The following is a 576716-nucleotide window of genomic DNA, read 5'->3' as shown; positions in this document are numbered from 1 at the left end:
CTATCCACCTCCAAAAACACTGCATAAGGATCTTGAAATTCAAGCACACTGGAACTTAGCTCATCCAACAGATTACTTCTCTTCTTCTCATACCATGAATGCAAACTTTGATCTGAGCCTTGTGATGAGACCTCTGCTGAAAATGACAAAGAAACTGACTGCAGGATCAAGCTTGTATCAATACACGTTTCAAGCTCACATATAGACAATGGAGATAGATTTTGACTACACACCTCATCCAAAACATCAGCTATTGGATCATGAAAAACTTGAAAAGACTGCTGCAATCCCATTTCTATTGGTTCCATTGTGATTACATGATTGCCTACATGCTGCTCATCTTGTTCTTGAGAGATTTTACGAGAATTCTGCCTTATAAACTGAAATGCTTCGAAACAAAAGGGTATAGAATCTTCCTGCATCATCAAATCAGGTATTTCGGCTGCCACACCTTCATCTATAATCTGCCCTTCAATTTCATTTGGTGGCTGCAAATCTGATGCTACAGGCTGCTCAAGAATTTCGTTATCTGTCTCATCCTCAACATTAACACTGAAAAATTGCTGATTTGTTATAGGCTGTTCATTTGAAGATTTACTATGCACTCTACCCTTCAAAAACTGAAATGATTCAAAACAGAATGGTACGGAGTCACCTTCTTGTATCATTTGATCAAATATGTCAGCTTCCATGCTTTCATCTGCAACTTGATAACCAATGGCATTTGGGGGCTGCAAATCTGAATGTGAGAAGTCTGGAACAAGGTTTTTATTGCCTTCAAGGTGGTCTAGATCAAGACTTGTTGACAGCTGATTTCTAATTTCATGGAAGTTGTCTCTAATGAACTGACATGAACCAAAACAAAAAGGTAAAGATCCTTCACTTACTTCAAAATTTGCTGCACTTTCCTCGTCAATGTCATAGCTGATATGTGATGGCTGAACATTGTATTCAAGCTGCTGAAAATGAACTTTTTCCTCCCACAAACTAGCTGCTGGTTCATCTGCAATAGTAGCTTCTGTTTGGAGAACATAATCATCATCATACTGATCGAATCGAGGCAAATCATCGGTATAAAAGACATCATCAAGCATGCAAGTCATATCAACAATGCTTTCTTCTTCACAATGATCTATAAAACAATCACTATGACAACTGGGATCAGAAACAAAATATTTTGAATCAGCAACTTGTTCTTCTTCAATCAGCACGCCATGATCTTGAACATCATAAGCATTTCTTGGGGTGATCCTTTGCATCATCTCTTCTACTGCACTTACCAAATTGTCAAGCTTCACCTCTAGAGATGTTGATTTTTCCGGATCTATGTTTTTCATCTCTTCTTCCTTCATCCTTGCCCTTTGGATCAGCAGATGTGCCTCTACATTTACTGCACTGTTCTGCATCTCGTGAAGTGTTGCAATATCCCTTTCTCTCAGCTGAAACTCCATCTCCGGATCAAAGGCACCCGGGTAGTGCAAGAGAGCAGATCTAGTAGTAGGCCTTATATCAACTGGCATTGAATAATAAACTTGGTTAAATCTGGCTGAAAACTGTTGTACTGTCTCCCCTGGCAATCTTTTCAGCTGGTTATACTCTTCTACAATCAAGAAAAGGTTCTGCCCAATCATCCACCTATCGAGAAAAACTTTGACGAACTGCTGGAAATCTGAGATGCTCGCATCAGGCAGGGCTTTGAACCAACTCTTCACTTTGGCTTGCAAAGAAAGAGCAAAAAGCCTTATACTAACATCTTCTTCATCAACTTCAAAAAGATCTAGAAAATTCTCAAAATTCTGGACATGTTGCTCAGCGTTGACATTCTTACATTCACCATCAAACATCGGCAAGTATAGATCATAGTTTTTGGGGAAAGCATGAAGAACAAAAGGTAAAACAAGAGGTTTATACCGATCTGGAATTTTACAAGGTATAGGGGTATGTACAGCAGGTATAGAATTAGTTTTGGTCACTTGAGGTTCATCAACTTGAAGATGGCCATCACAAAATTCGGAAGAAAGGTCTTGATCAAGCTCAAAGGTATGCAAATCTTTGGTATTCACAATCTTCGAAGGAAAAGAATTAACTGTAGGTCGAGGATCTCTTCTCAAATACAGTATACTTCGCAAAGCCCTTTTTACATTCTCAGGAAAAGAGGAGAAATAATTTAGAACAAAGAACAAAATATCTTGGATGAAATTCCAACTTGAGTACCTGATCTGTCCATATTCTCCTTTCATGTTTTTGCTGGTCGGGATCATCCTCCAGTGGAGTCTTTGGATCTGATCTCAAAACTGATTTAGAGTCGCCAGGTGAATGATTTCAGCCTTTCAAGTGTCTGATCATTGTCCACCATCAACCATCAGATCTGAACTTGATATATGTGCTGGGGTGAAATGCAAATGAAGTGGTCGTATTCACAAGCTCACGGAGATTGACTGAAGCAGCGTTTATCTACTTGCGCTGATGCAAAGCAAGAGCGTTTTCGAAGGCTACCTGGCGTAACTTCAGGCTCCGTCTAAGACTTATGAAACAAACACATCAACCCACAAACAAGTTTGTTCTCCCCAGTATGGTCGCCAGTATGTTAGCGCTTGAAATTTCACCTCAGGCTGAGAAAGGTAAACCTCAAGGCTACATCAAACCATTCAGCCTCGTAGCTAGCCCTACGGGGCAGGAGAAGGCTCTCTCCGGTCAATCTCGGTAGATCTTCAATGGGATGAGATGACCAACAAGGTAACACTGATATTAGGCTAGTAAACTGATTAAAAAGGTTGATTTGGGGTTTTTTGGGTTTTTGGTGGCAATTTGAGGAATTGCAATTTTGGGTGCGGGGATTGGACACAGTTTCTGCAGGGGGTTCCTTGGGGCGAGGTAGGAAACAGTATTGATGCCTTAAATCGAGATGGATGATCAGGAAGGAAAGATGAGGAGCTAAAGAGAGCAAACAATGACTTTGAATTCCCTTTAGACAGTAGAAAACATTGAAATTAAACAAATTTAAAAGCAGAGCATGGCTAGCATGAATTCATACTTTAACACTTCATTTGTTTAATGTGCAGCAGTAAAGAAAGGAAATGAATCACATAACAAAGCTTACAAGAACATTGAGAAAACACACCATCAACAAATGAGTCCACAGGAATCCCAAAGAGGACTGCAAAACCCTGGTCTTCCTTGGCCAAAAATTGCAGAGATACAGTGAAATAATACAATGATAGCTTCTCCCTCAAGAGTCCAACCATGAAAATGAGCAAGAAAGTACATAATATAGATGATCTAACCTCTTTCCCTGCCTCCATGGGTCGAGCTCACTATCCTAGGAGCTGTTTGAACCACTTCTAAACTAAGGACTACAAAATAGGCAGTCAAAACAACTTGCCTCTATAAACTTGGAAACCAGTTCATACATTCAATTTTTACCCTTTACACAAATGAATCTTCTAGAAGTGTTAAACAAGAGTAAAAGTGTCTTAGAGTTACCAAAATTACATCAAGGATAATCATCTTCAACCCCAAAAAGTCAAACCAAGTCAAACTGTGCTTTTCCGAGCTGTACAGTGAAATCTGGCAAAGTCTGCTCAACGGGTCGCGCACATTGGGAGCTCTGTTTGAGGCACTTGCAGGTGTCAGAATTGGGTTCAGGATAGCTCGTTGGAAAGGTCTGCGAGTCTACTTTCCAACCCAATTGGAATTTTTGAATTTTGAGGTCATTTGCCCAGTCAAAACTCAATTCTCCCAAGACTGTTTTCTGCAACTCAAAAAAGGGGCAGAAAGTCAAATTTTGCATGTATTTTGACCTTTTGGAGGCCCAAAACCCCATAAAAACTCAAGTCCATCCATGGGCATTTGTAATTTTGCATGAAAAATCTAGAAATGTTGAGTTTTTGCAAAAAGGAGCTGCCATGACAAAGGGTCTCACCGGGGTGAGACCCGTTGAGGAGCCAAAACCTGTAAATTTCCAAAAAATGCCAAAATTACTCAAAATTCTCAAAAAAATTTGGGATTTGAGCTGTGGCTAGGCTAATGTGTGCCATGATCTTTGAGTGAAGCCTCAGCCAAGATATGGAGGGGATCGGGCGTTTTCCTTCATTTTTGTGCTTTGGCCAACCGCCTTGGATCCAGCGATTGTAATTTTGACATTTCTCTAAAACCATGACACCTGTGCAAAAAGTGAAGGAGGTTTTTCTTCTTTGGCATGTTGTGGACAAAAACCTCTCTCAGTTTTCCAAAATTCATCTTTTATTGCTCTGGAACATCATTTGAGTGCGAGTTGTCCCGATGTGTGAAACAAGGAATTTTGTCGAAATGGAGCGAAATGAAGGGGATAGGGGGCTTCTAAATTCTTGGGGAAATTTTTGGAAGTAGGGAGGGATGTTAGGAAGCAGGGGAAAGTGGAATCTCAGAGATTGAGTGAGGGGAAGGGGTCCAAAAGGGCAAAACACAGGCCCAACCTAAAAAATTGCCAGGTTGTAGCTAGAAACTAGGGTTTGTGCAAAAATGAGGAATTTGGCGGATCTAAGGGATGGGAAGTGTTTGATAAGGTACTTTAAGGATAGGGGAAGGTGTATGAACATCAGGAAACAAGTTTTGCCGATGATTTGACCGTCCAAGAGAAATTGGCTTTCAAAACCCTAGGAGAGGGAAATGACCTTGCCAAGGCACAACTGAAGCATGAACAAGATGTAAAATGACTCATTAGACACTGACATGATAATGAAAACCCTATGAATGATGATAGACTCAGTTGAATGATGACATGGACCGCCATTTGGACAGCTTTAGAAGGAGTAAAAGCAAACCCTAGACCTAATGCCTAGTGACCAAATTTTGCTTGAAGACTCACTGAAATGACAAAATTTGACCTTGACACTTCAAAATCACTTTTTAAGAGCACATTTGATCACTGGAGGAAGGCTGGGAAGACTGACACTAACATTGGCTCCAATGGGGATGGTAGCTCCTTGGAGGTGCCAAGAACCGTAGACCTCTGGGAGAGCAGACCAGTGTTTTCAACCACTGGGCAATGGAGTCAAAAACTCAAGCTGAAATGCATGACTGAAAACTAATGACTTGACAACACAAATTGACTCTCACTCAACTAAAAACTGACTCAATACTTAAACACAACCGACAATCTGAAAATGATGCTCAAAGGGGAGCTTATTCATCACAACCTACTCTAACAGTTTCATTCATCACCTGATCAAGTGAAATGAAACAACCAATGCAACCAAGTAAGTATCCCGTCTGCTGTTTGAATTTTCCACAAGTGCTTGCTTATGAACAACAAGAGAGAACAACTGAAAGGCAACTCCCATGACAACTTAGAAACAGATCCATTGAATGATATGGCTTCTCTATCCACCTCCAAAAACACTGCATAAGGATCTTGAAATTCAAGCACACTGGAACTTAGCTCATCCAACAGATTACTTCTCTTCTTCTCATACCATGAATGCAAACTTTGATCTGAGCCTTGTGATGAGACCTCTGCTGAAAATGACAAAGAAACTGACTGCAGGATCAAGCTTGTATCAATACACGTTTCAAGCTCACATATAGACAATGGAGATAGATTTTGACTACACACCTCATCCAAAACATCAGCTATTGGATCATGAAAAACTTGAAAAGACTGCTGCAATCCCATTTCTATTGGTTCCATTGTGATTACATGATTGCCTACATGCTGCTCATCTTGTTCTTGAGAGATTTTACGAGAATTCTGCCTTATAAACTGAAATGCTTCGAAACAAAAGGGTATAGAATCTTCCTGCATCATCAAATCAGGTATTTCGGCTGCCACACCTTCATCTATAATCTGCCCTTCAATTTCATTTGGTGGCTGCAAATCTGATGCTACAGGCTGCTCAAGAATTTCGTTATCTGTCTCATCCTCAACATTAACACTGAAAAATTGCTGATTTGTTATAGGCTGTTCATTTGAAGATTTACTATGCACTCTACCCTTCAAAAACTGAAATGATTCAAAACAGAATGGTACGGAGTCACCTTCTTGTATCATTTGATCAAATATGTCAGCTTCCATGCTTTCATCTGCAACTTGATAACCAATGGCATTTGGGGGCTGCAAATCTGAATGTGAGAAGTCTGGAACAAGGTTTTTATTGCCTTCAAGGTGGTCTAGATCAAGACTTGTTGACAGCTGATTTCTAATTTCATGGAAGTTGTCTCTAATGAACTGACATGAACCAAAACAAAAAGGTAAAGATCCTTCACTTACTTCAAAATTTGCTGCACTTTCCTCGTCAATGTCATAGCTGATATGTGATGGCTGAACATTGTATTCAAGCTGCTGAAAATGAACTTTTTCCTCCCACAAACTAGCTGCTGGTTCATCTGCAATAGTAGCTTCTGTTTGGAGAACATAATCATCATCATACTGATCGAATCGAGGCAAATCATCGGTATAAAAGACATCATCAAGCATGCAAGTCATATCAACAATGCTTTCTTCTTCACAATGATCTATAAAACAATCACTATGACAACTGGGATCAGAAACAAAATATTTTGAATCAGCAACTTGTTCTTCTTCAATCAGCACGCCATGATCTTGAACATCATAAGCATTTCTTGGGGTGATCCTTTGCATCATCTCTTCTACTGCACTTACCAAATTGTCAAGCTTCACCTCTAGAGATGTTGATTTTTCCGGATCTATGTTTTTCATCTCTTCTTCCTTCATCCTTGCCCTTTGGATCAGCAGATGTGCCTCTACATTTACTGCACTGTTCTGCATCTCGTGAAGTGTTGCAATATCCCTTTCTCTCAGCTGAAACTCCATCTCCGGATCAAAGGCACCCGGGTAGTGCAAGAGAGCAGATCTAGTAGTAGGCCTTATATCAACTGGCATTGAATAATAAACTTGGTTAAATCTGGCTGAAAACTGTTGTACTGTCTCCCCTGGCAATCTTTTCAGCTGGTTATACTCTTCTACAATCAAGAAAAGGTTCTGCCCAATCATCCACCTATCGAGAAAAACTTTGACGAACTGCTGGAAATCTGAGATGCTCGCATCAGGCAGGGCTTTGAACCAACTCTTCACTTTGGCTTGCAAAGAAAGAGCAAAAAGCCTTATACTAACATCTTCTTCATCAACTTCAAAAAGATCTAGAAAATTCTCAAAATTCTGGACATGTTGCTCAGCGTTGACATTCTTACATTCACCATCAAACATCGGCAAGTATAGATCATAGTTTTTGGGGAAAGCATGAAGAACAAAAGGTAAAACAAGAGGTTTATACCGATCTGGAATTTTACAAGGTATAGGGGTATGTACAGCAGGTATAGAATTAGTTTTGGTCACTTGAGGTTCATCAACTTGAAGATGGCCATCACAAAATTCGGAAGAAAGGTCTTGATCAAGCTCAAAGGTATGCAAATCTTTGGTATTCACAATCTTCGAAGGAAAAGAATTAACTGTAGGTCGAGGATCTCTTCTCAAATACAGTATACTTCGCAAAGCCCTTTTTACATTCTCAGGAAAAGAGGAGAAATAATTTAGAACAAAGAACAAAATATCTTGGATGAAATTCCAACTTGAGTACCTGATCTGTCCATATTCTCCTTTCATGTTTTTGCTGGTCGGGATCATCCTCCAGTGGAGTCTTTGGATCTGATCTCAAAACTGATTTAGAGTCGCCAGGTGAATGATTTCAGCCTTTCAAGTGTCTGATCATTGTCCACCATCAACCATCAGATCTGAACTTGATATATGTGCTGGGGTGAAATGCAAATGAAGTGGTCGTATTCACAAGCTCACGGAGATTGACTGAAGCAGCGTTTATCTACTTGCGCTGATGCAAAGCAAGAGCGTTTTCGAAGGCTACCTGGCGTAACTTCAGGCTCCGTCTAAGACTTATGAAACAAACACATCAACCCACAAACAAGTTTGTTCTCCCCAGTATGGTCGCCAGTATGTTAGCGCTTGAAATTTCACCTCAGGCTTAGAAAGGTAAACCTCAAGGCTACATCAAACCATTCAGCCTCGTAGCTAGCCCTACGGGGCAGGAGAAGGCTCTCTCCGGTCAATCTCGGTAGATCTTCAATGGGATGAGATGACCAACAAGGTAACACTGATATTAGGCTAGTAAACTGATTAAAAAGGTTGATTTGGGGTTTTTTGGGTTTTTGGTGGCAATTTGAGGAATTGCAATTTTGGGTGCGGGGATTGGACACAGTTTCTGCAGGGGGTTCCTTGGGGCGAGGTAGGAAACAGTATTGATGCCTTAAATCGAGATGGATGATCAGGAAGGAAAGATGAGGAGCTAAAGAGAGCAAACAATGACTTTGAATTCCATTTAGACAGTAGAAAACATTGAAATTAAACAAATTTAAAAGCAGAGCATGGCTAGCATGAATTCATACTTTAACACTTCATTTGTTTAATGTGCAGCAGTAAAGAAAGGAAATGAATCACATAACAAAGCTTACAAGAACATTGAGAAAACACACCATCAACAAATGAGTCCACAGGAATCCCAAAGAGGACTGCAAAACCCTGGTCTTCCTTGGCCAAAAATTGCAGAGATACAGTGAAATAATACAATGATAGCTTCTCCCTCAAGAGTCCAACCATGAAAATGAGCAAGAAAGTACATAATATAGATGATCTAACCTCTTTCCCTGCCTCCATGGGTCGAGCTCACTATCCTAGGAGCTGTTTGAACCACTTCTAAACTAAGGACTACAAAATAGGCAGTCAAAACAACTTGCCTCTATAAACTTGGAAACCAGTTCATACATTCAATTTTTACCCTTTACACAAATGAATCTTCTAGAAGTGTTAAACAAGAGTAAAAGTGTCTTAGAGTTACCAAAATTACATCAAAGATAATCATCTTCAACCCCAAAAAGTCAAACCAAGTCAAACTGTGCTTTTCCGAGCTGTACAGTGAAATCTGGCAAAGTCTGCTCAACGGGTCGCGCACATCTTCTCAACGGGTCGTGCACATTGGGAGCTCTGTTTGAGGCACTTGCAGGTGTCAGAATTGGGTGCAGGATAGCTCGTTGGAAAGGTCTGCGAGTCTACTTTCCAACCCAATTGGAATTTTTGAATTTGGAGGTCATTTGCCTAGTCAAAACTCAATTCTCCCAAGACTGCTTTCTGCAACTCAAAAAAGGGGCAGAAAGTCAAATTTTGCATGTATTTTGACCTTCTGGAGGCCCAAAACCCCATAAAAACTCAAGTCCATCCATGGGCATATGTAATTTTGCATGAAAAATCTAGAAATGCTGAGTTTTTGCAAAAAGGAGCTGCCATGACAAAGGGTCTCACCGGGGGTGAGACCCGTTGAGGAGCCAAAACCTGTAAATTTCCAAAAAATGCCAAAATTACCCAAAATTCTCAAAAAAATTTGGGATTTGAGCTGTGGCTAGGCTAATGAGTGCCATGATCTTTGAGTGAAGCCTCAGCCAAGATATGGAGGGGATCGGGCGTTTTCCTTCGTTTTTGTGCTTTGGCCAACCGCCTTGGATCCAGCGATTGTAATTTTGACATTTCTCTAAAACCATGACACCTGTGCAAAAAGTGAAGGAGGTTTTTCTTCTTTGGCATGTTGTGGACAAAAACCTCTCTCAGTTTTCCAAAATTCATCTTTTATTGCTCTGGAACATCATTTGAGTGCGACTTGTCCCGATGTGTGAAACAAGGAATTTTGTCGAAATGGAGCGAAATGAAGGGGATAGGGGGCTTCTAAATTCTTGGGGAAATTTTTGGAAGTAGGGAGGGATGTTAGGAAGCAGGGGAAAGTGGAATCTCAGAGATTGAGTGAGGGGAAGGGGTCCAAAAGGGAAAAACACAGGCCCAACCTAGAAAATTGCCAGGTTGTAGCTAGAAACTAGGGTTTGTGCAAAAATGAGGAATTTGGCGGATCTAAGGGATGGGAAGTGTTTGATAAGGTACTTTAAGGATAGGGGAAGGTGTATGAACATCAGGAAACAAGTTTTGCCGATGATTTGACCGTCCAAGAGAAATTGGCTTTCAAAACCCTAGGAGAGGGAAATGACCTTGCCAAGGCACAACTGAAGCATGAACAAGATGTAAAATGACTCATTAGACACTGACATGATAATGAAAACCCTATGAATGATGATAGACTCAGTTGAATGATGACATGGACCGCCATTTGGACAGCTTTAGAAGGAGTAAAAGCAAACCCTAGACCTAATGCCTAGTGACCAAATTTTGCTTGAAGACTCACTGAAATGACAAAATTTGACCTTGACACTTCAAAATCACTTTTTAAGAGCACATTTGATCACTGGAGGAAGGCTGGGAAGACTGACACTAACATTGGCTCCAATGGGGATGGTAGCTCCTTGGAGGTGCCAAGAACCGTAGACCTCTGGGAGAGCAGACCAGTGTTTTCAACCATTGGGCAATGGAGTCAAAAACTCAAGCTGAAATGCATGACTGAAAACTAATGACTTGACAACACAAATTGACTCTCACTCAACTAAAAACTGACTCAATACTTAAACACAACCGACAATCTGAAAATGATGCTCAAAGGGGAGCTTATTCATCACAACCTACTCTAACAGTTTCATTCATCACCTGATCAAGTGAAATGAAACAACCAATGCAACCAAGTAAGTATCCCGTCCGCTGTTTGAATTTTCCACAAGTGCTTGCTTATGAACAACAAGAGAGAACTACTGAAAGGCAACTCCCATGACAACTTAGAAACAGATCCATTGAATGATATGGCTTCTCTATCCACCTCCAAAAACACTGCATAAGGATCTTGAAATTCAAGCACACTGGAACTTAGCTCATCCAACAAATTACTTCTCTTCTTCTCATACCATGAATGCAAACTTTGATCTGATCCTTGTGATGAGACCTCTGCTGAAAATGACAAAGAAACTGACTGCAGGATCAAGCTTGTATCAATACACGTTTCAAGCTCACATATAGACAATGGAGATAGATTTTGACTACACACCTCATCCAAAACATCAGCTATTGGATCATGAAAAACTTGAAAAGACTGCTGCAATCCCATTTCTATTGGTTCCATTGTGATTACATGATTGCCTACATGCTGCTCATCTTGTTCTTGAGAGATTTTACGAGAATTCTGCCTTATAAACTGAAATGCTTCGAAACAAAAGGGTATAGAATCTTCCTGCATCATCAAATCAGGTATTTCGGCTGCCACACCTTCATCTATAATCTGCCCTTCAATTTCATTTGGTGGCTGCAAATCTGATGCTACAGGCTGCTCAAGAATTTCGTTATCTGTCTCATCCTCAACATTAACACTGAAAAATTGCTGATTTGTTATAGGCTGTTCATTTGAAGATTTACTATGCTCTCTACCCTTCAAAAACTGAAATGATTCAAAACAGAATGGTACGGAGTCACCTTCTTGTATCATTTGATCAAATATGTCAGCTTCCATGCTTTCATCTGCAACTTGATAACCAATGGCATTTGGGGGCTGCAAATCTGAATGTGAGAAGTCTGGAACAAGGTTTTTATTGCCTTCAAGGTGGTCTAGATCAAGACTTGTTGACAGCTGATTTCTAATTTCATGGAAGTTGTCTCTAATGAACTGACATGAACCAAAACAAAAAGGTAAAGATCCTTCACTTACTTCAAAATTTGCTGCACTTTCCTCGTCAATGTCATAGCTGATATGTGATGGCTGAACATTGTATTCAAGCTGCTGAAAATGAACTTTTTCCTTCCACAAACTAGCTGCTGGTTCATCTGCAATAGTAGCTTCTGTTTGGAGAACATAAGCATCATCATACTGATCAAATCAAGGCAAATCATCGGTATAAAAGACATCATCAAGCATGCAAGTCATATCAACAATGCTTTCTTCTTCACAATGATCTATAAAACAATCACTATGACAACTGGGATCAGAAACAAAATATTTTGAATCAGCAACTTGTTCTTCTTCAATCAGCACGCCATGATCTTGAACATCATAAGCATTTCTTGGGGTGATCCTTTGCATCATCTCTTCTACTGCACTTACCAAATTGTCAAGCTTCACCTCTAGAGATGTTGATTTTTCCGGATCTATGTTTTTCATCTCTTCTTCCTTCATCCTTGCCCTTTGGATCAGCAGATGTGCCTCTACATTTACTGCACTGTTCTGCATCTCGTGAAGTGTTGCAATATCCCTTTCTCTCAGCTGAAACTCCATCTCCGGATCAAAGGCACCCGCGTAGTGCAAGAGAGCAGATCTAGTAGTAGGCCTTATATCAACTGGCATTGAATAATAAACTTGGTTAAATCTGGCTGAAAACTGTTGTACTGTCTCCCCTGGCAATCTTTTCAGCTGGTTATACTCTTCTACAATCAAGAAAAGGTTCTGCCCAATCATCCACCTATCGAGAAAAACTTTGACGAACTGCTGGAAATCTGAGATGCTCGCATCAGGCAGGGCTTTGAACCAACTCTTCACTTTGGCTTGCAAAGAAAGAGAAAAAAGCCTTATACTAACATCTTCTTCATCAACTTCAAAAAGATCTAGAAAATTCTCAAAATTCTGGACATGTTGCTCAGCGTTGACATTCTTACATTCACCATCAAACATCGGCAAGTATAGATCATAGTTTTTGGGGAAAGCATGAAGAACAAAAGGTAAAACAAGAGGTTTATACCGATCTGGAATTTTACAAGGTATAGGGGTATGTACAGCAGGTATAGAATTAGTTTTGGTCACTTGAGGTTCATCAACTTGAAGATGGCCATCACAAAATTCGAAAGAAAGGTCTTGATCAAGCTCAAAGGTATGCAAATATTTGGTATTCACAATCTTCGAAGGAAAAGAATTAACTGTAGGTCGAGGATCTCTTCTCAAATACAGTATACTTCGCAAAGCCCTTTTTACATTCTCAGGAAAAGAGGAGAAATAATTTAGAACAAAGAACAAAATATCTTGGATGAAATTCCAACTTGAGTACCTGATCTGTCCATATTCTCCTTTCATGTTTTTGCTGGTCGGGATCATCCTCCAGTGGAGTCTTTGGATCTGATCTCAAAACTGATTTAGAGTCGCCAGGTGAATGATTTCAGCCTTTCAAGTGTCTGATCGTTGTCCACCATCAACCATCAGATCTGAACTTGATATATGTGCTGGGGTGAAATGCAAATGAAGTGGTCGTATTCACAAGCTCACAGAGATTGACTGAAGCAGCGTTTATCTACTTGCGCTGATGCAAAGCAAGAGCGTTTTCGAAGGCTACCTGGCGTAACTTCAGGCTCCGTCTAAGACTTATGAAACAAACACATCAACCCACAAACAAGTTTGTTCTCCCCAGTATGGTCGCCAGTATGTTAGCGCTTGAAATTTCACCTCAGGCTGAGAAAGGTAAGCCTCAAGGCTACATCAAACCATTCAGCCTCGTAGCTAGCCCTACGGGACAGGAGAAGGCTCTCTCCGGTCAATCTCGGTAGATCTTCAATGGGATGAGATGACCAACAAGGTAACACAGATATTAGGCTAGTAAACTGATTAAAAAGGTTGATTTGGGGTTTTTTGGGTTTTTGGTGGCAATTTGAGGAATTGCAATTTTGGGTGCGGGGATTGGACACAGTTTCTGCAGGGGGTTCCTTGGGGCGAGGTAGGAAACAGTATTGATGCCTTAAATCGAGATGGATGATCAGGAAGGAAAGATGAGGAGCTAAAGAGAGCAAACAATGACTTTGAATTCCCTTTAGACAGTAGAAAACATTGAAATTAAACAAATTTAAAAGCAGAGCATGGCTAGCATGAATTCATACTTTAACACTTCATTTGTTTAATGTGCAGCAGTAAAGAAAGGAAATGAATCACATAACAAAGCTTACAAGAACATTGAGAAAACACACCATCAACACATGAGTCCACAGGAATCCCAAAGAGGACTGCAAAACCCTGGTCTTCCTTAGCCAAAAATTGCAGAGATACAGTGAAATAATACAATGATAGCTTCTCCCTCAAGAGTCCAACCATGAAAATGAGCAAGAAAGTACATAATATAGATGATCTAACCTCTTTCCCTGCCTCCATGGGTCGAGCTCACTATTCTAGGAGCTGTTTGAACCACTTCTTAACTAAGGACTACAAAATAGGCAGTCAAAGCAACTTGCCTCTATAAACTTGGAAACCAGTTCATACATTCAATTTTTACCCTTTACACAAATGAATCTTCTAGAAGTGTTAAACAAGAGTAAAAGTGTCTTATAGTTACCAAAATTACATCAAAGATAATCATCTTCAACCCCAAAAAGTCAAACCAAGTCAAACTGTGCTTTTCCGAGCTGTACAGTGAAATCTGGCAAAGTCTGCTCAACGGGTCGCGCACATCTTCTCAACGGGTCGTGCACATTGGGAGCTCTGTTTGAGGCACTTGCAGGTGTCAGAATTGGGTGCAGGATAGCTCGTTGGAAAGGTCTGCGAGTCTACTTTCCAACCCAACTAGAATTTTTGAATTTGGAGGTCATTTGCCCAGTCAAAACTCAATTATCCCAAGACTGCTTTCTGCAACTCAAAAAAGGGGCAGAAAGTCAAATTTTGCATGTATTTTGACCTTTTGGAGGCCCAAAACCCCATAAAAACTCAAGTCCATCCATGGGCATATGTAATTTTGCATGAAAAATCTAGAAATGCTGAGTTTTTTCAAAAAGGAGCTGCCATGACAAAGGGTCTCACCGGGGGTGAGACCCGTTGAGGAGCCAAAACCTGTAAATTTCCAAAAAATGCCAAAATTACTCAAAATTCTCAAAAAAAATTGGGATTTGAGCTATGGCTAGGCTAATGAGTGCCATGATCTTTGAGTGAAGCCTCAGCCAAGATATGGAGGGGATCGGGCGTTTTCCTTCGTTTTTGTGCTTTGGCCAACTGCCTTGGATCCAGCGATTGTAATTTTGACATTTCTCTAAAACCATGACACCTGTGCAAAAAGTGAAGGAGGTTTTTCTTCTTTGGCATGTTGTGGACAAAAACCTCTCTCAGTTTTCCAAAATTCATCTTTTATTGCTCTGGAACATCATTTGAGTGCGACTTGTCCCGATGTGTGAAACAAGGAATTTTGTCGAAATGGAGCGAAATGAAGGGGATAGGGGGCTTCTAAATTCTTGGGGAAATTTTTGGAAGTAGGGAGGGATGTTAGGAAGCAGGGGAAAGTGGAATCTCAGAGATTGAGTGAGGGGAAGGAGTCCAAAAGGGCAAAACACAGGCCCAACCTAGAAAATTGCCAAGTTGTAGCTAGAAACTAGGGTTTGTGTAAAAATGAGGAATTTGGCGGATCTAAGGGATGGGAAGTGTTTGATAAGGTACTTTAAGGATAGGGGAAGGTGTATGAATATCAGGAAACAAGTTTTGCCGATGATTTGACCGTCCAAGAGAAATTGGCTTTCAAAACCCTAGGAGAGGGAAATGACCTTGCCAAGGCACAACTGAAGCATGAACAAGATGTAAAATGACTCATTAGACACTGACATGATAATGAAAACCCTATGAATGATGATAGACTCAGTTGAATGATGACATGGACCGCCATTTGGACAGCTTTAGAAGGAGTAAAAGCAAACCCTAGACCTAATGCCTAGTGACCAAATTTTGCTTGAAGACTCACTGAAATGACAAAATTTGACCTTGACACTTCAAAATCACTTTTTAAGAGCACATTTGATCACTAGAGGAAGGCTGGGAACACTGACACTAACAACTACAAAAGCTCACTATCAAAATTCTCCTGGCAGCTGCTCTACTTCAGAGAATTGAACTTTTGAACTCACTTTGTGTGTTTTTCCAAATGACCCTCAAGCCTCCTTAAATACTATCATCGTTGACATTCAACGGCCTAGATTAGAAACCAATCAATGGCTAATATCATTTATTCTTGATCCTCATCTTCTTCTAGAAGTTACACCCACAATTTATATTAATACCCATTAATTATTTTATTTTCCTAAGTTTAAACATAGGGTCCCATTAAAAATAATTAATTATTTTAATAAAACTGTTTATGGGTGGAATTTCCTAAAACGCTTTCTGATTTCTTTGGAATACATGTACCTAAGCCTCCCTACAAAATTTGAGACTTACAGCACATCCGATGCTACCAGAAATAAACACTCCCTCTTAACGAGGAATGTGCTCTAGCAATGTGACCTAGTGAAGCATCACTTTGTTTTGTAACATCTCCCTCTGCGTTGTTGATATCTGACACGTTGTCCACCAACTACTGTGTAAATTATGCATCTATAATGCTGCTGACACTGTCAACACTGCATCTGTACTACAGCTCCCTCTAAAATTCTGCATCCATGTTGCTGCTGGCACTACCACTGCCAACTGCCTCTACACTGCAAACTATTGTCATTACTGGAACAACAACATAAAAACATCCCAAATTACTGAACTAACTATGTTCAGTATGATACCATGTGAATGTTGGAGCCTGATTGTTGTTAGTCTCTATGCTGACCCTCTAAATCTACTGCAGTGTTGCTGACCTTTTCTCTGTGCCATCTGCACTGCTGCTAACTCTTCTCTGCATTGTTCAGTCTCTGGCGCTCCTAGCCACTACAACTGTCTCTCTGAAACTCCTTGGCACCATCTGACACTAGTCCATCCTGCTACTTCTGATCTGGGCTCCCGTAGTGATCTGAAAATGGAATGTACTTGTTTAAGGGTGCAAGTTATCCATTTCCAATAATTTCAAATGTGAGCTAGACACTCCAAATGACCTCTAAAAATGTATAAACTTATTATTTCTTATACAGAGATAGACTGTAGGGGCATTCACCGGACATGTCACCTCTAAAAAGAGGATGAGTTCCAGAGGCTACCTGGCCCTCTACAGGCTCTGCCTAAAGAAATAACCAAGTAAACACTTAGAAGTCTTTGACATACACATACTTGGAGTTTAAGGTCTTGTGGAATAAGACAAGTAACTTTCTGCAGCTGAACAGGTGATTATGTGTGTATGCAAGTTATATTTATTTGTTGTTTAATACTTTATATCAGTTTTGTTTAGCATATCATCTTCAGCAAATAAAGACATCAAAATGATAAAGCAGTTCACCCCCCCCCTCTGGGCTACATCTGCTGGACCAAGCCTCTCCAACTAGGCTTGTCCTCTTGTATTAAAATTTCTACAAGGGCTAATACAAGAATATGGGTGTCTCAAAGGATAGATCTGACTGTAAATACAGAATCAGAAGATAGGAATTAGCCAAACATGCTCTTTCCCAAACACTAAACAGTGAATTTTGTACCTTATACAGTACTTTCCCCAATTGGCCCTAGTGTCCCTTTAAACTTGCATGGAGAATTTTGAGGTGAATATTACCTCAATTGGTTCTGAAACCTCTGCCATTAGACTCAGAAGGTCAAAAATAGCAGACATAGGCTTTTGAATCACCAAAAACGGATGAACAGAGCCCCCAAACAGCTCCTGCACTGAAATGGCCCTGGTGGCCCTGAAAGCTTCCCTGAAGCTAAACAGTGAGAAGAATGCTTCAAAAGGAAAAATGAGCTGCAGAAATGGATTTAAAAGGCTAGAAAACTTCAGGAATGACCTTCGTTCCACATTCACTGGCTGCAAAATTCCCAATGCAGCTCCCAAACTGATTTGGCCCTGGTGGCTCCTCGAACTTCCACGAAGCAAAAACACCTGAAAATGACCTCAGATGGCTATGAAACCTATGCCAATGGCTTCAAAAGGTTGAAGAGACCCAAAATCAAAAAAAAAAATTGTCCAAAACCGCCTTTCCTAGCCAAAGTTATGGCCATTTAAAGTTTCTCCAGTTTTTCCCTAGAAAAACTCCAGCTAACTTTAGTTAACTCCAGATAGCTCCACCAATTATGGCGGGTCCGCCAAATTTGGCGCTCCTGGCAAAATTCTGCCAACTTAACTGCAGTTACATTTAATGTTTGGTGGTTGCCTCGGATTTCGTGCCAGGCGGAATATTCCTTTTTTAAATTTTTTTTTTTGAAAAATTAAAATTTCTAATGTTATGGACAAATTCTTCTTTTTGCCATAACTTCCTCATACGACGACCGTTTTTTGAACCGTTTGCGGCGCCAAAATTGGGAAGATGAGCACTTTCCAGTCATTCAACTTTGAACCAGTTCTAAGCACTTTAAATTTTTAGCATTTTACGACACTTAGGACATGAGCACCTGATCACACCTCCCAAATGAGAAGGCTTTTGGTACCCAAAAGCTCACTGAATCTCTGAACTGAACTGTACAGCACTTGAGGAACAGAAATATCCTCTTCCATTCAGCCAAAAGATCATACTGATTCCAAAATGTCCTGCCTTATCAACTGTCGTCATGGCGAATGTTGCTACATAAACCAAGTATTCGTCGAATCCCGACCAAGCTTGTTCGCCAAACAAACTGAAAGTTTGCAGAAACCAGCAATGAAACTTTCTGATATATGAGCTGAAATATTTTCCTAAACATGTGGGCTTGCCAGCTGTCACGATGCCCATCCATGGCACCTCCGCTCCAAAAGAAGAGCTGTCTTCCAAATGAGAAGGCTCTTATAAAGATGAAACACTTCATCCTTTCTCCTCTTTACAATCTTGGAGATCAAATTAACTTTTTCCAAGTCAATATTACATTACATGCCTGGTTAAAAACAAAGTAATCAACCCTTCAAGTTAATAACACATACATGTTTAAAATACAAGGAAATCATCATGATCCATGTGTTCATGCATATCATTCTCATGCATGCAGTTTATCCTTCAACTTTCTCTTAAGTACAATCATAAGTACAAGATCCTCAATCCCATGTACATGTACTTTCAAAGCTGAAATTGTCAGGCCAGGGTAACTCCAGAATGGGCAGAAGAAATTGATTGATTATTTCATTAGACAGCTATTGTTTATATACATAAAATGGACGGATCAGTTCATCTTCTTGATGACTGTTCACGTTCCAGGTTACCCAACCGTTGAAGATTAGGTGTGAACATTCCCCCCCTTAATCTGAAGGGATGTTGGTGAGTCCAAGCATCGTTCTGAATCTTTCAAGCTTTTCTCTTCCAAGTGCTTTGGTGAAGATGTCTGCAATTTGCTCATTTGTGGAACAATGACGGAGATGGATTGTTTTGGCCTCAACATGATGTCGGATCAGATGATATTTAGTATTGATGTGCTTAGTACGATCATGGAACTTTGGGTTCTTGGCCAACTTTATTGCAGAGGTGTTATCAATCATGAGTGGAGTTGATTGTACTTGTTTTACCTGCAAATCTTCAAGAATTTTCCTGAGCCACACAATTTCTTTCGTTGCTTCAGCTGCTGCCACGCATTCTGCTTCTGTTGTGGAATCTGCTGGAACTGATTGTTTGCGTGATCTCCAGGAGACAGCTCCTGATCCAAGACTCATAGCATATCCTGAAGTAGATACCCCAGTTTCTTTGTCTCCATCGAAGTCTGAATCAGAGTATCCAATCAAGCTGAAGTCGTCCACCTGTGTATACTTGATTCCAAGGTCTTGAGTTCCCTTCAAGTACCTTAGAACTCTTTTTGCAGCAGACCAGTGTCCCTCACAAGGCTTTTGCATAAACCCGGGGAGGATTCCAACAGCAAATGAAATGTCTGGTCTGGTAGTAGTGAGGTAGATGAGACTTCCTACAAGCTGTCTATACTTTGTTGCATCCTCAAATTCCTTTCCTTCAATAGATGTGAGCTTCAAGTTTTGTTCCATTGGAGTAGAAAGAGGATTGCACTCTGTCATGCCAAATATGTTTAACAAATCTCCAATGTATTTCTTTTGAGAAAGAAATATGGATTTTGGATGTTGGGTTACTTCAATGCCAAGATAGTAATGAACATAGCCCAAATCAGTCATTTCAAAACTTTTTCCTAATTCTTTCTTTATGGATGCAATATAGCTTTCATTGTTCCCTGTCATTAAAAGATCATCTACATATACCACAAGATATACAATTGTTTTGCCAACTTTCTTGACAAATAAAGTTGCATCATCAAGATCAAAATGTTTGAAGTTGAGTTTCAGAAGATGCTCAGTTAGTTTTTCATACCAGGCTCGTGGTGCTTGTTTGAGGCCATACAAGGACTTCACAAGTTTGCATACTTTGTGTTCATGTCCTTTCACAGCAAATCCTTCAGGCTGGGACATAAAAACATTCTCTTTTAGATCTCCATTCAAGAATGCAGTTTTTACATCCATTTGATGGACTTTCCAACCGTTATGAGTAGCTAGTGCAAAGAGTGTCCGGATGGTGGCCCATTTTGCTGTGGGGGCAAAAGTTTCCTCATAATCAACCCCTTCCTTCTGTGCAAAACCTTTTGCCACAAGCCTAGCTTTATGCTTGTCAAGTGAGCCATCAGCTTTGTACTTGTTCTTGTAGACCCACTTGCAGCCAATTGGTTTGGTTCCAAATGGAGGATCAACTAGCTTCCAAGTGCCATTCTTTATGAGGGCATCATACTCCTTCTACATCGCTTCTTTCCATTCATCATGAGAAGCAGATTCTTTGAAGGAAGTTGGTTCAAAATCTGTAGACAAGTTCAATTCACAATCATAAGTAACATCCATATCAACAGGTGAATTAGAGTTATCTACATCACCTCCATCTTGTCGGTTTGTATTTTTGGTTCCTGTTTTTCCAATTTCATCAGGATGAACACTTTCAAGTGTCTTTGTCAGCCACTTTGGGGGACCTTTCTGAGATGGTCCAGGCTGCTCTGTTGATTGAGTTGGGACTGAATCAAGATTGAGTCTCCCAATTCCATCAATTACATCACTTAAAGCATCATCCGTTGTTGGAGTTTCATGCAGGGGAGATTGTTCTTCAGAAGAAGATTCCACATGTTGTTCTAGTATAGGAATCCCCCCTTCAAGATGTGGAATCTGATTATCAAATTCTTGAAATGATTTCGTTTTTGCGAATCTATCCAAGTGATCAAGTTGCCGCTCAACAACACTGTCAGATTTGGATGATTTAAGAAAAATGACATCTCTAGATACAACAAACTTTTTATTTACTTCATCATAGAGACGGTATGCTTTAGAGGTGTTTGAATACCCCAGGAAGATACACTTACGACTTCTAGCACCAAGTTTGTTTCTATGTACCTTTGGTATTAAAGCATAACAGGTGGAACCAAAAATACTGAGATGTTTTACCGAAGGAACATGTCCATACCACAATTCATAAGGAGTCTTGTTTCTTATAGCACTAGATGGACATCTATTCTTTATATATGCAGCACATAGAACAGCATCAGCCCAAAACATTATCTTTACATTTTTTAAGAAAAGCATGGATCGTACCATATTCAAGATTGTTCTATTCATTCTTTCTGCTACACCATTTTGTTGGGGATTATAAGGTACAGTTGTTTGATGTTTGATCCCATGTTGGCGAAGATAGTTTTCAAATTCATTTGATGTATATTCTTTTCCATTATCAGTGCGAATAGACCCAATATGAGATTGTGCATCATTTTCAATCCACTTATGAAAATTCTTGAATGTTTGAAAAGCATCAGACTTGTTCTTCAATAAATAAACCCAACACATTCTGGTGTAATCATCAATAAATGTCATGATATATTTATTTCCATTTGCAAAAGGAACAGGCATTGGACCACATAAATCTGAATGAATGAGTTCAAGCTTCCTATGTGCTCTTGAATGTGAATCATGAAAAGACTGTTTGCTATGCTTTCCTAGAATGCAAGCATCACATTGCTTATGTTTTCTAGGAATGGTAGGCAAACCAGCAACACCATTTTTCTTCAACAAGCGGAGACTATCATAGTTTAAATGTCCAAATCTAGCATGCCATAATAAACTTGACGGAAGTGTACCTTCTTCATGATGAGAAATATATGAGAAATGTTGTGCATGAGCAGAGGTTCCTTGCAGTTTAAGAAGTCTTTCTTCTTCTATACCCCTCATGACAAGTGAGTGGTCAGATGCCTTTCTTACCTCAAGCTTTCCATCAAACATATGAATGGAGTGACCTTGCTGGCGGATGTGGACCAAGGACAGCAAGTTTCTCTTGAGCTGTGTGAGATATAGAACATGATCCAGAAGAAAGTCTGGAAGACCAGGCAGTTTAAGCCTGATTGTGCCAAGCCCTGATGGCTTGATTTTTGACTGATCTGCAAAGTATACTGCTCCATCAACATTGTCAGTGAAATCTTCAAAAAAATCTTTCCTATGAGTCATATGACAGGTTGCTCCTGAATCAAGCAACCAATCATTTTTCGAAGAAGCAAGTGAAGCATTAAACAAATCTTCATTTACTCCAATGTTACATTGTGCCTCAATATAGTGAGCGGATTCAGGTGCTTTACCTTTGTCTATGTCATCATTTTTACCTTTCTGTTGATTTCATCTCTGCTCAATTTTGTCCCATGGTAGCTTGCATGTAGAAGGATCATGTGATCCATTTCGTTTGCAGCGAATGCAATGCAAATCTGCCTTTTCTCCTTGAGAATGTCTGCCCCCCTGCCTCTGAAGTATCTTCCTCTTCCTCTTCGTCCACCTCTTCCTCTTGTAGAATCTTGAGCAAGATGCTTTTCTTTATGAGCAAGGCAAACAGTCTCTTCAGAAGATTCAGGGACTGTCTTCTTTCCAAAGGCTTTCTCTCTTTCAGCAAACTTTTTCACAAGAGAGTCAAAGGTTATATCTTTAAGATTTCCATTTGCTTGTAATGACTCAAGATAATTGGAGTAGGTAGGATAGAGTGCTTTGAGAAAAGCAATAAGAGAGATATCCAGCTCAACCTTAGTGGATTTAATATCATGCATTATAGACTTTATTTCAAATGCAAGAGCAAGAGGATCATTATTTTTCAGTTCAAGAGTGAAGAGTTTAATCATGAGCTGAACAACTTCAAGTGCAGAATGTGTATCATAGAGTTCTTTCAGCTTTTGTAAAGCTTCAAAGGCAGTGGAATAGGATGAAATATGACGACTTACTTCTTCATTTACAGATGCTGCGATCAATGCATAGGCTTTGTTGTTCTTGTTTTCCCAAATGACAAGTTCTTTATCTAATGTAGGCTGCATAGGGTCTTTGTCTTCTTCTCCGACACACACTCCTTTCCACAACTCATTGTAGATGAGGGTGTGTTTTACCATCTGAGACCATTCAGAATAGTTCTCCTTGCCAGTGAGAACTATTCCGACCATAGAGATGATTGAATGCATTCTGTAAAAATTACTTCTGCTGATAAAAAATCCTTACGTTACAGCCTTCAAATCCTTCTGATATTTGCTAAAAGCATCAGCATTTCATCACTGTAATACTACTATGTTTTGAAAAAATGCGCAAGGGATCACTTCAATGTATTAATATATCACTTCAATATATCAATTTATCATGCAACACTACAAATGTTTTGATATATAAAACACTCTGACTGATATAACTTGAATGCTTTGAAAACTGCCTTGAATGATATATATAAACACTTTGAAAAACAGCGCAATATACTGAATGCTTTGAAAAACTGTTTATATAGATGGCGCAATACTACAGCATTACCATTCAAATGATAAAGAATTGTGCAATATTATAGGCATTCAAATCAAAAGCCAAGACCTACGCGGGCAGAAGCAAATTCGGAGATCTGCTCTTCTTATCGTAGATGCCAAACAACTCTTGGCGTTCTCTGGACAAACGATTCTGCTCTGCGCTAAATCATTACAGTCCCCAGCACTCTCATTAGCAGGATTACATCCATATGACCATGGGACAAAATACATTGACCTTGGCAAACCACAAAAGGCTTACGGGGCTTATATCTCGGGGTTTCCTCGTCAGAACGTCTCAGTAGGCCGTCTCTTCGGCTTCTTGGACGGACGAGATACTCGCTTAGAGCGCCGGTCGAGGTACCGTCAGCCGAACGATTTCTGGACAGCAGCTCCCAAGGGGCCGAGAACTTCAGCCACGACAAATTGAGCCCGCGACTACTGGATATTCTGCCTGGATTGAAGCGTTTATTAATCGATCAAAATATCAACAAGAAAATAGAGTTTCGAGAATTACCCTTGGAAAACTGGGAACTGCCCAGCGTCGGGCTTCTCTGATACCATCATTTGCAGCGCAAATCAACCAAGAAAAACACTATTGTTTCTCAATAGACCACGAGAAAATTCATTGCAGTTTAAGAGTTCGATTCATGCCCGCTCTGCTAACGTCCACGGTTCAGGCCAGCTAAACAAAGTTGAATTGCGTTTTGGGTATATCAATCGGTGTTTGGGCACAATCTGAGGTTTGGAGACAGCGAGGGAAAAAACGTTTACCATGCAGATGCGCAGGGTATGATGAGGCCGACAGTAAATGACAGAGATTTCATGAGGCAGCGAAACCACGCAGGGATCTGAGCCTTTGTCAGGGGTGGAGAGGCAGGATAATCAATGATGCGCAGAGAATTAATAACACTCAGAACAGATGCAGCGCTCAGGACAGAGCAGCTCTCAGGACTGAGCAGCGCTCAGGACAGAGGAGCGCTCAGGACAGAGGAGCGCTCAGAACAGAGATGGGAGTTACAAGGAATCTGGGACCTGCGCTCTGATACCATGTCAGGCCAGGGTAACTCCAGAATGGGCAGAAGAAATTGATTGATTATTTCATTAGACAGCTATTGTTTATATACATAAAATGGACGGATCAGTTCATCTTCTTGATGACTGTTCACGTTCCAGGTTACCCAACCGTTGAAGATTAGGTGTGAACAGAAATGAATATAACTTCCGCTGCAATAGAGTGAGTCTCATACTCAGATTTTCCTTCCTGCAACTTGCATTCCCTTAACAAAGAAATGCATTCAATCAAAATACATGCCACTTTAATTGGATAAGAATTCTAACCATTTCTTACCAATCCATTTCAAAGGCGCTTCCTTTAACTGCACATCAATATTAACATGCGTATCATCCTGACACATATCAATGATGGAAACTTCCTTCCCATTCTTGCCATACTCTTTCTCCCATTTCTTCAATTTTCGTGGAAGCATTGTTAGCTTCAGAGTCCAACACCTTTCAACATAATGTCCTTGCTTATGGCAATAAGTGCAACACAGGTTCATCTTCTTGATAGTATGATTTGCATTGTTCAATGGAACTTTGGCTTCTTGCCTCCTTTCCTTCAAAAGTTTCATGTATGTTGCCATTCTTTTCCAACATCTAGAAACACTATGGTTAAACAAACCACAAAAAGAACATGCAATTCTTTTCCAATGCTTATGTGGAAATTTTCCATGCTTTACATGATCAAAGGAAATATGATTGAAATCAGATTTATACCTTTCCCTTTCACCTTCATTACCTTCATGAGGAGGTGAATCAAACGAAGAAGAATCTCCTTTTGGAACACCATGAATCCTTGCAATGGCTTTAGAGCTTTCACCACTTCCTTGTTCAAGTGCATGCTTATGCACACCTTCTTCCTGCAAGGTCTGTTTCAAACTATTGCATTCCTCAAGGATACAACCTTGAGATAAAGAACCTGAAATGAAACTCCTTCTAGGAACTGTTTCAATTGCCTTCATGGCTGCTTTGGAACTTTCTCCACAAGATTTTCCATAGCCAAGACCCAAATTCTTAGGCCTTACCTCAACCATTATTGGCTCAACTATACCCTGTGCATGTTTGCCCAATCCTTTTCCTTCATATCCCATTTTGGACATCAACTTGGACCCTATGCCTCTGGTATGTTTCTCAAAAGAACCAACATAAACATTCTTATCAGAATTTGAAGACAAACTAGAATTCTTTACCTCTTCTTCCAGTTGATACTTGGCTAAGGCTTCTTTGGCAACAAGGAGTTGTGTCTCCAACTCATGCATCCTTTCCAGCTTCATGTTTGCAATATGAAGTCCTTCCATTTCCTGCAATTGGTTAGAAAGCAACTGATTCTCTTCTCTCATGGAATTCAACTGCTCTTGAAGTCTAGAGCTCTTTCTTTCATCCTCATACATTTCTCTCACCATATTCATCGTGATGAAAAATTCTTGCTTCAAGCCTTCATCAAAGAATCTTGTGAAGGAGGACGATTTTGAGAACTCACTTATGGAAGTTGTCATTGTAAAAATGAACAAAAGAGCTTCAACAACTCAAACAACAAGTACTTTGTGGAATAATAAAGCAGTCAATCTCCAACACTGCTTAAGACACCTTTCAAGCTACACAATCAAGCTAGTGATGTCAGTCAAGCAACCTAGTGCTCTGATACCATCTGATCTGAAAATGGAATGTACTTGTTTAAGGGTGCAAGGTATCCATTTCCAATAATTTCAACTGTGAGCTAGACACTCCAAATGACCTCTAAAAATGTATAAACTTATTATTTCTTATACAGAGATAGACTGTAGGGGCATTCACCGGACATGTCACCTCTAAAAAGAGGATGAGTTCCAGAGGCTACCTGGCCCTCTACAGGCTCTGCCTAAAGAAATAACCAAGTAAACACTTAGAAGTCTTTGACATACACATACTTGGAGTTTAAGGTCTTGCAGAATAAGACAAGTAACTTCCTGCAGATGAACAGGTGATTATGTGTGTATGCAAGTTATATTTATTTGATGTTTAATACTTTATATCAGTTTTGTTTAGCATATCATCTTCAGCAAATAAAGACATCAAAATGATAAAGCAATTCACCCCCCCCTCTGGGCTACATCTGCTGGACCAAGCCTCTCCAACTAGGCTTGTCCTCTTGTATTAAAATTTCTACAAAGGCTAATACAAGAATATGGGTGTCTCAAAGGACAGATCTGACTGTAAATACAGAATCAGAAGATAGGAATTAGCCAAACATGCTCTTTCCTAAACACTAAACAGTGAATTTTGTACCTTATACAGTACTTTCCCCAATTGGCCCTGGTGGCCCTTTAAAATTGCATGGAGAATTTCGAGGTGAAGATGACCTCAATTGGTTCTGAAACCTCTGCCATTAGACTCAAAAGATCGAAAATAGCAGACATAGGCTTTTGAATCACCAAAAACGGATGAACAGAACCCCCAAACAGCTCCTGCACTGAAATGGCCCTAGTGGCCCTGAAAGCTTCCCTGAAGCTAAACAGTGAGAAGAATGCTTCAAAAGGAAAAAAGAGCTACAGAAATGGATTCAGAAGGCTGGAAAACTTCAGGAATGACCTTCGTTCCACATTCACTGGCTGCACAATTCCCAATGCAGCTCCCAAACTGATTTGGCCCTGGTGGCTCCTCGAACTTCCACGAAGCAAAAACACTAGAAAATGACCTCAGATGGATGTGAAACCTATTCCAATGGCTTCAGAAGGTTGAAGAGACCCAAAATCAAAAAACAAATCGTCCAAAACCGCCTTTCCTAGCCAAAGTTATGGCCATTTAAAGTTTCTCCAGTTTTTCCCTAGAAAAACTCCAGCTAACTTTAGTTAACTCCAGATAGCTCCGCCAATTATGGCAGGTCCGCCAAATTTGGCGCTCCTGCCAAAATTCTGCCAACTTAACTGCAGTTACATTTAATGTTTGGTGGTTGCCTCGGATTTCGTGCCACGCGGAATATTCCTTTTTTATTTTTTTTTTGAAAAATTAAAATTTCTAATGTTATGGACAAATTCTTCTTTTTGTCATAACTTCCTCATACGGCGACCGTTTTTTGAACCGTTTGCGGTGCCAAAATCAGGAAGACGAGCACTTTCCAGTCATTCAACTTTGAACTAGTTCTAAGCACTTTAAATTTTGAGCATTTTACGACACTTAGGACATGAGCACCTGATCACGTAGCAAGGAATTGATCTGAGAAGTGGGCTCCTCAAGGACCCTGCCCATTTGTAGCTCTTTTGAACTACAACTCCAAATCAACCCACCTCACTCCTAGAGCTATCTCGGTTGTCATGGCGAACTCATCCTCCTCGATCTTCACGGGTGTAGCCTTCAGATCGTGCTTTTCATCTTTTTCCTTCTTCCTTAGAAGACATTGTGTTGCGTAGTGACCCATCTCACCACACGTGAAGCACTTTATCTTCGAGACGTCCTTCTTCTGCATCCTTTGCTCCTATTTCCCCTTCGATGCAAGGGCTGCATTCTCCCCCTCCTCCTCGGGCTTCAACCCACTGTTGTTGCTTCCATTAAGATTACACTTGACTAGATCTCTCCTCAACTCCTCTTGCTTAAGAGTTGCCCACATCTCATCCCAATTCGGCAAAGTCAACCTACCCAGGATACTCTAGACAAAGAATTGCCACTCATCTAAGACAAAATTGAGGGCCAATCTAACCAACTCGAAAGCTTGAGGTGTAGACCCCAGAGCTAATAACTCATCTCGAATCTCTTGAAGCTTCCTGAGGAATGGATCCACACACTCCCCCTTCTGCATCTGATCAGATCTCAGTTTCTGCACTAAGTACATCTTTCATTGCTCGGAAGATCCCTGATACACTCTAGACAACGCATCCCACATCTCCTTAGCAATCCTTCTATTAGCGATGTGATAGACTACATGATCCTTCACTCCATCGAGGATCATTCTCTTTGTTTTCGCCATTTCTGCATTGTACTTTTTTAGCGGATCTACATTTGTAGGCACAACCACCACACTATCGGCATATGTCTTGAGTGCATGCTCATCTAGAATGAATGACATTCTTGCCTTCCAGATGACGTAGTTGGATTCTCCGTGCAATCTATCACAATCCCTCACGCCACTGGTTACCATCTTTGCCATGAAAATTTGTCGAACTACTCCTCTCTACTTCTTATTGTTGTTGCTCAGCCAATAAGAGAACAGACTTCTCAGTGGGAAGTCTACTAAGGAAAAGTTTCCTCACTGTGCTTATCTTCTCTTCTGACATCTTTCTACCCAGCAAAATGGCTTCGAAAAAAAATGCGTCCAACCAGCTCTTCCTCGCGCTGAGGCTTCAACGTTGTTCCCTCTGCCAAGACAAGATTTTGATTTGGAAGCCCTTCTCTCTGTCGACTCACACAGAGAGAGATTGCTTAGAAATTCAACCCTCCAGCTAACACTGCGCAAATTCCTCTACAGATTTGAACTGTTGTCTCATGTAGCTTTTTCGACCTCCTTTTTTGCTCAATGTTGGGTTGTCTGGCACTGTTCTTATTGCTTCACCTACACTCACTCTGATATCATGTGAAAATTCCGCAAGCTGGGAATTCCTACTGCAGCAGTGATGAAATTTCTCTTACTTGTTAGATTTACATGAACAATTTATTTCTAGTTTCCTACGGAAAACATTGAAATACATAGACCGCATCATACACCAAAATTATATGTTGAAACAATAATAGAACAATAGAGAAAGATACACACAAATGATAGTTATTTTTGGACAAATGTCCCTGGAAAAACCCAATGTGGGAAAACCGGTGCAGAAGATTTGAGGGTTTTATTATTATGGAGTAGTAAATCTGAGTACAATTAATTGGATGCTCAACTAGAAATCTGATACAGAGAGAAACTGGACAAAACAAATTGTGAAATGCTCTCACCTTGTCTCTGGGAGAATCTCAATTTGATCATGCTGAACTAGAGCCTCTCCGCATAACTCCATAAGTCCCACGCAGTTCCTGCATCACCCCTGCTAGGTATCATGTTTCTTCTTCTCTAGACCCTCTGCTGGCTAGAAAATATGAATCTCTACCTCCCGGTCTCTCACCCCAGCTCCCGGCTTCTGAACTTGATATCCTCAACAGGAATTCAATCTCCCTCTAAGGCTTGCACTGCCACTGCATCAATTCTACGTGGGCCAGTGTTTGTCTCTCTCTAGAGGTCGTTCTACCCTCTCTGCCTCATACTCTTTGGCCTAGAAAAACTTCCTTCTTCCGGATACTATCTCTGCCCCTCACTGTAAAAGCTCACTATCGAAATTCTCCCGGCAGCTGCTCTACTTCAGAAAATAGAACTTTTGAACTCACTCTATGTGTTTTTCCAAATGACCCTCAAGCCTCCTTAAATAATCAAATCGTTAACATTCAACGACCCAAATTAGAAGCTAATCAATGGCTAAGATCATTTATGGCTGATGCTCATCTTCTTCTAGAAGTTACACCCACATTTTATATTAATACCCATTAATTATTTTATTTACCTAAGTTTAAATATAGGACCTCATTAAAAATAAATAATTATTTCAAGAAAAATGTTTCTGGGTGGAATTTACCAAAACGATCTCTGGGTTATTATGAATACATGTTCCTAATATTCCCTGCAAACTTTGAGACTTAGAGCACATCCGATGCTACCAAAAATCAACAATTTTTACCTTGAAAGATGTAGATGTCGAGACCAAAGACTTGAAGAAGTTTGGGTTAGGCACCAATAGCTTCAATCAATATGATCCCAACTGCATATGCAAGAACCATTATGCGAAGGTGTACTACCCATGGATCCACAGGGCATGTCATTGGCCGGATGAAGATCCTTGTAGGTATTGTTATAACTCTTCTAGGCTCAATGAACCAGTCAATATAGAGGTAGAATGGAAAGCAACACTCGAGGCAACGGCACCACAAGAAACAACAACAACAACAACAATAGTGAGAAACAAACTAGCACAAGACAAAGGCAAGAGGAAGATTTTCGAGAAAATAGAGGCTGAACAAAGCTACAAGTTCAAAGAAGATCCACTTGTTGAAAGAGTAGATTTGGAGATAGATGCAAAGAGGTGACAACACGAAAGGAGAGTAGCATAGAGAAAGAGGGAGAAGCAAATATTGGAAGAAGTAGAGAGGAAGTTGGAGGAGACTGAGAAGAAGATGAAAGAAGAACAAGAGCTTAGGAGGAGAGAAAGGGAAGAAAGGGAAAAACATGAACTGGAAGAAGGAAAAGGTGCAGTGACAGAGAAAATTGTGCAGATATAGGTTGAGACAGCAGAGCAGCTAGTAGATGAAGAAGAGGGTGAGCAGGTGCAGGTTCAGGAACTATCTCAACAGGTTGAACAATTGGTTGAGGTAACATGCATGGAGATGGAATAGGATCTAGAGGACTAAGACATCGATCTCGTGCCGAGGGCATTTGATATCGCACCACAGTCTCCGCCACCTCCAGAATCACAACCAATGCTGAGCGAGCAAGGAGAAGTTGTTCTCCTTGATGATGATCCAGAGACGGATGTGTACAATATGGCATTTGACGAGACACAACAAAGGATTGTACAGGCACGAAGAAAGCAACTCTCGGATGATCATACATCACCTACGCACACAAAAGAAAGGGTGATTGTACCAGATGTTAGAAGACATCCAATTTCCATGGTCGAAGATTCTAAGGCTTATGCATAATCCATGATTCAACGGTCAAGTTCTTGACAACAGAGAATGATCGAATGGAAAAGGACTTGCAAGAGGTCAGGCAGAGAATAGAGCAGTCCACAGGATCCACCATGACAGAGATGAAGAAAGAAATAGTGGCAGAGATATCAACTTTGGAGGCCACCATGCAGACAGTGTATAGTAGATTTGTCACCGTGCACAAAGCGGTTGTCCATCTATATGGATTTTAGCAGCAGTGTGTGCAAACAACCCAAACTCTCAAAGACATTCACACTGCTATTGTGCACATGCAAGAATGGACAATGAGGTACAAGGGAGCCCCGCTTTACTTGCACAAGAAGATGAAGCGAGAGGCCGAGCTGGAAAAATCACAGATTCAGATGTTGATCTGGAACTATGACCAGCTCCCTCCGCTCATTACTAGAATTGAGGCTTCATATTAATGGTTATTCAGGAGTCTGGATGTCATAGTGTGAATTCAAAATATCCCCTCAATCAGAACCCTTGCCCAAGCCATGAGGAAGAACAAAGTCATGCTAGATTTCGACAAGTACATAGAGCACTTGATGCGTGAAGCCACCAATGATGACTTACAACTCAGCATAAAGAACATGCAACGGTACATCAGTGGTCCAGCCACACTCGGGACAATGTTGTGCATGGTTCAGGATGAGCTAGATAGAGGTTTCAGAACCATATACCCGGAAGCCATGGAGGCAAGAGTCTGCTTCGACAAAGATGTCATCAAATAGTATGGGGACACAATAGCGCAATACCAAGCTTGGTATCAGTTCGTCACCGAAGACCATCACGAGGAGGTTACCGAGTTGGTCTTTCCCCAAGACCCCGAGTGATGTTGTTTGTCTTGTCAGGCTAACTCAAGCCTATTTTTGTCCCACATGGATATATGTGGAAATTGTATTATTGTAAATATGTTGTAAGTGAAATTCCAAGTGTCATTAGTGGAATCTGAATAGTCACTATTGTAATGTGAAGAGTCATGAGGGTTGTCTAAGAGTCAAAGGGGAATGTCAAGGGTCACCCCACCCTTTGCTATATATAGAACCTTATAACTCATAATATAGGATTTTGGGAGCCAAGTTTTTGGCTAGGCATTTCTTAGAGAAGGCTCGAAGAGTATTCTGACGAGCCTTGGTTTCTCCACAATGTAGAGTGAGTACATCTCTTTGGAGGAGCAGGCGGTGTTGACTGTAATGTTCCACTATTGGGGCTATTGGCTATCAATGGTGTATGTATGGATGGAACTTTCACTTAATAATACATAATAGAGCCAACATGTTTTCATGCATCTGTTTTTACTGTAGTTGGAATATTTTGGTTGCTTTAGAAATGTATGTTATTTAACTTACAAATTTGTGTATGAACTAGTTTATATGCAATTGTATGAGTCTTGTTGCAATCGTGTTGTTGGTTTAACCTGTCACTTTAGATTGTGGACTATTTTTCTTTCCATCTTGTGATGTCATTTAGCTTGTGTGTTCCTTTCAAGTGCATGCTATTACAAGATTCTAAGGGACACACTTCATTTTCCCCTCCGTGTGATAGAACACCCATGCATCTCGCTTGACTCATTGCAAGGTCACACACTTGCTTCCAACAAAGATATCACACTTACCTCTGCACGCTAACGCATTCAAGGCATTGCTTTACTACCCACTGCTGGGACTCCTACTCCAAACGATCTGAGGTGTAGTTGGGACTTCTTACCGGGGAGATCCTCTGACATGTTGGCAGGTCTAGCATCGTCAACATTTATGGTGCTAGAAGGAGGGCTAGATGACAAGATGAGTCCTCAAAGTTTGTTTTGAATCTCTACACATTCTTCATGACTTACATTACAGTTAATCCTCTGACATGTCTGTCTCATGGACGTGATTTTGAAGTGTCAGAGGATCTCCTTGATGACTTGTCACGTAACACATATGATGGTGAAGGCGGAGCAACTTTGCTTAGTCACGGAGTTGCCTTCATGGGCTTCTGTGAAAGGAATGAAATCCATGAGGATCACATTGCCTTCTTGTTGTTTGCATTCACGTACTGAGGCCATGCACTACAATGGTTTGTCACATTGCTTGCATCATCCATTCACTCTTACGATCATATGATCGGAGATTTGGCCCATGCTTTCTATCATTGTGATTGTGAAGAACTCGATAAAAAAATTCTAGAATTACAGAAAGCACCTGATGAATTTCTTTTGCAATTTTGGAAACGCTTCCAAAATCTCGCTTTTCAATTCTGTTGGGTAGCGGAGGCCCTGCGTAACGGTTGTGGGGCTCAAAGCCCACAATCTTGGGTAAAGGGATGGTAAAGGCTCCGTGAAGTGCACGAAGCGCGAATTGTAATAAGTCAAGTCAAAGGGTTGTCCACCCGAAATTAATATAAAATAATAGGAAGTGAGTCGGCTTGTCCATGGTCCGTGGACCATGGGAATGTATAAATAGAGTGAGGCTCTAAGGGTAGAAAGTAGTTTTTGGAGAAGATCTGATGTGTTATGGGTTTGTAAAAGCAAAAGTTGCTCTAAGACTGTATGTTTGGGTCGCAGGCGTTAGTGGTTAGATAGAGGCTCCGCAGTTGTGTGCGCGGAGGCCTGGTAGAGTCTGCAACTGTGTGCGTGGATCCCTGTAGCTGTGTGCGCAGGACAGGAAGTGGATTCCACTGAATCAAAGATATTAATAAATATAAGTTGGTTCTGAGATATTGTGTTGATTCTGAAATATTGTGGATCTGTTTTATAAATTTATGACTGTCTTTAAGAATTATGATTGCATGTACTAGGTTTTATTATCAAATGTTTGCTTAAAGACTGTAAGAAGAATATCAGATCTGTAATAAATTCATATAAATAATAAGATTTGGGGAAGTAACTGGCACAGATCTACGCGAGGGATAGGTAACAGTGCAGGGTAGCGCAGGTGCACTGATCGGTTCGCGATCCTTCCAGGTCGCATCAAGACATCCCTAGGGTGCGAAAACCTAGTTCCAGCACCCTCCCATACTACCTTGGGTGATACTTCAGTCCACGCTCCACGGATTGTTGCCGAAAGGGCCGGTAGTGCGGGATTTGTTTAGCTAAAAAATTTCTAAACCTGTGTCAGGCCCCAACAAGCCAACAAAATCCCCAAAAATGAAATTGATTGGAAATTTCTCAATGAAAGATTTAAGTATCTTCTTCACATATCTGCAAATCCACATGTGTTAGAATCCTTCGAACCCCTCCCAGCATACCTCGGTGTTAGAGATGCCAAACCCAAGACAGAAAGGTTGATGTCACAAGTGACCCTTTGTCTACTTCTCATCAAACAGCTCTAGCTCCGCAGTGCGATGTGGGAGAAGTTGTGAACCCATCTTTCGAACTCTCACATCCTGCCACCCCACCTGCTATGAAAATCTGCGTAGATTTGGCTTGCAAGCCTGTTGGTTGTCACGTGAACTTGTTCTCTCAACCTTCGTCCTCTCGTTTTGTTGATCCTCCGGATTGTATTGTGATGTGTTCTCCCGTTCCAAACTCCACATTTTTTGTTCACGAGGATCAAGTTGTCGACAGAGTTGGTGTTGAGAAACCAACCTACAATGTCATTTATGATGAGTATGTGTGGGAATTTGAAGAAGAACATGCGGTGAAGGATGACCTCCTTGCATTTGTACCTCATCTGCTTTTTCCTGACATCTTTTGTGATTCTGTAATTTTTTATTTATCTTGTGAAAATCCATCCCCAGATGTTTGTACTTCTGATCATTCACATAACACATCAGATGTCAGTACGTCATTTGATTGTGGAGAGGACACATCTTTCTTTCTGAAAACTTAGAGGGTGAACATTCTTGTTTCTCATCAACCCCTTTGTATGATTTATCAGATCATGAGGATACCGACGAACATATCAAAAAAAATTTATCGTGGTTGTCATGATCTCTTTACTCCTTCATTCGATCATGGTGCTTATTCATTTGATGTTGATCTTTCTAAGTCACCGGCCTTTGATGATATACCTAATGATGAAATGGAAAGCCCTCAAGTTGTCAAGGCACTTCAACCTGAGCTTATGGTTATGTCAGTTCCTTGTTGTATTGAGGGTAGTTCCCCCTCTGAACAGAAATTTTTTGAAACACACCAGGCTCCTCATCACTCTCATGTTTGCATTGAAGATCAATCTAGTTTACAGATTTCACATCCTCCACCACAATCACATGATCCCATTGCTCATGCATTGGAGGAATCATACACAATGAGCACTCTTTCTAAGCGAAATTTTTCTTCCTTTTTCATGTTTGCTCGTTTGTCATGGTCAAAAGAGTGTACATGCTCATTGTCTGCGCACAATGTGTTGCAACACCATGGTATGTCCACAGAATGTTTGTCTTGCGCTTTTACTCTTTTCTTTTATGTGGACGCATTCAAACTTTGAGCGTGTTGGTCTTTACTATATTATATTTTTTGTGTGTTGGTTTACTTGAATATATTTCTAGTCGACTATGCCTTCACCAACATGGGTCAACCAATGCGTTGGTGGTTGCATTGGAAATATCACTTTATGTGAGTAGGCCCATGCATTGTTTAGCATAGGATTAGGAGTAGTCTTTGCTTCTTGTTGGCTTTAATTTCTTGTTTTCTTTGCTTGTATGTTTTGTTTTCCTTTCATGTTTTGCTTTCATTTACTTCTATCCTTTTCTTGTTTGTTTTGTTTGCTTGTTATGCACCCATAGGTTTAGCTTCACATGAAACCATGTTTGGCTCTTGAGACAAGCAGGGTGAAGTACAAGAGGACTTGTACAACTATCAACAATTGGTTATTTGTTGTTCTCTCTCTTTATGAAGAGCTTTTTGTCTTCAGTCGATGATACCCTGATGGAAAATACGTTATGTTCAAAGTGAGTCTTAGTGAGAACACAACACTTGCACTACAACTAGTACTGCCTACTCCAATCGCTTTTTCTATGTTCGTTTAACTATTGTCAGCTTAGTCAAGTAGAGTAAGGTGAGGGGGAAAAACCTTAATAAGTATGTCAAAGGTATATATAACATACTTATCTAAAGGGAAAACCTCTCATGCTCTCAATAAGTCAGGACCCCTCTTCTGCCTCATGAAATAAATAAGTGCCTTTACATAGTTCTCTTAAAAAAAATGAAAAATGAAACATAAAATAAACATGAAAGAAGAGAAGGGATTCCTACGCAGAGAGGTGATGCAAGTAACTCCATCAGGGTACTGACTAGGCTCGCTGGCAGCGGAGCAATGCTTGTGTTCCTACATGACTTCGTCGGGGTATTGTCCAGGCCTGCTGGTAGTGGAGCAACGCTAAGGATGAAACTAAAACTCTTACAGTTATATTACTTGTGCATCAATATAACCCTCTTCCCTAATCAAAACAACTCAGTTAACTTGGCTTGTTATGTGTGCTAACATATCAAGAGAATGGCAAGGACTATATATTTAACTCAAGCTAGTGAGAAATCCATGACGATCAAAGAATCTAACAATACTTCCAGAGGAGTTAGACTTTCTTTGAACGAAACAACATCCATACAAAGAACTGGAGTTCTATCAGTGTATCGCCAATGTTGTAGCGGCTACAACCACCCTCCAAAAATTTGCCTTCTCTTTGTTTTGGAGTCTCCCTACGAAAATCCTAGCAGCTTGTCTTGCACTGCCCACGTATTTATGTTTCCATTTGAGTGTATCTTTGGCTTGACAGGTTGTGTTTGCTAGCTTGTCTTGTTTTTCGACCACAAGCTGACCTCCCATGACTTGGTTTGCATCTGGTTCTTGGGTTGTCTTGGCAAAATACACAATCCTAGAGGGCAACCAACTTTGCTCTCAGAAATTGCGCAGAGCAGTCTAGTAGTCAGCCCTGCAATGCACAGAGCATTCTGGAAGTCAGCCCTGCTCTCCAGAAATGAGCAGAGTAGTCCGACAAAAACTTGCTTAGAGAAATTGTGCAGAACATCCAGACACTGGGCTTCGGCTCAAGAATTGTGTAGACCTAGCTGGTAGCCTGCCTTCAGCTGGTGCGTAGAGCATGAGAGACAACCAGAGCCACTCAGCCCAGGAATTGCGCAGAAGCATTCCATCAATTGTTTCCCGATGCATGTGCCCGCAAGTTGCCCAGTTCCCTCCAAAACTGCGCAATTTCCCCATGCATGCATGACAGCCTTTCCCAAAAAAACAAAAGAAAAAAGCATCACTAAAAATAGGGATCTATTTTTAGCACTCGGAGTTACACTCAAGTTGATTTTAGAAACTTTCCGCCACTTGTCAGTTTTTCCTAGATTTTTGGCATGTGCATCATAAACCCAAAATCTACCAAATATATTTAAACGACGTCCCAAAATTTATTCTACACATTCGATCTTGGAGCTCTAGCATTCCCAACACATCTATGAACCTTCGGCATAGTCAGCACAACTTTTCTGAATAAGTTTCACTTTTCAATTCTTTTGCTTCTTTTTCTGTCACTTTTGTTTCCTTGGATTATGTGAGTGTTGTTTTGCATTTTTTATTGAACGACCACTGGTGTTTTAGTTTGTTTTAACTTGTAGAAGTGTCGTTTCAAGTTTTTCATTGTCTTTCTTAAGTGTCGCATGCAAAACACTATTTTTTCACTAACAGTCATCGTTGTGGCGATTCTCCCCACCGGCTTCATTGTTCGTCTGTTTAATTGATTCCTGCATTTGTTTTGATTGCATGCATGATCATCCACCCCTATCTGCACCATCCTTCGCTCGCATTTAGATCTACTCGTTTTCAAGTTGCACTTGGGTAAATCTAGGTTGCCTTGGCTTAGATCTAGCTTTGGCCGGCATGCATTGCACATTCTTGGATCTCAAGGCTCTACCTTGGCTCCAGGAATTATGCAGAGGTTGCATGTCACTGGCATCTAGTTGTGCTCTGCGCAGTTATGGGATACAGTGCCCAGACTTGCCCACTGGGATTGCGCAATGCGTAGTCCCAGTCAGCAGTCAAGTCGGACTGAACTCCGCATTAGTAGTTCCACTCCATAGTAAACCCAATTGTACTACACTCTACGTAGTTCCAGTCAACATCAGGTCTCATTGGCAACTGAGACTGCACAATGTGCAATTCCAGCTGACAGCTTCCCAGCCCTGAGAGTCACCACTACGCAATATTTCCCAACAGTCACCCGATTTGTTGGATGATTGATCCTTGAAGTGCTTATGTTTTAAACTGACATTTTATTGTTGTGAGAGTTCACTTTGTCTCCAGGTACATCAGTTGTTGAGCAGTCTCTCAATAGTACAGGCATCATGGTTTTCAAGAGAGTTGGATCAAAGGACACTATAGACAGTAGCAATGGAGACGTGGTTGAATAGATACTAATGAACTTTCCCATCTATGCAAACACATAGTTGTTCGTATAGAAAAGACATGAAGATCACATGGCAAGAAATAAAGGGTATATTTGCAGGCAGTTTCAAGGAAGATCTAGAAGATCGACAAGTCTATGTCAACATTCACAAGTTAGGCTTGTACAGGGTTGCATGTAATTACCCCTCCTTCCCGTGCATAGACATAATTCACTGGATTGTCTCCCATATCGATCCTGAGACAATGACATTGAGCAATATTAGTGGGACACAGCTTGCCACCTTCAAGACAGAAAACAATCATCAAATGTATCACTTTCCGCAGCCGGTGTACTATATAGATGCACTGTTCTTCACTCCCAACAACAATGTAAACACTAGATATATCATGAAGTATTAGGTAAAAGAACCATCAAATTTCAGGACGACACCCAACCAAGTCTACAAGATGAAGTCACTCAAGAAGGCTTACCAACTCTTGGTCATATTCACATGTTGCTTGTATGGTCAAGAGAGCATGGAGACCTTCCCGCATAGTTGGGTTGTTATGTTAGATCAGTTGGAAAATGAAGGAAGGCCCTTCAATTAGTCAAAAATGTTGGCTCTTCAGCTAAAAGTGCGTGTGTCAAATACCTGGAATCCACTTAAGGATGGACAAGCAAGATTCTATATGTTCGCGTACCTACTTGATGCAATTTGTGCCCAACAGCAGTTCCCTGGCATGGGTTGGACATGGACACGGTCATAGGGAGTTGTGAACGTCTACGACAAGTTTCTCTCTGAGTGCAGCTACCGAGAAGTCATGGCGAGGTTGTATGACCACTTCATCGCCTCGATGTACAGGATGATATTTGAATAGGATCCACCTTGCATGTCACAGGAGGAAGCAATGCAGGAATTGCTTAACATTAGAGATTGGTATGCCTCACCTGGTGGCACATTCATCATGATGTTCGGCGTGGAGAATCCTCCACATGAGCTACCGAGGTTTGCCACGGACAAACTGGTCATGCAAGAGGTTCCATACCACATCTTCATAGGGTTATCAGTAGGACTGCACAGGAGGAAGAAAGAACCATGGCCCACTCTTCCTTTGCGGATTGGGTTGTACGAGATCCGTACCTTGAAAGATGTAGATGTCAAGGCCGAAGACTTGAAGAAGTTTGGGTTCGGAACCAAGAGCTTCAATCTACATGATCCCCACTGCATATGCAAGAACCAATGTGCAGGTGTACGACCCATGGATCCACGGGGCATGTCATTGGACGAAGGAAGATCCTTGGAAGAATTTCTATAACTCCTCTAGGCTTAATGAACTGGTCAACATAGCGGTAGAATGGAAAGCAGCACTCCAGCCGAAAGCACCATAGGAAGCAACAATAACAGTAGCAGTGAGAGGAAAACCAGCGCAAGACAAAGGCAAGAGGAAGATTTCTGAGAGTGCAGAGGCTGAGCAAAGTTATAAGTTCAAAGAAGATCCACTTGTTGAAAGAGTAGCTTTGGAGATAGATGCAAAGAGGTGATAACGCGAAAGGAGAGTAGCACAGAGAAAGAGGGAGAAGCAAAGATTAGAAAAGAGGAAGTTGGAGGAGACGGAGAAGAAGATGAAAGCAGAACAAGAGCTCAGGAGGAGAGAAAGGGAACAAAGGAAGAAACGTGAACTGGAAGAAGGAAAAGGTGCACTGACAGAGAAAACTGCGCAGATATAGGTTGAGACAGCAGAGCAACTAGCAGATGAAGAAGAGGATGAGCAGGTGTAGGTTCATGAACTTTCTTAACAGGTTGAGCAATTGGTTGAGGTAAACATACATGGAGACGGAATAGGAGCTAGAGGACCAAGACGTCAATCTGATGCCAAGGGAATTTGAGATCGCACCACAGTCTCCGCCACCTCCAAAAACCACAACCAATCCCGAAAAAGCAAGGATAAGTTGTTCTTCTTGATGATGATATGAAGACAGATGTGTAAAATATGGCATTTGATGACACACAACAGAGGATTGTACATGCATGAAGAAATAAACTCCCGTATGATCATACATCACTTGCACACACAAAAGAAAGTGTCATTGTACCAGATGTTAGAAGACATCAAGTTTCCATGGCCAAGGCTTCTAAGGCTTATGTAGAAGCCACGAGTTCAATGGTCAAGTTCTTGATAGTAGAGAATGATCGAATGGCAAAGGACTTGCAAGAGACTATGAAGAGAATAGAGTAGTCCGCAGGATCAACCATGATAGAGATGAAGAAATAAATAGTGGTAGAGATATCAACTTTAGAGACCATCATGTGGACAATGTATAGTAGATTTGTCATTGTAAACAAAGCAATTTTCCATATATATGGCCTTTAGCAATAGTGTGCATAGACAACCCAAACTCTCAAAGACATTCACATTGTTATTGTGCACATGCAAGAATGGACAATGAGGTATAAGGGAGCCCTATTTTACTTGCACAATAGGATGAAGCCAGAGACCGAGTTAGACAAAGCACAGATTCAGATGTTGATCCAGAACTATGAGCAACTCCCTCCACTCATCACTAGCATTGAGGCTTCCTGTGCATATTTGTTCAGGAGTTTGGATGTCATAGTGCGAACGCACAATATCCTTTCCATCGGAACCCTCACCCACGCCATGAGGAAGAACCAAGTCATGCTGGATGTCAACAAGTACATAGAGAAGTTGATGCATGAAGCCACCAGTGATGACTTGCAACTCAGCATAGAGAACATGCAAAGGTACATCAGTGGTCCAACCACACTCAAGACAATGTTGTGCATGATTCAAGATGAGTTGGACAGAGGTTTCAGAACCATATACCTGAAATCCATGGAGGTAAGAGCTCGCTTCAACAAAGATGTCATCAAACAGTATGGGGACACAATAGTGCAGTCCCAAGCTTGGTATCAGTTCTTCATTGAAGACAATCACGAGGAGGTTACCGAGTTGGTCTTTCCCCAAGACCCCGAGTGATGTTGTTTGTCTTGTCACGCTGACTCAAGGCTATTTTTTTCCCACATTGGTATATGTGGAAATTGTATTATTGTAAATATGTTGTAACTAAAATTCCAAGTGTCATTAATGGAATGCGAATAGTCATTATTGTAATGTGAAAAGTCATGAGGGTAGTCCAAGAGTCAAAGGGGAATGTTAAGCGTCACCCCACCCTTTGCTATATATAGAACCTCATAACTCATAGTACTAGTTTTTGGGAACCAATCTTTTGGCTAGACATTGCTTAGAGAAGGCTTGGAGAGTATTGTGACGAGACTTGGCTTCACCACAGTACAGAGCGAGTACATCTCTTTGGAGGAGTAGGTAGTGTTGATTGTAATGTTCCACTATTGGGGTTAATGTATTTGAATTGTGTATGTACAAATGGAACTTTTACTTAATAATATATAATAGAGCCATCACGTTTTCATGCATATGTTGTTATTATAGTTGGACTATTCTTGTTGCTTGAGAAATGTATGTTATTTAACTTACGCATTTGTGTATGAACTATTTTATATGAAATTTTATGAATCTTGTTGCAACCATGTTGTTGCTTTAACCCGTCACTTTGGATTATGGACTATTCTGCTTTCCATCTTGTGATGTCATTCAGCTTGTGTGTTCCTTTCAATTTGCGTACTATTACAGGCTTCTAAGGGACACACTTCATTTTCCCCTTTGTGTGATAGAACCCCCATGCATCTCACTTGACTCACTGCAAGGTCACACATTTGCTTCCGACAAATATATTACACTTACTTCTACACGCTAACGCAGTCAAGGCATTGCTTTACTACCCACTACTAGGACTCCTACTCCAAACGGTCTGAGGTGTAGTTGGGACTTCTTACCGGGGAGATTCCCTACCATGTTGGCGGGTCCAGAACCATAAACATATAGCAATATTTTTCTCTCGGCTGTGGATGAAGAGAAGCTTCTAATTATCCACATGTTGGGATTTTCCATGCCTGGCTACTCTCGTTGTATTGTGTATATCACTTGTATTACCCCGATCTCTACATAAAAGTTTGGAGTGGAACCGTTTAAAAAGCCTTCATTAATGAACAATATATTAATTAATATTCATCTTTCCAGGTTAGAAGGGAAATCCCTTAGGTTATAAATTTGATGGTCATACCAACATCAACAAGATAATTTTGCGCTCATGAGATGAATTCAAAATCTAATGCAGCTCGTCCAAGCACTTCTCAGAAGAAAAAAAATGGAAATATGGATGGATATTTCCACATTCCCCACTCCTCCTATGTGTTCGACATTCCTTTGCACCTTTCGGTGTAATTGCTAGTATATACACTATTTTATTGTGTGCCAAGATTTGACCGATTCAAAGAAAGTCCTTATTTCTTCTTTTATTTTTCCCTTTTAAGAGGCCCAATGTTTGGTGGCCAAAATAAAACACCCGCAAGATCATACCACAAGAAAATAAGAATCTGAACACCATGTCATTCCAATGTTGTTGCAATTAATAAATCTTATAACAACAGGTTTCGGAGATAATCACATCAAAATTCATTTGTCGACGTGTTTCAAACCAGCAAGTGTGGTTCATCATCAGGACAAGATGAAGAACCAGATCATGGCAACATATTAAATTAAGAGACTCCTCATTCAAACGGCTAGAAAGAAGCAACTAATTTGGACCACAAGAAACGGCTACAATGAACTGGAATACAGATAAATTTGACAACTTAAGATATTAGTATTTATTGCGTCTCTTATTTTAAAAACAAGTGTTAAAGCAAGGATGCAATTCTTCTAGGGCCTACATGAGTGATGCAAAGGCTAATATAACAACTTGGATGGTTATCTTTAAATGTGTAATGCATAATAAAAATTGCAAACATAAGCAAGTTAACCTCAACAAATAAATTTTGCAACAACTCAAGAAATATTCTCAAATGATTCTATAAATGAAAATGGCTCAGATGTTCAAATGTCTTCTTGCAGGAATGATATGCCATGCAATAGTGGAGTTCTGAAGACTCAGTCTTGCGTTCATAAACAAACATTTCTACAAGCCCGTTTAGCACTTGAACATATGAATTAACTTAATTACCAAGGTGGAGTTGTCATGCAGAGAGATTTATAACATGATGTAAGTGTGATGTAATGTTGATGAGAATGCACTTGTAGAGGCATATGCATTTAGTTAAAGCATGAATGGGACTTCCATTATGATAAAATAAGGTTTTAAAGGTGCATGAGCAAATTAATGTTTTACAAATTCTAATGCATATAGAATGAAGTTGTGTTCATAAAGGCAAGGTTCCTTTGCCCTACTACAGTCGCATGAGACTTAGAATGCATCATTAGAGCAACAAAACTCCTAGACCCTAATGCATTAATGAGATCAATATCCTATATGAAACATGCGGAAAAATTGCAAATGCATCGTGTAAATAGGTGCATTGATAGGGTTTGATGGCAACTAGGTTACTAAGAGAGACTAGTTTGAAATATGAACAAAACCCTTGAGGTCTTAGACAAGTACACAAAGGCCCAAAAATTTGGTGATAGGTGAATTTTAGGGTATCGTTGTAGTAGCTGCAATAGATAGATACAAAAATCAGGTTCATACCTAAGCCTAGAACATGTAACACATCATGAATCGGAATTCACTTGACATTCTTCCTCTACAAGAAAATTGTCCCTCTTATAACTAGGTTACACTTGGACTTGTTCCCCATCTGGATCTGGAATCTAATGTCCTCCTCATTATAGTTGTATAAGTACTCTCTAACTTGTGTCGTGTGAAATGACACCCCACTATTTATATACCAAACACCTTGTGAAGTCGAGCTAGATAGGTAAGCAATAAGTGCAAATTCTTGATCCATCTTGTTGGAGAGTTCATTCGCACTTGTTGACGTTTCATTTTGCTTCTTTCCATTCTTCTCAATCTTCTTTCTCTATGGGAAATCACCGACATAGTGGACGAACTTGTGACAGTCATAACATTTTACCTTGGAAAGGTCCTTTTTCTTGTCACCTTTTGGGTTTGATCCCTTGCCGAACCCCTTCTTCACTTTTCATTTTTTTGCTAGGGCCACATTCTCCTGTTGCTTCTCACTCTTCTGAGTCCTATTATTATGCCACTGACAAGACTAAGTCTCATCTCCTCGTGGGTGAAATCGCTCCATAAACGATCCCAACCCAGTAAGGTGTCTTGTACATTAGTGACTTGAACGAAGACATCCAACTACTTTTTAAATCCATTCAAGGCAATAGGCACCATCTCATCATCATCTTTTTTGTCTCCCACTATAACTAACTATCCCTTTACCAATCTAGGTCTAGTGAGTAACTGGTAATGTCTTCTCCCTTATGCATTTTGGTATTCCTCAACTTTTCTCTGAGAAGTAGCTTCTTATTAGTGGTAGCACCCTGGAACAATTTTAAAATAGCGTCTCACATTTGCTTTATTTTGTCTAACTCAATGATATGAGGAATTATATCATCCTTGACTCCATCAAGGGTTATCCTCCTTCCCTTAGCATATTCCCTCTTGTATGTTGCAAGTTGTGTTGGATCTGTTGGAATGTCTATTACACTAAACACATAATCCTTGAGACCATTTTCTTCCAACAATAAAGAAATTATGGCTTTCCAGACACCAAAATTTGATGCTCCATCTAATCTATCATGATCTCTTAAACTTGTTGAGACCATTTTACAAACCCTCAAAAATATAGTGAAACAAAAATAAACTAAAGAATATGAATTCGGTTTTAAGCCCTTGACTTTTCTCTTCATGTGCTTGCACAAAGCCTTCTTCTACCCTCAAATATACTCTGATACCATGTGTAATTTTAATACGGTTGTAGTTATTGGTTATTATTCTCCTATAAATTTTGATTATTTGTCTTCTACAATTTCTTTGCAAAAATGCTAAATAAAACACTACTGCAACTTCACGGAAAATTAAATAAACCACAGGAATTGAGAAAATATTGCACATGAAGACAAATAATGAAAACCGATTTTTTTGGACAAATGTCCCTAGAAACCCAAGTGTGGAGAAAAGTAATTTTTCATATGAGTATTTTATTTATTCTTCAACAAAATTATGTTATTGAAAAATTACAATTGTTTATCATAAATTAGCAAACCTCTAGTTTATTTCACTTCTTCAACTTTATTTGGCTTTCTGGAGACAACTCGGTCCCTTTGATCAAAATTTCCCCTCATCTAGAGCCTCGAATTGGTCCACACGTGCGACTTTGGTAACTCAACCCTCACTGGAAAACTTGCATTGGATAGAAAAAAACCTGTCCTCTTCTGGAATTTGACTTCTCTTGGAAAACTCAGCTTCCCTTGTGTAAATTGATCACTCTAGAAAATTTCTCCTTGCTCTAGCAACTCGGCCTCTCTGAATCAATTCAGACTATTTTAAAACTCAACCCTCTCTATAGATAAAATCGACCTCCCTCTAACTTTGAGAAACTGAAATCATTGAGAGGAATTATCATTGGCAACTTTGCCTTCAATCACTATTGAACTTGATATGTTGGTGCCCTCATGTTATCACTGCACACTTGCTATCACTACAAATCTATATCTCTGATTGTTTTCTCCAAATGCCCATCTATTTCCTCTTATAATATCTCGTTTAACAACCAACATCCATGATCTAATCGTAATCAATGGCTAAGATCATCTTGACCCCATCACATGACTTTTCTAGAAGTCACTAGAGGAAAATCGATTTGCCTCAATTAATCTCGATTAGTTAAGCCATTTCCCTAAGTTAGACTTAAGAAAATTAATAAAGTAGCTAATTAATTCTAATTAAGGTAATTTTCCTTATAAACTTTTTCTAGGTATTGGAAAAGATATACTTGTTGTCTTCCTTAGCCTCATGGACACCATCTAAGACTAGAACACCTATCCAAGCTACATAAACTAATAGTTGAAGGGCATCTAGGTTTTATTTTCTCACATTCTGCTCTTGTTGGTGGAAGGTAAGTGTTAACACCATAAAATCGTACACGTATTTGTACAAACCAGAAGACGCCTAAAGTCGTCCAACAGAATGCACAAGTGAAGATTTTCCAGCTAAAGACATTATGAAGTTCAAAAATTTTAATTTCTCCTAAGGTCCAAAGTGTATGGAATTAAAAAATTGAAGCCTATGTGGCCTTTTCTTCAATATCCATGGGAAGCATGTTATTTCCTTCGAAAGTTTGGCGGTCAAGAAAATGGCTGACTCAACAATTCAGGACCATTTGCCACACTTGGAATAAGATTCCTTGACAGGATCTCAGTCAAGGACAGCTGAATTTGAGTCACCTTGAAGATATGCAACCCTTAATGGAATCATCTTGTCCTACTTGTAAGTCATTATCATTCAAGAAACAAGAGAGGGAAGATGGATTCAAAAAATTATATATAAACAAGCGATGGGAGAACAAAAACATGAGACAATGTTATGCTGGCCAAATTGCTATTAGAGAAACCCTACATTTCATTATTCAAGCAGAAGAAGTAAGAGCATTAGTATGTTGGCCATATTTCTTCTAAGCAATCCATAATCCTAGTGAAGGAAGAGTCCACCATTAAGAGAGTCTTCATACTTCTTTGAGAGAGAGGAGAAGCTTGCAAAGAGATCGAGGAAAGGAACCTCCTTGCAAAGGATTTTTTAGCACCATAGCTCAAAGAATTCTCTTCAAATGTTTACTATTCATCTATTTTATTCATCTTCGACAACCAGAAATCAATAAAGGGAGCCTTTTTCCGTTATTTTGTTGACTTGTTTGCCTCATTAAGCATTATTTGTGTATTTATCTTTTTGTTTTAGTTTATGTTTGTATATGCATTGTCTTCAACATTTGTAGTGCTTTTTTTATCTCAATCCGTTCACTAACAACACCAAATCTATCTATATTCCTTTGCAAGGAACAACCAACTGCTAAGGAGGTGTCTTTTGGTACACCATTTCCACAAAAAGGCTACTACAGAAATGGTGACCATACTGTTCTCTTTTCTTTAATCTAAAGGTTGTGTTTGCAGGACCCTCTCTCTACCTCATCACCTAACAAGGCATTGAATACCTCTCTAGAATTTTTCTAAGACCTTTTGGACCTTTTGTTGCCTGATAAAACCTATGTGTTTACAGTTTCTTGTCGATCGCGACTTCTTCTCAGACACACGGACACACTTCAGCTTTTCCTCTCACAGACAAACCACCACATCTATGCATAGTGAAACTTGCGTAGTTTGTAGAAAGTGAAAAATATCTTGTAATTTCACTTTTTTCAGGTGATTGGCAACCTCTAGTGAATTGCCTTCACCTCTGCAATATTTTTACAGACAATTTAGATTGCTTGGTTGCTTTATTAATCTCAATTAGTAGAGTAATTAGATTATATTTACTTTTTTGTTCACAAATCACCTAGCTTAACTAGTAAAGGAGTAAGTGGCCCATCATCCACAAATCTTGTTACTAACCAAAGCATTCATTTATTTCATTTTGTGGGACTAGGAGCAAGTGTTATTATATAAAGTAAGTAGTCTATGCTTCCCTTGCATCTCTTAGATGAACCTAGGTTTGCATATGAAAACTTTCTTAAAGCACTTGAATTTCCATCTCCTTGTTTTGAAATTCACATATTATAAATAGGAAAAAGAGTAAGTGGCCCAATATCCACATATCTTATTTTTGCATGCAAGAAACAAATAACACTTAGTGTAATTAGGGGGGTATTGTAAAGGATCATCGTATATCCACATCTTACCACATTGTTTATGTCCACTTGCATCACACACTAAGATTCTATAAGCTTTGTACTAGAAGGCATCCAATTTTCTGGAGGTTTGTGTACTTAGTTTATTGTTGTTTACAAATTCACACCCTAAGTGAATCAATACCCCTTAAAAACAACCATAACTTGAGCCAATTAAATTTCCCCATAGGGGCCACTAAAAAATTTATAGCTCAAGTTAAGACCATTGGGGGTAGGCATCCCATAAGTTGCCATGGTCATGTTACATCATTGAAACATAGAGTTATGTTTTAGGGTACTTAAACTCCTTCAATCATCCCATAGAAAAGAATACCCGAGTATGGCAAAGGCCTGATTCAAAGGGGGTTCGGCTTAGGTCCAACGTGTGTGGTACTCTTTGGGGCTACCTGACCCATCTAGTGCTTGGTACCGGTAACTGACTACCAAGAAGCTAAATACTTGAATCCTTTCCCTACAGGTGACAATGTGGGCAACACTTGAGCCTCATTTCACTACCTTGGTTGATTCTTCGGTTGCTGGAAAGCGTAGCCAGCTCTCTCAGGACGTTGCCCCAACACCCATCAGAAGTTATCTCAACAAAACCCAATTACTTTGAGATTCGTAAGGACAATTAGGTCTTCATAGGATCTTTTATCATACGCAAACGCAAACGAAAGCCATTTTTTTTTATTAATCACATAATTAAAAATAAAGGAAAAGTAATCATTTTATTTTCGCCTTGTTTTATGTATGTAATTTATTTACTTTGATATTGACCTCCTTGCCTCAATCACACAAAGTAACACACACTCTACTCGACACCATAGGGGACCCAACAACTCTCCGTCGATCTAGACGTTTGTAAATATCCCCCCATTATCGAGAGGTGTGCTAGGTTTCTCGCCATTTCAGTGTAGAAGACACCATACAACCATCGTTATAGGATCTTATTTTATCAGTGCAACTGTTATGAAACCAGCTCAAGAAAAGATAGAAAAGAAAGATCAACGCCTTAGAATTCAGCCTCTTCGAGGGGGCAACCTCCTTTACATTACATAAATGAACAATTCTTGGATGATACAAATGACAAAACCTCCTTTCTATATATAGGAGTCTAAGGAGTCACAATATAATCCAGCCGACCTAACAATAATAATATAAAGCCACAAAAATAACAATAGAGGGATTCTATGGGGCACAGAAATAACAATATGGGGGTAATAGGGGCACAACAATATAAATAAGGGTATAACTAAATAGTAATGGGGTAATCACTAGTATTATAGGGACCCAACATGCCCCTCTCCTTCAAAAAAGTGTTGTCCTCAACGCTTGAGCAGTTCTGGATACTTCTGCATAAAATTCTCATCCTCCCATGTGGAATCTTCAGCGGATAAGTTCTTCCACTTGATAAGATACTCTGAAATTGATCGATTTCGTAGCTGTCGAGTTCTTGTTTCTGTGACTGCTTTCGGTTCCAATATAATTTTTCCTTCCTCGTCAAGTTCTGGCAATATTGTTTGAACTGGGAGCTTGTCGCCTATAACCTTCTTTAAACATGAAACATGGAAAACTGGGTGCAATCGAGAAGCTGCAGGAAGCTCCAATTTGTATGCCATAGTACCAATCTTTTCCAACACCTTGTACGGACCATAATACTTTGGTGATAATTTATTATCCTTCTTAGCTTGCTTTAGGGACATTTGCTTATATGGTTGTAGCCGTAGGAATACCCAATCACCTACATCAAAACTTCTTTCACTGCGATGTTGATCTGCCTGTTGTTTCATTCTATTTTGTGCCAACACGAGGTTATCCTTTAAGAGTTGGAGGACTTGTTGTTGATGTTCGATGTGATGTTCCACTGCCTGAACCTTAGAATTTTCTCTTAAATATGATGTGATGGATGGTGGTTGATACCCATAAAGTGCCATAAATGGGGTCATTTTTGTTGCTGTATGGAAGGAAGTGTTATACCACCATTCAGCCAGAGGCAACCATTTGACCCATTGTGTCTGTTTATCAGATACAAAGCAACGAAGATATCCTTCCAAACATTTGTTTACTATCTCAGTTTGCCCATCAGATTGAGGATGATAAGATGAGCTATGAGCTAACTGAGTACCAAGACAAGAAAATAATTTTGTCCAAAAATTTCCAGTGAAAATGGGATCTCTGTCACTTACAATAATCTTTGGGTTTCCATGTAGCTTTTGAACTGTTTCCATAAATGCAGTAGAAACTGTACTGGCTTTAAATGGATGTGATAATGCACAAAAGTGTGCATACTTGGTAAGTCTGTCAACTACCACCATGATGACACTCTTTCCCTCAGACTTGGGTAAACCTGTGATAAAATCCATTGAAACCTCCTCCCAACGTTGGCTTGGAATGGATAAAGGTTGTAATAGACCCGGTGTCTTAATTGTTTCAACTTTATTTTGTTGGCAAACCAAACATTCCGCCACAAACTTTTGAATATCTGATTTAAGGCCATCCCAAAAAAATTCCTTCTTAACCCTGTGGTAAGTTTTTAAAAATCCTGAGTGCCCTCCTAAGGGAGAAGTGTGCAATTCCATAAGAATCTTTTGTTTTAGCTGGGAATTCTTACAGAGGTATAAGCGATCTTTGTACCATAACGAATCATTTTGCCAGCTAAATGTATCAGAAGTACTGGAATCTTGTTGTAGCTTTCGAATAAGTGCCCACACTTCTTCGTCATTCTTCCATTCCTCCTTTGCTTCGTTTATCCAATCTGGTTGGATAATAGAAATGGCACACAACAATGCTTCCACATCCTCATCCTTTCTTGAGAGTGCATCTGCCACCACATTTTGCTTCCCTTTTTTGTAGATGATTTCAAAGTCATAACCCAACATCTTTGTGACCCACTTTTGTTGCTCTTCAGAGGATAATCTTTGTTCTAAAAAGTATTTAAGGCTATCATGATCCGTTTTTACCTTGAAGTGTCTTCCCATTAGGTAGGGTCGCCATTTCTTAAGTGCATGGAGTATTGCCAACATTTCCTTCTCATAAATAGCTTTGCTTAAAAACTTTCCCTTGATTGGACGACTTTCAAAAGCAATGGGTCTTTCATCTTGCATTAGAACAGCACCAATTCCATTTCCTGAAGCATCACATTCCACAATAAAGGTTTTTGTGAAGTCCGGTGTAGCTAAGACCGGTGCTTGGCACATTGCCTCTTTAAGATGTTCAAAGGCCTTTGTTGCTTCCGGAGTCCATGAAAATGAATCTTTCTTCAATAATGTTGTTAGAGGTGCTGCTATTCTCCCATAATTCTTAACAAACTTGCGATAATACCCTGTCAACCCAAGAAATCCTCGCAGATGCTTTATGGATGTGGGGATTTTCCATTCCTTAATGGCTTTAATTTTGCTAGGGTCTACCTTAACTCCTTCATGAGATACAATATGACCCAAATATTCCACCTCCTGGACTCCAAAGAAACATTTGGATCTTTTTGCATATAATTGTTTCTCCTCCAATAGTTGTAGCACCTTGTCAACATGTTCAACATGATCCTTCCAAGACTTGCTGTAGATTAGTATATCATCAAAAAATACTAACACAAATTTTCTAAGGAATGGTTTGAAAATTGAATTCATCAAACCTTGAAATGTTGAAGGTGCATTGGTAAGGCCAAAAGGCATGACCAAAAATTCATAATGACCCTCATGAGTTCTAAATGCCGTTTTTGGAATGTCTTCAATCTTCATTCTGATTTGATGATATCCCGAACGAAGATCCAACTTGGTGAAGTAAATTGATCCATGCAATTCATCCAGTAATTCATCAATGACAGGAATGGGGAACTTATCTTTAATAGTGAGCTTGTTGAGCTCCCTATAATCTGGACACATGCGCCATGATCCATCCTTCTTGTGCACCAATACTACTGGAGCTGAGAAAGAACTTTGACTCGGTTGAATTATACCAGCCTCTAGCATTTCTGCAACCATACGTTCAATTTCACTTTTTTGGACATATGGATATCTGTACGGCCTGATGTTTGGAGGAACACTTCCTGGAATCAGATGAATAGCATGATCATGATCACGCATAGGTGGGAGACCTTTGGGAGTCTCAAATACCTTGGAATGATTGTCCAGGACTTTTTGGAGATCTGGAGAAATAGATGATTCCAATGTGGAAACATCTAGCGAACATAATTGTGCAATTACACCTCTTTGCTCCTTTTTTAGAAGCTTTGTCATGCCATTAGAGCTGATTATCTTTCCTGGTTTCCCTGCAATACCCCTTAATTCAACTTCCTTTCCTTCCACAGAAAATTTCATGAAAAGTTCTTGAAAATTAAAAGCTATTGTACCCAAGGATTGTAGCCATTGGACTCCTAGTACAACATCAGCACCTCCCATTGGAATGGAAAGCATTGGGCTAGTCAATACATATTCTCCCATGGATAGCTTGATATTATGGCACTTTCCAGAACAATTTATTGTTCCTCCATTTGCAATCATCACTTGACACTCTGGTGCTGGATATAGGAAGCAATTCAATTCTTTTGCTACCCTACAATGAATAAAATTGTGGGTGCTTCCTGAATCAATCAACACTATTACCTTTTTCTTCTTGATTTGTCCTTCTATCTTGATGGTTTGAGGAGTGGTAATTCCCGCCAATGCATTACAAGATATGGTCGGATTTATTTGTTCTTCATCTAGGCTTTGTTCCTGGAATATATCTTCTTCTTTTGACCTTTCTTGCTCTTTTTCTTCTTCCTCTTCACAATCTATGTAGAATAATTTCTTCTCAGCACACTTATGACCTTTTGTGTATTTGCTATCACAATTGTAACAAAGCCCTTTTGCTCTTTTTTCTTCCAATTGTTGTGGTGTCAACCTTGTAGGTTGTGGAAGACTATGGGCAACAACACTTCCGTCTTTATAGTTGTGAATGGTATGCTTCCTAGTTGCCATAATTTTGCTTTCCATTTTTCTTGCTAACCTGAATGCCTTCTCTAATGAATCAGGTTCCCAAAGGCGCACATCATGTTGGATATTATCCTTTAAAGACCCTATGAACACATCAATCCTATGCTCCTCTGGAATATCTTTTACCCTTATGTTCAATTTTTGGAACTCCTCAATGTGCTCCATTATTGAACCCTTTTGTTTGAGACTTATCAATTGGCTAAAAAAAGTGTTGCTTTTTGTATCCTCATAATGTGCTATCAATTCTTCCGTAAAAATTGCCCAAGTGATAAATTGTTTACGAGAACAAAGCCATTGATACCATACAAACTGATTTGGTTCCAAATATAAAGTTGCCATACGTACCTTTTGTGTGTTTTGCACATTATTGAGATCGAAGAATTGCTCCATCTGTAATATCCATGTGGAGGGATCCTTGCCATCAAACTTCCTCATATCGATTTTTGGAACATGGTGAGTCTTCGATCCAACATTAGCGTCTATGGTATCATGATTAACATTTCTTTTGTTCTCATCATGAGTTTCCTTTACTACCTTTTCACCATTAGTGACCCTTTCTTGTAGAAACTTCTTCAATTCTTCCATATCTGTCTTCAAATCTGCCATGTCTCTCTTCAAATCTGTCTTCGAATCATCCATCTTAGCTTCCATGCCCTTTATCTTAGATTCCACGCCACTTATCTTAGCTTCTGTTAGCTTTTGTGAGCGTGACATTTGTTGCACTTGTTCTTGTAATTTTGATATATCATGTAGCATTTCTTCTTCTTCTTCATGAGTCATGCTAGAGCTTTCAGGTTCCTTACTAGGTTTTTGCATTTTCTTTCCTCGGGGCATCAGTTACCGATAATAATGCTTTACTATGCCCTTTGAATTCCGTTAAACCAAGCTTACACAAAAATTTAAAAAAAAAACTACACACCTTTTTTCACTTTATAGAAGCCTGATATTGAATCTGATGTATCTCTGTAATTTCGGATCATCCAGTTCTGAAATTGCTAGCTGTAGTAGCCTTCTACGTCCTCTTTCCAATGCCACAAGTCTGAGCCAAATTGGATTCTCCAAGGAAGAGTTATGTGAAATCTCCCATAGTGACTTTCTTTTAGACTGGTTCAATAGAGCAAATTTGTACGACGTACCACGAGTCACTGTTTCAACCTTGGAATCTGAAACACACATACAAGAAACTACAGTCCGTCCTCTTTCTGTACCTTTTTACGAAATTTCAATCCGATCCTCAGAGAGAGAGTTATGATGATTTTCCCCAGGTCACCTGTTTTGAATGTAATTCAGGAGTCTGCAAAAAGGCCAACTTCCTCAGATCATATCTCCGAAAATATCGCGCAAAAATCTCATAAATTCGGACCCAAGGTTTAGTGCCAATTCTTGTCAAATGGATTTTTTTTTCGACTTCTGAAACGTCACAGGAAAAAAGTTATAGCGAAAATGCCACGATGACCTGTTTGGAGCAGCGAAACCCTAGAATCCAATGCTTTGATACCAAATGTTATGAAACCAGCTCAAGAAAAGATAGAAAAGAAAGATAAACGCCTTAGAATTTAGCCTCTTCGAGGGGGCAACCTCCTTTACATTACATAAATGAACAATTCTTGGATGATACAAATGACAAAACCTCCTTTCTATATATAGGAGTCTAAGGAGTCACAATATAATCCAGCCGACCTAACAATAATAATATAAAGCCACAAAAATAACAATAGAGGGATTCTATGGGGGACAGAAATAACAATATGGGGGTAATAGGGGCACAACAATATAAATAAGGGTATAACTACAATAGTAATGGGGTAATCACTAGTATTATAGGGACCCAACAGCAACTTTGCTTGGGACCCTTCCCCATCAAAGAACACCTTTCACCACCTCGCAAGGGTCCCCACACGCTACCCCTTTTGGAAGCCCGCAAACCACCCCTTTGGAAAGCTCGCAGGGCACCCAAGGGAGTCATCTTCGTAGTCCCCCACAAGGGACCCCTTTGCACATAACTGTTCAAAATCATTTTACAATGGTGAATAAATTTTAGGTCCCATTCATAGCTTCCTTAAAAATACCCGATTTAAGCCAGCTAACGAATGACCCCATAGCACATGGCCTCGATTAGCCACCCATACCTACCAAATTACCTTCGGATGTTCCTAAATTCGAAGGTAAACAAGGAGAAGATCCTGGAAATAATTCCATAACCTTTCACCTTTGGTGTTCCTTTAATAGCATCACAGAAGACACTATTCTTCTACTCTTGTTTCGACGCACCCTTATAGGGACCGCGCCCAAGTGGTACATAGGTCAACCATCCGGGAAACATGGAAACTTTGGTTCAATAGGCACTATTTTCCTCACATTCTTCCAACTTCCTGTTCGACTGGACTCGGGCCTGGAACTCCTTACCCATTTCAAACATACACCTACTATACACGTATTAGATCATATCAACGAATGGCGAAAACACCGGAGCTTGTGTAAATCTAATTTAGAAGCTAAAATCCTCCTTGACCTTTTACTGAGATCTCTAATGTCATAAATCTCTAAAGACGTGGCCAATTCTAACCCACAAAACGAGGAAGAAGCCATCAGTAAAGCTCAACAGTTAGAGATTATCTACACACAGTCTAGATACATTTTTCATGTTCTTCCAAACGCCCCCCACCTGCAAACTTTTAAACAAGAAATACCAGGCACATCTAATGTTTTCGACGGATTGATTGGGTCCATAGCCCAAAACCAACCCGACAACACCTACCAGTATCCTGGATACTTGTACAATAGCCAACCATTTGATGCCACGCAAGCAGCACCACTATTGTAGCATATAGGGTACTACTCGAGTCAACCCATGCCCATGAAAAATGTTGTTATTCTAGTTACTCAATACGAACGCATGCATGGAGGCCTGCATCCTCCCCCACATGGAAGCTAATATACTTCTAGTAATGTGGAAGCAATTCCTCCTTCCCATAACTAATACACCAATAAGGGACAAGGAAATCAATATTCTCCTTTTCCCGCACCGTAGCACAAAAACCCACCAGTACAAAATAATGCAATGGTTAATCTAGTGCAACCATCCCTCTCTCAAGAGCAGCAATCATTTGAATAGGTGAATACAAAAAATCCACCTAACGTCACTAAGCAAAATCTAAGAGAAAACCAAAGGGAGAGCCTAGACAAGGGGGTAGCAATCAGCAACAACCCCAGCGGGCACCAATAGGGGAAAACCCCAATCAAAATCAAAACCAGGGGCAGGCCAATAACAGCCCAAAAACCAAGGACACAAGTTTACAAACTAATCATTCTTGTGCCATATGTAGGGAATACGGTCATTATACCCATCATTGTCCCCAACTACCTGAGTTGAAAACGATACAGGATAATAGGGGGTAGGGAGGACAACAAACTATAGTAATGCAGGATCCTTTCCCCCATCAGGGAGTGGTTAAAACTCAACAACAACCGTCCCAGCCAAATCCTTCTGGAGGGAACTCCCGTAATAATTATAACCACGACATTTACATGGTATGAGAACACATTCTCCTACAGACGCGAAATAGAAATTATGAAGGTCTACGACAACACCTATAGCACCGTTGACCATCCCTCGACTTCCTATAGAACCCATGTTGAAGATGGTCAAAGGACCTTTATGGCGAGCAGGACATAACTCAAAGATGCTCATAGCTACAACATAGCCAACGAATTAGCACAATCTTCCTCATCTATGTCAGCATTAGAAGTCTTACAAACATGACCAACCCAACAAAAAGCCCTACTTTCTGCCTTAGGCAAAATCAACCCAGCCGATTCTTGCTTAATTGTCTTTGATTTGGATAAAATTGCCCTGCATCTTCCCTCGCTAGTCACTTTCCAAATCCCAGTCTGAATCTAGAATGTCACCATCCATCGTTGCATCGTTGATGAAGGAACATCTACATATATTATGTCAAAAACTGTCCGGAAAAAACTAGGACCCATGAAACTCAAACCATCTAACATCATTCTCAAAGAATATGACGGATGCCCTTCAGCCCCTATAGGCCTATACCAATATGTGTCAGTATATCTCACTGGAAAAATTGTGCTCATTAACATCGAAGTCTTAGACGAACATTTGGATTACAACATCCTTCTTGGTTGGAGTTATATGTATGCAATTACTGCAGTGGCATCCTCCTTATTCAGAGTAATGATGTTTCCCCATGAAGGAAAGTCGTTACAGTTGGCCAACTCACATATTATGAGAAGAATACCTTAACCACCCCTAACGGTGTCATACTTTTTGTAGGATCTTCTCCTTAATTGATTAAAACTTACACTGAATTCGGGTTGGGCCAATTTAAACCATCAACCATCCTTGGTACATACCCGGGAGACCGCCCGTTGTTGGAAGACACCCTAACAACCACAAGAGCTCTGGTGTGCATGATGAGTTCATCAAACACCCCACCAAGTCAAGAACTAGTGACAAACACCACGAGTGTGGAAACCGTTGACTCTACATTCCTACCATATGCCATCACCCAAGCACCCTTCTTAAACCCTCCACCTGGTTTTGTCTTGCACCAAGTCACGATAACACTCACGTTTCCGAATATGGCTCTCGCGATATTGGTCTGGTATCTGGCCCCATAGGACATGTCGGCAAATTCAGGTATCACCTCGACATGTATCATTCCTATAACACCCCCTCATAAAACCACCCCAACTCGAGCAACCCCTACATCGACACTAGTCAGTGCCAGTAGGAGGGATAAGAAAAAAGGAAAAAAGGTAGAGGTCCCAAATTCATCTAGGGCACTTCCACCCTGTGCTTTGTGTGCAGTAGTTGGACACCCTACCAATGTGTGCCCCAAATTAGACGATTTAAAAGCTCTTTTACATGCCCCAAAAGCGCTCTTAAACCCTCCTCCACCCACTGGAGAAAAGTCCAAGCCAATACGCAATAAGGCATTGCCCACCAATCATGCATGTGCTATAAGTGTGGAATACATGCACTACATGCACCATTTCCCTCAAATACCTCAATACCGAGATGCATTAAGCACACTCGCACAAACCAATATTGGGGCTCCATCAGTATTGGCCTCACCATCGATTGATGATGTATCCAAAACAATATTTTATGTGCGAGAGGAACTAGCTTCATGCTCATACCCCTCGCACCCAACCCCCCAAAATACCGAAGAAAATCCGATTCTACATCTCCTGCCTCGTTATGTGCCTTATGTGACGAACCAGACCATTTGATTACCCAGTGTCCCGAATTACGGACATTCAATAGATTGTATCTAGTTACCCGCATTGCTCAAAGCAACAGACCTAGGCATAGATGTTACACTTGCCAGATTTGTGCAGGAAAACATCATGTGCAACATTGTCCACATCTTCCCCAATTCCACTCTATGCTAGATTTCTTGCGTCGATTCATAGCTGAAAACTTCTATTTAGTCGAATCAGACACTGAACCTTCGAACAACACCATGCCACAAGGGGATGAAGCATCTAGTTCCATCTTATGTGTGTTTGAGGAAAAAATACCGCCGGTAGTCAAACTTGTCTCCTCTTACCATCACCAATATAGATCATGAAAAAATACCAAATACCCTCAGGCTGCTTGGTCAAAAACACCCCTCACATGTGCCCTATGCAATATACCGAACCACCTGGTGAATCAATGCCATAAATTAGGTAAGTTTAAAGACATCTTTCGCTTAGTGGTCCAAATTCCATAAATCCATCTCTTTAATCAAGAGAGACTCACATGTTGTTATTGTCACATCTTCTCTCAATCACATCATGTGAGGAATTGTAAATACCTTCCACATTTTCACGCAGTGAGAGCAAAACGGAGGCAAACCCACACTAGGAAGTCACATCACGCCAATACTAAGATTTGGAGGTGGCTACCACCCCAAGATGCCCCATCTCATGACGTCAACCATGCGTCATCATCTCATACTATGAGCAATTCCACTACCTACACTATCTATTTGGTTAGTACCATTCCAACGTGCAACATTTGTTCCAATCACTCTCATAGTTCTGAGACATGTCATATCTTACAAACATTTCAACAACTTAGGATTCAATGTCAACCTCCTATTGAGGAATATACTTTTTCTCCTTGTACACCAACAAGGCTGCAAGAACTTCCTCCCACTCATTATCAACCTACCATTACAGAAATTCTACCACCACCTAATGTTGACGACACGTAACACCACATACGATTCATTTCCTCATCCGTAGGAACCCTGATTCGTGTTATTTGCTCATCACTTTTTGGTGTTGAGACCACTAAACCAACACACTAGTGGTAACACCATTGACGGTGCATACCCATCCCATTTGCACATTGTCAACTTCGCTTGGTTGTACAACATCAACCACCGAATCATATTCTTGCTTGTCGACCAGCACTGCTAGGCCCAAACTCCAACGTCATCGCCTCACACAAACCAATACAAAATTCGATAATATTTTTCACTCAAATGAAGATATTATAGAGGCCATGACGGAACCCAAATTTCCATGGGACACCATGCACCATCGTTCATTTTTCCTACCTAAAAAAGAATTTGTGCCTACTAACGCACCAACCCACGATATTTGTGCCATAGAGTCAAAATATTTCCTACCACCAGGAAAGTTAGATTGGTTCAAAAACACCATCCCAAAACCTGATGCATTTTAGGAAGGGAACATGTCAAATATATCACCTACCATCAAGGTAAATATTTCGAACAAACCTGGCAAAGTCGAAGAGATCTCCCTGACGGTAGCATTCTCTCCAGAGGAAGTAACTGCATACACATCCTTGTTCCAAGAGTAGAGGGATATTTTTGCATGGGATTACTCTGAGATGCCAGACATCAGTCCCACCATTATGGAACACCATATTGACACGAGGCCTGACGCCCATGTCGTTAGGCATAAATAATGTCAGTTACATCCCTCTACGATAGAAGAAATCAAATAGGAAATCAATAAACTCCACAAAGTTGGATTCATCTATCCTATCACTTACATGCCTTGGGTTTCTAACCTTGTACCCGTCATGAGAAAATAGGGCACAATCTTCATTTTTATTGATTTCCAAGATCTAAAGAAAGCTTGTCCCAAAGACAATTACGCTACACCATTCATCAACCAAGTCATCGATGCTTGTGCCAATCACGAGGCCCTATCCTTCATGGACAGGTTCTCTGGGTATAACCAGATCCATATTATCCATACGAATCAATACAAAATCACATTGACAACCCATTAGGGTACATTCTCATACCAAGTTATGCCTTTCGATCTTAGAAACACTGGCGCCACCTTCCAGTGGGCCATGAATTACATCTTCCACAATTTGGCTCATCTTATCCTCGCCTATTGGATGACCTTACAGTACGATTCAAGAAGCGTGCTAGCCTTTTGGAGGATCCCCGAATGGTTTTTCAGAGATGTCGACAATATAACCTATGCCTGAACCCTCTCAAGTGTGTGTTATGTGTTAATGTCGGAAGACTACTTGGATTTATAGTTTCCCAACAAGGTATTAGAGTTGACCCTCTCAAAGTCTAGGCCATTAAGGAAGTACCACCTCCAAGAACGTTGAAACAGTTACAAAACCTGCAGGGTAAGGCCAATTTCTTATGATGCTTTGTCCCTAATTATGCTACTTGCATGCAAGGCTTTCTGCACCTCCTTCGTCGAGATATTCCCTTCCACTGGGATGATCAGGCTCAAAAATCATTTGAAGCTTTAAAAGATGCATTATCTCAAGCTCCTTTGATTAGCCCGCTCGACCACAATAAGGACTATACCCTATATCTATCAACATCAAATGTATCCATCGTTGGGGTATTAGTCCAGGATGGACCAGATAACAAGGAGCACATAATTTATTACGTCAACAGAAACCCATCTGGGCCTGCATTGAAGTATGAACCAGAAGAAAAAATTCCCTTATACCTATTACATTTAGTCCAAAACCTTTGACATTATATCATCCTTCTGACCACTACCGTAATAACAACTATCAATCCCATGCGATATTTGCTCACTCTCCATATGATGAACCATAAATACGATCGATGAATTGTTATACTACAATAATTCGATATATAGTTTAATTCCACTAAAGGGAAAAAGGCACTCATCATCACTGAGTTCATCATTGATCTCTCGTTAATGATGTTATTCCCGATGAACATCTATTTTTAGTATCAATGGACAACCCCTGGTATGGTGATATCCTCCTCTTTTTACGAACTCAAAATTTCAAACCTCGGCTTGCTTGTGATGATCGGAGGCGCATACACCACCTAGCCCCGTTACCTTCTTTGGGGGATGTCCTCTATCGACGGGACATCGACGCTATCCTTCATTGGTGCCTCACTCACGAACAAGTCGACCAAGTCTTAAATGATTTCCACAGCGGGTCTTGTGGTGGCCACCTCTCAAGAATGGAAACTACTCATAAAATCCTCTATGTCGGTTATTTCTCGCCCACCCTTTTTCATGATTGCATACAGGTAGTCAAAATATGTGAGAAGTGCCAACAATGCGCTCATAAGGCATGATCCCCACACACTCCCCTACATCCGGTCATCATTGTCGGCCCCTTTTGCAAGTGGCGTGTAGACTTCATGATCTGTAACCCCCCATCATTCGGAAACCATAAGTACATTATGGTTCTTGTCGTCAATTTCACCAAATAGGCAGAAGCAATGCCCACATATAATAACACCACGGAAATTGCTGCACAATTTTTCTTTAACCATGTCATAGCACCGTTTGGTGTTCCCAAGGAGTTGGTTTTTTACCATGGTAAAAATTTCGAGAGAAAAATATTTTAGGAGTTATCCCAACACCTTGGTTTCTCTCATGAGTTCGCATCCCCATACTACCCTCAATCCAATGGTTAGGTAGAAGTTGTCAAAAAAGTTCTCAAAACAATGTTGCAGCATATGGTGAACAATCACAAAACCAATTGGCACCACATGGTGTTTTCAGCCTTGTGGGCGTACCGCACAACAATCAAAGCATCTACAGGGTTCACACCCTTTCAATTAGTATATGGGGTTGAAGTTGTCCTCCCCATTGAGTGTGAGATCCTGACCTTGCACTCAGACATCGAACTTCTCATCGACACCAAATCTTTGGAGCAAAGGTTGGTGCAACTGGATCTTGTCAATGGAAGTCAACAAGAATCTCTCTAGCATAATGAAGCACACAAAAAGAGGGTCAAAGCCTCATTTGATCGCAACATCACCCCTCAGACATTCATCGAAGGTGATTTGGTTCTCCGCTGTGATGTTTCACAAGAGGTTGTAGGGCTTGGGAAGTTCAAGACATTATGGAAGGGTCCATACACTGTCAAAAATTGGCTCCTCCAGCGGGCATACATCTTATCAAATCCCGATGGGACTTGCCTAAAAAATCTCATCAATGGACTCTACCTCAAAAAATTGTACCCATAAGAATTGTCAAGTAGCCATAGAATGTACATGTATGCACCATGACTTATTTTTATGATGATCACCTCATCATGGACCCACTATAAATCGCTCTCTCATCATGTGTCACAGATGGATCATCCACCACTCTATCATTACAGATTTACTGATGATGTTTCTCGATGGTCGCAAAACCTTGTTGCCGCAGCTTGGGCCATATACTCTCTTGACCGGACACCTTGTCTCATCAATGGACTATGTATCAGGTCAGCCACCAACATTCAAGTCGAATATGATGTCGTCATAGGACTCTTGGGTGATGCCTCCCTCCTAGGTATCCAACATTTGCATGTATTCCTCGATTTCCAACTCGTTGTATCGCAATTAAACAAAACCTTTCAAGTTCGTGATCCTCACCTTTTTCGAAAGTATCTGCATGCACAAAGGTTAGCTCGAAGTTCTGATCATATCAAATTTACACATATACCAAGGGGTAAAAATCACACAGTTGATCGCATAGCTAATCAAGTCCTAGATTGGAATGCATCACATATATACCATCAAACATAAGCATCATATTTGTCACATACATCACATATATAAAGCATGTACATGAAACACATCATGAGAGCCGCCAAAAAATATCATCTCGTATATACATATCAAAAAAATATATGAGTACAAAAAATAATTGTACATCCATTGGCTCAAGGCCAGGTAAAATAAGTCCTCAAGAAACATGGGGAGCATCCTCATAATGGGTGCTTTCCCTGGTACATACATAAAATATATATATATATATATATATATATATCTAGGGCTGAGGCCCTCCCCCCCTCTTCCGAGGTCCAACCTCTGCATCGGGTGCCAAAAAGGGACGGGAAGTGGCCACTGCCATCGCAATGCGTTGAAGAACCGGTCGACATGCCCGCTCGCATGCCATCACCGTCTCCACCACCACCTCTCCCAGTCTTTCCCAACCATCCTCGGGCATCCCCATCATCAAGGCATCGACTCTGCCCCAAGAAAACTCATAATCTCAGCGCTGCACCGCCAAAGATGCTCACTGGGCCTCCACTGCCTCATCACACTTTCACAATATATCCATCTCCCTGACAGCAGAGGAACTGGACCCCTCCCTAGAAGGATGACCGATCTCGAGTCGTCGACGTTGCATGGGCCTCTTAGGTCCCTCCCCCTCTCGAGCATGATGCCATCACCGTGGTACAACAAGACCACCAGTCACTCCCATACGTCATGACTCATTGCCTTCTAAGTAGGCCAACGGTTGTCCATGTGGCCCCACATCTGTAAGTACAAAGACATGATATCAACATCATATAAAAAATGCTCCATAAAACATACATGTTAAAAAATAAAATGCAGAAATAACAAGTAACATACCTGTTGGCCCCTAAGCGTCACCAAGAGGGAGCCCCATATCTGAATCACCTGTAAAGTTCACTCCATGATACGATACTCCAGAATCATCTGAGGGTTGGACCTAAACCAACCCTCCACCTCAGTGTTTTAGTAACTCCCCGTTGCACCACCACTAGTCCGTGGCATCACGGGTGCCTACCGTCTCATCCTGGAGTCCCTAACAGGACCTAGGGGTACTACTATAAAAGGTCGTAGCATCACAACCCTCTCGTACAGGATGCTACATAAAATGTTGGCATAAGAGAAGCTCCCAGCCCCTCCCTGTTGCACCTCTGTCAATTGGATGCCATCACCCTATACACAAAACCGTTCCAGATGAAAAATTGCCCCACCTACAACCTCTACAATATTGCGATATGGGGCCCCGATACTCAGTGTGGGGACTCTGAACCTGCCAACCGCACAATTATCATCAATGCTTCTTGCTCGACGAGATCCCTCATAGACAAAACTCTGATACACCCATCATTAAAGGGGTTCGACCCACAGTGGCCCTCTGTCTCTTCCCATCTCTGGATATCCACCTACCCAACGGGAAGGGGATGCGGTAAAACCTCTCAATGAGGTACCAACTCGGTCACAAAATAAACTTCTATCACTGCATTGATAAGTATATTTTTCCCTCTCATGACGAAGATATGTTGATCTACATCCCAACAACTGATCAAAAACCACAGGAACACGTCTTGTGACGTCAAAAGGGGGTTATAAAAGAACTTTAGTAAACCCCACTTGGCTAGTGTTTTGTTAGTTGCATGGTCCCCTGTGATCGTCGTTTGCAAGGGCTCCCAATCTTGATCTCCTAGATCATACCCATCATGTCATCAAGGATGCTAAAAAAAAAACCTCTTAGGCTACCAAAAATAAAAATCTAAACCACCTGCGCAATTTTTCCCTTTACATATGTATGTTGCACGTCTGTTTTTTGAACAGACGCGTAGTGTGCGCATCTACCAAACGAAAGGTCGCAGCGGCGCCCATCGTAGGACCGCACATCTGCTCACTGAGCAGACAGGTTGTCTGCACGCCTGTTCTAGTTACAAGCACGCAGACAACACGAGGTAGGGAAGTTATGTTGCAACAATGTTATTCCAGCGACACCATGACTTTCGTCTTATTAGCCGCACTGACCGTGCGACTAATAGGTTGATTCCCGCACCTTCATCGTGTGTACCCAAGGAATACACACGACAAACGCGTGGCTGAACTAGAATCACCCGCGCAGTCGAAGCATTTTCACTGTAAAAAATTCAAACATGGTACCCTCATACAACCTACCTAACCTAAGGCTACCAAATTCACAAAGCTTAGGTTTCTAGCTCTCACTTGTCTCTCCCCGCATGTTTCCTCGGTACATAGGCTTACCGTAATGACAAGAAACAACTCCTGGTGACTTGACTGTTGAATTGACTCATAGACATGACAAACTTAACATGATTTTGCATAATCTTATATACCTTTTAGTGACTTGACATACCTAGTGATTTGACACACACATAATGACATTTTTGTACAACTTATTGATGAGAAAAATGGATACCAGTGTATGAATTGTGATCAACAGTAAGAATACATATGCTGGTAGCTCTCTATGGGCAGAGCTTGATAACATTGGTAGGACATCTTGGTATATGCCATTATCAAACATTTGGATTCGACACATTACAAGGTGTGTGGTTCAGTGATGTGACAATCTGCTTATGAGCTCTTGACAACTACTCATTCATGAGTAGTGCAATGACAATGGATATTTACAGTGATAAGTGATGAGCAGTGTTCAACAATATGCAGTGATTGTTCAGTGGGTTAACTAAGCAGTCGTTAGTTGAATAGTCTTGGGCAACATGACTTGACAGGATATACATATTCATTACAACCTTCTTCTATTGATTTGGGGCACAGGGGTATCCCATGTGAAAATTCTGAAACATGACTTACCAACTCTTCTGAGCCATTGGATTCACCTTCAGGTTGTGGCTTGAGAACACTTCAAGGTGGCAGGGTGGTGTTAGGGCAAGTTGTAGCTTTCACAGGGCATTGTGGCGTCCATTCAGTTGTGGCTGATAAACTAATAGGGAAACGAAGCATCCTTTCTTACAACAGCTGGTAAACAGACTGTCGGGAACTCATCAGGTTGTGACCTGATCTACAAGGCATCGAGCCTTCCTTCTAGTTGCAATAGGATATTAAGGTCTAGTAGCGTCCTACAGGTTGTAGCCTATGAATTAGGGGGTTGGTGCCTCCCTCAGTTGTAGCTGAAATCTTGATGTAATCAATTTTCTTTTAACAAGGAGAAGACAAATACTAAAGAAGCATTCGGTGTTTTTTGACTCGGAGGGGCTTTTCTACCTAGAAATATTTGTGTCCTTTGTTTTATCGTTTTGCATTGTTGTATGGTGTTGTTTACTGTTGATTATTGTTTGTGATCATCTAAAGAAGAACAACAATAATCACTGAAGATTAACTAATTGTCTAAAAAAAACAAAACAAAACAAAAAAAAGTGTTAATTACTAAGAAATATTGATTCACCCCCCTCTCAGTATTTGCAACATAATGTACATATTACATTAAAATAAGTTTAAATAATAATAATACATATTTGTAATCATAATACTTTAGAATTTCAAAAAAAGAGTGTTAATTGCTAAGAAATATTGATTCACTCCCCTCTCAGTATTTCCAACATAATGTACATATTACATTAAAAGAAATTTAAATAACAATAATGCATATTTGTAATCATAATACTTTAGAATTTCATGTTTAAATTTAATTAATAAACATATAATTAGAAATAAAAATATTTCTATATATTAAAAAACACAAAATATATATAAAAACATAAATAATATTTTAAATTAGGATCTATTTTCCTATATAAATTAAAATAATAATAATTCATCTTTGTCGCCATGATAGTTCGTAACTTCGTACTTAAATTTACTCAATAAACATATAAAAGCTTAATACTTGCAATAAATTGTTTTTCTAACTTTGGATCTACTAAGGGCAGAGAGGAATCAAATCTCTAAAAATGCAAACCTTTTTTTAATGCAAAACTAGAAGAAAAGTTTGCATCTAGGAAGATTTGATTCCTTTTGGCACTTCTAGATATAAATTTAGATGGATTTATATTAATGATATAAAAAGTTTCCAAAAATTTAGTAAATAGTATAATTATTTATTGTTTTCAATATTAAAATTTAAGTTTAAATTTTTATTACAATCTATTGTATAAACATTATATATAGTTTGAATTATTAACTATTCAATATTTTTTTTACAAAGATGAGAAAAATTGTTATTAAGTCTGCACTCATTCGTAGCAAAATACTAAATGAATTTTACATTTTGTTTAGAAGTACGAGATCTTAAAGGAGGATCAAGAGAGTAATTTCAAATTTTACATCAAGGATGCTACTACAATGATACCTAATACAAAAAATATTGCTATTGTAGACTTGAAAGAACTCGCCACATAACAAATACATTCATATAGAGTGAATATAGCTTATGAAGGAAGATCAATGTACATCTTTTCAAAAGTGACACCAGGGGAATTGTTGGTCGTGCTTCGATTTTCCTCTAAATTTCTCTGATCTTGTAGGTCTACAAGTTAGCGACAAATCTAATCAATCTCATCTTCTAGCTTATTAATCTTGGTTTTTTGCCTATGAACTTCCTCGTCCAGCAAGAGAATATTGGTTGATTGTTGACAAATATGTTGGCATAGGTCATTTATCTCTCCATGACTATCGACTGGGAGATGTGACCAGAGGTTACAAGGACTAGAGTCGTCAAAGATGGAGGAGGGAGCATCCTTGTTATCCATTTTGTACCTGCATCCAAGGCTATGAAGAGAACGAAACGTGCTAGAGGGAGGAGGAGAAGATTGAATGGGGGAGACTCCTCAAACAAACAATCCCAGGGAGACACAACACCAAAAGAGAAAATCACAAAGAGGGTGAAGATACCTCTAGAGGAAGGGCCCAATTGGAGACATTGGGTATAAAGCTAAGGAACCATGCAGATGTTAGTATTTGTAGCATAAGATGTGTTATAGCCACCAAATTTGGTGGAGACGCTATAATACATGAGATCTACAAGACTCAGAAATCGTTTATGGAAATTCCACCTAGAAGTGACTTAATTAGATTATTAACCATTTTTTTAATGTTTCCTAAGTCTAATTAATTAAAGGTGAGAATCATCTAGAAACTCACACAGATCGATTCCAAGATGATCCTAGCCATCGATAAAGTTTTAGTCTTATTTGTTGGAGCTCCAACAGAGGATTATAAGAGGAAATATATAGGCACTTGGAGAACACACATGAGAACACCAGAGTCACTTAGAGAATTCAATTTTCCAGAGTAGCAACAGTCAGTTGTTGGAGAGTTCGAGCTTCAATGAGGCAACAAAGATAGTGAGGGGAAGGGATAGTGATCCAGAGGAATTTTTCCAGATCCGGAGAGGCAGCAGCAAGAGGGTCAAGTTATTCCCAGTGAGGGAGCGCAGTTGCTTTAGAAAGGCAGTTTGATTTGTTGGAGTGAAATTCGTTCTCAGTTCTAGAGGTTGGGTAAAGGGTCTAGAGTGCCGAAGAGGCGATTTCCTCAACGGATAGATGCAAAACGACTTCATCATAGGCAAGTTCGAGGCTTGACGTCATAGAGACAAAGTAGTGCAGAGGCTGATGTAGAGGGTCTAGGAGGTCGAGTTTTCTGAAGGAAGTTGTGTCGGGATTGCTTGTGGAAGAAGTGTATTTCCCTTAAAATATTTTTTCCTAGATTTTCCAGTTGAGCACCCATAGATTGTACTCATATTTTCATTGTTGCATAATAATAAAACCCTCACTGCTACACCGGTTTTCCCAAGTTGGGTTTTTTCGGGGACATTTGTCCAAAAATAACAGTGTCATTTTTCTTGTGTGTGTATGAAAGAATTTTCTTAGTTTCCAACACTACTATTTCCACAGTGTTTTGTTTGTGAAGGTTGCAGTGTGATTTATTTGATATTTGTTGTATCATATAAATTGTTAAAATAAGTAACAATTAGAAAAATAAATTCCAGTTGCTACAATAGGATTCCAGTTATGGAATTCTCACATGGTATTAGAGCATTACTAATCAGCTAGAAAGCTCAAAATCGAAAGAAGGAATTTTTTTGTTTAATAATACCAATGAGCCGAAATTCCCAGGGGCAATGCAGTCCATTGCTAGGTAGGATGAGTTGCTTGAGGAAGTTCGATTTTTCAGAGCAGAGGCAAAAAAATTCGATTTTCCATATTGAGTGATTACAGTAGACAGAAGGAGCAACTCAAATTTTTTGTTGGGTAGATTTATGGTTGGACGCAGAGGGTTTTGCAACAGTTCACTGTGTTGATTTGGGATAGCATCAGATGTGCTCTAGCCACGAAATTTGGTGGAGAGGTTGGGGCACATGAGATTTCCAACACCCAGAAAGGGTTTGGGGAGATTCTAAACAGTTCAAGAGATATTAAAATAATTAATATTTTTAATGGAGTCCCTAAGTCTAAACTTAGGTAAATTAAAATATTAATGTGGATTAATATAAAATTGTGTTAGAATGGTCCAAAAGACATGGATCAAGCTAGATCTAATCTTAGCCATTGATTAGGGACTTAATCTCAGTCATTGATATGTCAATGAGAAAAGTATAAGAGGGGGCTTGAGGGTCACTTGTAGAGAACACCAGAGTGATCAATCATTCTATTCTCTAGAGAGAGGTAGAATCAATGATCAGAGCTGCAGCTGAGGGGAATTGAGTACAGAGAGACAGAGAGGCATAGATAGTGTCGGGAGAGCAGCGCAGTAGTTGAGGAGAGTGACGCAGTAGCATCCAGGGCTCACGCAGGGCCACATAGAGGTAGTCGAGAGCTACGCAGAGCTTCAGAGAGGCCAACGTTGTTGACGCAGAGGGCCAGCAGACATACGCAGGGCCAGCGCTAGGCAGAGAGGCGCTGACACAGTCCAGAAAGGCAGACGCTGGGGTTTCTGGGGCAGATTGGAGCTGAGGAGCTGACAGAATGATTATCCGGGGTTTCAACCGGGAAATTTATCTCAAACTGAGAGGTATTACTGCCAAGGAAATTCTTTGTTGGGTAGGCTAGATTTGGCACCCAGATTGTACTCTGATATTGCTTAATAAGAAAACCCTCAAATCGTTGCACCGGTTTTCCCACATTCGGTTTTTCCGGGGACATTGGTCCAAAAATAACGGTGTCATTTGGTGTGATTGTTTCTGTTTCCTTCAGTTGTTGATCTGTAATATGTTGAGCATGCACTAGTGTTTATTTTCAGTATTTACATTGTAAATAACTTGTTAAGTAACAGAACAAGTAGGTAGGAATAAATCAGATAAAGTGCATGGAGGGTTTCTAACTAGTAGACTTAGAAACTTCAACATGGTATCAGAGCGTGATTGCAGATCACAGGAGGACTGAGGACATCAGTTGAGTGGAGCAATAGTAGCAGAAAACAGTTGTCCCAAGGTGACAGAAGTTGTTCCTAGCATAGTAGCAACAAGGGAAGGGTGACGCAGTGCTTGCGTCATCAAGGGTGAGCCAAGAAGAGGCAGCGCAGAGGCTAAGGAAGGCAAAGGGAACCTCACGCAGAAGCTAGGAGGGATGACCAGTTAGCTGAGGAGGTCAGGTTGCTGGTGTCGGGATTGTGTAGAGCCTAGGAGCTCTCACATTCAGGTTGTTGGATTTTAGAAGTCTGTGGGAACCTTGCAGAGTGGAGCTGGTGAGGTACTGCAGTTAGAACAGTACTTGACATGGCAAGGCCAAGAGGAGGGAGTTGCTACTGAGGGTTTCTAGCCGAGAAACCCGGATCAGTGGTGCGGTTGCACAGACGATCAGAGTAGGGGGCATCTCGACATTGGCAGAAGGATTTCCAAGAGGAAAATCAAGATTCAGAGGGAGTCAGGTCGAGAATTTCCAGGAGGGAAGTAGAAGAGCATCATGGCACTACAGCAATAAGAGACCAGGACAGGCTGGATGGAGCATCAAACTTCGCAGTCTAGAAGGCCAGAATCTTATCCGTAATTGACAGAAACCGTGCCAAGAACTTCGCCTTAAAGGTAATAGCTATCCCAGTTGAGCCAAACGATAACGACAAGTATGAGGAGACAATGGCGAGGGCAAAGAGCTTCATCCTTGATGGGGTCAAGGACCATGTAGTACCACACATTGCCGAGAAGGAAACGACATATGAGATGTGGGAGGTCCTCAAGAAATTGTACTAGCATACTTCTGTGCAGAGAAGAATGTTACTAGAGAACCAATTGAGGTCGTATCAAATGAAGAAGGGAGAACCAATTAACACATACCTCGGAGGGCTGAATGAGATCCAAGATCAGTTAACTGCTATACAAGCCACATCGGATCAGGAATTGATGGTGAGGATGGCCCTGAATGTAGTGTCAAAAGACTGGGAGGTGTTTGTCCAGAGTATATTGGGCAGAGGGACACTTCCACCTTGGGATGAGATGTGGGTTGCTCTTTGCCAAGAAGATATCAGACGACAGTCGAAGATGGGTAGTAGCGGTAAGGGGATCAAAGTAAAGCAAGAGGAGGAAGATGTTGCCCTAGCATCTGAAGGAAAGCAGGAAAAGTGGAAGAAGAAGGAGCTCTTCAAGATCAAGTGCTTCCACTATGGGGAGCTGGGTCATTATGTGACCTAGTGTCCAAGGAGGAAGAGTAAGGGAGAGTCTTCCGAGACTAAGGCAGCGCCAGCAAGGGCAGAGAAGGCAATATTGACAGACGATTATTGTGCCATGAGTGCACACACACCACTTGAGCGGAAGTGGGGAGACATCGAGCTGTTAGGTGGACTACAGGCGATGAGGGGCAGTATCCTCAAGGTACCCAACCTCTTGCATTAGACCTTGCTACGAGAGCCCCAAAGAGGAGTAGCAGGATTGGATAATGTGGGTAGATATGGATGCAGATGGAGTGGCAGAGAGAGCTACAGTGCAGGATTCTCGAGACAACGCGAGGATAGCAGGTTGTAGAAGTGCAAGAGGCATGGGAGTGTTGCACCAGTGCAGGATGGCATAGAGAGGTGTGCAGCAGTGCGAGATGCAGGGAGTTGTTGCAGCAGTGCAGAGGTCAGAGAGGGAGCACTTGTTAGCGACAGAGGGAGCTTCAGCATTAGGAGGGTCTTTAGCCCAACATGGAGGTCAGAGTTGGGAGATCAGTTACTTACTTCTCAATAAGTGAGTTCCAGTGCAGTAGTGGGCAACACGATGCAACATGATGAGAGGAGGTGTAGTGCAGATTCAGTGCTGGGAGAAAGGACCAGCAGTAGAACGGATGCAGAGGGAGTTGTCATATAGATGCAGCAGTGGCAGTGGAAGAACCATGGACAACAGTGAAGGATACAATAGTGCAGAGGATGGTGGGTTGTAGGCCTAGCACCAGCTCAGGGATCGATGCCGAATGATCAAGGTGATACTCAGTGAGGAGTATTACTAGAGCACACTCCTCGCTAAGAGGGAGTGTTGATTTGGGGTAGCATTGGATGTGCTCTAGCCATGAAATTTGGTGGAGAGGTTGGGGCACATGAGATCTCCAATACTGAGAAAGGGTTTGGGCAGATTCTAAGCAATCCATGAGATAATAAAATAATTAATATTTTTAATGGAGTCCCTAAGTCTAAACTTAGGGAAATTAAAATATTAATGTGGATTAATATAAAACTGTGTTAGAATGGTCCAAAAGACATGGATAAAGACATATCTAATCTTAATCGTTGATTAGGGACTTAATCTCGGTCGTTGATATGTCAACGAGAAAAGTATAAGAGGGGGCTTGAGGGTCACTTGGAGAGAACACTAGAGCGATTAGTCATTTTATTATCTAGAGCGGGGTTTGCTAAGAGAGATAGAATAAGTGATTATAGTTGTATCTTAGGGGAATTGAGTACAGAGAGGCAGAGATAGTGTCGGGAGAGAAGCGCAGTAGTCGGGAAGAGTGACGCAGTAGTAGCTAGGGCTCACGCAGGGCCACACAGAGGTAGACGGGAGCTGTGTAGAGCTTCAGAGAGGCCAGCGTTGCTGATGCAGAGGGCCAGAAGGTTGACGCAAGGCCTCCTAAGGCTGACACAGACCCATTCAGGGTGACATAGGGCCAACCCTGGGCAGAGACGGGCTGACGCAATCCACAGATTGGAGCTGAGGAGCTGTCGGAAGGATTATCCGGGGTTTCAACCGGGATATTTGTCTCAAAGTGAGAGTTATTACTGCCAAGGAAATTCTCTATTGGGTAGGTCAGATTTGGCACCCAGATTGTACTTTGATATTGCTTAATAAGAAAACCCTCAGATAGTTGCACCGGTTTTCCCACAATGGGTTTTTCCAGGGACGTTGGTCCAAAAATAACGGTGTCATTTGGTGTGATTGTTTCTGTTTCCTTCAGTTATTGATCTGTAATATGTTGAGCATGCACTAGTGTTTATTTTCAGTGTTTACATTGTAAGTAATTTGTTAAGTAACATAACAATTAGGTAGGAATAAATCAGATAAAGTGCATGGAGGGTTTCTAACTAGTAGACTTAGAAACTTCAACACACAAGAGAAAAACCAGCATCGGGTGGGAGATAAAAGCACACATTCGAGGGAAAATTTTCCTCAGGGAACTTTGAGTCTCGAAAGTTCGAATTTCCAATTGCAGATTAGCAGTAGCAGTTTGCAGTACCATGCATTCCAGAATGGAGTGCGAGTAGAAGCCGATCACAGGGAAAGAGGGAGTTTTCAACTTGATTAGAGATAGCTACAACTGGGTGTAGAGATAAGGATAGGTTGGAGGGTCCCTCCAACTATGTAATCTGGAAGGCCAGGATGTACTTCCTGTTGGATGAATATGGCCTGAAGCTCTACATAAACAATGTTGTGGCAGTTCCCCAAGATGCGGATCAACTGAAGGAATATAGGAAGGAGATGGTGTGGGTGAAGCAGTTGACAATGGATGGAGTCCGGGACCATATAGTCTCACACATAGCTGGCAAGGACTCTACCAAAGAGATGTGGGATGCTTTTGCCACGCTATATTAGGGAACTTCTAAGAAACAGAAGATGTTCATGGAGGAGAAGCTGAGATGCGTAAGGATGCAGAAAGGGAAAGGCATAAATCCCTTCCTCACCAGGATACAGGAGGTCCAGGACCATCTTGCAGCTATTGGGGCAGCGCCTCAACCAACAAAGCTAGTGAGGTTGGCACTGAATAATGTCTTTGAGGAGTGGCAAGTATTTGTCCAAAGCATATTGGGCAGAGACAAGCTACCAGAATGGGACAGGATGTGGTCAAACTTGCAGCAGGAGGAGTTGAGGCGAGCTCTGTTAAAGAGATCCATCAGTGGCAGTAGTAGTAGTGTATCGAAGGTGGTGAAGGAGGAGGAAAATGTGGCCCTTGCATCAAAGAGTCTCTCAGTTAGGGGTAGGGGGAGATGAGAAAGAAGAAGAAGGACCTGTCAAAGGTCACGTGCTTCAGATGTGGTGAACTTGGTCATTACAGCACATAGTGTCCTCTCAGGGAGAAGGACAAGTCAGAGAAGAAGGATCAATAGGAAGAATCTACAAAGATAGACAGGTTGTCCTTCAGATTGGAGGAAGACTTCGCGATGTTTGCAGATATACCTCCTGGACTGAGGTGGGGAGATTTGGTATTGTAGTCCCACAGAACTACAGAGATTGGGTAGGGCCCTTGAGGATTCAACCTCATGGATCAATACCTTGCTATAGGGGCCCACATTATTTGGTAGCATGATGGATCAGTGGAAGTTGAAGCAGTCAGAATTCCAGAGTGACAGTTATAGACTAGTAGCAGCCACGTGTTGGGGAGAAAAGTGCAGAGTTCACAACAGTGCATAGTGGCACATAACATAGTTATTAACAATGAAAATTCCTTGGTGGACAGTGAATTCTCTAGTAGTAGTCATGACTCGGGAGACAGGTGCATCATACTAAACACAATTGATTAAGTGTTTTGGATGTTTGTCATTTGCAGATGTTGCAATTGCAGCAATAACAAATGATAGGAAGTTGTAGTGCACATGCAGTGTTGGTAGCAGTATGGCAGTGTCAACAACATGTTGGGTCCCTATAATACTAGTGATTACCCCATTACTATTGTAGTTATACCCCTTATTTATATTGTTGTGCCCATATTACCCCCATATTGTTATTTCTGTGCCCCATAGAATCCCTCTATTGTTATTTTTGTGGCTTTATATTATTATTGTTAGGTCGGCTGGATTATATTGTGACTCCTTAGACTCCTATATATAGAAAGGAGGTTTTGTCATTTGTATCATCCAAGAATTTTTCATTTATGTAATGTAAAGGAGGTTGCCCCCTCGAAGAGGCTGAATTCTAAGGCGTTTATCTATCTTTTCTATCTTTTCTTGAGTTGGTTTCATAACATTTGGTATCAGAGCTTTGGATTCTAGGGTTTCGCTGCTCCAAACAGGTCATCGTGGCATTTTCACTATAACTTTTTTTCTGTGACGTTTCAGAAGTCGCAAAAAAAACCCATTTGAGAAGAAATCGCGCTAAACCTTGGATCTGCATTTCAGAGCTTTTCGCGCGATATTTACGGAGATATGATCTGAGGAAGTTGGTCTTTTTGCAGACTCCTGAATTACATTCAAAACAGGTGACCTGGGGAAAATCGTCATAACTTTCTCTCTAGGGATCGGATTGAAATTTCGTAAGAAGGTATAGAAAGAGGACAGACTGTAGTTTCTTGTGTGTGTGATTTAGACTCAAAGGTTGAAACAGTGACTCGTGGCACGTCGTACAAGTTCGCTCTACTGAACTAGTCTAAAAGCAAGTCACTGTGGGAGATTTCACATAACTCTTCCTTGGAGAATCCAATTTGGCTCAGACTTGTGGCATTGGAAAGAGGACGCAGAAGGCTACTACAGCTAGCAATTTTAGAACTAGATGATCTAAAATTACAGAGATACATCAGATTCAATATCAGGCTTCTATAAAGTGAAAAAAAGGTGTGTAGTTTTTTTTTTAAATTTTTGTGTAAGCTTGGTTTAACGGAATTCAAAGGGCATAGTAAACCATTATTATCGGTAACTGATGCCTCGAGGAAAGAAAATGCAAACACCTAGTAAGGAACCTGAAAGCTCTAGCATGACTCATGAAGAAGAGGAAGAAATGCTACATGATATATCAAAATTACAAGAACAAGTGCAACAAATGTCACGCTCACAAAAGCTCACAGAAGCTAAGATAAGTGGCGTGGAATCTAAGATAAATGGCGCGGAATCTAAGATAAAGGGCATGGAAGCTAAGATGGATGATTCGAAGACAGATTTGAAGAGAGACATTGCAGATTTGAAGATAGATTTGAAGACAGACATGGAAGAATTGAAGAAGTTGCTACAAGAAAGGGTCACTAATGGTCAAAAGGTAGTAAAGGAAGCTCATGATGAGAACAAAAGAAATGTTAATCATGATTCCATAGACACTAATGTTGGATCGAAGAATCACCATATTCCAAAAATTGATATGAGGAAGTTTGATGGCAAGGATCCCGCCACATGGATATTACAGATGGAGCAATTCTTCGATCTCAATAATGTGCAAAACGCACAAAAGGTACGTATGGCAACTGTATATTTGGAACCAAATCAGTTTGTATGGTATCAATGGCTTTGCTCTCGTAAACAATTTATCACTTGGGCAATTTTTACGGAAGAATTGATAGCACATTATGAAGATACAAAAAGCAACACTTTTTTTAGCCAATTGATAAGTCTCAAACAAAAGGGTTCAGTAATGGAGCACATTGAGGAGTTCCAAAAATTGAACATAAGGGTAAAAGATATTCCAGAGGAGCATAGGATTGACGTGTTCATAGGGTCTTTAAAGGATAATATCCAACATGATGTTCGCCTTTGGGAACCTGATTCATTAGAGAAGGCATTCAGGTTAGCAAGAAAAATGGAAAGCAAAATTATGGCAACCATGATCCGGATTTAAACAGGAACGCAACAAATTACAGAGATAACCATATACACAAAGATGCAGCGGAAATAATACTTCATTTCATTAACGGAAAATACTGAAATATGCTTACAACCAGAAATGGAAATAAACCAGCTAGGGCGATGGTAGCTTATCTCTGAGAAGAGATGTGGTGGCTACATGCCTCTGAACTGTTCCGAACTCTATTACAATGAGGCTCGAAGGCCTATTTATTGTTGAGAAACAATGGAAAACCCTTCACATCCCGAAACCTAACCCAAGAAGATGAAACGCCAAATTGTGGGCCCCGTTTGGGTAAATCGGTACATCAATTTCCCGGGGTCGTAACTTTGGCATACGATCTCTGTTTGACGCGTACGATAGCTCGTTAGAAAGATCTATCCGAGTACAACCACTTTGGGAGGCAACATGGGTCTGCCCCAGATTCCCAAAAAAACGTCGTTTAGGGCCTCAAAACGGCTCCGAAGTTCAGGACCCGAAAAACTGCTAAAAATAGTAAATTGTGTTGCAATTTAGGAAACTGAAAAGACTAAAAGAGACAGTTGTGGGGGTCCAAATGGGATAGGTGGGTGGCCACCAACATCCACCTGGATCATTCCTCCCCCCTTAGGAAGCAATGGTCCCCATTGCGTTGAGTTCCTCCATCTGCTGAACTTGTCCTGCAATCTCTGATGTGTCCAGTGATGGTGGGAAGCATGGTCGACGACGGTCCACATTTAACACTCGGTGAAAGCCAAGGAATGGAGGAATGATGTGATTCCAAGCATTGTTTCCCGTAGCCTTGGTACTAGTGTAAGGACCATGTCGGAGTGGTCAGAGCTTCTGATGGGCTCTTGTAAGGCGTTCTTTCTCCAGATGTAACCAAACTTTGTTGCCCACCTGAAACTTATGTGGTACCCCTGTGGGTGAGGAGAAGTTGTTCCTCTGTTCTGTCATGACCGTATCCCTTTGTTGCTGCTGCTGCGTGGAGGAACCCTTTGCAGGGGTCATGGAGGTAACAACGATCTTCCCCTTACTTTGGGAGTGAACCAGACAGATAAATTTCCTAGTCTGTCAGATGAGCTTGCTGCCTTTCTTAGCAGTGATCAAAGATGTGGCAGTAGGTGGGGCTACCTCCGATATCCTGTATAATGAATTATTCAAAGAAATAATGACAGCACGAGGCCTGGACTCATACACAGCATGTCGCCTCCACAAGCATGGTTGGCCTAGTAATACATCACAAACATCCAGAGGTGTAACATCACACAATACCTCGTCTGTGAAGGGCTTGATGCTGTAGGGAAGGCGGCATTGCTGGCGAACTTTGAGATCTCGTCCTTCATGAAGCCACCCGATACTGTATGGCTGTGGGTGTGGTGTAGTCGGTAGGCCCAACTGCTTCACGACCTCTGCTGAAACAAGGTTCTTTTGGCTGCCACTGTCGACAATGAATTGTAGCGGCGAACCCTTCACCCACATCTGTGAGTGGAAAAGACGCTCCCCTTCCTCTGGATTTTCGGGCTCATCTTTCTGGATCTTGGCGGTGGCAACAGTGGCGCTAGGATCCGCATCAATGACCTGCTTCCCTTTGCCATTCCCCTTGTCGGGTTCTGGCTCAGGGTCGGAACATGCATCTGATTCGGAAGCCTTCAACTCGGCCACCAGCGACTGCTTGGTCCGACACTCACTTGTGTTATGAGTGGGACTCTTGTGGAACTCACACCACTTTCCTGTGTCCTTCCTCGGCTTCGTGGTGTTGTTCTTTTCTTGCGGCTTCGACGGGTTGTCTTGGGTCACCCCGCCTTGGCTTTGTCCTTTGGGCTTCGAATTTGCAGATCCAAAGTCTCGCTTCTTCTGTTTGAACTTTTGCTCGATTTTGACAGCGTATCGGTATGCTGTGCCAAGTGAGGAGATGTTCAAGAACCCCATCTCTTCCTGGATGTATCTGTGTAGGCAGCCGCGGTATTTGAGTACCAAATGCCGCTCAGTATCTTTGATACCCAACTGTGTGCGAAGGGTATGAAAAATGTTTGTGAACTCCGGCACATCTTGGTCTCGTCCCTGCCGCAGTGTGGTCCATTTGATGTATTTTTCGTCATAGCTTCCGACAGGGTAGTACTGCTCCTTGATGGCATCCCGGAAGTCATTCCAAGTGGGTGCGGCTGAAAATAGTGAACCTGTACTCTCATCCTTCTGCTCGCAGTAGGTTTCCCACCAGTCCTTAACGTGGGGGGCTGCTTTGAGAAGAGCAAAAACAATCTTTTCCCGACTTGAAAATTCGTGAACAGAAAAATACCCATCTAGCATATTTAACCATTTATCTACGGCATCTGCATCTATTTGACCCTCGAAGATGGGGATTTCAAAATTAACTTGTACCTTAAACGGTGTGGCGTTTCCAGAGTAGCTGTTGGAAGCCGATGCGTCGCCTCTGGGTAGCCGCTGAAGGATCTGCACAAAGCTATCCATCATCGTGTTCCTTTGCCGCTCGAGCGCTTCTTCGAGCAAGATTTTGATAGGATCTCCTACCCCCTCGTCTTTCTTCTCATCCGCCATGGGAGGCCGTCGGGATTTTCGAGGCTGGTCTTGCAAAGGTTTGACCAGTTCAAGCCCTAACTCCTTATATCCCGACCTCGTTGGGGACATGCAAAGAAAAACAGAGAAAAAGCAGGCCGCTCTGATACCACTGATCCGGATTTAAACAGGAACGCAACAAATTACAGAGATAACCATATACACAAAGATGCAGCGGAAATAATACTTCATTTCAATAACGGAAAATACTGAAATATGCTTACAACCAGAAATGGAAATAAACCAGCTAGGGCGATGGTAGCTTATCTCTGAGAAGAGATGTGGTGGCTACATGCCTCTGAACTGTTCCGAACTCTATTACAATGAGGCTCGAAGGCCTATTTATTGTTGATAAACAATGGAAAACCCTTCACATCCTGAAACCTAACCCAAGAAGATGAAACGCCAAATTGTGGGCCCCGTTTGGGTAAATTGGTACATCAATTTCCCGGGGTTGTAACTTTGGCATACGATCTCCGTTTGACGCGTACGATAGCTCGTTAGAAAGATCTATCCGAGTACAACCACTTTGGGAGGCAACATGGACCCATGTTGCCCCAGATTCCCAAAAAAACGTCGTTTAGGGCCTCAAAACGGCTCCGGAAGTTCAGGACCCGAAAAACTGCTAAAAATAGTAAATTGTGATGCAATTTAGGAAACTGAAAAGACTAAAAGAGACAGTTGTGGGGGTCCAAATGGGATAGGTGGGTGGCCACCAACATCCACCTGGATCAAACCAGGAAGCATAGCACTCACAACTATAAAGACAGAAGTGTTGTTGCCCCTAGTCTTCCACAACCTATAAGGTTGACACCACAACAATTGGAAGAAAAAAGAGCAAAAGGGCTTTGTTACAGTTGTGATAGAAAATACACTAAAGGTCATAAGTGTGCTGAGAAGAAATTATTCTACATAGATTGTGAAGAGGAAGAAGAAAAGGAGCAAGAAACGTCAAAAGAAGAAGATATACACCAGGAACAAAGCCTAGATGAAGAACAAATAAATCCGACCATATCTTGTAATGCATTAGCGGGAATTACCACTCCTCAAACCATCAAGATAGAAGGACAAATCAAGAAGAAAAAGGTAATAGTGTTGATTGATTCAGGAAGCACCCACAATTTTATTCATTGTAGGGTAGCAAAAGAATTGAATTGCTTCCTATATCCAGCACCAGAGTGTCAAGTGATGATTGCAAATGGAGGAACAATAAATTGCTCTGGAAAGTGCCATAATATCAAGCTATCCATGGGAGAATATGTATTGACTAGCCCAATGCTTTCCATTCCAATGGGAGGTGTTGATGTTGTACTAGGAGTCCAATGGCTACAATCCTTGGGTACAATAGCTTTTAATTTTCAAGAACTTTTCATCAAATTTTCTACGGAAGGAAAGGAAGTTGAGTTAAGGGGTATTGCAGGGAAACCAGGAAAGATAATCAGCTCTAATGGCATGACAAAGCTTCTAAAAAAGGAGCAAAGAGGTGTAATTGCAAAATTATGTTCGCTAGATGTTTCCACATTGGAATCATCTATTTCTCCAGATCTCCAAAAAGTCCTGGACAATCATTCCAAGGTATTTGAGACTCCAAAAGGTCTCCCACCTATGCGTGATCATGATCATGCTATTCATCTGATTCCAAGAAGTGTTCCCCCAAACATCAGGCCGTACAGATATCCCTATGTCCAAAAAAGTGAAATTGAACGTATGGTTGCAGAAATGCTAGAGGCTGGTATAATTCAACCGAGTAAAAGTTCTTTCTCAGCTCCAGTAGTATTGGTGCACAAGAAGGATGGATCATGGCGCATGTGTCCGGATTATAGGGAGCTCAACAAGCTCACTATTAAAGATAAGTTCCCCATTCCTGTTATTGATGAATTACTGGATGAATTGCATGGATCAATTTACTTCACCAAGTTGGATCTTCGTTCGGGATATCATCAAATCAGAATGAAGATTGAAGACATTCCGAAAACGGCATTTAGAACTCATGAGGGTCATTATGGATTTTTGGTCATGCCTTTTGGCCTTACCAATGCACCTTCAACATTTCAAGGTTTGATGAATTCAATTTTCAAACCATTCCTTAGAAAATTTGTGTTAGTATTTTTTGATGATATACTAATCTACAGCAAGTCTTGGAAGGATCATGTTGAACATGTTGACAGGGTGCTACAACTATTGGAGGAGAAACAATTATATGCAAAAAGATCCAAACGTTTCTTTGGAGTCCATGAGGTGGAATATTTGGGTCATATTGTATCTCATGAAGGAGTTAAGGTAGACCCTAGCAAAATTAAAGCCATTAAGGAATGGAAAATCCCCACATCCATAAAGCATCTGCGAGGATTTCTTGGGTTGACAGGGTATTATCGCAAGTTTGTTAAGAATTATGGGAGAATAGCAGCACCTCTAACAACATTATTGAAGAAAGATTCATTTTCATGGACTCTGGAAGCAACAAAGGCCTTTGAACATCTTAAAGAGGCAATGTGCCAAGCACCGGTCTTAGCTACACCAGACTTCACAAAAACCTTTATTGTGGAATGTGATGCTTCAGGAAATGGAATTGGTGTTGTTCTAATGCAAGATGAAAGACCCATTGCTTTTGAAAGTCATCCAATCAAGGGAAAGTTTTTAAGCAAAGCTATTTATGAGAAGGAAATGTTGGCAATACTCCATGCGCTTAAGAAATGACGACCCTACCTAATGGGAAGACACTTCAAGGTAAAAACGGATCATGATAGCCTTAAATACTTTTTAGAACAAAGATTATCCTCTGAAGAGCAACAAAAGTGGGTCACAAAGATGTTGGGTTATGACTTTGAAATCATCTACAAAAAAGGGAAGCAAAATGTGGTGGCAGATGCACTCTCAAGAAAGGATGAGGATGTGGAAGCATTGTTGTGTGCCATTTCTATTATCCAACCAGATTGGATAAACGAAGCAAGGGAGGAATGGAAGAATGATGAAGAAGTGTGGGCACTTATTCGAAAGCTACAACAAGGTTCCAGTACTTCTGATACATTTAGCTGGCAAAATGATTCGTTATGGTACAAAGATCGCTTATACCTCTGTAAGAATTCCCAGCTAAAACAAAAGATTCTTATGGAATTGCACACTTCTCCCTTAGGAGGTATTGTTGGGAAAAGTATCTATTCAGAACGCCCCTATCCCACTCTAAGGTGTGACAGTGCCTTAGCAACAAACAAGGAAAACTGCTTGAGTATTCTTCTTTATGAAATGTAAATGAAGAGGAAGGATGTAACTAACCTGTGTCTTTCGCTAGTTGGTTGATCCAATCGCTCTTCCCTTTGTTCGCTTCCCGCTGCCTGCTCCCTTACTGGCCCAGCTTCACTAAATTCATGCAAGATCACAGAAGAGAGAAACTACACGAAGATATAGATTTACATTCAAAAAAAGCTCAGGATCAGATTAAGCTAAACATGCAAATATAACAAAACATCACTGATATACAAGCATGTAGAAGAAACTCAAATAGTTTTATTGATATGATAATAAAGTCCAAGAGGAGATACAACCAAGTGAGTCTCGATCCAGCATCTACCTCCCAGCAAAGGAATCCCTTCGTCACCTCCAACAAAGCATAAATCACCCAATGTACCAATCTCAATCTCAAACCAACAGCAATTCTCTGCAAAGTACAAAATTCCAGCCTCTGGATCTCTGGGATGAGGGATCCATATATAGATGTAAGCAGAGAGGATGAGTCAGCTTATGTTTTGACTTGTGGCTTCTCTCTGTCAGTTCTTGCTTCCACTTGGAGGCTGAGAGCCTCTTACTCATCACTGGTCGAATTTAGTGAGGCAAGTGTCACTGGAGAAGATTCTGGAAGCTTCCAGTGTCTCTCCACCTCGTTGAATGACTCTGCCACTTGTCATTTCCCGCTCAACGCACCTGGGTAGTGCATTCAAGTGCGTTGCAACGCACCTAGCCAGTGTATTTGGGTGCTTTGCAACGCAGGCAGCTAGTGGAGCTTCTGAATTGATCCTGATTTGACTAGTTTTGAGCAGTTTCTGGTGGAGAACTTCTGGGAGAAGCTGTCATTGGTTGACCTTGTTCCTTTAGGGGCAGGAACAACACTTTTAGGGACTTTGGATCCCTTGGATTATGGACATTTCATGCTTAGATATGTAAGGCACAAAAATGTCTATAACAGTTGCCCCCTAAAGTATGAGGTCGTTTATCGGGTGAAATGCTTTATTAGGAGGATCCGAAGTTCTTTCAATGCTGGGAGGAGACCTGTAATAAGATACAATACAATACATTATTTTTCATACTATTTTCATGATCTAGCTGAGGCGGGCATTCCCATGCTCAGCTTTATAAATTCATTTTTATGTACATAGGACAGACAATCGTCTGATGGTAGACTGATGATCCTGCTGAAATAATCATCCTTTTGGTAGGATGATTATCTGTGCTGCAATGTTGTACATGTCAATGTCTTTATTTTCCCTGAATATATATCGCAGCCCGGATGGATGAAACTAGATCCGGGGTCTTCAATCTCGTCCGATCTTCACTCTAAGTACAAGTCGATCCATGTGAGAAATGTTTTGAAGTCGAACATGGAAAGACATCGCTTGATTACCAGTCAATGATGTAAACTGTTAACAAGCGCGAGAGGAATCACCGATAATGATAATGACCCTCAAGGTACTGCAGTACAATTCACGTGGTGTGAATAAAGGACTTGGCATCGAACACCACGCAAAATCTTTCGGTCGAAGGTCATTGATGTATACCTGTCGCCAGAAGTGAGAAACTTGCCATTGAGGCATGCAAGCTTCAAAGTACCGAAGGGGGTGTTCCTAGATCAACTTCTTGGATAATGAGCTGATGTCGACAAGAAGCGATCCGTCAAAAGATGGCCTTAATGAATCCCACATCAATGACATGGAACGGAGCAAATGATTTTGATGGAGGTGAATGTTAGCCTCCTGCTGCAGCAGGTTAATCATCTTTCATGATCGACAGTTTTACATGCCAAATATGTCGTGCTATGCATGCTGCAATGCTCCATATTTGCTACAGATGGCCAGAAAGCATCCATGAGAGTAGGCTGGTCTAAAGGCCACTGTTGTGTTCCAGTTTTGATAAAGCAATCCATTTTTGCTTTGAGGCAGTTTTTCAGTTGGAGGCACTCAGGCTGGAGTTCACTAACATCTTTTTTTTATCACCCTTATTATATAACTCCCTATTAGTTTTTCCCCTTCCCCTATTAAAATCATGTATAGAAATCCCCCTATGTAAATACCCCTCCCTGGCAATATAGCCATACTTTCTACTAAGTCCGGGAAATCTCAGTCCATCTGGGACTGTTTTTAGCCCATCCGAGTCATTAAGGAGCTAGTTCGACATCTGGTCAGCTAGTAACCTCTCCCTTAACCCCAAAAAACCCATGTTTTCACTTTCCCCTTGTAAAACTTCACCTTAACGCTATAAAAAAACCCACATTCCGCCCCTAACCCAAAGACCCTGCGCATAATTATTAACCCGCGCCTTTATTTAACCCCGCAAACCAGTTTTCCTAAGTCTATAACCCCCCCGCGCACATTAAACTTGGAATATTCCTGCAAATATTCCCGCCCGTTAACCCCCTATCCCGTCGCGTTCGCCGCCAGCCGTCTGATCCACAACCCCGCAGATCAACGGCTGGCGGGCATCCTCATCCCCGACGCGCCCGGCCTTTAACGTCCGGGAGTTCGGCGGTTTCGCCGCCGTACTCCCGCCACGCGTCAAGCGCCGGGTTGTGGCGGAGCCCCTCCCTCCGAAACCGCCATCCCCCATAAGCGGTGCGCCACATACCGCTTACCTCCCGGTGACGTCACCCCTGCACAGTCAACAGCCCACATCACCCCCCTGTACAGTCATTCGATGAGTCACCCGCCTGCGTGGCCTCCTGCCACGTCACTGCCACGTGTCCCGCCATCGTACCTGCCACGTCATCGTCCGTACGTGATGACATCATGCTGACGTCATCCCGCCACGTCGCCATGCTGACATCATGCTGACATCACCCGCCATACAATGCTGACGTCATGCTGACATCATCAGCCCTTTTTTGGACGCAGAGGCGCGAAAATCGCACTTCGGAGCCCCGGAATCGAATTCTGAGGCAGTTTTTGATGAGCGATTTGCACAAATCGCTCATCGCAAGATTTTTTGGGCCAGAATGGAGAATCTTCAGGGAATCTTTAAGGAATCTTCGCCCCATGCGGCCCCAGGAAGCCCGAAAAGGCGCAGAAATGATCTGTTTTCTTCACAGAGCATACCAAAATGATCAGAAGACAATTCCAGATGATACAGAGGCCGAACAGTGGCCATTTACTGGTGATTAGACACGTAGCACAACAGATCAGCAGCCTAGATTTTTTCAGAGAGTATCAGTGGAAGAAAAGGACGCCAGAAAGAATCAGTCATGATTTTTTAGGGGCTCGAGGCACCTGAACATTGATGAAGCCCCCAGAAAATCAAATCGATAAGCATCAGCCCATCCTTGCTTTCAAATCACCGTCAAGACATTTAAGGCACCAGGACAGCAAGGAAGCAGAGACCCATACCCATTTATTGCAGAAAGCACTGCAGCAAGCCACCGAGGACAACATTATTCATTCAGTTTTGACACATCGGCCCTGAGCACGGCCCGAGACATTCTTTGCATTTATTTCTAGATAGGATTAGGTCAAGTAGTCATTCTTATGACCTAATTAGGTCAAAATGTAATAAAGGAAACTCTGCAGAGAGTTTTTCCCTATATATACCACCCTCTGTATAGTTTTAAGTGTGGGTTAATTGGTAATTTTCACGAGAGACTCGCTGTGTATACCTGAATTTTTCTGTAATCAAAGATTGCTTAAAGCTTGGAGAGCGAACTGTCTGTTGTTGATGAATGTGTCGAAGAGTTGGAGATGGAATTCCTGCGCTGCGGCCTGAAGCAATAAGTGCCTCTTATCTCTGTTTATGTGTTTGCCATTATCTAAATAGCAGGAAGAAAGAATAGCCTAGAATTAGTTAAATACTCTCTATGCTCAATTCCTGCTGTTTCTTGATGTTTTCTTCTGAATGAATTGGTTATGAACATTGAATTCCTTCTGGCTCATGTTTACCCCAGTTCACTTGTGCTGGCCAATTATCTAGGGATTCTTAACTGCTCCTAGGTAGCGCCTTGTTGTCTCCTCTGCTAATCTGTTGGAGAGATTCTTAACTGCCTCTCTTTCTTTAGCATTCTTGCCATCCCTTGAACCTGAAAGTTTCTTCTGCCTCAGTTATCTCGCTCCATTTTCCCCTCACTGTTATTAAAGAAAAACACCAGCAGTTCCCCTCCTCGACTCCACGCCCAATGGTTTGAAACATTCAGACTATACTCAACCTCTCTGCCTAAAAGTGTCAGTTTTCCCGCCAAAACTCAATCAAACCCCTGTGCATCATATCTAGCCTAAAATCACCCCTTTCAACAAAGCTAAATCATAAAGAGAGAGCCCTCTCTGACTGCAGGCAGGCTAGGGCCTGCAGTCCAAAGTTGGTTTGTGGTTACCTCGGTCGTATCCCTTTGGGAGTTAAAAGGGACAACCTGAGTGATAACAGTGAAAACGATCTGATGATATATGGTTCAGGGTGGCGGTCATGAAAGAATGAAGTATAATGTATGGCAGTGGATGGGACACGGGTGACTTCTCTGGATGACTTCTCTTGAACATATCGGTGACACTTATATGATGGATTGGTAGCATTTACCCCAAAGGTGGATGGTATGGTGAGACCATGGTGATGTGACCGGTGAATGAAACAACCCAACCCGACTCAGGCACGGAGTGGAAGTGTCGTGTTCAAGAGCGACTTGCTACCAATAAAGGTTCTTTGAGTTTCTTCCCAATTTTTCCCCAGTCATTGCTGACCAGTACCTCTTTATTTTTGTCAAGCTTGAGAAGGATAACATATGCTTGTTCTATAATTTCCCCTTCGGGCAAACCCATCGCTATGTTTTAACGAGCCTAGCGATAGTGAAACTTGTTCTCGTCTAAAGACAAGTTTGTCGCTATTAATCTTTTTAACGAGTCTAACGACAAAGATAACTCGGTCCTTTTCATTTTTAGAGAGTCTGAAAAGGTACGTAAAGTTAACTCCGGAGTTCCTTTTTCGTCATCTAATCCCTTAAGTCCGAAAAAGTATAAAACAATACAGAAGGGATGAATTTTCGATAATTTTAACGAGCCGAACAAAACAAGTGCTCGATCTTTTTGTGCAATAATCCCTCAGGTCCAAAAAGATTAAAATCTAGAGGAGGGATAACACTTCCTGTCGCTTTAACGAGCTGGAAGGCCAAAACTCGGCAATCTTTTCATATTTTACGAGTTAGATGAAAAGAGCTTAAAGAAGACTCGTCTTTTGAGGAACGAGTGATAAAATGGGTAGCAGCTGATTCCAGGTAAGGGTTGGAATTTTCCAAGCACGGCAGTGTCACAAGGATGGCTAGTGGAATCACTCTTCGCAGTTGTTCCTCAAAGTGGGTAAACAATCAAATGGAGGTGAATGATCGGCCAATGGAAAAGTGGAGGTGACGGTGCAAACACGACCAAGGCTTTAATGGCTGATAATGTTACATTCACGGTGGTTATTTACCGGAGGATAGTTCATTTTTTAACGAGCTTAAACGTGGGTTGAAACACTTGCTCGATCTTATGTTTATTTTTTAACGAGCATGAACTATGTGCTAAAACTGCTCGATGCGGGTTTATTTTTTAACGAGCTTGAACCCTGCAGTAACACTGCTCGTGATAAGTTTGTATGCCCCCAGCATAATAACGCAAATCGAGGTGCATGCCCCCCAAGCTTCATTGCATTCAACTTGGTGGTTGGAATGAAGGTTTACCTTTGAGACTTGGAAAGGGGATTTGTTTCATTTTTTAATGAGGTTGACACAGTAAAAGAACTATCCTCATGACTCCTTGTTTCATTTTTTAACGAGGTCGACACGAGATAAGAACCATCCTCGGAGTCCAAATCCATTAGATATAGAAGGTTTCATATTCCACTGTGGCCACTTCCGCCAGATTACTCGGAGGCGGTAGGGCAAAAGTACCCATTAAGGCAGGGTCTTTTAGGAGGCCTACTCCGATATTTTTGGAACGAATGATTGCTTCCATGGATCATTGGAATGCTTCCAGTAACTTGAGAACCATTGGGGAGGAAGTTTTGCTGATCGACGATTGTAATCCCTCCTTGAGAGGGAAATGCAATCTTTCTGAAATAGGTCGACACAACAGCTGCCATGGCATATATCCATGGTCTTCCTAGTAGGATGTTGTAATCAAGATTCCCATCTATGACTTCAACATCTATTTCTACTGTTTTTCCTCCTAGTTCAACTTTCAAGTTATTTAGGATACCATATGGGGTATATGTCCTTCCGTCGAATGCTTTTAACGTCGTCGCAGACCGCGACAAGGTTGGAGATCCTAAAGTTTTCCAGCAACTCATCGACATAATACATGTAGATGCCCCCTCATCAATAATTGTTCGATGAACAGTTTTGTTGAGGGCTTTCACTTGAATAAGGAAAGCTAGTTGAGCTGGTAACTGAGGGTCATATCCTTTATGATTAAAGGCCACAAGATTGGAATCCATTGGGTCAATCCCACCTATTGCTGATAATAAAGCTTGCTCTTGGGAGAGGCAATTTTGCGGTACCTCAAGTGTCGACATAGCGGACGGCGATTGGGCTAGGTCCTCTATTATATTATAATTTTGTGCTATTTTTGCACGAGGATTAAATGTCGATTTGTGCACTACTCCCTTTGGCGACTTTATCATTTGTTCAGGAATGATGGGTGGCACAACTTTGGTCAAAGTTGTTGTCGAACTACTAGGTTGTTCATTAGCCTTGTTATTCGACACCTGTGGATTCCCGTAATATTTATTCCTTGCCAAAACATCATTTTGCTGCTTTGAGATAGAAAACATAAGCACTTGGGATCGGGAAGCATTTTGATTAGCAACCATTTTGGTTCCCGGGCTTGGAAATGGATCAGTCAATATTGCTGAGGTTTTTGGACTCTTAAAGAGTTTCTTAACTTTAGCTTTATGTGGACAATCTCTCGTCCGATGATCCTCGTCGCATATATGACACTCCGCAGGGGGTTTCCTTTGCCCAGAAGGGTTTGTAGAAGGATTTTCAGGAGATGACTCATCCTGCTTCCTTTTTCTCCCTTTCTGTTTCTTCTTGCCCCCTGGTTGTTTGGTTTCTTTGCCCTTATCTGTCGATACGGCATTCACTTCCGAAGCAAGAATTTCGTCTTTTGCATTTTGATCTGAAATCTTACGGGCTTTCTTGGACGTAGCCTTTGTCGATTTTGCGTTTGTCGTGCTAATCACGCCATCACCGGCGTGAGAGTCATTGTTTGATTTAGGAGGAGGAGGAATTGAGAATTCCGGTCTAGGGGCATCAGGTATTTTGTCGTAGAGCGTGCCAGACTGAGTATAGACCAAGTCCAAATATTGCGCACGAGCGATGACTTGCTCTTCTGTTACGACTCCCCCCTTTGCCACATCTTCCGTGATTGTAGGAAGTAAGAACTTGATAAACCATTCCGCTAATAGCTGATCGGGAACGTACGTTTTTACCATCCTACGACGACGTCGCCACTCATGTATATGATCAGATATGTTAGTGGTCGTTGTCTGTTTGAAGTTGGTTAGGAGTTCCGTTCCTGTTTCATACCTTATTGGTAATTGAAAATGGGTTAAGAAAGTCATGGCTAAGGTACTGAAGTTGTCGAAGGAAGCTCTAGGCAATTCAATATACCATTTTGCCGCTGGACCCGTTAACGTCCTCTGAAAAAGGCGAAGCCTTATCGAATCATCGTTTAGGGTGTTTGATGAACACCATAGATGAAATGTCATCACGTGATTCGATGGATCTTCACCTGGATTTCCATTAAATTTAGGAATATCTGATGGAAGTTTATGAGGGATCACTGGCCACCAAGGGGCGTAGGCAATTGGATCCTTTGTTAACCGGTGTAAATCAGGTAACTCTAAAGTTGCCACGAATGGTAACTGTTGATTCAGGTTAGGTGAAGCATACCCAGGATATGATGGAATTGCCTGAGCAGTTGGCCTTTGCATACCAGCATAATGTAGTTGATGCTGGTACGACTGATACGGTTGGTGGACATGACCATTGTAAAGTGGTTGATTTTGACCGTTTTGAATGTACGATTGTCCACTGTTCGCAAAGATCTGCTGCTCAGAACCTTGGTAGACTTGTTGGAATTGTGGTTGCTGGTATTGCACCAGCCACGGTTGTGAAGCCATGTTCTGTTGCGCTATACTAACCGTTGGACCAAGGTATGGGGTAATTGTTCCCGTTTGGACCTGTGTCGCCCCACCAGTTTGCGATTGTGGTTGAGTCACAGGGTCAAGGGGGTGTTGCATTACAACCTAAGAAATCTGAGGTTGACATACAACAGGCAGCGTTTGAACTTGTGACACTGTCACAATAGCTTGTGTAGTCGGGAAGTTCGACATAGGTACACATTGTTGCATAGAATACACAACTCTTGGTTGTTGGTGTAGTATAGGTACCCAACCACTTGATGTATCTCCAGTATAACCTGAATACTGTTGTGAACTCCCGTATGGATATCCTCCCGGAGGGGGTAATGAAAGGGCATACTACCCCCCATACGGTGGTAATCCGGAACTCAAGGGGATTGTCTGCCCTTGGGGACTGGATTGCCCAAATTGACCTCCAAATGGATCAATTTGGCGAGTCTCAACATAAGAGTTTTCGGATATTATTCCGGAGGAACAAACAGGAATGGACCATACTGTCGAAATAGCCCCTGGATGGACTCCTTCTAGCGGTTGTGAGCTAGTCGGGACAGATGGTACGCCGGCAAACATTGTCGGAGTGACGGCAGGGAGTTCTGCTGTCGCTGTGTCAGTCGACACAGTCCTAGATGTTGACGGTTGTTCAGACATTTTGAGTCTATCCAAAAGATTACCTAGCGATTCTACAGGAACTTCCGCTGGTGGTGGACCAACTTCTGATGCCGAAGGAAATAGAGTGACCCCGACTCCAAAATGTGTTGGAGTACTTGCTTGCGGATCTTCTACAATTTCCTCTATCGCAATCAAACCAGGTGGAAGGGGAAGACCGTCAGGTCCGTAAAATATTTCTGGTGCCGAAGAAGGGGTTGAATCGACAGCGACAGATGTTTGAGGAGCAAGACTCTCCGAACCGGTTGCAGATGGAACTGGTTCAGTAACACAAGTGTTTGCTCTCAAACTAGGATCAATATCACTGTTCCTCTGTGGCTATTGAACTTCTTCTGTAGAGGCAGGGTTTCCAGAAATATTTGGAGTAACCGGAATCTCGGATGTTGTTGGAACACGTGTTCTAACTTTAATAGGAGATTTCGAACCGGTTAAACGAGTTCGCTTTGCCCGTACTGTTTTCGATTCCGGAGACAAATACGGTTGGCTCGCAAGCCTCCGCGAACGAGGGGGTTTCAATTGACTTTCTTCCACGATTGCGGATTACTCGATCAACCAAAATACAAAAAGGGGAAATATGTTTCCGAATTAAATGATTTTTAGACGCTTTTAGACACAACTTGTTTTTTCAGTTTTTAAGAGTCGAGAAAAAACAAAAGATGACTCTAGTCTCCTTCGATTTTTAATGAGCCTGAAGTGACAAGTGCTCAGATGGACCTTTTCCGTTAAGGAGTCTGAAAAGGAACGAAAGGGACTGCTCTGGAGTTCTAGGTAGAGGGTGTGCCAAACCAATCGCAAAACCGCAGAATACTTTTTAGGGTACGGGCGGTCAATCTTCCCGAATGCTGTGTTCAGTGCATTGCGATCAGTAGGGCGGCCGACACGGCTTCCTATGGATAAAGGTTTTATGCCTATAGGGGTCTCCCAATATATACTCGACGGTACGTGGGAGCACAATCCGTACTGGCACTTATCGTCTCTCAGGAGGAATCACCCAACCATCAGTGAGGCCGATAGTCACCAGGTTTTACGACGCCGGAACACGTCTCTAGCCTAGACCTCTATGTTGTGCGTTAAGTTACAAAGCGTTGTTAAGTTCATTCAATTTATTTTAGGTTGATCTTTCTTAGAAGTTTGCCTTTTTGGATCACCACGAGATGTAGATAAAATTCCTAAATATAATCTAAAGATGATAAGCAAGCATTTATCTCTTTTCAACAATGAAAATCCTAGCTACAAGGGGAAAAGAAAGACACAATCTTTTCTCAAAGAGCAAAGAGCACACTGTAAATGCACTTTTCCTAAATCAAACCATACAAACTATCAATATGCAAATGCACATGTGCATGTATTTGTTTTCACTTTCTTAATATTGATGCCTAAAAAGAAAGCTGTTGTACAAATTTGAATTCGATTTCAAGTGAAAACACAAACAAGTTTCTTTTTGAAATCAAAAAGACGATTACGACACTTTATGATTTTGAAGTAAACACTTGTTTCGACACTAGAAATTCACAAATTCAAACCAAAAGACAAAAGTAAAAGCGCAATCAACTGTCAACAGCAAACAAATTTACTCCTAAGATCAAAACGACACTTACGACAGGTCTAGATCTAAGGGTGACAGTATGACTAGTTTACTTTTGTAATGGGAAACTGCAAATGATGTAACAAATACACAAAAACAAATACAGTTTCTTTTATACAACTGAGGCGTAATTCAGGCAAAGAAAAGGGGTTTTCAGATAGGTACACACACTGATAACAGGCTGCAAAAATCAGAGATAAAACTGAACAAAATGAAGCAAAGAACCACAGCTGCACAGGGCAAAGGCTGATCAGCGCACCTGTTGCACAAAGAAACTGAATTGCAGCGCAGGTAGCCCTCTCGGGACCTGCGTTGAAATGCAGAACCTCTTTACAGAGCCTGCGCTGAAGCAGAAACGAGAATTTTCTCTGGGTTCTGGGTCACGGTTTGCAGCTTAATCTATGGTTTTTGGCCGGATAAAAGCTATCAGTAAGGTACAATTAGAGGGATGATTTAAAGGAGGACTAAGATATATCACAAAGGGCAGTTAGAGCATTTGTGGATCAGCTCTTCAGATCATAAACAAGCCCAGTGAATGGACTAGAGTAGCAGATCTCTACTTTGCATTTGTAAATGGCAAATGCAGTTCGATTCGCCACTCCTAAGTTTATGAGAAGAACAACAATAGAAACACAAATAAACTAACTAGATACGATCCCCAGTGGAGTCACCATTCTGTTGTTGGGAAAAGTATCTATTCAGAACGCCCCTATCCCACTCTAAGGTGTGACAGTGCCTTAGCAACAAACAAGGAAAACTGCTTGAGTATTCTTCTTTATGAAATGTAAATGAAGAGGAAGGATGTAACTAACCTGTGTCTTTCGCTAGTTGGTTGATCCAATCGCTCTTCCGTTTGTTCGCTTCCCGCTGCCTGCTCCCTTACTGGCCCAGCTTCACTAAATTCCTGCAAGATCACAGAAGAGAGAAACTACACGAAGATATAGATTTACATTCATAAAAAGCTCAGGATCAGATTAAGCTAAACATGCAAATATAACAAAACATCACTGATATACAAGCATGTAGAAGAAACTCAAATAGTTTTATTGATATGATAAGAAAGTCCAAGAGGAGATACAACCAAGTGAGTCCCGATCCAGCATCTACCTCCCAGCAAAGGAATCCCTTCCTCACCTCCAACAAAGCATAAATCACCCAATGTACTAATCTCAATCTCAAACCAACAGCAATTCTCTGCAAAGTACAAAATTCCAGCCTCTGGATCTCTGGGATGAGGGATCCATATATAGATGTAAGTAGAGAGGATGAGTCAGCTTATGTTTTGACTTGTGGCTTCTCTCTGTCAGTTCTTGCTTCCACTTGGAGGCTGAGAGCCTCTTACTCATCACTGGTCGAATTCAGTGAGGCAAGTGTCACTGGAGAAGATTCTGGAAGCTTCCATTGTCTCTCCACCTCGTTGAATGACTCTACCACTTGTAATTTCCCGCTCAACGCACCTGGGTAGTGCATTCAAGTGCGTTGCAACGCACCTAGCCAGTGTATTTGGGTGCTTTGCAACGCAGGGAGCTAGTGGAGCTTCTGAATTGATCCTGATTTGACTAGTTTTGAGCAGTTTCTGGTGGAGAAATTCTGGGAGAAGCTGTCATTGGTTGACCTTGTTCCTTTAGGGGCAGGAACAACACTTTTAGGGACTTTGGATCCCTTGGATTATGGACATCTCATGCTTAGAGCTGTAAGGCACAAAAATGTCTATAACAGGAGGGCACTCAGGATTTTTAAAAACGTACCACAGGGTGAAGAAGGAATTTTTTTGGGATGGCCTTAAATCAGATATTCAAAAGTTTGTGGCGGAATGTTTGGTTTGCCAGCAAAATAAAGTTGAAACAATTAAGACACCGGGTCTATTACAACCTTTATCCATTCCAAGCCAACATTGGGAGGAGGTTTCAATGGATTTTATCACAGGTTTACCCAAGTCTGAGGGAAAGAGTGTCATCATGGTGGTAGTTGACAGACTTACCAAGTATGCACACTTTTGTGCATTATCACATCCATTTAAAGCCAGTACAGTTTCTACTGCATTTATGGAAACAGTTCAAAAGCTACACAGAAACCCAAAGATTATTGTAAGTGACAGAGATCCCATTTTGACTGGAAATTTTTGGACATAATTATTTTCTTGTCTTGGTACTCAGTTAGCTCATAGCTCATCTTATCATCCTCAATCTGATGGGAAAACTGAGATAGTAAACAAATGTTTGGAAGGATATCTTCGTTGCTTTGTATCTGATAAACAGACACAATGGGTCAAATGGTTGCCTCTGGCTGAATGGTGGTATAACACTTCCTTCCATACAACAACAAAAATGACCCCATTTATGGCATTTTATGGGTATCAACCACCATCCATCACATCATATTTAAGAGAAAATTCTAAGGTTCAGGCAGTGGAACATCACATCGAACATCAACAACAAGTCCTCCAACTCTTAAAGGATAACCTCGTGTTGGCACAAAATAGAATGAAACAACAGGCAGATCAACATCGCTGTGAAAGAAGTTTTGATGTAGGTGATTGGGTATTCCTACAGCTACAACCATATAAGCAAATGTCCCTAAAGCAAGCTAAGAAGGATAATAAATTATCACCAAAGTATTATGGTCCATACAAGGTGTTGCAAAAGATTGGTACTATGGCATACAAATTGGAGCTTCCTGCAGCTTCTCGATTGCACCCAGTTTTCCATGTTTCATGTTTAAAGAAGGTTATAGGTGACAACTCCCAATTCAAACAATATTGCCAGAACTTGACGAGGAAGGAAAAATTATATTGGAACCGGAAGCAGTCACAGAAACGAGAACTTGACAGCTACAAAATCGATCAATTTCAAAGTATCTTATCAAGTGGAAGAACTTATCTGCTGAAGATTCCACATGGGAGGATGAGAATTTTATGCAGAAGTATCCAGAACTACTCAAGCGTTGAGGACAACAATTTTTTGAAGGAGAGGGGCATGTTGGGTCCCTATAATACTAGTGATTACCCCATTACTATTGTAGTTATACCCCTTATTTATATTGTTGTGCCCCTATTACCCCCATATTGTTATTTCTGTGCCCCATAGAATCCCTCTATTGTTATTTTTGTGGCTTTATATTATTATTGTTAGGTCGGCTAGATTATATTGTGACTCCTTAGACTCCTATATATAGAAAGGAGGTTTTATCATTTGTATCATCCAAGAATTGTTCATTTATGTAATGTAAAGGAGGTTGCCCCCTCAAAGAGGCTGAATTCTAAGGCGTTGATCTATCTTTTCTATCTTTTCTTGAGCTGGTTTCATAACACAACAACACAGATGCAACATCACAGTTACGTTGTAGTTGGTGGGAAGCAACAACCAAACATAAGCAACGTGATAGGAGATGATATAGAGACAAAGTGTTGTGGCAGGATGTGCAACACTAGAACACATTCCTCCCTAAGAGGGAGTATTAGTTTATGTAGCATTAGATATGTTCTGGCCACAAAAATTGGTGGAGAGACTAGAATACATGAGATCTCCAAGACCTAGAAATCGTTTCTGGAAATTCCACCTAGAAGTGACTTAATTAGATTATTAACCCATTTTTTAATGTTTCTTAAGTCTAAACTTAGGAAAACTCGTTAATTAATCAATATTAATTAAGTCAATGTGAGAATCATCTAGAAACTCACACAAATAGATTCCAAGATTATCCTATCCATCGACTAAGTTTTAATCTTGACCATTGGTGCTCCAACAGAGTATTATAAGAGGAATTTAGTGGGCACTTGGAGAACACACTTGAGAACACTAGAGTCACTTGAAGAATTCAATTTTCTAGAGCAGCAGCAATTAGTTGTCGGAGAATTTGAGCTTTAGTGAGGCGGCAGAAATAATGAGTGGCAGGGACAGTGATCTAGAGGAAGCTTTCTAGATCTGGAGAGGTAGCAACAAGCAAGCCAAGTTATTCCCAGTGTGGTAGCGCAAAGTACTGCACAATTGCTTTAGAAAGGCAATTCGATTTGCTGGAGTGAAATTCGTTCTTAGTTCTAGAGGTTGGGAAAAGGTTCCAGACTGCCAGAGAGGTGATTTCCTCAACAAAGACAGACATACCGACTTCATCAGAGGTAGATTGGAGGCTTGACATCATAGATACTGCACAGAGAAGCGCAGAGGTTGATGCAGAGGGTATAGGAGGTTGGTTTTTCTGAAGGAATTTGTGTCTGGATTGCTTGTGGAAGAAGGGTATTTCCTTTAAAATATTTTTGCCCATATTTTGTTGTTTTTTGGATTACCAGTTGAGCATCCATAGATTGTACTTAGATTTTCACTGCTGCATAATAATAAAACCCTCGTTGATGCACCGATTTTTCCAAGTTGGGTTTTTTTGGGGATATTTGTCCAGATATAATGGTGTCATTTTTATTGTGTGTGTGTGTGTACTAGAATTTTCTCAGTTTCGAGTGCTATTATTTCCACGATATTTTATTTGTGAATGCTACAGTGTGATTTATTTGATATTTGTAGTAGTAGATAAATTTTTAGAATAATTAACAATTCAAAAATAAATTCCAATTGCTGCAATAGGATTCCAGTTATGGAATTTTCACAACAGATGACCCCCTTTGTCCACTAGAGTTGTTGCACTAGACTCACGGGGTGGCATAGTACACTTTTGAGTGGAATTGGAAACCTCTACTAATGCAATTAAAACTGCCAATTTTATATTTTGGAGAGAACTTAAATCTTTTACTTCATTTGTTGGCAATTGATGCCAACAATTTGCAGATATGGAGAGAGGCCATAGCTGAAAGAGAGCAAGGGAATCCCCAACCATTTCCTATGAAGAGAAGAAGGTTGTGTGAACTTCCAACAATTTGACAGGGAGTCTCGACACATAAATTGAAAGACTAAAAAACCCACCTGACAGATTATTGGCCACAAAGACTCAAATATGTATAACTTCAAATTGATATATGCATTTGAGCATGAGATCATCCACGATGAACACAACTTGAAATTTAAAGGGATCCCACACTTCAGGGAATTAATGCCATCGTTGGATTCATAACTTTAATTTTTTTGTTAGCAATCAAGCCTTGTATGAAGACGGATGCAGAAAAGCAGAGGAGTTTGGATTTTATCAACTTCACATGCCTTAAGTAAATTCCCCCATGGACTTCATTAACATAGGCTTCCACCTCATATGATATGATATGTGCACTATGCCACTTGTTGATCGAAATCGAAGAGGGAATAGGAGGGAGGCTTATACCATTAGCCATGACATAAAACTTATTTTGATTTAATCCATCAATATTAATAAGAGGGATGGGGCTAGGAACATCCTTTGAAGATATCATGGGATAACCTTCCAACTGAGGGATCCATTAACATCACAATGACCTTCTTAAAGTCGATAGGTGAGATTTTCTTGAATATTTTCTTCTTTGTTTTGGCTATGAAGGATGTGAAAATACGACTTATGTGAAGATGACTCCAAGATGCAATTTATTCTTTGAAGGAGTAGGGAGATAAGGTTATTCTTTGGAAGAGAGCTCTTTTGGAAGTGTTGGATTGTGATGAGGGAATCCCCCAAGATGACTATGGAAGAGATGTATCAATTTTTGGCCAAATTGAGGCTAAGGTGAAGCCCATATATGTATGAGAGATTATTGATTTTTTGACCCAGTCCCCAAACAAACTTTACTTCCTGATCTCCATCAATATTCAAGAGAATCCATACCCCTCCTGCCACCCCTAACTATTCAATATTTTTTTTAATCATAATATTATGTTTAATTTTATGATTGGTATCATCTCTATCACAATTTAACATATTAGGATTTATTTAATTTATAAAAATGTACATATTATTAAGGAAAAATTAATATTTTTAATAATTTAAATTACATCATCAAGGGAAGGGAATAGGTGTACACACATACAAACACACAAACGAGTAGCTCCAAGGGTTAACTCAAAGTGGTCTAGAGCTAGACGTGAAGGTCTTTGGTGTTGTTTCTAGTTGCTATTGTTCATGGGTCCGACTCTCTTCGATTGCCTTCATGTAAGGCCCCGTAATTAGGGCCAATGATTTACTTGTTTACCATCCACAAAATGTGTGGAAATACTCCGGCGTTTCCTGTGGTTTCATTCTAAGTATATATTTATAATGAAAAGCTAACTTATAGTCCAAAAGATAATGATCCAAACCTATATGCCCATCAATAATATTAAGGGTATATATAAATAAAGTAGAAGTTGATAATATTTTAGACCTATATGTAATTGATTTGCATTAATGGTATTTGATTAAATTAGCTAAGGTTCAAAATGCAAGTTAGATTATAAATTTGAATTCAATTTTAACAATGATCTCAAAATCAAATTAGCTCAAGATACAAATATGAAGTCAATTAAAATAACAACCCATTATGTTACTAATAACATTACCTAATCTATAAATTTCAAGGCGACTATAGAAATATAGATGCATATGAAGATTGTTTTAATGCTTAAGGGAATAAAAGGTACCTTACAAGGGTGTCGTAAATCAAGAAAAACAACTTGAAGTATTGATTCCAAGGTCACATTTTCCTTAAGCTCTTTGAACTAAAATAATAGGAAGGGATTGATCTTTAAATCAATTTCCAAGCCAAACTCTTCTTTCCAATGTTTGAAGCCTATTTTGTAATTTTTTTTGAAATTAACTAGGAATATTTGTATTAATTTAAACTCACCGTGCAAAGAACATAATGAATTTAAGTTATTACGTCTGATAGTGTTTATCCAAGATACAAGGATCAAATATCCATAAGATTGCTATCCTATACCATTTACTTACAAATATGCTCCCTTTGATAAGGGGGGATTTAAAAAAAAACTCCACAGTACACAGGGAAAAAATGATCTTAACTGAAAACAAAGTTTACAATCCATCAAAGGGTTGTATTTTACTAATTGGAAGGAGAATCCTCCCTCGAATGGTTCATATTATCTAGCTCCTCAAGTTCAATTGTATCCATCAGGTCTTCTATTTGAAGTTTTTATGCTTGAGTGCCCCTCCTCTAAGTAAAAGCCTCTAATTGGCTTTTGAGATATTCCATCGCATCCTCTAAGTGTCGAAATCTCTCTTGATGTTTTGATAGTAATTCCATGATCATCTCTATACTAGGCGATAACTAGTTAATCTTGGAGTTGAGAAGCTTGATTTTCTGCTAAAAGTTACTTAAAATTATCTCCCAATTTCCTGAAGGGCCAGAGTTAACCATATTAGCGAGACCTTATGATGAGTTAGAGACTGGATGAAAAAGAAAATCCATTGAGGCAAGCTTAGCCTAAAATGTGAGCTGAAGGACCACTTAACCAGGGCATTAAATGTGCCCTCTAAGACCTTAAAGCCAACAAAAAATTCATCACATAACACATAGTATAGATACACCACATTGCTTCCACAACGATAATAAGACTTAATAGACTAGAGCTTAATAAGAGAGGATAAGGATACCAATTAATAACACAAAGGCCTCTTACTAGCTGAAAAACCAACATAGAGGCCTCTTGACAATTACCACTGATTCAAGAAAATGACCATCAAAGGAGAAGAAATAACATAAGGCCATGACATATGAGAATATACCACACTAACCTCTTCACAACAATACCGAAATAGTTAATAGCAATAGAATAGAAAGAAACAAGATGACATACCTACAAAAAATTACCAAACGCATAACATGCCCCTGGGGGGGTGTAAATTAACCAAGCCCAATTTCATAAATAAAATTTCCCACTTATCAAGAGTTAGGCCTACCTCTAACCTCCCAAGCCTTCTGGTTTTCCATTTTGTTGATGGCGCTGGACCCGCCAACATTAAGGGGATCACCCAGGTATGAAATCCCAACTAGACCTCACACCGTTTGGTGTGGGAGTCCCATCTGGTATGATGGTCCAGTTGCCATTATCTTAAGGATTTGCCTCAACTCTTGCTTGTCAACAAAGGAGAGTGGTCTGCTTTGTCTTCGAGAAGTGAGGATCGTGTGCCTGGTGAGTGTAAGTGTTACTTGTGTTAATGGTTCTTTCACTGTAGAGGGAGAGAGGGTGAGATTGAGCGCCAAGCCGGTTAGGGGAAGTCCCAACTCTGTTAGGAACACACAACACAGCAGGACATGTACAGCTTCCGGTGGAACAGTCCACACGGATGCGGCAGTCACAAAACACAAGGGAATTAACACGTGTAACACTCAGCAGATTAGTCTGCACAAGTGCAACCGTTTTTATAACAAGTTTTATGTGAAAAGTCTGTCTGATGTCTGAGAGAGTAGTCTACATGGGCGAGACAACGTTAACAACATATACAACACATTTTCATTAACATATGTGTATTACAACAAGTGAATTAGCTCAAGTGTTAAACACGAGTTCAAGCAACATGCATTACAAGTGTTAAAGATTAGTATTACAACAGATACAATACATGTGTGAAAACGTGCTGGCCTATTAGCAGGCTTCTGAATTAAGCGAAAAGTTCCAAGACACATCGTTACACCATACATCACTAACCCATGCAAGGGGTGTAGGAGCCACTCCTTACTCCTCAAAGAAAAGATAATAGACTCTCTTGGCTATGTGGGAGAAGCTGAGGTGGAAAGTCCTTTTCATGTACAAATGAGGGGGTATTTATAGCCAAGGGTGAAATTGACCCTTGTGGTTGTTCGACTACCCTCATGACTATTTGACTTCCATGACTTTTCGACTTTACATGACTCTTTGTACAACAAGTGGGTCTCTTAGACTTCCACGTTACATTACATCGATTGACAACATGGCCCACAATAGAGATGTGGGCAACATGACTCATGACACGACTCAACATGCCAGTGCTGGTACATTCGTGCTACTGCTGGAGTGCATGTCGAGCTGCAACGTTGTTGGGTGATGGATGTCTTCATGGTGTGTTAAAGCTTCACCTTCGCTAGTAAAAATGTGCGGAGTCTTAGATGGTCGTTGGTTCACTTAATGTTGCTTTGGCACGTTGCTTCTTGCTTGTATGTCGGAAGGCTTGACAAGTTTGCGAAAGGTGCATGTTTGTTCGTTCGTTCGTCCGTGAGCACATTTTGCATGTTTTGCTCATCCTTCCATTCGCGAACACCTCTTTGCATGATCATCCATTCACGACCACATATCTTCGCATGCATCGTTCATTCGTCTGTTGGTGAAGTTGTCCTGTTGCATGTGCTCCTTTTGTTCATCCCATTCGTCGTCGCGACATGTTTGTTGGTGTACTTGTACCTGCAATCACTCATGACGAGACGACGTCAAATCCAAAAACCTCCTAGTCTACCATGACACATGATCATTTTGGATGCAGGCAACTAGGAGAGGCAGTAAATTTGTGAGGCAGGATGATGGCTTCAGGCACTACTGATGAAAACTATGCAAGAGTCATTAAGTGATGAAGATGGGAAAACTGAGTCAACAATGACTGTCCACGAGGTTTGGCTCGGTTGGAAGGAAAAACTGCGCAAATTTTGGGAGGGACAGTCTGGGTTGCACAAAGGCAAGGTAGACAGAATCTGTACATTTTCCGAAACGAGCGGGCACAAGGGCTTGACAGTAGAATTTGTGCAATTTTTTGAAGGTACGGGCTGGGCTGCATGGAGGATCAATAGGCAGAAATTGTGTAGTTTTTTTGGAGGAAGTGGTCGGGAGCTTCGCAGCCAAAACTGCACAATTCCTGGAGGGAACTAGCAGCTGGTTGCTGGGTCACTGGTAGTAGAAACTGCGCAATTCCCAAGGGGAACAGGCAGTCAGCTATCAGGAGCTTGATAGCATAAACTACGTAATTCCTAGAGGGAACTGGAAGTCTGCTACTGGGAGCTGCTAGTGAGAGAAACTGCACTAAGCCTGGGAGGTCGGCTTGCTAATCATCTCTGCATAATTTTTTAGCTAAGTAGAATGCTGGACAGCAGAGGGCCTGCTCATGAACATTGCGCAATTTTCTGGATGAGCAGCCGGTTGACTGTCGGAAGAACTAACTGGAAAAATTATGCAATTTTCTTAGGGAGATAGGGACAAGCACTGGGTGTCTGTCTAGCCTGTCTGTGCAATTTCTTCAATCAGCAGAACGGGCAAGGTCAGTAGCCTCTGCGCAATTTTTTAGGGGAGTCAGTCCTGGGGTGGCTGTCGAGTCTGACTCTCTGGGTGGCCAGCATGAAGGTTAAGTGAATTTCTTACGAGCAACGAAACTTGAAAAACTTGCTTAGTGCTTCTGCATTGTTCTGAGTAACAGTCGATCGAGTCGATGGTGGGGTGATGGTCTGGCTATCAGAGGGGAGTCTGGTCGTCAAAACTTCAACAAAATGACTAAGTGTGTGAATGAGTGAAAGATGCAAATGTGATCTTATAAACACACACCCATATGACTTGACGACGAGACGACTCAAACCAACCAGACACACATGCTCAACACGACTCACCAACGGTGCAAGCGACAAGCACGATACTCGTGATTGATCGTTGATCGACCATGATGACGCTTGTATGACAATGAATGTGACTCAGTGTGTGAGTGCGACAGATGATTTCATAGAAAACATAACATGTACACATGAAGCGAAGACCTTGAGCATGACCAGAACATGGTCGCAAGCAAGATATTGACATCAACATGCAAAAACTTGGGTGGAATAAACTAGCAAGGATGACGTGAAGGCTCACACGAGCTCACGGAGTGAACCCGAGTGTATGCAACCGTCAAGTGAAAGTCTCAAGGGAGGCTCCGAATTTGGGTGCAGGCCAAAATTTTGGAGGGTGTTGTAACCGCTACAACACTTGGCGATACACTGGTAGAACTCCAACTTCTCTGTTTTGGTTCATTGATAGCACAGGGCCTTGGTCTTTTGGGGAGTATTGAAATGCTATGCGGGTTACTTTGGCTTCCCCACTTACCCCATGGACATACGTGGTTCACCTTTTGCCAACTCAGTCAAACACAATCAAAAGTTTAGCTTGATCACAGTGTTTCAAATCCGGGAAGGGTAGTTTAGCTTGCGAGTTGAAGATTTTCAGAGTATAAGTTTTCATCTCTGGTGTTGCTCTGCTGCCAGCAGGCCTGGACAGTACCTCGGTGGAGTCATGCAGGAACACACACATTGCTCCACTGCCAGCGAGCCTGGTCAGTACCCCGGTGGAGTTGCATGCTTCACCTCTCTGCGCAGGAAGCCTTTCTCTTCTTTCACCTTTGTATTTTTCAAGAGGACTATGCATAGGCACTTATTTATTTTTGGGGCGGAAGAGGGATCCTGACTTATTGAGAGAAAAAGAGGTTGTTCCTTCAGAGAAGCATGTAAGACCTCTGATATAGGTTTGCTCATTTAGATTTTCCCCTTCTCTGTTTCTACTAGATGGTTGAGCTTGAACATACAAAGCATAAGGTTGAGTACAGGCATGGGGAATCCTAGTGTGGACACAGGTTCATGGTTGGACCAAAACTTCCCTTGTAGACGGCTCGTATTTTCCGTTAAGACTTCATCGACCGAAGGTTATAACCAAGAACAAAGAAGACGAACACAAGACTAGCCAAGTGCAGCAGTGTCACAAGTCTCTTCAAATTTTCAGCCACATACTCTATTCAAAATCCAGAACGTAATAGTTGGCAACACTTATTTCCGAAAACAAAAATAGTATTATATCAACCAAACAAAACAAACGTAAACAAAAATAGAAAGCAGAACAAACAAAGTGAAAACAAAGATAGTAAGAAAAGCAAACAAGATGAAAACAACAAGCAACAAGCAGACTATGTACATGGCACGGGGCGCGACCTGACCTATTGGAAGTAACGCTTGAGATCTTGGCCGTTGACATGAAGGTTGTCAACCCTCCCGTCAAGTGATTGCAGACAGAAAGTGTGTGTGTGAAGTTTCTCATGGATCAATGTAAATCCACCAAGCTCCGCTATCAGAACCTGGTGGTATTCCAAAATACCTTTAAGTGAAGATGACACCACTACTTCAGATACTGCGTGCAACATAGGCTCAGATGATGGCATGGGGTAGTTGTTTTTATTCTGGAAGTGGTTCAAATTCTTGAAATCAATGCATAAGTGGATTTCCCCAGATTTCTTATGTGTGGGATTTAAATTAGAAACCCAAGTATGATGACGAACTTTGCAAGTAATCCAATCATCCAAAATCTTAGTCAATTTTTTCTGTATAAGGAGTTCAAATGACATATCTGTTTTACCTGGCCTTTGCTGCAACAACTTGACTCCTCCTTTACCTAGAATCTTGTGTTGGATTTCTCACGTATAGTGTGTACTCAGATCATCATATGTCCATGTAGACACATCCTGGTACTGTTTGATCAAGCAGTCAAAGACTTGCCGCTGTTGCGGTGTGTTGCTTGTACCGAGACTAACTATCTTTAGATCGTGATTGGTTCTTAGGTTGCTCTATTCATTCATAGTGGTGGACCTGTGGGTTCTCTTGTTTCTTGGCCCTCAATAGAAGTTCTGCAAAACATTGAGCTCATTGAGGGAAATCACACCCTTGGGGGTGGGGTTATCTTTCTTGCCCTCAATTGCAGTTTTCAGGGGTTGCTTGTGCTTACCTTCATTAATTGTAATGTCCTTGAAAGTATCAACATTGTTCGACGGGTGTAGTATCACCTTAAGTGCGACCACGTTGAGGCTAATGGTCCTTTATAAGCTCAACACGAGTGCTTCATACTTAGCAACGTTGTTTGTGCACTTGAACTTTAAGCAACTTGAAATCATGCATTTTCTGTTATTTTGGGTGACTAAGATACACTCAGTCCTTGAGCCGTCATGTGTATTTGATTCATCAAAATCCATGGCCCACAGCTTGTCTGTACACATACCGTTTTGCATGGTAGTATTGCTACTATTGGTACAATGCACTGTACATGTTTCATTACCATCAATTAGCAAGGAAGGAGGCCCAACTATGTGTCAGGTGGGGTGTGATATGGCCGTGCAGGATAACACCCCAACATTGTTTCCAGAAGGTAGTTGTTAAACATGAGTTTTGTGAAGGCCAACGATTTATTCTCGTTGTTAAGGGGAGTGACATTGTGCTTCATATACCTCTCGGACACTACCTGGATTTGGTTGCATTTTCCCTTGTACAGAAGCCACATGTGCGACTAGTCTGTAGCAAAATATCCGTCCAACTTGCTGGACCAGTCTCTACTGAGTAGTAGACCGTATGATTCCGGGATGTCCACAACAACTATGTTGATGCATTGGTGGACTCAACCGCCATGAGATAGTCATATGATCATGTCTCGTAGTTCACCAATGTCTGGTACCGATGTTCAATCAAGTTGGATGATCTATGCGGATGTCTCGCTCCATTGTGCATTGATCCTTTTCGCAATGGAGAGCGACATGATGTTGGTTGCCGCGCTAGAATCAACCAAGCAGTTGTGAACATTGCAGTTAAAAATTTCAAATGATAGCAGGAATGGAGGGCAACTTGAGTTCGCTTCTTCCATCCAGAGTGTGTTGAGCACAATGGAAAGTGATTCGGGAGGTGTGCTTGCTCCCTTGCTGGTAGAGGTTGCGTTGTCCATTGTTGTTTGTCCCACTATGCGCAGCAGGATGTCTCGTTGACTTTAGATCTTAGCTAACTTGAAAAAACTAATGTTCACCCGAGTTTTCTTCATGTCATCTACAATGTTGTATTCCAGAGGTGGTAGACTCACTGAGGTGTCCGAGGTAGAACGGATGTTCGTGTTGTTCATCAGAGTGTTTTGCAGCTTGCTGCTCATGTACGTACTCTTGTCTGCTGCTGTCTTCAAGGACTTGTTTTGTGTTTTGTTCTTTGGGGCGGTCGGTGGGTTAGCCTTCCTCATTAGCAGTTTGATATTTTCTTGCATTTACCCAAGTGTAGGGGGAGCCCCTTTAGTCCTAAGATTGTAACGATCATTTTGCTTTTGGGGCTTCTTCTCGATGTTCATCTTTGACATCACTTGTGAGCACTGATATGCGTTCACCACATGACTAGAACTTGAGGCTTCATCAAGTGCAATACCTTCATCATTATCTCTGTCATCCGGATGCTCCTGCACAATGTTTTGAATTAACTGGTTGTTGCCTGATGAGCTGCTTCCCTATCTCTGTTTGGGTGGATAGCTGCTTGCAGAAGTGTCCATTTTTTGTTGTTTAAGCTCGGACACTTCCATCGTCAAGTTCTTGATGAGGCGAGTGAGGGTTTTAATATCATTTGCTTCCTTGTCTCTACCCCTGCTCGCCACTGCTTGGGACTTCCTGCTCGCATCTTTGGAGTCTTTTGCTAGTTCATCATCCTTGATAACTCCAATCACGTGCAAGTCTTTCTCTACGACAATAACCTCTTCACGGATTTCCAAAATTGTTGGTTTCACAGTTCATTTGATGAATTGTTCAATGTTGGTCGACAATGCAGATGTGTAGTAATCAACAGTGATGGAGTCACGAGGTTTGGTGTCAGCCGCAAATTTGTTCAATATGCGTGAAAACCTTTGGTTGAAGTCTTTTACCTTTTCTTTACACTCCATCTTCAGGCTTCCCAATTATTTTAGTAACATAGCTCAGGTCTTGTCATCAACAAAGCTTTCAAGGAACATGTGTTTGAATGCACCCCAGTTTTGTATGGAGTTTGGTGGAAGGTTGTGATACCATGTAGTTGCGCGACCATCCAAGGTACATGGGAACAATATACAAGCTACGTCGTCATGCCGTACCTCAAGGGTCTGCAGCTATAGGTAGAATTTATCCAAATGGTCTTCTGCTTCCATCGTGCTGTTAGGGTTGAACTTGATGTTCATTCTCTCCGCTCACTTCGGCATCTTGTGCAAAATAGTCGGGAGAGTCAATGGTACCTGAGTCATCCATTCTAGATTTGGGTCAACCATCTCTTCTTCTTCTTCGTCCTCTTGCTCTCTTTCAGAATCAAATGGTTCCAGCTCTGAGTCTGTTGGTTTGTCTTCACCTCTGCCTCCTATACCAGAGTCTGATATCAAGATCACAAGAGTGTCTTGTTCGCCTTTCCAGAAGACCGAAGGTTCCTCTCCATCTTCAATAGCTTCATCCAGACCTTCAAGTGTGGAAAGGACTGCTTCTTCCACTGATGATACAACAACTCCTATAGGAGTGTCTTTTGGATTTCTTGACACATATGGAAGATGTTATATGCCTGAGATCAGCCCAACTACTTTCGCGAACTGGTGAGTGATAGGACGGATGGAGCGAATTTGATGATACAGAATCTCGTGTTCAATCCTGGGAGGTGAGGAGTAACCAACTGCAGAGTCATGTACAGGTGAGAGGGAGTGCGAGTTACCACCTTGACCAGATGGTTGATGAATGAGTGTGAGAGGATGTTCATCCATATACAACTGGCTGCCCTCCTTCTAGCGCGAAAAATTTGATGGTGTTGGACCTGCCAACATTCATTGGATCACCTCGGTATGAAGTACCAACTAGACCTCACACCGTTTGGTGTGTTAGTCCCATCTGGTACGATGACCCGATTTCCATTATCTTAAGGATTTGCCTCAACTCTTGCTTGTCAGCACATGATAGTGGTCTACTTTGTATTCGAGAAGTGAGGTTCGTGTGCCTAGTGAGTGTAAGTGTTACTTGTGTCAATGGTTCTTTCATTGTAGAGGGAGAGAGGGTGAGAGTGAGCCCCAAGTTGGTTGGGAGAAGTCCCAACTCTGTTAGGAACACACAACACAACAGGACATGCACAACTTCCGGTGGAACAATCCACACGGATGCAGCAGTCACAACACACAAGGGAAGATAACACGTGTAACACTCAACGGATTAGTCCGCGCGAGTGCAACAGTTGTTATAACAAGTTTTATGTGAAAGGTCTGTCTGATGTCCATGAGAGTAGTCTACATGGGTGAGACAACGTTAACAACATATACAACACATTTTCATTAACATATGTGTATTACAACAAGTGAATTAGTTCAAGTGTTAAACACAGGTTCAAGCAACATGCATTACAAGTGTTAAAGATTAGTCTTACAACACATGCAATACATGTGTGAAAGTGTGCTGGCTTGTTAGCAGGCTTCTAAATTAAGCAAAATTTCAAAGACACATCATTACATCATATATCACTAACCCCATGCGAGGGGTGTTGGAGCCACTGCTTACTCCTTAAAGAAAAGATAACAAACTCTCTTGGCTATATGCGAGACATGCCCTCGAGAACCTCCATTACAGCTTATCCATGCAACAATTATTACAATCATGATCTTATTCTTAAATTCTATCCCTATCCTAAACTAGAAAAGCATGGAAATTGATGGCTAAAGGACCCCACTCTTTTGCCTGTAGATTTTTTTGGATTTTTTGGAGTAAGTTTGAAGATTTTTCCATTCAAGTCACATGCTCCTACATCAGACTTCTGAGGACAAAATTCTTCATGGGCTCCTGTCCATGAGCTCATCTACAAAACTGCCCAGTTTCTGTAGCATGTTTTCTATAACCCAAGTAGCCTCAACGGTTGGCTGATCCTTCCATTTTACCAAACACTGAAAGTACTCTCGTCCTCTTGTTTTCTTAAACACCTTCTTGTCCAGAATTATTTCTGGTTGCAATTCCTTTGTTGTGGGTAATTGTTTTACCCAATCAATCTCTTGGTTCTATTGATCCTTTTCTGTATCATTTGCAGTTTCACCTTCATACTTGTATAGGTTAGCAACATTGAAAATTGGTGATATTCCAACACCAGGGGGTAACTCAATCTCATAGGCATTTGCAGAAACTTTCCTCAATACTCTGCACGGTCCAATTCTCTTGAACTTCAATTTGTTATACTCCCTCTTTGGAAACCTCTCCTTTCTGAGGTGTGATAAAACCAAATCTCCAACTTCAAAGTTCACCTCTCTTCTTCTCATGTCTGCTATGGTCTTGTACTTGATGTTGCTATCCTATAGCTATTGTTTCACTTGTTCATGTATTGCTTGCATTTATGAAGCAAAATCTTCTCCCTTTGCACTTCTCATCTCATCTTTTCCCAAGTTTCTTAACTCAGATACTCCTCTTGGATGCATTCCATAAATAATATGGAATGGACTCTATCCTGTACTCCTGTTAGGTGAGTCATTATATGCATATTCAACTTGTGCCAACACTTGATCCCATTGCTTTGGATGTTCTGCAGTAAGACTCCTTAAAAGATTGCCCAAACTCATGTTCACAACTTCAGCCTGTCCATCAGTTTGTGGATGATAGGCAGAGCTGAAACTTAGTTTAGTTCCAAACTTCTTCCATAATGTCCTCCATAAATGTCCAACAAATTTAGAATCCCTGTCTGAGACAATACTCTTAGGAAACCCATGCAATCTTACAACCTCCTTAAAAAAAAAATTAGCAATGTGAGAAGCATCACTAGTTTTATAACATGGAATAAAGTGTGTCATTTTTGAAAATCTGTCCATTACAACAAAAATTGAATCATTACCTCTTTGAGTCTTGTAAGGACTCTGCCACTTGTAAGGACTCTGGACACCACATATCTCCACAATGGTATGATATTGTCCACTTTGGGCCTAAGCCCTCATGGATTTGCTTTTGGACTTACCCCAAAAGGCCTCATACTAATGGAGATATTTGTCCATCCTTATATACCCATGTTCCTCCCCACTTATAGTCAATGTGGGACTTTGGTCGTATACCCAACAATCCTCCCCTCAAACAAAGGACCATCGAGCCTCCCCTTGAATGATTATCCATCTATCCACTCTCTACCAACCAGGATTCTCCGCTCCAATGCGTTGGAAGCACACGCCTTACATGGAAGCACTACCTTCCTCGAGAGCTTGCTTTATCCCAGGTCAACTCCTCTTCACCGTGTTGGGACCAGGACACGTCCATGAAGAATCCGGAGCACACCACCTGTCTAACCGAGCTCATCCACGGATCCCATCGTGATATTACCGGGGCCCGCCACCTTCGTTCGGTATTCCGATGATTCATCCACTTGGCTAACTTCGGGGCATGGCTCCGATGCCACTTGTAAGGACTCTAGACACCACATATCTCCACAATGGTATGATATTGTCCACTTTGGGCCTAAGCCCTCATGGATTTGCTTTTGGACTTACCGCAAAAGGCCTCATACTAATGGAGATATTTGTCCATCCTTATATACCCATGTTCCTCCCCACTTATAGTCAATGTGGGACTTTGGTCGTATACCCAACAAGTCTTTGGTAAGCCCAAAAAAAAATCCATACTTACCATATCCGAAGGCCTGACTGGAATTGGTAATGGAACATAAAAACCTATGTTTTGGCTCGTTCCCTTTGCATATTGATAGACTTTGCAAGTTTTCACATACTTCTCCACTTTAGATTTCATTTTCGGCCAGAAATAAAATCTGTTTAACAGCTCATAAGTCTTCTCTACACCAAAATGTCCTTCAAGTCGTCCACTATGTTTCTCTTTGATTAAGTTCTCCCTCATAGAACAATTTGGTATGTGCAGCTGATTTCTCTTAAACAACAGTCCATCTTGTAAGAAGTAATCCAACCATTTTCTCCTATCCACCAAAACAAGATTTTTACAAGCTTCAAATGCCTCTTTAAAATCTGAATCTGTCTCATATAATTCTTTAAGAAAATCAAAACCCAACACTTGGATTTGACTCTCTTAAAATAATACACTTCTCCTGCTTAAGGCATCTGCAACTTTGTTTGATTGGCCATTTATATGCTTCAAGACAAAATGGAAACCTTGAAGATACTCTACCCATTTAGCATGTTTCTGGCTAAGCTTTGGCCGCTACATAATATACTATACTGCATGGTTATCTGAATAAATTATGAACTCCTTTGACATTAGATAATGCCCCCATTTCTTCAATGACTACACAACTGCATAGAACTCCTTATCATAAGAAGAATACTTCTTCCTTGAATCATTCAACTTTTCACTAAAATAAGTTATAAGTCTGTCTTCCTGACTTAAAACGCCTCCAATTGCTTCTCCGCTGGCATCACACTTCACTTGGAAAGGTTTACTAAAATCAGGTAGAACAAAAATAGCCTTTTCAATGATCTTTTTCTTCAATAGCTGGAAATTCCTTTCTGCTTCAACAGTCCATCTAAATGGTTGTTTATTTTTATTTATGGTCTCAATAATAGGAGCATTGATCTTACTAAAATTCTTGATGAATTTTCTATAAAAACTAGCAAGACCATGAAAACTTCTTACCTCCAAGACACTTTTAGGTGAAGGCCACTCCATGATTGCCTTGATCTTCTCTGGATCCATCTTCAACCCTTCAACAGAGATAACAAAGCCCAAGTACACTAGATCTTCTTTCATGAATGAACACTTCTTCAAATTCAACAATAATTTCTCTTGATGTAGCCTTTGTAAGACATAATTCAGAAGTCTTATGTGCTCCGCCTTAGAATTGTTGTAAACTAATATATCGTGCAGATATACTATTACAAATTTACCAATAAACTCTTTAAAAACTTCATTCATGAGTATCATAAACGTACTTGGTGCATTTGACTATCCAAAAGGCATTACTCTCCACTCATACAATCCCTCATTTGTCTTAAAGACAATTTTCCACTCATCCCCTTCTCTTATCCTTATCTGATGATACCCACTTTTATGATCTAGTTTTGAAAAATACTTCGCTCCACTCAAGCAATCCATTAAATCTTCAATTCTAGGTAAAAGAAATCTGTACCTAATTGTGATTTTATTGATGGCTCTTGAATCTGTACACATTCTCCAGCCTCCATCTTTCATTGGACTCAGCACTGTTGGTACTGCACAAGGACTCAAGCTTTCTCTGATCAACCCTTTGTCAAGCAATTCTTGCACCTGCTTCCTAACCTCTTCATTTTCTGTAGGAGTCATTCTATAAGATGCTTTGTTAGGTAGAATTGCTCTAGGAATCAGATCTATATGATGACTAATTCTTCTAATGGGTGGTAACTCATTAGGCAAATCATCAACAATAATATCACAATAGTTCTCCAACATTTCTTGAATTTCAATGGGTAAATCAGAAACTTTAGTAGAAGTCATTATTACCTTGGGCTTGCAAATTACAACAAAATTTACCTCATTCTCTTCAATTTGCTTCAAGTATTCCTTTCCTCCTAATAACAAAGTTTTTGGATCAATCTTCCTTCCTAATGTATCTTCTTCTTGCAGAGGCAGCAACGTATGATTGACACCATCCTTTCTAAACTTTTAGGTGTTACTTTTTCCATCATGCATAACTCCTCTGTCATATTGCCAAGGTCTTCCAAGCAATATGTGACACACATCCATTGGCATCACATCACATACAATTTTATCTTTATACTTGCCCAACTGAAATTCCACTTCACACTGTTCATTCACTAATAGTTGATGTCCCTTTCGTAACCATGACACCTTGTAAGGTGTTGGATGTTTCATTATCTTCAGCTTTAATTTCTCCACCACTTCTGTAGAGACCAAATTATCAGTGCTACCACTATCAATGATCATCTGACAACATTTCCCTTGAACCTTACACACTGTTCTGAACAAAGTCTTTCTTTGTGATGGTTCAACTATCTCCTTTGCTGGCTTGAGCAAAACTTTATTTACTACCAAAGATTCTCCTCTCTCTGGTATATTTTCTTCTTCTGTCACTGCTGTTGCTGTTGCTATTGCTTCTCCCTCAGCTTGAGCAATAATGGCATTTCTTTGACTTGTTTCTGCTTTCTCTGGGCACTCAAAAGCTTTGTGTCCCAGTTTGTTACATCTGTAACATCTTACTTCTCTTCCTCTTCCTCTAGAAAAACTCCCTCTGCCTCTTGCATCACCTCCTGTGGGTGCATGTTGGGTTGAGATGCTGCTAGCTCCATCTTTAGGTGTTGTAGATCTTCCTTTACCACCTTGACTTCCCCTTCCTCGGAAAGTACCTCTCCCTCTGGCAGACTGCTTCCTCATGAGTTTTTCTTTAGCTCTCAACGCCATCTGATAAGCTTCTTCTACTGTTTTAGGAGACATTATACTTATCTCATCTTGAATGTCCATCCTCAGACCATTCACATATCTAGCCACCTTCTCATCTGTATCCTGAGTTTGTCTAGCTCTTATGCTTACCTTATAGAATTCCTCTGTGTATTCTTTCACTGTCATAGACCTCTATCTAAGATTCTGCATCTGTCTGAACAAGGTTTGCTGGTAATTACTTGGTAAAAACTTACCTCTTAGCTTTGCTACCATTCTGCTCCAATTCTTGATAGGTTGCTTGCCAAGTCTCTTTCTTTCTATCTGCACTCCATCCCACCAAAGTGCTACATGGCCTTTTAGCTTGGTGACAACAAACTTTACTTTCTTCTCATCTTCTGTTTCTTCATAGTCAAAAAATTTCTCCATGCCATTAATCCAATCTATCAATTCTTCTGGATTCATTCCTCCTTCATATATTGAAACCTCGGTCTTTGGCCTAGTTGTGGATCTCAACACTGACTGGAAGAATCTCATCTTAGGAGTAACTGTTACAGCTTCCTCCTCTGTAGCTTCAACCTCAGGTTCACTAACATCTCCATCATCTATATTTCTCCCTGTTGTTAATGCATCCAATCTAGCTTGCATCTGTTGCATAGCTTCCATCACTTCAGCATTTGCAACTAGCTATCCTCTTCCACCACGTCCTCGTCCTCTTCCAACTCTGAAAGCCATATTAACTTTCCTTCTCCTTCTTTTGAGATTCAATTCAGTGTCAACAGGTTGCTCTGATACCACTAATGGTGGCCTAGGTGTAGGCGATATGGAAAAACCGCCGAAACCTGATATAATTTCTTCTAACTCTGACTAAATTTCTCCTTCTGCTTCAATTTGTATATCAGTCATCTATTTTTAGATTGACTGCTTCACGAGGTTCCATTTTTATCACCCTCAACCCTCGTTATTAGATGCAAATCATACCATAGGCATGTTTTCCTCTATCGGGACTATAATCCCATAGGAATTATAAAAATAAACTATCGTTGCTTTAAAACAAGGAAAATGCGTTTTAAACGCAAAATACACAGTCGACGGGCTTTTGTTCCAAAGGAACGGAATAACACTATTGGCGCAAGATTTTAAAGAAATGCATTATATGCATATAACACTATCGGCGGTTAACTATTGGCCTTTCAATTTTCTTTTCCCCGATGCGATAACACGTAGTGTTATTAGAATTCGCTATTGGTGATTCCAAAAGTCCAAACGCTAGGCTCCTCCCGCTCCGATCTTGCGATGCGATAAGCCTCGTGGACCTGACAACTTATTCACCCTGCTCTATAGTATTTCGGGTCTGAGCTATTGGAGTTTCGGACTTCGGTGGTTCCAAAGGTCCTTCCCGCTCCCTTATGGTTCTGCGATGCGATAATGGTTCAGACCTGATACGGGTATGAGCCAGATTTAATAAGATCTTAGGCCCAGGACTTTGTTCAGGCTAAGTCTTTTCACGGGTTTCCTGTGTAAAACAGAGTTTCTGCAGCGGAACTCAACAATGCTTATAATGGAAACAAGGGTGTGCCGATATAATGGAAAAACACATTATCAAGCTTAAAACAGTACTCAATAGGAAAAACAGGGCCAAATCACCATTAACAAGGTTCAGAAGAAAAGAAATGCAACCAAATACACATGCAAATACTAGTTAACAGAGAACTGTAAGTTTAGATGCACAGAGAGAGTTTCGAAGATGAAAATGTCTCCGGGATAAACTCCTACCGAGACGTTCTGTTCTTTCCTTTATAAAATAATAAGAGATAAAGCCCGCTTGGTCCTTATCCCTTTATAATAGCATGTCAATACATATCTACTAGTTCATTTTAACAACCAGTTTCTAAAACATAAACTTATTTATTATGACTAACAGTTCTGCGAGACATCCCCTCGAGAACCTCCACTATAGCATATCCATGCAACAATTATTACAATCATGATCTTATTCTTAAATTCTATCCCTATCATAAACTAGAAAAGCATGGAAATTGATGGCTAAAGGACCCCACTCCTTTGCCTGTAGATTTTTTTGGATTTTTTGGAATAAGTTTGAAGATTTTCCCTCCAAGTCACATGCTCCTGCATCACACCTCCTGGTTGCCTCGAGGGAGTGGCATCTATCATTCACTGAATGAGACATAAAAATAATGGCTAAGGAAGTGGGGCATAACCCCTTACCCCTCTCCACACCAACCCGACCTTATTCAAATTCACGCCTATGTTCACCATGTGATAAGCTGTCGAATTGTTTATTTGCGTAATATGGAAGCATTGTTTTTGAGTAATTTTATTGTAGAGACTTACAATTCTATAGAAGATGTTCTTCAATCTTGAATTTAGGGGAAGCGACCCTGAATAAAGATGATATAATATTGTGGCAGAATCCTGTAATAGAGTCGCTTCTTGGACATTCATATTTGTTAGTTGGATTAAACCTTGGTAAAGCACATAAGCTTCTGCAAATTTTTTTTGTGGTGTTTAGCCCAAAGCATAATGATTTTCCTCTTTGTTCTTAGGGTGACAGCTCCTGCCACCCATGCTTATTTTTTAAATTTGAATATCAAAGACAACTCACAGTGTCAAAGCATATTCTATAGATTTGAATATTATAAATATAATTTGAAATCCATAAAAATACATAAAATAAAGCACACAAAAGAATTTATTTACTAGTTTAAGGAAATATCACATTCATGCTAACAATCTTAAAGTTAAAGCCCTATTCTACAATTGAGTCAATATACCATTAAATGTCGATCATTGCACATCCTTTTAAGTGTGATGTTCCTCTATCCATGCATAAGTGTTCATCACCATTGCTTAGTGACAACATAGACCCAAATGCAAATATGCAATCGTTAATCCACTTATCACTACTATTAAGTATTCATTACCATTGCTTAGTGACAACATAGACCAAAATAATTGGCCCCAGTCATCATTGCTAATAAATATGATGCCTTAATGCAAGTAATTAAACTACACCAAAATTAAGCTTTAAATGCAAATTTACAATTGGATCCAATTATTATTGCTACTAAACTTCGTGCTTTGAATGCACGTAATTATAAACCAAAAATGACTACTATATTTTTCATTTTTGATTTGGAATTCTCAATGGTAAAAGTCTTCAAAGTATAAATAAGCCAAAAATATCCGTATCCCTTATCTAGACCACAATCAAGCTTTAAGAAACCAAAATCATTAAAAATTTCTCAATTATGGGGGCATGCCACCTAAGTATAACATTATCTACTCATTCAAAACCTAAATTAAAAATACTAAATTGAATAAAGTAATATTTTATTATTTAAAATTTTTTTAATTTAAAATCATTATAAAAAATATTTTGGCATTAAAAAAATATTCCCAATGCTAACATTCTATATTTTAATAATATTTTAAATTTAAAATATAATTTCTATAAGCCAAATTAAATATATCTCTACTTGCATCAATGAGAGGGACTACCCAAGGTTGATTATGTATAGTTGAAAATTGCAAATTTCAAATTGTATGAGAACAACTTGAACTGCCATACTTAATATGTACACATTCTATATCTATACAGAATAAAGAATGACATCCATAATAATAAATAAATGTTAAATGTAAATAGTTAGTAGTTTTATTTATTTATTTATTTTTATTTGATTTTATTATTATTTTTTAAAATAAATATTTTGTTTAAAAAATTGTCTTACCATTACTTACAATATTTATATTTAATTTTTTTAAATTAAAAAATTAAATTTATTACACTAATTAAAAAATAAAATTTCGAACTTAAATAACTGTAAAATAGTTTTTAGCCCACGGGGCTTTGGATTGACGGTGAATGGGTGCGCTTTAAGGCACTCCTTGCGATAGGTCACCGGTTCAAATCCCCCGTGGGTACTTAGGTTAGTCTTAAACTAGAAAAAAAAACTGTAAAATAGTTTTTCAAATTGAAAAATTAAATTTTTAAAAATTATATTAATATAAAAAAATTATAAAACATTTTTGGTAAGTACAATAAGTTGAACCACAAAGCAATCTCTACAATACCTTCTTTGATGGGGACTAATAATTGGAAAAAACGCTACTCACATAAACAATCCGCATAAAAACCTCAAAATGAAGTTGTTCACCGAATTCGACAATTTAACGAAATTCAACAACATCAAAATTTCTACAATTATGAATAATCCTTGTAATATTTATACACGGTCCTTTGCAATTTCAAGTAAAATAATATCCCCCGAAAATTTCGACCTCTGTCGTTCTATCCACACGAAAATGGAAGTCGGCCTCACAATTACCACGCCGGTATGTTTCAACTTTCTCCCATATCCTGGTTCATTTCGATCTTTGTTCTATATTTTAGTCTCCGGAATGTTCAATTTTCAATTCTTCGCTACTCACGATTCTTAGCTCCGCCATCCCGGAGATTAGAACTCGTGAGATTGTCATTCCAAGTGCTTGAGTTGGGTTCACTAATCACGGACTTCCTCTGTGACAAACCTGCATAATCCACAGTGCCACACCTCATATGCCTTAGCCAGCCAATTCTAAGGAAACGGGAAAATAGTTGAAGCCAATGAAACAGATTACACAACTCTTTCAAGGAAAATTTACGGTGACGATGGGCCTGGCCACCCTTTGCCAGCCATAGGATATAAGGGGGAGCCTGTGTACTGTGGTCACATTAATCCCAAAAGGACTAGGTCAGCCTTGATGGGCAGGCCTAGCAGTGAGTTAGAGAAGGGAGAGCTGGTCACATGGCTGACCTTAGGAACCTCAAAGCCCAATGGTCATGAAAAAAATATGATAAAATTGGCTGTTAATTTGGGCAATGAGGGTTTTGTGAATTTTGTTATTAATTCCTAAAAGGATATTAAAACATCATAGCTGGTCTCTCTGCTCCCATACACATTTTTATGTTGATCTTTTATAAAATTAAGAATAAACAAATATTAACATGCTGGCCATTAAAATCGAGATGGCCATTGAGGTTTCCATCAAATTCGTCAATGCTCAAGACAGGGAATTTCTGTTTTTTTTCCCCAAATGTTTTCTGCTGACCAAGGATCCAATCATCCACGTAGTTATTGAGGATCTAGATTTGCCGGAATGTTTAGTGTGTCTCTGGTTTTGCCTCACGGTGGCATTCTATATGCGACATTTTTTTAATAAATATAATATGCTTTGTAGATTATTGTTCCAGTAATATAAATTCAAAAGCATATTAAAAAAATTGCAACTCATGTTGATTTTTCTAAAAGATAGAATATTCAATATACTTAGTTAAGTTATGTGGTCTTTGAAGTGCTTTGAAGGCTTTAAATTGCATCTCATGGGGATTACCTTTACATGTGTTGAGCCCTCAACAGCCTCCTAAGTTCTGGGAAAAACTTGGGGTCCCACTTTTCTGTCATTGGTTAGGACAGGTTTCTCTTTTTGGGGTTACAAATTGACTTGGGTTTTTCATTGCCTTGCTGTATCAATTTTTTCTTCCAATTAGTCAAGTTAGATTGGTTTTCTTTTTTCACTGGTTCAGTTTTGATTTAGTTATTTTCTATGGCCTTTTTTTTAAAGTAAAATTCTATTAAGCTTCAGAAATAATTATCAAAGCAATTTATGGTTTACTCTAGTCTACCACTTGGGAAACCCAACTGTAACAGAACCACAATTTTTCCAACATCTAAACAAACTGTTTCTAAAAGTTTACAAAAAAAATATAAAGAATGTACTGCTTGGCTAAGAAGCCTGATCTAGTAACTCATTTGGAAAGCAAAGACCGACAAAATTAACTTAAAAAACCATAATAACTAGAACTGTCATATGGATATGGAGGATCTGAACCTTCCACTGCAGTGGGCTCCTTGCTGTTGTCAGGAGACCATCCAAGATCCGGGGGAGGCCCATATGGCCTTGAATACAGTCTAGTATCTTGTCCAGGTTCCTCATCGTAAGCTGTAGCTTGTCCAACAAAACAAGGATTTCCTCCTTAGCCTCATTTTGATCTAACAATATACATGTATTTGCTGTATTGACCCTTGGTATGCTCAGTATTAGGCACCCAATCAGGTATTTTCCCAAGCACTTCAGAGTCTGTCATATAGGCATGCTCCTCGGCTATGTCATGTTTCTTCCTGAATATCCTGTGGAGTGTTAGCTCAATATATCTGTGCTGACCTTGAAGCTCTTTGCTGATCTCAAAAGCCCCCTTGACATTGAAGTTAGCACCCCCCTGTCGACTCCCAGCACATTGATGAGGCATTGGGAGTCGGTGCTCGAGAACAAAAGAAATGCATGGATAGAGAGGAGTGTTGCCTAAGGAGGGTGCAAAGATCTCACACTCATGCTAGTGAAAGACAAATTCGTTGTCTTCACTACATTTTCAACACTCCCTCTTAGCGAGGAAGGGATTCTGTACAACTCCCAACTTATCTCTAAAATAGATGAAATTGCCTCTTGCCAATGCCTTGGTCAAGATATCTGCTGTCTACTCCTCTGTTGGAATGTACGGTAGTTTCACTATCCCTTTTTGCACACAGTCCCTGAGATGATACTTGATCTCAATATGCTTGGAGCGATCATGAAACCCTGGATTCTTAGAGAGTTTAAGCAACTCTGATTGTCACAGTGGATCATAGTGGGCTCCATCTTCTGCTTGAAAAGTTCCACAAGCAACTTCCTCATCCAAATAGCTTCACGTGCTGCCAAACTAGTAGCCATATACTCGACCTCTGCTGAGTTGAGTTTAACTGATCTCTGCTTCATGCTGAACCAAGAAACAACTGCTGACCCAATGCTGAAGACGCACACTGAAGTACTTTTTCGATTTGTGGAGCTCCCTGCCCAATCTGCTTCTGTGAAGCCCTCAAGCCTCACTCCATCAACTTGTCTGTACCATAATCCGTAATCTACCTTGCCTCTAAGATATCTCAAAACATGCTTCACAGCAAGTTGCAACCCAGTGAACTTTGGTAGGATCCATCATGAATTGGCTCAACTAATTCACTGGAAAACATATGTCAGGCCGTCTGTTAACTAAGTACATCAACGGCTCAATGAGTTGCCTGTACAACATGGCATCTACTCGCTCTGCTCTACTAACATCCACCTTTCTCCAGTTTGTGACTAGCGGTGAGGTCATGGGCCTGCAATCCTGCATGTGAAACCTCCTAAGGATCTCTATAGTGTACTTCCCTTGCCCCAAGAAGCTTTCCTCGTCATCCTGCCATACCTCCAACCCAAGGAATAGTGCATAAGCCGTATGTCCATCTCAAACTCTCTTGCAAGATTTTCCTTTCAATCTTGGATCAAGCTGTGTGCTCTAGTCAAGTTAAGATCATCAACATATAGCACTAGAATGAGCAGAAGCCCTCCAACCGTGATGTAGTACATGTTGGCATCTGCCTCATTCTTAGTGAAGCCCAATCCCTTTAACAAATAAACATGAGTGTCTCTACTGAAATTCTCAAACCCCTCTGGCTGCTCCATATAAATCTCTTCCTCAACCACCCTGTCGAGGAATGCTATCTTCACGTCCATCTGGTGGATCTTCCACCCCATCTGAGTTGCAAGTGCCAGAATTTTCCTGATGGATGAATCACGTGCCATTGGAGTGAACGTATAGTTGGTCACCTTTGACTTTATCACATGCATCAAAACTTTCTCAAAATTATTGTCCCTCTCAAAAAAAGAAATTAATAGTAGTTATTTTCCTCTTATCAATCTGTCCATTAGACATAATCATGTATCTAGCTTTTGCCTAGGAAGCATAATGCTTATCTGGTATTGCATCAATCTCTTCAACACATGAAGGCAAACCTTGATCCTAAGTTTTTCAGAGGAAGGGGCTTTGTATCTCATACCATTGAAATCTATTTCTTAGAAGAACTAGGAATTTCTTATCACTTTATAAACAATTTCATCGACAATATTCTTCCATTTGATACTCTCAATGGCTGGCTGATAATTGGGTAGGGTGTTTCTTTGTGGTTTGTGGAGTGACGAAAATACTTTAGGGAACTTGAAGGAATACATTAGAGGAACAAAGCATTTTTCTGACCATATACACTACAATCAACAGGAAATATGCCACACTATCTTATGTTCAATACCACCTCGAACATGCATATATTTATACTCTTTGGTTGCTTGTGCAACAAGCTATAGAATAGGCTGTTGACAGTGCTAGACCTGCCAACATTCAGGGGATCACCCTGGTATGAAGTCCCAATTAGACATCACATGGTTTGGTGTGGGAGTCCCATCCGGTATGATGGCCCGATTGCCATTATCTTAAGGATTTGCCTCAACTCTTGCTTGTTAGCACACGAGAGTGGTCTGCTTTGTCTTTGAGAAGTGAGGTTCGCGTGCTTGGTGATTGCAAGTGTTACTTGTCAATGGTTATTTCATTGTAGAGGGAGAGGGTGAAAGTGAGTCCCAAATCGGTTGGGAGGAAGTCCCAACTCTGCTAGGAACACACAACACAATAGGACGTGCACAGCTTCGGGAGGAACAATCCACACGAATGCGACAGTCACAATACATAAGGGAAGATAACACGTACAACACTCAGCGGATGAGTCTGCGTGAGTGTAACGGTTGTTATAGCGAGTTTTATGTGAAAGATCTGTTTGGTGTTCGGGGGGGATAGCCACCACGGTCAGGACAACGTTAACAACATATACAACACATTTTCATTAATAGATTATGTATTACAACAAGTGAATTAGTTCAAGTGTGAAACACAGGTTAAAGCAACATGCATCACAAGTGTTCAAGATTAGTCTTACAACAGTTACAATACATGTGTGAAAACATGCTGGTCTGTTAGCAGGCTTCTGAATTAAGCGAAAGTTCCAAGACACATTGTTACACCATACATCACTAACTCCATGGGCGCGACGTTGGAGCCACTACTTACTCCTCAAAGAAAAGATTACCAACTCTCTTGGCTATGTGGGAGGAGCTGAGGTGAAAAAGTCCTTTGCATGTACAAATGAGGAGGTATTTATAGCCAAGGGTGAAACTAACCATTGTGGCTGTTCGACTACCCTCATGACTGTTTGACTTCCAAGACTCTTTGTACAACAAGTGGGTCTCTTAGACTTCCACGTTAGATTACATTGATAGACTGTATGGCCCACAGTAGAGATGTGGATGACATGACTCATGACATGACTCGACATGACAGTGCTGTTACATTCGTGCTGTTGCTAGTGTGCATGTCGAGCTGCAGTGCTGTTGGGTGATGTATGTCCTCATGGTGTGTCACAACTTCACCTCCGCATGGCAAAGTCGTAGAGTCTTTGATGGTTGTTGGTTCGCTTGATGTTGCTTTTGCACGTTGCTCATTGCTTGTATGTTGGAAGGCTTGGTAGGTTCGTTTGTTCGCGAAAGGTGCACATTTGTCCGTTTGTCCGTTCGTGAGCACATCTTGCATGTTTGCTCGTCCGTCCGTCCGCGAACACATCTTTGCATGATCATTTGTTCACGAGCACATCTCTTTGCATGCATCGTTTGTTCGTCTGTTGGTGAACTTGTCCCTCTGCATGTGCTCCCTTCGTTCATCCCATTTGTCGTCACACCATGTTTGTTTGTGTACCTGTTCCTGTAGTCACTCATGACGAGACGACATCAAATTCGAAAACCTCCTAGTCTACCATGAGACGTGATCATTTCGAATGCAGGTGACCGGGAGAGGCAACAAGGTTGCGGGGCGGGATGGAGGCTCCGGGCACTGCTAATGAAAACTGCGCAAGAGTCACAGGGTGATGAAGATGGGCAATCCGGATCGACAGTGACTGCCTGCGAGGTCTAGCTCAGTTGGAGGACAAAACTGCGCAGTTTTTGAGGGGGACAGTTCGGGTTGCAGGAAGGCTGGGCAGGCAAAATTTGCGCAGTTTTCGGAACGAGCAGGTAGTGGGAGCTTAGCAACCAAAATTGCGCAATTCTTGGAGGGAACTGGCAGCTGGCTGCCGGGACACTTGTAGCAAAAACTGCGCAATTCCTGGAGGGAACTGGAAGTTTGCTGTTGGGTCATTGGCAGCAAAAACTGCGCAGTTCTTGAGGGGAAATGGCAATCAACTACTAGAGCTTGGCAGCAAAAATTGTGCAATCCCTGGAGGGAAATGGCAGTCTGTTGCCGTGAGCTATTGGTGGGAAAAACTGTGTTGATGCTGGGAGGCTGTCTTGCTGATCACCTTTGCGCAGTTTCTGAGCTGAGCGGACTGCTGGGCAATAGAGAGCTTGCTCATGAAAATTGCGCAGTGTTTTGGGTGAGCAGCCGATCGACTATCGGGAGGCCTCGCTGGAAAAACTGCGCAATTTTCCGAGGGAGACAGGGACGGGCACTAGGTGTTTGTTCGGCCTGTCTGCGCAATTTTCTCAGTCAGCGGAGCAGGCAAGGTCTGCAGCCTCTGTGCAATTTTTGAGGGGAGTGAGTCCCGGGGTGGCTGCCGGGTCAAACTCTTTGGTTGACTAGCATGAAGGTGGATTGATTTGCTTGCGGGCAATGTAGCTTGCATGACTTACTTGGTGCTTCTGCGCTGTTCTGGGTGACAGTCGATCAAGTCGATAGCGGGGTGATGGTCCGGCTGTCAGAGTGGAGTCGGTCGTTAGAACTTCAGCAAAAATGACTAAGTGTGTGAACGAGTGAAAGATGCATATGTGATCCTACAAACACACACTTACATGACTTGATGACGAGACGACTCAAACCATCCAGACACACATGTTCAACATGATTGACCGACGGTACAAGTGACAAGCGTGACACTTGTGATTGATCATTGGTCGACCGTGATGACGCTTGCATGACAGTGAATGTGACTCCGTGTATGAGTGCGACAGATGTTTTCATAGCGAACACAACAAGTATACACGAAGCAAAGACCTTGAGCATGACCAGGACATGGTTGCAAGCATGACTTTGACAAAAACATGCAAAAACTTGGGTAAAAAGAACAAACAAGGCGGATGCGAAGACTCACACGAGCTCACGGAGTGAATCGAAGTGTGTGCAATCATCAAGCGAAACTCTCAAGGGAGGCCCCAAAATTGGGTGCACGCCAAAATTTTGGAGGGTGGTTGTAGCCACTACAACATTTGGTGATACACTGGTAGAATTCCAACTTCTCTGTTTTGGTTCATTGATAGCACAGGGCCTTGGTCTTTCGGGGAGTATTAAATTGCTGTGCGTACTTCGACTTCCCCATTTACTCCATGGACATACATGGTTCACCTTTTGCCAACTCAGTCAAACACAGTCAAAAGTTCAGCTTGATCACAGTGTTTCGAATTCGTGAAGGGTAGTTTTTCTCGCGAGTTGAAGATTTTCAGAGTATAAGTTTTCATCTTTGGTGTTGCTCTGCTGCCAGCAGGCCTGGACAATACCCCAGCGGAGTCATGCAAGAACACATGCATTGCTTCATTGCCGGTGAGCTTGGTTAGTACCCTGGTGGAGTTGCATGCTTCACCTCTCTGTGCAGAAAACCTTTCTCTTCTTTCGCCCTGGTATTTTTTTAAGGGGATTGTGCATAGGCACTTATTTATTTTTGGGGCGGAAGAGGGATCCCGACTTATTGAGAGCAGAAGAGGTTGCTTCTTCAAAGAAGCATGTAAGTCCTTTGACATAGGTTTGCTCGTTTAGATTTTCCCCTTCTCCGTTTCTACTAGTTAGAGGAGCTCGAACACAGAGCAGAAGGCTGAGTACAGGCATGGGGCTTCCCAGTGTGGACACAGGTTCATGGTTGGACCAAAACTTCCCTTGCAATTCGTCTTTTCTGTTAGGACTTCATTAGCCGAAGGTTATAACCAAACACAAAGAAAACGAACACAAGATTGGCCAAGTGCTGCAGTGTCACAAGTCTTCATATTTTAGCCACATACTCTATTCAAAAGCCATAACGTAATGGTTGGCAACACTTATTTCCGGAAACAAAAATAGTAAGGTATCAAGCAAACAAAATTAACGTAAGCAGAACAAACAAAATAAAACAAAGACAGTAAGCAACGCTAACAAGATGAAAACAAGAAGCAGCAAGCAGACTATGTACATGGCACGAGCACGGCCCAACCTACTGGAAGCAATGCTTGAGATCTTGGCCGTTGGCAGGAAGGTTGTCAACCCTCCTGTCAAGTGATTGCAGATGGTGTGTGTGTGTGCCAAGCTTCTCACGGACTAGTATTAGGCTACCGGGTTTTGCTACCAGAACTTGGTGGTGTTCCAAAAGACCTTTAAGTGAAGACGACACCACTGCTTCAGATATTGCGTGCAACATAGGCTTAGATGATGGCATGGGGTAGTTGTTTTTATTTTGGGAGCGGTTCAAGTTTCTGAAATCAATGCATAAGCAGATTTCCTTGGATTTCTTACATGCAGAACTTAAATTAGAAACCCATGTATGATGACGAACTTTGTAAGTAATCCAATCATCCAAAATCTTAGTCAATTTTTTCTGTATAAGGAGTTCAAATGACATATGTGTTTTACTTGGCCTTTGTTGCAATGGCTTGGCTCCTCCTTTACCTGGAATCCCGTGTTGGATTACTCACGTGTAGTGTGTACTCAGGTCATCATCTGCCCATGCGGACACATCCTGGTATTGTTTGATCAAGCGGTCAAAGACTTGCCGCTGCTGCGGTGTGCAGTTTGTACCGAGATTGACTATCTTCGGATCGTGATTGGTTCCCAGGTTGCTCTATTCGTTCGTAGTGGTGGACCTGTGGGTTTTGCTGTTTCTTGGCCCTTGACAAAAGTTTTGCAAATCATAGAGCTTGTTGAGAGAAACCACACACTTGGGGATGGGGTTGCCTTTCTTGCTAAGTTGCATAGAAACGGATACAGGAACGGATATGGATACGGGGTTTGAAATGGATACGACAAATTTTCAAAATATCAGGATATGATCCGGCAAGGAAACGACATGCATATATATCTATATATATATATATATATATATATATATATATATTACCATTCATCTTTTAGAATCTAGAATCTATATCTAAAAATGCATAGTCATCGTCATGAATTCAACATAAACAAATCATCATCATTAATTCAGCATAAACATTGTCATCATCATTAGTGATTATTATAACATTCAACATATTATCATCATCATTAATAATGTAATCAGAAATGCTATAGCGTTTGTGCTTTCGGGTCCAACTCCTTCAAAGAACGTGTCATGCATGGCAGATGATATCTATCTTCCTTGGATGACAATTAAAAAGCCCATGGGATCATTGGGATATTTCATCAAGACCTATTTGAACATTTCAATCTTCTCAATGTCAGCTTGGTCTCATGACTATATGCAGGCACAAGATTGGCTAGAGAAGATTTGTTATATTGGAGGGATTTATGAAATCAAGAGCAAAATCAATGACAATTAACAAAACCTTAACCAAAATGAAAATTAATCGCTCAAATAAATCTCTTTACGAAGACATTCATCAAACCCTTTTATTTGCATTTTTGAACATCTATCTTTTTCTTAGTAAGAATCCTTGATAAATATACGAAGTGTCGTTGTTTCTAAAGATTTAGAAAAGACTTTATGAGACTCTGTTTATAGTGAGTTTATTTGCAAATTTGATATCTTCATTTTTATTATTTATTTATGGGTATACAAATTTTCAAGCTTTTTAACATTTTAAGGGTGGATTCTGATCACAATTTTCGTATCCAATTCCAAATCTAAAGTTTCCGATTTTTTGAAACAATACAAAAACGTTTTTACAGCGTTTCGGACAAGAATCATATCCGTTTATGTATCGGGAACGTGGATCCGCGTTTCCGGAAAATTCTTTAGGAGTTTCCAGCAACTTAGCTTTCTTGCCCTCCGCTGCAGTTTTCAGGGGCTGCTTGTGCTTACCTTCATCAGTTGTTATGTCCTTGAAAGCATCAACACTGTTCGCGGGGTGTAGTATCACTTTGAGTGCGACCACGTTGAGGCTGATGGTCCTTTGTAAGCTCAACACGAGCGTTGCTTGTGCACTCGAACTTCAAGCAGCTTGAAATCATGCATTTTCTGTTGTTTTGGGCGACTGAGATATACTCAGTCCTTGAGCCATCATGTGTCTTTGATTCGTCAAAATCCATGGCCCACAGCTTGTCTATACACAGACTGTTTGACATGCTAGTACTGCTGTTACTATTGTTGCTACTGCTACTACTACTATTGGTACAATGCACTGTACATGTTTCATTACCATCAGTTGGGCAAGGAAGGAGTCCCAATTGCATGTCTGGTGGGGTTGGAGCTGGCTGTGCAGGATAACACCCCAATGTTGTTTCTAGGAGGTAGTTGCCAAACATGAGTTCTGCGAAGGCCAACGGTTCATTCTCACCGTTAAGGGGGGTAACATTGTGCTTCATATACCTCTCAGAAAATACCCGAATTTGGTTGCATTTGCCCTTGTACGGAAGCCACATGTGTGACCAATCTGTAGCAAAATATCCGTCTAGCTTGCTGGACCAGTCTCTGCTGAGTAGTAGACTGTATGCTTCTGATATATCCACAACAACTATGTTGATGCATTGGTGGACTCGACTGTCATGAGATAGTCAGATGATCACGTCTCATAGTTCACCAATGGCTGGTACCGATGTTCGATCAAGTTGGATGATTCGCGCGGATGTCTCGCTCCATTATGCATTGATCTTCTTCACAATGGAGAGTGGCATGACGTTGGCAGCTGCGCCAGAATCAACCAAGCAGTTGTGAACATTGTAGTTAAAAATTTCAAAGGATAACAGGAATGGAGGGCAACCTGAGTTTTCTTCTTCCATCCGGAGTGTGTTGAGCACAATAGAAAGTGATCCGGGAGGTGTGCTTGCTCCCTTGCTGGTAGAGGCTGTGCTGTTCGTTGTTGTTTGTCCCAATGTGCGCAGCAAAATGTCTCACTGACTCTGGATCTTAGCTAACTCAAACAAACTGATGTTCGCCCGATTTTTCTTCATGTCATCAACAATGTTGTAGTCCAGAGGTGGTAGACTCACTGAGGTGTCCGGGGTAGAACGGATGTTCGTGTCGTTCGGCAGGGTGTTCTGTAGTTTGCTGTTCATGGAGACACTCTTGTCTGCCGCTGTCTTCCCGGACTTGTTTTGTGTTTTTTGCTTTGGGGCAGCCGGTGGATCGACCTTCCTCATCAACAATCTCATCTTTTCTTGTGCTTCCCCAAGTGTAAGGGGAGCCCCTTTACTCCTGAGATTATATTGGTTACTTTGCTTTGGGGCTGCTTCTTGGTGTTTGTATTCGACATTGCTTGCGAGCACTGATACGCATTCACCACATGCCCAGAACTTGATGGTTCATCAGGTGCAACCTCTTCGTCATCATCAGTGTCTTCCGGCTACTCCTGCATATTATTTTCCGCATCGAGTGTATGACTGCATATAGAGCTTGCGACTCGCTTCCAGTCCGAACAAGAGTTCTCGGGGTGATGTTCTTCGTGGAATGAACAGAACTTGGGATCTGCGCACTGTTCGACCTGGAACACAGATTTCTGCGCAGTTTTTGGAGCGAACCGGTTGCTGCCTGATGAGCTGCTTGCCTACCTCTGCCTGGGCGGATGGCTGCTTGCAAATGTGTCCATTTTCTGTTGTTTGAGCTCAGACACTTTCGTAGTCAAGTTCTTGACGAGGCGAGTGAGGGTTTCAATATCAGTTGCTTCCTTGTCTCTACCCTTGCTCGCCATCGCTTAGGATTTCCTGCTCGCATCTTTGGAGTCCTTTGCTGGTTCATCATCCTTGATGACTCCAATCGCGCGCAGGTCTTTCTCAACAGCAATAGCCTCTTCACAACTTTCCAAGAGTGTTGGTTTCGTAGCTCGCTTGACGAACTGCACAATGCTAGTCAGCAGTGCGGACATGTAGTAATCAACAGTGATGGAGTCATGAGGTTTAGTGTCTGCTGCAAACTTGTTCAATATGCGTGTAAACCTTTGATTGAAGTCTTTTACTTTTTCTTTTCCCTCCATCTTCAGGCTTCCCAATTCTTTGAGTAGCATGGCTAGGGTCTTGTCATCAACAAACTTTTCAAGGAACACAAATTCACCCCAGTTCTGTATAAAGTTCGGTGGAAGGTTGTGATACCATGCAGCTGCGCGACTGTCCAAGGTACATGGAAACAATCTACATGCTACGTCGTCATACCGTACCTCAAGGGTCTGCAAATGCAGGTAGAAGTTGTCCAAGTGATCTTCTTCCTTCACCGTGCTGTCAGGGTTAAACTTGATGTTCATTCTCTCCACTCGCTTCGGCATCTTGTGCAGAACAGCCGGGAGAGCCAATGGTCCCTGAGTCATCCATTCTAGATTTGGGTTAGCCATCTCTTCTTTTTCTTCTGCGTCCTCTTCCTCTCTTTCAAAATCTGACGGTTCTGACTCTGAGTCTGTTGGTTTGTCTCCACCTCCACCTCCTTCGTTGCCTTCCCCTCCGCCTCCTGTATCGGAGTCTGATCCCGAGATCGCAAGAGTGTCTTGTTCGCCTTGTCGGAAGATCGAAGGTTCCTCTCCATCTTCAATAGCTTCTGCCAGACCTTCAAGTGTGGCAAGGACTGCTTCTTCCACTGATGATACAACAACTCCTGTAGGAGTGGCTTTTGGCTTCCTTGATGCGTATGGAAGATGCTGTATGCTTGGGATCAGTCCGACTGCTTTCGCGAATTGGCGAGTGATGGGACGGACAGAGCGAAGTTGGTGATACAGAATCTCGTGTTCAATCTTGGGAGGTGAGGAGTAACCAACTGCAGAGTCGTGCGTAGGTGAGAGGGAGTGCGAGTTACTACCTTGACCAAATGGTTGATGAATGAGTGTGAGAGGATGTTCAACCATATACAACTGGCTGCCCTCCTAGCGCCAGAAATGTTGACGGTGCTGGACCCGCCAACATTCAGGGGATCACCTCGGTATGAAGTCCCAACTAGACCTCACACCGTTTGGTGTGGGAGTCCCATCTGGTATGATGGCTTGGCTGGCATTATCTTAAGGATTTGCCTCAACTCTTGCTTGTCAGCACACGAGAGTGGTCTGCTTTGTCTTCGAGAAGTTAGGTTCGCGTGCGTGGTGATTGCAAGTGTTACTTGTGTCAATGTTTCGTTCATTGTAGAGGGAGAGGGTGAAAGTGAGTCCCAAGTCAGTTGGGAGGAAGTCCTAACTTTGCGAGGAACACACAACACAACAAGACGTGCACATCTTCCGGAGGAACAACCCACGCGAATGCGGCAGTCATAACACACAAGGGAAGATTACACGTACAACACTCAGCGGATGAGTCCACGCAAGTGTAACGGTTGTTATAGCGAGTTTTATGTGAAAGGTTTGTCTGGTGTCCGGGGGGATAACCACCAGGGGCAAGACAATATTAACAACATATACAACACATTTTCATTAATAGATTACGTATTACAACAAATGAATTAGTACAAGTGTGAAACACAGGTTAAAGCAACATCCATCACAAGTGTTCAAGATTAGTCTTACAACAATTACAATACATGTGTGAAAACGTGCTGGCCTGTTAGTAAGCTTCTGAATTAAGCGAAAGTTCCAAGACACATCGTTACACCATACATCACGAACCCCGCGGGCGGGACGTTGGAGCCACTACTTACTTAAAGAAAAGATTACAGACTCTCTTGGCTATGTGGGAGGAGTTGAGGTGAAAAAGTCCTTTGCATGTGCAAATGAGGGGTTATTTATAGGCAAGGGTGAAACTGAACCTTGTGGCTGTTCAACTACCCTCATGACTATTTGACTTCCAAGACTCTCCATACAACAAGTGGGTCTTTTGGACTTCCACTTTACATTACATTGATAGACAGTATGGCCCACAGTAGAGATGTGGACGACATGACTCGACATGATAATGCTGGTACATTTGTGCTGCTGCTAGTGTGCATGTCGAGCTGTAGTGCTGCTGGGTGATGGATGTCCTCATGGTGTGTCACAGCTTCACCTTCGCATGGCAAAGTGTGCGGAGTCTTCGATGGTCGTTGGTTTGCTTGATGTTGCTTTTGCACGTTGCTCATTGCTTGTATGTTGGAAGGCTTGGCAGGTTCGTATGTTCGCGAAAGGTGCATGTTCGTCCGTGAGCACATCTTGCATGTTTGCTCATTCATCCGTCCGCGAACACATCTTTGCATGATCAGCCGTTCGCGAGCACATCTCTTTGCATGCATCGTTTGTTCGTCTGTTGGTGAACATGTCCCTCTGCATGTGCTCCCTTCGTTTATCCCATTCGTCGTCGCGCCATGTTTGTTTTTGTACCTGTTCCTGCAGTCACTCATGACGAGACGACATCAAATCCAAAAACCTCCTAGTCTACCATGATAAGTGATCATTTCGGATGCAGGTGACAGGGAGAGGCAACAAAGTTGCGATGCGGGATGGAGGCTCCAAGCACTGCTGATGAAAACGGTGCAAGAGTCACTGGGTGATGAAGATGGGCAATTTGGATCGACATTGACTGTGCGCGAGGTCTGGCTCAGCTGGAGGACAAAACTACACAGTTTTTGAGGGGGACAGTTTGGGTTGCAGGACGGTTGGGCAGGCAAAATCTGTGTAGTTTCTGGAACAAGCGGGCAGTGGGAGCTTGGTAGCCAAAACTGCGCAATTCGTGGAGGGAACTGGCAGCTGGCTGTCGGGACACTGGCAGCAAAAACTGCGCAATTCCTGAGGGGAATTGGCAGTCAACTGCTGGAGCTTGGCAGCAAAAACTGTGCAATTCCTGGAGTGAACTAGCAGCCTGCTACCGGGAGCTACTGGTGGGAAAAACTACACTGATGCTCGGAGTCTGGCCTGCTGATCACCTCTGCGCTGTTTCTGAGCTGAGCAAACTGCTGGGTAGCAGAGAGCTTGCTCATGAAAACTGCGCAATTTTTTGGGTGAGCAGTTGGTTGACTGTCGGGAAGCCTAGCTGGAAAAACTGCGCAATTTTTTGAGGGAGACTGGGACGGGCATTGGGTGTCTGTCTGGCCTTTCTGTGCAATTTTCTCAGTCAGCAGAGCAGGCAAGGTCTGCAGCCTCGGCGCAATTTTTGAGGGGAGTGAGCCCCGGGGTGGTTGCTGGGTCAAACTCTTTGGTTGACCAGCATGAAGGTGGATTGATTTGCTTGCGGGGAGCGTAGCTTGAAATGACTTACTTGGTGCTTCTGCATTGTTCTGGGTGACAGTCAATCGAGTCGATGGCGGGGTGATGATCCGGTTGTCAGAGTGGAGTCCGGTCGTCAGAACTTCAGCAAAAATGACTAAGTGTGTGAATGAGTGAAAGATGCATATGTGATCTTGCAAACACACACTTACATGACTCGATGACTCAAACCATCCAGACACACATGTTCAACATGACTGACCGATGGTACAAGTGACAAGACACTTGTGATTGATCATTGGTCGAACGTGGCGATGCTTGCACGACAGTGAATGTGACTCCGTGTGTGAGTGCGACAGATGTTTACATAGCAAACACAACCAGTGCACACGAAGCGAAGAATTTGAGCATGACCAGAACATGGTCACAAGCATGACTTTGACAACAACATGCAAAAACTTGGGTAAAAAGAACAAGCAGGGCAGATGCGAAGACTCACACGAGCTCACGGAGTGAACCTGAGTGTGTGCAGTTATCAAGTGAAACTCTCAAGGGAGGCTCCGAAGTTGGGTGCAGGCCAAAATTTTGGAGGGTGGTTGTAGCCGCTACAACACAGGCTTACACCACAAATTATATGGTAGGATCATTGGTTATAACTTATAACACATTAAGCAACTGATGGCGACATATCATTAACTACCTGACTGAATGATGGAGATATGCCATTAGATGTTGGTGTTGATATTTTTTTTTTAACTTCTTGCTGACATTGGAAATTGAGGATTTGCCCCTGCTGTAAGCTTTCAGCACCAACTCCAGGACTGATGGGTATGACTTTGAAAGAGGGAATAAGTTCTATGTGGGTGTTTTAGGAAGTGTTTGTTGAGTGTGGGGGCATTGTTACGTTAACAGCAGAGCTTAATCCTATATTAAAAGCAAATATACAGCGGCAGAAGGAAGCGGGTTCACAATTGAGGTGTAAGAACTTGGTGACAGTGTATAAAGACCTTAGATATTATGATTTCATGCTAAATGTGGTAGATTTCCTATCATATTCATAGCACTGGTGATGGAGCTACTGACATTACATTCTTGGTACTGGGTGCACCTCAGGTACTCTGCACTCTGAGTGTGAGCGCATCTATAACTCTGCTGTAGAATATACACTTTACATTTTTTAGATGCTGCATTGATCTTGTACTCTGCATTTTCATTTCTGATGAATGCGATCATTCTTTTTGCAGACAAAGTTGCAGTTTTCTAGATGCAGTTGGCTTCTTACAACACAGGTTTCAAAGCGAAATAGATTGGGGAGCCACATTTGTATATGGAGACAAAGGACACATAATCATGTGTGGATTGCTTCAAGTGAAAATTACCGTGGTTTTGGACCTCAACCTGTAAAGAAAGTAAAGGTAATTTAGTAATTTATCAATATGAGCTTATGCAGAATTGCCTGAGATTTGGTCTACACGTGTACCTTCTTTTATGCTCTTGCTTACATTTTTCTATCAATTAAATCAGAATCCAGCAAAATGGCAGTGAATTATTGTACCACTCTAATACGAAGCTAGGGCAGATGTTTATTTTTTCGAACATTTTAGACAAATGGCACTTGGATAACAGTTTGCATATCTTGAAATAAAATTTCTTGTAGTTATTTCTAATAAAAATAGTCAATTTATTCTCTCTTGAAAATGTAATGAAAAGGGAAATTGGTTTCTATTGCTTCTTTGAAGCTAAGCACAAAAGCTTCTACATTCAATATAGAGTGATGCATGATTGAATAGGAATTTCAAATGTAGTGCTTGAACAAGTTTCAGATTTCTTTCCGGGATGGAAACATAACAATATGTCAGTGAATTCCTGTGGGTGATCATAAGGGTTAGTGTTGGAGATTTCGGAGTACATTATATTTATTTTGCTATATGTGTTTCTTGCATGTTATTTTTGCTAGTTTTTGCAGAATCTAGTGTTAGAAAGAAGGTTGGAATTCCAGATGCAACTGATGGTTAAAAATATTGATGGAGAAAGAAAATTCATTAAATGATGAATTTTATTCCCCTCTGACATTTTGTCTTAATATGCTTATTCAGAAAAGTGTTGGCAAACCTCCAGGAGAAGAGAATGATGTTGTATCAAAGGCACGGTACACTCTCTAGCTTTCTACAGGAAGCTCTTTGTGGATGGTTTATTCACATCCTAAGAATGTATACTTTTTACTTTTGAGTTTGTTTCAGACAACTAAATCCAAAGTAGTTTTTGTAGTCATTATTGTAAATTAATTTAGACGGTTTATTCACATCCTATGAATGTATAATTTTTAGTTTTGAGTTTGTTTCGGACAACTAAATATTAACTATAATCGACTTTTCTTAGTCAATATTGTAAATTATTGCTTGAAATTTTCATCTGCCACATATCAGCCAATGACATTGACAGTTTAGTCGATAGTTAATGCAAGTATATTTGCGATAAATGCAAACTGGAAAAGTTGACAGAGTTCTGTGTAATGTCCCCATTTTAATTTCCTCTATAGTACAACCTGGATGGGTTTCTAGGGTATGTGATGGCCAGGCCGCAGGATTACATCATCAGGGGTTCCTGAGGGGTTTTGAGGAGTTTTTACGATATTTGATGGCATTTGCTTGGCATATTCCATCATCCACACAACTTGCCTTTTGTTTTGTTGCACTATGACAATTTTCATAACACGGGGTTATTACTGTGCCTGACTTAATTAATTACGTTTGAGGTGGCATTCCGGGAACAATATTTGATGGAATACCTCAATGTAATAGCTCGTTGAAATTGGAATGACAAGATCTACAAGGTGGGGTGATGAGAAGAGACTTCCAATGGCCAGATGAAGCATGGTGAGTGATTTACCGATTTCCCAGATTAAAAGTGACTTTAATTAGTTAGTTAATTAAATTAAAAAAAAGGGAAAATAATTAATTGAAGGAAAAAGGCTAAAAGGGACTGAAGAGAAATAAAATTAAATTAAAAAGTCACTTAGATGGAGTCAAAGGGGAGCTTCTAGAATAATATTAAAATAATCAAAATAAGACACTTCTAGAAGCTTGGAGATCTATCTATTGAGCCTTTAAAAGGAGGAGTAGGAGATCATTTGGAGATATCTTGGAGTTGAGCATTTTTCTTGTGGAGAGGTTTGGAGAACCGAGAGTTCCCAGTTTCAGTTGTAGCCCCAGGACGAAAACCCTCTACTGATTAGTGAGAATGGGTGAGAACCCATCTCTTCCATTGATGAATTTATTCAGAATTCATAGGAGCTCTTATTGGTTGCAGTTCTATTTTGGGAGGCCAGATCAAGTGTTGTTGTAGTAGAACTATGCTAAGGCCAGATTTCAGTTGGAGGATCCCATCTCAGAGATTCTCCAGATTTGTAAATCAGTTTTATATTAATATGAAATAACACTGAGATTTCCTACATCCGTAGAATTCCTATTCTTCAGTGCAATTTATATTTCCTTGTTTGCCGTTGATTTTCGGGATTAAATTGTGCAATTTGTTTATCAAATTTGCGGCAATATTTTTCTTAAGCAAATTTTTGAGAAAACTATAAGAAATTTGTATTTGGGATATTACATTTTGGATTTGAGGCATTGTTGTCAAATTCTACTGTCAAAATTGTTGTTTAATCTTAATGTGTAAATTTTCCAGTTGCAATTCAAACTTTCTTAGAACAAGTAAAGGTTTAGAATCTAGATCACTTTAACTGTCAAGTAGAGCTTTCGATTTAGGTACTCTTACACTGCTGAAGTCAATAGCTTGCCTAAGTTACAAGTAGAAAGAGAATAAATGGTTAAGATGCAAACTCTGAGTTACTGTTGGAATTTCTAAGTCTCATTGTTAGAAATCCTTCATGTACTTTCTGATTTATTTCGGCCTACTTGTTCTGTTTAATTAGCAAGTTATTTACCATGTAAATACTGAAAATAAATACAAGTACATGCTCAACACATTACAGATCATCAACTGAAGGAAAAACAAGCACACAAGTGACACCGTTGTTTTTGGACAAATGTCCTCGTAAAAACCCAATGCGGGAAAACTGGGCAACTATCTGAGGCTTTTATTATTAAGAAGTTTCAGAATACAATCTGGGTGCCAGAAATGGCTCACCCAACAGAGAATTCCCTCGGCAGTAGTACCTCTCAGTTGGAGACAGATATTCCGGCTAAAACCCTGGATGAACAATCCCACAACTCTCAGCTCCAATCTGCCCCATGAAATCTCCAGCGTCTGCCTCTAGGGACTGCGTCAGCCTCTCTGGCCCAATGTCACCCCAACTCACCCTGCGTCAGCCTCTGGAGGCCCTGCGTCAGCCTCTAGAGCCTCTACGTCACCCACGCTGGCTCTCTCTGGCACTGCGCAGCTCCTAGCTGGCTCTGCGTGGGCCCTGACTGGCTTTGCATGGCCTCTAGCTGGCTCCACGTCCTTGTCTCCTGGCTTCTGCGCTGATGCTCTCGGTACCCTCTCTGCCTTTGTATTCATCGCCCCTCATCTGCAACTCTGATCACTCCTTCGATTTCCTCAGCAAGCCCTGCCCCAGAAAATTGAATTCTTGATCAACTTGGTGTGTTCTCCAAGTGACCCTCAAGCCTCCTCTTATACTTTTCTTGTTGACAATTCAACGGCTGAGATTAAGTCCCTAATCAACAGCTAAAATTAGCTCTGGCTTGATCCATGACTTCTGGACCCTTCTAACACAATTTTATATTAATTCACATTATTTTTTAATTTTCCCTAAGTATAGACTTAGGGACTCCATTAAAAATATTAATTATTTTAATATCTCCCAAACTGTTTAGAATCTGCCCAAACTAGTTCTGGGTATTGGAGATCTCATGTGCTTTAAACTCTCCACCAATTTTCGTGGCTAGAGCACATCTTGTGCTACCCCAAATCAACACTCCCTCTTTGCGAGGACTGTGCTCTAGTAATACTCCTCACTGAGCATCACCTTGATCATCCGACATCGGTCCTGGTGCTGATGCTAGGCTTGCTACCCAACATCACTGCTGCATCATGTACTGCTACCCATGACCCTGACACTGCCACTGCTGCATTCGTACGACAAACCCACTCATCATGCTGCCCATAGCACTGCCACTGCTAACTATTGCACTGCAACACAGTTAACGAGAAGTAAGTAACCGATCTCCCAACTTTGAGATCTCTGTCAGGCTAGAGACACCCTCAATGCTGAAACTCCCTCTGTCGCTGACACGTGCCCCTTCTCTGACCTCTGCGCTGCTGCAATAACTCCATGCATCTCGCATTGATGCCTCACACTATCCTGGGATCTTGCATTGTAGCTCCCTCTGTCGCTCTATCCGCATCCATCTCTACTGACATTCGCCAGTACCGCTACTCCTCTTCGGGGCTCCCGCAGCAAGATATAATCCAAGAGGCTGGGTACCTCGAGGATCCTGCCCCTCATCGCCTGTAGTTCGTTTGGCTACAACTCGATGTCTCCCCACTTCCTCTCAAGTGGTGTGTGAGCACTCATGCACAGTCATCATCTGTCACCACCTCCTTCTCCGCTCTTGCTGGCGCAGCCTTGGTCTCGAAAGCCTCTCCCTCGCTCTTCTTCCTCAGACACTGGCTCGCATAGTGACCCAGTTCCCCATAGTGGAAAGATTTGACCTTGGAGAGGTCCTTCTTCTTCTTCTGTTTCTCCTGCTTTCTCTCAGATGCTAGGGAAACATCCTCCTCTTCCTCCTTGATTTTGACCCCTTTGCCGCTACTTCCCACCTTGGTCAGCCTTCTGATCTCTTCGTGGCGAAGAGCCGCTCACAGTTCCTCCCAATCTTGAAGGGTCGACCTGCCCAGTATGCTTTGGACAAACACCTCCTAGTCTTCTGAGACTGCGTTCAGGGCTGTCCTCGTCTTCAATTCTTGATCCGGCGTGGCCCCTATGGAAGTCAACTGATCCTGGATCTCCTTCAATCGATCGAGGAAGGTGTTGATCTGTTCTCCCTACTGCATTTGGTATGACCGCAATTGATTTTCTAGTAGCATCTTCCTCTGCACGAAAGTACGCTGATCCATTTCGTCAGGGCCTCCCACATCGCATTCGCTGTTTCCTTTTCGGCAATATGTGGTACTACATGGTCCTTGACCCCGTCAAGGATGATGCTCTTGGCCCTCGCCATTGCCTCCTCATATTTGTCATTCTCAACTGGGTCAACTGGGATCGCTGTTGTCTTCAAGGTGAAGTGCTTGAGATGATCCTTGTCTAGAACATACAAGATTTTGGCCTTCCAGACTACGAAGTTTGAGGCTCCGTCTAGTCTGTCCTGGTCTCTTACCTTGTTCACTGCCATTTCACTGCTCCTCTACTTCCCTTCTGGAAGTTCTCGGTGTGACTCCCTCTAAGCCTCGATTTCCGTCCTGGAAACCCCTCTGTCATTGTTGTGATGCCCCCACTCCGATCGTTAGTGCAAGGCACCATTGATCCGGATTTCTTGGCTAGAAATCCTCAGTAGCAACTCCCTCCTCCTTGGTCTTGCCCTGTTAGGTACTGTTCTGACCACAGTACCCCACCAACTTCACTCCGCAACTTACCCACAACCTCCTATGCCTCAGTGAACTTAAGGTTAGAGCTTCTAGGCTCTGCGCAATCTTGGCACCAGCAAAATCTGCACCTCCTGGCCACGGGCGTCAATCCTTCCTGACTGAGAAAGTTGACCGGGCACTGCGTAGGTTAGGTTTGCTCCCTTTTGCCACTGCGCTGATCCTCCTCCCGGCTCAAACTTGATGACGCAGGCACTGCGTCACCCCTTCCTTGCTGCTTCTCCGCTAGGAACAACTTCTGTCACTTGAGACAACTGTTTCTGCAGCAGCCGCTTTGCTCAGCTGATGCCCTCAGTTCCCCTGTCATCTGCAACCTCGCTCTGATACCATGTTGGATTTTCAAAGTCTAACTATTAGAAATCCTTCATGTACCTTCTGATTTATTTCGGCCTACTTGTTCTATTTAATTAGCAAGTTATTTACCATGTAAATACTGAAAATAAATACAAGTACATGCTCAACACATTACATATCATCAATTGAAGGAAAAATAAGCACACAAGTGACACTGTTGTTTTTGGATTAATGTCCTTGGAAAAACGCAATGCAGGAAAATCGGTGTAGCTATCTGAGGGTTTTGTTATTAAGCAGTTTCAGAATACAATCTGGGTGCCAGCAATGGCTCACCCAACAGAGAATGCCCTTGGCAGTAGTACCTCTTAGTGGGAGATAGATATTCCGGCTAAAACCCCAGATAAACAATGCCACAGCTCTCAGCTCCAATCCGCCCCATGAAATCTCCAGCTTCTACCTTTAGGGATTGCGTCAGCCTCTCTGGCCTAGCGTCACCCCAACTCTCCCTGCGTCAGCCTTTGGAGGCCCCGCGTTAGCCTCTAGAGCCTTTGCGTCACCCACGCTGGCTCTCTCTGGCACTGCGCAGCTCCTAGCTACCTCTGCATGGGCCCTGATTGGCTCTGCGTGACCTCTAGCTGGCTCTACATCCCTCTCTCGGCTTCTGCGCTGATGCTCTCGGTACCCTCTCTGCCTCTCTGCTTCTGTATTCATTGCCCCTCAGCTGCAACTCTGATCACTCCTTCGATTTCCTCAGCAAGCCCTGCCCCAGAAAATCGAATTCTTGATCAACTTTGTGTGTTCTCCAAGTGACCCTCAAGTGTCTTCTTATACTTTTCACGTTGACAATTCAACGGCTGAGATTAAGTCCCTAATCAACAGCTAAGATTAACTCTGGCTTGATCCACGACTTTTGGACTCTTCTAACACAGTTTTATATTAATTCACATTAATATTTTATTAAACTTAGGGACTTCATTAAAAATATTAATTATTTTAATATCTCTCAAACTGTTTAGAATCTGCCCAAACCATTTCTGGGTATTGGAGATCTCATGCACTTTAGCCTTTCCACCAATTTTCGTGGCTAGAGCACATTCGATGCTACCCCAAATCAGTAGTTACAACAATAGTAAAATTTAATGATTTTATTCTTTCATTTACCAAGATCTTGGAAACCCTAGGGTTAACGTGGTAGTGTTGATTTTCCACCACATATGAGAATCTAGGTTAGGGTCTCAGAATCTTTGACACAACCAACTCAAATGCCACAACATCACTACTTTTCACAGCGGAAAAACACACATCAATGAATCATCTAGTGCACATGACAATTTTTAACTTTTTCAAACCCTTCTTTGTTATATTAACAAACTATAATACAACAATATAGGGCTCCTATACTAGGGATCATGGCCCTCATACAATCACTGATACAAGAATACAAACTAGGGTTTGGAGTCAATCACTTTGATTTCCAATCAACCCTGAACAAGACAACACTTGACCTACTTTCTGATCGTGGCCACAAACAACCCTTTCAGTCCACGTATCTTGGACACATCTGCTGGTCCATCTGCTCCCATTCCACAACAACACCAATCTGCCTCTATCAATGAATCCTGCTCCTCTAGGTCACTGAACACGACTCATCAATCTGCCCTCTAGCTGATCATTAGTCCATTAACGAATCAACACATAGGGTCTTCTTGCTAGTTGTTCACAACTCTATCTATGAACAACTCCTAAACTGGCCATTGCTGCTTCTAAGTGTGAAAATTCGGAAAACCGGATCTTATTGCACCAACTGGAAATTATTCACTTAATTGTTATTTTAATTAACAATTTATTTACTATTTCCTACAACAAATACTGAATAACTCACACTGCAACCTACACAAATAAAATTGCGGAAGAATAAACACTGGAAGAAATGCTAGCACACACATATAAATATACACAGTGATTTTTGGATCAATGTCCCTCGGAAAAACCCAACTTGGGAAAACCGGCGCAACTGTGGGGGTTTTATTTTATTATGCATTAGTGAAATTTGAGTACATCTACGGAAGCCCAACTGGCAATCCAAACAACAAGAAAATCTGAGCAAAATACTGAAGGGAATTACTCTTCTCCCACAGGCAATCTTTGGCTAGACTTTCCCTATCAAAACTCAGCCTTCTGGAGCATTGCGTCAGCCTCTGCGCTGCTCTGTGTAGCTGGCTGGACGACTTGCTCTGGACTGGGCTCAGATGAAGTCGTTCTGCCTCTGGAAGCTGAGAAAATTGTCTCTTCTGCCTCATTTGAAGGTGAGAGGTGTAATTTTTATTACTCATACCTCATACAACTTCTCTAGACTACACTTATTACAATTTAAATACAATTTTATTTGCAATTTCAGGCCTGCGGGAAATCTAAAAAATTAAAAAATGACTACTTAGACCTAACCAAATTCCACGAAATTTTTTGTGATCTAATATGGTAATATACATTGACTCTAGACACTAAGATGTGTTAGGGGCTCAACCTTCAAACCGTCACCCCGAATTTGGGGTAAAAAGTGAGTGAAAAAACCCAAAAAATTATCCACCTCTGAAAAAGAAGGGATAATTAACCAGATAAAAAAGGCATTCCAAGGTGTACTCATTTGCGGATCGAGTCCCAACATCCTAGGCCTGTTACAGACTCAAAACTCATCGTTACTAGTAGGGTGTGGAATCTGGGTACATGAAAGATGATGAGAAATAGAAGTAGAGTTTAAAAACTCTGTTGACTGATGATATCTGATGGTACAAGTGTCCTTTGGTACATCCTTGGGCATGGAGTCTTCATATAATCATCAAGTGCCATTGTAGTGGTCAATAAACCCCTCTCCCAGGGTTGGATGGCGAGAGATATTGAGTTGGTATCCTGTGGAGCTGGTTAGGAGGTTAGATGCATCCATGGCCACAATTTAGCAGAGGTTATGGATTACTAGAGGGGCTAGAGGGCCAAACTGTTGTTGGGATCTAGGTGGGATTTTCCATCACATCGTGGAGTCGGTTGGTGATGGTTAGTAGTTACATGATGGACTTAGTGGTTGGGCGCACACACCGTTTCATATCCCCTTCAGATTTCCTGACAACACTAGTGACAAGATGGATCGACAAGGGAGAAGGCAAATTTCATGAGTTGTCATGGCATGTTGGACCTACTTGGGATTGTAGGATGATTAACCTGCTTTGGTAGGAGTTGGTAGGAGGAGGTGGCATTGATAGGCCACCAGACAGGGTATTGTATGGAGACTATGCTCTCTCACTGGTATATTGGACACAAGAGCTACTGAGGATAAACTCAATAGTGTTATTCACTTTAGCATGTTAGGAGTTAGGCCGCTTAGGTCTATTTGGGTAGATGAGGAGATATAGCTCACATCGTGGAGGGATTACCAGCAAAGTGGTAGTAGAGATGGTGACCTTGACAGGATGTGGGATGATGCCTATGGACTCAATCTTAGACCTTGATATCTAGGTGTGTATAGGGGTATGCAGCAGTGCACAATAGTATGTAGAGGAGCACGATGGTGTGCAAGGTTGCATCGTGGTGTAGGAGGAGTGGTTCACATCTTGGTGCGTTCCCTCATAGAGTGACGAACACATTGATACAAAAGGGATACTAGTTGATTAGGGATGATGCAACAACATGTAGTGGGGTCCGACTATGCATAGAGATGTGTGATTGGGTGCAGTTGTATGCCAGGAGACACGAGGATACATGGTTATATGCAGTAGTGTGTAGGGTTGCACTACGAACAAAGGGAGTGCTACTAGCAGGGAGATTCCTTGACAAGGATGTTAGGCATGTCATTGGGGTGGACATACCTAGGTTGGGAGAGTGGATCGGTCATAGTATGGGTTGAGAGCGTCTACACGAGCTCTTGATCATACCCATTAGAACCCATGCATCTTCCACTCATTGGCACCACGTGTAGTTGAGGGGAGTCTTGTTGTTTTCGATCTAGACCCATAGTGTGGATAACGGGACTTGGGGGATTTTCCTAAGACGACGCTATGAGATTTAGTGCCTTAGTGGCACGATAGATATTCTAAAATAGAGGAGCAAGGTCAGTGCACGAGTTGATAGCCAGAGGCTGGGAGATGAGGTGATCTTCTGTAGAGGTGGCATATCGTTAATCATTGAGCCTACACCTGGGGAGCTGGTCACGGGGGAGACACGTGCCACTATTTCCACAGGGCATGTTGGGGTCTTGCACGAGTAGAGGATACCATGTATGATTGAGGCAGTTTTCCAATGGGTGTCTGGGCTCTAAACATTGTATTGGCACATTATCGAGAGGGTGGATGGAAGACTTTGTGGTGATGGTTGGAAGGACAGGATGAATCCACATACATTGAGTCAATTGTGAGCATTAGAAACCCATATATTGGTTGCATTCAGAGGGTAACTATTTGGCACATGCGGTTTCCAACAGTGATCAGTACTACGCAGTGGTAGGCATAGAGCAATTTAACATGCATTAGATTAGTTCATGATATATGGAGCATATATATTGATTGCATGCAGGGACTAGAGATGAGGCACAAATGGATTCCAACAACTGTCAGAGCTATGTCGCAGCAGGTCTGGCTATGGGATCCGAGGATTCAGTTGGTTGATAGATCACTTTGTCTCATGATGAGCGGAGTCATGGCAGAGAGTGACCTAGTTCACTCTTGGGTTGACACATGGGGGTTCGCGAAGGCCTTCATCGTATGGCGAGGTAGGCTTTCCCTGTTGCTGCACAGGTTCGGGGTTAGCTTTGGATGGGTAGGCTTTGGCATCATGGAGATGCTTGGGCGGGATGTATTTGGCATTTGTCAGTATTTCACCATTGGGTTCCAGGAGAGGAGGATACAATATGTGCATGATGGGCAATCAATTGTAATTAGAGTGGCGCAGCGTCGGCATGGTGGCATCTTTTTGAGATTAGCATGGGACCTTGGTATCGAGGGATTCATTTATGACAAGATGGTGCAAGGATTCAGGGTGACTTAGTGGCACATTTGGGACCCCGGTATTGTTTGCAGTGACAGTTTGGTCAGCAGAGAGAGAGAGAGAGAGTGCTTGTTCAAGCATTGCTCGAGGACAAGCAATTTTTGGCGGGGAGGACTGTAATATCCCCAATTTTGTGAGCATGGGAGTCACTAAGGAATTTTGCCCAATTTAGTAATATTAATTAAAAAGGGGCAAATATTATTGTAGAAAGGTGGCTAGTATTATTTTATCGGAGAATAGCAGCAAATTATTATTTTGATATCAGTCTTTCGGATTAATCACATCGCTAGGATTTGGTCGATGTTTCGAACTAGCTAATGTGGTTCATCCTCAAGACAAGGTGAGAAATCAATAGATCTGAGGGAATAAATAGCAAGGATGCATCACTGCCCAGAGTTTGCTGTTGGAAAATAGCCGTTGGGAAATAGTTGTTAGGTAACTTGTTATGTAGTAAATAAATATTTAGTTTCGATATTTTAAAATGATAAAATTAAATTTAGTTATAAAATAGCTGTTGTGTAATAAATAAATATTAAATTTCGGTATTATAAATGGAATATTAGAATTAAATATTAATTTTTAGAGCTAATTAATATTAACTATTGTAGTAATATTGTCTAGAGATAATTAATAATATAGTTTGTTAGGGTTTGACTTATAGTAATAGAAACTAGTTGTTATGAAGTAATATTATTTAGAAATCATAAGTTAAATGTTTAATAGTAATGTCATCTATAAATAGTTAGTGTAGTGTGTTATAAATAGTTAGTGTAGTGTGTTAGGGTCTGACCCTATCTTTTATTGATTGGAATAGTATTTAATTTATTAATAAATTAATATTATTAATTATTATTATAATCTTATAGAGGGACGGTAATATTAAATCATAACAATAATGCTAAGTTGCCGGAAACGGCTACCTCCAACCCCGAAACGGCGTTTTCCCGTTTCGGATCCGGATCCGTGTACGAAACGCCGGAAAAACGCCGGAAAAACGTTTTTGTGCCGTTTTTTTTTCTGGAAACGGGAAGTTTTTTTCACAGCCGTTTTTGAGGCGTTTTTGTCGGAAAAAAATTGCAGTTTTTAAAAAATGAAAACGTTTCCAGGAATCAGTATGCTAGTTGCAAGTTGTGAAGAAGTACACAAGGTCTCATTGGTCTGGAAGCTGATGTATTCAAGACTTAGCGCATTGCTTATGCTCTTCTACTGTTGAGATTGAGGGAAAGAAGACAGTGATCATCCTAACATGGTTTGTCTTGTATGGTCCCTGTAAAATCTATCTCCTGAATCCAATAACTACAGTCAGGAAAAGAGCTAATACCTCTGGTCTGAGTATCTGAGGTAAGTAGTGAGGAATCCTTCACACTCTGTAATAAAAAGGGAATCTCCCCCTAATAAGGTGCTCCTCTAACTCAGTGTCCTGTTTTTGACAAACCTGAAAGAGCTTCTATGATCTGAAATGTGATGATATGTCTTGATCCAAGGTCAATGCGAATGAACCCTGAATTGGCTATGCATCCAGTGATTCCATGTGTACTTGGGTTTTATAATAAGGCCTTCTTTCAGCAGCAAAGTTTCCTTTGAGAACCAGGACCATCGCTGTCCAGGGGGAGGCCTGCAGAAACAGCGATCCCATTTGAGGAGCAAAGTACTTGGAAAGGGAACCGCTCTCTACCTGAAGTTGAGTCATCTAGAGATTACCATAGAGGTAAACTCGGATCATATATGAATCATGAATCATGATAGATCATAGATGATACAGATAGATCATAGATGATACAGATAATCTAGATTCTGAAATATGAATGGTAATATGAATTTTTTATTTTTAATATATATATATATATATATATATATATTATGTGCCGTTTCCTGCCGTATCGTATCCAGATTTTTTGAAAATTTGCCGTATCCGTTTCAAACCCCGTACCCGTATCCGTTTTCTGGTAACTTAGCAATAATGTACCAACGGTATAATATTATTATAGAGATTAATAATAATATTAAATACATTATTTAATATAATTCGATGTATTAATTTCTATGATAATAATTTTAATTTAGTATCAATAAAATAAAAAGACTAAGATGGAAGAATGAAAACTAATCTCATAAGAATGGAGGATGGCTAAAGATGAACCAATGGTATTTCTAATATTATTGATATTATAGAGATTAATAATATTAAAAATTCTTATCTAGATATTTAAATTCACTTATAATACAATTGATTAATAAGATATAATAATTTTAATCTATTTTTTTTTTTAACTGTAACGGATATGGGGTTTTATTAAATCTGATGTAAAAAGAGAGGGGCTTTGCCGTAGCAGCCCTGCTTACATCTTGCTTGTACTTCTAAAACAGCTGCTATAACAAAACAATTATGGAGGAGTTTCTACAAAGCTATCCTCATTGATGTACAACCACCCTCTGTCCAGTGCGCTTCCTTTGTTTGCCATCAAGTCCGCTTCACTGTTTGAAGTTCTGAGAATATGATATAATTTGATGGATGCAAAGAATGAGAGGACTCTTTTTAGTCTTTCCAGAGTTCTGTTGAGACCTGCATTTCGGAATAACTCTCCATCGCTCAACTTCTTTATGAGAATCTCCGAGTCTCCAAAAATCTGAATATCCTTGATCCCTTTTTCTCTGGCAATTTGGCAAGCTTTAAGGAGGCTGAGCAGTTCTGCTTGATTGTTGGTCTTCACGCCGAGGCCCCAGTAGAAAAAATCTCTGGAGCGCCCTTCAGGGGAGAAGATGATCCCACCGGCGCCCGAGGGGCCAGGGTTTCCTTTAGAAGCCCCGTCAAAGAATATTGTATGAGTGTTTTGAGCTCTCCACCATTTCTGGAATGTTTCATCTGCATCTCTTTTCTTCCAGGTTGGGAGCTCTAGATTAGGAGCAAAGAGGGTTTTCCTATTTTGCAGTTTAAGCTTTCCAATCCAACGCTTCTCTAACTGCTGTAGAGTTGCATCTTCTTTATAATACTGTTGCTGCACCGTTTCTAGGAGAAGAGATCTAGCCTTAGCTGCTACCTGCAAGGAAGTTAACTGGTGTTCCTTGAAGACCTTCTGATTACGGGCCAACCAGATCTTCCAGCAGACAAACTTGGGCAGAGCATTCCAGATTTTATACCAAATCGATTTTTGCGGGATGTGTCGAGAGTACCGACGGCTCCATTCTGCAAAGAGGTCTGGAACTGTTATGTGAGCCGGAGAGGTTATAAGTAAGTCTTGAAGCGTATGGTCCCAAACTGCCTTTGCGAATTGACAGTCAATGAATAGGTGTTGCGCTGTCTCGGCATTGCTTCTGCAAAGGGCGCACCAGTGAGGGCCAGCGAAGCTTCTTTTTGCAAGATTATCGCCTGTTAGAATCTTATTATGGATCAGAGACCAGACAAAAAAATTGATTTTCGGTAGAGCAGTGGGATCCCAAATGTTTTTCCAAAACGCTGGACTGTGTTTGTTATTTCCCTTTATTTGGTATACTTTATAACCTTCCGCAGCAGAGTAATCGCCAGAATGGCCCCAACCCCATCGATCTTGCATCGTTCTATGGATCGGGGCGGCCTCTTCGACCAGCTCCATAAAGATATTCAGTTGATGCTGTAGATGGGCTGGTGGTGCAGGGATTGCCCAACCTGCCCAGTCGCCTCTCTGGTCCCAGTCAGATATGTCATAGAGACTTGACTTCCCGGCAGAGATTAACCAATCCTTTAAGCCTGCGATTTCTTCATTATCACTTATGGCATCTCGCCCCATTATCCTGTCATGCCAGATGCTGGTTTTCTTGCCGTTCCCCGGTATTCTATAGATATTACGATTGAAGGTTTTGCTGCTCTTGAGACAGAGCTTCCACAGAAGCGTACTGTTGGCTGTGTGGTCCAATCGGAGGTTTCTCAACTCATCTCTGGTTGTGTATTTTGAACAAAGAATGACGCTGACAGGATGACTTGGCTCTTTATACATTTTCCACAGGATCTTGCTGCCTAGAGCGAGATTAACCAGAGAAGGATCTCTGATTTGCAGACCTCCTTCATCGAAGGGCTTCTTGACTGTTTCCCAGTTTACCAGGTGGAGTTTCTTGTCGTTGCCCCTGCCTCCTTGCCAGAGGAAATTCCTAAGAAGAGAGGAGATTTGGTCCATGATATTTCTGGGTGCAAGCAGAAAGGCAGCTTGGTAAATTATTAAAGAAGAGAGCTGTGATTTGATTAAAACGACCTTACCTCCTTTTGTCAACCAATGGCCTCCCCATTTCAAGATTTTGGTTTTGAATTTGCAGATTATGTCGCTCCACAGCGATCTTTTGTTCACTCCTGAGATTATGGGAAGACCGAGATATCTGATGCTCTCCCATTGTGAATGCCCTTTGAATCCAAGAGTGTTGGCTATATTGATGAGTTCCTGATGATTTGTATTCCAGCTGTAAACTTCGCTTTTGCTTTCATTTACCAATGCTCCTGAGACTTTGCAGTAGTTCCTAATGACCGTGCCGAAGGCTTTTGCAATTCTGATTGAGGCACCCCCCAGAAGAATCGAGTCATCTGCAAATAAAGCATGGTTTATGGGGCTTATTCTGTTGGAGGTTTTGAGGCCCGGGATGGAGCCTGTCAGTCTTTCATCTTCGAGTTTTCGGCTTAATGCTTCTGCCAATATGATGTAAAGATAGGGAGAGAGCGGGCATCCCTGCCTGATGCCTCTCTTAGCTTTAAAGAAGTTTGCAGGTCTGCCGTTTATGAGAGGAGCTATCCATGGATTGTTCATGCAGGCTTTTAGAAGATTGACAAACTGAATGGAGAAGCCAAAGGAAAGCAAGACTTTGCTGAGAAATGCTCTATTAACTCTGTCAAACGCGTTTGCCATATCTAACTTTATTAACATACCTTTCTCTTTTCTCTGCTGGCTTGAGTGAATGGTCTCCTGAACTTGAATGACGTTGTCCAGGATGTGCCTACCCTTCACAAAACCTCCTTGAGTTTTAGAGATGATTCTAGGGAGCAAGGGCTTCATTCTATTGGCCAACAACTTTGCCAAGATCTTATAGGAAGCATTACATAAAGAAATTGGCCTGAATCTGGCAAAAGTTTCCGGGTTAGAGTCCTTAGGGATCAGGGCTAGGTAGGTTGAGTTGGTGCTGCCACCTACTTTGGCTTTTGACATGAAACCCCTTACCATCCTTTGGAGGTCATTTTTTATTATGTCCCAGCAGACTTTATAGAAGTGAATGGAAAATCCGTCCGGCCCGGGGGCCTTGTCGGAGTCCATGGACCAGATGGTTTTGATTATTTCTTCCTCTGTGACAGGTTTACATAAATCTGCATTGTCCTCTGGTGAAATTAAGGAGGGGATGTGGTTGAGAAATTCTGTTTCCTCCATTTCTTCACCTTGGTCATCCGAGCTGTAGAGATTCTGAAAGTGTTGTTCTGCAGCTTCTTTGACTTGTTGATTGCCCTTGCAGATTTGGCCCGTCGTAGTCTTTATTTCTGTTATGTGATTCCTTGACAATCTAGCCCTGTACTGCCGGTGGAAGAAAGATGTGTTGCGGTCCCCTCCTTTTAGCCACAGGCTCCTAGATTTTAGTCTCCAATATTCTTCCTCGTTTCTGAAAGATTGATAGGCTGCTCTCTGCGCTTTTATTTCCTTCTCCAAGAGGTTTTCATTAATAATTTTGCTTTCCATATCATTTTGCAGGGAATGCAAGGCCTGGACTGTTGCAACTCTTAGAGAGGTGGGATTGGGCGCTGGTTTCTTGATCCATTCTTTCAAAGCTTTTTTGGTGAGCTTCAGTTTTTGCTCCCAAACAAAGCTTGGGGAGCCTGCAATGGGGATGTTCCAGGATGCTTTCACCGTGTCCATAAAGCCTTCTCTTTCAATCCACTGAGGAGAGAATCGAAAAGGGATGGGACCCAAGTCTTCTTCATCTTCTAGACAGAGCTGTATTGGCTTGTGATCCGAGGACAATTTGGGCAGAATTTTTGATGTTATGATTTTCTTGTTCATGAGGAGGGATTGCACTAGAAAACGGTCGAGCCGAGCAGAGATGTGTTCTGTTCCAGATCTATTATTTGACCAGGTGTATAAGCCATGAATTGGGTTGAAGTCTTGTAGGTCCCAAAGCTGAGCAAGTTCCTCCACAACACCCACCATAGGGTCCTTGTAGTCAGTGCCTCCTCTTTTTTCTTTGGCTTTCAAAACAATATTGAGATCTCCAGCGAGAATGATGTTGTTAGGGGCTTCCTGTTCGAGGAAATCTGCCAAAGATTTCCAGCAGTCTCTTTTTTCTGAATAGTTGACTGGAACATAAAGATTGACCAGAGAGATAGTTAACTTACTTGGAATGTGGGTGATTTCTGTATAGATCCAATGCAAGGTCTCATGAGTGCTGATCAGCTGGAATTGTTCTCCATTCCAGAGCGTTGCCAGGCCTCCCGAGGATCCCCGAGCGCTGACAGCTATGCCTGAGTTTTTCTTCCATTTTGAGTTACCGGTTTCTAGCAGGGCTTGTCCTGCTATCTTAGTCTCTTGGAGCATGAGGATATCTGCAGGTTCCGATTTTAAAAGGTCCTTAACTGCTTCGAATTTTGCGGGGCTCCCCAGTCCTCTGCAATTCCAAGAGACTAACTTCATTATTTACCTATGCTTGGGGTGGAACCGCCCTTGGAAGTCCTGGGCCTGTTACTTCTCCCGATTGTCATTTCTATCGTGGATTGGCTCCCTTGGGTTTTGAGCCTTTCTGCTTCTTCTTCTCTTTTTTCTTTACGGGATTTCCTTCCTGGTCTTTTTAATGGCCTCTCAAAGAGTTCTTCTTCTGAAGACTCAGAGCTTACAGCTGGCTTTTTCTTCGCGATGTCAGCATACGTGGGGCTTGAGGGGCTGCCTTGGTTGACTTCAATGTGAATGTCACCCCCTCCCTCTTTATTTTCTGGTGGGGTTTCCTCAAGGTTCTCATTTGCCTGATCTTTGGTCGGTGGATCTGATTGCGCCTCCTCAGTTCCTTTTTCGTTGTCTCCTGTTTCCTGAGCTGGGGTGTCGTTGTTCCTGTCACTTGCTGGAACGCTTTTTCCTGTGTTTTTCTTTGCTTGGACTGTTCTCTGGACTAGGGTCCATTGTTCTCCATTCTGTTTCTCAGCCTGTTCCTCTGCTTTCTTCTTACAATTCTTGGCGAAGTGGCCGTAGCCATGACAGTGTCTGCATTTAAAGGGGAGCTGTTCGTAATCAAGCTCTTGGATGTGAGACCATCCTGCCACCGTGAGCTTGATCGCTTCCGGCAATCCTTCTTCAAGATCCACTTCGACGCAGATGCGCGCACAAGAGTATTGATCTCTTCTTACTGCCTGGTCTATATACTTGCCTAGTGCGTTCCCAATGGTCTGAAACGATTTTTGGTTCCAACAGTGAAGGGGCAGATGGGGAAGTCTTACCCACACCGGCACCGCGGATGGAACATCTTGAGAGGGATCAAAGTCTGGATTCCATTGATTTAGATAGAGTCCCTGCGGCCCCATGAAGTAGGGGCCATTTCTGAAGATTAGGCTTCTGTCTTCCGGGCATTCAAAAACAAAGACGAAGTACCCTTTGCCCACGAAGTAACTCTTCACTCCATTTTTTATGAGAGGTTGCCAGTTTCTTTGGGTCCAATCCTCCACAGATTTGGGAGAGGGCCATAGGCCTGTAAACTGGCCAATAAGGCCTTTTTCAGCCAAGTTCAGAGCAGCTTTGCAGGTATCCTCCTCTGGCAGGGCAACAGAAGGAATCGATTCCAACCTTTTGATGAATTTTTGCTGGGTCGCTGAAGGTTGCCGAGCTGATCCATTCGCTATCAAGTTCCTGAATGCTGAGACTTCGGGGGGCGGATCCGCAGGGGGAGCAGAACCCTCAGGGGCCTCCATCTGACTGCAGAGGGAGGGGCGGGGCTGTGCGCAGGGGCGCAGCAGCCAGGACGGCGCAGCGGTCTCAGAACCCTAGCTTGCTGAGGACGGGCCGTGCGCAGCAGCCAAAAAGGTGTGTCTAATAGTCCAATCAATTTTAATCTATTTTTTAATATATATAAAGTAAATACAATAATAGGAAGGAGGAAAACTAATCACATTAAAAAGGAGGAAGGCAAAAAATAATATTAGATCAGAGATATACTTCGACAGCAAACAAAGAAATTAAAATAATTTAAGGCATGATCTTGGGGGGAAAACCAGAAGGCGAGAAGGGAGAACCAACAGGAACGGAAAGGGGAAAGGAGAGGGAGGGGACGAAGGGTCAAGAGGAGAGAGCTGGAATCCAGCTTTTAGTTAATTTCCAGCCATCATCGCTATTGAGGTTTTTGGCATGCTTCTCAATTTCAATCGCTTCTCTGAGCTTCCTGTGGTGGAAATTATCAACCCTTGCAATGACTTTGGAATCTTCAATGCAGACATGGTGTAATGGTGGATAAAGTGACTTAGTGGAAAATGGCCCCCACCAATAAAATATTATTAAAAAAGGAGTCTACCGACATGAGGAGAAATTATAAAAGGATGATGGACTCATTTGTGGATTATCTTTGGTCATTTTACAATTTCAACATTAGATTTCTTGAGCTGCTTAGTCAAGACAACTGTGTTGTTCAACACAAGGAATTTCCGAGTGGGAATTCCACCTATACCTTCAGTGAACTTCGAGTGCCACCCTAGGGGAGTAAGGAGTCCATCTTAGGGCTTCTCTAGGAGCTACAATGTAGACCATTTCCAGCTGGAGTGTGATTCTCTCAGGGAGCAGAAGGAAATTCGAAGGGGCTGAGAGAAGCTAGCAAACAGTAGAGTTTTGGCCAGAGAATTTGCAGAGATTTATCCATAGGGAGGGCGAGTTTTTCCTTGGTGATTTGTAGGGTCGAGAGTGTTGCATTTTGGAAGGCCGAATTTATCTATTTCAGGGGTTTTTGGACAGCTATTGCGCAGACATTTTGATAGGGAGATTTGAGGAGATCGGGCTTAAGGAGAAATAAAGAGGCTTGGAGGAGTGATTTGCAGGGGTTGGAGGAGATTTTTCCAGTAATCAATTGGCATTCTACAACATAATTATTTCTACAGGGCATTTTTCCAGCTAGTTAGAACCATACCTAAGTTGTAGGAAACGTGGGCAGAGGGCCCGTTTCTGTACGGAAACGGGGAAACCCGTACGGTACGGCCCAGAAACGCGTTTTCGGCCATACTGGCCTGTTTCTCGAGGAGGAAACGTGGCCAGTACGGCCAGAAACGCGTTTCTGGGCCGTACGTCGGAGTTTCCTCTTGTAACTTGACTTTTTCTTGTATTTTTTTTTTTTTTAAATTTTTTCGCTTCTAATTTTTTATTGGGCGACTCAAATATCCTCTAGATGCTTCTAGATGTCTCTCAAGTTATAAAAAAAGGATTTTTTTGAGTGGGGCAGCCGAATGTTCAAGCCTATGGCCCTAGTGTTGATATGCAGTTCATGGTAATGTTAAATTCTTAAAGTAAAAGTGATATTCTCCTTTATTTTTCATTTTCATCTTCATCATTTTACTTAAATTTTTAACATTACCATGAAATGACTCAGAATGTTTGAGAGTGGTTTCGCCCTCATTGGATTTCATATGGAGAAAGTAGAATTTTAGATCTCACTCAAAATCTAGTAGACTTATCTGTTTTTCAGGATTTCAGGATTGGGGGGATTGCAATGTTTCCATTGGATTTTGTCATGTACTAGGGTATGGAACTTGTATTTAATCAAGAGAATCAAGCCGTCTATGCATAGGAGACTCCCAATAATCAAGAGCATGTAGGGTACTAGGGTATGAAACTTGTATTTAATCAAAAGCACTAAGGTTTTTCGACTATGTAGGAGGAGACTCCCAATCAAGCACGAGACAAGAAATTAAAAATTTCTCGTGGCTGATTTTGGATATTTCTATTTCATTATGTGATCATTCATGAGTAAAATTGTGATGTAAATTTAGAGACTTATAGTTTATGCATTGACAATTGACAATTTAATCATAATATAATAAATTATAATGTATCATATATGCTTTATGATTGCACATATTTTTTAAATGGCCTAATATATATATATATATATATTGCGTTTCCCCATCTCCAAAATTTGGGGGGGTCACGTTTCGTACCCGTGCCCGTTTCCTCGTTTCTTGCAACTTAGAATCATGCACATTTCTTGGGGTCATGGGGCCATGTTGGATTCAACCCAAACCCTTTCTGTGTTTTTGTGGGTTTATTGAGAGAAGTCTCTGACTAGTTTTATATAATTTTTCGGGCAATATTCGGGCCTGAAATCCTCATTCTTATAGTAGGCCGAATTGCTAGTTCGCTGGGGAATCTGCATCACTTGGTGGGCTCAGTTTTGGTTTGGAGTTGGGCCAAACCCTTTATGGGTATTTATGGGGTTTTGGAGGGGAGTCTGTGGCTGCAATTTTAGGGTGATCTGAGCATTCTTCAAGGCAGAATCTTCAGTCCCATTCCAACAACAGTAGTAGTAATTTTCTGGGTAGTGCGCAGTACCAATTTGGGCCAGTATTTCCTCCAGATCAGAGTTGTACTACATGGGGTTTGCATAGCTTGCATAGCAAGCCCAAGTTCCAAAATTTTAGCTCATTTTATATACTCTTTTATCATAAAATTAATAAAATGGCTCAGATTGTGTTGTTGGACATTTTGGTGTTTTAATTATTGTGTATGAGTTCCAGTTTATTTATTGTTCCTAGTCCATTGCTTGGTATTAGTTGTTAAATTCCAATTAGGAATATTACATTATATGCCATTGTATGTCCTAAATCTGCATATCATAAAAACCCTAACTTGTAATAATTTTCGTCTAGATCATAAAAGTCTTCGGAAAGTGTATTTTAACTGTTGCAACCCTTATTTTATCCTTTCCAAGGTTTGGCCGATATCTTTCCCTACAATCACTAGACCTTATATCACCTTTGAGCCCTTGTTCATTGAATATCTTGTTGGTGATTTCTTTAGGGAAATCTTCCCTTGCGGGTGTTGTAAAATGTAACTAGGTTTGTCTTCATAATGACATGTAATTGTGATTTTTGTAAATGATGTAATGAAGAAAATAATTAATTATTGGCTTGCTTCATGGGTTTCATGAGCAAGGGATTTTTGTTTTTAAAGTCAACGTCATGTATGACCCTTCTTAGGAATATAAATGTTGAAGTTTCTAAATTTACTTGGTTTAGAAACCCTTCGTGCACTTTTTCTGATTTATTCCTACCTACTTGTTATTTTTCTTTAACAAGTTATTTACAAAGTAAATACTGAAAATAAACACCAGTGCATGCTCAACATATTATAGATCAACAACTAAAAGAACCAAGAACAAACACACCACATGACACCCTTGGACCAATGTCCCCGGAAAAACCCAATGCGGGAAAACTGGTGTAGAGATCTGAGGGTTTTCTTATTAAGCAATATCAGAGTACAACCTGGGTGCCAAAACTAGCCTACCCAACAGAGAATTTCCTTAGCAGCTATACCTCACAGTTTGAGAGAAATCTCCTGGCTGAAACCTTGGAAAATCCTTCCGGCAGCTCCTTAGTACAATACTGCTCTGCAACCCCAGCGTCTACCCAATCTAGACTGCGTCAGCCCCTCTCTATCTCACGTTGGCCCTGCGTCAGCCCCAGGAGGCCCTATGTCAGCTTTCTAGGCCTCCGCGCAAACACGTTGGCCTCTCTGGTGCTCTGTGCAGCACTTGGTTGCCTCTGCGTGGCCCTGCGTGAGCCCTTGCTGGCTCTGCGTCTCTCTCTTTGGTTGCTACGCTGCTCTCCCAGCACAATCTCTGCCTTCTCTGTTTCTCTGTACTCAATGCCTCTCAGTTGCTCTCCCGATCACTGATTCTATCTCTCTTAGCAAACCCCGCTCTAGAGAATAGAATGACTGATCACTTTGGTGTGTTCTCCAAGTGACTCTCAAGCCTTTTCTTATACTTTTCTCGTTGACATATCAACGGTCGAGATTAAGTCCCTAATCAACGACTAAGATTAGATCTGGCTTGATCCATGTCTTTTGGACCATTCTAACACAGATTCATATTAATACACATTAATATTTTATTTTCCCTAAGTTTAGACTTAGGGACTCCATTAAAAATATTAATTATTTTAATATCTCCTGATCTATTTAGAATCTGCCCAAACCCTTTCTGGGTATTGGAGATCTCATGTGCCCCAACCTCTCCACCAAATTTCGTGGCTAGAGCACATCCGATGCTACCCCAAATAAACAATAAAGAATGTATCTAGGTCTACAAGTTGACTAGAAGCCCTCCAATAGACGAGAACAATCATCCTCTTCTTGATGTCGGCCTCAGAATGTATACAAATGACAAGTGGGCTCACATATGAAGACACCCTTTCAAATGATCTTGTCGGCTCAAATGTAGGGGCAAACAACTATATATAGGAGCCTATACCCCTCGCGTTTCCACAGTGATAGTTCGATATATCTCTGAGATTTCGGATGGGTACAACAGAGATAAGGTGTGGATCATCCACAACAATATTCTCGGCATATTTTCTGAGGTTCTCGGTGGTCAAGACAACAAGGAGTTATGTTACCACACTGATCACAGTGCGAACTAGTTTGGGGTGACATTACGGTGATATCTTCCTCACTGTCTCGACATATAATCACTATAATGCGGATGGACATATCACAGTGGTGCAATTTGGATAAGGTCTCGGTGTTGTGCTCAGTAGTGATATGATGATCAATGATACATGATGCAAATAGGTGTTACATGGTGCAAATCGAAGAATCAAGGAAGAAGGATGACTGTGTCTTGGTCTGGGAATGGCAACATAGGTCAAGGGTCTTGGTTTTGGTATTCTTCAATTGGAATCTATATAAGAAGAATTTTTGCGGGTTTTCCTCTCATTGAGTGAGAGGTTTTGGCCTTAGCAAAAAGCCGACATCTTGTGTTCTTGTCTCTTTTGTTTTGGTAACTATTTGATGAAGTAAGAAAACACATTATAATAATAACAAGAGAAGATTGTGCTAATAAGAAAAAGTAAAAAGTACCTCACAAATAGTTATCATCGTGAGAAGAATCTTATTAACCTAATTGCCCTAGATTCTTCAACATGGTATTAGAGGTAAGGTGCTGAAGTCAAAGGCAGGGCATAAAAGAGACATTCAAGGATCAAGTTTTAAGAAGGGCATCAAAGCAAGTTGAAGGTTATCAAAAGAAAAGGATCAAGATCTACATCAAAGATTGAAGAATCAGTCTACAACTACCCACAGTCTCAGTGCTATTGGAATCTTGGTGTCACAATAGAAGATCACAAGATGATTAAGTAATCTCAGTCAAAAGATGAGGTCTCGATGTTAGTGCTCAAAACTTGGGTACATGGCAGCAGTTTCAGTGCCTCTCACAGTCTCGGTCTATGTCATACCATAGTGATCTCAATAATCTCACAATGGCATGATCTCAACATACCAGTGATAGTCACAACCTCGGATTGAATCCTTTCTATAAAGAGAACAGTCTTGACAACTCGGATTCCCAGAGCTTGATGATACATATTCGATGGCATATAAAAGTGGATCATCTACAACATAATGCTCAGAAATAGGTCTCACTATACCTCAGTCATAGTTTGTATGGACAATACTCGATGTAGAATGAAGGTGTCCGTTGATACAACCATAGTAATAGTAAGTGATGGGTCTCAATATTATAAAATGATAATCATGCAAGTGACCTCAATGCTCTATGGTTCTACACAATGCTGCAACTTCAATAGAATGCTACAAGGTTCCATAGTCCACTTGTGTGATAGCAATACAGTGCCATCTCAAGTATATCAACAATTTGTTAATCATAAGGATCATATGTATAAGTCGAAGTATCTTGAAGGCAAGAAGGCAAGCTTCCTATCATTACAACAAGGATCTCATCCGGAGGAAGCATCAATGCATTTGCTTCAACCACTTTCAACATGATCAAGGTGAAGATTTCATCTTCACATGACAAGTAAGTATTTTTCATTCTTTAATCAATTTTGGTTAAATGACTTCGTTTTGCAAGGAAATCGATAAGTTGGTTGGGTGACTGAAGGTCCTTGCATGAAATAAGGAGGACTGTCATAGTCCTCGTAGATAAGTGAAGTCATGAAACATATCAATGAAAAAGGTCTCCTTTGAATTCATGGGAAGGAACTCTTAAAGTCCTCTCACATAAACAATATTGGAGACATCAAAGAAGCTGGAAGAAGAATTATGAACATTACAAGAAAATAAAGTTCATATCACTGAAAGGATAGGAGGAGCTGAGGAAAAGAATTCCATGGTAAGAGGGAGTAAGAAATCATTAAGATAGTCTCTCTCACTGGCTCCTAGATCCTGCATAGGTTATGTCTACAATAAGATGCAGTATGACATCTTAGAAGCATTAGAAATAAAGACTCGTGACATCATCACGAGGGTAACAAAATTCATGGGATAAGTTCAACTTGTGATTTCTATGCAAGATAGAAAAGGACAAGTTGAGGGAAAAAGTGTTGAGGACTCAAACATTTGCTAGAAGGAAAGGAAGTTTGGAAAATTTTGGTACTCAGAAAAGGGAAAAAGAGCATAGCTGAAATTCAATGCTATGGAAGGTTATGTACTTTACAGGAAAGATTGTCCTTAGCTTAAGAAGGACAATAACAAGAAGAATGGAGAAGCCCATTTCACTGAAGAAATGGAGGAAACTGAAAGAAGAAAGAACAAGGAAAGAGAATCATTCGAAGCGAAAGCTTGTGACATCACCATAGGGAAATATGAAGGACCACTGGAACAAATCTATGGTAGTCAATATAGCTCTTGGTGACCTCATTGAAAGATCAAAGGAAAAAGTCATCCAGGACAAGTCTCATCATACATCAGTCAAAAGGGAAACATTGCTGAATAAGAATATGCGAGATCCTCAAGATTCTCTGATGGAATCCTCATCGGAGGATTCATAGATCTAGAGTGGAAGCAAGTGTTTCATCAGGAACTTCAACTTATGGAATTCATGGGATGATGGTATTATGACATGACAAATGAAGCAGATCAAGGGTTGGAGATCTTTTCAATCAAGGAAGCTGCTAAAAGAAGCCTAGATGACCTAAAGGTAAAATGAGGTATGTATGCTTGTATTTAATATTATGAAGTCATGTCGTATGGTTACAGGTAACATGGATCACTACTTTTATCTTGAGAAACATGATCAAGGGAAAAGGATCTCCTCCTCTGAATGGATGCAAGAAGGCATAAGTCACACTAGATGAAATCAACATAATATGTCCTCATATGAAGTATGAGGTGGTTGACTACAATTAAGGAACTCTAATTGGAAACTCCTGGGAATGGAATGTGTAAGAGGAAGAGATCGTGAGATATGCAACCATGATAAAGGCAATCAACATCCAAAAGGCCAAGAAGATTTGATAGGAAATCTCTCGAAAAGATATGAAGACTCTGATGAGAGTTTGAAAAAGATGGAGACCCTTGAAAATGGATATCTTTGGGAGATGTGTCAACATGTATGTAGGATGTTGATACCTACAAGAAGATGTCATGATGAAGAGCCATCTTGTAAGGTACTATTTGATTTAATGTTATGTTTTGATTTTTTGAATAATATCTGGATGAGTTTTTGGAGGGCTTCTGGAACAAGAGTTGTAAGCGAAAGTACAACTAACATTCATGTGGTGAATGGAAATTCCTGAAAGAAGCATGATGAGAAAGAAGTAGCCATATGAAGAAGGTTCCAAATATGTATAAACAAGGCCACTTTCCATGAAGAAAGGAATGACATGACAAACCAAGGAGGAAAGTAATCAATGGCTAATGCCATACAAGGAAGAAGCTCAATTGAATTTCATGACATCAAGGAAAGAAATTGATCAAGTAGCTGAAGTGTTGATTTCTAGTAGTGTCGGATGTGCTCTAAGCCTCAAAATTTGCAGGGAGGCTTGGACACATGTACTCCACAATACCTAGAAATTGTTTTGGGAAATTCTACCCGGAGACTGTTTTATTAAAATAATTAATTATTTTTAATGGGTACCTGAGTCTAAACTTAGGAAATTAAAATAATTAAAGGGTATTGATCTAACTTGGGTGAAACTTCTAGAAGAAGGCGAGGATCAAGCCAAAATGATCTAAGCCATTGATTAGAATCTAATCTGGGCCGTTGGTTCTCAACAAAAGGATTATAAGAAGAGGCTTGAGGGGCATTTGGAAAACACATTGAGTAGAGATCAGAGGATCGAATTTCTGAAGCACAAGAATTGCCGGGAGAGAAATTCGAAGTGATCTTTTGCAGTGAGGGGCAACGATAGTATCCGGTGAGGAGTTTTCCTGGACCGAAGAGTATAAGGCAGAGAGGGCAGAACGATGTCCAGAGAGATTGACGCTGGGCCACACAGAGCTGACATAGTGGCATCGCAGAGCCTGAAGGGAGGTCGAAATCCTGATGAGGAAATCGAGTTTCAGAAGTCGGGAGCCAGGGTGTGAAACCAAGAGGGTGAGTGCTAAAGTTTCCAACCAACAGAGGGTCAGAAGGAAGAGCAACACAGTCCCCAGCAGAGGTGACATAGAGACTGCGTGGGGTTGACGCAGTTCTGCGCAGAGGCTGACATAGAAGGGACGCAGAGGCTCACTTCTAGCAAATCAGAGTTGGATCTTCCAGTGACAGGGTGAGATCATCTCACTATTTCATTTTGTCCAGTTTCTCTCTGTATCAGATAGCCAATTGGGCATCCAACGAATTGTACTCAGAATTACTACTACGTAATAATAAAACCCTCAACTACTGCACTGGTTTTCTTGCTTTGGGTTTTTCTAGGGACATTTGTCCAAAAATAACTGTATAGATGTGTGTGATGTTCTCTTATGCTGTATCTAGTTTCTGCAGTTTTATTTGGTGTTGGTTGCAGTGTATGTATTTCAATATTTTCCGTAGAAAACTACAAGTAACTTGTTCAATTAATTTAACAAGTAGGTGAAATACAATCATTTTGCTGTAGTAGGAATCGGGTAACTGATCTTTCACATGGTATCAGAGCACAGATCGTGAGTAGAAGAGCTCAAAAGCAGAAAGGAAGAGGAGTTGAAATTACTGCAAAGGCAACAATTTGAAACCCCTGAGTCAGCGCAGTCCTTGGGCCAAGAGGTCGAAGTCTTGAGGAGAAGTCGATTTCTCTGAGTGATTCGATAGAGAAATTCGATCACCAGATTGAAGCTTTCCAGAGGCAGAAGGGAGCAACGTATTTTTCCTTGCAGCGCAGATCTTTAGTTGGGACGCAGTTATTTTGTAGTAGTTGTTGGTAGAATAGCGTCAGTGGGGGAGAAGAAGACACACTTGAGGGAATTTATTCCGCAGAGAATTCCTAGCCAAGGAATTCAAATTCTCATTTGTTGAGCAACGACAAGGGATAACAGATCTACTGACTCTAGCAGGGAGTGCGTAAGCTAGCCCAACAACAACGCAGAGGAGAGAGGAGGTCATTCGACTTTTTCGATTGGTAGAGATGGTAGCCAGTGGGTTGAGAGATCAGGGTTAGTTGGATGGTGCATTCAACTATTAGATCTGAAGGTGAGGATGTCATGCCTTCTAGATGATCATTTTCTCAAGATCTACGTCGACAGTGTGGTAGCTGATGTGAAAATTCCTAAACCCGAATCCCTACATCAACAACTGATGATATTTCTCCTACTTGTTAGATTTACATGAACAAGTTATTTGAAGTTTCCTACGACAAATATTGAACTACATAAACTACATCCTTCACTTAATTAATTTATATGCGGAAACAAGACACTGAGCAAGAAGGAAAATACAACATAATAACACCGTTATTTTTGGACAAATGTCCCTGAAAAAACCCAATGCGGGAAAACTGATGCGGTAGATCTAAGGGTTTATTATTATTAAGCGGTAGCAAATTCTGAATACATCTCTTAGTACCTTAAGGGTTATTCAGCTACAAAGAGAGAAATACTGGCAAAAAGATTTGTGAGATTACCTCACACAATTACTGAGAAAAATCCTAGCTAATCCAGTCATTGGATGAGGTGCCTCTAGTAGGCATTGCGCTGCCTCTGCGTGGTCCTCATGCAGTCCTTGTGTCAACCCCTCTAGACACTGTGTCACCCAGCCAACTGATCGATTTGCTTCCCGGAGTCACTGCTCTCAGCCTCCCAATCTCACACCCTGACTCCCGACTTCTGAAATTGACATTGCTGCAAAATTTCAGACTCTCTCTCACCCTCTACACTACGTTTGCGTGGCCCTGGGTCAGCCTCTACGTGAGAGCTGCTGAATCACTCTCTGCCTCTCTCTGTTGATGATTCTTCGACTGAGAAAATCTCTCTCTCTCCGGGTGCTATCTCTGCCCCTCAACTGCAAGAAATCTACTCGATCAAAATTTCCTCGTGACAACTTCTCACTTCTGAAATTCGATCTCTTGATCTCTCAGTGTGTTTTTCAAATGACCCTCAAGCTTCCTAAAATAATCTTCTCGTTGACACTCAACGACCCAGATTAAAAGCTAATCAATGGCTAAGATCATTTTAGCTTGATCTTCGACTTCTTCTAGAAGTTACACCCACAATTAGATTAATACCCATTAATATTTTTAATTTCCTAAGTTTAGACTTAGGGGGCCATTAAAAAATATTAATTATTTTAATAAAATTGTTATGGGTGGTGTTGTCGCACAGAGTGTCTAGGCACTGCGACAACGCTCAGAGTAAGGGTTGTCACTCTTGATCCTTATTCACTCCGTTTAGACTCTCTCCTAGGCAAGTCAAGGGGGGTAGTCCCTAAGGTAAATGGATGAGAAAGCCTGTGGATCACGGACTCTAGGAGATTTTAAAGATGGATAACTTGATGAATCTAAATGATTAAATCAGATTGATAGATTAAACGCCAACGTAAACAAGACACGACCACAAGATAGAAACAATTATAGATTAGTGCCTTCGATATTTGAATTAAACATCAATAAAACAAGCTATCCAGAATGATGAAAAGCGACGATCATAAATAATCCATATGCAAGAAATTCTAGATTTAAAATTATTTTCACTGACTGCCCAAATCTAGATTTAATAAATTCTCTTCAATAGCCAAATATGCTTAAAAATGTTTATCGCACCTTGACCATAGGAAAATCATAAAAATTGCATTTAATGACCAAATGACACTAAGGAACTTTAGGTTCAAATTTTTTAATTATTCTTTAGGAATTTAAATTAATCAAAGGGTTAAAAAATTAAAATTTTTAATGGGCCATAGGCCACATTAAAAATTCTAAAGTTTAATCGAATAAACCCCTTAATTTTGTTTATAAATCCTTAGTCACCAAATTTAGATTTATGATTTAAAGTGTGTGTGTTTTTTTTTTGTTCTTTTTCTTATTTCTAATTTTATATTTTTTAAATGTTTTTGGTTTTTTAAATATTTTAGATGTTTTTAGACCTTTGATTTTTTTATTTTATTTTTTATTTATTTATTTATTATTTTATTTTTATTTTTATTTTTTTTCGTAAGATTTAAAATATTTTAGTGTAGGATTTTTAAATTTTATTTTATTTTTAATGTTTTTTTAGATTTTTAACTTCTAGGATTTTTGGATTTTTTACGATTTAGAAGTTTTTTGTCAAAAATAAAATCATTAATTACAAAATAAAAATGAAACGAAAGTGAAAATAAAAATTGAAATTTTTTTTTTTTTGATGAATGTTAACTAAAGTTTAATTTTAATGAAATTAGAAAGAATATACACCCTAGCTAAAACTAAAACAACAACAATGCATATATCACAATAATAAAAATAAAAATAAACTACATACCTACGCTAACCCTACTCATACGCATACATAAAAACTAAAACCAAAATCCGATTTTATTTGTGTTTGGTGTTTATTGTTGCAGGTTGGAGGTCGAGCGAAGGGACAGCGTGGAGAGGATGGAGAAATGGCAGGTCGAAGGATGGAGCAGAACGTGACTGCGTGGAGCTGGACGGCGAAGGGAAATGAGGCAGCGTGGAGAGCTTGGGCTGCGGAAAGGGAAGACGGCGGTGGTAGTAGCTCGAGCTAGCTGCGGGTTGGAAGGGTTCCAAATGATGAAACCGCAGGCCAGACGGGGAAGATCGTTGTTGCGGGTGCAGGTTCGAAGAGCGGAAGGAGGGTTCGAGTATGGCTACGTGAGGAGCTGAGGCAGGGTTTTGGATACGCAACAAGGAGGGAGAGCTGGGCAAATAGAGAAGGATGTGGCAGCAAGGGATGACATGGACGTCTTTGCCAACGTGGTGGGTATAGAGGGCTTTGGACGCAGATCCTGGCAGCAAGGTAAACAATGGGCAGCGTTAGGAATACTTATTGCAGGTTTGAAGCTCGAAGGATGTGCGATGGACAACAGATAGGGATGAGCTGTAGAGATGATTGAGGGATGGATGAGGAAGCTGCAATGACAGCAGATAAGATGAGGGTTGAGGAGAACTGTGGATCAATGTAGGGTTTAGAGGAGCAATGGTTATGGCACCTCTTGAGGGCTTGAAGACAACAAAGAAAAATCTTTCTTTCCGATCTGCAGAGGGAAGAGAAGTGAGGACCTCTAAAAAGAATTTGAAGATTTACAACAAACCCAGAAACCCCAAGCAGCAGACAGGCGGCCAAAAAACCCTTTATTTTTTTTTTTAAATGTCAAATCCGATTGCTTCAGATTTATCAACGAAAACCTTTAAAGAACTTCTCCAGAAATCTTAATTAAAATTTTAAATCCTTCTGTTTTAGATTTGCCTGATGAAACCCCCACAAAATTTTCTAGATCTGAAAATAAATAAATTCCTTGCAAAACATGATGCTGATGAAAACCAGAAATCTAGATCTTACCCTCCAGGGCCTAGAGTTGGACTTTGCACAACTTTCAACTTCATATCTATAGCTGCAATACAACAAAAAAAACACCCAAACGATATACACAATGACAAAAATAAAACACTAAAACCTTGAAAACCAAAGTCAGAAAACTAAAATTAATTACAGATCTATATACATGAATGACAGATTTATCAGATCTAGGGAGTGTGAGTCCAACTCCGCTCCCAGATCTGATGATCTGAGGCTCCCAACAGCAAGATCTAACGATTTAGCACAATTTTTTATTTTTTTTGAATTTTAGAGGAGGTACTAAGCTCAAAACTCTTCATGCATCACCCATAAAAATAATATCTTATGATAAGCCCGAGATCAAATTCAAACTGGGCTCTTTAGAAAACACGGATCGGGAGTTGGTTGGTTCAGCCGAGAACTTCCCCGAACGCCTGATGATCTAATAATCAAGGATTTTCCTGCAAAACTCAATTCAGCCGTCAACATAGAGCGAGAGAACAATAATAAAATTCAGATCTAATAGAGATACCTGCTATTATATTCAAAACTTAAATTATCATTCAAACCCCAGCGACTGAGCAAGATACCTGTACTCAAATCGCTCTTCAGAAGCTATTATTAATGGTCAAAAAAGAAATTACTCATGAAAATAATACATCTTACAACATATCCATGAAGAATAACACCAGCAGGAATTTAACCCCAAAGTCTTTCTTTATTACTCATAAAAAAATTACAAGAGAGAGCTTTTTGCTTAGTACACGATCAAAAGATCAGATGACACTCACTGACAAATGAACTCCTATTTAAAGATAAATCCTCCAACTGCTAGTTCGAGTGATCCTTGTCAAAGTGATTTCGACTATTGATGAGGATCAAAATTTCTTTTAATCTCATCCGTCGAAATTTTAAATGTCGAGGAAATTTTGAATTTTTCAATTAAATGCATTTTAATAAATTCAAAAATTAAAAATTTGCATTTATTTCCTCAAAATTTTGACTTTGACTTTACCCCAGGGACCCAAGGCATAAAATTTAGCAAAATAATCAATTAACTTTAGTCCCTGGACCTATTAAGATTTAATTTTTTAAAGGATCCACGAATTTTACCTCTGAAAAACTTAATTACCTAGGACCTAGGAGCTATGAGGGGATAAATTATTTTTCTAACCCTCAAGACACTTTACACATCTCAAGGGGGAAAACCCATTTGCAAAAGACCCTCACAGACTACCCAGTTCTGCGACACAAATATAATCTAGCAGATCAAACAATTTGTAATAAAATAACCTAACCAAATAGTTAGGAATATTCCCAAATCACTTTTACATAGACTCGATCTAGAACACTAGGACTCCCCTAAGATTCCAGTGACAAAATCCATTCCGGCTTTGGGGTAGGCTGAAGGAAAACTCTGCCGACCATCCGAGAATGGATCGGTGAGACAAAAAACCTCCCGGAATGTAGATCGTTACCAGAAAACTAGGTTTACCTAGGTGATTACATACACGACACGGATCTGCTGAGATTATTTACATTATACACATGCAGACTGGGTTTACATTATAAGATGATCCTCAGGCTGACAATGATAGCTGGATGGCAGGAACACGTCGATCAGGCGCTATCCCTTTTGCGAAAAAGGGGGTGTACTGCTATGGGTCGTTGACACGTAGTGGTCAACATCTGGCTCTACTTGGGGACACGTTGCTGCACTGGAGGAATGTGAGAATCCAGAATCTGCATCCAAGCAACACACAACAAAACATAAGTAGCGTCCATCCAAAAATCATCATATAACGTTAAGCACAGGAAAGATATAAGCTCTTCATTTATTAACTAGTCTAACAACATGAAAAACCAAATCTAACTACAAAATAAAACACTGAAATAACAGGGCATAAGTTTAGAAATACAATACAAAGATGCCCCATGGCATCAGATGCGTTCAATATAGTGCATACTGAGCATTTGCCTGCTTTCAGGCAAATCTGTCGGCTGTTTCTCGGATGTGCCATGTCCAATCCTGCATATAGTAGGACTTTTTCCTATCCGAAAATCAAGCTGCTTACGGCCATTTGATGCATCAAATCGCTTTCTCATTCTCTTTCTCTTGTGTCTTTTCTTTGTGGCAGGTTGTATCACTGATGACGTGGAACATTCTGCTTCAAAACTCTCAGATGAAGTATGTAAGATATGCATGACATTTCTTTCTTCATTTTGCATCTGATTTTTATCGTTTTCAATTTTATCTGGGTCACCTTCATTTAACCAGTTTTCAATGGAACAAATGACCTCCTCATTATAAGATGGAGCCTGTTGTAGCAGATAAGGAGACTTTTGATATGTCGACGTCTCCTTGTTTCTTTCATCCTTTGACCGATGCTAAAATTTCTGTACCTGTATTGTTATGGCCTCCATCTGGTTAGAGTGTTCAAGCTTCATAGCACTGACTTCCTTGGCATGGTTTTCCTCTATGTTCAATAACTTATTCTGAAGACATATCTAACTAGCTTCCATATCTTTTATTACTTTGTCATTCTTTGCTTTTATGGTCATCAAGCAATGTTGCATAGAGTTTATCTCTTTCTTATGATTTGCTTGCATGGTAGCGAACTGATTATTATAATCGAATGTCGTGATGGTCATTTCTTCATCCATAGTTAATAACTTGTTTTGCATAGAATTAATTTCCCTGTCATGATTAGCTTTCATGGTTTCCATCTCCTTATCTTGCTTATCCAGGTGGGTGTATATAGTTCTCATATCCTTGACGTAATCAGTGACAAATTTTTCTTGATTAAGCTCCATATTTTTTACTAGCCGCATTAGTTTTTTTACAATTTGCTTCTTATTTTCCCTTTCATTGTCGACACTGATTTGATAACTTGCTCCCGCTTTTCCACTATCATGGATTTGATCTGCAACGGTACAGGTGGATGGCACATTCAGATATGGAGAATTGTCTTCAAATCTTTCATCGATAGCTAGATCCTTCACAAAATCACTTTCATTCTATTGCATAATTTTAGGGGCGCAAGGCAAGCTACCTTGACAAGCATATCTATCTTTAAAGACATTGACGATGTCTTGTAAAGAAGCGAAAGAATCTTCTGGACAATTATTAAACCAATTCAAAGCATCACCCTCTAAAGAAAAGGAAAATAGACGCATTTTGACATCTTCATGATCATACTGGGGAGAACTACAATATATGAGCATTATACGAGTAAACCTGCATAAATGCTTTCTAACAGCGTCTGAATCACCACCCGAGAACAAAGACAATTTATGAATGGCCACTTCCAGAATATCATGGAGAACATCAGTAAAATGACACGTGGTAAACAAGTAATCCATGATGAATAATGAGGGACCAAATGGATGATAGAGACAGACCCCTACTCAAGAAAATCAAGGGATCTACAAGAAGCGAGCTTCTAGTAGAAATTTTTGTAAGAAATGAAAGAAGTGGAGTCGCCACTTGAACATGAGTCTAGCTCTAGAAATGGCAAAAGCAACTGGATATAGGGGAGGGCTTCTTGCTTGAGAAATAATAAATGAAAGAAGTGGAGTCGCCACCCAAACAAGAAATGAACCGAAATGTTTAGGTGCTAAAGGTGCAGATGAAACGATTAACAAGATGACGAAAGATAGGGTGATGAAAAGATCAAATGATGCCAGGAAATGCTGTGCCGCTTGACAAGCTAATGAATGGCGGAAAAAATGAGATGATTAAAACGATGTCGAAGAAACCATGGACATAAAAAACTCTGTCCTCGGTGGTAGTGCCAAGGAGTGTTGACTTTGCCGGCTCGAATGAGAGATGAGACAGATAAAAAATGAATGGCGAAGAAATGTCGTGAGGACTAAGGACAGAAAAACTCTATCCTCGGCAGCGACGCCAAAAAATGTTGTCGCACAGAGTGTCTAGGCACCGCGACAGTGCTCAGAGTAAGGGCTGTCACTCTCGATCCTTACTCACTCCATTTATAATCTCTCCTAGACAAGTCAAGGGGGGTAGTCCCTGAGGTAAATGGATGAGAAAGCCTGTGGATCACAGGCTCTAGGAGATTTTAATGACGGATAACTTGATGAATCTAAATGATTAAATCAAATTGATAGATTAAACGCCAACGTAAACAAGACACGACCACAAGATAGAAACAATTTTAGACCAGTGCCTTCGATATTTGAATTAACCATCAATAAAACAAGCTATCCAGAACGATGAAAAGCGAAGATTATAAATAATCCATATGCAAGAAACTCTAGATTTAAAATTATTTTCGTTGACTGCCCAAATCTAGATTTAATAAATTTTCTTCAACAACCAAATATGATTAAGAATGTTTATCGCACCTTGACCAAATGACACTAAGGAACTTTAGGTTAAGTTTTTTAATTATTCCTTGGGAATTTAAATTAATCAAAGGGTTAAAAAATTAAAATTTTTAATGGGCCATAGGTCACATTACCCCTTAATTTTGTTTATAAATCTTTAGTCACCAAATTTAGATATATGATTTAAAGTTTTTTTTTTTTTAATTTTATATTTTTTAAATGTTTTTGGTTTTTTAAATATTTTAGATGTTTTCTTTTTAATGTTTTTTTAGATTTTTAACTTCTAGGATTTTTAGATTTTTTATGATTTAGAAATTTCTTGTCAAAAATAAAAATCATTAATTACAAAATAAAAAAAATGAAATGAAAGTGAAAACAAAAATTGAATTTTTTTTTAAACTTTTGATGAATCTTAACTTAAGTTTAATTTTAATGTAATTAGAAAGAATATACACCCTAGCTAAAACTAAAACAACGCATATATCACAATAAAAATAAAAAAAAATAAAAATAAACTACATACCTACGATAACCCTACTCATACACATACATAAAAACTAAAACCAAAATCGGATTTTATTTGTGTTTGATGTTTATTGTTGTAGGTTGGTCGAGCAAAGGGACGGCGTGGAGAGGATGGAGAAATGGCATGTCAAAGGATGGAGCAGAACTTGACTGCGTGGAGCTGGACGACGAAGGGAAATAAGGCAGCGTGGAGAGCTTGGGCTACGGAAAGGGAAGACGACGCTGGTAGTAGCTCGAGCTGGCTGTGGGTTGGAAGGGTTCCGGATGAGGAAACTGCAGGCCAGATGGGGAAGATCGTGGCTGCGGGTGCAGGTTCGAAGAACGGAAGGAGGGTTCGGGAATGGCTACATGAGGAGCTGAGGCAGCGTTTTGGATATGCGGCAAGGAGGAAGAGCTGGGTGGACAGAGAGGGATGTGGCAGCAAGGGATGACGTGGAGGTCTTTGTTAGCGTGGTGGGTATAGAGGGCTTTGGACGCAGATCCTGGTAGCAAGGTAAACAATGGGAAACGTTAGGAATATTTATTGCAAGTTTGAAGCTTTAAGGATGTGCGATGGACAGCGGATAGGTATGAGCTGTAGAGCTGATTGAGGGATGGACGAGGGAGCTGCAATGACAACGGATGAGATGAGGGTTTAGAGGAGTAATGGTTATGGCAGCTCTTGAGGGCTTGAAGACAACAAAGAACAATCTTTCTTGCAGATCTGCAGAGGGAAGAGAAGTGAGGACTTCTAAAAAAATTTGAAGATTTACAGCGAACCCAGAAACCCCAAGCAGCAGACAGGCAGCCAAAAAACCCTTTGATTTTTTTTTTTTTAAATGTCAAATCCGATTGCTTTAGATTTATCAACGAAAACTCTTAAAGAACTTCTCCAGAAGTCTTAATTAAAATTTTAAATCCTTCTGCTTCAGATTTGCCTAATGAAACCCCCACAAAATTTTCCAGATTTGAAAATAAATAAATTCCCTGCAAAAAATGATGCTGGTGAAAACCAAAAATCCAAATTTTACCCTCCAGGGCCTAGATCTGGACTTTGCACAACTTTTAGCTTCAGATCTGTAGCTGCAATACAACAAAAAAAACACCAAAACGATATACACAATGACAAAAAAAAACACTATAACCGTGAAAACCAAAGTCAGAAAACTAAAATTAATTACAGATCTATATACATGAATGGCAGATCTAGGGAGTGTGAGTCCGACTCCGCTCTCAGATCTGATGATCTGAAGCTCTCAACAGCCAGATCTAACGATTTAGCACAAAAAAAATTAATTTTTTTTGAATTTTAGAGGAGGTACTAAGCTCAAAACTCTTCATGCATCACCCATAAAAATAATATCTTTTGATAAGCTCGTGATCAAATTCAAACTGGGGTCTTCAGAAAACACTGATCGGGAATTGGTTGGTTCAGCTGAGAACTTCCCCGAACGCCCGATGACGTAATAATGAAGGATTTTCCTGCAAAACTCAATTCAGCCGTCAACATAGAGCGAGAGAACAATAATAAAATTCAGATCTAATAGAGATACTTGCTATTATATTCAAAACTTAAATTATCATTCAAACCCCAGCGACTGAGCAAGATACCTGTACTCAAATCGCTCTTCAAAAGCTATTATTAATGGTCAGACAAGAAATTATGCACGAAATTAATACATCTTACAACATTTCCATGAAGAGTAACATTAGCAGGAATTTTACCCCAAAGTCTTTCTTTATTGCTCATAAAAAAATTACAAGAGAGAGCTTTTCGCTTAGTACACGATCAAAAGATCGGATGACACTGACTGACAAATGACCTCCTATTTAAAGATAAATCCTCCAACGGCTAGTTCGAGTGATCCTTGTCAAAGTGATCTCGACTGTTGATGATGATCAAAATTTCTTTCAATCTCATCCGTCGAAATTTTAAATGTTGAGAAAATTTCGAATTTTTCAATTAAATGCATTTTAATAAATTTAAAAATTAAAATTTTGCATTTATTTCCTCAAAATTTTGACTTTGACTTAACCCCAGGGACCCAAGGCTTAAAATTTAGCAAAATAAGCAATTAACCTTAGTCCCTAGACCTGTTAAGATTTAATTTTTTAAAGGATCCACGAATTATACCTCTGGAAAACTTAAATTTACCTAGGACCTAGGACTTATGAGGGGATAAATTATTTTTCTAACCCTCAAGACACTTTACACATATCAAGGGGGAAAACCCATTTGCAAAAGACCCTCATAGACTACCCCGTTCTGCGACACAAATATAATCTAGCAGATCAAGCAATTTGAAATAAAATAACCTAACCAAATAGTTAGGAATATTCCCAAATCACTTTTACATAGTTTCGATCTAGAACACTAGGACTCCCCTAAGATTTCGGTGACAAAATCCATTTCGGCTTTGGGGTAGGCTGAAGGAAAACTCTGTCGACCATTCGAGAATGGATTGATGAGACAAAAAACCTCCTGAAATGTAGATCGTTACCAGAAAACTAGGTTTACCTAGGTGATTACATACACAACATAGATTTGCTGAGATTATTTACATTCTACAAATGCAGACTGAGTTTGCATTATAAGATGATCCTTAGGCTGACGATGATAGCTGGATGGAACGAACACATCGATTAGGCGCTATCCCTTTTGCGAAAAAGGGGGTGTACTGCTATGGGTCGTTGACACGTAGTGGTCAACAGGTGGAATTTCCCAAAATGCTTTTCGGGTTCTTTGGAATACATGTTCCCAAGCCTCCCTGCAAAATTTGAGGTCTAGAGCACATCCAATGCTACACCAAATCAAGACTCCCTCTTAGCGAGGAATGTGCTCTAGCAATATACGGTGCTACATACTGCTTTGACTCTGAAGCATCGTCCTCTGCGCTACTGATGTCTGACATGTTATCCACCAACTAATGCGCAAATGTTGCATCTATACTGCTGTTGACCTTGCCACTATCAACACTGCATCCGTATTGCAACTCCCTCTGAAATTCTTCCTCCGTGCTGCTGCTAGCACTTCCACTGCCATTGCCAACTACCCCTGCACTGCAAACTGTTGCTGCTACTCCATTAGCAATGGAAAAACATCCCAAATCACTGAACTAGTTGTGTTCAGTATGATAACACGTGAATGCTGGAGTCTGACTTCTACTAGTCTCTATGCTGACCCTCAGAATCTACTGCGCTACTGTTGACTACTGCTCTGTGCCATCTGCACTGCTGTCAACTTTGCTTTGCACTGTTAAGTCTCTGGCGCTCCTAGCCACTGCAACTGTCTCTCTGACGCTCCTCGGCACCATTCGACACTAGTCCATCCTGCTACTTCTGATTTGGGCTCCAGTAGCAAGGAATGTATCCAAGAGGTGGGATCCTCAAGGATCCTACCCATCTGTAGCTCTTTTGAACTACAACTCCAAATCAACCCACCTCCTTCATGGAGGTATCTCGATTGTCATGGTGAACTCCTCCTCTTCGATCTTTGCAGGCGCAGCCTTCAGATTGTGTTTCTCATCCTTGTCCTTCTTGCTGAGAAGACACTGTGTAGCGTAGTGATCCATCTCACCACACCTGAAACACTTGATCTTTGAAACGTCCTTCTTACGTCTTCGCTGCTCCTGCTGTCCCTTCGATGCAAGGGCTGCATTCTCCTCCTCCTCCTTGGGCTTTGACCTACTTCTGCTGCTTTCGTCAAGTTTAACCTTGACTAATTCTTTCCTCAAGTCGTATTGTTTTAGAGCTGCCCACATCTCATCCCAATTTGGCAAAGCTGCTCTGTCCAGGATACTCTGGACAAAGACTTGACACTCATCTGAGACAGAATTGAGGGCCAATCTAACCAATTCTGAATCTTGAGGTGTCTGCCCCACAACTGACAATTCATCACGGGTCTCCTGAAGCTTCGTGAGGAATGGATCCACACGCTCCCCTTTCTGCATTTGAGCATATCTCAGTTTCTGCTCAAGGTGCATCTTTTGCTGCTCTGAAGATCCCTGATATAACGTAGACAAAGCGTCCCACATCTCCTTAGCAGTGCCTTTGCTAGCGATGTGACAGACCACATGATCCTTCAAGGATCATTCTTTTCGGCTTTGCCATCTCAGCCCTGTATTTCTTTAACGGATCTGCATCTACAAGGACAACCACCATGTTGTCGACGTATGTCTTGAGGGCATGCTCATCTAGAAGGAACGACATTCTTGTCTTCAAGATGACATAGTTGGATGCCCCATCCAATCTGTCCTGATCCCTCAAGCCAGTGGTTGCCATTTCTGCCACAAATGTCGAAAATCTCCTCTCTTCTGCGCTGTTGTTGGGCTATCTTATGCACTCCCTGCTGGAGCTAGTAAAACTGCTGCCCCTTGCTGCTGCTTAGTGCTAGAGAATTCAAATTCCTTGGCTAGGAATTCTCTGAGGAAGAAATTCCCTCACTTCTTCTCTCCCTTTTGACGATTTTCTGCATAGAAAACTGCCTGCAGAAAAATCTGCGTCCCACCAGCTCTCCTCACGCTGAGGCTTCTGCGTTGCTCCCTCTGCCCTGAAAAAAACTCGATCTGGAAGCCCTTCTCTCTGTCGACTCACTCGGAGAGAGACTGCCTCGAAATTTCAGCCCTCTAGCTAGAACTGCGCAAACCCTCTGCGGTTTTGAATTGTTGCCTCTTACAACTTTAGATCTCCCTCTTCTGCTCAGCACTGGGTTCTCTGGCACTGATCTTCTTGTTCCACCTGTAGCTTTGATACCATGTGAAAATTCCTAAACCAGAATCCCTACTGCAGCAACTAATGATATTTATCCTACTTGTTAGATCTACATGAACAAGTTATTTGCAGTTTCCTACGACAAATATTTAAATACATACACTGCAACCTTCACTTAATTAATTTATATGCAGAAACAAGACACTGAGCAAGAAAGAAAATACAACACAATAACATCGTTAGTTTTAGACAAATGTCCCCGAAAAAACCCAATGCGGGAAAACCGGTACAACAGATTTGATGGTTTATTATTATTAAGTGGTAGCAAATTCTGAATACATCTCTGAATACCTCAACGATTATTCAGTTACAGAGAGAAAAATATTGGCAGAAAGATTTGTGAGATTACTTCACAATCAATGAGAAAAATCCCGGCTGATCCGGTCACTGCATGAGGTGGCTCTGGCAGGCCCTGCGTTGCCTCTGTGCAGTCCTCACGCAGTCCCTGCGTCAGCCCCTCTAGACACTACGTCACCCAACCAACTCATCAATTTGTTTCCCGGAGTCACTGCTCTCAGCCTCCCGGTCTCACACATCGGCTCCTGGCTTTTGAAACTGTCTCTGTTGCAATAAGCAGAGGCTGGAAGGAGCATTCATAGAAGCATTCATAGGTAGGCCTTCGTTAATTGATACGAAGATTCAGAGGAAATTTCAGACTCTCTCTCACCCTCTGTGTGCCCCAGTGTCAGCCTCTGCGTGAGAGATGTTGAATCACTCTCTGCCTCTCTTTGTTGATGATTCTCTGGCTGAGAAAATCTCTCTTCGGATGCTATCTCTGCCCCTCAACTGCAAGAAATCTTTTCGATTAGAATTTCCTTCTGAGAACTTCTCACTTAAGAAATTTAATCTCTTAATTTCTCGGTGTGTTTTCCAAATGACCCTCAAGCTTCCTTAAAAAATTTTCTCATTGATATTCAACGACCCAGATTAAAAGTTAATCAATGGCTAAGATCATTTTAGCTTGATCCTCGTCTTCTTCTAGAAGTTACACCCACAATTAGATTAATACCCATTGCTGTTTTGGGCCCATTAAAAAATATTGATTATTTTAATAAAATTGTTTGTGAGTGGAATTTCCCAAAACGCTTTCTGGATTCTTTGGAATACATGTGCCCAAGCCTCCTTGCAAAATTTGAGGCCTAGAGCACATCTGATGCTACCCCAAATCCACAACTTAGCCCGTGGATCTAGATTCACTCAAGAAGTACAAGGGAGAGATGGCGAAGGCCAAGTGAATGATCCTCGACGGAGTGAAGGATCATGTATTATGTCACTTCTCAAGCAAAGGGACTGCCAAGGAGATGTGGGATGCCTTGTCCATGCTATATCAGGGATCTTCCGAGCAGCGGAAGATGTACTTGGAGCAGAAGATGAGATCCACGCAAATGCAGAAGGGGGAATGCATTGATCCGTTCATTACAAAGCTTCAGGAGACCCGTGACAAGTTGGCAATTGTGGCGTCAACACCTCAGCCTACCGAGATGGTGAGGCTGGCCTTGAACTTAGTTTCAGAAGAGTGGCAAGTATTTGTCCAGAGCATCCTGAGCAGAGAAAGATTGCCAGATTGGGAAGGGATGTGGGCTGCTCTTCAAGAGGAAGAGATGAGGAGAGATTTCGTCAAGTGCAAGCTTGACAGTAGCAGAAACAATAGTGGGTCAAAACCCAAGGAGGAGGATGAGAATGCAACCCTCGCATCTAAGGGGCAGCAGGAGCAGCGACAGTGGGTCGAAGCCCGAGGAGGAGGATGAGAATGCAGCCCTGGCATCTAAGGGCCGCAGGAGCAGTGGAAGAAAAAGAAAGATATTTCGAAGATCAAGTGCTTCTGGTGCGGTGAACTAGGTCACTACGCTACACAATGTCCTCTCAAGAAGAAGGACAAGGATGAGAAGTATGATCCGAAGGCTGCATCCACATAGATAGAAGAGGAGGAGTTTGCCATGATTGCCCAGAGGTGGGGTAATATAGAATTGTAATTCGAAAGAACTGCAGATGGGCAGGATCCTTGAGAAGTCCATCTCTCGGATCAATACCTTGTTACGGGATCCCAAATTAGAAGTAGCAGGATGGACGGGGTCAGTTGATGCAGAGGAGTGTCGTAGCGACAGTTGCAGACACTAAGAGCGCTAGAGACTGAGCAACGCAGATCCAGAGTTGGCAGAAATGCAATTGTCACAAAGTAGAGTCAGCAGCAGTGCAATTGTCACAAAGTAGAGTCAGCAGCAGTGCAGAGGCTTTAGAGGGTCAACGCAGAGATTAGCAGCAGTAAGAAGTCTAGCAACAGATGCATCATGCTGAACACCAGTTCATTAATTTTGGATGCTTTTCTGTTGCTGATGCAATAACAATAACAGTTGGAGAAGGTTGCAGTGCAGAGGTAGTGTTGGGAGTGGCAGTGCCAGCAACAATACAGATGCAAAATTTGAGAGGGAGTTGTAGTGCTGGCAGTGGCAGTGTCAGCAACAGTATAGATGCAACATTTGCGCAGTAGTTGGTGGGCAGTGATGTCAGACATCAGCAACGTAGAGGGAGATGTTACAGAGAAGGATAGTGCTTCAACAGGTTGCATTACTTGTGAAAATTCTATCACTCCAGCAACTGATTTACTTTTCCTACTTATTTCACCATAAGTTATTCATGAAATTACTTCAATAAACATTAAAATAAATACTACTGCAAATATCACACTGTAATACAGAAACAAACATATGCACAAGAATCAACACATTGACACAGTTATTTTGGACTAATGTCCTCGGAAAAACCAAATGTGGGAAAACCGGTGTAGCAAGGGAGGATTTTATTATTTAGCAATTTTCTAGTACAACAGGGTGCCAAACTGGCTTACCCACAAATAGACAAATTTTTCAGCACTTCTTCTGAACCCAGCGTCGACGCTTCTGACCTTTGCGTGACCTGAAGCCCTCTGCGTCAACCTGTTGAGACTCTACACAACCTCTCTGGCCTTTTGCGTCACTCCTGCAGCCTCTGCGTGGATGACACAGGCCCTGCTGCCTCTACGCAGTCTATTCTGCCTCTGCGTGGCTTCCTCTGGCCCTGCGTCTGCCTTTTCTGCCTCTGTGCTGATCTACCGTCTCTCTGTTCCGTACTTGCTGCCTCCTGACTGCTTTCCAGAACACTGGTTCAATTTCTCAGATAACCCCGCTCCAGAAATTGCACTGACTGGTCTCCCTCAGTGTGTTCTCCAAGTGACCCTCAAGCCTCCTCTTATACTTTTCTCGTTGACAAATCAATGGCCGAGATTAAGTCCCTAATCAATGGCTAAGATTAGATTTGGCTTGATCCATGACTTTTGGACCATTCTAACACAGTTTTATATTAATACACATTAATATTTTATTTCCCCTAAGTTTAGATTTAGGGATTCCATTAAAAATATTAATTATTTTAATATCTCCCAAACTGTAAAGAATCTGCCCAAACCCTTTCTGGGTATTGGAGATCTCATGTGCTTTAGCCTCTCCACCAATTTTCGTGGCTATAGCACATCCGATGCTACCCCAAATCAACACTCCCTCTTAGCGAGGATTTGTGCTCTAGTAATACTCCTCTCTGAGTGTCACCTTGATCATCCGGCATCGGTCCCTATGCTAATGCTAAGCTTCCCTGCCCAACATCCTCTGCACTACTGCATCCTGTACTGCTACCCATGACACTGCTACTACCACTGCTGCATCTGTACGACAACTCCCTCTGCATCCGTGCTGCTGCTGGTCCTTTCTCCCAACACTGCATCCGCATTGTAACTCCCTCTGCATCTGTGCTGCTGCTAGTCCTTTCTCCCATCATTGCATCTGCACTGCAACTCCCTCTTCATTCGTGCTGCTAACACACTCATTTCAACTTCTAAAAGGGGTTCTTTACCATCCCCATCTTTTCCTCGAAGTAGTCAAATTTTGACTTTCCAAGGGCCTTGGTGAGGATATTTGTGAACTGCGTCAGCCCTCTCTGCCTCACGCTGGCCCTGCGTCACCCCAAATGGGTCTGTGTCAGCCCTCTGGCCCTCTGCGTCAGCAACACTGGCCTCTTTAAGGCTCTGCGCAGCTCCCGGCTTCCTCTGCGTGGCCTTGGCTAGCTTTGCGTCACACTCCTTGGCTTCTGCGCTGCTAGAAACAACTTTTGTCACCTTGGGGCAACGGTTTTCTGCTGCTATTGCTTTGCTCGACTGATGTCTTTTAGTCCTCCTGTGATCTGCAATCACGCTCTGATACCATGTTGAAGTTTCTAAGTTTACTTAGTTAGAAACCCTCCATGCACTTTATCTGATTTATTCCTACCTACTTGTTATTTTCCTTAACAAGTTATTTACAATGTAAATACTGAAAATAAACACTAGTGCATGCTCAACATATTACAGATCAACAACTAAAAGAAACAAGAACAAACACACCATATGACACCATTATTTTTGGACTAATGTCCCTGGAAAAACCCAATGTGGGAAAACTGGTGCAACTATCTGAGGGTTTTCTTATTAAGCAATATCAAAGTACAATTTGGGTGCCGAAACTGGCCTACCCAACAGAGAATTTCCTTGGCAGTAATACCTCTCAGTTTCTGACAAATCTACTGGCTGAAACCCTGGATAATCCTTTCGGCAGCTACTCAGCACCAATCTGCCCCAAAAACCCCAGCGTCTGCCCAATCTGGACTGCGTTAGCCTCTCCTAGCCCAGTGCTGACCCTACGTTAGCCTCTCTTGGCCTGCGTCAGCCCTAGGAGGCCTTGCATCAGTTCTTTGAGCCTCTGCATCATCTATGCTGGCCCCTCTAGCGCTCTGCGTAACACTTAGCTGTCTCTGCATGGCCCTGCGTGAGCATTGGCTGCTCCTTCGTCTTTCTCTCTGGCTACTTTGCTGCTATCCCGACACTATCTTTGCCTCTCTGTCTCTCTGTACTCAATGCCCCTTAGCTGCTCTCTGATCACCGATTCTATCTCTCTTAGCAAACCCCGCTCTAGAGAATAGAATCACTGATCACTCTGGTGTTTTTTTTTCAAGTGACCCTCAAGCCCGCTTTTATACTTTTCCTGTTGACATATCAACAACCAAGTTTAAGTCCCTAATCAACGACTAAGATTAGATCTGGCTTGATCCATGTCTTTTGGACCATTCTAACACAGATTCATATTAATACACATTAATATTTTATTTCCCCTAAGTTTAGACTTAGGGACTCCATTAAAAATATTAATTATTTTAATATCTACTGATCTGTTTAGAATCTGCCCAAACCCTTTCTGGGTATTGGAGATCTCATGTGCCCCAACTTCTCCACCAAATTTCGTGGCTAGAGCACATCCGATGCTACCCCAAATCAACACTCCCTCTTAGCGAGGTCTGTGCTCTAGCAATACTCTTCACTGAGTATTACTCTGATCATTCGGCATCGGTACCTGTGCTGATGCTAGGCCTTCCTGCCCAACATTCTCTGCATTGCTGTATCCTATATTGCTGCCCATGGTTCTACCATTGCCACTGCTGCATCTGTACGACAGCTCCCTCTGCATCCGTGCTGCTGCTGGTCCTTTCTCCCAGCACTGCATCCGCACTGCGCCTCCTCTCATCATGTTGAATCGTGCTGCCCACTGCTGCACTGTAACTCAGTTACTGAGAAGTAAGTAACTGATCTCCCAATCTTACCTCCTTGTTGGGCTAGATACACCCACTGATGCTGAAGCTCCCTCTGCCGTTGACAAGTGCTCCCTCTTTGACCTCCGCACTGCTGCAACAACTCCCTGCATCTCGCATCGTTGCACACCTCTTTGTGCCGTTTCTGCATTGGTGCAACACTTCCTGTGCCTCTTGCACTGCTGCAGCCTGCTAGCCTCGCGTTGTCTCGAGACTCTTGCACTGTAGCTCTCTCTGCCGCTCCATCCGCATCCGTCTCTACCCACTCAGTCAATCTTGCTACTCCTCTTCGAGGCTCCCGTAGCAAAGTCTAATCCAAGAGGCTAGGTACCTCGAGGATCCTGCCCCTCATCGCCTGTAGTCCGCCTGACTACAGCTCGATGTCTCCCCACTTCTTGTCAAGTGGCGCATGTGCACTCATGGCACACTTATCGTCTGTCAAAACTTCCTTCTCTGCCCGTGCTGGCGCTGCCGTAGTCTCGAAAGACTCTCCCTTACTTTTCTTCCTTGGACACTGGGTCGCATAATGACCTAGCTCCCCACAGTGGAAGCACTTGATCTTGTAGAGATCTTTTTTCTTCCGCTTCTCTTGTTTTCCCTCAGATGCTAGGGCCACATCTTCCTCCTCCTGCTTGACTTTGATCCCCCTTACTGCTGCTACCCGTCTTCGATTGTCGTTTGATCTCTTCCTAGCGAAGAGCTGCTCACATCGCGTCCCAAGGTGGAAGTGTCCCTCTGCCCAATATACTCTGGACAAATACTTCTTAATCTTCTAAGACAACATTTAGGGTTGTCCTCACCATTAGCTCCTGATTCGGTGTCGCTCCTATAGCAGTCAACTGGTTTCGGATCTCATTTAGTGCTCCGAGGAAGGTGTCAATCAATTGTCTCTTCTTCCTCTGATACGACCTCATCTGATTCTCAAGCAGCATTCTTCTTTGCACAGAAGTATGCTGGTACAGCTTCTTGAGAGCCTCCCACATCTCAAATGCCGTTTCCTTCTCGGCTATATGTGGTACTACATGATCCTTGACCCTGTCAAGGATAATGCTCTTGGCCCTCGCCATCACCTCCTCGTACCTGTCATTATCACTGGGGTCGAGTGGGACAGCTATTACCTTCAAGGCGAAGTTCTTGACACGTTCTTGTCAAACACTGATAAGATTCTGGCCTTCCAGACTGCGAAGTTCAATGCTCCGTCTAGTCTATCGTGGTCTCTTACCCTGTGTAGTGCCATGATGCTCCTCTACTTCCCTCCTGGAAGTTCTCTGTTCGACTCCTCTGAGTCTCTACTTCTCGTCTAGAAATTTTCTTCTGGACTCCCTCTGTGTCCTGATTCCCCCCCTGGAAATCCTTTTGCCACTTGTCGAGATGTCCCCTACTCTGATCGTCTTGTGCAACTGCACTGCTGATTCAGGTTCCTCAGCTAGCAACCCTTGGTAACAACTCCTATGGCCTTGCTTTGTCAGGTACTGTTTTGACTACAGTACCTCACCAACTCCACTCTGCAATATTCTTGTAGCTTTCTAGACCCTAGCAACTACTTCTCTGTGAACTGCGTTAGCCCCTGTCTGCCTCACGCTGGCCCTACGTCACCACGGATGGGTCTATGTTAGCCCTGGGATGCCCTGCGTCAACCCTCTAGCCCTCTGCGTCAGCAACGCTAGCTTCTCTAAGGCTCTGCATAGCTCCCGACTTCCTCTGCGTGGCCCTGGATGGCTCTGCGTCACACTCCTTGGCTTCTGCGCTGCTAGAAACAACTTCTGTCACCTCGGGACAACTGTTTTCTGCTGCTATTGCTCCGCTCGGCTGATGTTTTTTAGTCCTCCTGTGATCTGCAATCACGCTCTGATACCATGTTGAAGTTTCTAAGTTTACTTATTTAGAAACCCTCCATGCACTTTATCTGATTTCTTCCTACCTACTTGTTATTTTGCTTTCAAGTTATTTACAATGTAAATACTGAAAATAAACACTAGTGCATGCTCAACATATTACAGATTAGCAACTAAAAGAAACAAGAACAAACACACCATATGACACCATTATTTTTGGACTAATGTCCTTGGAAAAACCCAATGTGGGAAAACCGGTGCAACTATCTGAGGGTTTTCTTATTAAGCAATATCAGAGTACAATCTGGGTGCTGAAACTAGCCTACGCAACCGAGAATTTCCTTGGTAGTAATACCTCTCAGTTTCTTACAAATCTACTGGCTGAAACCACGGATAATCCTTCTGGCAGCTACTCAGCACCAATCTGCCCTAGAAACCACAGCGTCTGCCCAATCTGGACTGCGTTAGCCTCACCAAGCCCAGCGCTGATCCTGCGTTAGCCTCTCTTGGCTTGCGTCAGCCCCAGGAGGCCCTGCGTCAGCTCTCTGAGCCTTTCCGTCAGCTACGCTGGCCCCTCTGGTGCTCTGCGCAACACTTAGCTGCCTTTGCGTGGCCCCGTGTGAGCACTGACTGCTCCTTCGTCTTTCTCTTTGGCCACTCTGCTGCTATCCCGACACTATCTCTGCCTCTCTGTTTCTCTGTACTCATTGTCCCTTAGCTGCTCTTCGATTATTGATTCTATCTCTCTTAGCAAATCCCGCTCTAGAGAATAGAATGACTGATCACTCTGATGTTTTTTTTTTTCAAGTGACCCTCAAGCCCCCTCTTATACTTTTCCTGTTGACATATCAACTGCCGAGATTAAGTCCCTAATCAATGACTAAGATTAGATCTGGCTTGATCCATGTCTTTTGGACCATTCTAACACAGATTCATATTAATACACATTAATATTTTATTTTCCCTAAGTTTAGACTTAGGGACTCCATTAAAAATATTAATTATTTTAATATCTCCTGATCTGTTTAGAATCTGCCCAAACCCTTTTTGGGCATTGGAGATCTCATGCGCCCCAACCTCTCCACCAAATTTCGTGGTTAGAGCACATTTGATGCTACCGCAAATCAACACTCAATCTGCACTTTCTTTTTCCAGCTTGGGTGTTTGACATATACCTTTTCCTCGATGAAGTAGACGTCATAGCCCTTGCCTTGTAGTTGTGACACGGAAAGTAATTTCATCCCCAATCCTGGTACATGCAACACATTTGTGGCATGGAACCGCTCTCCCGATTTTGTCTGAAAAGCTGTGGTACCCTTTCCTATTGGAGTACACTTTGCCTTGTTCCCCATGGTGGTTTGAAAGTTCATCTTCTCTTCTCGATATTCCAAGAAACACTCCCTGATTCCCATCATATACCATGAGGCTCCACTGTCTATATCAGTGTTGCACGAAGCGCCCCCCCCCCCGGATCGAAGCTCCGAAGCGCGTCCCGTACGGAAGCGCCTAGGAAGCTTCCTCGGAAGCGTCGCTTCCGAATTCGGAAGCGTCGCTTCCTCAATTTTTAACGCTTCCTGGAATTTCCGAAGCGCCGGCCGGAAGCGCCGCTTCCTGGCCTCCGAAGCGCGCTTCGTACGGCGCTTCGGGCCTCCGAAGCGCGGCGATTCGGAGCAGGAAGCGGACGCTTCGCGCACGCTTCCGTACGCTTCGGCGGAAAGGGGCGCGCCCAAGGGAAAAAAAACACTTTTTTTTTAATTTTTTTTTAAAGTTATGTTCACTCAACATTAAGGGGGTGGGTTAGGGTGAGGTTAGAGTGAGGTTAAGGTGAGGAATGAAAAGAATAAAGCCCCCATTCATTCCTCATTTTCTCACTTTGAGTTTATGAGAGTTGGAGAAAAGAAGAGAGGAGAGGAGAAGAGAAGAGAGGAAAGGAGAGGAGAAGAGAGGAGAGCTTGGAGGAGTGAAGAAGGAGGAGCTAGGAGAAGGAGGAGGAGCTTGGAGCAAGAGCTTGGAGGACTTCATCTACAAGAGCTAAAGAGGTAAGTTCAAACCCCAAACTCCCTTGTTTTTTTGACAATTTTTTTTGTATTTTTCTCCTCCCTCTCCTACTCTTTCCCATTGTTTCTACTTGCTCCTTTATTTACAGGTTGTCCACCACCTATATCCATATTCCAAGATGGTGTTCTTTTGGCTTCTATGTATCATTCCACTCTTGGTTTTAATGATGGCAAAGGTGAGGAATAGAAGGGAAGAAACAGAAGAGGACATTGGTGATGGTCCTAATAGGAGTGACCCAATGTATGATGAGGAGGAAGGGTTTGAAGAGGAAGGGGATGAACTTGAAGGGGACACTGAAACACAAGATGGGAAAGCTACATCAACACCCTTGTGGAACTATGTGACCAAACTTGATGGGGGAAAGGGTGGTGGATCTTACAAATTTGTGTGCCCTCATGGTTGTCATGGAGGAAAACCATATTGTGGTTCATATACCCGTCTGAGGAGGCATCTTTGTGGGGTGCTGGACAGTGATGAAAAAAAGGGTTCTGCGGGGGTACAAATTTGCCCAAACATTTCAACTGAAGAAAGAAGAAAATACATCCAAATAGAGATGGCTGCACAACAAAAAAACAAGAAACAAAAAACTCATTCTGAATCAAGTGCAACCTCTAAATTTGGTAGTTGCTCATCTCCTCATGGTACTTCTGCAAGCTCTGGAGGTAGAAGAACAATAGGGGATTTCCTTAATGTTGCTGGGAGGGATGATGTGGATGGAAAGATATCCGTTTTCTTTGTGCTTGCGGTGTACCATTCAATGTGCTTCGCTCTCCCTATTGGCATGAAATGGTAAAGGCCATCAATGAAACCCCAAAAGGATACAAGGCCCCCAACTATGAGAAAGCTAGAACAGTGTTATTAGAAAGAGAAAAAGCTAAGGTTCAAAGAGCTTTGACACGTTTTACAAATGAGTGGGTAGATTCTGGGGTATCCATTGTATCAGATGGGTGGACAAATATTAGAAACCAACATTTGATAAATGTTCTTGGTGTTTCTTCTAGTGGTGCAGTATTTATTGCATGTCATGACTCCTCCTCCATCACTGCATCTGCACAAAACATTGCAGATCTCCTATTGAAATCAATCAAAGATGTTGGTCCGAATAATGTGGTTCAAGTGATCACCGATAATGCAGCAAATTGTAAGGCAGCAGGAAAAATTATTGAGCGTACTCATCCACACATCTTTTGGTCTGGGTGCCTGGTTCACACATTGAACCTTTTGATGCATGATATTGTGAAACACAAAGAATGTGGGTGGATTGCTGAGGTTTACAAGAGAGGGAAGCAGCTCATTAAATTCATCACAGGGCATACAAGGGTAAACTACTTCTATGGCACTTACTCCAAGTTGCAATTGCTTAAAATTGCAAAGACAAGATTTGCTAGTTATTACCTCACCTTTAGGCGGCTAGTGAAAGTGAGACAAGCTTTAACTAATCTGGTGTGTGCTGAAACATGGGATGAAATTAACACTGACATAGATGGTGCTAATGCATTCAAGGACACTGTTCTTGACAGTTACTTTTGGGGACAGGTTAAATATGTTTTGCAATTCACCAAACCAATTTATTACATGATCAAGTTTGCAGATTCAGATCGACCAGTAATTGGGGAGGTGTATGAGCAAATGGATAGCATGTTGGGGCAGATTAAAGACATTGTTGAGCCTAGAGATATCACCTTGTACAATTATATTCGTGAAGAGGTGGAAAACCGATGGGAAATGCTAAATGTTCCATTGCATGCATTAGCATATGTTTTGACACCTAAATACTATCATCCATCATGGCTTTCAACACCAGCACCTGGGGGGGGAAGTAGGATAAAACCACACCAAGATCAAGAGGTTCACAACAAATATATGGCTGCATTGAGTAAATTAATCCCTGATGAGGAGGAGGCTGCATTGGTACGGAGACAGGTGAGCAATTATACGCTCAACACTGGTCCATTTGGGAGCATGCATGCAATTAAAGATCGAGAGACTTTTTCTGCTCTTGAGTGGTGGAACATGCATGGAGGGGGTACTCCACTTCTACAGAGTTTGGCATTGCGGGTGCTATCACAGGTGGTAAACACTTCTTCTGCAGAGAGGTGTTGGAGCTCTTATTCTTTCATCCACAGTGTTAAAAGGAACAGGTTGAATTTAGACCGGGCAGAGAGCTTGGTTTATGTTCATTACAACTTGCGATTGTTGTCCCATTACTGTGAAGATGCAAAGTCTAATAAAGACTTGTTGATTTGGGACAAGAATCCAGAGGAGCCCAATTTGGAGGATGGAGTGTTGCGACTAGAGCAATTAGAGGATGCTCTTATCCAGGTATGTCCATTGTGGTATGAATTTTCCAATTTTCCCTTATAAAGCATTTCTCTAATTCATGTTTTTAATTTTTTTGTTAACTAGTGTTTTTTTTTTTTGCATGAATTTTTGAGCGATTCTAGGATGATGATGACCGTGTTGATATGGCACCACCCCCACCCCCATCTGGTCCCTTGGTTCCTAGGTTCCATGGTTCAACACCAACAGCAGGGGGTTCTTCTTCATCAGTTTCAGTGCCACGACTTCCACAGGCACCATCTTCTTCATTGCCACCACGTGGAGGCCCGCCACCACGTTCTATTCGTGGTGGAAGGAGGAGAGATTAGTAGATATATTCACAATCTACTACTTTTTGTCATAGATTACTCATTAGACTTGTAGACTTGTGAATTTGAATTTTGAACCTTTTTGGCTTGGCGGTGACCAAGTGACATATTTTGTAAACATTATTATTTGAATTTTGGACATGACAAATGTTGATAGTTGCTCACTTGCTAGATAAATCATAATATGCTCTATGTTTTATGTTTTATAATATGCTTAAATGTTTTATGTTTTATAATATGCTTAAAAATTTGATGTATGTTTGTAATAGCTAGAATATAGATGATTGTTGTACATACTAGTAACTACAATGGAATCATGGATGCCATATCTATCTTGATTTATGCAAAAATATGCATGTTTTCATGTCTTCTACAATTAATTTGGTATTTGGGATGTTTGTTTTGAGTATAAATGCAAAAAAATAATATATATATATATATAGCTATATATATATATATATAGCAGACGCTTCCGCGGACGCTTCGCTTCCTAGATTTTTGGAAAATGACGCTTCGGCGTCCCCGCTTCCAAAAAACGCTTCCGCTTCGCTCCCGCTTCGTGCAACATTGGTCTATATACCATACTTCTGATGATGCAGCACTAGTCATGCATGCCACTTCTTCTTCCAGCCTGGAAGCCAACATAGAGAAATCGAAATCTCTTTCTCTTGTGTAATCTTCTGAAAATTTGTGTGAGTCCCTCGAGGTGGATGCCTCTGCATCATGGTCTCGACCCATAACTGATTTTCCCTTTCTGTCTCTGATTACTTGCTCTGATACCATGTGAAAGTTCTATCACTGCGGCAACTGATTTACTTTTCCTACTTATTTCACCATAAGTTATTCATGAAATTACTTCAATAAACGTTAAAATAAATACTGCTGCAGATATCACACCGTAATTCAGAAACAAACATATGCAAAAGAATCAACACATTGACAGTTATTTTGGACTAATGTCCCCAGGAAAACCCAATGTTGGAAAACCGGTGCAGCAAGGGAGGATTTTATTATTCAACAATTTTCTAGTACAACAGGGTGCCAAACTGGCTTACCTACAGATAGACAAATTTTCTAGTACTTTTTTTGAACCTAGCGTCAGCCTTTTGACCTTTGCGTGACTTGAAACTCTCTGCGTCAGCGTGTTGAGACTCTGTGCAGTTTCTCTGGCCTTGTGCGTCACTCTTGCAGCCTCTGCGTGGATGTCGCAGGCCCTGTTGGCTTTGAGCAGTCTCTTCTGCCTCTGCGTGGCTTCCTCTGGGCCTACGTCTGCCTTTTCTGCCTCTGTGCTAATCTCTTGTCTCTCTGTTTCGTACTTGCTGCCTCCTGACTGCTTTCTAGACCACTGGTTCAATTTCTCAGCTAACCCCGCTCTAGAATTTGAACTGACTGGTCTCCCTTAGTGTGTTCTCCAAGTGACCTTCAAGCCTCCTCTTATACTTTTCTCATTGACAAATCAACGACCGAGATTAAGTCCCTAATCAACGTCTAAGATTAGTTCTGGCTTGATCCATGACTTTTGGACCATTCTAACACAGTTTTATATTAATACACATTAATATTTAATTTTCCTTAAGTTTAGATTTAGGGACTCCATTAAAAATATTAATTATTTTAATATCTCCCAAACTGTTTAGAATCTGCCCAAACCCTTTCTGGGTATTGGAGATCTCATGTGCTTTAGCCTCTCCACCAATTTTCGTGGCTAGAGCACATCTGATGCTACCCCAAATCAACATTACTAGAGCACATTCCTCGCTAAGAGGGAGTGTTGATTTTTGGTAGCATCAGATGTGCTCTAAGCCTCAAAATTTGTAGGGAGGCTTGGACATATGTATTTCATAATACCTAGAAATCGTTTTGGGAAATTCCACTTGGAGACAGTTTTATTAAAATAATTAATTATTTTTAATGGTTGCCTATGTATACATTTAGGAAATTTAGATAATTAAAGGGTATTAATCTAACTGTGGGTGAAACTTCTAGAAGAAGACGAGTATCAAGCCAAAATGATTTGAGCCTTTAATTAGAATCTAATCTGGGCCGTTGGTTCTCAACAGAAGGATTATAAGAGGAGGCTTGAGGGGCATTTGGAAAACACATCGAGTAGAGATCAGAAGATCGAATTTCTGAAGCACAACAATTTTCAGGAGAGAAATTCGAAGTGATCTTTTGTAGTGAAGGGCAGTGATAGTATTCGGTGAGGAGTTTCCATGGGCTGGAGAGTACAAGGCAGAGAGGGTAGAACGACGTCTAGAGAGGCTGACGCTTGGCCACGCAGATCTGACACAGTGGCATTGTAGAGCCTGAAGGGACGTCAAATTCCTGCCGAGGAAATCGAGTTTCAGAAGACGGGAGCCGAGGTGTGAGACCAGGAGGCTGAGAGCTAAAGTTTCCAGCCAACAAAGGGTCACAAGGAAGAGCATCGCAGTCCCCAACAGAGGTGACATAGTGACTGCGTGGGGTTGACGCAGTTCTGCGTAGAGGCTGACGTTGAAGGGACACAGAGGCTCACTTCCAGTATATCAGAGTTGGATCTTCCTGTGATAGGGTGAGATCTTCTCGCTATTTCGTTTGTCCAGTTTCTCTCTATATTAGATAGTCAGTTGGGCATCCAACGAATTGCACTCAGAATTACTACCGCGTAATAATAAAGCCCTCAGTTGTTGCATCGGTTTTCCCGCATTGGGTTTTTCGGGGACAATTGTCCAAAAATAATTGTGTAGATGTGTATGATGTTCTTTTGTGTTGTATTTAGTTTTCACAGTTTTATTTGGTGTAGGATGCAGTGTATGTATTTCAGTATTTGCTGTAGAAAACTGCAAGTAACTTGTTCAATTAATTTAACAAGTAGGTGAAATATAATTAGTTTGCTGCAGTGGGAATCAGGTAACCGATTTTTCACATGAAGAACCCATGAAGAAGAAATTGCTGATGAAAATGAGAGTCCTTAGTTGAGAGGGAGCTCTAACAAGTCCCTAATTAAGAGGGAGCTTGGGCAAGTTCCTGGTTAGAAGGAGCTTGGGTACATTCCTTTACAGGAATAGGCATATCTTCCCTAGTTGAGAGGGAGAGATAGACACAACATTCTTGTCTTTGCTTGGGAAGAAAGAATGGAGGATTGGGTTATCATCTGGTATTCGATGCTCTTTGAGGATGTGTAGTGCATCCAAGATAAGAGTAGGAACGAGGACCAATATTCTTTGAGGGCTGTGAACCCAAGATAAGAATAGTCCTAGAAGGTCATACTCAGTGAACACTTGGGTGGGTATGTACCTTGAGAGACAATGATGAAGGTGTCTGTTGACCTCTACTGGTCAACTACCCATGCAGTGCATCCCGTTTTTCTTGACAGAAAGAAGCAGCACCTGATCAGCATGTCCGTGCCATCATCAGCAGTTTGATCTTTTTGATTGTAAACCCAGTCTGCATGTATTAACTGTAAATAATCTTAGCAGACATGAAGTCATGTATGTAATTTGCCTAGGTGGACCTAACTTTCTGATGATAATCTACGTCCCGGAAGGTTTTTTGTCTCACCGATCCACGGATCGGCAGAGTTTTCCTTCAAACCTGACCCCAAAGCCGGGATTGATTTTGTCATTTGAACTTTAGGAGAATCCTAGTGTGTTGATCTGCTAGATTATCGTTGTGTCGCAGAGCTGGGTGTTTTGTGAGGGTCTGTATTAAATGGGTTTGTCCCTTAAGATGTAATTTTGTAAAAGTCATGATGTAATGTGTCCTGAGGGTCGAGAAATGTTTTAAATCCCCTCATGAGTCCTAAGTCCTAGGTCTTAGGTGATGTTTTCGAAGGTTTAGTTCAGTGATCCATTTTAATGTGAATTAAAAAATTAAAAAATGAATAAAAATAATAAAATAATGAAAAATAATAAAAAATTTAAAAAATCAAGCAAAAACCCTAACTAATAAAATAATAATATTTTAAGTGAATAAATCGACGGATGAGATCAAGAGATGTCTTGATCCTCATCAACGGTCGAGATCATTTCCACATGGATCACTCGAACTAGCCGTTAGGATCATTTCCTTTATATAGGGTCTTAGGGGGTCATTTCAATTCATCTGATCTGTGAGTCTGTACTGAAAAGCTCTCTTGTAATCTGATTTTCTGGTTAATAAAAAAGACTTTGGGGTCCAAATCGTGTTGGTGTTACTCTCTGGAATTGCTGTGAGATCTTTAATTTTCTGCATATTTCAGTTTTCAGCCATTAATCATAGCTTGTTTTTTAAAGTAGTGTGAGCACAGGTATCTTGTTCACCTGCTAGGGTTTGAGGGCTGCTAGGGTTTCTGAAATAATGGCAGGTATCTCCATTATCTCCTGAGATCTAGCAGCTTTCTCTCTCTCTTTGCTGATGGTTGCTTGAGATGTGCAGGAAAACATTTTTGAAGGAAATTTTGTGGGCGTTCGGGGAAGTTCTCGGCTGAACCAGCCAACTCCCGCAAGCACTTTCTGTGCAGAGCCCAGCTGATTGTTCCCTGGGTTAATCATTTAAAGTTTCTTTTCTGTTTTACATTGAGAGATTTTCTTTCTGTTCATAGTGAAGTTCAAAATTTCTGATATACTGAAAACATTACTGCGATTATTGTCAAATCTGGCATTTCAGGGGCCAAAAAATCTGTAAATTAATTAGCTGATCTAGGGTTTCATATTTTGTTTTATGCAGTTTTCATTTAGGACTTAGGGTTTGTAGTTTATTTTCTGGCATTCTTCATTAGGGTTTTCCGGTTTTTGGGTTTCAGGTGTATTTTTTTTGGGTGATCTTGTTTCGCCAGCAGTCCTTCTGCACTAATCTCTCTCTGGAAAGATGGTTCTGAAAGCAACAGCGTAAATTTGGAGAAAGGGCCATACAACAATTGATTTACCATTAACTTTCAGTACACCTCACGCACTTGGATCTGAGACTGAAGGTTACACGCTGGGCATCAATTTATGTAGCTGTCTACCATCGCATTCAGCAAGCAGTCATTGGCATTTCTTCGTGTTTATCATTTCATACGCAAGCTATCCAGGCAAGAGAACCGACTGCAAACTCGCATGCGTAAAACATTTTTGCTCCAGACAAACAGTGGCTTCAGCATTCGTCAATGTATAATCCCCAGCGGCTGAGATTTTCGTGGGCCTGCAATCATCATCGAAATGTTTTTGGCTAACAAACGAAACAGTGCTCAGTCTCCCTTCACATAAACGAGCAGCGGTTTTCAGCACCAAGTCCATCGATTCCTTGTCTGCCGTCAATCACTGTCGCGCTGCTCAGTTAAATTTCGATTCTGGGCAAATCCGCGGAAGTTCCAGGTATCAAAGCCAGCTTCTATTCGATCCTCAAACCGCTGCGATTTATCTAGCGTCCGGGCAGGTGATATCCTGAAGGCGTATTCCTGTTCTAGCATTCGCGTGGGCATCAAACCATATTCGCCGGCAGCAGGTAATCACGCTCAGGTAATGAAGGTAAGAATCGAACCAATTTTGCTGTCACGCGCCTCAGGTGATAAAAATCGCTTTCTGATTTGAAATCGCTTTCGGATTTGAGAGATACGTAGTAATGCGTTCTTCAGTTTGACGGCTAGGGTTTTCCTTGTCATTCGTTGCTTCTTATGATTCTAAATTTTTGATGCGTTTAGGTTTTCCTTTTTTATTTACTTAGTTTAATTTCTTTGAGTTTTGATTTTATATTTCTTCTCTTTAACCTAAATTTTAATAAAAAATAGAAAAAATGTTAATTGTTGTTTTGAATTAACGTAGGTTTAAATTAGATTTAGATTTAAAAATTTTTTCATAGTTTTTATTAGATTAGATTTTTTTTAGATTTTACATAGTTTCGTTTTATAGTTTTTTTTATGTTAGTTTTTATATAGTTTTGTTAAAATGTTAGTTTTATGCTATGGTTAGTCTTAGGATTTTGATTTATGTTTTGTTATCAAAAATATAAAAAATAAAAATGTTTTTGTTAGATTTTAATTTAATTTTTTTGTTTAGTTTAGTTTTAAAATTAGATTAGTTTTAGAATTTTAATTTTTTAGATCTATTTTTAATTTCCATAGCATTAAAAAATAAAAAAATTTGAAAAAGATTTAAATTTTTTTTTTTTTGAAAAAATATTAAAATTTTTGGGAAATTATTTTTGCCAGGTTTCAGTTGCTTTCACGTTATATCTTTATTGCTGAGATCTAAAGTTTTCAAGCCGAGATGCGAAATTGATATCTGGTTGATGGTTTATGATTCTCGTGGTGATTTAAAGCATTCATCTTTTCAAATTTTTAGCTGCTGGATATCGTGTTTGTCATTCTAAGAGCATTGTGTTTTTAGCTGATGATAGATGATTGCTGTTCATGGTCCATCTTTTATATCATTTAACAAGTAATCATTTTAATAACAATCTCTTAAGGCACTGGTCTGCTAAATTAACCAAATCCATCGAGCCTTTTTTTTATCGTATCTCGTGTTTCCCAACCAACTGGTCTACAGTTGGCCTCATCATCTCACAGGGACTACCCCCCTTAGCCGCGGGAAACAGGCTTAAACGGAGGGATCGGGGATCAGAGTGACAGCCCCCGGTCTGAGCGTTGTCGTGTCAATCCGCGCGACAACAGTGTCTATAGTCATTGGTCTTGCCAACTTTGTGCTCTGATATGATGAGAGATAGAGTTGTTAGTCAAGGCCTTGCTGTGGAAACAATGTTGGTTACTATGATGCTATACAGATGGATTACCAATCCGATTCTTCTTATGAGAAAGTTTTCAGATTGAGAATGACCAAGTACCATTATGGATGCCTCCCTAGTTAAGAGGGAGTGTTGTAAAATGTAACTAGGTTCGGTCTTCATAATGACATGTAATTGTGATTTTTGTAAATGATGTAATGAAGAAAATAATTTATTATTGGCTTGCTTCATGGGTTTCATGAGCAAGGGATTTTTGTTTTTAAAGTCAATGTCATGTATGACCCTTCTTGGGCATATAAAGAATGTATCTAGGTCTACAAGTTGACTAGAAGCCCTCCAATAGACAAGAACAGTCATCCTCTTCTTGATGTCGGCCTCAGAATGTATACAAATGACAAGTCGGCTCACATATGGAGACACACCCTTTCAAATGATCATGTTGACTCAAATGTAGGGGCAAACAACTATATATAGGAGCCTATACCCCTTGCATTTCCATAGTGACAGTTTGATATATCTCTGAGATTTTGGATGGGTACAACAGAGATAAGGTGCGGATCATCCACAACAATCTTCTCGGCATATTTTTTGAGGTTCTTGGTGGTCAAGACAGCAAGGAGTTTGGTTACCACAGTGATCACAATGCGGACTAGTTTGGGGTGACATTACAGTGATATCTTCCTCACTGTCTCGGCATATATTCACTGTAATGCAGATGGACATATCATAGTGGTACAGTTTGGATAAGGTCTCGGTGCTGTGCTTAGTAGTGATATGATGATCAGTGATACATGATGCAGCTAGGTGTTACATGGTGGAACTTGGTGCTAATGACAGTATGAAGGTATGATGCACAATTCTGTGAGGCCAAAGTTCAGGGATATATCACAACGTTTGGATGTTGTAGTGATCATGTTTTGAAGAAATCGAAGAATCAAGGAAGAAGGATGATTGTGTCTTGGTTTGGGAATGGCAACATAGGTCAAGGGTCTTGGTTTTGGTATTCGTCAATTGGAATCTCTATAAGAAGAATTTGTGTGGGTTTTCCTCTCAAAGAGCGAGAGGTTTTGGCCCTGTCAGAAAGCCAACATCTTGTGTTCTGGTCTCTTTTGTTTTGATAACTATTTGATGAAGTAAGAAGACACACTCTAATAATAACAAGACAAGATTGTACTAATAAGAAAAGTAAAAAGTACCTCACAAATAGTTATCATCGTGAGAAGAATCTTATTAAACCTATTTGCCCTAGACTCTTCAACAACGGGGATAACAATCATCACTTAATAGTTGGAGAGAAGCCACTAAGGTGACAGTGGTAGCTGGTCTCTTGTTGCCATAAGGACTAGGTTGCCTAGTGAAGCTCTCGACTAGGCCTGCTAGATTTTGCTGTAATAGTCCCCTAAATCATTTAAAAACTAAATTAGGGCGGTTGTATGGCATGCCAATTAGCTGCTTATAGCACTTGCTTTACCCTCTTGAATTGTTATATGACTCTATTTGCCAAACAAGTAAGGCACTCGTCTCCCTTTTTCCCACCATCACCTCAACCACAACTTATTTCCGTTTTTTCCGTTTTTTCATGTTGCTAAACTTTATCATACTTACACACATACTGCATAAACATTAAGCCTAGTGACCTGTGGGGAAGCCCCCTTGGTTTTTTTTCCATTTACCTTAACCTTAAGTTTTGGTTAGGTAACCAGGTCTTGAGCAATTTAATATCAGCATAAAAAATAAATTAATAATTAAATAAATGTCCTTTGTAATCTTGACATGTTTGAACTTCTAAAAAAATAGATCAATTGAAACATAGAAAGCATGCAATATTTAACAACTATACGATAAAGTCTTATACTTAGCAATGAAATGAAATTAGCTTGGTAATTACAACATGTATCTAATCATAGAATGCTATTCCTTCTATTATCTACAGTTTCAGTCACTTGACAACTAAATTATGAATATTTTCAGAAACTGAACATAGAGGAAACTGAGACTCCATCCTTTGTTTCTTCCAGAGCTATGAATTCTTGAGCTAGGCCTTGACATTCCATGGAAAGAGTGTCTTCTTCCTCATTTAATTCCCTGTAAATATGTGAAAAAAAGGCTTCTTCCAATGAAGCTGTAACCTCTTTTAACTGGTCTGCAATTGACCTAAGCTGTGCATTACGAATCTGAGCATTTCCTTTAATTCAGTTGATTGCCATGACGAGTCTCTAAAGATCTGAATGTGTTTTACTTCCCTTTTCAAAGCACATTTAAGTCTGAATCCCATAAATTCTGCATAAAGTATACAGACCTGTCCCCAAATCTGTGTTGACCTTTCTACTGTGAGAAGTAGATATGAACAGGGGTCCTCAAGCTCTGCTGTAATCCAAGGGTTCCTCCTAGGCTCCATCAAAAAAGCCCCAATCTTGTGCTTTGTCTATCATGAACTCTCCCAAGTTATGCGTGACAGTCTTTCTGACAGGTATTCTGCAATTGTATCTCAATGATCTAACTCGAGAAAAGATTCTGTAGATTTTGAAGCTTACGTTTTCCATGATAATATTCATCCATATCCTGGATATGTACGGATGAAACATAAAGCAGTATACAAGTTCAACTTTCCTATTGAAGGCATTCTAACTTCTAGCATATTTCCTGAATGAGCGTTTTTCTGTAACTTTGAACTTCTGCTCATGGTCTCAGTTGGGTTTTAATGTTGCAACCTGCAGGCAATTGCTGTCAAGAAAGAAAAAGGAATCAGTGGGCAATAAATCAGTAGCTGGTAATTTCTCTTTACATTAATGCTTAACAATTTACTTCTTGGAAAATATTCCCGTTGTCTTCAGTTGTGCATTAATCATTTATATTTGTCGCATCATGCATTGATGTTTGTAGTATGACATACTTCATTATTCCCGCTTTCACTATTTTGCCTTGTTGAACCTTATGGTTGCAAACCTTTACTGTTTTCTATATTCCTGTTGGTCAATTTTCTGATACTCTTTTTGGTTTTAATGGTAATGCAGGCCATGGTTAAATATTTTACTGCAGATCTTATTGATATCGTCAATCATCTGAACAGTAGTTTAATATTAGCATATTGTCCATCATCCATAGTATGCAAAAACAAATACATCCATGATAAATGCAAGGCTTACATTTTCACTTAGCACTATTCATATTCTAGCATATTGGGTATCTATTATTGATTAAAGGGATGTAACTCACATGGTTTTACATAAATATCATGTTGATTTGGGGTAGCATCGGATGTGCTCTAGACCTCAAATTTTGCAGGGAGGCTTGGGCACATGCATTCCAAAGAACCCAGAAATCGTTTTGAGAAATTCCACCCGGAGACGATCTTATTAAAATAATTAATATTTTTAATGGAGTTTCTAAGTCTAAACTTAGGAAAATTAAAATATTAATGGGTATTAATCTAATTGTGGGGGTAACTTATAGAAAAAGACGGAGATCAAGTCAAAACGATCTGAGCCTTTGATTAGGAGTTAATCTAGGCCGTTGGTTGTCCAACAGGAAGATATAAGAAGGTGCTTGAGGGTCATTTGGAAAATACACCGAGAGATCAAGAAATCAATTTTCCGAAGTGAGAAGTTCTTAGGAGGAAAATTCGATTGAGGTGATTTCTTGCAAATGAGGTGCAGGGATAGCTTCCGGAGAGAGAGAGATTTTCTCAGTTGGAGAATCATCAGCGAAGAGAGGCACAGGGTGATCTAGTAGCTTAGACTCAGAGGCTGATGCAGGGCCACGAAGGGCCACATAGAGGCAGTGTAGAGGGTGAGAGAGAGTCTGAGATTTTGCTGAGTAGAGTCAATTTCAGAAGTTGGGAGCTGGGATATGAGACCGGAAGGCTGAGAGCAGAGACTCTAGGTAGCAAATCGATCAACAGACTGAGTGATGCGGAGCCTAGAGAGGTTGACGCAGACCCTGTGTCAGGACTGCGCAGAGCAGCATAGGCCCTGCCAGAGGCCATTCATTCGGTATTTGGATCAGCTAGGATATTCTCAGTGATAGTGTGAGGTAATCTCACAAATCCTTTTGCTAGTATTTCTCTCTATAACTGAATAACCCTGTGAGGTATTCAAAGATGTATTCAGAATTTGCTACTGCTTAATAATAATTAACCCTCATAGTTGCTGCACTGATTTTTCCCTCATTGGTTTTTTCCAGGTACTTTTGTCTACAAATAATGGTGTCATGTGTTGTATTTTCTTTCTTGCTCAATATCTTGTTTCCGCTTATAATTTAATTAAGTGAAGGTTGCAGTAGTATTTACTTTGCTATTTATAGTAGAACACAATAAATAACTTGTATGGATTAACAAGTAGGAGAAGTAACATCAGTTTGCTGTAGTAGGAAGTCCAGTCAAGGAATTTTCACATATCATGGGAACATTTTACTCTTTTTATTGAATAGCTTAATAATTTGTAATGTGAAGGAAGGAGGGAAATTGAAATTGAAATTTATACTAATGTCCTCTGAAGATAAAAATGGTTTAAAGCACTTGATGACTACAACCAACAACAATAGCCAAACAAAAAAGGGCAGTTGCAAAAGCCATCCCTAAATTGATATGAAATGAAATGAAAAATGAGTATAGGAGCAATAGTAAACGAATGAATTAAATATAGGTGCTCAAGTAGGTTATCCCAGAAAGGAAAACCATATAAAGTGGAGGAAAGCTAGAGAAAAAAATATCTTGTGTAGGAATGCAACTGTCGTGAAGGGAGTAGGGAGCGTTAGCATGCACATCGTCCAAATCCGTGATTTTACATTGTAGCTGTCAACATTGGATGCACGCCGAATAATGTCTTTTGGTGAGTGGCCTAGATTGATAGGAGCTTAGAGAGTCTCTGTAGAGACAATGAAATATTTCTTTGACCTTATATTTGTTGAAATTTCTAAGTTTGACATGTCAGAAATTCCTACTGTATTATCTGGTTTATTTCACCTACTTGTTTATTCCATTAACAAGTTATTTATACATATAAATACTAAAAATAAACACAAATGCAACCTTAACTCATATACAGATCAACCATTGAAATACTAGACAAACACACAAGGGACACCGTTATTTTTGGACAATTGTCCCCAGAAAAACCCAATGCGAGAAAACCAGTGCAGTAGTTCTGAGGGTTTTATTATTATGCAGATTTCTTGAGTACAAATAGGGTGCCAAACTGGGTCACCCAACATAGATTTTTACATGACAGTAATACGTTTTCTTGGAGACAGATATTCAGCAAGTCTGCCCCATGAAAATCCTTCTAGCGCGTCTCCAAGGCTCTGCGTCAACCATGCTAGCCTCAATGTAGCTCTAGAACCCTTTGCGTCAACCTTCTGCCTCTCTGCGTCAGCTCTCTGGCCTTTTGCGTCACCCACGCAGGCCCCTCAGCCTCTGTGTAGTCTCTAGCTGCCTCTGCGTGGCTCTTGCTGCCTCTGCGTAGCTCTGGTTGCCTCTGCGTCAACCTCTTCAGTCACTGCGCTGACCCTCTGCACTATCTCTGCCTCTCTGCTATGTACTCACTGGCCCTAGCTGCAACAGATCACTTGTTCGAATTTTCTCAGCAAACCCCGCTCCAGAAAATCGAACTGACTGATCAATCTTGGTGTGTCTCCAATTGACCCTCAAGACTCCTCTTATACTTTTCTTGTTGAGTCTTCAACGATCGAGATTAAGTTTCTTATCAACAACTAAGATTAGATTTGGCTTGATCCATGTTATTTAGAACCTTCTCACCCAGTTTTATATTAATACCCATCCATTAAAAATATTAATTATTTTAATATCTCTCCAACTGGGTGGAATTTCCCCAAACCATTTTTGGGTCTTGGAGATCTCATGTGCTTTAGCCTTTCCACCAATTTTCATGGCTAGAGCACACCCGATGCTACCACAAATCAACACTCCCTCTTAGCGAGGAATGTGCTCTAGTAATGCTTCACCACTGAACATCACACTGATCCTTCCGCATCGGTACCTGTGCTGATGCTTGGCCTGCTTCCCAACATCCACTGCCTTGCTGCTTTCTGTATTGCTGCCCATGGCTCTTCCACTGCCACTGCTACATCTGTACTGTAACTCCCTCTCAACATGCTGCCCATAGCACTGCCACTGCTAACTGCTGCACTGCAACTCAGCTATTGAGATGTAAGTAACTGCTACACTACAACTCAATTACCGAGATGTAAAGGTTTATAATAATAATTAAAATAGAAAAAGGAAAAAGAAAATTTTATAAAAGAGGGGATTATTATAAGGAAGTTTTGATTTTAAGTCAAAGACTTTCAAAAATAAAAATTAATGGAATACTAAAGTTAATAAAAAAAAGAATTTCGAAGGAATAATAAGTTTCGAAGGTTAATTAAAAACAAGAAGTGATTACAAAATTCCTTAAGTCATTTCGACAAAACAAATGGGATCAATCATTGACAAAAATGATGGAGCTCGATTCTAAAATGACGAAGGAAGAAAGGTTTTCTTATAATGGTCTTTCAGTTACAGATCACAGAGTAATTACATTAAAATGAAGTATCCAAGAAAGAGAAGTTAATGTCGCCATCAATCCAAGCAACGATAAAAATTATATCAACATTAACTTGGCAAATCAGCTATTAATTCCAGAGCTAAGCATTGGTGTAAAGAAAAATATTTTTGACCAAAAAGAGTATAAAATTAGTGATGTACAAGTGACAATAGGTCATTATGAGTACATATCTCAATTTCATATTGTAAGGACGGATAAAAACACTAACATCATACTCGGTCAACCCTGGTTTAAGGATTTGGGTACATTCATGTTAAACATAGAGAAACACGTTTTGTTATTTCCTTATAAAGGGAAGATGGTCATGTTTCGAGACATAACAAGTAAATCAAAATCAATAAAATCTTTATTAGAAGACCTTAAGGATATCTCAGACTTGATGTTTCAAGATAATGAAAAAACTATATCAAAGAAGCAAAAAGAGCTTTGAAGAAGTCATCTGCAGCAAAGACAAAGAAATTTCGCACCTTTGAGATGACCAAGAAAAACTACTCAAACAAGTCAGGAAAGCTAAAGCATCAAAGAAGGAACTCAAGGAGCGTTTATTAGAACAAGAAGAAAATTTACGTTTAAAGAGCCTTAACCAAACATTAGTAGAACAAATCAAGTGTTTAAAAGACAAGAAGCGTGAAGGCCAAAATAAAGTTGACTCAGAGAATGAGGAATGCTTACGTCTCAAAAATCATAATCAAAATCTTCTCAAACAGATTAAAAAAATTAAGGACGAAAAGAAATCATTGACGAATAGGTTCAAAGAACTTGTCGCAAAGGAAGCATCAAAATCTCCAGATGTAGTAGTCCAAACTGAAGAAACAAACATCAATACCACTAATCTCGCAGTTCAGGCTAATCCAAACCCTATTGAAGTAAAAACATACTCAGAGGTTGTCGTTCAAATACAGGACACCCCAAATAAGGATTCAATGGTCGAGTCAACAACAACAATGCCGGAAGGAAATCAGGAAACCGCCATAAAAACGTTTAAGGAAGTTCAAACAAGAAAAATTCCTTATCTACATACGAATCACAAGAGTACACACCTTAGTCAATCGCCAAATCTATATCTCGTAGAACATAAACAAACTTATGTTCCAAAGAATATTGAAGTGAGCTCAATGTTGATTTGGGGTAGCATCGGATGTGCTCTAGCCACGAAATTTGGTGGAGGTTGGGGCACATGAGATCTTCAATACCTAGAAAGGGTTTGGGCAGATTCTAAATAGATAAGGAGATATTAAAATAATTAATATTTTTAGTGGAGTCCCTAAGTCTAAACTTAGGGAAAATAAAATATTAATGTGTATTAATATGAATCTGTATTAGAATGGTCCAAAAAACATGGATCAAGCTAGATCTAATCTTAGCCGTTGATTAGGGACTTAATCGCGGCTGTTGATATGTCAACAAGAAAAGTATAAGAGGAGGTTTGAGGGTCACTTGGAGAGAACACCAGAGTGATCAGTCATTCTATTCTCTAGAGCGGGGTTTGCTAAGAGATAGAATTAGTGATTGGAAGATGCAATTGAGGAGCATTTGAGTACAAAGAGACAGAGAGGCAGAGATAGTGCCGGGAGAGCAGTGCAGTAGCCAAGGAGAGTGATGCAGAGTCAGCCAAGGCTCATGCAGGGCCACGCAGAAGCAGTCGGGAGCTGCGTCGAGCCTCAGAGAGGCCAACGTTGTTGACGCAGAGAGCCAGAGGGCTGAAGCAAGCTTTCCCAGGGTTGACGCAGACCCATCCGCGGTGATGCAGGGCCAACGTGAGGCAGAGAGGCGCTGATGCAGTCCAGAGAGAGGCTGACGCTGGGGTTTCTGGGGCAAATTTGTGCTGAGTAGCTGCCGGAAGGATTATCCGGGGTTTCAGCCAGGAGATTTGTCAGAAATTGAGAGGTATTACTGCCAAGGAAATTCTCTGTTGGGTAGGCCATTTTCGGCATCCAGATTGTACTTTGATATTGCTTAATAAGAAAACCCTCATATAGCTGCACCGATTTTTCCACATTGGGTTTTTCCGGGGACATTAGTCCAAAAATAATGGTGTCACATGGTGTGTTTATTTCTGTTTCTTTTAGTTGCTGATCTGTAATATGTTGAGCATGCACTAGTGTTTATTTTCAATATTTACATTGTAAATAACTTGTTAAGGAAAATAACAAGTAGGTAGGAATAAATCAGATAAAGTGCATGGAGGGTTTCTAACTAAGTAAACTTAGAAACTTCAACATGGTATTAGAGGGTGATTATAGATCACAGGAGGACTAAAGGACATCAACCGAGCGAGCAATAATAGCAGAAAACAGTTGTCCCGAGGTGACAGGAGCTATTTCTAGCAGAGCAACAACAAGGGTGATGCAGTGCCTGCGTCATCAAGGGTGAGCCGGGAAGAGACAACGCAGAGGCTAAGGAAGCCAAAAGAAGCCTCTCGCAGAGCCACTCAGTAGCTGGGAAGTCTGACGCAATTGGCTGAGGAGGCCGGGTTGCTGGTGCCAGGATTGCATAGAGCCTAGGAGCTCTCACCCTCAGGTTGCTGGGGTTTAGAAGGCTGCGGGAATACTGCAGAGTGAAGCTGGTGAGGAACTGTAGTCAGAACAATACCTGACAAAGCAAGGCCATGGGAGTTTCTACCGAGGGTTTCTAGCGAGGGCTAAGAGCATTATCCTTGACGGGGCCAAGGATCATGTAGTACCACACATAGCCGAGAAGGAAACGACATTTGAGATGTGAGAGGCTCTTAAGAAGCTGTACTAGCATACTTCTGTGCAGAGAAGAATGCTGCTTGAGAATCAGTTGATGTCGTATCAGATGAAGGGGGGAGAATTGATTGACACCTTCCTCGGAGGACTGAATGAGATCCGAGATCAATTGACTGCTATAGAGGCAACACCGGATCAAGAGCTGATGGTGAGGACAACTCTGAATGATGTCTCAGAAGACTGGGAGGTATTTGTCCAGAGTATCCTGGGCAGAGGGACTCTCCCACCTTGGGACGAGATGTGGGAAACTCTTCACCAGGAAGAGATTAGACGACAGTCGAAGACGGGTAGCAGCAGAAAGGGGATCAAAGTCAAGTAGGAGGAGGAAGATGTGGCCTTAGCATACGAGGGAAAGCAGGAAAGGCGGAAGAAGAAAGATCTCTCCAAGATCAAGTGCTTCCACTGTGGGGAGCTGGGTCATTATGCGATCCAGTGTTCGAGGAAGAAGAGTAAGGGGGAGTCTTCCGAGACTAAGGCAGTGCCAGCATGGGTAGAGAAGGAAGTTTTGATAGACGATGACTGTGCCATGAGTGCACATGCGCCACTGGAGAGGAAGTGGGGAGACATGGAGCTATAGTAAGACGGACTACAGACGATGAAGGGCAGGATCCTTGAGGTATCCAGCGTCTTGGATTAGACCTTGATACGGGAGCCCCGATGAGGAGTAGCTGGACTGGTTGATGTGGGTAGAGACGGATGCAGATGGAGCGGCAAATAGAGCTATAGTGCAGGAGTCTCGAGACAACGCGAGGGTAGCAAGTTGCAGCAGTGCGAGAGGCACAGGAGTGTTGCACCAGTGCAGGATGGCTCAAAGAGGTGTGCAACGGTGCGAGATGCAGAGAGTTGTTGCAACAGTGCAGAGGTCAGAGAGGGAGCACTTGTCAGCGGTAGAGGGAGCTTCAACATCAGTGGGTGTCTCTAGCCCAACAGGGAGGTCATATTGGGAGATCAATTACTTACCTCTCAGTAACTGAGTTGTAGTGCAGCAGTGGGTAGCACGATGCAACATGATGAGAGGATGTGCAGTGCGAATGCAGTGCTGGGAGAAAGGACCAGCAACAACACGGATGCAGAGGGAGTTGCAGTATGGATGCAGCAGTGGCAGTGGTAGTGGCAGGGCCATGGGTAACAGTACAAGATGCAACAGTGCAGAGGATGTTGGGCAAAAAGGCCTAGCATCAGCACAGGTACCGATGACGGATGATCAGAGTAATACTCAGTGAGGAGTATTGCTAGAGCACAGTCCTCGCTAAGAGGGAGTGTTGATTTGGGGTAGCATCGGATGTGCTCTAGCCACGAAATTTGGTGGAGAGGTTGGGGCACATGAGATCTCCAATACCTAGAAAGGGTTTGGGCAGATTCTAAACAGATAACGAGATATTAAAATAATGAATATTTTTAATGGAGTCCCTAAGTCTAAACTTAGGAAAAATAAAATATTAATGTGTATTAATATGAATTTGTGTTAGAATGGTTCGAAAGACATGGATCAAGCCGGATCTAATCTTAGCTGTTGATTAGGGACTTAATCTCGGCCGTTGATATGTCAATAGGAAAAGTATAAGAGGAGGCTTGAGGGTCACTTGGAGAGAACACCAGAGTGCTCAGTCATTCTATTCTCTAGAGCGGGGTTTGCTAAGAGAGATAGAATTAGTGATCGGGATATGCACCTGAGGGGCATTTGAGTACAGAGAGATAGAGAGGCAGAGATAGTGCCGGGAGAGCAGCGCAGTAGCCAAGGAGAGTGACACAGAGCCAGCTAGGGCTCACGCAGAAGCAACCGGGAGTTGCGTAGAGCCTCAGAGAGGCTAGCGTTGCTGACGTAGCGTGCTAGAGGGCTGATGCGGGGCCTACCAGGGCTGACGCAGACCCATCTAGGGTGACGCAGGGCCAACGTGAGGCAGAGAGGGGCTGACATAGTCCAGAGAGAGGCTGACACAGTCCAGAGAGAGGCTGACTCTGGGGTTTCTGGGGCAGAGTTGTGCTGAGTAGCTGTCGGAAGGATTATCTGGGGTTTCATCGAGGAGATTTGTTAGAAATTGAGAGGTATTACTGCCAAGGAAATTCTCTGTTGTGTAGGCCAATTTCAGCACCCAGATTGTACTCTGATATTGCTTAATAAGAAAACCCTCAAATCGTTGCATCGGTTTTTCCACATTGGGTTTTTCTGGGGACATTAGTCCAAAAATAATGGTGTCATATGGTGTGTTTGTTTTTGTTTCTTTTAGTTGCTGATATGTAATACGTTTAGCATGCACTAGTGTTTCTTTTTAGTATTTACATTGTAAATAACTTGTTAAGGAAAATAACGTGTAGGTAGGAATAAATCAGATAAAGTGCATGGAGGGTTTCTAACTAAGTAAATTTAGAAACTTCAACACTCAATCCGGTCATACGATAACTATTCACCACACATCTCAAAGGATCAGAAGATTCCCCAGAAGATTAATCTAGGATGGTCTGATCCATTTTCAGTACGACAATTCTATTTATCTCTCATAACATCATATTGTCTTGTATCAATAAAGATGAAAGCTCAGAAACAAGAAGATATTCCGAATGACAGAGGAGGTCTGATCCTTCATCAGTAAGCTTTGAGGACAAAGCTTTTTGAAGGAGAAGGCAATGTTATGAACATAAATTATGTAAAAATAGATAAAAATAGATAATAAATAATAATCATAATAATATAAATATAGTAATAAATAATAAGTAAATTAACTAATGGTTAGTTAGTTAATAATGAAAAAGCGTGTCTTAGAGACATACTTGTTCGTGAAAGGGTACTTACCTGGCTATATAAACATGTTAAAATTGGCAACCAGGGCAAAACTTCATGTGGGTCATCTTATTCATGGCTAATAATATTTTTATTAGATTCCTCTCGTCAAGAGGTGTAGGATTGATATAAATATCATCCAATTTCGATAAATATTCATGGAGATATGAATTTATTTTGATTATGGAATTATTATCAAGCCGACCTACAACTCATGTAGGCTCAGAAGCCCAACAGTCGCATCTATTCACCCACCAACGTTGTGTATAAATATAAGAGGACTTTTCCTCATTTGGACTCACTCATCTCATCACATCTCTCTCTCTCTACTGCGCAGATATGAGTCTCTTCTCTACTGCGCTGAAATGGGTCTCTCTCTCTCACACATGTGAAGCCGGAAGCTGTTGAATTTGAAGCTGCAACTGCAGAAGTAAAGATTGACTTGCGTGGCCTAGAAGATCTCCTCTTTGGAACTGCGCTGTAGGTTCATCTGAACCTCCTTTGAAAGCCGCAACTTTTGGTGGTGGAATGAAGTCAATTCGACGAACGGTTTGCAAGATATCGACTGCCCTAGTTTGAAGCCGGAAACTGCTGAAACTGAAGCTGCAACTGCAGAAGTAAAGATTGACTTGCGTGGCCTAGAAGATCTCCTCATCTGAACTGCGCTGTAGGTTCATCTGAACCTCGTCTGGAAGCCGAAACTTTTGGTGGTGGAATGAACTCAATCCGACTGTCGGTTTGTGAGATATGGTCTGCCCTAGTTTGATAATGAAGCTGCTAATGCTGATGCTACTAATCTAGGGTTTGCTACTGCTGATATGAATCGGATTTATTGTACTATTTCTCTCTGCTGAATTATTGAAGATAAAAGAAGATTTGATCAAAGGGTTTCCCCACACATTGTGGGGTTTGTCCCTAGCTAGCTGCCACATCTTGTGTCTCTTGTCTTGGCTTGTTTTCTGTCGATCGTTTAATGTTCTATCTGCACTTTAATTTATGTACATGTGATTGCTAATCGGTGGAATATAATAAGAAAAAGAAGTAAACTGTTATAAGCATAGAACATACCATAACTTAACATGGTATCAGAGCTGAGGTGAAGACAAAGCCCGAGCAAGAGCAAGAGCAATCATTGAAGAGAAGATTGGCAAGGCTATCCTAAAAGAACTATGGGGTCTTCAACACTCTTTCCTGCCGAAGACAAGCTCCGTGAGAAAGCTGACTAACACGGATGGAAGATGTCTATCGATCTAACCGTTGAAGATCAAGGAGTGTTGGACCATGTAAGAGGCAATATTGTTGAGCCTTCATCAAATGCATCTGCTGCTGCCTGGAACAAATGGAAAAATGGAGAAGTCAAAACAAAGAAGATCGTCCGGGACTATCGACAAGCGCTTGGTGGCCTACATCTCTGATCTAGACACCTCCAAGGAAATCTACGACAGACTGGTGAGTTTATTTAAAGTTAATGATGCAAATCAAGTTTTGTTTCTTAGAAATAAGTTGAGGGAAATCAAGAAGGGTAAAGATGAAAGTATGCAAGCATACTTCTTAAGAATCAATGAGATCAAGAACGATCTCCTATCTATTGGGGAAACCATTACTGACAGAGAAATGGCACTCACAACTCTCGGAGGATTACCATCTGAATGGTATGTGTTCAGGACTACTCTTCTGAACAATAATATAATTCCTAGTTTCGAGGAATTAATGGCTAGATGCATTCAAGAACAAACAAGGGTAGAAGAGCAGGAAATGCCCTTGCCTAAAGGTCCTCCTGCTGCTTTTTCCTCTCATGCTAAGAAAAGAAATAATTCTGGGTCTAAATCGAAAAGAAAGGCTGGATTTAAGGGTGGAAGAAAAGGACGATGTTTCATTTGCAATAAAGCAGGTCACTATGCAAGGGAATGCCCTGATAGAAAGGACTCTCACCGTGACGATGATCAAAATCCCTCTCATGGTAATCGAAGGAATGGAAAATTCAACAACAAAGGAAAAAGGAATGCGGGAAATCAAGGAAGAGGGCAACCATTCAAAAAGGCTAGAAATTCCAGGTATGAATCTAACACTGTTGACGATAAGCAGGCTGAATATTATCTACCAACTGCTCTATCTACCTCCGCTCCTTCGGACTCAATGGGAATTTGGCTCATTGATAGTGGTGCCTCAAGACACTTCACTGGTTACAAAGAAGTACTCTATAATCTAGTAGAGAAAGAAACTAACCTGGAAATTGTCCTTGGAGATGACATGAAATACCCAATGAAAGGTGTAGGCAATGTTTCTCTTAAACTGAATCAAGGTAATACGATTCACTTACAAGATGTATTATATGTACCTGATCTCAAAAAGAACCTGGTATCCATCTCGGCAATGGAAGACAAAGGCTATAAGGTAACCTTCAGCGATGGTAAGGTACGCATATGGAAAAAGAATGTTAAAGATGCTTTCACTCTTGGGTTTCGAGTTGATTCTTTATATCAAGTTGGTGGAAGTCCGCTAGTTGTCATGTCTTGTGACACAACGCTTCAGTCCGAACTTTTTCATCGGAGGTTTGCCCACCTTCATTACAAAGCTCTACCCGATGTAAGACGGATGGTAACAGGGATGCCTGAATTCCAAGTAGAGAAAGAAGGTGTATGTCCGGGATGTGCCGAAGGAAAGCTCAAAAGGGGACCATTCCCTTCAAGTCAAAGCAAGACCTCCGATATATTACAACTAGTTCACTCAGACATATCAGGTATGATGCCTGTGAACTCCTTGGGAGGATACTCATATTATCTCACTTTTACAGATGACCATTCTCGAAATACCTGGATATACTTCTTGAAAAAGAAGGATGAAGTGTTCCCTTGGTTTCGACACTTCAAAGCCCTAATCGAGAATCAAACCGAAAAGAAGATCAAGATCTTAAGAACTAACAATGGGACTGAATATGAATCTAATGAGTTCCATGATTTTTGTAAAGAGGCTGGCATCAAGAGGGAGACTACTACACCATATACTCCTGAACAAAATGGTGTGGCAGAAAGGAAAAACCGCACAATTGTGGAAGCTGTCCGTGCCATGCTACATGATCAAAGTCTTCCTAAGTTTCTATGGGCTGAAGCTGCAAACACTGCCGTATATGTACAAAATCGATGCCCTCATCAAGCATTGGGTTCCAAGACTCCTGAAGAAAAATTCACCGGTAAAAAACCTGATGTTTCTCATTTTAAAATTTTTGGAAGCCCTATATACTTTCATGTGCCGAAAGAGAAAAGAAATAAATTGGGAGCATCTGGAAAGAAGGGAATTTTCGTGGGCTATGGTGAAAATACTAAAGGCTATAGAATCTATGTCGCCGGTCAAAGGGAAGTCATAACTAGTCATGATGTCACCTTTGACGAAGATATGGCTCTCAACAAGGTGATCAATCTTCCGACTTTGAGGAGCTCTCAAGAAGCCGACACCCGAGAACCGAAAGAAAAGGATGATGAATCAATGCCTGATGTAGAAGAACCCATGGATCGGATTGATCCTCCTCCATATGAGCCTTCCTCTTCTAGGAAGAGGCCTTCATGGCTTAAGGGGTTACTTGATGATGCTGAAGGACATGCTGCACCTCGAGGAACCTTTCGTGAAAGTAAGAAACCTAATAGGTATCAAGGATACCTGACCATCATGAGCACGATCATACAAAATGAGCCTTCGTCATTCTCAGATGCCGTCAAGCATCAAGTATGGAACGATGCTATGACCGAAGAATATGAGTCTATCATAAAGAATGATGTTTGGGAAGTAGTTCCCAGACCTCAGGACAAGACTGTTGTTACTTCCAAATGGCTTTACAAGATAAAGCATGCAGCAGATGGAAGCAGGGAAAAGTATAAGGCTCGTTTTGTTGCTCGAGGTTTCTCCCAAAAGGAAGGTATAGACTATGATGAGATATTTGCACCGGTTGCTAGATATACGACCATCCGCTCGATCATAGCCCTTGCCGCTTCACAAGGATGGAACCTACATCAGATGGATGTCAAGACTGCGTTCTTGCATGGCTCGATCAAAGAAGAGGTCTACGTGGAGCAACCCGAAGGATTTGAGATTTATGATCGAAAATCTCATGTATGCAGGTTGAAGAAAGCTCTCTATGGGTTGAAGCAAGCACCCCGAGCATGGTATGAGAGGATCAATAACTACTTGATGAAGCTGGGATTCACTAGGAGTGAAGCCGATCCTAACCTTTACTTTAAGGTTGAAGATGACAAGCCTCTCATACTGGTGTTGTATGTGGATGACCTCTTTCTAACAGGTGCAGACCCTCTCATTCACAAATGTAAGAGGAAGCTGGCCTCTGAATTTGAAATGAAAGACCTAGGACTGATGCACTACTTCCTAGGACTTGAAGTGTGGCAATAGCCAGGAGAAATTTTCCTATCTCAAGGAAAATATGTGGTGAAGATATTGGAAAGATTCGGAATGGTGGACTGCAAGCCTGTAACTACGATGGAGCTTGACTTCAAGAAGTTAAGCGGTAGTGCTGCTGGACCTGTTTTACGAAATGCTACCGAGTATCGGCAACTCGTCGGAGCATTAATGTTCTTAGTGAACTCCTGTCCAGATATATGCTTTGCAGTCAACACGTTGAGCCAGCATATGGTTGAACCCCACCACATACACTGGATTGGTGCCAAGAATCTGCTGAGATATCTTCGTGGCACTATCACTTATGGGTTAAGATACATTGCCAGAGATGTGAGACTATTTGGATACACAGATGCTGACTGGGCAGGCAATGTGGAGGACCGTAAGAGCACTTCCGGGTGTTGTTTCTCCTTGGGATCTGCTACGATATCCTGGATGAGCAGGAAACAAAAGTCGGTGGCTTTGAGCACCCCCGAAGCAGAGTATATTGCTGCTAGCATGGCTTCTTGTGAGGCAGTTTGATTGCGAAAGCTCTTTAGTGAGTTGTTTGGATTCACATTGGATACCACTGTGATCCTTTGTGACAACCAAAGTGGGATTCGTTTGTCAGAGAATCCCGTATTCCATGATCGCTCCAAGCATATTGATATCAGATACCATTATATTTGAGATATGGTGCAACGGGGAGCTATAAGGCTCCATCATATTGGTATAGATGAACAGGTCGCCGACATTCTGACAAAACCCCTTGGGAAAGTAAAATTTCTGACTTTCCGTGAACAACTTGGAGTTGTTCAAAGACCCTCCAATGAGGGTCATGTATGATGCATTGTGCTCTGAGAGCTCCGGGGGGGGTGCAGGGTGCTTCTTGGAGCAGCATATGACCACAGGATTATTCACTATCCCCTGGTGGTATATATGTACTCCCCGTGGCGACATTGTAGAAGGATAGATGTGTTCTCCTGTGAGGCTTGGATTGATGTGTTCTCCATGGCAATTGTAGCAGGATTAATGTGTTCTCCTGTGAGGACATGATTGATTAGTTCTCCTGTCGAGGCATCCTACCCATGCAGTCTGGGACTCATGGGAAGTACCTCTCATCTGATCAATGAGCAGGGAAATGAAGTTAGGGACCATAGTAGTACCGATGGACGCATCGTTGTAACTATCGTACTCCCTACGCTAGGATGACCTCCATTAATCTGGGATCAATGATACTGGTCTGGGACCAGTGGTAGGAGTTGTACCATACTATGACGCTGACTTCGGGTCGGTTGAGACTGGTCTGGGATCAGTGGTACATACTCTGAGACTGACTTTGAGTCAGTGGAGGATGATATTGGTCTGGGACCATTGGAGTTGTACTCACTATGACGCTGACTTTGGGTTGGTTGAGACTGGTCTGGGACCAGTGGTACATACTCTGAGACTGACTTTGAGTCAGTATGATACATCCTCGATCATTTCTTCTTCTTCATAATTCGGACAAAAGCAGAGTAGAACAGAACAATGCAAGAGCAGAGCAGAACAGAACAAAACAATACAGATCAGTGCAGGGCAGAACAAGACAAAGCAGAACAGGCAAAATAGAGCAAAGCAGGGCAAGGGTCAGGCTGTACAAGACAGTGCATTTGATGGATGAATAGTAACGACCGATAGACAGATTGCAGATGAAGTTCTCCATGGTTGAGAGGGAGTGTTAAAATTGGCAACCAGGGCAAAACTTCATGTGGGTCATTTTATTCATGGCTAATAATATTTTTATTAGATTCCTCTCGTCAAGAGGTGTAGGATTGATATAAAGATCATTCAATTCCGATAAATATTCATGGAGATATGAATTTATTTTGATTATGGAATTATTATCAAGCCGACCTACAACTCATGTAGGCTCAGAAGCCCAACAGTTGCATCTATTCACCCACCAACGTTGTGTATAAATATAAGAGGACTTTTCCTCATTTGCACTCACTCATCTCATCACATCTCTCTCTCTCTACTGCGCAAATATGAGTCTCTTCTCTACTGCGCTGAAATGGGTCTCTCTCTCTCACACATGTGAAGCCGGAAGCTGTTGAATTTGAAGCTGCAACTGCAGAAGTAAAGATTGACTTGCGTGGCCTAGAAGATCTCCTCTTTGGAACTGCGCTGTAGGTTCATCTGAACCTCCTTTGAAAGCCGCAACTTTTGGTGGTGGAATGAAGTCAATCCGATGAACGGTTTGCAAGATATCGACTGCCCTAGTTTGAAGCCGGAAACTGCTGAAACTGAAGCTGCAACTGCAGAAGTAAAGATTGACTTGCGTTGCCTAGAAGATCTCCTCATCTGAACTGCGCTGTAGGTTCATCTGAACCTCCTCTGGAAGCCGAAACTTTTGGTGGTGGAATGAAGTCAATCCGACTGTCGGTTTGTGAGATATGGTCTGCCCTAGTTTGATAATGAAGCCGCTAATGCTGATGCTACTGATCTAGGGTTTGCTATTGCTGATATGAATCAGATTTATTGTACTATTTCTCTCTGCTGAATTACTGAAGATAAAAGAAGATTTGATCAAAGGGTTTCCCCACACATTGTGGGGTTTGTCCCTGGTTAGCCGCCACATCTTGTGTCTCTTGTCTTGGCTTGTTTTCTGTCGATCCTTTAATGTTCTATCTGCACTTTACTTTATCTACATGTGATTGCTAATCGGTGGAATATAATAAGAAAAAGAAGTAAACTGTTATAAGCATAGAACATACCATAACTTAACAAAACAGGACCCTCATTCTCAATTGTACTCATCCTACACTCAATTTATTATACAATATATAATTTACAATTACTGTCGTATCATGGATGTCTTTGTCTACGAAGTATTTTAAATATTTCTGCTGCGTACACGACTTTTGGTCGTCACAATGACTCAAATACAAAATCCTTTGACTCTTTTTGACATATTGAGCATAAAGAACATGCTTGATCACAAATATAATAATAATAATAAATATATCAAAAATAATATTACATTATGAAGACAAACAATAGTTACATTTTCCACACCATTGAGCTTCAATTTTATTAGACAACACAAGATAATAGGCAAGATATGAAAGATACGACGTTGAATACTTTATTATTGACAAAGATATACATTTATAATACATCCTTTTGATCGTTGGTTTCATATTCCAATATGTCTTAGACTCTAGTGATTGTTCACCTTCCACCACACCAACCATAGCGGATTAGGTGTCCAACATCCCCCCCTTAATCTGAAGCGGTATATACGAGTCCAAGAAGAGAGCTATAATAAAAATATGCAATAATGCATGATAGCAATAGGTTGAATGAGCTCTCTAAAATGATGATATAGGGTGGGAGAACTCGAGGTTCCAACCAATGATGGTTTGACCACCAAAACTGGAATGCTTAGTGCAGTTCCTGGAACACTTCCAAATCTGTCAAGAAGCTGGAGTCTGATGCTAGAAGAAGTGCTCCCTATTGTTTTGAAAAGGAAGACAATTTTGGTCTGAACCTAGAATGCTTAGTGTTGTTCCTGGAACAATTCCAAATCTGGCAAGAAGCTTTTAGCTTCTGCTAGAGGAAGTGTCCCTAATGTTTTGAAAAGGTAGACCATTAACCTAGAAAAGGGAGGTCTCAACCTGTGGAAAAAGGGAGAACCTCAACATGAAAAGGGAGGTCTCAACTTGCGGTGGTTTAAGGAAGGCCCCCAACCACAGGCATGCTCAAGGGCTGCTCTGTCTTTTGGCTACAACTCTGAATCTGGGTATGGCTGAAGGCTCAAGCAATAGGTTCAGGTTGTGACTCAGGCTCGCTTGATGCATCTGTGAATCTTGTAGATGACCATCAATTCCTCCCTTGTTAGATACAAGGTGAGAAGATGAAGAGGTCTCAAGTGTAAGATTTTTCAATACTCGAGAACAAATCTTGTGGTATGAGCAAAATATCTTCTTGGCTGTTGAAGCCCATTGCCAAGAAGCGATCCATCCAAGGTGAATCTTTTTTCTTGCAGGAGGCTTGTTTCTGAAGCATCTGTTTGAATGATGAGTGTGCTGACCACAATAATCACACAAATGAAGATCAAAACAAGGATCTTTCATTTGGCCAACTCTGTCACAATGCTGGTATCTAACAACTTGTGGCTGCTTTGGAAGAGTAGCGAGTGAAGATGAGTTTTCTTGAAGAAATCCAACGCTCTAAAACTGAATGGGCTTGGAGAAGTCTGGAATATGAAAGGACACATCCTTGTCATATCTAAGACCGGTACTATGCTTGTTGCTGACGAGCTATTCCAAAGGTTCGATGATGGGCTTGGGAAGGGGGACCTAAACTTCTGCATCTTTATGTAAAATTGCTCCTAAAATGGGCACATGATGGTAGTTAACCTCAATGTCACTGATTTTATCAAATTTCTGACCACTGATGGGAGCCAACTTCAGAGTCAAAAAGAGGTTTGTTCTAAACAAAAACAAGTTCAGAATGATGACTGTGTTGTTGTATCTCCTCTCGCTGAAGTTGTAACTCAAGCTACAAGAAATTGATTTTATCTTTTACATTTTGTAGACAAGTTTGAATGTCTGTGAGAGTGATTTTGCTGACTTTTACCATATCATCAACAGTGGATTTTATCAGGGTATTCAATAACTCTAATACATTATTAATTTGAGCCATTTTTCGATCTTAAAAATCAAGGGCTTGAACTAAAAATGCACTAGTATTTACATACAAGAAATGCTAAACATTTTGAGACGAGGGCCAAAATATCAAAGCTGAATCCAGCTCACTAAAAATAACAATCTTGATCATCAATGTCTCCACACAAATCGAGCATGGGTCAACATGAAAGGCCAATTTTAAAAACATTGTGGAGGTCAATCTGCTTCCGAATTCAGAGATATAAATTCTATTGAAGAATGTAACTAGCTTCAGTCTTCATAATTGTACTTGTCAAAAGAAAATCTATTATTAAAGAAAATGACTTGTTAAAGCATGGGTTTTATGCTTAGGTCAATGTTCTCTAGGTCAAAGCCTCCATTAAAGGCTTCTAGGTTTTGTATTGAGTCATTAGAGTCATTGTCATTTTTATTAGACCCTTCTTGGGCTTTTGTATCATGTAAAAATGAATTATTTTTGAGTTAAAAATATAATTTGTCACCTCCACACAAAGTCGGCCTTCCCTCATCAAGTTGGCCTGGATAAGGGCAGTTTGACCTCACAAGAAGCCTACATATTGAGCAACTTGACTTAAGTTGGAGAGCATCATCAACAAGTTTGATCTTTAAGAAGCAGTAGTTGCAAAAGAGTGCGAAGTTGCTGGAGAAGGAGAGAAGCTAGGAAGAAGAAAATTGAGATTTTGGGTTTCCTTTCTCTCACACGTGCGAAGTTACTGGACTGAAGCTGGGGCCAAAATTTTGTTCTTGTTGCAGGGTTGAAGTTTTGAAGTTGGAGACCAAAAATCTGCTGCTGGGGCCGAAGCTCTGGTCTAGCATTGCACTTTGAAGAGATGTCACTTGGAAGGCTGTGCAAAGGACATCTACAAGGAGGAAGCGCTGACTTGGTGGTTAGAGGAGGTCTTTGTCTAGGTCTAAGAAGTCTGGAAGTGTCTCATCTTGAATTGAATTACTGAAGGAAGAGTTCTTGACTAGGTTTTCCCCTTATAGGTGTTTTGCCTGGCTGTGCGCTTACATCTTGTGTCTCTTGTTCTTGTGATCTTCATACACAAATAATCTGGTAATTGCTTGATGAAAGATAATCTAATAAAGAAATAAAAGAGGCCAACATAATTCACAAATAATTATCAAGAAAGAGGAATCATAACCCTAATATCTACTAGCATTGATTTCTCAACACGTTCTTACAACGATCGTCGATTCTAATGGCGACAAAGGACTCCATTCTTCTTCTCCACCTCCTTCAAATTCTGGGGTTGCGCAATATTTGAAGGATATTCCTTCATGAGCATTTTTCATCAACGCCGTTCCAGCTTCCTCATTGGGTGGATTGCTAGTTTATATCTGTGATCACCACACATCACCTCCAGAAAACCAAATCATCAAGACAGATTCGTCTAATATTTTGATAAGATCTCTTACTCTAAAAATAAATCAAGGGCGATTCCAAACCTAAAGATGTTAATGGAAAGATTGCAGCTGAGACCAGTAAGGGGAAAAAGGTCAGTGCAGGAACCAATGTACAAAGAATGGAGAAGCAAACACGACCCTCTAGCAAAGTCAGAGATAATAGACTAGCTTTCAGTGGTGATTCAATGCAGGAATGAATGTTTTGGGCTTGGAAAAATCGACCATGAAGAACTTTTCTGGTTAACTCATAGATAGAGGGATAAATGAGCAGGTTGTGATGAGCGACAAAGGAGAGGAATGCTCATCTTTGAGAAACTTAAACTGGTCGAAATACAGAATCTGTCAAGAAACAGAGCACCGACATGACAAGATAGCCAAAGACAGTTTCATGAGCTTATGAGCATGACCTTATTATGATTGGCAAATTGGCATACAAAGAATGGGCACAAAAACCAGTGGCTCAAACTGGAGCAAGGCCAAAATTTGTCTGCTCTGATACCATGTTAGTCAACACAAGATAATAGACAAGATATGAAAGATAAGAAGTTGACTACTTTATTATTCACAAAGATATACATTTATAATACATCCTTATGACCGTTGGTTTCATATCCCAAGGCCTCCCAGACTCCAGTGATTGTTCACATTCCACCACACCAACCCTTAGCAGATTAGGTGTCCAACAAATTTCAGTTGAAATTCAGGGGTGCAAGTTTCCTAGGTGTGGGGGCTGCTATAGAGAATCCTTACACAATGTTTGGAGAGAGAATTGAAGAGCAAAATTTTTGGGGTAGAAATCACTCACCCGGAGGGAGAATTTAGAGAGAAATTTCGCTGGAGTACTAGGCTGAATTGGAGGGCCAAACTTACTCATCTTTGGCTATGCGTAGAGGAGGACTGTGCAAGCCTGCGAACGCAGTTCGTGGGCTGAGTTGGGAGCTGAAGTGGGGTTGAGGAATTGAACCTTCCTGGGTGATTTTTAGTGGAGTTTTGGAGGATTCTGGTAGTGATGAGTGAGGGCTGCTCCAACCTTCCATTTCAGTAAGATTTCTACTTCAGCTGGCCAGTTGGGCCGCTCGCACTTGTTGGGGGACAATTCCATCTCTTGGTTTCATCCCAATCCCTTTTCGGGTTTTTGTGGGTTTTGGGAGAGGAGTCTGGGGCTAAATTTTCAGAGCATTCCGAGGAGTATTCGGCCTTGAGATCATTATTCCAGCTAGTAGTCAACAACAAATTACTTCTGGGTAGTGCACATTTCTTGTTCTAGGGCATACCTCATTTGGGTCAGAGATATCTCATCTGGGTTTTGAATAGCTTGCTTGGCAAGCTCGAGTTCTATCGTTTCAGCTCACTCTATGTACCCAATTCCAGTTATTTAATAAAATGGCTCAGAGTGTTTTGCTGGTACCTATTGTGTACTGATTTCGCGGCTGTGATTTATTTATTTTGCTGTTCCTTCTACATTGCTTTGGTATTTGATGTTAATTTCCAATTAGGAATATTACAACATGCCTCCAAGAGGCCCACACAATAATGACGTCAGCTTTTCATCCCTCATGTGGGTTAATTTTTATGATTTCACATTGGCTATGTGGTTGGATTGTAACCACAATTAGTTTTTTCCCTCCATTTGACAACTAAGAGGGGCTCTAGGCTAAAATTAGATTTGATTGGACATGTATAAATATGAGGGACCTCATTTAGTCTCACATCATCATCACACTTGGAATTCGACTTCTTGAGAAGAACTAGCACTTGTTTCTTTAGACTATTGGAGATCTTTTGGATGCATTTTGTTGTATGGGAGCTAGTTTGGTTTGTCTTTGGAGCTTTTCCTTGGATATTGGATGGGTGTATTGCATGTCATCTTGGAAGTGCTTTATGTTCATGGAATTTTTCTCTTGAACTTGTTTAATGTATGGAATTGCTGCTTCTAGAACTTGCTAAATTGTGCCCTAATTGTTGAAAATTAATTTTGAAAGAGCTTTCTAGTTGAGTATTGCATATGTTATTCATCGTATGACATGATATGAATGTTCCTAGTGGAGGAATCCTTAAACTCTCAATAAAACTCCATTATCTCTTGAATTGGATAAATGTTTGGATTGATACCTAGGGCATCAATTCTAGGCATCCTTAGACACGATTTAGCTCATCTCAATCCTCCTAAGACTCCATATGCCCAAAGGGCAAGGAACTAATACAAGTCCTTGGTGGTCAAACTCAATTCTTGGCCATAAATTTTCCTCTCTAAATTTTTGTCCTCTTAATGTAGAACAACTAGGGTAGGGCTTATAGCGAATTCCATAGGAGGAGGTTTTGTGGGATTCCAAGAGCCTAAACATCAAGCCTAGGGTTTTGACTACTTGATCTTAAAGTTTGGTGGGCATCCACTTACATTTTGTCCATAAATCTCTCGCCCTAGGCATTGCCCTAAGAGGGAAACCCTAGGTAGTTCTCCTCAACTTGGGAACTTTTTTGAGCGTTGTATGAACTTAGTACTTGGTGAAGTATAACATAAGAAGCCCGTTCTACTCATTTCCTTGATCTTGGGAGTACTTACATCCACGATAATTCAGGAATCCCTAGGTCTTGTACAATCCATCACTAGGTCTCTCATAGGGAGAAAAGCACCTTTTGAAGCATTATATCACAACGTTGAGCATTCCTTGAGAAATCCTAATCCATCGCCTTGCAATTTAAACCCTAGAATATCTATTAAAGGTGATTATTATCTTACCGGGATTCCTCCCATTGGTCAAAAAGTCCATAAAGAGCATGGGACCTTGGCTGTGGTGACAGTGGGCAATTGTCCCATTGTTAGCACTTAGTCTAGATTTTTGTCTTGTAGGGTTTCCCTCTCCAAGGCCTGCTAGATTTTGTAGTAACAGGACCACTTGTAGATGCCCTCTTTCTTGCTGGTGGAATTGTAGTCCCACTGGCACTCCCCAATTGAAATCCACTAGATGACATCCTCAATAATGGAAGAAGATCCTCATTCTTGGTTTTCTTACTTGTTGCTGCCATCTTCCCCATGCCGACACTATATTCTTTTTCCATTTCTTTTCATTTGGATGCACTCACTGCTCTACATGGTCCAGGTCCAGAATCTTGGCCCAACAAGCGGCCCTTAACTCGGCAATAGATGCTTTTACTCCAGTCTGGATAAAAATGAGATGTCCAAAGAACATCTCCCCCCACCCCCCCAATTAACTTGGCCTTGGGTCCTTGATGTCTTGTTACGTACTTCCACAATGGATATTTCGGATTTGCTCTCTTGAGCCTGCTTTCTTGCTACAACAATGCATTTTTCAACATTAGAAGCTGTACTTGCATCAAATGGAACACTGGCAGAGGGAGATGAAGATGATGGAGGGGGTCAATAGCAACAGGGGATTTCCTTCCTTTCCTTTGACTTTTTTTCAGTTTTCCTTGTTGATTGAGTCATGATTTGTGGTATGAAAGAAAATGATCACTGCTGTAGGAAAAAAATATTATCTGGTGTACAAACCCACCTACCAACCATTTGGAATCCCTTCAAACCTGCAATTTTCCCTTCAGTTGCACACCAAAACACTTCAGAGCTCTGACCTGCATGAGAAAATGTGAAAAGATGAGGGCTAGATTGCTTTTTCAGTGGCCATGGTATCACAAAATCTATGCACCTTAGTCTATGTTTTATTTTGTGTTACTTAGGCTTTAGTAATGGTTATGCTCTAGTTGTACAAGAGGGTCATTTGTGACTGTTTAAACTATTGAATCGTCACATAGCATTTGTGTTTGATATTTAAATTGGATTAGTATAGAAGCTCTATGTCACATTACATACATTAGTAACAGCCATAGAGAGACTAATCACATTTTGGTTTAACTCAGAAGCAGGTAAATGATTAAAAAATGGTACAAAAAATCTAAATCGTATTGCTTTTGAATTTGCTACTTAAGCAATGAAGTTTTCTTTTGTTTTTTAGAGGCACCAAATGTTTTGGTTGGTTTAGAGGGAAACAAGCAATTGGACATTGATGCTGATCCAACCTTCAATCAACGCCTTGATGAAATAAGAAGGTATGTGGCTCTTTATTTTTCTTTCTCCTTTTATAGTAAAGTTGAAATTAACATTTGGATGCTATAATAAGGATATTGAACATTGGTATCCTAACATTAAAATTATTGAATCTTATTTAAGAAATTTGCCTTTTTCGAATTTGCTTTTTGAATCCACTGATAACATCAAAATGTTTATAAAGGACCATCAATTGAACATTAGGACTTTATAGAATTTCCAATCTCATTGGCATTTGATTATGGATAATGATATTTAATTATGAGATGTTACATTATGCATAAATCAACGTATGCTTCCCATTCATCATAGTGGTATTGATTCCATAAGATTTTGAATTGATTGTAAAGGAATTCACTAATGACAACTAGATAATTGCCATATATTGGCCAAAAAAGAAGATTAACTAAGGAAACCATTGTGGGATGAAGGGTAAACATTGAGACTTCGTGTGCAAGGAGCAGGTGAAGATGATGAGGCTGAATTTTCTCTAGAAGGGGCAATATATATGACTGATTTGAAGAATAAAACAAGCAAGAGTATACTAATGGAACTGCATAACTTTGGAGGATGTGAGGTTGGATATGCTTCCTCAACTTGAAAAGGAAAAAGCAAGTATGAGCTGATGAGAATAGGTAACCAGGTTGAGCATGTTAAGTTTTGTTTAATATTTGTAGTTTTAAATTCTTATGAATTAGTTTGAATTATGATGAAGCAAAAGGAAAGGATGAGTTTCATGCACTGATGAAGAACAATACATGTTGGCAAAGTTGCTTTTAGGTGGGAGGCCCTATGGTTGTAAATGGGTTTACATCAAAAAATATAATGCTGATGGTTTGCTAATATAGTGCAATGCTGGTTGCAAAGGGATTTGTGCAACAAAAGGGGGTGGGCTCGAGGAGAGTTTTGTCCCTACAACCAAGTTGGTTACAAGGTAGCCATGGCTGCTTAATTTTACTCAAACCAATATTGGTTGCAAGGTAGCCATGGTTGCTCAATTTTTCTTGAACCTATATTAGACGTGTTGCCACAAAATCTAGCATGCCTAATGAGGGGAGTCACATGGGGAGGGCTAGACCTTGTAGCAACAATGAGGGAGAGTGTCATTGTCACCTCAACAATCTTCCTACTGCTCTTTAGTGGAATTTCACTGCAAGGGAGGCTTCCTAGTAGTCACCTATAAAGATATTCTAAGTTCTAGGGTTCAAGGTGTTGAAATATAGGCTAGGTGAATACACTCAATGATGGAAAAAGGCTCAACTCTTCTTAGTAAGGAGCAACATATCATGAACCTGGACTAGATAATGCTTGAATGACCTAGGGTTTCTTGATCTGAAATAATAGAGGATCTCCTAGACACATAAAAGTCAAAGAAAGGGTTTACTAAGAGATTAGATTAACAAAACAATAGAGAAAACCCTCAAAATAAGCCTTAAGTTGAAGCTAGGCCAGTGTTGCAGGAAGCGCCCCCCCCCCCGGATCCTAGGCCGGAATCGCGTCCCGTACGGAAGCGTTCCGGAAGCGCCCAAGGAAGCGCGATTCCATTTTTTCCGAAGCGCGATTCCGCATTTTTTATGCGCTTCCTGGTTTTTGAGAAGCGTTGGCCCCGAAGCGCGCTTCGGAGGGTGCTTCGGGCCTCCGGAAGCGCCACGCTTCGGGCCCGGAAGCGCACGCTTCACGAGCGCTTCGGAGCGCTTCCGAAAAATCCGCGCGGGCTAAGGAATGACACTTCATTTTTTTTAATTTTTTTTAAAAGTTAACTTAACTTAGCAATGAGGGGGTGGGTTAGGGTGAGTTTAGGGTGAGTTTAGGTGAGGAATGAAAAGCATAAAGCTCCCATTCATTCCTCATTTTCTCACTTTGAGTTTATGAGAGTTGGAGAAGAGAAGAGAGGAGAGGAGAAGAGAAGAGAGGAAAGGAGAGGAGAAGAGAGGAGAGCTTGGAGGAGTGAAGAAGGAGGAGCTAGGAGAAGGAGGAGGAGCTTGGAGCAAGAGCTTGGAGGACTTCATCTACAAGAGCTAAAGAGGTAAGTTCAAACCCCAAACTCCCTTGTTTTTTTGAAAAAAAAATTGTATTTTTCTCCTCCCTCTCCTACTCTTTCCCATTGTTTCTACTTGCTCCTTTATTTACAGGTTGTCCACCACCTATATCCATATTCCAAGATGGTGTTCTTTTGGCTTCTATGTATCATTCCACTCTTGGTTTTAATGATGGCAAGGGTGAGGAATAGAAGGGAAGAGGAAGGGGATGAACTTGGTCCTAATAGTAGTGACCCAATGTATGATGAGGAGGAAGGGTTTGAAGAGGAAGGGGATGAACTTGAAGGGGACACTGAAGCACAAGATGGGAAAGGTACATCAACACCCTTGTGGAACTATGTGACCAAACTTGATGGGGGAAAGGGTGGTGGATCTTACAATTTGTGTGCCCTCATGGTTGTCATGGAGGAAAACCATATTGTGGTTCATATACCCGTCTGAGGAGGCATCTTTGTGGGGTGCTGGACAGTGATGAAAAAAAGGGTTCTGTGGGGGTACAAATTTGCCCAAACATTTCAACTGAAGAAAGAAGAAAATACATCCAAATAGAGATGGCTGCACAACAAAAAAACAAGAAACAAAAAACTCATTCTGAATCAAGTGCAACCTCTAAATTTGGTAGTTGCCCATCTCCTCATGGTACTTCTACAACCTCTGGAGGTAGAAGAACAATAGGGGATTTCCTTAATGTTGCTGGGAGGGATGATGTGGATGGAAAGATAGTCCGTTTTCTTTGCGCTTGCGGTGTACCATTCAATGTGCTTCGCTCTCCCTATTGGCATGACATGGTAAAGGCCATCAATGAAGCCCCAAAAGGATACAAGGCCCCCAACTATGAGAAAGCTAGAACAGTGTTATTAGAAAGAGAAAAAGCTAAGGTTCAAAGAGCTTTGACACGTTTTACACATGAGTGGGTGGATTCTGGGGTATCCATTGTATCAGATGGGTGGAAAAATATTAGAAACCAACATTTGATAAATGTTCTTGGTGTTTCTTCTAGTGGTGCAGTATTTATTGCATGTCATGACTCCTCCTCCATCAGTGCAACTGCACAAAACATTGCAGATCTCCTATTGAAATCAATCAAAGATGTTGGTCCGAATAATGTGGTTTAAGTGATCACAGATAATGCAGCAAATTGTAAGGCAGCAGGAAAAATTATTGAGCGTACTCATCCACACATCTTTTGGTCTGGGTGCCTGGTTCACACATTGAACCTTTTGATGCATGATATTGTGAAACACAAAGATTGTGGGTGGATTGCTGAGGTTTACAGGAAAGGGAAGCAGCTCATTAAATTCATCACAGGGCATACAAGGGTAAACTACTTCTATGGCACTTACTCCAAGTTGCAATTGCTTAAAATTGCAAAGACAAGATTTGCTAGTTATTACCTCACCTTTAGGCGGCTAGTGAGGGTGAGACAAGCTTTAACTAATCTGGTGTGTGCTGAAACATGGGATGAAATTAACACTGACACAGATGGTGCTAATGCAGTCAAGGACACTGTTCTTGACAGTTACTTTTGGTCACAGGTTAAATATGTTTTGCAATTCACCAAACCAATTTATTACATGATCAAGTTTGCAGATTCAGATCGACCAGTAATTGGGGAGGTGTATGAGCAAATGGATAGCATGTTGGGGCAGATTAAAGACATTGTTGAGCCTAGAGATACCACCTTGTACAATTATATTCGTGTAGAGGTGCAAAACCGATGGGAAATGCTAAATATTCCATTGCATGCATTAGCATATGTTTTGACACCTAAATACTATCATCCATCATGGCTTTCAACACCAGCACCTGGGGGGGGAAGCAGGAAAAAACCACACCAAGATAGAGAGGTTCACGAAAAATATATGGCTGCATTGAGTAAATTAATCCCTGATGAGGAGGAGGCTGCATTGGTACGGAGATAGGTGAGCAACTATACGCTCAACACTGGTCCATTTGGGAGCATGCATGCAATTCAAGATCGAGAGACTTTTTCTGCTCTTGAGTGGTGGAACATGCATGGAGGGGGTACTCCACTTCTACAGAGTTTGGCATTGCGGGTGCTATCACAGGTGGTAAACACTTCTTCTGCAGAGAGGTGTTGGAGCTCTTATTCTTTCATCCACAGTGTTAAAAGGAACAGGTTGAATTTAGACCGGGCAGAGAGCTTGGTTTATGTTCATTACAACTTGCGATTGTTGTCCCATTACTGTGAAGATGCAAAGTCTAATAAAGACTTGTTGATTTGGGACAAGAATCCAGAGGAGCCCAATTTGGAGGATGGAGTGTTGCGACTAGAGCAATTAGAGGATGCTCTTATCCAGGTATGTCCATTGTGGTATGAATTTTCCAATTTTCCCTTATAAAACATTTCTCTAATTCATGTTTTTAATTTTTTTGTTAACTAGTGTTTTTTTGTTTTGCATGAATTTTTTGAGCGATTCTAGGATGATGATGACCGTGTTGATATGCCACCACCCCCACCCCCATCTGGTCCCTTGGTTCCTAGGTTCCATGGTTCAACACCAACAGCAGGGGGTTCTTCTTCATCAGTTTCAGTGCCACGACTTACACAGGGACCATCTTCTTCATTGCCACCACGTGGAGGCCCGCCATCACGTTCTATTCGTGGTGGAAGGAGGAGAGATTAGTAGATATATTCACAATCTACTACTTTTTGTCATAGATTACTCATTAGACTTGTAGACTTGTGAATTTGAATTTTGAACCTTTTTGGCTTGGCGGTGACCAAGTGACATATTTTGTAAACATTATTATTTGAATTTTGGACATGACAAATGTTGATAGTTGCTCACTTGCTAGATAAATCATAATATGCTCTATGTTTTATGTTTTATAATATGCTTAAATGTTTTATGTTTTATAATATGCTTAAAAATTTGATGTATGTTTGTAATAGCTAGAATATAGATGATTGTTGTACATACTAGTAACTACAATGGAATCATGGATGCCATATCTATCTTGATTTATGCAAAAATATGCATGTTTTCATGTCTTCTACAATTAATTTGGTATTTGGGATGTTTGTTTTGAGTATAAATGCAAAAAAATATAAAAAAATATATATATATATAGCAGACGCTTCGGCGGACGCTTCGCTTCCTAGATTTTTGGAAAATGACGCTCCCGCTTCCGCTTCGCTCCCGCTTCGTGCAACATTGAGCTAGGCAAGGTTTAGGGTTTCCAAGGCACAAAATTAACTATAGAAGAATGACGTCAGGCCTCCTAGGGTAGGATTTACCACAAATAAAGCTAGATTTGCGCTAAAAGGGACTATAAAGGTAAATCATATGTTTTTCTTCCACAAACGCTTATCCACAATGCCCTAGATGAATTCAGTTCAAGGAAAAAGCCCTGGCAACTTTCCTTAAAAGAGTCAGAAAAATAGGAGGAGAAATAATTAAAGATAGTTAGGGAGGCTCCTAGTAGTCACCTATAAAGATAATTAATTAGGGAGGCTTCCTAGTAGTCACCTATAAAGATATTCTAAGTTCTAGGATTCAAAGTGATGAAATATAGGCTAGGTGAAGACACTCTATGATGGAAAAAGGCTCAACTCTTCTTAGTAAGGAGCAATGTATCATGCACCTGAAGTAGATAAGGGCTTGAATGACCTAGGGTTTCTTGAGATGCAATAACAAAAAGGAGATCCTAGACACATAAAAGTCAAAGAAAGGGTTTACTAAGAGATTAGATTAACAAAGCAATAGAGCAAACCCTCAAAATAAGCCTTAAGTTGAAGCTAGGCAAGGTTTAGGGTTTCCAAGGCACAAAATTAACTATAGAAGGATGACGTCAGGCCTCCTAGGGAAGGATTTACCATAAATAAAGCTAGATTTGCGTTAAAAGGGACTATAAAGGTAAATCATATGTTTTTCTTCCACAAGCACTCATCCACAATGCCCTAGATGAATTCGGTTCTAGGAAAAATCCTTAGCAACATTCCTTAAAAGACTTAGAAAAATAGGAGGAGAAACAATTAACTCTTAAAATATTTCTGATCAACAAAATTTACTAGTGCCCAATCCTACTTGGGTGATAGAGTCTTAGAGCAATTCTTAGAGATAAATGACAAATGATTGGAGTAAGGGGGAAAACTCTTTTTTCTACTTAATAAAACCTAACTATCTTTTCTTTGAGGGGAGAAATTAAATAGGAGATGCACACTAGGAGTTCTTTGGATTTTAACGAAGAAATATTCAACATGCAAAAATTAACCAAGATTCTCCATAAATAATTTGCATTTAGACATGGATCACAGAAAAACCCTAGCAATAATTTAGTTACATGTAAAATAATGAAAAAACTGTAATAAAATTACGTTCTTCCTTGAAAGTATTTCAATCCCCAAAAGACATCTCCAATACATAAGGCATTCTCCAATAGCAAAAAGCTCCCAAAAATCACATCTCCACAAGTATTAAGTTACATGAAGGCTAAGTCAAGCCTTGGGAGAGAGGGCGAAACTCAAGCATGATGATGAAAAATAAGAAGTGAGAGATCCTCAATATATATGAGGTCTATCGCTATTAGGTGCTTCCAACCCGTAAAGGGAGGTGACATATCCAAGGTCAACCCTTCATTTCATAGGTGTTTGTGATAATGTGGCCATGGAGGGGCAATGCTTTATGGCAAGCTGCCATGGTCATGGGACCTGTTACCAATCAAACTAGCAAGGGTCCTAGGAGGGGATCCTATAGAGAAACTACTAGGTCAAGGGGCAACAATGGAGCGATAGCCCACTGTCACCTCAGCTAAGGCTCCCTGCTCTTTACGGACTTTCACCGATGGGAGGAGACTCAGTATAAGAGGAATCACAAGAATGAGTAGATCAGTGAATGGATAGAGGATGATTCCTAGAGCCTATTCGCAAGAGAGACTCAATTATGTGGCTTACTTGCTTAAGAAGCAAGGTGATGGGCTCTCTGGGAAGGGCTAGGAGGATACTTAAGCCTAGGGTTTGAGAATATCTCTTGACAAGAGGCTTCCTAGGTCTAAGGATCCTTGTGGAGAAATGGCTTAGATGTAATCCTTGTAGAATATGAGTTACAAAGTTATGGGACCACAGAGAAGCCAAGTGGACCCAAACTAGGTCAAGGGTATGGAGTTGATCACTCAAAGAGGGGCTTGACCTAATTGGGGAGGAGAATAGGATCAAAGGACTAATTTTCTTTTGAAATACAAATACAATGACCCAAGTGAGGACACTAACCCAAATCAACCTAGGGCAAGAGATGGTCTCGTGGCTAGGGCTTGCTATATCTCGGGATTCCACCGTCGGAATTGCTTGAAATTTGGAGGACCCCTTGAGCAAACTACAATGTAGTAGTGGACCAATTTTCAAGGTGTTTGGATGGCTACAAAGAGATTCATTTGATGCCCTAGGTGACCTTCTAGGGTTAGGCCTAGAAATTGGAAAAGTGAAGAAAAGAGAGGTCAATTTGACACTGCATACATACATTGCAACCTACACCATTTAAATAATATGTCGAAACAAGAAATTGAACAATAGAGAAAGATACAACACAAATGACACAGTGGTTTTTGGACAATTGTCCCTGGAAAAACCCAATGCGGGAAAGCCAGTGCAATAGATCGGACAATTTTTATTATTACGATGAAGTTATTTCTGAATACAAATTCTGGATACCTTGTTGGCAATTCAGTACAAAGAATATCACTCGGCAGAAGAAATTAGTGAGATTACCTCACTCTACACTGCATCTCTTGGTTGATCTGGCAGCTGAACCAACGAGTTCCTCGGCTACTTCTGCGCTGTCCTTGCGTGGGTCTGCGTCAACCTCTAGGGCACTGCGTCACATCTGTTGGGAATCGATTTGCATTCTGGAGTTGATTCCGGCTCTATCGACTCAGAATATCCATCCCTCCAGCAAATTTCAGACTTCTGTGTAGGATGGCTTCTGCGCTGCTTTGCGTGGGGCCTGTGTGAGCCCTTCCTGGCTCTGCGTCACCCTCTCTGGTCTCTGCGATGCCTCCTCTATGTGTCTCTCTACCTCTTTTTTGAGTATTCTTGGCTTCGGAGAAGATCCTTCAGCCAAAACTTCCTATTGCCCTCTCTGTGTGATCACTATAAGTCACTGCGTCGCCTCTAGCTTCAACAATTCTATCTGACTGATCAATTCTCTGTGTGTCTTCCAAATGACCCTCAAGCTTCCTTAAATAATCTTTTTGTTGGCATTCAATGACCCAGATTAGAATCTAGGCAATGGCTAAGATCATTTCTGCTTGATCCTCGTCTTCTTCTAGAAGTTACCTCCACAGTTAGATTAATACCCATTAATTATTTTAATTTCTTAAGTTTAGACTTAGGGTCCCATTAAAAATAATTAATTATTTTAATAAAACTGTCTCCGGGTGGAATTTCCCAAAACACTTTCTGGGTTCTTTGGAATACATGTTCCCAAGCCTCCCTGCGAAATTTGAGACTTGGAGCACATTTGATGCTACCAGAAATCAATACTTCCTCTTAGCGAGGAATATGCTCTCGCAATGCAACCTGGTGAAGCATCACTCTGTTCTGTAACATCTCCTTCTGCGCTGCAAATATATGACATCTTGTCCACCAACAGCTGCGCAAATGCTGCATCTATACTACTGCTGACCTTGCCACTGTCAACGTTGCATCCGTACTCAATTAATTATCAAGTCCCCGTAAGGATATGATAATTAACCAAGTGAAAAAAGTCCTCCCAAAGTAAACTCACTTGATGATAAGGTCCCAAGTTACCTAGGCCTATTACATGACTCAAACTCATCATACTAGCATCACTTTACATCATCCCTGTAGGGCTTGTGGAATCTAGGTACAATAGAAGAAGATGAGAAAAAGAAGTAGAGTTGAAAAACTTTGTTGATATGATGATCTTGATGGTAGAAACAACCTCTGACATATCGTTGGGCATGGAGTCCTCAATAAATCTTTGGGTGCCACTTTAGTGGTCAACAGGTTTCATTATCATGCCCTAGAATATCACTCTCTACTAGGTTTTTGTTACAAACCCTACATTTCTAGAGCATGAATATCAACAATTAGGTTAGCATACAACATTTCATCTCTAGGGTTTCATTCCTTATATCAATTGCTTTCTATGTTGTAAACCTTAGATGCAAACAATGAATTCCAAAAATTAGATAACAATTTTGAACAGGCTAGGGTTTTGATCATACAGAAGAATATGCACCTAGGGTTTCATTCCTTGGATCTTACTTTAGTTATTACAAGGGTTTTGTTCATAAATCGTAATTCCCTAAAAAATCTAGGGTTTCAATATATAATCTAGAGATTAACAACAAACCCTAAAGAACTAGGGTTTTTACAATGACATTATCAAAACCCTAAACTTCAAAAGAATAGTATTTCATTATATGTTGTAGACTTTATCAACAACACCTATATAGACTAAGGTTTCATAATCGACATTGACATACCCTTATGTTAAAATTGGCAACTAGGGCCAAACTCCATATGGGTCACCTTATTTATGACAACTGATATTTTTCTTGGATTTCTCTCTCTGAGACGTGTAGGATTGATCTAAAGATCATCTGATTCTGACATGTATAAATGGAAATATGAATTTATTTGTATTATTCACAAATTGTCAAGGTCGGCCAGCAAGCAAAACAAAGATTTTTACCCCCACTTTATCCTCAACGTCGCATATAAAAGGAGTAGACCTCAAGGCATTATTTCATCATCTCATTCACTCACATCTCTCTCTCCTCACTTGACTGGGTATGCTAATCTGGGCAACATCTCTCACATGTGCGAAGGAAGGAGGAAGATTTTTCTGTTCACTGCGTTGGCCTGTTTTGACCTAAAGTTGACCGAGTTGCAGGGCTGCGTTGATCAACATTGACTGCGGATTTGAGTGAGGATATTTTGTTTGGGTTAGTCGCAGTTCGGGGCACAAATTTCGAGGTTGCTTTGACTCTGCATTGGCCAGCGTTGACTGTCCTAGGGCTGGCCATAGGGTTGACTTAAGTTGACCAGACTTTGATTGAATATTTTCAGACTATTTTGGGCTGATTCATCTTGCTGTTGGAGGCCGAGTTGATTGGGCTTTGACCAAGCTGATTTGGAGGTCAAATCTGACTTGTTTGACCAACGTTGACTTTTCTGGTTAGGGTTTACCCCTGTTGTCATAAATTATCAGATTTGTAAATTTTGTACTATCTCTCTCTGCTGAACTATTGAAGAATATAAGAAGAATTGATCAAGGGTTTCCCCACATTGGGGTTTGTCCCTGGCTGGTGCCACATCTTGTGTCCTCTTGTCTTGGCTTGTCTTCTACTATTTATGTTTATGTTCTATCTACATTTTACTATCATGCTGATGTGATTGCTAAACTGGATATTGATATTGGGCTAATTAAGAAATTGAAGTAAATTGCTCTTAAGCATAGAACATACCAAAAATTAACACCTTAGAAACAAGATTTTGCAGTGAAAGCTAAAGGTTAGGGTTTCACCAAAAATGATCAAATAAGAGATAGTATGATAAGGGTAGATTCAATCTAATGATGATGTAAAGTGATGCTAGTATGATGAGTTTGAGTCATGTAATAGGCCTAGGTAACTTGGGACCTTATCATCAAGTGAGTTTACTTTGGGAGGGCTTTTTTCACTTGGTTAATTATCTTTACGGGGACTTGATAATTAATTGAGTTTTTTCAAAAATAATTCTTTTAACATCATACAAGATCCCGAGAAAGGTCTAATAAAAATGACAATGACTCTATTGACTCAAGAGAAAATGTAGAAACCTTCAATGGAGGCTTTGACCTAAAAATCATTGACCCAAGCATGAAACCCATGCATTAATAAGTCAATTTCTTTAACAATAAAATTTCTTTTGACAAATACAATTATGAAGATTGACACTAATTTCATTCTTCAACAAGTTGTGGCACAGAGGATTCGGTCACCTTCACTATGAAGTTTTGACTAAGGTGAGAAAGATGGTTTCTGGAATGCCTGAGATTCGAGTAGATCATGATGGAGTTTGTCAAGGATGTGCAAGTGGAAAGCATGTGAAGAGACCATTCCCTTCAAGTAGAAGCAAGACCAATGGAATACTTTAACTTATACATTCTGATCTATGTGGACCCATGCTGATGACCTCTCTTGGTGGCTACCTGTACTAGATAATCTTTGTGGATGACTTCTCCTGCAAGACATGGATTTCTTTCTTAAAGAACAAGGACCAGACAGTGAATTTATCACTGCTGTAGGATTTGCAAACTAATTATTATGCCATTGCTATGTGAATTTATTACTGCTGTAGGTGATTTTAGATGGTTGTCGGTGTTGATATCAGATCTGGAAATTCACTCACATTCCACAAAACTTCACTCATATGCAATTAATTCAACCACAAGGTTAATGCTTGTTGCCTTAAGTGAACAATTAGTGAATTTACGACTATTTTAGATGTATTCATGCCTTGAAAACACTGCTGTCATAAAATATTTCAGAATTAGAAATGAAGACAATGATGACAAAGAGGGATTAGAGGGCAAACCAAGAAGCCCACTGGCCTTGTTTGTGACTAGAGAGGCTTCCAATGAACTTGACTACCTGCAACCACTAAATTCGCTCCAAAATTGCTGCAAAACAAGATGTTAGAGACAAAATGCCTATGCAAACTTGTTAAAATTGGCAACTAGGGACAAACTCCATGTGGGTCATCTTATTTATGGAAGCTGATATTTTTCTTGGATTCTTCTCGTTGAGAGGTGTAGGATTGATCTAAAAATCATCCAATTCCGACATGTATTCATGGAAATATGAATTTATTTGTGTTATGGGACAATTCGTCAAGGTCAGCCAGCAACCAAATTGCCCCCACCTGTGCTCAACGTTTGCATATAAAAAGAGGTGGCTTGCTAGTCATTTGGACACACATTCTTCTTGTGATCTCTTCCTCTCCACTTTTCTTTGGGTTTTGGTGGGAAGAGAAATCCTAAGAGACAACGTTGCCCTAATGGAGAAGCCTAATGCAGCCATGGAAGAAGCATTATGGAGAAGGCTCTACGCTATCATGGAGAACGCTAAACGGAGGTATGAAGAAGCCCTAACCGCTGGCCTAATGATGCCCTAACTAACACATAGTCATTAAGGAAGAAGTCCTAACGGAGTCAGGGAAGAAGGTGATATCACAAGAAGGAAGTGACCTAAGTAAAAGACTTCTAGACGCTGAGATATGAGGATCATGTTATGCCCTAGCCGCAGGTCTAAAGGGAGTTTATGCAGCAGAGGAGACCTGTCCACGCAGCAAGGAGATGTCACCTAATCATAATCACTAGAAGCCTATATGCTGCCCTAAAATGAAGCCTTGAAGGTTCTATGCAGCATGATGTAGGATCCTTTCATGCTGGGCAGAGGAGCCCCTAACTACCCCTAGGCGCAGTCAAAAGGAAGACGGTTCAAGCTTGCCCTAACCACAGTCTTATGTGTCACACTGGTGCCCTAGACACAGTCAATACATAGTTCATGGAGGGAACTAAGCCGCAATTAAGGAGGACTGTTAGAAGACTGTTAGAGGCAGTTAAGGAGGACTGTTAGAGGACTGTCATTAATTGTTGGTTGGTGTCCTAGAGAAGCTTTCCGCTGCCTGAATATGAAAGAAGCCTAAACAACCATAGCCTAGCTGCTCTGCTAGGCTGCAAGCCATAGCAACCAACTAAGGCTGATAAGTGTAAATGGTTGCAGCATATTGGATGTTGTATGTGCAGCATAATGATAATATATTACAGCAAGCATGAATGAGTGCAGCAGCATAATATATTGCAGCAGCATGAAGGATGCAACAAAATGGTGATAATGAGCAGCTCAGTAATTGGGTGCAACACAATGATTAGTGCAGCATGATGAATGGTGCAACATAGTGCACAATGATAGTGGTGCAGTATATAGGTGACAGTAAGGATGGGTGCAACATGGTGCAATATGGTGCAACACAATGGTATAGCATGGTATTGCAGCATCTTGTTGATGATGGGTCAACATGGTGATGAGGTACTGCTCAATGATGAGAGTAGCTTAGTGATTGGGAGTAGCACAGTGACGGGTGCAACATGATGATGAGGTGCAACACAGTGATGAGTGCAGCATGGTGATGGAGTCACCTTGCAGGATCAGTTAAAGCAGTATGTCTTCACCGGAGTTTAGATCAGCTACCTCATGTGTTATCTTCATAAAGAAGATCTCTCTGCTCTTATTTTGATAAGTCAAAATGTTGACTTCTGATGTATATGTACTATCTCTCTCTGCTGAACTATTGAAGAACATAAGAACAATTGATCAAGGGTTTCCCCACATTGAGGTTTGTCCCTGGCTAGCGCCACATCTTGTGTCCTCTTGTCTTGGCTTGTTTTCTGCAATTTATGTTTATGTTCTATCTGCATTTTACTATCATGCCGAATGTGATTGATAATCTGCAATTGATATTGAGCTAATATGGAAAATTGAAGTAAATTTGCTCTTAGCACAGAACATACCTAAAATTAACATGGTATCAGAGCTGAGGTGAAGACAAAGCCCAAGCAAGAGTGAAAGTGCAGTCACTGAAGACAGTTGGAAAGGACAAAAAGGCTCAATGGGTTCCTCATCCCTCTTCAAATTCACCAAGGGTGAATGTTGATTTGGGGTAGCATCGAATGTGCTCTAGCCATGAAATTTGGTGGAGAGGTTGGGGCACATGAGATCTCCAATACCCAAAAAGGGTTTGGGTAGATTCTAAACAGTTCAGAAGATATTAAAATAATTAATAATTTTAATGGAATGTGTACTAATATGAAATTGTGTTAGAATGGTCCAAAAGACATGGATCAAGCCAGATCTAATCTTAGCTGTTGATTAGGGACTTCATCTCGGCCGTTGATATGTCAACGAGAAAATTATAAGAGGAGGTTTGAGGGTCACTTGGAGGATACACCAGAGTGATCAATCATTCTATTCTCTGGAGCGGGGTTTGCTAAGATAGATAGAATCATTGATTGGAGAGCAATTGAGGGGCATTGAGTACAAAGAGATAGAGAGGCAGAGATAAAGCTGGGATAGCAGTAGAGTGGTCAGGGAGAGATGCAGGAGCAGCCAGTGTTCACGCAAGGCCACGCAGAGGCAGCTAAGTGTTGCGTAGAGCACCAGAGAGGCCAACGTAGTTGACGCAGAGGCTCAGAGAGTTGATGCAGGGCCTCCTGGGGCTGACGCAGGCCAAGATAGGTTGACGTAGGGCCAACGCTGGGCTAGGAGAGGCTGACGCAGTCCAGATTGGGCAGACGCTGGGGTTTCTGGGGTAGATTGGTGCTGACTCCTAAGTAGCTGCCCGAAGGATTTTCCGGGGTTTCAGCCAGTAGATTTATCAGAAACGGAGAGGTATTACTGCTAAGGACATTCTTTGTTGGGTAGGCCAGTTTCGACACCTAGATTGTACTTTGATATTGCTTAATAAGAAAACCCTCAGATAGCTACACCGGTTTTCCCACATTGGGTTTTTCCGGGGACATTAGTCCAAAAGTAATGGTGTCATGTGGTGTGTTTGTTCTTGTTTCTTTTAGTTGCTGATCTGTAATATGTTGAGCATGCACTAGTGTTTATTTTTCAGTATTTACATTGTAAATAACTTGTTAAGGAAAATAACAAGTAGGTAGGAATAAATCAGATAAAGTGCATGGAGGGTTTCTAACTAAGTAAACTTAGAAACTTCAACAGTGAAGTCGAAGTAGAGAATATTATCCGAGTGGTGCAGTGGAAGCATCTGATGGCCTACCTAAAGATCACTTCAATGGGAAGCCCAGATCTAAGGGTTGAAGGAAAGGCAGATGCCTTGCTTGCAATAAGTTCGGCCATTATGCGAAGGAGTGTCCGAATGGTAGGGACACATCACTTGATGATGATAACAATCATTCCTGTGACATCTTCAATGATCGGAGGAATGACAGGTAATGTAGGTCATCAAGGAAACGATCGACTCTTCAAAGAAAGCAAGGAACTCCAGGTATGAAGAATCAAATGTTGTTTCTGATAAGCTAAAGAAGTATTATCTTATATTGGCCCTCTCCACTACTACTCCTCCAGACTCTTTGGGAATTTGGCTTATTGATAGTAGTGCTTCAAGGCACTTCATTGGATAGAAGGAAGTTCTCTCTAATTTGATAGAGAAGGAAACGATCGTGGAGATTATACTTGGAGTCAATGCTACCCATCCCGGAAAGAGTGTAGGGAATGCTACACTTCAATTGAATAAGGGTAGCACGATTCATTAACAAGAAGTTCTTGATGTACCTGATCTCAAGAAGAACCTGGTGTCCATTTCGGCAATGGATGTCAAAGGTTTCAAGGTGGCAATCATCAATGGAAATGTACGTGTTTGAAAAAGGATTTTTCAAGATGCTTTTATTCTTGGGTTCAGGGTTGGAAATTTGTATCAAGTTACAGGAAGTCCATTTGGGACCATTTGAGTTGACACATCTCTTCTGTAGCACCGAAGTTTTGCTTATTATGGGGTCGTACCCGATGTGAGTCAGATGGTGACAGCGATGCCTGAATTCAAGAAGAGCATGAAGGTACATGTTTGAGATGTACCGAAGAAAAACTTACAAGGGGACCATTCCCCTCCTGTAGCAAGACCTTAGATGTGGAACAACTTGAGGGGTTTGAGATTCATGATTGGGAATCTCAAGTATGTAGGTGGAAGAAAGCTCTTTATATCTTAGAGCAAACACCCTGGGCTTGATATGAGAGGATTGATAACTGTCTGATGAAGCTGAGATTCACTAGGAGTGAAACGAATCCAAACCATTTCTTGAAGGTTGTGGATAATAGACCTCTCATACCGGCACCTTATGAGGACGACCTTTTTTTGATAGGTGCAAACCCTCTCATTTGCAAAAGTAAGAGGGAGTTGGATTCCAGATTTGGAATGGTAAACTGCAAGCCCATGACTACCTTGATGGAGCTTGACTTTCAGAAGTTATGTGGTAGTGATGCCGGACCTGATTTGGGAAATGCCTTTGAGTTTCATAAATTCATTCTAGCATTGATGTTCTTGGTGAACTCCCATCCGGATATATGTTTTGTAGTTAGCAAGTTGAGCTCATATATGGTTGAGCCTCACTGGATTGGTGCCAAGAATCTTCTGAGATATCTTCGGGGCACAATCTCTCATGAATTGAGATACACTGCCAGAAATGTGAAGCTGCATGATTATTCGAATGCTGACTGGGCAGGTAGTGTGGAGGATCGCAAGAGCACTTCTGGGTGCTGGTTCTCTTTGGGTTTTGCTTCGATATCCTGGATGAGCGGGAAGTAGAAGTTGGTTGCTTTGAGCACCACTGAGATCGAATACATAGCTACGAGTATGACCTCGTGTGAAGCTGCCTGGTTGAGGAAGCTCTTCAGTGAGCTGTTTGGACACATGCTGGATACCACTGTGATCTTCTGTGACAACCAGAGGGGGATTCGATTGTTGAGGAATCCTGTGTTCTATGATCGCTCCAAGCATATAGATATCAAGTTCCCCACTTTATCTGGGATATGGTACATCGAGGAGCAAGAAGGCTCCATCGCATTGGGACTGATGTGCAGGTCGCCGACATTCTGTCGAAGCCCCTGGGAAAGGTCAAATTTGTGACTTTTCGAGAATGACTAGGAGTCGTGGAGAGACTCTCTCCTAAGGGTCCTGTATGATATGGACATTGAGCTCTGGGAGCTCTGGGGGCTTGGGGGTACATTTTGGAGCGATGAGCAACCATAGTGTGAGTGGTTCAACCTTCCCCTAGTGGTCTGCTATATAGGTATGATGAGTGGTTCATCCTTCTCTTATTGAGACACAGTCATAGGGTGAGTGGTTCAGCCTTCCCCTAGTGGTCTGCTATATAGGCAGGATGAATGGTTCATCCTTCTCCTTCTAAGACACAGTCATAGGGTGAGTGGTTCAACCTTCCCCTAGTGATTTTTGTGTACAGGGTGAGTGGTTCAGTCTTCCCCTGGGATACCCTGGGCGACATGTAGGCAGGATGAGTGGTTTGTCCTTCTCTTGCTGAGACATCCTACCCATGTAGTTTGGGACTCATGGGAAGTACCTCTCATCCGGCCATTGAGTAGGGAAATGAGGATAGGGACTGTTGACCACTACGTGTCAACGACCCATAGTAGTACACCCCCTTTTTCACAAAAGGGATAGAGCCTGATCGGTGTGTTCTTGCCATCCATCGATCATGTGTATAATGTAAATGATCTCAAAAAATCCGTGTCGTGTATGTAATCACCTAGGTAAACCTACTTTTCTGGTGACGATCTACATTCTGGGAGGTTTTTTGTCTCACTGATCCATTCTCGGATGGTCGACAGAGTTTTCCTTCAGCCTTACCCCAAAGCCGGAATGGATTTTGTCACTGGGATCTTAGGGGAGTCCTAGTGTTCTAGATCGAGTCTATGTAAAAGTGATTTGGGAATAATCCTAACTATTTGGTTAGGTTATTTTATTACAAATTGCTTGATCTGCTAGATTATATTTGTGTCGTAGAACTGGGTAGTTTGTGAGGGTCTTTTGTAAATGGGTTTCCCCCTTGAGATGTAAAAAATGTAAAAATCATGATGTAAAGTGTCTTGAGGGTTAGAAAAATAATTTATCCCCTCATAGGTCCTAGGTCCTAGGTGAATTAAATTTTCCAAAGGCAAAATTCATGGGTCCTTTAAAAAATTAAATTTTAAGAGGTCCAAGGACCAAAGTTAATTAATTATTTTGCTAAATTTTATGCCTTTGGTCCCTGGAGTTAAGTCAAAGTCAAAATTTTGAGGAAATTAATTCAAAAATTTAATTTTTGAATTAATTAAAATGCATTTAATTGAAAAATTCGAAATTTCCTCAACATTTAAAATTTCGACGGATGAGATTAAATCGAGATCACTTTGACAAGGATCACTCGAACTAGCCGTTGGAGGATTATCTTTAAATAGGAGGTCATTTGTCAGTCAGTAGGATCCGATCTTTTGATCGTGTACTAAGTGAAAAGCTCTCTCTTGTAATCTTTTTATGAGCAATAAAGAAAGATTTTGTGGTTAAATTTCTGCTGCTGTTACTCTTCATGGAAATGCTGTAAGATGTACTATTTTCGTGCGTAATTCCTTTTTTGCCATTAATAATAGCTTCTGAAGAGCGATTTGAGTACAGGTATCTTGCTCAGTTGCGGGGGTTTGAATGATAATTTAAGTTTTGTATATAATAGCAAGTATCTTTATTACATCTGAATTTTATTATTGTTTTCTCGCTCTATGTTGACGAATGAATTGAGTTTTGCAGGAAAATCCTTGATTATTAGATCATCGGGCGTTTGGGGAAGTTCTCAGCTGAACCAACCAACTCCTGATCCGTGTTTTCTAAAGAGCCCAGTTTGAATTTGATCTCGGGCTTATCATAAAATATTTTTATGGAGATGCATGAGGGTTTTGAGCTCAGTACCTCCTTTAAAAATTCAAAAAGCTTAAATTTTTTTGTGCTAAATTGTTAGATCTGGCTGTTGAGAGCCTCAGATCATTAGATCTGGGAGCGGAGTCGGATTCACACTCCCTAGATCTGATAGATCTGCCATTTATGTATATAGATCTGTAATTAATTTTAGTTTTCTGACTTTGGTTTTCAGAGTTTTAATGTTTTTTGGGTCATTGTGTATATCGTTTGGGTGTTTTTTTTGTTGTATTGTAGCTACAAATCTGAAACTGAAAAGTGTGCAGAGTCTAGATCTAGGCCTCGGAGGGTAAGATCTAGATCTCTGGAGGTCCATCAGCATCATTTTTGGCAGGGTTGCTGTCTAGAGTTTTTGCAGTCCAAAGGTTTAAATTTAGTTCCAGATCTAGAAATTTAATGAGGGTTTCATTGATAAATTTTAAGCATAAGAACTTAATCTTAAAATTTCCCTTTGGTTCTTGGGCTGCAGTTTCTTTGCTACCTGGGGTTTCCTAAGAGCAAGATTTCAATTTTTTTTTACTGTCATTTTCCGGAAATTTTTTCGAAATTATTTTTGTTGTCTAGAAAATTTGTAGGGGTTTCTAGCCACCCGTCTGCTGCTTGGGGTTTATTCTTGTGTTTTTTGTCCAGATCCGCACCTCTCCACACAACTCCATTTCTACCATTCTATCCTTGCTGCTGTGTATCCATTTCTTGTTCAACGCCATTCGAAATCCGCATTGCTGCTTGTTCTAGCTCCTTTCCATCTAGCCTCAGCTCTCTACTCCCTACGCATCCCCTTCTCCCCTCGTTCTTCTGCGCAGCCTTGCATCTCAACTCCCTCTCCACGTAAACTCCATCTCCATTCTCCTCTACGTATCCCTTGATCCTCACGCTGTCCAGCTCCCTCGTTCCTTCGCTGCCGGAACCTCCGAGTCTTCATCCTCACTGCAGCCTAACTCCTCAAATCCGTCCACGCATTCCTTCCTTCCTCACATTCCAGTTCCGCAAATCTCTCTTCCACTGCTGCATCGAGCTACCTGAAACGTAGTCACTCTTCCCTTCCCTCGCTGCACCTTCTACGTGGCTACCTTCAGCTCCTCATCGCTCCATCGTTGACCTGTGCGTTGCCCCTGCGTTATTCCTCTATCTCCCTCCGTCTAGCAAACCTCTCCTCGCTGCTCCTTTCCGCCGTCTTTCAAACCTGCAGTCAACAATCCAAAACATTCGACTTTTTTTCATTGTGATATATGCGTTAGTCTCCTTTAGGGTTGCTTCATTCTTTTTTTTTTTATTTCATTTAACTAAGACTTAGGTTAGGTTTCATTAAGACTTTAACAAGTAAAAATAATAAATTTCGATTTAGTTTTGTTCCATTTTTTATTTATTTTATTTATGATTTTAAATTTATATTAAAAATATAAAAACATTTAAAAAAATATAAAAATCTTAAAAAATCTAAAACATTTAAAAAACATCAGAAAAGTTTCTTTTTTTTGTTTTTTGTTTTGTTTGTGACTTTTGATTTAATTTTTTTTTTATTTTTTAATTTTTTAATTTTTAATATTTATTTTTTTTGTTTTATTTTATTTTCTAAAAAAACTAAAAAAATCCTAAAAACATTAAAAATCCTAAAAATTTTAAAAAATCTAAAAATTTTAAAATTTTGGTGTCGAATTTAAGAACGAAATAAATTAAAGGATTTGTGCTTAGACATCAAACTTTTTAATGTGGCTCATGTTCCATTAAAAAGTTCGATATTTTAACCCTTTGGTGTGTTCTCCTTATTTTTCACATTAAATTATTGCTTAAGGAATAATTAAAATTTTTTAACCTAAAGTTCCTTAGTGTCATTTGGTCATAAAATGCAATTTTTATGATGGTCAAAGTGCGATAAATGTTTTAAGTTATATTGACTGTTGGAGAAAAATAATTGAATCTAGATCTTGGTCATTAACGATAACGTCTTAAATTTGGAATATCTCGCGTGATACAGTGTTGCGCGTTTTTGTGGATTATTTATGATTCTCACTTTTTGTCACATATTGAAAATCGTTCTGGATAGCTTGTTTTATTGATGGTTAATTCAAATATCGAAGGCACTGGTCTATAATTATTTCTATCTTGTGGTCGTGTCTTGTTTACGTTGGTGTTTAATCTATCAATCTAATTTGATCGTTTAGATTCATCAAGTTGTCCATCACTAAAATCTCCTAGAGCCCGTGATCCACAGGCTTTCTCATCCATTTACCTTAGGGATTACCCCCCTTGACTTGCCTAGGAGAGAGTCTAAACGGAGTGAGTAAGGATTAAGAGTGACAACCCTTACTCTGAGTGTTGTCGCGGTGCCTAGACACTTTACACGACAACGGGACCATAGTAGTACCGTTGGACGCATCGTGTTACCGTACTTACTATGCTAGGATGATATTGATCTGGGATCATTCGAAACTGACTTTAGGTTAGTAAGAGTGATATAACTCACTCTCTTTTGGAATTGATTTCGGATCAATAAGAGTGGTATGATACACTCTCTTTATGTAGAATTGATTTCGGATCAGTAAGAGTGTGTTATGAGACACTCTCTTTTATATGGGACTGACTTTGGGTTAGTCGAGGATGGTATGATACATTCTCGATCATTTATTTTTCTTCATAGTTCAGCAGAGCAGAGCAGTGCAGGGCACTGATGGTAGAGATAATATAGTCTGGTAGATGGATTAGCTGATGGAGTTCTCCCTAGTTGAGAGGAAGTGTTAAAATTTGCAACTAGGGCCAAACTCCATGTGTGTCATCTTATTTTTGGCAACTGTTATTTTTCTTGGATTCCTCTCGTCGAGAGGTGTAGAATTGATCTAAAGATCATTCGATTCCAACATGTATTCATGGAGATATGAATTTATTTGTGTTATGGGATAATTCGTCAAGGTCAACCAACAACCAAATTGCCGCCACTTGTGCTCCGTTGGAGTATAAAAAGAGGTGGCTTGCTAGTAATTTGGACACACACTTCTCTTGTGATCTCTTTCTCTCCACTTGTTTTTGGGTTTTCGTGGGAGGAGAAATCCTAAGAGATAACGTTGCCCTAATGGAGAAGGCTCTACACTATCATAGAGAAGGCTAAACGCAGGTATGAAGAAGCCTTAAGCCTTGGCCTAATGATGCCCTAACTAACACGTAGTCATGAAGGAAGAAGCCCTAACGCAACTAGGGAAGAAGGTGATATCACAAGAAGGAAGTGACCTAAGTAAAAGACTTCTAGACGTTGAGATATGAGGATCATGTTATGCCCTATCCACAGGTCTAAAGGTAGTTTATGCAGCAGAGGAGCCTGTCCAAGCAACAAGGAGATGTCACCTAATCGCAGTCACTAGAAGCCTATATGTTGCCCTAAAATGAAGGTTCTATGCAACATGATGTAGGATCCTTTCACGCTGGGCAGAGGAGCCCCTAACTACCCCTAGGCGTAGTCAAAAGGGAGATGGTTCAAGCTTGCCCTAACCACAGTCTTATGTGTCACGCTGGTGCCCTAGACACAATCAATACATAGTGCATGGAGGGAACTAAGCCACAGTTAAGGAGGATTGTTAGAAGGACTGTTAGAGGACTATTAGAGGCAGTTAAGGAGGACTGTTAGAGGACTGTTAGAGGCAGTTAAGGAGCACTGTTAGAGGACTGTCATCAATTGTTGGTTGCTCTCCTAGAGAAGCTCTCCGCTACCTGAATATGAAAGAAGCCTAAACAACCATAGCTTAGCTGCTCTGCTAGGCTGCAAGCCATTGCAAGCAGCTAAGGCTAAAAAGTGTAAATGGTTGCAGCATATTGGATGTTGTATGTGCAACATAATGAATGAGTGCAACAACATAATATATTGCAGCAACATAATATATTGTAATAGCATGAAGGATGCAACAAAATGGTGATGATTAGCAGCTTTGTAATTGGGTGCAGCACAATGATTAGTGCAACATGATGAATGGTGCAGCATAGTGCACAATGATAGTGGTGCAGTATATAGGTGACAGTAAGGATGGGTGCAACATGGTGTAGTATGGTGCAACACAATGGTACAACATGATATTGCAACAACTTGTTGATGATGGGTGCAACATGATGATGAGGTACTGCTCAGTGGTGAGAGCAGCTCAGTGATTACATGCAGCACAGTGATGGGTGCAACATGATGATGAGGTGCAACACAGTGATGGGTGCAGCATGGTGATGGAGTCACCTTGTAGGATCAGTTGAAGCGAGTATGTCTTCACCGGAGTTTAGATCAGCTACCTCATGTGTTATCTTCATAAAGAAAATCTCTCTGCTCTTATTTTGATAAGTCAAAATGTTGACTTCTGATGTATATGTACTATCTCTCTCTCTGTTGAACTATTGAAGAACATAAGCAGAATTGATCAAGGGTTTGCCAACATTGGGGTTTGTCCCTGGCTGGCACCACATCTTGTGTCCTCTTGTCTTGGCTTGTTTTCTGCGATTTATGTTTTGTTCTATCTGCATTTTACTATCATGCTAAATGTGATTGCTAATATGGAATTGATATTGAGCTAATATGGAAAATTGAAGTAAATTTGCTCTTAGCATAGAACATACCTAAAATTAACAAAACTCAATTAATGACTGGAAATGGTTGAGATGAGGGCTAGAGGGCAACTTTAGGCCTAAAGAGGCTAATACTAGTGCTAGAAAGGCAAGTGAAGAGGGATGAAGTCCTAATTAGGCCACAAATAGGGAAAAGAGGGCCTATAACGCATGCGGCCAAGGGAAAAGAGGCAAATGAAAGGGGCTGAGAGGGTTAGAGGGCCTCCTAGGGCCACGACAAGGGCAAAAATGGCCTACGGCTAAGGGGAAGGGCTAAAAAGGCCACGACAGGGGAAAAAGAAGCCCTATAAGGGCTGCTGAGGGCTAAAGGAAGGCCCAAAAGGGCTGTTGTCCAAGGGAAAATCCCTTCTAGTGCTGCGACCAAGGGAAAAAAGGGAAAAAGAGGCCATGAAAAGGCTAGAAAAGGTAACGGTTAGGCCCTAGAGGCCTTAAAAATAATTTCAAAACCCTTCAATGACAAATTTACCATAAAAATCCAAAAATTCACTTCTTTGGGGGCCAACGCCAGACCTTCTTGTTTGGACGTTGAGCTTGGATGAGGTCTAGAGGGTAGATATTTCTTTCCTAGGCCTAGATTAGCCTCCAAAACCCCAACGATTTGCTTGAGAGGGATGGACGTCTCACTTGGAAAGGTGAAACCCTTCAAACTCTAGATTTAGGATTAGATCATCCACAAAAAAATTGATTTCCTTTGAGGCTTGAAGATCCACTTGCAAAAAGAATGAAAAAATTCCAAAACCCCAAATATATACATAAATTTCAAAACCCCAAAATAAACCCCAAGTGCTACAAAATAAAACAAGGGTTAGAAAATAATTTCACAAATATTTACAAAATAATTTTTTTTAGCTCTCGTTAGCATGTTAAATCTTTTTAGCGCAAGATCAAATAAAATTTTGAGATTTTTTTAAAATAAATTTTATGGATGAATAATTTTGAAAGATAGACTAGCCAAAACCCTCCTGCAAAATAATTTACCACAATGAAAGCTTAGAGCTCAAACAAGGTTGGCTCTTCCTCACAGTCTATGAACTTGGAGCCCAAGGGCTAGCGTACCTGTAAATTTCTATCAAATCTTATGACAAACTGTTAGATCATATGGTGAATTAGATCACCTAAGATTGCTTGTCCCAATAAAATGTTCTTATCACCGACAAATGAAATAATAGTTAAATAATTTTAGCACAATATAGAAGATCAACACATAGCTAACACATTCCACAAATCAACAGATAGAAGAACACCATGAACTAAACCCCAAATTTTTTCTATTATGAGAAAAAATGTTCCCAGCAAAGCAATAACTCATTACCAGTGTTACAAATGTTGATTTCTGGTAGCATCGGATGTGCTCTAAGTCTCAAAATTTGTAGGGAGGCTTAGACATATGCATTATCCAATACCTAGAATTCGTTTTGGGAAATTCCACCCGGAGATAGTTTTATTAAAATAATTAATTATTTTTAATGGGTTCCTAAGTCTAAACTTAAGAAATTAAAATAATTAATGGGTAATAATCTAAACTGTGGGTGTAACTCCTAGAAGAAGACGGAGATTGAGTCCAAATGATCTGAGCCATTGGTTAGAGTCTAATCTGGGCCGTTGGCTCTCAATTGGAGGATTGTACGAAGGACATCGATGGGCACTTGGAGAACACATACAAAAGGAAGGTCTGAAGTTCGATTTTATGAAGCAGAGCAGCTGCCAGAGAGATTTTCGATAGAGATCTTTTGCAGTGAGGGGTAGGGATAGTATCCGAAGGGAAATCTTTCCCGGTTAGAGAATACTCAGCAGAGAAGGCAGAGAGAGATCCAGTAGAGGCAAAGCAAAGCTAGAGAGGCTGACATAGAGCCACGCAGGGGTAGTGGAAAAGCCAAGAGGGAATCTTAAAATTTGCTGAAGAAATCGATTGTAGAAGCCAAAAGACAGGGTGTGAGATCGGAGGTGCAAATCGAAGTTCCTAGGCATAAAATTGATCAACTGAAGGGGTGAAGCTGTCCCCAGAGGGTGTGACGCTGGGCTGACGTAGTGACTGTGCAGAGACAGCGCAGAAGTAGCCGGGGCAGTTCATTCAGGGGTAGGATCAACTAGGATTTCCAGTGATAGTGTGAGGTAACCTCACTTATCTCTCTGTCAGTGATATTCGCTATCACTGGATTGTTGGGAAGACATCCAGAGGTTGTATTTAGAAATTACTACTGCTTAATAATAAAACCCCCAGTCGCTACACCGGTTTTCCCACACTGGGTTTTTCTGTGGACATTTGTCCTAAGGTAATTGTGTAGATGTGTTGTATTTCTTCCTTGCTTAGTTTCTTGTTTCCACATTTTATTTAAATGGTGAAGGTTGCATTTGTATTTACTTCGATATTTACCGTAGAACATAGTAAATAACTTGCATGGATTAACAAGTAGGAGAAGTAACATCAGCTTGCTGCAGTAGGGATTCTGGGTTTAGGAATTTTCACAACAAAATCACCACATCCAAAGATCGGAAATAGAAGCTAAATGGCTTCCTTATATAGAGAAAACCCTTCCAAATGGAAAATAACGACTAGTTGGCTTGATCCTCGTTAAAATAATCTCAATCGTCTAAAATAACTTGATCATCTTTTAATCTCGATCGTCAAATTTTTATTTTTGAGGAAAAATTCGAATTTCTCTTAGAAACCATTTTTTATTAATCCAAAAATTAATATTTTGGATTAATTTCCTCAAAAATTTGACTTTGAGTTAACCACCAAGGTCCAAGGGCTCAAATTTTCTTAAAATATCCATTTTTCCCTTGATGGAGGACCTCCAAAAATTGACTTCTTTTTGACCCACTAATTTTTGATTATTTTCCACTTGGAGAGAAATTATTTTTTTGATGCAATTAATTAATCTTTTGGCTTAGGTTTTTTATTTAATTTTGCTAGAAAAATTAATTAATTCACTCTAGAGGGGATTTAATTTTTTTTCCACTGTCAAATATTTTAGTCATGGTGTCTGACTGCGAGGGACCATGCACTAAAGTATTTTTACGTCAAAATATTACAATTAATTTCAATCCTTAGAAGGGGAAATACACATTTAGACCAGACCCTCAAGACATTACCTAATTCTACGACACAATATGACCTAGTATGAACTAAGTGTGTTTACAATGAAATAATTTAGCCATGGTGTTTTGATTACGAGAGACCGTGCACTAAAATTATTCATAAACACTTACAATAGACTCGATAAACACTAGAACTCATCTAAGACCTTGTCAACAAATGCCACCCTAGCTTTGGGGTTATAGCTGGAAGAAAAAATCCATTGATTAGGCGTGTTTACAAACACACATAATTCGGGGAGGTTAAAAAACCTCCTAGGATAAAATCCTTTTCCAAAATCAGAGGCTTACATAGGTGTTGTTACATAATTAAATGGTCGTACTAACATCATTTATAATAGATGTTATGAATATAATACATTTCATAACAAAATAAATAAATATGAATTATATAAATACTAAGTAATCAAGTAGCGATTATGTTAAGAAGTCATTAGTTAACTGAAAAGGCATGTCTAAAAGACATGCCTAATCATGAAAGGTCACCTGCTTAGGTGTAAAAGCAGGGCCTCATTGTAACATTCATATCACTTATACATTTTATATATATTAATAAATTATTATTACAAAATACCTTTTGTGTATTTTTACATTCAAGTCTCCAAGCTATCAGTTTTCTTGCTTCAGTAGCAGTTTTTATGTTTCAGTGGTATCAGAGCCATGGCGCACAATATAATGATGGAAGTCTTTGAGCGTTGTTCGCCGCATAATGTGCCATTATGTTCACGTCCTGAATGCGTTGAACAGTTTACTAAAATTCAAGAAGCATTTCAGCGATTAGAAAAATCATGTGCAGAATTTTCAACATGTCTAAAGAAAAGTTATGCAGAGGAAGACGATAGTGACAGTGAAGGAACAAAACAAGGTGAAGCATTAGATAATTATAATGTTGAAGATGAAGCTAATGCAGATCTAGATGATGATCCCGATGAAGCTTATACAAATCAAGATGAAGATTTAGATAAAGCTGATCTTGATGTGAATGAGGAATATGGGGATAGGATTGGCCACAACCCGCGCCTCACTTCTCAGCTCACGGTCCTGAAAAAAGTCCAATTTGCTGCTACGCCGCTGAGATTATCCCTCATAGGAGAAATATGGATGATTTGTGGCAAGCTGCATTTCCCGTTGGCACTGAGTGGGATAAGCTGGATACTCTTTACAAGATCCAGTGGGATTTTTCAAACTTGGAGAAGGCTCTTGAAGAAGGTGGGCTACTTTATGGGAAGAATGTTTATCTTTTTGGCTATACAGAACCTCAACTTGTACCTTTTGAAAAACAATTAAAAGTGGTCCACATACCAGTCATTGTCGCTGTTGTTTCATCATTTCCTCCGTCTGATAAGACTGGCATCAATTCTGTTCAAATGGAGGGTGAAACTATAGTGCCAATGAAGGAAATGAAGATGGATTAGGTTCCTTATGTACCATTCTATGATAGGCCTCTTCATGTTGAGCATTTGAAGACTCGAATTTATACCTTGCAATGTATGCAGTGTAGAGCTTCATTGAATCAATTGAAACAAGAGCGTATCAAGAAATATGAATATTGCTTACCTTACTTCTATCCACCCTTCAAAGAGGATGAGATAGAGCAAGACACAGTTGTACAAATCATGTACCCCAAAGAGCCTCCGGTTGTGTGTGAATGATGTTGAGAAATTTATAGACAATTTAGTTCAAGAAGAAGTTTTAACAGAAGGCAGTAAAGAGGACTTCAAGAAATTTGTTATTGAGCGGGTAACGGAAGGAAAAAAGAAGCAATGTGAAGTGCGGGAGGCTAGGAAAAAGGCTATCAAGAGTTTGAGAGTCTAGAGAGGCACTACGTGCGTCATCCCGAGATTTTTCAAAATGTCAAATAATCATCTTCCCTGTACTGCCTGCCATTTTACTATTCAAGGATCACAAAGTTTATTTTATTCTTTTATTTTCCGATCAGAGCAATGCAGATTTAAAAGGCCAAGCCAAAATCGAAGCTCGCGGTATGCAAAGTATCCCTACTATTTCTTGACAATGGACTATTTGTTTTGTCGTTGTTATGAGATGGGCAGTATCAAAGCCAATGAGACAATCCTGGAAACAATGCGGGCGGTTCTTGGCTCTGAAGCCTCCGACATGATAATTCGAGCCCTCAACCTGGCAAAAAACGACATAACGGCTGCCATAGACATCATCTTCGACACCCTGAGGTTCAAGGACAGAGAGAATTTCAACATTAAGTAGACGTTGTCAGGCTATGGGGCTAGCGGTTCAACCAATGGAGCACAAGACTCCGCCAATAGTTCGCATGTGCCTACAGTAGGGTCGGATACCTGTTCCTTGGGAAGCAATCGGGGTTTGGATTCGCAGGAGCAGTCGGGAAATTGGATTCTGGGTTTACAATGACATTCATGCTGACTGATGACTTTGATCTTTTGAAAAAATATCTCGACTTCCTTGTACACTGCTTTCTTGGACTACTGAAAAAATTGTGGTCAACAGGAGGGCAAACACAATCTTTTGTGCCCTCATTTGGAGTAGTCTAAAGGCTTATTTTACACCAAGAGACCCATGAGACCACTACTTCTGCCCCAGAGCTACTTTGGAGCACCACATGATGTTGCCCTGTTCTTCATCATGGCACTTTGAGGACTCAATTAGGCCTTCTAACGGCCCTCCTACACCATTGTTTCATCATTTTGGCTTCCTTTGGATGGCTTATCTTACACTTTATGAGCTATTTGGGGCTTGTCACCAAAGTTATGTTATTTTGCACATTAAATTATTTTAGGGGCATCTTAGGCTAATTCGAACTCTTAGAGGCTCATATAAATAGAGTTAAGCCTCATTTGTATCAAACATCATCATCACACTTGGATATCTCTCTCTTGAGAATTTCACACTTTTCTTTGGATGTCTATTGGAGCTCTTTTGATGCATTTCGATATTTTTGGGAGTTGAAATCTTGTTCTTTCTTGGAGCCGCTATCTTGATCTTAGAATGGATATATGTCTTGCTATCTAGAAAGTACTTTTGTTGAATTTTTTCTTGTAATAATGTCTAATGTGTGGAAATCTTGCAACTAGCTAGTTCTTCTGTTTCCCTAATTATTGAATATCATTGAAAATATTGTTAGATTGGAAATTTGTGCATGTTACTCATTGAATAGCAAGTAGATGAATGTTCCTAGTGGATTAAAACTTGTTTTTCTTCCATACAAGTCCATTGATCTTGAGGTATTTATTTGTGAACTCTATATGTTAGGACTTCGTTTATGTGCTATGAGTGGTTTCGTTTTTGTAAATGTGCTGAGAAACACAGGTTTAAATTACCTCTTTTTGTTCTTGATACTGTTGATTGTACTATTGTATATAATGAAAGGATAAATAGTTTTCAAATCAGCAGTATATATGATTTATCAATCTGCAAGATTATATTTTTTCTTCATGGCTTAGGTGAATTTTGCAGGTCTGCACTTGAGAAAAAGGAGTTTGAAGAGAAGAAGAAATATCAACCTATTGACTATGATGCTCCAGTTTCCAGTTCAGAGAAGATTTCGCTTGGACTTGGTGCTAAAGTGAGTGTTGCAGTGATAGTGGCATTTATGGTTGTTATTATAGAATGAGAAACATATTTTCAATTCGCAGGTTCTCAAATAAAACTAGGTGGATTGACATGGCAGCTGAACACTGTATGGCATGTCGATATTTTGAATGTCAAACAGATTGGAATTGGAGTTGCGATTGCAGCTTTTGCCGTTGTCTTTGCGATTGGTGATTTTCTTCCATCCGGAAGGTATGCATAAAGTCATTAGTAATTCTTCAGATTTTTTGCTTGAGTTCAAAGTTCCTTTGGAAATTATATTCCTTATATATCTTTAAAAGTATGCTGTCTTTTTCTCTGAATTCTTTACATACTTTTCTTTCTGCATGAGCATATGATCTCTATTTCTGCTTGAGGGCAACCTAATGTCAACAGACACTTGGTTGGTCTGTGTTGGACATCTCAATAGGTGCAATCACTTTGCACAAAATCTTAATATGGTATCTGTGGTGGAGATCTCACTTGGTTGGTCTGTGTTGGACATCTCAATAGGTGCAACCAATTTGCACAAAATCTCAATATCGCATCTGAGGCTTTTGGAGATCTTTCATGCTGATCAATGAATGAGATTGTAACATTAAAATTGAAATTCATTTACTTGTCCCAAAAAGACACTGCATATGTCGGCAGCTCATTAAACTTTCAGAAAGATTTTGTTGCTCATTTGAAGTATTTCAAACATAAATAGTGAGAGCTTTTAGGGGAGGTAATAGGTAGAGATAAATCCCCAAATGGATCTTGCAATCCTCTTTAATGCTTAATTTTAAGATATCCTTTGGTGGAGGTGGCACAAGAAATAGCTTATTCAAGTCAGGTGCAAGATGATTAGGTTCTATTTAGCCAAAATGTTTGACTTGTAGTTCGTTTTCATACAAGAAACATTTTTGGTACAAAAAAGCCTGGAAAAATGTCTGGTAAATGTTTCCTATGAAGATTAGGATATCAAAGTATGAAGCTGACCTTGAAATCTTGGAGTGAAACATAAAAATCCAAATTTTGCTCTTAAAACATATTTCCCACATATTAATATTTCCTTACCCAATGTTTAATTCTTCTTTGGGACAGGATGGATATCCTTTGGGACAGTTGGGATCTCCTTGGGGAAGCAGGGTTTCCCTTTGGGGAAATTCATCTCAAAGCTGCTCAAATTTCAAGACTCCCTCTTAACCTGGGTGAAATTTCCATTTGCATCATAAGTCTCATCTCGGATTTACATGTCTGATGCATCATATCTCATCTCATCTCATAGAAGAATAATCCACAACCAACGGTAGGGGAGATCGATTAGATCTTCCAAGCCCTACAAGTCTCCAAGTCAAGTTTCATGACCTTTATCGTAGCTACATCACATCTTGTCTAAACTTGTTTCCTCCGATCATCAACTGAACAATGATGTCACGATCTAAAGAAGAAGAATCATCATGGGGAGCTCTTGCTACCACCCTATATCCACAGAGAATAGGGGAGGTTAATCTACCACCCTATATATCTGATCGACAATAGGCAGGATACCACTTACCATGATATGAAAGGGTCACAGTCTATCCTATTGTTTGACAATAGGCAGGATATGCCTTACCATGAGAGGTAAGGATCACAGTGTACCTTATTGCCTGTTGATCTTCCCATCTTGACCCTCAAGAGTCAATGGTAGAACACATGCATCCCATCACTTGAGTAGGATACCACTTACCACAAATGGTAAGGATAACAGACTATCTCAAGTTTCCTCACCCATTTTCCAGATGGGTGGCAATCCATACAAGCCCAACTTGTGGGTAGGATGCATACTAGGGTATACTCTGTCAAGTCCTAGACTTAATGGTAGGGGACGATAACTCTACTTGCCATAAGTGACAAGGATCACACACACCCTGCAGTGACAATAAGCAGGATACTACTTACCATGGAAGCTAAGGATCACAGTCTATCTTATTGTTCAGAGTTCCCTCAACCCCAGGAGCTCTCTGAATCAATTCCTCTCCCTAGGAGCTCAAATAGGGGGGAAGAGCATAGCTCAGTGTTCTCGATCAACTGTGACCTTGTCCCAGAGGGTCACATCCACTAGTCCAAGCTGCTCTCTAAAGACCAAGAACTTCCCTTTCGCTAACGGCTGGTGAGAATGTCAACAACTAGCTCATCTGTTGAAGCCTTACTGCATCAATTCCACAACAAATCAATATCATAGTTCCACTGCTCCCTCTTCACCATAGTGATATCTAAACTAAAAATACCTAGATTGGTCATGAAACACGAGATTCTCTGGAAGTCAAATCCGACTCATATTATTGCAGTATATCCTCGTCATGTCCCTAACATGTCTAACACATGCTCAAACAACTCTCACAATCACATTGCTTCGCAGCTAGCCATGGTAGCATCAATTTGCTCCACCTCGGTCATACTCAAATCAATAGACTTCTATTTTTGTTTCATCATGGAAATCACGGCAAATCTCAAGCTACAACAACATCTAGATGTGTTTTTCCTATCAACAACATTTTCAGTCTTAGTCAACATCGGTGTATCCATTAAGTTTCCGATAGTGTGTCTCAGTTCATGATTACTAATTTCATGTAGATATCCCAATACATATCCAGGGTTTATCTTTCTCATGTTGCAAGAATATGTCTGACTACAAGATCATCATCAAAATCTAAATTTGAAGGAATCTCTCTCAACTGCTTTAGTGTGAATCATCATGCCAAATATCTATCAATATACTTCTCTTGACAAGGAAGTCCTCATCATCTCTTCTAATCTCAAGATGTTGATCATCTGGACTCAAGGGTCATCTCCCTTTGGGACTAAACACGGAGATGATCTGATACTGTCATAAATAAATTGTCATCATATTAACCAAATATCACTGAGATACCTACAACTTGTGAAAATTCAAAATTGGAATCCTATTGCAGCCACTGATATTATTTCTCCTAATTCTTAATTAATTAACAATTTATCTTCTACGACAAATATCGAAATAAATACACCACAACCTTCACAAATAACATTCCGCGGAAAAATAAAACGATGGAAGTTGAGAAATGCTAGCACACACACATAAAATTAACACAATTGTTTTTGGACAAAAGTCCTTGGGAAAACCCAACTTGGGAAAACCAGTGCAACAACTAAGGGTTTTTATTGTTATACAACAATGAGAAATTCTGAGTACAACTGGATGCCGAAATCTAGCAATCCTACAGAGAAAAATACTGGCAAAAATCTAGCGAGGAATTTTCCTCACCCCATAGGCAATCTCCCAGCACAACTTGCCTTCAAAAACTCAACCCTCTGACCCTCTGCATCAACCTCTGTGCTGCTCTGCGCAACCTCCTTGACGTCAAGCCTCTGACTGATCTCTGATGAAGTCGTTTCGCCCTCTGCTGGTTGGAAAGATGCTTCTCCAGCACTCTGGGACTCCTTCCTGACCTCTGGAATTGAAGATGTCTCTCCCTTTCAGCAAATCGAACTTACCTCTAGAAGCTGCTACGCTGCCCCTGCATCAACTTCTTTGTGGCTCTTCTGCCTCTCTGCAAATGCACTCGCTGGATCTGGAATACTTCCTCCATCCTCACTATCTCTGCCCCTCACTGCTTCGATCTCTAGCTCTCTCCAACCACTGGTTGCTGCTACTTTGGAAATCGATCTGCCAAGAAATGAAACTGCTCAAGTGTCTTCTCCATCACCACATCGATCTCTTCTTATAATCCACTGTTGGAGCACCAACGACCAAGATTAAAACTTAATCAATGGCTAGGATCATCTCTGGATCGATCTGTGTGAGTTTCTAGATTATTCTCACCTTATCTCAATTAATACTGATTAATTAACCATATTCCATAAGTTTAGACTTAGGAAATATTTAAAAATCGATTAATAATCTAATTGAGACACTTCTAGGCGGAATTTCTAGAAACGATTTATGGGTTTTGGAGATCTCATGTATTCTAGCTTCTCCAACAAATTTCGTGGCTAGAGCACATACGATGCTACAAAAACTAACACTACCTCTTAGCGAGGAATGTGTTCTAGTGCTGCACACCCTGCCACAACACCCTGTCTTTGCATCATCTCTTGTCACGCTACTGATGTCTGGCTGCACTCCCCACCAACCACTGCGCAAATCTGATATACGATGTATCTGTGCTGCAGCTGACACTGCCATATTGCTGCTAACACTGCATCTGTACTGCAACTCCCTCTCATCTATTGTCGTTGTAATTGCAACATATGGAACTGAAAAGCATCCAAAATACTGAATCAACTGTGATTAGTATGATGCATTTGTCTCCCAAGTCTTGACTGCTACTAGCATCTGCACTGTCACTGAAGGATCTGCATTGCTATTGATTCTGCACTGTGCCAACTGCACTGCTGCCAACTCTACACTGCGCTATTGAACTTATCTCCCGAGCAATAAGGACCCCGAGCAACTTATACTGATGCTGGGTCTCAATCTGGCTAAAATACTAGCTTGTATGCTGCAGGATCTCAATCTATAACTGGTAGCTATGGATCTTGCGCTGGAATTGGATTTGCACCTGAATGAATCCGCTCGGACTGTTTTGACCACCTTAGCTGATACCTTAGCTGCAGGATATACTGCAGGGACTATATCTAGAACCGGGTGAAGGAAAGCTGGAACTAACAAGGATGCTAGGCAAGGTAGTGGTGGGCAAGCTGGGGCATGAACTCGCTCCACTCATCAGTTCATGAAGGGTAGTGCCTGTAGCTCATAAGTTCATGTTTCTGAGGGTATCTAGGTATGCCCGCCCTGTAGCTCCAAAGTGAGTAAGCAACATCTGTCTGCTACTAGTCTCTGCATCTGTCACTCAGTCTCTAACTGTATCAACTGTCACTGATCCATGCCGCTACCGAATACTGTAGGCCCTCGTAGCTAGGTAATGATCCATGAGGTGGACACCTTAAGGATCCTGCCCATCTGTGGCGCTCTAGGGCTACAACACCAAGTCACCCCACCTCGCTCCTGGAGGTATATCGACAAACATCGCTAAGTCTTCCTCTAGCCTAGAGGAAAGCCTATCAATCTTTGCTGAAGCTGCCTGATCGTCTTGCTTCTCCTCCTTGTCCTTCTTCCTGAGAGGACACTGGGTACTGCAGTGACCGAGCTTACCACACCTGAAGCACTTGACCTTTGACAGGTCCTTCTTTCTCTACTCCCCCTGTCCCTGACTGGGACCCTTTGATGCGAGGGCCACATTCTCCTCTTCCTTCATCGTCTTTGATCTGTTGCTGTTGCCACTGATGAAGCTCTTTAACAAAAATCGTCTCAACTCCTCCTGCTACAAATTGGCCCACATTCTATCCCAGTTTGGCATCCTATCTTTGCCCAATATGCTTTGGACAAAGACCTGCCATTCCTTTGAGACACTGTTGAGTGGCAATCGCACTAGCTCTGTGGGTTGAAGCACTGCCCCAACAACTAACAACTAGTCTCATACCTTCTGAATCTTGGTAAGGAAGGGGTCTATGCCTTTGAAGTTTGCCTTTTTGCATCCGGATGAGTCTCAACTTCTTCTCTAGGTACATCTTCAGCTGCTCGAAAGTTCCCTGATACAACGTGGAGAGAGCATCCCACATTTGCTTGGCAATATCTTTGCCAGCTATATGTGAAACAACATGATCCCGAACTCCATCTAGGATCAACTGTTTCACATGTGCCATCTCCTTCTTGTACTCTTTCTGTTGATCTGTGTCCCAAGAAATCACTGCTATTGCATCAGTATAGGTTTTCAGGCCATATTCATCTAGAAGGAAGGACATCCTTGCCTTCTAGATGATGTAGTTGGAAGGTCCATCCAACTGGTCTTGATCACGAATCCCCGCAGTGGCCATCTAAACGAACTGTCGAAAACTTCCCCTTTCCTTTTGCTTGGCTGTTGTTCTACTATTCGCACTCCCTTCTGGAGTGAGAATATCTGCTCACAACTACTACCGATCTGCAAGGAAAAATCGAACTTCTTGAGACTAGAAGCTCCCTGAAGAAAATTTCCCCTGTGTGTTTGCTCTTCTCTCTTCCACCCTGACATTGGCTCTACTTTAGCGAACTATTGCAAAAACCTCTTCATCCAGCTAGAGATCTGCTCAACAAAAATATGCGCTGCTCCCTCTGCCTCTGGAATCACTCAATCTGGAAGGATCAGATTTTTCTGCCCCTGTCTGAAAAATTGGTCTTCCTCAAGTAACTCGGCCTTCTAGCAAAAAGACTGTGTTGCCCTTGGGAATTTTGGCCAGCTGCCCTGCCCACACTGAGCAGCAAAATTCCTTCTTTTCGCTTCTAAGCTCTTTGACTGATCAACTACACTACCCTTGGGAATTTTGGCTTGCTGCCCACATTGAGTAGCAAAATTCCTTCTTTTTGCTTATGAGCTCTTCGACTGATCAACTGCACACTGATACCATTTGAAAATTCCAAATTGAAATCCTATTGCAGTAATTGATATTATTTCTCCTAATTGTTAATTAATTAACAATTTATCTGCTATGACAAATATTGAAATAAATACATTGCAACCTTCACAAATAAAATTCTGCGAAAAAAATGCTACGAAATGCTAGCACACACACATACAATTAACAGAATTATTTTTGGACATAAGTCCTTTGAAAAACCCAACTTGGGAAAATCGGTGCCATTGTTGAGGGTTTTATTATTATGCAGTAGTGAGAATTCTGAGTACAACTGGACGCTGAAATCTGGCAACCCTACAGAGAAAAATACTGGCAAAACACTAGTGAGGAATTTTCCTCAACCCATCTAGTGGGGATAGCTACCATTGCATCTATGAATGGCTTCAGGCCATATTCATCCAGAAGGAAGGATATCCTTGCCTTCCAGATGACATAGTTGGAAGCATCGTCCAAACTGTCATGATCTCGTAGTCCGACAGTGTCCATCTCATTAAAATAAGTCGAAATCCAGCACTTCTCTTTTGCTTAGTTGCTGCTAGGCTCTACACACTCCCTGTTGGAGTGAGTAAATCTGCTCACAACGACTACTGATCTGTAAGAGAAAATTGAACTTCTGAAGCTAGAAGTCCCTTAAGGAAAGTTCCCCTTAGTGTGTGCTCTTTCTTCCTCCTGATGCTATTTTGCACTAGTAACTGCTACAAAATACTGTGTGCAGCTAGAGATCTGCTCTGCAAGGAAAATATTGGCTGCTCTTTCTGCTTTTGGTAATCCTCAAACCAGAGAAATCCAATTTCTCTGTCGTTCTCTTAGAGAAACCAATTTTTCCTCAAGAAATTGACCCTCCTGGCCAAGAAACTGCGCCTCATTTGAGGGTTTCGAACTGATGCTTATTCAGAGCTATGAAATTCCTCTTCCCTTCTGCTACTGAGCTCTCCGACTTACAATTTGTGCTCTGATACCATGTGAAAATTCGGCTAACTCCAAATCCTATTGCAGCAACTGATGTTATTTCTTCTATTTGTTAATATAATTAAACAAATTATTTGCTGTGTGCTACGACAACTATCGAAACAAATACACTGCAACCTTCACAAAACAAATACTGCGGAATAAACAAAACGTTGGAAGAAATAGATATACATACACAATATGACACCATTATTTTTGGACTTGGTCCTCGGAAAAACACAACTCGGGAAAACCAGTGCAGCGACTGAGGGTTTTGATATTATGCAGTAGTGAAAATCTGAGTACAATCTATGGATGCTTTAACTAGCAATCCAAACAGAGAAATAATTGTCAATAATAACTAGTGAGAAAAATTTCTAACTCCACAGGTGATCCAACACTGACCTCAGCTCGAGTTGAGTTGCTCCTTGCTCCCTCTGCATAGTCACTACGTCAGCCTACACCGTTATTGCATCGCACAAGCTCAGAACTGTGTCTCCTCTCACTGTCTCGTCAGCTGTTGTCTGGGAAACTGATACTCTTTGCCTTCAGACCCTCTGCCCAGCTTTTGGCTCAAAATTTCTCCTTCTCACCAGCAAAACAAAAATCTCCCCAAGAGGCCTTTGCACTGCCTCTCTGCAATGTACTCGTCCGAATTGGAAAAACTTCGTCCAGCCTCACTATCTCCGCCCTCTCTCACTACTTCTTGTGAAAATTTTTTGAATCTAACAAACTAGAAATCCTACTGCAGTAAACTGATTTGCATTACCTACTTGTATTCTTCATTTTGACAAGTTATTTTTAGAAATATTCAAAAAATATTAATGCAAATACACTACAGCCTACACCAATATACAAATCAAGTACCGAAAAATAAACGAGACAACCACACAAAGGACACACTTATTTTTGGACTAAACATCCCCAGAAAAACCCAGTGTGGGAAAACTAGTGCAACAGATATAAGGGTTTTATTATTAAGCATATTTCTGAATATAACTAGGGTACCAAATACGACTCACCTAACAAAGAATAAACTCGGCCGAAGTACCTCTATCCGGAGACAGATATTTTGTCGAATCCAGCAACTAGATGAACAAACCCCACAGGTGATTGCGCTGTCCCCAATGCTGTGCAGCGATGGCTGCTCTAAGCTCTGTGCTGGAACTGCGTCACCTCCTCTAGGAGTTGCGTCACCCTCCTAGTGAGCCTTCCCGACTCAGAAATCGATTTGCTGAACTGCTGCTCGATCTGCCTCACAGAAACCCTGGCGCTGCCTCTAGCCTTTGCGTCAACCCTCTAGCCTCCGTGTCACCCTTTCTGGAGTTGCACTGTCTATTCCTGATGCTACTCTGCCTCTCTGCTTGGTATTCTTGGCCTTGGACTAAGGTCCATCTGCTGAACTGCCCCTCTCTGCACTAGAAACTTACTCTGAAATTCACAGCAAACCACACCTCAGAATTTCAAATTAGCTCAAGTGCTGCTCTGTGTGTGTGCGCTCTCCAACTGACCCCAAGCCTTCCCTTATACTTTTCATGTTGAAAAATCAACGATCGTGATTTAATCTCTAATCAACGGCTAAGATTAAATTAGACTTGATCCTCATCTCTTAGAAGCTTCTCACCCATATTTTCATCAATACCCATTAATATTTTAATTTTCCTAATTTTAGACTTAGGAACCCCATTAAAAATATCAATTATTTTAATAAAATACAATCTGGGTGGAATTTCACCAAACGATTTCTGGGTCTTGGAGATCTCATGTGTTATAGCCCCTCCACAAAATTTTGGAGCTAGAGAACATCTGATGTTACCCAAAAATCAAGACTCTCTTTTAGCGAGGAAGTACTCTAGCAATACTTCCCAACAGAAGTATCACACTGATCCACGTCATTGGTCCTTTGCGCTGTTGATGCTCAGCCTGCTGCCCTTCATCCACTGCGTTGCTGCAAGTTGTACTGTTGCCCATGACACTGCCACTGTCACTGCTGTATCTGTACTACAAGTCCATCGCAATATGCTACATCATGTTGCCCATAGCACTGCCACTGCTAACTGCTGCACTGCACCACAGTTGCTGAGAAGTGAGCAACTGAAAAGCTACCGAAAAGCTGACATGCTGGTTAGTCTGGATGTCCCTTGACACTGAAGCTACATCTGCTGCTAATCTGTGTTGACCCTCTGATGCTACTGCGCAACTGTTGTATCTGCTCTGTGCCTTTCATACTGCTGCAACACTCTACTGCGCTGCTTCAGACTTTGGCACTCTAACTCTGCCACTGTTGCTCCATCATCCCTCGCACCGACTCCCGTCAGTCTGCTACTGTCATTAAGGGCTACCGTAGCCGTATGTGATCCAAGAGTTTGGACACTTCAAGGATCCTGCCCCCTATTGTAGTCCTCCCGACTACAACTCAATATCGCCCCACCTCTTCTCTAGAGGTGCATGAGCACTCGTGGCACAATCATCATCGTCCTCTTTGTCAGCTTGCGCTGGAGCAGCCTTTGAGTCAGACTTCTCCTCTTTGCCCTTCTTCCGAGGGCACTGCATGGCGAAATGACCCATTTCTCCATATCTGAAGCATTTGACTTTGGATATGTCCTTCTTCTTTCGTTTCCGTTGCCCTTGCTATCCCGCTTTTGCGAGAGCCGCATCCTCCTCTTCCTCCTTGATTTTGATCCCTTTTGCTGCTACTTCCTGCCTTGGTCAATTGTCTGATCTCTTCCTGTCGAAGAGCTGCCCACATCTCCTCCCAATTGGGAAGAGAAGCTCTGCCTAAGATGCTTTGGACAAAGGTTTCATAGTCTTCAGTGACTGCATTGAGGGTGGTCCTGACCATAAATTCAGGATCTGGTGTAGTCCCTATGGAAGTTAGTTGGTCATGGATCCTTTGAAACCTGAGAAGGAAGGGATCGATTTTTTCTCCCTTTTGCATCTAAAATTGTCTCAGCTAACTCGCAAGAAACATCTTCTGCTGAACAAAAGTTCCCTCGTACAATGTGGTCAAGGCCTCCCACATTTCCGTTGCTGTGTCTTTCTTAGCAATATGTGGGATCACATGATCCTTGACCCCATCCAAGATCATGCTCTTTGCTTTTGCTTGAGCCTCCTCGTACTTCTTGAGAGGATCAACATCAATCGGAAGAATAACTGTCCTCAAGGCATAATCCTTGATGCGATTTTTATCCAAAACTGCCAGGATCTTGGCCTTACAGATGACGAAGTTGGATGCTCCATCCAACCTGTCCTGATCCCTCAGTCTGTTAACGACCATTTCTACTCAAATGAATGTCAAACTGGTTCTCTTCTTCCTCGTTTGCTGCTACCCCAACAAAACTCGGATCTGGATTTCTTTGGCGCTAGAAATCCTCTAAGGAACAAGCCTCCTCTGAATTTCGATTTCCTTCAAGGAAATCCTTCTGCCAACCACTGCCGAACCACCCCTCTCTGATCTCTCTTTGCTGCTGCTCAACACCGGATCTAGATTTTTTGGCAAGAAATCTTCTGAGGAATTGATTCCCTCTACTTTGCTTCTGCCCCACCAGGTACTTTCTGCACCAACAGAATCAACACCGCACCAACAACTCCAGATGAAATTTGCATTGCACCTCTAGCCACAAAAACCGGAAAAGCGAGACTCAATAGTCTCTGCGCTAGCCCAACAACCACTGTGTTGCCCTCTGCATCAACAACGTTACCCAATCAAGCTAACGCAGGCTCTGTGTGAGTCTCCCTTGGTGACTACGTCACCCCTTCTTTGCTCTCTCGGCTAGAAACTGCGTTGTCTCTCAAGACAACTGTCTTCACACATATTTCCTCTGTCCTTTCGCCAATGGCTTCAGTCCTCCTTGATCTGCAATCCATTTGATACCATGTGAAAATTTATGAATCTAACAAACCAGAAATCCTACTGTAGTAATCTGATTTGCATTACCTACTTGTATTCTTCATTTTAACAAGCTATTTAAAGGAATATTGAGAAAATATTAATGCAAATACACTGCAGCCTACACCAATATACAGATCAAGTACTGAAAAATAAATGAGACAACCAGACAAAGGACATGCTTATTTTTGGACTAAACGTCCCCGAAAAAACCCAGTGTGGGAAAACTGGTGCAATAGATATGATGGTTTTATTATTAAGCATATTTCTGAATACAACTAGGTTGCCAAATCCAGCTCACCCAAAAGAGACTAAACTAGACAGAAGTACCTCTATCTGGAGACAGATATTTTGGCGAATCCAGCGACTAGATGAACAAACCCCACAAGTGATTGCGTTCTCCCCAGTGCTGTGCAATGATGGCTGCTCCAAGCTCTGCGCTGGAATTGCGTCACCTCCTCTAGGAGCTGCACCACCCTCCCAGTGAGCCTTCCCGGCTCATAAATCGATCTACTAAACTGTTGCTCGATCTACCTCACAGAAACCCCAGCGAACCTCTAAGTGATTGCGTCAGCCATCCATCCTTTGCGTCACCCTTTCTGGAGCTGTGCCATCTCTCCTTGATGTTGTTTTGCCTCTCTGCTATGTATTCTTGGCCTTGGACTGAAGTCCGTTTGTCGAACTGCCCCTCTTTGTACTAGAAACTTACTTCGAAATTCGCAGCAAACCACGCCCCAACATTTCGAACTAGCTCAAGTGCTGCTCTCTCTGTGTGTTCTCCAACTGACCCCAAGCCTTCCTTTATACTTTTCCTGTTGAGAAATCAACGACCGTGATCTAATCTATAATCAACGACTAAGATTAAGTTAGACTTGATCCTCATCTCTTAGAAGCTTCTCACCCATATTTTCATTAATACCCATTAATATTTTAATTTTCTTAAGTTTAGACTTAGGAACCCCATTTAAAATATTAATTATTTTAGTAAAATATAATTCAGGTGGAATTTCACAAACGATTTCTGGGTCTTGGAGATCTCATGTGTCCTATCCCCTCCACAAAATTTCGGAGCTAGAGCACTTCCGATGCTACCGAAAAATCAGCACTTCGATCTCATTGAATCACCTCTGGCCACTGAACGCTGCTACTCTGGAGATCGATTTCCCAGCAAAATCGAATGCTCAACTGATTTGGTGTATCTTCTCCAAGCCCCATCGACTTCTTATAATCCTCTGTTGAGGCTTCAACAACCATGATTAAATCTTAATCGATGGCTAGGATTAACTAGAAATCGATCCATGTACTTTTGTAGAAAATTCTCACCATGACTTAATTAATTATGATTAATTAATCATATTTCATAAGTTTAGACTTAGGAAATATTAAAAACTGACTAATAACTCGAATTAAGTCGTCTCTAGGTGGAATTTCCAAAAGCGTCTTCTGGGTATTGGAGAATACATGTATTCTAGCCTCTCCACCAAATCTTGTGGCTAGAGCACATCCGATGCTACAAAAACTAACAAACTGCCTTTGTACTGCAATGATGCCATACATATACCAATACTTCTTGTAACATTGACTGTATATATGTATATATATGATGATTAGGTTTTCTATTGGAGATAGGGTTTCTGCATATCACTTGAAGATGCTATGGAATATCAAATGCTACCATACACAATTACAGTGTCGAGTGTAATGATTCAACTGAAGTGATGCAACTGTAATACCAAGTGGTGCCAATTGTAGTGCTAAACCGTAGAGCTAACTGTAATACACAACATAACTATGATGCCTATATGAATATGATGCCAACATAACCATGATGTCGTATATTATGTAATTCCTTATCAGTATTGCCTATAACTGTACTTATACCACTCGACATACCAAACATTACACTGTTCTGATCTGCTAAAATTGTCACATGTCGTGCATACATATTGTAGAATAATATAGATCGATGCCATATATAGACGGATCATGAGACTATGCGATGCCCATGTGCCGAGAGACCATACCATATGCTATGCGATACCATTGTTGAAACTTGAAATCTCTAAGTATTAAGCGTTTGAAATTTTATTTGTATTCTCTGGTTTATTTCGCCTACTTGTTTAATTACTAACAAGTTATTTAACCATATAAATACTGAAATAAGCACAATACAGTCTCAACCATCTACAAATCAATATCTGAAAGAAATAGACAAACAAACAAGTGACACCGTTATTTTTGGACAATCAGAAAAACCAAACTTGGGAACACTGGTGCAACAGTTCTGAGGGTTTTATTATTAAGCAACTTTTCTGAGTACACTGGGTGCCAAACTAGCTCACCTGACAGAGATAAAGAAATCTGGCAGTAATTCCTCTCTTCGGAAGTAGATATTCGAAAAAAGCCTGCCCCACAAAACCCTCTCCAACGCAATCTGAAGCACTGTGTTAGCTCTCCTGGCCTTTGTGTCAGCCTGAAACCCTCTAGGTTAGCCCTCTGAGGTTTTGCGTAGCCTCTCTAGCTCTTTGCGTCACTCTTGCAACCTTTTCATGGATGATGCAGGCCCTTCTGGCCTCTGCGCAGTCCCAACTAGCCTCTGTGTGGCTCCTTCTGGCTCAGCGTCTGCCTCTCTGCTTCTGCGCTGGTCTTCTGCAACTATCTCTGCCTCTCTGCGTTGTAATCACTGCCCCTCGTTGCAACTTTGATCATTGATTCGATTTCTCTTAGCAAACCCCGCTCTAGAAAATCGAATGACTGATCACTTTGGTTTATTCTCCAACTGACCCTCAAGCCTCCTTTTATACTTTTTTTGTTGAGTCTTCAATGACTGAGATTACATCTCTAATCAACGGTTAAGATTAGATTTGGCTTGATCCATGTCATTTAGAACCTTCTAACCCAGTTTTATATTAATAATTTAATACCCATTAATATTTTATTTTTCCTAAGTTTGGACTTAAGAACTCCATTAAAAATATTAACTATTTTAATATCTCCTTAACTGGGTAGAATCTGCCCAAACCATTTATGGGTCTTGGAGATCTCATGTGCTTTAGCCTCTCCACCAATTTTCATGGCTAGAGCACATTCGATGCTACCCCAAATCAACACTCCCTCTTAGCAAAGACTATGCGCTAGTAATACTCTACACCGAGCATCACCTTGATTATACGGCACTGGTACCTGTGCTAATGCTAGGCCTCCCCGCCCAACATCATCTGCACTGCTGCATCCTGTACTATTGCCCATGGCTCTGCCACTGCCACTGCTACATCTGTACGACTGCTCCCTCTGCATCTGTGCTGCTGCTAGTCCTTTCTCCCAACACTACATCTGCACTGCAGTTCTCTCTCATCATGTTGCATCGTGCTATTGCTACTGCTATTGCACTGCAACTCAGTTACTAAGAAGTAAGTAACTGATCCACCCAACTACTAACATACTTGTCAGGCTAGAAACACTCCTGATGCTGAAGCTCTCTCTGCCGCTGTCTCGTGCTCCCTCTGCTATCTCTACACTGATGCAACAACTCTGTGCCTCTTGCACCGCTGCAAACCTCTCTGTGCCACCCTGCACTGCTGCAATCTCCTCTTTTCCTCTCGCACTGCTGCAACCCTTTTTGTGCTGCCAGGGACTACTGCACTGTAGCACTCTCTGCCGCTTCATCCGCATCTGTTTCTACCGACATAACCCATCCTGCTACTCTCACTTTGGGGCTCCCGTAGCTAGGTATGATCCAAGAGTTTGGGTACTTCAAGGATCTGGCTCCTCATCGCCTGTGGTCTTCCTGACTACAGCTCGATGTTTCCCCACCTTTTCTCTAGAGGTACATGAGCACTCATAGCACAATCGTCATTATCCTCTACCTCCTTTTCCGCCTTCGTTGGCGTTGCATTAGAGTCAGACGCCTCTCCCTTATTCTTCTTTCTCGGACACTGGTTCACATAATACCCCAGTTGCCCACAGTTGAAGCACTTTATCGTGGAGAGATCCTTTTTCTTCCTCTTCTCCTGCTTCCTCGCAGATGCCAGAGTTGCATCTTCTTCCTCCTCTTTCTTGACCTAGGCTCCTTTGCTGCTACTTCCTGTCTTGGTCAGCCGTCTGATCTCTTCTTGGTGAAAAGCTGCCCACAATTCTTCCCATCCTGGAAGATTTGCTCTGTCCAAAATGCTTTGGACAAATGTCTTCCACTGCTCGAAGACTGTGTTTAGGGCGGTCCTTACCATTAACTTTTGATTCGGCATGGCCCTATTGAAGTCAGTTGGTTTCGGATCTCCTGCAACTTGTCAAGGAAGTGATCTATCTGATGCCCGTTCTGCATCTGGTATGACCGCAGTTGATTCTCCAATAGCATCTTCCTCTACACGGAAGTGCCTTGATACAATGTCTTTAAGGTATCCCACATTTCCTTTGCTGTCTCCTTCTCGGCAATATGTTGGACCACATGATCCTTGACCCCATCAAGGATTATGCATTTCGCCTTGGCCATCGCATCCTCATACTTTTCATTGTCAGCTGGGTTGACTGTGATAGCCACGGTTCTCAAGGCGAAGGCCTTGCTGTGATGTCTATCTAGAACGGACAGGATCTTGGCCTTCCAGATGACAAAGTTGGACGCCTCGTCCATCCTGTCCTAATCTCTCAGTCCATTCATGGCCATCTCTGTGCTCTTCCTTTCGACTCCTCTGAGTCGCCACTTGAGCAAGAATCTAAATCTAAAGTTCAAAAATGCTAAAACCAAAAGGTTAGTCGATTTCTTAGGTACAAGAAAGCTTGTCCCCGGCAATGGCGCCAAAAATGTTGACTTTGCCGCCTACACCTACCTACAAGTTAGTGAGAAAAGCCTTCAACCCCACAAGGTGTGGTTGGTCGCAGGGAACTCAGAGAAGGGTCTGTCACACTATATCCCTTCTCTCTCTGTTTAAGCTATCTTCTAGGTTAGCTAAGGGGGGTGGTCCCTAATGAAAAGTGAAGTTAAAAAGGATGTGAGTTTCTAGGAGAATTGTTAGAGTTAAATATATTATCTTTTTAAGATATATAAACAGAAAACTGATATGAGCAATAACCATCATAAGATAAGCATGAAATACATAAACAACCAGTGCCTTCCAAGTATTTGCTCTTTAAGAAATGAAATTGTGTTTTGCTTAAAATGAAGTGAAATGCTTTCAAATGGAAAGCCAAAATAACCTTAGACTTGAGTTTCCAAATGGAAAAGGGTTACTTAGCTTATGCTTCAGCTCCTTTCTTCAAACTTGAATTGCCTCCAAGAACACCTATAGGAAAACACGCAAAAGAGTTAGCATGCAAAAGAAATAGTGCTGAAATATATGAGATGAAATCACATGCATGAGAAGGAAAGAGCTAGAAACCCAATGCAAGTATAAAATACACTTTATATTACAAATTGCCTCTCTAAGATCAACTTGAAAGAGCTGATTTTAGTGAGTGAGAGTGAGGATTTAAATCCAACAACTTAGCCTCAAATGCTAGATAAAATCAATATGCACACAAATTAGAGAAGAAAATATATGATATTTTTCAAGATGGAAAAGAAGCAAAGGGCTCATGAAACCCCCTTTTAAATAAATCTCTTGATGTCTTATGAGATTTTTGGCTTGAACAACTTGTGGGGTCTTTGATATCCTTGGAGGTGACTATTCCAACCGAAGAAGTCCTCACACTCCAATAGACTTAGCAACCTAACTTTTGAACACGAAATGCCTGCAAACCAATTGTTAATGCAAAAGAGACTTGGCATATAGAGGCCATGTTGAGTTTGTCATTCAACTGAAAATAACAAGCTACAACAAGAGCACAAAATATACCAAGCCCAAAGGATATTTGAGATCGCTGCAAATTTCTCCTCCCTAGACAATAGTGCCCTCAGGCAAATGCACAAAAAAACAAATAGATAGCAATGTAAAATAAAATGAAACAGGTATACCTCATCAACCAAAGAATGCACCATAGGAGAAACTAGTAACCCCAAAGACTTTCATTTTATTTTGCTTAATAACAATTTCAGTATAGTAACAATAAGCTCAAGCTTCACAAAACACTTACAATGAGAGCTGCGTTACATTTATAAGAACCTGGGAGAGAATCCCAATGAAGAACCAAATGCCAAGTGGTGAGAGGGAGGAGATCACAAGGAAAATTCAAATTTTCTTAGTGGCTGTGATATTTGACCAAGTGTCCAATGAATCTCTGAGTGTAGTAGTGAAAATCTCCTCTCTGGCTGAACATAGATCCCTGTGGAGCAGCTGTGTAACAAGTGTGAAGAAATTAATATAAATTAGAGACAAATCATCCACCAAATCTAGAAATAACAACCACTTCAAATTTGTGAATAAACTGTTGTGCATGTTCCTTCCTCCTGGCTGTACGTATCTTTTTAACTGCTGGTGGGTATGAGAGTTGTCAACCATGTGAAAACAAGTGTCCAAAGGGGAAGACAACTCCCTCAAAATCTGCTGTTAATTCAGCTTTCAGATTGCCAACCCAATTTGCATGCCAGCGGTTGAAGAATGCAGCTAACACATCTGCGCCTTGGAGCTGCTGTAAAGGATCTGCCTGTGGGCTGCCAACAATTCCGCATACAAGTGGATGGATGGGTGAAGAAATGGGGAGACACACTCCCATGATATCCTCCAATCGAATATTCCAAATATTGTGTTGATCCTTTGTGACTTGTGTGGAGATATTTCTGTCCATCATGGGGTAGTTTCTTTGGCTGCGTGGTCTTTTATTTGGCATGTGCATAATTCATTTTTATTTCAGTTATACGTATTCAAAAGAGGAAGAGAAGTGGGTCCCCTCCCCACTCATTTACTTTAACTTTACACTTTAATCCATACCATTAAATAAAAAATGAACTTTAACCATACGTATGAACTCAACTTTTCATTTTCATCCTTAAGAGGGATAGTATGTTCCATAACATCTTCCCTATGACCTTTCAACTCATCATATGAAAAAGCCATAACATCTCTATATTCATGAAGTAAATTTATCAAATTCTTCCTTTCTTGCTCATTGGTACCTTTGCCTATTTTAATAATCTTTGGGTCATGAGGCGTACCAATATTCACTTCAATGAATTCCCCCGAATCAATTTTCTTATCATCTTTTCTCTTTGATGCGTCATGTTTGTCAAACACTTGCTCCAAGGCTACACGTTCCCTAGGAGTGAGATTTGTCACCACATTGCACTCCTCATAATCACATCCTTCCTCTTTGTAGCTAGCTTTAAATTCAGAAAATTCCTCCATGTTATTCAAAAAAACAAACCACCCGGCTTTCATCATTAAAGATTTGCCAATGCTCTAGATTATCAGGAACTGATGGCCTAAAGATAATCTCCATCTTAATTTTATCATCCACCAAATTCTCTCCAAGTTGTAATGTAGATGAAACAACAACCAGCTCATTTGCTTGTTTATTTCCTTTCCTAGGAATTGCTTGAAGGTCTAATGCATCAAAATATTCCATATTATCCCAAACAACGTTTCGATACTTCTTTAATCTATCATTCTTGCATGCAAATTGATTCTTAGTTTGAAGAATGACTAAATCAAAACCCCCCTTGATACTAAGCAACTTTATCCTCAAGTCTTTTGCCAACTCAAGACCCAACAACAGAGCCTCATACTCTGCTACGTTGTTGGTTGCATCGAATTCCAATCTATAAACAAACTTGAATATGTGACTGTTGAAAAATGTGCAACAAGAAATGTTAAATTTAGAATGTGCTAAAAATAGGACTCCTAAAAATAGAATGTCTAAAAATAGCAGTTTGGACAGTGAGGTCATTGGCCACCTTGGGTGAGAGGTGAAACTGCTAAAAATAGAAAGTTCTGAAAATAGCATTTCTGGGTCCCTTCCTATTTATAGCTGTCCCTGGTCTATCTATAGGAAGTAAAAACGAATTTGGTCTCAATAGCAGTTTAAAATATTAATTAGTTAATCTCCTTGAGTTAATTAGTTAAGGAAAAACAAACTTGAAGTCTATGTGAGGACTTGCAACAGTGTATCTATTAATTGATGAATTTATCCATCACTTAAAGAGATAAGGATGAGTTATAATTAGTTGGCTCAGTTAACCGAGTCAAGTCCAGTTAGATTAATTTAACAAGTTGTTAAATTAATGAGATTCAGTTTGTTAATGCTTGCATGCATGTAACAACTGGTATTTTTAAATAACTGAATATTATAGCTTAAATAACTCATGCATGTCAATTCAGACAAAGACCCAGTTGAGATCAGAGAAGGGACATTGTACTATCAGTTGGATGAATATTTTTCCTATAAAGGAAGCTCATCCACGATGAGGATTTATCTCCTTCAAGTTTGTGCAGTTAGATCAGAGGTTAGTGAGTGTGTGAAGAGGCCAATTCACACAGGTGGCAACACTGGACCCCAAGGAAAACTGCACAAGGAAATAGGAGGCTTGGAGGGTAGAGGAGAAGGTTTGTGAGAAGCCTTTGACTGTCTATGAGCAGCAGAGGGATTGTACTGAGAGCTGGATAACTTCTGAGCTAAGGCTTTGTGTAATCCAGACTATATTTCCACTTGTATGATAATACAAAGATGGGGTTTTAGGTAGGTGCTTTCCCCGGTTAAATTTTTTTGTGTTATATGTGATTGATTCCTTCTTATCAGTTATATGTGTTCTTATTGATGTTGCTCATGGTTGATTAAGCTTCTGCTAAATTGTTTGTAGAAGTAGATCAAGTGTTTTGCTTTAGTACATTGCATTACCAGGTGATCTACAAATGGAAAATCTCTACATGGTATCAGAGCTAGCTGATCTGTAGAAAAAGTTCTACATGGTATCAGAGTTAGCTGATTTGTAGAAAAATTTTACAAAATTCTACATGGTATCAGAGCACAGGTTATCAAGGAATAACAATATACTGAGAGGAGATTTCAAAGTTTTGAGTTTTGGGCAGAGAGTTTGCAGAGAAGATCTGGAAATTTATCTACAAAATTTTCAGAAACAAATAGCAGATTTGGATTCCTTGTGCAAAAAGACCCAAATTCAAAAAAAAATCGGCTGAATCGGAGTTTGAATGAGGGAGATATCACTAATTTAAAATCAACTCTTTTTCCAGGAAATTTCATGACTGCGGGAAAGTGTAAATAAATTGGTGTGCTAGCTAAGAACCTGTATGCACTTGAGGTACAAGATGCATGCAAAGCCTTGAGGAGCAAGGCAAAGGTTAGATACTTGGTGGTTGAGAGGGAGAGTAAATTACCTCTCAACATGCAGAGCCAGAAGAAGTCTTAGACAATTGTGGAGGAGCCACGATTGGTGCAGCAGCTTCAGGAGGTTGTGGAGTGGCCACAATAGGGGAAGCTGAGAGGAGATCGAGTAGAGACATCTACTCATGCACAGACCTCCAGTAGGAGGAAACTTCGAGCCAGGTGGGTTGAGGGGTCACATGCAGCCATACCTCCAGGTAGGAGGTGGGGCGATATAGAGTGATCGTCCCAAGGAGGAGGAGTAGGATCCTTGAGGTACCCAACCTCTTGGATGAGAACTTGCTACAGGAGCCTCGATGTGGAGTAGCAGGAACTGACTAATTGGGTAGAGACAAATGCAGATGGAGCGGTAGAAAGAGCGACAGTGCAGGGAATCCCAGGACAACGCATAGCTAGCAGGCTGCAGCAATGTGAGACACACAAGTGTTTTGCACAGTGCTAGGTGGCACAAAGAGGTGTGCAATGGTGCGAGATGCATGGAGATGTTGCAGTAGTGCAGATGTTAGAGAGGGAGCACTTGTCAGCAGCAGGTAGAGCTTCAACATCATAGTATGTTTTTAGCCCAACTGAGTGGTCAGTTGGGAATGTTTTTGTTCCAAGTGTTGTTGGAGCAAGTGGACCGGGTAGATGTGTTGCATGCAGAACATTCCAGAGTTACAGGATCGGGTTCGAGAGGAAGCCTTTCTTGTTGAGAGGGAGTGTTGAAAAATGTGCAACAAGAAATGTTAAATTTAGAATGTGCTAAAAATAGGACTCCTAAAAATAGCATGTCTAAAAATAGCAGTTTGGCCAGTGAGGTCATTGGCCACCTTGGGTGAGAGGTGAAACTGCTAAAAATAGAAAGTTCTAAAAATAGCATTTCTGGGTCCCTTCCTATTTATAGCAGTCCCTGGTCTATCTATAGGAAGTAAAAACGAATTTGGTCTTAACAACAGTTTAAAATATTAATTAATTAATCTCCATGAGTTAATTAGTTAAGGAAAAACAAACTTGAAGTCTATGTGAGGACATGCAACAATTTATCTATTAATTGGTGAATTTATCCATCAGTTAAAGAGATAAGGATGAGTTGTAATTAGTTGGCTCAGTTAACTGAGTCAAGTCCAGTTAGATTAATTTAACAAGTTGTTAAATTAATGAGATTCAGTTTGTTAATGCTTGCATGCATGTAACAACTGGTATTTTCAGATAACTGAATATTATAGCTTAAATAACTCATGCATGTCAATTCAGACAAAAACCCAGTTGAGATCAGAGAAGGGACAATTTATTATCAGTTTGATGAATATTTTTCCTATAAAGGAAGCTCATCCATGATGAGGATTTATCTCCTTCAGGTTTGTGTTGTTAGATCAGAGGTTAGTGAGTGTGTGAAGAGGCCAATTCACACAGGGGGCAACACTAGACCCCAAGGAAAACTGCACAAGGAAATAGGAGGCTTGGAGGGCAGAGGAGAAGGTTTGTGAGAAGCCTTTGACTGTCTATGAGCAGCAGAGAGATTGTACTGAGAGTTGGATAGCTTCCGAGCTAAGGCTTTGTGTAATCCGAACTATATTTCCACTTGTATGATAATACATAGATGGGGTTTTAGGCTGGTGCTTTCCTCGGGTAAATTCTTCGGTGTTATGTGTGATTGATTCCTTTTTATCAGTTATATGTGTTCTTATTGATGTTGCTTATGGTTGATTAAGCTTCTGCTAAATTGTTTGTAGAAGTAGATCAAGTGTTTTGCTTTAGTACATTGCATTATCAGGTGATTTACAAGTGGGAAATTTCTACATGGTATCAGAGCTAGCTGATCTGTAGAAAAAGTTCTACATGGTATCAGAGCTAGCTGATTTGTAGAAAAATTCTACAAAATTCTACAGTGACCAAGAGGGGAGGTAAGGACAATTCCAGTACCCTTACCATATCTAGAATGGGCACCATCAAAATTCATGTGCCAAACTCCATCTTTCTTACAATCCACCTCCTTCTCCAAAGGAGGAAAAGAATTAGCCAGGATAGCATAGTTTCCCAAGTTACCAGATTCATACACAATTTCATTATGAGGCTCCTTGGGATTTTCTATATGAAACTTCCTCTCCAATTCCCTATCCAATCTAACCATGATGCTCTCACTATTAGGGATGGTAGCATAACTTAAATCCATTTGCAAACTACCCCCAATATCAACTCCCCACTTTCTAGACAATAACATCCCCCAAGCATTAGGCACATCAATCACCACAATATCCATGGTGATCATAATGTCAGGATGTACAAGTAAGTGAACTTGAAGATCTTTTATCAAAGCACACGCTTAAATGATCTTTGAATCCATTGCACAAATGTTGTGGTAGGGTCTAGAAATCCTCAAATTTCACTGATTCATGAATTTGTTAGTCATGACACAAGATGATGCCCTAGAGCCAAACATACAATTGTGTAAAATCATTCCATTGACCATCATAGTGATGAAAAAAGGTTGGTGGTCTCTATTATCTCTACACATATTACTACTTTGCAGAGTGATAGGGGCATGGTCAGTGTTGCACGAAGCGCCCCCCCCCCGGTTCCAAGCCCCGAAGCGCGTCCCGTACGGAAGCGCCTAGGAAGCTTGGCCGGAAGCGCGCTTCCGGATTTTTTAGCCGCTTCCTGGAAATTTGGAAGCACTGGCGCTTCGTACGGCGCTTCCTAGACGCTTCCCAGACACTTCCAGAAAAGCTTCCGGAAAAGCATTTAGAAAATCGTTTTTTTTTTCAATTTTTTTTTAAATTTTAGGTGAGTTTGCTTGTTGGGGGTGGGTCCACCTTGGGTTAGGGTGACAAATGAAAGCAAAAAAAAATATAAATATAGCAGATGCTCCCTCATGGTAATGTTAAATTCTTAAAGTAAAAGTGACATTCTCCTTTATTTTTCATTTTCATCCTTTTACTTAAATTTTTAACATTACCATGAAATGACTCAGAATGTTTGAGAGTGGTTCCAGCCTCATTGGACTTCATATGGAGAAAATAGAATTTCATATCCTATTCAAAATTCAGCAGACTTAACAGTTTTCAGGTATTCAGGATCAATGGGATTGTGGCATTTCATTAGATTATATCAAGTATGAAGGTATGCGATTAGCATTTAATCAAGAGCACCAAGCCCTATATGTACCCTGGTGTTGGTGGTGTTAATTGTTGAACTCCTTTGTCACGCGGCACGCCCTTAGCAAAAAATTACCTTTCAATCAAGTCAAAATCATCGATCAAACATGTTAAGCTTTTTCTACCATATTTTAAGTCTTGAATTAGGTAGTTTGATCAAAATTGGGCAATGTTGACTAATATCCCTAGACAATCGAGGTAGAGGCAAAAGCTAGACAAGAGGAGAAGAATCTAGATTCTAGATCATTAATGTACAATGGATGTTATATCTATCTTGATTTATGCAAAAATATGCATGTTTTCATGTCTTCTACAATTAATTTGGTATTTGGGATGTTTGTTTTGAGTATAAATGCAAAAAAATATAAAATATATATATATATATATATATATATAGCAGACGCTTCCGCGGACGCTTCGCTTCCTAGATTTTTGGAAAATGACGCTTCGGCGTCCCCGCTTCCAAAAAACGCTTCCGCTTCGCTCCCGCTTCGTGCAACATTGGGCATGGTCATATCTATTCTTAGAAAAATTAGACATTTCTTTTCCATTGGGAGCATCAATGGTTTTCAACAATTTATATCTTTGGGAGGGAATCTTCATGATTTCAGTGACAGGAACTAAAATCTTAGCATTATTAATCCATCCTCCCAATTCAATATTCAACTTCGATGTGAGTGGAGTGAAAGTTTTACTATGATTTCTTTCTTTATTCTTTCCCCTTTCTTTATCCTTGGCTATCTCCAAAATCTAAGTTGATGAAGGCTTCTCTCCATATAATTTAGTGATCCTATCCAAATCTTCAAAATTATCTATACTATAGGAGGATGGAGACTTTTTATTTACCTTCTGACTACTCTCCATAACTCCCATCCAATTTTACAAGGACAAATGATGCTCTTTTCCAACTACATTGATTTGCTCACTTGTTCCCACCATATCTCCTTCTAGGATCCTTCTTGCATAGGGACAAGTGAGTTCATCATGTATTTCATCAAAAGGTCTACAATAATGCTAGGAATCATCAACTAGGTTTGTAGACTCGAGTGGATTAGGTGGCCTATGGTCATTAGGAGGTCCTCTCTTTTGCCATCTATCATTTCCTCTATTTGGGAATCTCCCACCTTGATTTCTTTCCATGGCCACTAATCGATTTTGGACAACATTCATTTGACTGGTGTGATTTGCCTCCATACTCTTGATGAGTTGGGTTAACTCCTTAATAGGATCATGTGTAGTCTCTTCTTTGGCCTTGCCTTTGGAATCATTCAGTTTCGATGGCCCTCTAGTGAAACCGGGAAGTTCAGACTTTCTTGATTGCTTTCTAGCCTTTTCCATTTTTAAGGCTTTAGTTTGAGCTACACCTAAATTCACAGGCTCCTTCCTCCTCAACTCATAAGTAGTGTTAACACCAAAAGCATCCAGATATGAGCATAAAAGAAATTCATCAGGAGGTTTAACAGTAGCATGCATGCTTTTTACTAATCCATTGAATTTCTTGTTAAACTCCTCCATGGTTTCGTTCTCATTTTTCTTCATATTGCTAATGGTGTTGATCAAATGCTTATTTTCCTTCTCTCCAAACTTATCTAAAAATGTAGTTAGAATGATTTGTAAAGACTCATATGAGTTAGCAGGTTGCTCAGTGAGCCAATCAAGAGCATCCTCTTCTAAAGATAAAACAAAATGTCTCATCTTCACATCCCCATAATTAGCAGTGTTACATCATTTAAAGATACAAACATTAAAGTTTTTCACATGTGATGTAGCACTAATGGCATTGTTACCTTGAAAGGAAGGCAACTTTTCAATAGCCTTGTCAGGGATATTGTGAGGATAGCCATTTATGTTAGTGAAGTCACAAGGAGCAAAAAGATCATTCATGATGCTAAGCTCTACTACGAGGAAGTCTATTCAACCTCTCTCTAAAAACACTTTTAGGATCAGGAGAGGGGCTAACTAGACCACTTGAATGTCCCCGGTCACGGCGCCAAAAATGTTGACCTTGCTGCCTACACCTACCTACAAGTCAGTGAGAAAAACCTTCAACCCCACAAGGTGTGGTTGGTGGTAGGGAACTCAGAGAAGGGGTTGTCACGCTAAATCTCTTCTCTCTCCGTTTAAGCTATCTCCTACGTTAGCTAAGGGGGGTGGTTCCTAATGAAAAGTTAAGTTAAAAATGATGTGAGTTTCTAGGAGAATTGTTAGAGTTAAATATATTATCTCTTTAAGATTTATAAGCGAAAAACTAATATGAGCAATAACCATCATAAGATAAGCATGAAATACATAAACAACCAGTGTCTTCTAAGTATTTGCTTTTTAAGAAATGAAATTGTATTTTGCTTAAAATGAAGTGAAATGCTTTCAAATGGTAAGCCAAAATAACCTTGGACTTGAGTTTCCAAATGGAAAAGGGTTACTTAGCTTATGCTTCAGCTACCTTTCTTCAAACTTGAATTGCCTCCAAGAACACCTATAGAAAAACAAGCAAAAGAGTTAGCATGCAAAAGAAATAGTGCTGAAATATGTAAGATGAAATCACATGTATGAGAAGGAAAGAGTTAGAAACCCAATGCAAGTATAAAATACACTTTATATTACAAATTCCCTCACTAAGATCAGCTTGAAAGAGCTGATTTTAGTGAGTGAGAGTTATGATTTAAATCCAACAACTTAGCCTCAAATGCTAGATAAAATCAATATGCACACAAATGAGAGAAGAAAATATATGATATTTTTTCAAGATGGAAAAGAAACAAAAGGCTCATGAAACCCCCTTTTAAATAAATCTCTTGATGTTTTATGAGATTGTTGGCTTGAACAACTTGTGGGATCTTTGATATCCTTGGAGGTGACTATTCCAACCGAAGAAGTCCTCACACTCCAATAGACTTGGCAACCTATCCTTTGAACACACAAATATCCGCAAACCAATTGTTAAGTCAAAAAAGACTTGCCATATATAGGCCAAGTTGAGTTTGTCATTCAACCGAAAATAACAAGCTACAACAAGAGCACAAAATATACCAAGCCCAAAGGAGATTTGAGATAGCTGCAAATCTCTCCTCCCTAGACAATAGTGCCCTCAGGCAAATGCACAAAAAACAATTAGATAGCAATGTAAAATCAAATGAAATAAGTATACCTCATCAACCAAAGAATGCACCACAAGAGAAACTAGTAACCCCAAAGACTTTCACTTTATCTAGCTCAATAACAATTTCAGTATAGTAACAATAAGCTCAAGCTTCACGAAACACTTACAATGAGAGTTGTGTTACGTTTATAAGAACATGGGAGAGAATCCCAATGAAGAACCAAATGCCAAGTGGTGAGAGGGAGGAGATCACAAGGCAAATTCGAATTTTCTTAGTGGCTGTGATATTTGACCAAGTGCCCAATGAATCTCTGAGTGTAGTAGTGAAAATCTCCTCTCTGGCTGAACATAGATCCCTGTGGAGTAGCTGTGTAACAAGTGTGAAGAAACTAAAGTAAATTGGAGACAAATCATCCACCAAATCTAGAAATAACAACCACTTCAAATTTGTGAATAAACTGTTGTGCATGTTCCTTCCTCCTCGCTGTACGTATCTTTTTAACTGCTGGTGGGTATGAGAGTTGTCAACCATGTGAAAACAAGTGTCCAAAGGGGAAGACAACTCCCTCAAAATCTGCTGTTAATTCAGCTTTCAGATTGCCAACCCAATTTGCATGCCAACTGTTGAAGGATGCAGCTAACACATCTGCGTCTTGAAGCTGCTGTAGAGGATCTGCATGTGGGCTGCCAACAATTCTGCGTACAAGTGGATGGACTGGTGAAGAAATGGGGAGACACACTCCCATAATATCCTCAATCGAATATTCCAAATAGTGTGTTGATCCTTTGTGACCTGCGTGGAGATATTTCTGTCCAGCGTGGAGGTAGTTTCTTTGGCTGCGTGGTCTTTTATGTGGCATGTGCATAATTCATTTTTATTTCAGTTATACATATTCAAAAGAGGAAGAGAAGTGGGTCCCCTCCCCACTCATTTACTTTAACTTTACACTTTAATCCATACCATTAAATAAAAAATGAACTTTAACCATACGTATGAACTCAACATTGGCCCATTTGACTTGCTTGGTACTTTGACTTTTACTCTCTCTTGTACCTTATGTGGTGGGCCCCACATTGCTGCTACATCACCTTTGATATTCCGTTAACTTTCGATGTTAAAATTCGACTAATTTTGACTATGGAAAAATTTCAAAATTTTTGAATTTTTTCCTCATTTTTGCCACTGACATTAGGAAAATCGACTTTTGAGGGGCTATAAGTCGTTTTTTGACTGTCAAAGTGGGGCCTAGGATGATGATGAGCCTCTGAAGATGAATTTCGAGGAGTCACACACCCCAGACATTTGCTAAGGCCACTTATTTATACCATTACATAGAAAATAATTAAATAATCCCGTTTTGCATGAAATTTTTAATTTAAAAAACTCCTACTTAGACTTAGCCAAATTCCACATTTTTTTTGTGTGATCTAGTATGGTAATATACATCGACTCTAGACACTATAAGATGTGTTAGGGGCTCAATCTTCAAACCATCACCTTGACTTTGGGGTAAAAAATAAGTGAAAAAACCCATAAAATTATTCGCCTATGAAAAGAAGGTATAATTAACCGGATAAAAAAAACACTCCAAGGTGTACTCGTTTGCTGATCGAGTCCCAACATCCTAGGCCTGTTACAGACTCAAAAACTCATCATTACTATTATCACTTATTACAATTCCCTATAGGGTGTGGAATCTAGGTACAAGAAAGATGATGAGAAGATAGAAGTAGAGTTAAAAAACTCTGTTGCCTGATAATATCTGATGGTACAAGTGACCTCTGGATCATCCTTGGGCATGGAGTCTTCATATAATCATCAGGTGCCACTCTAGTGGTCAACACTGCCCAGAGCTTCTTATGTGCCAGCAATAGAAGGATTGAGCCTTTAGGCTCTGTGCAATCCCGGGAAGGCAGATTTGCTCCATTGACCAACTGCGTGGCTCTTCGTGAGCCTTTTCTGCCTCTGCGCTGACCTCTCTCTAGCTCAAACTGATGACGCAGTCCCTCTGTGTCAACCATTCTCTGCTGCTTTTTGCCTAGGAACAACTTTTGTCACTCGGGACAGCTGTTTCTGCTGCAAATTCTCTGATTCAGCTGGCGCCTTTAGCTCTCCTGTGATCTGCAATGCTCTGATACCATGTTAAAATTTCTAAGTATTACCCGTTAAAATTTTTATTTGTATTCTTTGGTTTATTTCGCCTACTTGTTTAATTGCTAACAAGTTATTTAACTATATGAATATTGAAATAAACACAATACAGTCTCAACCATCTACAGGTCAACAACTGAAAGAAATAGACAAACACACAAGTGACACCGTTATTTTTGGACAATCGTCCCCGGAAAAACCCAACTTGGGAAAACCGGTGCAGCAGTTCTGAGGGTTTTATTATTAAGTATCTTTTCTGAGTACACTGGGTGCCAAACTGGCTAACCCGACAGAGATAAACAAATCTCGCAGTAATACCTCTTTTTGGAAGTAGATATTCGGAAAGACTGCCCCACGAAACGCTCTCCAGCACAATCTGAAGCACTGCGTCAGCCCCCCTGGCCTCTATGTCAGCCTGAAACCCTCTGCGTTAGCCCTTTGAGGCTCTGTGTAGCCTCTCTGGCTCTCTGTGTCACTCTTGCAGCGTCTGCGTGGATGACGCAGGCCTTTCTAGTCTCTGCGTAGTCCCTGCTAGCCTCTGCGTGGCTCCCTCTGGCTCAGCGTTTGCCTCTCTGATTCTGCGCTGGTCTTTCGAAAATATCTCCGCCTCTTTGCCTTTGTACTCACTGCCTCTTGCTGCAAATTTGATCACCGATTTGATTTCTCTTAGCAAACCTCGCTCTAAAAAATCGAATGACTGATCACTCTAGTGTATTTTCCACCTGACCCCTCAAGCCTCCTCTTATACTTCTTCTATTGAGTCTTCAACGACCGAGATTACATCTTCAATCAACAACTAAGATTAGATTTGGCTTGATCCGTATCATTTAGAACCTTCTATCCCAGTTTTATATTAATACCCATTAATATTTTATTTTTCCTAAGTTTAGACTTAGGTACTCCATTAAAAATATTAATTATTTTAATATCCCCTTAACCGGGTGGAATCTGCCCAAACCATTTCCAGGTCTTGGAGATCTCGTGTGCTTTAGCCTCTTCACCAATTTTCATGGCTAAAGCACATCCGATGCTACCCCAAATCAAGAACCATTGCATAGGGGACATCCATACCACAAAGCGATGTCAGGATCATACATAGATGAAATAGAAATAATCAAGCATACTATTTGTGCAAAATCTTTCACATACACATGACATATTGTTGGAGCCAACACGGTACTATTGTGCAATCAGAGTAGAGAGACGCTGTCATGGAATATTATTGAACCAAGCGAGAGATAGAGACATCATATATCATTGTATCAAACGAGAGACTGAGCCATAACGAAACCATATTATAAATCAGTGAAACTAAATATGATGCTATGCAATTATAGTGACTGTGCTCGCGATGCAATTCCATTGAAGAAAGTGCAATCCATGTAGAGCATTGTTACTTTGTCGAGAGAATGTTGTGATGTAAAAGCGAGACCCCTGTCATGTAAGAATAACGAGACTTTTGTGCATATGAGATCTATTTCAAGGGAAAATTGCAAAGAGAAAGGTATAGTTGAAAATATTAGAGCTAAGACATGCCATCCAAAAATTCCAGAGTCATTAGAGCCATGCGAAGTTCCTCAGATCAATGCAAGGATCTCAGAGAAATATTCCTTTCCGAATTACCCTTTACGAAGATCATAATGGATATATATATATATATATATATATATATATATATATATAGTTGTTTTTCAAGAGTGACGGGTCACGACCCTTGGATGAGCCGACCTTTAAGTTGACCTTAGACTTTGGATTTTGAATTTCAAACGAAAAGGATTTCCCTCCAAAGCCGACATGATGATCACAATTAAATTCACACAATAATATTTTGAAGATAAAAGAGGGCTAGGGAATTTCTGCCTAGATGCCAAAAATTAACAACTTGGAGGGAAGTCAACTTGTCACGTTTTGGAGCCAAAAATTACATTTCAAAAATTCAAATTTACACCTTTTAAAAGTCGCAAAGGGAATTTGACTCAAGATAAATTTCCTTTGACTCAAGCATTTATAAATATGCTTTACAATGATAAATACAATTACATCAAATGACCAAAAGTACATTATGAAGACTTACCATAGTTACAAATTCACCGCTCCCCCTTAACTAGGGAGGTATTCATAATCACTATATAGATGTTCTCAAATTGAACAAATATCTCTAATGAAAAAGGTTATCCATTATTACCAACATCCTCATTTATTATCAAGATTAGATAGTGGCCATTTCTGGGGTGGTACCAAACCGATGGAAATTTCATTAGCATATAAGGAATCACTCCTCCAAAGTGATTGGTCCTTAAATCTCATGGCCACCACCTAGGCCAGAATGTTGAGACCCTCAACTAGCAAGCACTCACTCACCCTTCTTGGTGAGCACTCTGAGCCAAGACCTCACTCAACCCCTTCCTGGTTGTTGATCGGGTCTAGATGTTGAATCAGACCTCACTCCACCCTACCTGGTGTGTGATCAGGGTCCATGACCTCACTCCACCCTTACGGTGTGTGGTCAGGGTCTAGATGCTGGAGGACCTCACTCCACCATGCTTGGTGTGTGATCAGGGTCGAGGACCTCACTCCACCATCTCTGGTGTGTGACTAAGGTCCTCCTCCAAGAGACAATCACTAGTGGGTGATTGCTATATGAGAGATTTTCTTCTAGATTTGTCTTCAGCTGACAACCAACAACCCCTGGCAGCCACCTGATAGCTATGATGTGCTACTTTTATCTACCTCCTGAGCCAACCATTGTGTACCCTTGTTCATTTGTCATGATCATATGTTTGAAGGTGGGCCATCCAACCCCGAAGGTATGATTTTTCATTATGTAATTGGGTGTTTATGCTTGCTTTTCTTGGGCAAAATTGGGCATGGATTATTAGGAAACTTGGAAGAATGAAGGGCATGGACTGTACTTTGTTTCCTTACCTCAGCTTGGGGGGTTAATCCTGTATCCTAGTCTTGTGGGATCTCCTTTATTGGCTACTAGCTTTAGGAGTGTGTAATGTTCCTAAGTAGGAAACTCGGTGATAAACAAAGCAAGAAGACAAACCAACAATCAGATTTCAGATGCAATCACCAAACACCCATGAAAACGTTGGAAATAGAGAACTTTTGAGCCGTTTTATTAAATCATCATGGGATAGATACAATAGTGAATGGAATGGTGCACCTGGGCTTGTCTCCAAGGACAAGTGTGAGAAAACCCAGGTCAGCAAATGATGATCTGAGGGTTGCACAACTGCTGTTATAGAACGGATCTATGTTGCCTAGAAAACTGCGTTGTTTGCTAGAAAGAAAGTGCTAGAATCACTGCTTCTTGTGCTCAGAAAATTGTGAAACTTCAGTTCCCGAATCCTTGGCAAAAACCCACCAAAATCCAGGAAGGGTTTGGCCTAGTTCAGAACCCCGATAATCGACCTCGAAGGAGCTCGTTCTCCTCGTGCTAGCAAACTCGGCCTGTCTGAAATGTGCTGGGAAAGCTTTCCAAAATTGCTGCAAATCACTAAGATGCCATCCCTCATGAATTTTCAACCTTCTCTAATCTGATCCTGGTGTTGTGGCTCTATCTCTCAAGGCCCACGTGATGCCCAGTCTAGCCCTCTACGCAATCCTCCAAGGTTGAGTTTCGAACTGCCCAAATACTGCACCTACCTGCTCCAAAACTCCTTCCCAAAGCTGAACTCCTAATATGCTCCAACTCTCCAAGTTTCTCTGGCAAGTGATGCTCGAATGAACCCCTGCTCACAACTGCGTGTTCCCTTCTTTGTTGGCCCAGAAATACGCACTACTATTTGTGCGCTGAGTGTGCTGGCCATGAATCTTCCTCGGTGCTCCTCAAGGTACTCTGAAAATGCCTTCCTAGGGTGGCACTCGTAGTCCCCTGAAGGTAAGGTTGAATCCCCCACTTGAGAGATTCATGGCTAAACAACCAGTTGACTTGGTTAAGCAGCTTGAGTAAACAGTCAAGTGAATTCGATGTGCAAGTATGAATGAATGCCCAAGTGAGGAGCTCTTCCTCCCTATAACTTCGTGGGCCTCCCTTTTCCTCATGTGGGCCCCTCCACCAGCCATACGATTTCCCCTCCAAGGCAATTCGAATTGCCCAATGCGTTTTCCCATTTGGGTGGCCCCCACTTTCCACTAGAAAATTAAACCAACCTTCGTTTCTCCTAAGTCCCTAAGTAATTAATCAACCAGTCCTGCAACTCCTCTTCGGGGCTCCCGTAGCAAGGTCTAATCCAAGAGGCTGGGTACCTCAAGGATCCTGCCCCTCATCGCCTGTAGTCCGCCTGACTACAACTCGATGTCTCCCCACTTCTTCTCAAGTGGCGCGTGTGCACTCATGGCACAGTCATCGTCTGTCTCCACTTCCTTTTTCTGCCCTTGCTGGCGCTGCCTTAGTCTCGGAAGACTCTCCCTTACTCTTCTTCCTTGGACACTAGGTCGCATAATGAGCTAGCTCCCCATAGTGGAAGCACTTGACCTTGGAGAGATCCTTATTCTTCTGCCTTTTTTGCTTTCCCTCAGATGCTAGGGAAACATCTTTCTCCTCTTTGACTTTGATCCCCTTATTGCTGCTTCCAGCCTTTGACTACTGTTTGATCTCTTCGTGGCGAAGAGCCGCCCACATCTCATCCCAAGGTGGAAGTGTCCCTCTGCCTAGTATACTCTGGACAAATACCTCTCAATCTTCTGAGACTACATTCAGGGTTGTCCTTACCATCAATGTCTGATCCGGCGTGGCTTCTATATTAGTTAACTGATCTCGGATCTCATTCAGTCCTCCGAGGAAGGTGTCAATCGATTCTCCCTTCTTCATCTAATATGACCTCAATTGGTTCTCTAGTAACATCCTTCTCTGCACAGAAGTATGCTAGTACAATTTCTTTAGGGCTTCCCACATCTCATATGCCGTTTCCTTCTCACCAATTTGTGGTACTACATGGTCCTTGACCCCGTCAAGGATGATGCTCTTCGCCCTCGCCATTGCTTCCTCGTACTTGTCGTTCTCAGCTGGGTCGACTGGGATAGCTATCATCTTCAAGGTGAAGTGCTTGACACTATTTCTATCAAGTACGAATAAGATTTTGGCCTTCCAGACTGCGAAGTTCGACGCTCTGTCCAACCTGTCCTGATCTCTTACTCCGTGTAGTGCCATGATGCTCTTCTACTTCCCTCAATTTGACTCCCTCTGAGTTTCGGTTTCCCTCTTGGAAATCCTTCTGCCGATGTCGAGATGCCCCCTACTCTGATCGTCTGTGCAACCGCACCACTGATTCGGATTTCTCGGCTAGAAACCCTCAGCAGCAACTCCCTCCTCTTGGCCTTTCCTGTCAGGTATTGTTCTGACTACAGTACCTCACCGGCTCCACTTTGCAATGTTCCCACGACCTTCTAAACCCCAACAACTTGAAGGTGAAAGCTCCTAGGCTCTACGCAATCCCGACGCCAGCAACCCGGCCTTAGCCAATTACGTCAGCCCTCCTAGCTTCTGCATGAGGCTCCCTTTGCCTCCCTTAGCTTCTGTGCTGCCTCTTCCTGGCTCACTCTTGATGACTTGGGCACTGCATCACCCTTCCCTTGTTGCTGCTCTGCTAGAAACAACTTCTGTCACTCGAGACAACTGTTTTCTGCTGCTATTGCTCCGCTCGGTTGATGTCCTCAATCTCTTGTGATATGCAACCACGCTCTGATACCATGTTGAAGTTTCTAAGTCTACTAGTTAGAAACCCTCCATGCACTGTACTGATTTATTCTTACCTACTTGTTCTGTTACTTAACAAGTTATTTACAATGTAAATACTGAAAATAAACACTAGCGCATGCTCAACATATTACAGATCAACAACTGAAGGAAATAGAAACAATTACACAAAATGACACCGTTATTTTTGGACCAATGTCCCCGGAAAAACCCAATGCGGGAAAACCGGTGCAACTATCAGAGGGTTTTCTTATTAAGCAATTTCAAAGTACAATCTGGGTGCCAAATCCGGCTTACCTAACAGAGAATTTCCTTGGTAGTAGTACCTCTCAGTCTGAGACAAATGTCTCGGCTGAAACACCAGACAAAACCTTTCGGCAACTCCTCATCTCCAATCTGCCCCAGAAACCCCAGTGTCTGCCTTTTTGGACTGCGTCAGCCTCTCTCTGCCCAACACTGGCCCTGCATCACCCTAAATGGGCCTGCGTCAGCCTTAGGAGGCCCTGTGTCAGCCTTCTGGCCTTCTGCGTCAACAACACTGGCCTCTCTGAAACACTGTGCAGCTCTCGGTTGCCTCTGCGTGAGCCCTGGACGCTATTGCATCACTCTCTCTGGCTCTTGCGCTGCTTTCCCGATACTATCTCTGCCTCTCTGTCCCTCTGTACTCAATGCCCCTCAGGTGCAACTCTAATCACTGATTCTATCTCTCTTAGAAAACCTCGCTCTAGAGAATAGAATGACTGATCACTCTGGTGTGTTTTCCAAGTGACCGTCAAGCCTCCTCTTATACTTTTCTCATTGACATATCAACGATCGAGATTAAGTCCCTAGTCAACGACTAAGATTAGATCTGGTTTGATCCATGTCTTTTGGACCATTCTAACACGGTTTCATATTAATTCAAGTTAATATTTTAATTTCCCTAAGTTTAGACTTAGGGACTCCATTAAAAATATTAATTATTTTAATATCTCCTGAACTATTTAGAAACTTCCCAAACCCTTTTTTGGTATTGGAGATCTCGTGTGCCCCACCCTCTCCACCAAATTTCGTGGCTAGAGCACATCCAATGCTACCCCAAATCAACATTAGGTTAGAGACTAGGGAAAACCCAGTCAAATTTTTTTTCTATTAGATATTCATCAAATGTTCATCTGAGATACAAAATACAAATATTATGAAACATCAATCACATTAGGCGACTTAGGGCCAACCCAAGTCAGTTCACAACTCTGTTTGTGAACTGAATGAAACAAGTCCAAGATAGTTGCGGTTATATAAAATATCATATCTTGCATACATAAAGGGTTACTGTCTTATCCTAAAGGTACTACCACACAACACTATCATAGAGGAACTATCATAACTGTCATATATGTGCTGTCACAAGGCATTGTTATAACTGCCATAGTTCATTGTGACACTAGGTCACAGACTCTTTGTTAAATAGGTCATTATCTCACATAGGTCACTGTCTCACATAGTTCACTGTTATGTAAGTAGATTGCTATCACTTTCGTGCAAGGTTACTATCACTGCTATATCAAGGCCACCATAACATCAACTGACATAGCAAGTCCACTTAGTATATCAAGGTTACGATAATATCAACTGTCACCACTTTGTGTTAATTAACTTTCATATCAAATACCTCGTTGTTAAATGGATCGAAGTCATACCTCATGGTTATATAGATCAATGTCAAAGTCATACCTTACTGTTATATGTATTGATGCCTTACCTCACTGTATGATGTGTTGAGATTGCAACAAGATGATGGAGCTTAGTGAAAAGAGTCGCCTTCACTAAGTGGGCCCGCAGGCTATTTTTGGCGCAAGTCTATTTTTAGACTATGTCTATTTTTAGACATATGGATCATGTCTATGTTTATGGATGATTGATCAAGTTGGGAAAAAATAGATGGACTTCTATTTTTGATGAAAGTGTGAGTGATCACAGTGTGAGTGATCAAGTCTATTTTTAGACTGGCTGTCAAAAATAGAAAAGTCAAATATTATTATCTCACAATAATATTTGGACTATAAACTTAATCTTATTCTCTTGGAGCACTTCAGTTTGAGCTACGGAAGTGGCACATGCAGCTGTCAGAAGGAAATTCGTTTTTCTTATGAGTCAGTTGAGTTGTTGCATGCATGACTTCAGTTAGAACTCAAGTGAGTTGAGTTTAGTGGACTGGAGGTACAGTTGATGGAGTTGTGTTCAGTTTAACTTAGTTAAACTGGTTGTAGTTAGTCTAACTGCAGATAGACTAATGATGAGTTGTTAAACTAATTATTAACTCATAATACAACTAAAGAATACATCAGTTAACTCAGTTGCATGTCAGTGCATGTTCAGTTCAACAGGGACAGGTGGTAGAGAATCAAATTGCTATCAGTTGTGACTATAGTTGTGCACCAGATCTTGCACAATCAAAGGATTGAGTATGCCAATGAGTTTGCTCACGTATTTGGCCCGCATTTTAGCCTTTGCTCACGTCCACAAAGAGTGAGTGACTATTTTGCAGGCGAAAATCGAGTTTGGGAAGCAATTCTCATCAGTTCTTGAGCAGGTATTGAGCAGTGGAGGCAGGCAAGCAGTGGAAGAGATTTGGAGATCAGATCTGAGCTGTATTGTGTGTAACAGAGGTGGAGATACTTGTGAGAAGTATTATGCTGTGTAATGTTACATGACTCAATCATTAATATACAGATAGTGTGGGGTTTTTAGCGAGATGCTTTCCCCGTGATACATACTGTGTTAATGTGTGAATGCTCTTGATGTTTTATTGTTATTGATGCTGCTATATTCTTGATCAACGTAGAGGAGCTTATGTATTGTGTATGTTTTCCGCATTAGTACATGATCAGGATAATCTCCATTGAATATGTGTTAAATTATTCAAAATTTCTACATGGTATCGGAGCAGCTTGATTTGTAGAAGAGATTTTTACAGGATATCAAGCGAGGGTTGATCGGAAGCAGTTGAGTTGGTAGCTGGTGGAATTCGAATTTGCAGCAGTGTTGTTGAAATGTCTTTCAACGGATTGCGAATGTTATTCCAAAGCAAGAGCGACCTGGCGCTCAAGGATAAACTCAGTAACAATAAGTATGAGAATGGATCTTCATCAAAGGTATCTGATGAAGAGAATCGTGCTTTGGCTGCCAAAGCAAAGAAGGGGAAGAACAAGAAAGCTTCTCATTCCGGTGCGAAAGGAAAGAAGTAGGATATGTCCAAGGTGAAGTGTTTTCACTATCACCAGCATGGACACTATGCCACAAATTGTCCGCAGAAGAAGAAGAACAAGCAAGCTGCTGGATCTGCAGGGGGAGAGGCTTTAGCTTCTCAGTTTGAGCTTGATTTTTCATTGATCGCATGCTTGGTTTCAAGTGTGATGGGATCAGTGTGGTTTCTGGACAGTGGTGCGTCTTTTCACATGACGGGAGATAGAGATTTGTTCTCTGATCTGGAGGACAAAGATCTTGGAGTGCACATCGAGATGGGCGATGATGGTAGATACAGTGCGACCGGTATCGGTACCATTTCCTTTGAGAGGGAGTCTGGTAAACCCTTTGTATTGAAGGAAGTCATGCATGTTCCAGGATTGAAGAAGAATCTCATCTCAGTGGCGATGTTAGAAGACAAGGGGTATGATGTTGTTTTCAGCGAGGGAAAGGCCTTCCTGCGCAGCAAGACAACTGGTGAGACCCGGAAGATAGGGGTTCGAGTGAGGAACCTTTATCAGTTGCATGTAGATGGATGCGCAGCAATGGCAGGCAAGGCAGAAGGATTGGTGAGCCGGGATGATGGCGAGTTGTGGCACAGGAGATTGGGTCACCTTCACCATGGAGCCTTGAAGATACTGCAGCAGATCACTACAAGGCTTCCTAAAGGCACACTTGCGCAGTCAGATCAATGCAAGGGGTGTACTTTGGGGAAGTTTGTGAAAGCCACCTTTCACGAGAAGGATAGTCGCGCCACGACGATCCTTGAGAGAATTCACACAGACGTGTGTGGACCTTTCTCAGTTGCTTCGACAGCAAAACACAGGTATTATGTGATTTTTGTTGATGATTTCTCTCGTAAGTGCTGGATCTTCTTCATGCAGAAGAAGAGCGAGACATATTCAAAGTTCTGTGAATTCAAAGCACTGGTCGAGAAGGAGTCGGGGAAGAAGGTGAAGGCTCTTAGGAGCGATAATGGTGGTGAATACATCTCGGACGAGTTCAAGGATTTCTGCAAGGTAGAAGGGATTCGTAGAGAGCTCATAGCTCCCCATAACCCACAGCAGAACGGGGTAGCTGAGCGGAAGAACAGAACGATTGTGGGTGCTGCACGGGCAATGTTGCATGATCAGGGCCTACCCCTTCACTTGTGGGCGGAAGCATGCAATACAGCAGTTTATGTGCAGAACCGTTGTCCTCATAGGATACTTGGCATGAGTACACCCGAGGAGGCTTATTCTGGTAAGAAGCCTGATCTTTCTCATTTGAGGATTTTTGGTGCTAACGTTTACATGCATGTGACGAAGGATGCCAGAAAGAAGTTGGAGCCGACTGCAGAGGTTGGGATATTTGTGGGGTACACTGATACGCCCCACAACTATCGTGTGTATTTGCCAGACAGTGGTAAAACTGTTGTGCGACGGGATATAAAATTTCAGGAGGAGAAAGCCATGAAGTGTTCGCTTGAGAGGGAGCTACACTTGCATGCAGATGAGGAGCTATTAGTTCCTAAGGATGAGCTTCAGGACGTGGATCAGCCACAGGACGAGGTTCATGGAGTGGAAGAGACCACTCATGCAGCGCCAACCATCAGAGGGCGAAAGCGCTTGACAGAAGCTGAGCGACTGGCTCAAGATGCAGAGAAAGTTGTAGGACCACCTACAGCCCAACGCAGGCAGAGACAGTCACCTGATCGGTACACTGGATACATGGCTCTTATGAGCAAGTGTGTTGTGACTGAGCCATCCTCTTTCGAGGAAGCTGTGGAGGATCCCGCATGGGTAGACGCCATGGTGGAAGAGTATGATTCTATTGTCAGAAACAGTGCATGGGAGATTGTTCCTAGACCGGAAGGGAAATCAGTGGTAGGTTCGAGATGGATCTACAAAGTTAAGCAGGCAGCTGACGGGAGTGTGGAGAAGTACAAGGCAAGATTTGTTGCCCGAGGCTTTTCACAGATTGAGGGGATCGATTATGAGGAGACCTTTGCACCTGTCGCAAGGTATTCTTCCATACGGACGATTCTTGCTCTCTCAGCGCAGATGGGATGGCACATTCATCAGATGGATGTGAAGACTACGTTCCTCAACGGAGTCATTGAGGAGGAGGTGTACATTGAGCAACCCGAAGGCTTTGAAGTCTTCAGCAGCGAGTCGCATGTGTGCAGGCTCAAGAGAGCGCTGTATGGGTTGAAGCAAGCACCACGTGCTTGGTACACACGGATAGACAGCTATTTCACAGGACTTGGATTCTCCAAGAGCGAGGCGGATCCGAACCTATACCAGATTGTGGTGGAGGGTAAGTTGCTTATCATTGTACTGTATGTTGATGATTTGATTCTAACGGGTGATGAGCTGTTGATACTGTCATGCAAGAAGGATCTTGCTACAGAGTTTGAGATGAAGGACTTGGGCCTCCTTCACTATTTCCTAGGATTGGAAATATGGCAGCGCAGTGGTGGACTGTTTGTTTCTCAGGGCAAGTATGCTCGGGAGATACTGGAGAAGTTCAACATGCATGGCTGCAAGCCTGTTGATACTCCTCTTCCTGGAGGTTGGAGGAAGGAGGATGCCACTTCGGGAGAAGAAGTGGATGCCACTGTTTATCGACAGTTGGTGGGGTCGCTGATGTATTTGGTCAATACACGACCTGATATATGCTATGCAGTTAACCAGCTTTCACAAGCTATGGTTAAGCCTACCAAGCTCTTCTGGAAGGCGGGCAAGCATGTATTGCGCTACTTGAGAGGCACATCGGGATATGGTTTGTGGTACAGACAGGAGGATGAGGTGAAGCTATGTGGCTTCACGGATGCAGATTGGGCAGGGAGCCCAACAGACAGAAAGAGCACATCAGGAGGGGTCTTCAGTATCGGATCGACAGCAGTTTCTTGGTACAGCAGGAAGCAGAGATCTGTGGCACTCAGTTCAGCGGAGGCCGAGTATATGGCAGCAAGTTTGGCTGCATGCGAGGCTATATGGATGAGGAAGATCCTGGTTGGTTTGTTCGGTTCTCATTTGGATCCTACTGTGATTTACTGTGATAACCAGAGTTGCATTAAACTCTCGGCTAATCCTGTATTTCATGATAGATCTAAACATATTGACATCAGGTACCATCATATCAGAGATTGTGTGCAGCGGAGGATCATGTTACTTTCGTACATTCCAACGGAGGATCAGGATGCTGATATTCTGACGAAGGCTCTCACCAGGAGCAAATTCGAGTACCACCGAGGCAGGATAGGGGTTGCTGATAATCCATATCTTGTCGAGAGGGAGTGTTGAGATTGCAACAAGATGATGGAGCTTAGTGAAAAGAGTCGCCTTCACTAAGTGGGCCCGCAGGCTATTTTTGGCGCAAGTCTATTTTTAGACTATGCCTATTTTTAGACATATGGATCATGTCTATGTTTATGGATGATTGATCAAGTTGGGAAAAAATAGATGGACTTCTATTTTTGATGAAAGTGTGAGTGATCACAGTGTGAGTGATCAAGTCTATTTTTAGACTGGCTGTCAAAAATAGAAAAGTCAAATATTATTATCTCACAATAATATTTGGACTATAAACTTAATCTTATTCTCTTGGAGCACTTCAGTTTGAGCTACGGAAGTGGCACATGTAGCTGTCAGAAGGAAATTCGTTTTTCTTATGAGTCAGTTGAGTTGTTGCATGCATGACTTCAGTTAGAACTCAAGTGAGTTGAGTTTAGTGGACTGGAGGTACAGTTGATGGAGTTGTGTTCAGTTTAACTTAGTTAAACTGGTTGTAGTTAGTCTAACTGCAGATAGACTAATGATGAGTTGTTAAACTAATTATTAACTCATAATACAACTAAAGAATACATCAGTTAACTCAGTTGCATGTCAGTGCATGTTCAGTTCAACAGGGACAGGTGGTAGAGAATCAGATTGCTATCAGTTGTGACTATAGTTGTGCACCAGATCTTGCACAATCAAAGGATTGAGTATGCCAATGAGTTTGCTCACGTATTTGGCCCGCATTTTAGCCTTTGCTCACGTCCACAAAGAGTGAGTGACTATTTTGCAGGCGAAAATCGAGTTTGGGAAGCAATTCTCATCAGTTCTTGAGCAGGTATTGAGCAGTGGAGGCAGGCAAGCAGTGGAAGAGATTTGGAGATCAGATCTGAGCTGTATTGTGTGTAACAGAGGTGGAGATACTTGTGAGAAGTATTATGCTGTGTAATGTTACATGACTCAATCATTAATATACAGATAGTGTGGGGTTTTTAGCGAGATGCTTTCCCCGTGATACATACTGTGTTAATGTGTGAATGCTCTTGATGTTTTATTGTTATTGATGCTGCTATATTCTTGATCAACGTAGAGGAGCTTATGTATTGTGTATGTTTTCCGCATTAGTACATGATCAGGATAATCTCCATTGAATATGTGTTAAATTATTCAAAATTTCTACATGATGCAATATCACAAATTGGGCCATAGGTTTATCCAAAACGATGCCACAAGTGCAATGATCTGATCCTAGAGTATATATATAATTCGTGCCACGGATCTATCCAATGCAATGTCACAAATGTAAGTGAGCTACAGGGAATATCGTTGCCACTGTCATGGAAAAGTAATGACATAGAAATAAAGATGCGATGCCACTGCTTATGTAACGTTGCCAGAGCATATGCGATATCACTGTTGATGTATGCGATGCCTCTGTTCATGTAGTGATGCTAGAGAATGTATGCAATGTCATTGAGAATGTATGCGATGCCTTTGTTCATGTAGCGATGCTAGAGAATGTATGTGATATCACTAAGATTGTATGTGATGCCTTTGTTCATGTAGTGATGTTAGAGAATGTATGCGATGCCTCTATTCATGTAGCGATGCTAGAGAATGTATGCGATGTGACTAAGAATGTATGCTATCCTCAAAGAGTATGCGAGAGACACAGAGTTGTATAACGAGCCTTTAATGAATATGAGCCACGAGCCTTCAAATAATGTGAGCCATCGTGTGAACCTTTGCGAGCCATAGACAAAATATGTGAACCTCTGTGAAATGCGAGCATTGTAAGAGAAAGCGAGCCTTAGAGGAGGCATATGAACCACAAAAAACCATAAAGATATATCGAGCATTAGAGAATCTCAATTTTCCCATCCTCCAAAATGATCCACAACAATTGACTTTTTATAGTTGATTTGGGACGTGGATTTTCCATAAGCGAGTCGACATGAAATCTTATGAAGTCGACCTTGAAATATTGGAGGGAAACATAAAAATTCAAATTTTGATCTTAAAATATATTTCCCACATATTAATATTTACTTACCCAATTTTTAATTCTTCTTTGGGATAGGATGGATTTCCTTTGGGGTAGTTGGGATCTGCTTGGGGAAGTAGGGCTTCCCTTTGGGGAAATTCATCCTGAAGCTGCTCAAATTTCAACAATATTGTCTTCAAGAGAAAGGTATAAGCTGTTGAAGTTTCTAATTTTCCTTAGTTTAGAAACCCTTCATGCACTTTTTCTGATTATTCCTACCTACTTGTTATTTTCTTTAACAAGTTATTTACAAAGTAAACACTGAAAATAAACACCAGTGCATTCTCAACATATAAACAAGAACAAACACACCACATGACACCATTATTTTTGGACCATTGTCTCCCGAAAAACCCAATGCGGGAAAACCGGTGCAGCTATCTGAGGGTTTTCTTATTAAGCAATATCAAAGTACAATTTGGGTGCCGAAACTGGCCTACCCAACAACGAATTTCCTTAGCAGCTATACCTCACAGTTTGAGAGAAATCTCCTGGCTGAAACCTCAGAAAACCCTTCCAGCAACTCCTTAGCACAAAACTGCTCTGCAACCCCAGCGTCTGCCCAATTTGGACTGCATTAGCCCCTCTCTGTCTCATGCTAGCCCTGTGTCAATCCCTCTCTGTCTCACGCTGGCCCTGCGTTAGCTCTGGGAGCCTCTGCGTCAGCTACGGGGGCCCCGCTACTGCTCTGCGCAACACTTGGCTGCCTCTGCGTGGCCCTGCGTCACCCTCCTTGGCTGCTGCGCTGCTCTCCCGGCACAATCTCTGCCTTCTCTGTTTCTCTGTACTCAATGCCCCTCAGCTGCTCTCCCGATCATTGATTCTATCTCTCTTAGCAAACCCCGCTCTAGAGAATATAATAACTGATCATCTGGTGTATTCTCCAAGTGACCCTCAAGCCTCCTCTTATACTTTTCCTGTTGACATCTCAACGGCCAAGATTAAGTCCCTAATCAATGGCTAAGATTAGATTTGGCTTGATCCATGTCTTTTGGACCACTCTAACACATATTCATATTAATACACATTAATATTTTATTTTCCCTAAGTTTAGACTTAGGGACTCCATTAAAAATATTAATTATTTTAATATCTCCTGATCTGTTTAGAATCTGCCCAAACCCTTTCTGGGTATTGGAGATCTCATGTGCCCCAACCTCTCCACCAAATTTCGTGGCTAGAGCACATCCGATGCTACCCCAAATCAACACTCCCTTTTAGCGAGGATTGTGCTCTAGCAATACTCCTCACTGAGTATTACTCTGATCATCCGGCATCGGTACTTGTGCTGATGCTAGGCTTTCTTGCCCAACATCCTCTGCACTGCTGCCTCCTGTACTGCTGCCCATGGTTTTGCCATTGCCACTGCTGCATCTGTACGACAGCTCCGTCTGCATCCGTGCTGCTGCTGATCCTTTCTCCCAGCACTGCATCCGCATTGCACCTCCTCTCATCAAGCTGCATCGTGCTGCCCACTGCTGCACTGCAACTCAGTTACTGAGAAGTAAGTAATTGATCTCCCAACTGACCTCCCTATTGAGCTAGAAACACCCTCTAATACTGAAGCTCCCTCTACCGTTGACAAGTGCTCCCTCTCTGACCTCTGTGCTGCTGCATCAACTCCCTGCATCTTGCACCATTGCACACCTCTCTGTGCCTTCTTGCACTGGTGCAACACTCCTGTGCCTCTCATACTGCAGCAGCCTGCTAGCTCTGCGCTGTCTTGGGACTCCTGCACTGTAGCTCTCTTTGCCGCCCCATCCGCATTCGTCTCTACCCACTCGGCCAATCCTGCTACTCGTCGTCGAGGCTCCCATAGCAAGGTTTAATCCAAGAGGTTGGGTACCTCAAGGATCTTGCCCCTCATCGCCTGTAGTCCCCCTGACTACAACTCGATGTCTCCTCACTTCCGCTCAAGTGGCACGTGTGCACTCATGGCACAATCATTGTTTGGCAAAACTTCCTTCTTTGTCCGTGCTAGTGCTGCCTTAGTCTCGAAAGACTCTCCCTTACTCTTCTTCCTTGGGCATTGGGTCGCACAATGACCCATTTCCCCACAGTGGAAGCACTTGATCCTGGAGAGATCTTTCTTCTTCCACTTCTCTTGCTTTCCCTCAGATGCTAGGGCCACACCCTCCTCTTGCTGAACTTTGATCCCTTTGCTACTGCTACCCGTCTTTGACTGCCATCTGATCTCTTCCTAGCGAAGAGCTGTCCACATCTCGTCCCAAGGTAGGAGAGTCCCTCTGCCCAGGATACTCTGGAAAAATACTTCCCAATCTTTTGAGACAGCATTCAGGGTTGTCCTCACCATAAGCTCCTGATCCGGTGCAGCTCCTATAGCAGTCAACTGGTTTCGGATCTCATTGTCCTTCGAGGAAGGTGTCGATCAATTGACCCTTCTTCATCTGATACGACCTCATCTAGTTCTCGAGAAACATTCTTCTTTGCACAGAAGTATGCTAGTACAGGTTCTTGAGAGCCTCCCACATCTCAACTACCATTTCCTTCTCGGCTATATGTGGTACCACATGATCCTTGACCCCGTCAAGGATAATGCACTTGGCCCTCGCCATCGCCTCTTCGTACTTGTCGTTATCATTGGGGTTGACTAGGATAGTTTTAACCTTCAAGGCGAAGTTCTTGACACGATTCCTGTCAAGCACTGATAAGATTTTGGCCTTCTAGACTGCGAAGTTCGATGCTCCGTCCAGTCTATCCTGGTCTCTTACCCCGTGTAGTGCCATGACGCTCCTCTACTTCCCTCCTGGAAGTTCTCTGTTCGACTCCTCTGAGTCTCTACTTCCCGTCTGGAAGTTCTCTTCTGGACTCCCTCTGAGTCCTGATTTCCCTCCTAGAAATCCTTCTGCTACTTGTTGAGATGCCCCCTACTCTGATTGTCTTGTGCAACTGCACTACTGATCCAGGTTCCTCGGCTAGAAACCCTTGGTAACAACTCCTCTGGTCCTGCTCTGTCAGGTACTGTTCTGACTACAGTACCTCACCAACTCCACTTTGCAATATTTTTGCAGCTGTCTAGACTCCAACAACTGCCTCTCTGTGAACTGCGTTAGCCCTTCTCTGCCTCACGTTGGCTCTGTGTCACCCCGGATGGGTCTGCATCAACCCTGGGATGCCTTGCGTCAGCAACGCTGGCCTCCCTGAGGCTTTGCGTAGTTCTCGACTTCTTTTGCATGGCTCTGGTTGGCTCTGCGTCACACTTCCTTGGCTTCTGCGCTGCTAGAAACAACTTCTGTCACCTCGGTATAGTTGTTTTCTGTTGCTATTGCTCCGCTTGGCTGATGTCTTTTAGTCCTCCTGTGATCTGCACTCACCCTTTGATACCATGTTGAAGTTTCTAATTTTCCTTATTTTAGAAACCCTTCATGCACTCTTTCTGATTTATTCCTACCTACTTGTTATTTTCTTTAACAAGTTATTTACAAATTAAATACTGAAAATAAACACCAATGCATTCTCGACATATTACAGATCAACAACTAAAAGAAACAAGAACAAACACACCACATGACACCATTATTTTTGGACCAATGTCCCCGGAAAAACCCAATGCGGGAAAACCGATGGAGCTATCTGAGGGTTTTCTTATTAAGCAATATCAGAGTACAATTTGTGTGTCGAAACTGGCCTACCCAACAAAGAATTTCCTTAGCAGCTATACCTCACAGTTTGAGAGAAATCTCCTGGCTGAAACCCTGGAAAACCCTTCCGGCAGCTCCTCAGCAGTTTTCAACACAAAACTGTTGTGCAACCCCAGCGTTTGCCCAATCTGGACTACGTCAACCCCTCTCTATTTCACGCTGGCCCTGTGTTAGCCCCAGGAGGCCTTGTGTTAGCTCTGGGAGCCTCTGTGTCAGCTACGTTGGCCCCTTTGGTGCTCTGCGTAGCACTTCGCTGCCTCTCCTTGGCCCTGCGTGAGCTCTTCTTGGCTCTGCGTCACCCTCTTTGGCTGCTACGCTGCTCTCCCAACACAATCTCTGCCTTCTCTATTTCTCTATACTTAATGCCTCTCAGCTTCTCTCTCGATCACTGATTCTATCTCTCTTAGCAAACCTCGCTCTAGAGAATAGAATAACTGATCATCTGGTGTATTCTCCAAGTGACCCTCAAGCCTCCTCTTATACTTTCCCTGTTGACATCTCAACAGCCGAGATTAAGTCCCTAATCAACGGCTAAGATTAGATCTGGCTTGATCCATGTCCTTTGGACCACTCTAACACAGATTCATATTAATACACATTAATATTTTATTTTCCCTAAGTTTAGGCTTAGTGACTCCATTAAAAATATTAATTATTTAATATCTCATCATCTGTTTAGAATCTGCCCAAACCCTTTCTGGGTATTGAAGATCACATGTGCCCCAACCTCTCCACCAAATTTTGTGGCTAGAGCACATCCAATGCTACCCCAAATCAACATAAGCTTCTTTTTTTCCGTCCTCAAACTCCTCTTTCCTTCGCTAGAAAGATGATTCTTGAGATGATCTGGTTGCCCAAATGAGGAAGAGAGGTCTCATATATATAGCTTCCAAAGGGGGTCGAATGGGTGCCTTCAAGGGCCAGACTGACTTGATCGAGGGAGCCGACTTGAAACTTGTGGGGCCATAAATGTAAATGTAAATTTTCCTTTTCTTTTATTAATGACAATACTGACCATGGCTACTAAATTTCCAACAATCAATGAATAAATTCAGCTGCTGCAATACTCGACCTCTCCCCAAATAAATTCAAGTGCTGCAATAATTTGACCCCTCTCCACAAATAATTTTAATTTTTGCAATACTCGGCCTCTCTGCAAAGAAATTAAGCTGCTGCAGTAACTCCACGAATAAATTCAGATGCTGCAATATTCGACCTCTCCACAAATAAATTCAGCCGACTTGACACTTGTGGGGCCATAAATGTAAATTAAATTTCCTTTTCTTTTATTAATGAAAATACTGACCATGGATACTGAATTTCCAACAATCCACGAATAAATTCAGCTGTTGCAATACTCAACCTCTCCACAAATAAATTCAAATGCTGCAATAATTCAACATCTCCACCAATAATTTCAATTTTTGCAATACCTGGCCTCTCCACAAATAAATTAAGCTGCTACAATAATTCGACGACTCTGCACGAATAAATTTAGCCGTTGCAATAACTTGGCCCCTCCATGAATAAATTTAGATGCTGCAATATTTGACGTCCCCACAAAAAAATTCTGCCCAACAAAATAATTTCAGCCCAGCAAGATAAATTCTTCCCAACAAGAGGAATTTGACCCAACAAGATGAATTCAGCCTAGCAAGAGAAATATGGCTCAACAGGATAAAGTCGGCCCAGTAGAATAATTTCGGCTCCCCTAGATAAATTCGGCTTGGCAAGAGAAATTCAATCCAAAAAGATGAATTCGGCCCAGTAAAATAAATTTAGCCCTCTAAGAGAAATTTGGCCCAATAAGATAAATTCGGCATAGTAGAATAATTTCGGCCCAACAAGATGAATTTTGGCACAATTAAACTCAGCCTTGTATACAAATATGATCTCTTGCAATAATTCTCAATTTTCTCATTGACAAATTTTAGCAAACAGTTTGAATGTAAACGATCTCTCAGATGTTTTGTCAAACAGTTTGCATGTAAGCATTTCTGTGAGTTGCTATAGAGTAGGAGATCTTCCTGAAGCAACTTTGCTTCCTTTTATAATTACGGCCTGTTCAAGATGGCTTTTTCGATTTGCCAGGAAGAATTTGTGCTAGGGTTTATGGCCTCCGAAAGAGCTAATTCGGCCACACATCGGACTCAACTTCTAGATAAAATTCAGCTAGGGCTTCGACTTGGAACAAAATTTTCATGCTCTTGGAACAGATAATAAATCTTCCACTGCTAAATCCCTCAGGCTGGCAGGAGAACCAACTTTGCTACCATTGTAATATTCCATAATTTTTTTCAACTAAATTCTTCAAATATTTACTTAGAAAGATACACATGAATTTCTTTCCCAAAACATAATAAAATTGCACAATTTTGCGCAATAGAAATTACTAGCACTTCAATAAATCTACAATGTAAAAGCCTAGAAATTAGAGAGAGATGCTGCAACTCAGAAATAACACGAGAAATAGGAGCAAAAACTCAGCCTTATTTTATTAAAGATAAATATGGAATTACACGCAAATGCTTTGATTTTAGAACTTGAAACAGATTTGTCAATGACCCCTACTACATGGCATCTAAGTTACTGGAAATGCCTGGAGAATTTCTCTGAAATTCCTTTCCTACAATCAACATACGATCCGCCATCCAATGTCTTGAAAACGTATTTGGACCATATCTGGATTTCGGAAGCTCCAGATCTGGTTTTGGAAATGTATTTGGAGGTTTTAAATTTTTTTGGATCCGTTTCTGGATTTTCGGAAATGAATACACCCGCAAAAGATAAATCATGTTGGGAGCATCTCTGAGAGACCGTCACTGAAAATTAAGCAGCCAATGGGGCACCATCCATTTGAGATTGCACTTGCAAGGAAGAGGCAACCAAAAACAAATGGTTGTATAGACAGTCACTTGATAAATAATAAATTCACATGAAGAAGAATCCATTGGACTGTTGTAAATATCAGTTCTAGGGACATCTAGTTAGCACACCATGGGGAAGAATACTAGTTAAGTTGGACACCAGCCATATTAATGTTGTTAAATTTAGGTATGTTCTATGCTTAGAGCAATTTACTTCAATTTTTCATATTAGCCCAATGACTATTCAGATTAGCAATCACATCAGCATGATAGTAAAGTGCAGATAGAACATAAAATAAACAGTAGAAGACAAGCCAAGACAAGAGGACACAAGATGTGGCACTAGCCAGGGACAAACACCAATGTAACGAATAAAATATATAAATAATATAAATATAATGTAAAAGATAATAATCATAAGTAATAGTTAGTTAAGCTAGTAATTAGGTTGAAGAGGCATGTCTAATAGGACATGACTCTTCATGAAGAGACACTTACTTGGTATATAAGCAAGCCTCTCGTTCTCATTTGTAAATCATTCATTCTTATTTAGACATAATAATATAATATTTGTATCCTCATGGATATCTTGTCATTCCAAGCTTTTTGGAGTAATTAGAAGGAACTTTGTTCGCTTCATTTGGTATCAGAGCCACGTTGGCTGATCACCAGGCCCTTGGCCATCAATCGTCATCAACCTTGTTGTTGTCATACTTGAAGCGTTTCACTACCAGTCTTGGAGATTCTCCATTCTATCGGATTTGCCGTCAGGCCTTTGGCCATTTTAAAAAAATTATTACATAAAAAAGAATTATACTGAAAACTTAAAAAGAAAACAAGACACGGATTGCAGTACATCGTGTCAAACGAAGCTCAACTGCCAAACGAAACCTAGCCGCTTAAATCCCTGCCACGCTATCTCCATTGTTGACGTCTGGATTCAGCCACAATTGTCGTTCTTCCCTTGCACAGGTCAGACATCGATTAAAAAAATAAAAATTATTACAAAAAATACATATTAAAAACTCGACGGGCCACATAGCGTCCACGACTGGCAACCCACACGGATTCAACCACTGTTGCTTCTCTACCCCTCGCAACACCGTCCGTTGCTACTGCTCCCCTTCTTCCTTATTGCTACCGTCGTCTTATGGTTTGCTACATAACCCCGCATCTCCACCAATTCCGCCAACCCTATCGACGTCACCGCAACCAGATAATCGCATCTAGTCCACATTATTTTTCCAGCCATGACTGTCACCTGCCATTCATTCCCGTATAAACTAATTGGGTGCCCTCCGCAGGAATTTTGCTGCTATCCGCAGAAATTATATGTATCATACACAGTGATCATAAAAAAAAAGAAAAGTCAGTGTTTGTAGCCATCATCCAACCATAATTCCATCGTTCCTCTGTTCGCTGACCAACGATTCCCTGCCACCACTCAATAAACTTTGCTGCTCGACCAGTGGTTGTCCCCTAATATGAAAAACCACCATTGCTGAACAGACAACCGTTGTATATCATTTCAATGTCTGTAGTTTCACTGTGCAAATACCTTGTTTGAATTTAAAATTTCATTGGTGTTTTTCAGAAAAATTAAAAATCGTACAAAGTATAAAAGGACATGATTCTATTAAAAGACGCGACTTTTAAATCCTTAAGTTTGGAATAATTAAAAAAAATAGACTATTGTAATTTAGGGTAATCCGTACAAGTCCGTATGGCTTCATAAAGGACCTTCAGAAAATTCTTTCAAATAGTTATTAAGTTATAAGTTTCGTAGCTTCATTAAAAAAAAAATGTTGTAAGCTCAGTGGCATTCATACAAGTTATTAAAAGGATTTAGAAAAGAAAAAGAAGAGAAGTAACTTTAAAAAAAAAAGTGAGAAAATTATAGAGAAAGAATAAAAGAAAAGATTATAAATAAAAAAAATATAAAGAGAAGTTTTATATTAAAAAAAAAGAATATTGAAATATATATATATATATATATATATATATATATATATATATATATATATATAAAGAGATAAAATAAATTAAAAAAAAATTAAAAATTCCATACAAAGTTAGAAGTGAAGAAAAAAGAAAAAAATATGGAATGCTTGAGTTGCGAACAAAAACAATCAATCGCAAGAGATATAGAACAATTAATTACAAGAATGGAGCGACGGGCTGAGGAGAGAAAGAGAATGGATTCCTTCTTTTCTTTACATCCATCATCACTTCCACAGAATGATGTTATCCAGTGTACCGAGAAAGTGCAGCTAAAAGATCAAGAGAATGACAAAATAGCCAAAATTCAACAAAACAAGGAAGTGTTAGAACGCGAACATAAAAATCTTATGGATATACATTACAAAGAAATAATGGAAAAGGATGAAGAAATTTCTTGTCTCAAGGACCATGTCGAAAAATTACTGGCACAATTGAAGAAGACTAAAGTCTCAAAGAAAGAACTCAAGCAGCATTTATCAGAACAAGAAGAGGAAAATTTGCGTTTAAAGAACCTTAATAAAAAATTATTAGAACAAATCAGAGATCTAAAAGATGAAAAACTTAAAATTCAAAACACTGAAAATAAGGTTGATGAATCAAAAACCAAAGAACTTTTACGTTTGAGGAACCATAATCAAAGTCTGCTCAAACAAACTAAGAAACTTAAGGAAGATAAGAAAGCATTAAAAGATAAGTTGGAACAAGTCACTCAAGAAGAAGTATCGAAATCTCCAGTCACAATAGTTCAAGTTGAAAATAAGGGAACGAATACTGATCCAGTGAATATGACAACTCAAGAAGACAAGTCAGTTGAAGAAACGACACACGTAGATGTTGTAGTTCAGACAATGGACATCCCAAGTGAATGTTCCATAACCAATTCAACAACATCTTTGCCAGAAAAAAGTCTAAAAACTTTATATCGACATCCAAATCATGAGAATAGATGAATCATCCTTGCTACATATCTGAACCATTCAGAATCGAAACAACAAGCTGATGTTCAAATAATAGTGATATAACCTCAATCCAATCTTATGCTAACAAATCGTTAGATCAGAGTACTATACAGAAGATTAATCTGGGATGGTCTGATCCCTTCTCAGTGCGACAATTTTTTTTGTCACTAAGAAGATCATATCAACTTGTATTGACTAAGATGACAGTTCCGAGACAGAAATACTTTCGAAGCAGGAAAAGAGATCAAGCCTTTTTCATCGACAAGCTTTGAGGACAAAGCTTTTTGAGGAAGAAGGCAATGTAACGAATAAAATATATAAATAATATAAATATAATGTAAAAGATAATAATCATAAGTAATAGTTAGTTAAGCTAGTAATTAGGTTGAAGAGGCATGTCTAATAGGACATGACTCTTCATGAAGAGACACTTGCTTGGTATATAAGCAAGCCTCTCGTTCTCATTTGTAAATCATTCATTCTTGTTCAGACATAATAATATAATATTTGTATCCTCATGGATATCTTGTCATTCCAAGTCTTTTGGAGTAATTAGAAGGAACTTTGTTCGCTTCAACCAATGTGGGGAAACCCTTGATCAAATCTTCTTATATTCTTCAATAGTTCAGCAGAGAGAGAGATAGTACAAATATACAAATCTGAGATTTTACGATAGCAGCAGTAAGTCCATCATTCTGCTAATGATGACTGATCTAAGATGCAGTCCTGACAACATTCAATAAGAGTGTTGTTGCATATCCCTTTTGGTAGATCATCAATCTAGTGCAACATTCCTCTGATTGCCTGCTCCTGCAGTTTTGGTTAAGGCACAAAGTGCAGCCCTAAGTAGCCCTTGCTATGGTGCTATGGCCTGTGGCCAAGCACATAGCAACTCATGTAGCAAATGTCCTCAAAACATCATCAATCGAATGCTCAAAGCATCTCTTGAAAGTGCTGTAGACTTCTTGCTGCATTGCTGCAATTCTGGGACTGGTTAAGGCACCAATCACAGTCCCTAACAGCTCATCAAACTGGCCCAGAATTGCTTTCCCTTGCTGCAGCTGTCCTCCAATAAGATGCTGCCCTCCATGCTGCTCCTTTAGAGCAGATTCAAGCCCAATGTAAGGACTGTCCACCCTCCAGCAAGTCCTCCTAACCTCGGCCTCCAAGATCAGGGCCTCGGCCTTCCAATCAGCAACTCGGACCCTTGAAACAGTCCTCAAATGACCTTGCTGATTAGGCCTCTCCTTGCTGCAGCAAGGGCTTCCTCTTGCTGTAGCTAACCCTTCATTTGACTGCGGTTTCAGGCCTCTATATCACTGCAGATTTAGGGCTTTCTTAACAGTGAATAGGGCTTCTTTATGACTGCGTTTAGGGCTTCTGTAGGCAGCATATAGGTCCTCCCTTGACTGCATCCTAGTCTCCTTCAGGATTGCGGATTAGGGCACCTTCAAGACTGTGATTAGGGCCTCTTCCTTGCTGCTAGTTAGGCCTCCTTAGACTGCGGCTAGGGCACCCTTAAATCTGCGGCTTTATCTCTTCCTTAATGCTGCTAGAATTCTCCTTCAACTGCAGCCAAATCTCTCCTTTATCTGTGGCCAAGTCTCTTTCTTACTGTGGCTAGGGTAAGGCTAGATCTCCCTCCCTTTAGGACTGTGGCTAGGGCACTCCCTCTAGATCTCTCTTTCACCAAAACCCAAACAAATGAAGAGAGATCACAAGAGATGAGTGTGTGACAAATGACTTGAAGGTCACCTCTATTTATAGTGCAACGTTGAGGATAAGTTGGGGTAATTTGGTTGCTGGCCGACCTTGACAAATTGTCAAATAACACAAATAAATTCATATCTCCATGAATACATGTTGGAATCGGATGATCTTTAGATCAATCCTACACCTCTCGATGAGAGGAATCCAAGAAAAATATTAGTTGCCATAAATAAGATGACCCACATGGAGTTTGGCCCTACTTTCCAATTTTAACAAATGTCAACAATCAAAACAAGATAAAAATTCGCTCATATACATAAAAATTATATTATCCAAGAAAATAAAAGGATTATAATATCTATGTATTATCGAAAGGCTGTACCGTATAAAAGATAAGTTAAAAGGGAAGAAAAGATTCCAAATCAAAGGTCTACAATGAGAGTTTTCAAGTTATAAACCAAAATTGTAAAGAATTATTATTAATTTATTATTACAAGGTGAAGGCTTATTAGATCATCAAGTTGACTTATCAAAATCAAGTGATAAGAACATGGTGATTTTAAAAAGGAAAAAATAAAATAAAAAGTCATCCATTTTAAATAAAATATCAAAGCTAAAGTAAAATATTATAGTACCAAAGAAACTATTAAAAAGAAGGAACTCATTGAAACACATCATTGGTGGGACCTTTGAAGTCACTAATTCTATGGAAGTAAGTTTGGGTTATTAATAGGATTGAGAAAATTAAGCTATTATTTCAAAAGTTTTAGCAAACGAGGGATTTGGATTCATTTAGAGATTGCTCATTTTGTGGGATCAAAGGGTTTATAGTAAAAGATGAATGGTAATATGAAATTCTTATTTTGTTATATATGTGTGTGTGTGCTGTTTCCTTTTCGTATTGTATCCGGATTTTTTGAAAATTTGTCGTATCTGTTTCAAACCCCTATTTGTATCTATCTCCGTATCTGTTACGGTGCAACTTAGCATGGCATGCTTGGCTGGATAATAAACTGATGCTGTAGCCTCAAAGATGAATGCAGCAACATGGAACTTGGCCTCCTAAATTCTTCTTCTCCAAACTTTATGCTCCTGTGAGAGATCTGATAGACCTCTCGTGGTTTCCACATTAAGCTCTAGTGAGTGGATCTGATTTGATCCCTCCTCTTTGAGTGGCTAGGGTATATGATCTCAATACCGAAGCCCCTTGACTAGATCAGCTAGGGTGGATCACTTACCACCAAAACTAACCCATTTTCACACGGGCTCTCACCCAAACAAGCTCCAAGAACTCAACTCAATAACGCCAACAATAATCCAAATATGCATGCCTAAGGAGTGAGCTTTCATCTCCTTTAATAGTTGTGGACTATCGGAATACCATGAGTCTTTTTCTTCTTTTATTAAACTAACTTATAATATTTCTTTTCTTTAGTCACTTTTTAATTAAATTAATTTCCAGATATTACATCATTACTTTTTAATCTCTACACTGTGGGAATGGCTAGGAAACTGAGTTAGTCTCTGTTCTCAATGCTCGGAAAAAGGGACATTACAGTAAAATTTTAGAATAAAATTTGCATTATCATATTAAAGCTTGCTATCTGGCAAGTGTGGAAAGGGATGCCCAATTTTTTGCATTCTTACCATCTTCTCAAGAGAAAATATATTCTCCAGATATAATACAAGGTAAAGCAATATTGAGTTTCTCTGGAGGACGACATGTTCATTAGTTAGATGATACAGTCACTGTAAGGAGTAATTTCATGATTTACATGTTATTTATTTTTATATGTTTAAAACTCACATAATCATATACTTTGAGTAGTCAGCTGATGTGGAATGGTTCTTGAATATTGCCTTTTATTTTGAATTGCAACTATTTCCGTGTAACTTGCTTTGTCTATTAAGAGCGAATATTAGTTTTTGAACATTAGAGGGAAAGTCTATTTTTGGTTTGCTTAAGTTTGTAAATTTGTTCCTTTGCTGGGTGATATGTGAAAGTGGACAGAACCAAATAGAGCAGAAGGAGCTCACAGCAGAAGACGATGCCAAATTTAAGGTAGTAACACTTCTTGTTTCTTAATTTTCATCTTATGGCAACTGAGCTGGAACACAAGAAATGGACATTGAAATATGGGTTAAATATTTGCAAATGTTATATGCTATTCCAGTATTTTTAAATTTATCTTCTTTTTTTTTAATCTATGAATGGAGATTTCTATTAATTTATTTGCTTCTTTTATGGTACCACAATCACTTTTATATATGCAAATTTGTCAAGCTTTGTTTGTTCTTATTGATGCTTTTATTCTTTGATTACAAGAATTTCAGGGTCTTGGTTGAACTAATGGAAGGGCTTTAATCTATAGGCTCAGATTCAGCGTTTTGAAGAAACTCTCAAGTCTAATCCTGAGGATCTTGAGGCTCTAGAGGTGAATGATTCCATCAAAACATTTTATTCTGTACTTTTCTATTGTTTTCTGAGGAATTTTTGAATAGTAATTCAACATATTATTGGTATTGAAGTACCATCATTTTTTTGGCTGTTGTCAGAGCTGTATACTGGTTGAGAATTAGAGAAGACAAACACTTAATGCTGGAGTTGTTTTTGCAATTTTAAAGGAGACACATTATAACTTACTATGACATTTTCTGCCTTGCTTGGTTGGGTTCAGCTTTTTTAGATGGACTAGAAAAGTAAACAGAGAAAATAAGATATTTTATTTGAATACTAATCACTGTCTGTAGTTCAATATTGATAACTTTTTGATTTTATCTGAGAGGCACCATTACAAATTTCCAGATTATTATGAATACCACAACTTTTCTGTTTTTGTTTTTTTTTTCCCTTTTTATTTACAAGTAGCAATGAAGTGTAAATGGTTTTGTTATTCTATCCACGGAGCCTTGATGCTAGATCTGTGGATCTGCATTTCGGGTATGGATCCACCGAGATCTGTGTAGGATCTGCCATGTAAATGCATTCTTCAAACTCGGAAACTGATCACATGCTACGAAAATGAATCCTGATTCCTGTGCCAGCTATCCCTCACATGCTGTTTCCCAAGCAAATAGAGTCTTTTTAAAGGTATTTTCCACCTGTTTGAAACCCTAGAAAGAAAATATTCTATTTAGATTTTTAGTTAGGTTACTTATTTGTAATCTGTAGGCTCCATAGTTCTATAAGTTATTAATTCTCTGAGACACCAGAAGAGGAGGTTGGAGATTTATGATCTGCTCAATATAGACATTTTGTGGATGCTATAGAATCAGAGTTACAATGTAAGGACGACCTTAGACTGGGATGGAATGCTAGCCAAAAACAGGTACAAAAATGCCAAGCAGTTGTACCCAAAACAACTAAAGCAGATGTGGAAGTAGGGAGGAACTCCTTCAGTATTGAAGGAAAATGAATAGACTAATTAGTTGCAGAGTTCCAGTTTTAATACATTCAGTATGACAAATGAATAGAATAAAATTAAAGTACTGATTCCTTTCACTGAGCTTGTAAAGATTCTCGTGTTTAAAGGGAATTTAGCAAAGTTTATAGGTACTTCTCTTGTGGCCTTCACTGATCCTACTAATCTGCAAGATGATTCTCCACAGGTGTTGGTTGGGCCACATCCAGAAGAGAAAAAGACAGTCCAACACCACCTTTTTATATCAGTCTGACAACTCATGATCATTTACTGCATAATTGTATGTTGGATCCTAGGGCATCATATAATCTTATGCGCAAGGCTATTATGGATAAATGAGGGCTGGATATCACAAGACATACGAAGTTCTTAATTCTTTTGACTCAAAAAAGTCTAACTTTATGGGAATGATTGAAGATCTATTTATAAATCTAGCTCAAATCCTGACAAAGAGCATGGTGATGGATGTAGTAGTGGTAGATGCCCTAGTAAGTTATGGAACGGTATTGTCCAGATTTTGGGAAACAAAGTTAGGTCGAACTTTGCAATTAGATATGTATTATGCAGCTATTTCAGTATTCAGAGGATAGACAAGGACATTGTATCATGGGGCAAAATTTACCTACTCTCTTAGTGACCCAACAATCCATGGGATTTTCTAGTATATACAGTTGCTGATAATGTGGGCAATTATGTGCTTTCAAATGGTCTGTGAATCAAAACCCAGGCCAACAAGAAATGAGGTCTAGAAGGTTTTCTTCAATTGTGTTTCATCCGAGGATGGATCAGGAGCAAGTGTAGAAGATGAACTAAAAAGCCGTAGTGTTGTTGGATAAAGTTGTATTGATGTCAATATGATTGTTGAAGCATGATGCATGAACCCTGGATGATACAAACCCTAGTTGATGCCCTAACCCTTGCAAAACCCTAGTGAAGAAGCCATATGATGGAACCCTATTTGTAAATCACAAGCACCACTAGCATTATTGAAGGAGTCCTAGCCCTTATTAGAGATGATGGAGATCTAAACCCTAACCCTAGCTCTAATCCCTAGAGATGATGAAGATCTAAACCCTAACCCTAGCTCTAATCCTAATTTTAAGAAATCCTAACCCTAGTCCTTGTTCCCTACAAAAATCCTATGAACAATTTTCCAATTCCTAGATTTCTAAACCCTAATTCCTAAATTATATAATTCCTATTTACTTGACACATAAAAAACCTAATTTCTATCCCTATTTACTTGACACAATCATGAAACTCTTAACCCTAAACATCTCTCTATCTCCTATACAAAAATCCTCTTCCTATTCTCCTATTCGCTGGCTAGAAAACATGATACCAAATAAATATTATAAAAAAAAATATTAAAAAAAATACTCCTAAGCTATAAGTCGGCTAAAACACCTTCAAGGTCGGCTCATTACACCAACCGACATGTATATTCGCATAAGATAATCACTATATATTGGTGGTAAGGTCACTCCAAATTGACTGTCTGAAAATCAACATAGAAATCAGTGAAGGATAGGGTAAGTTCACATTGTTGAAAACTGTGTAACTAGGTTCGGTCTTCATAAATATGAAATGTACTATTGATTCTCGTAAATTGTAAAATGAAAGAAAAATTATTATTATTTTTGGAGCATGGGTTTCATGCTCAAGGTATTTTATTTTATAGGTCAAGCACCCATTGAGTGCTTCTAGGGTTGGTCCTAGGTCAAGAAATAAAAAAAATCATTGTCATAAGTTGAAGACCCCATTGGGCACATTGTAACTTGTAAAGAAGATTAATTTTGTCCTTAAAAGTGTCAAAATACCCTTCAAGACCAAGCCGACTTGGCAGCTGGCAAGTCGGCCTAATTTGAGGAGGCACATCCACCTTGAGAAGCTTATATAAAGGAGGTAATTCGACCTCCTTGAAGCACATTCATCTCTCACTCATCCAAGCGAAGGAGGAACAAGAAGAAGGCAACGAAGAAGGAAGAGGACAAAGGAGACTTGTCTTTGGGCTATTTCTCTCTCACACATGCGAAGGGACGCTAGGGTTTATGCAACAAATCTAGGGTTTTCTTCTACAAGTTTGATCTTGAAGAAGGGAAGGAAAGAATGTCACAAAAAGCCATCCTCAAGCTCCAAAAGGAAGAGAAAACCAAGTGAAGGTTTGAGGAAGCCTTGGAAGGCTAAACAAAGCTTACATATGTGGCAACAACATCTGCGGGAGAGCTGAAAATTTCAGGTCTGCAGGGGAGGCCGAAATTCTGTAGCTGGGGTCGAAGTTGTTCTACTGGAAGAGATTTTCCTAGGTTTGACTTGTTCAAGGAAAGCACATCATCCGGAAAGGTTGGAATTGGTCTTGGAGGGTCTTGGTTTAGAGGTCTTGAAATTTGCCAATTGAAGAATCTATAAGGAGGAGAAGAGATTTGCGGTGTTTCCTCTCAATTAGAGAGGTTTTGGCCCTGGCTTGCTGCCTATATTCTGTGTTCTTGTTCTTCTTGTTTTGGTCGCTGTTTGATGATATACAAAAACAATAATAAGTAAAGAAGCTAATGAGTAAGAAAAAGTAAATATACATCACAAGCAGTAATCAAGGAAAGAGAAATCACTTTAATCATTGCCCTTTAGATTTCTCAACATGTTATCAGAGGTAAGGTTGGCAGAGGGCATTATGAACTCTCTACTACATTGAAGAAGTCCCTAAAGAAGTGTTCAAAGGTAGAAAGTCATCTCAAGAAGGATATCAAAGAAGCATGGAATCTCCTATTTACTTCAAAGAAGAAAGTAACCAAGACAAAGGACAAAGGACTCTTCTCAACACTCATTGGTACATTTCAAGATGAGAAAATTTGAGTAATCGATAATGGAGCATCAAGGCACATGACCGGGCATCACAAGCACCTAAAAAATTTGTCAAAAGGAAAGTCTTCGTACTCTGTAGAGCTTGGAGATAATAAGATCTATCCTGTGAGAGGAATTGGATCAACCTCAATAGAGCTGGAGAATGCAGGCAATATTCATCTCAACAACATCCTATTTGTTCCAGGTTTGCATAAGAACTTACTCTCCATTTCAAGTCTTGAAGATAAAGGTGATAGATGTTGAGAAATTAAGGGCAGTCTTAATTATTCGATTTCTCTTAACTATGGTAGCTGCTTGAGATATTACTTCTTTAGATTTCGCTTCTTATCTATTATTATCTTCAAATAGTTACCAAAAAGAAGAAGATCAATATACACTAGTACACAAGATATTGGCACCAAGCCTGGGAAAAAACCTCTCCTAAATTCTTAGAGGAAAAACCCTTTGAACTCTTTCTTATAAAATCTTCATTGAGAAGTTACATGACCCAAACATTGACTCAGAAATACCTTCAACATCAAATGACAATACCTCCAAATGTGTACCCAAACATACTGTACATTTCTGCAGTGAATGAGCATGACAGTCTGCACCAACAATCTCGGATAGGCTCTTCTAGCCTCTTTCTACCCTTGCATTTCATGAAGATCCTCCATACTTTGTTAGGACGATGATTAGGGCTTGATTATAGGGCTTCGTGATGCAACAATAGTGATTGTCCAAAACAACGAGAGCAGAACCCTTTGATTTCAGAGCGAAGTCATATATGAGAATAGAGTTAGGGCTCTTCTAGCCCTACGATACCTTTGATCCTTTCAACAGTAATCTTCTCCTTGCATCTGCGGCTAGAACAACCCTTCAACCCAACCATATAGCTATGAAATGTGAAGCCCTAGTCCAGATCGGAATGCCGTGAGGGAGAGCAGACTTGATGGTATCTTCGCATGAGGGAACAAACCTCCTCACTTGCTGCGGCTACCCTTCCTTCCTTCGACCTTGTTACTGTTGCTCCTCTTCGTGAGTGAGTGTGAGTGAATGCATTTTGAGGAGGAGCCAAATGTAGCGTACCCACAAAATTATTGCAAGGAAACCACTCAAAGAAAATTATGGAAGCCTTCTAGACTCACGTCGGATTATTTGATTAAAAGAACATGTCGGCCTAATCTAGGCTTACCCTTTCATCTATTGAGCTGACATGAGCCTAGATTAGGCCGACATGTTCTTTTAATCAAATAATCCGACGTGAGTCTAGAAGGCTTCCATAATTTTCTTTGAGCGGTTTCCTTGCAATAATTTTGTGGGTACATGTTGGAGTATTTCATTGATGATCTAGAAGGACTTACATTCATTACATTTACATGAATAATAATACATGACTGTCTTCATTTTACATGACTTGTCTAGGGCTCTCAATTGGAGCAAAAATAATTCTTTGATACAAAAATACATCATTACAATATTTGACATAATGAAGACTGAACCTAGTTACACTATTTTCAACACTCCCTCTTAACTAGGGAGGTATTCATACATACATAGTACATGGACATTCTCAATACAAGAGTTCTTATAAGCAAAGAGTCAGATTAGTTATCCATCTATTCTAGCATCATTTTAACCAACATTATTTCCATGTAGCAAGGCCTTGACTAATCGCTCTATCTCTCAAATAGATTAGAGCACAATGTTGGCGAGACCAATGACTTATAGACACACTCGTCATTGTCTCTCTTAGGGTCATACCCACTCGGGTGTTCTCCGAGTATGCCCAACTAGGACTCTTCTCATCTTGGGTTCCCAGCCCTCAAGAATATCGGTCCTCTTGCCCACTCTTGTCTTGGATGCCCAACCACATCCTCAAAGAGTGTTGGATGCCCTACCACATCCTCAAAGAGTGTTGGATGCCGGATGATAACTCAATCCTCCATTTCTTCTTCATTCTCAGAAGGCAGAAATATAGTGTCTATCTTTCCCGCTCAAATAGGGACGACATATCAATCAGGCCAAGCTTGTCTCGAAAGTACACAAGCTTCTTGTTCGGAAACGATTTCGCTGATATGTCGGTAGTCTGCTCATCTGTAGGATCATACTCTAGCTTCAACACTCCATCCTGCACCAGCTTCCGAATATAATGATACTTGTTATTTATGTGCTTTGTCTTCCCATGAAACACTGGGTCCTCAGACAATCTTATACAGTTGGTATTATCACAATGAATAGTTGTAGGGGCCAACGATCCTGCAAATAAGTTGGATAACAATTTCCTTAACCAGACCGCTTCCCGACTGACTTCACATGCTGCCACATACTCGACTTCAGCACTGCTTAAGGCAACTGTCTCTTGCTTCCTGCTCATCCAAGAGACCATTGAGGATCCTAGACTGAAGCATCCTTCGGTTGTGCTTCTTCCATCCTTCTCACTGCCTCCCCAATTGGAATCAGTAAATCCTGTCAGAAGTACATCTTTTCCTTTCTCATATTTTAGGCAGTGATGTATGGTTCCATGCAAGTATCTCAGTATATGCTTGGCTGCCACCCAATGATCATGACGAGGCTCCATCTGGAACTGACTGAGAACATTCACTGCAAAACATATATCTAGCTGAGTATTTACTAGGTACATCAGGGATCCAATTAATTGCCTGTACCTTGTGGGATCCACCAGACTGGATTCAAAATTTCTCAACAGTCTCAGGTTCGTGATCATTGGAGTCATCATAGGCTTGCACTCCATCATATCAAACCTTTTGAGAATTTCAATTACATACTTCCCTTGACCCAAATAAATCTCATTGGGTTCTTGCCATACTTCCAGTCCCAGATAATAATGCATGGATCCTAGATCCTTCATATCGAATTCTGTAGTCAGTTGTTTCTTACATTCTTGAATACGTTCTTCTACACCAGTTAGTAAAAGATCATCTACATATAGTAAGATGATAACAGGTTCATCTTTTACCACTTTGATGTAGAGGTTGGGATCAACTGAACTTTTGGTAAAGCCCAATCTTTGCAGATAAGTGTCCATCCTGGCGTACCATGCTCTAGGTGCTTGCTTGAGGCCATATAGAGCCTTTTTCAACCTGCAAACATATCCTTCTTTACCTTTGACTTCGAATCCCAAAGGTTGCTCAATATAGACTTCTTCATCTATGGTGCCATTCAGGAATGCAGTCTTTACGTCCATTTGATGAACTTTCCACTTCATGGATGCAGCCAGAGAAATCAATGACCGAATGGTTGTATATCTTGTTGTAGGAGCAAAGGTTTCTTCATAGTCAATTCCTTCTTGTGAGAAACCCCTAGCCACAAATCTGGATTTGTATTTATCTATGCTCCCATCCACAACATGCTTAATCTTGTAAATCCATTTCGAAGTTACCACATATTTGTTTTCCGGTCTAGGAACAATTTCCCAAACCCCATTCTTCATTATAGATTGGTATTCCTCATTCATGGCAGACTTCCACTCAGGGTGCTTGGAAGCTTCTTCAAACGTGGATGGCTCATCTTCTATCAATTTTGACATGTAGGCTGCATACCCAGAGTACCTTTTGGGTTTCTTTCTTTCTCTAAATTTTCCACTTGCCTGATGTCCTTCAGCTTCTTGAAGTGTGGAGGTCAACCAATTAGGTCTCTTCCTCTTTTAAGGGATAGTGACAGGTTCGCTTGGACCTTCATCTTCTTGATGAGCATTTTCTTCTTCTTTGTTGACTTCTTCCTCAAATATAGGAAGATCTTCTTCATCGGAATCAGATGAAATGTCTTTTGACCTTTTGAATGCAATATTTTCATCAAAGATTACATCTCGGCTTACCTCTATATGATGTCCTTCCTTGATGTAGATTCTGTAAGCTTTGGATGAATTACTATATCCCACAAATATTCCCTTCTTGCTTGTTGGATCCAACTTCTTCCTTTTATCCTTGGGAATGTGGATATATACCGGACATCGAAATATTTGGAGATGATCCATAGTAGGCTTCTTCCCAATGAAGACTTATTCCAGTGTTCGATTGTTCAGAGACAAGTTTGCTTGGACCTTCATCTTCTTGATGAGCATTTTCTTCTTCTTTGTTGACTTCTTCCTCAAATATAGGAAGATCTTCTTCATCGGAATCGGATGAAATGTCTTTTTACCTTTTGAATGCAATATTTTCATCAAAGATTACACGTCGGCTTACCTCTATATGATGGCCTTCCTTGATGTAGATTCTGTAAGCTTTGGATGAATTACTATATCCCACAAATATTCCCTTCTTGCTTGCTGGATCCAACTTCTTCCTTTTATCCTTGGGAATGTGGATATATACCAGACATCCAAATATTTGGAGATGATCCATAGTAGGCTTCTTCCCAGTGAAGACTTCTTCAAGTGTTCGATTATTCAGAGACCTATGGGGACTTTTATTTTGAACATAGACAACAGCCTTTGTTGCTTCCCCCCATAGGAAGTTCGGTAGAACTTGGTCATGAATCATTGCTTTGACACTTTCGTCTATGGCTATGTTCTTTTGTTCAGCTACTCCATTCTGCTCGGGATTATATGGAACTATGAGCTCCCTCTTAATCCCAGCCTCCTTACAGAAGGCTATAATTTACTTAGAAGTGTATTCTCCACCGTTGTCAATCCTTCTCTGTTGCCTTCTGCTTAGGAACAACTCTGTCTCTCGGGACAACTGTTTTTGCTGCAATTTTATTGATTTCAGCTGGTGCCTTAGGTTCACCTGTGATCTGCAATGCTCTGATACCATGTTGAAATTTCTAAGTCTAACACGTCAGAAATTCTTCCTGCATTATCTGCTTTATTTCACCTACTTTTTTATTCCTTAACAAGTTATTTAACCATATAAATACTGAAAATAAACACAAATACAATCTAACTCATCTATAGATCAACAACTTAAATAATAGACAAACACACAAGGGACACCGTTATTTTTGGACAATTGTCCCCGGAAAAACCCAACTTGGGAAAACCGGTGCAACAATTCTAAGGGTTTTATTATTAAGCAATGTTCTTGAGTACAACTAGGGTGCCAAACTAGCTCACCCAACAAAGATTTCTATCTGGTAGTAATACCTTTCCTCAGAAGCAGATATTTAGCAAGTCTACCCCATGAAAATCCTTCCAGCGCTTCTCCAAGGCTCTGCGTCAACCCTGCTAGCCTCTGCGTAGCTCTTTAACTCCCTGCGTCAGGCTTGTGCCTCTCTACGTCAACCCTCTGCCTCTCTGTGTCAACTCTCTGGTCTTCTGCGTCACCCACACGGGTCCCTTAGCCTCTGCACGGTCACTAGTTCCCTCTATGTGGCTCTTGCTGGCTCTGTGTAGCCTCCTCAATCACTGCGCTGGCCCTTTGGCACTATCTCTGGCTCTTTGCTATGTACTCACTGCCCCTCGTTGCAACTCAGATCACATGTTTGAATTTTTTCAGCTATCCCCGCTTCAGAAAATCGAACTGACTGATCGATCTTGGTGTATCTCCAATTGACCCTCAAGCCTCCTCTTATAGTTTTTCTTTTGAGTCTTCAACGACCGAGATTAAGTTCCTAATCAACGACTAAGATTAAATTTGGCTTGATCCATGTCATTTAGAACATTCTCACCCAGTTTTATATTAATACCCATTAATATTTTAATTTTCCTAAGTTTAGACTTAGGAACTCCATTAAAAATATTAATTATTTTAATATCTCTCTAACCGGGTGGAATTTCCCCAAACCAATTATGAGCCTTGGAGATCTGATGTGCTTCAGCCTCTTCACCAATTTTCATGGCTAGAGCTCATCCGATGCTACCCCAAATCAACATTTTTCTCAAGAACAAGTTGAAAGAAATCAAGATGGATAGAGGAGAATCCATCCAATCCTACTTCATGAGGATCACCGAGATCAAGAATGATCTTAAATGTATTGGAGAAGTCATTGGTGACAAGGAGATCTCTCTTATTGCACTTGGAGGTCTTACAAGAGAATGGGATGTGTTCAACACTACCATCCTCAACAATGATAGGATTTTGGGATTTGATGAATTTTTAGCTAGATGCACTCAAGAAGAAATAAGGATGATGGAAAGAGACAAGCCCTCAAATGGAAACAATCCTACTGCCTTTTCCGCTCATTCAAAGAGGAGGAACAATGTTGGTCCAAGGTATCCAGGACAAGGGTTCAAGCCAAGATTCAAAGAAGGAAGAAAATGAAGATGCTTCAATTGCAACAGGTTTGGCCACTTCACTAGAGAGTATCATCACAGGAAGGATACTCCAAGAGATGATGACAACAATAACAACAACTTCAAGGGAAATGGCAATCAAAGGAACAATAGGTTCAACAACAAAGGAAAGAGGTGTAGAAATTTCTCATTTCCCACCTCGGTTTTCAGTTTCTCCTTATTTCTCCTATATAGTTAAATTCCCTTTCCCATAACCATACATTTAACAAGATGGAAAAAATAAATTTGCTGAAAACACAAATTCTGGAAATTTTACAGAATGCTGGAAATTGCAGAAATAAAAATCAGCAGTAATAAACAGCCATTAAAACACATTTAAACACTGATATTTTTGGTCAATGACCCTGGAAAAACCCCCTACAACTCTTGGGGAAAACCAGTTCGAGAGCTCTTCTTTATTTTTGAAAATTGTCTTTTTACAGTGAGAAATTTTCAGCAAAAAGTCAGCAAGCAAATTTACAACTTATCTCTTTTCCCGTGCCTCACAGCAATCTGGAAATTACAGCAAACAAGACAACAATAAATGCTGTACGACCTCCTCGATTTTCGTGCCCACTTTCAGCATTAAATGCCGCTGTACGGACATCATTAAATGCATTGTACGACCTGCAATAAATGCGCTGTATGGCCCTCGTTTTGCGTGCAGAAAAACCAGCAAACTACTCGATTTTTGTGCAAACCACTCTTTGAAAATCGTGCCAAAATCTACCTCTCACTTGTGCTGAATCAGCTATACAAATCTGCTCAACTGCTGCCTTGGAATGTGTGCTAAGCTGCTGTCTCCTTCTCCTCCCTGCTCAGAAATCTCTCTTGCTCTCCTTCTCCCAATCTGCTCATGAAAGAATGAATGACCTTTTCCTCCTTTTCCTCTTTTAATCTAACCCCAAGTGACTTTTGGGTGATCCCTAAATCCAATGGCTGAAATAGATTGAGATCTAAGGCTGAGATTAAATGCTCATTTAAATCTCACTTTTTATTTTTTAATTCACCCCACTTTAATAAAGACCCACTTAGTCATTTATTTCCAAAGTCACTTTTCCTTTCTAATTTTTCATTGACTTTATAAAAGTCACTTTAAATTAGACTTAGTAACTTTGTCACTTAAAGTCACTTTTAAATTAGATTTAACTTTATAAAAATTATAAAGTTACTTTAGGAGAAAAATTAAATTCTTTTGGACACTTTTCCCTAGGCCAAAGATCAAAGCCTAAGGGAACCACCTGTCCTCCGGTACCAAATTTCAACACTCCCTCTTACCGAGGAAGGTGTTCCTCACCACACCCATCTTGTCTCTAAAGTAGACATGCTTTCCCCGTGGTAAGGCTTTGGTAAGAATATCTGCAACCCGCTCATCAGTGGAAATATACTCAAGCTTCACAGCTCCCTTCTGAACATAGTCTCTGATGAAATGATATCTGATCCCGATATGCTTTGACTTGTCATGAAATACTGGATTCCCCGTGAGTTTAACGCAACTCTGATTATCACAGTAAATCACTGAAGGTCTCAACGGCTGACCAAATAATCCAAACAACATCTTGCGAAGCCAGATAGCCTCACAACTAGCTAGACTGGCTGCCATATACTCTGCTTCCGCTGAACTCAGTGCTACTGATTGCTGCTTCCGGCTGAACCATGACACTACTGCTGAACCCAACCCAAAACAACACCCTGAAGTGCTCTTCCTATCAGAAGCACAACCTACCCAATCAGAATCAGTGTATCCTGCCAATCTCACTCCATCTCCCTGCCTGTAGTCTAGACCATAATCCACTGTCCCCTGCAAGTATCGCAAAATGTGTTTTGCAGCCACCCAGTGAACCTTCCTAGGCTCACACATAAACTGACTCATCGTGTTGACTGCAAAACAGATATCTGGTCTAGTGTTGACCAAATACATCAAGGAACCAATCAGTTGCATGTACAATGTGGGATCCACCAACTTGGAATCCGAAGCATGAAACTTCTTCCAGTTGGTGATCATCGGTGTCGACATGGGTCTACAATCCTCCATGTGGAATCTGCTAAGGATGTCCACAATATACTTCCCCTACCCTAGGAAGAAATGCCCCTCCTCCTGCCACACCTCCAAGTCCAAAAAGTAGTGCATCAAGCCGATGTCCTTCATCTCAAACTCCGTCACAAGATCTCCCTTGCAGTGCTCTATGAGTCTCTCTGCACCTGTAATGACCAAGTCATCCACATACAACACCAGAATGACAGGCTCCTCACCAATCACAATAAAGTAAAGGTTCGGATCTGCCTCAGTCTTTGTGAAACCCATCCCCTGCAAATATGTATCTATCCTGGAGTACCAAGCTCTGGGAGATTGCTTCAGGCCATAAAGGGCCTTCTTCAGTCTGCACACATGGGACTTCTTCCCATGCACCTCAAAGCCCTGTGGCTGCTCAATGTACACCTCCTCCTGTATGAAGCCATTGAGAAATGCAGTCTTCACATCCATCTGGTGGATCTTCCAACCCATCTCTGCTGCTATCGATATAATGGAGCGGATCGAAGTATATCGAGCCACGGGAGCGAAGGTCTCCTCATAATCAACTCCCTCTACCTGGGAGAACCCTTTAGCCACAAACCTTGCTTTGAATTTCTCAATGCTGCCATCTGCAGCATGCTTTACCTTGTAAAGCCATCTGGAAGTAACTACGGATTTGCCCTCAGGCCTCGGCACCACCTCCCAAACATCATTCTTCATGATAGAAGAATACTCCTCCTGCATGGCCTCTCTCCAGACCTGCTGGCTAGCTGCCTCCTCATAGCTAGAAGGCTCAGAGTCAAGGGTGCTGGTAACCATCGCCATATAGCTACAAAACCTCTCAGGTGGTCTACTCTCTCTGATCGGCCTCTTCGGCGCATCAACAGATGTGGCATCTCTCAAGGTGTCCTGAAGCCACTTGGGCTTTCTCTTCCCTGAGCATGCTTCTCCCATAGGAGAATGAAACTCCTCCTCCTCATCACCATCAGTAGCCTGAACTCCTGACTGTCTGTCTACTGTCCTCCTGCCTGCACCTGAACCTGTAGAAGCTGAGGTATCGTGTGAACTGTCCATCAGTGGACTCCCTAGTGAACTGCTCTGTGAACTGCTTTGCATGTTGCCCGGAGCACCACCCCTTTGGCTCGGCGAGCCACTGCTCACTGACGGACCTGACATCCTCATAGATGTACCTCTGGATCCTCCTGATCCCTGCCCACTGGATACCTGCGACTGACTCAACTGCTGCTGAGGGTCTGGCTGATCCAGATACTCTAACTCCCGTGACCTCCTAAAGGCCCTGTCCTCCTCGAACTTCACATCCCGTCTGACAACAACTCTCCTCTGTGCAGGAATGTAAATCCGAAAGGCCTTTGAGGTCTCACTGTAGCCCACAAAGATACGCTTCTCTGCGGTGGGCTCTTGTTTGGTCCTCTTCTCCTTGGGTATATAGGAGTATGTAATGCATCCAAAGATATGAAGATGACCAATATCAGGGTTCTTCCCAGAGAAAGCCTCCTCCGGAGTCATGTGCCCCAAGGCATGATGCGGACTCCTGTTCTGCAAGTAAACAACTGTGTTGCAGGCCTCTACCCACAAGAACAATGGCAACCCCTGATCATGTAACATGGCTTTGGTAGCCCCTATGATGCATTTGTTCTTCCTCTTCGCAACCTCGTTCCGCTGGGGGTTGTAAGGAACAGTGAACTCCCTCCTAATGCCGGCCTCCGCACAATAGTCAACAAACTCTCCAAGGGTGTACTCTCCTCCATTGTTCAACCTCAGGGACTTGATCTTTCGACCTGTCTGTGTCTCCACAAGAGCTCTGAACTCCTGAAACCGCTTGAAGACCTCACTCTTGGTCTTCAAAAAATAAATCCAGGTCCTCCTGGAGTGATCATCAATGAATAAAACATAGTACTCATATCCACTCAAGGAAACATGAGACATCCGACCGCTCACATCGGAATGAATTAAATCAAGTATCCCAGTCGCTCTGCTGTCACTGCTGGGAAAAGGGGATTTGGCAAACTTGCCCATCGCACAACCTCTGCAAGTATCAAAGTGATCAGTACTAAAATCTGGCACACCTGTAGTGATCTCCCGCAATGTCCTCAAGGCTCCATGATACATATGTCCCATCCTGCGGTGCCAAATCTCACATAGCTCAGAACTGCTAGCTCTGCTGTCGGTACTACTGCTCAATGCCAAAAGGGGCTGGAATGCAAACTTGTACACCTTTGCATGGCGTACACGTATCACTCTAACTGAATCAGCTGGAGTGCCCTTGGGATACATCAACACCTGTCCTCCCCTGAACAGTACCTCATATCCTCTGTCCTCCAAAGCTGAGGCGGATATGAGGTTCTTCCTCATCCCTGGCACATAAAGAACATCTGACACTTTCAAGGGAGGTTTGGACTCCCTCTGAAATGTCAGTGTCCCCACCCCGACTGCTCTAACAACTCTGTCATCACCGAGTACTACCTCAATATCAGTGCCACTCACTGACCACTCACGGACTCCTGTCATATGACGTGAAGCCCCACTGTCCACATACCAGATACCTGAAGATGCTCCGCTAATCGAGGGAAAAGCATGCTCCCTCTGAACCTGTGTGGCAGGTGATCCTGCACTAGAGGACTCACACGTAGTGAACGCAAACTCCCGGTCAAAACGACCTGCAAATTCTTCAATCTCTGCTGAAGCTGCCACGTCCTAGTTCTTCCCCTTCTTCTTCTTCTTCTCCAGACACACAACTGCATAGTGTCCCATCTTTTGACAATTCCAACACTTCACCTTGGAATAGTCCTTCTGTGTGTTCCCCTGTTTACCTTTACCTTTGCCTTTGCCCCCACCACTGCTTGTGGAAGCCTGCTTCTTCCCTTTGCCTTTCTTGCCTCCTGCCACCAGTGCTACATCCTCATCCTGCTCAACTGGCTTGGCTGCCCCAAGCTGACCTTTCCTGATCTCTGTCTGAATGCAATCATCCAAAACCTCTCCCATGTGGGAAGGGTCTCACATGCACAAACCCCATCAGCAAAGTTCAACCATGAACGGGGGAGGCCATTCACTGCAATCTGCACCAACTCAGTGGGTGGAATGGCCTCTCCAATCGCTGCCAACTCATCTCTCACATTAGTAATCTTTGTGAGATATCCAGCTGCACTATCATTACCCATCTTAATGTTCTTCAGCTTCTCCTTCAGGACCATCTTCCGGTTCTCATTGGTACTCTGGTAGAGATTGGACAATGCTGTCCACATCTCATGGGCATTGTTCTTTCCTCTCACAAGAAGAATACAATGGTTTTTGATTCCGTCTAGAATCAGCCTCTTACCCTTGTTGTTCTTTTTATTATAAGCTGTCAACTGAGTAGCATCAGTAGGCACAACAACAGGGTTCTGTGTGGTATGCACCATGATATCCCAAACTTTTGCCTCCTCAAAGATACTCTGCATTCTCTCCTTCCAAACGCTGTAATTTATATGCCCATCTAGCCTATCCTCCACCCTCGATCCTAATGACATCCTGCTGTCCTAAAACTGAAAAATAGCACTGCTGTAGTAAAGATAAAACTGCTGTTAATGAAAAAATCAGTTTGTTGGAATTTTCTGAGTGAAAAATCAGCAGCTGTAATTTTTCCTTTTGCTGTCCCAAACTGCCTTTCAGCATTCAAGCTCTGATACCATGTAGAAATTTCTCATTTCCCACCCCGGTTTTCAGTTTCTCCTTATTTCTCCCATATAGTTAAATGCCCTTTCCCATAACCATACATTTAACAAGCTGGAAAAAATAAATTTGCTGAAAACACAAATTCTGGAAATTGCAGAAATAAAAATCAGCAGTAATAAACAGCCATTAAAACACATTTAAACACTGAGATTTTTGGTCAATGTGACCCTGGAAAAACCCCCTACAACTCTTGGGGAAAACCAGTTCGAGAGCTCTTCTTTATTTCTGAAAATTGCCTTTTTACAATGAGAAATTTTCAGCAAAAAATTAGCAAGCAAATTTACAACTTATTTCTTTTCCCGTGCCTCACAACAATCTGGAAATTACAGCAAACAAGACAGCAATAAATGTTGTACGGCCTCCTCGATTTTCGTGCCCACTTTTAGCATTAAATGCAGCTGTACGAACACCATTAAATGCACTGTACGGCCTGCAATAAATGCGCTGTACGACCCTCGTTTTGCATGCATAAAAACTAGCAAACTGCTCGATTTTTGTGCAAACCACTCGAAAATCATGCCAAAATCTGCCTTTCACTGTGTGCTGAATCAGCTGTACAAATCTGCTAAACTACTACCTTGGAATGTGTGCCAAGCTGCTGTCTCCTTCTCCTCCCTGCTCAGAAATCTCTCTTGCTCTCTTTCTCCCAATCTGCTCATGAAAGAATGAATGACCTTTTCCTCTTTTTCCTCCTTTAATCTAACCCCAAGTGACTTTTGGGTGATCCAAGTGACTTTTGGGTGATCCCTAAATCCAATGGCTGAAATAGATTAAGATCTAAGGCTGAGATTAAATGCTCATTTAAATCTCACTTTTTATTTTTTAATTCACCCCACTTTAATAAAGACCCACTTAGTCATTTATTTCCAAAGTCACTTTTCCTTTCTAATTTTTCATTGACTTTATAAAAATCATTTTAAAATTAGACTTAGTAACTTTATCACTTAAAGTCACTTTTAAATTAGATTTAACTTTATAAAAATTATAAAGTTACTTTAGGAGAAAAATTAAATTCGTTTGGACACTTTTCCCTAGGCCAAAGATCAAAGCCTAAGGGAACCACCTGTCCTCCGGTACCAAATTTCAAGAAGAGGAATGCTCTCGCTCCTCGAAATGGAAATAGTCATCCTCCCAAGAAGTCGAGAAACACTAGGTATGAAGAAGTTAATGTTGGTGAAAGGCAAAAAGAATTTTATCTTATTTCCGTGCTCACCACCGCCACTCCTTCGGATACATTAGATCATTGGTTGATTGATAGTGGTGCCTCAAGGCACTTCACTGGGTACAAAGATGCTCTCTCAAACTTGATTGAAAAGAAGACGAATATGGAGATTATACATGGGGATAATGCCACTTATCCTGTGAAAGGAATTGGGATTGTTACTCTTCACTTAAATCAAGGTCAAACCCTTCATTTACAAGAAATGTGCCTGATCTGAAAAAGGATCTGGTCTCTATTTCTGCGATGGAAGATAAAGGTTTTAAGGTGACATTCATTGATGGGAAAGTTCGTGTTTGGCAAAGGAACCCAAGAGATGCATTCACTCTTGGATTCAGGGTTGAAGGTCTTTATCAGGTTGAAGGAAGTCCATTGGGAGCAATTATTTGTGGCACTTTTCTTCAATCCGAACTATGGCACCAGAGGTTTGCTCACCTTCATTTTAAAACCTTACCTGATGTAAGAAACATGGTCACAGGTATGCCTGAATTCAACTTAGATCATGAAGGTGTTTGTCAGGGTTGTGAAGCTGGAAAACATACAAGGGGACCATTCCCCTCAAGTGAAACTCAAACTACCGATATTCTTCAATTGGTTCATTCTGATCTATCAAGTATGTTGCCCATAACTTCTTTGGGTGGATATTTGTACTATGCTATTTTTGTGGATGACTTCTCTCGCAAAACGTGGATCTATTTCTTAAAAAAGAAGGATGAAGTGTTCAAATGGTTCCGCTCTTTCAAAGCCTTAGTTGAGGTTCAAACAGGGAAGAAGATCAAAATATTGAAGACCGATAATGGGACTGAATATGAGTCAAATGACTTCAATGACTATTGTAGAGAACCTGGCATTAAGAAGGAGACCACTACTGCATAGACTCTTGAACAAAATGGTGTTGTTGAAAGGAAGAATCATACTATCATAGAAGCCACCCGTGCTATGCTACATGATCAAGGTCTTCCGAAGTTCTTGTGGGGAGAAGCTGCCAACACCGCTGTGTATGTCCAAAACATATGCCCACATCAAGCTTTGGACTTCAAGATACCCGAGGAAGTTTTCACTAGTAAGAAACCTGATGTTTCTCATTTTAGAATTTTTGGCTGTCCCATATATTTTCATGTGCCAAAAGAGAAAAGAAACAAACTAGATGTATTTGGGAAGAAAGGAACGTTTGTGCGCTACAGTGAAACTTCAAAGGCATATAGAATCTATGCGGCTGGTCAAAGGGAAGTGGAAGTAAGTCATGATGTCACTTTTGATGAAGATTCTGCTCTTAGATAGATCCAAGATCTTCCTATCCCTAGGAAGGACAATGATGATGCTGATGCAGAAAAGCAGGATGAACCCCCGTCCAATGAACCGATGCCCAATGTGGAAGGTTTGATGGATCCGATTGATCCACCTCCAAGTGAACCCTCTACTTCAAGAAAAAGACCTCTGTGGCTCAAAGATACTCTTGAAGATGCTAAGAAACATATTGCACTGAGGCAGACATTTCGTGAAAACAAGAAGCCAAATAGGTACCAAGGGTACTTAGCTGCCATGAATACCATTGTACAATCTGAGCTTTGTACATTCGAAGATGCCGTGGAACAACAAGTTTGGAAGGATGCGATGAACGAGGAGTATGAGTCGATCATGAAGAATGATGTCTGGGATGTGGTTCCTAGACACAAGGACAAGTCAGTGGTCACTTCAAATCAATGTTGATAATATCGGTATCGGCAAAATATCGGCGAGGGTCCAAAAAACATCTTATCAACAATATCGACAAAATATCGGCAAAATATCGGCAAGGGTCCAAAAAACATCTTATCAACAATATCGGCAAAATATCGGCAAGCATAAAAAACGCATAATCTATTCATTTGTTTTTCATATTTTTAAACATATAAAGCAATAATGACATGAAATAAACACATTGGCACATAAATACGAAGAAAGCACTGATATATATGATGTCAAATAGAAATGATACATCAAAGGTGATACCAAATCTTGCTGATCCCTTATAATTGTCCAATCAAGGACTCAAATGTGGAGAACCAATACACAATAACATCAGATATATAAAAGTATCTCATCATCATGAATTATATGTAGAAAAACAAATAAAACTAGTAGCTATCTATCTAAAATCAGTGCCCTCTCCCCCTTTTATGGGAAAACATGATGGGCTGTTTGCTAGGCCTGCCCCTAGTAGTAGAAGGCCCTGCCCCTGCACCTAATGCCTAATGTAAAATAATGAGTGCTAGGTATGGAGTTGTTCTCTCCTATATCTATAGAAGGTGTTGATGTTGATGCTCCCACAGTCTCCTCCTCCTCCTCCTCTTCCTCGTGTTGCTCCTCCCCCTCTTCCTCCTCTCGCTGCCCCTGTTCTAATGGATCATCTGGCTCTAACCATGAAGGTGACTCCTCCAAGATGGGCACCGCAGACTCCACCCTCCATTGAGACAATACATCAATATTGTCTACGGAAATGGCATCTAGATCCACTGGTGCTTCTATTTGCTTCACTCGAAGTCGGATATTGTAATGAACTTACACTAAATCATTGAGGCATGCGAACTCCAACCTGTAAGAGTGTGACAAAAACTAATGAGTCTTGAGTCTTGACTCTTGACACTTGAGGATCATAAATTAAAAATTAAAAATTACAATAAATGTAATTGCTCAACTGAAGGCTAAAGCTTATACGTGTTGCGCTTTTTTGAGTGTATTTTTTGAAATACCCTCCAATTGCGCTCACACCTTGAAGAGCTACATGTTTGATTCAAGATTCTTATGGCCAATTTCTGCAACTTTGGTGCCCTAGCACCATAGCTTCGCCCCCAAATATCTACAACAAAATAAAGAAATTAAAATATTGTGATATAAAATACAGAGATGGTACATGATGACAGGATGGCATGATAATGACAAATGGATTTGCAGGTGGAATTCTCCCTAGTTGAGAGGAAGTGTTAAAATTGACAACTAGGGCCAAATTCGACCTTAGGACAACTCATATGATGGAGATGATTATTACACTGGATTCCTCTTTTCGAGAGGTCCAATTTTGATATAAAGATCATCTCATTCTGATAAGCAGAAATGGAATTTTGAATTTATTCTTTCTCATGGACAAATTGTCAAGGTCGACCTCAATCAAATGTAGGCTCATGAAGCCCAATGGATGTGTCTCCTCATCCTCAACGAAGTGTATAAATAGGAGTGACCTCTCTCTCATTTGGACATCATCTCAACTCATCACATCTTCTTCTTTCTCCTCTCTTGATTGGTTCGTACAACTCAAGGACAACCTCTCTCTTCTTCGCATGTGTGGTAGGAGGCCGAAATTTTCAGGGAACAGGGCAACGTTGACTAACGTTGACTTGGATTGTTTGACCATGCTTTGAATTCGATCTGGAGGGAAGAATTCCGATTTCTGAAGGCCGCATTGATTGGCACGATTTTCAAGGTGTTTGGGACAATTTGACCAAGTTGACTTCAATGTTGACTTTTTGAATTGACTGCAAAATTACAACAAAGTTTTCTCTCTCATTTGAGTGGTTTGATCAATCTATTTTGGGCTATATTTGACGCTCTTGGAAGGCCGAATTCTTCTGTTGTTGACTCAGCTACTTGGAGAACATTTTGAGGCTACTTTGACCACCGTTGACTTTCTGGTTAGGGTTGCAGTTGACTACTGGTTTGACAAGACTGTTTTGGGTATTTAATTCTGATATTTGTACTCTCTCTCTTTGCTGAACTGTTGAAGAATAATAAGAAAATTTGATCAAAGGGTTTCCCCACATTGGGGTTTGTCCTTGGTATCCGCCATATCTTGTGTCTTCTTGTCTTGGCTTGTCTTCTGCACATGTTTTTATGTTCTATCTGCATTAACTGTCAATGTGTTTAAGCTAATGTGATTGTTACTAGATATAATTGGAACTGTCATTGAGATGCTAAAGGAACATTGAAATAAATTGTGCTAAAGTATAGAAGATACCATGTTACCTAAAATTAACATCTCTAGATTTAGAAAACTTCCTCCAGATCACTGTCTCTGCCCCTCATAGACCCTGCTTCGATCTCTGGCTCTCCAACAACTACTGCTGCTCTCTGGAAATCGATCTGCCAAGAAAATCGAATTGCAGAAGTGTCTTGTCCAAGTGCCCATCGACTTCTTATAATCCTTTGTCAAGACTCCAACGACCAAGATTAAATCTTAATCAATGGCTGGGATCATCTTGAAGTCGATCCATGTGAGTTTCTAGATGATTCTCACCTTGAATTAATTAACCATATTTCCTAAGTCTAGATTCAGGAAATATTTAAAAACTAGTTAATAATCTAATTAAACCATCTCTAGGTTGAATTTCCAGAAACGATTTATGGGTCTTGGAGATCTCATGCATTCTAGCCTCTCCACCAAATTTCGGGGATAGAACACATTCGCTGCTACAAAAACTAACACCTAGGGTTCAAATGACATTTCCATTATGGGTTCCAAATTTGATTATTAACTGGGTTGATAAATAAATAGCATCACATTTAATCTATGATGCAAATGATTTTGACTTTTTAACTTACCTGATCCTTGCCACAACAAATCGTGACTATTCTTGGAAATGTTCCAACAAAATCAATTGGAAAATGTTGTTCTCTGCTTGACTCGCTATGGAGATAACTTTAGACACACGTTAGGGTTTCCCCAAAATAAAAACAAGATCGTAAACCACAAATTATTCGCTGTCTCCTCTGTTGTTTTTGATAACTTCTATAGGGCCGAGGTTTAGAGCAAAAGCATAATAGATAGTTCATTGAGGTGTTATGTGAAGATGTTAAATTTGGACAACTAGGTCCAAACTCCATGTTCTGATGCTCAGATTAAGAGGCTAATATTTTTGTTGGATTCCTCTTTCTGAGAGGTGTAAAATCCATATAAAAATAGTCTTAATCCGATGAGCAGAACTTATATTGTGAATTTATTATTCTTAATAAATTATATGTGCAAGGTCAGCCAGTTTTGTAATGTAGGCTCACATGCCCAACAGATGTGTCACACACCCTCATTGATGGATATATATACAGGAAAAGTTGGAGAGAATTTCATCACAACTCAACTCACATCTTCCTCTCTCATCTTAGAGAGTACGAGCTACCTGGAGGACGAATTTCAGCCACACGTGGGAAGGACGAAGAGGACAGACCGTACGGATTTTCTGCTGCTAGGGTTTCGCAGAAAGTTTGACCAGCGTTGACTTTGGTCAACGCTTGGTCCAATCAAGCTGAAAATTGGTGGAAAGTTCGATTTTTGAAGGCCGTACTATCTGGCACAAAAATCGAGGTCAAAGGGTTGACCGTTTTGCTGCTGCGTTGACTTTTAGCTTGCTGCCCCTGCGTTGACTTTTCAGGACAGCGTTGACTTTTGTAGAATTGACTTGGGTTGACTCATCTACTGGTTGGAGGGTTGTTGTGACACATCTGGGCTGGCTGACCAAAGGAGACTTTGCTGGTTGAAGCATCCTGTTGACCGCCGAAACGAACACACACATTTTTCCTGTTTCTGATTTGTCTTCTGTAAGATCTGCTTATATGTTCTATCTGCATTTTGCTTAACTACTTGTATGATTGCTGTGAGAAAAGTGAAATTGCTCTTAGCATAGAACATCTACAAAACTTTACATGGTATCAGAGCTGAGGTGAAGACAAACTCTATCTATAGCAATCATCATCGAAGGAAATGGGTTCCACAAGACTCGCTTGCTCAATCCACGGGACTCCTCTCGCATACCTGATCTGAACATGATCTCGAATAGGTGGAACTGAGACTTTTCGGAAGGTTCCTCTCTGTATTCCACAAAAGTTAAGTCTCAGATTGATCTTATACGTCTGTAACAACTACAGTCTCAGATTACATAGATCTCTGGGCATCAGGTCATTGCATTAAGGGCATCGCATCGACACTACATCCATGGCACATTACTATGTGTTGATTAATAATAAAGCAGTTACAGGTGTACGCTGTTAAGGAGAGACGGACTTCTCATATCCGCAAGACATAAAGTTATTAATATGCAGTTATGATGTTACCCTTACACGCTGTTCATATGGTATATATATATATATACGCCGTCAGCTGCAGTAAGATAAGGAATACAGCGTGGACAGAACACAATTATATACAAAATACACATACGATGTCCAGAAGCTCGCAGTCAAGGGAGCACTGTTGTCCAGAAACATGCAGTTAGATTATATACGAATGCAGCAAATCTATACATTGGATATATGTACGCAATACAGCGCAGCAAGATTCACGAGCAATGACTCAATGCGGAAATATATATACGCTGTTATGGAACCCGCAGTTGGAACGCACCCGCAGTATTGAAACGTTGTTATTTATGAAGCGCAGGTATATGAATTACGCAGGTATATTAGTTGCAGTCATAATATATGAACCACGCAGGTATATGATTACGCAGGTTATATATATACGCTGGTTAGGAATTCGCTGGACAATCATGATACGTTGGGAAGTCTTGGTGATATACCATGCAGGTCAAGGGTATACGCTGTGTATGGAAGTCAAGAGGCAACGCAGTCAAGGCAGCAAGGTAAGAACGCAGTCATATACTGTAAATGTAGTCATATGCATAGGAATGCAGTTCTGTTCGTGTACGCTATCCACACAGTCATAGCCGCAGTCAAGTGGAAAAGATAAAGCCGCAGGCATTGGAACGCATTCATGTATGTTGTCCACACAGTCATGGAAACCTATACATGATGAGGGTTCTGCACACAGCTAGACGCAGTCAAGAAGAGATCCTTAACCGCAGCAAGAAGGGGTCTTATCTCCGTGTGAATAACCCTGAAAAGATAGTGTGTTTGCTGTAGGTAACATCGTGATGAAAGAGGCTGTTCAACACATGGTTTTAAGACTGTTTGCTAGATAATGAAGCCGCAGTCATAAGGTCTGACCTTAAGGCTTAGAAAAGATCAGTGTAGGGCTGAATAGCATATGTGGATTAGGTGCTAACATTAAGCTGAGTTCTTATAGTCCCATATTGCTGCGTTGATGATGTTTGTATAGCTGTTTTGAGAACATATGCTACAGAAGTTGCTATGTGCTAGGCCAAAGGCCATGGCATCATAGCAAAGGCTATTTAGGGCTGCTATTTGTGCTCTTATCAGATTTGCAGGTGCTGCAAGCTATCAGTGGAATGTTGCAGCTATGAGGGTTACTAGATTGATGATCTGCTACAACACTCTTATTGGCTGAAGACTGTCATGAGAATTCAGGATTGCATCTCAGAACTGTCATCATTAGTAGAATGATGGTCTTGCTACTGCTGTCATAAAATCTCATACTTTTGCAGAGAAGCTGGCATTAAGAGGGAGTCTACCACTGCATATACTCCTGAGCAGAATGGTGTTGCTGAACGCAAGAATAGGACTATTGTGGAAGCTGCCCGTGCCATGCTATGTGACCAGGGTCTACCAAAGTTTCTGTGGGGAGAAGCTGCAAATACTGCTGTGTACATTCAAAACCAATGCCCTCATTCCGCTTTGGACTCCAAAACTCCCGAAGAGGTTTTCTCTGGTAAGAAACCTGATGTCTCACATTTTAGAATTTTTGGATGTCCTGTCTATTTTCATGTGCCGAAAGAAAAGAGAAGTAAGCTGGATGCTACTGGGAAGAAAGGAATGTTTGTGGGCTATAGTGAGACTTCTAAGGCATATGGAGTCTATGTACCTGGTCAAAGGGAAGTAGAAATAAGCCATGATGTCACTTTTGACGAAGATGCTTCCCTGAAGAAAGTAGTAGATCTTCCTAGATCTGAAGAAAATCATGAAGAAAGATCTGGAAATCTGGAAGAACCCCAGGATGAGACTATGTCTAATGTTGAAGGGCCAATGGACCCTATTGATCCTTCCCCTTCTCTAGGAAAAAGGCCATCATGACTCAGGGACACCCTCGAAGATGCTGAGGGTCATGCTGCCCCAAGGGGGACATTCCGAGAAAGCAAGAAGCCGTGTAGATACCAAGGGTATCTAGCTGCCATGAGTACTATTCTACAATATGAACCTGGATCTTTTGTGGAAGCCATCAAGCATCAAGTCTGGAAGGATGCTATGCATAAAGAATATGAGGCTATTATGAAGAATGATGTCTGGGATGTGGTCTCGAGACCGAAGGACAAATCTGTTGTCACCGCTAAATGGCTCTACAAGATTAAACATGGATCTGATGGGAGTGCTGAAAAGTTTAAGGCAAGATTTGTTGCCCGTGGCTTCTCTCAAAAGGAAGGAATTGACTATGACGATATATTTGCACCTGTGGCACGATATACCACCATCCGATCCATCATAGCCCTTGCTGCTACGCAAGGATGGAGTCTTCATCAGATGGATGTCAAGACCGCTTTTCTGCATGGTGCAATAAAGGAAGAGGTGTATGTAGAACAACCTCTGGGATTTGAAGTTCAAGATCGAGACTCTTATGTCTGCAGGTTGAAGAAAGCCCTCTATGGGTTGAAGCAAGCACCCAGAGCTTGGTATGAGAGGATGGATAGTTACTTGATGAAGCTGGGCTTCACTCGAAGCAATGCTGATCCAAACCTTTACTTCAAGGTTGTGGAAGGAAAGCCTCTCATTCTAGTACTGTATGTGGACGACCTCTTCCTGACAGGTGATGACCCTCTCATTCATCAATGTAAGAGGGAGCTTGCTGCCGAGTTCGAGATGAAAGACCTAGGACTGATGCACTATTTCCTAGGCCTGGAGGTCTGGCAGAGACCTGGAGAGATTTTCCTTTCTCAAGGAAAATATATTGTGAAGCTTCTGGAAAGACTTGGGATGGTGGACTGTAAGTCCGTGTCGACACCAATGGAACTCAACTTTAAGAAGTTGAGTGGCAGCGCTGCAGGGCCTATCTTGGCCAATCCTACTGAGTATCGTCAACTCATAGGAGCTTTGATGTTCTTAGTGAACACCCGTCCGGACATATGTTTTGCAGTGAATACTTTGAGTCAACAGATGGTTGAGCCTCATCATTTTCACTAGGTTGGTGCCAAGAATCTTTTGAGATATCTTCGGGGCACGATAAACCATGGGCTGAGATACACTGCCGGGAGTGTGATACTCCGTGGATATACTGATGCCGATTGGGCTGGCAGTGTGGTGGATCGTAAGAGCACATCTGGATGCTGTTTCAATCTTGGTTCTGCTTCGATCTCATGGATGAGCAGGAAGCAGAAGTCGGTGGCTTTGAGCACCGCGGAGGCCGAATACATTGCTGCTAGTATGGCCTGTTGTGAAGCAGTTTGGTTGAGGAAGCTCTTTAGTGAGCTGTTCCAACATGTGCTAGATACCACTGTGATACTCTGTGATAATCAGAGTGGGATTCGTATGACTGAGAATCCTGTGTTCCACGACCGATCCAAGCATATTGATATCAGGTACCACTTTATCCGGGATATGGTACAGCGAGGCGCCGTAAGGCTCGATCATATAGGAACTGATGAGCAGGTCGCGGATATTCTCACTAAGCCCCTGGGGAAGGTCAAGTTCCTAACCTTCCGTGAGAGTCTTGGTGTCGTGGAAAGACCCTATGATGTGGGTCCTGTTGGACGATGAGCTCTGGGAGCTCTGGGGGGCTTTGGGGATAGCTTCTCGGAGCTATAAGCACTCATAATGCTTCTGCCCTACCCTTGTGATTATTGAGCTGGTTCGCCACTCATTTAATCTGTGCCCCGTATGCATCCTACCCATTGAGTTCAGGGCTCATGGGAAGTACCTCTCATTTGGCCAATGAGGTGTGGAAAAGCTAGAGACTATTAGCAAAGACTGATGGACGCATCAGAGATTGCCGTACTCTCTATCTAGGATGGCATGGTCCAACCACTTGATCTGGGATCAAGATTTGTGAGGTCTGGGACCTCTGGACTGATTATGTCAGTCGGGGAATGATGTCTTTATGACTGACCCACTTCTGTTCTGAAATAAAGAAGCCAGCAAAGCAAGTTTCGGCGGGATGACTCACGATGTTGATTGCACTAATAAATGGAGTTCTCCCTAGTTGAGAGGGAGTGTTAAATTTGGACAACTAGGTCCAAACTCCATGTTCTGATGCTCAGATTAAGAGGCTAATATTTTTGTTGGATTCCTCTTTCTGAGAGGTGTAAAATCCATATAAAAATAGTCTTAATCCGATGAGCAGAACTTATATTGTGAATTTATTATTCTTAATAAATTATATGTGCAAGGTCAGCCAGTTTTGTAATGTAGGCTCACATGCCCAACAGATGTGTCACACACCCTCATTGATGGATATATATACAGGAAAAGTTGGAGAGAATTTCATCACAACTCAACTCACATCTTCCTCTCTCATCTTAGAGAGTACGAGCTACCTGGAGGACGAATTTCAGCCACACGTGGGAAGGATGAAGAGGACAGACCGTACGGATTTTCTGCTGCTAGGGTTTGGCAGAAAGTTTGACCAGCGTTGACTTTGGTCAACGCTTGGTCCAATCAAGCTGAAAATTGGTGGAAAGTTCGATTTTTGAAGGCCGTACTATCTGGCACAAAAATCGAGGTCAAAGGGTTGACCATTTTGCTGCTGTGTTGACTTTTAGCTTGCTGCCCCTGCGTTGACTTTTCAGGACCAGTGTTGCAGGAATCGCCCCCCCCCCGGATCCAAAGGCAGAATCGCGGATCGGAGCGAATCGATCCGGAATCCCCACTGGAAGCGCGATTCCGTTTTGGAGGTGGCGCGATTCCGGGCAAAAAAAACGATTCCTGCCATTTCATGTTGCGGCCCCCCGGAATCGCGGTTCGGCAGACGCTTCGGGCACGGGGTGGCGCCACGCAACCTGCCCGGAAGCGCACGCCACCCGCACGCCACCCAGGCGCAACCCGGACGCAACCCCGCGGGCAGCGAATTAAACATATTTTTTTTTTTAATTTCTTTTAAAGTTTAACTTAACTAGCATGAGGGGGTGGGTTAGGTGAGTTTAGGGTGAGTTTAGGGTGACTTTAGAAAAGAATAAAGCCCCCATTCTCTTCTCATTTGCTCACTTTGAGTTTATGAGAGTTGGAGAAGAGAAGAGAGGAGAGGAGAAGAGAAGAGAGGAAAGGAGAGGAGAAGAGAGGAGAGCTTGGAGGAGTGAAGAAGGAGGAGCTAGGAGAAGGAGGAGGAGCTTGGAGCAAGAGCTTGGAGGACTTCATCTACAAGAGCTAAAGAGGTAAGTTCAAACCCCAAACTCCCTTGTTTTTTTGAAAAAAAAATTGTATTTTTCTCCTCTCTCTCCTACTCTTTCCCATTGTTTCTACTTGCTCCTTTATTTACAGGTTGTCCACCACCTATATCCATATTCCAAGATGGTGTTCTTTTGGCTTTTATGTATCATTCCACTCTTGGTTTTAATGATGGCAAGGGTGAGGAATAGAGGGGAAGAGGAAGGGGATGAACTTGGTCCTAATAGTAGTGACCCAATGTATGATGAGGAGGAAGGGTTTGAAGAGGAAGGGGATGAACTTGAAGAGGACACTGAAGCACAAGATGGGAAAGGTACATCAAATCCCTTGTGGAACTATGTGACCAAACTTGAAGGGGGAAAGGGTGGTGGATCTTACAAATGGATGTGCCCTCATGGTTGTCATGGAGGAAAACCATATACGGGTTCATATACCCGTCTGAGGAGGCATCTTTGTGGGGTGCTAGACAGTGATGAAAAAAAGGGTTCTGTGGGGGTAACCATTTGCCCAAACATTTCAAGTGAACAAAGACAAAAATACATCAAAATAGAGATGGCTGCACAACGAAAAAACAAGAAACAAAAAACTCATTCTGAATCAAGTGCAACCTCTAAATTTGGTAGTTGCCCATCTCCTCATGGTACTTTTGCAACCTCTGGAGGTAGAAAAACAATAGGGGATTTCCTTAATGTTACTGGGAGGGATGATGTGGATGGAAAGATAGTCCGTTTTCTTTGTGCTTGCGGTGTACCATTCAATGTGCTTCGCTCTCCCTATTGGCATGAAATGGTAAAGGCCATCAATGAAGCCCCAAAAGGATACAAGGCCCCCAACTATGAGAAAGCTAGAACAGTGTTATTAGAAAGAGAAAAAGCTAAGGTTCAAAGAGCTTTGACACGTTTTACACATGAGTGGGTGGATTCTGGGGTATCCATTGTATCAGATGGGTGGACAAATATTAGAAACCAACATTTGATAAATGTTCTTGGTGTTTCTTCTAGTGGTGCAGTATTTATTGCATCTCATGACTCCTCCTCCATCAGTGCAACTGCACCAAACATTGCAGATCTCCTATTGAAATCAATCAAAGATGTTGGTCCGAATAATGTGGTTCAAGTGATCACAGATAATGCAACAAATTGTAAGTTAGCAGGAAAAATTATTGAGCGTACTCATCCACACATCTTTTGGTCTGGGTGCCTGGTTCACACATTGAACCTTTTGATGCATGATATTGTGAAACACAAAGATTGTGGGTGGATTGCTGAGGTTTACAGGAAAGGGAAGCAGCTCATTAAATTCATCACAGGGCATACAAGGGTAAACCACTTCTATGGCACTTACTCCAAGTTGCAATTGCTTAAAATTGCAAAGACAAGATTTGCTAGTTATTACCTCACCTTTAGGCGGCTAGTGAGGGTGAGACAAGCTTTAACTAATCTGGTGTGTGCTGAAACATGGGATGAAATTAACGTCAGTACAGATGGTGCTAATGAAGTCAAGGACACTGTTCTTGACAGTTACTTTTGGTCACAGGTTAAATATGTTTTGCAATTCACCAAACCAATTTATTACATGATCAAGTTTGCAGATTCAGATCGACCAGTAATTGGGGAGGTGTATGAGCAAATGGATAGCATGTTGGGGCAGATTAAAGACATTGTTGAGCCTAGAGATACCACCTTGTACAATTATATTCGTGAAGAGGTGGAAAAACGATGGGATATGCTAAATGTTCCATTGCATGCATTAGCATATGTTTTGACACCTAAATACTATCATCCATCATGGCTTTCAAAACCAGCACCTGGGGGGGGAGTCAGGAGAAAACCACACCAAGATAAAGAGGTTCACGAAAAATATATGGCTGCATTGAGTAGATTAATCCCTGATGAGGAGGAGGCTGCATTGGTACGGAGACAGGTGAGCAACTATACGAGCAACACTGGTCCATTTTCGAGCATGCATGCAATTCAAGATCGAGAGCATTTTTTTGCTCTTGAGTGGTGGAACATGCATGGAGGGCCTACTCCACTTCTACAGAGTTTGGCATTGCGGGTGCTATCACAGGTGGTAAACACTTCTTCTGCAGAGAGGTGTTGGAGCTCTTATTCTTTCATCCACAGTGTTAAAAGGAACAGGTTGAATTTAGACCGGGCAGAGAGCTTGGTTTATGTTCATTACAACTTGCGATTGTTGTCCCATTACTGTGAAGATGCAAAGTCTAATAAAGACTTGTTGACTTGGGACAAGAATCCAGAGGAGCCCAATTTGGAGGATGGAGTGTTGCGACTAGAGCAATTAGAGGATTCTCTTATCCAGGTATGTCCATTGTGGTATGAATTTTCCAATTTTCCCTTATAAAGCATTTCTCTAATTCATGTTTTTAATTTTTTTGTTAACTAGTGTTTTTTTTTTTGCATGAATTTTTTGAGCGATTCTAGGATGATGACACGGGTGTTGATATGCCACCACCCCCACCCCCATCTGGTCCCTTGGTTTCTAGGTTCCATGGTTCAACACCAACGGCAGGGGGTTCTTCTTCATCAGTTCCAGTGCCACGACTTACACAGGGACCATCTTCTTCATTGCCACCACGTGGAGGCCCGCCATCACGTTCTATTCGTGGTGGAAGGAGGAGAGATTAGTAGATATATTCACAATCTACTTCTTTTTGTCATAGATTACTCATTAGACTTGTAGACTTGTGAATTTGAATTTTGAACCTTTTTGGCTTGGCGGTGACCAAGTGACATATTTTGTAAACATTATTATTTGAATTTTGGACATGACAAATGTTGACAGTTGCTCACTTGCTAGATAAATCATAATATGCTCTATGTTTTATGTTTTATAATATGCTTAAATGTTTTATGTTTTATAATATGCTTAAAAATTTGATGTATGTTTGTAATAGCTAGAATATAGATGATTGTTGTTCATACTAGTAACTACAATGGAATCATGGATGCCATATCTATCTTGATTTATGCAAAAATATGCATGTTTTCATGTCTTCTACAATTAATTTGGTATTTGGGATGTTTGTTTTGAGTATAAATGCAAAAAAATATATAAAAATATATATATATATAGCAGACGCTTCCGCGGACGCTTCGCTCCCTAGATTTTTGGAAAATGACGCTTCCGCGCTCCGCGCTTCCGCTTCGCGCTTCCGCTCTAATCAACCTGGTTGGAGGGTTGTTGTGACACATCTGGGCTGGCTGACCAAAGGAGACTTTGCTGGTTGAAGCATCCTGTTGACCGCCGAAACGAACACACACATTTTTCCTGTTTCTAATTTGTCTTCAGTAAGATCTGCTTATATGTTCTATCTGCGTTTTGCTTAACTACTTGTATGATTGCTGTGAGAAAAGTGAAATTGCTCTTAGCATAGAACATCTACAAAACTTTACAGAAGAGGACTAATTAATATTCTTATATAGTTTCTTTTGGAATGAGAGAAGGCTTTCAAATATGATTGTTGGAGTATCTTAAGGAGGAAATATAATTAGATTTAAGACTTGACTTTAATTTAAATAAAAATAAAACTTTAATTAATAACTAGTATATAATTTAACCAAATTTTAATAATGTTTCTTTTTAATCATTTTAGACTTTAATATATAATTATTTGTTTTATTTCCCTATTAGTTTTAATTTTAATTTAAACCTTTTAATTTAATTTCTCTTTGACCTTTGACCATAGTGTAGGAACCATATGGCCACCCTTTGGGGTTTTAGCCCACCAAATGGGGTCCTCGACTTCAAACATGAATATCTCTAAAATTTGGAGGCCTCTTGGGGCGTTCTACATACCACCACAAACATCTTGACAAGGAGAATCTAATGACGTGGATCTCCAAGCCAAAATCAATGATTTGCAGCTTTAAAAACTGTCAACAAAGTCAGGGTATGTCCTTAGTCCAGGGAACCCAAACCCTAGGACTAGGGTTTTCAACCATCCAACAGTGGAGCTGCCAAATTGATGTAATCTAATAATTACTAAGAAGTGTTCATTAACAAATTGACATCAATGATTAGTGTTTTTAGTCAAAGTCAAACCCAGTCAACTCCAAGGTTCAGATCAATGACAATACCATCCAACAACATTCTTCAATAGTCCTATTCTTCCTTTCTGCTACTCCATTTTGTTCAGGGTTATAGGGAACTATGAGCTCCCTTTTAATACCTGCTTCCTTGCAAAAGGCTATGAGTTCCTTAGATGTATATTCACCACCATTGTTAGATCGAAGAGTCTTTATCTTTCTTTATGTTCATTTCTCCACTTCCGATTTGAAATCCTTGAATTTTTCGAAGACTTCATCGTTAGTTTTGAGAAGATAAATCCAAGTCTTCCTAGAATGATCATCAATGAAGGTCACATAGTATAGATGACCTCCAAGAGATTTATCTGCCATTGGTCCACATACATCGGAATGAATGAGGTCTAATACTTCCTTGGACCTTGAGTCACTGCTTGAAAATGGTTTCCTAGTATTATTTTCCAAAGCACATCCCTTACATACTCCTTCATGATCCTCTTTCAATTGGGGATTCCTTTAACCTTTTTACTTAAAGAGGGCAATATCTTATAATGAAGGTGGCCATATCTTCTATGCCAAAGCTCAGAGGGACTAATATCCATGTGAACAAGAGCTTGAGGAGAGTTTGTTAAAAGTCTATATAACCTTCCTTCATGAATCCCAATAACCCTTGCTTTTTCAATACTAGAGTCCCTTCCCCAAACAAGAACTTTTCCATCTACAAAAGCAATCCTATCTCCTTTATCTTCTAGACAAGAAATAGAAAGTAAATTCTTTTTCAACCTTGGAACATAGAGGATGTCGTTGAGATGAAGCTTTCCACCATTTTCTAATGTCAACAAGATAGATCCAAGACCTTTGACTGCATAGCTATTTTTATCTCCAAGCTCCACTGAATGAGATGATGATCCTTTTGATAAAGTTTGTAGTTGTCCACTTTCTCCTGTGATAATTCTTGAGGCTCCACTATTAATGATCCATGCATTGTCATCATCAAATTAACCTATAAGTGTTGCTATAAAACCTCCACTTTTGATTCTCCTAGATAAATTGTAGATGATCTTGACACCATAGCTTCCTGCAAATTTTAAGAGATCTTTAAGGGTCTTGAGTCCCATCTTCAAATAAATTTCCATTGATGAGTGGGATCTTCCTTTTTAGAGCACTTTCCTTCCTTCAAATGATGGCCAAAAAAGTGATCTTGAAATAGTCCTTCCTTCACCTTAGCTCTGATACCATGTTGGGAAATCAATGCATGTAGTCATTAGGGTTTTGATTTCTCTTTTCTTGATAATTACTTGTGATATGTGTTGGCTTCTTTAATTCTTTTTATGTTGTCTTTTATCAAGCGATTAACAAATAAAATGTGCATGAAGATTACAAGAACAAGAGACACAAGATGTAGGCACTCAACGAGGGCAAAACCCCTCTCTAAGGGAAAACCCAATCAAACTCTTCTTCAATAATCAAACCAAGTCAAAATGAGACAAACCAAGATCTCTAGACAAAGACCTCCTCCAATCACTAAGTCAACCTTCCTTCCAAGTAGATAGATTTTGTCAAAGTCAACAAGAGTAACTTCCTTCAAAACTGCTTCAATCCGGAATTTCATGCCCTTTTAGTCAGAGTTTCGGACCTGCAGTTACTATAGAAATTTCGGCCCCTGCAACTTGCTTAAAAACCCTAGAAAATTCACCAATGTGAGAGAGAGAGATGCCCAAAAACTTGAATTTTGTCTTCCTTTGATTTGTTATTTCTTCTCCTTGACTCCACTCTCCTTTTTCTTGTTCTTGTACTACAGATCGAACTCGTGGATGGTAGATGCCAAATATGTCAAGCTCTTCTTCTATTTATACTGCTTCCACACGGTTGAATAGCCTCAATTTGAGCCACCTTCTCCAAGGCAGGGATGACTTGGTGAGGAGGTGACAAATGACTATTTTAACTCAAAAATAATTTTCTTTACATGATGCAAAAGCCCAAGAAGGGTCTTGTTGTCGCCCGAATTGTATAGGCACCGCGACAAAGCTTAGGACAGGGGCTATCACTCTGATCCCCGTCCACTCCGTTCTAGCTGTCTCCCAACAACTAGATATGGGGGGTAGTCCCTATGCAATGAAGTGAAGGAAAACAAGTTGAGGTTTAACTTACTTGGGAGACACGTATGAGTGGCCTAGCCACTTGGTTGAAATTAAGCAAGATTATTGATTAAATTATATTTTCTATTATGATACCAGTGTCTTAATGGAGTCACAAATTCTTGCTTCTTATGAATTAGAACCAAATGACCAGATCGACACCCGCTACTTGAATGATTGACTAACATATATGATTTGCAAGTCCTAGGACCTATGTGAGATGTAGTGATCTTGGTAAATTTTAGTTAAATGCCTAGTCTAAATGTAACCTTCTTTCAACTATTTTGGAGCTGGGCTCCAAGGTAGGTTGTGGGAAGGAGGCTAACAATAAGCAGGCTAGGGCCTGATTAATGATACCTTCTGTTAGGCTTCTATCACCCGATGCCTCCGGCGCTGTAGACATTAGGCTTCTATCACTCGATGCCTTCGGCACTGTAGACACTGTGGCTCTGACGACTGCAAGGTCATTGTGTTAACCACCGAAGTGTTGCTAAGGCCCCTCAAAGCTAGATAAGAAAGGTTGTCCTATATCTCTATCAACCTAGCTTATCTTAGGAGGTAAATTATTAATGCAAATCTAGATCTAGTATGCTTATGCAAGAGATTATGAGTGTAAGATTTATTTTGAGTTAAGATTTTCTTAAGTTGTTTAAGTACTTAATTATAATCTCCTTAGGAGTACTTAACAATAATTAATTACAATCTTAGACAATATAAAATGCGTAGAGATACAAGTGTAAATTTCAACAATATGCCACAAGATATCAAGTAACCCAAGCTGTCAACTGCTTGAAATAGTCAATCAAGACGCTGATCACAGATTTATACCAATGATACTACTTCAGAAAATTTAGATCTTATCAATGTTGTAACAACAGTGCTTAAACCATTTCAAATGACGAAACTTGCTCAACACATAAAACACTGAAATTCTAATGACCAACAAATGTACTTCAGCCTGCTTAGATCACTTTAAGATGATGTATTCATTCAGATTTCAGATTTGATTTCTTGATTTACAATAGCAAGTAAAGACAAATCAACAAGATAAAACTGCCAAAAATAGATGGCCTATATGCCCAAAAATATTAAAATGCACCAGAACATGAAAATTTCGATTTTTGGGCTTTTATAGAGTTTGACTGAACAATTTTCATAACTGATATGTTTGTTACAGCTGTGAGTTAATCACAGACCAACAAATTAATCAAGCCAAAAATAGATGCCCAACATTTCTAAAAAATTGAAAAATTTCGCCAAACTTGGAAAAAATAAGTTTGAGTTATTTAGAGGATGTGATTCAGAAATTTCCAGAACTGATATGTTATTACAATAGTGAAACAATGATAGATTAACAACCCAAAAATGCTCAAGACAAACCCTAATATTTCCAAAATAGTAAAATTTTCTGGAAATTGAAAATTTCAGTTTTGGGTCCTTATTAAGTATTTGATTTAGAAATTTCAAAACTGCAGAAAATTTCAGTGATGTAGAAAAATCTAGCAAGTTTAAATGTTAGATCTAGGCCAAAACTCAAATACCCAAGAGGCCAAAATTTGTGAAAATAAAGATTTTGCAATTTTAAATGGTTTTGACAATTTAGTTTGTGATTTTAGGGCCTAATAATTGGTAATTTGCTTGCTATAATAAAACTGTAGAAAACAAGGGTTTAGAGGTCAAACCCTAGGCCTAAGGCCTTGAAGATCCAATCGTTGAAAATCAATAAAACTTTGGGATCACTTTGCCACTTGAAAAATAAGAATTTTGAGACGTTAAGCTTGCAAAACTACCAAGTATTTAGCTTTAAAACCTCATATTAGGGTTTCAGTTCAATATAGGGCAAAAGAGGTCAAGAAAATGGAGAACAAGGCTAAGGGAGACAAATTTTGGGGGATAAAAGGGCTAGGATGATAAATCTGGGGCTAAAATGGTAAGAAGAGGCTAAAAACTGAAAACCCGCGTCTCAAAAAAGTATTTTTTTTTCTCCTGAATCTAAATTTTGCTATCAAATCTTCTGTAAATCTCCCTGCAAAATTGTCTAGAGACTAGATCTTACTCTCAAGGGCCTAGATCTAGCTTTTCTCTTACTTGATTCCTTGATCCAACTTGCAAAAATGAAAATAAAAACATCCAAACCTCAAATATATACAAAATACTAAAAATCCCCAAAAGCCAAGTTAGAAAAATATATTTTACAAGGTAGGTTTACAAAATTATTCACAAGATCTACAAATATACAAGGGTTTTATAAAATTTTAAACTTTTGAAAAAAATATTTTTATGGAGTTTTTTCTTTTGAAGAATGGCTAAAAATACTTTATAAACCCCAACGTTTACTATAGCCTTGCGAAGATTTATTCCACCATATAAATATTTGGAATCCAAGCAACAATGATTTTTGCCCACGTTTGTGAACTTGGAGGTCACACATTGAAGTACCTGCAAACACTATGAATTTATCTCAAAATAATTTGTTACATCACATGGGGAATCAACCACCTAAGATTAACCCAAAACTATCAATATTGTGGTTCTATCTATATCAAATGAAAAAAACAAATCTTAGTATCTTACCAATATTTAGCATAACATAGAGATGCCCGTAGTTAGCACATAACACAAATCAATAAACAAGAACACCTTGAATTGCACCCCAAAGTCTTTATTATGATTGAAAAAATAGTTCACACTGGGACAATAGTTACAAAATTGCTTCAGCGGAAATTGTCTAGCCAGAGATCAAGATGACTAGAGACTCAACTGATTCTCTAATTTATAGGTAAATCCTCCAAATGGAAAAATAACGGCTAGTTTTTCTTATTTTTGTTAAAATAATCTTATGCTGTTGATAAACATTTAAAGATCTTTTAATCTTGGCCTTTGATTTTTTTATATTTGAGCAATTTTCGAATTTATCATTTAATTCCATTTTAATTAGCTCAAAATTAATTATTTAGAGCTAATTTCATAAAAAATTTGACTTTAACTTCACTACCAAGGTCCAAGGATCCAAATTTTCTTGAACAAAACAATATTCCTTTGGTGGATGACCTGTAAAAATTGATTATTTTAAGACACAATTTTTTTCATTTGGAGAATTTATTTTTCCTAAGATACTTTAACTTAACTTCAATTAATTAATTCTCTGGCTTAGGATTTAATTTTATTTTTCCAGAAAAATTAATTAATTTACACATGAGGGGATTAATTATTTTTCCAACCCTCTAATACATATGATTTTTCATTTACATGACTCAAAGAGGGAATAAACATTTGTCTTAGACCCTCAAGACGCATAACCCATCTGAGACTCAATATAATCTAGTAAATGTTGATTTGGGCAGCATCGGATGTGCTCTAGTCATGAAAATTGCTGGGGAGGCTAAAGCACATGAGATCTCAAGAACCAAAGATGGTTTGTGCAGATTCTAACCGGTTTGGGAGATATTAAAATAATTAATATTTTTAATGGAGTTCCTAAGTCTAAACTTAGGAAAAATACTATATTAATGGGTGTATTAATATAAAACTGGGTTAGAAGGTTCGAAAAGTCATGGATCAAGCCAAATCTAATCTTAGCGATTGCTTAGAGATCTAATCTCGGCCGTTGATGGACCAATGAGAAAAGTATAAGAGGAGGCTTGAGGGTCTGTTGGAGGACACACCAGAGTGATCAGTCATTCCATTTGCTAGAGCGGGGTTGCTAAGCAAAGTTGAATTAGTGATCAGCAACGAAGGGCAATGAGTACGAGGCAGAGAGGTAGGGACAATACTGGGAGACTAGCACAAAAGTGGAAGAGCCAGAGCAACAGTTAGTCCAGGCTTGTTAAATTTTAGGTATGTTCTATGCTTAGAGCATTTTATTTCAATTTTCATAGTTAGCTCAATATCTTTTCCAGATTAGCAATCACATCAGCATTAAAGTAAACTGCAGATAGAACATAAACATAAATCGCAGAAGACAAGCCAAGACAAGAGGACACAAGATGTGGCGCTAGCTAGGGACAAACACCAATATGGGGAAACCCTTGATCAATTCTTCTTATATGTTCTTCAATAGTTCAGCAAAGAGAGAGAGATAGTACATTTACAACAGAATTCAACAGTTTCACTTATCTAGATAAGAGCATAGATCATCTCTAAGAAGATGATACATGAGATCAGTTGAAGACATGCTGCTCAACTGATTCTCCAAGGTGACTCCTTCACCTATCGTTTTGCTACATTTCATCATCATGATGCACCTCTCCGAGCTGCACCATGCTGCACCCATCATCACTATGCTGCATCTCATCATGCTTCATTAATCATGACTGTACCCATCACTATACTGCATTATGTGCCATTGCTGCACCATGTTGCCATACTGACCTATGTGTTGGCTGCATCTTTCTTGCTTGTTGTCCCTAGCTTGCTTGTTGTCCCTAGTATGCTTGTTTTCCTTTGCATGCTTGTTGTTGCATGCTAGCTTCCCCTTGCATGCTTGGTGTATTTGCTGCTAAGTACCATACAACTGTCCCAAAGTTAGTTAGTTGTCCCTTGCATGCTGCTCTCCTTTGGAGACAGATGCTCTGGTTGTTCTGGCAGTTCTCGCTGTTCCCGACAGTTCTGGCAATTCCGGAAATTCCGATTGTTCTTGGCAGTTCCGGTAGTTCCAGCAATTATGGCTGTTCCCGACAGTTCCGACTTCTACCCTTTGCGTCAACTTTCCCGCATGTTACAGCAATTCCCGATAGTTCCGGTAGTTCCGGCAATTCCGGCTGTTCCCGACAGTTCCGGCAGTGCCGGCTATTCCCGACAGTTCTGGCAGTTTCGGCGTTTCCTGGCAGTTTTGGCAGTTCTGGCTTCTGCTCTCTACATCAACTTTCCCGGCTTTTTTGGCAGTTCCGTCTGTTCCCGGCAGTTCCTACTATTCCCGACAGTTCCGATAGTTCTGGCAATTCTGATTATTCCCAGCAGTTCCGGCAGTTCCTAGCAGTTCCCGCAATTCCGACAATTCCGGCTATTCCTGGCAGTTCCGGCAGTTTCGGCAGTTCCGGCAGTTCCGACAAAATTCTGGTTATTCCTGACAATTTCGGCAGTTTCGATAGTTCCCGACAGTTCCGGCTTTTCCCGGCAGTTCTGGCAGTTCCGGCGTCTGCCCTCTTCGCCAGCTTTCCCGGTTGTTCCGACTGTTCTCGACAGTTCCTGCTATTCTCGTCAGTTTTGACAGTTTCGGCAATTCCGGCAGTTCCCGACAGTTCTGGCAGTTCCAGCTTTTCCCGGCAGTTCTGGCTTCTGCCCTCTGGATTAGGGCAGCGTTATCCCTTAGGATCTCTCCTCCTACTAAAATCCAAAGACAAGTAGAGAGGAAGAGATCCCAAGTGTGTTGAAAATGACTTGAAGGCCACCTCTATTTATACTAAAATGTTGAGCACAAGTGGGGTTTATTTGGTCGCTGGCCGACCTGGACGAATTGTCCCATAACACAAATAAATTCATATCTCCATGAATACTTATCAGAATTGGATGATCTTTAGATCAATCCTACACCTCTCGATGAGGGGGATCGAAGAAAAATATCAGCTTCCATTAATAAGATGACCCACAAGATTTTGGCCCTAGTTGCCAATTTTAACAAGGCTATGCAGAGCCTAGCAGAGGCAACACAGAGCCCAGAGAGACTGCGTCATCCACGCAGAGGGCAGAGGGAGTGACGCAGAGGCTCCTAGAGGCTGCACAGTGCCTCAAAGGGCCGACACAGAGAGTCCTAGGGCTAACACAAGTCAGCAGGAGGCTGACGCGGAGGCCAGAAGGGCCAGTGCTGAGCTTCAGTTGTGCCAGAGAGGAGGGTTTCGTGGGATAGGTTTTCCGAATTCCTGTTTCCAAAGATAGAGGTATTGCTGCCATGTATTTTTCTTTGTCGAGTGAGTTGGTTTAGGCACCCAGTTGTACTTAGATAAACTGCATAATAATATAACCCTCTGAATAGTTGCATTGGTTTTCCCGCATTGGGTTTTTCGGGGACATTGGTCCAAAAATAACAGTGTCACTTGTCTGCTTGTTTTCTTTCAGTTGATGATCTGTAGATGTTGATACTGTACTTGTGTTTATTTTTAGTATTTACATGGTAAATAACATGTTAAGTAATTAAACAAGTAGGTGAAATAAACCAGATAGTGTAGGAATAATTTCTAACGGGTTAGACCTAGAAATTCCAACATGGTATCAGAGCATGGTTGCAGATCACAGGAAAACTGAAGGCATCAACCGAGCAGAGCATTTGCAGCAGATTCAACTGTCCCGAGTGATAGAGCTGATCCTTGCAGAAGGCGACAAAGGAGTGACGCAGAGGGACTGCGTCATCATTCTGGGCCAGAGAAAGGCAGTGCAGAGGCTAAGGGAGGCAGAATCAGGCTCACGCAGAGCCACACAGAGGCCAGGAGGGCTAACGCAGTTGGCTGGGGGAGCTGATTTGCCGGTGCCGGGATTGCGCAAAGCCAAGTGGCTCAATCCTTTAGTTGCTGGGGTATAGGAGGCTGTGGGTAATTTGTGGAGCAAAGCCAGTGGGGCACTGTGGTCAGAACAATACGTAATAGGGCAAGACTAAAGGGGAGGGAGTTGCTGCCGAGGTGGATTCCTAGCCAAGGAATCCAGATTAGTGGTGCAGTTGCACAAACGATCAGTGTGGGGCAACTTGACGTTGACAGAAGGATTCCCAAAAGGGAAATAGAGACTCAGAGGGAGTCAAACCAAAAACTTCCAGGCGGGAAGTTGAGAGACTCGGAGGAGTCAAATAAAAGCAGCATAGTGGTCGTGAATGGACTGAGAGATCATGATAGGTTGGATGGAGCATCCAACTTCTTGGTCTGGAAGGCCAGGATCTTGTCCATTCTAGATAGATATCGAATTAAGGACTTCACCTTGAAAGCAATAGCGATCCTAGTTGACCTAGCTAAAAATGAGAAGTACGAGGAGGCAATGGCCAGGGCGAAGTGCATCATCCTTTCAGGCGTCAAGGATTGTTAATTTATGGTATGTTCTATGCTTAGAGCAATTTACTTCAATTCTTCTTATTAGCCACTGTTTAGCAATCACATAAACATAAAGTAAAGTGCAAATAGAACATTAATAGATTGACAGAAAACAAGCCAAGACAAGAGACACCAGATGTGGCGGCTAGCCAGGGACAAACCCCAATGCGGGGAAACCCTTTGATCAATTCTTCTTTAATCTTCAATAGTTCAACAGAGAGAGAAATAGTACAATAGTACAGATCTGTAATTTTTATGATAGCAGTAAAAGATGCCCTTACCAGCACTTGTAAAGTGGATCAAATGATTCACAAATAGCTTAGAGTCAACCTTAGTCAACTCAATCTTCAATAGCAATGAAGGACAGCTCGAAACAACCCAAAGAATATGGTCAAAACTGGTCAACGTCGAGGTAGCCTTGCGGTCAGCCCTAACCAATTAGCGCTGGTCACTTCGTGGGTCAAATCAGCTCCATAAACAGCAGATCATATTGCGGCTTGCTTGAGGGAGACTCCCCACACTAGGCCATAGTCAAAGAGGCTCCTTTGCTAGTCAACGTAGTCCTTTGCTTGCTGCACCCTAGGTCAACGTAGAACAAACTTGCATCCTCCTCCTTGCTGCGTCCTTCTCCTTGCTGCGTCCTCCTCCTTGCCTTCTAGCTGCGTCCTTCTTCTCCTACGTTAGCTGCTCCTTTGTTAACCCAAACAAGAAAGGAGAGTGAGAGAGAAGAAGACAAGATGAGATGAGATGCTATAATGACTCAACCTCTCTTCTATTTATATGAAACGCTGGGCATGTGTGCCACACACTTAGCTGCTGGCTGACCTTGACAATTTGTCAAGTAATTAGAAATAAATTCATATCTCCATAAATACTTGTCGGAATCGGATGATCTTTAGATCAATCCTACACCTTTCGATGTGAGGAATCAAGGAACAATATCAGCCGCCACAAATAAGATGACCCACATGGAGTTTGGCCCTAGTTGCCAAATTTAACACTCCCTCTCAACTAGGGAGAACTCCATCTGCTTATTCGTCTGACTGTCAGTACTATCTCTACCATCAAATGCACTGCCCTGCACTGCTCGGCTCTGCTCTGCTGAACTATGAAGAAGAAGAAATGATCGAGGATGTATCATACCATCCTCCATTGACCCGAAGTCAGTCTCAGAGTGTGTCATACCACTCTCACTGATCCCAGATCAATGGAGGTCATCCTAGCATAGGGAGTACGGTAGATACAACAATGCGTCCATCAATAGTACTACTAATGGTCCCTAACCTCATTTCCCTACTCATTGATGAGATGAGAGGTACTTCCCATGAGTCCTAGACTGCATGGGTAGGATGCCTTGACAGGAGAACTAATCATCTTGTTCCAAAGTCGGCACGGGGTATCATAGGGGAAAGTTGAACCTTTCACCCTATACATAGCGCACCGCTAGGGGAGGGTGTGTCGCCCTGTGGTTGTATGTCGCTCTAAGAAGTACCCTGCGCCGCCCTGGAGCTCCCAGAGCTTAATGTATGCATCATACACGATCCTCATAAGAGGGTCTCTCAACGACACCAAGTCGTTCTCGGAAAGTCAAGAATTTGACCTTTCGTAGGGGCTTTGACAAAATGTTGGCAACTTGCTCATCTGTACCGATATGTTGGAGCCTTAATGCTCCCCGCTGTGCCATATCTTGGATATAGTGTTACCCGATATCAATATGCTTGGAGCGATCATGAAATACGAGATTCTCTGATAAACGAATCCCGCTCTAGTTGTCACACAGGATCACGGTAGTATCCAATGTCAATCCAAACATCTCACTGAAGAGCTTCTGCAACCAGACCGCCTCACAAGAGGCCATACTCGCAGCAATGTACTCTGCCTCGACGGTGCTCAAAACCACCGACTTCTACTTCTTGCTCATTGAGGATATCGAGGCAGATCCCAAAGAGGAAAAACACCCGAAAGTGCTCTTTCGGTCCACCACACTGCCCGCCCAATCAACATCGGTATATCCATGTAGTCTCACATCTTCGACAGTGTATCTCAACCCATGAGTGATTGTGCCACGGAGGTATCTCAACAGATTCTTGGCACCAATCCAATGTGTGTGGTGAGGCTCAACTATATGTTGACTGCAAAACATATATTCGGACGAGAGTTCACCAAGAACATCAATGCTCCGATGAGTTGACGATACTCGGTAGCATTTTGTAAAATAGGTCCGGTAGCACTATCGCTTAACTTCTTGAAGTCAAGCTTCATCGGGGTAGTTATAGGCTTGCAGTTCACCATACCGAATCTCTCCAATATCTTCACCACATATTTTCCTTGAGATAGGAAAATCTTCCCTGGCTTATGCTAGACTTCCAGTCCTAGGAAATAGTGCATTAGTACCGGGTCCTTCATCTCAAACTCAGAAGCCAACTCCCTCTTACATTTGTGAATGAGAGGGTCTGAACCTATCAAAAAGAGGTCGTCAACGTACAACACCAGTATGAGAGGTTTGTCATCTTCAACCTTAAAGTAAAGTTTAGGGTCGGCTTTACTCCTAGTGAATTCCAGCTTCATCAAGTAGCTATCGATCCTCTCATACCATGCTCGGGGTGCTTGCTTCAGCCCATAGAGGGCTTTCTTCAACTTGCACACGTGAGATTATCGATCATGAATCTCAAATCCTTCGGGTTGTTCCACATGGACTTCCTCTTTGATCGAACCATGCAAGAATGCGGTCTTGACATCCATCTGATGTAGGTTCCATCCTTGCGAAGCAGTAAGGGCTATGATTGAGCGGATGGTGGTGTATCAGGCAACAGGTGCAAATATCTCATCATAGTCTATGCCTTCCTTCTGAGAGAAGCCACGAGCAACAAAATGAGCCTTATACTTTTCAACACTTCCATCAGCTCCATGCTTTATCTTGTAAAGCCATTTCGAAGTGACAACTGCTTTGTCCTGGGGTCTGGGGACCACGTCTCAAACATCGTTCTTCATGATGGACTCATATTCCTTAGTCATAGCATCCTTCCATACTTGATGCTTGACAGCTTCGCGAACGGTGAAGGCTCATTTTGAATGATCGTGCTCATGATGGTCAAGTATCCCTGATACCTGGCCAGCTTCTTACTTTCTCGGAAAGCACCCTTTGGGTGCAATGTGTCATTTGGCATCATCAAGTGTCCCCCTGAGCCATGAAGGCCTCTTCCTAGAAGAGGAAGGCTCTTGCGGAGGGGGATCAATAGGATCCATAGGTTCTTCCACGTCGGGCATCGTCTCATCTTCCTTTTCCTTTGATTTCCTCGTGTCGGCTTTTTTTGATTCCCTTAGAGTAGGAAGATTGTCAACATTGCTAAGAGCCATATCTTTGTCAAAGGTGACATCATGGCTAATCTCGACTTCCCTTTGACTAGCCACATAGATTCTATAGCCCTTACTGTTTTCGCTATAGCCCATGAAGGTTCCTTTCTTTCCAGATGCACCCAATTTATTCCTTTTCTCTTTCGGCACATGAAAATATACAGGACTTCCAAAAATTCTAAAATGAGATACGTCAAGTTCCTTACCAGTGAACATCTCCTTGGGAGTCTTGTAACCCAATGCTTGAGGAGGGCATTGGTTTTGAACATATTCGGCGGTATTCGTAGCTTCGGCCCATAGAAACTTCGAAAGCCTTTGATCCTGGAGCATAGCATGGACAACTTCCACAATTGTACGATTCTTCCTTTCCGCCACACCATTATGCTCAGGCGTATATGGTGTTGTAGTCTCCCTCTTAATGCCAGCCTCTTTGCAAAAGTCATGGAACTCATTGGATTCATACTCAGTCCCATTATCAGTCCTTAAGATCTTGATCTTCTTTTCGGCTTGATTCTCGATCAAGGCTTTGAAGTGATGAAACCAGGAGAACACTTCATCCTTCTTTCTCAAGAAGGATATCCAAGTCTTGTGAGAATAATCATCAGCAAATGTGAGGTAATATAAATATCCTCCTAAGGAGTTCACAGGCATCATATTAGATATGTCTGAGTGAACCAACTGCAATATATCGGGGGTCTTGCTATGGCTTGAGGGGAATGGTCCCCTTTTGAGCTTTCCTTCGGCACATCCCGAATATACACCTTCTTTCTCTACTTTGAACTCGGGCACCCCTGTCACCATTTGTCTCACATCTGGTAGAGCTTTGTAATGAAGGTGAGCAAACCTTCGATGCCATAGTTCCTAATGAAGAGATGTGTCACAAGACATGACACCCAACAGACTTCCTCCGACCTGACATAATGAATCGACTTGAAACCCAAGAGTGAAAGCATCTTTAAAATTCTTTTTCCATACAAGTACCTTGCCATCAATGAAGGCCACCTTGTAGCCTTTGTCTTCCATTGCTAAAATGGACACCAGGTTCTTTTTGAGGTCAGGTACGTATAGGACTTCTTGCAAATGAATTGTATTACCCTGATTCAATTGAAGAGTGACATTTCCTACGCCTTTCACGGGATATTTGGAGTTGTCCCCAAGAACAATTTCCAAGTTGGTCTCCTTCTCTATCAGATTAGAGAGAGCTTCTTTGTAACCAGTGAAGTGCCTTGAGGCACCACTATCAATAAGCCAATTTCCCAACGAGTTCGGGGGAGAAGTAGTAGAGAGGGCCGCTGGTAGATAATATTCATCTTGCTTATTGTTAACAATGTTAGATTCATACTTGGAGTTTCTTGCCTTCTTGGAGGGTTGACCTCTTCTTTGATTTTTGACATTCCTTTTGCCATTGAACCTGCCATTCCTTTGATTGACACGGGAGTGATTTTGATCATTGTCATGATGTGAGTCCCTTTTCTCAGGGCACTCCCTCGCATGGTGGCCCATTTTGTTGCAATTGTAACATCGTCCTTTTCTTGTAGCCTTCGGTCCGACATTTCCTTTGGATTTAGCCCCAAAATTGTTTCTCCTTTTAGCATGAGAGGAAAATGCAGCGGGATTGCCTCTAAGTGCAAGCATTTCTTGCTCTTTCATCCTAGTTTCTTCTTGAATGCATCTTGCCATTAGTTCCTCAAATCTTGGGATTACATTATTGTTGAGAAGTGTGGTCCTGAATATATACCATTCAGATGGGAGCCCTCCGAGGGTTGTGATGGTCATTTCCCTATCAGGAACGACTTCCCCAATTGATAGGAGATCATTCTTGATCTCGGTGATCCATAAGAAATATGCTTGCATACTCTCATCTTTGCCCTTCTTAATTTCCTTCAGCTTATTTTTAGGGAACAAAACTTGATTTGCATCATTGACTTTAAATAAGCTTACTAGTCTATCATAGATTTCCTTGGAGGTGGTCAGCTCAGAAACATAGGCCACTAGGCGTTTGTCGATAGAGTCCCGGATGATCTTCTTTTCTTTGATTTTTCCCTTGGTCCACTTGGTCCTAGCAACAACAGATGCATTTGATGGAGGCTCAACGATTTTGCCTCTCACATGGTCCAACACTTCCTGCTCTTCTAATGTCAGATCGAGAGACATCTTCCATCCGTGATAGTCAGACTTCTCACAGAGCTTGTCTTCAGCTGGGAAGTGTGATGAGGACCCCATGAAGTCTTTGAGATTGCTTCAACAACCTTCGGTGATTTCTCTTTCTCTTGCTCTTGCTTGGGCTTTGTCTTCACCTCAACTTTGATACCATGTTAATTTATGGTATGTTCTATGCTTAGAGCAATTTACTTCAATTCTTCTTATTAGCCACTGTTTAGCAATCACATAAACATAAAGTAAAGTGCAGATAGAACATTAATAGATCGACAGAAAACAAGCCAAGACAAGAGACACCAGATGTGGCGGCTAGCCAGGGACAAACCCTAATGCAGGGAAACCCTTTGATCAATTCTTCTTTAATCTTCAATAGTTCAATAGTACAGATCTGTAATTTTTATGACAGTAGTAAAAGATGCCCTAACCAGCACTTGTAAAGTGGATCAAATGATTCACAAATAGCCTAGAGTCAACCTTAGTCAACTCAGCCTTCAACAACAATGAAGGACAACCCGAAACAGCCCAAAGAATATGGTCAAAATTGGTCAATGTCTAGGCAGCCCTGCAGTCAGCCCTAACCAGTCAGCACTGGTCACTTCGTGGGTCAAATCAGCTCCACAAACAACAGATCAGATTGCGTCTTGCTTGAGGGAGACTCCCCACACTAGGCCGCAGTCAAAGAGGCTCCTTTGTTGGTCAACGCAGTCCTCCTTTGCTTGTTGCACCCTAGGTCAACACAGAACAGACCTGCGTCCTCCTTGCTACGTCATTCTCCTTGCTGCGTCCTCCTCCTTGCCTTCTAGCTCCGTCCTTCTTCTCCTATGTTAGCTGCTCCTTTGTTAACCCAAACTACGCGTGGCTAGCAAGCTGCAACAATGTGAGAGGCATGAGAGTGTTGCACTAGTGCAAGAAGCACAAAGAGGTGTGTAATGGTGCGAGATGCAGGGAGTTGTTGCAGCAATGTAGAGGTCAGTAGAAGGAGCACTTGTTAGCGGCGAAGGGAGCTTCAGTATCGGGAGTGTTTCTAGCCTGATAGGGATGTTAGAGTTGGGTGGATTAGTTACTTACTATTCAACAACTGAGTTGAAGTGCAGTAGCATGATGCAACATGATGAGAGGGGATGCAGTGCTGGGAGGATGTACTAGCAGTAACGCGGATGTAGAGGGAGCTGCCGTATGGATGCAGCAGTGGCAGTGGCAGGGCCATGGGCAGCAGTACAAGATGCGGTAGTGGAGAGGATGTTGGGCAAGGAGGCCTAGCATCAACACAAGGACCGGTGCTGGATAATCATGATGATACTTAGTGTGGAGTATTACTAGAGCATAGTCCTTGCTAAGAGAGAGTATTGATTTGGGTAGCATTGGATGTGCTCTACCCATGAAGATTGGTGGAGAGGCTAAAACACATGATGTTGGAATTTCTAAGTTTAACCTGTTAGAAATTCTTCCTGTACTATCTAGTTTATTTCTTCCTACTGGTTTAATTACATAACAAGTTATTTACCGTGTAAATACTGAAAATAAACAAGAGTCAATATCAACATCTACAGATCATCAACTAAGGGAAGACAAGCACACAAGTGACACTGTTATTTTTGGACCAATGTCCCCGGAAAAACCCAATGCGGGAAAACCGGTGTAGCGATTCTGAGGGTTATATTATTATGCAATTTTCAAAATACAACTAGGGTGCCAGAAATGGCTCACCCAACAGAGAATGCCCTCGGCAGTAGCACCTCTCCTTGGAGACATATATTTCAGTTGATTAATCACCAGATGAACAATCCCACAACAATAATTGCAGCGCCCACTGCTCTGTGTCACTTTGATAGGGACTGCGTCACCCTACCTCGCTCACCAGCATGCAGTCGGTCTCACGAAATCCTTCCAATGTTGCCTCTTGGCCCTACATCAACGTTGCTAACCTCTGCGTCAGCTTCTGGAGCTTCTGCATCAGCCCCTAGACCCTTTGTGTCTCACACACTGGCCTCTCCTGGCTCTGCGCAGCTCCTGGCTACCTCCGCATAGCACCCAGTTGCCTCTGCGTCAACCTCTTCGGGCTCTGCGCTATTTCTCTGGTACCAAATCTCCCTCTTTGCTATGTATTCATTGCCCCTCGTTGCTGATCACTGATTCTTTCTCTCTTAGCAAACCCCTCTCTAGAGAATAAAATGATTGATTACTCTGGTGTGTTCTCCAACTAACCCTCAAGCCTCCTCTTATACTTTTCTCGTTGTTCCATCAACGACTGAGATTAAATCTATAATCAAAGGCTAAGATTAGATTTGGCTTGATCCATGACTTTTGGAACATTCTAACCTAGTATTATATTAATACCCATTAATATTTTATTTTTTCTAAGTTTAGACTTAGGAACTCCATTAAAAATATTAATTATTTTAATATTTCCCAAACCAGTTAGAATCTACTCAAACCATTTCTGGGACTTGGAGATCTCATGTGCTTTAGCCTCTCCACCAATTTTCATGGCTAGAGAACATCCGATGCTACCCTAAATCAACACTCTCTCTTAGCGAGGATTGTGATCTAGTAATACACCATATTGAGCATCACCCTTATTATCAAACATCGGTCCTTGTGCTGATGCTAGGCCTCCCCGCCCAACATCTTCTGCACTGCTGCATCCTGTACTGCTGCCCATGTTCCTGCCACTGCCACTGCTGCATCTGTACGGCAGCTCCCTCTACATTCGTGTTGCTCCTGGTCCATCCTCCTAGCACTGCATCTGCACTGCATCCCCTCTCATCATGCTACATTGTGCTGCCTATAGCACTGCCACTTGGTTCTGCACAATCCCAGCATCGGCAAATCAACTCCCCTAGCCAACTGCGTCAGCCCTTCTAGCCTTTACGTGGCTCTGCGTGAGCCTGATTCTGCCTCCCTTAGCCTTTGCGCCGCCTCTCTTTGGCCTAGAATGATGATGCAGTCTCTTTGTGTCACTCCTTCCTCTGTCGCCTTCTGCATGGATCAACTTTGTCACTTGAGACAACTGAATCTGCTTCTACTGCTCTGCTAGTTGCTGCCTTCAGTTATCCCGTGTTCTGCAACCATGCTCTGATACCATGTTGGAATTTCTAAGTTTAACTCGTTATAAATTCTTCCTGTACTATTTGGTTTATTTCTTCCTACTTGTTTAATTACTTAACAAGTTATTTACCATGTAAATACTGAAAATAAACACAAATATAGTCTCAATATCTACAGATCATCAACTAAAGGAAAACAAGCACACAAGTGACACCATTATTTTTGGACTGATGTCCTTGAAAAACCCAATGCGGCAAAACCGGTGTAGCTATTCTGAGGGTTATATTATTATGCAGTTTTCAGAATACAACTAGGGTGCTAGAAATGGGTCACCCAACAAAGAATGCCCTTGGCAGTGGTACCTCTCCTCGGAGACAGATATTCTGGTTGATTAATCACCGGATGAACAATCCCACAGCAACAATTGCAGCAGCCGCTGCTCTACGTCACTCTGATAGGGACTGCATCACCCTACCCGGCTCACCAACACCCATTCTGTCCCACGAAATCCTTCCAGCGCTGCCTCTTGGCCCTGCGTCAGATCTGCTAGCCTCTGTGTCAGCTTTTGTAGCTTCTGTGTCAACCCCTAGACCCTCTGTGTCTCACACGCTGGCCTCTCCTGGCTGCCTCTGCATAGCACCCAGCTGCCTTTGCGTCAACCTCTCTGGGCTCTGCGCTGTCTCTCTGGTACCAACTCTACCTCTCTGCTATGTATTCATTGCCCCTTGCTGTTGATCACTGATTCTATCTCTCTTAGCAAACCCCTCTCTAGAGAATAGAATGACTGATCATTCTGGTGTGTTCTCCGACTGACTCTGAAGCATCCTCTTATACTTTTCTCGTTGGTCCATCAACGACCAATATTAAATCTCTAATTAACGGCTAAGATTAGATTTGGCTTGATCCATGACTTTTAGAACGTTCTAACCCAGTTTTATATTAATACCCATTAATATTTTCTTTTTCCTAAGTTTAGACTTAGGACTCCATTAACAATATTAATTATTTTAATATCTCCCAAACTAGTTAGAATTTGCCCAAACCATTTTTGGGTCTTGGAGATCTCATGTGCTTTAGCCTCTCCACCAATTTTCATGGCTAGAGCACATTCGATGCTACCCCAAATCAACACATGAGATCTCCAAGACCTAGAAATGGTTTGGGCAGATTCTAACCGATTTGGGAGATATTAAATAATTAATATTTTTAATGGAGTTCCTAAGTCTAAACTTAGGAAAAATAAAATATTAATGGGTATTAATATAAAACTGGGTTAGAATGTTTCAAAAGTCATGGATCAAGCCAAATCTAATCTTAGCCGTTGATTAGAGATTTAATTTCGGCCATTGATGGACCAACCAGAAAAGTATAAGAAGAGGCTTGAAGGTTAGTTGGAGGACACACTAGAGTGATCAGTGATTCATTTTGCTAGAGCGGGGTTGCTAAGCAAAGTTGAATTAGTGATCAACAACGAGGGGCAGTGAGTACGAGCCAGAGGCAGGGACAATACTAGGAGATTAGCACAGAAGCGGAGAGAGCCAGAGTAACAGTCAATCTAGGCTACGCAGAGCCCAGCAGAGGCAACGCAAAACCCAGAGAGACTGCATCATCCATGCAGAGGGCAGAGGGAGTGACGCAGAGGCTCCTAGAGGTTGCGTAGTGCCTCAGAGGGCTGACGCAGAGAGTTCTGGGGTTGATGCAGAGGCCAGAAGGGTCAGCGCTGAGCTTCAGTTGTGCCAGAGGGTTTCGTGGGACAGGTTTTTTGAATACCTGTTCCCGAATATAGAGGTATTGTTGCGGTGTATTTTTCTCTTTCGGGTGAGCCGGTTTAGGCACCCAGTTGTACTTAGATAAACTGCATAATAATATAACCCTCTGAATAGCTGCACCAGTTTTCCCACATTGGGTTTTTCCGGGGACATTGGTCCAAAAATAACAGTGTCACTTGTGTGCTTGTTTTCTTTCAGTTGATGATCTGTAGATGTTGATACTGTACTTGTGTTTATTTTCAGTATTTACATGGTAAATAACTTGTTAAGTAATTAAACAAGTAAGTGAAATAAACCAGATGGTATAGGAAGAATTTCTAACGGGGTAGACCTAGAAATTCCAATAGTAAACCAAGTGATTTGTAATAAAGTAATTAAACCAATTAGCTTAAATTATTCCGAAACCACTTTTATATCAGATTTGACTAAAACACTAGGACTCGCCTGATAATTCGACAATAAATTTCACCCTAGCTTTGGGGGTTTAAGCTGGAGGGAAAAAACTCTTCTGATTAGCCGTGTTGAAAAGCACAGGTAATCGGTGAGGTTAAAAAACCTCTTAGGATGGAATTCGTCATCAAATTATAGGCTTACCTAGGTTGTTACATAGATTCAAGGTTTTACTAAGATCATTTACAATATATAACTTGCAGAATGGGATGATGATGACACACAAACTGCTGATATGTAATCCGATCCTTGTTGAAAAAGTTGGCCCTTCCGTTTCCCTGAAACTTCAACAATTTGAGTGCAACAGGTCAAATAAATATGACAATGAATCTTATGACTCAAGAGAAACCCTAGAGGCCTACAATGGAGGCTTTGACCTAATAAATAAATAAAATAAGCATGAAAACTATGCTTAATATATTGTTGACTTTCTTCTTTTTCAACTTTTACAATAAAGACATAATGACAAAGTACAATAGCAATTATGAAGACCAACCATAGTTACATTTTCAACACCCACTTGTTAACCTTCTAATAACCCAGAATGCTGATCCTAGGGTCTACAAAACTGCCCACATACAGTCCATACCTTGAATGATCTAGGGCTTCCATACACTGCTGTTCAAACACTATGAACAGTGTTGACCTCTACTGGTCAACTACCCATGCAGTGCACCCCATTTTTCTTGACAGAAAGAAGCAGCACCTGATCAGCATGTCCGTGCCATCCTGCCATCATCAGCAGCTTGATCATTTTTGTTGTAAACCCAGTCTGCATGTATAAGTTGTAAATAATCTAAGCAGATCAGAGTCATGTATGTAAAGTTGCCTAGGTGGACCTAACTTTCTGATGATGATCTGCGTCCCGGGAGGTTTTTAGTCTCACCGATCCATGGATCGGCAGAGTTTTCCTTCAAACCCGACCCCAAAGCCGGGATGCATTTTGTTATTAGGACTTTAGGAGAATCCTAGCATGTTAATCTGCTAGATTATAGTTGTGTCGCAGAACTGGGTGTTCTATGAGGGTCTGTGCTAAGTGGTTTCATCCCTTTGAGATGTAAATTGTAAAAATCATGATGAAATGTGTTTTGAGGGTTGAGAATGTTGTAAATCCCCTCATGAGTCCTAGGTCCTAGGTCCTAGGTGATGTTTCCAACGGCTTAGTTTGATGATCCATCTTAAAATGAATTAAAAATTTAAAAAAATGAATAAAAATAATAAAATTAAAAAATTAAAAATTAAAAAATTAAAAAATTAAAAATAATAAAAAATTAAAAAACATAAAGCAAAAACCCTAAGCAATAAAATAATAATATTTTTGTGAATGCATGCAAAAATAGTTTTTTTAAATAAAATCGACGGATGAGATTAAGGGATGTCTTAACTCTCATCGACGGTCGAGATCATTTCTACATGGATCACCCAAAACTAGCCGTTGGGATCATTTCCTTTATATAGGGTCTTAGGGGGTCATTTTAGGGTTTATTCGATCTGTGAGTCTGTACTGAAAAAAGCTCTCTTGTAATCTGATTTTCTGGTTAATAAAAAGACTTTGGGGTTCAAACTGGCTGGTGTTACTCTCCGGAATTGCTGTGAGATGTTTGCTTTTCTGCATATTTCAGTTTTTATCAGTTAAAATAGCTGATTTTTCAGAGCATTGTGAGTACAGTTATCTTGCTCACGTGCTAGGGTTTGAATGTTGTAGGGTTTCTGGAATAATGGCAGGTATCTCCATTATTTCTTGAAACCTAGCAGCATTTCTTGCCCTCTTTACTGATGTTTGCTTGAAGTGTGCAGGAGATCTTTAGGTAAAAGGTACAGGTGGGCGTTTGGGGAAGTTCTAGGCTGAACCAGCCGACTCCCACTAGCTTTTCTGTGCAGAGCCTAGCTGACTGTTCCCTGGGTATAGAGTTTTGTCCTTGCAAGACCGCCATCAGACTTCTTGCCAACGCAGTCTTATCCCTTCCCCTTTGTATTATCAAAATTTCTGAGCATACATGACGTGGGTAGAGATCGGGCGTGGCTGGAAAATATCAGGACTCCGACAAATCTATATGTCTACACGCAGACAGCAAAGTTTTCTAACGATATAGTGTGAGATCGCTGAGAGACGGCGTGACTACTCGACGGATTGTCTGAAAACACACTTCTTCTCTTTGAGCCCGTCGCGTTAGGTGCCGTCGTCCCATTCATTGTTATATTCTTCATGCGTAAAATGAATAGACGGCTGTAGGCACGATTTTATGGTAACGTCTCAGCTCCCTTTTTTTTGAAGAAAGACGTGACTGCACCAGCGTGAGGAAATTTTTTTTTCGTGGGCATCTTGTGTGTCTGCGTTACCAGTCAGCGAGATTTGCAGTTTTAAGTGCCTCATTCGAGCCGCCAACAGTCACAAATTCTGGTAAGGCCGCATGAGGTTTCATGGCCTGAGCCCATCGTTGCAAGCGTCGTGCGTGGAGGTATTTCCGCCATAGTCACCGTCAATCCAGGTATCCATTTCGCTACGTCCGCAGGTAATCTCCAATCATCCGGGCCAGGTAAATTCCTTTGTAAAGTCTGCGGGTTGTGAATGAAGTCCAAGCATCACGCCATAGGGTCACTGCGTATTTCCCTGAGCATATCTTATCAGCGTGTTCTGTATTTTTGTAAAAGGTTTTGACATGGTTCTCGTTTTGATGCGTTTTTCGGTAGCGTAGGCATAGTCGTTTTGGTTTATGCGCTAAGTTTCCTTTTGTTTTCGAGCCTTTGGTTATTCGTAAGCCAGCATAGAATTAGTTTAGGGTTTGAATTGGTTATGTTTTTTTTAATTTTTAGATTTTAATGTATTTCTTTAGTTTAGGTTAGTTCCTTTTTATTTTACGTTTTAGATTTTAAATTTAAAATGTTAGCCTTAGTTTTACGCTATAGTTAGATTTTAGATCTTGACTTATGTTTTAAATTTTGTCATAAAAAATATAGAAAAAAAAAAAAAAAAAAAAAAAATTGGTTAGATTTTTTTTTTTAATTTTAATTTAATTTTTTGGTTTAGTTTAGTTTTAAAATTAGATTAGTTTTAAAATTTTAAATTTTTTTTTTTTTTTTTAGATTTATTTTTAATTTCCATAAACATTGAAAAATAAAAATTGAAAAAAGATCTAAAAAAAAAAAAAAAAAATTTAAAATTTTGTGGAAAATCGTTTTACCAGTTTCAGACTTCAGTTGCTTTCGCGATATATCTTTCATGCTGAGATCGGAAATTTTCAAGTCGATACACGAAATATGATATCTGGTTAATAATTTACGATTCTCGTGGTGGTTTTAAGCATTTATCTTTTCGAAGTTTTCAATAGCTGATATCATTTTGGTCATGTGATTTAGTTGATGATAGATGGTTGCTATTCATGGTCCATGTTTCTATATCATTTAAAAAGTAATCATTTAAACATTAACTCCACAAGGCACTGGTCTGCTAAATTAACCAAATCATCGCGTGCTTTTTTACATCGTGTCTCGTGTCTCCCAACCAACTGGTCGACAGTTGGTCTCATCATATCAGAGGGTCTACCCCCCTTAGCCGCGGGAGACAGGCTTAAACGGAGGGATCGGGGATCAGAGTGACAGCCCCCGGTCCGAGCGTTGTCGTGCCAATCCGCGCGACAACAAACAGACTTCCAATATACCTCATCTTCCACTGTAACAATCATCTTCTACCCAACGTTTTGGTCCTAAGGCCATCTTCATGCTCTTCTGGTCCTGAGATCTGTGGCCTCCACACTGGTCAACCACAGCCATAAGCTACTGTAGTTTATCCACCTTTTCGCAGGGATCATCCAATACTTTTTCCTCTTCACTGGACATACACTAGAGCTGATATCACATGCTTGCTAGCGCAGATTACTTGACTGTCACACTCGGGGAGAAGCCCTAACTAGGGAACATTAGTACAGTCACTTAACAGTCCTCCTAGGGCATTGTTTGTAGACATGTACTAGCTCCACACCCGTAACACCTTGTCTGCATGAGTTTCAGCCCAAACACAGCCCTGTAAACCTTGTTACACAGACTTGGTTTTCTGCCCAAACCTCAGTCAAACTACAGGCCCAAACCTCGTCTGAAGCAACCCTATTTCTGGGTGAACAAGGTCCTCAAACTATCCTATTTACCTCGCTGTCCACAGGTCTTTACTCGGTTCTGCTATTTGCATATTTTCGAAGCGACCAAGCCCTGAAATAGCCCTCTTGCATGCCTCGGCCTTGCACCCAGAATAACCATAGGCTGCGGCCTTGTACACCTCACAGAACAAAGGTAAATGCGGCCTGTTCTCCACCCTGTAACGCCCTCATTTGCTTGCCCAAATTATTGAATAAACTCCACTGCCAGAACTAGATGAATCCTCCTTGAGCTTGGCCAAGACAACAGAGAATACAATGAATTTTATTCACTCCTGCAGCTCCTTGACAACTCGCCACATTAGGCTAGAATACTCCTTGAGAAGATGCACTTGTTGTGTGATCAAATGAGGCCTCCTCACCTTCTTATTTATATCCTTCCATGGTGCAACGAGTCACGACTAGCCCTCCAAAGGGCACGTTTCAATCCTAGCCGACTTGAACAAATTGTCATTAGCCCAACTCATATAAATACAAATTATTTTTCCTCATTTGATCAAACCCTCCATGGTTGCCTTAGTTGCCCCTTGCTCCATTAAGGGTACTCCACTTGCAACAATGGTCAAACCATCAAAATCACACTTGGTTTTGTGCCCACAACTTTGGTGCAAAACCTCCAGCTTGGTACTTCGCCCACAAAACCTTTTCTAGTCAAACTTCTCACAAACAAATCACCTAGGGTTGTGTAGTATCTCCCAAGCTACAGAAATCAACAAGCTTATGCTGTAAAGGATTTCATGTGAGTGGATAAATGTTCAATTTGTGTTATAGAGAAAAACAAATTCCTTCATGAGAGTTTTGATTTAATCAGATGGTTGAATTATTGTTATACATAACCCTATTATATTTATATGAAATTTGTACTTCTTTGGCTTATGTCATTTCTGCTTGCTTTTGTGTCAGGAGACAAAAAGAAGACTTACAAGTTACAACATGTTATATTCATAAATTGATTTCTGCTCATATTTATGAATCATTCTTGTACTTTACAGGGTGCAGCTGTTGCTCATGCAGAATTAGGAGAATACAGTGAAGCTGCTGCTCTACTTGAGAAGCTCACTCAAGTTTGCAATCTTCCAACTTTCTTTATCATGCTTATTTAATTTGTAGTGATGAGATGTGTGTTAAAACATTTTGGATGTTTTCGTCTAAGATTGTTCACAGTCAATTTTTTTCCTACAATACTCCCCAGAAAAGCACAAAGGATCCAGAGGCATTTCGTTTGCTTGGTGATGTACGATATGCACTTAAAGATTATGATGGCAGTGTTGTAGCTTATCGAAATGCCATGATGGTAAGTCGCTTAGTTGTTGCAATCAAAATGTTATTGAAAGTTGTCACAATCGAAATATTATTTAAAGTCCACCTATGTTACAATGTCTTATTTCATTGCATTTTGACTTAACCATTCTATTCTCTTCATGGGGCTTACTAATTGGAAATCCTGCAACAGTTGGTCTTCTAGAAGCAATTGCTTGTGCACAGTTATGTGTATAAATGTTGGAAACTTTGTGCATGGTGCATACTTAGAAGTAAATATATCAGAAAACTCACCAAATAGCTCATAAAATGAAAACAGATTAGAACTTTTGTTTACCAGAATGCAGAAGGAAAGCATAGGTGTTGAATTTGTGAAAGAGAGTGACAGAAAAGACAGGGTTTCATAACTGGTCAGACTTAATTCATGAAAACTAGACATCAAGATAAACCAGTGGACAAGTAAGCTTGGTATTATATCATGTGCTGTTTGTTGTTGAAGTGCTGGGGCATTCTCTTTTTTTCTGCAGGAATCAAGAACGGGTTCCCTTGAAGTTCTCAGTGGTCTTACGAATGCATTGGCTGCAGCTAAAAAGCCAAATGAGGTGAGTTAATACGTCCGAAATATTGGTCTATTCAATGTTTATTGCCAGAATATTATTTTACTTGAATAACTCTTCAAGAAGCTTGCTAATCTTAAATAAAACAAAGATTTCCCTATTTCTTTGTGGGTGCTGGCCGTGAAAAGAGAAAAGTAGAGCTAAGACTATTTGCATTGTTTGTCATTCACTGGTAATGTAAAGCACGTGTTAGAATGTTGATTATCCAGTGATAATTACAATGATTCTGTAAAAAATGTATGCATCAATAAAACAGAAATATTTGTATATTTCCAAAACGTTGTTGTATCCTTTACTATATATTGTCGTAAATGATTTGTTCATGACTTCTGAATTTCCTATATGTCTTTCATTATATTTTAACATAATGGTCATATATATTTCTGTATTGCTATTAATGATGTTATTGTTGCTGCCTAAATCCACACTTGGGCTAATGTGGAAAATTTTTTCAGCTCCACTTGGTGTGACCTTGGGGGCAAGTCTCGAGTAGAGTAGCTGTCACTCAATTCTTAACTCTTCTGTCTACGCTAACTTCTAGTGAAGCCAAGTGGGTGGACCCTATGAGACAAAATAAACTAAGGCTTGATTTAGTTAAGCTAAACTAAATCAAGTTCTAGGAGTTAAAAGAAATTAGACAAGATGCAATCCACCCATCAACAAAATGAATTACAACATGTACCTCAAAGCATGCAAGTGATTTAATTACAAAATGAATTACAACATGTACCTCAAAGCATGCAAGTGATTTAAACTAGCAGGGGGCATAAAGGGACTCCTAAAGGGACAACTGCTAGGTCATGGGCAACAATGGAGGCTTAGCCCACTGTCACCTCAGCTAAGACTCCCTACTCTTTACGAACTTTCACCGATGGGAGGAGACTTGGAATATAGAAAGTCACTTGTGAAGGATGAATCAACAAATGGATGTGAAGCGACCTTAATGGTCCTTTTCCTAAAAGGAGGTTAAGAATGGAGCTTATTTTCTCTTCAAGCAAGGTACAAACATTTATTAGGATAAGGAGGTGAGGATTTGAGAGCTAGGTTAGAGGAATATGCTTTGTAAAGAAGTTTCACAATCCCTAAAATCCTTATTGAACTTGACTTCCCGAATGGTTTTTGAAGAATTGACTTTTCAAAGGTATGGTACCAAGTGGACCTAGCCTAGGTGAAGGAGAGAGAATCTAGCAACCAATGATATTCTTAACCCAGACAAGGAAGGGGAAGGGATCAAAGCAAGAATTTCCACCTAAAAGTGTCAAATTGATTGTATGAGGCACTAGCCTAGGGAACACCAGGGCGAAGTTTGATCTTAGAGCTAGGGAATGGGATATCTCACAATCCCACAATTGAAATGGCTTCAAATTTGGAGGAGGCTTTGAGGATGATCAAACTTTTTTGGTTGCTACTTTGTCGGGAATGTGATGCCCTAGGTGACCCAACTTGGCTAGACCTAGAAGAGAGAGGGAAAAGGTGGAGAAAAATGTTCTGAGTGATCACCTATCCCTTGGGGAGAATGGAGTCCAGGAGAATGATTAGAAAGGACTTCGTATGTCGGTCAAGGAGGCCTTAAGGACTATTTTGCTTGGCCTTTAGGGCAAGAAGAAGTGACCTCAAAGCTTTTATACTTCGCTTTGCAAAAAAGAGATGTTTTATCAATATAAATTCAATGGTAGAATTATCCTTAGGAGATTTCGTTCAACATAGATGGCCCATACATTGAGAGATGCTATATAGAAACAATAATTCCACAATTTAACAATTATGCAATGCAGCAATTAGCCCTAGTATTGTAGGAATTTACAGGGTAAGTTCCACAGAAAGAATACCAAAAGGACATCGCTCACAACCAGATCTCAAATCAATACACCAGTATTTTTGACGTGGTTAAAACCCTCAGAGTGCAAGGAGGGAAACAGTCCACGGCCTGTCCCAACGTGGGTACTACAGGCAATTTATTAATCAAAGAATGAAAATTTACATAAGCTTCTCTCATGCACGGATTACCCGAACAATGACCCTCCATGCGCTTTAAATAGAACTCATGGACCAATCGGGTGTCAAGCCACGGATCAAGTGTCGGTAATACCGAGGTGAGAGTGAACCGTCGGATCACTACATATCGTGACCGTCGGATTGTAAGTTACAAAATGTACAACGGTAAAGAAACACACTTTACCTAACTCTAACCTAACTCTATACTAGACCAAGTTGAACTTAACTATATCCTATGTGTCGGAATATCCTAACATCCCCCCTTAAGAACAACTTGGGATAGGATTGAAGGATTTACAAATATGACACAATAGGAGAAGGAAGGAGGCACTAGAGCCTATCCCCCCTTAGTGACAACTTCCTGAACTCCAAGCATATATCGAAGTTTAGTGAACTTCGCCTCTGTGAGAGCCTTTGTGAAGATGTCTGCAACCTGATCATCTGTTGGACAATATTGCACTTCAAGAACATGGTCATGAATGAGCTTTCTGATGAAGTGCATGTGTAGTTCAATGTGTTTGCTGCGCTGATGCTGGACTGGATCTTTGCATAGCTGAATGGCACTTTGATTATCACACCAAAGTGTGGTTGAATGCTGCTGCTCAAAGCCAAACTCTGATAGGATCTGACGAAGCCACAAGGCTTCCTTACTAGCTTCCACGGCACCACGATACTCTGCTTCTGCTGACGAAAGAGAAATGGCAGCCTGTTTCTTACAAGCCCATGTAATAGGTCCTGAACCAAGAGTGAAGACATAACCGGCAGTAGACTTCCGATCATCAGGGTCACCAGCCCAATCAGAATCAGTGAAACCAACTAACAGAGGAGCTGCTTTGGCACTGTAATGAATCCCAAACTGTACTGTACCTCGAACATAACGAAGTATTCTTTTAGCTGCTTTCCAATGACTTTCACGGGGGTTTTGCATAAAACGAGCAACAAGGCCAACAACAAAGGAAAGATCAGGACGAGTATGGGTTAAATACAAGAGTTTTCCGACAAGTTGACGGTATAAGGTAGCATCAACTTCAGGAGAAGTACAAGAGACTGAAAGTTTGACTCCAGACTGAAAGGGAGAAGGGGCTGGCTTACAGTCTTCCATGTGAAAATGACGAAGAATATCACAAGCATACTTGGACTGGGAAAGGAAAATACCCTCTTGGGATTGCAAGACTTGAAGACCAAGAAAATAGTGTAAATGTCCTAAGTCTGTCATTTCAAATTTCTTTTTAAGGCTGGACTTCACATGGTTTATAAGGTTGGGATCACTACCAGTAAGAATAAGATCATCAACATAAAGAACAAGGATGATAAGAGAGTTGCCCACTTTCTTGGTGTAGACAGTATTGTCAGAATGACACCTAGAAAAGCCAGATTCTAAAAGAAAGCTATCCATTTTGGCATACCAAGCCCGAGGAGCTTGCTTGAGGCCATAAAGGGATTTCTTAAGTCGACAAACAAGGCTGGAGTCTGTTTGTATGAAGCCAATGGGTTGTTCCATATAGATTTCTTCCTGCAAGTCCCCATGCAAGAAGGCAGATTTAACATCCATCTGATGGACTTCCCATTTTAAAGAGGCAGCAAGGGAAAGAACAAGGCGGATAGAGTTCATTTTGGCAACAGGGGAAAAGGTTTCAGTGTAGTCAATGCCTTCAACCTGTGAAAAGCCCTTAGCAACGAGACGAGCTTTATGTTTATCAACTTTCCCATCTGGTCCATACTTGGTTCTGTAAACCCATTTACATCTAACAAGTTTGCGTCCCTTTGGTAGGGGAACAAGATCCCATGTATCATTTGTCATCAATGAATGATATTCTTCATTCATAGCTGCTTCCCAATGTGGATGGCCTGAAGCTTTTGCAAAAGTGTCAGGATCATGATTTACTGGAGCTTGAGCCAGTAAAGAAGAGGCTCTTTCAAACTGAGAACGTGTACGTCGCTGATCTGTAGGATCACCGGCAAGATCACCTGCTGCATCCCGAGTAGCACGGACCCATCTTGGAAGTTGAGGATCCTGAGAAGGTGGGGGAGGATTATCATCCTCACTTTCATCATCTGAAGAAGAAATGTTTTCAAAGATAGAAGAGATAGGAAGAGGTGGCACATCCGCCGGACTAGGCTCGCAGGCCGATTTATTTTCATCAAATTTTACATCTCTTCTAATGATAACATTTTTGGACTTAAATGGAATAAGTCTATAACCTTTTACATCTTCAGAATATCCAACAAAAGTACATTTCTCACTCTTAGGTTCTAAAGCTTTATGCTTTTCATCTGGAATATGGGCCCATGCTTCACTTCCAAACACACGAAAGTGACTTACATCTGGTTTAATGGAACTCCAAGCTTCTTCTGGAGTGATATTCTCTAGAACCTTAGTAGGAGTGCGATTGATTATATAATTTGCACAATTAATTGCTTCGGCCCAAAAACTAAGACTGAGTCCTTTAGATTGCAGCATACAATTAGCCATTTCCTTTAAGGTGCGATTTTTCCTTTCAGCTACACCATTTTGTTGTGGAGTGTATGGAACAGTATGTTGCATTTGAATTCCATTTTCGGTGCAAAAGTTGATGAATGTGTTTTTAACATATTCTCCACCATTATCAATTCTTAGCTTAAGAATTTGATGTCCAGATTGTTTTTCAACAAATGCTTTGAAGGCCAAAAAAGTGGTAAATACTTCGCTCTTGAGTTTTAAGAAGTATACCCAAGTGCGTCTGGAGAAATCATCAATGAAAGTTAAGAAGTACTTGCAGCCAGAGAATGAAGCAACAGGAAGAGGACCACATAAATCACTGTGCACAAGCTGTAAAGGGGCTGAGGCGTGCCAAGAGGCACGTTTGTCAAAACTGTCCCGATGATGTTTTCCGAGTACACATCCGGAACAAACACCATCTCTGCAAGATACCATAGGAAGACCTGTCACCATATTTTCTTTACATAGATGCTGAAGGGAGCGATAGTTTAAGTGACCAAATCGCTCATGCCAAAGTTTGCTCACTTCATCATTATGAGCAACAAATACTGAGGGAAGATTGGATGACCCAAAGTTGTGAAACTTATACAACCTTTTGGAATCATCAGCAAGACCAGTAGCTAGAATCTGTTTAGGATCTTTTAGATCCTTGATTACAACATCATGAGGTGAAAATTCAACAATTTTACCTTCACCTGAATGAGTTATCTGATAGACAGATAGAAGGTTGCAGGATAAGGTTGGAACTTGGAACACATAATACATCATTAAACTGACCATTGTCTAGATGAACAGTTCCAGTCCCTACAACATTAAGAGATCTATCATCACCAATATATATATTTTTGGTGTTACAATCATTTAAAGAAGAAAACATGGCTTGGTTTTTGGCCATGTGACAAGAGGCTCCAGAATCAATGAGCCACTCATGAGAATGAGAAGAAGAAGAAGATACATTTAATGCATAACCAGACTGAGATGATTGACAATAAGATGCAGAAAGTGCCATTCCGGAAGTTGAAGTTGAAGTAGGCTCCACATGGATGTTATGTTTCTTCATTGCGGCTTCCAAGGCTTCCATCTTCTTAAAGCATTTAGATTCTAAGTGGCCATCTCGATTACAAAAGTTACAATGTCTATCAGTCTTCTTCCATTTGTTTTTATTGGTCTTATCATTTTGCTGAAATGATCTTTCATTTTGAGGCTGAAATGGTTTAGGACCATTCTTTTGAGGATATGACTTCTTAGGATTCTTTGAATTTGGTTGCTGCTGGGCGGCTAACGCTTTCGTGGAAGAGTTTCCAAGATTAAGAAGACCAAGGTGTAAGAGTTTTTCTTGTTCTCTTATTAAGGAATCACAAAAGGAGTCAAAGGAAGGGGGCTTGTAGTCTTGTCCTTGACAAATGAAAGCTTCTCTTGTAGAATGGAAAGTGGAAACAAATACAGAGTAGGCTGGTCCCAATTTAGTAAGGATGGAATAAATAAGGTTACCATTGTCTTTCTTAACTTTAACACCTTCCAGGAGATATCTAAGGTTCTTGAATTTGGACAAGAAATCTTCAATGCAAGAAAAATTATTAGGATCCAAAGTAAGCAGCTCATTTTCAAGTTGATGGGCTCTAATTTCATTTTTAATCCCAAAAACTTTAGCAAGTTTTTCTAATGCTTCATGAGGAGTCTCAAGTTCTGCAATGTGGAATCTAAGATCAGGAGAAATAGACATCCCTATCAAACCACGTGCTTGATCTTGTCTATTTTCCCATTTTGCCGCCTTGTCTTCATCTTTTGGTTTCTTCTCTTGGTCTGTGGCTATTCTGAAGAGACCTTTACTTCTAAGTAAATCTTCGATGTAGGCTACCCATTGGAAGTAGTTAGTGCTGTCAAGAATGACTTGGCATGGGCTTTCCATTTTAAAAAAAACTGAAGATGAAGATGCTGAAAGTAGGTGTTCCAATGGATAGATCTCGAAAAAATAGGCGGTTTTAAAAAAAACGGCTCTGAAAAAGGCTTCCGGATGAAGAAGTTATGGCTTTTTGAAAAATAATTGATGAAGTTGCCGGCAAAGTGCGCGAATGTGCGGGAATGAAAAAATCCGCCCCCACAAAATGGAGACTTGAACCCAAGACCTCTACTATCTTAAAATAGCTTTGAACCAATTGATCTATACAAAAAATTTGAGAGAGAGAGAGAGGGGGGGGGGGGCCTCGGTTTGCGTGCTTGCCTTGAGAAAGCTCTTTTTCCCTACAAAACACAAAACACAAAACACAAAACCCAACACGAATATGCAAAGAAAAACGAACCTTGCGGCTCGAAGTTAGCTTTAGCCAAAAAACTAGAAATTTTAAAAAAAATCTCAAAGTTAGCTTTAGCCGAAAAACTAAATATTTTTCTCAATGTTTCTGATTTTCCGAGATCACACTAAGGTGCAGGGAAAAGAGCATACGCATGAGAAAAATCCTTCCTTTCTGTTTCTGATTTGCCCAGATCGCACAGAGTCGCAGGGCAAAGAGCATACGCAGAAATGAAAGGTATAGATCCGGTTAAAAAAAAGGCTAAATAAACTGAGACCGAAATAAGCAGAGAAAAAATAACAGTAAACTGCAAAAAAAACACTGTATACCTCCCGATCTGAAAAATGACGCAGCTAGGGCTACTGGAAACCTTTTCGCGTGAAACGAAAGGGGTTCCTCACTGGAACAGATGCTCCGAACGCAACAGAGCAGTCCTCTCGGCCCGAAAGCAGTCAGAAACAGCAAATCTAGGAAACGACAGCCGCATGCAGTTCTACCGGCTTCAGATTTGGATCACCAACGGACGCGGCCCTCAAATAGCTCCGATACCATGTAGGAATTTACAGGGTAAGTTCCACAGAAAGAATACCAAAAGGACACCGCTCACAACCAGATCTCAAATCAATACACCAGTATTTTTGACGTGGTTAAAACCCTCAGAGTGCAAGGAGGGAAACAGTCCACGGCCTGTCCCAACGTGGGTACTACAGGCAATTTATTAATCAAAGAATGAAAATTTAAATAAGCTTCTCTCATGCACGGATTACCCGAACAATGACCCTCCATGCGCTTTAAATAGAACTCATGGACCAATCGGGTGTCAAGCCACGGATCAAGTGTCGGTAATACCGAGGTGAGAGTGAACCGTCGGATCACTACATATCGTGACCGTCGGATTGTAAGTTACAAAATGTACAACGGTAAAGAAACACACTTTACCTAACTCTAACCTAACTCTATACTAGACCAAGTTGAACTTAACTATATCCTATGTGTCGGAATATCCTAACAAGTATAGTGAAAATCCCATTCAATACATATGACAAAGCAAAACAAGAACAACATTAAATGTGTGTACTTACATGTAATAGAACATATCCAACCATCAACAATTTGACTCCAAGATAATATACTCCAATCCAAACATCAAAATTCATCTATGCTCCAATTCATCCTCCAAGAAAAAGTGCGAAATTCTCAAGAGAGAAGAATGATCCAATACAAAGTGATGATACAAATGAATTCATGTCTCTCCTATTTATACACTCATTAGGAGTTTGAATTACCTTTGAGCCTACATTAGCCCATCAACTAAAATAATGTGCAAATAACTATCTAATGGTGACAAGCCCCCCATACTACCTCACAAATAAAATAATAAGCCTCCCAAGAGGTCGAATGATCAATAATGCATGTTGTTGGCCCCTCTCAGAGGTCTGATGAAGTCCGTAAGTGCCAAAATGATGAGTTGGACTTCGAAAAGTGATGGACAAGGTGGTGCTCCCAATAGCTGTGAGGGAGTACACGTGACCTCATGGGTCTCCAAGTAAGTCAAAGATGCTTGTAGACCATCTGTAAGGGCTCAGATGATGGTGTAAGTGATGCCACATCATCCTACAAGTCTTGGGTCATTTGCCAAGTGCATGGTACATTTGTGGGGCTAGCTGGGCAAAGGTGAACCAGGTGCATCTTCCTCGTCCAATAGATGACCTTGAGCAATCTCTGAGCATATATGGGGATCCATGGAGCGCTGTGTACTACTGTGGAGGCCCATGGCTCTCAACACACATCCTACATGTTCCAATGTAGCCCTCAAGAGGGTTAGGACCCAGTATAGGGAGACCAAACCCAAGATAGAGACCACCTGCAATCCTGCATAAGATCCAATGCATCCCCTAGCCTTCCAGTACAACAAGTCACCAAGGAAATCAAGTAAAAGAGCTTACAAACCATGGACCATAGATGGGGACTTCATAATGGGCTTGGCATGTGCTAATGTCTCCCAACACCAAATGGGGTTAACTAAGTATCCCGTTAGGTGGTTTCTAATTTTAAAGGGGATAATATGTCCAAGGTACATCCTTTAAAAGGTGGTGGGATGTGATAAAGAGGTGAATGGAATAAGGAATGAGAAAGGGCAACCCTGGGCCACATGTTGGGGTAGAAGGGTAGCTAGTAAAAGGGAAACATACACTTGGGTATATAATGTATAGGAGGGAGAAATCATGGTACATGAGGTGCCCCGACCTTGATTTTCTACGCTTTTTTATATGCCTTTTTCCCTTTTGTGATTTTTCTTCAATTAACTGCTTGGGGCTCAAGGGGTAAGAGCATGATGTGTGAGATATAACACTAGATACCCCCTTTTAAGGTAGGGTGGCTCATTGCTCACTAGGGGTTGGGACAATCATGGGTTTTTATATGATGAATGGGTCTCATAGAGCCTATAGGAACCAGGGTGATGGCCATGATGGGGTAGAGCTCATGTATTGGCTTTTTCCCATGCGCTAAATGTGTTTGTCCCGACCATCTTTTGCATTTTCCTATCGAATGTGGCCAATTGTGCTTTTACTTTCTCTTTTAGCTGCATCAACCTCCGAGGCATCATTCTAGGCCTGACCCAAGGTGTGGGCAAGGGGAAAGGGGGAGGGAGCTAGCCCTATCTGGACCTAGTGGAGGAATGTGGACGCAGGTGGGAGAAATGATAAATGGGTTAATAATGAGTGGAAAGGGGGTAATATATGTGGACGAGGGAGCAGGACCACGCAACCAAAATCAGGGTTTCCCATGAAATACCATCCCTAAAGCCAAATGGTTAGTAAAAGAGATCCTAGGGGACTAGAATCCAAGGTTAATATCCAAAACGGGTCTAAGGGACAAGAGGATAGACCTAGCCCATTCTCCCTATCGAACCCCCCAATAATTCCAGAAGTGTCCGTGATAAACAAACTACAATACTCAATTGCTGTTGATTTTTGGTAGCATCGGATGTGCTCTAAGCCTCAAAATTTGCAGGGAGGATTGGGCACATGTTTTCCACAATACTTAGAAGTCATTTTGGGAACTTCCATTGGAATTAGTTTTATTAAAATAATTAATTATTTTTAATGGGTGCTGTTGTCGCGCAGATTGGCACGACAACGCTCGGATCGGGGGCTGTCACTCTGATCCCCAATCCCTCCGTTTAAGCCTGTCTCCCGCGGCTAAGGGGGGTAGACCCTGTGAGATAATGAAGACCAACTGCCTAACAGTTGGTTGGGAGACACGAGATACAATATAAAAGCACTTGAAAGATTTGATTAATTGAGCAGACCAGTGCCTTAAGAGACTGATGAAGAAACAATTACTTTTTAAATGATATAGAAACATGAGCCATGAACAGCAACCATCTATCATCAGCTAAATCACTATGCTTTTAAAACGACCAAAACGATATCCAGCAATTGAAAATTTTAAAAGATAAATGCTTTAAATCACCACGAGAATCGTAGATATCATATTTCGTATCTCGGCTTGAAAACTTTAGATCTCAGCAATAAAGATATAACGTGAAAGCATCTGAAATCTGGCAAAAATAATTTCCCACAATTTTTTATATTTTTTTATTTTTTATTTTTTTTTTTTTATTTTTTTTTTAAATCTTTTTCAATTTTTTTTTATTTTTTCAAAAAAATGAAAATTTAAAATCTAAAATAAAATCTATTCTAAAAACTAAAATCTAACACTTTAAAAATAAGCCTAAAAATATATTTTTTCATTTTTTATTTTTTTATTCAAAAAAAATTAAAATCTAAGTAAAGCTAAACTAAACATTAATACAAAAAATTTAAAATCTACAAATCTAAAGTCTAACAACAAATGCATTTTGAATTTTTATGAATTTAATTTTAACTAAACGAAACCTTAAAAAAAAATTAAGTCTAAACCTAAACGATATTACAAACTATGAAAACAAGTCAAACGAAAATAAAAAAAAGACTTACCCTACGTATTGAAACCAAAGCATAACCTACGGAAACCTAAACGTAACCATACTGAGCATAATACGATACACCAAGGCGACAGAAGGATTCTCAAATGGTAGTCGATGGCCGAATACGTTAAAAAAAAATCAGTGCGATTAAAGGTGACAGGGAAAGCGACTTTGAAGCACCGGCAGTCTACGGGTTAGAATAACTGCGTACCTGAAGGGAGAACGACGCTACCTCAGACCACGCATCAAAAATTACCTTACCAGAACTTCTTCAATCACTGTCTGCGACTTGAAATGGAATAATCTTTCATACAGCCTCAATGTAACACTTAACTCCAGATCCGATTCCTATGCAGACGGCTTGATCGATTTTATATATGCAGGTGCGTGGGTGAAGAAAAACGTAACCCTCTTCTTACTTGCCTTACGCTCCGGGTGCATGCAAATGGCTTGAAAGTGAGCGTGCAGATGCTTGACGGAGACAGTCGTTTGACTTTTGCATTCGATGGAGAACAATACACATCCAAAAATCTCTTCACAGAAAACTCGTGTCAGCCCACGTGAACTGGAGGGAGGAATTCATGACAGGGTCACGCTGAGACCCCAAAATGTGACTGCGCGTCGGTTCACAAAAAAAAATATGCGATTTCTGGAAACGGATTGCATATGACAACTGATCTGTGCTTTTCCTTAACGTATTTAGCGGTTTTGGCAGCGAATAGGGGTGCAGTTAGCTTTATAGGTTCTGATCATACTGATGCTTACAGTATTTCAAAAAAAAGTGCCTTTCCTTAAAACGCTCTCTCATATACAGTCACCTCCCCAGCAAAAGATGAAAACCAAGAATGTCAGGGTCCTTTGTAACCTGCAGAATATACAACAAAATCGGAAGATATATGCAAAATTTGGGAGTAAACCCCTTCGAAACTAAATTAAAATTGCAAAAAAAGGAAAAATTTATAGTTCTAGAACAGCCTGATTTAATTTACAGATTTGGCCCTTTAATGGCCAGATTTGGCAATAAGAGCAGAATATTTTCGAAATATCAGAAAAACTTGAACTTCACTGTGAATCATAAAGAAAATCTCTCCATGTAAAACACGAAATAAAATTTAAAAGATTAACCCAGGGCATAATCAGCTGGGCTCTGCACAGAAAGTGCTTGCGGGAGCTGGCTGGTTCAGCCGAGAACTTCCCCGAACGCCCACAAAATTTCCCTCAAAAATGTTTTCCTGCACATCTCAAGCAACCATCAGCAAAGAGAGAGAGAAAACTGCTAGGTCTCAGGAAATAATGGAGATACCTGCCATTATTTCAGAAACCCTAGCAGCCCTCAAACCCTAGCAGGTGAACAAGATACCTGTGCTCACACTACTCCAAAAAAAACAAGCTATGATTAATGGCTGAAAACTGAATATGCAGAAAATTAAAGATCTCACAGCAATCCCAGAGAGTAACACCAGCCAGTTTGAACCCCAAAGTCTTCTTTATTAATCAGAAATCAGATTACAAGAGAGCTTTCAGTACAGACTCACAGATCAGATGATCTGAAATGACCCCCTAAGACCCTATATAAAGGAAATGATCCCAACGGCTAGTTTTGGGTGATCCATGTAGAACTGATCTCGACCGTTGATGAGGATCAAGACATCTCTTGATCTCATCCGTCGATTTATTAACTTAAAATATTATTATTTTATTAGTTAGGGTTTTTGCTTCATTTTTTAATTTTTTTTTATTATTTTTTATTATTTTATTATTTTTATTCATTTTTTAATTTTTTAATTCATTTTAAGATGAATCATCAAACTAAGCCGTTGGAAACATCAACTAGGACCTAGGACCTAGGACTCATGAGGGGATTTACAACATTTCTCGACCCTCAGGATACATTACATCATGACTTTTACAAAATTACATCTTTAAGGGACAAACCCATTTAATATAGACCCTCACAAAATACCCAGCTCTGCGACACAACGATAATCTAGCAGATCAACACACTAGGATTCTCCTAAAGTTCTAATGACAAAATCAATCCCGGCTTTGGGGTCAGGTTTGAAGGAAAACTCTGCCGATCCGTGGATCGGTGAGACAAAAAACCTTCCGGGACGTAGATTATCATCAGAAAGTTAGGTCCACCTAGGCAAATTACATACATGACTTCATGTCTGCTAAGATTATTTACAGTTAATACATGCAGACTGGGTTTACAATCAGAAAGATCAAACTGCTGATGATGGCAGGATGGCACGGACATGCTGATCAGGTGCTGCTTCTTCTTGTCAAGAAAAGACGGGGTGCACTGCATGGGTAGTTGACCAGTAGGGGTCAACAGGTGCCTAAGTCTAAACTTAGGAAATTAAAATAATTAAAGGGTATTAGTCTAATTGTGGGTGAAACTTTTAGAAGAAGACGAGGATCAAGCCAAAATAATCTGGGCCATTGATTAGGATCTAATCTGGGCCGTTGGTTCTCAACAGAGGGATTATAAGAGGAGGCCTAATGGGCATTTGGAAGACATATCGAGTGGGAGATTAGAGATTGAATTTATGAAGTGAGCAGTGCAACAGTTGCTAGAGAGATTCGAAGTGATTTCTTGTAGAGAGGGGCAGGGATAGATCCAGTTGGAGATTTTTCTTCATCCGGGAATACTCAACAAAGGAGGCAGAGAGAGATTCGGGAGAGGCAGCGCAGAGGCTACACTGGCCAGCGTAGGTTGACACAGAGGCAGCACAGAGCCTTGAGGAGATTCGTAGTTTTGCTGGAGAAATCAATTTTTGAAGCCGGAAGCCGGGGTGTGAGATCGTGAGGACAAAATCGAAGTCTCAAAGAGGCAAATCGATCAGCAGAGGGAGTGATGTAGTCCCTAGGAGCTGTGACACTGGGCCTACGCAGTAATTGTGGAGAGGCAACAAGGGACTAGCCATTCTGTTGCTGGATCAGTCAGGATCGTAGTGATAGTGTGAGGTATTTCTCCTTAATCTTCTGTTAGTCATATTCTCTATACTAGATAGCCAACAAGGCATCTAGAGATTGTAATAAGAAAAACTACTACTTAATAATACAAACCTTGAACTGCTACACCGGCTTTCCCGCATTGGGTTTTTTTAGGGACTTTTGTCCAAAAACAACGGTGTAATGTGTTGTGTAGTTATTTCTTGCTCAGTTTTTTGTTTTCGCTTATTATTTAAGTTGTGAAGACCACAATTGTATTTATTTCGATGTTTACCGTATAATACTGTAAATAACTTGATTCAGTAGGAGAAATATAATTAGTTGCTGTAGTGGTGATTCAGGTAATCGAATTTTCACAATTACCAAATGACAAGGCATACCTTTAGGTTCGGGAGGCCCACCTTCAAACATACAATCATGACAGATGGGTGAGGGATCACATGGCTGGCTTAGGTTGCGGAGAAGTGGCACAACGAGCTAGTTGGTGGCTGCAAGGGGCTGCTGGCTAAAGACCATCTTGGATAAAATTTTCTCCTAGGGATATCACCCACAAAATAGTGTATAACATGGTCAATGACCAGGGAAAAACCCCACAAGGGGGAAAACCATTTGCAATTATTCTTCTATTAGATTGTCTTCAAATATTCAATAGAGAGTACATCATCCATGAGTCAAAGTCAAGCTTTGACTATCCAATATCCAATGAAGTTGATATGCCATCCGATATGTCTGTTAAAATTGGAAACTAGGGCCAAACTCCATGTGGGTCACCTTATTTATGGCAACTATTTTTTTTTTGGATTTCTCTCTCTGAGAGGTGTAGGATTGATCTAAAGATCATCCGATTCCAACATGTATTTATGGAGATATGAATTTATTTGTATTATTGACAATTTGTTAAGGTTGGCCAGCGAGCAAATTACCCCTAGCTCAACCTCAACGTTGCATTTAAATAGAGACCTCAAGTCATTTGAGGAGCACATCACACATGATCTCTCTTTCCACTCGTTTGGGTTTGTCCTCTCACAAGGAGGACATGGTGGAAAGGAAGGTCAAGTAGGTGCCCTAGCTGCAGTTAAAGAGAGGAACTCCAGCTGCAGTCAAGGAGAAGAGGCCATGCCCTAGCCGTAGTCAAAGAGAGGAACTCTAGCAGCAGTCAAGGAGAAGAGGCCATGCCCTAGCCGCAATCAAGGAGAAGAGGCCATGCCCTAGTTGTAGTCAAGGAGAAGAGGCCATGTCCTAGCCGCAGTCATGAAGAAGAGAGATCTATACGCAACAAAAAGGAGCCCTTAATCCGCAATCAAGTGGAGACCTATCCGCTTTCAAAAGGAGCCCTAATCTACAGTCAAGAGGAGCTCCAATATGCAGCAAAAGGGAGCCCTAATCCACTATCAAAAGGAAGCCCTAATTCGCAGTCAAAAGGGAGGCTCTAAGTTGCAGCAAAAGGAAGCCCTAGACGCAGCAAGAAGGAGCCCTATGACACCGTAAAGGAGTCTAGAAGAGCAACGTGGAAATCTATGTGACAACTTGGTAAATAATGTTGTTCTATGGCATGAACCTAGGTCTGAATAGGAACCGAGTTGTTGGGCTAGTGATCTGAACAGAAGATAACTTGGACAACAAGAAAGGGATCAACTTGCAGATCTGATTAGGGTGGATGACTGAAAGCCGAGTTGTTGTTCAAGCTCCAGTATTGTAGGGCTGTATGCGCTGAGTAAGATAAGGAGTTAGCACTGCTTATTGGAAGTTGTTGGGTGCTGTTTGATGGAGGACCATAGGCCTAACTTGCTACTGGGCTAGGCCACAGGTCATAGCTAGCAACAAAGGCTGTTCTACCAGGCTTGGACAACGTGGAAGTGGTGGAGTCTCTCCTTGGTACACTGCAACCTTAGAAGGCCTGCCTTATTAACTGTATGGAGGATGATTGTTGAAGGTTACTACCTTAACTCATGAAGCAGTGACAGCAAGTGCAGCAAGAGGACAATAGCGTTTTGGGAGATGTATTGGGTCAAGGTTTGACCATGTTTGATTCAGTTTAATAAGCATCCTATTGGTGCCATGTGGATGATCTTCCGAGGAGTTGAAGGATCTTCCTAGGAACAGAACAAACTGTGTAGTTTTTGGGTGCATTGAGCTTACTGTTGAAGGCCGATGTTGGCTAGGTTTGACCAAGCCACTTAGAGGAAGATTTCTATCCTATTTGACCATCATTGACTTCTCTAGTCAAGGCCTTACTGCTGCTGTCATAAAATATTAGTTTTGTATATCTGTACTATTTCTCTCTCTGTTGAACTATTGAAGAATATAAGAAGAATTGATCAAGGGTTTCCCCACATTGGGACTTGTCCCTAGCTGGTGCCACATCTTGTGTCCTCTTATCTTCGCTTCTCTTCTACTATTTATGTTTATGTTCTATCTGCATTTTACTATCATTCTGATGTGATTGCTAATCTGGATATTGATATTGGGCTAATAAGAAAATTGAAGTAAATTGCTCTTAAGCATAGAACATACCAAAAATTAACATGGTATCGGAGCTGAGGTGAAGACAAAGCCCAAGCAAGAGTGAAAGAGCAATCACTGAAGACAGTTGGAAAGAACAAAAGGCTCAATGGGTTCCTCATTCCTCTTCCCCGGCTAAAGACAAGCTCTGTGAAAAGTTTGACTATCACAGATGGAAGATGTCTCTTGATTTGACATTAGATGAAACAAGAATGGTGGAGCAAGAAATGCCTTTACTAAAGGAAACCCTACTGCATTCTCCGCTCATGCCAAAAGGAGAATCAATGCAGGAAGTAAAGGTCATTTCCATGGAAAGCCTAGTTCTAAGGCAAGAAGGAAAGGCAAATGCTTTGCTTGCAATAAGTTTGACCACTATGCAAGTGAGTGTCCAAATAGAGGGGTCACATCACATGATGATGATCACAATCATTCCAGGGGCAACTACAACAACAACGATAAAAGGAATGGCAGGCTCAATGGCAAAGGAAAAAGGAATGTGGACATCATGGTCAACCCTCCAAGAAAGCAAGGAACTCCAGGTATGAAGAAACAAATGTTGTTAACAATAAACAAAAGCAGTATTATCTTATATTGGCCCTCTCCACTACCTCTCCTTTGGACACTTTGGGGAATTGGCTTATTGATAGTGGCGCTTCAAGGCACTTCACCAGATACAAGGAAGCTCTCTCTAATTTGATAGAGAAGGAGATAAACTTGGAGATTATTCTTGGAGATGATGCTACCTATCCCGTAAAGGGTGTAGGGAACGTTACTCTTCAATTGAATCAGGGTAACACGATTCATTTACAAGAAGTTATTTATGTACCTGATCTCAAGAAGAACTTGGTGTCCATTTTGACAATGGAAGACAAAGGTTACAAGGTGGCATTCATTGATGGAAAGGTACGTATTTGGAAATAGAATTTTAAAGATGCTTTTATTATTGGGTTTAGGGTTGGCATTTTGTATCAAGTTGCAGGAAGTCCATTGGGAGCCATGTCTTACGACACATCTCTACAATCTGATCTATGTTACTGGAGGTTTTTCCATCTTCATTATAAGGGCCTACCTGATCTGAGACAGATGGTGACAGGGATGCCTGAGTTCAAAGATGAGCATGGAGGTATATGTTCGGGATGTACCGAAGGAAAACTTACAAGGGGACCTTTCCCCTCAAGTAATAGCAAGACCTCAGATTTATCTGGTATGATTCCGTAAGTTCTTGGAAGGATGAAGTATACACCTGGTTCTGTCACTTCAAAGACTATATGGAACAACCCGAGGGGTTTGAGGTTCATGAATGGGAATCTCATGTATGCAGGTTGAAGAAAGCTCTCTATGGATTGAAGCAAGCACCTTGGGCTTGGATTGATAGCCATCTGATGAAGCTGAGATTCACTAGGAGTGAGGCCGACCCAAACCTTTATCTTAAGGTTGTGGATGATAAACCTCTCATACTAGTACTTTATGAGGACAACCTCTTTCTGATAGGTACAAACCCTCTCATTCACAAACATAAGAGGGAGTTGGATTCCGAATTTGAGATGAAGGACCTAGGACTGATGCGCTACTTCCTAGGGTTGGAGATCTCGCAAAAGCCAGGAGAAATTTTCCTATCTCAAGGAAAGTATGTTGTGAAGATATTGGAAAGATTTGGGATGGTGGATTGCAAGCTTGTGACTACCTCGATGGAGCTTAACTTCAAGAAGTTATGCGGTAGTGTTGCCGGACTTGAATTGGGAAATGCTTCTGAGTATTGTCAACTCATAGGAGCACTGATGTTCTTGGTGAATTCCCGTCCGGATATATGTTTTGCAATTAACACGATCAGCCAATATATGGTAAAGCCTCATCACATACATTGGATTGGTGCCAAGAATCTTCTGAGATATCTTCGGGGCACAATCACTCATAGATTGAGATACACTGCTGGAGATGTGAGGCTGCATGGTTATTTAGACGCTGATTGCAAGAGCACTTCTGGGTGTTGTTTCTCTGTGGGTTCTGCGTCGATATCCTGGATGAGCAAGAAGCAGAAGTCGGGTGCTTTGAGCACAGTTAAGGTCGAATACATAGTTGCGAGTATGGCCTCCTGTGAAGTTGTCTGGTTGAGGAAGCTCTTCAGTGAGGATACCACCGTGATCCTCTGCAACAACCAAAGTAAGATCCGATTATTAGAGAATCCCGTGTTTCATGATCACTCCAAGCATATAGACATTAGGTACCACTTTATCCAGGATATGGTACAACGAGGAGCAATAAGGCTCCATCACATTGGGACTGATGAGAAGGTCACCGATATTCTGACGAAGCCCTTGGGAAAGGTCAAATTCTTGACTTTCCTATAATGACTAGGAGTCATAGAGAGACTCTCTCCTGAGGATCCTATATGATATTGAGCTCTGGGAGCTCCAGGGGGCTTGGGGTACTTTTTGGAGCGATGAGCAACCATAGAGTGAGTGGTTCAGCCTTCCCCTAGTGGTTTCCTATGTAGGCAGGATGAGTGGTTCATCCTTCTCGTACTGAGACACAATCATAGGGTGAGTGGTCCAACCTTTCCCTAGTGATTTGTTGTGTACAGGGTGAGTGGTTCAACCTTCCCCTGGGATACCCCATGGTGACATGTAGGCGGGATGAGTGGTTCATCCTTCTTCTGCTAAGACATCCTACCCATGCAGTCTGGGACTCATGGGAAGTACCTCTCATCTGGCCAATGAGTAGGGAAATGAGGATAGGGAGCATAGTACCTCCGATGGAAGCATCGTGTACTACCGTACTCCCTATGCTAGGATGATATTGATCTGGGATCAATTGGAACTGACTTCGGGTCAGTAAGAGTGGTATGAGACACTCTCTTTTATTTGGAATTGACTTCGGGTCAGTAAGAGTGGTACGGGTCAGTAAGAGTGGTATGAGACACTCTCTTTATATGGGACCGACTTCGGGTCAATAGAGAATGGTATGATACATTCTCGATCACTTCTTCTTCTTCATAGTTCAGCAGAGTAGAGCAGTGCATTGTTGGTAGAGCTAGTAGAGTCTGGCAGATGGATCAGCAGATGGAGTTCTCCCTAGTTGAGAGGGAGTGTTAAAATTGGCAACTAGGGCCAAACTCCAAGTGGGTCACCTTATTTATGGCAGCTGATATTTTTCTTGGATTCCTCTCTCCGAGAGGTGTAGGATTGATCTAAAGACATCAGATTCCGACATGTATTTATGGAGATACGAATTTATTTGTATTATTGATTGTTGACAATTTGTTAAGGTCGGAAGCAAGCAAATTACCCCTAGCTCAACCTCAACATTGCATTTAAATAGAGGAGACCTCAAGTCATTTGAGGAGCCCATCACACATGATCTCTCTATGCACTCGTTTGGGTTTTTCCTCTCACAAGGAGGACGTGGTGGAAAGAAAGGTCAAGTGGGTGCCCTAGTCACAGTCAAAGAGAGGAACCCTAGCTGCAGTCAAGGAGAAGAGGCCATGTCCTAGCCGCAGTCAAAGAGATGAACTCTAGCCGCAGTCAAGGAGAAGAGGCCATGCCCTCGCTGTAGTCAAAGAGAGGAACTCTAGCTGCAGTCAAGGAGAGGAGTGGCCTCCTAGCTGCAGTCAAGGAGAAGAGGCCATGTCCTAGCCGTAGTCATGAAGAAGAGAGATCTATACACAACAAGAAGGAGCCCTTAATCCGTAGTTAAGTGGAGACCTATTTGTTGTCAAAAGGAGCCCTAATCTGCAGTCAAGAAGAGCTCCAATATGCAGCAAATGGGAGCCTTAATGCACTGTCGAAAGGTGTTGATTAGGGGTAGCATTAGATGTGCTCTAGCCACGAAATTTGGTGGAGAGGTTGGGGCACATGAGATCTCCAATACCCAGAAAGGGTTTGGGAAGATTCTAAACAGTTCAGGAGATATTAAAATAATTAATATTTTTAATGGAGTCCCTAAGTCTAAACTTAGGGAAATTAAAATATTAATGTGAATTAATATGAAATTGTGTTAGAATGGTCCAAAAGATATGGATCAAGCCAAATCTAATCTTAGCCGTTGATTAGGGACTTAATTTCGGCCGTTGATATGTCAACGAGAAAAGTATAAGAGGAGGCTCGAGGGTCACTTGTAGAAAACACCAGAGTGATCAATCATTCTATTCTCTAGAGCGGGGTTTGCTAAGATAGATAGAATCGGTGATCAGAGTTGCATCTTAGTGGCATTGAGTACAGAGAGACAGAGAGGCAGAGATAGTGCTGGGAGAGCAGCGCAGTAGCCGGAGAGAGTGACGCAGTAGCAGCCATGGCTCACGCAGGGCTACACAGAGGTAACCGGGAGTTGCGCAGAGCTTTAGAGAGGCCATCGTTGTCGACGCAGAGGGCCAAAAGGCTGACGCAGGTTCTCCTAAGGCCGACGCAGACCCATTCAGGGTGACGCAGGGCCAACACTGGGCAGAGAGGGGTTGAGTCGGTTGACGCAGTCCAGAAAGGTAGATGCTGGGGTTTCTGGGGCAGATTGGAGTTGAGGAGCTGCTGGAAGGATTATTCGGGGTTTCAACCGGGAAATTTGTCTCAAACTGAGAGGTATTACTACCAAGGAAATTCTCTGTTGGGTAGGCCGGATTTGGCACCCAGATTGTACTCTGATATTGCTTAATAAGAAAACCCTCAGATAGCTGCACCGGTTTTCCCACATTGGGTTTTTCCGGGGACATTGGTCCAAAATAACAGTGTCATTTGGTGTGATTCTAAGTTGCAGGAAACGTTGGAGAAGGGTTCGTTTTCGACTAGAAACAAAACATAAATAAGGAAACTTGTATCGTATGGCCTGGAAATGCGTTTCCAGTCGTACTGGCCCGTTTCACGAGGAGGAAACATGGCCAGTACGACCGGAAATGAGTTTCCAGGCCATACGACGAAGTTTCCTCTTCTAACTTGACTTTTTCTTGCATTTATTTTTTATTTTTTCGCTTCCAATTTTTTATTGGGCGACTAAAATATCTTCTTTCTAGATGCCTCTCAAGTTTTAAAAAAGAGGATTTTTTTGAGTGGGGCAACCTAATGTTGAAGCCTATGGCCCTAGTGTTGATATGCAGTTCATGGTAATGTTACATTCTCCTTTATTTTTCATTTTCATCCTTTTACTTAAATTTTTAACATTACCATGAAATGACTCAGGATGTTTGAGAGTGGTTTCGCGCTCATTGGATTTCATATGGAGAAAGTAGTATTTTAGATCTCACTCAAAATCCAAAAGACTTATCTGTTTTTCAGGATTTCAGGATTGGGGGGATTGCAATGTTTCCATTGGATTTTGTCATGTACTTGGTTATGGAACTTTTATTTAATCAAGAGAACCAAGCCCTCTATGCAGGGTAGACTCCCAATAATCAAGAGCATGTAGGGTACTAGGGTATGGAACTTGTATTTAATCAAGAGCACTAAGGTCGTTCGACTATGTAGGAGGAGACTCCCAATCAAGCACGAGACAAGAAATTAGAAATTTCTTGTGGCTAATTTTGGATATTGCTATTTTCATTATGTGGTCATTCATGAGTAGATGTGATGTAAATTTAGAGACTTATAGTTTATGCATTGACAATTGACAATTTAATCATAATGTAATAAATTAGAATGTATCATATATGCTTTATGATTGTACATATTTCTTAAATGTCCTTATATATATATATATATTGCGTTTCCCCATTTCCAAAATTTGGCGGGGGTCATGTTTCGTATCCATGGCCGTCTCGAAAGCTCCTACCCGTTTCGTGCAACCTAGGTGTGATTCTTTCTGTTTCCTTCAGTTGTTGATCTGTAATATGTTGAGCATGCACTAGTGTTTATTTTCAATATTTACATTGTAAATAACTTGTTAAGTAACGGAACAAGTGGGTAGGAATAAATCAAATAAAGTGCATGGAGGGTTTATAACTGGTAGACTTAGAAACTTCAACAGAAGGAAGCCCTAATCCACAGTCAAAAGGGAGGCTCTAAGTTGCAGCAAAAGGAAGCCCTAGATGCAGCAAGAAGGAGCCTAGAAGAGCAGCGTGGAAATCTATGTGACAACTTGGTAAATAATGTTGTTCTATGGCATGAACCTAGGTCTGAATAGGAACTGAGTTGTTGGGCTAGTGATCTGACCAGAAGATAACTTGGACAACAAGAAAGGGATCAAGTTGCAGATCTGATTAGGGTGGCTAATTGAAAGCTGAGTTGCTGTTCAAGGTCCAATATTGTAGGGTTGTATGTACTATGGGCTGAGTAAGATAAGGAGTTAGCACTGCTTATTGGAGGTTGTTGGGTGTTGTTTGATGGAGGACTGTAGGCCTAACTTGCCGCTGGGATAGGCCACAGGCCATAGCCAACAACAGAGGTTGTTCTACTAGACTTGGACAACGTGGAAGTGGTGGAGTCTCTCCTTGGTACACCCCGGCCTTAGAAGCCTTGCCTTATTGACTGTATGGAGGATGAGGGCTGAAGGTTGCTGCCTTAACTCATGAAGTAGTGACAACAAGTGTAGCAAGAGGACAACAACATTTTGGGAGATGTATTGGGTCAAGGCTTGACCATGTTTGATTCAGTTTAATAAGCATCCTATTGGTGCCATATGGATGATCTTCCGAGGAGTTGAAGGATCTTCCTAGGAGTAGAACCATGTAGTTTTTGGGTGCATTGAGCTTACTGTTGAAGGCCGATGTTGGCTGGGTTTGACTAAGCCAATTAGAGGAAGATTTCTATCCTATTTGACCAACATTGACTTCTTTGGTCAAGGCCTTACTGCTGCTGTCATAAAATATCCGTTTTGTGTATCTGTACTATTTCTGTCTCTGCTGAACTATTGAAGAATATAAGAAGAATTGATTGAGGGTTTCTCCACATTGGGGTTAGTCCCTAGCTGGTGCCACATCTTGTGTCCTCTTGTCGTGGCTTGTCTTCTATTGTTTATGTTTATGTTCTATTTGCATTTTACTATCATGCTGATGTGATTGCTAATCTGGATATTGATATTGGGCTAATAAGAAAATTGAAGTAAATTGCTCTTAAGCATAGAACATACCAAAATTTAACAATGTCCAAAATAGAGATAAGAGAGAGAGAGTGTCGACAAAAGTCAACACTTGTGCAAATCTGTCCAAGTAAAAAACAGTCAATAGTAGCAATGTGTGCCCTAACTAGTCAACAAAATATTCCTCCAAGAGCTTGGTCAAAGGTCAATAAATTTAACCTTCTTTGTTGGTCAACCAAGAGTCAAAACAGTGCAAATTTGAGTGATCAAACTTGGTCAAAACAATGATGTAGCTTGCGGTCAAGTTCTGCAATAGGTTTGTGGTCAAAGTGCCTAGACTTCCTCGATTTTTGTGCCAAAGAATGCGGTCTGCCCAAATAGAGATATCCTCAAAAGATTAAACCAAATTTTTTCCCAGAAAGTCAAAGTCAACGTTGGTCAAAGTTACAGTCTACTTATGTCGGCCACCTGTAATTCATCCTCTTTCTCCTTCACACATGTGAGAGAAGCCATGCAATTTTCAAATAGATCGAACCTAAGAAGAGAGAGAAGATGTTTTGTGTTGATGTGATGCCAAATGAGGACTTGATTTGTATTAATAGGCATTGGAGGAGGGACAGTTTGTCCTTTTGGCTGACCTGGTCAAATGTCATCTTATGGGCTTCACTTTAAAAATATATTTTTCCTTGTCCAAATTGAGTGCTTCAAAAGTCAATTTTGGTCCTCTTGTAAAGAGGAATCTTTTCTAATGATTGGAATTTGTCACTGAATTGCCAAATTAACACTCCCTCTCAGCTAAGGAGGTATTCAAACTGCATCATGTGATCTTTGCAAGTATCTTGACATCATGTCATGTGCATCCCTGCTCATCTTTGCTTGTCTCTGCTCATCTCATGTTGAACAATTGAATCTAAAGAAGAAGAATTATTGTAGGGGAGGTCTAGCTACTACCCTAACTCCATCACCATTTGCAAAGACTCAGCTACCACCTGAAATCATCATCATTGAGGAGCCATGGCTACCACCTAGAACTAAAGACAATGGGCGAGATCAACCTACCCCAATGCGTAAGGATCATACTCTATCCCAAAGTCCTTGAAAATAGGTGAGATCAACTTATCAGAGGTAAGGATCACACTCTACCCTATTGTCCCTGAACATCCATCTTAAGCCTAAAGAGTCAGATGATAGAACACTTGCATCCACCACCTTGAGAGAGATTCACCTACTGCAAGGGGTAGGGATCACACTCTATCCCAAGTCCCTCATCCCTTGGCTAGATGGGGAAGTTATCCCATAGAGTGGGTAGGTCGCTAACTGGGGCACACTCTTAACTAGTGGGAGATCCCAGGTCTGTACATCTTAGTGGTTAGAGGTCTCTCATCCCCAGGAGCCAAGACCCTTATCTAAAAGGGTCATCTCAACTAGTCCAAGCTGCTCTCTGAAGACCAAGAACTTCCCTTTTGGCAAAGCCATGGTGAGGATATCGACTATTTGTTCATCTGTCAAAATGTGAAGGATTCTCATAGCTCCTCACTGCACCATGTCTCGGATGTAATGATATTTGATCTCGATATGCTTGGACTTGTCGTGGAACACACAATTCTCTGACAAATAAATCTCACTCTTTTTGTCGCAATAGATAACTGTCATGTCCAGATCCTGCTGAAATAGGTCTCCAAAGAGCTTCCTCAACCAAACTGCTTCACAACTTGTCAGGCTGGTTGCAATATACTCATCCTCAACTGTGCTAAGGGCTACGGACTTCTGCTTCCTGCTCATCCATGATATCATGGCGGATCCTAGACTAAAACAACATCCGGAAGTACTCTTCCTATCGACAACATTGTCAACCTAGTCTGCATCTGTATATCCATGTAGTCTAACATCTCCTACGGCATATCTTAGTCCAAGGTTAATAGTCCCATGTAGATATCTCAATACATGCTTGGTAGCGACCCAATGTACATGGTGAGGCTCAGTGATAAATTGGCTCAAAGTGTTAACTGCGAAGCATATGTCAGGACGAGTATTCACGAGGAACATCAGAGCACCAACTAGTTGTCTATACATAGAAGGATTTGCTAGGTCCGGTTCGGCAACTTCTCTACTTGCATTCAACCATGCCAAATCTCTCTAGCAGTTTCACAACATATTTCCCTTGTGAAAGGAAAATCTCGCTCGATCTTTGTCATACGTCTAGTCCCAGGAAATAGTGCATCAAACCAAGGTCTTTCATCTCAAATTTTGAAGCCAACTCCTTTTTAAATTCAAGAATAAGAGGGTTTGTACCTGTCAAGAATAAGTCATCAACATATAATACCAAAATGAGTGGCATACCTTGGACCATTTTGAAGTACAAGTTTGGATCAACACTACTTGTGAATCATAGCTTCATCAAGTAATTGTCAATGCGGGCATACCAAGCATAGGGAACTTACTTCAATCCATAGAGGGCTTTCTTCAATTGACACACATGGGTCTTTCAGTTTGTTGTCGCACAGATTGACACGACAACGCTCAGACCGGGGGCTGTCACTCTGATCCCCGATCTCTCCGTTTAAGCCTGTCTCCCGCGGCTAAGGGGGGTAGACCCTATGAGGTGATGAAGACCAACTGTCGACCAGTTGGGTTGGGAGACACGAAGAAACGAGCACTAAATTGATTTTGTTAAGTTAAAAGACCAGTGCCTTGTGGGTTTGATGTTTAAACAATTATTTACTAGATGTTGCAGAGATGTAAACCATGTACAACAATCATTTATCATCAAACAACCTGAACGATGCAAGATATCCAGTAAAACCACAATGTTCTTACAATGATTAAGGCTCAATAACGATATTCCGGCGATTAAAAATTTCGAAAGATAAAGCTTGATACACAACCACGTAAATTTGAACATTAACCAGATATCATATTCATGTAGCTAATTTTCAAAATGACCATTCATGCATGCCAACTCACATAAGATGATAAACATTCATTCCACGTCAAAAAATTTAGCCTTAGCAAAGATAATAAAGCGTGATAAACCCCTGAGCTAATACTAAATCTGGCAAAAAATTTCCACAATATTTTTATGACAAAATGAAACTTTAATTTCAAAAATTTGAACTAAACCTAAAAGGAAACCCAAATTTTATTTATTTACTTCCAACCAAGTTAAATCTAAAAAATTTAAAACCTAAACTATAAAAAAAAGAAAGAAAATTTTATGTCTTTTATAATTTTATAATTTTTATGATTTTTATCTTTTGTATATTTTTTATGATTTTTTCTAAACTTTAAACTCAAAACAAAACTAGAGAAATAAAATCTAATATAATCTAATCTAAAGTTATAAATCTAAAATGAAACTATGTACTAAATTAGTAAAAGCTTAAATCTAAAAGAAAGAAATGCTAACTTAAAGTTTTGATGAAATTCTAAATCAAATAAATCAAGATATAAGGGAATAGTAAAAATACAAAAATGAAAAAAAATATCGACTTGATTTTATATATATATATATATATATATATTTATTTTTATTTTATCAAAAAACTACAATGTAAAAAAAAATTAAAATTAAATCTAAACAAAGAAACGTGAATTAATACTAAAGCAATAAAAAAAATGTGAACTAACGCGTAACTGTTAAATGCTCCCTTCATAAAAAAAATACACATTCAAAAAAAAAGAAAAAGAACGTTCTAACTATGCTAACCAATATGTCAAACGCATGTAAATACCAAAAAACGTGCTCTTACTGTGCGATTTACAGCTTTCGACGGCGGAATGTTCTTCGACGGCGGACGGAGAGGATGCAGATGGGCGAGCACTTGATCCACGCAGCGCACAGGTCTGGTAGCTTCGATGAGGAGCCAAGCAATACGTTGCAGATAGGCAGCTCAATGGATTTATTGCAGAATAAGGAGGTTTATGCAACTGCAAGGAAAGGAGATCAGGTTGACGGAAATCTGGACGGCGGCGTGGAGATGGAGTAATGTTGGGTGCTGGTTCGGCAAGGGATGCACGCTGGCGAAGGAAAGAGAAGCGAAGAGCTGGAAAGGAGTGTAGTGACAGGTTCTGAATGGAAATGTAAAAATGCGTGGGCAGGAGAATGGCTGCGAAATAGTTATTGCAGCGAGGGAGGTTAGAAAGCAGAGTCAAATAGTACAGGGACTGCGTGAATGGTTATGGGGCAGCGTGAGTAGAAGGTTCAGCTGCGTAAAAAATAAAAGGAAAAAAAATCAATGATTTGTTTGCCGGAGGAAGCCGCAACAGTCTGATAAAGGAGTTGAGTGAAGATAAAATTGCAAGGTGGAGATGGAAAGGATTGCCCAGAAAAACCACTGAAACTCTCCACAAAATCAATATTTGAAATTTCCTGCTCCAAATTTGCTTGCTAAAACCCTGAAAATTCCTCAAAACCTGCACCTGTGACTTGAAAACAATGAAACAAGCAACCAGAACTTGAAAACAATAAGAATAAATGAAACCCTAAGAACCAGCAAAAATTATTTACAGCTTTGTGACTCTACAACAGCCAGATTTGTCAGTAACCCTCCATGATATTTTCAGAATATCAGATTTACTATGAAGTATTTCAAAAATCTCTCATGCAAATCAGAAAACAAATTTAAATGATAAACTCAGGATCGAAACTGGCTGGGCTTTGCCAGAAAATGCTTGCGGGAGTTGGCTGGTTCAGCTGAGAACTTCCCAAAACGCCCACTGATCTTCTTCAATAAGGGTTTTCCTGCACAGCTCACCTCAACCATCAATAAAGAGAGAAAAACAGTACTAGATCTCAGATACAATGGAGATACCTGCCATTACTTCAGAAATTCTAACACCATTCAAACCCTAGCAAGTGAACAAGATACCTGTGTTCAACAATACTCTACAATAAGCTGTTACTAATGGCTGAAAATTAAAATATGCAGAAAATAAAAAGGCTCACAGCACTTCCAGAGAGTAACACCAGCAAGATTTCAACCCCAAAGTCTTTCTTTATTGGCACCAGAAAAGTTTACAAGAGAGATTCTTCAGCACAAGACTCGCAGATCGAATGATCTCAAATGACCCCTAGCACCCTATTTAAAGGAAAAGATCCCAACAGCTAGTTCAAGTGATCCACGTCAAAATGATCTCGACCGTCGATGAGGATCAAGATATCTCTTGATCTCATCCGTTGAATTTTTAATGTATTAAAAAATTGAAATTCTGCATTTATTTACTCAAAATATTTTTATTTTATTATTTTTAGGTTTTTTACTTTATTATATATTTTTTAATTTTTTTATTATTTTTTAATTTTTTTTAATTTTTAATTTTTAATTTTGTTTATTTATTATTTTTTAATTTATTTTTAAATGGATCCTTGAACTTAGCTTTTGGGAAAATCACCTAGGACCTAGGACTTAGGACTTATGAGGGGATTAAAACATTTCTTAACCCTCAAGACACTTTACATCATGACTTTTACAACTTTACATCCCAAGGGGGGAAAACCCATTTGACATAGACCCTCATAAACCACCCAGTTCTGCGACACAACTATAATCTAGCAGATTAACACACTAGGATTCTCCTAAGATTCTAATGACAAAATCCATCCTGGCTTTAGGGTTAGGCTGAAGGAAAACTCTGCCGATCATGGATCAGTGAGACGAAAAACCTTCCGGAACGTAGATTATCACTTAGAAAATTAGGTCCACCTAGGCAATTTACAGACATGACTCATATCTGCTAAGATTATTTACAATTTATACATGCAGACTGGGTTTACAACATAAATTGATCAAGCTGTCGATGACTGTAGAATGGCACGGACATGTCGATCAAGCACTACCCTTTTTGCAAAGAAAAAGGGGGTGTACTGCTATGGGCAGTTGACCGGTAGTGGTCAACACAGTCATGAACTTCAAATCCTGGAGGTTGTTCAACATATACTTCTTCTTGAAGCAAACCATGCAAGAAAGCAATCTTTACATCCATCTGGTGAAGAGTCCATCTCTGACTAGCTGCAAGTGCAACAATGGATCAAATGGTGGTGTAGTGGGCAACTGGAGCAAATATATCATCATAATCTTCTCCTTCTTTCTGGGATTGTTGAGAAATCCAAAGAGTGGCAGTGATACGATTTCTCTTATTATGACATTATCTTGTGATATTTTTCATTATTATTATTTTTTCTTTCGAATTTTCATTTTCTTATCATGAAGATTAATGGCAAGCAACGAATAGAAGAGACCACAAGATGTAGGCACGCTGCCAGGGAAAGACCCCACTCTAGGGGAAAACCCGGTGAAAATTCTTTCTTTAGTAGATTCAAGATGAGACGACCAAGATCCTTACAACTTAGACTCGAGACTACCTCCATCTATCAAGTCAACCTTGTCATGTCAAACTTTAGTTCTATGCTAGTCTATTTTTTGCTCCTGTATCAGACAACCTTCTTCACACTTGCATCTTTGAAGAGGTCATCTTTGCAATCAATCTGAACTCCTTCATCCACTGTGATACCGAGAATTGTCCACTGTGATAGCACCCTTGTAATAGCACCGAGTCACTATGATTTTGATTTGGGGTAGCATCGGATGTCCTTTAGCCCTTGATCAAGTCTGTTTTAATCTTAGTCGTTGATTAGAGACTTAATATCGGTCGTTGATTCATCAACATAAAAAGTATAAGAGAAGACTTGAGAGGCATTTGGAAATACACCAGTGGATACTTAGTATCCCAAGGGAAATCGATTCTAAAAGAGAAGGAGATTGATTTTAGAGGGAGAGTTGTAGGGTGGAGGAAGAGGAGGGCATCAACAACAGTCAGTGACTGAGGAGGTGATGACGCAGGGGTATTGAGAGACAATGCAGAGGGAAGACGTAGTCCTCACACAAGTTGACGCAGAGGGACGTAGAACCACACAGAAGTGATGCAGAAGTGGGAGAAGGGTCTTGGCAGGGTGCCAAAAAGTTTCCAGGAAAGGGATGAACCTTGACTCAGGTGTTTTCTCTCAGTAGTGTCTCAGTTTCTATTTAAAACCATTCCTTGTAAATCGATTGTTGTTGAAGATTAATAAAACCCTCATCTGCTGCACCAGTTTTCCCACATTGGGTTTTTCCGAGGACAATTGTCCAAAAACAATTGTGTTGATGTGATTGGTTCTTGTGCTTGTTATTTTCTCTATGTAATTCTGTGATAATTGCGGTAGGATTTATTTTAATGTTTGCTGAAGGGATTTGTAGATAACTTATTGTGAGAAATAAGTAGGTGAAATAAATCAGTTACTGCAGTAGAATTTTGGGTTAGAAACTTTCACATGGTATCAGAGCCAAGTTCCGGCAATAGGAGAGAAGAATCTGCTATGGGTCAGGAGCATGATGCAGAGGCATCAACTCAGAGGGACTCACGCAGATTTCCATAAAAAAAAGAAAGCATGAAGAACATGGATCACGATTATTCTATGTTAGCTTCCACATTGGAAGAAGTAGTCGCTTGGCTAGCAAGTTCTGCCTCCTCTGAGGTTTGGTATATAGATAGTGGAGCTTCCTGGCATATGACAAGAATTCAAGAATGTTTTTCAAATTATTAGGAAGAAAGGATGAATTTCAGATCACCATGGGAAATAAGGAAAAGTGTACCCCCGTAGGAAGAGGTATTGTAGTCTTTCAAACCGAAGCAGGAGAGTGGCTTCGAGCAACCAATGTGCTGCATGTGCCAGGATTGGGGATGAACTTACTCTCCGTATCTCAACTTCAAAACAAGGGCTATGACGTTTTCTTCATTAAGGAGAGTATATGTCAAACACCCAAGTTGGAAAAGTAAGGCCAAGATTGGAATCAAAAGTAATAGGCTATATAGATTACATCTAGAATCTCCAATGGCACTAATAGGCAACAATGGACATGAAGATTTGAATGAACTATGGCATAGGAGGATGGGACACTTACACCATGGGGCTTTGAGAATTCTTGGGAAAACAGTATTAGGAGTTCTAGAATTAAGTACCGAACGAGATGATGTATGCAGAGCGTGCGCTCTAGGAAAGTATGCCAAACAATGTTTTCCAGAAGTAACAATAGGGCTCAGAGTGTTCTGGGATTGATACACTCAGATATCTGCGGACCCATGTCCACAAAAGCTCTTAGTGGTGTCGAGTACTTCGTCACCTTCATCATTGACCATTCCAGGAAGACTTGGATCTACTTTCTAAAAACCAAGGATGAGGTTTTTGGTCGATTCAAAGAGTTCAAGGCTCTAGTAGAGAATTCGACAGGAAAGAAGATAAAAGTGTTGCACTTAGACAATGGTGGAGAATACATTGACAAAAACTTCACTAATTTTTGTGGTAGGGAAGGCGTCAAAAGAGAGTGGACAACTCCCTACAATTTGGAGCAGAATGGGGTAACAGAAAAGAAGAACAGGACTATTGTGGAAGTAGCCAGGGCGATGCTGTATGATCAAGATATGCCCAAATTCCTGTGGGCAGAAGCATGCAGCACGACAATTTATGTCTAGAACAGGACTCCTCACAGGGCATTGGGCAAGATTACTCCGGAAAGTGTCTTCACCAGGAAGACACCTGAAGTTAGTCATTTCAGGATATTTGGGAGTTTGGCATACTGCCATATACCCGAAGAAAAGAGAAAGAAATTGGATCAAACTGCAGAAAAGGGATATCTTGTGGGATATAGCGAGAATGCTAAGGCATATAGAGTCTATCTTCTAGGGAATAGGAAGGTAGTAGTTCGACGGGATGTAAAGTTCATGGAGGACAGAGCTTTCAGGAAATCCTGAGAAATGCCTTCTGAGGAGCAGTCAAAAGATGATCCATTGGTACAACCACTCCGACTAGTGGAAACTAGTACCTATAATTCTCCTAAAGACAAAGCTTCAGAACAGATTCTACGGGATATAGAGGACTTTGTTGGTGCACCCAGGAATGAGAAAAGGGAGCGAAGACAACCAGACTGATACCAGGCCTTGGTAGCTCAGGTTGGGGAAGCCTCTAGTTTTTAGGATGCCGTTCAGCATCAAGTATCCGTAGATGTTATGCTGGAGGAATACAGTTCTATAATGGTCAATGATGTCTGGGAAGTGGTGCCTAGGCCTTAGGACAGGTCAGTGGTAGGTTCGAGATGGATCTACAAAGTCAAATATGATGTAGATGGCAGTGTGGAAAAATACAAAGCTAGGTTTGTGGCTAAGGGGTATGCGTAGAAGGAAGGGATAGCCTACGAAGAAACCTTCACCCCAGTGGGTAGGTATACTTCTATTACATCTGCGATATCCCTTGCAGCACAGATGGGGTGGGAGATTCACCAGATGGATGTCAAGACGACGTTCTTGAACGAGGTGATAGAAGAAGTATACATTGAACAACCAGAGGGTTTTGAGACACATGAGAAGAAATCTGATGTACACAGGTTGAAGAAAGCCTTGTATGGGGTTAAGCAGACACCTAGAGCATGGTACGGTCGAATCAATGGCTACTCGCAGAAGATGGGATTCATCAAGAGTGACGCAGATCCTAATCTCTACTATCTCGTTGTAGAGAATGAGCCTTTGATCCTGGTGTTATATGTGGATGACGTTTTCCTGACATGCTCATCTAGGCTCATCAAAGATTGCAAGGAGAACCTAGCCATAGAATTCAATATGAAGGATTTGGGATGGATACATTATTTCTTGGGGTTGGAAGTTTGGCAGCAGAAGGGAGAAATCTTCCTTGGACAAGGGAGGTATGCTACAGAGATTTTGGAAAGGTTCAACATGCAGGACTGTAGACATATGGCTACTCCAATGATCACCATCTAGAAGAAGATTGATGCATCCGAAGATAAAGAAGTTGATCCGACCTTGTACAGCCAGCTCATAGGGTCCTTGATGTATCTGGTCAAATACCAGGCCAGGCATTTGTTACGCTGTCAATACCCTCAGTCAGGTCATGGTGGAACCAAAGAGGGGTAGCAGCCAAGCGTGTTCTCAAATATATACGAGGAACAGTCGAGCATGGACTAATGTACACCCAAGGCAATGACATCATGTTGAGTGGGTTCACTGACGCGGATTGGGTTGGAAGTTCAGTAGATCGGAAAAGTACCACTGGGTACTGTTTCAACACTGGATCAGGAATGACCTCTTGGTGTAGTAGGAAACAGAAATCCGTGGCTCTAAGTTCAGCTGAACCAGAATATATTGCAGCTAGCACTGCTTCATGCGAAGCCATATGGCTTAGGAAATTGCTTGTGAATCTATTCAGGAGGAAGATGGAAGCGACCAATATTTTGTGTGATAATCAGAGTTGCATCAAGCTCTCTGAGAATCCAGTATTTCATGATCGGTCGAAGCACATTGATATCAAGTGTCACTTCGTCAGAGACTGTGTCCAACGAGGGGCAGTACAGTTGAGGTACACTCCTACTGGAGAACAGGTGGCAGACATTCTCACCAAGGCTCTGGGAAGAACAAAGTTTGTTTATTTCAGGGAGAAGATGGGGATGGTGAAGAATCTGTTCCAGTAGCAGAAGCGGATAGTATAGATGCAGTGCAACAGTTAGCAGTGGCAGTGCTATGGGCAACATGATGCAGCATATTCACAGGGAGTTGTAGTACAGATTTAATAGTGACAATTGCAGTGTCATGGGCAACAGTACAGGTTGCAACAACGTAGTAGATGAGGGGCAGTAGACCGAGCATCAAACAGCACAGAGGACTGATGTTGTGGATCAGTGTGGTGCTTCTATTGGGAAGTACTACTAGAGCACATTCCTCGCTAAGAGGGAGTGTTGATTTTGAGTAGCATTGTATGTGCTCTAGCTCCAAAATTTTGTGGAGGGGTTAGAACATATGAGATCTCTAAGAGGAGTTATTAAAATAATTGATATTTTTAATGGGTTCCTAAGTCTAAACATAGGAAAATAAAAATATTAATGGGTATTAATAAAGATATGTGTGAGAAGCTTTTAAGAGACAAGGATCAAGTCGGTTTTAATCTTCAGCTATTGATTAGAGACTTAATCCCGGTCGTTGATTCATCAACCAGAAAAGTATAAGAGAAGACTTGAGAGGCATTTGGAGATACACCAGCGGATACTCGGTATCCCAAGGAAAATCGATTCTTAAAGAGAAGGAGATCGATTTTAGAGGGAGAGTTTCAGGGTGGAGGAAGAGGAGGGCATTAGTAGCAGTCAGTGACTGAGGAGGAGGTGACGTAGGGGAATTGAGAGACAACACAGAGGGAAGACACTGTCCAGGAAACACAATCCTCACGTAGGATGACGCAGAGGGACGCAAAATCACGCAGAGTGACGCAAAAGTGATGCAGAAGTGGGAGAAGGGTCTCCAGGATGTCAAAAAGTTTCCAGGAAAGGGATGAACCTTGAATCAAGTGTTTTCTCTCAGTAGTATCTCAATTTCTCTGTAAAATCATTCATTGTAAAGCGATTGTTGTTGACAATTAATAAAATCATCGTCTGCTGCATCGGTTTTCCCACATTGGGTTTTTCCGGGACAATTGTCCAAAGACAACAATGTTGATGTGATTGGTTCTTGTGCTTGTTATTTTCTCTATGTAATTATGTGATAATTGCAGTAGAATTTATTTTAATGTTTGTTGAAGGGATTTTGTAGATAACTTATTGTGAGAAATATGTAGGTGAAATAAATCAGTTACTGCAGTAGAATTTCGGGTTAGAAATTTTCACAAAATCCTGGTCATATAACATAGTTTTTGCAGCCCCAACTATGGTTCTATTTTTCCGCTCCGCTATCCCATTCCGTTGTGGATTATATGGAGCTGTCTATTCTCTTCTGGTGCCTTCCTTCACGCAAAAATCTGTGAAGTCTTCATCAATATATTCTGCACCATTATCTGAGCAAAGCACCTTGATCTTCTTCCCTGTTGCATTGTCCACTAGAGCCTTAAAGTCTCTGAAACGATTGAAGACCTCATCTTTGGCTTTCAAGAAGTAGATCCAGGTTTTCCAGGAATGGGCATAAATTAAGGTGACAAAGTATTTGGCACCACTAAGAGCTCTAGTGGACATCGAGCCACAAATATCTGAATGTATAAGCCTTAACATGCCATTTGCTCTATTGTCACTTCTTGGGAATGTTGCCTTAGCATACTTCCCAAGTACGGATCCTCTGGAGTCTACACACATCATCATGTTCAATGCCAAGTTTTGGAACCCCTGTTACTGTTTCCCTGAGCATCGTGAGTGCTCCATGGTGTAGATGTCCCATTCTCCTATGCCATAACTCATTTAGTTCCTTCCCACTGCTACTGTCACTACTTATTAGTGCCATTGGAGAGTCGAACAACAACTTGTACAATTTGTTGCTTCGAACTCTAATTTGTCTTAACCTCTTCCAAAATGAGTGTTTAATAAGCAATTTCTTCCCTATGAAGTGGATATCATATCCCTTATCCTGTAACTGGGATACTAAAATTAGGTTCATACCTAATCCTGACACATCCAATACATCTGTAGCGCTAGTGCGTGCTCCTTACATTATCTGAAAATTGATAGTACCTCTCCCTACTGGAGTACACTTTGTTTTGTTTTTCATCATAATATGGAAGTCCATCTGTTCCTTCTTGTAGCTAGATAAATATTCTCTAACCCCTGTCATATGTGCTGATGCTCCACTGTCTATATACTAGACACCCTGTGAAGCTGATCCTGTCAAGCAAGCAAATTCGTCCTCCAACCTGGAAGACAAATGTGAAGCCTCCTGAAAGTCAATTTTGTCCATGGTCATACTGAATAATTTACAGTGTGCTATTCCTTTTTCTACTCGACGCTGATTTTGCAACTCCTAACAACTGCAAAACCCTTTGTGCTCAAGCAAGGAATCTACTTAGCAAAAGTCTGAGCTACTATTGCTCCCTTTAACTGCTAGAATTGTTGTCTTGGGCAAATCAAAATTTTCTACCAATCCTGCAACTGAAATATCGAATTTTCTTCCCCGCAACTTGGCTTGCCTGTCAAGGAAATGGGTTCCCTAGGAATAGTGCATCAAATCCAAATCCTTCATATTAAATTCTGCTGCCAGGTTCCTCTTGCTGTCCTCTATGAGCCCTGATGATCCTGTCAAGAAGAGATCGTCGTCAATCTTGACGAATCCCATCTGCTGCAAGTAACTATCAATCCAAGCATACCATGCCTTGGGAGGTTGCTTGAGTTCGTATAAAGCTTTGTTTAGTCTGCACACATGAGTTCGCCTCTCATGAGTCTCGAAGCCCTCTAGCTGTTCTATGTGCACCTCTTCCTCTATCACCTCATTCAAGAATGTTGTCTTGATATCCATCGGGTGAATCTGCCACCCCATCTTAGCTGCTAGGGATATAACTGACTGGATAGAAGTGTATCTTGCAATTGGGGCGAAGGTCTGCTCATAATTTATCCCTTCTTTCTGTGCATACCTCTTTGCCACTAACCTAGCCTTGTACTTTTCCACGCCGCCGTTTGGAGCATACTTGATCTTGTAGATCCATCTAGAACCTACAATTGATTTGTCTTTAGTCCTTGGCACCACCTACCAAACATCATTCGTCATGATAGAGCTATACTCTTCTACCATGGCATCTTCCCACACCTGATGCTGTGTGGCCTCCTAAAGTGGGAAGCTTATGAGGCACCAATGCTTGATATCTATTAGGTTGTCTTTGTTGTCTCTTTTTCATCATATGAGTTCCAATAAACTCCTCTCCATATCTCAATGTTTGACGAACCTCTTTGCTGGATTGACCACTAGTTGTGGAAGGTTCAACCAGCTCTTCCTCATCTTGCCTCTGCTACTCTGTCTACTGTGAACTCCCCGGATCTCCTACGCCTGAGGAAATACTGGTACTAGTAACTGTACTTGACTCCTGCGACTGTCCTACTACTGGTCCCATTGACTGCCCCTATGGATGGACCAAAGGAGCTTCTGCTGGTTGATTCTGATCATCTACAAGCATCTCATGAGCTCTCCTGAAGGCTTGGTCCATGAACTTCACGTCTCATCTCACCTCAATCTTCCTATTGCTAGGAATGTATATCTTGTATGCCTTTGAGGTTTCGCTATACCCCACGAGAAACCCCTTCTCTATCGTATGATCCAATTTGGTGCGCTTTTCATTTGACACATGGAAATAAGCAACATTGCCAAAGATCTTGAAGTGACTAACTTTTGGCTTCTTCCCTATGAAGACCCCTTTTGGCGTTTTCTTCGCCAATGGTCTACGAGGAATCCTGTTCTGAATATACACTGTCGTGTTACATGCTTCTACCCATAAAAACCTAGGCAAATCCTGGTCATATAACATAGCTTTTGCAGACACAACTATGGCTTTGTTTTTCCGCTCTGACATCCCATTCCGCAATGGATTATATAGAGCTGTCTATTCTGTTATGATGCCTTCCTTCGCGCAAAAATGTGTGAAGTCTTTATCAATATATTCTCCACCATTATCTAAGCAAAGCACCTTGATCTCCTTGTTGCATTCTCCACGAGAGCCTTAAACTCTCTGAAACGATCGAAGACCTCATCTTTGGCCTTCAAGAAGTAGATCCAGGTTTTCCAGGAATGGTGATCAATTAAGGTGACAAAGTATTTGGCACCATTGAGAGCTCTAGTGGACATCAAGCCACAAATATCTGAATGTATAAGCCTTAACACGACATTTGCTCCATTGTCACTTCTTGGGAATGCTTCCTTAGCATACTTCCCAAGTACGCATCCTTTGCTTACATCATTGTGTTCCATGCCAAGTTCTGGAACCCCTGTTACTATTTCCTTGAGCATCTTCAGTGCTCCATGGTGTAGATGTCCCATTCTCCTATGCCATAACTCATTCAGTTCCTTCTCGCTGCTGCTGTCACTTGCTATTAGTGCCGTTGGAGAGTCGAGCCGCAACTTGTACAATCTGTTGCTTCGAACTCCAATCTGCCTTACCCTCTTCCAGCATGAGTGTTTAACAATCACTTTCTTCCCTACGAAGTGAATATCATATCCCTTATCCTGTAATTGGGATACTGAAATTAGGTTCATATCTAATCCTGACACATGCAATACATCTGTAGCATTGGTGCTTGCTCCTTACCCGCTTTGAAAATTGATGGTACCTCTCCCTACTGGAGTACACTTTGTTTTGTTTCTCATCGTAATCTGGAAGTCCATCTGCTCCTCCTTGTAGCTAGAGAAATATTCTGTAACCTTTGTCATATGAGTTGATGCTCCACTGTCTATATACCATACACCCTGTGAAGCTGATCCTGTCAAGCAAGCAAATTCGTCCTCCAACCTGGAAGACAAATCTGAAGCCTCCTAAATGTCAATTTTGTCCATGGTCATACTGAAGAATTTACAGTGTGCTATTCCTTTTTCTACTCGACGTTGGTTCTGCAACTCCTAACTGCTCCAAACCCTTTGTGCTCAAGCAAGGAATATGCTTAGCGAAAGTCTGAGCTATTGTTGCTCCCTCGAACTGCTAGAATCATTGTCCTAGGCAAATCAAAATTTTCTGCCAATCTTGCAATTGAAAAATCGAATTTTTGCCCCCGCAACTTGGCCTTCCTATCAAGGAAATGGGTTGCCTAGGAAATAGTGCATCAAACCCAAATCCTTCATATTAAATTTTGCTGCCAAGTTCCTCTTGCTGTCCTCCATGAGCCCTGATGATCCCGTCAAGAAGAGATTATCCATATACAATACTGGGATGAGTGGCTCACCCTCTACCATTAAATAGTAAAGGTTGGGATCCACGTTAGTGTTGACAAATCCCATCTGCTGCAAGTAATTGTTAATTCGACCATACCATGCCTTGGGAGGTTTCTTAAGTCCATATAGAGCTTTCTTTAGTCTGCACACATGATTTCGCCTCTCATGAGTCTCGAAGCCCTCTAGCTGTTCTATGTACATCTCTTTCTCTATCACCTCGTTCAAGAATGTTGTCTTGATGTCCCTCTGGTGAATCTGCGACCCCATCTTAGCTGCTAGGGATATAACTGACTAGATAGAAATGTATCTTACAACTGGGGCGAAGGTCTCCTCATAATCTATCCCTTCTTTCTATGCATACCTCTTTTCCACCAATCTAGCCTTGTACTTTTCCACGCTGCCATTTGGAGCATACTCTATATTGTAGATCCATCTATAACCTACAACTGATTTGTCTTTAGTCCTTGGCACCACCTCCCAAACATCGTTCGTCATGATAGAGCCAATGTCACATGGTTCGGGTTCGAGTTCGGGTTCGACAATGATTGGGTTCGGTTTGAGTTCGAATTTTTTATGAGGTTCGCTATTAGGTTCGTCTATATATATAAACATATATTAATTTAAAATGAATTATAGGATAAAATAGTAAGAAATCAACATCAATAAACATAAAATATGCTATCACAAACTTGGAAACTGCAAGGATAAAATACAAGCTTGAGTTGTGACATGAATTTATGAGTTTTGATCTATGGACTTGGTCATTGGCTATGAGGTTCGTCGAACCTCAAAAAAATTTTGAGGTTCGCCAAAATTCAACCCTCAAGGTTAAAGTTCGACGAACCTTGTGACATAGGATCATCATAGAGCTATACTCTTCTACCATGGCATCTGCCCACACCTGATGTTGTGTGGCCTCCTAAAAGCTGGAAGGTTCTAACTTCTAACTTCTGAGTCACTAATGCTTGGTATCTGTCAGGCAGTCTGCGTTGTCTGTTGTTTGTCCTAGGAGTTCCAGTAAATTCCTTTGCATCTCTCAATGTCTGACAAACCTCTCTGCTGGCTCGACCACTAGTGGTGGGAGGTTCAACTAACTCTTCCTCATCCTGCCTCTGCTGCTCCATTTGTTGTGAACTCTCTGGATCTCTTACGCCTGATGAAATACTAGTATTGGTCATTGTACCTAATCCCTATGACTAGCCTACTACTAGTCCCACTGGCTACCACTATGGCTGGACCAAAGGAGCTTCTGCTGGTTGATTCTGATCATCTGCAGGCATCTCATGAGATCTCCTGAAAGCTCGGACCTCCATGAACTTCATGTCTCGTCTCACCACAATCTTCCTACTGCTAGAAATATAGATTGTGTATGCCTTTGAGGTTTCGCTATACCCAAAGAGAAACCCCTTCTTTGTAGTATGATCCAATTTGGTGCGATTTTCATCTGACACATGGCAATAAGCAACACTGCCAAAGATCCTGAAGTGACTAACTTTTGGCGTCTTCCCTGTGAAGACGCCTTCTATCATTTTCTTCCCCAATGCTCTACGAGGAGTCTTGTTTTGAACATACACTGTCGTGTTACATGCTTCTACCCATAAAAACCTGGGCAAATCCTCGTCATATAACATAGTTTTTGCAGCCCCAACTATGGTTTTGTTTTTCCGCTCTGCTATCCCATTCCGCTATGGATTATATGGAGGTTTGTATTCTCTTTTGATGCCTTCCTTCGCGCAATAATCTGTGAAGTCTTTATTAATATATTCTCCACCATTGTCTGAGCAAAGCACCTTGTTTTTCTTCCCTGTTGCATTCTCCATGAGATCCTTAAACTCTTTGAAACGATCGAAGACCTCATCATTGGCCTTCAAGAAGTACATCCAAGTTTTCCAGGAATGGTCATCAATTAAGGTGACAACAGGTTTTCCAGGAATGGTCATCAATTAAGGTGACAAAGTGTTTGGCACCACTGAGAGCTCTAGTGGACATCGAGCCACAAATATTTGAATGTATAAGCCTTAATGTGCCATCTGCTCTATTGTCAGTTCTTGGGAATGTTGCCTTAGCATACTTCCCAAGTACGCATCCTTTGCACACATCATCGTGTTCCATGCCAAGTTCTGGAATCCCTGTTACTGTTTCCCTGAGCATCTTGAGTGCTCCATGGTGTAGATGTCCCATTCTCCTATGCCATAACTCATTCAGTTCCTTCCCACTGCTACTGTCACTACCTATTAGTGCCATTGGAGAGTCGAGCTGCAACCTATACAATCTGTTGCTTCGAACTCCAATCTGTCTTACCCTCTTCCAGCATGAGTGTTTAACAAGCACTTTCTTCCCTACAAAGTGGATATCATATCCCTTATCGGGATATTGAAATCAGGGTCATACCTAATCCTGACACATGCAATACATCTATAGCGTTGGTGCTTGCTCCTTACTCCCTCTGAAATTGATGGTATCTCTCCCTACTGGAATACACTTTGTTTTGTTTCTCATCGTAGTCTGGAAGTCCATCCACTCCTTGTAGCTAGAGAAATATTCTCTAACCCCTGTCATATGAGCTAATGCTCCACTATCTATATACTAGACACCCTGTGAAGCTGATCCTGTCAAGCAAGCAAATTCGTCCTCCATGTTGAATTTTCTAAGTCTATCCGTTAGAAAATTAATCTGTATTCTACTAGTTTATTTCTTCTACTTGTGAATTCTGAACAAATTATTTAAAACATTTAAATACTGAAATAAACACAATACAGTCACAACATCTATAGATCATCAGCTGAAAGAAAACAAACACACAAGTGACACTGTTATTTTTGGACAAATCTCCCCAGAAAAACCCAATGTGGGAAAACCGGTGTAGCTATTATGAGGGTTTATTATTATGCAATATTTCCTTGAGTAGAACTGTGTGCCTAATCGGCTCACCCGACGGAGAAAAATACACAACAACAATACCTCTGCATTCAGAAATAGGTGTTCAGAAAACTTGTCCCATGAAACTCTCTTCGGCAACTCTAAAGCTCAGTGCTGGCCCTTCTGGCTTTTGCGTCAACGTCCTGCTAACTTGCGTCAGCCTCCTGCTGACTTGCATTAGCCCCAGGACCCTCTGCGTTAGCCCTTTGAGGCATTGCATAAGCTATGGGACCATCTGCGTCAATCCAGCAGCCTCTATGTGGATGACGCAGTCCCTCTGGCCTCTGCGCTATCTCTATTGGGCTCTCCGTGGCCTGAACTGGCTTCTGCTCTTGCTCTCTCTGCTTCTGCGCTGGTCTCTCAGTACTGTCTCTGCCTCTTTGTCTAGTACTCACTGCCTCTCGCTGCTGATCACCGAATCACTTTTGCTTAGGAACCTTGCTCTAGCAAAATGAATGATTGATCACTCTGGTGTGTTCTCCAACTGACCGTCAAGCCTCTTCTTATACTTTTCTCGTTGGTCCTTCAACAGTCGAGATTAAATCTCTAATCAACGGCTAAGATTAGATTTGGCTTGATCCATGACTTTTGGAACCTTCTAACCCAGTTTTATATTAATACCCATTAATATTTTATTTTTCCTAAGTTTATACTTAGGAATTCCATTAAAAATATTATTATTTTAATATCTTCCAAATGGGTACAATCTGTCCAAACCATTTCTGGGTCTTGGAGATCTCATGTGCTTTAACCTCTCCACCAATTTTCATGGCTAGAGCACATCCGATGCTAGCCCAAATCAACCCTCCAACCTGAAAGACAAATGTGAAGGCTTCTGAATGTCAATTTTGTCCATGGTCATACTGAAAAATTTACAGTGTGTTATTCTTTTTTCTATCGATGCTGATTCTGCAACTCCTAACTGCTACAAAACGCTTTACGCTCAAGAAAGGAATCTGCTTAGCGAAAGTCTGAGCCGTTGTTGCTTGCTCTATCTGCTAGAATTGTTGTCCTAGGCAAATCAAAATTTTCTACCAATCCTGCAACTGAAAAATCGAATTTTTTCCCCCGCAACTTGGCTTCCCTGTCAAGGAAATGGGCTGCCTCAAGAATTCAGCGTGTTGCTCCCTCTTAGCAGCGAAATTCTTTCCTCCGCTTTCGAGATTCTTGGTTGATCACTCACGCTTGGATACCATGTACAAATTTCATCTATTGCAACAACTAGAAATTATTCTCCTAACTGTAAGTTTAATTTCGCAGTTTATTTGCTACGACAAACACTGAATAAAATCACAACTGCAATTTTCACCATAAAAATGCTGCGGAAAACAAAATGCTGGAAACATAGAAATTCTAGCGCACACAAGAATTATGACACTTTTATTTTTGGACAATTGTCCCCGGAAAAACCCAACTTGGGAAAACAAGTGCAACAGATGAGGGTTTTATTATTATTCTCCAGTAACAATTCTGAGTACAATAATTTGGATGCCAAACTGGCAATCCAATCTGAGAGAAATACTGGCAAAATTATTCTGAGGATTTTTCCTCACCCCATAGTTGATTTCAGCTCTCGAGACTGGCCTCTCAGTAATTCATACTGTTGAGAAATCTAGGGCATCATTAGTTGGAGATTTCTCTTGTCTATAGTTGCTTGTGATATACTTTTACTTCTTGGATTATGATCTTCTCTTCATTATGTTATTATTGTGTTCTTTTCATCAAAACAATTACCAAATAAACAATAGAAGACGAGTGACACAGTATGTAGGCTTGTCAGCTAGGGCCAAAACCTCTCATTCTTTGAGAGGAAAACCCAATCAGAAATTCTTCTTATAGATCTTCAATTGACGAATACCAAGGCTATGACAAAGACCCTTGACACTAGAGTCCTCCCAAGACCAAGTCACTAGCCTCTTTATTGTTCTTTCTCTTCCCTTTCTCGGCTTCCTTCTAGAGTCTCGAATTGCTCTTCTCAGCTTCCTAGAGAATCTCGGCCCCTTCTCATCACACTGCTCTTCTCGGCCTTCCTAGATAATCTTAGTCTCTTAGGTTAACCTTATTCCAGAAACCCTAGAACACTCTTCTCTCCTTAATTATACTCTTCAAGAGAGGTATACCTATATCACTTCTCCTCGGTTTCCTCTTGCGAGATTCTTTATGCAGACAAGGTCACCTCAATGCAGCAGCAAGTTCTCCGACCTTCTCTCTATGCCCTCAGATATTGCTACCTTCGCACGTGGGAAAGTATGAAAGCCCAAATCAGACTTCCCAGAAATATCCCTTTCTTCGCTCTTGTCCTTAGCTTCTCTTTTCTAGTCCTTCATTGCACTTATGCTTGTAGGCTCTTCTTCACCGAATTGCTTGTCTCTAAATGAGGCTGAGTGTGGCTATATATACACATTGCCTTATGTCCTTTAGTCCGACATGATCATAAGGAGGAGAGCCGACATCATCTTCTAGGTTTCTTCATTCGTTGTAGGCCGACTTAGAGAGGGCTAGTGACAAGGTCTTGGAGGATTACTTTACATAGAGACAAGTGTGACTCTTTACAATGTGTAACTTGAATTCATTACATGACAATGACTCTATTATTCTTTTATTACTAGATGACAAAATTACTAAAGGCTCTCAATGGGAGCCTAGACTCAAAAATAAAATCTCTTGCTTATGAAATCCATGATGCAAGCTTTACAATAATTTTATTTTTCTTCTCTACATCTCTTTACATAAAATCACAATTACATGTCATTATGAAGACTGAACCTAGTTACACTTTTGAACATGTACTTCCTTTTACCTCAACCTTTGTGCAGGCCTTGTTGCTGCTGCCTCTGGAAACTTCTGAAATCTACAACTTTGCTTCTCTCTGGCTCTGGAATTGATTCACTAGTCCTCCTGATCAAAATCACGGCCACCATTTATGGAATCAACTGCTTCTCTAGCGAGATCGAACTGCTTTGTTACTGCTGCCTACACAGTCCTTGCGTCGTTCTTCTAGGAAAACTCGCACTCCCTCAATCTGATTCTTTCGAACTAAGAACCTCCACCAGAATATTGCTTCACTCATATACCAACTACTACTCGATCTCTGGCTCAAATCCTTCTGTTGAATTACTCTGCTACTGGAAAATCAATCTGCCTAGATCACTGAGTGTTTGCACTGGTGTGTATTCTCCAAGTTTCCATCAACTTCCTCTTATAATCCATTGTTGGAGCACCAACGGGCACGATTAAATCTTAGTCAATGGCTTGGATCATCTTGGAGTCAATCCTTGTGAGTTTCTAGATGATTTGCACCTTGAATTAATTAATTTTGATTAATTAACCAGTTTTCTTATGTTTAGACTTAAGAAACAGACTTAAGAAACATTAAAAAATTGGTTAATAATCTAATTAAGTTATCTCTAGGTAGAATTTCCAGAAACGATTTATGGGTTTTGGAGATCTCATGTATTCTAGCCTCTCCACCAAATTTCGTGGCTAGAACACATCCGATGCTACAGAAACAAATAGTCCAAGCCCTTGCCCAATCCTCATCAGGTGGTAATGCTTCTTCTTTCAACAAGGTCTCTGGTAAGTCATCTGGTCCCATAGAGTCAGTTGTTTACACTCTAGCATTAGAAGCTAATACTCTTTGCCCTCCTTTTTTATTGACTTTTGAAATTTTTAATTACAATGTTCACAATTGTTTAGTCGATTCTGCTGCATCTATAAATTTAATGCCATTATCTATTGCCAAGAAAATCAATGCCAAATGGGATAAGACTGCTAGTTTTTGTAGCATCAGATGTGTTCTAGCCTTGAAATTTTGTGGAGAGGCTAGAATGCATGAGATCTCCAAAACCTAGAAATCTGTAATATCCCTAACCCGGAATATTCATCAAATCCCAGCGAAATCTCAACCAGAAAAATGCACAAGTGGTATAGTAGCCGAGAAAATCACAGAGATATAATAACAGAGATATAATAGTAGTGCAACAACAATAATGTACATATGAAATATAAACTGATACACAAGAAATGCAGTGAGATATGCTAAGCCATTTTATTATACTAAGTAAGGAATGAGTACAGAGGTGATCAGAAGGACGACACCTCGACTTGCACAAGGCAAGTGAAGAAATACACTCAGAAGAACAAAGGAATGGCCTCACATTGATCTGCATCCCAACTGCTAGAAAACTATTGTGTCGCTGCTGCTGCTAGAAATCGAATGAGGATTTGGGGCTGCTCCCCTCCTCAGAAAAGGCTGAAACTCTGGAATCGGACTCTACTCAAGAAACCCAGAAAAACCCAGAAAGATTTTCTGAAATGGCCGATCCCCGAAAATCACCCCCTTAGGGTTCTACGCAGTCCCTCAATGCTCTGCGCTGCCACTGAATGAAACCCTCCAGAAAGGTGCCTGAAACTCTTGCCAAAACTCTCCAAAATGCAAGAGCTGATCCCCTGCTCTACCTCTCAGCATAAATCCTCCTGCAAACCCTCAATCCAGGCTCCTGCCAGAAAGAACTGCGTCCTCCTCTCAGTGCTGCGCAGTCCTCCAAAATGCTGATGGAATTGCTGTTGAAATGCTGATGAAACTACTGCTGGAATGCCAATGGAAATACCTTGCCCGAGCAGGCACTCGAAGTCTCCCGGGGCTAAGGGTGAGATCTCCGAACGGAGACACTCAATGCACTAAACAGTGCTGCAGACTAGCTAAACAGTTAGCGTGCTCTAAGTCGTAATGACTATCACATATGCTCATGACCGGAATGATCAAAATGAGGGGGCTCCTTTCTCTTTTATAGCCTTTGCCTCTCTTAATCCCAAGGCTCACCTCCTCCTGCGTGATTCCCCTCTTGCCACGTGTTCCTTTTCTCCTGCGCAGCTCCTCCATGTGTCTGCGTGGGCTCCATTTCTGCGTCTCCCTTTTGGCCCCCTTGGCTCCCCTTTAAGTCACAACGTTGTGCTACTAGGAAGTGACTTTTTATTCTAAAAGTGAGTTATGTCCCCCTTCCTAACTTTTTATTTACAAATAACTATAGAACGCAAAAATCGAACAAAATCGAATATTCCAATTAGCCATGGCTAATTAGGAATATTACAGTCTCCCACGGCAAAATGTTGCTTGTCCTCAAGCAACTGAAGTGATGGATGCTGTAAGATCTTCTCACTCTCCCAAGTGGCATCCTCATCCGGCAAATTCTTCCACCTCACCAAGAATTCCTGGACCGTTTTGCTTCGCAACTGCCTCTCCCTAGTATCAATGATAGCCTTCGGCTGCAATACCAAATGCCCCTCATCATCCATGGGTGGTAGCTCATCTGTCACTGTCACCTGCTGCCCCAATGCCTTCTTCAGGCATGATACATGAAAAATGTTATGAATCTTGCTGCCTTGGGGCAACTCCAACTCATATGCGACCTGTCCAATCCTGCGTATCACCCTGTATGGCCCATAAAAGCGGGGCTTGAGCTTCTCAGCCCCCTTCTGCTTTAGTGACGACTGTCGGTATGGCTGTAATCGTAGGTAGACCATGTCCCCTACCTCGAACTGCCTCTCCACTCGACCCCTATCAGCATACAACGTCTGCTGGTTCTGTGCTGTAGCCATGTTATCCTTGAGAGCTCGGAGGATATCCTGACTCTCTTGGATCCAAATCTTGGCTCTAGGAGCCTTGCTATCACCAAACATCACGTCAACAAAAGATAAAGGATGATACACATATAAGGCATAGAATGGTGACATACCAATGGACATGTGATGTGAAGTATTGTAGCAGTACTACCCTAGATGCAGCCACTTCAGCCATGCTCGCTGCTGCCCACTGACATAGTTATGCAAGTAGCCCTCCAGCCACTTGTTAACTATCTCTGTCTGCTCGTCCGTCTGTGGGTGATAACTGGTACTCGGTGTCAACTCTATCCCCACCAGCCGGAAAAGTTCTTGCCAAAACCCGCCCATGAAACGGCTGTCCCTGTCACTGACGATGGTCTTAGGAAGTCCGTGTAGCATGAAGATCTCTCTGAAGAACAGCTCGGCCACTTGTGCTGCTGTATAGTGTGTGGATATGGCAAAAAAATGTGCGTACTTTGTCAGTCGATCAACGACGACAAAGATACAATCCTTGCCCTGTACCATGGGCAACCCTGTGATGAAGTCCATCGAAATACTCTCTCATTTCCCCTCCGAAATGGGAAGAGGCTGCAACAAACCCGCGGGATGGCTCATCTCTCCCTTGTTCCTCTGGCAAACATCGCACTCTCGGATGTGCTGGAGTACATCCTCCTTGAGGCCCTTCCATGATAACCTCTATCTAATGGCCCTGTAGGTTTTAGTAAACCCCTGATGTCCTGCCAAAGGTGAATCATGTGATGCCTGGAGTATCTTCTTCTTGAGCTGAGACCCCTCAGTCAAGAAGATTCGGTCTCTGTAATAAATGATCTCATCGACCACCCTGTACCTGTCATTTGCCACCTGCCCATCCGGAACCTCACATGCAAACCTGTCCTTGGAGTACTCTACTAAGAGTCGAGCCCTCCAATCTGTATCCAAGCTCATAAGAGACAATGTGGCTGGTCTACGTGAAAGGGCATCTGCTACCACGTTGTTCTTACCCTTGACATACTCAATGTCAAAGTCATATGCTTGGATCTTATTGATCCACTTCTGCTGCCTCTCCTGTAGCTGCTTCTGCTCCAAAAAGAACTTGAGGCTGTTGTGATCAGTCCTCACCCTGAACCTGTTACCCACCAAATATTGCCGGTACTTAGCCAATGCATGCATGATGGCCAGCATCCCCTTATCGTATATGGAATACAACCTCTCGTGCGGAAGGAGCTTCCGGCTCTCAAAGGCTATAGGGTGACCTCCCTACATCAATACTGCGCCGATCCCCTCTCCCAACGCATCACACTCCAAAACAAATGGCTGCGTGAAATCTGGCAACGCAAGCACTGGGCAGCTGCTCATAACCTCCTTGAGCTTATCAAAGGCTCGCTGCACTGTATCCGACCAACTGAAAGCCCTCTTCCTCATCAAATCTGTCAGGCGTGCAGCAAGCTGTGAGAAACCCTTGACGAACTTCCGGTAGTACGTACAAATGCCAATGAATCCTTGAAGTTCTGTCACGTTTCTCAGTTCCGGCCATTCTCTGATGGCCCTGATCTTCTCCTTGTGGACCCTCACTCCGTCCACCCCTATGATGTGTCCCAGATACAACATCTCCGTCAACCCAAACTCACACTTGGAGAGTTTGGCATAGAACTGTTGCTCCTGTAAGATACGCAATACTGTCTCAATGTGCTGGAGATGCTCCTCCCAAGTCCTGCTGTAAATGAGAATATCATCGAAGAATACCAACACAAACTTCCTCAAGTGACTACGAAAGATGTGATTCATGCAGGACTGAAATGTAGCTGGGGCGTTGGTTAGCCCAAAAGGCATCACCAAGAACTCAAAGTGCCCATAGTGGCACCTGAAGACGGTCTTGGGAATGTCCTGCTCCCTCACGCGAATCTGATGGTACCCAGATCTCAAATCAATCTTTGAGAGGTATCATGCCCCTCTTAACTCGTCCATCAACTCATTGATCCTGGGTATGGGGTACCTGTTCTTCAAGGTCTTCTTGTTCAGGGCCCTGTAGTCAATGCACATCCTCAATGTACCGTCCTTCTTCTTCACCAACAGCACAGAAGAAGCAAAAGGACTCGTGCTCGGTTGGATATGCCCAAGAGCCAGCAACTTTTGGATAGCCTGCTCAATCTCATCCCGATAGGCCTTGGGGTGCCTATAGGGGGTGGTAATCACAGCCTGTATGCCTTGCTCAAGCTCGATGGTGTGCTCAAACCCCTGATCCGATGGCTATCCTGGTGGAATCTCCCCAAACACTATGACATGCCAATCAAGGATAGACTGTATTTCTGGATGTACCGTCTGCCCTGTAGTCTCTGCCTCTGATGCACGTAGCTCCACTGCCCACTCTATGTCTCCATTTCGGAAGACTACTTCCATTCGATGAGCCGACACAGTCTGAGGCGGATATGTGTGCTGTCGCTATATCTTCTCATGCCTCCCTGTCTTCTCATCATCCTATTCCATCTCTAGGGTCTTCCAATTTGTCGTGACCTTTCCTAGAGTGATAAGCCACTGAACACCCAATATCTTGTTGGTGTCCGGAATATCGACCACGAAAAAGTGGTCAGTCAATGTGTAGGTGTCCATCGTCACTGAAAGCTCTGGAACATAACGAGCACACGTCATGGTCTGATCTCCTGGGACCAAGACTGAAACCCCATCGAAGCTCTCTGTCTGTATACCTCTCCGCTCGACCATCTGGGCATCGATGAAGTTGTGGGTCGCCCCATTGTCAACCAAAACTGATACTTGCTGGCCACGTACTATCCCTCGTACGCATAGCATCAGATACTTGGGAACTCCTCGCAATGCTGCAAGGGCCCCTCTGGTGGGTGCAAAAGATGCACCACCTGCTGTTGGCGGTGGTGGTGGCAAAGGACCTTGTACAGCATGGCTATCTCCTGCCTCCACTGCTCTTCTCCACTGCTCTTGGTGAAGACCTCAATAAAATGTGCTTTACTAGTAGCACATTTATGTCCTGGTGCCCATGGCTCCTGACATGTGAAGCACAACCACTTCTTCTTCAGCGCCCTCCTGGCATCATCGTCAAGCTGTACTCGTCCTGGATTCCCCTTTGGAGGTGGAATCCTCACATCCTTCCCCTTAGACTGAAAAGTCTGTCTCTGGGGGTAAGGTGTCCGGGTCCTGGGTAAGACATTCTGTAAGTCCTGGGTCCTGTTGATAGCGTCCTGGAGTGTGGCTGGTCTAGTTGATCGGACTAAACCCCGAAGTGGCTCTGCTAACCCCTCAACATACATATAGACCCTCTGTGCCGTGGATAGGTCTGGCACCATCATCGAGACCCTCAAGAAATCTGCAATGTAGGTCTCTGGGCTCCCTGTCTGTTTGAGCCTTGTCAGCTCAACAAAATGCTGCTCTGGATCCCTTCGATCAAATTGATCCATCAGTGTCCTGGTAAACTCGACATATGTCGTCATTGTGGAGTGCCCTAGTGTAGCCATCCCATGAAACCACCAATACCTGGCCTCACCATCCAAATGCAATGTTGCCACCTTGATGGCCTCTGCCTCTGACATCTGGTTAAGCTGGAAATAAATGTCCAGCTTCTCCACCCAAGACATTGCCGAACTGTTTGATGAACCATCAAACATAGGCAAGTGGAATCTACTCGCTGCACGATGGGTGTCACCATCATGGTAATGCCGGTGCCCTCTGTGATGGTCGTGGGTCTACTATCCCACTGGAGCTGAACAAAATCTCTGAATGAAAGGGCTTCCCTGAACTCCTGCCCATAGGCTTGGTACTCTGCAAAATAATCGCCCATATGTCCGGGCTCTGCCTCTGCTGGGCTACGACCCCCGTGTCGGCTCCTAAGAAAGCGGGCATGGTAGAGCGTGTATGGGCACGTGAGGTCACCTGCTGCGCAGTATCACGCTGCTCTGGAAAATGGTGGGATGCGCCCGATCCCTCACCAACCTGAAAAACCTGTGGGCTCTCACGCTGTTTGGCCTCTACTTTTGTGAATCTCTGCTCCATCACCTCAATCTGTATCGATAGATCCTGCACGGATTTGAGGAGCATATCTGCAAATCTCTTCCCGTCATCATCCGCCATTGGATCCTCCTGCTCTGCGTCCACCACAGGTTCCCTCTGTCCTGCATCCACCACAGGCTCCTCCTGTTCTGTGTCCACCATCGGAACACAGTCTCCCTCTCCGTAAGTGTTCTCCAACCTATGCCTAGTGTCCTTGTATCTTCGACTTCTGTAACATATGTAGGGTTTTTCCCCTGGTGTCATAGATTGCTAGCTCCATAGGCTGAGCCAGATCTATGCTCTGATACCACTGTAATATCCCTAACCCGGAATATTCATCAAATCCCAGCAAAATCTCAACCAGAAAAACGCACAAGTGGTATAGTAGCCGAGAAAATCACAGAGATATAATAGTAGTGCAGCAACAATAATGTACATATGAAATATAAACAGATACACAAGAAATGCAGCGAGAAATGCTAATCCATTTTATTATACTAAGGAATGAGTACAGAGGTGATCAGAAGGACGACACCTCGACTTGCACAAAGCAAGTGAAGAAATACACTCAAAATAACAAAGGAATGGCCTCACATTGATCTGCGGCCCAACTACTGGAAAATTGTCATGCTGCGCTGCTGTTGGAAATCGAATGAGGATTTGGGGCTGCTCCCCTCCTCAAAAAAGGCTGAAACTCTAGAATTGGACTCTACTCAAGAAACCCAGAAAAACCCAGAAAGCTTTTCGGAAATGGACGACCCCCGAAAATCACCCCCTTGGGGTTCTACGTAGTCCCTCAATGCTTTGCACTGCCACTCAATGAAACCCTCCAAAATGCTGCCTGAAACTCCTGCTAAAACTCTCCAAAATGCAAGATATGATCCCCTTCTCTACCTCTCAGCACAAATCCTCCTGCAAACCCTCAACGTAGGCTCCTACCAGAAAGAACTGCGTCCTCCTCTTAGTGCTGCGCAGTCCTCCAAAACGCTGTTGGAATTGCTGTTGAAATGCTAATGAAACTACTGCTGGAATGCCAATGGAAATACCTTGCCCGAGCAGGTACTCGAAGTCCCCTGGGGCTAAGGGTGAGATCTCTGAATGGAGACACTCAATGCACTAAACAGTGCTGCAGACTAGCTAAACAGCCAACATGCTTTAAGTCGTAATGATTATCACAAATGCTAATAACCGGAATGATCAAAATGAGGGGGCTCCTTTCTCTTTTATAGCCTTTGCCTCTCTCAATACTAAGGCTCACCTCCTCCTGCGTGATTCCCCTCTTGCCACGTGTTCCTTTCCTCCTGTGCAGTTCCTCCATGTGTCTACGTGGGCTCCATTTCTGCGTCTCCCTTTGGTCACCTTGGCTCCCCTTTAAGTCACAACGTTGTGCTACTAAGAAGTGACTTTTTATTCTAAAAGTGAGTTATGTCCCCCTTCCTCACTTTTTATTTACAAATAACTATAGAAGGAAAAAATCGAACAAAATCGAATATTCCAATTAGCCATGGCTAATTAGGAATATTACAAAATCGTTTCTGGAAATTCTGCCTAGAAATGACTTAATTAGATTATTAGTTAGTTTTTAAATATTTCTTAAGTCTAAAGTTAGGGAATATGACTAATTAATCAGAATTAATTAAGTCAAGGCATGAATGTTCTAGAAACTCACACGAATCGACTTCAAGTTAGTCCTAGCCATCGATTAAGATCTAATCTTGGCCATTGAAGTCTCAACAGAGGATTATAAGAAGTATATGGAGCTTGGAGAAATCACTTTAGTAGTTCGATTTCTTGAGCAAATCAATTTCTAGAGTAGCAGTAATCATTTGTCAGAGAGAGAGCTAGTGACATCGAAGCAGTTATTGAAGGGCAGGGACACTGAGTTAGAGGAAATATTTTCTAGATCCGGGGAGGTAGCAACAAATGAGTCAAATTATCCCAGAGAGGCAGCATTGAGGGATTGCGCAGTGCTTTAATTAGGCAAATCGATTTGGTGAGGAGAAAAAATCATTGTCAGTTCTAGAGGCCGAGAAGGAGTCCTAGAGGGCCGAAGGGACGATTTTCTCAGCTTCTAGAGGTAGAACGACTTCATCTGAGCCCAGTCTAGAGCAAGCCGTCCAGCCAGCTACGCTGAGCAACATAGAGGCGGTGTAGTGCTCAAGGAGGCCGAGTTTTGATAGGGAAAGTCGAGCCAGAGTTTGCTTGTGGGAGAAGGGTAATTCTCTTCAGTATTTTACTCAGATTTTCTTGATTTTTGGATAGCTAGATGGGCATCCATAGATGTACTCAATTTCATTGTTGCATAATAAAATAAACCCTTACTGCTGCACCGGTTTTCCCAAGGTAGGTTTTTCCAGGGACATTGGTCAAAAAATAACTATGTAAATTAATGTGTGTGTGCTAGTATTTCTTCCAGCGTTTATTTCTTCCACAGTTTTATTTGTGTAGGTTGCAGTGTGATTGATTCAATATTTGCTATAGCAATCTGCAAAGAGTAAATAACTTGTTAAAAATTAATTTAACAATTAGGAGAATTATTTCCAGTTGTTGCAATAGGATTCGGGTTTCCGAATTTTCACATGGTATCAGAGCGCAGAGGATCGGCCAGAGAGATCAATAGCGAAGGAAGAGGGAGTTTCGCTGTTCAGTGTGGGAAGCAGATCGAAACCCCAGAGGCAACGCAGTCACCTTATCCAAGAGGCCGAATTTCTTTTGGAGATTCGATTTTTCTAAGTGTGAGGCATAAAAATTAGATCTCTCCAGATCGAGGGATTCCAGAGTTGGAGCAACACAATATTTTTGCAGAGCAAATCTCTAGCTGGATGCAGTAGTTTTGCCGCAGTTTGCTAGAGCAGAGCTAGTGTCGGGTGGAAGAAGAGCACACACTGCGGGAAAATTATCCTCAAGGAATTTCTAGTCTCAAGAAGTTTGATCTCCCTTGCAAATCAATAGTCGTTATGTGTAGAGATTCTCACTCCAGAAGGGAGTGCGAATAGATGAGAAGCAGTTGAGCAAAAGGGAAGAGGAGATTTTCGACATTTGTTAAGATGACCACTGCTGGGCTTTGAGATCAGTATACGTTGGATGGTGCTTCCAACTATGTCATCTGGAAGGCAAGAATGTCCTGCCTTTTGGATGAGTTTGGCATGAAAACACACATAGATGCAGTGGTAGTTGTGCCCCAAGATGCAGATCAACTGAAGGAGTACAGAAAGGAGATGGCACGGGCATAGAGGTTGATCCTTGATGGTGTTCGGGATCACATTGTTTCACACCTAGCTGCCAAAGGGACTACTAGAGAGATGTGGGAGACCCTCACCATGCTATACCAAGTGCTAATTTTAGGTATGTTCTATGCTAGACCAATTTATTTCAATTTCTTTTCCACATTAGCAATCACATCAACATAAAGTAAACTGTAGATATAACATAAATATAAATCATAGAAGACAAGCCAAGACAAGAGGACACAAGATGTGGCACTAGCCAGGGACAAACTCCACAATGTGGGGAAACCCTTGATCAATTCTTCTTTTATGTTCTTCAAAGTTCAGCAGAGAAAGTGAGAGAGATAGTACATTTACAATAGAAGTCAATCACTTTGACTTTTGATATCGTCATGAGATCAGTTGAAGACATATTGCTTCAACTGATTCTCTAAGGTGACTTGTTCACCTATCATAGTGCTACATCTCATCTATTTGCTGCACATTACCGTGTGACACCTTGCTATACTGCCACGTGTTGACCCTTGATGACTGAGCTGCTCTCATCTTCATGCTGCTCATCATGCTGCATCTTCCATGGTCTTATTCATCATCAAGTTGCCCATGCTCATGATCTCATTCATCATTATGCTGCCAATGCTCATATCATCATGCATCATTACGCTGCCCATGCTCATATCATCATGCTGCTTATTATGCTGCCCATGATCTCATACATCATGCTGCCTTCCTTCGGAGATAGATGCTCTAGCTGTTTTGGCAGTTCCTGGTAGTTCCGGCTTTTCCGACAGTTCTGAAAGTTCCAGCGTTTCCTGCTTTTCCGGCAGTTCTGAATTTTCCAGCAGTTCCGGCTTTTCCGGCTTTTTCGGCTTTTTCAGCAGTTCCAACTTTTCCGGCTTTTCCAACAGTTCCGACATTTTCAGCTTTTCCGACAGTTTCGACTTTTCTGGCATTTTCGGCTTTTTCAGCTTTTCTGGCTTTTTCGGCGTTTCCTTAGGATCTCTCCTCCTACTAAAACCCAAAGACAAGTAGAGAGAGGAAGAGATCCAAGTGTGTGTAGAAATGACTTGAAGTCCTCTTCTATTTATACTAAATCGTAGAGGTTGAATAGACATGACTGTTGGGCTTCTGAGCCTACATAAGTTGCTGGACGACTTAATAATTTGTCCATAACATAAATAAATTCATAACTTCATAAATACTTATCGGAATCGGATGATATTTAGATCAATCCTACACCTCTCAATGAGAGGGATCCAATAAATATATCAACTGCCATAAATAATATGACCCACATGAAGTTTGGCCCTAGTTGCCAATTTTAACACTCCCTTTCAACTAGGGAGAACTCCATCTGCTGATCCATATGTCCAACTGTACTATCTCTACTATCAGTGCCTTGCACTACTTTGCTCAGCTCTGTTGGCTCGGCTCTGCGCTGCTCAGCTCTGCGGGCTCTGCTCTACTCAGCTTAGCTCTGTTGAACCATGAAGAAGAAGAATTGATCGAGAGTGCGTCATACCCTTCTCCACTGACCCGAAGTCAGCCTCAGAGTGTGTACCACTGATCCCTGACCAGTCCTCAACCGACTCGAAGTCAGTGTCATAGTAGGTACAACTCCTATCACTGGTCCTAGACCATTACTCTACTGACTCGAAGTCAGTGTCAGAGTATGTACCACTGGTCTCAGACCAGTCCTCAATCGACTCGAAGTCAGTGTCATAGTGGGTACAACTCCTACCACTAGTCCCGGACCAGTATCATTGATCCTAGATCAATGAAGGTCATCCTAGCATAGGGGGTACGGTAGATACAATGATGCGTCCATCGGTACTACTATGGTCCCTATCCTCATTTCCTGCTCATTGATCAGATGAGAGGTACTTCCCATGAGTCCTAGATTGCATGGGTAGGATGCCTCGACAGGAGAACTTAATCAATCCTGTCCTCATAGGAGAACTAATCATCCTGCTACACAATCGCCATGGAGAACACATCATCCAGGCCTCACAGGAGAACTAATCATCCTGCTACACAATCATCATGGAGAACACATCATCCAGACCTCATAGGAGAACTAATCATCCTGCTACACAATCGTCATGGAGAACACATCATCCAGACCTCATAGGAGAATTAATCATCCTGCTACACAATCGTCATGGAGAACACATCATCTAGACCTCACAGGAGAATTAATCATCCTGCTACACAATCATCATGGAGAACACATCATCCAGACCTCACAGGAGAATTAATCATCCTGCTACATAGGAGAGCGAATCATCCTATCCCACAAGAGAGCGAATCATCTTGTTCACAAGAGAGCGAATCATCTTGTTCACAAGAGAGCGAATCATCTTGTACCACAAGAGAGCGAATCATCTTGTCCCACAAGAGAGCGAATCATCTTGTCCACAGGAGAGCGAATCATCCTGTCCCAGTGCGCACCACCAGGGGAGGGTGAGTCACCCTATGGTCGTATGTTGCTCCAGTAAGAACCACAAGCCCCCATAGCTCCCAGAGCTCAATGTATACAACATGCAGGACCCTTGTACAAGGGTCTCTTGATGACTCCAGGTCGTTTAGGAAAATCACAAATTTGATCTTTCCCCCGGGACTTAGACAAAGTGTAGCGACTTGTACATCATCTCATAGCGATGGAGCTTCCTTGCTCATAGACTTACCATATCCCAGATAAGGTAGTATTTGATGTCTATTTGCTGGAGCAATCGTCGAATACGGGATTCCTCAATAATCGAGTCCCACCTCTGGTTGTCATAGAGAATCACAATGGTACAAATAACTCACTTGAAGAGCTTCCCCAACCAGACAGCTTTGTATGAGATCATACTCGTAGATATGTATTCGGTCTCAGCGGTGCTTATAACAACCGACTTTTGCTCCCTGCTCATCCATGATATCGAAGCAGAGTCCAAAGAGAAACAACACTAAGAAGTGCTCTAGTGATCCTCCACACTGCCTGCCCAATCAACGTTCGAATAATCATGTAGTTTCATATTTCTAGCAGTGTATCTCAATCCATGAGAGATTGTGGCCCGAATACATCTCAAAAGATTCTTGGCACCAATCCAGTGAGGTTCAACCAAATATGAGCTCACCATGCTAACTGCAAAACATATGTCCAGACGGAAGTTCACCAAGAACATTAACGTGAATGAGTTTATGAGATTCAGAGGCATTTCCCAAATCTGGTCCGACATCACTACCATATACTTTTGAAAGTTAAGATCCTTGAGGTAGTCACAGGCTTGCAGTTCACCATTCCACATCTGGAATCCAACTCCCTCTTACTTCTGCAAATGAGAGGGTCTGCACCTGTTAGAAGTAGGTCGTCCTCATAAGGTGCTGGTATGAGAGGTCTATCATCCACAACATTTGGATGGTTTGGATCCGTTTCACTCCTAGTGAATCTTAGCGTTATCAGACAACTATCGATCCTCTCATACTATGCCCGGAGTGTTTTGCTTCAAGCCATAGAGGGCTTTCTTCCACCTTCATATGCGAGATTCCTGATTATCAATCTCAGACCCCTTGGGTTGTTCCAGACCTGTGGACTTGCTACAAGAGGGGAATGGTCCCCGTGTAAGATTTTCCTTTGGTACATCTCGAACATGTACTTTCATGCTCCTTTTGAATTCAAGCATCCCTGTCACCATCTGACTCGTAGACTTTCGGTGCTACATGACAATGGACATGGTCCCCAGTGGACTTACTGCAATTTGATACAACCCTGAACTCAAAAACATCTTTGAAAATTCTATTTCCAAACACGTACCTTTCCATTGATGAGTGCCACCCTAAAACCTTTGACTTCCATTTCCGAGATGGACACCAGGTTGATCAGATACATAAAAGTGATTCGGGGTTCCTTGCTTTCTTTGAAGAGTCAACCATTTCCTTGATGACCTGCATTACCTTCAGACACTCCTTCGCATAATGGCCGAACTTATTGCAACCAAGGCATTCGCCTTTCCTTCCACCCTTAGATCCGAACTTCCCAATGAAGTGATCTTTAGATGGGCCATCAAAAACTTCCGCTACGCCATTCTGATAATATGTTCTGCTTCGACTTCACCCTTTGTGAACTTAGAAGAGAGATGTGGAACCCATTGATCCTTTTGTCTTGTCCTTATTGTCTTTGGTGATTGCTCTTTCACTCTTGCTTGGGCATTGTCTTCACCTCAGCTCTGATACCATGCTAATTTTAGGTATGTTCTATGCTAGAGAAATTTATTTCAATTTCTTTTCCACATTAGCAATCACATCAGCATAAAGTAAACTGCAGATAGAACATAAATATAAGTCGCAGAAGACAAGCCAAGACAAGAGGACACAGGATGTGGCGCTAGCCAGGGACAAACCCTTGATCAATTCTTTTATGTTCTTCAAAGTTCAGCAGAGAAAGTGAGAGAGATAGTACATTTACAGTAGAAGTCAATTACTTTGACTTTTGATATCGTCACGAGATTAGTTGAAGACATATTGCTTCAATTGATTCTCTAAGGTGACTCGTTCACCTATCATAATGATGCATCTCGTCTATTTGTTGCACATTACCATGTCACATCTCGCTGTACTGGCACATGTGTTGAACCTTGATGATTGAGCTGCTCTCATCTTCATGCTGCTCATCACGCTGCATCTTCCATGGTCTTATTTGTCATCAAGCTGTCCATGCTTATGATCTCATTCATCATTATGCTGCCCATGCTCATATCATCATGCATCATTATGCTGCCCATGCTCATATCATCATGCTGCTTATTATGTTGCCCATGATCTCATACATCATGCTGCCTTCCCGGTAGTTTTGGCTTTTCCAGCAGTTCCAGCTTTTCCGATAGTTTCGAAAGTTCCAGCATTTTTGGCTTTTCCGGCTTTTCTGGCTTTTTCGGTATTTCCGAGTTTTTCGGCATTTTTGGCAGTTTTAGCTTTTCTGGTAGTTCTGGCAGTTTCGGCTTTTCCAGCTTTTCCAACAGTTTTGGCATTTTCTGCTTTTCTGGCTTTTCCGGTAGTTCTAGCTTTTCCGGCGGTTCCAGCTTTTTTAGCTTTTCCAACTTTTCCGGCTTTTCCTTAAGATATCTCCTCCTACTAAAACCCAAAGACAAGTAGAGAGAGGAAGAGATCCAAGTGTGTGTAGAAATGACTTGAAGTCCTCTTCTATTTATACTAAAACGTAGAGGTTGAATAGACATGATTGTTGGGCTTCTGAGCCTACATAAGTTGTTGGCCGACTTAACAATTTGTCCACAACATAAATAAATTCATAACTTCATAAATACTTATCGGAATCGGATGATCTTTCGATTAATCCTACACCTCTCAATGAGAGGGATCCAATTAAAATATCAGTTGCCATAAATAATATGACCCACATGGAGTTTGGCCCTAGTTGCCAATTTTAACACCAAGGCACTTTCGAGCAGTGGAAGATGTACTTAGAGGAGAAGCTAAGGCTCATCAGATGGAGAAGGGGGAAGGCATAGACCCCTTCCTCACCAGGATTCAGGTTGTTTGAGACCAGTTGTCAGCTGTTGGGGCAATGCCTCAACTGATAGAGCTTGTGAGATTGGCACTCAATAGTGTCTTCGAGGAAGGCAAGTCTTTGTCCAAAGCATATTGGGTAGAGACAAGCTACCAAAGTGGGACAGGATGTGGGTTGACTTGGAGCAGGAGGAGTTGAGGCGAGATCTTCTAAAGAGCTCCACCAGTGGTAGCAGTAGCAGATCACAGCAGGTGAAGGAGGAGGAGAATGTGGCCCTCGCATCGAAGGGTTGTAGTCAGGCACACGGGGAGGAAGGAAAGAAGAAGAAGGACCTGTCGAAGGTCAAGTGCTTCAGATGTGGTGAGCTTGGTCACTACAGTACCTAGTGTCCTCTCATGAGGAAGGACAAGGAGGAGAAGTAGGACCAACAGACAACATCAGCAGAGATTGATATGATTTCCTCCAGGCTAGAGGAAGACATTGCCATGTTTGCTAATATACCCCAGGAGTGAAGTGGGGTGACTTGGTGTTGTAGCTCTAGAGCGCTACAGATGGGTAGGATTCTTGAGGAGGTTCACCTCTTGGATTAGTACCTTGCTACGAGAGCCCTCAATATTTAGTAGCAAGATGAATCAGTGGCAATAGATGTAGTTAGATGCCAGAGTGACAAATGCAGAGTCTAGTAGCAGTCAGATCCTGGGGAGTGCAGTGTAGATGGCACAGTGCAGAGTCAGCAGCAGCGCAGATGCCTCAGTGACAGTGCAGATACTAGCAGCAGCCAGAGACTCGGGTGACAGATGCATAATATTGATTCAATATTTAGGAAGCTTTCCAGTTGCAGATGTTGCAGTTGCAACAACAATAGATGGAGAGGGAGTTGCAGTGTTAACAGTAGTTCAGCAGGGTTAGCAGCAACACAGATGCAACATATATCAGAGTTGCGCAGTAGTTGGTGGGCAACAGCAGCCAAACATCAACAACGTCATAAGAGATGATGCAGAGATAGAGTGTTGTCACAGGATGTGTACTAGAGCACTAGAACACATTCCTTGAAATTTTTTGGAGAGGCTAGAATGCATGAGATCTCCAAAACCTAGAAATGGTTTCTGGGAATTCTACCTAGAAATGACTTAATTAGATTATTAGTCCGTTTTTAAATATTTCCTAAGTCTAAACTTAGGGAATATGACTAATTAATCAGAATTAATTCAAGTTGTGAATGTTCTAGAAACTCACACAGCTCGACTTTAAGTTAATCCTAGCCATCGATTAAGATTTAATCTTGGCCGTTGAAGTCTCAACAGAGGATTATAAGAAGAAGTCGTTGGGGCTTGGAGAAATCACTTCAGCAGTTCGATTTCATGAGCATATCGATTTCCAGAGTAGCAACACTAAGTTGTTGAAGAGAGAGCTAGTGAGATCGAAGCAGTGATTTTTTGATTTTTGGGTAGCATCGGATGTGCTCTAGCTCCAAAATTTTGGGGGGCTAGAACACATGAGATATCCAAGACTAGAAATCGTTTGGTGAAATTCCACCTGGATTGTATTTTATTAAAATAATTAATATTTTTTATGGGGTTCCTAAGTCTAAACTTATGAAAATTAAAATATTAATGCGTATTAATGAAAATATGGGTGAGAAGCTTCCAAAAGATGAGGATCAAGTCTAACTTAATCTTAGCTGATGATTATAGATTAGATCACGACCGTTGATTTCTCAATAGGAAAAGTATAAAGGAAGGCTTGGGGTTAGTTGGTGAACATACACAGAGAGAGAGTAACACTTGAGTTAGATCGAAATTCTGGGGCATGGTTTGCTGAGAATTTTGGAGTAAGCTTCTAGTGCAGAGAGGGGTAGTTCGGCAGCGGGACTTTCATCCAAGGTTGAGAATACATAGCAGAGAGGCAGTGCAACAACAGAGAGACACAACACGACTCCAGGAGGGTGATGCAGAGGCTGGAGGGCTGACGCAGTCACTTAGAGGCAATGTTTGGGTTTTTGTGAGGTAGATCGGGCATCGGTTCAACAAACCGATTTTTGAGCTGGGATGGCTCAGTGGGAGGGTGACGCAGCTCCTAGAGGAGGTGGCGCAGTTACAACATAGAGTTGGGAGCAGCCATCGCTGCACAGCACTGGGGACAGTGCAGTCACTTGTGGGGTTTGATCATCCAGTTGTTGGATCCGCCAAAATATCTGTTTCCGGATAGAGGTACTTCTACCGGGTTTATTCTCTGTTGGGTGAGCCAAATTTGGCACCCTAGTTGTATTCAGAAATTTGCGCAATAGTAAGACCCTCATATCTGTTGCACCAGTTTTTCCACATTGGGTTTTTCCGAGGACGTTTAGTTCAAAAATAAGTTTGTCCTTTGTGTGGTTGTCTCATTTATCTTTTCAGTACTTGATCTGTATATTGGTGTAGGCTACAGTGTATGTGTATTAATATTTTTTGGATATAACTTGTTAAAATGAAGAACATAAGTAGGTAATGCAAATTAGTTTACTATAGTAGGATTTCTGGTTTATTAGATTCAAAAATTTTCACATGGTATCAGAGCAATTGCAGATCAAGGAGGACTGAAGCCATCAGCGAAAGGACAGAAGAAAATATGTGCGTAAAGACAACTGTTCCGAGAGACAACGCAGTTTCAAGCCAAGAGAGCAGAGGAGGGGTGACGCAGTCACCAAGGGAGGCTCACGTAGAGCCTGCGTCAACCTGATTGGGTGATGCTGTTGCTACAGAGGGCAACATAGTGGTTACTGGGCTAGTCCAGAGACTATTGAGTCTCATTTTTCCAGTTGTCGTGGCTAGAGGTGCAGTGCATATTTCATCTAGAGTTGCTAGTGGGGTGCTGATTCTGTTGGTGTAGAACAATACCTAGTGGGGTAGAAACAAAGTAGAGGGAATCAATTCTTTTGAAGATTTCTTGAAATCTATATCCAGTGCTGAGCAGCAGCAAAGAGAGATCAGAGAGGAGTGGTTCGACAGTGGTTGGCAGAAGGGTTTCCATGAAGGAAATCGAAATTTAGAGGGAGGTTGTTCCTTAGAGGATTTCTAGCGCCAAATAAATCTATATCCAAGTTTTTCTTGGCCAATAGGAAAAGAGGGAGAAGAGAGCCAGTTCGACATTCATTTGAGTAGCGATGGTCGTTAATGGACTAAGGGATCAGGACAGGTTGGATGGAGCATCCAACTTCGTCATCTAGAAGGCCAGGATCCTGGCAGTTTTGGATAAAAATCGCACCAAGGATTATGCCTTGAGGCCGGTTGTTGTTCCAGTTGATGCTGATCCTCTCAAAAAGTATGAGGATGCTTAGGCAAAAACAAAGTGCGTGATCTTGGACGGGGTCAAGGATCATGTGATCCCACATATTGCTGAGAAGGACACAACAAGGGAAATGTGGGAGGCCTTGACTACATTGTACGAGGGAACTTCCATTCAGCGGAAGATGTTGCTTGAGAGTTAGTTGAGACGGTTTCAGATGCAAAAGGGAGAAGAAATTGATCCCTTCCTTCTCAGGTTGCAAAGAATCTGTGACCAGCTAAATTCCGTAGGCTATACACCAGATCTTGAATTCATGGTCAAGACTGCCCTGAATGCAGTCACTGAAGACTGGGAAACCTTTGTCATTTCGCCATGCAATTCCCTCAGAAGAAGAAGGGAAACGAAGAGAAGTCTAACTCAAAGGATGCTCCAGCGCAAGCTGATAAAGAGGACAATGATGATTGTGCCATGAGTGCTCATGCACCTCTAAAGAAGAGGTGGGACGATATTGAGTTGTAGTCTAGAGGACTACATATGAGGGCAGGATCCTTGAGGTGACCAAACTCTTGGATCACATACGGCTATGGGAGCCCTTAATGATAGTAGTAGAATGACGAGAGTCAGTTCGTGCGAGGGATGATGGAGCAACAGTGGTAGAGCTAGAGTGCCAAAGTCTGAAGCAGTGCAATGGAGTGTTGCAGTAGTGCGAAAGGCACAGAGCAGATACAATAGCAGTGCAGTAGCATTAGAGGGTCAACACATATTGGCAGTAGAGGTAGCTTCAGCGTCAAGGGGCATCCAGACTGACCAACATGTTAGCTTTTTGGGTGGCTTTTTAGTTGTTTACTTCTCAGCAGCTGAGTTGCACTGCCGCAGTTAGCAGTGGCAGTGCTATGGGCAACGTGTTGCAGGATATTGAGAGGGAGTTACAGTATAGATACAACAGTGACAGTGACAGTGTCATGGGTAGCAGTACAGATTGCAGCAGCATAGTGGATGAAGGGCAGCAAGTCGAGCATCAACAGCGCATAGGACCGATGCCATGGATCAATGATGTGCTCTAGCTCCGAAATTTTGTGGGGGGGCTAGAACACATGAGATCTTCAAGACCCAGAAATCGTTTGGTGAAATTCCACTTGGATTGTATTCTATTAAAATAAGTAATATTTTTTAGGGGGTTCCTAAGTCTAAACTTAGGAAAATTAAAATATTAATGGGTATTAATGAAAATATGGGTGAGAAGCTTCTAAGAGACGAGGATCGAGTCTAATTTAATCTTAGCCGTTGATTAGAGATTAGCTCATGACCATTGATTTCTCAACAGGAAAAGTATAAAGGAAGGTTTGGGGTTAGTTGGAGAACATACACACAGAGAGCAGCACTTGAGCTTGATCGAAATTTTGGGGCGTGGTTTGTTGAGAATTCCGGAGTAAGCTTCTAGTGCAAAGAGGGGCAGTTCGGTAGCGACACTTTCGTCCAAGGCCGAATACATAGCAGAGAGGCAGTGCAACACCAGAGGGAGACAACGCAACTCTAGGAGGGTGACATAGAGGCTGAAGGGCTGGCGTAGTCACTTAGAGGTAGCGCTGGGGTTTCTGTGAGGCAGATCGGGCATCGGTTCAACTGATCGATTCTTGAGTCGGGAAGGCTCACTGGGAGGGTGACGCAGCTCCTAGAGGAGGTGACGTAGTTCTGGTGTAGAACTGGGAGCAGCCATCACTGCACAGCACTGGGGACAACGTAGTCACTTGTGGGGTTTGATCATCTAGTCTCTGTGTATGTTCCCCAACTGACCCCAAGCCTTCCTTTGTATTTTTCCTGTTGAGAAATCAATGGTCGTGATCTAATCTCTAATCAACGGCTAAGATTAAATTAGACTTGATGCTCGTCTTTTAGAAGCTTTTCACACATATTTTCATTAATACCCATTAATATTTTAATTTTCTTTAGTTTAGACTTAGGAACCCCATAAAAATATTAATTATTTAATAAAATATAATCCAGGTGGAATTTCACCAAATGATTTCCGGGTCTTGGAGATCTCATGTTTGTAAACTATTCCGTGAATGTTTATGACTCATGTTTTCTTTCACCAATACTTAGATAGTTGAACTATTTTGGTTATTTTAGTGCTTATTTTAATGAGAATGTGTTGTAATGTTTATAACGATCATCATGTCTTTGTGGACTATTCCGCTTGATGTTAGATGAAACATTCTTGTTTATGTGTCTTTATTACGGTGGTACTATTACCTCTCTCTTAGAGGCTCACTTTCTCCCCCCTCTACAGTGGAAGGACCTTGATGCAATCATACACCTGCAATTGAACATTCACTAAGCACACTTGCTTGCTTTTCGACGGCACATATGTGATTCTCTCTCTTGATGACAGCTAAAGCCAAGGCAAATCTTTAAGTAGACGACAACTGGGCCATATTCTGGATGGAGCTCCTATACCAAAATGTGTGAGGTGTAATTCAGACTGCATATCGGGGAGACCCCTTTGAATGTTGGTAGGTCCAAAACTGTCAACAAGCGGAAGATATCCTACTTCATCTTCCACATTTTCCCCAAGAGTTTCACCTTCCACTTTAGGCTTAGGCTCAACACATCCACCTACTGCTTCTAGAGGAAGAATGACATCGGTGACCTTTGCCCGTAAAAGGGGTAGAGGGAATCGTTGAAACTTGATATTTTAGTGCATCATGATTAGCCTTGTAGTATCTAGATGCCTCATGATGATCATCTCATGAGATACACCTTTTTGTTTTGATGCAATTTTCTTTGATCTTATTAAGACTTGTGACTCAGGAGAGTCAAGATAGATATCATATTTCAGTATCAATGTTTGATGTACCACTTGACATCTTATACATTTTATATAGTAGTTTTATCTTCATATTTATGTGACAATGTGTTTGTTTGATGTTGATGTTGCTTTAGAAGTTTAAAAATTTGAAAAAAGTGAATATTGGATTTAAGAGATCTGTGGTTTGAACTTTGTATCTTTTGACTCAGTTACCGGAGAATCCAAAAGTGAATATTTTTTTTATTTTTTCAAGTTTCCTTATAATTTCCGCAATTTTCCCTATATCGCTGATAATTAAAATTTTGGACCCCTGCGATAAATTGCTGATAACGATAAATGTAACATTGGTTCATATTCCAATATTTCCATGTTTCCTATTTTTGTAGGGAATAATAAAAATAAAGTTTGCTCAGCCAAACATCAATGTTAATTTCCCGTCAAAGATAGAATTTGTTTTCAAAATAATGTATACCTGATCTTTTTCTCTGCCAAAGTTTGGAACTAGAAGTCTTTCAGATTTATAAAATTTCACATGACATGTTTTATAGAATGATGGGGAAGGGGTTACCATGGTTCACCTTGTATTGTCAAATAAGGGACTCTTCCATGCTATTCCACTACTAGCATACCTTGAATGTCAAATCTTCCGGATTTAAAAATATGTTATCCAGAAACATGGGAAGATGTCTCCATGTTGTGTATGTCATCATATATTGCATGTTAAGAATATGTTATCCAATAACTCGAACAGTTGTCTTCTTGATGGATACATCTGATGTCATTACATGCATGCCATAAGGACAATCTGAGTCACCGTCTTCATCCTATGGATGCACACATATGTATGAGTGTGTAGTTTAACAAGATATTTTAACTTTTTTTGTGCTAGCTTTTTTTCATCATTAGCCCAGCATTTCTTTATTTTGTTACAAAAGCCACTTGTCGTGATTGCATTACTTCTTTACGATGATTTTTTTTCCTATTCTGATATTGTTACTTTCTTAGGCCGTTCAAGAACTTTTAGCAGCAAAGGACCGGCTAATGATGAGAGAAAAAAATCAGGATAGCAATACACAGGTTGATGAAAGTTCCAACAGATCAAATGGTTTTGAGCAAGTTGATCCTGTGCAAGTAAGTTTATAGGCTTCTTTCTGCTGATGCATCTATGCAGCTCAACAATGTCATGCCATAAATATATAAGCATAATTACCGTCATATAGTGTCTTAGATTGTTTATGCCTGAAAGTCATAGTATCAATCGTTTTGGTTTTGAGGAATTGGCATGTGATTAATTTGTTAAGGAGTTATTATAACCATAAATTCAGAATAACATTCTTATTGGCGCAAGTATTAGAGTTCATATAGATGAACTCCTCGCAAGATTTCCTGGAGTGAGAATCTTAAAAGTGAGTTGTCAATCTTGAAAATCCTTTTTGTCTTTAATTAATAGACTAGCTACCAAGAAGAATTATAGAATTGTTACAGTTTGTGTATTTGTTTAAGGTTTTGAAACTCCTTTTAACAAGAGAGATGCCTGCAAACATTCCAAAGAATGTTTCTTAACTTCGCTGATATGGTCATGACTCATGGCTGGAGATTAGTCATTGAACCTTTGGAAACAACAAACCAGTATCACTGACTCAGCAGTGTTATAATTGAATAATCATTGAACCTTTATAAACAACAAACCAGTGTCAGTGATTCAGTACAGTGTTATAATTTATTAATAAGTGACAACAGCCAACAAGTTTTAATTATCAAGGCCTCTATCATAATTGTGCATAAAATGCATCTAAAGGGTCTACTTTAGTCTGTTAATCTATTGACAGGTTAGCTTCCATTGGGTAACCTGGACTCTTTTTGTCATGGCCCCATTTTGATTTTCCTCTACAGTACAACCAGGATGGGTTTCTAGGGTATGTAATGGCCAGGCCGTAGGAGCAGGATTACATCATTAGGGTTACTGGGGGAGTTTTGAGGAGTTTTTATGGGATTCGATGGCATTCGCTTGGCATATTCTATCATCTGCACAACTTGCCTTTCGTTCCGTTGCATTCCGACAACTTTCAAAAAATAGCATTACTATGGGGCCTAACTTAATTAATTATGCTTGAGGTGGCATTCCGGGAAGATTATTTGATGGAACACCTCAGTGTAATAGCTCGTTGGAATTGGAACGAGAATATCTAGAGGATGGGATGCTGAGAAGTGACTTCCACTGGCCACAGACAGTCGGTGGGTGATTTACATTTTCCATAATTAAAAATGACTTTAATTTGTCATCTAATTAAGGAAAAATAATTAATTGGAGGAAAAGGCCCAAAAGTGACTTAAGTGAAATAAAATTAAAAAGACACTTAAGATAAATTCAATGGAGGAGTTTCTAGAATAATAATAAAATAATAAAATCAGATGCTTCTAGAGGCTTGGACATCTATCCATCAGATCTATATAATAGGAGGAGGAGGTCATTTGGAGACATCTTGGATTTGTGTTTTGTCTTTGTGGTGAGGTTTTGAGAACCCGATTCTCTACTTCAGCAGTAGCTCCAAGACAGAAACCCTCGGGTGATTTAGTGACAGTGGGAGAGCACCCATCTCTTCCCTTGGTGCATCCATTCAAGATTCACAGTTTGCAGTTTATTGATTTTCAGTTTGTTTTGGAGGCTAGTTGCTGTAGATATATTTGGGGCCATAATCTCGGCCATATTCTTGCTCTTGTACCACCTTATTTACCTATTAGTAAAATAAGTCTGAGATTTTCTGCATGTTTATATTGTCTATTATGTTGGTCAAAATTGTCATTGATGTCAATATTGATGATGCATGGATGATTGTTGAAGCCCTAGCCTGTTGAAGATGCTCTGAATGAAGAACACATTTGGAGCCCTAAAGAAGAAGCCCTAACATATGATGAAACCCTAAAGTGTGAAAATTCCTAAATTCGAAATCCCTACTACAACAACTGATGATATTTCTCCTACTTGTTAGAATCACATGGACAAGTTATTTGCAGTTTCCTATGGCAAACATCGAAATACATACACTGCAACCTACACCCATTAAATAATATGCCGAAACAAGAAACTGAACAATAGAGAAAGATACACACAAATGACACAGTTGTTTTTGGAAAAACGTCCCCAAAAAAACCCAATGCGGGTAAACCAGTGTAGCAGATCTGAGGGTTTTTATTATTAAGATGAAATTATTTCTGAATACAACCTCTGGATGCCTTGCTGGCAATCTAGTATAGAGAATATCACTCAACAGAAGAAATTAGTGAGATTACCTCACTCTACACTGCAAGTCCCAGATGATCCGACAACTGAACCAACGAGTTCCCGACTACTTATGCGCTGCCCCTGCATGTGCCTGTGTTAGACTCTAAGGCCTTGCGTCACCTCTGCTGGGGATCAATTTGCTTCTAGGCGCTGATTCCAACCCTCCCAGCTTAGAAACATTAGCCTCCTTAGGAAATTCGGACTTCTGCGTAGGAGGCTCTGCGTGGGGCTTGCATGAGCCCTTCTTGGTTATGCATCACCCTCTTTGACCTCTGCGTTGCCTCCTCTGTGTGTCTCTCTGCTTCTCTGCTGAGTATACTTTGCTCCGAAGAAGATCCTCCAGCCAAAAATCCCTCTACCCCTCTCTGTGTGATCACTACAAATCACCGCATTGCCTCTAGATTAAGCAATTCGATCTCACTGATCAACTCTTTGTGTGTCTTCCAAATGACCCTCAAGCCTCCTTAAATAATCTTCTTGTTGACATTCAATGGCCCAGATTAGAAGCTAATCAACGGATAACATCATTTTTGCTTGATCCTCGTCTTCTTCTAGAAGTTACACCCATAGTTAGATTAATACTCATTAATTATTTTAATTTCATAAGTTTAGACTTTAGGATCCCATTAAAATAATTAATTATTTTAATAAAACTGTCTTCAGGTGGAATTTCCCAAAACGATTTTTGGGTTCTTTGGAATACATGTGCCCAAGCCTCCCTGCACAATTTGAGACTTAGAGCACATCAGATGCTACCAGAAATCAGCACTCCCTCTTAGTGAGGAATGTGCTTTAGCAATGCCTCGCACTAAAGCATCACCCTGACTTCATAACATCGTCCTCTGCGTTGCTAATGTCTGACATGCTGTCCGCCAACTACTGCATTGTTGTTGCAAGCTGTACTGCTGCTGACACTACCACTATCAACACTACATCTGTACTACAATTCCCTCTGAATTTCTGCATTCGTGTTATTGCTGGCATTGGCACTGCCAACTGCCCGTGTATTGCAAACTGCTGCTGCTACTGCATCAACAATGGAAAAACATCCCAAATTACTGAACAAGTGTTCAACGTAGATGCATCTCGATGCTAAAGATGTGACTGTTGCTAGTCTTACGTTGTCCCTCTAAAGCCACTGTGTTGCTGCTGCTACTACATTGTGCATCTCTGCACTGCTGTAACTCTGCACTACACTGCTCAGACTTAGCGTTCTAGCCACTGCATTTGTCACTCCAACACTCCTCTGCACTATTTGACACTCAGTCCATCCTGCTACTACTGATCTGGGCTCCCGTAGCAAGGAATTGATGTGAGGTGCGCTCCTCAAGGATCTTGCCTTGAGATCGTGCTCGTCCAGAAGGCATGAGATCGTTGCCTTCCAAATCACATAGTTGGATGCACCCTCCAACTGATCTTGATCTTGCAACCCATTAGCTGCCATCTCTGCTAACAAATTGTCGAACTACCTCCTCTCTCCTCTGCACTACTGCTGCTTATCAAATGAGAAATCAGACTCCTTGGCTGGAAGTCCTCTGAGGAAAAATTCCCTCAAGAGTGTCTCTCTTCATTTTGACGTTCTTCTATCCCAACAAGTGCTGCAGAAAAATGTGTCTCACCAGAAACCTCCTCTTCGTTGAAGCTTCTGTGCTGCTCCCTCTGACACTGGAAAACTTCAATCTGGAAGTCTTACCACTCTATTGACTCACTCAGAGAGAGACCTTCCTCAAAAAAATTTTCCCTCCTGGCCCGGACTGTGCAATCCCTCCAGGGATTTGATTTGCTGCCTACGCAACACTTCGACCCTCCTTCTCTTCAGCGTTGGGTTCTTTCGGCTCTGCTTTCTTGCTTCACCCGCAACTCTGATACCATGTGAGAATTCAGAAATCCGAATCACCACTACAACAACTGATTAAGTTCCTTCTATTTGTTAATTATTGAACAAGTTATTTATTGTTTCCTACAGTAAACATCGAAACTAATACACTACAGTCTTCACCAATTAAATTATAAGCGGAAACAAGAAACTGAGCAAGAAAGAAATAAACAACACATTGCACTATTTCTTTCAGACAAAAGTCTCCAGAAAAACCCAATGCGGGAAAATCGGTGCAGTAGCTGAGGGTTTGTATTATTAAGCAGTAGTTTTTTGAATACAATCTCTGGATTCCTTGTTGGCTATCTAGTATAGAAGCTAGTCCCTTGCTGCCTCTACGCAGTCACTGTGTAGGCCCAGCGTGACAGCTCCTAGGGACTGCGTCACTCCCTCTGCTGATTGATTTGCCTCTCTAAGACTTTGATTTTGTCCTCTCGGTCTCACACCCCGACTTCTGGCTTAAGAAATTAATATCTCCAACAAAAATACGGATCTCCACAAGGCTCTATGCTGCCTCTGCGTTAGCCTACACTGACCAGCGTAGCCTCTGCAATGCCTCTCCCGGATATCTCTCTGCCTCCTCTCTGAGTATTCCCGGATCAGGAGAAATCTCCAATTGGAACTATCCCTACCCCTCTCTACAAGAAATCACTTTGAATCTCTCTGGCAACTGCTGCGCTGCTCACTTTAGAAATTCGATCTTTGATCTCCCACTCGATGTGTTTTCTATTGAAGTTTTCAAGTTTACTTAGCTAGAAACCCTTCATGCACTTTTTCTGATTTATTCCTACCTACTTGTTATTTTTTTTTAACAAGCTATTTACAAAGTAAATACTGGAAATAAACACCAGTGCATGCTCAACATATTACAGATCAACAACTAAAAGAAACAAGAACAAACACACCACATGACACTATTATTTTTGGACCAATGTCCCCAGAAAAACCCAATGTGGGAAAACCGGTGCAACTATTTGAGGGTTTTCTATTAAACAATATCAGAGTACAATCTGGGTGCCGAAACTAGCCTAACCAATAGAGAATTTCCTTAGCAGCTATACCTCATACTTTGAGAGAAATCTCCTGGCTGAAACACCGAAAAATCCTTTCGGCAGCTCTTCAGCACAAAACTACTATGCAACCCCAGCGTCTGCCCAATCTGGACCGCATTAGCACTTCTCTGTCTTGTGTTGGCCTTGCATCAGCATTTCTTAGCATGCGTCAGCCCTAGGAGGCCCTGTGTCAGCTTTCTGGGCCTCTGCGTCAGACACGCTAGCCTCTCTTGTGCTCTGCGCAACACTTGGCTGCCTCTGCGTGGCCCTGCGTGAGCCCTTGTTGGCTCTGCGTCACTCTCCTTGGCTGCTGCACTGCTCTTCTGACACAATCTCTGCCTTCTCTGTTTCTTTGTACTCAATTCCCCTCAGCTGCTCTCCCGATCACTGATTCTATCTCTCTTAGCAAACCCCGCTCTAGAGAATAGAATGATTGATCATCTGGTGTAGTCTCCAAGTGACCCGAAAGCCTCCTCTTATAATTTTCCCGTTGACGATTCAACGACAGAGATTAAGTCCCTAATCAGCAGCTAAGATTAGATCTGGCTTGATCCAGCCTTTTGGACCACTCTAACATAGATTCATATTAATACTCATTAATATTTTATTTTCCCTAAGTTTAAACTTAGGGACTCCATTAAAAATATTAATTATTTTAATATTCTGATTTTTTAGAATTTTCCCAAACCCTTTTTGGGTATTGGAGATCTCATGTGCCCCAACCTCTCCACCAAATTTCGTGGCTAGAGCACATCCGATGCTACCCCAAATCAACATTTTCCAAATGCGCATCAAGCCTCCTCTTAATATCCTTCTGTTGAGAACCAACAACCCTGATTAGATTCTAATCAATGGCATAGATCATTTTAGCTTGATCCTCGTCGTCTCTTAGAAGTTTCACCCACAGCTAGATTAATACTCTTTAATTATTTTAATTCCCTAAGTTTAGATTTAGGCACCCATTAAGAATAATTAATTATTTTAATAAAACTGATTCCGGGTGGAATTTCCCAAAACGCTTTCTAGGTATTGTGGAATACATGTGTCCAAGCCTCCTTGCAAATTTTGATGCTTAGAGCACATCCGATGCTACTAGAAATTAACACTTAAGAGGTCGAATGATTAATAATTCATGTCACTGGCCCTTCTAAGAAGCCTAATGAAGTCCATAAGGGCTATAATGATGAACAAGACTCCCAAAAGTAGTGGACAAGGGGTTGGTCCCTTGTTCTCTAAACAATAAACTTGTGGTGCTCCCAATGGGTGTGGGGGCACACAAGTAACCTCATGGGTTTCCAAGTAGGTCGATGATGTCTGTAGACGATTTGTGAGGGCTCAAATGATGGTCTAAGTGATGCCACATCAGCGTACAAGTCCTGGACCATTTGCAAAGTGCATGGTACAACTGTGGGGTTGGCTAGGCATGGTGAACTAGGTGCATCTTCCTCGTCCAATAAGTGAATCTTGAGAAATCTATGAACATCTCTAGGGATCCATGGAGTGTTTTCTACTATTGTGGAGACCCGTGGCTCTCTACACACCCTACATGTGTCAATGTAGCCCTCTGGAGGGTTAGGACCTCATATAAGGAGACCAAACCCAAAATGGAGACCATCTGCAATCTTTCTTAAGACCCAACACATCCCCTAACCTTCCAGCACAACAAGTCATTTAAAGTAATTGAGTTAAAGAGCTTACAAACCATGGACAACAGTTGGGTACTTCATAATGACATGCCCTTATATAGCGGGCTTTGGCATGTGCTAATGTCTCCAACCTCTAAAGGGGGTTAACAAAGTACCCTATTAGGTGGTATCTACCTCTAGGGGGGAATAGTATGTCCAAGGTACATCCTTCAAATGGTGGTGGCATGTGATAAATAGATGAATGGAATAAGAATGAAAGGGGAAATCCTGGGCCACATGTCGGGGTAAAAGGGTAGCTTGTAAAGGGAAGCCCACACTTGGGTATATAATGTATAGGAGGGAGCAATCGTGGTGCATGAGGTGCCCCGACCTTGATTTTTCCACCCTTCTTTATATTCCTTTTGCCTTTTATGATTTTTCTTTGATTAACTGCTCGGGCTCAAAGGATAAGAGCATGATGTGTAAGGTATAGTAGTGGAGAACCCCTTTAAGGTAGAGCGGTTCATCAATCCTTAGCTTCTACCTTTGTCTTTATTCCGTATGCACTCCTGGTTGGTTGCCACACTGGACAAACACCCTGTGCCTTATCCTTAACCATGTGCACATACACATAGTGTGCATCACACACATACAACTACACATGTCATACAACACCATGCAATACATGCATCTACCCCAGTACGATATGTACCACATGTATACAGTACCCCCTCCACAACGTGTGCACAACATCACATGTACACAACACCACCTGTACAATGTGTACACAACGCCACATGTACACTGCACCACTGTACAACATGTACACAATTCCACACGCACGACATGTACGTGACACCATATGTACACAGTGCCACATGCACGACATGTACACAACACCACCTGCACACAACGCCACTTGTACAACATGTACACAACACCACATGCACACAACACCAGATGCATATAGCGCCACGTACAACATGCATGCAACACCACTTGTACATAACACTGCATATCCAACATGTACATAGCATTATCATCACCGCATATCCAACATTTACATGGCACCATCTATACGTAGAATTGCATATGCAATATCCGCACAACACTACATGCACATAACATCACATATGCAACATGTGCACAACAATAGTACCACACATCCAAAACCATATTGTCTTTACTAAGCAACCTTGCTTCCAGTGTCTTATCCATGCTTGTCCCAGCATGTCGCAGACCACACTTCTTTCATTTCACTGTTGTATCCCTTGGTATAACCTGTCCATAACATAGACATAATATAATCACATAATATCAACTCATAAACACATGATGCTGACCTCATATTTTTCAGGGCTACTCCTCCCCATTGATTCCTCGTAAGATTAGGAACCTCTTCATGGCATTCGCCTGCGTAAACAATCATTCCTCCACAAGAACGATTCTTGATGACCCTGTCAGACAGTGACATAGATACATGGACACATACATACATATATAAACATTAGTATAAAACAATCATGGTCCTGTCAGACAACGACATACGTACACACATATATATACATATAAATGTTAGCGTTAATAATCATGATCCATGATGACCCTGTCAAACATGACATAGATGCACACCTATATATATATATATATATCTATATATAAACATCAGCATAATCATGATCATAACATAATTACCATATATCAAGGTCAAGGTTAAGAGAACTTCCTTTATTCATGCACAACATGCACGACATTGAGAACAACAGTTCCCAACATAGCCAAGGCATCCAACACCTCAGATCCATTTACTTTACCTTTTCTGGTTACCTTTCTCATGTTTGTGCTGCCACCGTCCATTTACCATAATGGACCCAACTAGTCCAACCGACTGTCATAGTCTTACCTTCTGTTGCGCTTACTCATGCACAAAGCTTCATTTGAGTCTTACATTACCTATTGGGTACCACACAACTCTCCCTGAGCTCCATTAACTTTCCTCTTTCTCGACCAATTCCCAAGACTCAAAACATAAAAGGCAACCCAAGAAACAACAAGAAGAAAACCATGGCAAACAATACAATACTACGAACAAAGTGGCATAGCTATGCACCAGACACACTCAAAATTGCAAATCAAGCGCAACAATCACAAAAGACCAAAAGCACAAGACTAACAATAGACACCATGACTCAATCCCCATGGTTCCCAAGAAAAGATTGACTTGAGCCTCCTTCAAGATTTCATGGCAATTTCTCTTGCCATGCAACTCCCTGCATCACACTGTCATAGACACATAACTGCCATTGCATAAATAAACATAGCAATACACCAATTACCTTATCTTGCTGTGCCATGTACTTTGCTTGCAACTGAACACATCCACTCCATCTCTCAAGGGACTCCAATCCCCTTGATAGATCCACCTCTAGCTAATGTACCTGTCAAGTACATGTTCATGAGTCTAGCACATATCCACATAATGTCAGACAAAATCAAGGTTAAGAAGACTTCCAATCATGGTTAAAAAGACTTCCTGTATGCAAAACACTCATTCGTTTGGAATTAGAGTTTCCAAACATAGCCAAAGGAATTCTTGTCCAATTCCCTTCCTTTTACCTTATTACTTGGCTGCAATCAAGGCTTATTAGTACTGCCACATCACCCAGCTGTTAGTTATATAAGCACATCAATTGTTACCTTTTCACGCTAATAACAAGCATGTTTCCCTGCAACTTGCTCACACATGTCAATCTCACGTTCTAAAGATCAAAACAATCATATCTAACAATTTGAAATCAACCTTTACCAAGACTAACAATCATGTCATAATCCATAGTCAACTCATAATCCTTAGACACAATGCTACAACTATCACCTACTATACTCAAGTACATATCAATTGTCTCAACATATATGTGTTAATACAATCATCTTAAAACAAAATCATTTAAACACATACTCATACTATGCAATTCATCAAACATTCAACCAACTTACAACATACCATGTTAGATAAATTAACTAGAAGACATAATCAAACAGTGAAGCACCAAATATACGACATAAGCAAACTCTCACCTTACTGTATCTCAAGGGAGGCTATCTTGTCTACTCAATCAAGCTAGTTAGCATGCTATAACTTCTCAACACATGAACTTAAACATAAATAAGATCATGCTATCCATAACAATCACTAACTAACATGTTCACATCCTAACTCATAAACAATTATCATTTATGCATAACAATCACATATGTATGACTAGTGTAGATTAGTACGACACCAAATGACAGATATGTCAGCTCATACCTGAATATCGCAACCATAACCATCTGCATAGGCCAAGCCAGGTTAACACAATACATATAACATCAAGATCTTCAATGCAATGAACATAACCATCACACATATGGCCAATCCAAATTACAACATCAAGATCTCAATGAGATAACCCTAATCATCAAGTTAATAGCATATAACAACAATAAGATATATATCATGCTCATCAACAACATATAACTTAATCATCATTTATCTAATGTAAAACAACAATAACAATGCATACAACTACAGTTTACTATCATTTTTGACTATCCGACACGTGCATATAACTACACTAATCAAATAACATCTATCATTAATGTAATCATAACATCAAGAGACATGCACATAAACCTAATGCATATAGTAATCCTTAACTTACATACCTGCATGCCAACATACAATACTTGTATGACGATCTGCTCTTACCCCAAAGTCTAATGCTACAACCTCATTATGATATTCTGCATCCTCTGTTCTATCTCAGCCAACAACTTACATATCTGCGTGCCAACATACAATACCTGTATGACCATCTGCTCTTACGCCAAAGTCTAATGCTGCAACCTCATTATGATAATCTGCATCTCATGTTCTATCTCAGTGAACACATTAGCATCATAACATACCAATATCACCCAGATGACCTAAATTGCATACCATGACTTCATAAGGTATGTTTGACTTACTATTCGGGCATAACTATAACCAAGACCGTACATGCATGACAACTGCATATAGACATATAACATATGAGTACCAAACCATATTCACATCATTCTATCTAGAGTCCAGTCATCAATGCATGACCATATCAACTTCACAAACTATGAACTCATGCATGACAACAACCATTACTTCATTGTACACATTGCCATATGCAACTATCAACATGCATAAGCAATGCCTATTCAACTACACATACGCATAAATGCATGTAGTCGATCATAAGCAATCAATTCTTGTAACCAACCTACAAGATGATACATGTAATCAAACATTATCAAACATACAAGAATGCAACCTAACATACAAGGATGTAATCAAGCTGCATATATTCATGTGACCAATCATATACTCTTGACAATGCATTCCATAAAATCAACATCAAGTTCCTCATGATAACCTTACTACCATCATGACCAATCATTATGTAATGTAACAAGCACATGGAATACAAGTGTAAAAGACACACACGCAATTGACATGCATGCATGACCAACACATTCACCCAAGGAGAGAGCAACCACACTCTGAGACGACTCTGTAACATCCTCCTCCCACATCTACCCAAGCAATCGACCAGTCGAGGTAAACGTGCGACGAGAGGCCACTATGATAAGACTCAACCTCCTAGGTAACCTTAAGGAAATGGAGTTGACAAAACAAGACCTTACAGACCTCCCTCAGGTACTTCAGGACCCCTAGGAGCTAATCCACCACTCCAGGTGCCCAACCCCTAAGTTAACCTAACATTTCAATGAATTAAACCCAGAGTCGCTCCCATGACAAGGCATGCATGTGACTGGAACCCTATAGTTGCTCCCACAATGCCTGCAAGGGAGAGACTACAGTCTTTTTCAACCATTTCTGTGCTAGAGACTACGAGATTTAAGCCATTTTTTCAGGGCTAGTCTCCAAACCAATACCTATAACTTGATGAGACTTTCCAAGACAATAGATGACACCAAGGCAAAGCCTCTAACACAAAACTTGATCAAGGGCTTGACCTAACCAAGCATAACCATAACAGACATTTTGTCAAACACTTAGTAAATATGCAACCTACAGGTGTAAATAACAAATATGAGCATAGGGGTCTCAAACTTAACTGAGATTCGCCATGAAGCATTGTTTCCTTATCACTTTAACTGTCATTCCATCCATTAGGTCATATATACATTGTCCATTCAAATACAAGTAAAAACATGAGATAACCATGACATGAACCAGTCATATAACCATGCTTATAACTAGCATTAAACCATCTGAATATCAGAGATATGACAACCATCAAATCCACATATAAACAAGTGCAAAAGTAATAGGACTTAGCTTTCATTAATCATAGGCAAATCCGACCAGGTTCGAGACTTCCACGTACCACCCGACCATAGACATGGCTGAACCAAATCTCTCTTTCAGCCAGTCACCCTCGTGCCATTTTCCAAGCATGAATGTGGGATTTCATAAAATAGCCAGTCCAAAAACAACCAAGGAATCTAGAGGTTAAACCACCTCCACCTTCATCAACCGTGATCACATCAAAACCGGTGCCGCTACTTCCTGCCTTGGATAAGCACTTGATCTCTTCCTGTCGAAGAGCTGCCGACATCTCCTCCCAACTGGGGAGAGAAGCCTTGCCCAAGATGCTCTGGACAAAGGTTTCCCAGCGTTCAATGACTGCATTCAGGGCAGTCCTGACCATGAACTCAAGATCTAGTGTAGACCCCATGGAAGTCAACTGGTCTCGAATCCCTTGCAACCTAAGAAGGAAGGGATCGATTTCTTCTCCCTTCTGCATCTGATATTGTCTTCGCTGGTTCTCAAGCAACATCTTCCGTTGGACGGAAGTTCCTTCATACAAGGTGGTCAAGGCCTCCCACATCTCCCTTGTTGTTTCCTTTTTAGCAATATGTGGGACCGCATGATCCTTGACCCCATCCAAGATCATGCACTTCACCTTTTCTTGAGCCTCCTCGTATTTCTTAAGAGGATTAGCATCGACCGATACAACAAACACTTTCAAGGCATAATCCTTGATGCAATTCTTGTCCAACACTGCCAGGATCTTGGTCTTCTAGATGACAAAGTTGAATGCTCCATCTAATCTATCCTGATCCCTCAATCCATTGACTGCCATCTCAGCTCAAATAAGTATAGAATAAGTTCTCTTCTCCCTCTCGCTTTTGCCCCAGCAAGACTCAGATCTGGATTTCTTTGGCGCTAGAAATCCTCTAAGGAACAAGTTCCTTCTAGACTCCCTCTGAGTCCTGGTTTCCTTCACGGAAATCCTTCCGCCAAATAATGTCGAATCACCGCTTCTCCGATCCTCCTTTGCTGCTGCTTAGCAACTCGGACCTAGTTTTGTTTTGGCAAGAAATCTGTCAAGGCAGTGACTCCCTCTAACTTGGTTTCGTCTCCAAAAACACTGTTTTGCAACAATAGCAACAACGTCCCACCAACACCACAGATCGAATCTGCATTGCTCCTACTGCCTTAGAAACTCACTGATTTGAGCCCCTCAGGCTCTGTGTTGGCCTAGAGAGATGACGTAGTCACTGCGTCAGCGCCTCTCGGGTACTGTGTCTCCTTCTCTTGGCTCAGAAAGCTGACGTAGGCACTACGTGACCTTCTGTATCACTCCTTCAGCTGCTCCTCTGGCTCTGAAACAACGCTGTCACTCAAGACAGCTGCCTTTTTACAACAGATTTGTTGGATTTCCTGACTAATGGCTTCAGTGTCCTATGATCTGCAATGTTGTGATACCATGTGAAAATTTCTAAATCTATACAAACAAAAATCCTGTTGCAGTCACTAATTTGTCATCTCCTAATTGTTCTTTCATTCAACAAGTTATTTAATTATAAATAATGATGAAAAACACTACTGCAGAATACATTGACATACAGATCATACACTGAAACAATAGATGAGACAAACACACTAGGGACACCGTTATTTTTGGACAACACGTCCCTGGAAAAACCCAATGCGGGAAAACCGATGTAGCAGATAGAGGGTTTGTATTATTAAGCAAGTGGAATCTGAGTACAACTCACACCAGCTAACCTTTCAGAGAAATCACGACAGCAAGAAATACATATGAGGGTTTACCTCATTCTCTAAGTCACAACTGATCCGCTGAGTGGTTTGACTCCGACAAACACTGCGAAATCCCAACGCAATCACTGCTTGGGCTAGCGTCTTGCCTCTAGGAGACTGCATCACCTCTTCTACTGGATTGATTTGCTAGAGGAAGACTGTTGTTCAACCCTCCCGGCTCAGAACCTCACTTCTCCAGCAAAATCTCGAACTTCTGACGAATACTCTGCACTACCACTACAAGAGACACTCCTGGCCTGCATCAGCTCTGTGTGAGCCCCTCCTGGGCTGCGTAGGCCTCCGCGTTGCTTCTCTGATGCTACTACTGCCTCTCTGCCTTGTACTCTTTGGTTCAGAACTACTTTCCGATCCAAATCTCTGCTTCTGCCCCTCTCACTGCAACTTAGATCACTAGTTTGATTTTTTCAGTAAACCACGCCCCAAAAAAATCGAACTGATTGGATCACTTGGTGTATCTCCAACCGACCCTCAAGCCTCCTCTTATATTTTTCTTGTTGATGAATCAACGATCGAGATTAAGTCCGTAATCAACAGTTAAGATTAAAATAGACTTGATCCTCATCTCTTAGAAGCTTCTCACCCATATTTTTATTAATACCCATTAATATTTTCATTTTCCTAAGTTCAGAATTAGCAACCCCATTAAAATATTAATTATTTTAATAATGCACAATTCGGGTGGAATTTCTCCAAATGATTTCTGGGTCTTGGAGATCTTATGTATTCTAGCAGCTCCACAAATTTTGGATCTAGAGCACATTCAATGCTACCCAAAATCAACAACCACCCCTTGGTAGATTAGTGCCTTAGTCTTGGGAGAATGGACTAGGATAAATATCAATGAGGACCTTGTTTTTTGATCAAGGAGGCCATAAGACTACTTCGCTTGTCTTATAGGGCAAAGGGAAGCAACCTTACAACTTTATACTTCGACTTGCAAAAGGTGATGGCTTATCAAGATGAATTCCGTGATAGAATTATCCCTAGGAAATCTCATTAAACATTACATGGCCCATACATTGAGAGATGCTATATAGAGACAAAATTCCACAATTTAAGCAGTAAATGCACGCAACAATTAGTCCTAAAAATAGCGACATCCCAATCTAATGTATAAGTCGAGGTAAAACAAGAATAACATTACAAGTTTGTAGTTACATGTAATAAAACATATCCAACCATCAACAATTTGACAATAAAAGAGCTCCAAGATAAGATAAACCAAATCCAAACATCAAAATTCATCCATAAAGCTCCAATTCATCATCGAAGAAAAAGTGTGAATTTCTCTAAAGAGGAGAGATCCAATCCAAAGTGATGATGAACAAATGAACTCATCTCACTTGTATTTATACACTAATGAGGAGTTCTAATTAGTCTTGTAAGCCTACATAAGCCCCAAAAATAAAATAGTGTTCTAATAACCTAACTTTTGGTAACAAACCCACCAAACGAGCTCACAAATGAAATAATAGGCATCTTAAGAGGTCAAATGATAAATAATACATGTCGTAGGGCTCTGCAAGAGGCCTGATGAGGTTCACAGGTGCCATAATGAAGAATAAGACCCTCAAAAGTGATGGACAAGGGGTTGGTCCCTTGTTCTTCAAATAATAGACCTGTGGTGCTCTGAGTGGGTGTGGGGGCACAATAATAACCTCATGGGTCTCCATATGAGTCGAAGATGCCTGTAAATCACCTATAAGGGCTCCGATGATGGTGTAGGTGATGCCACATCATCCTACAAGTCTTGGATTAGTTGTCAAGTGTATGGTATGTCTATGGGATTGACTGGGCAAAGGTGAACTAGGTGCATCTTCTTCATCCAATAGTTGAATCTTGAGCAATCACTGAACATCCTCGGGGATCCATGGAGTGTTGTCTACTATTGTGGAGGCCCATGGCTCTTAACGCACACCCTATATGTGCCAATGTAGCCCTCTGGAGGGTTAGGACCCCATATATGGAGACCAAACCCAAGATGACGACCATCTGCAATCTTGCATAAGATCCAGTGCATCCCTTAGCCTTCTAATACAACAAGTCATTAGAGAAATTGAGTAAAAAAGCTTACCAACCATGGACCATTGGTGGGAACTTCATAATGACCTGCCTTTCCATAATGGGCTTTGGCATGTGCTAATTTCTCCAAGCTCCAAATGGGGTTAACCAAGTATCCTATTAGGTGGTTTCTACTTCTAAAGGGGATAATATGTTCAAGGTACCTCCTTTAAAAGATGGTGGTATGTGATAGAGAGGTGGATGAAGTAGGGGATGAGAAGGGGCAGACTTAGGCCACATGCCACATGCTGGGGTATAAGGGTAGCTAATAAAAGAGAAGCCCACACTTGGTTATATAATGTATAGGAGGGAGCAATTGTGGTACATGAGGTGCTCCAACCTTGATTTTTCCACCCTTCTTTATATGCCTTTTGCCTTTTTATGATTTTTCTTTGATTAAATGTTCGGGGCTAAAAGGGTAAGAGCATGATGTGTGAGATATCGCAGTGAATACCCCCTTTTTAGGTAGGGCGGTTCATTTCCCACCAGGGGTTGGGAAAAGCATGGGTTCCTATATGATGAAGGAGGCTCATAGAACCTGTAGGAACCAGGGTGATGGCCATGATGATGGGGTAGAGCTCATATATTAGCTTTTTCCCACGTGTTAAATAGGTTTGTCCTGGCCATATTTTGCATTTTGTGGTACATTTTCTTGTTGAATTTGGCCAATTATGCTTTCATCTCTCTTTTTAGCTGCGTCAACGTCTAGGGCATCTCATTCCAGGCCTAACCTAAGGTGTGGGCAAGGGGAAGGGGAAAGCTAACCCTATGTGGACCCAGTGGAGGAATGTGTACCTAGGTGGGAGCACTGATGAATGGGGTGATAATGAGTGGAAATGGGGTAATATATGCAGATAAGGGAGCGGGACCACACAACCAAAATCAGGGTTTCTTGTGAAATACCATCCCTAAAACCAAATGTTCAGTAAAAGAGATCCCACGGGACTAGAATCCAAGCTTAATATCCAAAGGGGTCTAGGGGACAAGAGCACAGACCTAGTCCATTCTTTTTGCCGAATCCCCCCATTAATCCATGCCCAAAAGTGTCCATGATAAGCAAACTACAATACTCAATTACCAAATGGCAAGGCATACCTTTAGGTTTGGGAGGCATACCTTTAGGTTTGGGAGGCACACCTTCAAACATACAATCATGGAAGATGGGTGAGGGACCACATGGCTGGCTTAGGTAGCAGAGAAATGGCACAATGAGCTAGTAGTTTGCTGCAAGGGGCTACTCGCCGCCGGTTGAGAACCATCTTGGAGAAAACATTTCAATTAAGGATATCACCCACAAGATGGTGGGTAAGAAGCCCTAAAAGCTAGCCGCAAGCCCTAAAAGGGTTGCGGTTAGGAGAGAAAGGGGGAGAAAGGAGGCCGAGAGAAAGGGAAGGCAGCCAAGAGGGAGAGGAGGGGCTAAAAGCCCACGAGAAAGGCCAAGGAGGCAAGTCGAGGCCCTCTAAGGGCTAAACGGTTGCCTTAGAGGAGGTTGCAACCCCTGAAGGAGCTACAACTAGGCTTGAAAAGGCCCTAAGAGCTGACACTAAGGCCGGAAGGGGCCATGCTAGGCCTAGGAGGCATGGAAATACCAAAACCCTTACCAGAAAAATTTATTTGCTTCAGATCTTCAACATTGCTCAATTTCACTGCAAAATTCCTTCAATAGCTAGTTTTGTAAAAAAAATTAGATGCTAGATCTTACCCTCAAGGGCCTAGATCTAGCTCTAATCCAACTCTTCTCACTCGATTTCACTTGCAAATAAAAATGCCCAAAACCCCAATATATACAAAAGATTCAAAATTAATTCAAACCCCAAAAACCCCTGTTGTAAAACCAAGATTAGAAAAATAAAATACTTTACAAGTGTATTATACAAATTATATTTACAAAATACACATGTAAAATGCTTGAAAAAAATGTAATTTTATAAATCTTTAGTAGTGGCTAAATGCATTTCGAAAGATAACTAATAAATCACACCGTTAGCGAAGTTAGAACAACATAAAAATAATTAGAGTCGAAACATAGTCAACCTCTATCCAGAGTTCGTGAACTTTGAGTCCAAGGGTTAGGGAACCTGCAAACACTATATATTTCTAAAGAACAAATTGTTAGAGCACCCGGTGAATCGGATCACCTAAGATAAGCCCCAAGCTTACCAATAGAATATCCTTATCACCTATAATGAAATAACGATTAAAATATTTATAAAGCACAATATAAAAATGCCCATACCCAACACGTACCACAAATCATCAGATAAGAGACACCATGAATTGCACCCCAAAGTCTTTATTATGATTATTCCAACGTTCCCAATGGGACAATAATTTACATCATCCTTTTAGAGTTACATAAGCGAAAACTAGATGGCTTGATACACAAATGACTCAATTTACAGATAAATCCTCCAAGTGGAAAAATATCGGCTTGTTGGCTTGATACCCGTCAAAATAATCTCAGCCGTCGAAAAATATTCGATCATCTTTTAATCTCCATTGTTGAAAATATTTATTTTTGAGGAATTTTCGAATTTCTCATTTAATCAATTTTTAATTAGTTCAAAATAATTAATTTTGAGCTAATTTCCTCAAAAATTGACTTTGACTTGATCACCAAGGCCCAAGGATCCAAATTTTCTTGAAATTTCCAATATTCCCTTGGCGGGGGACCTCAAAAAACTAATTTCTTTAAGACCCACGAATTTTTCCATTTGGAGAATTTAATTTCTTTAGAACTTTAATTTTGGCTCTAATTAATTAAATTTTTGGTTTAGGATTTTAATTTATTTTTGCTAGAAAATTTAATTAATTGACACTTGAGGGGATTAATAATTTTTCCACCCTCTAAAATTTTAGCCATGGTGTTTAAGTATGAAGGACCATGCACTAAAATATTTTTTACATAAGATAATTACATTTTCAACCCTCAAAGGGGGAACACTCATTTGGTATATACCTTCAAATTACACATCCAATTCTTCGACACAACATGATCTAGTAGACTAAGTGATTTATAATAAAATAATTTAGCCAATTCGCTGAAATTATTCCCAAATCACTTTTACATAACACTTTACTAAAACACTAGGACTCCTCTAAGGCTTTGATGACAAATTCCACCCTTTCTTTGGGGTGAAGTTGGAGGGAAAAACTATGCCGACCATCCATGTTTGGAAACACAGATGAATCAGTGAGACAAAAAACCTCCTAAGATGAAATTTTCACCAAAATAATAGGCTTATCTAGGTTGTTACATACATACATGACCTTACTAGCATCATTTTCATTACAAATTTGTAGAATGGGTTTACAATGACTCGATAAATCGATGTCTTGATGATCTTGATCCTTTAAAAAAATTGGTAGATCTGTTTCCTTGGAACTTCGACAAAATTGAGTGCAACATGTCACAAGCCAACCCATTAGCTAACATAAAATTATGCCTAATTTACCGACATGTGTAAGTCGTAGCCTCTAAAATGTTGACGTCATGCATCGTAAATGCTCCAAATGCCATGAAATTATGCCTAATTTATCGACATGTGTAAGTCGTAGCCTCTAAAATGTTGACGTCATGCATCGTAAATGCTCCAAATGCCATGTCCAAGGACGACGAGGTGTCCAAGAATGTGTGGATGCATGAAAGATCCAAAACTTAAGAGTTGGCCCTTAAATCCACCTCAATATCTCCTATAGGGTCCAAAGATGCAACTGGGGTGCCATAGAGTGGTCTCCATGGGTCTTCATTTGTCAAACAAGGTCGCCTCCTCTCCAAGGTTAGGCCTTCCTCTGGTGCAACAAGCCCTCCCTAGTCTCTTAGTGTGAGAACATCCTCATCTAGGCTCCGAATCAACTCCTGCCAATTAGGTTGTGTTAGTGATAGCTTGGGGGCATACTGGATCCAATGGTGTCATCCTAAAGAATCCTCAAAACTTGGTCAAAGATGACCAATGTCTTGGGTCCTAGAGGTACTCCTGGACATGTGTCATCTGATAGTGCTGCTAGGAGGCTCTCTTCTCTCAACATTCCACCTGCTTTAACTAATGTACTTCTTTGAAGGGCTTTGGTACCTATGGGGTAGGTGTCGAAAGCTTGGGCTGCTAAACCACTTGATAAGAACAACATGAATTGTAGTGAAAGAAACTAATTATTAGGGACTAAGACCAATAATGCATTTAAGTGAACTAGACTTGAATGGTGGGGACAGTTTAGTACTTCAAACAAGAACCCCCTTTGAAAATCAAGACCAAGTTCTCGCAAAGGTGGTAGCTAACATGCAATCCTATTAGGTGCTTCCAGCTCTTAAGGGGAAGTAACAGTTCCCTAATCCACCCTTCAATTGATATGTGTTAGTGAATGATAATATGGTACGGAGTGGAGATGAATTCATGGGTAGGTGCCATAGCCTAAGGGACCAACTGATGGGAATGTCCACTTCCTGAGTGTGTATATGTGAGGAGGGTGCATTCATGGATGCATGAGTTTCCAGCTCAACCTTGGTTTTCCAACCCCTCTTGTGTGCCTTTTACTTCTTTATTATTCCTTTATTACCACTATTAGCTCAAGGGTTAGAACTTGCTTTGTATGATGTAGCAGTTTTATTACCCCTTTAATGATGAGTTAATTTATCGCTTATCGGGATCGGGACATGCAATGGTTCCTTTTTTCATATAATGGAGCATCATGTGCTCAGGAACTGGGTGATGGCTATATGAGCTAAGTAGAGCTCATGCTAGGCTTTTGACCACACTAATCTTTATGTCCCGACCATCTTTTGCATTTTGATTTCTTTTCTTTTATTGTGGCCATGATATTCTTTTTCATTTTCTTTTAGTTACATCAACCAATCAGTGTAAAGTTTTCGGTCCCTACTCAAAGTATGTGAACATATGTGTGCCAAATCCTCAAGAGCCAATGACAATTTGTACCCACAGAATGGAGGTGAGATATAGTGCTTGTAATGTGGCATGGAGGGTGTTAAGTTTGATATAGGGAATATGAAACACACTATCTCAATCATGACTTTCTAGGTGGTGCCCCTCCTATAACCCAAAGGGCCTTAAGGGAGGTCCCACTAGACTAGGGTCAAATATTAACCCCCCCTGGTAAGGTGAGAGAACAAGAATACAATAAAAGTATGTCAATCTTCCAGATCACTCTATTTTCCATTTCAAATGCCAAAAACAAACAAGTATAAGCATTCAATTACAAAATGATTGAAGAACCTTTTGAATAGCTTCCCACCTTCATCCAAATGCTAATGCCGGATGAGTGAAAGGAACATGGCTGATGCAAGTGGTGAAGACACATGGAATATCACCATATAATGGTGGTTGGTAGGGGTTGTTGGCTATTAGGATGGCCACTAATCACCTCGCTATCAAATGCAGGAGAAAAGTTCACTCCTATGGGATTATCCATTTTTGTGGGTAACAATGTTCTATATGTCAAGCTTCTACATTAACTCCAAATATGACGTGTTCTATATGTTATCACCAAAATAGGACCCTGATAGGCTGTTGATCAGACTATCTCAGTGTAACTATTTCAAACCAACTTTTGGCTGAGGCTTAGCCTCCTCAACCTGAGAGGGCTCTCTCAAAGGTTAATGATTTTGATAAAGATTAGATGGCTAACTCTATGAAACAAGTATGAAAAATATGAATGGTTGAACATGATCAGTAAACATCCATTGGGCTTATGGAGTCAACAACACCTCAATATAACAATGAACTCAACCTTACATGGAAGTCAGGGCATTCAGCGTTTAAATATTCAGAACATAAACTCATATGGGACACACAGTTTATGCATGTATACAGGAAGTCAGAGCACATTTAGTGAATTCTGAGTGATTATACATCCATACCACTGTAAGAATTAAGAAAAAGGACAACATCACATATTCTGAGCATGAAAAACCCTTCATGAATCCTGAGAAGCAAAGTCAAGCATGTATTATTGAAAATGAGTCATACATATGCCAAATACAAATTTTTCAATAAAAATTTGCAACCCTTTGTACATCAGATGTTCTTCTATATATAGATCTCTTTACATGCTTGGATTCCTTCCTCCATCATGAGGGGAATTCGAATTTACCATCAGTGACACCTATTCTAACCATAAAACAAGACTTTAAATGCATTTGACAACTAACTAGTAGTCCTAGAGACCTAATACAACTAGGAGTGTAACTCCTTATTATGATTACAACAAACTTATCTAAACATTTAAAACATTCTTTGACACCTAACACTCCATGAAGTCGAATTTGATGAAGCCTCCCACGTGGTCACCCAACTGCTGATGACAAACCCTAGACAAACCCTAGAAATTAGGGAACATGTTTCCCTGTTTTTAGGATTAGATACTTGAAAACTGGCACGTGGGACAGAGCCTTTATCTCTTCATCCATGACACATTTTACGAAACTGAAGGAGGTTTTTGTAGCCCATGTTGTCCAGAACAAAAACCTCTCCTGGTTTTTTAAAACATTTCTCCAGCTGTCCAGAAACTGTCCTTGAAAAACACGTGTCAAACAGGAAACTGTCCCTTGCTCTGTTCTGGCTGAAAAATAGGTCTTGGGACAGAGGTCATAACTTCTCGTACAAAATGTATTTGGAAAAACTGAAGGAGGTTTTTGTGAACCAATCTGTGCTTAACAAAAACCTCTCTTGGTTTTTTGAAACATCTTTTCTACCGCCCAGAATGAGTCTTTGAAAAACAGGTGTAAAACAGGAGATGAAAAACTGCACCTACAGCAGTTTCGTAGCGCAACTTTGGTCCTTCATTTCTCCCAGATCATAATGGATTTGAAGAAAGTAGAAGAGGTTTTTGTACTTCAGTATCTTAGGAATGAAAACCTCTTTCACTTTTCAGAGAGTAGTTTTCCACTGCTCAGAAACTCTTCTAGAAGTTGACTGGTAGAAACTAGGAGAGAAAGTTCCTCTTTTCTAGAGTTTCTTTTTTATTCTTCTCTTCGACCTTCTGCTACTTGTTTTTCCCTTGCTGGATGTTTAAACCTTGTAAATACTCCCTTTCAGAAATCCTTCTTCACAAATATTTGCTTTTTGTCTCTCAAAATTGGTCCATCAAGTCATAATATGCAGCTACAGCAGTTTCGTAGCGCGCTACGAAACTGCTGTGCATTAGGCATCACCTACAGCAGTTTCGTAGCGCGCTACGAAACTGCTGTGTAATTTCAAAAACACAGCTTAGGATCAAAATCTAACTTTCTTGTGTCTTTCCTTTTACTGCAATGACTTTTCCATTTGACATGAAATTGTTCAACATTGAATATCTAGACACCATTCTTCAAGGTAAGTATCAAAAGGTAATTTGTCAAAAATTAGGACTTAGCCTTACTTCTATCATCTTTATGCAGCTGTGATGATGTTTCCTTAGCCCTAGGGCTAAGTCCTGTTTCAGCTCTTATGATATCTCCCTTTCTTTGGACATTTTCTCCTTTTAAATTGCTTTAGATAAATCAACCTGGAAGGAAATTCCTTGCTTAATTGAGGAGCTGCCTCGCTTGAATTTGATGAAGATTTCTGATCTCTGCTCACCATGGGCTTGTTTGCTCAAACTAAGAATTGTATCAAATGTATATTGCATGAACACGACCAAGATCAACATGAATATGTCTAGGATCAATTAACCTTTACCTTACCCTTTTTCTTTGAGAATTGTTTCAGTGATAACACTATATGTCAAGGTGCTACATTAACTCCCATTATGATATTAATTGGATGTAGGTATCCTCTACTAACTACTTAGAAACTTTGGAAATTGGCAAATGGAGATAATGATTACTCAAACATTTTTCTAATTTTGGTTTAATATTTTCTTGGTAACTTGAAGGTAAATTTACGTTTCAAACTTGATTTATCACTCTCCTCATTCCTTTCACCCCTTTTCTCATGCATAGTGACCATCATTTATGATAGTTAAACCGTTTTGAAACTTGAAAGTCTTAGTAGTTTATTTTTTTACTAGCATTTAGTTTTCTATTATTTCAGTTTTTTTTGTTTTAGCATTTAGTTTTCTATTATTTCAAATTTTTTGTTTTATTTCAAGATGCATGTCAATCACAAAGTGACAAACCTTATGGAGTGCACTCTTGGATTTTGTTAAAATTGGACTTTATGATCATTCCCTCGCTTTTCACATTGTGCTTCAAATTTATTCTTAGCATTCACTTTTTAGTAATCTTGATGGAATTAAGGATGTACACTAAAGTTTGTTACCAATGTTATGTTATTGAGTGATACAGATTGATCTACTGTTGGGGAAGACATATTCAGATTGGGGACACATAGGAGATGCTGTTGCAGTATATGATTCATTGATAGCTTCTCATCCAGATGACTTTCGAGGATACTTGGCAAAGGTTATCCATTTCAATAGTCTTTTAATATTATTTTTGTGTAACAACAAATTGTAAAATAATTGGTTTATGTTTAAAGTTTGTTTTGCAAATTTACCACTAGACATATTGTTTTTCTTTCTTAATTTCTTTTCCAGCTCTGTGGTATTTCATTTCTCTTTCCAAACTCGATGCTCTATATGATGTTGTTATGCAACCAATCACAAAACAGAAGAAAAGATAGATCAACGATTTGAAAATTAGTCTCTTCGAGGGGCAACCTCCTTTACATCACATAATGAACAATTCTTGGATGATACAAATGACAAGACCTTCTTGGTATATATAGGAGTTTAAGGGGTCACAATATAATCAGAGCCTACATAAAAATAATAATGTAAGGGCACAACAATAACAATAGTGGGCTTCTATGGGGCACAACAATAACAATATGGGGGCTATATGAGCACAACAATAACAATAGTGGGCTACACTAACAATAACAATAAAAGGGTTACACTAGTATTATAGAAACCTAACATGCCCCTCTCCTTCAAAAAAAGTATTGTCCTCAAAGCTTGAGTAGTTCTAGATGTTTTTGTATAAAATTCTCATCCTTCCATGTGGAATCTTTAGTGGATAAGTTCTTCACTTAATGAGATAATATTTGAATGATTCCGTAGCTGTCAGAGTTCTTGTTTCCGTGACTTCTTCAGATTCCAATATGATTTTTCCTTCTTTGTCAAGTTCTGGCAATACTGTTTGAATTGGGAGCTTGTCACTAATAACCTTTTTTTAAGCATGAAACATGAAAAACTGGTTGTACTCTGGAAGATGCAGACAACTCCAATTTGTATGCCATAGTACCAATCTTTTGCAACACGTTGTAAGGTCCATAATACTAGGTTGATAATTTATTATCCTTCTTAGCTTACTTGAGGGACATTTATTTGTATGGTTGTAGCCATAAAAATGCCCAGATGCCTACATCAAAACTTCTTTCACTGGGATCCTAATCTGCCTGTTGTTTCATTCGATTTTGCGCCAGAGTGAGGTTATCTTTTAAGAATTGGAGAACTTGTTGTTGATGCTTGATGTGATCTTCCATTGCTTGAACCTTAGAATTTTCTCTTAAAGATGATGTGATGCACAATGGATGATATCCATAAAGTGCTATAGATGGGGTCATTTTTGCTGCAGTATGGAAGGAAGTGTTATACCACCTGTTAACCACTCTATGTCAACTACCCCATAGTTGTACATTTTTTCGCGCATGGATTTCCATCATGTCCGAGCACTCAAATGATCCACAAATTCATCATTATCAGCTATATGCACACTGGAGTTTTGTAAACCCATTCTGCATTTTGTAATGTAAATGATCTTAGTAACACAAATATATGTAACAACCTAGATAAATTTATTTTTCTGATGATGATTTGTATGCTAGGAGGTTTTTAGTCTCCCCGATTCATGTGTGTTTTTAAACACGGATGATCGACAAAGTTTTTCTCTCCAGTGTCACCGCAAAGCTAGGGTGGATTTTGTTGTCAGGATTTTAAATGACTCCTAGTGTTATTTATTGAGTCTCTGTAAAGTGATTTGGGAATAATTCTAACTATTTGGTTAGATTATTTTATTACAAGCCACTTAGTCTACTAGATCATATTTTGTGTCGCAGAAATGGGTAATTATTGAGGGTCTATAATGAACAGGTGTTTCTCCTTCATGGGTTAGAAATGTAATATTTCATGTAAAAAAATATTTAGTGCATGGTCCCTCATAGTTAGACACCATTGCTAAATATTAGAGGATTGGAAAAATTAATAATCTCCTCATGAGTCAATTAATTAAAATTTCTGGCTAAAATAAATTAAAATGTTAAATTAATAAATTTAATTAATTTAGGTCCCAGGAAAAATTAAATTCTCCAGCGTTTAAAATTCGTGGGTTCTAAAGTTTTTAATTTTTGGAGGTCCCCGGCCAAGGAAATATTGAAAATTTCAAGACATTTTGAATCCTTGGACCATAGTAGTTAAGTCAAGTTAACTTTTTGCGGCAATTAACTCAAAATAATCATTTTTTAGTTAATTAAAAGGAAATTAAAAGTGAAATTCGAATTTCTCAAAAAAGTAAATTTATTTCAATGGTGATGTTTAAAAGATCATTTGATCTTTATCAACAGTTGAGATTGCTTTGATGGGGATCAAGCCGACTAGCCGTTGAAGAATTTTTCTATAATTGAGAGGCCTCTCTCCATTATTTGGATCTGATTTCTGAATCGTGTACTTGCTCTAAGAAAGCTCTTGTAACCTTTTCTGGTTAATAAACGCAAAGACTTTGGGGTTTCAGATCGTGGTGTTCTTTTTTCAGATTTATGTGGTAATATTGTTCTTAATACTTTGTTTCTTTTATTTGCATTTGCTAGTTAATAGCCTTTGAGGATTGATCTGTGTATAGGTATCTTGCATAGATTTCTGGGTTTTCAGAATATCATTTTGATTTGATAGAAGTAGCAGGTATCACTATTTCTTGATGATTTAATGATCATTTTTTAAATCTCTATTAATCTAACAATCATACCTAAGTGTGCAGAAGTTATCATTCAAGATTTGGGCGTTTGGGGAAGTCCTCAATTGGACCAGCTCACTCTCAGTTTGCAAAATATAAAAGAACCCATTGTCTTTTTAATTTCTGAAGTCATTTTATAGAATATTTTACTTACAGCGTTTTTCTTGGGCTTGCGCCTCTTTAAAACTTCCAATTTATTTCTAAATTTGTGCAAAATGGTTTAAATCTAGCTAATAGAGGGCTTTGATCTGCAAATTTGCTAGATCTGTAGAATATTATTGTAGATTTGTAAATATCAAATTTTTAATTCATTGGGGTTTTGTGTATTTCATATTTTTGTATATACATGTTTCGGGGTTTTTTATCTTTCATTTGTGTAGGGACAATATTGAAGATTGCAGGCGATTTTTGTGGATTCTGGAGACAAATCTAGGCCCATAAGGGCATCTCCATTTTATTTGCAAGTTGAAGAACAAATTTCACAGAGATCATGGCAAAAAAAATTTGGGCCTCGAGGTCCTACGCTGGTTATCTCCAGCCTCCTTCTCGACCTCCCTTCTTTCTAAGCCTCCTTACCTTCTTCACCAAAACTTCATCACTAAATTTCTCCTAAAAATTCCCAAAAAAATTAACAAATTTTAACAAAAATTTTCTCAATTTTTTTCTTCTGAAGTTGGCATTTGGAATTGGAGGATTTTCAGTGACTTGGATAGCTCATCTTCAAGCGTCTTCAAGCCCCTAAGCGCTGACTAGTTCACGTCATGTAAACCCTTACCTCTTTCATTAATATAATTGAAAGCAAGGCTAATACTAGCATAGATTTGCAATTTGTTGGAGTTTAGCAGCAAATTTAATTTACATCTTTCACTGTTGTACATTGCAAAATTATAAGTTATCTTCAGTAACTGTTGGAAATACTGAGGAGGGGGGGGTGGGTGAATCAATATTCCTTTTCAATTGTTACTTTTACCAGTGAAATCAATTATATTTAGAACAAATATGCAATAGGAATAAATGCTTTTATTAATATAATATTTATAATGAATTAAGTACAATATAGAGGGCTCCAACCCTTGATGAAGACGCCGATCCTCAATTCCCCAGGTTCGAACTTGTTGCCAAGCACCAACTTGGTCTTTTGTGAGGCTCCAACCTCTAGGGCACTGACCCTATCTTCTCAAGGCACCGACCTTGTGTTTAGAGGCTCCAACCCCTAGGGCACCAACCCTTCTCTGGTACATGCTCTGACCTAGTTTCTGGAGGACACCGATCCTCTAGGGTTCCAACCCTATCCTTCAAGGCACCTAATTTAATATCTCGTTTCCTGGATATCCCTCAAACCCAAGCAAACTCCAACCAAACACGTCCAAATGATATAGTGACCGGGAACTCAAAGTAATAAAAATAACAGTGGTACAACATATAATAATGTGAACATGAAATATAAGCAGATACTCAAGAAATGTAGAGAGAAATGCTAAGCCATTTTATTATACTGAGTAATGGAATGAGTACAGGAGGTGGTCAGAAAGATGGCACCTTGACTTGCACAAGGCAAGTGAAGAAATACACTCAGAATAGCAAAGGAATGGCCTCTCTCTGAACTGCGTCCAAGCTGCTCGAGAACTGTTGTGCTGTTGCTACTGCTGGAAATCAAATGAAGATTTGGGGTTATTCCCCTCCTCAGAAAATGCTGAAACTCTGGAATCAGACTCTACTCAAGAAACGCAGAAAAACCCAGAAAGCTTTTCTGAAATAGCTGACCCCCGAAAATCACCCCCTTGGGGATCTACGCTGTCCCTCAAGGCTCTGCGCTGCCACTGAATAGAATCCACTAAAACTCAGCCCGAAACTCTGCCAAAATCCTCCAATATGCAAGCGTTGATCCCTTGCTCAATCTTCCAGCTCTAATCCTCCACAAACCCCCAATCCGGAACTCCCACCAAAAGAACTGTGTCCCTCTCTCCCAAGATTGCGGAGTCCTCAAATGCTCAGCTCCTCCACAATGCCACAGATCAATCCTACTGCAAAAGAATGATGACACTCAATGCACTAAACAGTGCTGCAGACAGGCTAAATAGCCAGTGTGCTCCAAGTCGAAGTGACTAGCTCAAATGCACATAATTGAATGACAAAATGAGGAGGCTCCCCTCTCCTTTATAGTGTTGGCCTCTCTCAATCCCAAGGCCCACCTCCTCCAACGCAGTCCCTTTCTTGCCACATGTTCCTTTCCATCTGCGCAGTCCCTCCAAGTGTCTGCGTGGGCCCCATCTCTGTGTGGTCCTTTGGCCCCCTTGGCTCCCCTTTAAGTCACAACGTTGTGCTACTAGGAAGTGACTTTATTCTAAAGGTGAGTTATGTCCCCCTTTTCCTCACCTTTTTATTTATAAATAACTATAGAAGGCAAAATTGAGCAAAATCGAATATTCCAATTAGCCATGGCTAATTAGGAATATTACAGTCTCCCTCGGCAAAATGTTGTTTGTCCTCAAGCAACTGAAGTGATGGATGCTGCAAAATTTTCTCACTCTCCAAAGTGTCATCCTCATCCGGTAAACTCTTCCACCTCGCCAAGAATTCCCAGATCGTCGTGCTTCATAGTTGCCTCTCTCTGGTGTCAATAATAGCCTCTGGCTGCAACACCAAATGCCCCTCATCATCCGTGGGTAGTAGCTCATCTGTCACTGTCACATGCTGTTCCAATGCCTTCTTCAGGCATGATACATGAAAGACGTTATGAATCTTGCTGCCTTGGGGTAGCTCCAACTCATATGCAACCTGTCCAATCCTGCGTATCACCCTGTATGGCCCATAAAAGCGGGGCTTGAGCTTTTCAGCCCCCTTCTGCTTCAGTGACGACTGTCGGTATGGCTGTAACTGTAGGTAGACCAAGTCCCCTACCTCAAACTGTCTCTCCACCCGACCCCTGTTGGCATACAGCTTCTGCTGGTTCTGTGCTATAGCCATATTATCCTTGAGAGCTCGGAGAATATCTTGACTCTCTTGGATCCAAATCTTGGCTCTCGGAGCCTTGCTAGCACCAAACATCATGTCAACAAAAGATAAGGGATGATATCCATACAAAGCATAGAATGGTGACATACCAATGGACATGTGATGTGTAGTGTTGTAGTAGTACTCCCCCAGATGCAGCCACTTAGCCATGCTCGCTGTTGCCCACTGACATAGTTACGCAAGTAGTCCTCCAGCCACTTGTTAACTATTTCTGTCTGCCCGTCCGTCTGTGGGTGATAGCTGGTACTCGGTGTCAACTCCGTCCCCACCAACCGGAAAAGCTCCTGCCAAAATCCACCCATGAAATGGTTGTCCCTGTCACTGGTGATGGTCTTGGGAAGACCATGTAACCTGACGATGTCTTTGAAGAACAGCTCGGCCACCTATGCTGCTGTGTAATGTGCGGATATGGTGAAAAAGTGTGAGTACTTCGTCAGTCGATCAACGACGACAAAGATGCAATCCTTGCCCTGTACCATGGCAACCCTGTGATGAAGTCCATCGAAATACACTCCCATTTCCCCTCCAGAATGGGAAGAGGCTGCAATAATCCTGCGGGATGGCTCATCTTCCCCTTGTTCCTCTGGCAAACGTCGCACTCCCGGACATGCTGGAGTACGTCCTCCTTGAGGCCCTTCCAAGAGAACTTCTCTCTAATGGCCCTGTAGATTTTGGTAAACCCTTGATGGCCTGCCAATGGTGAATCATGTGACACCTGAAGTATCTTCTTCTTGAGCTGAGATCTCTCAGTCAAGAAGATCCGATCCCTATAGTAGATGATCTCATCGACCACCCTGTACCTGTCATTCGCCACCTGCCCATCCAGAACCTCACATGCAAATCTGTCCTTGGAGTACTCTACTAAGAGTCGAGCCCTCCAGTCTGTGTCCAAGATCATAAGAGACAACGTGGCTGGTCTAAGTGAAAGGGCATTTGCTACCACGTTGTTCTTACCGTTGACATACTCAATGTCAAAGTCATATGCTTGGATCTTACTGATCCACTTCTGCTGCCTCTCCTGTAGCTGTTTCTGCTTCAAAAAGAACCCACTAAATACTGCCGGAACTTGGCCAATGCATGCATGATGGCCTGCATCTCTTTGTCATATATAGAATACAACCTCTCGTGCGGAAGGAGCTTCCAGCTCTCAAAGACTATAGGGTGACCTCCCTGCATCAATACTGCGCCGATCCCCTCTCCCGACGCATCACAGTCCAAAACAAATGGCTACGAAAAATCTGGCAATACAAGCACTGGGCAGCTGCTCATCACCTCCTTGAGCTTGTCAAAGGCCCGTTGTGCTGTATCCAACCAACTGAATGCCCCCTTCCTCGTCAAATCTGTCAGGGGTGCAGCAAGATGTGAGAAACTCTTGACGAACTTCTGGTAGTAAGTACAAATACCAATGAATCCCCGAAGTTCCGTCACGTTCCGTGGCTCTGGCTAATCTTGGATGGCCCTAATCTTCTCCTTGTGGACTCTCACTCCATCCTCCCCTATGATGTGTCCCAAGTACAACATCTCTGTCAATCCAAACTCACACTTGGAGAGCTTGGCATAGAACTGCTGCTCCTCCAAGATTGGCAACACTCTCTCAATGCGCTGGAGATGCTCCTCCCAAGTCCTGCTGTAAATGAGTATATCATCAAAGAATACCAACACAAACTTCCTCAAGTGGTTGCGGAAGATGTGATTCATGCAATATTGGAATGTAGATGGGGCCAAAAACTCAAAGTGCCCATAGTGACACCTAAAGGCGGTCTTGGGAATGTCTTGTTCCCTCACGCGAATCTGATGGTACCCAGATCTCAAATCAATCTTTAAGAAGAACCTGGCTCCTCTCAACTCATCGATCCTAGGTATGGGGTACCTGTTCTTCAGGGTCTTCTTGTTCAGGGCCCTGTAGTCAATACACATCCTCAATGTGCCGTCCTTCTTCTTCACCAACACCACGGAAGAAGCAAAAGGATTTGTGCTCGGCCGAATGTGCCCAAAGGCCAACAACTCCTGAATGGCCCACTCAATCTCATCCCGATAGGCCTTGGGATGCCTATAGGGGGTATTAATCACTGCCTATATGCCCTGCTCAAGCTCAATGGTGTGCTGAAACCCCCGGTTCGGTGGCTGTCCTGGCGGAATCTCCCCAAATACTATGGCATACTGGTCATGGATGGACTCTATCTCTTGGTGTACTGTCTGCCCTGTAGTCCCTGCCTCTGATGCACGCAGCTCCACTACCCACTCTACATCTCCCTTCCGGAAGACTGCCTCCATCTGATGAGCCGAAACAGTTTGAGGCGGATATGTGTGTTGTCCCCGTATCTTCTCACGCTTCTTTGTCTTCTCATCATCCTACTCCATATTTAGGGTCTTCCAATCTGTCGTGACCTTCCCTAGAGTGATAAGCCACTGAACACCCAATATCATGTTGGTGTTCGGAATATCGACCACGAAAAAGTGGTCTGTCAATGTGTAGGTTCCCATCGTCACTGATAACTCTGGAACATAACGAGCACACACCATGGTCTGATCTCCTGGGACCAAAATTGAAAAGCTATCGAAGCTCTCTGTCTGTATACCTCTTCGCTCAACCATCTGTGCATCGATGAAGTTGTGAGTTGCCCCACTGTCAACGAAAACTGATACCCGCTAGCCACGTATTGTCCCTCGTACGCGCAGTGTCAAATACTTGGGAACTCCTCGCAATGCTGCAAGGGCCCCTCCGGTAGGTGCAAAAGCTGCACCACCCGCTGTTGGTGGTGGAGGTGGCAAACGATCCTGCGTGGCATGACTACCTCCTGCCTCCACATCATCCTCCTCATCCTCTTCCCCGCTGCTCTCGGAGAAGACCTTAATAAAATGTTCTTTGCCAGCGACACATCTATGTTCCGGTGCCCACGGCTCCTGACAGGTGAAGCATAACTGCTTATTCTTCAACTCCCTTATGGCATCATTATCAATCTGTGCTCATCCTAGATTCCCCTTTGGAGGCGGAATCCTCACATCCTTCCCCTTAGGAAGCTTGTCTCTGGGGGTAAGGTGTCCGAGTCCTGGGTAAGGCATCATGTAAGTCCTAGGTCCTGCTAATAGCATTTTGGAGTGTGGCTGGTCTAGTGGACCTGACTAGACCTCGAAGTGGCTCTGCTAACCCCTCAACATACATGTAGATCCTTCGTGCTGTGGATAGATCTGGCACCATCACTGAAATCCTCAAGAAGTCTACAATGTAGGTCTCTGGGCTCCCTGTCTGCTTGAGCATTGTTAGCTCAATGAAGTGCTATTTCGGATCCCTCCGGTCAAACCTCTCCATCAATCTCCTGGTAAACTCGGCATATGTTGTCATTGTGGAATGTCCGAGTGTAACCATCCCATGGAACCACCAATCCTAGGCCTCACCATCCAAATGTAATGTCGCCACCTTGATGGCCTCTGCCTCTGACATCTGGTTAAGCTCGAAATAGATGTCCAGCTTCTCCACCCAAGACCTTGCCGAACTGTTTGATGAACCATCAAATGTAGGCAAGTGGAATCTACTAGTTGTGCGATGGGTTTCTCCATCGTGATAATGTCGGTGTCCTCTGTGATGGTCGCGGGGTCTACTATCTCGCTGGAGCTGAACAAAGTCTCTGAATGAGAGAGCGTCCTTGAACTTCTGTCCATAGGCCTAGTACTCTGCAAAATAATCGCCCATATGACTGGGTTCTGCCTCCTGCTGTGCTCGGGCCCCCGTTTCTGCTCCTAGGAAAGCGGGCATGGTAGATCGTATAGGGGCATGTGAGGCCACTTGCTAAGTAGTATCACGCTGAGTGGCACCCTGCTTTGGCAAATGGTGAGATGCACCCGATCCCTCTCCAACTTGGAAAACTCGTGGGCTCTCACGTTGTCTAGACTCCACTGTCGTGAATCTCTACCCCATCACCTCGATCTGCCTCGATAGATCCTGCACTGATTTGAGGAGCATGTTCGCAAATTTCTTCTCGTCATCATTTGCCATTGGTTCCTCCTACTTTGCATCCACCACAGGCTCCTCTTGTTCTGCATTCACCACAAGCTCCTCCTGTTCTGTGTCCACCACCTAAACACAGTCTCCCTCTCCGTAGGTATTCTCTAACCTACGCCCAGTGTCTTTGTATCTCCTACCTCTGTAACAGATGTAGGGCTTTTCCCCCGGTGTCATAGATTGCTAGCTCCACAGGCTGAGCCAGATCTATGCTCTGATACCATTGTAATATCCCATTTCCGGGATATCCTTCAAACCCAAGCAAACTCCAACCAAACATGTCAAAATGATATAGTGACCAGTAACTCAAAGTGATAAAATAACAGTAGTACAACATATAATAATGTGAACATGAAATATAAGTAGATACTCAAGAAATGCAGAGAGAAATGCTAAGCCATTTTATTATACTGAGTAATGGAATGAGTACAGGAAGTGATCAGAAAGATGGCACCTCGACTTGCACAAGGCAAGTAAAGAAATACACTCAGAATAGCAAAGGAATGGCCTCTCTCTGAACTGCCTCCAAGTTGCTAGAGAACTGTTGTGCTGCTACTACTGCTAGAAATCAAATGAAGATTTGGGGTTGTTCCCCTCCTCAGAAAATGCTGAAACTCTAGAATCAGACTCTACTGAAGAAACCCAAAAAAACCCAGAAATATTTTCTAAAATCGCCGATCCCCGAAAATCACCCCCTTAGGGATCTACGTTGTCCCTCAAGGCTCTGCGTTGCCACTGAATAGAATCCATCAAAACTCAGCCCGAAACTCTGCCAAAATCCTCCAATATGCAAGAGTTGATCCCTTGCTCAATCTCCCAGCTCTAATCCTCCACAAGCCCCCAATCCGGAACTCCCACCAAAAGAACTGCGTCCCTCTCTCCCAGGACTGCGCAGTCCTCAAATGCTAAGCTCCTCCACAATGCCATAGATCAATCCTACTGCAAAACACTGATGAAACTACCTTGCCCGAGCAGGCACTCAAAGTCCCCCGGGGCTAAGGGCGAGATCTCCGAACGGAGACACTCAATGCACTAAACAATGCTGCAGACAGGCTAAACAATCAGCGTGGTCCAAGTCGAAGTGACTAGCTCAAATGCACATAATCGAATGACAAAATGAGGAGGCTCCCCTCTTCTTTATAGTGTTGGCCTCTCTCAATCCCAAGGCCCACCTCCTCCAACGCAGTCCCTTTCTTGCCACGTGTTCCTTTCTATCTGCGCAGTCCCTCCAAGTGTCTGCATGGGCCCCATCTCTGCGTGGTCCTTTGGCCCCCTTGGCTCCCCTTTAAGTCACAACGTTGTGCTACTAGGAAGTGACTTTCTTCTAAAGGTGAGTTATGTCCCCCTTTTCCTCACCTTTTTATTTATAAATAACTATCGAAGGCAAAATTGAGCAAAATCGAATATTCCAATTAGCCATGGCTAATTAGGAATATTACACCTAACTTGTTTATTCGAGGCTCCAACCTTCAGGGCACCAACCCTTTGGGCTCCAACCCACTACTATACTTTGTCTAGATATGTTTGATAGTAATTCATGTCTCCCAAAATCTTCTTCACTGAGTTCTGTCAATCTACAGCTCTACTGTAGTCTCCATGCTACATCATCAATGACAACCTGTCTTCATATGAAGGAGTCTTCACAACTCTTCATATTGCCCAAACAGAGTCTGCAAAGTTACCTCATGATGATTTCAAATAGCCATCATGATCTCCAATAATGTCTCCAAGATCTGTTGATGCTTTTCAACAAGATATCTTTGATAAGTTGCGCTAAGCCTCAATGTCTGCACAAAACAATTCTTTGTTTTCAACCCTCTGTTCTTACTGTTGCGGTAACTGTTTCAGGAGTGACTGCTTCTTACTGTTCTTACTGTCGCGATATCTTACTTCCAAGAAACAAACTCACAAACACTTCAATGCTGGTGTTGTCTACTACTCCCTTCAAACGATGACAGATGAAACCTTATTTCACTTCACAAAATTGTTCTTCAAGTTGCGTTTTGTACTTCTTCCATAGATTAATTTATCACAGGTCCGTGCGTTTCAAAGATTAACCCAATCAACAAAATTGCTCGACCTTCGGCTTCCTTCTTTCCTGTTGGACCTTCGGCTTCCTTTCTTCCTGCTCGACCTTCGGCTTCCTTTATTCCTTCAAGTTCACGAGTTGTGAACTGTTACTTATTCTCTGTGATTGATACTCAAGATTCATACTTGAGGTGAAGCATTTGACTTGTATTTATACGGGTTTCACCAATACCCAAAAGACACATTTATTGGAGGGAGGCCGATTTGTATAATAAAATATATATCAGAGATCCTTTCATCCAATTATATCATAGATTTGTTTATTCACGGAAACCACATAGGAGAGGCTATACCCCCATGGAGGTCCTATATCCCACATCATCACCTTTAATCCCACAATCACAACTTCATGAGAATCGGAGGTCTGCACATAACATTGTCGATTCCCCTACTTTCGACAGGGTGGATACGATATTCAATATTGTTTTTGATAAGCCAATCGGGTCCACAATATTATCGCAATCGGGGATTTCGAGTGGTGACACATAATAAACTACTGATATGTTAACTCCTTCGATAAGACTGTTTTCTTCCTTCCGACTCTTTCTCTTGGGCATATACGATATTTCAATAAAAGCGAATTTAACAGAATCATCGGGTCCGCAATGCTCCTCCGTTGTTTTCTTCCTTTCAACTTTTACTCTTGGCTTGGCTTTCCTGTGGCTTCTCTGTGATTTCCGATGGCTATTCTTTGATGGCTTTCGATAAACTCTTCTGATAGCTCTTCTTTGATAGCTCCTATTCTTGTCTTCCAAAGGCTTCCCTGATGGCTTTCCTCCTTGGCTTCTTGCTCCTGTTACTTCACGGATCTGCTCTGTTTCTCCTTGGCTTCATATCATCATTTAGTATCCCAGATTATTGCCATATTGATATCAATGACAATCTTGATCAATAGTAACGATTAACTTTTTGCATGCTAATTAACAAATTTTTGAAAATTGTTTTATTGTTGTTCAGTTGTTTATTTCTAAGTTTTTAAGATCAAATACATCAATAGATCAGAAAGAATTAAACTCAAAAATTTTCTAAATTGTAGTTACAAGTTTGTCATTTAAAATTTTCTGCTGTTATACATAGAATTTTTTAATATTGCATGGTTACAGGAGTGATGTTTTAGAATATATTGTTGGTTTTAACATTTGATGTAAGAGAAAGTTATTAGACTGATATTTGATTAATGTGATCTGAGTTTAAAACATTTAGTTTAATTTTTGAAGTTCATTTGTTTTTACACGTTTATGCAAGTAGGACTAATCTAGTTTTAATTATGCATCTAATAATCTTGTTTGAGTATTTCATACAAATGAATTTTTGAATTTAAAAGTGTTTTATTCCAGTATTTTACATTTCAGTTCATTGTGCATTTCATTAATTATTTGTGCAGATTTTACATTTTGCAGTGCTGGTATAAGTACATGCTTTCACATTTAGATCACCACCTTTTTTAGCCTTAAGTTAAACAACATTTAAGACATATTTCAGAAATAATTTTAGGCCCTCATTTAACTAAAATTAACCAAGTACCTACATTTCACATAGCTTTAAGTTTTGCATTTGCATATAAAACAATTGAATCATTCAACAATAGTTTCCCATCATTTACTTGGGCTTTATTTTCTTTGCAAGATAGTTGAATCCACAAGGCACTGGGATCATTTTCTTCAAATAAAATTGAATCCTTCACAATATTGCGCAATCTAAACAAGTATTGGTTGCTTAGCTGTGTCTCCCAAACTGATTGGTTCCCAACTAGTTTTTATTCATCCCATTTCTATAGGGTCTACCCCCGTTAGTTTGCTATAGGGAGACAACTCAAATGGAGTGATTGGGATCAGTGTGACAACTCTCGATCTGAGTCATTGTTGCGGTGCTTAGACATTCTAGGTGACAACATTTTTTGCCGTCGTTGCTAGGGATAGAGTTTTGCTTGTCCTTGTTCCTCATGACATTTTTCTAATCATCTAATATTTTCTGCCATTCATTAGCTCGATAAGCGGCACAACATTTTTTGGCGCCGTTGCCCGAGGACCAATTTTTTGGACCTTGGCTTTGCAACATTCGCCTTAATCATCTTTATCTTCTCAATTTTTCATCTTTTCTTATCCCATCAATGCCACATTTTCTGGCGCCATTATATTTCTTCATCATTTCATCACCTTATCTTTTTCCTCTCACTAATCCTTTCATCTTCTCTCTATGTGCCTTTAACACCTGGATATTTTGGTTGGTTTCTTAGTTGGGTAGCAACTCCACTTATTCATCCATTATTTTTCAGACATGAAGCCCTCCCTGTTATCCTGCTACTTCTCCTTGACTAACCTTTCGGTTTTTGCCTTTTGGATCTTGGAGCTAGATTCATGTTCAAGTGGCGACTCCACTTCTTTCATTTTTTTCAAGAATTTCTGCTAGAAGCTCCCTTCTTGTGGATCTATTGATTTTCTTGAGCAAGGATCTTTCTCTCTAGCATTGATTTGGCCCCTCCTTTTCCCTTTGACAAAGATATCATGGACTTGTTCACCTCTTGTAACTTTGCTAACATTCAAGGTTATCCAAATGACCTTTCTAATAATGGCCTTGACAAGTTGCCTTCTTTCCAAGGAAATAATGCGGTTAGTGCTACGACTCATCTAAAAGCTTTTAGCTCTTGGTTGGGTAAATATGTTGGAGGTGCTGACTATAATCATGAAAATGTGAAAATGAGCCTCTTTGTTATTTCCTTATTAGAGGAAGATGCTCTCGATTGGTTATTAGAAAATTTGGATAATTTGTTGAATTCATTGCAATCGATTATTAATGCCTTTAGAGAAAAGTATGGAGACAAAAGAGAAGAAAGACATTTGGCTAAAGCTATCAATGTCATAGAGAAGAAAGAAAATGAAACCATAGAGGAATTTAATAAGAGGTTAGATGGTATTATTAAAGAATTACCTCAAGATTATAGACCTCCTGCTAGGTCTCTTTTGGATTTTTATGTTGATGCCTTTGATGTTGATACTTCTTATGAGTTGGGGCGAGCTAAAACTAATTATTTTAGCTGAGGAAATTGAAAAGGATAAGAAAGCATCTAGGAAGATTGAAATTTCAGGCTTTGATAAGGGTCTAAGTAAATCAAAAGAATCCAATGAATCTGATGTGACCCTATGCAAATACTGATGCAGAAACTTGAAACATGGAACTTAATCAAACAAAGTTAATATCTAATCATGCTAAGGAAATTAGTTCCATGCAGGCTAGGTTGGTCCAAATGGAAAGATCTCAAGCACAGAGTTTCCAACTGTTGATTTCGGGTAGCATCGAATGTGCTCTAGCTCCAAAATTTTGTGGAGGGGCTAGAACATATGAGATCTCCAGAACCCAGAAATTGTTTGGAGAAATTCCACTCGGATGAGAAGTTATTAAAATAATTAATTTTTTCTAATGGGTTTCTAAGTCGAAATTTAGGAAAATAAAAATATTAATGGGTATTAATAAGAATATGGGTGAGAAACTTTTAAGTGACAAGGATCAAGTATATTTTAATCTTAGTCGTTGATTAGAGACTTAATCTCGGCCGTTGATTCATCAATAGGAAAAATATAAGAAGAGGCTTGAGGGTTAGTTAGAGATATTGACCCTGCCGCCTACACCTACCTATAAGTCAGTGAGAAAAGCCTTCAACCCCACTAGGTGTGGTTGTTGGCAGGGAACTCAGAGAAGGGGCTGTTACACTAATTCTGACTTTCTCCATTTGAGTTATCTCCTAGGTTAGCTAAGGGTGGTGGTCCCTAATGAAAATTTAAGTTAAAAAAGGATGTGAGTTTCGAGGAGAATTGTTAGAGTTAAATAGATTTTCTCTTTAAGATTTATAAGAAAAAAATTGATATGAGAAATAACCATCATAAGATAAGCATGAAATACATAAACAACAAGTGCCTTCCAAGTATTTGCTCTTTAAGAAATGAAATTGTATTCTGCTTAAAATGAAGTGAAATGCTTTCAAATGGAAAGCCAAAATAACCCTGAAAAGTGAAATACTAAATTGTTAGCACGAGATATTATAAATGCTTTCAATATGAATAAGTCTACAAATCAAAGCATGGAAACTATCTTGCTCAAAAGGATACAAAAATAACTCAGATGTTAGACCAAGATGACAACAAAGTATGTTAGAAAAATAATCTACAAGAGGCTAGGCCAAAGAGTATGAGCAAACTCTCCTCTTTGATTAGCCATGACTTAGCTCTTTGAAATAGCCAGATATTGATAAATGAAATACAATACGTAAAAAATAAAATTTTCCAATTTTGATATTTTGATGCAAGAAATAAAAGCTTTAAGAAACTTGAAAGAATCCTTGCAAGACACAAATAAGATATATATTAGACTTTGGAATTCAAAACATGCGGGTTCTCCTTGAATATTTTTCAAGAATGGGTTGATTCCTCTGAGAATTTCCTCTCACGCTTGAAAAGCTTGATCAAATAATGATTCGTCTACAAAACTTCACCACAAATCATTAAATCGATATGAAATTAAATAAGTGCAGTGGAAATAATTCTTAGAGATACATCTATTATCCATTAGAAAATTTCTTTTCCTAAAGCAAATAATTAATTCTTATGCTAATATGAGATAGTTGCATACTAACATATCTTGAAACCAGCATGAAAGAAAAAATGACATGAAGAAATGAATAGAAGCATAACAAGTCAAGAATTTACCACACATGCAAGGAGAAGAACACCATCACGCTTTATCCCAATGACTGTTGTATTATATTGCAAGTAGTGAATACAATCCCACAGAGTCTCTTCAAGCACAATAGCTCATATTACATGATACAATGTGAGAGCCCATGGCTCTATTATATAGAGAGTTGAGAGCAAATCCCAATGAAGAATGACAATGACAAATGGAATTGGAGCCTATCCCAATGTAGAAGTGATTAAACAAGTGGCATGAGGTGACAATTCCAAAGAGAAATTCGAATTTGTTGAATAGAGCTCCAATGTCAAGTGTAAAAATCGAATTCTGGCAAGTGGACATCATTTTCTTCTTCCCTTATGTGCCAAATTCGAATTTTATGATAGAATGACAAGTGTATATGGGTGGTAACCCATGTGGGGACAATTTCCCACAAAAATCTCCACCAAATATTCTCTCAAATCCTCCCAAATGTGCATTAACTTCACAAATTCGAATTTCCAAGTAAGCAACTTTCTCCTTTAATGCCATAAATTTGATTTTATTTGAGCACATGTCCTTTCCTTGATTTTAGGAGTCAACATTACCTTGGGACTTCACTTTAACTCTCCCATAATTTTCCACCTCATTTCCCCAACATTTAGTAGGTGTGGATATTTATTTTACATCATTTATTTAATTTATGGCTTAATTAATTGCAAGATTTCCCACTAAACTTAGGAAAAGTGGGTTTTGAGGGTTCAAAACACATTTTTAACCCATCAAAGTGTGTCATAGTAGAAATTTGAAAGTGAGAGGTGTAAAATTCATTACTCATACCCCATACAACTTCTCTAGACATCACTTATTACACTACAAGTACAATTTTAATTGCAATTTTTGGCTTGCAGGAAATCTAAAAAATTAAAAAATGACTACCTAGACCTGACCAAATTCTTCGAATTTTTTTGTGTGATTTAGTATGGTAATATACATCGACTCTAGGCACTAAGATGTGTTAGGGGCTTAACTCTCAAACCGTCACCCCGGCTTTGGGGTAAAAAGTGAGTGAAAAAATTCAGAAAATTATCTGCATTTGAAAAGTGAGCCAACTCCTGATTCATATTTTCTGAAGAGCCCAACTTGATTTGATCTCGGGCTTATCATAAGAAATTTTATTGGTGATGCATAAAGGGTTTTGGGTGAAGCACCTTCTTTTAAATTTTAAATTTCAAAATTTTTCTATGCTAAATTGATAAATATGGCTTTTAAGAGCCTTAGATTATCAGATCTGGGAGCCAAATTGGACTCACACTCGCTAGATCTGGTAGATCTGCTATTCGTGTGCATAGATCTGTAATTTTTTTGGGTTTTTCTGACTTGGGTTTCTGGGATGTATTTATTTTTTGTATTTCCAGGTCTTGGGTGTTTGTGTTTTCAGGAACGGGTTGCAGATCTGAAGGTGAAGTTTGATTTTGAAGTGAGATCTAGGCCCTGGAGGGTATGTTCTGACCTCAAAACCAGCTTTTGCAGGTGCATTATTTTTGAAGTCCAAGGGTTTCTTAATTTTTTTTAAATCTGGAGATAATTTTACAAGGGTTTCGATTATAAATCTGAATTAAAACATATCAACTTGATCTGGAAATTTCTGGGTTTTATTGGGCCACGACCTTCCATTTTGTCTGCTTCCTAGAGTTTCATTTTGCAGTTTTGCTGAAGAATTTTCGATTTTTTTTGGAGAGGCCCATAGCCACATGAGAAGAAAAATCATGGTTGAAGCTCTATGTCTTTCCATTTGCTGCTTTCTTCTTAAATCCGCTCAGTCTAGCTCTGTCCATCAAGCACTTCTCATACCCTCAGTTTCGTCCATCTTTGCCTAAACTCCTTGCCTTCATTGTTCGATACCTGCGTTTTTCTCTTCCCATTCCCGCAGCCTCTTCAAAAATATCAAAAAATCCATTGTCTGGTCCATGCTCAACCCGCATCCTCCTTTCACGTGGTTCCCTCCTCCCCGTAGATCTCCTCAAACACTTTCATTCGCTGCATATAACCCTTGTCTTCAACTCCATCGACCTGCAGTCCCTTCTTCCTCACGCTGCTTCACCCATTAATCCGCAAACCCTCATGGCTGCCATCTCCAACTCTTTCTCCGTCGCTGCCAAACCCTTGCATTACTCCTTTCCTTTCAACGCAAACCTGCAAGAAAATTCTCACGTAGCTCCCTCACCTTCTTCTCCATTACGTCATCTCCTCAATCGAGCTATCCCTGTTCGTCGTCGAGTTCTTCCTGCAGCTGCAAAATAAGAAGCATTCGATTTCCTTTTTTTTACTTGTATGCTAGTGCTGCGTTGGGTTAGATACGTAGGTTTAAGTTTGGCATATTTTTTATTTTATTTTTTAGATTAAGTTTGATATCTAAAACATAAAAGAGTTCAAAAGTCCGATTTTGATTTTATGTTATTTCTTTTTTTAACTTTGTTTTGACTTTGATTTTTTGTTTGTTTGTTTCATTTTGATTTAAAATTCAAAAATCTAATTAAAATATCCTAAAATTTAAAAAAGTCCTAAAAAATCTAAAAATTTAAAAAAAGTTCTAAACATAAAAAACTAAAAAAAAAAGAAAAAAAAGAAGGGGCTTCTTTTTCATTTTTAATGTGACTTTGAGAAATCCTGAAGTTTTAAATCAAGATAAATTTCACATTTAAAGGTTTTAAATTTTTATGTGGCCCCTGGCCCATAAAAAGTTAAAAAAATTATTAAATCTTTTATTTGTTTATTTATTTTGGTCACATTTAGTCTTGCTTAGCATATCGAGAAATTCACCTAAGGAATAATTAAGTTGTCAAATTTAAAATTTCTTCTTGGTGTCTTTTTGTGTTAAGGCTAAGATCTAAAAGAAAAACTTGTGTGGTATCAAAATTTTTCCTTAGTTAAATGTGCTTAAATTTTTTATATCCTAAGTTTAACTATAGGAAGGTGGTAATTTTCTAGATTTGGGTCACTAAGCATAAATCTTTCAATTCTAGGATCTAAATTGGTTAGCATTTAAATTTCGTGGTTGTTTAAAGTATTTGTATCTCTTGAAATTTAATTGCCAGACATTGTGCATCTGTTGAATATCTTGCATCTATCTATCGTCATTGCTTGGATTATTTAATGCTTGTTACATGCTAGACTTTTTACAAATGTTTTTCAAGTGATTGTTAAAGAATCTCGTTGTGGAATTACAATAGATTGTGCTCTTTGTTTCCCAGGATATGCATACTTTGAGTATTTGTTGACATTGATAACGAATTGCAAAGAAGTTTTTTTTTGTTCTCTTTGAGCTAAATTGTATCAAGAAGATTTAAAATAGGTTGATATTTTAATTGTAATATCTTCAATAGTTTATCTTTCAAGTCTTCATCTAATAAAGCAAACATCTCATTTGGGTAATTGAGGGCTTTAGCAACGCAAGTGTTTCCCCATTCTCGGGTCTAACTTCATCTCATCTTCCGATGCATTTGCATATAAGTTAACTTTGCATAGATAAAATTTACTTCCAAGCGTAAGCTTGGTCGATACACAGATAGATCTTCATCCGTCTTTTCTTGAGAAGCCTATTTTAATAATACTTAAAACGGTGACATTGCAGTCGTCAGAGCTACAGTTATCTGCAGCGCTGGAGGCATCGGGTATGTTAGAAGTTTAGGAGAGGTATCATTAATCACACCTTAGTGTGCTTCTCCTGATTTTCTCTCTGCCAATTACTACGAAATCAGGTTTCTTGTCGCACAGATTGTCCAGGCAGCGCGACAATGCTCAGACCGGGCGCTATCACCCTGATCCCCGATCTCTTCGTTTAAGCCATCTCTCGAGGCTAAGGGGGGTAGACCCTATGGGATTTAGACCGCAAGAGACACCAAAAAATGAATTTTCAATTTTTTAGTTAAGCTTTTTTAAAATTTTAATTTATATATATATTTTTATATTATTTTTATTTACGAAACTAAACTAGGCAAAAACTACAGTAAATGAAACTCAAAGCTTATTAAAACTAAACTAAACTAAATGAAAACTAAATTCTAAAATCAAATAAATCTAAAAAATGATCAAAGCAAAATATGAACCCATTAAAATCTAAAATTTAAAACTTTTTATGATTTTTTATAGTTCTAAATTCAAAATTTAAATAAAACAAAACTAAAATTAAACTATAACTAAAGACTATAAGCTAAATAAAAATTAAAACATGATCTAATATATGCAAAAAGTGAAATTTATAAAATCTAAAATCTAAAACTAAACTAACACCTAAGAAAATATGAATGCTAACTTAATACAAATCAAAACCTAAAAAAATTCGAATTTTCCTTTATGGTATTACTGCCTACGCATTAAAAAAAAAAAAATGAATTTTATAATACGTGACCTCAAATCTTACCTACGTCGTACCGTTTCAACGTTTTTGCATTGTGCGTGGGCGTGTGCAGGTCCGTTTTTTGCAAGTGAGGAGCAATACGCAGGTGGCCGAGGAGTGTGAAGGGGCTGCGGGGAAGAATCAGGGCGGAATGGGCAATGTGTGGCTACGGCAGAAGAAAGACTAGCGTGCAGATACAACGACGAGTGAGGGAGCTGCGTGGGGAGTGGTAGCAGATGGAAGATGAACGCAGCAGCTTGGGCGATGGCGGAAGAGGGAGCTGCATGGAAAGATTATGTGAATTCGATGGTGTGACGCAGAGCAAGGATGAGTATGGAGAGAAATGGCTGGGGCAGCAATGGACTGTGGAAATGCTGGCTACGTGATTTCAATGTGTTTAGCATGAGCAGAGAGAGAGGATGGTACTGCGGAAATAGACTGCGGGGGTTTTCAAATTTGATGGCAGCGGAATCGAGGGACTGCGTAGAGGAGATGGATGACATCGTACAGGCAGAAGCCTGTGCGTGGATGGACTTGATATAAATAAGGGAGAGAGTTGAAAGATGGCAGCAATCCAGAAGCTTCACACAGCCTCAAAAAAAAAATTCGAAATTTTTTTCCTGGAAATGAAACTCCAGCAGGCAGATAGCTTGCACAAACTCTCGACTTTCTTCAGAAAAATTGAAAACTCATTGAAGATTATCCCTGCAAAATGATGCTGAGGCCAGATCTTACCCTCCAGGGCCTAGATCTGGCTTTAGGACAAGATTATATCCTCAGCTCCAAAACCTGTAACAACAAAAGCAAAAATACCCAGAAATAATATATGCAAGGATTTAACACTAAAACCCTACAAATCAATTACAATATTTACAGATTTTTGACTATAAGCAGCCAGATTTGTTATTAATCCATAGTAATATTTTCAGAATTTCAGATTTACTATGAGATACTTCAGAAAACCTCTCATGCATTTAAAAGATAAATTTAAATGATAAACCCATGATCAAAATTGGCTGGGCTCTTCAAGAAAACGCTTTTCGGGAGTTGGCTGGTTCAGCTGAGAACTTCCCCAAACGCCTGTTGATCTTTACAATCTAGATTTCCTGCAGAACTCACTTCAACTATCAATAAAGAGAGAAAAAACAATACTAAAATCCAAATCCAATGGAGATACCTGCCATTGTTTTCAGAAATTCTATTACCATTCAAACCCTAGTGAGTAAATAAGATATCTGTGTTCAACATCACTCTTCATCAAGCTATTACCAATGGCTGAAAATAAATTTATGCAGAAAAATGAAACATCTTATAGCATTTCAGAAGAGTAACACTAGCAAGATTTCAACCCCAAAGTCTTTCTTTATTGCACAAGAAAAAGATTACAAGAGAGCTTTCTTCAGCACAAAACTCACAGATTGAATGATCTCAAATGACCCCTAACACCCTATTTAAAAGAAAAATTCCCAACGGCTAGTTCAAGTGATCCATGTCAAACTAATCTCGATCATCGATGAGGATCAAAATCCCTTTCAATCTTGTCCGTCGAAATTTTAAATGCATTTTAATATATTAAAAACTAAAATTTTGCATTTATTTTCTCAAAATTTTGACTTATTATTATTATTTTATTTTTCAAATTTTTATTTATCTTTTTTAATTTATTTTATTTAATTTTTTTAGTTTTTTAATTTTTTAATTTTATTATTTATATTTTTAATTTTTTTTTTTTTAATTTTTGGATCCTCGAACTTAGCCTTTGGAAAAATCACCTAGGACCTAGGACTTAGGACTTATGAGGGGATTAAAACATTTTCTAACCCTCAAGACATTTTACATCATGACTTTTACAATTTTACATCTCAAGGGGGAAAACCCATTTGACATAGACCCTCATAGACCACCCAGTCTTGCGACACAAATATAATTTAGCAGATCAAGCAATTTGAAATAACCTAACCAAATAATTAGGATTATTTCCAAATTACTTTCACATAGACTCGAAACACACTAGGATTCCCTTAAGATTCTAATGACAATTCATTGCGGGTTTGGGGTTAGTTTGAAGGAAAACTCTGCCGATCATAAATCGGTGACACAAAAAACCTTCCGGAACGTAGATTATCACTAGAAAATTAGGTTTGCCTAGGCAGTTTACATCAGTGTTGTTAAAAGCGTTTTTTTCAAAAAATCGCGATTTTTTCACCTTAACGCATAAATCGCGCGTTTTATCCCAAAAAATCGGCGGATTTTTTATAGCGCTTTTTTTTTCGAAAAAAGCGCGCTTTTTATGGAAAAAAGCGGCGAGGCGCGGGGCAGCGGGTTATAATAACCAAAATGCGATTTTTTTTTATGTCATTTTTGACTTGGGCGCGCGTTGGAGGAGGAGAAGTGTTGGGAGAGAGGAGCTGAAGGGTTTGGAAGCAAATCCAAGTGCTTGTTGGAGAATTTCAAGAGGAGATCACAAATTTCTCCATAAAAACGGTATGTAGATTATTTTTTTTTTGTTTTCCTTGTTTAAAAACTTTGTTTTTCATTGTTTTTGGTTGGCAAATTTCATATGGGCAGTGGGCACCATTTTCCTTTTGTTTTTAAAGAATTTATTGTATTTTTTCATTGATTTGGGATGGGTAACTTGGTATGAGTATGGGAACCAATTTTATTTTATTTTTCATTTTTTTTAAACATTGTTTATGTTTTTTCATTGTTTTTTGGCATTGCCATTTGGTTGGGTAACTTGGGTTTGGAACTTTGGATTTTGGAAATTTGTATTTTGTAATTTTGTAAATGCTAAATTGTAATTTGTATTATGTAATCCTAAATTCCTATTTCCTAATCCTTATTTTTCCATAGGTTTGCAAATTCAAAATTCAAAAACAAACATGCCAAGGAAATTGGATCCTTTATGGGAATATGGTGAACCTAAAGCTCCGAATGATAGACAAAACTTGAATTGCAAGTTGTGTGGAAAGGAGATAAGCGGGGGGGTGTACAGGTTGAAGTACCACCTTGCACAAATCCCTGGACATGATGTGGGGCCCTGTATAAATACAAATCCTGAACTTATCCAAAGAGCCATGAGAGCATTGGGAGAATTAGAGCACACTAGAGAGGCCAAAGAAGAACTCAAAAGGCAACTAAGAAGGTCAGCTGAAGGAAGTGGACCAAGTGGCACTGGTTCTACTGCAGCGTCAGTCAATCCGGTAGCTGCATCATCATTTTTTGTTCCTCGAACCACACCTGGTTCACAACCAACTATCGGTTCAATGCTAAAAAGAACTGAAAAAGAACAAGCTGATAGGTTGATGGCAAAATTTCTCCTCTGGAGTGATATTCCTTTCAGCATTGTAAGGAATAATCCATTTTTCCAACCTGCTGTTGATGCTATTGCCAGTGTTGGCCCGGGGTACAAAATCCCTTCTTATCATGATTTCAGAGGCCGGATTCTTCAAGAGGAAAAGCGTGACTGCACCCAAAGATTGGAGGATTTTAGGGCATCATGGGCACAAACAGGATGCACTGTTATGTCAGATGGTTGGACTGACCAAAAGGGGAGAACCCTTATAAACTTCTTGGTTAGTTGTCCCAAGGGGACTATGTTTATCAAATCTATTGATGCAACTCATCAAATCAAAGATGCAAGAACTTTATGTGATTTGCTGGATGTGTTTATTTTGGAGGTGGGTGCAGAAAATGTTGTCCAAGTCATAACGGACAATGCTGCAAATTATGTTGCTGCTGGTAGAATGCTTATGGACAGGCATCCTACTTTATTTTGGACACCTTGTGCTGCCCATTGTATTGATTTGATGTTAGAGGACATAGGGAAAATTCCCTTTGTCAAAGATATTGTTGACTCATCAAAAAGCATCACAAAATTTATATATAATCATACATCTGTGCTTAGCTTGATGAGAAGATTCACCAACAACAAAGAGTTGGTGCGCCCCGCCATTACACGGTTTGCAACGAGTTTCATATCTCTTCAATCCCTTTTGAATTCTATGTGGGATTTGAAAAGAATGTTTCTTTCAGAGGAGTGGCGTGCTTCGTCAATGAGCCGCAAACCAGAAGGAGAGGCGGTATGCAGACTAGTTTCATACCAGGAAGACTTCTGGGCGGGAGTGCAGGAGGTGTGCGCCGTTACTGAACCTTTGGTAAAGGTTCTTCGGTTGGTTGATGGTGAGAAGCCCGCAATGGGCTATTTGTATGAAGCCATGGACAGGGCCAAAGAAGCCATTCGGTCCTACTATGATGATAAGGGAGATGATGGGTTTCAGAAACAACTCCTTCTATGGGAAGTGATTGATGAGCGATGGAACAACACACTCCATCGTCCCATTCATGCTGCTGGGCTTTTCCTCAACCCTGCATTTTCTTATGCATGTGGGTTTGATTTTGATGCTGAGGTCGTGGAAGGATTATTAACCTGTGTCCAGAAGATGGTGAGATCTCCAGAACAACGTATAGAGATCTCTAGACAAATTGAGACATATAAGATGTCAGGTGGCACATTTGGCTTTGAGATCGCTGTCACTGATAGGACGATTAAAATGCCAGGTATTTTTTAGTTTGTACTTTGTAACTTTGTTTCAAATTTCATTGTCTCTTCAAATTCCATTTTTTTCTTATGTTTATTTAAAATTTTATTTGTAATTTTGTTGTAGACGCATGGTGGAAGATGTATGGTGGCAAAGTACCCCTTTTGCAAAAGCTTGCCGTACGCATCCTCAGCCAAACATGCAGCTCCTCAGGATGTGAGCGCAATTGGAGTGTATTTGAAACAATACACAACAAGAAGCGCAATAGGTTAACACTTAAGCATTTAAAATATTGCAAATTTCCAAATAAATTTTTGAATTCATTAAAGTTTTAAACAATATTTTTTTTATAATATTAATTATTAATTATTATTTCATGAACTTTGTACAGGTTGGAGTCCCATAGACTTAATGACATGGTCTATGTCTGTTGAAATTTGGTACCAGAGGACAGGTGGTTCCCTAAGGCTTTGATCTTTGGCCCAGGGAAAAGTGTCCAAAAGAATTTAATTTTTCTCCTAAAGTAACTTTATAATTTTTATAAAGTTAAATCTAATTTGAAAGTGACTTTAAGTGATAAAGTTACTAAGTCTAATTTTAAAGTGACTTTATAAAGTCAATGAAAAATTAGAAAGGAAAAGTGACTTTGGAAATAAATGACTAAGTGGGTCTTTATTAAAGTGGGGTGAATTAAAAAATAGAAAGTGAGATTTAAATGAGCATTTAATCTCAGCCATTGATCTAAATCTATTTCAGCCATTGGATTTAGGGATCACCCAAAAGTCATTTAGGGTTGGGTTAAGGGAGGAAAATGAGGGAAAAGATCATTCATTCTTTCATGAGTAGATTGAGAGAAGGAGAGCAAGAGAGCAAAGGAGATTTCTGGACAAGGAGGAGAAAGAGGCAGCAGTTTGGCACACATACCAAGGCAACACTTCAGCAAATCCGTACAGCTCAAAGAACAAGCAGAAAAAGGCAGATTTAGTGAGCAAAATAGTGAAAAAATTGATTTTCAGCACGAATATCGAGGAGGCGATTTTTTGCACGAATTTCGAGGTCTGTCCGTACAAGTCCGTACAGTCTGTACATCCGTACGGTCCGTACAGCTCGTACAGCCACTTTCCAGATTGTCTGTTAGCTGAAAAACATATAAGTTTGCTTGCTGGAAAAATTTCTGTTTTGCTGAAAAATTTTCTCTCTGTAAAAGGCATTTTCCAGAAATAAAGAAGAGCTCTCAAACTGGTTTTCTCCAAGAGTTGTAGGGGGTTTTTCCAGGGTCAAGTTGACCAAAAATCACAGAGTTTAAATGTGTTTTAATGGCTGTTTTTTAATTGCTGATTTTTATTTCTACAATTTCCAGCACTCTGAAAAATTTCCAGAATTTGTGTTTTCAGCAATATTTATTTTTTCAGTCTGTTAAATGTATGGCTATGGGAATGGGCATTTAACTACATGGGAGAAATAAGGTGAAACTGAAAACCGGGGTGGGAAAACAGAAAATTTTTACAATGTCTACTACAATCTTCGATTGTGGGTGAGGCAACTAGAGAGGACACCTGATATGGAAGCCATCTCATTGGATGGGATTGACACCACTGCTGAATGGAGGGTTGAGACCGAGAGGCCTCTCATGGATCCCACTGATGATTGGTTAGTGCAGGATGAGGGGGAGGAGGATGGGGAGGAGGAGGAGGAGCAAGAGCAGGAGCAGGAGCAGGAGGAGGAGCAGGAGGAGGAGGTGACACCGCCTACCCGGGCTACCACTACCACCAGTAGAGGACGTGGTCTCCGTCTACCTCAGCCTCCTGTAGCTGCTACTACTAGTTCTTCAGCTTCTAGAGCACGTCAGACTCCACTGCCATTTCCACCAGCACAGGCACCAGCTTCTACATCTAGAGGGAAAGAGAAAGTTGTGCCATTTTCTCGCAAGAGGGGCAGAGGAAATCAATAGGATTAGACTTTTATTTTATTGTATATGACATTATGACATGATGAGATACATTATCATATTTTTTGTTGATATTTTGAGGCTGAGTTGGGACTCAGGACTTACTATTCAGGACATGATTCAATGTTATGTGTGATTTTAGCGCTAGAAATGATATTAAACATCTTATATATTAGTTTTTTTATCATATTTATGTGTCAATGTATTTATTTTATGTTGTAGATGGTTTAGATATTAAAAAAATTGAAAAAAAATGAAAAAAAATGAATATTTTTGTGCCAAACGCTTTTTTCCCGCTTTTTTCCGCTTTTTTCCCGCTTTCGCCAATTTTTTCCGCTTTATTCCCGGCGCCGATTTAATCCCGATCGCGCTTTTAACAACATTGGTTTACATACATGACTTAGATCTGCTAAGATTATTTACAATTTACACATGCAGACTGGGATTACAACAAAACATGATCTGGTTGACGATGACTGTTGAATGGCACGGACATGTCGATTAAGTGCTATCTCTTTTGCGAAAAAAGGGGGTGTACTGCTATGGGTAGTTGGCATGTAGTAGTCAACATCTGGCTCTACTTGGGGACACGTTGCTGCACTGTAGGAATGTGAGAATTCAGAATCTGCATCCACACAACACATAACCGAAAATAAGTAGCGTCCATCCAAAAATCATCATATAACATTAAGCACATGAAAGATATAAGCTCTTCATTTATTAACTATTTAGTAACATGAAAAGTAAATCTAATCCTAAAACAGAAATAAAATGCTAAAATGACAAGGTGTAAGGTTAGAAATACAATACAGAGGATGCCCCATGGCATCAGATATCTTCTTTGAAGAACAGCTTGAGCATTTGACCATTTGCAGGTAAATCAAGTGGTTCGGCATCCAATCTGCTCAAGTGGAATGAGTTGTCCAACTATATCTCAGATGATGTACGGTCCCAGCCACAAACTGTCAAACTTTTTATGTTTTCCTGGTTTTTCATTCTTGTGATCCCAAAGAAGTACCATATCTCCAACTTGCAAAGATCTAGATCGAGAGGATTTATCAAAGCTTTTCTTAATGTTAGACTGATTTTTACATATAGCATCAAATATTATCCTACGAGCTTCATCTAACTCCACAATCTAATCTATTCTATTTTGAACAACATCTTTATTAGTAAAAAAACGTTGAAGGAGTTGATAAGCTGGCAATTTCAGGTGCACAGGTAAGGTTACATCCAAGCCATAAACTAATTCAAAGGGAGATTTACCAGTAGCTTTCCTTTTAGTGATCCTATCTGCCCATAAATCATACTTGATTTTGCTATCCCATGATTTCTTATTATCTCCTACTATCTTCTTGATAATGGTTATGTGATTCTTGTTACTTGATTTAGCCAGACCATTACCCTGAGGATAGTAATTTGATGAATGAGATAAGACAATGCCATACTTGAAACAGAAAGACGGAAACTCTGAGGAACTAAAAGCTTTGGCATTGTCAATAGTGATCTTAGCAGGGACACCAAATCTAGTAATGATATTATTTTCAATGAAATCCATAATAACCCTTTCAGTGGCATTCTTAGCAGGAATGGCTTCAACCCATTTAGTGAAATAATCAGTGGCCGTCAAAATCCATGAGTAGCCATTGCTAGAATTTTCATCGAACTTTCCGATGAAGTCCAGACCCCAATGCTGAAAAGGTGCCTCTACAATGACAGGTTGTAGGGGCAGGGTAGCAAGCTTCTGTTTCCCAGTGAAAAGTTGACAGGCTTGACAAGTCCTAACAAACTTATGCACATCAGAAAAAATTGAAGGCCAATAATAACCAGCTCTCAGAATTTTATGGGCGATAGTTCTAGTAGCATAATGACCACCACAAAATCCTGAATGAAGCTCAGAAATTAATTTCTTGGACTCAATTTCATCAACACACTTAAGTACTATGCCCTCAGGATTTCTCCATCCAAGGCCATCCTTCATAAGGCAATACTTAGTGGCTTTTAATCTAAGAGCCCTTCTCTTATGAGCGACTAAATGGTTAGGACATGTAAGATTCATCAAGTAATAAACAATGTCCTTGTACCACTCATGCTCTCCTAATCTTTGCAACTCAGGCGAAGATAGATTGCTAAGACAAAACAAACCAAGAGTCTTTTCGTTACCTTCGGTCAACATTTGAGCCAAGCCTTGGCCTTTGACTAGCTTGGTGGGTCTGATCTCCAAATCATATTCTTGTATTTTAGTAACCCACCTAGTGCAAGTCCCTAAGCAATCAGTTTGAGTTAATATATCTTTAACAGCAGAATGTGGGACGAAAGCAATGATTTTAGAATAACCCACATAAGTTTTGAAATGCTTAAGAGACTTGACCAGGGCATAGGCTTGCTTTTCCATGGTATTGTACTTTAATTCGGAATTTTGAAGCGCTGTACTCATGAAAGCAATACGCTGCTCGTGACCATCTTTATTTTTTTGTAACAGGACACTAGCAATGGTATCTTCGGAAGCGAAATAAAAAAATCATGAAATCCTTGGAATAATCAGGACTAACTAAGACAAGGGCTCTTGCAATAGCACATTTGATTTCCTGAAAAGCCCTTTTGCCGTCTTCTTGCCAAACAAATTTTACATCTTTCTTTAGAAGACTTTGAATAGGCTTAGCTACTTCTGCATAATTTGGAATAAACCTTCTAAGAAAATTTGTTTTTCCAAGGAAGGACTGAAGGGATTTAGGATTACGAGGAAGAGGAATCTTTTGGATTGCTTCAATTCTTTCAGGATCAATCTTGATTCCATCTTTAGAAATGATATGGCCAAGTAACTTCCCTTCGGTTACTCCAAAAAACTTAGTTGGATTCAAAGAAATCCCGTATTTTCTACATCTATCGAAAGCCTGCCTAAGATGATTTATATGACTGATACCATCTTTAGAAAACACAGTAAGATCATCTTGGTAAATTTCAATAAATTTCTCGATTAACCCCTTGAAGGCATAATCCATATAGCCCCAGTGTTGGTTAATCCAGACGGCATTAAACGACATTCTAATGTATTCAAAAGTACCCCATGGTGTGGTGAATGTGGTTTTGTAACGATCTTCCTTTTTAACCCATACGTGATTATACCCAGAAAAACCATCTAGTAATGACATCATTCCAGAACCGATTACTCTATGCAACAAAGTCTCCATGTTTGGCAAAGGGTAATTATCTTTTTTACATGCTAGATTAAGATTTCGAAAATAGACACAAAGCCTTATCGTACCGTTCTTTTTCCTAACAATCACTAGATTGGAACACCATGTTGAATGCCTTGTTTGAGCGATAATTCCTGCCGCAAGCATTTTTGAAAGCTCTTTCTGAACCAAAGGGGCTAACTTAGGATTAATCTGCCTAAGCTTTTGGTGAAAGGGTTTAGCATTTTCATCTTTTAAGGGGATATTATGTTCCATGAAATCTTCCCTATAGCCTTTTAATTCATCATAAGAGAATGCTAAAACATCTCGATATTCATGAAGTAAATTAGTTAACTTTTTTCTTTCCTCCACACTAGTACCTTTACCAATTTTAAAAATCTTTGGGTTCGCAGGGGTACCAATGTTTATCTCAAGATATTCGCCTTGGTCCATTTTATTTTCCTCTCTCAACTTCGTGGCATCATGACGATCAAAGTGTTGCTCTAAGGCAACCACATTCCTAGGAGTAGGATTTATGATATGCTCATGATTAAAAGATCCATCCTCCTCAGAATCTATCCGGAAATCTTCAAACTCATCTAGACTATCAAGAAAACGAATAAATTTCTTTTCATCATTAAAGACTTGCCAATGCTCTGAGTTATTTGGAACAAACGGTCTAAATATAACTTCCATTTTGATCTTATCCTTAATTAGCTCATCAGATAATTGGAAGGTAATAGCAGCTACGACAAGTTCATCCGCCAAACTATTATGCTCTCTTGGGATAGCTTCAAGGTCAAGGGCATCAAAGTGTTCCATAGTATCTCACATAGCATTTTGATAATTCCTTAATCTTTGATTTTTACATGTAAATTTATTTTTAAGCTGCATGATAATTAAATCAGAATCCCCCTTAATGCTAAGCAACTTAATTCTCAAAGATTTTGCCAATTCAAAACCCAACAATAAAGCCTCATATTCAGCGACATTGTTGGTTGCTTCAAATTCTAATCGATAGGCAAACTTGAAGATGTGACCAAGGGGAGATTTAAGCACTATCCCTGCACCTTTACCATGCCTAGACGATGCACCATCAAAATACATGTACCAAACTTTATCATTGAGATCCTTAATCTTATCATCAGGAGGAATTATGAAATTAGACATGATAGCGTAATTCCCAATGTCAGATTGTTCTTTAATTATCTCATTGTGAGGTCTCTTAGGATCTTCAACATGGTATTTTCTTTCGGGCTTTCTATTAAGTCTTACAAAACCATCACCTCTAGGAGAAGGAGCATATGACCAATTCATTTGAATACTTCCTCTTAGATCAGAGGCCCACTTTCTGGATAAAAGCATACCCCAGGCATCAGGCACATCAACAACAACAATATCCATAACAATCATGATGTCTGGGTAAACTGATAGATGAACTTGTAAATCTTTGATCAAACCATGCACTTCAATCTTCTTAGAATCCATGGCACATATATTATAGTAGGGTCTAGAACTCTTAAGTTAAGTTGTTCCGTGACCCTTTTAGTCATGACACAAGTTGATGCACCAGAATCCAACATGCAATTATTCAATTTATATCCATTAACCAACAAGGTGATAAAGAAAGGCTGGTGATCTTTGTTATCCGCATCTAGGCTTTGCAAATATATGGGAGCATCGTGATAGTCAACTACCTGCGTCTTCTGTTCAGAAATATTTACTTGAGGACCTTGAATAGCTTTTAATAACTTAATCTCTTTGGGAAGGGATTTTAACAATATCAGAGACAGGGACCTAGATTTTCGCATTTTTAAACCAACTTCCCAAATCGACATCTAATCCAGAGTTTAAACCAGGGTTAAAAGTTTGAGGGGGAATTTGATTCCCGCTTTGATCTTTATCCCTTCTCTGATAGGTTAAACCTTTATCTCTAGCAATTTCCATGATTTGCTCTAGAGAGGGTTTCTCACCATATAACTTAGCCAAAATGTCATCTTCATTTTCAAGGTTATTTATACTAAAAGCTGACGAGGGATTCATGACGTCATGACTATTTTCCTTGACCTCCATCCAATCATCCATAGACAAAGGAAACTTTTTACCCACTACATTTATTTGATCACCTGCCCCAAACATTCCATTATCTAAAATTCTTCTAATGATGGGACAAGTAGCCTCTTCATAGAGGGCATCACAAACTCGACAGTAAGGCGGGGCATTATCGACCAAATTAGTAAGCGAATTAGGAGGTCTCTGCTCACTAGATTGACCCTTCTTTTGCCAATTGTTATTTCTGTTATTATTATTTCTAGGTTGGAAATTTTGCGTTTGAGCTCTTTCCATTTGGACCAACCTATTCTGCAAAGTAGCTATCTCCTTATTATGATAAATTTCCATGCTTTTGATCTTTTGGAGCAATTTCTGAACAAGCTCGTTATCAGGCTCTTGAATCGCTTTTCCTTTAGGTTCTTTTAGTTTCGTGGCAACCCTATCGAAACCTGGGATCTCAGACTTCCCAGATGCCGCCTTGTCCTTTTCAAGCTCTATTGCTAAGGCTTGGAAATCCCTATAATCATTAAGTCTAGCACCCCTCAATTCATAAGAGGGCTCAGGACTAAAGGCATCAATGTAAAAATCTCGAAGAGATTTGTCGGTAGGTTTTAAGCTGCATGATAATTAAATCAGAATCGCCCTTAATGCTAAGCAACTTAATTCTCAAAGATTTTGCCAATTCAAGACCCAGCAATAAAGCCTCCTATTCAGCGACATTGTTGGTTGCTTCAAATTCTAATCGATAGGCAAACTTGAAGATGTGACCAAGGGGAGATTTAAGCACTATCCATGCACCTTTACCATGCCTAGACAATGCACCATCAAAATACATGTACCAAACTTTATCATTGTGATCCTTAATCTTATCATCAGGAGGAATTATGAAATTAGACATGATAGCATAATTCCCAATGTCAGATTGTTCTTTAATTATCTCGTTGTGAGGTCTCTTAAGATCTTCAACATGTTATTTTCGTTCGGGCTCTCTATTAAGTCTTACAAAACCATCACCTCTAGGAGAAGGAATCATAGCATATGACCAATTCATTTGAATACTTCCTCCTAGATCAGAGGCCCACTTTCTGGATAAAAGCATACCCCAGGCATCAGGCACATCAGCAACAACAATACCCATAACAATCATGATGTCTGGGTAAACTGATAGATGAACTTGTAAATCTTTGATCAAACCATGCACTTCAATCTTCTTAGAATCCATGGCACATATATTATAGTAGGGTCTAGAAACTCTTAAGTTGTTCCGTGACCCTTTTAGTCATGACACAAGTTGATGCACCAGAATCCAACATGCAATTATTAAATTTATATCCATTAACCAACAAGGTGATAAAGAAAGGCTGGTGATCTTTGTTATCCGCATCTAAGCTTTGCAAATATATGGGAGCATCGTGATAGTCAACTTCCTGCGTCTTCTGTTGAGAAATATTTAGTTGAGGACCTTGAATAGCTTTTAATAACTTATCTCTTTGGGAAGGGATTTTAGCAATCTTGGAGACAGGAACCTAGATTTTCGCATTGTTAAACCAACTTCCCAATCGACATCTAATCCAGAGTTTAAACCAGGGTTAAAAGTTCGAGGGGGAATTTGATTCCCGCTTTGATCTTTATCCCTTCTCTGATAGGTTAAACCTTTATCTCTAGCAATTTCCATGATTTGCTCTAGAGAGGGTTTCTCACCATATAACTTAGCCAAAATGTCATCTTCATTTTCAAGGTTATTTATACTAAAAGTTGATGAGGGATTCATAACGTCACGACTATTTTCCTTGACCTACATCCAATCATCCATAGACAAAGGAAACTTGTTACCCACTACATTTATTTGATCACCTGCCCCAAACATTCCATTATCTAAAATTCTTCTAATGATGGGACAAGAGCCTCTTCACGGAGGGCATCACAAACCCGACAGTAAGGCAGAGCATTATCGACCAAATTAGTAAGCGGATTAAGAGGTCTCTGCTCACTAGATTGACCCTTCTTTTGCCAATTGTTATTTCTATTATTATTATTTCTAGGTTGAAAATTTTGTGTTTGAGCTCTTTCCATTTGGACCAACCTATTCTGCAAAGTAGCTATCTCCTTATTATGATTAATTTCCATGCTTTTGATCTTTTGGAGCAATTTCTGAACAAGCTCGCTATCAGTCTCTTGAACCACTTTTCCTTTAGGTTCTTTTAGTTTTGTGGCAACCCTATCAAAACCTGGGATCTCAGACTTCCCAGATGTCGCCTTTTCCTTTTCAAGCTCTATTGCTAAGGCTTGGCAATCCCTATAATCATTAAGTCTAGCACGCCTCAGTTCATGAGAGGGCTTAGGACTAAGGGCATCAATGTAAAAATCTCGAAGAGATTTGTCGGTAGGTTTTAAGTTGCATGATAATTAAATCAGAATCCCCCTTAATGCTAAGCAACTTAATTCTCAAAGATTTTGCCAATTCAAGACCCAACAATAAAGCCTCATATTCAGCGGCATTGTTGGTTGCTTCAAATTCTAATCGATAGGAAAACTTGAAGATGTGACCAAGGGGAGATTTAAGCACTATCCTTGCACCTTTACCATGCCTAGACGATGCACCATCAAAATACATGTACCAAACTTTATCATTGAGATCCTTAATCTTAACATCAGGCGGAATTATGGAATTAGACATGATGGTGTAATTCCCAATGTCAGATTGTTCTTTAATTATCTCGTTGTGAGGTCTCTTAGGATTTTCAACATGGAATTTTCTTTTGGGCTCTCTATTAAGTCTTACAAAACCATCACCGCTAGGAGAAGGAATCATAGCATATAACCAATTCATTTGAATACTTCCTCCTAGATCAGAGGCCCACTTTTTGGATAAAATCATACCCAAGGCATCAGGCACATCAACAACAACAATATCCATAACAATCATGATGTCTAGGTAAACTGATAGATGAACTTGTAAATCTTTGATCAAACCATGCACTTCAATCTTCTTAGAATCCATGGCACATATATTATAGTAGGGTTTAGAAACTCTTAAGTTAAGCTGTTCCATGACCCTTTTAGTCATGACACAAGCTGATGCACCAAGAATCCAACATGCAATTATTCAATCTATATCCATTAACCAACAAGGTGATAAAGAAACGCTGGTGATCTTTGTTATCTGCATCTAAGCTTTGAAAATATATGGGAGCATCGTGATAGTCAACTTCCTGCGTCTTCTGTTCAGAAATATTTACTTGAGGACCTTGAAGAGATTTTAATAACTTATCTCTTTGGGAAGGGATTTTAGCAATCTCGGAGACAGGAACCTAGATTTTCGCATTGTTAAACCAACTTCCCAAATCGACATCTAATCTAGAGTTTAAACGAAGGTTAAAAGTTCGAGGGGGAATTTGATTCCTGCTCTGATCTTTATCCCTTCTCTGATAGGTTAAACCTTTATCTCTAGCAATTTCCATGATTTGCTCTGGAGAGGGTTTTTCACCATATAACTTAGCCAAAATGTCATCTTCATTTTCAAGGTTATTTATACTAAAAGCTGACGAGGGATTCATAACGTCACGACTATTTTCCTTGACCTCCATCCAATCATCCATAGACAAAGGAAACTTGTTACCCACTACATTTATTTGATCACCTGCCCCAAACATTCCATTATCTAAAATTCTTCTAATGATGGGACAAGTAGCCTCTTCATGGAGAGCATCACAAACTCGACAGTAAGGCGGAGCATTATCGACCAAATTAGTAAGTGGATTAGGAGGTCTCTGCTCACTAGATTGACCCTTGTTTTGCCAATTCTTATTTCTGTTATTATTGTTTCTAGGTTGGAAATTTTGCATTTGAGCTCTTTCCATTTGGACCAACCTATTTTGCAAAGTAGCTATCTCCTTATTATGATTAATTTCCATGCTTTCGATCTTTTGGAGCAATTTCTGAACAAGCTCGCTATCAGGCTCTTGAACCACTTTTCCTTTAGGTTCTTTTAGTTTCGTGGCAGCCCTATCAAAACCTGGGATCTCAGACTTCCCAGATGCCACCTTGTCCTTTTCAAGCTCTATTGCTAAGGCTTGGCAATCCCTATAATCATTATGTCTAGCATGCCTTAATTCATAAGAGGGCTCAGGACTAAAGTCATCAATGTAAAAATCTTGAAGAGATTTGTCGGTAGGTTTATAATCTTGAGGTAATTCTTTAATAATATCATTAAACCTTTTGTTAAATTCTTCAACGGTTTCATTCTCTCTCTTTTTTATTATGCTAATAGCTTTCATGAGGTGTTTTCCTTCTCTCTTATCTCCATACTTTTCCTTAAAGGCATCAATGATCGATTGTAAGGAATTAAATGAATTGCGAGGCTTTTTTGAAAACCAGTCATGAGCATTGCCCTCCAAGGTTATAATAAAAAGAGTCATTCTAACATCTTCATGATCAAAATCAACAGACCTTGCGTACCTAGCCATCCATATACTAAAATCTCTCATATGTGAATTAGCACTAATCGCGTTATCTCCATGAAAGCTAGGCAACTTATCTATCCCAAGTGTTGGAAGATCATTGGGATAACCTTCAATGTTAGAAAAATTGCAAGGGGCATATATATCCATGATGTCGTGTCCAACTTGGCTAGTAAAAAGCAAATGGATATCAGAGAGGGCTTCTTGGCCGAGGTTAACAAGAAGCGTACGAGAAGAGAGTTTGTGTAATTGTACCCTGAGAGCCCTTTCAGGTTCAGGAGCAGGATTGCACAAACTGCTTGGATGTCTTTTAATATACACTCTTGCAGATGATATATGAAGTGGAGTCGCCACTCAGAAAGGAAGTGAAACACGAAAAAGCTCGAAAGAAAAGGACCAAGGACAGAAAAAACTCTGTCTCCCTGATCTCTCTGTTTAAGCCGTCTCCCGAGTCTAAGGGGGGTAGACCCTATGGGATAAAGGAGGACCAACTGTGGATCAGTTGGGTTGGGAGACACAGTAAGGCAATTTAGCACTTGATTGATTTTAGAAATTAATGTACCAGTGCCTTATGGAGTTAATGATTAAATGATTATTTATTAAATGTTGCAGAAATATAAACCATGTAAAACAATCATTTATCATCAAATAACCCAAGCGATGCAAGATGTTCGATAAATGCACAATGCTTTAACAATGTTCCAGCAATTAAACTTCAAGAAAAATCAAATGCTTTAAATGATCATAAAATTTAAATGCTGACCAATTACCACTTTCATATAGCTAACTTTAAATAAACATTTAAGTGCATTTAACTATAGAGAACTGGAAGATAGATACCACAAGGGACACCAAAAATGAATTTTCAGTTTTTGAGTTAAGCTTTTTAAAATTTTTATATATATATATATATATATATATATATATATATATATATATATCTTTATATTATTTTTATTTACGAAACTAAACTAAGAAAAAACTAAAGTAAATGAAACTTAAAGCTTATTAAAACTAAATTAAACTAAATGAAAACTAAATTCTAAAATCAAATAAAACTAAAAGAAGATCAAAGCAAAATACGAACCCATTAAAATCTAAAATTTAAAACTTTTTATGATTTTTTATAGTTCTAAATTCAAAATTTAAATAAACTATAACTAAAGACTATAAGCTAAATAAAAATTAAATTGTGATCTAATATATGCAAAGTGAAATTTATAAAATCTAAAATCTAAAACTAAACTAACACCTAACAAAATATGAATGCTAACTTAATACAAATCAAAGTCTAAAAAGATTCGAATTTTCCTTTATGGTTTTACTGCCTATGCATATATAAAAAAAAAAGAAGAAAAAAAACTCAACATGTCATAAAAATAAAATGAATTTTATAATACGTGACCTCAAATCTTACCTACGTCGTATCATTTCAACATTTTTGCATTGTGCATGGGCATGTGTAGGTCCGTTTTTTGCAGGTGAGGAGCAATACATAGGTGGCCGAGGAGTGTGAAGGGGTTGCGGGGAAGAATCAGGGCGGAATGGGCAATGTCTGGTTGCGGCAGAAGAATGACCAGCGTGCAAATACATCAACGAGTGAGGGAGCTGCGTGGGGAGTGGTAGTAGATGGAAGATGAACGCAATAGCTTGGACGACAGCGGAAGAGGGAGCTATGTGGAAAGATTATGTGAATTCGATAATGTGACACAGAGCAAGGATGAGTATGGAGAGAAATGGTTGAGGCAGCAATGGACTGTGGAAATGCTGGCTACATGATTTCAATGTGTTTAGCGTGAGCAGGGGGAGAGGATGGTACTGCGGAAATAGACTACGAGGGTTTTCAAATTTGCTGGCAGCGGAATGGAGGGACTGCGTAGAGGAGATGGATGACAACGTACAGGCAAAAGTCTGTGCGTGGATGGACTTGATAGAAATAAGGGAGAGAGCTGAAAGATGGCAGCAATCCAAAAGCTTCACACAACCTCCAAAAAAAAAATTCCGAATTTTTTTTCCTGGAAATGAAACTCCAGCACAGAGATAGCTTGGACAGACCCTCGACTTTCTTCAGAAAAATTGAAAACTCGTTGAAGATTATCCCTGCAAAATGATGCTGAGGCCAGATCTTACCCTCCAGGGCCTAGATCTGGCTTCAGGACAAGATTATATCCTCAGCTCCAAAACCTGTAACAACAAAAGAAAAAATACCCAGAAATAATATATGCAAGGATTAACACTAAAACCCTACAAATCAATTGCAATATTTACAGATTTTTGACTCTAAGAAACCAGATTTGTCAATAATCCATAGTAATATTTTCAGAATTTCAGATTTACTATGAGATACTTCAGAAAACCTCTCATGCATTCAAAAGATAAATTTAAATGATAAACCTAGGATCAAAACTGGCTGGGCTCTTCAAGAAAATGCTTTCTGGGAGTTGGCTAGTTCAACCGAGAACTTCCTCAAATGCCCGTTGATCTTTACAATCTAGATTTCCTACACAACTCACTTCAACTATCAATAAAGAGAGAAAAAACATTACTAAAATCCAAATCCAATGGAGATACCTGCCATTATTTTCAGAAATTCTATTACCATTCAAACCCTAGTGAGTAAACAAGATACTTGTGTTCAACATCACTCTTCATCAAGCTATTACCAATGGCTGAAAATAAATTTATGCAGAAAAATGAAACATCTTACAACATTTCAGAAGAGTAACACCAGCAAGATTTCAACCCCAAAGTCTTTCTTTATTGCACAATAAAAAGATTACAAGAGAGCTTTCTTCAACACAAGACTCACAGATCGAATGATCTCAAATGACCCCTAACACCCTATTTAAAGGAAAAATTCCCAACGTCTAGTTTGAGTGATCCATGTCAAACTAATCTTGACTGTCGATGAGGATCAAAATCCCTTTCAATCTCATCCATCAAATTTTAAATGCATTTTAATATATTAAAAATTAAAGTTTTGCATTTATTTTCTCAAAAATTTGACTTATTATTATTTTATTTTTCAAATTTAGTTATCTTTTTTAATTTAATTTTTAAATTTTAATTTATTTTATTATATATATATATATATATTTTATTATTTTTTATTTTTTTTGGATCCTCGAACTTAGCCTTTGGAAAAATCACTTAGGACCTAGGACTTAGGACTTATGAGGGGATTAAAACATTTTCTAACCCTCAAGACACTTTATATCATGAATTTTGCAATCTTATATCTCAAGGGGGAAACCCATTTGACATAGACCACCCAGTCTTGCGACACAAATATAATCTAGCAGATCAAGCAATTTGAAATAACCTAACCAAATAATTAGGATTATTTCCAAATTACTTTTACTTAGACTCGAAACACACTAGGATTCCCCTAAGATTCTAATGACAATACATTCCGGCTTTGGGGTTAGGCTGAAGGAAAACTCTGCCGATCATAGATCGGTGAGATAAAAAACCTTCCAGAACGTAGATTATCACTAGAAAATTAGGTTTGCCTAGGCAGTTTACATATATGACTCAGATCTGCTAAGATTATTTACAATTTACACATGCAGACTGGGTTTACAACAAAACATGATCGGGTCAATGATAATTGTCGAATGGCACGGACATGTCAATTAAGTGCTATCCCTTTTGCGAAAAAAGGTAGTGTATTGCAATGGGTAGTTGACACGTAGCGGTCAACAAGGCTCAACATAGAAAGAATTGAAGGATTCACAATTTAAGTAGGCATTTAACTAAAATCAACCAAGATTCCTGCATCTCACGTTAAGTTTTAGGATCTGCATTTCATATAAGATAGTCATTCATCTAAGCAGCATTTGCTAATCAATCACTTGGCCTTCATTTCCCTAGCAAGATCATTGACTCCATAAGGCATTGGTATTAATCGTTTAAAATCTAATCAAATATCACCGAACACTGCTCATCATTGATCATTGCCAAGTCAACCCACTGAATATCACCGAACACTACTCATCACTGATCACTGCACATCACAGTCAACTGCACATCACTGAGAACTGCTCAAACTGACATTGTTAATGCACTACTCATGAATGAGTAAACGTCATAGGCTCATAAGCAAACTGCCACATCAAAACATTCATTTGTTGTTGTCAATCAATCATATCTATCATAGAGTAGAATCATTGTCATATGAACAAGCTCACTGTTTTATTGTTAACAAAATTGTCAAGTCTATCATAGAGTAGAATCGTTGTCATATGAACAAGATCACTGTTTTATTGTTAACAAAACTGTCAAGTCACAGTTCAATGTTGATTTGGGGTAGCATCGGATGTGCTCTAGGCCTCAAACTTTGCAGGGAGGCTTGGGCACATGTATTCCAAAGAAACCAGAAAGCGTTTTGGGAAATTCCACCCAGAAATAATTTTAATAAAATAATTAATATTTTTTAATGGGCCCCTAAGGCTAAACTTAAGAAATTAAAAATATTAATGGGTATTAATCTAATTGTGAGTGTAACTTCTAGAAGAAGATAAAGATCAAGCTAAAATGATCTTAGCCATTGATTAGCTTTTAATCTGGGTCATTGAATGTCAATGAGAAGATTATTTAAGGAAGCTTGAGGGTCATTTGGAAAACACACCGAGAGATCAAGAGATCAAATTTTTGAGGTGAGAAGTTCTCAGGGGGAAATTCTGATCGAGTAGATTTCTTGTAGTGAGTATCCAAAAGAAGGAAGTTTTCTTGGGCTGGAGAGTACGAGGTAGAGAGAGGGCAAAACAACATCCAGAGAGAGGCAGAGGCTGGCCCATGTAGAACTGGAATAGTGGCAGCGCAGGCCTTAGATGGAAATCAATTCCTGCTGAGGAAATCGAGTTTCAGTAACCTAGAGCCAGGGTGTGAGACCGGGAGGTAGAGATTCGAATTTTCTAGCCAGTAGAGGGTCCAGAGAAGGCGCATCGTGATACCCAACAAGGGTGATGCAGGAATTGCGTGGGAGTGACACAGTTTTGCACAGAGGCTATGCAAAGGCTCCAGTTTAGCTTGATCAGACTTAGATTCTCCCAGTGATAGGGTGAGAGCACTTCACCATTCATTTTTTCCAGTTTCTCTCTGTATCAGATTGCTAGTTGAGCATCGAAGAATTGTACTCAGATTTACTACTGCATAGTAATAAAACCCTCAGAACTACTGCACCGGTTTTCTCACATTGGATTTTTCCGAGGACATTTGTCCAAAAACAATAGTGCCATTTGTGTTGTATTTTGTTTCTTGCTCAATCTCTTGTTTCTGCATAATATTTAATTAAGTGAAGGCTGCAGTGTATATGTTTCGATATTTGCCATAGGAAACTGAAAATAATTTGGTTGATTAATTTAACAAATAGAAGAAACATTATCAGTTGCTGTAGTAAGGATTCCGATTGAGAAATTTTCACATTCAATGCGTGACTGTTAAGAATCTCTGTTATATAACCCTGTTCATATTCACTATTACACTGCAAGATTACACTTCTCTAGAAGAGTGTAATCAATGGTTTGCCTATATGCATCAGAAATATTGTCAAGTAGGAACTCTCACATTTGTTTCAAGTACAACAAATGTCACTGTCCACACACATTACTGTATACTATCATTTGAATGCATCCTAGATATACTGTGCCACATTGTTCTTTACTAAGTCAAGAGAACACTTGTCATTGTACAAGATTACTGTGTATGATTACACCTTCAAGGGTACTTCTTACACGTTTTGTACCTTTTAAATTGCAAAGTTACAACTGTCATCAAGTTTCAATGTCCAAAATACTGGTTCACTAAGTCACCTATTGTAATAGTTCATCAATATTGTATCAACCATTAAGGTTTATTGTTTATATCAAGGCTATAGATTATGGTCATTATACAACATCATCAACCCTTCAATATCAAATGTGTCAAGCCCTAATACAACCTCACAATGAGATAATTGTTGTATTGTGTCAACGTTTTGTTTTATGATACAAGCATCAGCTGTAATGTTACTGCTATTACTATCTCACCACCATAAATCAAATCAAGGACCACTCCTCAACTGTCTAGAGATTCATTGCTGGTAAAGTCTATGGAGATCTACCCTCGAGAAAAGAACCTTCACCTTCATATTTTTAGACAATTCAATCTTCTTATTATGCTCAGGAGACAGTTCTTGTAGTGATGGTGTAGTTTCCTGAGGAAACTGAACACAAATTTCTTGCCTTTAAGTGCCAATTCTTGAAGCAATAGGGCTTCCTCATATGATTCACTGAACAAGAATAAGACGGCAAATTTACAGTAATACTACAAAGATAATGAAGTGTGCCGAAAATGTATGTGCTAGATCAGTTATGTTACACTTCAAACATCTATCACGAAATTTGATTGATTCAAGTCAATGCAAACAATGTACCTCAGTCCATATGCCATGCATAAAATGCTTCCTTAGTAGACGTGCTATTAACTGTACTAAAATTCATAGAAATACTTGAAAGGAGCCAATGCTTAATTTTGAAGAATTAATCAGTGAAGGATTATTCCAGTGCAAAGGAAAGGTTGCATTCGAATAGAGGGTTGAATGCCTTGGATGCCAAACAAGGCTCCATTCCCAACCAACAGAAAATAGTTTGTCAACTGATCTTTTACCCAGAAAACTAGCATTCAAAAGAATGTTTATGCCGTAGAGTATCTTTGATAAAAAATAATCTGTAGTGTAGTGAATATACTCAGAGCTAATGCATTGAGGACCAAACTCTTCTTTTGAGAATGAAGCGGTGTAGCCGAAACAGAAGATGCAAAATTCTAAACTAGTCAAACCACTGAATTATGCCACTTGCGTAGTCTTCAATAATCACTTCCTCCTTAGGTGGTTGAATCATCATCTACCAAGGATAGGGACCATAACACTACCAATGGATGCATTGTGTACTGTCGCACTCCCTATGTCTAGGATGCATGGTGTTCAACAACTTGATCTGGGATGAAGACTGACATTTGTCAGTGGAGGGTGGTAAGGTCTTGTGACTCACTCTCGATTGATTCTTCTTCATTGTTCATATTAGTGTACAATAGAGCAAAGATGAGATCAGACACAGAAATGGTACATGACGATAGGATGGCATGATAATTGATGATTGATAGGTGGAATTCTCCCTAGTTGAGAGGAGTGTTAAAATTGGCAACTAGGGCCAAATTCCACCTTGGGACAACTCATTTGATGGAGATGATGATTACCTTAAATTCTTCTTTTCGAGAGGACCAAAATTGATATAAAGATCATCTCATTTGGATAAGCAGAAGTGTGATTTTGAATTTATGCCCACACGTGCAAATTGTTCAGGTCGACCACATAATCATGTAGGCTCATGAAGCCCAATGTACATGACTCTTTACCCTCAACCATTTGTATAAAAGAGACCTCCACCCTCATTCGGCACTTTATCACTCACACTTTCTCTCTCCTTCTCTCATTGGTCCGTACAACATTTGGCATTCTCTCTCTCTCTCACACATGTGGAACAAGGAGGACGAATTTCAGAGCTAAATTACAGGGCCAAAATTATAGAGTTGACTGCAGTTTGACTAGCGTTGACTTTGACCTTCCAAGGAAAGTTTGACTTCAATTTTTTGGGAGATGATCTGTTTGGGAAAGACACATCTTTTGGCACAAAAATCGAGGTATTCTGAGCACTTTGACCGCAGACCAAATTGCAGGTTGACCGCAGATTTCAGGACAACAGTTTGACCAAATTTGACTATTGACTTTGTCACTGTTTTGGGTTGAATTTGACCTCCTGATCAGGCTGAGTTTGACTGGGGAAGACCAAGCTGTTTTGAGGACATTCTATTGTTGCTTTGACCAGCGTTGACTTTCTGGTTAGGGCTGTTGACTGCTGTAGAAAATTGCAGATTTGATAGGGTTTTTTTAACAGTGATTTGGCAAGTCAATTTTGACTTTGACTCTTGTATTTGTACTCTCTCTCTATGCTGAACATTTGATATAATAATAAGAAGATTTGATCAAAGAGTTTTCCCCATCTTGGGGTTTCTCCCTGGCATCCGTCAAATCAGGGGTTCTCTTGTCTTAGCTTTTGCATATTTTTTCATGTTCTATCTACTTTTATTGTCAATGTAATTATTGGTTAATGTGATTGCTATTGGAAATCTAAATTGGAAATTGGCATTGGGTTGCTAAAGGAACATTGAAGTAATTGTGCTAAGGATAGAACATACCATTGTCAACTAAACTTAACACTTGTGATGCCTGGTCATGTGCCTTGATGCTCCACTCTCGATTACCCAAATGTTCTCATCTTGAAATGTGCCAGTGAGCGTTGAGAAGAGTCCTTAGTCCTTTGTCTTGGTTACTTTCTTCTTTGGAGTAAATAGGAGATTCCATGCTTATTTGATACCCTTCTTGAGAATACTTGCTACCTTTGAACACTTCTTTAGGAACTTGTTCAATGTAGTAGAGATCTTCGTAATGTCCTCTGCCAACCTTAGCTCTAATACCATGTTGAGAAATTTGAAGGGCAATGATTAGAGCGATTTCTCTTTCCTTGATAACTGATTGTGATGTATTTTTACTTTTTCTTACTTATTAGCATCTTAACTTATTATTATGTTTATATATCATGAAACAACTACCAAAACAAGAAAACCTCTTCAATTGAGAGGAAAACCCTCTCTTCTTTATAGATTCTTTAATTGACAAATTCCAAGACCTCTAGACCAAGACCAAGTCCAATCTTTCTGGATGATGTGCTTTCCTTGAACAAGTCAAACCCAGTCAAATATTTTCCAGTAGCACAACTTCGACCCCCAGCTGTAGAATTTTAGGCTCCACTGCAGACTTGAAATTTTCGGCCCTCCTGCAGTTGTTGTTGCCACACGTGTGAGCTTCATTTAGCCTTTCAAGGCTTCCTTGGACCTTTGCTTGGCTTTCTCTTCCTTTTGGAGCTCGAGGATGGCTTTTTGTGACCTTTGCTTGACCTTTTTTCCTTGCCTTCTTCAAGATCGAACTTGTACAAGAAAACTCTAGATCTGTTGTAGAAACCCTAGCCTTCCTTCGCATGTGTGAGAGAGAAATAGCCCAAAAACAAGTCTCCTTTGTCCTCTTCCTTCTTCGTTGCCCTCTTCTTGGTCCTCCTTCGCTTGAATAAGTGAGAGATGAATGCGCTTCAAGGAGGCCGAGTTTCTTCCTTTATATAGGCTTCTCAAGGTGGACGTGGCTCCTCAAATTAGGCTGACTTGCTAGCTGTCAGGCCGACTTGGTCTTGAAGGGTATTTTGACACTTTTAAGGACAAAAATAATTTTCTTTACAAGTTACAATGTGTCTGATGGGGTCTTCAACTTATGATAATGACTTTGGATTTAAGACATCTGTGGTATATATCTTTAGACATAGTTACCGGAGAATCCACAGTAAAACTTATTTTCCGTCAACGTTTCAAATCCCAACTGGGATCCATCATCCCAGTACCGAATTGCGCGCTAACCTAGATCCCACAAAGGGTGTTGGTTGATTAAGACAGCAGGACGGTGGTCATGGAAGTCGAAATCCGCTAAGGAGTGGGTAACAACTCACCTGCCGAATCAACTAGCGTCGAAAATGGATGGCGCTGAAGCACGCAACCTATACTCGACCGTCGGAGCAATTGCCTGGCTCCGATGAGTAGGAGGACGCGGGGGTCGTTGAGAAACCTCGGGTGTGAGCTTGGGTGGATCGGCCCCCGGTGCAGATCTTGGTGGTAGTAGCAAATATTCAAATGAGAACTTTGAAGACTGAAGTGGGGAAAGGTTCCATGTGAACAACACTTGGACATGGGTTAGTCGATCCTAAGAGATGGGGAAGCCTTGTATCAAGGGTGCACTCTGCACGAGCATTGAAAGGGAATCGGGTTAATATTCCCAAACCGGGACATGGCGGCGGGCGACAACGTTAGGAAATCCGGAGACGTCATCGTGGGCCCCGGGAAGAGTTATCTTTTCTTTTTAACAGCTTGCCCACCCTAGAATCGGTTCACTCGGAGATAGGGTCCAGCAGCTGGAAGAGCACCGCACGTCTTGCAGTGTCCGGTGTGCCCTCGGCGGCCCTTGAAAATCTGGAGGACCGAGTACTGTTCATGCCTAGTCGTACCCCATCAGACACATTGTAACTTGTAAAGACCCCATCAAAGAATGACTCTTTTGACTGCTTGAGCTAGGACCAATCCTAGAAGCACTCAATGGGCGTTTGACCTATGAAATAACATACCTTGAGCATGAAACCCATGCTCCAAAAACAATAATAATAATATTCTTTCATTTTACAATTTACAAGAATCAAAAGTACATTTCATATTTATGAAGACCAAACCTAGTTACAACTACACATTTTTCAACAATTGGGACCTCATATTGGAGATAACCCTTTGATTGTTGCTGGGTCATTTACTCCTATCAACATGTTCATGACCCAAATTTGGTCTGTAACTAAGTTACCTGATGTGGCTAGGTAGAATCCTTGATACACCTTACACCATATCTGTTATTGTTGAAAAGTGTAACTAGGTTCGGTCTTCATAATGACATGTAATTGTGATTTTATGTAAAATATGTAAAGAAGAAAAATAAATGTATTGTAATGCTTGCATCATGGATTTCATGAGCAAGAGATTTTATTTTTAGTTAAGGCTCCCATTGTGAGCTCTTAGGGATTTTGCCATCTAGTCATGAAGTCTAAAGAGTCATTGTCATGTATTGAAGGCATTTTACACATTGTAAAAGGTCAAAATTGTTTTGTAAGTCACCCTCCAAGACCTTGTCACTACTCACTCAAGTTGGCCTATAATGAAAGGATGATTCGAGAAAGATGAATTCGGCCTAACCTTGTGACCATGTCGCTCTAATTGTCATGGACAAATGACTGTATATAGCAGTGCTCGGCCTCATTTGGAGGACATCAATTCGGTGAAGCAAGTCTCTAATATCAAGTGCGCAAATCATCTTAGAAAGAGCCTTAAAGCTAGCGAAGAAAGAAGAAAGGATAGCAAAGGAGAGTGTCATTGTTGTGGATTGTTTTTGGGCTAGTTTACCCTCACAAATGCGAGAATTGCAAGTCCGAAGTTTGCAAAGGAAGATCGAAGATTGCATTCACATAAAGGTGATCTTGTTTGGGTGAAGAACTTTGCTGAAGGAAGTCAAGTGAGAGAGAAAAGAGTGTCCCTCAAGGAGGAGACTATTCAAGAGGCAAAACTGAACTAGGGTTTCTGTTGTTAAGAAAAAGGTATGGCAGACCTACAAGAAGAGGTTGAAATTTTGAAGGAAGCCGAGAAGAGGAAGAGGAAGAGAAGTGTTGATCAAAGGGTGAACAGGAGACTTGTGACTTGGTCTTGGAAGGGATCTAGTGTCAAGTGTCTTTGTCATGGTCTTGGTATTTGTAAATTGAAGGTTCTATAAGAAGAATTTGTTTGGGTTTTCCTCTCAAAGAGCGAGAGGTTTTGGCCCTGGCTGACAACCTATATACTGTGTCTCTTGTCTCTTTATTGTTCATGAATTGGTAATTGTCTTGATGAAAAGAACACAATAATAACTCAAGAAGAGAAGATCATAATCAAGAAGTAAAAAGACTATCACAAGCAATTATCATAAGTAGAGAAATCACCTATCTATTGATGCCCTAGATTTCTCAACATGGTATCAGAGCTAAGGTGACAAAGTCAAGAAGGGGCATCTAATCAAAGAGACACACAAGGATCGAGTTTCAAGAAAGGGATCAAAGCAAGTCAAAGAATACCAAAGCAAAGGTTCAAGATCTACATCATATCGAAACCCTAGACTGAAGAAATCTACTTCAGCAAAAGTCTTGGAATCATCATCAAGGAGGAAGCAAAAAGAAAGACCAAAACCGTAAAGTATTCCCGAGATCATCACTCAACCATTATCTAAGGAGTGGAAGCTTTTTCAAAAGACTAAAGAAGGCTAGATTGAAGAACATTGTTATAATCTTCAAAAGGGTTTGTAAAGCAAGCTCTCTCTCATTAAAGCAAAGCTTTAACATTTGAAGAACTTCATCAAAGTGATCTCTCTACCAAAGGGATCAAGGACTACTCTTGTAGAAAGAACCTATCAAGGAATAGTCTTCTACTATCTATATCGCTATCAAGTTAAAGGAGGAAGCAAGTGGAGAAAGCAACATCTACTCAAGTAAGTATTTTTATGACTTCTTCTAAATCTATCAAAATGTCGTTTTGCAAGGAAAGAAACAAATTAGTTGGGGCTTCAAATTTCCCTGCATGGAAGAAAAGCACAGATCTAAACCTTATAGAGAATGAAGTCATGGAACACATCAAGGGGTCAATAACCCAACCTCCTAAAGAAGATGCTCAAGCACTTGCTAGATACATGAAAGGGGAAGTGAGGGCCCAAAGGATTCTCATAGAATCCATCAAAGACTCCCTCATACCATATGTATCAAAATTAAATACTTCAAAAGAAATATACAACAAATTGGCAGAGTTGTTTTCCGTAAGTATTGCAGGAGAAGTTATCATTCTGAGGCAAGAACTCTACAAATTGAAGATTTCAAAGGAAGAAGGAATAGCCTCATATTTCACGAGGGTTTCAGAAATAACAGATCAACTTCAAGATCTGGGTGAAATAATGTTTGATAGAGAAATGACCACTATAGTATTAAATGCACTAACATAGAAATGGGGCAACTTCACTTCAAGTATTTATGGAAAGAAAGAAGCCACCCCTTTCCAGGATTGATGGTCATTTTGCAAGATTGTAGAAACCAAGTTGAAGGCAAAAACTGATGTAGGATCAAATGAGCAAAATCAAGCATATGCTGCTATGACAAAAAGAAAAGGAAAGTTTGGTAAATTTGGTCCTCAAAAGAAAAAGAAGAACATGGCTAAGGTTCAGTGCTATGGATGTTAAGAATATGGGCACTATAGAAGAGATTGTCCTAAACTTAAAAGGGACAATAATAAGAGAAATAAGGAAGAAGCCCATATTATCGAAGAAGTGGAAGAACTTGAGACGAAGAAGCCTAAGGAGGAAGTGAGAGATCTCTACTATGATTGAGATAATCTCCTTCACTAAAAAGTACTCTTCAGTTGTGTAAATTATAGCTATCTCGATAGGAAGCATTGTAAATAAGATAGGATGCATCATATTAGAAAATAGCATCATTAGAAGTAAGAGCTTGTGACATAGGTAACATGAAGGATGTCTGGAACAAAATATATGGAAGTCAACTATGTAGGATATAGCTCTTGGAAACCTCATTGAAAGCTCAATTGATACTTATGGAAAAAGGAAGAAGTCATCTAGGACAAGGCTTGTCATACATCAGTCGAAAGGTAACATCTGCAAGATAGGATATGCAAGATCCTCAAGATTCTTTGATGGAATCTTCATTGTAAATTTTATCGATCATGAGGGGATGCAAGTGTTTCATCAGGAATTCCAAACTTGTGGAATTCATGGGATGATGGTATGATGACATAACAGAGAAGCAAATCAAGGGAATGAAGCTCCTTCATTCAAAGAAAGTTGTTGCAAGAAGTCTAGATGAGTCAAAGGAAATATGAGGTATGTATGATTACATTTGATATTATGAAAGTCATGTCATATGGTTGCAGATATCATGAACTAATGCTCTATCTTAAGAGCATGATCAAAAGAAAGGATCTCCTCCCTCAAAAGGATGCAGGAATGCATGGGTCACATATTCACTAGATGAAATCAACATAATATGTCTTCATATGAAGTATGAGGTGGTTGACTACAATTGAGGAACTCTGATTGGAAGATCCTAGGAATAAAATGTGTGAAGAAAGGAAGGAAGAGATCGTGGAATATGCAACAATGATAAAGGAAATCAACATCTGAAAAACCAAGAAGATTTGACTATGAGATCTCCCAGAAAGATATGAAAACTCTATTGGTAGTCTGGAAAAAATGGAGACCCTTGACAATACATGTCTTTAGGAGATGTGTCAACATGTATGCAGGATATTGATACCTATAGGAAGATGTCACGATGAAAGACCATCACAAAGGTAATTGTGATCTAAGTGTTGATTTCTTATTTTTGAACAAGTATTTGGATGGGCTTATGCAGATCTACCAAAGGAAGAGTTGTGGATGTCTTTCCAAGAGACCATGTAGAAGTATATAAGATCCTTCCAAAGAAGATAGCATGAAGAAGGAAACATGCCATGAAGCAAGGTCAAATGTAGACTGATGGATCACTTTCTAATGTTAGAAATGATGACATGACTGACTCATGGATGAAAGTGATGGATGGTTTGTGCCCTATGAAGTCCCGAAAGATGAAAACTCTATGACAAAGAAGAAATTCATGACATCGAAGGAAGGAGCTCTTCAAGCAGCTGGTTGTCTTTACATCTCCACCTGAAGACCTAATGTAGGTCCCTAATTAAGAGGGAGCTTGGATGCAAGTTTCTTATTTGGAAGAAACTTGGAAATTCCTAATCCAAGAGGGAGCTTAGGTACATTCCTTTATTGGAATAGATATATCCTCCCTAAATTGAGAGGGAGAGATAGACACATCATTCTTGTCCCTATTCCTGATGACTGTAAAAAGCCTGCAGTCATGGAGATGCACAAGTTCTTTACTTTGATGAATGGCTGTTTGAAATCAGAAATAAGTTCCAAATGGATGAAAGCCATGTTGAATTGGGACTTATTCACCCATCCAGAAGCAGAGCAGTTTGGTCTTAATCATACCATTGAGGAGAGGATTAAATTATCCCAGGATTGGAAACATTACATGGAAGTCACAAATTCCTGGATTTCCTTTTACGAATGGAAAAGGAATGTTTCCCCTGTAGTTGTGTTAACTGGATCATCTTCTTCATCATCCACCAAACATGCTTGGACTGCTTTAGATGGCAGTAGAGTAGAGACTCCATCTACTTTTCCCCCTTACCGAGGAATTATCATAGGAGAGAATCAGAATGCAGCAAAGGCCATCCCTTTGGTTCAAAAAGATGATAATGCTTTGGGAATAGATGGAAGAATTCAAAAGACCAGTGAACAGATCAACTGGACCAATACAACAATAAAAGGCTTAGAAATAAATTCAGCAAAGATTGTGGAAATAAAGGAACAGTTTGACACTGTTCAAGTCTCTCTGAATGAGGTTAATAGAAATCTCAATAATGTACAATATACTTCATCTGTTGTTAGGTCTTATGCGAAAGAATCTTTAAATAAGATAGGAGAAGTAGAGGAAAAGATAGTAGACCACATCAGTACTACTAAAAGCTTAATCACTAGTTTAACTGAAAAGGTTGAAAAGATGAGCCTGTCTAAAACTGATAAACCAGTTCCCACTTCTTTTCTCTACAAAAGAAATATCAAGATTCAAGATCCTGTTAAACCAATCAATAGGTTCCCGACATTATTTCCTAAAGAGGTAGCCACATCTTCTGCAGAAAAAACAAAGGCCACAGAAAAAATTACCATTGCCTCTTTATTCAAAGAAGAAGAAGAAGAGAACAAAGAATCTAATTCTCAGATTCTTCCCATATATGAACCTCTAGAAAGTAGGTTCAATAAATATCCTGCACTTGATCTTGAAGGAAAAGGCAAGCTTCCTGAAGCTCATACTTTCTTCCCTGAATCACATAGAGAATGGAATATTGATAATCTGAGTGTTGGTCATATTAGACAATTAATAGATATGATGTTTACAGAATATAAACTCATGTGTCTCAAAGGCAAGACTGAAATTGAAGCATGCAAGACCATTATTCAATGTCTTATAGTGACACTGCTCAGGTGGTGGGAGACTGAATCATCTCCAGCATTACTGATAAAAATGGAAGCTGAAGTGCTTAAAGATGAAGTAGGAGATGTGATTCACAATTCAAATGGCTCAACTACAAGCAACATGATTGGAGCTTTAACCTCCATGATCTTAGAACATTGGTGTGGCAGTGAAATGGAGATTGCAGATAAGCATGAAGTTATCCTCATGAATCTCAAGTGCCACAAGATGTCACAATATGAAGACTATCACCGAGATTGGATGCAAAGAATCTATGAAGTTGCAAGAAGTTTTCCAGTTGCCATTTGAATCATATACTTGGGGTGAGATTTATTCTCACATTATAAAAACATTGGTAAGCTTATGCACCAGTTCCAAAGTAAATAAGTCTTTGGAAAAACTTTCAAAGCTTCCAGACAGAAAGTCCATCTGCAGTAAATATGGACCCACAGTTGATGACCCTCTGGTCAAGAGAAGGAAAGCAAAGAAAAGGGCTAAAAAGGACCATAAGCAGACTACTAAAGTCTACAAAGAAAGAAGAAAGCCTTCTCAACAATATAAAGGCCGCTCCTCTAAAGCCAAGAAAGGCTACTACAAGTATGTCCCAAGGACACACTATTATAAACCCTCTGACATTCATTTACACACATCAAAGCAAGAAAAGTGGAACAAACTCACTTGTTGGTTGTGTGGCAAAACTGGACATACATCCTCAAGATGTCCAAAAGGAGAAGAATCAAAGAAGAATAGAGGGAAGAAGTCCCAAGCCTCATTACAGAGAGGTAAAACTGTCAAAACAAAGGGACAGATACAATGCATGAAGTGCGGTGCCTGCACTCATAGAACAAAACGCTGCCCGAATGTGGTAATCAAAGACCAAATACAGCAACAACAACTTGAAGAGTCATCTTTTGACTCCTATAGTTCTTCATGTGAAGAAGAATTACAAGCTCATATACAAGACAGTTCATGTTCGGAACCAGAGTCTTGTTCATGTCCAGAGTTAGAGGAATGTGCTTGTCATATGCATTATGATTCTGATTCAGAATCATGCAGTGACTCTAGTTGTGAAGAAATATCCTTCAGACCACAAAAAGAAAAAGTCTTAATGGCTGCTACAGAGGAAGATGAGATAAAAATTCTCTCTCAGATTCGAGCAATGGAGGATGGAGAAATGAAGAATCGGCTGACAGAGGCATTCATGGATCAGCTCAAATCCAGTTCTTCTAGGAATACAGGAAAAAAGCCATTATTTGTTGATGCTTCTTTTGAAAGAAATACCAGATCTTTCCAACGACATCAAGAGAAGCCAGGCAAGGTGCGTTCACTCACCTTGGGGGAGGTAAGTAGAGAGATCCATAACATTAAATCTGAAATCTCTGCTTTGAAATCCCAACTTGCTGAAATTAAAAAGGGAAAGCAATCTGTGGAAGAAAATTCTCACTCATGGGACACAGAAGAATATGCTAAAGATTCCAATCCAAATCTTGAAATCATTGAAGGAAGGAAAGATCCTGTTTTTGGGTTTCAAGAAATGAGAATTCTTGCTATTTCCTACCAACAACATCATGTGAAGGTGAATATCTGCATAAAAGGAGAAATGTTTGCACTAACAACACTCCTTGACTCAGGAGCTGATGTGAACATTTTAAATAAAAAAGTGATACCAGCAAAGTATTGGATTTCTGCAACGAGAAGAGTTGTAGGATTGGGTAACAAAACACTCAATTATGAAGTTCCCAAGGCATCTATTTGTTTTGATCATCACTGCATCAATTTGAAATTTGTAGTAGCAGAAATACCAGTCGATTGTATTCTAGGAAATATCTTCCTAGCAGCTGTTGAACCTCATGGGTCAACCAAGCTAAAAGGAAATAATACTGGTTACTTTATCTCTGTTCCTACATCAAAAGGAACAACAAAAAGGATTGAGTTACCATATATCTCAAATCCTAGAATCTCTACAATGGTCCAGACTGTTCAAGAATTGGATAAAGTAAAAGAAAAACTGTCAGATCTAAAAGATTTGAAATCTACACTGAAAGTAGAAGATTAGTTAAAAAATCCCCAGGTTAAGAAGAATGGAGGATTGGGTAAGAATCTGGCATCCGATGCTCTTTGAGGATGAGATAGGGCATCCAAGATAAGAGTAGTCATAGAGGATCGATATTCTTTGAGGACTGAGAATCCAAGATAAGAATAGTCCTGATGGAACACACCTTGAGAACCCGGGTGGGGTATGTTCTTGTGGAGAGATAGAGTTGTTAGTCAAGGCCTTGCTATATGACAATGCTGGTTGATATGATGCTATATAGATGGGTTCCAATCCGATTCTTCTTATGAGAAATTCTTCAGATTGAGAATGACCAAGTACCATTATGAATACCTCCCTAGTTAAGAGGGAGCGTTAAAAAATGTAACTAGGTTCGGTCTTCATAATGACATGTAATTGTGATTTTATGGAAAAGATGTAAAGAAGAAAAATAAAATTATTGTAATGTTTGCATCATGGGTTTCGTGAGCAAGAGATTTTATTTTTAGTTAAGGCTCCCATTGTGAGCTCTTAGGGATTTTGTCATCTAGTCATAAAGTCTAAAGAGTAATTGTCATGTATTGAAGGCATGTTACACATTGTAAAAGGTCAAAATTGTTTTGTAAGTCACCCTCCAAGACCTTGTCACTAGTACTCACTCAAGTCGGCCTACAATGAAAGGACGATTCGAGAAAGATGAAGTCAACCTACCCTTGTGATCATGTCGGCCTAGCTGTCATGGACAAACGCGTTAAATTATGGTATGTTCTTATGCTTAGAGCAGTTTACTTATTTTTCTTCTTATTAGCCACAGATTAGCATTCACATATACATTAAGTAAAGTGCAGATAGAACATTAAATGATCAACAGAAAACAAGCCAAGAGAAGAGACACAAGATGTGGCGGCGAGCCAGGGGCAAACCCCAATGCGGAGAAACCCTTTGATCAAATTTTCTTTTATCTTCAATAGTTCAGCAGAAAGAAATAGTACAAAATCTGAATTCTGTAATTTTATATCAGCAGCAGCAAACCCTAGATCAGCAAAGTCAAACTTGGTCAAACTAGCTGAAAATTGAAATTGACCTCTAAAATACTTGGTCAATTTCTGGTCAACTTGTCCTCGAATAGCTTGAAGAAACAACCCTTGTACAGCCTCAAAAGTTCAGTCAATTTGCAGATTTCTGAGGTCAACTGCAGCCCTAAACTAGGGCAGTCAATACCGGTCAAACTAGAGGTTAGATCACCTCGATTTTCGTGCCAAAAATTGCACCCTGCCTAGAAGAGGCAACCACACCCAATCCGCACTTCTGGAAGGTCAACGCTTGGTCAACGTTGGTCAAAGAGATGACCTGCTGCCCTAGCGTCCTTCTTTCTGCGTCTTCTTTGCCCTAGGACGTTTTCCTTTCAACTACACGTGTGAGAGAGAGAGAGGCTCTTTTTATGTGTAGGAGAGAGAGACAGAAGATGAGTGAATTGAATTGTCCAAATGAGGAGAATGCTCCTTGTATTTATATGCAAACATTGAGGTTGAATAGACATGACTGTTGGGCTTCTGAGCCTCCATAAGTTTGCTGGCCAACCTTGACAATTTGTCCATAATCAAAATAACTTCATATCTCGATAAATACTTATTGGAATCAGATGATCTTTAGATTATTCCTACACCTCTTGATGAGAGGAATTGAGGAAAAATATCAGAAGCCATAAATAAGGTGATCCACATGGAGTTTGGCCCTAGTTGCCAATTTTAACACTCCTTCTCAACTAGGGAGAACTTCATCTGCAATCTGTCAGACCGTCACTGCTATCCATCCATCAAATGCACTATCCTGTACAGCTTGACCCCACTCTGCTCTTCTCTGCTTTGCTCTGCTCTGCACTGCTTGAACTAGGAAGAGGAAAAAATGATCGAGGACGTATCATACCATCCTCCACTGACCCAAAGTCAGTTTCAGAGTGTGAACCACTCTCATTGATCCCAGATCAATGGAGGTCATCCTAGCATAGGGAGTATGGTAGATATAGTGATGCGTCCATCGATAGTACTACTATGGTCCCTATCCTCATTTCCCTGCTCATTGATTAGATGAGAGGTACTTCCCATGAGTCCCAGACTGCATCGGTAGGATGCCTCGACAGGAGAACTAATCGTTTTGTCCACAGGAGAACGAATCATCCTGTCCAGTGGATGCCACGAAGAACTAATCATCCTGGCCTACAAGAGAACTAATCATCCTTCTCCACAGTTGCCATGGAGAACGAATCATCCTGGCCCACAAGAGAACTAATCATCCTGTTCCACAGTCGCCACGGGGTGTCACAGGGGAAGGTTGGACCTTTACCCTGTACATAGTGCACCACCAGGGGATGGTGAGTCGCCCTGTGGTCACATGTAGCTCCAAGAAGTACCTCACGCCCCCTGGAGCTCCAAGAGCTCAATGCATCATACTTGACCCTCATAAGAGGGTCTCTGAACGACACCAAGTCGTTCCCGGAAAGTCTGAAATTTGACCTTTCCTAGGGGCTTTGTCAAAATGTCGGCGACCTGTTCATTTGTGTCGATATGTTGGAGCCTTATTGCTCCTCACTGCACCATATCTCAAATATAGTGGTACCTGATATCAATATGCTTGGAGCGATCATGAAATACAGGATTCTCTAATAAACGGATCCCGCTCTAGTTGTCACACAAAATCATGGTGTTATCCAATGTAAATCCAAACAACTCATTGAAGAGCTTTCGCAACCAGACTGCCTCACAGGAGGCCATGCTAGTAGCAATGTACTCTGCCTTGGCGGTGCTCAAAGCCATCGACTTCTGCTTCTTGGTCATCCAGGATATCGAGGCAGATCCCAAAGATAAACAACACCCGGAAGTTCTCTTTCAGTCCGCCACACTGCCTGCCCAATCAACATCAGTATACCCAAGTAGTCTCACATCTCCAGTAGTGTATCTCAACCCATGAGTGATTGTACCACGAAGATATCTCAACATATTCTTGGCACCAATCCAATGTGAGTGGTGAGGCTCAACCATATGTTGACTCAATGTGTTGATTGCAAAGCATATATCCGGATGGGAGTTCACCAAGAACATTAATGCTTCGACGAGTTGATGATACTTGGTAGTATTACATAAAATAGGTTCGGCAGCATTACCGCTTAACTTCTTGAAGTCAAGCTCGATCGAGGTAGTTATGGGCTTGCAGTCCACCATGCCGAATCTCTCCAATATCTTCACCACATATTTTCCTTGAGATAGGAAAATATCCCTCGGTTTCTGCCAGACTTCCAGTCCTAGGAAATAGTGCATAAGTCCTAGGTCTTTCATCTCGAACTCAGAAGCCAGCTCCCTCTTACATTCGTGAATGAGAGGGTCTGCACCTGTTAGAAAGAGGTCGTCAACATATAGCACCAATATGAGAGGCTTGTCATCTATAACCTTAAAGTAAAGGTTAGGATCGGCTTCACTCCTAGTGAATCCCAGCTTCATCAAGTAGCTATCGATCCTCTCATACCATGCTCGGGGTGCTTGCTTTAGCCCATAAAGGGCCTTCTTCAACTTGCGCATATGATATTCTCGATCATAAATCTCAAATCCTTCGGGTTGCTCCACATAGACCTCCTCTTTGATCAAACCATGTTAGAACGTAGTCTTGACATCCATCTGATGTAGGTTCCATCCTTGCGAAGCAGGAAGGGCTATGATTGAGCGGATGGTGGTATATTGGGCAACAGGTGCAAATATCTCGTCATAGTCTATACCTTCCTTTTGGGAGAAGCCACGAGCGACAAAACGAGCCTTATACTTTTCCGCACTTCCATCAACTGCATGCTTTATCTTGTAAAGCCATTTTGAAGTGACAACTGCTTTGTCCTGGGGTCTGGGGACCACATCCCAAACATCATTTTTCATAATGGACTCATATTCCTCGGTCATAACATCCTTCCATACTTGATGCTTGACGGCATCTGTGAATGACAAAGGCTCATTTTGGATGATCGTGCTCATGATGGTCAGGTATCCCTGATACCTGTTCGGCTTCTTACTTTCACGGAAGGTTCCTCAGGGTGCAATGTGTCCTTAAGCATCATCAAGTGTCCCCCTAAGCCATGAAGGCCTCTTCCTAGAAGAGGAAGGCTCTTGCGAAGGAGGATCTATAGGATCCATAGGTTCTTCCACATCGGGCATCGTCTCGTCTTCCTTCTCCTTCGGTTCCCTAGTGTCAGCTTCTTTAGATCCCCTTAAAGTAGGAAGATTGTCTACTTTGCTAAGAGCCATATCTTCGTCAAAGGTGACATCATGACTAATCTCAACTTCCCTTTGACCAGCTACATATATTCTATAGCCCTTAGTATTTTTGCTATAGCCTACGAAGATTCCTTTCTTTCTAGATGCACCCAATTTATTCCTTTTCTCTTTCAGCACATGAAAATATACAGGGCTTCCAAAAGTTCTAAAATGAGATACGTCAGGTTTCTTACCGGTGAACATTTCTTCGGGAGTCTTGGAACCCAATGCTTGATGAGCGCATCAGTTTTGTACATATATGGCGGTATTTGCAGCTTCGGCCCATAGAAACTTCAGAAGTCTTTGATCATGGAGCATAGCACAGACAACTTCCACAATTGTATGATTCTTCCTTTCCGCCACACCATTCTGCTCAGGGGTATATGGTGTAGTAGTCTCCCTTTTAATGCCAGCCTCTTTACAAAAGTCATGAAACTCATTGGATTCATCCTCAGTCCCATTATCAGTCCTTAAGGTCTTGTTCTTCTTTTTGGTTTGATTCTCGATCAAGGCTTTGAAGTGTCAAAACCAGGAGAACACTTCATCCTTATTTTTCAAGAAGTATATCCAAGTCTTGCGAGAATAATCATCTGTAAAATTGAGGTAATATAAATATCCTCCCAAGGAGTTCACAGGGATCATACCGGATATGTCTGAGTGAACCAATTGCAATATATCAGAGGTCTTGCTTTGGCTTGAGGGGAATGGTCCCCTTTTGAGCTTTCCTTCGGCACATCTTGGACATACACCTTCTTGCTCTAATCTGAACTCGGGCATCTCGGTCACCATTTTTCTTACATCGGGTAGAGCTTTATAATGAAGGTGAGCAAACCTCCGATGCCATAGTTCGGACTGAAGAGATGTGTCACAAGACATGACACCCAACGGACTTCCTCCGACTTGATATAATGAATCAACTCGAAACCTAAGAGTAAAAGCATCTTTAAGGTTCTTTTTCCATACATGTACCTTGCCATCGCTGAAAGCCACCTTGTAGCGTTTGTCTTCCATTGCCGAAATGGACACCAAGTACTTTTTGAGAATAGGTACATATAATACATCTTGTAAGTGAATGGTATTACCCTGATTCAATTGAAGAGTAACATTTCCTACGCCTTTCATGGGATATTTTGAATTATCTCCAAGAACAATTTCCAGGTTGGTTTCCTTCTCTATCAGATTATAGAGAGCTTCTTTGTAACCAGTGAAGTGCCTTGAGGCACCACTATCAATAAGCCAATTTCCCAGCGAGTCCGGGGGAGCAGTAGTAGACAGAGTAGCTGGTAGATAATATTCATCTTGCTTATTGTTAACAGTTTTAGATTCATACCTGGAATTTCTTGCCTTCTTGAATGGTTGTCCTCTTCCTTGATTTCCAACACTTCTTTTACCTCTACCATTTGACCTACCATTCCTTTGATTTCCTTGAGAGGGATTTTGATCGTCGTCCCGGTGTGAGTCCCTTTTATTAGAGCACTCCCTTGCATAGTGACCCGTTTTATTGCAATTGTAACATCATCCTTTTCTTCCACCTTTAGGTCCAGTTTTTCCTTTGAATTTAGCCCCGGAATTGTTTCTTCTTTTAGTATGAGAAGAAAAGGCAGAGGGATGACCTTTAAGTATGGGCATTTCTTGCTCTTCCATCCTCATTTCTTCTTGAATGCATCTGGCCATTAATTCCTCAAATCCAGGAATTACGTTATTGTTGAGAAGAGTAGTCCTAAATATATACCATTCAGATGGCAGTCCTCCAAGAGTTGTGAGTGTCATTTCCCTGTTAGGAATTACTTCCCCAATAGATAGGAGATCGTTCTTGATCTCGGTGATCCTTAAGAAATATGCTTGCATACTCTCATCTTTTCCCTTCTTAATTTCCTTCAGCTTATTTCTAAGAAACAAGACTTGATTTGCATCATTGACTTTAAATAAACTCACTAGTCTACTGTAGATTTCCTTTGAGGTGTTCAACTCCGAAACATAGGTCACCAAGCGCTTGTTGATAGAGTCCCGGATGATCTTCCTTGCTTTGACTTCTCCCTTGGTCCATTTGTTCCTAGCAACAGTGGATGCATTTGATGGAGGCTCAACAATTTCGCCTCTCACACGGTCCGACACTTCCTGTTCTTCTAATGTTTGATCGAGAGACATCTTCCATCCGTGATAGTTAGACTTCTCACAGAGTTTGTCTTCAGCAGGGAAGTGTGTTGAGGACCCCATGATTTCTTTAAGATAGCCTTGCCAACCTTCTCTTCGGTGATTGCTCTTGCTTGGGCTTTGTCTTCACCTCAGCTGGGATACCATGTTAAATTATTGTATGTTCTTATGCTTAGAGCAGTTTACTTATTTTTCTTCTTATTAGCCACAGATTAGCAATCGCATATACATTAAGTAAAGTGCAGATAGAACATTAAATGATCAACAGAAAACAAGCCAAGACAAGAGAAACAAGATGGCTAGCCAGGGACAAACCCCAATGCGGAGAAACCCTTTGATCAAATCTTCTTTTATCTTCAATAGTTTAGCAGAGAGAAATAGTACAAAATCTGAATTTTGTGATTTTATATCAGCAGCAGCAAACCCTAGATCAGAAAAGTCAAACTAGCTGAAATTGACCACAAAAATACTTGGTCAATTTCCGTTCAACTTGTCCACGAACAGCCTGAAGAAATAGCCTTTGAACAGCCCCAAAAGTTCAGTCAATTTGCAGATTTTTGAAGTAAATTGCAGCCCTAAACTAGGGCAGTCAATACCGGTCAAATCAAAGGTCAGATCACCTCGATTTTCATTCCAAAAATTGCGGCCTGCCTAGGAGAGGCAACCACACCCAATCCGCACTTTTGGAAGGTCAACGCTTGGTCAACGCTGGTCAAAGAGATGACCCGCTGCCCCAGCGTCCTTTCTGCGTCTTCTTTGCCCTAGGACGCCTTTCTTTCAGCCACACGTGTGTGAGAGAGAGAGGCTCATTTTATGTGTAGGAGAGAGAGAGAAGATGAGTGAATTGAATTGTCCAAATGAGGAGAATGCTCCTTGTATTTATATGCAAATGTTGAGGTTGAATAGACATGACTGTTGGGCTTCTGAGCCTACATAAGTTTGCTGGCCGACCATGACAATTTGTCCATAATCAAAATAAATTCATATCTCCATAAATACTTATCGGAATCGGATGCTCTTTAGATCAATCCTGCACCTCTCGATGAGAGGAATCTAGGAAAAATATCAAAAGCCATAAATAAGGTGATCCACATGGAGTTTGGCCCTAGTTGCCAATTTTAACAAAACGACTATATATAGCAGTGCTCGGCCTCATTTGGAGGACATCAATTCGATGAAGCAAGTCTCTAATATCAAGTGTGCAAATGATCTTAGAAAGAGCCTTAAAGCTAGTGAAGAAAGAAGAAAGGATAGCGAAGGAGAGTGTCATCGTTGTGGACTATTTTTGGGCTAGTTTACCCTCACACATGCGAGTATTACAGGTCCGAAGTTGGCGAAGGAAGCCGAGTAAGAGAGAAAAGAGTTTCCCTCAAGGAGGAGACTATTCAAGAGGCAAAACTGAACTAGGGTTTCTGTTGTGAAGAAAAAGGTATTGCAGACCTACAAGAAGAGGCTGAAATTCTGAAGGAAGCCGAGAAGAGGAAGAGGGAGAGCAGCGTTGATCTAAGGGTGAAGAGGAGACCTATGACTTGGTCTTGGAAGGGCTCTAATGTCAAGGGTTTTTGTCATGGTCTTGGTATTCGTCAATTGAAGGTTCTATAAGAAGCATTTGTTTGGGTTTTCCTCTCAAAGAGTGAGAGGTTTTGACCTTGGTTGACAGCCTATACACTGTGTCTCTTGTCTCTTTATTGTTCATGAATTGGTAATTGTTTTGATGAAAAGAACACAATAATAACTCAAGAAGAGAGGATCATAATCAAGAAGTAAAAAGACTATCACAAGCAATTATCACAAGTAGAGAAATCACCTATCTATTGATGCCCTGGATTTCTCAATAGTTATCGATATAGGTCAAATATGAAAGGGATCTTATTTGATGTGCTGGATGGATCTTGTAGTGTAATAATAAAAAAGTTAATAGAACTGGGAAGGAACCAGTAAAAACACTTAGATTCTATTCATGTGTGTATATATGTGTTTTACAAAAGAGCGTCTCCATACGAAACCTTAACAGGCATATGAAGAGGCATTCTACAACTGACTGTCCTATACATATATTTTACTCTTCCTAGAGAAACTTTCCATGTTATACTTCTCCTTGCCACCTATAAAATATGTCACTATTGTTTGAAGAGTATTCGAAGAACATGATCACTTCGAGGACAAGGAAATTTCTTCAACTTGGAAAGGTATTTATTTGGTGCAAACGCGTCCTATGTTCATTCTTTTGGCCTAAATCCATCCTTGTGTAATAATTTTGTGTGTAAATAAGTTCGATATTAAATACATTGTGTTTGGTTTTGGTGAAATGAACCCATTTATATGGCTGAAGCCTGAAATTATTGCAGTGCATCAAGGTTCATTGTCATGAGTACTTAGGCATAGATTAGATTTAAATTATGAAGATCTGCATCTTACCCTAGATGATAGAAATGATGTTAGGATTTATTTCTGGATTCTTTAAATGATATCTGAATGGAGGCTTCTGTGAGTAGAGTTATTAAGAGATTTGTCTTCCGGATCTATCAGATAAATGTTCAAATTGCTGACGTGTTTCGAACCATCTAATTTGGTGCATCATCAGGATGAATAGATGTTTGATGCTTTTGAAAATAAATGTTAGTTCTTATTACCTAATATTAAGTGGAATTATTTCCTTTCAGCTATATTTCCAACTTCTCGAGTGTTATTTTAAATTCTTTTATGTTTTGTGGTTTTAGCATATATATTTCTATTTATATGTGCTTTTACTTATTATGCCTTAATATTGATTGGATTTTTTTCTTTTTCTTTTTTTCTTTCAGTTATATTTTCAACTTCAAGAATGCTATTTTCAATTTCTTTAATGTTTTATGGTTCATCTACATTTCTATTTATATATGCTGTATACCATCGACATTGTATCCATTTTTTTCTAAAGCTTTTCCTTATCCATATCCGTATTCTTGCAACTTAGGTCAATAGTTAAACTCAGTATTTTATTATGAAGTTAGCTGAGTGATCTGGATACTATTCAATGTTGCCTCTTTAGTTTTAGATTGACTGCAGAACATCAGATACAGAATGAAGGTTCAAATGACCAGTCCCATTTCAATGGAAATTTTGAAATTTTCTTGGGCTAGGTCTGTAGTGATTTAAATTATTTTCTAACCAAAACTAAACAGGATCAACAGTTCAAAACACATCACTCACACACACACAATGACCTTCTAACTTCAACATTATGGGTGGACCTAACTGTTCCTGAGAATTGGATTCTCCATCACTTTTAGAGCTGATTTATAATGGTTCCTTTTCTAGAGCAAAAATATCGTTTTTATGGATGACTTTTTGCATTGTATAGAGGGGGAAGCATGATATCTTAGACAACTGGTGGCATGGTTTTGCAGGGAGTATTGTTGAAAGCAAATGGTAAGGTTGGTGATGCAGAACGCATGTTTATTCAAGTGAGCTTACCTGTCTTTCCTCCCCCTTTCATCTAAAAAAGGATTTAATGAATATGTATTATACAGTCATTCAATGTTATTCTTCCTTTTGTGTGATGTGGTTTCAACTGTATTTCATGGTATTTGTCCCCTTGTATCGAATTAAAGTAGTGCTTTGTAATATTTTACAACTTTCTCAGGCAAAATATCTCGCACCACCAAAAGGAAAAGCTCTTGTTGATAGTTATTCAGGTCAATAAGCTCTCAACTCGAATGCCATTACCTCTGGTTGTCTAATCCAATTTGCAATATACATCTGCAACAAGGAGTCAAGGACAATTCAAAAGGGTATGTGCATGATCAGAATCTTATGCTGAACCATCTTCCTTTCACAACACATTTTTAATGCAAATAGGCTTTCATATATGTGCAACATCAATTTAGAGAACGCCCTTCTTGATTCTAAAGATTCAATAAAAGAGACCTTGTTCACTATTTTTCTGTTTGACTTTCTGCAAATTCCAGCTGCTATTAAGGACACATGCTTGAAAATTATTTAGGCATTATGTAAAACTAAGCATGCTGATTTTGACTGCCAAGATAGCTGCCTTCACTTTTACTTTGCAAAGTTGCAAACCTTTTCTTAGAATTCATAGATGTTCTATAAGAACCTTCGGACCACCCCTTTCAGTAACTCTTATGTGAATTGATACAAAAACTCTGCAGTTTTTAGCTGAGAGACCTTATTAGGGGATGTAAACCATCAAAAACCACATTCTAGCAGAAGGAAATTAGTTTAGATCAATTCTTACTCCTGGATAAAATACACAATTCATAGCTTAATTATGCTGTATGAAATGCCCAACTGATAAATTTATACCCATTTTTCAGGTGTTGAAGCTCTAGCTTGAGGCAATAGTTTCGGGGGACATTAGCAAACCCTACAAAGATTTATTGAAGAGCTCTGCAGTTTGTCACAACAGAACCAATCACAAGTCCAATCAATTTATGTACTAACATTTTACTAGGAACCATTAAAGAATATGTTATTCAAAGAATATCCCCATGGTTTGTTTCCAGTTGTCATGTATATTATTTAAGTATGCATTGGTTCTCCAATTACTTTCTTGTTATACAAGCATTACTTTATGCCAACGTAAAATCAGTGGCTAATGCTGCCATTTGGCTATTTTTTCAAATATATTTTGAAAACACTTATCAGTTGAAATGAATATTGGCTTCAATTTTTACAAAATTAATAAAATGGCAAAGTTTGTTTGTTTGTTTGTTTGTTTTTTTAATAAATCTATAATAAGAAATTTGTATTTTCTAGAAAGTTTCACCAAATTTGAGGAAACATATTCCGTGCACTTTATTATTTTGGTAATGTTATTGTATTGCAAATGATGCCAACCTGCACTCAATTAAACATTTTTTCATGCTATTTTCTATGAGGAAATTACCTAGCACAGGTGCTTTTCCCTGTTGGAAATGTAACTAGTTTCGATATTCATAATTGATATTGTACTCATTTCAATATGTATATCTTATGTAACAAACAAAAGAAGAAAGAAAAGTCACTGTTAAAATTTGGAAGCTCAGGGATGAATTTCTCCTACGAAAAAACCATATCTTTTAGTTTTGTTTGAGCCACTTATAATAAAATTTCATTTCTAACAATTGTGTATGCCTGGGAGGACATCTGGTCGGCCTATGTGTTGATGTCGAGCTCCCGATGTAGGGAGGGTGGCATTGTTCATAGAGCTTTGACCTTGCATTACGCACCTAGTTCCCCAGGTTGATGGTTAGTAAGTAAGCCTGATGGTACCTAGAGAGGTTGAAATATTTAGTCCATCTTAGTCCCACTCAGATAGATTTCCCTGGTCAAGGATCTAGTCCGTGGTACCGTGAGTGCCTAAACGCTTCATGGTTCATGTGTTTTGAGATCTTCCATGTACCTGTATGTATGAATACGTCCTTAGTTAAGAGGGAGTGTTGAAGAATGTAACCAGATTCAGTTTTCAAAAATTGTATTTGAGTCATAATTAAATGTATTTATCAAAAGAAAGAAAAAGTAATTTTCATTATTATGACATATTAAAGCATGGGTTTCATGTTTGGGTCATCATGTTATAGGTCAAAGTCCCCATTGAGAACTTCTAGGTTTTGTCTTATGTCATTAGAGTCATTGTCTATTTTGTGAGACCCTTTTTGGGCTTTTGAATCATTTAAAAAAAATTATTATTGACTAAAATAAGTCATTTGTCACCTCCACACCAAGTCGGCCCTCACCTGATCAAGCCGACCTACAAAAGGGTTATTCGAACACTAGAAGAGGTTATATAAATAGTGTTGTTCGATTCATTTGGAAGGCTCACTCTCACAAGTTCGATATCCAAGAAGAGGTAGCAGAAAAGGTGTGAATTTTCAAGAGAAGAAGGAGAATTGTTGAAAAGGACAAGATCGAAGTTTTAAAACAGTGCAAAACACGTATATGGATTTCCAAATTGAATGATTAATTGATGAGCAAAATGAAGCTCAAATAATGATACGGAGATATTTACAATAATAGAAACATAAAGTTTCTATTTGGAATTTACAGTAATGGAAACATCCAGTTTCATCTAAGAAACTGCTAAAAAGATAGAAATAGCAACAACTAATTAGAATGAGCATTAAACACTAGATAGCATTATTCTAATACCCTCCCTTAATGCTCAATCTATTTACAACACTAATAGACCCTCTGAATTTCAAAAACTTATCAGGACCAAGAGGCTTGGTGAAGATGTCTGCAGGCTGCTCCATTGTGGAAACATATCGCAACTGAACAGATCCGTCTTCAACAAGCTGGCGAATGTAGTGGCAATGGGTTTCCACATGCTTTGTTCGTTCATGAAAGACTGGATTCTTGGCAAGTTTGAGCAGTCCCTGATTATCACAAAACAAGGGAGTAGGACCTGTCTGGGGAACATGCATATCCACAAGCATACGTCGAAGCCAAACTGCCTCACAGGATGCCTTAACTGCTCCTCGATACTCTGCTTCTATTGAGGAGAGAGCCACTGCCTGCTGCTTCTTACTAGTCCAAGTGACAGCACCAGATCCTAGACTAAACACATATCCAGCTGTAGATTTACGGTCATCAACCGAACCGGCCCAATCAGAATCTGTGTAACCACTGAGTATAGGATCGGAACTTCGAGTGTATAGGAGTCCATAATCAAGAGTGCCATGCACATATCATAGCACTCATTTTGTTGCTATCCAATGATCAGCCTTAGGAGCTAGCATGAAGCGGGAAATTTAGCTCACTACAAAACTGATGTCAGGTCTAGTGGCAGTAAGGTAGATGAGGCTGCCCACTAATTGCCTGAATAAAGTTTTATCCACAAGGGGGGAAGATGACTGAGCTGAAAGTTTGAGCCCTGGTTCCATAGGAGTCGTGGCCGGCTTGCAATCCTGCATTCTGAACCTGTCCACAAGATTTTTGGCATACTTGGACTGAGAGAGAAAGATGTTGTTCTCAGTCTGCCAGACTTCAACCCCCAGATAGTAATGAAGAAGTCCCAAGTCTGTCATATCAAAGGTGCTGCATAAGTCTTGTTTGATCCCATGGATCAAATGTGCAGAGCTACCAGTAATGATAAGGTCATCCACATAGACAACCACAAACAAAATATCATCACCAGTATGCTTGATATACAGGTTTGTATCAGATGGGCTCCGCTGAAAGCCATGATCTGTCAAATACTGATCAATTTTCATGTACCAAGCCCGAGGAGCTTGTTTCAACCCATAGAGTGCTTTAGCTAATCTACACACTTTCTGTTCTTGACCGACAACCTTGAATCTTGGAGGCTGTGTCATGTAGACTTCTTCCTGTAAGTCACCATTTAGGAAAGCACTCTTTACATCCATCTGATGAACTTTCCAATTGAACTGAGCTGCTAGGGCAAGGACAAGCCGTATGGTACTCATCTTGGCTGTAGGAGCAAAAGTCTCCTCATAGTCGATGCCTTCCTTCTGTGAGAACCCTCGAGCCACAAGACGAGCTTTATACTTGTCTAGGGTTCCGTCAGCTTTGTATTTCACTTTATACACCCATTTGCAGCTGATGTGCTTTTTGTCTGCAGGAAGATCAAAAAGGGTCCACGTGTGATTCTTCTGAAGACTCTGGAATTCAGCTTCCATAGCCTGTTCCCACTCAGATGTACCCTTAGCCTCTGAATAGGTTTGAGGCTCAAAAATACTGTGCAGGTTAGCCATAAGAGCAAAATTTACTGTAGATTGTTGTTTGCTCTTATGTCCAGAAGTTCTACCTTCAAGGAGCTCATCATCCCGACGATCACCAATGGTTTTAGCCCACCATTTAGGCTGAAGAGTAGAGGAACCAATATCAGGAGGAGGTGGAGAAGGCTCAAGAACAATAGGGGCAGCAAGAGGAGGGTTACTTTCCGGAGGAAGCTCAGGTAGTGTATTATCAAACACTGATGCTGCATCATCCCTCCCATCAGGTGGACCTACCGGAAGAAGAAAGCTGTGAGGCTGATCCTCAGAACACTGCTCAGAAGGAGAAGACTGAAAGAATCCTCTGTCTTCATCAAATACTACATCCCGACTGAATCTAAGACGACCAGTGGCTATATCTATCAGCCTATAGGCCTTGTGATGATCATTGTACCCTGTCATCATGAGTTTCTGGCTTTTGGAATCTAACTTAGAGCGCTTAGCAACTGGAATCCAAACATATGCAACTGAGCCAAATACTTTGAGGTGACTGATCTTAGGCTTACGTCCAGACCAAACCTCTTCGGGAGTCTTCCCCTTAACAGCCTGAGTGGGTGATCGGTTAAGAAGATAAACAACAGTAAATACTGCTTCAGCCCAGAATTTGTTGGGAACACTCCTATGTTGTAACATGGAACGAGCCATTTCAACAACCGTGCGGTTGCGGCGTTCGACAACACTGTTCTGCTGAGGAGTGTAGGGTGTAGTTAACTGACGTTTGATGCCATGAGTATCACAGAAGTTGGAAAAAGCAGAAGAAAAAAAATCCCCCCCCCCCCCGTTATCTGTCCTAAGAGTCACGATATTACAGCCAGACTCTTTTTCAACTAAAGTTTTAATCTTCTGAAAGGGTACTAAATGCATCAGATTTATATTTTAGAAAATACACCCACATCTTTCTACTGAAATCATCTACAATAAGCAAAAAATATTTGCAAGCAGTGATAGAAGATGTATTCATAGGACCACAAATATCAACATGAAGTAACTGGAGTACCTTAGATGCGCGCTGTTGTCGCGCGGATTGACACGACAACGCTCAGACCGGGGGCTGTCACTCTGATCCCCGATCCCTCCGTTTAAGCCTGTCTCCCGCGGCTAAGGGGGGTAGACCCTGCGAGATAATGAAGACCAACTGTCGACCAGTTGGTTGGGAGACACGAGACACGATATAAAAAGCACTCGATGGATTTGATTAACTTAGCAGACCAATGCCTTCAGAGATTGTGGTTAAAACGATTACTTGTTAAATGATAAAAAAAATGGACCATGAACAGCAATCATCTATCATCAGCTAAATCACAATGCTCTTAGAATGACCAAAACGATATCCAGCAATTGAGAATTTTCAAAAAATGAATGCTTTAAACCACCACGAATCATAAATCATTAACCAGATATCAATTTCGCATCTCGACTTGAAAATTTAGATCTCAGCATGAAAGATATAACATGATAAACAACTGAAACTAGATCCGAAAAAGAAAATTTTCCAATTTTTTTTTTTTTTTTTTTTTTAAATCTAAAGAATGAAAACTAGAAATTATTCAAAAAAAACTAAACTATATTAAAAATAAAACTAAACCTAAATTAATTTAAATAAATGCTTTTTTTTTATATATTTTTAAAACAACAATTAAATTTCAAATCTAGACTAAAACCTACTTTTATAACTAAAACCTAACCAAAAAAAACTTTTATGAATTTTTTTTTAAAAAAATATATAAATAAAAATTAAATTTTTTTTTTTTTTTTTTTTTAATTTTTATATTTTTTATTAAAACAAAACTTTATAATAAAACCTAAACGTAAAACTAAAAAATTAAATCTAAAATCAACCAAACATAAAAATGAAAGTCGACATATATATACTTTGACCCCCTTTTTTGTTTTGTTAATTTTTTATGAATACATATCCAAATGGACTCAACTAAAATGACCTACGTTAATGAAATTAAAAAAAAAAAGAAAAACGAAATTTCCTTACCTGATGCCCACGCGTGAAAATGTTTAAAGCATATTCAGAAATTACCTTACTCATGAGACACTTTGCCCGCGTGGATGGTTTGAAATTTGCAGACGGAAGCTGGGAGGTATCTCTCTACGTGTTTGTAGACGCGCAATGCCACTGATCTGAACGCTGCGGATGCCGATTTGAGGTGCAGAACAGGTTTAAGGTCTGATCGGATACGAAATGAAGTCGATTTACCTTGTGCTTATCATGCCCTTGCCTCAGTCGATGCAGGCCAAATGGAAATGCGTGGCCAGTCAGTTCTCTGCTAAGTTGAATCCATATTAAAGCACAATGTTGATGCCAGAAAACGCAGGAGAGTCAACCGATCACCGGAGTTTGAAGGCTGGCATAATGAAAACTCGTTTTCCTTGCTCACGGATGCACTTCGACGGACAAGCATATAGATTTATAGCTTCCAAAATTACTCAATACAGCACACAGTATGTCAGCTGGCGTTTGCTGAGTAATTGAACTGTTTCACGTGAGACTTTGCCGGATGCATACGCGTGATGCCCTGCAATGATGGGTTCAAAGACGTAAACCCTCCGTGGCCTTACCATGGAAAATCTCAAGCACGATTTCTCTGGTCAGACTGTGTTATCAAAAGTTCATATACAACAGACAAATCTCCCAAAAGAAAAGGACCCAGTTGATGGCAGAGACGTAGATTATTTCCGAGATTTAATGCGTAAATGCCACCATCTATTCACTTGAATGCTGGGAGCAGATGTAAATGCTTCGCTGCTTGGATCTGGCTTTGCCCTCAGATCGATATTTGATATTTGCTTCTACTCCCCTGAAATCACCCAAAAATAATATGTACATAAAAAAAACAAAATCAAAACCCTAAATAAATCTTACCTAAGCAAAACTAAAATTGAAACCCTAAGACAGCGGATTAATTTACAAATTTGGCCCCTTAACAGCCAGATTTAGCAGTAAGCACAGAAAATATTTTAAGAATAAAAATTTGAGGTTTTCACTGTGAAGAACTTCAGAAAAATATCTCATGCAAATCAGATAAATAAACCGAATGATAGACCCAGGATCAAATCCAACTGGGCTCAGCAAAAAATGCTTGCGGGAGTTGGCTGGTTCAGCCGAGAACTTCCCCGAACGCCCACAAAATTTCCTTCAATGATGTTTTCTGCACAGCTCAAAACAACCGTCAATAAAGAGGGCAAAAATGCTGCTAGATCTCAGGAAGTAATGGAGATACCTGCCATTACTTCAGAAACCCTAACAGCACCCAAACCCCAGCAAGTGAACAAGATACCTGTGCTCACAATACTCTACAAAAAGCTATTATTAACGGCTGAAAATAACATATGCAGAAAATGAAACAATCTCACAGCATTTTAAGAGAGTAACACCAGCAAGATATGGACCCCAAAGTCTTCTTTTATTAACCAGAAACAAATTTACAAGAGAGCTTCTTGAGTATCAGACTCACAGATCCAATTGACTCTGAAATGACCACCTAAGACCCTATATAAAGGAAATGATCCCAACGGCTAGTTCGAATGATCCATGTAGAAATGATCTCGACCGTTGATGAGGATCAAGACATCTCTTGATCTCATCCGTCGATTTATTCACTTAAAATATTATTTTATTTTATTTTTTAAATTTTTTATTATTTTTTATTTATTTCATTTTTTAAATTTTTTATTATTTATTATTTTATTTTATTTTTTAAAATTTTTTAAATTTCTTAATTTTTATTTATTTTATTATTTTATTTCATTTTTTAAATGGATCATCGAACTAAGCCTTCAGAAACATCACCTAAGACCTAGGACTTAGGACTCATGAGGGGATTTAAAACATTTTTCGACCCTCAGGACACATTACATCATGACTTTTACAATTTACATCTTAAGGGAGAAAACCCCTTTAACATAGACCCTCACAACTCACCCAGTTCTGCGACACAACTATAATCTAGCAGATCAACACACTAGGATTCTCCTAAAATTCCAATGACAAAATCCATCCCGGCTTTGGGGTCAGGTTTGAAGGAAAACTCTGCCGATCCATGGATCGGTGAGACAAAAAACCTTCCGGGACGTAGATTACCACTAGAAAGTTAGGTCCACCTAGGCAATTCACATAAACGACTCATATCTGCTAAGATTATTTATAATTCATACATGCAGACTGGGTTTACAATCAAAATGATTAAGTTGTTGATGACTGCAGGCTGGCACGGACACGTAGATCAGGTGCTGCCCCTTTCTGCCAAGAAAAGGGGGTGTACTGCATGGGTAGTTGACCAGTAGAGGTCAACATCTGGCTCTACTTGGGGACACGTTGCTGCTTGCAGGAATGTGAGAATCCAGAATCTGCATCCATACAACACAAGAATAAGTAGCGTCCATCCAAAAATCAGCATATACATTAAGCACAGGAAAGAAAAAAGCTCTTCATTTATTAACTATCTAAAGCAAAAATGAAAATGCGGAAAAAACAAGGAGTAGGGTTAGAAATACGATACAAAGGATGCCCTACGGCATCAGATGTGTTCAATATAGTGCATACTGAGCATTTGTCTGCTTTCAGGGAAATATGTCGGCTGCTTGTCGGATGTGCCATGTCCAATTTTGCATATGGTAAGACTCTTCCTATCCGAAAATCAAGCTGCTCACGACCGTCTGATGCATCAAATCTTCTTCTTATTTTCTTTCTCTTACGTTTTTTCTTTCTGGCAGGTTGAATTACTGATGACCTGGAACTTTCTGTTTCAAAACTATCAGATGAAGTATGCGTGATATGTCTTTCTTTAGCCCGCATCTGATCTTTATCATTCTTAAGTCTATCCGGATCACCTTCAATTAACCATCTTTCAATCGAATCAATAACCTCCTCATAATAAGATGGAGCTTGTTGCAACAAATGAGAAGACTCCTGATCTGTTGATGTTACCTGGTTTCTTTCATCTTCCAATTGCTGAAACCTTTGAACCTGTATTCTAATGGCATCCATCTGTCTAGAGTGTTCAACCTTTATATCACCGATTTGTCTGGCATGATGTTCTTCCATGTCTTTTATCACTTTATTGTTCTTTTCCTTTATGTCCATCAAGTAACGCTGCATGAAATTTATTTCTTCTTTATGATTCGCTTGCATGTCAGCCAACTGATTATTATGATTGAACGTCATGATAGTCATTTCCTCATCCATAGTTAATAACTTGTTTTGCATAGAGTCAATTTCCCTACCATGATCAACTTTCATGGTCACCATATTTTCCTCTAAGACTGACATCTTGCTATGCATGTTTCCAATTTCTGTTTCATATTTAGTTTTCATGGCCTCAATTTCTTTAGCATGCTGATTTTGCGTGACCTCAATCTCCCTATTACGTTTTTCCAAGTGGGTGCGTAAAGTTTTCACATCATTGACATAATTAGTTTGATTGATTTCCATATTTCTTACCAACATCATTAGATCTCGTAAAATTTGTTTTTGCTCTTCCCTTTCATTGTCATTTGTCCCTGATTTTTCACTATCATGAACTTGATCTGCAATATTTCCGGTGGATGACACATTCTGACATGATGAATCGTCTTGGGATCTTTCAGCTGGACCGCTTATCAAATTACTTTCATTCTGTTGCACAATTTTAGAGGCAGAAGGCAAGCTGTTTGGATAACCATATCTATTTTTAAAAGCATTGACAATGTCTTCTAAAGAAGTGAAAGAATCATTAGGAAAGTTATTAAACCAATTCAAGGCATCACCCTCTAAAGAATGGACAAAGAGACGCATCTTGAAATCTTCATGATTATATTGAGGAAATCTACAATATAAGATCATTACACAAGTAAACATGTTTAAATGACGTGTAACAGCGACCGAATCATCACCCGAGAACTTAAATAATTTAGAAATGGCCTCTTTCGGAAGATCATGGAGATTATTAGTAAAATGACATGGTTTACATGAATAATCCATGATGAACAGTAAGGGATCAAATGGATGATAGAAAGAGATTTCTGCTCAAGAAAATTAAGAGATGAAAGAAGTGGAGTCGCCACTTGAACAATGAATCTGATTCTAGGATCCAAAAAGTAATCACAAGCAGATATGAGGGAAGCTTCTTGTCTGGGAAAAATGAGAAAGTGGAGTCGCCACCCAAACAAGAAACACACCGAAGAGACACTGATAAGGCAATGAAAGATCCAAATGATAACCCCAAAGGTTGAATCTGCCAGCTCAAATGAGAGATGAGAAAGATGAGAAGATGAATGTCGATGAAACTCCAGGAACAGAAAAACTCTGTCCCCGGCAACGGCGCCAAAAAATGTTGGCGTTGCCGGTTCAAACGAATGATAGAAAGATGCACGATGAATGATAAAAAGTCGTTGAAACACCAAGGACAGAAAAACTCTATCCCCGGCAACGGCGGCAAAAAATGTTGGCGTTGCCGGCTCAAACGAATGATAGACAGATGAACGATGAATGATGAAAAGATGATGAAACGCCGAGAAAACAATGTCCCCGGCAACGGCGCCAAAAAATGTTGTCGCGCGGATTGACACGACAACGCTCAGACCGGGGGCTGTCACTCTGATCACCGATCCCTCCGTTTAAGCCTGTCTCCCGCGGCTAAGGGGGGTAGACCCTGCGAGATAATGAAGACCAACTGTCGACCAGTTGGTTGGGAGACACGAGACACGATATAAAAAGCACTCGATGGATTTGATTAACTTAGCAGACCAGTGCCTTCAGAGATTGTGGTTAAAACGATTACTTGTTAAATGATAAAAAAAATGGACCATGAACAACAATCATCTATCATCAGCTAAATCACAATGCTCTTAGAATGACCAAAACGATATCCAGCGATTGAGAATTTTCAAAAAATGAATGCTTTAAACCACCACGAATCATAAATCATTAACCAGATATCAATTTCGCATCTCAACTTGAAAATTTAGATCTCAGCATGAAAGATATAACATGATAAACCACTGAAACTGGATCCGAAAAAGAAAATTTTCCAATTTTTTTTTTTTTTTTTTTTATAAATCTAAAGAATGAAAACTAGAAATTATTCAAAAAAAACTAAACTATATTAAAAATAAAACTAAACCTAAATTAATTTAAATAAATGCTTTTTTTTATATATTTTTAAAACAACAATTAAATTTCAAATCTAGACTAAAACCTACTTCTATAACTAAAACCTAACAAAAAAAAAAACTTTTATGAATTTTTTTTTTTAAAAATATAAAAAAAAAAAAAATTATTTTTTTTTATTTTTATATTTTTTATTAAAACAAAACTTTATAATAAAACCTAAACGTAAAACTAAAAAATTAAATCTAAAATCAACCAAACATAAAAATGAAAGTCGATATATATACTTTGACCCCCTTTTTTGTTTTGTTAAATTTTTATGAATATATATCCAAATGGACTCAACTAAAATGACTTACGTTAATGAAATTAAAAAAAAAAAGAAAAACGAAATTTCCTTACCTAATGCCCACGCGTGAAAATGTTTAAAGCATATTCAGAAATTAACTTACTCATGAGACACTTTGCCCGCGTGGATGGTTTGAAATTTGCAGACGGAAGCTGGGAGGTATCTCTCTGCGTGTTTGTAGACGCGCGATGCCACTGATCTGAACGCTGCGGATGCCGATTTGAGGTGCGGAACAGGTTTAAGGTCTGATCGGATACGAAATGAAGTCGATTTACCTTGTGCTTATCATGCCCTTGCCTCAGTCGATGCAGGCCAAACGGAAATGCGTGGCCAGTCAGTTCTCTGCTAAGTTGAATCCATATTAAAGCACAATGTTGATGCCAGAAAACGCAGGAGAGTCAACCGATCACCGGAGTTTGAAGGCTGGCGTAATGAAAACTCGTTTTCCTTGCTCACGGATGCACTTCGACGGACAAGCATACAGATTTATAGCTTCCAAAATTACTCAATACAGCACACAGTATGTCAGCTGGCGTTTGCTGAGTAATTGAACTGTTTCACGTGAGACTTTGCCGGATGCATACGCGTGATGGCCTGCAATGATGGGTTCAAAGACGTAAACCCTCCGTGACCTTACCATGGAAAATCTCAAGCACGATTCCTCTGGTCCGACTGTGTTATCAAAAGTTCATATACAACAGACAAATCTCCCAAAAGAAAAGGACCCAGTTGATGGCAGAGACGTAGATTATTTCCGAGATTTAATGCGTAAATGCCACCATCTATTCACTTGAATGCTGGGAGCAGATGCAAATGTTTCGCTGCTTGGATCTGGCTTGGTCCTCAGATCGATATTTGATATTTGCTTCTGCTCACCTGAAATCACCCAAAAATAATATGTACATAAAAAAAAAACAAAATCAAAACCCTAAATAAACCTGACCTAAGCAAAACTAAAATTGAAACCCTAAGACAGCTGATTAATTTACAAATTTGGCCCCTTAACAGCCAGATTTAACAGTAAGCACAGAAAATATTTTAAGAATAAAAATTTGAGGTTTTCACTGTGAAGAACTTCAGAAAAATATTTCATGCAAATCAGATAAATAAACCGAATGATAGACCCAAGATCAAATCCAACTGGGCTCAGCAAAAAATGCTTGCGGGAGTTGGCTGGTTCAGCCGAGAACTTCCCCGAACGCCCACAAAATTTCCTTCAATGATGTTTTCTGCACAGCTCAAAACAACTGTCAATAAAGAGGGCAAAAATATTGCTAGATCTCAGGAAGTAATGGAGATACCTGTCATTACTTCAGAAACCCTAACAGCACCCAAACCCCAGCAAGTGAACAAGATACCTGTGCTCACAATACTCTACAAAACGCTATTATTAACGGCTGAAAATAACATATGTAGAAAATGAAACAATCTCACAGCATTTTAAGAGAGTAACACCAGCAAGATATGGACCCCAAAGTCTTCTTTTATTAACCAGAAACAGATTTACAAGAGAGCTTCTTGAGTATCAGACTCACAGATCCAATTGACTCTGAAATGACCACCTAAGACCCTATATAAAGGAAATGATCCCAACGACTAGTTCGAATGATCCATGTAGAAATGATCTCGACCGTTGATGAGGATCAAGACATCTCTTGATCTCATCCGTCGATTTATTTTTTTAAAATATTATTTTATTTTATTTTTTAAATTTTTAAATTTTTTATTATTTTTTATTTATTTCATTTTTTAAATTTTTAAATTTTTTGAATTTTTTATTATTTTTTATTTATTTCATTTTTAAAATTTTTAAATTTTTTATTATTTATTATTTTATTTTAATTTTTAAATTTCTTAATTTTTATTTATTTTATTATTTTATTTCATTTTTTAAATGGATCATCGAACTAAGCCTTCGGAAACATCACCTAGGACCTAGGACTTAGGACTCATGAGGGGATTTAAAACATTTTTCGACCCTCAGGACACATTACATCATGACTTTTACAATTTACATCTTAAGGGAGAAAACCCCTTTAACATAGACCCTCACAACTCACCCAGTTTTGCGACACAACTATAATCTAGTAGATCAACACACTAGGATTCTCCTAAAATTCCAATGACAAAATCCATCCCGGCTTTGGGGTCAGGTTTGAAGGAAAACTCTGCCGATCCATGGATCGGTGAGACGAAAAACCTTCCGAGACGTAGATTACCACTAGAAAGTTAGGTCCACCTAGGCAATTCACATAAACGACTCATATCTGCTAAGATTATTTACAATTCATACATGCAGACTGGGTTTACAATCAAAATGATTAAGCTGCTGATGATTGCAGGCTGGCACGGACACGTAGATCAGGTGCTGCCCCTTTCTGCCAAGAAAAGGGGGTGTACTGCATGGGTAGTTGACTAGTAGAGGTCAACACGCGCCAAGATTCTCCATCCTTGAATGAAGACCGATGTTGTTTGCCAGCTTGATAGGCACTACATACTCCCAACTGCTGAGTCTGAATATCAGGTAAGCCTGACACAAGTCCCTCCTGAGAGAGCCGAGAGAGATACTGCATGTTTAGATGCCCATATCGCTGATGCCACAGAGCACTGATGGGAGAAACACGAGCTGCTAGAGCCACTTCTGGAGAATCGAAACATAGTACACATTCAGGAAGATGAGTGTGCGCCCACTAGACTGGATCTGCACTGTACCTTTGCCAACCACTATGTACTTTTCACCTCCGCCAAATACCATGGAATCACTGAAAAGTGAGAAGTCAATAAACCAGTCACGCCTGTGAGAGAAATGGTGTGATGCACCAGAGTCAATGTACCAGTCAGAAGACGGGACATGATCTGACGACCTTTTAGCCATAAAGGCATAAAAGGCAGATTATGTCTGCTCGGAATGTTCTGCAACATTTGCTGTCTGATGGGGCCCTCCCTGTTTCTTCTGTTCAGAAGCAATCCTCTGTCGACAATCTTTCTTCATGTGCCCGAACTTGTGACAGTAATTACACTGCACACTCTTCTTCCTAGCAGGATCAAAAGACTGAGAAGAACCTTTCTGCTGAAAGGACTGATATTTGGCAGCAAAAGCATTTTCTGAGGACACTGATGAAGCACCACTACCAAACTGTTGTTTCCAATGATCCTGCTGCAGGAGTTTGGTGCATAAATCTGGAAACTTCAGATCAACATTTGTGGTAGTAATATTGAGTGTTTCTATGAAGTGTTCATAAGATTTCGATAGACTTTTCAGAGTTATGACTACCATATCTTCTTCTTCCATGGTCCGACCAGTGGCTTCGAGCTGATCTCGAATGTCTTTAATCCTGTTAAGATGTTCCTGTAAAGACATATGTTCGTCCATCATGATGGAGAACATCTGATTTTTGAGAAAGAATGCTCTGCTCTTGTCAGATGTCTCGTGCAATTCCTTCAGATGTTGCCAAATTTCAGCAGCGGTTTTGCCTGAAGGAATCTGCGGTAACTGATCATCAGTGACAGAGAGTTTGAGAAGCATAACCACCTCTCGATTTCGATCATCAAACTTATCTTGATCGGTACCAGCAGTACCAGGACGGATTTCTTTGGCCAAAACAAGCTGGTCAAGACGCCTATATTCAAAAATGGTCAACATTCTTTGTTTCCAGATGTTATAGTTGGTGCCATTAAAGCGTTGACTACCTTCCAGCATCAGATTGGTTAGCGTAGCCATCTGCACGTTTCCCAAGACACAAAACACCAAAGAAATCCGGCACGAATGCAGATCTGCTAAAATTTTAATGCAGAAATCGCTCTGAGAGACTTAGGCAGGATGAAACTTGGAGAATATTTGTATGCCCAGAACCAGAGAAAAAAAAAATCTGTGTTTTCTGAAGAATTAAAAGAAAATATATGTACTGATGAATTGATACAGCCAATTTACCAGCAATTCATGGTCTCCACAATGACTTTGCTATGCAAAAAACAAGTTATATATACCATACCAGAACTGTCCCCCAAAAATACGTGGCCCACCAGGATCTCTTGAGAACGCTGCCACGATAGTTGACTGCTGGACACTGAGCATTGAGAAGGATGCGTCGTTGTTTCACGTCGGGTTCACCAGAAGGTTGCGTGTGCTGGGAGGAGAGCGTGTTTAAAAAAAATTGTAGAGTTACAGCATGACGAGAGCATGTGCCGTAATGAATCTATCCTCCGTAAAAAAAAATCTTTCCCCGTGCGTCGGCAGAACAATCGTCCAAAACTCAAGCCGGAAACTGGCAGATCCTTCAGCGATGAACAGTCAATGAAGAAAGCGGGCTCCACACAGGTCGTTGGTTGATGACGTCGGGAAATCTTCAGAGTCCAGGCGAACCAAATGATGCAAACTGCAAATGACTTTGCTCGACGAGACGAGGACCACTGAAAATCGACCAAACTTCCGCCTTTGCGTGTCTACTCAGTCAGATTTAAACGCCACGCGAGTTCGGCACTCGTACAGCCGCCAAACTATATCAGCGGGATTCAACGCAGATTACAATGTCGCTTGTCAACAGTAGATACTCGCCTTTACTCAATAAAAAAAACTGATCCTCCAGAAGCCTCGAGTAAAACTGTTCGATTGAGTTGCAAATCGCGTGAGGATGACTTTAAAAAAAATGCTCGATCAATAGGAAAGAATCTGCAAAAAAAACATCCTCGGGAAAACGACATGCAAAGACTAGATCGATTCCAACACCAAAGTCTGTTAACGCTGTCAGATAATGTTGCGCCCAAAAAAATACAGATTTCAGACTTCCAGAGAGCAAAACTTGGCTCTGATACCATAAAACAGTGCGAAACACGCATATGGATTTCCAAATTGACTGATTAATTGATGAGCAAAATGAAGCTCAAATAATGATACAGAGATATTTACAGTAATAGAAACATCAAGTTTCTATTCGGAATTTACAGTAATGGAAACATCCAATTTCATCTAAGAAACTGCTAAAAAGATAGAAATAGCAATAGCTAATCAGAATGAGCATTAAACACTAGATAGCATTATTCTAATAAGTTTCAGAGTCATCTCTCTCTCACATGTGTGAATTTACTGTTGGAAATACTGAGAGGGGGGATGAATCAGTTTTCCTTAGCAATTAGCACTTTTAATTTTTTTTAGAGCATTAGTTAATCTTCAATTATTATTAATGTTTATGCAATAATAACAATACATAAAAGAACATAGTAGGCACTAAAATTTTAGGTGGAAAATCCTCTCTAGGTCAAAAGCCACCGAACACTTTTCTAATAAATTCTTTAATCTTCAGCCCCCACTGAAATGAAAGCAACAACTTCCTAGAATTATAGAAAAGCATTCTTCTACAGCTCCCACTGGAAGGACGCCCCAACACCCTAGACCAACCTGTAGGCGACTTCATGCACCTGCCTAACACCTCCTTGCCACCCTGTAATGACTGAAATAAGACAAGAGTGTGGATTCCCATACCAGGGACAACGATCCACGATACAATATGATTTACAATGATTTTGACCGAACACTATGACCTACAACCCAACCATGAAATCATTGCAACAAAGACTCCTATACCTCCCAACAATGCCTTTTCGACTCTAGGCAGATTGACTCTTTTACAATAATGACTCTTCCAATGATGACACTTTTACAAATGACTCTTTTACGACTTTACAATGATGACTCGTGGCCTCGACACTTCTTCACAATATACAGATGGCTATCGTGTCTTCAAAGGATGTCCCGCTACAATGCTTCCTTGATTTGATACTTCAGCGCCTAAATGCTCGCTTGATGCTGTCCTTGAGTTTTCTTCTACCTGCATGCAAAATTTTCCTGGCGAAACCAATCCCAAAACAAAACAAAACAAAATACCCTTCAACTTACCTCTACTTTCAAAACACATGTAAGTGCATAATAATGAGTAAATACAAATACACATTACAGCGTGTACCTGAAGTGTGCTTGTCACTTTTGTTGTTGACTTGTTGCAGCAGTAGACAAAGGCTCCCACTCTTGATATAGGTCTGGACTCTGTGCATGACTATATCCAAAATTGACCTAAAGATATATGCAATAAAAACTAATGACGGACCCCTTGTGATGTACCAAGTTCTAAGTACAACAACGAAGACCATTCTATCAACTATGGCAAGACAAGTAACATGAACTTACAACATCAAACCTATGCTCAAGACTTCAGGACATGTGGCTTAAGTAGTAGGACTTCTGACATTTGTTGTGCTTAGACTTGTGGAAACTTTGGATCTGACTTGTGCTTTTCTTGTGGGTAGACTCCTACCAGCTTGGACCTGTGAGCTGTGGCACTTAATAATTCAAACCTGTGGCACTTGGTTGGGAATTTGGCATCTCTTGTGAGCACTCTATTAGGCATCCTTTGGAGCAGCCTAGTGACAATGTTTTGGGAGTTTTGAGGATAGTGTTTTATGATCCATTAAAGGAAGATTATTAAGATAGTTTGTGACACCTTTGGAGCAGAGTTACATTAGAGAGAAGTCTTGGTGAAGTATTGAATAAACCTTATTATAACTATTGTAACAGAATTGCAACATTGTTTGATGAGGTCCATGGAGTAGCTCTAATGAAGTATCTTGAAGGTTTATTGAAAATATTTTATTAAAGGATCCTTGAAGTCTTGTTGAAACAACTTCTTAAGAGCATTAATGACTTAATAATCTTGGCGCATCTATAGTATTGTTGGAGGTCTCTTGAAAGCCAGTGTGTAGATTTTGGGAAGACTTGTTGATAGATGCAAACTTGAGAAAACTATTGAAGACATTTCTTGGGACAACTGATTGAAGACATCTTGAGGCATCACCAAGCATTAATTGAAGTCTTGGAAACACCCTTGGAGATCATGATGCATTGAAGCTATCATGAGGTGACCTTGAAGAAGTTTTGTTTGGGTAACATGAAGAGCAATGGTGACACCTTCATGTGAAGAACAAGGTTGTCATTGATGACATGACGTGGAGACTAAGTGAAGGCATTGCTGAAGATTGATAGGGCTCGGTGAAGAAGACATTGGGAGCCGTGAAGTACAACTAAACACATCTTGATGAAGTAAAGCAAGGGTTGGAGCCCAAGAGGTTGGAGCCTCGAAAAGACAAGGTTGGTGCCTTGGAGGATAGGATTGGAGCCCTAGAGAATTGGTGTCCTCAAGAAACTAGGTCAGAGCCTGTACCAGATATAGGGTTGGAGCCCTTGAGGTTGGTGCCTCAAAATTGACAAGGTTGGAGGTTGGGAGTTTGAAGATCGATGTCTTCATCTAGGGTTGGAGCCCTATATACATTGTACTTGATTCATTAGATTATATTAGTAAAAACATTTATTCTTGTTGTTCATTTTGTGTTCTAAATATAAGTGATCTAACTGGTAAAAGTAACAATTAAAAAGAAATACGGATTCACCCCCCCTCTCAGTATTTCCAACAACTAACTTCAAACATGAATATCGCTCAAACCGTGAAGAATTACTTGGTGTGACATATATCAACGGAAACATCTCAACGAGTAAAATCCATCGAGAAGATCCTTGACTCAAAATAGAGTAAATTGTCAAGTCAAAATTCGCTTGCAAGATCAGAGTAGCCCCTGGTGCTCCTTGGGTTGACATCAATGACAACCACTAATCAACATTTACTGGGCTACTGCTACAATATTGAAGTGTTACATTTAGGTGGAAGTTTTGTTGTTGCTTCTAGGTCAAAGTGTTACTTCTAGGTTGAAGTACTGCTTCAAGATCGAAGTGTTGCTTCTAGGTCGAAGTACTGCTTCTATGTCGAAGCACTGCTTCAAGATCAAAGTGTTGCGTCTAGGTCAAAGTTCAGTTGTTGCTACCAGTTGCATTTCAAGGTCGAAGTTGTTGCTGGAAGGTTATCATCTACAAAAGAAGGGAAGGGTTGACTTGGTGATTGGAGAAAGTCTATGTATGGGTCAATAGTCTTGGATTATCTCGTGAAACTATTGAAGGATGAGTTGTTGAATGGGCTTTCCCCTAGATTGGGTTTTTTCCCTGGTTGTCTGCCTACATCTAGTGTCTTTGATCTTTATGTTATGGTTTTGGTAATTTCTTGATGAATAGAGATAAACACAAGAAAGTTAATAAGAACTTAAGAATCTCACAATGAAGTATCAACATAAAGAAAAATACTTTTTCCTTTATGATTTTCCAACATATGAGACATTCTTCTATTCTCTTCTTTGGTTTGGCTCACACAAGTCTGAGGCAAGTTCGCGAAGTTTGGTTGGCACAGGTCCGAATTTGCAGGTTCTGAAGCTCGCATCTCTATTTTTAGGGTTTTGGGTCTCAGTGGCAGGCATGGCATGGAAAAATTTCAACCAAATCCTTTTAGTTGCATGCATGACACATCTTCCCTGCGACTGGAACCTAAAGGTTGAATTTTTCAATTGACTGAAGTTTCACCCATAGATTGCAGAGTTCGTCTGTTGACTATAAACAACGACAGTTGACTACAGGTTCCTGAGTCATTTTCTCAGATTATTAGCATGGTTGGGTTCATCTTATGGATATTGTTTAGTTTATTTTGCTGAATAGTTGTATGGATGAAGATATGGATCATTGTACTCTCTTTTGCTGAATCATTCTGTTAGCACCAAGTTTGTACCTTTCCTAAAGGTTCACAGGTTATGATTTTCAGTTAATTGTGCAAGGGGTGTGTTGTAGTTGCTGCAACACCCTCCAAAATTTTGGCTTACACTCAATTTCAGAGCCTTCCTTGGTCTTTTATATTGTCATTGCAAACACTAAAGCTTGTTTCAAGAGCTTTCTTGTAGTGTTTTGGTCCCTTTTGCATGTTGGGTTAACTGTCGTCTTTTGGCATGTTTCACTGTTGTACAATGTTTTGAGCCTTTTTTGATGGTTTCAAAGGTCAGTCTTTGTGTATATGAGTTGTCCCGACCATGCAAATATTTGTCACATCCATACATAAATTCTTGAACATTGTCACACAAGTGTCGTCACGGTCGTTCTAAAGCCTACCTTAAGTGTTTCACTTGTCGTATCTTGTCATGAGGTAGTCAGACAAAAGGAAATGCTTTGTTTACGTGTTTCAATGATCTATGTTGTCATGTCATCAAAGTATGTTAAGTGTGTGATCACATTCAAGGTTCATCTCAGTTCATCACCCTAGGCCTCTCTACTTATACATCTGAAGTCTCCAATGACTTCCTTAAAATTATGGAGGCTCGGATCCCAAACTTTGAGATAAACTGGTGCTTTGTCTTTCACTTGCTCGACTGTCTTCTAGTCCTCATGATTTGGCTGTTTGCACTCCGAGTTGATGGAGGAATATTCGAATGGAGGGGTAGTAAATGAGGAGGATTTACCTCCTATAATTCCTCTCCCTTGTCCCATTTTAGTTTTGACCAAGGTCTTTGGCAAAATTCCTTGCTTTTATCCTTTAATCCTGCATTAAATGCACATTAGACCACAAAGAAAAATATCCAACTCTAACTCATCTCATAAACAAAATATGATCAACAGTATGCAATAAGTTGTGAGAATAGTTGGTTTGACTAGGCTAGGAGGTGAGTTAAGGCCCATATAATTACATAATAATGAGGCTCATCATCACCCCCTACTGAAAGTGTTGCTCATCCTCTGAGCAACTTAGTCAATGTCCATGTCCTTCATGGCTTTGGTAGCCTCTCTGACATCCCATGCCTCCATTGTAGTCTCTTCTTCTTGTTCATAGAAGCCTGCTTTCTTTTCTACTTCTTCCCACTGCCTCTTTTCCTCTTCTTCTTTTCTCCCTTCTAGCATCCCTAAGAGTAGCGGTGGTTCAAGTTTTAGGCCTATCCAAATGGCCTTCAACTTTTGCATTGATTGCTTATACATAGGTGTCCTGTTGAGTGTTTCTCTCAACCTTTGAGGGGAGTGATATTCCCTGATCTTCAAGCTATGTGGTAGCGTGTTCCATCTCCTTAGGCAGGCATGTATACTGTCATCTCCTAGCAGCCTAAACATGTCCTCAAAACTTGGGAAACAAGATATCTAGGTGCCAAGTGAGGATCATTTGCAATCAAATTATGGGTGTTGATTATGGCCATGGGATTTGATTGTTCAACTCTGATGAAAAGAGATTGATTTTTCTCTCTGGCCAATATCCTTTTCATCTCTGCAACCGTTGACTCCTCATGGTTCATCCATGATGCCAAAGCCATTAATTGTAGATCTCCTAGCTTGGAATTAGGGTCCTAAACATTCATGTCTGTGAGGGCCATGTTGTGCAAGTAAAACTTAGCCATTTTGGCCCTATCCTCTAGTGTACTTTGATCACAAAGGTTAATAAATTGCCTGTAGTCCTGAAATGGCATGGTGCCCCTTTGTGCTAGCGTTTTAATCTAAAACTGTAGCCATTGTTCTTTGAGGTAAAGAGCATAGGATTTAGCTGGCATCCTACACTGGATGGCCTCCAAGGAGAGGTTGGCCATACATGCTAGTTAGTTCTCCCTTTCCTGCAGCTGTCCCCTTAGCCATGCATTTTCCCTCTCAAGTTGATCTCTCATTATTGCTTCTCTGTCCCTTAAGCCACTTAGCTCTTTTCCCATTTCTTTGTGCTTCTCTTCCATGTGCCCGATGTCTTCCACCCCTTTTGACTTGGCGATTTGCATCCATCGATGGGTTCTGGCCCTCTCCTACTCAAGTTTGAAAAACATTGGGATGGTAAATTTTTGAGGTATCACCCTGCCTCCTTCGATAAACCGGTAGGAGGAGTCTAGGTTAGGTTGGGAACTTGGTTCCTTTGTTTCAGGGTCTTCTTCTTTTGTTTCTTGCTGCTCCCCTACCTTGCCTTCCAGTTTCTGTGCTTCCTGTAGTTTTTGCAAAGTATCCTGTAGGATTGTTTTTGCTTCCTGTAGGTTTTGTTGTGGATCCTGTAGGATGGCCTTACCCTTTAAGGAAGTTGATCTGGTACTAGGCCTCCTTACATAGGTGATTGGTGACTTAGGGGAAGGCATTTTGTCTCTTGGTGTAGGGGAATCTTCAATCTCAATAGGAATTTTTGTTGATATTTGTGGCTTCCCTTGTTTGATTCTTGTGCTCTTTCTTGTTCTGAAATATAGTGGGGCTTGCCTCCTTCTTTTCCCTTTTTGCTTGACTGGGGTGCTGAGAGCAGTGAGGGCAGCTACTGCCTCCCTCTCAGTAGCCTCTAGAGACACCCTAGGTGACTCCTCTTTGTTTTCTTCCCTTTCTGTTTCAATGCCTTCTTCCTCTCTGTTTTTCTTGTCTTCTTCCTCTTGTTGTTCTTCCTCATCTCCATCAGTTCTTCCTTAGTTTCCTCCTCTCCTTAGTTTCCTCCTCTGTTCCATCATCATCCTCCTTCTCTTCTCCCTCTTCTTCCGCTTCATCATTTTCCTCTGTATCAGTTTCTTCTTCAGCCATCTTATCCTTATCTAGCTTTGTATCTTCTTCTTCCTGTTTTGCCTCCTCCTCACTGACAAAGGGACTAACATCATAAGTGAGGGTTTTGATGTCATCCTCTTCTGAAGACTAATCATGTTATAGGGATTCTAAGGTTTTGGAGGGCATTCTCAATTAGGATCCTGATCAACCCATGGTGAGCCAATTATTGGGAATTCCCTTCCTTTACTTTGTTGTTGGAGTCTATGAGTGATTGCATCAAGAAACAGGGTATGCTGAGTCTTTGGTGAACTGGTGTTTCTACCCCAAATCTTAATTCTTCAAGGATCCTAAAATGGTAGCCATAAACAACACTATATCTATCCTCACATGAGATATATTTGATGAGTTGGTAGCCTACCTCAGTCCATGGGTATGGCAAACTGTCCCTCCTTACTCCATTTTTGTTCTTTGTGGGTTCTTCACCTTCTGAAAAGAATTTCCTTGTTTCCACCTGACTGTCTCCTTTGTCTTCTTTTCTCCATGGAATTCCTAGGGGAAGTGTGGTGACCCTACTAGTGAGCTTTGGGGTGAGATCTATTGTGAGGCCTCTAACTAAAACAATGGCATGGATTCTGTTGTGTGGAGTGAGGGAATGAGCAAATTCTTGAGCCACCTCATCATCATACTCTGTGAATTTTTCGAAAACCCCCATATAATTGTGTCTTGTAAAGATTTCAAGCACTTGGGGGTGTTGTTGTATCCTCACAGTGTTTGTGGGTTCTCTCATATTAAACCCTCCTGTCATCTTGCTTGTGAGGCTTGACACAAAATTTTTAAATTCAGGGGTAAAACAAAGTTTATTGTGCATGTAAGTCACCTCCCACAGTGGCTAAATTCACTAGATTTTAGAGCATTTCTAGTCCATTTTCTTGTAAACGGGGATGGATTTTTATAGCCTAGCTCTTTAGAATGGTGGCAGTGGACAATTCCCGTGATATTCCCTCTTGAACTCTTCTCTGCCTATCCTAAAGACTCTCTCTATGTATCTTGCAGACTGATCTTGTAGACTCTTCCTATAGGTTTTCATGTGCATGCTCCTGTATAAATTCTCTTGCAGAACGATGGATTCTTGCTTTTGGTGGATGGCCAGAGTTATGAGAGTGACTTGAGTGAGGGAGTTTCGAGAAGGTGAAATACATGAATGCATGCAAACAATGTTTTATTTCCCCTTATGGTGTTTCGGGTGAGGTGGTGTGTTGACAGCAGAGGTACGTTGCCATTTTTGGACCATTGGTCCCCACTACCACCTCATCATTTCCCATTCCTCGTAATCAGCTCCCACCTTATAGATCTGTAGTTAACCACTTCTTGTCCTACTCCTCCTTTGTCTTTGAGTTGACTGCAGCCACGTTGTTGGGCGTGGAATCACCCCCAAGGCATGTTTTGGGGCCTAAAGCCCAAGTTTTGACCAAGTCCATTGTAAAGACTCTGCGATTTATGGGCGTAGAGTGCGAAGTCATAATAGAGTCACAGGGTTGTCCGCCATTGTTTTTGTAATGTAATGTCAGCTTGCAAGATCCACAAATAGAGCGAGGCTCTAAGTGTAGAAAGGAATCAATAAGTTAAGAGATAGAAGCATGATGAGTCTGAGGGATTGAGGCGAAGTGTAAAGTGTGTCTTTGGGTCATAGAGTAGGAGAAGGCTCTGCAGTTGAATGCGCAGAGGCCTAGTAGTCCGTAACTGAGTGCGCGGACCCCTGTAGCTGAGTGCGCAGGGCAGATTAAGTCTGTAACTGTGGAAAGAGTTAATAAAAGAGAAGTTATACCTTATTTCTATATATTTTTTCCTATTTTATGTATTATTGGGTATGAATTGCAAGTTCACTGTTTATTTGGCACAAACTCATCTGAATGTGCTGTATAAATAAATATAATGAAAGGCATCCATTTATGCAAAGATAACTAATTGGTGTAGAAAGATAAATAAGATTGCAGATGTGACTTAGGGAAATAGTGCAGAGCGCTGCTCCTGCAGCGCGGAAGCCCCATAGCCCCTGGTTAGGGCTGCATGAAGGCAAGTATATTAGGGCGCAAGGGATAGGGAAGTGCACGAAGTAACTTGCGCGAAGGGACTAATGGTTGGACCCAATCAAGCCCTCAAACATCTCAAGGGTGTGGAAACATGGTTCCAGCACCCCCCCATACTACTTCGGGTGAGACCTCAGTCCGCGCTCCGCGGACTATTGCTGAAAGGGCCAGTAGTACAGGGATTTGTTTGGCTAATTAACTCCAAACCTGGATCAGGCCCCAACAAGCCAACAAATGGTTCCGTTGTCGGGACTGGGATCTGCATAGAGATGTCTAATGTCATATCACTGGAATCCAACAAAGAAAGGAATTGAAGAGTGGTTGGATAGGAAGATTCACGAGTTCGCGGCACAGGAGAACAAGAATCCACGACTATCAAAAGAAGAGTGGTTAGGCTGCTACTTATACACAAAGATCCACGAAATTTTCTTCGCATCTTTCCCTACTAAGCTATACAAGCGGATCACGAAGCTTGCAGATAGCCAAGGAAGGTGCAGGCTTGACAGACCTATTGTGTGGACTCCAAAATTGGTGCGCAGATTGGAAGCATCAGAGGATAAGATCATGCACATTGTTGATCACTGGCTCAATCGAATTATAGGGGGGTTCATCACTGAGTTCACGGTAGATACTTTCGTCAGCTATGGCGAAGCAAAGCGATGCTTCCATAAAGGACTGCGAGGTAAGTACGTTAAGTCTTTGAACACTTGGATTAAAATGCTACTGTGTGAAAAATGGGTTATGCGAATAAATTGATGTTTGGTGCTACACGAAGTGAGAAAAACTACAGAAAATAATGTAGTGTAGAATTAGAAACTAGCCCCTTGATTTCACCTCTACGAGGGGACAAGGAAGAGCTCACAAAGGTCTCACCATGAAGTGCGATCAATTTGATAAGGCAGAGGATTCCGCGCATACCACCCCCACCTACACCACCGCCAGTTTCACCATCTTCAGCCTCATCTTTACCCATACCACCTCCGCTGCCACCGCGAGTCAATATGGCGAGTGCAATAAAATTGCCAGTGTTCAAGGGAGTAAGGAATGAAGATCCAGACCAGTTTTGGTTCATGATAAAAGCTGTATGAGAAGTGCAGGGAGTTACAGATGACAATATAAAGAAAGCGATGTTGGTCAGCGCTCTGCAGGATCGCGCATTGATACGGTACATTAAGCATTCCAATGACAATCCAAATGCGGGGATCGTGGATATCCAAACTGCACTAAACAAATAATTTAGCAGGCCAAAGTCAGAGGCGTAGTCGATCATTGGGTTCAAGGAAATCACAACGCTACCAGGCGAGACCCCTTGGTAGTTGGATCAGAGACTGAAGTGCACAATTCGGGAAGCTAACATGACATTGACAGATTGACAACACTGCGAATGATTTATAGCATTGTTAACACCACATCTAAGGAATGCACTGTCACAACAGAGGATAAAAAATCAAGCCAAGGCCTTGGAGATCGTGATGAGACTGCATGAGAACCTGACACAAGATCCCAACTTGGGAGTTTAGCAGATTCACGTGCAGTTGAAAAACTTGTGCCTTGAGATGCAGAGTCTGAAACAAGACAAGATAGTTCACACAGAAGTGCGCGACGAGGTATGGTGCGTAAACTGCATGGGTCAGGGACATGACAAGGACCACTGCTCGATGTTCGTGAATTACCTCGTGGGAGGAGGACCAATGCCATTGAGACCGGAGGCACAAGCAGGACCTAGTGCAGCACCTGCGTTTGTGGTGCGCAATTTGTCAAATAGGAGGAAAGCATGCTACAGATAACTGCCATTTATTGCAGAAGAACTCACAGCAGTTGTTCTGTAATTTTTGTAGATCAGTGGGACATGATGAGCACACCTGTAGAAGTTATGAGTTGATGATGGATAGGACTCCTACCTACAGAGTTTAGGCCGAAACATGGCCCCTTGACCAGAATGTAGGAATGGCGCAAACCGGATTTCAGGGGTGCAGACGAGGCCGAGGTGGAGGAGGACCTGGAAGAGGTCGCAGACAGCTGATATGTTACAATTGTGGAGGGCCAGGACATTATGCCTGCGATTGTACGAATCCAACGCGTCCATCATGCTTGTATTGTACATTGTTTGATCACGAGACGAAGGATTGTCCCAAACTAATAGCGCAGTTGCATGATAAAGGAGCGCTCCAACCTCCTCTGACTCAGAACCTACAAATGATGAGGTTTGAGCTGCGCGAGGAAGACCCTAATGTGAATATTGTGCTTTGAAGTGGAATCACGACAAGGGACGACAAAGGAAAGCAACGTGAAGAGAGTACTTGGGTTTGTAAGGCTCTAACAAAAGAACTAGGGTTTCATTTGGAGTGCGCTAGAGAAACCTTCATCGAAACCAAGAAGAGCTTCACTAATGCCTCCACTTCAGGAAGCAAAGATCGACCAGAGCCGGAAATGGACCCATCGATGCTCACGACATTCCTGGAAACATGCATGAAACTGCTGTGTGACAGCAAGGCTGTAAAGGGGTTGCAGGAACTCATAAATAGATGCATTAGGACCACGTTAGGAGAACCGCGCGTAGTTCGGAAGATCGGAAAGCACGTGATGAAGACGGGAAGGGAGATGAGATTGACCGCACAGATTGGAGAATATGAGATGGACCAAGTAATTCTGGATCTAGGATTGGACGCGAACATTCTGCCGAAGCAGACCTGAGAGCGCATGGGAAGGCCTATGCTGCAATGGTCTCCTATCCAACTACGAATAGCGAACCAGTAAAAGGTCCTACTTATGGGGAGATTGCAGGGAATCACAATGGATATCGAAGGAGCAAGCTCGCTAGCAGATTTCGAAGTAATAGAGATTGTTGATGAAAATAATCCCTACCCCGTGCTATTAGGAATAGATTGGGCCACTGACATGAATGGGGTGATAAAATCAGAAGAAGCGCAAGATTTTTGAGAAAAAGTCTCTGCGCGTAGCTGTACCTTTGGACTTTGCAGAAGGATCGCATTACACAGAGCCAGTGCATGATTATGAAAGCGACGATGACTTGGACTGCATCTACAAGAGAATTGCGCGAGAGCAAGATTGGGTAAATCCAACCGCGGATGGACAAATCTCATGGGAGCGTGAAAGGTCCTACACCTCGGATTCTGATGAGGAGATAGAACGATGGTAGAACCAGTTACACGAGGTAACCACGCTCCACTGTAACATGATGACGAGTTCGTTGTGCTGTGTATCAACAAAGGTAAGGGATTTGCCTACGTATGATGGGTTAAGTGAGGTAGATGACTTCCTGAACATATTTGAAAGAGAGGTACCAGAACAACAACGCTTCGAAGCTTTGGAATGGGTACTGCGCGCTATGCCCGTGAGGTGGGGGGTGCGCACCAAGAAAGCCTCAGATGCGATTAAAAGACAAGTATGACAAATGGGATGATCCGCGCGCACACCTTGCCAAATGGACAAAGGTCTATGGGGAAGAACCACAACTTGAGTGGGTGCACCTGTTCTCTCATACCCTAGATGTTATACCCATGAATTCGTATATAGAGATGGAGCTCTGCCATGGGACGAGTGAATGGGATATCTTGCGCGAGGGGTTCCTGCTAACCTTCACGTTTGAGGATCATTGGTGGGATACTGTTGATGATGCACTACAAGCGGTAAAAATAGTTATCTTTAAAATACCCCAGGATCCAATATAAGTGATTCAGCCTGAATGGGCAACCCAACTAAGCTGCGCGCTGGAGTGTTACAACGTGAACACTGAAGAAGATGACGAAGATCCACAGAATGTTAACATTCTAGAAACTGAAGGCTATTGCGAGGTTCAAGGGCCATTGATTGAAGACCCTGACATAACTACACTAGTAAAGACAAAGCAGGTGAACATTGGCACAGAAGCTGAACCTAAGTATGGAATGCTCGACGACTATTGGAATGACACGACGGTGGATAAGGTTGGTGAGGTACTCTGCAAGTACCGGGACTTATTCCCAACCAAGATCACGGATTTAAAGGGAATCATTGGTGATTTAGGGATGATGAAGATCACCTTAAAACTCGATGTGAAGCCAGTTAAGTAGAGGCCTTACCGCTTGAATCTGAAGTACAAGGAAAAGGTCTGCGTAGAACTAGACAAAATGCTCGTAGCCGGAATCATTGAGCCAGTGGAAGAATCCCACTGGGTAAGCCCTATGGTAGTGTAGGAAAATAAGCAGAAGGGCGAGATAAGAATATGTGTGGACCTCAGAAAATTGAATGACGCATGTGTGTATGACCCATTCCCAACTCCATTCACAGATGAAGTACTAGAAAATGTCGGGTGGCAGGAAACATATTCTTTCATTGACGGATTCTCAGGGTACCACTAGATCAAAATCGCACCAGAAGATAGGAGTAAAACGACCTTTGCGACTGAATGGGCTGCTTTCAATACATTGTTATGTCATTTGGGTTGAAGAATGCGCAGACCATCATTTCGTGCATAGTTGTTGCAACATTCAAGGAATATATCCATAAGTTCTTGGAGGTTTATTTGGATGATTAAACTATATTTGGATTGGTTAAGCACCATATAGCAAGCTTACGTTTGATGTTAGATACTTGCTGACGACACCAAATCGCGCTGAACCTCAAAAAGTGTACGTTCCTCGTTCCCTTTGGGAACCTGTTGGGACATGTGGTTTGCAAACAGGGACTAATGGTAGACCCCGTGAAGATTGCGGTAATTCTGAATTTGGAAGCACCGCGAAGTGTCAAACAGTTGCGCACTACCCTGGGACATACGAGGTACTACAGGAAGTTCATCAAAAGCTATGCCCAGATCACCGCGCCAATGGAGAAATTGTTGAAAAAGGATGTCACATTCTGCTGGAATGATGATTGCATGAAGAGCTTGGATGTACTAAAAGAGAAATTGGCCTCCACGCCAATCCTGGTCTTCCCAAAATGGGATGTGGAGTTTCATGTCCATGTTGACGCGTCATGTATAGCGCTGGGAGTGGTACTAACACAAGAAGGTGGAGAGGGCTTGGATCACCCTATTGCGTTCGCAAGTCGCAGGTTGTCTAAAGTAGAAAAGAACTATTCCACAACTGAACACGAGGGGTTGGCTATGGTGTACGCACTCCAAAAATACTGGCACTATTTGCTAAGGGGCCACTTTAAGATGTATACAAACCATTCCACGTTAAAGTACTTGGTCAACAAGCCTGTGTTAGGGGGGCGCATATGCAGGTGGCTCTTATTGTTCCAAGAATATGATTTTGAAGTCATTGTGAAGCCTAGACGCCTGAACGCAGGACCGGATCACTTGTCGCGAATTGAGACAGGAGAAGAACCTACTAGTTTGGAGGAAGGATTACCTGACGCACAACTCTTTGTTGTGCGCGTAGCGGACGAACATTTTGAAGATATTATCCACTTTCTAACAATGGGGACGACGCTGAAAGACTACTCTGTCTAGCAAAAGAAGGAACTGGTGGTGCACATCGCTGATTTTTCTGTCATCGCGGGGCACCTATATAAGATGGGCAATGACAAAATACTGCGAAGGTATGTTCCTGAATTCAAACGAAGTCAGATCCTCGCCGAAGTGCATGGGGGCGCTGCCGGAGGACATTATGTAGGGCGAGATACCGCGCAAAAGATTCTCCACGCAGGGTTGTGGTGGCCAACCCTTCATCAGGATTCAAAAGCACAATGTAAGGTCTGTGATATATGTGAAAGAAAAGGTAAACCATCGCAGAGGGACAAGATGCCTTTGAATCCACAAATGATGTTGTAGCCCTTCAAAAAGTGGGCAATCGATTTTGTAGGACCTATCAAACCTCAAGTAAAGACGGGCGCAAGATACATTATCACTACGACAGAGTACCTGACTTGTTGGGCAGAAGCACAACTGATAAAAGATTACACGGCCGCCACGACTGCGAAGTTTCTGTTCAAACACGTATTGACTCGATTTGGATTTCCAAAGATCTTGATGAGCGATCACAGCACACATTTCCTCAACGAAACAATCAATGCGCTGACAAAAGAGTTTCGGGGGTATCATCAGAAAAGCACACCATATCACCCCTAAGCCAATGGGACAGTAGAAGCATTTAACAAAATATTGGAGACTGCGGTGACCAAAGTATGCAACACGCAACGGAGTGATTGGGACCTGCGCATACTTGCAGTACTATGGGCTTATAGGACAATGCACAAGAAACTGATAGGACAAACACCCTTTCGGTTGGTTTATGGCATGGAAGCTGTCATGCCAATGGAGTATATTGTGCCTAGTCTGCGCATCACAATGCTCAAAGGTATGATGGACCGCGGAGCCTTGGAAGATAGGCTCGCGCAGTCAGAAGAACTGGAAGAGGAATGGTTCCTAGCCGACTTCCATCAGCGCGTACAAAAGCAGCGCAAAAAGGCTTGGCACGATCGCCATATTAAGTTGCGCACCTTCAAAGTAAATGATCTAGTCTTACTGTATGACAGTAAGTTTGATAAATTCCTGAGAAAGTTCAAAATGCATTAGCTAGGACCATATGTTTTTAAGGAGGTCACAGACGGAAGCGGGGTACAACTAGTAAAGCTAAATGGAGAACCTTTCCCAGGAAAAGTGAATGGCAGTTGATTGAAACCCTACATGGGTGGCTCGACTATTTGACTAACCGGCAGAAGCACAATGTTCACGCTCCAAGTAGGCAGACAAAGGCGTGGGACTATAAACAGAGGCAAGGGACGTAGGAACAGATGCAGGGAAGCAGTTCCGACACCGTGTTCTTGGAACAACAGGTACAGGAGATTCAACAGGAAGCTACTCAGTGCGTTGCCGACCTCGCAACAGTTCGAGAAGAGTTGGAGGTACTCCGCGCGAAGATCTCCGCACTGACAGAGTGACTCGAGGGCGAGTCATGATGTTTTTGTTGGGGGCCTGTTGGGTGTGAAATCCCCCCAAGGCATGTTTTGGGGCTTAAAGCCCAAGTTTTGACCAAGTCCATTGTAAAGACTCCACAATTTATGGGCGCGGAGCGCGAAGTCATAATAGAGTCACAGCGTTGTTCGCCCTTGTTTTTGTAATGTAATGTCGGCTTGAAAGATCCACCCATGGTTCGTGGACCATGGGATTATATAAATAGAGTGAGGCTCTAAGTGTAGAAATGAATCAATAAGTTAAGAGATAGAAGCATGATGAGTCTGAGGGGTTGAGGCGAAGTGTAAAGTGTGTCTTTGGGTCGTAGAGTAGGAGAAGGCTTTGCAACTGAGTGCGCAGAGGCCTAGTAGTCCATAGTTGAGTGTGCGGACCCCTGCAGCTGAGTGCGCAAGGCAGATTGAGTCTGTAACCGATGGAAGAGTTAATAAAAAGAGAAGTTATACCCTATTTCTGTCTATCTTTTCCTGTTTTATGTATTATTGGGTATGAATTGCAAGTTTACTGTTTATTTGTTGCGCGAACTCATATGAATGTGTTGTATAAATAAATATAACGAAAGGCATCCATTTACGCGAAGATAACTAACTGGCATAGAAAGATAAGTAAGATCGCAGGTGTGACTTAAGGAAATATTGCAAAGCACTGCTCCAGTAGCACGGAAGCCCCACAACCCCTGGTTAGGGCTACGTGAAGGCAAGTATATCAGGGCGCGAGGGACAAGGAAGTGCGCGAAGTAATCTGCACGAAGGGACTAACGGTTGGACCCAATCAAACCCTCAGACATCTCAAGGGTGTGGAAACCTGGTTCTAGCACCCCCCCACACTACTCCAGGTGAGACCTTAGTCCGCGCTCCGCAGACTGTTTCCGAAAGGGCCATTAGTACAGGGATTTGTTTGGCTAATTAACTTTGAACCTGGGTCAGGCCCCAACAAGCCAACAAATGGTTCCGTTGTCGGGACCGGGATTTGCATAGAGATGTCTGATGTCGTATCACTAGAATCCAACAAAGAAAGGAATTGAAGAGTGGTTGGATAGGAAGATTCATGAGTTCGCGGTGCTGGAGAATAGGAATCCAGGACTATCAAAAGAAGAGTGGTTAGGCTGCTACTTATACACAGAGATCTATAAGCCAACACACGTGTGAGAGGACACCAGGTTTTGCATGTGATGACTAAACGAAGGTGGCCAAGTTAACTAGCCACCTTTTCACTTATAAACCAACTATCTCGTAACCTTTACAAATTTTTATTAAGTGATGCATATGAGTGAGTGAGAGGGATACTTACTAGTGGTTTGATGCCATGCTGTAGCTGTTGAATATCAGAGGTGTTGCGTTGTTTATTTGCTGCATGGTTATTCTTCTTCCTCCTCTTGTTGTCTATTGATCGTTTCTTGGTTTGTGCAGGTATATGTGACTGAATATTTGATGCTACTACTGCTGTGGAGCTTCTGGATCATCCTAGTGAAGACCTGTAGCTGATGATTGACATTCTGTGGGATAGGCTGCTACAGGATTTCCTACAGGATGTCCTGTAGCTGCTTCTCCCTTATAATTCCTTAATCATGTCGCTGGCTGTGGTTGTGAGGATGGTGCAATGAATGGACAGAGGGAGTAGGAGTGTGCATGGAGCAAGGGACATTCAGGTAATGCTCTTACTCTCCTCTGTTTTAATTCTTTTCTTTTTTCATAACTGGCAACAACTGATCTCTTTTTGTTTTGAATGGTGAGTGTAGGGATGATGATAATGGACGAAGTGAGGTGTTAGATCATGTCTAGGATGAACTTTAGGGACCTAACAAACCTACCATGTGCCCTCAAATTGCTTCATGTAGGCTTTCCGGGCCACTGTAATTCCTACAGGATCATCCTTTATATTTTCAGGGGATCCTGTAGGAATACAAGGGATCCTGTACAAAACATAGTCTTCGCATAAATTGAAGCAATGGAGTGGGAAAACGATAGAAATGATGGAGGGATGTATGGTAAGGAGTGGAGGAGATGGATATGTGTGAGGCAGGGTTCCCTTTGGATCCTCTTTTTTCTCCTTGATTGTCTTTATTGCCCACCTGCAAATAACAATTATATCTTTTTGTATCTCTTTTTTTTTTTTGAAAAACACCTAGGCTGCCTTAGAGAGGTTTTCACCCTAGATGTTTTCCCTAGCCACCTCAAGGAAGGTTTCACCCAAGGATTTTCTTATTTTTCTTTTTTCATCATTGGGACGCCTCATGAGGTTTTCAACCCAAAGATGGGACTCAGGCGCCTCATGGAGGTTTTCACCTGAGTCGTTATTCTTTTTTTCCTTTTTAGTGACCTAATGAGGGAGGAGCTGGAACTTGCTCTACCATCATCACTGTTCTATTGATATTGTCATTGAACTCTTGCTTTGATAAAGGCCTCTTGTACATTTTCAATCTGTGTCCATTGACAAGCAATGGAATGGCTGCTTCATCTATAGTTCTGATTTACACTGAACCATTATCATGGCATCTTTTCACCACATAAGGTCCAAGCCATCTTGTCCTTAGATTTCCCTTGAAGTCTTTATACCTAGAATCATATAACAATGCCCAATCACCCTCTTGAAATTTCTTCTCCTTAATTTATGTTTTTCATGCCAGATCTTCCTCTAAAGCTGAACTATCTCTATATGTAGGAGGGCTTGCATTTTGAATTCATCCAAGCCATTCAATTGGAACTATCTTTTTTTTCTGTGCATGACTGAGATCCAAATCTAGTTGGGCTTCCATCCTCAATGTGTTATATTGAAACTCAATGGACATCAAAGCCTTTTTCCCATAGACCAGCTCATAGGGTGTTTTTCCATGTGGTATTATAGGCCCAGGTGGCCTCAACTAGTCTCTCTGCTCAATCCTTTTTGCTGCTACACACTACCTTGGTTAAGATGCCCTCCAATGCCCTATTGGTCACCTCCACTTGCCCATTAGCTTGTGGATGATATGGAGTGGAGGTCCTATGCCTGATTTTGTGATCGCTGAGCAACTCTTCAATCATGTTGGAGGTAAACTGGTTGCCTTGGTCTATGACTAGCTCTCTAGCGTACTCAAATTTGTCGAATACATTCTCCCTTAGGAACTTAGCCACCTTCTCTTATGTTGCTGCCTTAATTGCCTTGGTTTCAACCCACTTAGTCAAATAATCAGTGCACACAATAATGTATTGTTTTTCTTTGAAGGAGGGTTGATAGGCCCAATGAAGTCCATGCCCCACTTGTCAAATGGCTCGAAAGTCACCTGAGGATGTAGGGTCATTTCATCTCTTGGAGTAGGCTTTCCCATCATCTGGCATCAATCACACTAATTAGTGTACATTTTCACATCCCGATGAATAGTGGGCCAATAATACCCTGCTTGTAACACCTTGAATGTTGTCCTCTTTGTTGCAAAGTGACCTCCACAAAGCCCATCATGACAAGTCAGAAGGATGTCAAAAACTTCCTCTTCCCTTACACACTTTCTCAAGATTTGATCTAGGCCAAGTTTGAAAAGATTGCCCCCAATCCAGGTGAAGGGGGCACTTTTCCTGACTATCTTGCTCTTTTTTTGGGAGGGAAAGTTTGGTGGGAACTATGTTGATACCAAATAGTTTTCTATATCAACAAACCATGGAGAGAGAACTAAAATAGCGAACAAGTGCTCGTCTGGTAACTGGTCATCCATCATTTCTTCTTCACCTGCAGGCAGATTCACCCTAGATAAAAAGTCTGCAACAACATTTTCTTTACCAGGTTTATCAACAATGGTTAGATCAAACTGTTGTAATAAAAGCAACCACCTTATAATTCGAGTATTCACATCTAGTTTGTTCATTAAATATTTGATTGCAGCATGGTCAGTATGCACAAATGTTTGATAGCCTGTCATGTATGTTGGAAATACTGAGAGGGGGTGAATCAGTATCCTTTTGAATTGATACTTTTACCAATTAGATCACTTATATTTAGAACACAAAATGAACAATAGGAATAAATGCTTTTATTAATATATTCTTTACAATGAATCAAGTAAAATGTATATAAGGCTCCAACCTTAGATGAAGACATTGATCTTCGAACTCCCAGGCCCCAACCTGTTGCCAAGCACCAAATTGGACTTTTTGTGAGGCTCCAACCTCTAGGGCACCAACCCTGTCTTGTCAAGGCACCAACCTTAAATTTAGGAGCACCAACTCCAAAGACACCAATCCTTCCAATTCTGAGGCACCAACCCCAAGGGCTCTGACCCTATCTTGTCAAGGCACCAACCTTGGATTTAGGAGCACCAACTCCAAGGACACCAATCCTTCCAATTCTGAGGCACCAACCCCAAGGGCTCCGACCCTATCTTGTCAAGGCACCAACTTTGGATTTAGGAGGACCAACTCCAAGGACATCAATCCTTCCAATTCTAAGGCACCAATCCCAGGGGCTTCGACCCTATCTTTCAAGGCACCTACCTTGTTTGTTCAAGGCTCCACCCTTCAGGGCACCAACCCTCTGGGCTCCAACCCACTACTATATTTTGTCTAGATATGTTTGATAGTAATTCTATGCTCCCAAAATCTTCTTCACTGAATTGTGTTAATCTACAGTTTCACTGTAGTCTGCATGCTACATCATCAATGACAACCTGTCTTCATATGAAGGAGTCTTTACAATTCTTCATACTATCCAACAGAGTTTGCAAAATCTTCTTCATTGAATTGTGTGAATTTACAGTTTCACTGTAGTCTGCATGCTACATCATCAATGACAACCTGTCTTCATATGAAGGAGTCTTCATTATTCTTCATACTGTCCAATAGAGTTTGAAAAGTTTACCTCATGATGATCTCAACAATGCATCATGATCTTCAATAAAGTCTCCAAGATCTGTTGATGTTTTTCAATAAGATATCTGTGCTAGGTCTTTGCAATAGGTCGTTGTCTGTGCTATGGCTTCACTTCGGGTCTGATCCTTCCAAGATGAATCAGGTCAAAAGATTGTCCTCCCACTCTGTCTTCAACTTCCTTCTTCGCTCGGCCTTCGGCTTCTGTTGCACCTTCTGCGTCTGTCAGACCTTCAACTTCTCAACTTTCGGCTTCCTTTGTTTCTTCGAGTTCACAAGTTGTGAACTTACCTTGTTCTCTGTGATAGATGCCTGATTTGCCCTACTCCAGTGAAGCGTTTCAACTTGTATATATATGAGTTTTGTCGATAACAAAAAGACACGTTCATTGTGAGGAGAGGCTGACTTATGAGTTTGCACATTAAAATATTTTATCACAGAGGCCCCGTTTTTTTAATATTCATCCAAGGCTATACCCATATGGAGGTCCTACATTAATTGCAATCACAACATTCATGAAAATCAGAGTTATTCCTTTAATCCCGCAATCGCAATTTTCAGAGGTTTGCACATAACATAGTGATTCCACTACTGCCGACAGAGGGGATGCGATATGATCTTAAGCAGTTATTAATAAACCCGTCGGGTCCACAACCTTATCACAATCAGCGGTTTGACATCCCTTAGAAACTAGCGATACTGCAGATGCGATATTTTATAAAGTCATGTTATAGTGGTGTAGCGGGTCTGGAATATTATATCGCAATCAACGTTTTAATGTGACATCCCCTTAAGACTTGTGATATGAAAGTTTCGATGAGGCCAACGCAATATAACATAACAATGTATTCTAATGGAGCAGTTGGGTTTGCATATCAAATCACAATTGGGTGTTTTGTGCGGTGGCATATAATAGAACCCGCCGATATGATATGTTAACTCCTCCTGTTTATGCACTATGAACTTTTAAAAGGTTTCCATGGTTTATTCCTTCCCTCCGATATTGCTCTTACTCTTGGCATATGCGATAGATCTGCTTTGTCTTGGCTTGTCGCTCTTGTGGCTTCTCCTCACTCCTATGACTTCCGATACACTGCTCCGATAGTTCTTCTTCTGATAACGCTTCTATGATGGCTTCTGATATCTTTCCTCCCCGATTCCACTGTTTCTATTATGTCTGTATTCAATCCTTGTATCCTCCATGAGTAGTATCATGATCAATGAGAATCAATGGACAACCTCACATGTCACAAGAATTTGCTATCACAAACACTGCCATATTGACATCAATGACAACCTAGATTAACAATCTCCCCCTTTGTCATTGATGGCAATATCCTTTTCCTTTCAACATTCTCTCCACCTTTGACTTCAATGGAAAACGAGGTGCTCAAGGACTCCCCCTATCAAACTGCTTTTGTTCTTTATGAATAGTAGATCTTCATGGCTATGTTACTCCCCCTGTCGTGGTGCTCTTCTTTTTACTCAAGATAGAAGGATTTATGCCTCATCATTAGCTAGCACATTATCCATTCGTTATGTCTCAAAAAATTACTTTATCATGGCTTCAACAATGCTTAAAGATGCTCCATTTCAATGCTTCCAAATAGACTCCAAATAGCCCTACTCCAAATGTTCAAGTCCAAGTTTTTATGCTTCTGCAATCCGAATTTTTTTGTCTTTACAGTCAAATTAAGAAGTCTTTATAGTCTGAATCAGGAGAATATGCCACTAAAATTGCTATCTTTCTTCATATCCAAGTTCCTTTGTTATCTCTGTGCTTCTCCTTAAGTCACTGAGCTATATTCGACTGCACAACATTCTCCTTTCTATGGTCCTTTCTCTGAGCCATCTTTTCCTTGTGTTCTTGTAAAAGTCTCTACAAGTTATCTCCACTAGCAGATTTTGATATCCAATCTATGACTGTATTTTAAATTCTTTTTATTGATTGGCATCTTTTTGCAATGCTTCAGTTTTGTTAGATGCTTCCAACCGCTCTTGCTTCAAGCTCCGTTCCCAGATGTATCTTTTTGTTTGAAGGTTGCCTCTATTTGTGTCCATAATTTACCTGTTATCATATCAAATCCCTGAGTCGAAATAGTCAACTTTTGTAATAACAACAAAATAGTTATTCACTTATTAGCATTAGATGGCCTTCTGCTACTCCAATTTTTGTTTATAAATCAAGTGGAAAATATTTTTAACAACAGTCCATTGGATAGATAAGAGATCACGTTCTTTCAAAGGAGTGTTCTTGAGAAACGATCCATCAAAGAATGATTGTTAATATAGCTCATCAAGGATTTCATAAGGACCCTTTCACGGATAACTTCTACAATAATGATCAAGAATCACAATCTCCCCCTAACTATATGCATGGTCTCTTTTTCGCAGAATCCCATCATCAAACACTCGAAATGTCAAGAATATCTTCATCAAGTCAACAACATGTGTTGTTGGCTAGAGAGTTCAGGAGATTTTCAGATTGTATTTGCTTTCTTCTCCATACTTGTGTAACTTTCTTTTCTGGCATGGTTCTAGCTTGTGTAGGAACCCAAGTTAAGTTACAATCACGTGCCATATGACCAATGTTATGACACTTGAAGCATTCTATGTTGTTCATGAATAAGAATTCATGATTTCTTCCTGCAGAATTGCTTCTCGGAGATTGTCGGGGACCATAGTGTCTATCTTTGTGGTATGCCCTACAATCTTTTGCCATGTGTCCAAAGTTTGTACAAGAATAACAATAACCAAGAAATATACTTTGGTACCTGGGAGAAGAAGGTTTCCTTGATGTACTTCTGAAGTATTTCTGCCTTGAGATCCTTTGATTATAACCATTGCTTCTTGCGTCCTTGACATCATCTGCATTTCTTCTTGGAATAGGATTTCCTTCATTGTTGCCTTGACTCTTATCCTTGCCTTTGTTGGAACTGGGAGCATCAACATTTCCTTTTGGCTTCCTTACATCCTTTTTATTTAAAGTATTATCATTCTTGTTTGAGGATTGTCCTTCATAGCCAAGACCTGATTTATCAAATGGGGATCTTTTATGGCTGAGCATGTCATCCAAGGCTTGAGAGCTTTTCAAGAATTTGTCCATCCGTTCAACCTTTTTTGAGGGAGACAATCTCTTCTTCCAATATTTCACAATCATTATTCTTCTTAGCAAGTTGTTTCTCAAACTCTTCTTTGATACATATTGCTTCATTTGATTCCATTTTAAGGGAGATGATTTCTGATTTCATTCCGAAGATTTCTTCATTTTCCTTAGCTAGACTGCTCTCCATTTCTTCCATGATCCTTGTAGCTTTACATGTTTCAACCTTAAGAAGGTTGAGGTCGGATTTTAGTTTGAATATTTCTTCATCCTTTATTTTTAGTTGGCATATCATGGTGTTTTTCTTATTCTCTGCTTCATCAACCTATCCTTCTATGATTACCAATGCTTCCATTGTCTTCTCAGTTCCTTGTGCTTGTTTCCTTGCTTCTTCGAGTTGTGATATAAGGGAGGAGACCTCTTCCTTGTATTGACCAATCTCTGCTTCAAGTTTGTTCAAGCTTTGGTGCCTTTGTTCAAGGTGGCTTGACAAGTTATCTTTTCATTTCTTTGCTTTATCCAATTGATTTGTCATGGATATGACTTCTTCATGATGCTTTCTTTTGCTTTGATGAAATTCCTTCTTAAGCTTAGCAAGCTCTTCATCTCTTTCTTGTACTTGAAGCTTAACAAGGTCAACTTTCTTCCTTGTTTGGTCTTGGTCACCAGCTAGTGCTTTCTTATTAAGTTCCTTGTTTTCCTTTTTCAAATTGATAATCTCTTCCATGGTAGCCATAAGTTTAGTGAGGAGATCTTCAAAATATTTTTCATTCTCTTCATCTTCTAGGTCTTCTTTAGCCTTAATGTCATCATTCTCATTTTCAGCTTCTATGATGGGTTCTGGATTTCCTTCTTGGTTTCCATCATCTTCTTGACTAGTGGCAATGGTCAATGCTCCTTTTGAGTGAAGGTCATGAAGTTTGTCCCATATACCCTTTGTTGACGAAAATTTTCCTAAATTGTTCTTTATAGAATCTGGTAGCCCATTCAAGATTGCCTTCATTGCTTTTGCATTGTACTCCTTGGATTCTCCATCCATCATGCTATCAACAATCATTGGTTTCCGGATTTCAATGCCTTGAGTCTTTAAGAAATTCCTCATTCTTGCCTCCCATATATCAAAGTTTCCATTGAACAATGGAGCCATCACAAATTGATTGACTTCAATTTCGGTGGTTGAGGGAGACATGTCTTTAGGAGGATTAGAGACTTTCTTCCTTGGCTTTGCAATTTGTGTTTTAATGATCAACCTTCAAGCTGTTAGGCTTTGAGTGAAGGTATTGGCTTGGATACCAATTGTTGGAAATATTGAGAGGGGGATGAATCATTATTCCTTTTGAATTGTTACTTTTACCAGTTAGATCACTTATATTTAGAACACAAAATGAACAATAGAAATAAATGATTTTATTAATATAATCTTTACAATGAATCAAGTACAATGTATATAGGGCTCCAACCCTAGATGAAGACACCGATCTTCAAACTCACAGGCTCCAACCTATTTCCAAGCACCAACTTGGACTTTTTTTGAGGCTCCAACCTCTAGGGCACCAACCCTGTCTTGTCAAGGCACCAACCTTGGATTTAGGAGCACCAACTCCAAGGACACCAATCCTTCCAATTCTGAGGCACCAACCCCAAGGGCTCCGACCCTATCTTGTCAAGGCACCAACCTTGGATTTAGGAGCACCAACTCCAAGGACACCAATCCTTCTAATTCTAAGGAACTAACCCTAAGGGCTCCGACTCTATCTTGTCAAGGCACCAACCTTGGATTTAGGAGCACCAACTCCAAGGACACGAATCCTTCCAATTCCGAGGCACCAATCAAAAGGGCTCCGACCCTATCTTTCAAGGCACCTACCTTGTTTGTTCGAGGCTCCAACCTTCAGGGCACCAACCCTCTGGGCTCCAACCCACTGCTATATTTTGTCTAGATATGTTTGATAGTAATTCTCTGCTCCCAAAATCTTCTTCACTGAATTGTGTCAATCTACAGTTTCACAGTAGTCTCCATGCTACATCATCAATGACCTATCTTCATATGAAGGAGTCTTCACAATTCTTCATATTGTCGAAAAAAGTTTGCAAAGTTTACCTCATGATGATCTCAACACTGCATCATGATCTTCAACAAAGTCTCTAAGATCTGTTGATCTTTTTCAATAAGATATCTGCGCTAGGTCTTTGCAACAAGTCGTTGTCTGCGCTATGGCTTCACCTCCGGTCCAATCCTTCCAAGATGAATCAGGTCAAAATATTATCCTTCTGCTCTATCTTTAGCTTCCTTCACTCGGCCTTCAGCTTCTGCTACACCTTCTGTATCTGCCAAACCTTCCGCTTCCTCTATTTCTTCGAGTTCATGAGTTGTGAACTTTCTTTGTTCTCTGTGATAGATGCCTGATTCGCCTTACTCCAGTGAAGCGTTTCAACTTGTATATATATGAGTTTTTCCGATAACCAAAAGACACGTTCATTGGGAGGAGAGGCCAACTTATGAGTTTGCACATTAAAATATTTTATCGGAGAGGCCCCTTTTTTTTTAATATTCATCCAAGGCTATACCCACATGGAGGTCCCACATTAATCACAATTGCAACATTCATCGGAGTTATTCCTTTAATCCCGCAATCGCAATTTTCGGAGGTTTGCACATAACATAGTGATTCCGCTACTGCCGACGGAGCGGCTGCGATATGATCTTAAGCAATTTTTAGTAAACCTATCGGGTCCACAACCTTATCACAATCGGCGGTTTGACATCCCTTAGAAACTAGCGATATTGCAGATGCAATATTGTATAAAGTCATGTTATAGTGGTTCAGCGGGTCCGCAATATTATATCGCAATCGAAGGTTTTACCGTGACATTTATGACCTACAATATGAAAGTTCATACGACGGATGCGATATAGTATTAAGGTGTATTATAATGGAACCATCGAGTCCGTAGTACATATCGCAATCGGCGTTTTAACATGACATCCCGTTAAGACTTGTGATGTGAAAGTTTTGATGAGGCAGACGTGATATAACATAACAGTATATTCTAATGGAGTGGTCGAGTTCGCATATCAAATCGCAATCGGGGGTTTTGTGCGGTGGCATATAATAGAACCCGCTGATATGATATGTTAACTCCTTTGGTTTATGCGCTGTGAAATTTTAAAAGGTTTCCATGGTTTATTCCTTCCTCCGATATTTCCCTTACTCTTGGCATCTGTGATAGATCTTCTTTGTCTTGGCTTGTCGCTCTTGTGGCTTCTCCTCATTGCTATGACTTCCGATACACGACTCTGATAGCTCTTATTCCGATAGCGCTTCTATGATGGCTTTTGATATCTTTCCTCCCCGGTTCCACTATTTCTATTATGTCTGTATTCAATCATTGGATCCTCCATGAGCAGTATCATGATCAATGAACATCAATGGGAAACCTCAAATGTCACAAGAATTTGCTATCACAAACACTGCCATATTGACAACAATGACAAACTGCTCTTTTCTTTGGAGGGCAAGTTTGGTGGGAACTGTGCTCATACCAAATAGTTTTCTATATCAGCAAACCATGGAGAGAGAACTGAAATAATGAACAAGTGTTCGTCTGGTAACTGGTCATCCACCATTCCTTCTTCACTACAGGCATATTCACCCTAGATAAAAACTCTGCAACAACATTTTCTTTACCAGGGTTATCAACAATGGTTAGATCAAACTGCTGTAATAAAAGCAACCACCTTATAATTCGAGCATTCACATATGGTTTGTTCATTAAATATTTGATTGCATCATGGTCAGTATGCACAAATGTTTGATAGCCTGTAATGTAATGCCTAAATTTGTTTAAGAATTCATAATAGCCAGGAGTTCCTTTTCGGTCATTGTATAATTTAGCTTAGCCTTTGACAAGTTCTTAGTGATAAAATAGATAGCATAGGGCAGTTTCTCCTCTACCTGACCTAAGGTTGCTCCTATGGATTTGTGTGAGGCATCAACATGAATATGAAGAGGGAGGGCATAGTTTGGGCCTTGGAGAATTGGTGCAGTTGTTAGGATATTCCAACACATAGGAAATAGTTAAGTATAACTTGGTCTAGTATAGAGTTAGGTAAAGTGTGTTTCTTTACTATGTACATTTTGTAACTTACAATCCGACGGTCACGATATGTAGTGATCCGACGGTTCATTCTCTCCTCGGTATTACCGATACTTGATCCGTGGCTTAACACCTGGTTGGTCCATGATCTCTATTTAAAGAGAATGGAGGGTCATTTGTAGGGTAACCGTCCATGAGAGAAGCTTATGTAAATCTTCATTCTTTTATTAATAAATTGCCTGAAGTGGCCTCATTGGCTCAGGCCGTTGACTGTTTCCCTCTTTGAGGGTTTTAACCACGTCAAAAATATTGGTGTATTGATCTGTGATCTGTTTGTGAGCGGTGTCCTTTGGTGTTCTGTCTGAGGAACTTACCCTGTAAATTCCTACATGGTATCAGAGCTATTTGAGGGCCGCGTCCGTTGGTGATCCAAATCTGAAGCCGGTAGAACTGCATCCGACTGTCATTTCCTAGATCTATTGTTTCTGACTACTTTCAGGCTGAGAGGACTGCTCTATTGTGTTGGGAGCATCTGTTCCAGTGAGGAACCCCTTTCGTTTCACGCGAAAAGGTTTCCAGTAGCCCTAGCTACGTCATTTTTAAGATCTAGAGGTATACAGTGTTTATTTGCAGTTTACAGTTATTTTCTCTCTGTTTATTTCGGTTTCGGTTTCGGTTTATTTAGCTTTTTTTATTACCGGATTTATACCTTTCATTTCTACGTATGCTTTTTGCCCCGCGACTCTGTGCGATCTGGGCAAATCAGAAATAGAAAGGAAGTATTTTTCTTATGCGTATGCTCTTTTCCAATGCGCTTTAGTGTGATCTCAGAAAATCAGAAACATTGAGGAAAATATTTAGTTTTCGGCTAAAGCTAACTTCGAGCCGCAAGGTTCGTTTTTTTGTATGTCCGTGTTGGGTTTTGTGTTTTTTGTTTTGTAGGGAAAAGAGCTTTCTCAAAGTAAGCACACAGCCCAAAGCTTCAGCGATTAAAAAACAAAAAAAAACAAAAAAACCTTCCACTTTTCCAAAAATTACTAAACTTTTAGTTTAGCTCATTTGGTCCAAAGCTACTTTATGAGAGTAGAGGTCTTGAGTTCAAGTCTTCTTTTTGTTGAGCTAATTAGATTAAGTTTGGAAAGGGGGCAGATTTTTTTTAACATTATCATTCATTTCCGCACATTCCTGCACTTCGTCGACATCTTCATCAAATTTTCTTCAAAAAGCCATAACTTCTTCATCTGGAAGTCGTTTTCAGAGCTGTTTTTTTGAATCAGCCTAATTTTTCGAGATCTTTCCATTGGAACACTTAGTTTCAGCATCTATAGCTTCAGTTTCTATTAAAATGGAAAGTCCATGCCAAGTTATTCTTGATAGCACCAACTACTTCCAATGGTGGTCCTACATTGTGGATTTACTTAGAAGTAAAGGTCTCTACAGAATAGCCTCAGGCCAAGAAACCAAACCGAAAGAGGAAGATAAGGTAGCTAAATGGGAAAATAGGCAAGATCAAGCACGTGGGTTGATAGGGATGTCTATTTCTCCAGATCTTTGATTCCATATTGCAGAACTTGATACTCCTGAGGAAGCAATGAAACAGATCACTAAAGTTTTTGGAATTAAAAATGAACTTAAAGCCCATCAACTTGAAAATGAGTTGCTTACATTGGACCCAATCATTTTTCTTGTATTGAATATTTTTTGTCCAAGCTCAAGACCCTTAGACTTCTCTTGGAAGGTGTTAAGGTTAAGAAAGAAGATAATAACCTTATTTATTCCATTCTTACTAACTTGGGACCAGCCTATTCTGTGTTTGTTTCCATCTTCCATTCTACAAGAGAAGCCTTCATTTCTCAAGGACAAGCCTACAAGTCCCCTTCCTTTGATTCCTTTTGTGATTCTTTAATAAGAGAACAAGAAAAACTCTTACACCTTGGTCTTATTAATCTTGGAAACTCTTCTAAGAAAGCGTTAGCCCCCCAACAGCAACCAAATTCAAAGAATCCTAAGAAGTTGTATCTTAAAAGGAATGGTCCTAAACCAAACAAGGGTCCTAAGAAATTTCAGCTTCAAAATGAAAAATCATTTCAACAAAATGATAAGACAAATAAAAACAAAGGGAAGAAGATTGATAGGCATTGCAACTTTTGTAATCGAGATGGCCACTTAGAATCCAAATGCTTTAACAAGATGGAAGCATTGGAAGCAACAATGAAGAAGCATAACATCCATTTGGAGCACTCTTCAACTTCAACTTCATCTTCAGGAATAACACTTTCTGCATGTGGTTGTCAAGCATCTCGGTCTGGCTATGCACTAAATGTATTTTCTTCTTCTCATTCTCATGAGTGGCTCATTGATTCTGGAGCTTCTTATCACATGGCCAAAAACAAAGCCATGTTTTCTTCTTTAAATGATTGTAACACCACAAATATATATGTTGGTGATGATAGATCTCTTAGTGTTGTAAGGACTGGAACTGTTCATATAGACAATGGTCAATTTAATGATGTATTATGTGTTCCAACCTTATCCTGCAACCTTCTATCTGTATATCAAATAACTCATTCAAGTAAAGGTAAAATCGTTGAATTTTCACTTCACGATGTTGTAATTAAGGACCTAAGAGATCCTAGAAAGATTTTAGCTACTGGCATTGCTGATGATTCTACAAGGTTGTATAAGTTTCACAAATTTGGGTCATCAAATATTCCCTTGGTATTTGTTGCTCATAACGATGAAGTGAGCAAACTTTGGCATGAGCGATTTGGTCACTTAAACTATCGCTCCTTTCAGAATCTATGTAAAGAAAATATGGTGACAAGTCTTCCAATGGTAGCTTGCAAAGATGGTGTTTGTTCCGGATGTGTACTCGGAAAACATCATCGGGATAGTTTTGAAAAACATGCCTCCTAGCACGCCTCAGCCCCTTTACAACTTGTGCATAGTGATTTATGTGGTCCACTTCCGATTGTTTCATTCTCTAGCTACAAGTATTTCTTAACTTTCATTGATGATTTCTCCAGACGCACTTGGGTATACTTCTTAAAACTCAAGAGTGAAGTATTTAACATGTTCTTGGCCTTTAAGGCCTTTGTTGAAAAACAATCTGGACATCAAATTCTTAAGCTAAGATTTGATAATGGCGGAGAATATGTTAACAACAAATTCATCAACTTTTGCACTGAGAATGGAATTCAAATGCAACATACTGTTCCATATACTCCACAAAAAAATGGTATAGCTGAAAGGAAGAATCGCACCTTAAAGGAAATGGCTAATTGTATGCTTCAATCTAAAGGAATTGGTCTTAATTTTTGGGCAGAAGCAATTAACTGTGCAAATTACATAATAAATCGCACTCCTACTAAGGTTTTAAAGAATATCACCCCAGAAAAAGCATGGAGCTCAATTAAACCAGATGTAAGTCACTTTCGTGTTTTTGGAAGTGAAGCATGGGCCCATAATCCAGATGAGAAACATAAAGCTTTAGAACCTAAGAGTGAAAAATGTATTTTTATTGGATATTCTGAAAATGTCAAAGGATATAGACTTATTCCACTTAAGTCCAAGAATGTTATCATTAGAAGAGATGTAAATTTTGCTGAAAATATATCGGCCTACTAGCCTAGTTCGACGGATGTGCCACCTCTCCCTATCTCTTCTACTTTTGAAAATATTTCTTCTTCAAATGATGAAAGTGATGATGAAAATCCTCCCCCACCTTCTCAGGATCCTCCTTCAGCTCCTCAGCTTCAAAAATGGGTCCGTGCTACTCGGGATGCAGCAGGTGATCTTGCCGGTGATCCTACAGATCAGCGACGTACACGTTCTTAGTTTGATAGAGCCTCTTCTTTACTGGCTCAAGCTTCAGTGAATTATGATCCTGACACTTTTGCAGAAGCTTCAGTCCATCCAGATTGGGAAGCAGCTATGAATGAAGAATATAATTCATTATTGGAAAATGATACATGGGATCTTGTTCCTCTACCAAAGGGACGAAAACTTGTTAGATGCAAATGGGTTTACAGAACCAAGTATGGACTAGATGGGAAAGTTGATAAACATAAAGCTCGTCTTGTTGCTAAGGGTTTTTCACAAGTTGAAAGCATTGACTACACTGAAACCTTCTCCCCTGTTGCCAAAATGAACTCTATCCGCCGTGTTCTTTCCCTTGCTACCTCTTTCAAATGGGAATTCCATCAAATGGATGTTAAATCTGCCTTCTTGGATGGGGACTTGCATGAAGAAATCTATATGGAACAACCTATTGGCTTTATACAAACAGACTCCAGCCTTGTATGTCGACTTAAGAAATCCCTTTATGGTCTCAAGCAAGCTCCTTGAGCTTGGTATGTCAAAATGGATAACTTTCTTTTAGAAAATGGCTTTCCTAGGTGTCATTCTAACAATACTGTCTACACCAAGAAAGTGGGCAAATCTCTTATCATTCTTGTTTTTATGTTGATGATCTTATCCTGACTGGTAGTGATCCCAACCTTATAAACCATGTGAAGTCTAGCCTTAAAAGGAAGTTTGAATTGACAGACTTAGGACACTTACATTATTTTCTTGGTCTTCAAGTCTTGCAATCCAAGGAAGGTATTTCCCTTTCCCAATCCAAGTATGCCTGTGATATTCTATGCCATTTTCACATGGAAGACTGTAAGCCAACCCCTTCTCCCTTTCAGTCTGGAGTCAAACTTTCAGTCACTTGTACTTCTCCTGAAGTTGATGCTACCTTATACCGTCAACTTGTAGGAAAACTTTTGTATCTAACCCATACTCGTCCTGACCTTTCTTTTGCTGTTGGCCTTGTTGCTCGGTTTATGCAAAACCCACATGAAAGTCATTGGAAAGAAACTAAAAGAATACTTCGTTATGTTTGAGGTACAGTTCAGTTTGGGATTCATTACAGTGCCGAAGCAGCTCCTCTATTGGTTGGTTTCACTGATTTCGATTGCGCTGGTGACCCTGATGATCGGTGATGAGCCCCAATTTTTGGTACAATTTGGGCTCATTTGGCCTACTTACCTTGCTCAACCATTCATCTTTTATCACTTATGCATTCATTTCTTAGTATATTCGTGTTATTTGTAGGAAGAAGGGCAGACATTATATCTATGTGGCTAATACATGATGATTTCAGGTTTTTGGCATTAAAGAGAGCAAAAGACCACGCAAATGGAGACAAGGAGACAACAAAGGTGACATTGCGGGTTCATAGGGAGGTTGTCCACAGTCTTGATGACCTTCCTCGTGATTTTCACCTTAACTCCGAGCTCCAACAACTCTCCCCACCGAGCTTAAAGGCAGCCAACGGATTCTACAGGATCAGCAGTTTGACTTTCAGTTGGACAGCCAAGCTCCACGAATGAAGGAAGCCAGCTTGATCTTCATTGTGTATAAATATGAAGGTCGTAGCCTCTGATAGGAGCTTTTTGAACTTTTGAACTAATATTGTAATTTCTGAGCACGAGCTACAACTCAGTGTTTTGTTTTTGTAAGCCAGTTTTGGCATGACATTAGACTCTTGACTATGAATAAAGGAAAGCAGATTTGGATCTAATTCTAAGCTTTTAAGGGAGCTATAGCTCTCAGGTTAGGGCCCAACCTGAGAGCAATAGACCTCCTCTTCTTTGTAGTGTTATTTGCCTTTCTTTTCAGCACTTTGTTTCTTTGTTTTGACATGCATTTCAAGAACACAGTCTGCTGATTTGATTTCTTTAATGAGATTGAGTAGGATTAGCTTATGGTTAAATCGCTTTCAGTTGCTTAGGTTAGAATAGGAGGATTGTAATTCATTGGAGCTCTAAGAAAAGGTTGATAGTGCCTTCACTACCATCTCTGTTTAGAGGTTGGGGTGCAGTCTGTACCAACCACAAAAAAAAAAGCAGTCTTTTTCTACTTTTATGCAAGCTGCAAAACAATCATTTTAATTATAGATCCATCCATGCACTCTAATCTTGAGCCATACTTCTTCATTCCAACTCCATGCACGACTTCTCTTCACGATTTACATTGCTGTTCATTGGTTTAATAGCACAGGTAGCACAGGTTAATGGATTCTCGTTTTTGGTGCAAGACATAAGCAATTTGTTTTATTTACACTGCTCAGTATCATTCCATTCCCTTCTTCTTCTTCTTAACCACACCTAAAGCCACCTACTCGACCTCTGTTCCGTTCGTTTACCTTCCAACTCTTCCATTGCCCACGTAGCTCCATTTTCTTGACCTTTCGTTGCTTCCATCCTTCTATCCACCAACCAACTTCGTGCACTCTTTCTCCATCTTATTTCTCTGCCCCTGAGCCATCACAAGCTCCATCTCCATCTTACTTATCCACCCATACCGCTCCATCACTTCACCATCACCCAAAACTCCCACGGTAGGACATCCTGTAGAAGTTAGCAGACTTCCTGTAGAATTCCTGAGTTTCCTGTAGGATCCCCTGCAGACATCCTGTAGAAGCCTGCAAACTCGGTTGCCGAGCACCTGAACGTTGTGGACTTCTGTGGACTGATGCTAGGGATCCCCTGGGACCTCTCCTAGCCCTCCTGACCTTTCCCAAGCTTTCTCTCCCTTCGCACCACCTCTGCACAGCCAAACCCTAATAAGAAACAAAATCATAATCACTCCAACCACTTAAGCAAAAATACATAAACAATGTTCTTTTCAATGGAAGTAGTTTAAGTTAATGCATTTCATATCACTAGCAGTAATGGCATCATTCTTAGACACTTGCACTCCCACCATTGCATCATAGAGATTAAGCTAGTCAGATTAGGGTTTACTAGGGTTTCCATGTTTTGGTTGGCTTTCAGTTCATTTTTGCAAAGTAGATTAATTTCCTTTGAGATAGCCTTCGTCCATCATTTAGAAAGTTTCTTCTGAGAGCATATAGAAGTTGGCTTGAGCCCTAGCGGACTTGTGCCAGCTGATCAAGTGACAGCTGCGACAAGAGCTAGTACTTGTGCATACAGCACCGTCGCTTCCAAGTTTGTACGAACTACCGGGTTGATAAAATTAGAGATAGGAAGCCCCAGGAGTTGTAGCATTATTGCTACAATACTGGGGCCCACCATATTTTTGGCGTCGTTGCCGGGGAAGCGTCAGAGTATTAGTAATTGTTGCTTTTCTTCTATTTTCTTACTCTTGCCTTCTGCTAAGTAGTTTATTTCATTTCCATTCTGCAAAAGTAGCATAGACATTTCCTGCTTTCATAGATTAGCATTTCCTGCTTTCATAGATTAGCATTTCCTGCTTTCATAGACTAGCGTTTCCTGCTTTCATAGATTAGCATTTCATTTCTGCAAGCGTAGATTAGTGTTTCAATTCTGCAAGCGTAGACTAGCATTTCCATTCCTGCAATTTCATTTGAGCAAAGTAGATTAGTTCTTTCCTGCTTTCAGTTTAATTCTGCATCTTTATAGTTAGTTGTAGATCAATCTGTTTTAGTTTTGCAGGTACCACAGAAAAACAAAAGCAATAAAAAAAAAGTCTTTCCATTTCATGCCTCGTAGGAATCGAGATAAAACAGGCAAATTCTTACCCAACACCCCCACCACATCACTGAGTCACCCTTCTCTCTTCTTCGGTGACAATGATCCAGAAGAACCTATAGGTGAACCTCCTGAGATATACGAAGATCCTATAGTAGAAGAAGAATTAGAAACCATCCCATCTGAAGCTATGGCTGACAATAGAAGAGAAGATGAGAGAATAGAAGGTGCCTTCCCCATCCGAGAGACCAATGGAGAGATGAAAATGAAGAACATTAGCCCCTCCGCCTTACCTCACTTCCATGGACTGACTACTGAAGATCCTGATACCTTCCTGTTTGAGTTTGCTGTCCTTTGTAGAACCTATGACTATACTGAAGATGAGCAAAAGCTGAAACTCTTCCCTTCAACTCTTAAGGATGCAGCATTACGCTGGTTCATGGGCTTACCTGGGAATAGTATCACCACTTGGGCTCAGATGCAGCAAGCTTTCAATACCAAGTACAGGGATTACTGTAGGTCCAAGGAAACCAAGGGAAAAATCTTTCGGATGACCATGGGAAATGATGAGTCCTTAGAGGATTATGAGGAGAGGTTCCAACTTAGCTATAAGCGGGCTAGGTGCACACTTGACCCTGAATCCCTCAAGTTGGTCCTACTCCGAGGAGTCCCTGAAGACCTCTTAGATACCCTTCACATGTTAGCTGGGGGGGACATTTACCAACTGCCTTATGAGGACATCAAGACTGTGTTTAGAAACCACTCCAGGGCAGCACGGAAACGAGGTAGAGGAAACCTCCTCTCAACTAGTGTCCCTTTCTCCAAACATGAGCTTGCAAATCAATTAGAAGATCTTAAGAGTGAGGTGAGACAGACCATTGCCATGCAGCTGGACACATTCAGGATCCAGAAGAAGAAAGAAGAAGCTGAGAGAGCCTTGGCTGTCTTCTGCCCTAGGTGCACAAGGAGACACCCTAAGAATGAATGCCCATTGCATTCGGTTGAAGTATGTTTCGTTTGTGAGGAGGACCATCCCACAAATCAGTGTCCAACCTTACCTGGGTTTAAAGCCATGTACCAAGGGACAGAAGCTCCCACTGAACCTCTCTATTACCTCAACCAAAGGAGGCCACAAGGACCTAGAACTTACCAGCAGGGGATGCAAGGGGCACCTCAAGCTTATTACAGCCCCAACCAATCGACTCCTATGCCTTCCTGGGGTCCCCCTGCTCATCCTTCCTGGTCCATGCCTCCTCCATGGTCTTATCCACCTCAGTACCCTACTCAACCTACTTCTCATTCATATCATTCACATGCCCAGCCACAGCCTCAGTGGAATGCACCTCAGTCGGGGTGGAGGCCCCAGTACAATACTCCTCCCGCCATTTTGCCTCCACCACCAGTTCAACCTCAGCCATTACCTCCTGCTCCTCCAAGGCAACCTCAAATGCCTGCTCAACCGAACCCAAACCCCAACAATAGACAAGCCCAACAGGTATACACTGGGGAAACCTCATGCCCTACCTATGCTGTGGAGATCCAGGAGATCAATCTTCGATCTGGAAAGACTCTACCGGATCGCCAACCTCCTCCCCCAGAGGATGAGGAAGATAAACAAGAAAGTGAACCAAAGGCTATTCCACCCTTTCCTGAGAGACTAACAGCCACCACACAACCCAACCCAGAGGAGGATGAGCTTCTGGGTGAGCTCAAGCAGTTGTGTGTAAAAATACCACTTCTCCAAGCCATCAAGGATGTGCCAATATACAACAAACTGGTTAAGGAAAAGTGTTTCAAACACCCAGGCAGGCGGAAGAAAGATGCTTCAACCATCAATGTCATAGGACAACTGTCTGACCTTATGTTAGGACAAGTCATCTGCCCAAAGTACCTAGATCCTGGAAGTCCTGTAGTATATGTCCACATCATTGGCACCATCATACCACACACCTTGATTGATCTGGGGGCTGCCATTAATGTGATGACCAAGGATACCATGCTCAAACTCAATCTTCAGGGTTCCTTGAGGAAGACCTTGACAGTACTGCAATTAGCAGATCGCTCCACTGTGACTTCCGAAGGGATTGTGGAGGATGTCTTGGTCTCTATCGACTCTTGGGAATACCCTGCAGATTTCTTGGTTTTGCAACCCAAGGCAAAGCTTACTGTATATCCTCTCATTTTGGGAAGGCCTTGGTTAGCCACTGCAGATGCTTACATAAGTTGTCGTGCAGGAAATATGACCATAAAAAATGGTCCTATGTCCAAGCAGCTAGTCCTATACCCTCCTGCCCAACCCTCCTTAGAGCATGACTTACCACTCTGGTTGGAGGAAGGAGAGGAAGACGAGGTGTACTCAGCACCTCTGTGCACCCTAGATACCACTAGAATAGA

The 576716-nt window shown here is 40.7% G+C and overlaps 1 protein-coding gene and 1 pseudogene across 2 annotated transcripts; both read left to right on the top strand.

Annotated features, from left to right (window-relative positions):
- Positions 1 to 118599: 118599 nt before the first annotated feature.
- Positions 118600 to 523938, top strand: LOC149172579 (uncharacterized). Of its 2 annotated transcripts, XM_089427743.1 has the most exons (17): positions 118600 to 118752; positions 134787 to 134957; positions 135639 to 135691; positions 197562 to 197614; positions 221392 to 221485; positions 251175 to 251283; positions 251431 to 251501; positions 307674 to 307731; positions 308042 to 308104; positions 365495 to 365566; positions 365695 to 365796; positions 366290 to 366364; positions 433618 to 433743; positions 457956 to 458072; positions 522619 to 522675; positions 522855 to 523002; positions 523546 to 523938. In XM_089427743.1, the coding sequence occupies exons 1-16, from the start codon at positions 118624 to 118626 to the stop codon at positions 522912 to 522914; spliced, it is 1410 nt and encodes a 469-aa protein (XP_089283869.1). In that variant the 5' UTR covers positions 118600 to 118623; the 3' UTR covers positions 522915 to 523002; positions 523546 to 523938. The 2 variants fall into 2 exon arrangements, with proteins under 2 accessions (XP_089283869.1, XP_089283870.1); XM_089427744.1 differs by lacking the exon at positions 457956 to 458072.
- Positions 248388 to 249542, top strand: LOC149172580 (protein HEAT INTOLERANT 4 pseudogene; annotated as a pseudogene).
- Positions 523939 to 576716: the final 52778 nt, after the last annotated feature.

This window comes from Pinus tabuliformis, chromosome 4_2, assembly GCF_031772625.1.
Source record: "Pinus tabuliformis cultivar Carrire ecotype Pingquan chromosome 4_2, CPIR1, whole genome shotgun sequence".
NCBI classification, from domain to species: Eukaryota; Viridiplantae; Streptophyta; class Pinopsida; order Pinales; family Pinaceae; genus Pinus; species Pinus tabuliformis.
The sequence above is the reverse complement of the archived record's forward strand: the minus strand, read 5'-3'. Positions and strand labels throughout refer to the sequence as shown.

Excerpts from the sequence above, each read along its gene's own strand:
- LOC149172579 (XM_089427743.1), top strand. The coding sequence starts at position 118,624 with ATGAATAATCCTTGTAATATTTATACACGGTCCTTTGCAATTTCAAGT. Across the intron at positions 135,692-197,561 it reads GATGTTGTATCAAAGGCACG|GCAATTGCTGTCAAGAAAGA; the intron begins GTACACTCTCTA and ends TGCAACCTGCAG. Across the intron at positions 221,486-251,174 it reads CGCCTTGATGAAATAAGAAG|GTCTGCACTTGAGAAAAAGG; the intron begins GTATGTGGCTCT and ends TGAATTTTGCAG.